The 576716-nt window shown below is 42.5% G+C and overlaps 3 protein-coding genes across 3 annotated transcripts; 1 reads left to right on the top strand and 2 right to left on the bottom strand.

Moving 5' to 3' along the window:
* Positions 1-35560: 35560 nt before the first annotated feature.
* On the bottom strand, positions 35561-36454 carry CAPZA3 (capping actin protein of muscle Z-line subunit alpha 3). Its single transcript, XM_065399572.1, has one exon. The coding sequence runs from the start codon at positions 36452-36454 to the stop codon at positions 35561-35563; it is 894 nt and encodes a 297-aa protein (XP_065255644.1).
* Positions 36455-39585: 3131 nt separating this feature from the next.
* On the top strand, positions 39586-165808 carry PLCZ1 (phospholipase C zeta 1; the record flags this gene model as incomplete). Its single annotated transcript, XM_065423279.1, has 12 exons — positions 39586-39702; positions 43367-43601; positions 78844-79045; positions 82628-82772; positions 85732-85884; positions 100654-100890; positions 113131-113281; positions 115918-116034; positions 149323-149495; positions 159635-159767; positions 162806-162955; positions 165726-165808. Coding segments are annotated over 12 exons (1896 nt in total), but the record flags the coding sequence as incomplete, so codon positions are not given.
* A 3806-nt stretch (positions 165809-169614) lies between these two features.
* Positions 169615-491341, bottom strand: PIK3C2G (phosphatidylinositol-4-phosphate 3-kinase catalytic subunit type 2 gamma). Its single transcript, XM_065420952.1, has 32 exons — positions 490640-491341; positions 487241-487323; positions 481514-481671; positions 479836-479947; positions 469285-469387; positions 460394-460464; positions 455673-455736; positions 445912-446034; positions 424845-424878; positions 416801-416996; positions 414140-414262; positions 399940-400071; positions 393344-393458; positions 391188-391318; positions 387232-387420; positions 367266-367359; positions 365571-365665; positions 324882-325062; positions 317756-317863; positions 310116-310208; positions 306803-306932; positions 305267-305403; positions 302314-302483; positions 272451-272607; positions 262219-262328; positions 250008-250200; positions 249337-249458; positions 243587-243695; positions 231287-231362; positions 219727-219821; positions 196428-196553; positions 169615-169767 (listed from the first exon to the last, which is right to left on the bottom strand). The coding sequence occupies exons 1-32, from the start codon at positions 491339-491341 to the stop codon at positions 169615-169617; spliced, it is 4485 nt and encodes a 1494-aa protein (XP_065277024.1).
* Positions 491342-576716: the final 85375 nt, after the last annotated feature.

Raw genomic sequence — 576716 nt, 5'->3', positions numbered from 1 at the left:
AAATGAATGCTGTTTGAACTGCTTCCCAGGAGGATTGGTAACATTAACTCTTTTGTTCCTGTATTGTACTGCTTTGTCTTTAAACAATAAATTTAGGTACGCTTGGTTAGTGGGTCTCTTAAATATTCTTAACAAACCGCAAGTGTAGACAAGCCGTTGGCTATATATTTAGCAATATAGTTAAATTATGATAGAACTGAGTTTGCAGAAGCTCATGCAAAAGCATTTTGCAAAAAATATAAGATGAATATTTATGCTTAGTGAATTGGCACTGATAGTTTCCAGCTGAAGAGAGTGGTACTAAATTGTACCTTCTACTTTTTGATTTTCCACAGCCGTAGCTTCTGCTCAACCTCAACCTGGTTTGGCTGGGGAGAAATCCTTCCTCTTCCCCACAAACTGGAAAACTGGTAGTCTTTTACTTTCACAAAATTTTTACTTAAAAAGAATGATTTCTTTCATTATTTAAAAATCATTTCCCTCCAATGGAAAGAAGCAAAAAATGAAGGAGGCAGGGGTCCTGTGGAAAAAATAGTATGTGATCATGTAGTTAAAGATTATATCTTAATGCACAGGCACAAGGAAGAGGAAGAAAATTAAAGTTTCACGGGCAACATTAATTTTTGCATTTTCTAACTTTTGAGGGCTTGACTTTTCAGTCTTAGGGCTTGTGCAGATGAACAATTAGTGCGTGGCAAACTTATTAGAGTGCATGGCAAACTGGGGATGTAAATCTACAGCACTCCAGCATGACAAGCAATAATTGTCCTCATGGACCATACTGCTGTACACTGAAAGTTCCCTAGTGTGTTTTACATACTGCCCATATTTTGTCAGTGGGTTTCACAGGTTTTTGCTGACAGCAAAGGAATCATTCTATTCCAAGTTTTGAAGGGAATGTGCTCTAGTGGTTACAGATCCTTTTGCCCCTGTTCCCCTGAATCCCGACCCCCTCCTGCCCTGGCCCAGCCAGCCTGTCCTCATCCCAGTCCCATTCCCCCCTTCTTGTCTCCTTGTCCTAGTACCAGTCCCCCCTCACCACCCAGGCTCCCATCCCAGTCTCCTCCTGGCCCCGAGTCTCCCATCCCTCTCTTCCCCCATAACCCTTAGTTCCTCTTCCAATCTCCTTGTTCCAATCTAATTCCCAGTGCTCTCCGCACCCTCAGTTCCTTACCCTTCTGTATTCTACTCTGGCTGCTTCCTACTTCTCCACACTGCCTGGGTCCTGGCAGTAAGAACATTGAGAAGAGAGGTTATACAGTCTCCCTCCTTTCAGTTACTGTGCCCAGCTCAACAGCAGTACCAAGAGGAAAAATTGTACAGAAAGTCCTGATCAGTTCCTGCATCCCTTGACTGCAGCATAGTCAGGGCAGAAATCTTTGGAGAATGTAGCTGCCAAACTCTAAACAAGTATCTAAAAAGAATGTGCAAACTGAGATTTTCAAAAGCTTATAACTCCTGCTAAATGTTGGCAGATTTTCACATGGACAGCAATAGGCACATCCATGACAACCTCTCAGTCAAATTTCAGATACTGTTCCAAAGCATGGAGGCACTAGAGCTTGTCAACTAAATGGTTATAAGAATTTTTTTTAACATGGGGCAAAAAAAAAACAAAAAACCCACCACTGTCTCCAGCCTTCCAAAGGGAAACACATGCGGATGCCAACCTCATTTGGCCTACTAAGTACCATGGTTGGCAACAAATGGGGTGTAATCTGGAGACCAAGACGCAGAGAGGCTGGACTGCAGGGTCCCACCCAAAGAGAAGTGGAGGCACTGGCCTGTCACCTCAACAAGGTGCACTTCAGGGACTGGAACAGATCTGTAGTAGGGTCCTTGGTGGGCTAGGTAGCCTAGTAGTTAGCATCCACTCAGCCCAGGGGAGGGAAGTGGTAGGGGAATCTGGGCCCACCCACTCCGACAGGCTCCGACCCAGGGCCCTAGGAGGGTCAGCAGCATTGACCCCTCGGGAGGGTTGTGGACCCTCTGCATTACCCTCCCTGGGTTGCTTCCTACCACTGCTCTCTTCGCTTCCAGTCCTAGATGAGGAGAAAGAAAACATAAAAGGGAAACCAAATCATCAGCCTCAACTGGGCTTAGCAACAATCCTTGGTGTCTCAAGGAGGCACCTCTGACTCCTTTTGCAGAAGCTTGCAGGGTAGGTCTGCACTCCTCCCCAGCCTCCCCCTTCTGAGCTGGGTTGCTCCCTTTTCAATCTTGTCTCCAATTGGAGCATGCAGTGTACTCTTAACTCCTTCCGTCCCAGCACAAGGTCTCAGAAGGAACACTTACAATGACACACAGCTCTTATTATCAGCCTATATAGGAAAGGTAGAAGGAGCACAACTGACATGAACAAACAAACAAAATAATAAGTAACCTAAATGAGAAGAGCAAATGGTGCTGAATCAAGGGTGGATGGTTTTGTTGTTGAGGCATTGGACTGGAATTCATGGGATTTAGGTCCAGTTCCTGGTTTTGCCACAAACTTTGTGACAATCTCTTGGTCTCAATTCCTAATCTGTAAAATGGAGATAATGCTTCCTTTCTCCTTCACGTTGTCTGTTTTGTCTATTTAAGCCTGGTCTACACTCCGTTTTGTACTGATTCAACTATTTTGATTAGGGATGAGATATTATACCCATACAGTTAAAGTGGACCCCTTTAGGTTGTTGTACTGTTGTATAAAGGTGCTTGTACTGATACAATTTCTGGAAATTTATGGGAATAAACTATTCTAGTATAAGCACCACTGGTATAACTGTGTCCATACAAGAGGTTTGTATTGCCTCAACTTACATAGGTTTCTAAACTGATATCATTATAGAGGTACAAAATCTGTATGTAAACAAGCTCTTAGAGTGTAAGTTCTTTGGGACAGAGACTGCCTCTTACAAATATAACATGATTTGGCTCTCACCTTCATTTTGATTAAAGGCTTCTGAGTGTTGCTTTGATCTAAATAGGCTTGGCAGAATTTAATTTTTATTTTTAAAATAATTTTGATTAGTAATACTGATGTTTATTTTTAAGCATTTTTTCCTATTTTTATTGATCTAAATTTTCACAGTTCCAGGAAATTATGGAGGGGTCAGGCAATTATTATTTAATCACAGTAGATGCTGAGATTCAAAAAGTTAAAGCTTTATAATTGTTAAACAACAAATTGTCAACATCGCATGTCAAAACATTCAAAGTAAATATCCTTCAATCCAACTTTAAGAAGTTCTCAAGCTGCATACTTCTTACTTTGCCTATCGGTAAATTTAGATTATTATTGATGGATATATATATTTTAGGCAGTTTGCGTGTGTACAGTGAAACAGTTTCCTGAAATTTACTGTTAAAAATCTAATCCTCCGAAACCTAAATGTAAATAATAAGGATAATAAAACCAAAAATGAAAACAGCCAATTGAAATATAAGTACTCAATTCATAAATCTGCTTTTTACACAACTTGATTTCTAGTTCAAGAATTTTCATCTATTCTTACTGGTACAACTGTCTAGATCAGATAATTGTATGCAAAGCCAACATATTAATTATGGACTAAATTCTCATCACAAATTACAAATATGTATATGCAGAGTAACTCTGTTGATTTAGATAGATTTACACCAAGGTAAGTGACACCAAAAACTGGTCCAATGTTTTTAGAAGTCAGATAGTATTTAACAGTTTTCTATTTTTTCAAAATACAGTACTGTGACAGAGTTGGGACTCACCACCTGGCGCCTCCTACTGGTTGTCTCGGGAATTAGCTCTGTCCAGTGGAGCGCCCCCTCCTGGTGGTGTCCCATCCGTCATCTTGCCCTCAGTTGGCGTGTCCGGACCCGCATTGCTCCCAAGCTCGCGGCATCATCTTCCAGCCACTGCCCTCCGGCAGTGCCCCTTAGTCCATCCTCGCTCCCTTCTGGGGGGGGGGGGGAGATCAATCAGCTGCCTCTCTGTGTCCTGGCCGATGTGGCCAGCTGCACCCTCAAAGTCACTCCCCTCTTGGCAGGGGGTTGGTGCAGCTCTAGATGGCCGCTCCGTCGGCCGGGTGCAAGGCAAGGGGGAAAGGGGGGGACCCAGGCCCGCCCACTACTCTGGGTCCCAACCCAGGGACCCTTTAGTGGCAGCCATCCTGCCCTCCTTCTGCAGCCTGACAGACTCTGGGCTGGAGTTACCCTCTGCTCCCCCGGGCCTGCCCAGCACTGCGCTGTACCAGGTGCTAGTCTCCCAGCCTAGAGACAGACCTTCCCCTGTCAAAGGCCTGGGACAGACCACCTGCTGCTCTTCCTGAGCAGCCTTTTATAGGGCTGAGCCTGGCCCTGATTGGCTGCCTCCAATCTGGGCCCTGATTGGCTCCCTATAAGGCCTTCCCCGATTGGTTCCCTGTCTGCGCAGGCCCACTGGCCTGCTGCAGCCCAAATTCAGGTAGTGGGGCAGTCCGCCCCACTACAAGTACTTATTCTGTTACTTTTGTTTTGCAAAAATGCATGTGTCCAACTAAGAGTGTTTACAAGGACTTCAGTGTTCCATAATTATATTAGACACAGTAGCTAAATCAGTTTCTCTAACTGAGTATTTGCACATCTCTCTGGTGCCAGGAAAAAAATTGCTATCAGTACATTATTATTGGATTATTAAATTTTCTGTCAAAGGAAATGTTTGATTATGCTGAAATGTGTACATCTGTCTCATCTTACTTAGACACAATCATTTTTAATAATCCTCAAAATATGTTTTTTCACTCCATCTTTGTTCTTTATAAGGATTATTTGAAATCACCATGTGATAAATCTCTGAAGATACAGCATTAGAAGTGGAATGAAAAAGTGGACTATAACCTGCATCCTGCCTGTGAATTAAAGCCTTTAGTAAATTTAGGACTGTTTTATAATTAGTGGCTCTACCAATTTTCTTGGCTCAATTTCTTCATTAAAGCATATAAATATACATAGTCTTAATTTTCTATAATATTAGATGGTTTTAATACCAATGGGTAGGAGAGGCTTTTTTTGCCTCTGCACAATAAAGTATTATCCCAACTCCACACAAAACCAACACAACCCTATGTTTTCATCACACATTGTCCACAGGACTTCCAAACAACATCAAGGCCAGTGTCCTGCCCCTAGTACTGGTAAATACCTGGGGCAATATCCTTGCCTGGTGCAAATTAACCCCCCACCCCCATCCCAATTTTTCATATTTGCTGTCTGGTCACCCTAGCTCTTACTCATAGGTCCAGGCACAGCTAGCAGATTACCAATCACTCCTTCTCGTACATATGCTCAGAGTCTGACTTCTGGCAGCACTAATGGAGCTCCTACATAAAAGTGCTGACTGTAGACTATACAGAAGCCAAAATCAGTGAGGTCAGTTCAGGTTTTGTTTTTCTGAATTCCCCAAAGTCTGGGGTGTCTTGAAAAGCAGACTAGTTTGGGCCCAAATTTATTTACAAATTCTGAGCTACCACTGACTGTGTTCCACAGCAACCAGAATAAAGAAGAAAAGAGCAAGAAACAAACATGCCCAATCATAGACCTGCTTTTATATTGTTTGCCTACCTGTGGAGGAGGCAAAATCTGTATCAGAGGAAACATTTCCACTGCTGATAATATGAGGGTAACAGATTCTACAGCTCTGTATGAAGTATTTAAAAATGCATAGACTCCCTACTAATTATGCCTTGAACAAACATTTAATATAATTTCAAACTTCACTTCATCATACTAATAAGCTACAAGCTACTGTCCTTTGACCTAGAGCTTATAGCCTCCAGCAGTTTCCTTTCTACTTAACTCATCATGATGTCTTCAGATGAGATTTTTTTTATAGCATGACATTATTATTAATTTAGTCTTTATGTAAGAAAATGAAATACAGGAACTGCTACATGGAAAGTAAAACCAAGGATTCTGATGTAAAAAGGGGTTTTAATAAAACAGGGAAAACAACATCGAAGTGACTTTTGAACACTGAATTTTCATCATAGACATTTTGAGTTCTTTTTATTTCTTCTCAGACGCTTGTTTATACAACTATTTCATCAACATCAAAAAGAAGTTAGACCTTGAAATGGGACAGGCATATTCTTAGTTATACCATACTATGTATATCTTACCTACAATAGAGGGGTCAAGTTGCAGGTGCTCAGCACCTTTTGGGATATGGTCCTAAGTGTTTTTGGCATTTAGGCTGATTTCTTTATTTATAAAAGCACCCATAGGATTTTTTTAAAGGGGATCTAACAATTTCAGGGTTAAAAAATCCTACACAAATTAAAAAATATATATTTTTTTCATTTTTAAAATGAAATGTTTTGATTTTTCCATTCAAAATGACTTTTCATTTTGAAATTCACTTCAATTTTATTGTAATTTTTAAAAAAGTTTTTAAAAGCTTGAAAAGAAGACAAAATATTTTATTTTAGGTTCAACAAACATTTAGCTCAACCTGAAATGATTTTTTTTTTTTTTTCCGATATGACCAGCAAACCAAAAAAATTAGTTATGTACATGGCTCTGTTTAAGAGGGGCAGTCAACAATGTCACTTTCCCCACTTTTCTTTTACGGGTCCCTATACCCAGTCTTACATCCTCTTGCTGCATGTGATGTCCTTTCCCGCACATGCACTATATTGTGATGTGTCACGCACTGCTGCAGGCTGGAACTGTTCATGGTCAGTTCAATGCCATTTTAAAAACAATATTAGAAAAAATCTCCACAATCCTTCAGATGATTGTGCATGAATCCTCTATCTGAATAAATTCTCTGCTTCTGGCATGCCTTTTATACATTGGGCTGGGAGACAAATGGGATCTTGAGGGTTTTTCTAATCTATTTGCTCCTGTCCAGGGAACAGGAGTTGGTCCTTGCAAGTGTCAGGGACAAGAGGGCTCTGCTCTTTCTGTGTGATCTTGGGGCTCAAATTGCCCCAAAGGGGATGGGGAGGAGCTATGCCATGAAGTTCCCTCCCTCTGCACCAGCTCACAGAGCTGGCTAACTGTAGAAAGGATAGCATGCTGCACTCCCACATGGCTCCCTAGAGCTCTAGAACAGTGGTTCTCAACCAGGGGTCTGGGGCCCCCTGGGGAAACGTGAGCTGGTTTCAGGGGGTCTGCCAAGCATGGCTGACGTTAGACTCGCTAGGGCCCAGGGCAGAAAGCTGATGCCCCACCATGCAGGACTGCAGCCTGCAGTCCTGAGCTCCAGCATCTGGGGCTGAAGCTGAAGCATGAGCAACTTAGTTTCGCGGTGCCCCTTGTGACGTGGACCCCTGGGCAATTGCCCTGCTTGCTACCCCTTAATACCAGCTTTTATATGGAGAAAAACAATTGTTGTGGTACAGGTGGCCATGGAGTTTTTATAGCATGTTGGTTTACCTAGCTCAGGAGATGAAGGGTTTTTCAGCCAGGTTATGAACTTGTTTCAGGGAGTGTATGATAGGAGTTTTTCTAACCTTAAGATTAGGCTACAAAGTCATTCCTCCAGCACATGTTAGTTTCTCATATGGAGTGACCAGAGAATAAATATGATAGGCATGCAGCAATTCTCCAAAAAGGGCCATATTTTTGTAGTTTACTGTACCCACCTTACACACACCCACATCATATATCACTTGAAAGCTTATATTATATACATTTATAGGAGGTATGATGCAGAGCTGTAAATGGTGCTGTAAGCATGTAAGCAAGGTGAACCAGTGGTATCCAAAATGAGAGAAAGTGTCATTTTTTGCACAGTTTCAGAAACACTGCAATATAACTATGACTACAGATTTTACTGTTTAAGTTAATTTTAACACTTTAATGAGGCGTTCGATGGTCAAAGCTACCAAAAACAATGTATTAAAAGGTTATCGGTTTTGCATGGGCAAATTTTTTTTTTCCAGAAATGATGAAGCTGTAGCTAAAATGGCAAATATCACTTTGCAATATATTAACATGAAATGTTTTCACATTGCATATTCTTAATTGTCAAAGTATCTCACAAATTATTTTAACAGTTTTCTATATTTTCAGTTGAAATTTGCAGACCAAGACCAGTCTAACACTAAAGGCTGTGCACTAATAGCAGCAGATTGCATGACCACAGTTTGAACTACATACTGAGTAGATATTAACAGACATGACTTCTTAATGTAATTCTTCTCCAAGCTTTTACACATACAGTGTAGCATCTAGTCTGCCTGGTAGAAGGTTTTAATTTGTAATTGCCTGTGCATGCAGCACTAGCCTTTGAAATATTCTAGAAACTCGCTTTTTAATTCAGCAACTCTTATGCAGAGGTCACTATTAGTATTAGAGATGACAATACACAGCTTCATTTTGGGCTTCAGTCAAAGTGCTCACTACACAAAAATGGCAATTTTCATATAGATCTAATTTAGCACAAGTCTGTATACTTGTACAAAATTAAAAATGATGTGGGTGGTGGTGGTAATGCTAACAAAATACTTTGGGAATTTCACCTCAACAGGGTATATGAAGACATAGAACATTCAAGCCCCTTCAAACTTATATCAATGAGAAAAAGACTCTCCACAGACTTAGAAAAAATGTGTTATTTTTCAAGAAAATCAAAAGAATGCAAAAATGTCAAAAGCCACCAGTGCTGGACAGAATTCTGTGATGCTGGCAGCAGAAGCCAGGAGCGATTAATTGTATTGTATTGACAGCTGGCGGAGCTATCTAGATGATATGCCACCAATACTCTGTCACAGGGGTTACACAAGCAAGTCCAATTTGGCACATGTCACAGTTGCACTGAACCCAGGAAAGAAAACAGACTTTGAATCTGATTAGAGAACATCATGTTCACCTATTTCTATAGCCACCAGAGCAAGCACATCCTCTAGCAGTTGGCCCTGGTGCATTGTTTGCTTGAGGAAAAAATACACACAAGACAAGAAACTTCATAAAATAGAATGATTTGAGAGAGCAACCGCTTTCAGGGAGGCAGCACTTCAAAGAGGAGCTGATGACATTGTGCAGAACAGCTGTGGAAGACTTGATTGCTAAGGATGCAGTTTATCACTCAACATGCCTTTCTTTCTACTTGAGTAAAATCAATCTTACAGCAAAACCATCTAGGTACATTTCAACAATATAGTCACTTTATGACACTGCCTTTTATCAGCTGATTGAAGAGACAGACGATCTTATGTACAAGAAGGCTCTTCTCCTCTCCAAGCTTCTACAAAGATATAAAGCCCTACTTCCCTCAGATGTAGAAACTGCACGCTATTCCAGTAGCTAATTACAGGCAATATCATTCCCTGCACAGCATGGAGCAGGCAAGTCTACCTTTATTCTGTGCAGGACAATAACATTAGCTGATGCTATCCAAGCTGCTAGTAATCTGAAGCAGGAACTTAAGTCATCCAAATGTTTTGTGGATGTTCTTCTGGCAAGTGAGCCTGATGAATCACTTTCAAATGAATAAGTGGTTTTATATAATGCTGCTTCAATCTTTCAGTCAGAAGCAGCCGAAATGAAAACCTCAGAATATTATCCAAAGTCAGGTTATTGTAGTTTAGAGAGGTCAGCCCCGACTGGTGCAGGGGTTTGTCCTTTTGTTGATAGATAGAGGTCCTTTTGTTGATAGATAAAGAGGTATAAATCAGCAAGGAATGAGTATCATCCTTCAGAAGACATTCAAAAGTGCCTCTAAACTGCAGAGTGCATAGGGAGCAGTTGGATTCTAGGACTGACAAGAAAGAAGCCAACCTTTGTCAGATGGACCTCACAGGACATGTCCTGAGTGAATATGCAAAAGCTATGAGAGAAAGAAGTAGCTTAACAAGAAGTAGTAAAGACAAGTCCACAAACAAGTCCTGGCCTCTGCACTGAAGAGGGATGAAGACCATGTTACAGCTCTTACCAGCAACGTCATCAAACTCATTTGACCCTGACTCATGTCCAGATGTGCTTATTAACATATCTATTGGACTGCACTGTTGGTGAAGAACAAATGGAGAGATTTGTGAGAGGGGCACTTGATTTTGATGGGACATGTAGCTTTCTCAGCCCACTCAAGCAAAACATTTGCTGACATGACCAAAAATACCAAATTTAAGTCTGACAAGAGAGAGACAATCACAGCAGCTATCAGTCCAGAAATTGTTTTCTGTAGAATGACGCGGAGATGATGATTCAATGGTAACAGTTCCTTAGTCACCCAATATGACCTCTGCCTATGTCCTTCGTCCAGGCTGATGGAACAATGAGAAGAACAGACAAAACTAAATTAGGACATCAGCTGGAGGCTCAAGATGAAAGAATGCATGATCTAAGAGCGTACAACAAAGAAACTGCAGTGTACATCAGAGATGCCACGGCTGTTAACACAAATGATTGTTGGAGACAAATTTCACACATTCAGTGAATTGGCTGCTGAGTACTTGAGGCAGGTCCTAAAAAGACTTGACAAAGCTAATCGAAGACTTTGACACATATCACAACAGTAACTCTGTGAAAACTGCAGAAGGATAATGGCACACAGGATCTACAGTGGGATGCAAGAAATACTGGATGATTTGTGGATGACCTTTGCCTCCATAGAAAAAGTTTCTAAAAGTGGCATCATGGGTGGCAGATGAAGCTTCCCCATTGGAGGCTAGCTCCCTGTCCCTCCTCTTTCGTCCGCGGCCCTGCTCACATTCCACCCCTGCTCTGCCCCAGTCCCCATCCCTGCTCCGCCCCAGGTTCCGCTCGTCCCCCTCCCTGCTTGTCCTCTCTGCCGCCGCTCACCGCATTCTTCCTTTTCCCCCCTCTCCCCTGTGAGGCTCCTACTGCCCGCTGCTCCCTGTGGCCCTCCTCTCCTCCACCCCCACTCCACTGTGAGGCCCCCGCTGCTCGTGCTCTCCACATCCCTCCTCTCCTCCACATTCCTCTTCCCCTGAAAGGCCCCCTCTGCGCACAAGCACATGGCGAGTGGCAGGCAGTGGGGCCTCATGGGGGAGAGGGTGGAGGAGAGGAGGGACGCGGTGAGTGGCGGGGACCTCGCAGGGGAGGGGGTGGAGGAGAGGAGGGATGCAGGGCAGTGGGGGCCTCCAGAGATGGGGGATGGAGTGGAGGAGAGGAGGGACACACCAGGCAGCAGCAGGCGGTGGAGGCCTCCGTGAAGGGGTGGAGCAGTGACGGTAAGAGGCGGAGCGCAGGCAGGGCCACCACGGCCCAGGCTTTCAGTGACAGGGCGGCCTCCCCTGGCCTATTATACACATTGCCTATGCGTGGCATCCAACAAGCAGTAACTTGTAAAATTTCTCTGTGAATATATGGTTCAAAATACATCTGAGAATGTAACATAAATACTCCTTCTTGCCACAGGGTTTTCCAATGCTATCATCAGTAGAGGTGTTGAAGAAGCCCAAGATTTGTAAGTACTCAAGAAGAAGTGGACACAAGGGTTGCTTCTATATGCTGTGTGTGCCAATATGGCTTTTGGGTCTCTTGGTGTCAAAGGAACCATAGAAATTAAGTCCCCTGATACAGATGTTTTGGTCCTTGATGTTGGTTTCTTTCCAGTAATGGAACACACAGGTAACATGTAGATTGAAACAGGCACCATGACCAGCACAACTGACAAGCGTCACTTCATACCTGTGCATGCAATTTGTGATGCACTCACTCCAGACTTCTGTAATATACTTTCTGCTGTAAACGCATTAACAGGATATGACAGTGCCAACCTTATTTGGTACTGAAGAAAAATCTGTGTTTAATGTTGTCAAAACAAAGGGAGCTTACCAATTCAGAGTTACTGGCAAATTGGAAGAAGAGAGTAATGGACAATCTGTGATTTCTGCAGCAAGGAAATTGGTAGCGGTGCTGTATGACCAGAGCAAGAAAGAAAAGGAGATCTACATAGACCTGAATTGCTTGTGCCTCAGGGTATGTCTACACTATGAGAGTAGTTCGATTTTACTTAAATCGAATATGTGGAATCGATATTACAAAGTCGAACGTGTGTGTCCACACTAAGGACAGTAATTCGACTTTGTGAGTCCACACTAACGGGGCAAGCGTCGACATTGGAAGCGGTGCACTGTGGGCAGCTATCCCACAGTTCCCGCAGTCCCCGCTGCCCATTGGAATTCTGGGTCGAGACCCCAATGCCTTCTGGGGAAAAAAATGTGTCGAGGGTGGTTTTGGGTAACTGTCCTCATACAACCGTCACTCCCGCCCTCCCTCCCTGAAAGCGCCGGCGGGAAATCAGTTCGTGCACTTTTCTGGTCAGTGACAGCGCGGACGCCACAGCACTGCAAGCATGGAGCCCGCTGCGACCATCGCTGCAGTTATGGCCGTTGTCAACACCTCGCAGCTTATCGTCCACCTTTCCCAGAGGCAGATGCTGAGAAATCGGGCGAGGAGGCTACGGCAGCGCGGTGAGGACCTGAAGTCTGAGAGTGGCACAGACCTGTCACAAAGCACGGGACCCCGCGCCAAGGACATCATGGTGGCAATGGGTCATGTTGATGTTGTGGAACGGCGATTGTGGGCCCGGGAAACAAGCACGGACTGGTGGGACCGCATAGTGCTGCAGGTCTGGGATGAATCACAGTGGCTGCGAAACTTTCGCATGCGTAAGGGAACTTTCCTTGAACTTTGTGAGTTGCTGTCCCCTGCCCTGAAGCGCAAGGACACCCGGATGCGAGCAGCCCTGACTGTCCAGAAGCGAGTGGCCATAGTCCTCTGGAAGCTTGCAACGCCGGACAGCTACCGGTCAGTCGCGAACCACTTTGGCGTGGGCAAATCTACCATGGGGGTTGTTGTGATGCAAGTAGCCAACGCAATCGTTGAGCTACTGCTCTCAAAGGTAGTGACCCTGGGAAACGTGGAGGTCATCATATATGGCTTCGCCGCGATGGGATTCGCAAACTGCGGTGGGGCTATAGATGGAACTCACATCCCTATCCTGAGACCGGACCACCAGGCCAGCCAGTACATTAACCGAAAGGGCTACTTTTCAATGGTGCTGCAAGCACTGGTGGACCATAGGGGACGTTTTACAAACATCAACGTCGGATGGCCGGGCAAGGTTCATGACGCTCGTGTTTTCAGGAACTCTGGTCTGTTTAGACGGCTGCAGGAAGGTATTTACTTCCCGGACCACAAAATAACTCTTGGGGATGTGGAGATGCCTATAGTCATCCTCGGGGACCCAGCCTACCCGCTAATGCCCTGGCTCATGAAGCCCTATACAGGCGCCCTGGACAGTGAAAAAGAACTCTACCGGCTGAGCAAGTGCAGAATGGTGGTGGAGTGTGCTTTTGGACGTCTCAAGGGGAGATGGAGAAGCTTACTGACTCGCTCTGATCTCAGCGAAACCAATATCCCCATTGTTATTGCAGCTTGCTGTGTGCTCCACAATCTGTGTGAGAGCAAGGGGGAGACCTTTATGGCGGGGTGGGAGGTTGAGGCAAATAGCCTGGCTGCTGATTACGCCCAGCCAGACAGCCGTGCGATTAGAAGAGCCCAGCGGGACGCGCTGTGCATCCGGGAGGCTTTGAAAGCTAGGTTCCTGAGTGAGCAGGGTAACCTGTGACTATTAAGTTTGTTTACAGAGAAGCTGAACCTGCCCCCGTTTCTTTACCCAGTAAATGTTCACTATCCTCTCCAGTTACATACCCCATTCACCCCGTTCCCCCCCTTCCAACACACGTTTAAAAATAAAATCACTTGAAATTTGTTAATGAACACCGTTTTCTTTATTACTCTTTTCGCGGGAAAGTGTTGAACCTGGGATGCAGACTGTGGTGGGGAGCGGGTGTAGTGTAGTGATGCAAAGGACACTTCTAAACTCCAGGAATGACAGGCTCCGCACTGGTGGACTGGTTGTTTCAACGGAGCCTGCCACCCCTCCTGTTCGGGACTCTGTGTGTGGGGGCTATGTGACTTTGTGGCAGGGGGAGGATGGTTACAGATCCCCTGCTGCGTGGCTCTGTGATCCAGGATAAGGACCGCTGCATAAGATCTCTAACCGCCCTCCCCCGCCACAAAGTCACATAGCCCCCCCCCCCCCACACAGAACATGAAAACCACCTCCCAGACTGACCAGGGTAACTAGTGAATGCAATGTGTGTGTGCCCTGCTGCTGAACCTGCCCCCGCGTCTGTACCCTGCTAAAGGTGACTGTCCTGTCCAATTACCAAGCCCCTTCCCCCCCTTCAAACAGACTCTCCTCTAAAAGAACATGATGGAAACAGTAATTAACAGAAACGTTTTTTTTATTAGCAACTACACATGAAACTGGGGGATGAAACTGGGACGGGGGCTTGGGTGAGGCGGGAAGAAAAGGACTTATCAAATTTTGGGGAATGAGAGCCTTCTGGTACTTGAGCAGTCTGCAGGGGTGGAGTGAGAGTTTTCACGGACTCTGCCGCCCCTCCTTCTTGGGACTTTGGGTGAGGGGGGTATGGGACTTTGTGGCGGGGGAGGGCGGTTACAGATAGACTGCAGTGGGGCTCTGTCCTCCTGCCTCCGGTCCTGCAGAACATCCACAAGGCGCCGGAGCGTGTCCGTTTGCTCCCTCATTAGTCCAAGCAGCGTTTGAGTCGCCTGCTGGTCTTCCTGCCGCCACCTCTCCTCCCGTTCCATGTGTGATCGGTGCATTTGGGACAAGTTCTCCCTCCACTGGGTCTGCTGGGCTGCTTGGGCTCGGGAGCAGCCCATAAGTTCCGAGAACATGTCCTCCCGTGTCCTCTTCTTCCTACGCCTAATCTGCGCTAGCCTCTGGGAGTGTGATGCCAGACTGGGTTGGGAGACAGTCGCAGCTGTGGGATGGGAAAAAGGGAGTGAATTCCTCAGAAAGATAAATGTAGTTGTGAACAAAGAACATAGTCTTTCTCTGTGAACAAGACCATGCACAGCACCTATCACATGCGCACTCAGGACAAGGTCGAATTTTTGGCCTTCGCATTCAGTGCCTGGGGTCTTGCAGTGCAGATCAGACAAGCGGGACAGGACAGCGGAATTTGGGTAACAGGCTGACATGGTAAGCCGTAGACTTGTGGCTGCTTAAAACTTTAATAATAGCACTGGCCTCCTTTCACGTTCAAAGCAATGCCAGTCCCTGCTGCCAGCAATCCGGCAAGCATGAACTCTGCCCCTGTCCCACCTCCTCGCGGCTGTCCCAGGGAAAGATCCCTGTATGCTGCTCCTCTCCCGCCTCCACCGCGTGGCTGTAAACTGCCGGTTACAGTTCTGTAAAGGAACAGGCAAGCAGTCCCAATACTAACATTCCCCTACCTACTTCAAAGCAGGTCACCATGAGCGACATCACTCTGATGAGGATTTCAGAGACGGAGAAAGAACGGATGCTTCGGGAAAGCCTGCAAAGACCAGGGCCGTATGCCGCCATGCTCTGCAAGGCAATGATCCCCGAGTACTTGCTTGTCTCCTGGCGCGGAAACGTTTCCTACCACGAAGGACCCAATAAGGCCGCTCTCCCCAGGAACCTGATGCAAAGGCTTTCCAATTACCTCCAGGAGAGCTTCGTGGAGATGTCCCAGGAGGATTTCTGCTCTATTCCCGGACATATAGACCGGATTTTACTGTAGCTGCACTGGCAGGGACTAAACAGTAGAGTGCCTAGGGCAAAACAATAATGCTAAACCGGACATTGTTAGATTTTTTTTCAGTAGTTGCACTGGCAAGGACTGAAACGTTAAGCGCCTAGGGCAAAGTAATCATGAAAAACCCATTGTTAATATTGTTAATATTCCTGTTCTGTTAAAAATAAATGTTTACATGTTTAAAACACTTACTGACTGATCCTTCCCCTGATTCTGTGTCCGGGTTAACGCCTGGGGACGGTTGGTAGGGGATCTCTGTAAGGGTGATGACGAGATCCTGGCTGTCTGGGAAATCAGCATTGTAAGCACTGTCGACTGCCTCGTCCTCCTCATCTCCTTCCTCATCTTCCCCGTCCGCTAACATGTCCGAGGAACCAGCCGTCGACAATATCCCATCCTCAGAGTCCACGGTCAGTGGTGGGGTAGTGGTGGCAGCCGCACCTAGGATGGAATGCAGTGCCTCGTAGAAACGGGATGTCTGGGGCTGGGATCCGGAGCATCCGTTTGCCTCTTTGGTCTTCTGGTAGCCTTGTCTCAGCTCCTTGATTTTCACGCGGCACTGCGTTGCATCTCGGCTGTATCCTCTCTCTGCCATGGCTTTAGAGATCTTCTCGTAGATCTTTGCATTCCGTCTTTTCGATCGCAGCTTGGAAAGCACGGACTCATCGCCCCACACAGTGATGAGATCCAAGACTTCCCGATCAGTCCATGCTGGGGCCCTCTTTCTATTCTGAGATTGCATGGCCATCTCTGCTGGAGAGCTCTGCATCATTGCCAGTGCTGCTGAGCTCGCCACGATGTCCAAACAGGAAATGAGATTCAAACTGCCCAGACAGGAAAAGGAATTCAAATTTTCCCGGGGCTTTTCCTGTGTGGCTGGTCAGAGCATCCGAGCTCGGACTGCTGTCCAGAGCGTCAACAGAGTGGTGCACTGTGGGATAGCTCCCGGAGCTATTACCGTCGATTTCCATCCACACCTAGCCTAATTCGACATGGCCATGTCGAATTTAGCGCTACACCCCTCGTTGGGGAGGAGTACAGAAGTCGAATTTAAGAGACCTCTATGTCGAACTAAATAGCTTCGTGGTGTGGACGGGTGCAGAGTTAATTCGATGTAACGGTGCTAAATTCGACATAAACTCCTAGTGTAGACCAGGCCTCAGTCTAGCCATTACAAAGGACAAGTCATTGGCCAAAGCTCCACCACGTGAGGACAGTTTTGGAGAGCTTATCAAAAGAACATCTTTACTAACAAAGATTTGAATGTCTTTCACACAAACCAGTTATTGGATCACCAATGCAACATGGATAAAGAAATTTGGATGATGAACTACTTGTTGTATTCTTTAAGGGCCCAATGGCATCTGAGATTCTACATGACCTTATTTATGCTTGTGCCAGTAGCGGTCACTGCATAATCAACTGTGTCTGTAGTCAGAACAATCTTCTCTGCACAGAACTGTGTACATACCAAGGCAATGAAGACTGTGGTAACCCATGCACTCTCAACAGAGATCATAATGATGAACACGATGATGATGACTAGGAATGTCACCAGTGCTCTTACATTTCAATAACTATACAAATTATTAGCTTTTGTTCTACCCTTTAGACTGTTGGTGTGATACTCTGAGGTTACAAAGAAATCCAGTTTTATGTCTTGAAATAATACAAGAGTCATTAAACTAATAAATTTCAAAGTGGTCATTTAATGTGTTGCATGTATCATTGTTTATCTCTATTTCTTTGTTAATGTCACACACGACAGCTCCACATCATAACTTATTTTAAAGTATACATAATAAACTTTCAAATTATGTATGATGTGCATGTGTGTAGCAAGGGTACGGTAAGTCAACCAAATTGGTGGTGTCTGCTGCTTGCCTATTAAGGGCCCAGATCTGCAACAGTTCTGTGCAGGAAGCTCCCATTGAAATTAGAGCTCTTCAGTGGAAAAGTTGCAGGATCAGGATCTCAGCTGTTAATGTGAAGCAGGGTCCCTTGTTATTCAAGGACATTCATTATAATCCTAAAGTTGTTTGTTCTGGATTTTCTAAAATCTTTGCAGATCAAGTTTAATTTGCATTCCATAGTGGAAACAGAAGTATAATAATGAAACATTTGTCCCAATTACCAGAGTCTTGCAGGGATACACTGTCTGGTAGATACTGTTTCATTAGTTACTTTAAAAATAAGCATAATATGAAACAGTGAAACATTTAAAACCATAATAATGACGGACTGCCTAATTTGTGCTTCCAAAATTCAATATGTACCTGTTGAGCAGTCTGCAAAAGGTATAGACGAAGTATACCTTTAAACAGGATTGTTATACCATTGATCCATTAATTAGAGAACTCTAAATGTATCCCACTGAATCAGCTCCTTGGCAATTATCCCAGTTGAGTGGATATGCCATTTATCATGTTGATAAGTGAATTCTAATACATGAAAAATTAATGTTATGCATTATCAAAATATTCATTATAAAAATAAACAAAAATCCCCCAAACCCAGGATATGAGTGCAAAACTTACTATTGCAGAATGTTGTAGAGAATTAAGATGTGATATAACTTAGAAGAAAAGTATCACATTGCATAGAATTTAGCATGTTTCATAGATTATATGAATAAAACTAACAAAATGCAATGTGATATTTCAAATTAATTAACTGATGGGAAGGGTTAGAGCAGGGGACTGGTAGATTCCCATTAACGCTATTCAGGGCTTGATCCAAAGCCCATTGTAGTCAATGAGAGTCTTTCTGGTGACTTTAATCTACTTTGGATCAGGCCTTTAGTCTAGGCAGGTATCAGTTTACCCACCTGTAGTATTATAATTATCTCATAGGACTACACCCAATGGGAAGACTGTACTCACATGCTTAAAATTAAGTGTATAATTAACTGCTTTGCTTGAGTGGGTGTTTACGTAGGGGAACCTGTGAACAACTGAAGGCAGATGGGGAGCCTACACATTTTAAATCTCACCCCCCTAATATGTTCTAGCTTGCTAAGTACAGAAACAGAGCCCAAACAAATTAATTTGTTAAGAAAAAATCCTGCATGTTAGTCAGTGTCTTGTCATGTTCTATATCACCAGTCTACCGGCTATTTAACTTTGATAATGGAAAAAATTCTTATACATAGAATATCAAAAAGTTGATTATGCTCTTCATTGGGTTCTGCTAAATTTATATTTTATAATGGATTTAGGCATATGGGACTACAGCCCAGAGGCTGAAATAACAGCTTGTCCTTTACAGGGTTTACAGATCGTAAGAAGCATTTTGTTAATGTGTCTCCAAACTGACCTTTTGATAGAGAGAGAGAGAGAGGGAAAAAAAGGAAGTATAGATACTCAGATGAATATGTACTGCACACACAATTATAATTTCTAAGGGAACTGGATTGGGTAAGAATATATTAGCAGATGAAGTTAATTATTTAAGAAAGAACAACAGAATACATTTGCATGCAGATATTATATAAGGAAAGCAATGGCACTGAATGTATGTAGCACCTTAAGCAATCACATTTTTTTATGGGCATGCAAAAATGATGAACAAGATGGAGACTTTTGTACAGATGGACTTCAGGCATTAGCTCATTAACAGTACAAGTATGAATAATACTTGAAATAAACTGTGCTTTTCATATCAGCTCTCAACTGAGAATATAATTAAATAAAGGATGGGAATTTAAGGTCTTCTTTGAAATAAAGTTCATAAGTAAGATTAATACACCACTACCTCGATATAATGCGACCCGATATAACATGAATTCAGATATAATGCGTTAAAGCAGTGCTCCGGGGGGGCGGGGCTGCGCACTCTGGTGGATCAAAGCAAGTTCAATATAACGCGGTTTCACCTATAACGCGGTAAGATTTTTTGGCTCTCGAGGACAGCGTTATATCGAGGTAGAGGTGTACTATTTAAAGCCAGGTGACAAAAATATTTTAATGATGTGTTTTCTTTACAAAATTCCCTTTGTATAATTCCATAATCAGAGGGGCGAGTGAAGGACATTCTACTAGTAGCTCAAATACATTATTAAAGAGACAAAAAAATTCTTCCCTCACCTATAAAATGCTATAAAACAAGAAAGAGAGTGGGAGAATTTATGACAAAATGTATTTATAATTAAGATTATTCCGTTACGCAGGGTGACTATACCTTGTCATCTTTTTGATACCACATAGCTCTTAACATTTCTTTTTATGATATTTAAAGTGATCTGTGGCAACCCCTGCAAGGTCACTGGCGTCCAGCCAACTTCAGGATTCATGCAGCAAGACACAGCAGCTATAGGCATAAAACAGGGGTTTCATTCCTGATTCCTAGAAGTGGTTAGCTTACCAGGGGATAAAGTACTAACTGCCTCTAGAGTCCAAAGTAAATTCAGAGCATCTAACCCTGCATGCAGCTCAGGTCCGTAAGTAGAGGCCCCCTCAGTCCAAGTAGAATTTGTTCCTCTTTGAAACCAAGGACCCTACCCACAACCCAAAAATGTACTATGAAAGGCCTCCTGTCTAACAAGTCCCAGATGTCAGCCCCTCCCTCAAAGACAAAGAATTTATGCACGCCCTTTGAGGCCAGGTAAGTATTCTTCCTCAGGTTTGGGGAAGGTCAGTGTGGCGGAACAGGGGTATGTTTGGATCTAAACATACACTCCATTTTGTTTGGTGAATACTCTGTTGTATTACAACCTCTATTTTGAATGTAACCTTCAGTGTTGATTAGCGCTTCCATTTTCTAGCTGATACTTGACACCTGGTGGATAGATTATGTTTGAGAAATTGTGACAGAGCACTCAAGGGCCATCAACATTTAATGACTCTTCCCTACTGGAATAATGGGTTTTTGTCTGGTTTGATTTTCTATACTGAAGTACTGGGCAGGGGGAGAAGGGACTGGAGACTGGACTTCCCCCTAGATTATACTACAGAGGGAACAGGGGATTAGAGTATGATTTAAAAGGGGTGCCTCTCTAAGTAAGACAGGCCAACCAATGCCAGAAGTCCAGGCCAAGCACACAGAAAGAGCTGCCTGCCCAAAGGACTTGGACCAAACCACAGGGGTGATGAAATCAGATTGAAGGGTATTATGTTCAAGACTTTGTTCTTTTCCCTAGAGCTGTAATTCTCTCGTGTTTTTTTTAAGAGCAAAGTATCTGTGGTTAAAAGATTTCTTTGACCAGTCTGTATTCCTTGCATTATTGCCGCATTGTCCCTGTAGGGTGTAACTAGAATATCAGAGCTCCCACAGCCAGGTGTACTCCGGGGAAATGTGTCTAAGCAACAGGGGGCTTGGTAGGGCTGTGGCACTGGTACTGGAGTCTAGGCAGCTGGATTGCAGAGTCCCATTGCCCAAGAAGTATGTCAAACATGGGATCTGTACAAGGGAATGTGCATGAGAGACCCAGAGCTAGGAACAGTGAACAGTCACTATCCAGGCTCAGGGGACTTAGAAGCACATGGGATTCAGGGTTGGATCCAATAACAAGAGACTTCATCCAGTGAGCAGGATTGGGCTCCATTGTGACATCCAATAACCCCTTCTGTCCCTTGTTGGCATGAGGTATGGGCATCCAAGCACAAATTTTATCGGACTTAACAGCCTTAAATTACAAACTAAAATATATTTTCCCATTTTTAATTCCTCCTGTGAGGTCAATTTGTATTGACCATGCATTGAGTTTCAGGTGGGGCTAGAGATGAGATGATATGAAGAGACCCTGTTCCCTTCTGGTTGCTCCCTATCTACCTTAGGTACTTACAGCACCCCCATTACTACAGTATATGGTGCCATCAGATAACTTCACTCTTTGTTTCCTTTAAATGGCTCATCTACCCATTATGAAACTAAAAAGAAAGCTGCACTTATTTTGTTCAGCACAGCAATCTGAAAGCCAAAGCTGCGAAATATGTTTCAATTAAATGTTGATATTCTTCCAATATTAATTCAGGTTGGAAACTATATAACTAGTCTGAAACTGAGCTCCAATGCTGTTGGTGTCATAAAAAATGGTATTTTTCACCAGGATGGTGCCAACCAACAGTAGATGCATTGTTACTAACAGCCATAAAAGATCTGGGCCAAATCTGTCAGGCAGTTATATTTGTGCACCCTTCTGACTTCAATGAGGTTGCAAGCATTAGGGGAGAAAAATTAGGCCTTTAAGTTTAAATGCATTTCACATTTTTAAAGTGGTGAGAATTGCTTCTCACCATGTAAATATTCAGGATACTACCCTATATTTGATGAGTGTTGTTTTCCTTTGAGGTGAATACTCACAAAGTAACAATCAAAGAGAATGGAAAGGAAAAAGGAGTTCATGGAAGTATCATATAGGAAGATGCTTGAATGTGACTATATCCTTACGGGCACAAAACAGTTCTTCAATAGCCCAAAGATATGCTTGATGATAAAGCATCTGCATGCTATTTTACCTCTCTTGAACTGCTGTTGTTGGATGCATGAATAAGGACCAAGCCTCCTCAGGCTAGCCATGACCTCTTAAGAATAAACAATGATTCAAGTTTCAGTAAAATGTCTTGTACACACAAGTCATCTGACATTTTTGGATTTGTTTCTCATGATGTAATCAACATAGTGGGAAAACACTGCTTTCAACAAAATAAAATAGGCATGAGAAAAAATCTCAACTTATACTTGTAGTCTCGTCCCCTATAACCTTCATAAGAAAGCAAGTAGATAGGAATCTGAGGAGAGAAATTACTTTGATATGTAACAGTTAGCATGAACACCCTAATTTCCCATATCTGCAGAGGATAAGGCAAACATTGGACAGCTTTTGAAAGTGCTTCTGTTCAGATGATAGCTGAAGGGATGACTAATGGAACTTAGCTTCCAGATCCAAAGTGGCCCAGTTTAATGTCTGCTACCGTCCCAGCATGAGAAATACTGAAACTCATTCTTGAACTAGTTGGGTACATCCATAACATAAATCCAACGTTGGAAAGAACATTTTCTGAGTCTTGAGCTCTTCAAAAGGCATTGTTATAAAGTTTAAGGTTTTGCATGTGAGATCTTCAAGAAGATCTTGCATGCTGCCGGAGATGGTGATGGAGGTTCAGTAAATGTCACTTTCTCTCAAAGCCATCACTGAACCAATATTCCAACATCATGTTATGGAGCACTGTCCTGCTGAAAGGAACATAATTTGAATGAAATATGAAAATGAGAACCTGACAACCTGTGGTCATTAAAAGATCCCTTGGCACTTTTCTTATGTAAAAATGTGTGTGCTGACTTTACACCAACTTATAGTTTGCTACCTAAATCTCTTCTGTAGTTTCAGTTGCCTCATTCTCCCTTTCCTCTCTTAAAAACAGGGTAGTGATGCTGATACAGAATACTTACAAGCATGGCACATCAGAGATGACTGCATTTCAGTGGTGAAAGAAGTGATGTGAGTGTGTGTATGCATATCAGTCATCTTAAAAGAGCTTTGGAGCCTTTACAAGTAAAGGTACTTTGAGTTGGACTGCATCCCTCATGTGACAAAAACCCTCAAGAGCAGGCAAAGTGGGAGGAAAACTCTGCAATGATGCCCTCTACTGGGGGGGAGGGGGGAGTGGGCGAGCTGGCGAGCTTTGTTCCCCTGTGAAATGAGCCAGGGGCTCCACTACTAAACCTGAAAGATATTGGCAGAATCACAGGAAGACAGAACCATACAAACAGATGTCTAATGGAGCTGTTCTACCAGGGGCTTCTCCTGGCCACAGCTCATCAGGGTTTCCTTTAGAGAGAGATTTCCATCATGCAGGACACACTGTGGGAAGGTAATAAAGTCCAACTTGTATTTATCTTTTCCATGGCTGGAGAAGGAAGGAAGAACATGCCTTTTCTTCTATCACCAACTTCACCCAACACAAGGTCTCCATTCCCCAACTAACCAAAGCCTGTACTCTCCTTCCAGGCAGATCCTGATCTCATGAAAGGCCTGCTGCAGAGCAATAAAAGGAAGGGAGATTGCAGAGGAAAGATGAGCTCTAGATGTGATCTGGAGTGCATTGTATGGCCCTATATTATTAGGTATTTTTATTGTGTTCTTATTGTGTTTTTGCCAAAAGAGAAATTGTACTCTAATTAGGAGAGAGGTTCATCTTACAGAAGAATAGATATTGCAAAATTTCATACATTTTTGTCTCAGAGTGACTTTCATGAGGGGGGAAATATGAAAACTGAACATTTATAATGTAATGTAGCTGCATAGTCATTTTCTGTGATTTCTTTTATGATAATTCATATTCAATATTTGTATTTCAATAAGTGTGCTGTTTTCACAATGCAAGATCAGATTTCTGTATTTTTGATATCATCTGATGCCATGTAAATTTATGCAACATATTTCGTCATCAATTTCAGAATGCATGTATACTTCTGGGTGCAGTGCATGACAAGGGATGGAGTCCTAGGACATATCAATTTTAATTAAATTATTATTAACAATAATGTAATGATCACATATTTAAATAAATATCCTGCAAAGCCAGCTGCTACTTTACCAACTGTGCTTCCTCCAGCAGCACAGCCCTTAAAAGAGCCACGCTCCTAAAGGCTGGGTCTCAATAGTAGCTAGGGGGATAAAGTGTGGTTGACCCATCAGTAATACAGCCACAGCAGGGAATGCTCTCCCTGTCTCATCCCCAAGCCCTCCTGCAGCCCATCGTGCTGTCTAATCAGATCTCCAGTGGCGAGGCATCTTTATAGGGCATCATCAAGGGACACTGCCACAAGAGACTCATCCTTATGGAATGGGAGCTCCACATGGAGAGATCTGCATAAAAAAGAGGTGGGCAAAGTACGGCCTTCCTGCCCGGCCCCTGAGCTCCTGTCCTGAGAGGCTAGCCCCCGGCCCCTCCCCTGCTGTCCCCCCTCTCCCGTAGCCTCAGCTCGCTCCGCCGCCAGCGCAATGCTCTGGGCAGCAGGGCTGCAAGCTCCTGGGGCAACGCAGCTGCAGAGCCCGGCCTGACCCGGTGCTCTGTGCTGCACGGTGGGCGCGGCTGTAGCGCCGTCAGCCACCGGTGCTCCAGGCAGCACGGTAAGGGGGCAGGGGAGGTGGATAGAGGGCAGGGGAGTTCGGGGGGCGGTCAGGGGGCGGGGGTGTGGATAGGGGGCAGGGCGGTCAGAGGGCGGGGAACAGGGGGGTTGAATGGAGGCAGGGGTCCCGGGGGGGCAGTCAGGAAGGAGAGGGGGTAGGATGGGGCGGCAGGGGGCAGTCAGGGGCAAGGGTTCTGGGGGCAGTCAGGGAGAAGGGGTGGTTGGATGGGGCAGGATCTGAGGGGGAGGGGCAGTCAGGAATGAGAGAGGGGTTGGATGGGGCGGTGGGGGGCAGTGAGGGGCGGGGGTTCTGGGGGCGGTCAGGGGACAGGGAGTGGGGGGGTAGATGGGGAAGGGGTCCTGGGGGGCCATCAGGGAATGGGGGGGTTGGCTGGGGCAGGAATCTGGGGGGGGCCGTCAGGGGGCAAGAAGCGGGGGGGAGGGCAGGCCACCACCCCCCAACCGGCCCTCCATACAATTTCCGAAACCAGATGCGGCCCTCAGGCCAAAAAGTTTGCCCGCCCCTGGCATAAAACAATCAGACCCTTTATCCTTAGATGTGTGACCATAGGCGCTGTCTTTATGAGTTGCCGGCGGTATTTGACCCTCACTTGCCCCAGGCCCTGCCCCCACTCAACCCTTTCCTGCAAGCCCCCACCTCTGCCCCACCTCTTCCAGACCCTGCCCCGTTCTGCCCCCTTCCCCTCCCCCTCCCACGCCTCCCCCTTGCTCCTCTCCCTCCCCCTAAGTGCCTCCTGAACCCCACTGAACAGCTGATCCATGGTGGGTGGGAGGTGCTGGGAGGGAGGGGGAGGAGCTGATTGGGGGAGCTTCCAGTGGGTGCTGAGCACCCACTATTTTTTTTTCTGCGGTTGCTCCAGCCTCGGAGCACCCACGGAGTCAGCACCTGTGGGTGTGACTACAGAGAAGATGTTAAAATGGAACTGAAAAATGTATCCTAATCAATGCAAATAGAAAATAAAAAGTGTGCAGTACATATCTGTTTACATATTTAATTCATTTACAGCTATACTGCAATATTTTTGTAACATTATACAATCCTTTCTTCTTCTTTACCCTCCTGCACTCTCAGCTGCCTGGTGTGTCCACCAGTTTCCACCATGTATTTCAGTCTTGTGCTGGTCTGTTAAGACTTTTGAGTGTCATATTGGTGGATTTGGCTTCTTTCTCTATTGTTCTGAGTAGTGTTTCTCCAAGTCATCCTCATTTTCTCTTTCCAAGTGTTGTCCATATTATCACTTGACATGGAAGTCATATTTGTATTCTCAAAGCATGTCCTAAATATGTCCATTGTCATCTTCTTACCATGTTTGATGCTTTAGGTTGGTTTGCTCTACTTAGAATTTCTGATGTTGGAAGAAACTCTTTCCATTGGACTCTGAAAATCTTTTACAGACATTTACTTTGGAATTCATTGATCTTGTTATGGAAATCCTACAATAAAAGCGATGACTCTGCTCCATAAGGGAGAACAGACATGATACCACTGTTAAAAATTCTTTTTTTTTCTGTATCAGTGCCAATCATGCAACTTTTCCAAATTATTTTCAAGTTTATGAAAGTTGTTTGCTGCTTTGGGATATTTGTTTGATATCTAGCTTGATGTCACCATCACTGCATACCTCATTCCCTATATAGGTAAAAATGACTTACTTCTTCTCCTGTTTTTCTGTCTACTCTGATGGTTGCTTTGGGACACTGATAGACGTATATTTTATTTCCCCCTTGTTGATAAACAAATCAACTTGTTTTGCTGTGTCTGCGAAATATGGGTCTTTCCTTCTATTACGTGATGTGTTGAACTAAGCAGGACAACATCATCAGCAAAAATTAGGTCATCCAATTGTGTGTTATCATTTGTGCATAAAATTCCTGTTGCTTTCTGCAGTTATTTTCCGCATGACAAAAATCAATGACCAGTGCAAACAATAGTGGGGACGTAATACAGCCTTGCTTTACTCCGGTTGTCACTGCAAACCATCAGATGATCTTGCCACCATCTCTGACTGCACATACAGCATTATTATGAAGATCCTTGATGATTCTAATTATTCTACCTAATATGCCAATATTCCATAATACGCCATAATTTTCCAAAGACTATTTCTGTGTAGACTATCAAAAGCCTTCTTGAAATCTATAGAATTTATCACATGTGTCTGACATTCCACATTTTGTTCTGTAATATATCTGAGAACAACAATATGTACTGCACATGATCTCAGTGGTCTAAAACCTGCTTTTCCCTCTCTAATTTGGAGACTATTTGTTTCTTGATACATTCCCAAATGATGATGTCTATGATTTTCTCAGGCATTGAGAGAAATGTGATTTCTTTCCAGTTATTGCAGCTGATAAGCTCACCTTTCTTTGGCAATTTTACTATCAGGTCTCTCTTCCAGTGGATTGGATTCTTCATTCATTCATATTCTGTCCAAAAAGACAAGGAAAGTCTGGAGAGCTGTTTTGTCATTTGCTTTAAGCATCTCTCCAGTAATGTTATCCCCTCCTGCTGCTTTCCAATTTTTTAGCTTACAGATGGCTTTTCTAACTTCTTTTATTGTAGTATCTACTAAACCAGTATCAATCTCTGGTGGCAGGTCTTCACATGTATTTCTAGTAGTTTGCTTGGGCTTAGTTTATTTAAAACAGCCTGAATATGTTCTGTTCATCTTTTCCTTTGTTCTTCTTCTGTACCAAGAATCTTTCCATTTGTGTCTTTTACAATCCTTTGCATCATGTTAGCCATACTTTTAACTAATTGTACCTAAAGTACAAAAATATGCACCCCTTATGGCTTTATGAATCTAAAGAAATGAACAAATATACATTTAACATTATATTATAACAACAACAACAATTTTGCTGTAGAATTATAATGTTGTTTATATCTATTTGATAAGCACCCACTTATTACTATTATATCTGGATGATCACTGTATTCAGATACATAAAATAAGAAATTTCCCCAAACCGGCATGTGTGTAGAAGCAAAATCTTTATTTTTGTAATGACATGGTAAGTTCTAGGAGGCATCTTAGTACTATGACAGGTCAGTCAAATTATACTTGGTTCTAACGTGTGCTTTCAGAAACTGTAACAATCTTTCCTGTGGCTGAGTGGCACTCCAAAGGGTGCAAAGTCCTTTGCTATGTTTTAAAACATCATATAAAATCTAAGTAATCATGTCAAATGTGATCCTTGCAATTGAAAACCCCATTGATTGGTATAAGAGAGGGGCAAACACATCAGTACCAATAGAAAATGGCTTTGGAAAGTAAGAGTTAATTCACATTAGTACATGATCACTACAAGCTGTGATCAGTGAAGGCAAAATCCACTGTATTGGTGCTTAAAACAAATATTAACAAATATATATATGTATTATAAAATTACAGGTCTTCTAGTTGTGTATTATATTTTTATACTTACATCAACATTTTTACTAGATTTAATGCAGTACTAAACAGTACTACAAATTTAGCTTTCTATTTCCATTAACACTCTAATTCAAGAGATATATTTAAATAGAAGGAATAGCTAATGAGGTAGGAATCAAATTTAGAGTAATTAGAAGTGTTGGAACAGAAGAATAGCTATATTTAAAAATAAATAAGAGAAAAAAGGTAAATATTCTTATTGCTACAATATGGGGCCACTATAATATAAGTCTATGCAACCTTGGGTTCCAATTAATCATCCTTGTATTCTATTCCTCCCCTGCCTTGTCAATTGTGACCATTACCCACCTGTTACATCTTGCCCCTATTATGACTGTAAGGTCCCTGGGGTAGGGACTCGCTTCTATTTTATGTCTTTACAATGCCTATCACATAATGGGTGTGGGGTCCCATGCGGAGCGGATAAAGCACACGACCAATGTGGTTGCAAGCTGAATCGAATCCTGTTTATTAATATAAAAGCTTTCTTTTATAGTTTTTCTCAACATTACATAACACAATTAGGCTATAATCACACATCTACCGATTGGACAAGAAGGAGAATCATGTGTTTATCACATGTATAGCCCCACACCGATTGGTTCAACCGTTCCTTACATAAGGCCATGATTTATTACCTTGTTTACCTCATCTTATATAATCCCTAGACCACCAGGGGGCCTTACATAAGGCCATGATTTATTACCTTGTTTACCTCATCTTATATAATCCCTAGACCACCAGGGGGCGCCTTTGTTTTACAAGGCCATGAGCCATTGCCTGGCAAGTGTCCCATCGTGACCCTTACCTTCTCATGGAACTTTCCATTAGGTTGGCGTAAGGATGATACATCCCCACAAATGGGGTCCTGGTCTTCACTAACATCTCTGGACGCTATTGCAGTAATGACAATAGTATATAACAACAAATTCTCTAGTCTATTTGAACATCATTTATCTGTGATTAAACTCTGTTCCTCTGTCATTTTACTGCATTTTATTTTATTCAGCATCATTGCAAATCCCAAAAAGACATGGCCTCTTTGCAAATCAAGAGCCACCCAGATCATTTTCTGGCAAAGTGCCTAAGATGTTCTGATTATATATTCAGTTTATGTCTATCTCTGGCAATCTGGTCATACCACCAAAGCTTAAGGTACCCCTGTGACCACCAGCCACGTAGCAGCATTTCTTGGTACACATGCTTCAAAATTCAGTGCCTTATATATGTTCATACTAAGAAAGTTGCTGAAACCAAACCAGTGCTGATGAAGGAAGTTGCTGGATTCAGTTAGAATATCTTAGTTTCTGATCTTGTCCTTGCTATTTGATATGAAGAAGTCAATTCAGTGTTCTTCAGCTTTCCTCAATGCCCACTTTTCACTTCCATATGAGAGAGTTGGTATAATGGTGGTTCTATACATTCACAGCTTGGTAGCTAGCTTCATGTCATGATGTCCCCACAGAAGATGCTGAAGGACCTTAAACATGACAGCAGCAATCCTCCAGCAATGTTTATGATGCTGCCCAAATATTTGGTGGCTCCTCAATGTCCCATCCATATAGGTTAATACTGAACTGGTTATAATCTGGAGCTGGAGTTTGTTTGACGATAATGGCTAGGGACCTAGTTTTACCTGGATTAATAAACAGTACTATGTATGCTGCTTATTGCCTAACCAGATCAGCCATAAGCTGCAGTAATTCACCAAACTGAGGCAATAAGACATCTGCGGATTCAAAATGTTAAAGCAGAATGGTGTTCAATTCAGTGTCACCAACAGATCCCTCCCCAAGCTTATCTACCAAGCAGTCAATGCCGATATTGAACAGTGCTGGTGACAGCCTGTGCCAAACTCCCATGGAGATAGGAAACTAGGTTGTGTATCCGCCATTGACTCCAACACCGCTTTCCATTCCATAGGGCTCTTTTATCAATGACACCATCTTTACGAGATGCCAAGATGCAGCACAGATCCCATAAACTTGCTCTATGCACTGACTCAAAAGTCTGATGGAAATCTATAAAAAGTGCTCACATGACTTATGAAATTCAGCCAACTTCTAAAAAACTCTCTCACGGTAAAGAGCTGATTGTTAGTGGAATGACTAGGTCTAAAGCCACACTGAGAATCCTGGCTTTTGCCACAAAATGCATCATTGATTTGAAACACTACCACTGAAGTGAAGACTTTCCCTGGGACTGACAACAGCATAATACCTCTATAATTGCTACATTCAGTCTTTTGAACAGAGGCAGAATAACCCCTTCTTCCAGTCATCAGATGGTCTGGGACAGCCTGGCAGCCACAGTACAACAATACTCTTACCTGTCTTCAGGAACTCAAGAGTAATGTTACAAACTCCTGGAGCCTCCTCAGATTTCTGTTTATGGACTGTGATCTGGATCTCTTCTTGCTTGAAGGAAGGTGGCTCTACCAGAACTTCCTGCCCCGCTTTAAATGGAAGGGGAACTGCAGGTGATGGACAATTGAGGATTATCTTGAAATGATCTTCGCAACTGATCTTGCAGACTCTGGCTGATGCTGCCTGTAGTGGCTTGGAGTGGTTCCTCCCAGTTAGCGTCAGAGGGAGGCCACTCCGCCTTGCTACACCACGAAGCGGCTGAGAGCTGATCAACAGTAGATAGACCCAATAATAGTCAGGCTCAGGTTCCCTGGCTGGGGAAGACAGCCAAGGCAGGCTGTGGCCCGGATCCCTGGCTGGGCAGACAGCAGTCTATGGCCTGGCTCCATGGCCAGGGCAGCGCAAAAGCAGGCAAGCACAGGCCATCCAGCCTAAGGTGGGTAGGCTGCTGGGGGTTGGCAGCAGGGGGACCCAGGCCCACCCTACTCCATTGGGTCCCAGCGCAGGGCCCTAACAGTGGCTGGGAATCCTGCTACTGGGTCAGTGGGGATCCTGCCGAAACATGTTGATCATGGTTTTAGCAACACAACTGGACTAGTGTCTGGTTTCTCTGGGCTATTTCCTACCCCAACCTGTTCATAGGGCTTTGTTGCTCATGGACCCTCAGGCTCCTCTGGGTACTTGGCAGCCAGCAGTTCCTTGGGGTATTCACCTTGCAGCAGCTCCTCCAAGTATTCCTGAGGAGGCAGGGGTTGACACAGCTCGGTCCCTGGTTCAGGGGCCAGCAGCAAGGCACCAGCATTTGACTCCTTCCCTGGCTCCCTCTCAACTGAGCTGGAGGCCCCGCTTCTTATACTTCCTGTTCCATCCCTCTGCTTCTGACATGAGGGCCAGGCCTGGCCTGGCTTCACTCACCAGGAGGCAGGGAGTGGTTCCTCCCTGTCAGCATCAGAGGGAGGCCACTGCGCCTTGCTACACTGCCATCCTAATTCTTTACTGGATATCCTGATGCCACCTTGCCCTACAAACACCACAAAGCTGAATAAAGGGTGCAGCAATAGTGCTAGGCAGCAGCCTTTCTAAACTCACTGCCTGAGACAAACATCAGGATTACTTATCTTTCTCACACAATGACTTGATGACATACTGAAGTCAAACCCATTCAGCTTTTCCTTTGCTCTCAACAAACATGTCATTGAATCCTCAAATTGTAGCCTTGCTTTTTTCTTAGCTCCAGTGTAGGGAATTTTTCTGTTTTGCTATTTTACCCTCAGTTAGCCATCTTGGATTCATGGAGTTGTTGTTGTTCCTCCATATTTAGTGTCCTTCTTGTTGCCTAGTTTGGCGCCTTTTCTTGCAAAGGTGGGAAAGATAGGGGTCACCTGACCTTCTAATATGCCTGGCAACAGGAACTTATTTAAGGCTAATCAGCACGCCCCTCAGATGTTATCCGCCCTAGAGGTAGCCAAGTCATCTCTGTTACAGTCCAGTGTCCATCTTCATTGCTCCCACGCAACTGACATTACATCCAGTCAGAACAGCATCTGCATACACCCCCACAGGACAACGTAAAGCATCGGAAAACCTGTGTCTCCTCACTGATCCCTGGATAATGTCTGAAGAGCTGAGGCTCCAGCACTGAGCTGGCAGTGGTCAGCACTGATGACCTGAAACAACACCATTCCTCATCAGATGACAGAAGGAGTGACATTTCATTCTTTAGTGCTTCAGTGGCCTTACACAGTTCAGAACAGAAAGCCATCTGATAGTTTGTTGTATTAAGATCTTTTTGTTGAACTGGACTAATTTCAGCCCATTAACTGGTTGTCTGTTCTTTGAAGTCGGAAGTACACTTTTGTCAGCAGAAGCCAATGGTCAGTGTGAAGTTCAGCATCTCTGTGAACTCACACATCCATGACTGCCAATGACTGTTAATAAGGACATGATCAATAACAGTGCTGGTGAAACCATCTGGGCTATACCAGGTCTGCTTATGAATCTTTGAGTGACGAAAGAGAAGGTCAGCAATCACCATGTCATTGGCAGCTGCAAATTCCAGCAGTCACTGCCCATTCCTGTTCATCTGCCTGATACCAAATGTACTTTCCCAGATGTCATTATACTTTCCTGCCTGCACTTTAAAGTTGCCCACAATCACAATGACATCTCTTCTCAGGGTTTTATTGAAGATTGACTGCAGTTGCTGGTAAATTATCTTGTTAGCCTTGGTGTTGGTGGGACCATACCCTCTGATGATAGTAAGCTGCCCACAGCTAGTATGAAATCAGATGTGGATAAGTCACTCATTATTTTTAGTAATCAGTTATAATTAGGACTGTTGATTAATCGCAGTTAACTCACACGGTTAACTCAAAAAAATTAATCACGATTAATCATACTGTTAAACAATAGAATACCAATTGACATTTATTAAATATTTTGGATGTTTTTCTACATTTTCAAATATATTGATTTATATTACAATACACAATACAAAGTGTACAGTGCTCACTTTATATTATTATTTTTGATTACAAATATTTGCACTGTAAAAACGATAAACAAAAGAAATGGTATTTTTCAATTCACCTCATACAAGTACTGTAGTGCAATCTCTTTATCGTGAAAGTGTAACTTACAAATGTAGACTTTTTTGTTACATAATTGAACTCAAAAACAAAACAATGTAAAACTTTAGAGCCTACAAGTCCACTTAGTCCTACTTTTTGTTCAGCCAATCGCTAAGACAAACAAGTTTGTTTACATTTACGGGAGATACTGCTGCCAGCTTCTTATTTACAATGTCACCTGACAGTGAGAACAGGTATTCACATGGCACTTTTGTAGCCGGCGTTGCAAGGTATTTATGTGCCAGATATGCTAAACATTCGTATGCCCCTTCATGCTTCAGCCACCATTCAAGAGGACATGCTTCCATGCTGATGATGCTCGTTAAAAAAATAATGTGTTAATTAAATTTGTTACTGAATACCTTGGGGGAGAATTGTATGTCTCCTGTTCTGTTTTACCCGCATTTTGCCATATATTTCATGTTATAGCAGTCTTGGATGATGACCCAGCACATGTTCGTTTTAAGAACACTTCCACAGCAGATTTGACAACACGCAAAAAAGGTACCAATGTGAGATTTCCAAAAATAGCTACAGCACTCGACCCAAGGTTTAAGAATCTGAAGTGCCATCCAAAATCTGAGTGGGACGAGGTGTGGAGCACACTTTCAGAAGTCTTAAAAGAGCAACACTCAGATGCAGAAACTACACAACCCGAACCATCAAAAAAGAAAATCAACCTTCTGCTGGTGGCATCTGACTCAGATGATGAAAATGAACATGCGTCAGTCTGCTCTCCTTTGGATCATTATCAAGCAGAATCAATCATCAGGGTGGTTGAAGCATGAAGGGACCTATGAATCTTTAGCGCATCTGGCATGTAAATATCTTGCGATGCTGGCTACAACTGTGCCATGCGAATGCCTGTTCTCACTTTCAGGTGACATTTTAAACAAGAAGTGGGCAACATTATCTCCTGCAAATTGCAACCAAACTTGTTTGTCTGAGCAATTGGCTGAAGTAGGACTGAGTGGACTTGTAGGCTCTAAAGTTTTACATTGTTTTATTTTTGAATGCAGCTATTTTTTGTACATAATTCTACATTTGTAAGTTCAACTTTCATGATAAAGAGATTGCACTACAGTACTAGTATTAGGTGAATTGAAAAATACTATTGCTTTTGTTTTTTACAGTGCAAATATTTGTAATAAAAATAAATATAAATTGAGCACTGTATACTTTGTATTCTGTGTTGTAATTGAAGTCAATATATTTGAAATTGTAGAAAATATCCAAAAATATTTAAATAAATGGCATTCTATTATTGTTTAACAGCGTGATTAATCGCAATTAATTTTTTAAATCGTGCGATTAATCGCGATTAATATTTTTAATCGCTTGACAGCCCTAGCTTTAATTCAATTGTCAAAACTGAGAGAGGAGGTGGCCCAGCTTCATGTATTCTGCAATCCCATGATGACAGGTATTAAAGTTTCTTCTTGAATACTATGACACATCCCTGGTGGGATCTGGCACAGTTCCAACCTTGACTGTAATAGGTTTATGCCTCCTGTTTCCATGTCTCCCTTAGTTTACGTGACTGCATTATGAATATCTTTTCTCTAGATAAATATTGATATACGTGAACAAAACTTGAAGGTTGAACTTCTTGGGTTTCAATGCTATTCTGAAAATCTCTTATTTGTCCCTTAATATCCTTATTAAACAAGCATTACCAATTGCCCCAAAAGGAAAGTTAACATAAAATGTGAGATTAAATTCAATTATTTTCTTTAAAAAATGTAAGTCAATTTAAAACCGGTGAAAAATACATAGAAATATGACTTTCCATATTGGATCAGACAAGTGGTCCATCTAGGCAGTATCCTATCTCTCGCACCTTAAAGACTAACAGATTTATTTGGGCATAAGCTTTCGTGGGTAAAAAAACCCACTTCTTCAGATGCATGGAGTGAAAATTACAGATGCAGGCATAAATATACCAACACATGAAGAGAAGGGAGTTACCTTACAAGTGGAGAACCAGTGTTAACAAGGCCAATTCTGGTTCTCCATTTGTAAGGTAACTCCCTTCTCTTCATGTGTCAGTATTCTTATGCCTGCATCTGTAATTTTCACTCCATGAATATGAAGAAGTGTGTGTGTGGGGGGGGTTACGCACAAAAGCTTATGCCCAAATAAATCTGTTAGTCTTTAAGGTGCCACTGGACTCCTCGTTGTTCTTGTGGATACAGATTAACACAGCTACCCCTCTGATACTATCCTATCTCTGACAGTGGCCAGTGCTAGCTGAATCAGAAAAAGGCGAGAAAATCCCTGCATTAAGAAAAACATCAAACAGTAATAACTTTTAGTCATTACTGAACTGGATTAGATTCAAAATGGCAACTTTGTGGTAAAAGGCTCTATATTCCCCATAGATGTCCAGAAATAAGCCAAATGAATAAATAAATCCACTTTCCACAGTGATTGTTAGTTTTATTTGGGCTATATTTTACTTAAACCGTGCACTTCAGTAAACTCAGTGGCACCTCACGACTGGAAATATTGGCTTTTATGCTCTGATTGGTCAGCAGTTTATTCCAGTTAATGATAGTGCGAGTGATTGGGAGCTGCCTTCGTAGAATTTTTCTCCAGATTTCATCTGTCAAAGCTTGGAGGTTTTCCAGCATGGCAATGTGAAATTTGTTGTCTTCAGTTTCTATGAGTTTCACAAAATCTATGGCCAACTGGGCTGGGTCAATTACATGCAAGATCTCTTCAACAGTCTTGCAGACTGTCATGTGGAGGTTAGCATCTTTAAAGTAGTGTACTTGCATATGAATGGCCCCTGTAACCTGAGTAATAACTGGAATCTGGAAAAAAGTCCATTCACCTTTCCAAAGGCCATTCCAGAAACCCAACGGTTTGTACTGATGACCTGCAATACAGACCACAAATACCTGCCTGTTTTTCAAGGTTTTTCTAAACACACAGCAGTCCCCTGAAGGAAAGTGACTATCCACGTATGCCTTTAAAGCACTATTTAGGGCTGTTCTCCATAACTCTGTCTCATCCCATGCTACCCTATGGAGCTGAAATTTGTTTGATATTCCACTCAAGTGATCAAATTTGAAAGAAAATTTATTTTTCGGGTCAAAAAAGCGATTTCCTCCTAGGTCATTGTAGCGAGTCACCAGCACATTGGTTCCTTCTATTCTGACTAAGGTGAAATTGTTCTTATTGTGATGGGCACAGACCTGGGCAGCCTCTTGCCTCATTAGGTCATCATCCTGGACCAGAATACGGAGATCTTCAAAAACACTGTAGAATTCGCCTGGAGGTGCCTGATACAGCAGACGGCATATGACCCACACTTTCTCTTCCTTAGACAAATCACATTTGTTGGACATTGTGGTTTATTTCTGTGGTGGTGAACCTGAAATGAAAGCATGAATATTATGCTAACGTGAAAATTGTTATTAAAAATATTTTAGAACACCTGACGATGTCACAGCAAAAAAGTTTCTTGGTAACATCCAGAACTTTGTTGTGTGCTCTAAAGTTGTATCTGGAAAGATCTAGAAATATTAGTGAGATCACAAGAAAATGATTCAATAGAGCTAGAGTTTTTGGAAAAATTGTCACAGTGGAAAATATTTGCTGGCAGCACATGAAAAACTACAGTATATACTCGATCATAAGCCAGTTCCTTTATAAGCCAACCCCCACAAGACGGATAAGTAAAATAGAAAATTTGTATGAGCCATTCATAGGCCGACCCTATAATTCAGGGGTCAGCAAACTTTGGCTCCCGGGCCATCAGGATACGCCGCTGGTGGGGCAAGATGGTTTGTTTACCTCGAGTGTCCGCAGGCACGGAGGTAAACCTAAGTAAACAAAGTGTCCCGGCGTGCCAGCTGCTTACCCTAACGGGCCGGGACAGCAACTGGTGGGGAAATGTTTTTGGGGGGAGAAGCTGGGGGTCAGGGGAGTAACCCCTGTGACCACCCCCCACATGACCCCACCCCTAGCCCGGGACCCTCACACTCTCCCCATCCCATCCCTTCCCACCTTATCAGGGGAGGGCCAGGGGAGGATGTCTTTGGCCTGGCTGGAGCTGCTCCGGCAGGCTGGGCAGCACGGCCAGATCGGGCGGTGGGCCAGATTGGGTGGCGCGGCCGCAGCATGTTCCAGCGGGCTGGGTTGGGTGGCATGGCAGCACCGTGCTCCGGCGGGCCGGTGTGATGACACAAAATGCTCCCTCTCCCCATTCCCTACTTTGGGTGCACTGAGCATGCTCACCTGAACTGAGCATGCCCAGTAACATTCGCTTTTGCGTGGTGGAAACTGCAAAAGAGAGACTCTGGCCCTGCTTTTTCCCTTCTGGCTCTGCTGCCTCTCCTTGCTCCCTCTGTTGGGGGGAGGGGCTGTGTCCCACCTCTCACTCTCTATACCCGTTCACAAGCCGACCCCCTTCTCTGGTGTTTCTCTTTTTTACTAACATATGGACATGCTTATGTTGTCACATGGAAGATAGATGGCTAGGGATCCACAATTTAGGATACCAGAATGAAAACTCAGCTATGGAGAGCTTCAACGCGAATGTTTTAGATAACCAGAAACATACTCAGAGAAGATCCAACGCTTTTGATAAAGCAACAATGAAATAAAAAGACTGGAAAATAATCAACATAGTAACAATAAAAATCACCATCATGGAAAGCTCAAGAAGTTTTCATGATGTAACAGTTTTCTGAAATGGCCCTAAAAAATCTAAATCAGCTGAAGCGAGAACAGGTGGAAAGAGCTCTGGATAGATCTAGAGTAGCTGTTCCCAAAGCTTTATTAGTTCACCTACCACCTTCTTAGAGAATTGTTGTGACGTGAGTGGATGGAAAATCAAGTGCACATACTAGCTGCGGATCAAGTACCACCCCTGGCCCTGGGATCATGTTCCACACTTTGGAAACCCCTGATTTAGGGCACATGAAGGGCAAAAAGCAACCGTGAGTTTGTCAGGTACTTGAACGCCGGAGGAGGTAAGGCTGCAAATGACCCTGGGAATATCCATCTGGTTCAGTGGGGCTAAGAAGTGGGATCCATGGCAGGGGGATAAATCCCCACGGCGAGCCTGGGGCTTCTGGAGGGTGGGATGAGGAGGGCACTGCAAGGTCTAGCCACGGGGCAAAGGGAGGAAGGTCCCTGCTGGGAAGATTCAGAAGACCGGGCCACGTGGTCAGGTGGACACAAGGCAACACACTCTCTGGCGGGATCTAGACCCTGGGCTGGGATCAGACTACGGCAGCGGAATTGGCCCAATTGTATCGAGTTGCCAGGGTATAGTGTGAGCGCGGGAACAGGAAAATCACCTTCACCCGGGCCCAGCCGAGGAGCCGGTCTCTCCCGCCTGCCACGCGGGTCTGTCGCGTGGCCTCGGGAGGGCGAGGAGGAGGGGGTGTGTCCCATGTGGCCGGGCCGTTTGTGGCGTCACAGGCCCCGCGTGCCGGCCGGCGCTTAGGCGCCGACGGGTTCCCTCTTCCCTCTGGGCAGCGGCGAGGGCGGTTGGTCGGGAAGGGGCGGGATCCCCGCGCGTGGGGAGGCGGGGAGGAGGGGTCCGGAGAGGAGCCGGGCCGGGGTGATGCCGCGCTGGGAGCCGCTGCTGACACCATCAGAGTGACCAGACCCCGGAGAGGCGCAGGGCGATGCGGAGTCCACCATGGAGAACAAATATCCTTGTCATCGACCCGCCGCCGCGCGGACAGGGCGGGACAGGCTCCCCCGCCCCTCCCCTCCCAAGTGCACTGGGCACATCCCTAATAGAGACACTCCCCCCCCCCCCCCCCGCGTGGAGTGACACTCTTCCCGGCCAGGTCCCACACTAGGGAGACCCCCCAATTGCCAGAGACCTCCCCATACACACAGTGCAAGCCCAGCTCACCTTCCCCCAGCAACCCACCAGCACCCCTCCCTCCTGTAACACTGTGTTGGAAACCCATTAAGCTCTTCTAGCCACCCCCATTAATAACCCAAATCTTCTTCATTGTCACTCAACCTTGTCAGCTCCCTGTCCACATTAGTCCGTTCACACCTGCCTCCCCATTGCTTTCACACTCCTGCACCTATTCTACCCTTTTTATTGCTTTCCTCCACTACCCTATTTTCTTTAATCCATGAATCCCCCCCCTTTATTCTTTACGCCCATTAAACACTTACTATACTCCCTTTCATGTTTACTACCATTGGATGTCTTAACTCATCTGTTCCCATTTATCGTCTGTGCCATTTCATCTTTCTTATTCCTTTTCGCCTTTCTTCCCTATAGGCTGCTCTTCCTCCTCCAGCATCCCTTTAGCCCAGCACTGTAATAAAATAAATAACATAAATATTTTTCAGTTAATTATTTGGAACCAGAAATGGAGAAAGTATAATAGTAGAAAAATAGCTAATATGTTTTGCTTAAAAATCAAATACATCTTCCCATAAAAAAAGCTAATTAAATGTGTTTATACATTTCCTTAACCTGTTTTTCCTTACATGGTTTTTGTCCATCATTCAGGATGAGTTTAGAACCGGAAAGATTAATTTAGACAAGACATTGAAATTACTTATTAAGCTAAACATCCCTTTTGATTACGTTCATGTAAAATATGTTTTTAAGGTGAGATAATAGTCGTGTATTGATGTAAGTATATTCAGAATGACCAAACACCTAAGGGGCTGGTTGGTTGTTGTTTTTTTTTAATATATTTTTGTTAAATAAATGTGCCAAATTAACGGCTGAGTGGACAAAAGTCTTGTATTTATCTGTAGCATGGATATCTCATAGGCAGCATCAATGCAATCTCTTTCTTACTGCCTCCCCAACATGTTCTGGGATAGCTCATCCCTAGGTGGTAGGAGGAGAATTCAGTCTCCATCAGTTCTAATGAAACTAAGAAGAGTATTGGTTTTGTGATGTTTACATCTTACTACAAGGAATTGGATTAACTACCAAATTAATTTAACACAGACCACTAATCAACCACCAGTTGGCAAAGGGTTTACGGCAGTGTTAGGATTTCAAACACGCTAATAACTGCCAAAAAGATAATTAACCAGTAGGATATCAAAGACTCAAATTCAACAACTATCAATCAGATTTGGGTTCATTGTTATTACAAGAATAATAATGATTTCAAATGGAATGTGCATAGTTTAAAATAGCATTTACGTGTCTCTAGTGTTAAAATAACACTGAAAGCCTGACAGGTAGATTTCTTTGTAGAATGGTAGATAATACCGAATTCCAAACAGATTGACCTGATCCTATTGTAGGATGATCAACATTGAAATTATTGTACTGAAAAAAATCTCTTCCTATTCCTCCTATGTTTTCCTACTCTATGAAAATTTTTCTAGAAATAATGTGACCATTCTTTTTATAAAGTGGCTATTTTGTGGAACACAAAATTCATGGCAATATTGGTGTACACTTATGGTAATGTTGTGTTCATGAGACACTTTTGCTGTTTCATTCATTTAATTTATTTTAAGGTGTTGACTTTGTTGTATGAGGCCATATGTGGCTTGGAACCTGGCTACCCGAAGACTGACTTCTCAAATCATAACACCATGACAGTTCAGGTTAACTAAGGTGTTTCAAGATAACACTCTCCGAATTTAAACACTGAGGCTGATGGCAGAGCATTTTTGATGGAGGACCCTCAACTCTGGAATTTACTTCCTGCCGCAGTCTGACAAAGCCTGAGTGTGCTGACCCTTGGGACCCTCTTGAGACTTAGCAAATTTTGTGTTTATTGTTTTTATGGGCTTTCTATTATTTTATTTTTGGGGAGAAATTTTAGGTGAATGACTGTAGACTAAAAAAAGAATAATTACTTGAAGGAGTGGCCTGTTTAGAATAGGAATGATCTAATTGGATACAGTACTACACCTCTACCCCGATATAACGCTGTCCTCGGGAGCCAAAAAATCTTACCACGTTATAGGTGAAACCGCGTTATATCGAACTTGCTTTGATCCACTGGAGTGCACAGCCCCGCCCCCCTGGAGCATTGCTTTACCGCATTATATCCGAATTCGTTTTATATCGGGGTAGAGGTGTATTACAAATTCATTGCTCTTGAAGAGAGAGTTGAAGGGCTATGACTAAAAAGTTCATTCTGTATTAGAGACACGTATGCAGGTGTTTTACCAACGTACTGCTTTTATTTTTCTTTCCTTTTCTTTTAATTTAAATTTCTTTTTCTGTCGTATTACTTTTGGTAATATCAGAAGAAATGGGGAGATTAAGGTTTGTTAAAGAATAATACATTTTCTGAAGCTTTCATTTCAACAGGAAAGCCTTTTGTTAAACTTACTACATTTTCTGAATAGCAAAGAGTTGAGGTGCATTAATAAAACTAAAGATATGATAAGGAGCTAGAGACACACATAGAAATCTATAGATTGCAGTGTTGTTGTAGCCATGTTGGTCCCAGGATATTAGAGAGATATGTTGGGGGAGGTAATATCTTTTATTGGACCAAGTTTTGTTGCTGAAAGAGACAAGCTTTTGAGCTTACACAGACCTGAAGAAGAGCTCTTTTAAGTTTGATAGCTTGTGTCTCTCTCACCAACAGAAATTGATCCAGTAAAAGATGTTACCTCACCCACCATGTGTCTCTAATAGAAATCTGTAGTAATTTTTCTATCTAGGTTCTTATGTAGCCCCTATTACTGTAGTTTCCAAATGCTTCTGTGGAGCTGGGAAGTTGTGATTTCTCAATAAGTGCTAAAAATTTATTACTAGTTTCTTGTATCAAGTTTTCTTCATTATTGGTTTTAGTAAATCTAATATTAAATTTCTTTTGAACAGTCATCCTTCAAACAATCAGTAATTAGATACTAGTTTGGAAGGGAATTAATAGATTATTGTTAGAAGCCCCCAAAATACTTTTCTGTTGCATTGATCTTGGTTACTTAATACAATTTTTAGTTTCACGCCAGTTTATACTTTTAGAAATCTATTTCACTAATGACTAGATTGCTCAGGAGGGAACTAATAATGTAATATTGAATCTTTCATCTCTAGGACATTGGTTCAAATCCATCCCAGATTGGTAGTGAACAAAATTCTTTATCAAATGATAGTTGGTCATTTTCCTTGTCAGGCCAGTTTTTACTAGGCACTAACCACCATAGCTGACATAATATTGTTCAGTCACAAGGGCTAGCACATTATGGCACCTTTTATGAACAATAAATAAAAAAAAAATAAAGAGAAAACATGTACACTGGGAAAACTGAATTCCATATATTATTTAGAAAATTGTAAAAGAAAAATTATTTTGGTGAGTCTTTGAAAAATGTATATGCCAGAGATACTCAGTTACCATCATTCTAATTTATTTCTACCTCTTTTTTCACCCTTCTTATTTTCTAGTGGCTTTTGATAATCAAACATTGAAATGAATCCATATTCTAACATTTAAAAAGCTCCATTTACAAAAAACAAGTGTATAATTTAGAAATTCTGAGTGTATGAATAATTGGTCAAAGCTTAACTGATCTTAGTCTGTTAAAAGTTGAGCAAAGTCATATCTTTAAACTTGAAAAAAACATCTTAGATGTGACCGGCCATTGGACTTTAATCTTATGATAATTTGGTCATTCTTAATTCACTTGTTTGAGGAATGCGTACTCTTCCTAATTTTAAAATAGAGCCTTACAGTATTTACAAAATTATTTAAAATAGTAACTGTTGATGTGTAAGAATATATTTACTTTTTCACTATCATGATAACCTTTTTGTGTGGTACAGTTTTATGAAATTAAAATACATATTTCAGTACAAGATTTTGTTTTGAATTCATGCATTCTAATCAGATACATAAAATATACACAAATATTTTGCAATTGACAATATGCAGCTTGTGATATGCAATACAATTTAAACTTAATTACTTAAAATAATAGACATTTTTAAGAGGCAAGGCTAAATTCTAAGATTTACTAACTGCATCACTTGTTAGAATAGAATCGGGTCATGACCATGTACTGAAGAATCATAGAATATCAGTGTTGGAAGGGACCTCAGGAGGTCATCTAGTCTAACCCCCTGCTCAAAGCAGGGCCAATCCCCAGACAGATTTTTACTGCAGTTCCCTACATGGCCCCCTCAAAGATTGAACTCACAACCCTAGGTTTAGCAGGCCAATGCTCAAACCACTGAGCTATCCCTCCCCTCTGTTTTAACTGATATAATGGCTCTAATGATACATTTTTACATTTTAATGTAGTGATTTTAATGTATGTTTGTACTCAATCGTTTTTGTTTTCAGAAAACAAGTAATCAGCCGAAGACTGGAACTATTACTATAGAAGAATTCAGGGCAATTTATCGAACCCTTGCACACAGAAGTGAAATACATGAACTTTTCTGCAGTTATTCTCCGAACCGCAAAATTCTACCTGAAATAAACCTGATTGAGTTTCTCAGAAAAGAACAATTTGTAATTGATGCTGCTGAAGCAATTGCCTCTGAACTTATTGCAAAGTATGAACCCATTGAAGAAGGTACACTATATCTTTAACATAATATAAATGTTGGATTTTCAGATTTTATTTTACTGTGTTACTATTTATGTATGTATATTTATTTTTGAATACTTATCTGACTATAAAATTATTATGAAACTTATGAAAAAGCTGTAAACTGTGTAAGATAAATATCTGCTTTCCTAAATAAAGAAAGAGAGAATTTGAGATCTGTTAGTAAGCATGTGGACATAATATTAGTTGTTTTTCAAGTTCAGATCCTTAAACTACTATGGATATATTATTACAAGAAATCTTTAATACATTCATCATAAATTTATACAGGATATGGCTCAAATGTAGAACATACAGTTTCTTGTAGGTAGGTGATTCAAACTCCAGTATTGTACCTGGGACCGGTCTAAAAGTTGTATAAGGTCTCCTGTGTAGAAACATTTTATGTAAGATCATGAAAAATATGGCTAGTTAAAGCCCTGACTGTTTTGTTAGGCCCCTGAGAAATGTGAAATGGCCCTTGCTGTGCTTGGATGTCAAACTGTGTGACACTTATTGTTGATTGAACTAATCTATCAAAACTCATTTTGCTTTATTAATCAAGATGAATTTGAATCATGCGCTAAAGAGGTGAAAAATGAAAACTGTATGTCCTTAGCCAAATATCCTCTCCATCATATGATACTGCTCTTCAACATTAGATTACAATAGAAAAATAAATATTTTAAAAATGTATTTGAAATGTGCAAAAGTAAAATGAAGTTTTGAATCATTACTTATTTTGTAGCTAGAGACCTTTTTAATTTGTCTTGTTGAAACTTGAAGACTAAGGACCATAATTAAAACAAGAATAAATCATATCAGAACTAAATTATATGTAACTTACTTTAGCTTAAGAGATCTGTTTCACAACCACATTAAAATGAAGATAATTTTTTGTGAGCTCCTTAATAAAAGAGTTTGATTTTGTTATGTTACTTGTAAGTTGGTTTTTGTTAGTATATTGTTATCAGTGCACTACAAGATAGGATATAGCTTACATGTCTCCGAATAGTACTAGCTTTTGATACATTACTTTAACCATGTCACTATTCAAGTCTGAATGTGTGTTTTTAAAAGACTAATAAGTATCTGCATTTCTTTCAAGTAGTGACAGTCATACTTTTGGAGTGGGTACTTCTGTGGTTTGAATGTTGTAAGGTAATTTACACATAAGACTCACAAAGTTGAGTTGAGTGCTGTTGGGAACTAAGCAAAAATTGATACAATCAAGACCCTGTATGCTGTGCAACAGGCTGAATCTAAATTCTGATTTAAGGGTCCAGACTGTGTGCAAACTCAGTAAACTAACACAGCATTGGTTATACTTAGTTCACATTTTCAAGAGTTACTTTGCAACCACGACAACTAGAAATATATGTATTAATTTAAAAAAACATCAAAGCTTAGATTCTGAAGCATAATTCTGAGGGAAGGGGAATTCCACAGCAAATGCTATGGCCATGGAAAACATGCAGCCCTGAATATAACCCACTTATTCTATAAAACATAGCCCCAACAATAAAAAATAGTTAATAATTAATTACATTGTTTGCATTGTATTAAACTTGTTATTAAGTACAAACAAATATTGATAATACACCTATTTGAACTCTCCTTATGGGGCATTCCATTAGGAGAACTGCTAGTATTCTCTATCTACTGTTTTTGATTGCTCAGTATTCTGAGTGCAAAATGGATCATAAGAACATAAGAACGGCCATACTGGGTCAGACCAAAGGTCCATCTAGCCCAGTATCCTGTCTTCCGACAGTGGCCAATGCCAGGTGCCCCAGAGGGAATGAACAGAACAGGTAATCATCCTGTGATCCATCCCCTGTTGCCCACTCCCAGCTTCTGGCAAACAGAGACTATGGACACCATCAACATTCTCAACCAATTTTATTTTAAAAGCTCCCATGCATGCTTAACCAGTTGGATTGTTCAGTTAGCTGAATATCTCCCATCTCTTTCGGGAAGAGAGTTGATCTCTTGTGCAGTATAAACTACAATATAAAGGCTCTTCCACTTTAATTGCTATGGTGTGAAATTTGTTTTAAAAAATACGTTTTTTTTTTTAAATTGGAGGGTATTCCATCACAGGTACTTGGGAAAAAATTAACAATTAATATAGCAGGACACATTTTGTTTTCTAACAGTGGACCTCTTAAAGTGCACTTTTACTCTGAAAAATAGTTTTGTAAATATGACATCATGGATGCCACATTTATCATGCCTCAGTGACTCCAGATTAATTTTTCTCAATTACATATAAGGTAAGAAGGTAGTTTAGAAAGGCAGCAGTGCAAACTCAGCATGGAATTTTAAGCTCAGGCTGGGTTCCTTCTGGCTCATGCGTCACCATTAATAATAAAGATTCTGCCGGTGAAATTCTGTCCTTAGTTACACCTGTGTGAAGTAACTGTTATCAAATTATTTTCAATCATACTTATCTTCTGTGTGATTTCATAACTCTTCTTGTCTCTTAGGCTATCAAGGAGTGGTTGGACTAAGGCTTGGGGGTAGTTTTACTCATGGGCAGATCCTCTTTTATTACTTTGTGGATTTTTAATTTATCAAAAATTATATGTAGGGATACTACAAATATATTAAAAATAAATGTACTAGTTTAAAAGTTATCATCTTATATTACTTTTCTCCATTCCCTTTTCTTCCCCTTTTATGTCCTGACTTCATTCTTTTCTTAATTCTATTTTGTTTTTCCTTTTTCTATTATTTTCTATATGTCCCCTCTTGCTTGGTATTCTCCACTGCCCAGTTTCTCTTCCCCTCCAGTTTGATCCATCCGCTGGAAATAAAGGGAAAAGAGAATTACTAAGGATCATATATCCCATTGGCTCTTCCCACTGCAGTTCAACTCGCTCAGAGATGAATGAAGTACTTATGTGGAGATGGAAGATCTTCAGGGGTCCCTGATCTCCCTTTCTGACTGCTACATCACTGCCCTGGGTATAGCGTCTGGGAAGACCATGGATTTGTTTTGCGTGTAATAGCCCAACTACTTCTGCTACACTTTAGAAAGTGAAGGCTCCCTTAAGTGATGTAGATTCTCTGCTGAGCTTCATTGCTCTGTGTGACAAGAGGCAAAATTTGCAACTCAGCTGAGAAAAAGCAACACGGGCTAATTACAGCTCTTTTTGGGAGCTATAGTTCAGACATACCTCTTCAAATTAGCCTGGGTGGGCTGCCGTATGTTGGTGATAGTTCTCCCAGCCTGAAGGGCAGTGTCTATCACAGTGATCTAGGATTGGAACCTGCACACCATTAACAAATATAAAGCAAGAAGTCACAGAACACAGGTTCCTCAAAATGAAGTAGTTGTCCTATTTATAATATTATTAAAATTTGATTGTCTTTCCACATTAAGATATCTTGGTGGCTTCATTTTCGAAAAGACAGAGCTGCTAGACAGTGCATCAGAACTTTTATTCTTGTATTACAAGAATGAAACTTATGAGCTGAGTGCAGTTTTTATACTACATATGAACTGTGGTCCCTGAACCCGCCCAAAGCACTTTCCAGAACTGTTGAGAGAGTTCTCTTCCACACTCTTATCCGGCCAAGAGTAATGTTCCCTTCTTGCGTGACTTCCTTTGCTTACGAGCCAGCTGGCCTTTTCAACTTGGAGCAGCTCTAGGCTCTGTATTGGTTCTGCCCCACTTCCAGCTACTGTAGGTTCTCTGAGCTGTTGCTTCCCAACCTGAGGCACTGCTGACAGCAAGTTGAGGAAAATCAAAGCTCACAGAGAGGCCCAGAGGGGAGAGAATATTCCCAGCTGAGGCAATATGGAGTTTAACTCTATTCTCATAGTCTTGGCATAGAACCCCCTTTTGGCCTGCCTGATAATACAAGAAACTTAGGGATTTTTGCTGCTTTATTAAACATTTCTCACTGTCCAATCAGAGCTGTAAAAGCTCGGCATGCAACCCATGCCCTTCTGAGGTTTTATTTCAAGATAGAAATTTTATATTGAAGTTAGTCACCTTATATGGTCTGAGATGTAATAAGTTAATACTATACTAAGTAAAATTGTATAAAAGTGTTTTATTATTTTTGTAAAACTATTTTAACTGAATAATATGATAAAAAAGTATTAATAATAGTCTGGTCTGACTGCCCAAGAACCTTGTGTTTATCCTTGTAATGTCTAGTTTTAGTTTTAATTTTAAATACCAAACCAAATACTTGCTTGTTCATCTGTGAGGAAATTGTCTTAATAATTGGAAATAATATTATTTAATGAACACCACTGTGGCTTTAACAGATAATCCCAATCAGAATTATTTAGTGGAAAATTCCAAACGTTATTGACATGATAGCTGACTCATATGTAGTATACTATTACTCCATTTTGTGCAACTGTCATTCTGAATTCTGTATAGAATATTCTTAATCAGGATGATCTGTTGGAATCCTATGTCAACCTAACCTTATATATTGCAGTAAGTAAGTGAAGAGGGCAGATTTTGACACTTGATTGACTGGTTCACAATTAGTAATAGCCATTTTCTGATAAGCTTGATAGCATTGATATGTTAAGGTGAAAACAGCGAATAGTGACCAGGCTTTATATATGTACACTACATAAAAATATCTATGAATGTTAATATCTGAAGGTAAGAGACTTTTTAAACATATGTAACCAGATAACTCTAAATTTGCTAATCGTATGAGGGAGCTCATATGTGTGTTATTTATTTCATTAACAATGTGGAATAACTTCTCAAATTTGCTTTCACTATTCAAATTTCAGACATTAAAATACTGTATGAATAAGTTATATGGTGTGCTAAGGCTTCCCACTTTTGGGAAGTGCTCCATCATGAATGTGAGACTTATACCTGACAGCTGTCCCTTATTTAACATCCAAATTTGACCTCTGTCCTATACAAGCCTTCTGTTATTTCTCATTGATTGTTATAAATTTAAATCAGAAGTCTTGAATCATAAAGTGAGATTAAAGAAAATATCTTTAATACTAAATTAATGAGTTCTACATGCCTTTAAGCTCTGTATTTTTCTTTATATGATCCTTTCTCCAGCATTTGCTTGGATGGGATTTGAGGGATAAGATGTAGATCTATGAATCAGACATGCCAAACCCATGAAAAAAACCCACAGAAATTGGGCTTGTTTTTGGCTTAATTGGCGTGTGAGTTGCTTGTTGACTAGTTTAGGCTTGTAGCTTGTTGCTTGTTTGGCTTGAGCTTGTTGCTTGTTGCTTCTTTTTTTTGATTGGCTCCCAGCAAGCAGGGGCAAGTGGGGGGCAAGAAGGGGCAAGCAGGGGCAAGAGAGGGGAGAGAGTCAGGGGTGCACAGCAGGCCCACCACAGTCCCAGACTGCATGACGGGCGGATCTAGGCTTGGTCTACACTAACCCCCCAAATCGAACTAAGGTACGCAACTTCAGCTACGTGAATAACGTAGCTGAAGTTCGAAGTACCTTAGTTCAATCTTGCCTTGGTCCACACGCGGCAGGCAGGCTCCCCCGTCGACTCCGCGGTACTCCTCTCGTCTAGCTGGAGTACCGCAGTCGACGGCGAGCACTTCCGGGTTCGACTTATCGCGTCCAGACAAGACGCGATAAGTCGAACCCAGAACTTTGATTGCCAGCCGCCGAACTAGCGGCTGGGTATAGACGTACCCCTAGTCACATAGAATATTGGGGTTCTTAGGGATTGGCTTGTTTTGAAATGGGATTAGCTTGATTTTTGGCTTATTGTGAAAGTCAGGGTGCTTATTTATGCTATGAATGCTTATTGCAGTGCTCTTCACTATTTTGGCAAAAAACCTTCAATGTGAGAACCACATCAACCCGACACAGACGGTTGAACACTCCGAGTTCTTTGTTGGTTGATATGGTAATATTACCGTCATTGGTAATATTGCTTGGGCTGCAGGAGGGGTATGGGGGGCTGGCTCTGGGAGGGGGCTCAGGGCTGGGGCGCAGGAGGGAGTTTGGGTGCAGGAGGGGACTCCAGGCTGGGGCAGAGTGTTCAGGTACAGGAGGGGGTATGGGGTGCTGGCTCTGGGAGGGGGCTCAGGGCTGGGGCAGGAGCTTGGGGTGCAGGAGGGGATATTGGGGGCTGGCTCTGGGAGGGGGCTCATGTTTGGGGCAGGGGCTTGGGATGCAGGATGGGGCGTGGGGGACTGGCTCTGGGAGGCTGCAGATTGGGTGGTGGAAGAGCTATTCAGAACCTGCCCATTGAAAGGGGCAGCACTTACTTCGGGCGGCCCCGGCTCCATGCCGCTCCTGGAAGGGGCCAATGTGCCCCTGCATCTCCTGGGGGGGCACATGGCTCTGTGCGCTGCCCTCTCTGCAGGCAGCACCCCCACAACTCGGAGACCTCTGCTCCCCACTTATCCCCCGGGGCTGTGGGGGCATGCTGACCACTTCCGGGAGCTACGTGGGGCCGGGGCAGGCAGGGAGCCTGCCTTAGCTGCAGCCCCACTGCGCCGCCAGAGAGCACGATCGACAGGGAGCCGCATTTACGGTCCATGGGAGCCGCCACTGGCTCGCGGGCCTTGCAGTGAAGAACAGTGGCTTATTGTTACTATTTGTCATGTGGTAGCATGCAAAAGTCCAAGTTTGGGAGCCTATTGTGTTAAGCATTACACAGAAACTTTGAAAAACACAATCCCTGTCTTGAAAACCTTGCAAATTCATATTTTGTAGGTGATAGCAGAAACCTAGCACCTATATATTTTAGCATCTAACAAGTTATGCAAAATTTCAGCTATCCACAGTGTTTATCTGCAGGTGGAAGTTCACCATTAGTTTATCCTTAGGAAGTCTGTTCTTTTTCCAAAAGGCATTAATAGGAGTTATATGTGTATCAACTGCAAAATAGAACCCTTAGAAGTTAGGAATTATTACTTGTTGGTAATGCTTTTATTACAGGAAAACAACAACAGTAAGAAAATAGTTTTTACTTTCTTTGTTGAAGTGGTGGAAACAAGTATTACATTTATACTTTGCTTTTAGAATACAAGTTGTAATTTGTCATTGTGCCATCAAATTTAATTCTCTAGAGTTCTAGTTTGATAGTATTTTAATCTTTCAAATATTAGTTGTTACTTTCAGTATTTATTCAAAATCTGCTTCTTATGGATTAGCGTAGTAGAGAGGGCAACATCCTTCTCTTTAAAGAGATTGAAAGGATTCTGTAAAGTATTTGTCAGTCCACCTAGAATTCCGGATAAAAGCTACTCCATCCAGATGAATGGCAGTTTTGGCACACTCCCAGTTTTAAGTGTTAAACGTCTGAACTTGCTGGCTACAGAGATTCAGAAAAATACGTCAGTCTAGCTAATGTTGGTTAACAATACTTTTAATGCAATTTGATGGAAAATGTTCTGTGAGAGATACCACAGTACCGTGTACTTTTTTCATCTAGACAAACATATCTGGAATGCAATAAACAAAACAAACACTGCCCTAACTCAGTATGTGAAGTTAACAGTGCTGATCTATCAACCCTCTGTAAGGAAGAGAAAAAAGTCAGTTCATGTATGCAGGTGTAAGGATTATAGTACCAGCTTTTTCTCTGGAGATTATGAGATGACTACTCTCTACCCTGTGCACAGAAGGCAACTGTTCCACTTTATCTGTCTCAAGCAGGGCAATAAACATACACCACAGGCTAAATGATTTTCCATGGTAAAAGAGCCCCCTAGGGTCATTTTCCAAACTCCTTCCTTTTGAAAGCTGTCTTAGTTTCAAGGAAACAAAAATGCTCTCAAGAACTAAACAAACAAAAATAACCCTCAACTCAACCAACTAACTAACTTACCTAAAAAAAAACAAATCACAGCAAAGAAGCACAAGGGAACAAAACCAAAAAGGCATAGATATAATGTAATCATTAGAGTCTTCCAAACTGTCAAATGAGGGAAACACATAATAAGATCTGGAAAGTCAGGACAAAATATTCCCCTTAGACATGTCTGAATCTGTGATAACAGATTAACATTCTGGCTGTTTACATTGATTAGGAGGGAGGAAAAGAAAATATTTTTGTTGACAGAAGTGATTTGGACATCTTATTGCATTCTTGAAAGAAACAAGATATTATTGTTAAATAGAAAAATCCCAGTAAGGGAAGACCTAGGAATAATGTATGAAAATTTACAAAATTCCAAGAGAAAGTTCCCCCCATCCCTAACTATCTATCTGTAATGCAAATAGATTGGTGGCCATGGTAGCTATTTTTACAAGGATCCCAGGGGAGAAAAAGATTGAGGCTTTCCTCAAGGAGGAACTCTGAGGCCTTGGTGACAACCTTCTAAATATCTATGATGTTCATTTATAGAGCAATGATATCAGAGCATTCCCACGGCAAAGGATGAATCATTACAATTAATAGTGAACAAAATACAAATTACACATTTTCCTTTCTGCCAATTGCATCTATTGATATGCTCAGGATTTTCTTTAAAGGACTGTGACCTTGAATACAGTCAGCAGGGAGAAACATATTGCTGAGATATTATTAGAGGACATCTAGCTAACCATCACAGTTCCTTTCTTCTGCAACATTTATAGGCAAAGTGTTATGGGGAGACTTTTGAATAAGACTTGGTGAAGCGGCTAAGGGAGAAAAGCATACTTTTCCATCCTCAAAACTCCAGAGGGATTTAAAACAGCATAGACTTAGAAGTGATTTCTTTTCCCCTTATTCCTAGACAGAATTTCAGAAGAGAGATACTAGTTTTCACAGGATGATTTTGAAACAACAAAAAAGGAAAATTCAGATACGACAAAAGCTCTACTTCTACAAGGATACCAAAGCAGTATCTGCCATACCATCAGAGATAGTCTAAAATGTATTAACATTACTTTCTTCTAATATAGGAGTGGAAAAAATCTGTACATGACAGGAGGGCTCAGGAAGATAATAGAAATAGGATTATTCCTGGAAACGAAGTCTTCCCTTCCATTCATATCCAGTTTCTGGTATCTTATTCAGACAAAGATGGAAGCAATTTCAAGGAAGCAGTAAATGCTTGCCTCTTAGGGTGGGAGAGACACATATGACTCAGAACCAGAAAAGATCTTATATTTATACTGTTCTGTGATTTCTAAAAAAACAAAGAAAACCATAATGTTCTTCAAGTAGTTGCAGATGTGTATTCCACTCAAGTGTGCATGTGCCGAGCATACCAAAGCTGGAGAGCTTTGCCTAGCAGTACCTGTAGAAGTGGCACTCATCCCCTCTGGCCCCTTAGCCTCTTCCCAAGCTATTTAAGGATGGTGCTGCCCTGCCCTCCTCTACCCCCCCCCCCCCCCAGTTTCTTCTCACTGCCTGCAGCTGGAGTCGGAGCATTCGGTGCGGTAGTTTATCTCACACTTGTTTATTTCAGTTTTTTGGGGACTTTGCTGTATATAATTAATATAGTTTAGTACTCCCTGAGGTGTAGTTTATAGTAGTTAGTGAGAATGGATAGATAGTCACCCTGGGTGATGCCTTCACGAGGGTTTAAACATTGTCCGTCATGTGAGGTGGCTATTCCTAATAGTGATCCTCACATGTGGTGTTTGTTGTGCCTGGGAGAAGGCACATTAAAGAACCTTGCTTCATCTGTAAGTTTAAAAAGAGACTTCAGGTAGTGAGGGACTTGCATGTGAAACAGCATCTTCAAGAGGCCCACCTTGGCATCAGAGACCTCTACAGAGCCTTGAGCCCTGCAGTGTCCGTCAGAGCCGGATGTTGCTTCCAGCGTGAGGTCTGGTGCTTCCCCAATGAGGTAAAGGGATCATTCTCCTTCCTCTGGCCCTCCAAGGAAGAGATCCCACAAGATGGACCGAGACCATTCCAGGACTTAGAGAGATTCCTCTTTGTCTTAAAAGCAGTGCTGACTGACACCATGATTTCTCCGGTATGCATGATGGACCATTTAACCACTCCCTGGTACTGCGCCAAGATCAGTTGTACTCTGTACTGTCAACTCCGGTACTGACAACATCAGCATTGGTACTGACTGTCTCTCGCCATTGGCATACCAGGCGGCATCAGACCTGCTCTACCCCTCTGTTCCTGATTCCCCAATAATTCAGGAGCATTCAGCTTCTTCTTCTGCAGTGCCCTCAGCATCGTCAGGTCTGCTTGCAGAGTTGTCTTGTTCATTGTCACCATATTCCTCTCTGCCTAAGAGTCAGAGTTGTGGTCAACATCCTTTTTGGTACCAAGGGGCCCATCAGCGCAGGTGCTGTCTTTGGCATTGATGTTGTCTTTCCTTCAGCCGTCATCTTCGGGATCAGTACTGACCTTGGCTCTGGGATCATTATTTGCTCCGGTACCAAGTGGAACTGCGATGTCTCTTTTGGTACCGAAGCACCAACTGCTCATTCATTCTTGGTGCCCCTGCCATCTCCGTATTGCTTTTCAGATGAAGCTGGTTGTTTGATTGCCTTGTCAGTGTGGCTCTTCTGCTACCACCAGACGACTTCCAGGGCTCATTGAGATCAAGTGCGAGGACATCTTCCTTTTCTCCCTCACCTTCAAAACACTTTTCTCAGAAGATCCCAGGCTCACCATCACTACTGAGATTGGCACCATTCCCGCAGTAGGGATAGGGGCCCTGGCCTAATACCTACTGGCCACTGAGCATAGGGCACCCCCTTCTAAAACGTACACAATTATTACCCACTTGCAAATGGGTTAATAGCATAATGGCTTTTTCCATCTATTATTTCTAAACACACATCCTGTGGCTGCAAGGCATTTTTATTGCATTCATATCTAATTCCAGATTCCTCTAAGCAGGCTCTCAATTCTACTATTTTTCATTCCTGGGTATCTTTTATTACTTGTACTCTATAATCCATGGGTTCCATCACTGTGCAGAACTTTCTCAGTCTGGGTGAGATTCTTCCATTTTCATGTTAATATTTTGGTTTTGTGCTGGGGGTGGAAGTGGCTGGCTGGAGGCAGTATTGTTGTGTGGCAGGCGTTCAAATTGGTATTTCCATTCGACATTCTCGTTGGCCCACTATATGACACACTCAGTTTTCACAGAGATTTTTTGAAGTCCCACAGTGATGTCTGTTGTGGAGCCACTTGCTTTACTCTACTGCCTTCCACAGGAAGTTTCGCCACGCCTTGAACACAACAGGTTCTCAATGCACATCACCAGAGGAGTAGGCTTGTGATCCAGATACCAGCAAAAGCAGCACACAGGAGTGCATCATCTCCAGTATCTTCCAACATCATCTCCAATATCATCCAAGATCCATTTAGTAATCTAAAATGCAGAACAAAACTTTCCCCTCACTATATAGCAAGAGACACTATTATACATCTAAACTAAATTTCAATGGCAGTTACTTAGACTCATCCACGTCCAAGTCATTTCTCACCAAGCTGGGGGCTCTTGGGTTCCCAACTGTGCTTCGAGCATCCACTTAGGGCTCAGCAAATTTATCAGCTCTGATTTACTAGGACTGGCTGGGGAAATTCCCTTAAAAATAAAAACAAACTTATCATAAATATCCCAATGTAAAGAGATAGCAAAGAAAGCATTGGCCATATCTAAAATTGAAAACCACTGGGCCCCGACGACCATTGCCTCCTGATACTTAGTCACTACAGAGGCCATCAGTGGAGTCACACAATTAATGGGGCAAAAATCCACAATAAGCCTCCAGGTCTTGCTGTCACTTTTAAGAACTGGCTATAGTGTGGTGTTATTGGGACTTAATTGTGCCACTTGTGACTCCTTGGCTTAAAATCCCATCAATTATTTCTTTTAGGCTGGCTTCTGCCTCTTTTGGATACATATACTGCTTGGGGGCAGGAGGGATAGCTTTGAGCATTGTCCTGCTAAGCCTAGGGTTGTGAGTTCAATCCTTGCCAGGGCCATCTGGGGCAAAAATCTGTCCAGGGATTGGTCCTGCTTTGAGCAGGGGATTGGACTAGATGACCTCCTGAGGTCCCTTCCAACCCTGACATTCTATGATCAGGGCCTGTGACTAGAACTTCTGCATCAATTTTACCACATTCTATTTTATTCTTAGCCCACACCTCCCAGTGTTTCTTTGCAATTTCTAGACCTTCCGTGCTAAAATCTCCAGAGGTTCCCAGGGTATGCCAGGGGGCATCTCCCATAGAACCCTGTTGGTGAAGTCAATCAGCACTCTCAATTCTCTCAAAGCATCAATTCCCAGAATTCCTTCATCTCCCAATCCATCAAGCCAAATTGCGCTTTATTTTCCCTTTTCCCCACCCTATACAGGATCTTTCTGCAAAAGGGGACAATGCTCTCTGCCTCATTAAGCCCCTGTAAGGTTTTAACTCCTTCCAGAGATCCAAACAGGTTCTTATTCTGGGTACTAATCAGGGAATAAGTAGCACCTGAATCTACCAGTACATTTTGTCCAAATGCCCCTCCTGCAAATTTCACATAAACCATAAACCTCCTATATGGTGGAGGCTTCTGCAGCTCTTCCAGTGTTTGGAGCAAGGGGATGTATGGGGCGTTCCAGAAAGGACCCAGGGGACACACGCTGTAGTCTTCCCTCTCATAATAAGGAGGATTCAAATCAGGTCCTCCTTCTAGCCCAACTTCCTCCCCTAGATTATGAGCCCCTTTGATTGCAGCCACTATTCCCATCTGCCTTCCCAAATCCACTTAGAGAGTACAGATCTGTATCTTACATTCCCCATGGTCTGCCTGAGTCTTATTCTGGGAATCCTTCAGTAAGGCTCTAATCACTGCCTTACTTTCTTCTGCCTGCATTTTCAACTCGCAGACTTCCTGCTCCAGCTTCTCATTCACTCTCTCACTGTCACACACTTGCTTCTGCATTGCCACTATCTGTGCTGCCTGAGTCAGAGTTGTAGCCCAGAGGATGTCTGACTCAGAGGTCAGGATAGCTGCTTCCTTTTCTTTCTCAACTTTATATTTCTCTAATTCCTCCACTCTTGCCTTTAACTGATCTTTTTATATACTACCATTGCTACCATCTGCTTATAGAGCTACAGGAAAGCCCTGGGGCTGGTGAAGGCTTCAGGTTTCCAAAGACCATTACCATACTCCTGTACAAAATCCATCAAGCTGTTACCCAAAACCATTTCCATCTTTCCAGATATAATCTTTTCGTCTGACATATTTTCTTACTTGACCAGGCTACCAGCCTGAGTCCCAGTAACAGAATGTATCCATAAATTGACTCTCAGACTATGACATGGGAATTACAGGTTGCTACCCTGTCCCACTGTCCTCTCATCCCTATTGCAGCTAACTGTGTGTGTACCAATCGTCCCCTTCCTCTCCACCAACGCCACAAACTGGCACAGAAATCTGTTACTTGGAGTTATCTGAACCCAAAGCTATGGTAACTAGTCTCTGTTTTCCAGGCGGTGTCAGGAAATAAATCAGTGGGGGACACAGCACCGCCGTCTGATAAATGTTTGGTACACACAAGAGTGCTTTTACCCCAAAAGTCTTGTTTTTATTGAGTCTAAAGCACACATGAAAATCTAGCAATAGTCTAGAGCAGGGGTCGGCAACCTTTCAGAAGTGGTGTGCCGAGTCTTCATTTATTCACTCTAATTTAAGGTTTCGCGTGCCAGTAATACATTTTAACGTTTTTAGAAGGTCTCTTTCTATAAGTCTATAATACATACTGGTAACTAAACTATTGTTGTATGTAAAGTAAATAAGGTTTTTAAAATGTTTAAGAAGCTTCATTTAAAATTAAATTAAAATGCAGAGCCGCCTGGACCAGTAGCCAGGATCCGGGCAGTGTGAGTGCCACTGAAAATCAGCTCGCTTGCCGCCTTCGGCACGCATGCCATAGGTTGCCTACCCCTGGTCTAGACGCACCCCAGATAGATATAGTTACCCAAAGTCTGAGGTGGTATCAAGTGATTCAGCAGCAGGGTTCTGGTGGTCAGCCTTGCTCCTAGCCACTGGGGAGTTAGGTGTCAGTCTCTTAGCTTGTCAGCAAAGGCTAAATTAACAAACATAGGCACTCAGACTCAAGGTCACCTATTCAAATCGCCCCTCCCCTCCTTCTCATTAATCTGTCCTTGTTAGTAACATGCTGCAGTTGTTTTGTCTGCCTAAGCAAGGCCAAATTATTCCTGTATGGGTCTTTGCTTCCAGCTTATGGGGTTAAGTGCACAAGATGGCTGCCAGTTATGTTAAATCCAGGTCTCTCATAACACCCCCACCATTTCCTGGGACCCCAGACCTTCATCATGCTAATCCTGAGAGATGTCCTGATGAAACCAGGCTAGAGAGAAGAACCCAGATAACATTATCACCTCTACCAGTGCCAGCTGAATCTGAAACACCACCTGTGATTAAATAGGATCGGACTGTAACAGCAACAAAAACAGCTCTAGCCCATCTCAATTAACTTAGTGTGACACCCTGGCACCCCAATATTCATCACTGTTATGTAATTAGGATATGTTTTGTACAAAGTATGCCTTCTGAGGTATCATTCTAAAAGTCTTGATCTGCTAGACATTAATATCTCATTGGATTGTATGCGCTATCGTCGTATGTAAAGTTATGAAGTTTGGCTATGTAGGTGTTACTGAAACATGTGAGGTTGAAAACACCCAAAAGCAGCCTTTCAGGTACAACAGTAAAAAAGCCAAACAATGTTAATGGCTTATTGAGGAAATGCACACAAGCACAAGGATTACCCAAGGAATTGTGTTCAATAGAAACCTCTGAGAGATAACACGACACAATGGGAACTGTTTGACTCAGGTCACAGCAAAAGAGCTTTCCAGCAAGTGGGAAGAAGATATAAAAGGGGGAAAATGACATCATGATGGTATCATTCTTCCTACAACAACACACCTGGAAACACCTGAGGAACAAAGACTGAACCGGGGGGAAGTGATGGTCCCAGGCTAAAGGGATTTCTAGCCTGTATATGAAAACCTGGGGAACCCAAGCTGCAAAGCCAAGCCAGCTTGTGTCTTAAGAGTCTGCCAGGCTGTTTATCACTCAGGGTGAGAATTTGCTAATTCATATACTACCTATCTAGTATGTTAAACTCAGTTTGCGGTTTTGTTTATTTACCAGGTAATCTGCTTTGATCTACTTGTTTTCACTTAAAATCTATCCTTTTGTAGTTAATAAACTTATTTTATGTTTTAATCTAAACCAATGAGCTTTGACTGGAGTGCTTGGGGAAAATCTCTGCTTGGTTACCACAACTGTGCATTGTCCTCTTCACATTGAGGGAGAGGCAGACCAGGTATTAAAGCCACATACCGGCCAGATTTGACCACAACAGGATGGTACTGTTCTGGGGTCCCAGACTGGGAAGCTGGTGGTCAGAGAGCCTGCGTGTAACTACAGCTGGGTGTGTCCCTACCTGTATGAATGCTGGTGAAGTGCAGGCTGGGGGGCTTTATAACTTATCACGGCAGTACAGTGTGAGAGGGAGCCCAGGCTGGTGGGTCAGGGGGCTCAGTGGTACCCCAGTTCCAGGTGCCACCCAGGGGGGAACCCATCACAGTCTAATTTCCCCAAAAGGACTGTTATCACCGTCTTTGATACTATCTAAGAGAATGTAAAACAAGGGGATTTTTCCTTCTAAAAATTCTCCCCAGCTAAAGGGAAGGAGATGTTATTAAAATGAAAGCCTTATTTAATACTTTACATTTCAAACATTTTTACTGTTTTTCCTTCTTTTCTTTATGTTTAATAAAAGGCTAAAAGAATGTTTAATGATGTGTTTGTCATGGTAGGCCGAAGTTTCTGTATACTAAACTCCAGACCTTGTTTAACAGTGTTGAATGTTGGACAGTGACTGGGTTATGTTAACGTTTTTGGGCCTCTATATTCCATCTAAATTAATACAACACCACCCCCTATGCTGTCCCTCTTCAGGGATCCTTCTCGTGAGCCACTGCTCCTTCAGCAAGTACAGACTTTCTGTGCTTTGGGAGCTATGGAGGAGGTATTCCAGCAGCATTTGGGAAAAGGATTCTATTCCCAATATTTCCTGGTCCGATGAGACCTATTCTGAATCTCTGGGGTCTCAACAAATACATAAAATGCATGAAATTCTGTATGGTTGTTCTAGCAACAATTCTTCCTGTGTTAAATCACAATGACTGGGTTTGCTGTCCTGTATCTTCAGGATGCTTACTTCCACGTGACAATTTTCCCAAGTCACAGGAAATTTCTGAGATTTGTTGTGGCAGGTCATCATTATCACTGTGCTTCTCTGTGACCTGTCCTTGGTGCCTTATGTTTTTACCAAATGCTTGGCGGTAGTGACTGAATTCTCAGGAAAAGAGGAATTCATGTCTTCCCATACCTGGATGATTGATTAGTGAGGGGCAATTCAAGAGAACCAGTCCTCTTGCACGTTCAGTTCACACTATGCCTTTTTGATCACCTGGATCTGATCTTGAACAAGGGGAAGTTGACATTAATACTAACTAAAAAAAATTTAGTTCATTGGAGCCTACTACATTCTAGAGCTTGAGGACATTCCTACTGAACAAGTGATTTCAGGCAATTTGTCACCTTTGTCCGTCTCTCCGCTTTCACCCATCTACTACGATCTGAGTGTGCCTAAAGTTATTAGGCCAGATGGCCACACACTCATGTGGTCCAGAATTGAAGATTGCACCTCCTTCTTCTTCAAGACTGATTGAAGATGGTCTACTGCCTGAATTGTCAGGCATTTGAAAGCCTGGTCTGAGTGCCTCCAGTAATTCTGGACTCCTTTTAGTGGTGGACAGTTCAGAGCAATGTATGCCAGGGTCTTCTCTTTGCTTGTTCCACACCAGACAGGACCATAGTTACGGATACTTCCACAATTGGATGGGGAGCACATCTGGGGGAATTGAAGGTACAAAATTTGTGGATGGATCAAGAGGCATTTCTTCATATCAGTGTTCTGGAGCTTCGGGCCATATGCAATAAGATATTTGAGTGCAGATCAGGGGTGCAGTGGTTCACATACTCACTGACAAGACCACTGCAATGTACTATATGAACAAACAAGCAGGAGTCCACTCTAATCAGCGTTGTCAAGAGGCAATAAAGTTCTGGCATTATGAATCCAAGAGAACATCATTTCCACAGTTGCTCATTTACCAGAGGCCCAGAATCATTTGGCTGTTTGTCTCAGCAAGAATTTCTTCCAGAATCACAAGTGCTTTTTGAAGATCGGTGTGCTTAAGTCCATATTTGGAGAATGGGGCATTCCTGCTATCGACATGTTTGCAACAAAGGACAATAAGAAGTGCCATCAATTTTGCTTTTGAGCGGGTCTCAGACCAGGTTCCTTAATCGAAGCCTTTCCTCTGAATTGGAGATTGGCACTATTGTATGCCTTCCCCCCGATCCCACTCATTTTTCCGGTCATTCTCAAGCTGAGGATTGATCATGCCAGACTGATTATAATCACACCAGCTTGGCTGAGATAATGTTGGTTTTCTGACCTCCTCAGTCTGTTTGCACATATTTCTATTTCTTGTTGTCCCTATATACTGTCTCAGTTCTGCGGTCAGATTTCTCATCCAGCGCTGAGCAGTTTGCACCTCACAGCCTGGATTCTATATGGTTAAATAAGGAAGAGGAGCACTTTTTTGAAGCTGTTCTACAGGTTCTATTTAACATTAGAAAGCCTTCTATTAGGGCTACCTATTTGGGTAAGTGGAAATGTTTTTTCAATTTGGTCCCTAGCCCGGGGGATTCAACTGATGCTATCCTGCATTCAAGACATCCTGGAGTACCTGTTACACCTTCAGTCATCTGGTCTGTCTCTCAGTTCACTGAGGGTCCACTTGGCAGTAATTTAAGTGGTTCATGTTCCAGTCCAAGGGACATCTGTTTTTTTGAATGCCATGGTAGTCAGGTTTCTGAAACAGGTCACTCATCTCTTTCCACTGGTGAAGGAACTGATTCCTGAGTGGGACCTTAACATGGTGTTGGCCACCATCATGGGTCCTCCATTTGAGTCCTTTGCAACTTGTTCTCTGTCACTCCAATGCTAAAAGATAACATTTATTGTGGTCATACTTTCTGTGAAAAGAGTAGTAGGCCCTGATGATGGACCCTTCATACACCCAGTTTTTCAAGGACAAGGCTACCTTGAGACCCAGGGCCGGCTCCAGGCAGCAGCTTGTCAAGCAGGTGCTTGGGGCGGCAGCTCCGGAGAGGGGCGGCACGTCCAGGTATTCGGCGGCAATTCGGCGGACGGTCCCTCACTCCGCCTCGGAGCGAAGGACCTCCCGCCGAATTGCCGCCGCAGATCGCGATCGCGGCTTTTTCTTTTTTTTTTTTTGGCTGCTTGGGGTGGCCAAAACCCTGGAGCCGGCCCTGCTGAGACCTCATCCTAAGTTTCTGTCTAAGGTGGTGTCACAATTTCATCATAACCAGACAATTTACTTAGCTATATTTTTTTTCAACCCTCATTCAAATGCTTATGAACAGTGTCTTCATTCCTTGGATGTGAGACAATGCTTGAGGTTTTACTTGGAAAGAACTAAGCCACTTCGTTTATCACATCTTTTTGTTTCCTTTGTGGATCACATAAAAGGTCAAGCAGTCTCTGTGCAGATGATTTCCAAGTGAATAACATCTTGCATTACGAATGCTTATGAGATAACTCAGATTTTGCCTTCAAAAAAGTTGAAAACCCTTTCAATGAGGTCCCAAGTGACATCAGTTACATTTCTCAGTAACATTTCGACATTGGACATTTCCAGGGCTGCTACTTGGTCTTCCATACATACTTTTACAAAGCATTATGCTATTACATCTTGTCCAGATCAAACACAAATTTTGAGAAAGCAGTCTTGCAGTCACTCTTTAAGTAGGCTCCGAGCCCCACCTCTTTCTGATACCACTTGTGAGTCACCTGAGGGGAATACACATCTGCAACCACTCAAAAAAGAAAAGATCATAGAATCATGCAACCATAGGGTTAGAGGGGACCACAAAGGTCATCTAGTCTAACCCCTTTCCAAGCTGCAGGATTCGTTGTGTCTAAACCATCCAAGACAGATGGCTATCCAACCTCCTTTTGAAAATGTTCAGGAAGGTGCTTCCATGACCTCCGTAGGCAGTCTGTTCCACTGTCCTACTGTTCTTACAGTTAGGAAGTTTTTCCTGAGATTTAATCTAAATCTGCTATGCTCTTGCCCTGTCCTCTGTGGCAAGAGAGAACATATTTTCTCCATCTTTCTTATGGCAGTCTTCAAGTATTTGAAGTCCGCTATCATGTCTCTTTTCCAAACTAAACATACCCAATTCCTTCAGCCTTTGCTGATATAGCTTACATTCCATCCCTTTGATTATTTTAGTTGCTCATCTTTGGATCCTTTCCAGTTTCTCTATATCCTTTTTATACAGCGGTGACCAAAATTGGACACAGTACTCCAGCTGAGGCTTAACCAGCACCGAGTAGAGCAGTACTATCACCTCCTGTGACTTGCGTGCTATACCTCTCTTAATGCAACCCAAAATTGCATTTGCTTTTTTTGCAACAGCATCGCATTGTTGACTCATGTTGAGGTTGTGATCCACCACAACTCCCAGATCCTTCCCAACAGTGCTGCTGCCAAGCCAGTTATTCCCCATTCAGTATTTGTGCATTTGTTTTTTCTTCCCTAAGCATAGCACCTTAACTTTGTCTTTGTTTAATTTAATTTTGTTGTCTGTAGCCCAGTTCTCCAATTTATCAAGCTCCTTTTGAATTTTAGCTCTATCCTCCGAAGCGTTTGCACATCCCCCAGCTTTGTGTCATCTCCAAATTTGATCAGTATGCTCTCTATTTCTACATCCAGGTTTTTAATTACTTACCTGTGCTGTAACTGTTATTCTTCAAGATGTGGGTGCAGAGGTGTATTCCATGACCCACCCTCCATTCCCTCTGCATTGGAGTCTCAATTCTTGAACTTTGGTGCAAAGGAACTGAGAGAAGTCGGGGTGATGCTGCCTTTAAATAGCCTGGGGAAGGGCTAAGGGTTCAGAGGGCATGAGGGCCACCACTACAGGTACTGCTAGGCAAAGTTCTCTGGCTTTGGTGTGCTCAGCATGTGCACACCTAAGTGGAATACATGTCTGCACCCACATCTCAGAGAACAACAGTTCTTTGAGTAATGTCCCCGTGTGTGCTCCATTTTAGGTGCACTTGTGCCCCCTGCATCTTTGATTGGAGATTTCTCATAGCAGTGTCCATTCAGCCCACACAGTCTCATGCCCCATGCTGTTAGGGTGACCAGATGTCCTGATTTTATCGGGACTGTCCTGATATTTGCTTGTTTGTCCCGCGTCCCGACCAATGTTTGGTGGGACACTGGACAAACAAGCAATTTTTGCCCTCCGCTCCGGGTCGCGCCCCGACTCTGCCCCCTCCTTCCCCCATTGGATAGCTCCCCAAATCCCCGCCCTAGCCCTGCCCCCTCACTGCCCCATTGGATCCCTCCCCAAATCCCCGCCTCTTCCCCAAGTACGCTGCATTTCTCCTCCCTCCCAGGCAAGCGCTGGAGGGGGGAGGCCCGGGGACAGCGGTGTGAGTCCGGCCTGGCCCCGGCCCGAGCGCAGGCAGGAGGGCGGGGCAGTACCTGCAGGGGGGCAGCCCTGGGTCCGGCCTGGGGAACTGGCTCCCTACGCGCCCATGGGTGGGGGGTGGGGGTGCAGCAGCTGCCCACGTGGGGACTCCGGTTCCTCGGGGCTTCACCTCCACCATGTGCGCCCCGGCCCTGGGGCGGAAGCGGCCGGGACCCGAGCGGGCATAAGCCAGCTCGGTGCATGCAGGCTCTCAGGCCCCGCGCAGCGTGCGCTGTAAAATCGCGCAGAGCCTCCGCTGCCACTGCACTCCATTCCCCTGTGCATGGCTGGAGCTTGAACCCGCGCGGAGGGATAGGTCAGGTGTGAGCGGGGCTGCAAAAGCCTTGCTTCGGACCCTGACTGTGAAAGCCCCTGCTCCCCCAACTCCGGGGCCGCCACTCTGACGGGATTGCATGGGGGGAGGTGGAGACGAGGCGTGCGGGGGAGGGTGGCACTCTGGCTTTTTATTTTTATTTTTTTTCTCCGCTGCAGTTTTTCCCCTCCCTCTCCCCCCCCCCCCCCCCGCGTCCCGATATTTCAGTTGTGTCATCTGGTCACCCTACATGCTGTTGTTATACAGCACTGTGCAGGTGAAGTACCCTCAGTTTCTTCTCAACCACCTTGGCCTGAGCTGGAGCTCTGGCAGTTGTCTGCATTGAGTTTTACCTCATCTGTGTCCTAGTTTTTACTTTGATAGTTATTATAGTAGTTCTTAGCATTAGCCAGCAATTAGTTAGTAAGTAATAGTACTCTTTAGCGTCCTAGTTAAAAAAAAACTTTAAAATTTTTGTATAGATACATAAGTAGTGAGATGGGATTCACTCACTGCTAGGGATACCTCCTTGTGGTCGCATTTGGAGATTAGATCTACTCAGGTTTTACATCCCCTTCCTCGCACCATGGCCCCTCTCCAGGACTCAGGATGCTCCCTCTTTGTGACTCAGTCCTCTGGCCAGGTCACTATGATTCTCCCCTTCCGGGGAATAAAGTCTAGTCTAGCCAGCTGTCTAGTTGGCATCTCCAATGCATCTGTGCCTCTTCCTAATGGCTGGTATGGGAACCCAGGCCCTACCAGTACACTGGGTTCTAGCCCAGGGACCATATAACAAGCAGCCAGAGTCTGCACAGTCCTACCCCTTGCTGCTGTTTCCTTGGGCTTCTTCCTACCTAGCCCTCTCCAGTTTCCTTTCCTCACAACTCCCCTGGGGTTAAACCTTCTCCTAGGGCTAGAGCTCCAGTGCTTATTCTGCTGCCTGGGTTTTCACCTCCCTTCTTCTCTGCTCCCAGAGAGTGACTGCAGACTCTCTTCCCTGAAGCCTGCTTCTTCTGCAAACTTCCTGGCTATATAATCTAGCCTACTCCAGCTAAGAAGAGCCTCTTTTTCAGTGAAGCCTGGCTGTCCCTCCAGGTACAGACAGATACCCTAATTGGCCCCTCAGGCCTACATTAACCCTATCAGGGCCTGTATGGGGTATGGATCCCATCACAGATAGATAAATAGATTAGATAAAATAGTCCTAGTTCACTGGGAGGTTATACCCAGTTCTCCTTCTTTCAAATGTTATCTGTCATGCCAAGTGGCAAGCTTGGTGAGTGTAGTGAGGCTGAGTGGCCTCCCTCCGACCAGGAGAGCGAGGGAGCATTACACGCCCCTTGGAGGGCAGAGCCTAGATCGCCCCGCCCCCCTGGTCGGAAGTACCAGGGTGTGGCCAGAAGTATAAGCGGCCGGCCCTGCAGCACAGTTGGGGGAGAGCCTGCAACGGAGGAGGATGCTCGGCCTGTTCTCCAGAGGCCCCGAGAGGAGCCTGCGCCTGGCTGTTCCTGATCCCCAGATATGGATGACGACTGGCCCGGAGTACCCGCTACAGTTTACCCTGAAGAGCCGGAAGAGTCCTGGAGGCCACAGGTACCAAACCCCAGGGAGGCAGGAAGTAGCCCAGGAGCAGCCACGGAGCAGCCGGCTGCAGAGCCCGGCGTGGCTCAGTTGGTGTGTTGCGGCTGGATCCCTGCTGACACAGGGGCAGCCAATCCCTGCCCCTACCAGGGCCCTGGGCTGGGACGTGGTGGAGTAGGGTGGGCCCGCGTCCCCCTGCCACCCCACCCCGGGTGGCTGACCCCCTACATGGTGCAAGGAAGCTCTAGCCCAGGACAGGAGCTCCCTCACCACTCACCTTGAGAGACTGTTTGTTTGCTGGCTGCCTGAGCTCCGCCCAGGCCAAAGCCAGCCCTGAGAAACTGTGGGTTTTCTGGCTGTCTGAGCTCCACCCAGGCCCCAGCCAGCCCTGATAGACTGTAGTTAAGGGCTGACTACTTGAGCTACCCCAGTCCAGGCTAAAGCCTGGTATTGACTATTAACTGTGCAGCCCTAGCGGGGCTTTTGCCTGTCTTACAGACGCTGGTCCTGACCCCACAGGACTAGCCTGAGTCGCCTCCCTCCGACCGGGAGAGCGAGGGAGCATTACAGTGAGCAATGGACACTCCCAGTGCATGCGTTGCCCCAGGGAATATCCTATTGCCCAGAAGTGTAATTTCTGTGCCTGCGTCTGACCCAGGGACCCCATTGTAGGCCAGTCTCTGAGTAAGTCTGCTGCTTCTATTGTCTCCAAGCCACACTCCTCAAGGGCATCTAAGAGGAAGACCCAAGATTCCTGTCATAAAACTTCCAAAGATTTTCCCTTGAGCTCTCCAGGTGCGAATCTACCTCAAAAAAATTGCAGTCTTCGATGGCTCCAGTGACTTCAGTACCATCTTCTCTCCAATCCGGTACTCACGAAGCTGCTGGTTCCTCAGGTACCGAGGGCACCGATAAACTGAAAGACTGCAAAGTCTCAGGCCATGGACCGAGGCAGCTGTGCTCACTCAGTACAGAAGAAGCCCACTCGCACTCTGACCGCACTTCCCTTGGGGTGGCCATCAGCTCACTCAGCGTAGGCCAAGGACTCGGTAATGGCATCATGCTCGGTACTGCAGGAGTTTCATTTTCCCCAAGATGTGGCTGTATCTGAGACACCTGACTCACCGCTGCATGGCTCCAATGTGTTTTTGGTACTGAGGCCATTGGGATCTTCAGAAATTTGCCCAGAACTGACTGCTTCACTTCCAATTTCTCCTCTGGCTCTACCTTTTCACAGTGAATTGGAGGAAGAAGATTCTGATGAAGATCTTGCCTCGGTCTCCCAAATATTGGTACAGGGCTCTCTGCCTTATCCCTGTAGAGGCCCCTTTCCAGAAGTTTTTGAAGGAGCTATTACCAATCGTGATGCACTGTCTTAGCCACCATCTCGCTGGTATGAGCAACCATGGATGCCCCCTACTATGTCTTATGCATCACCTTCTCGGCCATACTGGAACTCTGGGTGGCATATTACCAGCAATTCGCCAAGGCTTTGAGCACTACGTGTCACAGAGATCGACAGCCTTCATCACCTTCCCTCTCTAGGAGACCTGAACTTCAGGAAGAAACCTCTGAGGAGCAAGAAACTGGAGCAGATGAAGAGGTCTCTCCTCCTCCCAACAGTCTCCTCATCTCCAGATAAAGCAGTTCTTCTTCGAGCACTGTCCCTGTAGGTGCTCCACTTCAGGATCACCAATACTTGGCACCGACGGTTCTCTGGTGCCGATGGCACCGACGCAACCGGAATCACCAAATGCCTCCAGATTTTCAAGTGACAAGAAAACTGATATGGATGAGGCAGTCTTCTACTCCAGATACTCCTCTCCATCGGGCACTGAACCACCACCATTGTGCACAAGTGCCAGGGAATGCCTATACAGTGACATGCCCCCATGGTTGACTAACCCGTGGATGTGCCTCCCATGCCATTTCCAATGCAATGGGCACTGTGGGACCCATGGGCAGTTTACCAAGCTCAGACCCAAAGGCCCCATACACCACAGAGGCGACAGATATGCCCTGCTACAGCTACTGCAAATGAGCTCTCGGAGACACAGGAAGACTCTGTAGAGAAATTGGATGATTCCAACAACCAAGAACAATCACCAACTCACAACTCATCTTCATCTCTGGATGAGGTGGTCATGTCACTCCCGTCCACCATTGCAGATGACTCAAAACAATTTCAGGAGTTATTCAAACGGGTGGCATAAAGCCAGAACATCCATCTGGAAGAGGTGACTGAAAACCCCAACATCATCTCCTCAAAATATTACACCCAGCACCCTTAACTAAGATTGCACTACCAATTTATAGCGCCCTAATAGAACTAGCAGAATTAGTATGGCAAACACCACCAACCATACCTCCTACATTCAAAAGGGCAGACAGGAAGTGTCATGTGCTCAACAAGGGTATGAACTTCCTATTTTCACACCCTCAGCCAACTCCTTGGTGGTGGAGGTGGTGAACCGACAGGGGAAACAACCCCATTATAAATCCACCCCACAGGACAAGGACTTAAAGATATTGGATTTGTTTGGCCGAAAAATCTACTCATCGGTGACCCTTCAATTTTGCATATCCAACTATACGGTAATACTAGCGAAATATGACCGTGATAATTACCAGAAACTAAAACTTAGCAAATTCGTAGCAGACATCCCAGAAGACCGAAGGGAGCAATTCCAATCCACCATAACTGAAGGTCAACTCGTGATGAGGACAGCTTTACAAGCGTCCCTTGATGTTGCAGACATAGATGCTCACACAACAGCTACGGCAGTAGTCATGAGAAGGGCCTCCTGACTACAATCCTCTAGAATTCCAAAGGACCTCTAGACTAAAGTCGAGGACCTCCCCTTTGACAGGGAAAAACTATTCTCCACAAAAACAGATGAAGTCCTACACTCAGTGAAGGACTCTGAAACGACGCTCCAAACCCTGGGCATCTATACACCCCCTAACAGACGTAGGAGATACCAACCTTACCAGTGCAATAGAGACACAATCAGACAGCGACAACAGAGGCCTTTTGATAATCAAAGGCACAGACCACAGAGACGTCGCCTTACCCAATCCCAGACTGCGATGTCCCAAGCACCTTCAAACAAGACAGAATTTTGAAGCATTGGTCGAGGGTCTGACCGAGCTCCCCCACCCACCAGCGCCAATAGAACCAACAACCCAAGTTTTTAGTCATTGACTCTGACCATTCCACCATATGTGGGCCACCATCACCATGGACCACTGGGTTTTGGAGATCATTCGAATGGGTTATACCATCCCCTTTACCTCCATCTCACCTACCCAACCCCCTTCCCTGTCCCTCTTCAGGGACCTTTCTCACGAGCACCTATTGAAACAAGAAGTCGATCACCTTCTGCAATTAGGGGCTGTGGGACAAGTTCCAACACAACACAGAGGCAAAGGGTTTTACTCCCATTATTTCCTGACTCAAAAGAAAAACAGAGGTTAGAGACCCATACTAGAGTTCAGAAAACTCAACAAATTTGTCTGCAACCACAGATTCAAAATGGTCACACTGAACTCGATCATCCCAGCGCTGGAAGAGGGGGACTGGTTCTCAGCTCTCGACCTACAAGACGTTTACTTTCACATTACTATCCATCCTGCTCACAGATGATTCTTATGATTCACAGTGGGACAAGATCACTTCCAATACAGAGTACTGCCATTCGGACTGTTGACAGCTCCACAGGTCTTTACCAAAACCGTAGTGGTGGTAGCTGTTCATCTACGGAGACAGGGAATACTGATATGCCCATACTTAGACAATTGCCTACTAAAAGGTCCTACCAGGATGGAAACACTACCCATCACTCGACAAACCATCACTCAATCCACTCCCATGGGCTACAGATCAACTAAAAGAAATCTACCCTAACTCCAGGACAACAACTGGACTTGTAGGAGTGCACCTGGACTCAGTAGAGGCCAAAGCATCGCTACCGATGCCCCGATTCACAGCGCTGACCTCCCTCATATCAGTGATCTCAGACAGCCTGTGGGTGTATGCACGCACCTGCCTACAACTCCTGGGACATATGGCGGCCAACACTTTCACAAATTACACCTGCGCTGCTTTCAAGGATGGCTGAATTTGGTATATATTCCGCGAAAGCACAGCCTAGAAAAAAGACTCAAACCAACCTCAGAGGTCCTACATTCACTGTGATGGTGGACAAACCCAATAGACTTGTGCTCGGGCATCCTGTTTCAGCAGGATCCTCCATCAATACAAATCACAACAGATGCCTCACTGATCGGATGGGGAGCTCACCTAAACCAACATACAACCCAAGGCAAGTGGTCTCCCATGGAAACACACTCACATATCAACTTGCTGAAATTACGCACAGTTTGCAATGCATGCCTACATTTCCTGCCCATTATATGAGGCAAAATGATAAGGATCCTGACGGACAACATTGCGTGTATGTTCTATATAAACCGCCAGGGTGGAGCACGTTCCCACTCTTTATGCACGGAGGCCTTAAAGTTATGGAACTGGTGCATAAAACACAACATCTTTGTTACAGCAGCATACCTCTCAGGCCGACAGAACATGATGGCGGACAGTTTAAGCAGACAGTTTTCCCAAGAGCACAAATGGGAAATGAACAACGAAATAACACAACACATATTTCACATGTGGGGATCACCACACATAGATCTGTTCTCCATATCAGTAAACAAGAAATGCCCAAAGTTTTGCTCATGAGCAGGACCCAGAGCATGATTCCTGGGGGACACTTTCCTCATCAAACGGAACGCTCCTCTCCTATATGCATTCCCACCGATATTTCTGATCTCCAGAGTGATACACAAAATATGAACAGACAATACCAAAATAATACTCATAGTACTGACATGGCCCAGACAGACTTGGTTCCCTTACCCGTCATGTATGGCGATCTGCAAACCGTTCACTCTCCTCGCCTACGGAATCTTCTCTCTCAGGACGACAGCCAAGTCTTCCATCCGGACCCGGAGAGACTTCACCTGAAGGCATCGCTCCTTCATGGCTCTGCCCTGACAAACTAACCTGCTCACAACAGGTAAAACAAGTATTAATAAACGGCAGGAAACACAGCACACACACTATTTACCTCCAAAAATGGAAAAGATTCTTCCTGTGGTGCCAAAACAAACAAATAGTTGCAAGCCGGGCACCACTTCCACTAATCATGGATTATTTATTATCCCTAAAGAACTCAGGGTTCGCTACGAGCTCGCTTAGAGTTCACCTTGCGGCCATCACAGCCTTCCATCAACAGGTACATGGGACACCGGTATTCGCCCACCTGATTACTAAGTGATTCCTAACGGGCATATAGAATATGTACCCAGACATCCGAGAACCCACGCCCATGTGCGACTTAAATCTGGTTCTCAAAAGTCTAACCAGAGCCCTTTTTGAACCCTTAGCCTCAGGCTCATTACTTCACTTATCTATGAAAGTGGCATTCCTGGTCACCATTACATCGCATGAAGAGTTAGTGAAATAGGGGCTGTCATTGCTCACTCCCCATACACAGTATTCTTTAAGGATAGAACACATCCTAAATTTAAGCCCAAAATACCGTCTTCATTCCATCTCAACCAACCGATTCACCTACCTACATTCCACCCAAAACCACACACTAACACTCAAGAGGTGATCCTGCACACATTGGATGTGCGCCAGGCCTTAGCCTTTTACCTAGATAGAACAAAGCCCTTCCGTAAATCTCCTAGACTCTGTGTCAACAACAGAACAATGAAAAGGCTCTGCTATATCAACTCAAAGATTATCCAAATGGATATCCAGCTATATACATACATGCTATTCACTACATAACACTGAAGCCCCTCCGGGCATCAGAGCCCACTCGACAAGTGCTTTAGCTATCTCCATAGCATTTCTGCACAATGTTTCCATTCTAGACATCTGCAGGGCGGCCACCTGGGCCTCTGAACACACATTCACGAACCACTATGCAATCACTCTCAATTCCATTTTGGATACATGACTAGGCCTCACTGTACAAGCCTCAGCAATGAACTCCAGTTCTTTCCATCATCATGAGGGCACTGCTCTACATTCACCTGAAGTGGAGCACCCACAGGGACAGCACTGGAAGAAGAAGAGAAGGTTACTCACCTTGTGCAGTAACTGAGGTTCTTCGAGAGGTGTATCCCTGTGGGTGCTCCATTACCCACCCTCCTCCCCTCTACTTTGGAGTTCGCAGTAAGGACTCTATGGTAGAGAAGGAACTGAGGGAGTTGGGACGCGCGAGCACTGGTTGAATCACCAAGAGCACTGTGAGATGGCTACTGCACACACACATCCCAACCAGGCACTGCTACCTAAAATGCGTCCATGCTGATGACGGGTTCTGCTCAATAATTATCCAAAGCTGTGCAGACCAGCGCATGTTCACTTTCATCATCTGAGTCAGATGCCTCCAACAAAAGGCTGATTTTCTTTTTTGGTGAATCAGGTTCTGTAGTTTCCGCACCAGAATGTTGCTCTTTTAAGACTTCTGAAAGCATGCTGCACACCTCATCCCTCTCAGATTTTGGAAGGCACTTCAGATTTTTAAACCTTGGGTCGAGTGCTGTAGCTATCTTTAGAAATCTCACATTGGTACCGTCTTTGCGTTTTGTCAAATCTGCAGTGAAAGTGTTCTTAAAATGAACAACATGTGCTGGGTCATCATCCAAGACTGCTATAACATGGAATATATGGCAGAATGCGGGTAAAACAGAACAGGAGGAGACATACGATTCTCCCCACAAGGAGTTCAGTCACAAATTTAATTAACACACAATTTTTTTAACGAGTGTCATCAGCATGGAAGCATGTACTCTTGAATGATGGCTGAAGCATGAAGGGGCGTATGAATGTTTAGCATATCTGGCATGAAATACCTTGCAATGCTGGCTACAAAAGTGCCATGCGAACACCTGTTCTCACTTTCATGTGACATTGTAAATAAGAAGTTGGCAGCATTATCTTGTTTGTCTTAGCGATTGGCTGAACAAGAAGTAGGACTGAGTGGATTTGTAGGCTCTAAAGTTTTACATTATTTTGTTTTTGAGTGCAGTTATGTAACAAAAAAAAGCTGCATGTGTAAGGTGCACTTTCATGATGAAGAGATTGTACTACAGTACTTGTATGAGGTGAATTGAAAAATACTATTTATTATTTTTACAGTGCTAATATTTGTAATAAAAATAATAATATAAAGTGAGCACTGTACACTTTGTATTCTGTGTTGCAGTTGAAATCAATATATTTGAAAATGTAGAAAAACAAAATATGTAATGAATTTCAATTGGTATTCTATTGTTTAACAGTGTGATTAAAACTGTGATTAATCACAGTTAATTTTTAAATCACAATTAATTTTTTTGAGTTAATCGTATGAGTTAACTGTGATTAATCAACAGCCCTAAGCAAAACACATCAGGCAGGCATCTAAAACAGAGGATTCTCTGTACCGCCTCTGAACCTCAGTCCACCCCAAGCAGTAACCCATGTCTAGCTGTGTCTGATTTCTGATGCTTCAGAGGAAGGTGACCCCCTCCCACCTGCCAGATTACAAATGTGCATCAAGAATAAAAAATCATCCTGACCCCTACAGACAACCATTTGAAGCCCTGAATCATGAGATTAGATTATAGTCACTACAGAACTACAAGTGTTATGAGCAGGTGGAGGGCAACATAAGCAATCCCTTTCTTCCCAAAGCCCATGGAAGAAGGGAATTAAAAGGGGGACCCATAGATTCATAGACTCCGGGGCCAGAAGGGACTACCTCGAGCATCCAGCTGACTCCCTGCATACACAGGCCATAGAGCCTCTCCCACAAAATGGATTAAAGCATATATTTCAGAAAAATATCTAATCTTATTATTTATTATCTATTTATAATTAGAAAAATATCTAATCCTGTCTTAGAGACCCCATGTGATGATGAGTCTACCACCTTCCCAGTTAAACTGTTCCAATGTTTAATCACCCTCATAATTTTTCAAGGTTGAATTTTTTCAACTTCAACTTCCATCCCATGGGATCTTGTAATGTCTTTGTTGCCAAGATTGAAAAGCCCCTTACTATCAGATATCTTTTCCATTTGTATGCACCTATGCACAATGATCAAATCACCTCTCAAGCTCCTTTTTTGAATAAATTGAGCTACTTATGCCTCACATCATAAGGCTTGTTTTCCAGACATTGGCCATCCTTTGAACTCTCTCCAGTATTTCCATATCCTCCCTGAAGTGTGGACACCAGAACTGGACACACTGTTCTTGTAATGGTCTTACCAATGCTGTGTTCATAGGCAAGATCACTTCCTTACCTCTATTTGACGTTCCTCTTTTTGTACATCTAAGGATCGCATTAGCTCTTCCTGCCACCGCATTGCACTGAGAGCTCGTGTAGAAGCAATTATCATTATGAACCCTTTTTCTGAGTTACTGCTTTCCAAGACACAGTCTCCCGTCTTGTAGGTTTAACCTACAGACGCTCCCCGACTTACGCAAGCATTCCGTTCCAGAACTCCTTGCGTAAGTCGAATTTTGTGTAAGTCGGGAACATATACCTGACAATTATGCACACAAAAAAAAAGTTTATGGAAATTATGGAACTTTTCCCATAAGTGCGGATTTGCGTAAGTCGGGTTTGCATAACCCGGGGAGCTTCTGTACATTATTTATTCCCATATGTATTATCTTGCATTTGTCTGTATTACAACAAATTTTATTGGATTGTGACCATTTAACTAGGTGATTAGATCAATCTGTAACAATAACCTGCCTTCCTCATTATTTACTACCCCACCAGTCTTTGTGTCATCTCCAGACTTTATCAAAGGTTTCATAACATTGTCTGGATTATTAATAAAAATATTAAATAGCAGTGGATCAAGAGCTGATCCCTGGGGGACCCTACTAGAAATGTATATCTCCCCATTAACAACTACATGTCAAGATCTGTCTGTAAACCAGTTCGTAATCAAGCCAATGTGTGTGTGCCCTGTTAATTCCATACAATGCAAGTTTTTTAATAAAAATGTCATGTGGTACTAGGTCAAATGCCATGGAGAAATCCAAGTACAGTATATTATAACAACACAGCTACTTTTATCAACCAGGCTTTTAATCCTGTCAAAAAAAAAAAAAAAAAAAAAAAAGGCAACAGGTTTGCTTGACAAAAGCTACCTTCCATGAAACCATGGCGACTAGCATTAATTATATTTTAGTCTCTAATTATTTATTGATAGAGTCCCAAATTAACCATTCCATTATTTTACCTGGGATCCACATTAAGCTAATTGCTCTACAGTTCCCTAGATCATCCCTTTTACCCTTTTAAAATATTGGAACTACATTGGCAACCACCATGGGAAGGGGTATGAAGGAACAAGAGTAGCCAACAGGGAAAATGCTAGTGCCATATTACATCCGATCTTATAGTAGAACTTTCTCCTGGGTTACAGCCAGCCCCTTCCCTCCGTCCTGTATGGGGATACAGTGTCATGGTGTTCCTTATTTTTAAAATTCTACATTAGGGATCCTAATGTTCAAATAACACATGCAGCATATTTCATTAATTATTTTTGCATTTTGCCATTTTACTTATTTTAATTACTGTTTTAATGTGTAGGGGTTGGTTTCCAAGGGATATGGGAGCCAGTTCAGGGGGTTGTAATGTCTCCCTGCCCATGTGTGGGAGCTGGTTCAAGCATACCAGTAACCAATTTGTGTCAGTATGTGTCTCAGTTCTCTCCATTCAAAAGGGCTAGCACTAGGAGGATGCTCCTGGAAGATATAAGGCATATACACATTGAATAGGACCAAGATGTCAGCGCTGAAGAGATAGTAACTGTATCATGGTTCTGCAATAATAATGGTTACAAACAAATTTGATATTCTGTATAGGAGGCCCCAGTGAAATTGGGATGGTTCCCATAACATAAAAATATTAAAGAGAAAACATGACAAAAACTTATCAGAAGAGATTTCATGATATTACAACTTCTATTTTAGAGATGTGAAAGGTTTTAGACAAATCTCCACCTGGCAAAATAAATACTTACTTCACAAACTACCTCTTAATAATGTCTTGGGCAATATAAAGTCCAATTGGCTGATGTGCTGAGTGTCTACAATTGCCACTGATTTTAATGAAAGTTAAGGATGCCCAGCACCTGGCAGGACATAATTAGCTCCTCAAACAAAATTGGCATATGACAGTACTTAAGCAGAACACTTTGACAGCGCACTCTTAGTCTGTCCATCAACTTTCATCAGACACAGCATTTAGAGAAAAAATTCTCTGTTCTGTGGTATCTCTCTATCGGTGTAATAAATACAATTATTTCAAATATTTTGGATTTGCCTTTCTCTTAATTCATTTCTAGACAATTAACTGTCATCACAGATTGATGGATTTTTGTGATTTGCCTTCTAATTTATTTTTTGCTTAAAAGGGAACTAATTATTTTTACAAAATTCCCTCAACTGTAAAAATTGTGTAAAATCATCTGCAGTAACTGTTTTAGAGAGAAGCAGTTCAGTGCTTTTTTAGTTTAAAATAAACTTTTTTCCTTAGGTTCTACATTGTCCAGCCCTACTCAGATCATCAACTTCTACTACTTGAAGCCCTACCTCAAAGGTTCTCATACTTGAAGATCTAATGCACCTCATTCAGTGGCCTGTGTGGCCTCACAACATCTGACAGATTCTAGGCCTGAACAATATCATTTTATACATCAGCGGGGGTGCTGCAACAATTTTTATAGTGGGGGTGTTGAGAGCCATTGACAGGGCCGACTCCAGGCACCAGCTGAGCAAGCTGGTGCTTGGGGCGGCAGATTGTTGGAGGCGGCATTCTGCCCACTACTAGGGCGGCACGGCCGCTTTTTTTTTTTGGTGTTCTTGTTCTGCTCCGGCCGCCCTGTAGGGGGCGGCGGCATGGAGAACCAGAGCGCCCTGCAGGGCAGTCCTCTTCCTTCCCTCCCCGCCGACCGGAGCGGAGCCCTCGCAGCAGGCGGCAGGAGGCAGCGCAGCGGGAGGGGCCGCGTGGCAGCGCCCCTGCTGTAGCCCTGGCCGCCCCCTTCTCTCTCTCTCCCGCCCGCTCCCTGCCCCTCCCCTCCCTCTCCCCCCCCAGCCGGTCCCCCTGCACCCGCGCTCCGGCCGTGCCGCGGGTTTTTTGTTTTTGCTTGGGGCGGGCAAAAAGCCAGAGCCAGCCCTGGCCATTGAACCAAACTTTAAACCCTGCATATAATGGAAACCACTTCAAGCCAGGGAGTGTGGAGGCACCCCCCACACCTCTTGTTCCAGCACCTATGTACATGTCTCTTAATCTATATTAAGTACCAAGTAGTATTTATAAAGTGTAAACACGTTTTAAAACACTTCTCATTTTCCCAGTCTAGATAAGCCCTACAACTGAAAAATACTTGGTGTTCCACTTTTGTAGCTTTAATTAGTGTAATTACAATGAATTCTTATTCTGATAGAATACTTTTAATCATCATCCATATTACAGTTTGAGAATTGCTTCCCTAAGAAGTAATATACTGGTGATTCTTTATTCCTGGGCCTGGAACTAACCTGAAGAGGTCAGGTAAATGCTTCTTTTGCAATAGAGTATATATAGGTTCACCTCTTTAAAATATTTTCATCATCCTATTACACTGTCAGTCAAGTTTGTCCTATGAAAACACAGGTAGGTTACAATCAGAAGTTTGCAAAATCACAGACTAGTTGAAAATAGACTACGTTTAATAGTCTACTGCAGTGTTTCTCTACTTTTTTGATAGCACGGACTGGCTTGCTGCCTTCCTAAACTGTGTTAGGGAGATCTCAGGGACTGGCCCCAGTCCACGGACTGGTCGTTGAGAAACATTGGTCTAGTGGACTTCTGGGTTTGTAATGGTATCACTTGCCACCAGTGTAACACACGCTGAGGTGTTACGTTAGAGCAGAAGTTGCCTTTCTAATGAGACTGCCTGTCATGAAATCAGTTTTAAATAATGTGTTGAATTCCCTTGTTATCCTAGGAATTGGGGAGCAGTTAGCGCATTTTGCTACAATTGAGGGAATTATGTAAATATGATTTATAGGTCATCTTTAATAGTTATGATTTGAGATTGTTTGGTGAAGAGAATATTAATCCATTTCCCTGTATTGTAATATTTTATCAGAGTTTACTCATTTCTCTTTCTACAGTTTAGGAAGAGCAGTTTTCTAGTGGGAATTCTAGGCTGCAGTACTATCTTTCAAGTCATCTCTGACTCACACTTTGCAGAACTGTTCCTGAGCTCTTCACAGACAAGGACATTAATCTCTTGTTATGGATTGGTGGACATATTACCCACCAAAAATAAATTAACCATAAAATTTTTCTTTCTACTGGAGTACTATTTTTTAAAAATGTGAAAAGTGAGAATTTTACAAAGCTTTGGTTCTTGATGTTCATAGAAGAATTATAACATCAGATCTCATTCAAATCATTCTCTCATCATTTAGAACTTCATTGACTCCAGGACTGCAAGCATTTGATGATTGTCTTTATATTATATCTGATTAATTTAAAAACTGAAAGAAATAGTTGTGGTGTATGACCTTTAACTTATTCAGAGCAGACCATTTTCAAAAACAAATTAATGCCATGAAAAATACATAGCTAGAAATGTTATTTAAATTGATTACTGCAAATGTAATTTTTTTGCTTTATTTTCACTTTTAGTGCAGAGAAAAAAACAGATGTCGTTTGAAGGATTTTTAAGATACATGAACTCAAAAGACTGTTTGATATATAAAAGAGAACACACAATTGTTTACCAAAATATGAGCCACCCATTACGTGATTATTTTATTTCGTCTTCCCATAACACCTACCTCATATCTGACCAACTAATAGGGCCAAGTCACCTTTGGGGTTATTCAAGGTATTTAAATACTTTTTTTTAATTGTAAGCAAATTATTTTACAAAGTGACTTAAGCTACAATTTATTGAGTCTTTCACAAATGTGTGTTTAGTAATAAGGAATACAAGATTCTATTTAAGACAATGATGAAAACTAGAATAATATTATTTGAATATGACCGAGTGAAATTTTATTTGGTGTGTACACATTTTGGTATATTTGCCACTCCATCTGTTTACACTCTAAAAACTATCCAAACCAAAGTTTTTCATTGGCCTCACATATACTATTGTCTCTTGCAGCAAATAAAGACATCTGCAGGACATTGTTCTGTACGTTACTACATTGCAGTGTTTAAACTCCACATCACTGAAGATATATAATTAATCTTTCATTAATTCAAACAAATATGTGATCAAACTCTGGATGCAGCTGAGGTGGTGAGGGGCCCATCTCTATGCAGGTCTATGGCTTGGTGTACACAGGAAGAACAGTTCTAGTCTACACCAGCTGGTTATGTCACCCAAATGAGCCATTCACCAGCTAGAGATTGACAGGATGCTCTGGCCATGCCTCCCCACCACCTCCCAAGCTGGAGTCTGGACAGGAGTGCAGAAGCCAGGTACATTGGCTGGGGACTCCAGCATGCCCAGGGTGTGTGCATGCGAGTATGCATGCATGCATGTGTGCTTATGCAAGGGAATGTAGTGGGCACAGTAAAGTGGGGAAAATATGTGCACATGCAGGGGAATGGAGAGGAGAGGAGAGGGGAGATTTAGGGTGAGACGGTATGCTGGGGAATGTGGGAGATGCAGGAGGAAGGAAAATATGGGGTGAATGAGCACAGGGGAATGTGGAGGAAGGAAGAAGCAGGAATTTGATTTGTAACTGTGCAGGGGAATGTGGTGGGTTCAGGAAGAAGAGAAAACTGGAATGTGAAAGAGAAGGAAGGGGGAAATTGGGGTTTGTAAAGCAGAATGTAGGGAGACAGGAATTTGGAAGACAGGAGTCCAACACTCCAGTTTCTTTGCACTGCTCTGGTGAAACAAAGCAGCTGTAAACACAGCTTAGCTGACCAGTTTTCTTGGGCTGCTTTGCACTGCTCCAGAATGGGGTAAGCAATCAGAACATACGTGTGATTCTGGATCTAAAAGTTAAATGTTAAAAAACTATTTAAGGTAGATGCTACATAACTTCAAATCATTAGAAATATCACATGGCAGCATTTTCTTTCAGTTTCTTACCTAGTGTTCATGTATGAATTTTTATTTTAATTAAATAAGGAAATTCCTAGACAAAAATCACATTAAGATGGAGTTAAGTTTGAGAAGACTTATCAGTACTTTACAGTAAAATACATTACATGGATGGTGTGATTATCCCCAAATCAAAAATTATAAACCAAAGAAATTCAGATTTATGGTTAAACTTAAAAGAAATCCAGACATATTAAGATATGGAAATGCACAGTTAGGGCACCCAAACAACCTTTCCTCTCCCTTGCAGTGAAACCATGAAGGGACAAAAATCTAATGTATTTACAAATTAGTTTAATCTAATGTAGACCACAAAATCTAAAATGCCTTAATCAGAATCATATGGTTATTGCATGGCATTGCTATAGACCAGGGGTCGGCAACCTCTGGCACACAGCTCGCCAGGGTACACACCCTGGCGGGCCGGGCCAGTTTGTTTACCTGCCGCGTCGACAGGTTCGGCCGATCACGGCTCCCACTGGCCACGGTTTGCCGTCCCAGGCCAATGGGGGCTGCGGGAAGCGGCGCGGGTGAGGGATGTGCTGGCTGCGGCTTCCCGTCGCCCCCATTGGCCTGGGACGGCGAACCGTGGCCAGTGGGAGCCGCGATCAGCCGAACCTGCCGACGCGGCAGGTAAACAAACTGGCCCGGCCCGCCAGGGTGCGTACCCTGGCGAGCTGTGTGCCAGAGGTTGCCGACCCCTGGTCTATAGCAATGCCATGCAATAACCATATGATTCTGATTAAGGCATTTTAGATTTTGTGGTCTACATTAGATTAAACTAATTTGTAAATACATTAGATTTTTGTCCCTTCATGGTTTCACTGCAAGGGAGAGGAAAGGTTGTTTGGGTGCCCTAACTGTGCATTTCCATATCTTAATATGTCTGGATTTCTTTTAAGTTTAACCATAAATCTGAATTTCTTTGGTTTATAATTTTTGATTTGGGGATAATCACACCATCCATGTAATGTATTTTACTGTAAAGTACTGATAAGTCTTCTCAAACTTAACTCCATCTTAATGTGATTTTTGTCTAGGAATTTCCTTATTTAATTAAAATAAAAATTCATACATGAACACTAGGTAAGAAACTGGCGAGCTGTGTGCCAGAGGTTGCCGACCCCTGCTATAGACTATGGTCCTGCCTCTCTTCCCTTTGTGGTGTGCTGTGCACAGGGCCGGCTCCAGGCACCAGCCCACCAAGCTTGTGCTTGGGGCGGCACCTGGAGGGGGGTGGCGCGGCGCTCCGGCCGCCAGGGAGAGCGGGGCCACAGCTGGGCTCGCCGCCCTCCCCCCGGCGCTCTGGCTGCCCTCCCCCTGGCCGCCGGGGGGAGAGCGGCGAGCCCGGCCTGCGCTCTGGCCGCCGGGGGGAGAGCCGAGCCCCAGCCGGGGCTCGCCGCCCTCTCGCCGCCCTGCCCCCTGCGCTCTGGCCGCCGGGGGGAGAGCGGTGAGCCCAGCCTGCGCTCTGGCCGCCGGGGGGAGAGCCGAGCCCCAGCCGGGGCTCGCCGCCGTCTCGCCGCCCTGCCCCCTGCGCTCTGGCCGCCGGGGGGAGAGCGGTGAGCCCGGCCTGCGCTCTGGCCGCCGGGGGGAGAGCCGAGCCCCCACCGGGGCTTGCCGCCCTCCCCCCCCCCGTGTCCTCCCCCTGGCCGCCGGGGGGAGAGCGGAGCCCCCGCCGGGGCTCGCTGCCCTACCCCCGCGGCTCCGGCCGCCCTCCCCCCCCCCCCGGAGGCTTTTTTGCCTGGGGCGGCAAAAAAGCCAGAGCCGGCCCTGGCTGTGCATTCTTGGGAAAGTTAGGAGGAAGCAGTCTCTGTACTCCTCTGTACTGTAACACTGCCTGGCTCTTTGCATAGAGGTAGGGGAAGGCCTCCTCATGCCCTCCTCATCTGTGTAAAGACTAGGCATATTCTGGCCCATTGTAAACTTTATTACTGGTGTTTTTATACTTTGAGTTAATAACTTTGCTGGAATTTATTCAAATATACAATCCTAATATAAATAAAACTTCAAACATTTCCAATTTTAAGCAGATAGCCATTGTTTAAAAAAATGTTTTACTTAAACTAAAACTTTGGCTATATTTTTATCTGTTAAGGGTTCATATTCATAGAATCCATTTTTCCCCAATGGCTCTGATAAGGCTTATTATAAGCCCAAGGTAGATAAGAGAAAATATACATCAATTTTATATCCATATCATTTTGTTGGAATTTTCTTTTCTTTTAGGTATGTTAATATTTTTGTAATTACTCAGATTATGTTATTTGTAATCAGGAATGCAACAAAAGGCTTATGAATATGCTATCTCCTTTTTTGATTGTTATTTTTTTCTTCTTGTTTTTAAAGTGCTCTGATGAAAGGATGTCGTTGTTTGGAAATTGATTGCTGGGATGGACCACAAAATGACCCTATTGTGTATCATGGTCACACTTTAACAAGCAAAATTACATTTAGAACTGTCATCGAGGTGATAGATAAGTATGCATTTGTGGTATGTACATATATTTATTGAAATGTGATGAGTGTTAATACGCATAAGTGTTAACACACTTATAATTTAGGGTACTCTGGACAAAAATATGATGGAATAGTGCTTGGGGTGAGGGGTACTGTAGAAACAAACTAGATAAAAGAAATCTACAGTATCTGATCTTAACTCTGTAGCATTTTAAATGAAAGGCAGTCTCGTTTTGTTGATAATTCAATGTAATTTAAACTTTGTGGACTGAATCCAGAAGTTCTTCCTCAGCATATTTAGGCAAAATTCTTATTTGAAGTCAGTGAGAATTTAGCTTGAGCAAGGACTGAATATATACTGAGTAAGAATTTCAAGATCTGATCCAATAAAGGTTCCTCTCTTTTTTTGTGTTTTTATGTCTTTGCTCAGACTTCTGTGGCAACAATTCTGTCTTCTGTAGTGTTGAAGCTTGCAATATAGAGGGAACAAAAGTATTACACTGGAACGTTGTTTGAGTCTTACTGTATTTTCCATTTCCTCTTCATTCTGATCATTTCCCGCCAATTTTAAAACAAGCTCTGAAAAAAGTTATCATTTCTTATCAGTCAGATGACTCATTAAAATGTTGTCCCTTCTGCCTATCTGTAGCAGAACAAGTGGAAGTTAAAGTTTTTTTGGCACTAACCCGTTCTTCTATATTGCTGCCTGCCATAACTCCCAGTGAAGTCAAGTAAACTGTCCTGAAGGGCCCTTTATGACAAATCTTTGAGTTAGGCCGGTTTGGATTATATTTATTCTCTCTCTCTCTCTCTGTATGTATGTGTGTGTGTATATATATATATACCTACAGAATATACACACACACTGAAAATAAATATAATCAAAACTGACCTAACTCCAGGTGTGTATGTGTGTTAGTTTGGGTGTGTATACATAGACACTCACACCTATTGCCTTTTCAAAGCTAACTGGGCTAACGTCTGTAAAGAACTTAGTATGTCTCTGATTTTTACAATATGTTTAATACAAAATTGTTATGTCCTTTCAAAGCTACACATATTTTATATGAGTTGTTTCATTTTTGCCAAAATACAGAAGCTTATATATTACTGCAAAGCAGATCTCACTTAATAGGAACAAGTTAGTTGCAATCAGCTGAGAGAATGGTTTCTGCATCCCATGTGGTGATCTCTGTTATGATGCTGTCCATCAATTTCAGCAGATATATCATTCTGCCTCGCTTGTGTTTGAGCTTTGTGATGAGTAAGGAATGAGTAAAGATTGCTGCAGTGGGCAGTATAACAGGACTGAAAACTCTGCATAAAATGTCAGCCCATAATCAGACTAGCAGAATGCAATGCCATCTGACGATATTTAACCGACACTTTCAGTTTAAAATCTAGACAGTTTAAGAAAACATAAATTAAAAGTAATGTCTTGAACCACATCTTCCCCAGTGTCCTCATGTCAATTATTGTGGTTCTGATCACATTTTCCTATTTTTTAACAATATTTCTCTCTCCCCCCACCTTGGTTTGTAAAAAAACCCACACAATCGTAGTGGAAACTGATTAAACACAAAATGATGTCAAATATAGAAAGAAAAACTGAAAAAATAGAGAAATATTGTTTACTCTAGTCTCTTTCAACCATAGTAACCATAGGTGTTACATTTAAAATCATTTGTTTAATTTTTTTTTCATACAGAATATGATTTTTATCCCTTTAAAAGATCGTAGCTAGTGAAATAGCTGTGATTAAAAGATGTCAGGTGTATCTTCCAGATACCAATGATTGGCCCAAATTAAGATTCTTTTTAGGCTGCAGGGACCTGGAAATAGCAGTTTATGATGTTTTCCTTGTATTGCTTTTCCCTTGTTTCTCATTACTAAGAATATTTGCATCCAAACAGGATCATTATTTCTAAGCAATTCATCCATTCCTCTTCACTTTAAGTAATAATTATCTACCAGCATGCCCTGATAATTCCCAGAGCAACTTGTGATATTACTTGCAGGTCACAAGAGAATGATTTTTTAGGTGGGTAGTGACTATTAGCCCTGAAGAAATGAAGAATATTTTTCTACAAATATGTTGGAATGAAGGAATAAGTTGTATAGAAAATATAACACTGAAATAGACTGATGTCTAAATTGTTGTCTAAATGTTGAAGTTTTTAGATGTCAGCAGCTTTTAAAACCTCTGCTGAATTTAACCTAAATAATTTTCCATGCTTTAGTATATTTCTTGGGTATATATATATATATATTTTTTTTTCTGGTTCACATCATCACTATTTGCTTCTCAATATTTTAATCTGTTGAGAAGCTCTGTGGCGGCGACAGGCAGTAGCCACTATGTTGCTGTCTTGACAGCTCCAAATATATTTGGCTGAATTTCTTTGCCATTATATGTGTGGTGAAAACTGTTTCCTGCTACCGTCTTTTAGTTTCTTAGCTGATTTAATAGCTCTTTTCTCTTTTCTTGCTCCACACCCAACATTAATAGGCATATATTACAACTCTGGTAAACTGGGTTGTCGGCTACTAACCACTGGAGAAATAAACTTTAATATGCCCCATTTTTCAAGATCAGAGCATAGTCATTCAAGATTTCCCTGATAAAGTACTGTGACCAGGTTAACTGATTTTTATTTGATTTCCCTTGTCATAGTCTTTCCTCTGTTTATGTCTACGTTTAAAGCTATCCCTGTTTCTAATAGCCCTTATGTTTCTGGATTTTGTTTCTGATATTAACTTTGAACTTGAAAATTACTCTTCTAGGTTCCAGTTTTACTTTTCCTCTTCCACAAATATTATTGAGCTCAATGATGCTGTGTTATTAATCTGGAATAATTAATAATACTATTTTGAATATTTTAAAATTAATGAAAACACAAATACCCATGTGCTTTTCTTGTAAGATATAGTGTGCATCTAGTTGTTCTGTTTTTTAATTATTAATTATTATGGCCTTGAAATTGTATTTTTAGGTATCTGACTATCCTCTCGTACTGTCTTTGGAGAATCACTGCAGCCCTAAACAACAGGAAGTAATGGCAGACTATTTAGAAACTATTCTAGGTGACAAACTTCTTACTACAATAATTGGTGATACATTTCCTACAGATCTACCTTCCCCTGAGGTAACAATGTTAATTTTCTCTCTGTGAAAGATAAGAAAAAATTCTAGTTTCCTGCAGTAGTTGTGATAATCCCCTGAAGCATTTATGAAACTGTCGCATTTGGTGTTTAAAACATCTTTGTGCTTCAGATGGTAAAACAGAATAAATTACGCATCATAGAAATAATAAAAAATAAACTAAATAAAAACCAAATCATGCAGGTTGATATGCCCATGGTAAGAAAATGGTGTTTCAAATAACAACTAGAAATGTGTCAAGTATCAGAGGGGTAGCCATGTTAGTCTGAATCTGTAAGAAGCAACAGAGGGTCCTGTGGCACCTTTAAGACTAACAGAAGTATTGGGAGCATAAGCTTTCATGGGTAAGAACCTCACTTCTTCAGAACCTCACTTCTTCAGACGCAAGAAGAACTTCTTGCGTCTGAAGAAGTGAGGTTCTTACCCACGAAAGCTTATGCTCCCAATACTTCTGTTAGTCTTAAAGGAACTAGAAATGTATAGATGAAAAAGCATAATAATCCAGTATTTTGCAAAGTCTTGGATCTTCCAGTTCATAAAGTCATGATTTAGCATTTTCCTTAGGCTTTGAACACATTCAATCTTTTATTTTATATGCAAATATAGATAGTTAAAACTTGTTGTTAACAATTTATTTAAAAAATTCGGACATGGCAGGCAGCTGCTGTAATGTGCTGCATTATTATCATTACTTGTAGTATGGAAGCACCTAGAGGCGCCAGCCAAGATCAAGGCCCTATTGTGCTAGGCACTGTATAAAACACATAGGGCCAGATTGTGAAGCCCATACTCACATTGATATATCATGAGTATTTCCTCTGAAATCAATGAGACTTCTTGTTAAGTAAGTTACAATTCAATATGAGTAAGGGTATGACAATCTGGCCCATAGTAAGAAACAGTCCCTTCCCTGAAGAGTTTACAATCTAAATAGACAAGACAGACAATGAGAGAAAGGGAGTATTATTATGCCCATTTTACAGATTGGGACTATATGCACAGAGAGATTAAGTGATTTGTCCAAATTTATACAAGAAATCTGTGCTATAGCCAGGAATTGAATCCCTCTTGACTCTGAGCCCAGTGCCTTAACCACAAAACCATTCTCAGTGTGCTTGACCTAAGGCAATGTTTGTTAACTGGTGGATTGTGACACCTAGGGTGGGTCACAAAACACAACTGTGACCCTCCCCCTGAGTTGTGTTTTGTGACCCACCCTAGGTGTCACAATCCACAACTCGGGGGGAGGGTCACAAGCCATTGAAAATTTTATTGTGCTCTCAAGCAAAGAAATTATTGCTCCTCTATTCCCTGCACACCCTTGCTATTTGAGAACAAGTATTATCTGTTAATCTCTTGAAACACAAATGCACAAATAAATTATATAGTCTTATAATTTATGTTTTTTTTATTTTTATAGGAAATGTAAGCATGTGGTGTATTTTTTTTTACTTTTTACTTTAAATAGTGGGTCACCTACCTGAAAAGGTTGAGAATCATTGTCCTAAGGGATAAAAAAAAATTGCCACAAAGAAAGCAATTTTTGGTTGCAAAATAGTTTGCAAACATTTTCTGAAAAGAAAGGACATAGATATTACATATGCTTTTATAAACAATGTTATGGTAGGTATTTATTCAATAAATGTAAAAAAATTAATAAATAAGCCAAAATGTGTATAGATTTGACATTAGTATATTTGCTGCAGGCCTACCATCATACTAGTCTTGTCTGCATTTGATTTTGAACCTTTGAAAAATCATGCCAGAGAAAGCAAGCACAATTTACATTGGGTGATCTGGGCTGCCTCAGAGTCTCTCAATGTACAAGCTACATTTATCAATCTTGGTGGTGTCTAAGAATTCTATGTCCTCTACAGCAAAAATGGAATCAATTAAAGGGCCTGTAAAATAAAGAAGTCTATATTGAGTGCCCTCCATAGACTGATTACTGTGTGTTGTAGGGAGTTTTCTTCCTTTTCCAACTCTATAAAGCTACTCTCTAAATATGACATTATGGGGTTCCACATTTATTTTCTCAAATGTTTCCTTATCAACTATCTCAGTTTCCAAATAAAAAGATTCCCCCCCCCAAAAATGCTAGAATTTGCAGACTCAACCTTTGATTTAAGAGTCAACCTGAGTTCTTTCTTTTCTGTCCATCATTAAAGTAGTAAAAAAATTTCATGTCAAATCAGGCTCCAAGTTTCTCCTTTGTAATCCCATTGTCTTCAAATTCTGTCCTCAGTGACACCTGAGCAATTCCAATGCCTGTAATTGGTTCACACAGATGGAACATAGTAAATAATTCTGATGATGGTGAACAAGTAGGACTAAAATCAGCTCATTATCATTTAGCTGGGTTGGTTCAGTGGACTTAACGTGTAAAAAGCAGTAAAAAGTTATTTTGTCACTAAACTCATTAGCTATGTCTCTGAATGTGGACAGGGAGCAAATCTGCTGAATAATAAACTGCATTTTTAGGCCTGTTCAAAAGCCTTTCCATTGGCTTCAATAGACATTGAATCATACTCTTTAAGGCTTTGAAGCTACTTATCCAGGCTCCAACATGCTTTATAAATGCAGTATAATGTAAGTGGGCCAGATTCTTAGCTCCAGTTGGGGATGTGATCTGACCACAACCCCTCAATTTTGAATTACCTCAACTGGGGTAAAGCAATGTAGCTGGTTCCTATACCAACTGCTTACTCACCCCCATTTCTAGGTGTTTTGGGGAACTAGCTGGTGGATTGGAGCAGAGCTCTGTTCCATTATTCCAGCTCTCACCTGATGTCCAGGGCCGGCTCTGGCTTTTTTGCCGCCCCAGGCAAAAAAGCCGCCGCCACTGCCCCGCCCCCCCCCCCCCCCGCGGGGGGGGGGGGGGGGCGGAGCCCGGGGGGGCCGGCGCGGAGCCCCGGGGCGAGGGTGGCGAGCCCCGGCGGGGGCTCCGCTCTCCCCCCGGCGGCCGGGGGGAGGGCGCCGGAGGGGAGGGCAGCCGGAGCCCTGGGAGGAGGGCGGCGAACCCCGGCGGGGGCTCGGCTCTCTCCCCCCCGGCGGCCAGAGCGCCGGGGGCAGGGCGGCGAGCCCCGGCGGGGGCAGGGCGGCGAGCCCCGGCGGGGGCTCGGCTCTCCCCCCGGCGGCCAGAGCGCCGGGGGCAGGGCGGCGAGAGGGTGGCGAGCCCCGGCGGGGGCTCGGCTCTCCCCCCGGCGGCCAGAGCGCAGGGCGGCGAGCCCCAGCAGGGGCTCGCCGCTCTCCCCCCGGCAGCCGGGGGGAGGGCGCGGGGGGGAGGGCGGCCAGAGCGCCAGGGGGTGGGCGGCGAGCCCGGCTGTGGCCCCGCTCTCCCCGGCGGCCCGAGCGCCGCGCCGCCCCCCTCCAGGTGCCGCCCCAAGCACCAGCTTGGTTGCCTGGTGCCTGGAGCCGGCCCTGCTGATGTCTGATCTTTAGGAATCCATAGCCAGCTGTTATAGCTGAGAGGGTTATCATAGTAAAGGAGAAAACTTGGACCAGAGTTGTTAATTTGGATGATTGAGCAAAGGTACTCTTCTTCAAACATTACAGTCTTTCATTTTCTAAGGTATAAAATATTTATTTTAAATGAATTGTTTAAAATGTAGGGATAATTAAAATTGGTAATAACTGCTTTGATATGAATACTGGACTAAACACAGTGGGGAAAAAATCATCCTCGAAATGGCTTAGTTGGAGTCATTGGACTTATATTGATGATGAGTTCTGTCCAATGTACTTGACAATTAAGTTTGAAATGTTTGCTATAGATTCCCCCCACCATCAAATGGGTGCTCACTCCTTTCCCTTCAGAATACTTTTCAGTTACTAGTACAGTTTAGAAATATTAACTGTTAAATTCATAAAAAATGTGTTAATGTAGTTATCCTTATAGTTCTGTTTACATACTGTATGGATGGGATGCTTTGAGTTCCATCCCCTTTCTTGTAAATACTCTGTATAACCCATCTATATTAATATGTAAACTTGTCTTTTTCATTTAATATTTTGTGAAACAAAGAGAAAACTGGCAAGAAGAATAATGTTGTTTGCAAGGAAACAGTTATCATGGTTTAGTTTGATCAGGTTACAGGGTCTTAAGATTTCTTTTTTATAATCAGCAGGGTCAATACATCAATATGCATTTATTTCATCTAAAGTATTAGCTATCTTCCTTCCTCTGTTAGCACTTCACATATTGTGTAGTTTCTCAAATTCTTTTCTAGATATTGATTACAAACAGTGCCTTATTCCAGTGTTTCTCATGCTTTTTATCATTGTGTCTATTTCTGTCAAACTATATGAGCTGGGTCCCCACTTCCATGTGTGCTAGAGACACTATTCATTTACATCAACTATTAATGAAATACTAAAATATAAAAATACAGTAACTCCTTGGTTAACGTTGTAGTTATGTTCCTGAAATATGCTAATTTAAGCAAAACGATGTTAAGCGAATCCAATTTCCTTATAGGAATTGATGTAAATGGGGCAGGGTTAGGTTCCAGGGAAATTTTTTTTCACCAGACAAAAGTATCTATCTATCTATCTATCTATCTATCTATCTATCTATCTATCTATCTATCTATCTATCTATCTACACATATACACATATACACAGTATAAGTTTTAAACAAACAATTTAATACTGTTCACAGCTATGATGATTGTGAAGCTTGGTTGAGGTGGTGAAGTCAGAGGCTGGAAGAGGGTGGGATATTTCCCAGAGAATGCCTTACTGCTAAATGATGAACTAGCACTCGGCTGAGCCCTCAAGGGTTAACACGTTGTTAATGTAGCCTCACACTTTACAAGGCAGCACGAATGGAGGGAGGGGAGACAGCATGACAGAAAGAGATAGAGACACACACTGTGTGCGTGTGTGTGTGTGTGTGTGTGTGTGTGTGTGAGAAAGAGAGAGAGAGAGAGACATGCGCATTGCCCCTTTAAGTACACTGACCCCACTCTAAGTACACTGCCTTTTTAAGTAGATCAGCAAGTTGGGACAGCAGCTGCTGCCAGCAAGCTCCCTCCATACTGAGCCCTGTTGTTTCCCCCCCTGCTCTGTGGAGATGGGGTAAAGGAGCAGGGGGCAGGAATGGGAGGAGGGGGACACCCTAACATTAGTCCCCGCCCCTGCACAGCAAGCAGGAGGCTCCTGTAAGCAGCTCCAAGGCAGAGGGCAGGAGCAGCACACGGCAGTGGGGGGAGGGACACCTGAATTGCCTGGCAATAGCCTGCTGGGCGGCTGTAGCACAGGGAACTTAGGGGAGCTGATAGGGGGGTTGCCAGTCCATCCTGGTTCCAAGCCCCCACCAGCTAGCTCCAACGGGCTGCTCTTTCTGCAAGAGTGGACAAAGCAGGCGGCTGCCAAATGACGTTATAAGGGAGCATTGCACAACTTTAAATGAGCATGTTCCCTAATTGATCAGCAACGTAACAATGAAACAATGTTAACCAGGACGACTAAGTGAGGAGTTACTGTATGTAAATTACAATAGCCTTACTTTACTATGTTTCAGTGATGGATGAACATAAGAGGGGCAGTTATTGGTGAGGAGAATGGAAATCTGGAGTGTTGGGGATTGTTTGGGCATAGTGTCCTGGAATGGTTTACGTAGTCTTCCTCTGCTTCCAAATACTTCCACAGTAGTGCCCATGAAACCTTTGACCCCCACCCTCCCTCATTTTGTCATCTTTACCTTCCTACCATCAAGACACTGAGGCAGCCTACTGCTGCTTCCTCCACCTCACTCCACACCCTAGGATGACACATTGCAGCATGCTAGTTGCATGGGAAAGACCTCAGTTGGAGTTTAAGCAAGCATGCAGGAAATTTAGAAGAAGTCTGCATTTGCATTTTCTTATTTTTGAGATTATAAACAGAAAAATAAGACTTTGAGGCCCTTCCCAAACACTGTTTAGGCCCCACCATTGTGGTTAGACTGAATAGTTAGCCTGCCTCACCCCACTATGTGGGGCTTGATTTCATTGTTGATGAAGAGAGTTCCAATGTTCAAAATTCAGTATACAGACCCAAAGCAAAGATAACAGCAGGCTCTTGAGTGGTAGAGCTCTCTTCTATTACATATGTTTCTCTTTGGTGTTATTGATACAGAAGAACAACTGTTTATGAATTGGCAAAACAATGATTGTGATTCAATTTGGAAAAGAGAGAATGAAAAAAGCGTGTAATGTTTTGTGTCTTATTTAATTTACACAGACACTAGAATGACACTTCAGTTTTTATTAGAAACATTATTCCCATCTGCTCATATTGAGAGGGCAGGGTGCCAGGAGCTTTTCAAGGAGCAATGACTAGTCCCTGGCTCAAGAAAATGTCTCTTAAACTGTGGTAATCTTGTTGATCATTGCCCTGACTTTAACATCCTTTTTTGGGAAACAGTAATGGAAAGATTATATAGAAATACCTCTGATAATATCTGGAGAGCACTCTTTTTTTATCCCTGTCATTTTGATTTTAGATCAGAGTATGGTATGAAGACATAATGGTTGATGGTAACCTTTTCGTGATGGAAATATTAAGCATCCATGCTGATTTTATGTAGATCACTCAGCAGGCAATAGTTGTTATTGACATCTTTACAGACCCTAGTAAGGGCAGACTGAGTAATATTAGATTGGCTCTATTCTTCTCCTCCTGGAGATGGCCTAGAAAGTAGTACTAGGGAATGTTCATCTATTTCAACAACTCTCTACTGCTGGCTACTACTGTAATCTGTTCTTACTCCCTCCCCTCACTTCCCCCCAAAAAACCCTTAGTATATTTGGCATTTAAGGAGATGGTAAGATGTTTTTGGCTACAATATCATATAACAACCATATTGCAACAATACGCAGCTGTACACCTTTATTTCATTGACCCAGAAAGAAAGGCAATTCATCTTTCCTAGTATCTATCTGAGATTGGGACTTGAATGTCAGGCATAGAGTGAGGAGAAGGAGGAGCATAGCCACTGCCTGTTACCATGGCAGCAGCAACTCAAGAATGAGTTTGCCACTGCTGACCAACCTCACAGTAGGAAAACAAAAGCTAGAACTAGGAATATTCACAGTAGGCTTATTTTAAATTTTTTTTAAAACTCTACAAATGCAGTAAAAGTAAATTTACAGAGAATGTTTCCAGTATATTCATATGTGTGTCCTTTCCTCCTTGAAATCTAGTAAAACTATGGTAGAAACAAGATAAAAGTCATGGCACTATTTCCCAGGAGCTTTGATTAAAATAAGTCTCTCTCTCTCTCCAGTTCCATTTGGTACATAAATACAATTAAAAATGGTACCATTGAGAATATGTCTGATACAATCTCCTTAAAAAACCTCCAATAGCTTATCTCCTGTACATTCTAACAAAACATTAGCCAAAAGACACATGGAGATCTTAACCATTTCCCCCTATTATTATGCAAATCTGCGGATTGTGACAAGGTTACTGCCCTGAGTCACACTCTCCCTTTCTTTCTCAGCAATCTCTTAACATTTTCCTGGTCCAGCTCCAGTTGAACTGACCACAAACATCTTTCAGAATAAAGTGATCTCAAACACAAAACCTTAATAGCAAAAGTCCTTCCTTCCAGTGTTTCCTGAATGGGGTTGGGTAGTGGTTTTCCATCCCTCTTCCACAGCCTGGAAGGGACATGCTGCATCACCCCTTTTCCGTTGGGAAGGAGGAGGGTGTTGTAAGAGAACTGGATTTGACATAACTTGCAGCCATCTTGTGCACTTAGGCTGCCATAAGCTGGAAGCGAGGACACCACATAGGAATAATTTGGCCTTGCTTAGGCAGATAGAACAAAAACAACTGCAAGCTGCAGTTCTACTGACTGGGGTAGATAAAGTGAAAGGACAGATTCATGAGAATGAGGGGAAATGTGGAAAACTGACCTTGATTCTGGTTGTCTGTGTTTGTAAGTTATTTTGCTGAAGCTGCTTTGCTGATAAGGAGAATAATGAATTGTTATTGGCTGTTGCTAGGGAAATTGTTAGCCTATTAGGGGCTATTATGAGTTATGTGCTTTGTCCAGAGAAAATCTATAGAGTTTAGTTAGAAAATGTGCTTTGGAGCAGTCCAAAGAAGCTTTTTTGGGGGGCAAGGATCTGGCACCTAAACTCCCCAGCAGCTGGACAGAAGAGGGGCCCCCGGAAGGCTGGTTGCTGATTCCTCAAAACCATTTCAGACATTAGGTAAATATAAGTGTTTGGATTGCTCTAATCCTACTGATACAGATATATGTATGTGTGTGCTTAAGACCTAATAAAAAAAGTGGTTTTAGGTATAAACACACTTGTTTGTGCCAATCATTTATTAGACAGAGGAGCTAGGCCCCCACTGATTTATCCCTGACACCGCCTGGAGAGAAACAGTTAAGTTACCACTACTTTGGGTTCTGAAAACCCTGGGTAACAAGAGGGTTGCCAGTCCACTGGCAAACAGACCCTCTCTATTTATTTTCCATTTCACAGTGAGAACAGGGAATCTTTTGTGCCAGTCTTCCCTTCCGAAGGTGTCTCTTGATTGGTTTATTGATTGATTGTATGGGATGGAGGGGGAGCCTTGTCCTCCCCTACACCACAAGGCTTCTAGTCCAAGGCCTTTAAAGAAATAGTAAGCTTTCCCCACTCCCCCCTCAGAGATTAAATTATCCCTCCCCAGGACCATTTGCTCTCTCCCAGCACCTGCCTCTGCCATTTCCCAGGTCTTCTTTTGCTCCAGAATTACTGGAATGGGATAGCCTAGTCTTTCAGGGCCAGCATCCCTGATTACACTGATATTTTAAAAAGGGCCATTCCTGCACCATAATTCTAATGTTTTTATTTGTTTTTATTTATGCTGAATTTTATGAAGGGGTAGCTTAACTGTTCCCATATGTTGCAATTTCCCAGAAGAAGCTTTTTCTTCACCTTTAATCAATATTGACGTGATCAAAGTGATGCTTGAATTAGAAAATTTCCATTTTCTGGGCTTTATTTTCTTTTTTCCAAGTACCTATGTTTGCTCACTCTCCAGACCTTTTACTTTTCTCTGTTTCCTAACAATTTGGGAAATGTGAAGGAAAGGAGTTAGGGTCAGCCAATTTTAAAGATCCCTTGTAGGCAGAGGATGGCTTCCCTTTTTTAAAATAAAAGGCAGCATACTAGATTAAAAATCTATGGATATGCAAGAAGATTTTCAAAACCAAAGAAGTATTCACATTCCTCCTCCCCCTCCTCTCAGTCCTCTTTTACAGCTCCAGGATTTGTCTTCCATCTTTCTGTGATCTGACTTTTGATCTTTCTGAACCTGTGACAATCGGGAAGGCAGTTTCTTATCTTTGCCAATGCGCCTGGGACTTTGTGCTGAGTCTTGTGGTACTTTAGTTGTTCTGGCATGCATCATACTTTGGGTTCAACGTCACCTGAATTAAAGTACATTTTACCATAGGAGCTATTTTTGCTGATTTACTTATTTAAATCTATTGTGTCGAGAGATTTAAATTAGTGCTAGTCTCAAAATCCCTCCAGCACATAATAGGCAAGAATTTTGTTGGGTGGCAAATAATCTTATGTTGATGAATGCTAAGTATTATGGAGTAAACTGTAGAAAAGTGTCAACTGGCTTTTTGTTTAATGTGCAGAGAAACAAACATTAATGGCACATATCCTGGTAGAAAAGTGTGGCTTTAAATACATTTTTATTGACCAAGGATTTCTAAATTAGTATTGGTATCCCTATTTCACAGCCTGTATCATTATTGCTGTAAATTTTATACTTTTAAAATGTTTAAAACATAGTAGATAATCTTATTGTGTAGTTTCAAACATGAAACTGAAGGTCTGCACATAAAGTATTTATGTAAGGATAATCTAAATAAAGTAGTCAAGCTACTTATACAGTACTCCATTTTTGCCACTTCTTTGTATTTGTTGTTCCTTAGATTTAAAACATCATATCTTTTGCAATTGATGATTCTGGTTTTATTAGTTTGTGGTGATCTTGCAAAATACTGTACCAAAATCTCTTTTTGACCAGAGAGACCTTCTGTAATTCTATCTGAAACCAACATGAATGTCATCATTTCTCTTTGATAAGATGAAACTATCATCTTCACAAGATATGTCAGACTACGTTTGCCTATGGAAAAGAGCTTTTTCATTCTGGGCTATATTGTGCCATCAGTCTATAAACAAACCTCCAATTGCCTTCTGCTTAAAATGTGATGGCACAATATGACCCTCTGTTATTATGAAGCCACTAGTCGCAACACCAACGTTTAAGTTTGGGTTCATTTTTTCTACTTAAAGCAAAGTTATATACAAGGTGCAGTAAATTAATACAATATCAATAAATACAAGCATGACAATTCCCTTTTGGATCTATGAAGTGAAATCCCCTTTATAAATATTTGAACAAACAGATGACCAAAAGTGTTTACAACTGTTTTAAAATATCTAGAAATACTAATATATGGTAAAAAATTCAGTACTCTGCAGAAATATCAGCAACACTATGCACATTCAAATTCTACTAAAAAAATAAGGTATTTACAAGAAACAAGGCTCATCTATTAGTGATTTAGGCAGTGTTAAAGTGCACCTGTATTCGGAGTTACCGCTGTAGGAAGACTACATCAATCCTTACACTAGAGCATGGATGGTAAACATTAAGAATGTGCTATCTCTTCCCCTTGCACTCTGACAATTTGATCCTACAAACAAAAGGCCCCTGTTGAAAAGGAGAGTGTCAGCAACTGAAAGTTGGAATTTAGAATGGAATGCCTGTTTCCACCTTAATTATAACTCTAGTATTTGCTACCATAAATGCTACATTTTGTGTAAATGATGTTTCTTTTTATGCACACTTTGTATTTCTTAATGGGTATCTTAATAATACACTATTTGAATCACAGGTAAATTCAATTATCTGTTATGTAATGTGTAAGTATTTATATGTTTTCACAACCTTCCCAGACCAATATTAATATAAACCCTGAATTCTTTGCTACTTCATGTGAAACACGTGATGTAGTTATGTGACTCTCATGGTCTAAGGGGTTAACTAAACCCTGTTTCTCTGTATCAATTCACTATATACAGAGATAAAGATAATGACTGTTATAAGATGACCATTTTACTGTAGAGATTATATGGACATTGTCGTCTCTAAGGACATGTCTACACTACTACTTATGTCATTCAGGGGTGTGAAAAAACATGCCCTGAATGACATAAGCTTCTCCCGCCGACATAGAGTTGCTTGTTTTGGTGGCTTTATTATGTCGACAGGAGAGCGACTACATGGGCCATCTTATAGCAGTGCATCTTCATTGGTGCAGCTCTGCCGCTGTGAGCTCACTAATGTAGACATGGCCTTAAATGAAGATTAGGCTCTGTGGTGCTGATGTGAGAAAATAAACAAACCAATTATGTTTAAATAAGGCTGCCACTGTGATGAGGAACAGGAAATTGGAAGTTAAGGATTATGTGTGGCCACTACCTCTATAAACTCAGTGCAGAGCATATTTCATGTCTACCCTGAATAAACAGGATCTCCCTTTTGGTTTTTGTTGTTGGTTTGTTTGGTTTTTTGTTTCAATAGAAATCTTAGACTTTATTGGTAAGGTTCTCAGAGAAGAATATATGTTCTTGTTGCATCTTTGGTGAATCCTTTAACCTAAAAAGGGAACAATTTAAGCACTACTCACCATTTGCACAGTAGAAGTCCACTACTACAGTCTACTGCAGTTAGTCCAGTTTATTAGTCCACTACTACTCTTGACTGCACAGAAGCCCAGTCTACTACAGTCAGTAGAAATCTAGTGTAGTGTGCTTCCCAAACCAGTCACCTCTTTGACTTTTTCGACATTCTTAGTAAGACTAGAGAACTTTATAAGTTCTCATTATAAGCTTTCCGTTTATCACCCTTCAAATGCCTAACGCAGGACCTGAGGAATACTTGTGAGAAAGATTTGCCGTTAAACACATTTCTGTGATACCGCTCACTGTAGTATCTAGAGGTCCAAAGCATGCTGCCACATTGATAGGGAATGGAACCAGAAAGGTCTTAGCACTCATTTTTCATATTCTCAAGATCAAATACACCTGACAGAAGATCCCAAGACCAATCCCTGAGGAACTCCACTGTAACTGCCCTCCAGCCTTACAGCTCACCTTTCATTGTGACCCATTGTAGTTTCCCCTTTAACTAGTTCCTTATCCAACTTTCAATTCTCATATTAATCCCCATCTTCTCCAATAATTTCCCATGTGGAACTGTATTAAATGCCTTACCGAAATCAGGGTAGATTAGATCTACTGCATTTCCTTGTCTAAAACAAATCTGTTATCTTCTCAAAGAAAGCGATCAGTTTGGTCTGGTATGATTTACCTTTTGTAAAACCACATTGTATTTTATCCCAATTACCATTTACGTCTATGTCCTTAACTACTACTTTCTCTTTCAAAATTAGATCTAAGACCTTGCAGAGAATTGAGGTCAAATTACAAGCCTGTAGGTTCCCAGATCACATTTTTTCCCTTTCTTAAAAATAGGTACTATATTAGCAATTCTCCAGTCACACATACTACCCTTCACTTTACAGATTAATTAAAAATCTTTGCTATTGGGCTTGCAATTTCATGTGCCAGTTCCTTTAATATTCTTGGATGGAGACTATACAGGTCCCCCAATTTAGTCCAATTGAACTGTTTGACTTCTACCTTGGATGTGGTAATTACTACTTCCATATCCTCATTTCCATTAACCACCCTGCCACTACCACTAAGCTCCTCTTTACCCTTATTAAAAACTGAGGCAAAGTATTCGTTTAGGTGTTGGGCCGTGCCTAGGTTATCTTTGATCTTCACCCCATTCTCAGTGCTTAGGAGTATCACTTCTTCTTTTCTTGTTTGCCACATGACCAATGAGCTGCAATATTCCCCTCTGAAGACTGCCTGCTGGAGAGGATTTGTATTTTGGATGGGATGGCTTGTGATTTCTGTTCTCAGTGGGAGCCTCTGGGTGCTAAGCACTTTTGAAAATCAGAGGAGTTAAGTTCAGTGCATAAATGGGAGCCAAGTTATTTGGAAACTCTGGCTCCAGTTGTGGATCCCAGCGCTTTGGAAAATCTGTCCCTAAATTTAATTTCATAAGTACTTTGTATTTATTATGTAATCTGTGATCATATTAGCAACATAATACTGCATTCTTCACTCAGCTAATGAACATTTACTGGGAAAAGAAGCAAAATCTAAAGAAAGGGGCCTTGGGATAACCCTAGTGCCCTTGCCAAAATTCCATTTTTCATTTAATACAAATTTATGTAAATGTTCTGGTTCATGGTTGTCTGAAGATGTGGTGCTACAGCCTTCTCACTTTGTTTATATATTACTTATTTACTTAAAAGAAACCTGCTTGTAACATTGTTCTACAACACTCTTTATTATTATATGAAATAGTTGCCTGTTTTTAACTGCAGAATTACTCTTCAGACCCACTAATAGATACTCTTTTATCAAAATTAATTCTTTTTAACTCTGTACAGTGATTTTAGTAAGGCAACAAGGGAAATGTATAACAACCACTAAGACGTGTAAAGACTTTTGATAGTTTACATTTTATAGTTTGGCATGCTGATCAAGTAAGATGCTGTCATTTACCTAGAAATGAATGTCATTCTGCTTACAAAGTAATAGTTCAGTAAGACCATTTTTGCAGTCTGATAATGGTTATCATTGGAAACTTGACTGTGTACATTTTGTATATCTGTATAAATTCTGAAATTTGAAATTTTGTCTATTTTTTTCTCTCAGGAATAATAAAGCTATCAATTCTTTAGGTACTGTATACTTTAAAAAATGACACTTTCCTTAGGTACCAATAGATCCCTAAATTTGTATCAGCATCCGATCTGTGATCCACAACATGGTCCGCAGATATCCACAGATTTGGTGGGCTCTAAGTATCAAGACTCTGAGCTCTATTAAGTTAACTTTACTGAAGATATAGGATAAAAAAAAAGGTCCTGCTGTGCTTATACACATATGAAAATAAGTAATGGTAGGATCATAGCTTGGTATACAGGGCAGCAGTGTACTATGCAAATAGGGCACCAAAATTCCTGCCTTCCTTAGCTAGAACCACTTCCATAGGTGTAGTCAGATATCAAAACAAGCATTGTTCTCATATGTGTGTGCATTTATATTTATAAAAAACAAAGTGATGCTTAATAAACAATACCATCTATGTTCACATATATGCATACACACCTATTGTGCTGCCATTGGCATTCAGCCGTACATTCTCACTGACTTGTACCTAGCACCGATATGGAGCAACAATTTCTTGCTTGACCTTGCTATGTGGCAATCACATTCTTTTGGTAGATGGGTGCTGAATACCCACTTCTCTTCTTACAACACTCTTGCTCATTGTTCCAGCACTGGTGTGTTTTGCATGATGGCAAACTTCATTTGTATTTTTACCTTTCTTCTCCTTATTGTATGGAGTAGTCTGTTATGCTCAGGTTTTTTTGTTCTCTAAAACTTACATTGTCATGAAAGATAATTTGTTTGGTAAGATATTTGGTTGTCCATTACTCTAGAGTACTCGTTTGTGAACATCACCCCACCAGCACCCATAATTCTAAAACAAATTACATCTATAAAATACATTTTGAGAATAGGCGTTGCAGTGTTTTTATATGAAAATGTATTATTAAATGCATTATTATGCTTTCTACTGTTTTCACAGGCATTAAAATTCAAAATATTGGTAAAAAATAAGAAAGTTGGAACACTTGAAGAAACTGTTCTCAGGAGAGGTCTTGATAGCCATGGTGAGATAGGGGAATTTGTAGAAGAGGTAGAGCAATCTGAAGATGATGAAGCTGATGAAAGCACTCCCGTGCTACCAAAATCTCCTGTGCTAAAAAGAAGAAATGCAGTTAAGAGATCTCCACCACCCCCTCGAAAAAAGCGAAAGGTAAAAGTATGCTGTCTCATAGGAAATTAGAAGGTGAACAGAGGGGTTTATTTTCTTTGGTTGATATTTTTTTTAAAAGTAGCTTATAATAGATCATAAATAAAATTTAAAGGGTAGGTTTTAAAATTACAAATTCATGATAAAGCAAAATATGTAAAAATAATATTTTTCATCTCATGGCTCCCTTCATTTCCTCACTCGGGTAATGCATCCAGTCAAGATACAGCATATTTTGGCATCCAGTTCAAGTGCAGTCCTTCTCAATTCCTTCATGCCAAATTTTACTTTCCCTGAACTTCTCCATTCTAACCTTGTGCTTAGCCTGTCCATTGCCCTCACCAGCTAGGGGTTCCAACAGACAAGATGCAGTGCTGTTCACATTGCACTGCTTATGCCCATTCTCCTTATTGGACTGCCCAAGAGGAGAAGTGGGGTTTTGTGCGCCTTCTAATGAAGGCAGGGAGAGGGAGAGTTCCTCTGACGTCCCTCCTGTCTACAACTCCTTCACCACTCCCAATCAGACCAAACAGTTTGTCCAAGAAGCTTTAAAGAATCTCATTCACCTAATTTTCTGTATTCTGTTTTTATGCACAGGACTAGGTAGGCATGGGGTTACAATAAAAAGTATTTACAGTGCTAGGCAGGAGTTTTGCTTTCTCATTTATCAAGATACTGAAGAGATCATTAAATGAGCCTCTACTCTTAAAGGTGACTATAACAATGGCATGTAGTTCCATGTTTATGTCCACTGATTTCCATTTTAAGTGTGCTCAATTAACTAAAGAGATAGATACATGGACTCATAGACTTTAAGGCCAGAAGAGACAATTGCAATCATTTTGTCTGACTTCCTGCAGGTCATAGAATCTCACCCACCCACTCTTGTAATAAGCCAATAACCTCTGGCTAGGATGACCAGACAGCAAGTATGAATAATCGGGATGGGGGTGAGGGGTAATAGGCACCTATATAACATTAAGCCCCAAATATCGGACTGTCTCTATAAAATTGGGACATCTGGTCACCCTACCTCTGGCTGAGTTACTGAAGTCCTCAAATCATGATTTAAAGACATCAAGTTACAGAGAATCCACCATTTACTCTAGTTTAAACCTGTAAGTGACCCCAGGCCCCATGCTGCAGAGGAAGGCAAAAACAAAAAACAAAAAAAACAACCCAAATTGCCCCCCCTCCCCCCCCAAAAAACCCCCAGGGTCTCTGCCAATCCGACCTGGGGGGAAATTCCTTTCCTGCCCCAAATATGGTGATCAGTTGTACCATGAGCATGTTGGCAAGACCCACCAGCCAGACACCTGGGAAACAATTCTCTGTAGTAACTCAGCTCTCCCCATCTAGTGTCCTATCTCTGGTCACTGGCGATATTTGCTACTAACAGTTGCAGATGGGTCACAGGCCATTGTAGGCAGTCTCATCATACCATCTTTTTCGTTAACTTATCAAGCTCAGTCTTGATGGTTCTTTGTCATGGAAATCTGCTGCTTCCTGAGGTATGGAACTGCGGGTTTCTCCTGTTTCCAGGTTTCAGAGGGAGGCAAGAGGTATCTGTTCCCCACAGATTTCTGCCTCCCAGCACCTACTGAGCTGCACTGAGATTATCTCCCAGGTTTCTAGTGCTGTGCTCAGAGGCAGAGGTTTCCTCAGCAGATCTCTTTCTCATGTTCTCTCTGAATGCTCTTTTAATCAGTTTTTTTGCCACCTTCTTTCTCTCCCTTCAGCTTGGTCTCTGCCAGCCAGGGAATGGGTCTTCAGGGGAGGACTCTGAAGAAAGCTGGGGATTCCTCTAGCCTAGTAATAGACCCCCAGCTAGTCCTTAAGAGAGTGTCCCTGCAAGGGCTTTGCTCTCTTCTGAGGCACCACAGTTTAGCACTGATCAGCCCAGGATCCCTGGTCTGGACAAGTGAAGAGATCATATATCAACTGCCTCCAATTCTCAGCCTTAAGATCCTTGTAAAGCTTCAGGGTCACAGCCGAGGAAAGCCAGTTTTAGTTCATTCTGACAGTACAGCAAGCAAGGACTAACAAGACCAAATCCTTGACTAAAGAAGGCTCAGTCCGGTTAGATTAAGAGCAGCAGAATTTATCTTGCATCAAAGCAAAACATATACCCGGAGTCCTCAATTTACAGGCGAAGTGACTCAGTCACACACAGGGTCTACTGGAGCAGTTTCTAGACTGGTTTCCAGCCCAGCCACACTCCGCAGAACATGCCTACGATGGACATGATTGGTACAGTAAAATATGCTGATCTACCAGGGTTTTTCAGCTGTGTTTGGGCTGTTGATGTATTCTCCCTGTGCAGCAGTGACATCCTACTATATACTGCTCCCTCCAGTACCTCACTTACTTAGGAAAATAAAATTGGATAGGGAGAGCACAATCTTAATTGCCTCAGATTCTATCCATCAGTGTTAGAACTCTGACTTTTTAATGCTTCCTATCAAAAGTCAGATCTCTGTCTCAGGGGTCCATTAATCATGGAGTAAGATACAATGCTGTATTGTTTTCTGCTCTCTCTTTCTTCAATTTTGCCTGCACCCTGAGCTACACCCCACCTGCACACAGCCCCTAGCTACCCCCTCCCTGCACCCTGAGCTACTCCCTGCCTGCACACAGCCCCTAGCTACCCCCTCCCTGCACCCTGAGCTACACCCCACCTGCACACAGCCCTTAGCTACCCCCTCCCTGCACCCTGAGCAACACCTCTCACTGCACAACCCCAGCTATCCCTTGCCTGCACCCTGAGCTACACCTCACCTGCACACAGCCCCTAACTACTCCCTCCCTGCACCCTGAGGTACTCCCTGCCTGCACATAGCCCCTAGCTACCCCCGGCCTGCACCCTGAGTGGTTTTCAAATTTTTGAGCTGAGCCCTGCCCCCACTTTGAGTTATAATTTTTGGTTGCACTCCCCCCTCAGCCCCCCCCCCAACTCAGACAGGCTGGGTGGCCAGCTGAGATGAGTCAGGGGGTGGAGGTGGTGTTCCCTCCCTCGGCCATGCTGTGCAGAGCTGGCCTGAGCCCCGCTGGGCCCTGCCCCGCCCCCCAAATAGAAGTCAAACTATGCCTATGCCCAAGGCCCCTCCCCGCACCAAACAGATGGAGCCCCAAGTCCCCTGCACCCCGCTGGGCCCTGGAGTTTTTATAGCATGTTGGGGTTCAGAAAGAAAAAGGTTGAGAATCCCTGCCATAGACTAGTATAATATATTGCCAGGTAGTTTTTCAGTCTATCGCACCTAAATTTTCCTTTCTTAATTGTATCCCATTACTCCTACCACATTGTACCACCCTAAACTATTGCTTTCACTTATCGCTTTGTACATCTTTCAAGTACATCTTTGTACATCTGTCAAATATTGTAGACTGCTATCATGATAACCACTTTGTTATTGTTTACCTAAGCTCTAACATATACATATTATATATAACTTATATAAAGTATAACTTATAGATATTAAGCTCTTATAACATTTCCCAGGTAAGTTGGTCTTCAGCCCATTGATAACTTTTCTTCCTGTGTTCTGAGCTTGCTCCATTTTGTCAATATACTTCTAGTTCAGATGCTCAGAACTGAATGTGATATTTTAGGTGAATTTTGTTGTTTCAAGTATCTGAAGGAAGGAATCTTAGCAACCATGAACTAAAGCACATCCACTGCTATAGAAAAGAACAATGGATCTTTCCTCTCCTGCACCACAGTGGTTGCAAAATTACACCCACCAAAACTAATCTGAACCATAAACATATTTAACCCAGAATGCCTTCATGTAATATGAGAACCTTGCACTTCTCACTTTGAAGAGGACTATCAACCTAAGTAATGGAAAAGATCACCTGAATGCAAGATGGCCTGTCAGCATGTATGTGATCCATAATGACTTTCCCTCTCTCAAAGAATTCAGACTCTTCAATCAAGCAGCATGAAAGCACTATAAAACGTCAGTACTACAACATGTGAATAATGTAGGGTGACCAGATGTCCCGATTTTATATGGACAGTCCCGATTTTGGTTTTTTTTTCTTATATAGGCTCCTATTACCCCCCACCCCCGTCCCGATTTTTCACATTTGCTGTCTGGTCACCCTAGATTAAATAATGCAAGCTCTTATTGTCTAATGAGGGAAATTAAGGTCTCTTCTGCCCCCTAATTACAGAACTCATAGTTCTTCTTCGAGTGCTTATTCATGTCAATTCCAATCAGGTGTGTGCGCGCGCATGTGCACGGTAGCCGGAAGATTTTCCCCTAGCAGCATCCGTCAGGTCGGCCTGGACGCCCCCTGGAGTTGCGCCTTCATGGAGCTCAATATAGAGCCCTGCCAACCCGCCATCCCCTCAGTTCCTTCTTACTACCAGTGACGGTTAGCTGGAACTTTCCTATGCTCTTGTCTCAACAAGCACATTCAGCATTGTTCTTATATTGTTCTCCATTAGTTCTCCATTGTTCATTAACAGATAGTAGTTAGTAGTTCATTAGTGTTAGATAAGTTTCCTTTGGGGGGGGGGGGAATCCCCTCCTACACTCTCCCGACACCAGGGCATGCCAGGGTCTCCGGGCTTCAAAGTCGGCGAAGCGTGCGGCAAGTGTATGCCCACTAGCGATCCTCACACCTCGTGTCTAAGATGCTTAGGAGAGTGCCATCAGAAGGATCGCTGTGTCATTTGTAAGACCTTTTGGCCCAGGACTTTAAAAGATACAGAGCAGTGCCTGAAGGTTATGTTGATGGAGGCAGCACTACGCCCCCCGTCTGACCCTGGGTTGACAGACCCTGTGCCGAGAACCTCCTCCTCAGTGTGGAGCGCTCCAGCATCGTCAGCACAGGCACCGGTGCCAGGTAAGGATAAGGACTCACGACACTGTCCTGGCTCCACTCACGGCTCACATGTTGCACACAGGCACCGTTTGCAAAACTTGAAGAGGTCAGAGAGGGGTCAGTCTCCCCCTTCTAGACCTAAGGAGCCTGCCACTGTTAGATCTGAGTCGAGCCACACTAGTGCTGCTCCACCTGTGACGGTCGCGCCAACTCCTGCCCGCGTAGAGGGGCGGCTGAGGCCAAGCCAAGCCGTGAGCTGCACCTCACTTCGACACTGGAGGCGTTTGAGGTGGCCCAAGAACTGCTTCACCTCACGGCACTGTTCTCTCCACCCAGACAGGATAAGTCGCTGGCACCGGTAGCTTCCCAGGCTCCTTCAAGGGGAAAGCCCGCTGTGATAGCCCCCCGATCTCTGACCCCCCTGCCTCACTCCCGAGCACCGGAGGACACCCAGCCATGCCAATCCCTGATCCCTCAGTGTGAAAGCACGATGCCTAGAAATACCGCTCCTCTGTGGTCATCGTTTTCAGACACCTCCGACTCTGAGTTGGGCTCATATCGGTCCTGGAGGAGTCGGAGCAGACAGTCCATGTCAACTCGGGACCGGCACCCTTACCCGGCACAGTGGCCTGCCCAATGGCAGCTCCCGGCGCAATGGCCCTTTTAGACTCCCTGGGCTTTTCATCAAAGCCAAGGTCGCAGCCAAGGGTCTCATTCCAGGGTGATGTCGGTGTCCTCGGCCTCATTTCTTCCCCCGCCAGCACCAGCATGGTCAGGTACAGGCCCATTACAACCCTGCACTACTATTTCGGTGCCTCCGGCACAGCCAGCACCAGGCCCAGAGCTACCGGCGGCACCAGCACCAGCGGCGATTCCGACATTAAGAACGACATCGGCACTTATGGCACTTTCAGCACTGGTGGTGCCTGCATTGGTGTATGCAGCCCCTACACTGAGGAGTGCGACACCATCTAGGTCGGCACTGGGCTAGGAAATCCAGATGCCATGGGACCCTTTGGGGACGGAAGGAAGTAAGCAGCGACTCCTTATGGGGGTCTCTTCTTCGTCCTCGCCAGATGAGGCATTGGCGGGCACGGCGACAGTCCCGGCCCTGGAGGACAACAGGGTTCTGCAGCAACTGCTGTGGAGGGTTGCCCAGGGCCTGGGCATTCAGGTGGAGGAGGTAGTGGAGGATACAGATACAATGGTGGATATCCTCGACCCCTCCAGACCTGCACCTATTGCCCTGCCCCTCATAAAGACCATCTCTGACACCACGAAAACTCTGTGGAAGACCCCAGCCTCGTTGCCCCCTGTGGCTAAGCGTAATGAAAGACACTAATTCATGCCGTCCAAGGGTTATGAGCATTTATACACTCATCCCACACCTGACTCTCTTGTGGTTGATGCTGACAACCAACGTGAGTGTCAGGGCTTCCAGGGACCCTCCCTGAAGAATCGGGAGGTGAAAAGACTTCACCTTTATGGAAGAAAGGTCTACTCCACTGGGGGCTTGCAGCTCTGCATATCCAATCAGCAGGTCAGCAGGTACTCCTACAACACCTGCTCGGCAATGGCCAAATTCAGGGAGCTGCTCCCCTCGGACTCCTGTGCCAAGTTTTTGGCATTGGTTGATGAAGGGAGACTCATCTCAAGGGTGTCCCTTCAGGCGGTGCTTGACGGGGCAGAGGTGGCCACACGAGTGGCTATGAGAAGGGGCTCATGGTTTCTGGTCTCCCCTACGAGGTACAGCAAACCATTCAGGACCTGCCTTTTGAGGGTGAGACTCTCTTCTCAGAAAAGACTGACAAAAGGCTTAACAGCCTTAAAGACTCCAGAGTCACCTTGAGGTCCTTAGGACCCTATACACCTTCAATGCAGTGGAGACACTTCCAGTTCAGTCACCAGAACCTCCAAGATGGCTCCAGAAGGAGAAATCGGAGCAGCAGGAGAAAGCTGTGTCAACCCTCTGGCCAGGGCTTGGGACAATCCAAGCCGTCTTCAGGGGCCAAACCAGCCTTTTGAAGGTGCAGTCGAGGATGGGCCACCAGAGCAATATCTGGATCCACCCCGCCTTACCTTTTCGTCCCAACTATCCCCTTTCTACCATGCATGGTAGCGTATCAGTTCCAACTGCTGGGTGCTCCATCCAATTCTGTGCCCTCATGCCCTTCCATACCCCTTCCCTCACCTCTTCAGGGATGCCTCTCATGAGCAACTCCTTATACAGGAGGTGCACTCGCTCCTATCGCTAGGGGCAGTAGAAGAGGTTCCTCAGGAGCAGAAGGGCAAGGGCTTCTATTCCCAGTATTTCCTAATACCAAAAGCCAAAGGCGGCCTCAGGCCCATCTTGGTCCTGTGAGAACTCAACAAGTTCATAAAGAAACTCAAGTTCCTCATGGTCTCTGTGGCCTCCATCATCCCCTCGCTGGATCCAGCAAACTGGTATGCCGCCCTCGACTTGAAGGACACATATTTTTATATCACTATTACCCAGCCCCATAGAAAGTATCTCAGGTTTGTGGTAAACAATACCCACTACTAATTCACAGTCCTTCCATTTGGCCTGTCAGCAGCACCTTGAGTCTTCACCAAGTGCATGGCAGTTGTCGACGTTTTCTTGTGCAGGCGCCAGGTAGAGGGGTTTCTGTACCTCGACGACTGGCTGATCAGAGGCCGCTCCAGGACCCAAGTGGAAGCTCGGGTCAGATTCATCAGAGCCACCTTCGACAACCTGGGTCTTCTTCTAAATGAAGCAAAATCAATTCTGTCCCCTGTACAGAGGATAGGGGCAGTACTGGACTTGACCTAAGCCAGGGAATACCTGCCGGAAGTGAGGTTTCAGGCCCTCACCAACATCATTCGAGGCCTCACACAGTTTCCCACCAGCACAGCAAGAAACTGCCTGAAGCTTCTCGGACACATGGCTGCCTGTACCTATGTGGTGCAGCATGCCAGACTCAGGCTTTGACCTCTTCAGTTGTGGCTCACGTCAGTGTATCACCCAGCCCGGGACAGCTTGGACAGGATCGTGACCCTGCCTCGCCCGCTCCTTGACTCTCTCCTGTGATGGCTCGACCCTCAGGAGGTATGCTCAGGGGTCCCCTTCACCACTCTGCTGCCGTCTCTGTTGCTAGTGACGGACACATCAGCATGGGCTGGGGAGCTCATCTAGGAGACCGCAGGACCCAAGATCTCTGGTCTCACACAGACCTGGCTCTCCACATCAATGCAGAGAGCTGAGAGCGGTGCACCTAGCATGCCAGACCTTCCATGCACACATAATGGGACATTGTGTATCTGTTATGACAGACAATACAACAGCAATGTTCTACATCAACAAACAGGGGGGTGCACGCTCCTGTTCCCTCTGCCAAGAAGCCCTCATGCTGTGGGACTTCTGTGTGGAGCATTCAATACACCTGCATGTGTCGTACCTCCCCAGGGTACAAAACGAGCTGGCGGGCCACCTCAGCAGGTCGTTTCAAGTCCATGAGTGGTCCCTTCACATGGACATTGCATTTTCAATCTTCCATAGGTGGGTTTTTCCCCAGATATACCTATTTGCCACGCGACATAATAGGAAGTGCCAGCAGTTCTGCCCCTTCCAGAATCACAGCCAGAGCTCCAGAGTGGATGCCTTCCTTCTTTCACGGGGAGGCCATCTCCTTTCCACCTTTCTGTCCATACTGCTCGTTCACAAGGTACTCCTCAAGATCCAGAGGGAATGAGCTTGGGTCATATTGATAGCACCAGCCTGGCCCCATCCAAACTGGTACACATCTCTCCTAGACATGTCCATGGAAGCCCTGGTCACCCTTCCACTCTTCCCAGACCTTCTGATGCAAGATCATGGTCGTCTTCAACATCCGAAAATTGTGTTGCTTCATCTCACGGCGTGGAAGCTCCATGATTGAACCTGATGGAGATTTCCTGTTCAGAATAGGTTCTTCTAGTCCTCCTTGGCAGCAGGAAACCCTCTACTAGAGCCACCTACCTTGCCAAGTGGAAGAGATTTTCGATCTGGTAGGCACAGCGCCATTCATGCCTGACACTAGCCTCAGTGCCGCTCATTCTGGACTATCTCTTCCATCTGAAGCAGCAGGGGCTTTTGTTGTCTTCAATAAGAGTGCACTTAGCCGCCATATCCACCCTCCATCTGGGCATGGGGGGGGAGGGATTGGTATTTGCTAAACCTATGGTCAGCCAATTTTTAAAAGGGCTCAACAGGCTGTACCCCACGTCTGTCAGCCGGTCCCTACCTGGGACCACAACCTGGTCCTCTCTAGGCTCATGGGACCCCCCCTTTGAACCATTAGCAACATGCTCCCTGCTCTACCTCTCTTACAAGGTGGCGTGCCTAGTAGTGATAACCTCGGCCAGGAGAGTGTCTGAGCTCAGGGCCCTACCATCAGAGCCTCCTTACATCGTGTTCTATAAGGACAAGTTTCAGCTCAGGCCTCACCCTGCTTTCTTCCCGAAGGTTGTGTCGCAGTTTCACATCAACCAGGACATCTTCCTCCTGGTTTCTACCCTAAGCTGCACTCCACCGCAAGGAACAGAGACTTCACTTTCTGGATGTCCGCAGGGCGCTAGCCTTTTACATCGAGAGAACGAAGCCGTTCAGAAAATTGGTCCAGTTATTTGTGGCAGTGGCAGACAGACTGAAAGGTCTGCCTGTGTCATCACAATGCATTTCGTCATGGATCACATCCTGCATTCGTGAGTGCTACAACCTGGCGGGGGTTCCCGCACCTCCAATCACTGCGAACTCTACCAGGGTGCAGGCTTCATCAACAGCATTCCTGGCACAGGCCAGAGACGATGCGGCCTTCGGACGAGCAGTGCTCCAATCAGTGGAAGACTCTGACCCCACCTCCTGAATTTAGGCTTGTGAGTCACCTGATTGGAATTGACATGAACAAGCACTTGAAGAAGAAAAAATGGTTACTCACCTTCTCGTAACTATTGTTCTTCGAGATGTGTTGTTCATGTCCATTCCAATACCCATAGTCCTAACCCTCTGTCAGAGTAGCTGGCAAGAAGGAACTGGGGGGGTGGCGGGTTGGCTGGGCTCTATATTGAGTGCCATGAAGGCGTGACTCCAGGGAGCGCCTAGGCTGACCCGACGGATGCTGCTAGGGGAAAATCTTCCAGCTACCGTGCATGTGCGCACGCACTCACCTGATTGGAATGGATACGAACAACACATCTCGAAGAACAACAGTTACGAGAAGGTGAGTAACCGTTTTCTTCCTTCAAACAGGGGAACCTATCACATTCCCAGAACCAGGCAATAGACTGGTATTATCCATATTTATATTCCTGTTTTGATATGTAGCATGTGATTTAATTGACCATGAGAATGACTTTCAGGACTCTCACCTCCTTCCACCATCCCTCTTTCCCTGCCGCCATATAAATAAGCAATGACTTGCAACTAAAAGTACAAATCAACCAATCAATCAAAATAGCTTTACCCCCAAGAGGTTTAATTTTTTCCCTTGAAAAGAGAGAAGAGCCAGTGTCCATGAAGATTAGAAAGTGCAATACTGAGTGAGAGTATAATACCTCTGTTTAGGTGAGATGCTACTGAACTAACTTTGAGAACTTGTGTAGATAAGACGCAGCCCACTGAGATGGCGCTTGTCCTTTGTCTCCGCTTAAGCCCATAGATTGATGATGGTCCATTGTACCTCTGCCTCAAATTCTCTTTTAAGGAGTTGAAAAGGGCACTGTCCTCTCCTTCTTATTGAACATTTGTGTAAAATCATTGAGGAATATTGAGACACGATGGTCTTATAGGCTAGCAGTTGAAACATAGCATACAATTGTATTGCTCCCTTACATCAGGTGCCAATAATACTATCACCATGTCTCCTAACACCTAAGTGATATTATTGCATGGATCAAGCACAGCTGGATCATACTGAAGCTTGGCAAGACAGAGGTAATGCTGGTGAGAAAAGAGATGTATTTCAAAGAGTTAGCTGGCAGTATTACTGTCATCCTCTATTGATCAAATTAGCTGAACAGTGTGTAACCTTAGGGTCTTTATGGATTTCTTTCTGATATTTGAGACCCAAATAGTGATGGCCAGAAGAAAGGCTTTCATCCACTTTTGCTGACCAGAAGACTGTACCCAGTAGTCACAGATATGGACTAGGCTATAGTTATCCATGATTCTGTGACCTTCAGGCTGAATTATTGCAGTGTTTTATAAGTCTGACATAGTTTACAAACTCAGAAAATCTCTAATTGGTTCAGAAAACAGCAGCATGCCTCCTGAGAAATGCCAAGCACACATTGTCAGTCACTACATTGACTCCCCTTTGAATACTGGATCCAGTACAAGGTGATGGTCCTACTCTTTGAAGGTCTTAATGGGTTGGATCTGTACTGCCTGAAGAACGTCTTTCTCTCTCTGTGACCAGAACGTGCTATGCTATCAGTATTACTGAGGAGCAGTTTAGCTGGCAACCAGAGAAAGGCTTAAGATTGATGGTGATAGACTTTTATTGGTCTATAGAATTCCTTTCTTTTTTAACATCAGAATGACCTCATAAGTCACAATATATAAGATCCAGCTTTTGTGATTTTTATCACGAGTCTTATGATAGTTGCTTTTTTTCTTAAAACAAGGAGATATGTGAATACATCACAATCTCAGCTTTCATTTTTAAAAAAGAAAGCTAAGTTGCTAATCCTCTTGGTGGCAGAGAAATGCTGGAATATTTGAACTGAAAAAGCACAAAAGCCAGAAGGCAAATAAAAAGCACTCAAATATTTTATTTTTAAAAGCTCATGATTTTAAAGCCAATATCATGATTTCTGGGGGCCAGACTCACGATTTTTGAACATTTGGGGTTGGCAATCCCGGACCCATCAATTCACCATAGTTTCCCACAATAATAAAAATGTTAACCCCCCCAAAAGTTAATAACTGACACCATTGGATAGAACTTGGGGAGGGAAGGGTAGGCTCATGATCAGTGAACTTCCAGTTTTCTTTTTTAAAATTCATAAGGTTGTCTGATACCACAGTGAGGGATGCTGGATGAACATTAAGTTATAGATAGGCAGATGCAGTTTCACCTACACAGAGCCACATGGGAAAGGATTATTATTTCCCTGTTTCTGTGCTTGGTAAGTAAACTAATGTTGTTTTTCATAGGTCTGTACATTTATATACATTATTTGTATGTAGCTGGTATTTTGTATTTACCAAATACAATATAACGCACTGCCTACTCTGGCCTAGAGCATATAGAGATTCATGTGGCTTCTCTCATTTTAGTATCTTCATGCATAAATCATTGAAAGTTATTTTCTGGATTGGCAGTAACAGTAATTAAATATATGAAAATATTAAAATGTATATTCTTCAGTTATCTCATGTTATATTTATAGATTAAGAAGGTAAAACTGGCCATGGAGCTCTCAGAACTTGTGATTTATACCAAAGCTGAAAAGTTTAAAAGTTTTGAGCATTCAAGAGCTAATCAGAAGTTCTATGAAATGAATTCAATTGGAGAGACTAAAGCACGAAAACTTGCCAAACAGACAGGTAATTTCTTTTGGTTTAATCAGATAAAAGTTATAATGTTGCCATAGTTCATTGCTTAGCTGTCAGAACAGTCAATAAACATTATGAAACATATAGTCTTCAATTTATTGGTTTGTTTTATAATGCAGTTTTAGAAATATTCTGGCAATTGTGTTGCAGATTTGCATTTATTGCTTTATTAAGCAAAAGGAAATATTTTTTCTAAATAAAATATTTTGTTCAGTATTGTTTTTAATTCATATTGTCTCATAAAAACAAACATTGCATAGTAAAGGAACCATATGAATACATTATGTTTTGTTGCAAAGAATTATGGGTGTGTTTGTACCAAATAGTTCTGAGTCTGTACTTGAACATATATGGAACACATTTTTACCATATAATGGGCTTTATTCTCCTTTTGATGTGTATATGCACTCCCATTTGCCTTAATGACAATTGCATGTGCAGATTGAAGGAAGAATAACCCCCAAAGCACATAGTTTGCCCTCAGAGCCAAGTTGAATTATGTAGAATTACTATTCTGGCCTGGTCTGCACCACTCTGGTCCCCGAGCACCATTTAGGGCAGCCTCAGGCTGCTTTAACTTGAGCCAGCTGCCAACAGACCTGTGGGAATGTTAGGACAGTTCGATATCACTATTCACAAGGAAGAAGTTTGGCATAGAAGCTTCTCTGGCAGTTCTATGCCACCTGAGAATCCTCCTGCACAGTGCAGATTCTTCAGTGGCAGGTGTAACCATGCCTTTGTGGGTCACAACTGAGAATACCAAATTCAGGACAAACTGCTGAGAAATAGGGCAGACACACCCCAAATTGGTGGTTATTCTTCCATAAGATATACCAAATAAGCAACAAAAGTAAACTTCTGTTTCACCACACTGGCTAACAAGAAGTCAGAAAAGCAGTTTCCTTAGGCATTCCAGTCCTTGTATCACCACCAAAAACGCTGGTTTTAAAGATAAGTGGTTCTTTAAAACTAGTCTCATCAAACAAAAGGTTCTTCTGATCCCAAAGGACCAGCCACACACCCAGGTCAATATATAACTCAGATCTTACCCCAAAATCAAGCTGATGCCAATCCTTTAGTATCTAAAATTTAAAGGTTTATTTATAAAAAGAAAGAAAAAAAGGTGCGAGTTAAAATTGGTTAAAGGAATCAAATACATACAGTAATTGCAAAGTTCTTGGTTCAGGCTTGTAGAAGTGATGGAATAAACTGATGGCTTGATAAGTCTCTGGTTGCTTCCAAATCATTGGAAGGACTTCAGTCCCTTGGTTAGAATGCTCCCATTAGTATAAGTCTAGAGGTTTGAGCAGGAAAGAGGCAAAATGGAGGTGTTTCCAGGGTCTTTTATAGCTTCTGCCATGTGGATAGAATCCATTGTTTCAAACAAATCTCTCTGGAAAATTACAGGTAGCAAGATGGTGTTTGGAGTCACATGGGGAAGTCACATGTGATGCCTGATTCCAGTTAGTCATAGCAGGAAATTCCATTAAGTGTAGATGGGCGTCTCCCATGGTCCATTGTCAGTTAAATGTTCTTTTGATGGGCCACTCAATTTGAATAGTCCCTCCAAGATGTGCTGGCTAACTACCGTTACCCCAGGAGCAAACATTTGAAATACAGGTATAGAGCCAATACTCATCACTTCAAATACAAAACTGAAAAATGCACACAAATAGCATAATCATATTCAGCATATCATAACCTTTCCATAGGCATCTTACATGCCACATTTTGTACAAGATTTGTTGCAATTATATAACAAGGGTTATATATTTATATTTATATATACCAATTGTTGCAATTATATACCACTAGAAAAGTGGTGCGAAGCTGCCCTTATGCAACCCAGCTTATGCCCTTAAGCTGTCAGCTTCACGATGCTGAAGATTTGAAGTTCTCTGATTAATTACAACACAGGAATAGTACTGGTAACAGTAAAACTACCTCCTCCCTTCCAGTGTGCTTCAGACCTGTTCAAGAGGTGAACACTTCTAGAAGTGAGAAGGTCAATCTCCATGCCCATTGAATAGCCGGCCTCTCTCCAAAGACCGAACAAGGTTATCAATTAAATGTTGTGGGTTTTGTGATATAGAAACCTTTTCACTGGGCCAAATTAGTAATTCATTGTATGTAGGTCATGAGACAGCAATCAAGAGTGAACAACTTTTAGCTAATATCAACCAGGGCTAGAATTTACCTACTTAGCACTTGTAGTGATAAATGGTTTTATAGCACATTTCTTATTTCCAGTCCTCCCCATTCCCTAAAAGGCTATGCTTATTTTTAGTGTAAAACATACACATTAACCCAAACCACCACCAACAAAAATAGTGAAATATTTTCTAGAAGAAAACAGCTAGGTCACTGCATCCTTAGTAACTATTACTAATTATTACCAAATTATATGGATTTTAACTATGAATTTAGTCTTTTTTTTAAAAAGTAGTGCACATACTTAGGTAACATTAGATAGGCAGGGAAATATTTTAAAGAAATATGAACATCACTACTCTGTTAATTGTATCAGGACTAAAAATCACATAATCTGATTATTTATTTGAAACAAGATCTGTTTATATGTATTTTTTAGTAATGCCTGTCTTAAATTTTTTTTATTCTCTTTTCAGCTAATGAATTTGTTTTGCATACTGCCAAATTTATTACAAGAATTTATCCCAAAGGGACTAGAGCAACCTCTTCTAATTATAATCCTCAAGAATTCTGGAATGTAGGATGCCAGATGGGTATGTGCTATCATCCAGTGTGTGCTATTTTAGTGTCCCGCACAGACTCTTTGGATATAAGCTTTTGAAAATTGTTTGCTGAATTATTGCATTTCACATAATATTTAGGTAGATATTTTCTCCATAATCCTAAGTATTACTACATGAGTTTTCCTGCTCTCACCATTATGTTAAAGTCAATATACAATGGTGGCCATTATTAAGGACTTAGGATATATATTGGTCTGACTACAGTAATACTTTTTCAATTAATTTATCTTAATGGCTATTATCTCACTCCAAACATCCCATAATTATTGCAATTGTAATATAGCAATAGATCTTTAACTCGCCTTTTAGACTACTATGCCATTTTTGACGACTGCTAGTGGATACTAAAAACAATACAGTCTGCACTCCTCCTCGCATCAGACCAGAAATTCAGTGTTTATAGTACTCTCTGCCCCAGTTCCTAAAGTTAAAGAATCACTTACAAATAAAAAATCCTATACAAAACTGCAGCAAAAACTTGGATATAAACAGAATTCAGAGGTTAGTTAGAAAATTTAAAATGCTATACCTCCTTTCTGGTCAAGTGTCTTTATTGTTTTAAATTTGGGATATATTTTTAATCAATATAGCTCAGTTATTTCTCTGAGATTGTCTGAGATTTACTCCCTGCCTTCTGGGGCTATTATGTTAACTACGTTACCTCAGCCCTTGAAAAAAGAGTGAGTGTACTGTATAATAAGCACAGTACTCAGAACCAGGATAATTTTCAATATTCATTTTAAAAAATAGAATAAATTATATCCTTACACATTTTATGTTCATTAAACCTCACAACTTCCATGCCAGATTGTCCACTGTGACCAAACTATGTTTGGTGCGGCTGAGGGAGGAGAAAAGTGGAAAGGTAACGTTAGCCATTTTGCCAACTTCCTGATCCTGAGACTTGCTGAGGTCTGTCCTTATTCTCAGCGTAACTGATAAGAGTCTCAAAACTGTTCTAAATTACACTCTGCTGCCCAACTCCCCAAGGGCAGCTGAGAATTGCTGGAATGCAGATGTACTTCAGCCATACCTGCCTTCTCCTGAGAATGGCCTTTAACCCAGTCCCTGGAAGAGCTAGCTAAATAAATAATTAAGTAGTCACTGGAGCAAGAGGACTGTACCCAGGGTTTCCTACCTCATAGTGGGTGCCCTAACCATCAGATTAAAGAGTCATTCATTATCTCTGTCACTCAGTGACTATTTAATTATTTATACCAATGGTTCCCGACCTTTTCTCTGCCACAGCACACCTTGAGCTCCAGGGACTCTTTCCCCCACCCCCAGTTGGCGGCTGAAGGAGGGAAGGGGAGGGGCAGAGGAGCCGAGCTATTGCTCAAGCAGGATGGGAGTGGGGGAGGAGAGGGAGATTGAGCTCTGATTGGTTGCTCCACCCCTGGAAGAGCGGGGTAGTGAGGCAGATGGCCAATCAGAAGGCAGCTTTCTCCCCCTTGTTCTCACATGTACTTTTTCAAAAAATTCTGAAGCTCACCTATTCAGGCCTGACAGCCCACCAATTGGGAAACACTGATTTATACAAAGTAGAACAGCTTCAACAGGACTGATTGAGGGAGCCCCAATCACAATATCCCATAGCTCAGTGGTTAGAGCATCCACCTGAGAGGTAGGAGACCCTATTCAAATCCTCTCTCCCCGGCAGGTGGTGGGGAGAAATGAAGACAGGTCTCCCACATCCCAGATGAGTGCAGTAGCCTAAAAGTTAAAAGGGGGGGACCTCCTCTTCCTCCTACTGTTTTGTATGGAGTTAGGCAGGTGCTTTTTCACCTAAACTGCCTGACTTCAGGAGATGCGTTCTGGCTGTGGATCACAAACAAAGGTAGGTGACTCCCCAGTGCCCAGGCGTAAGCATCTAACTCCTTAGATGGCAGGCCTTCGGGCCACACTCCTCTTGTCGGCATCTGCCATTGGCTAGCATAGTCAGCTTCCCACCTAATGTGCTGGATCACATTCTAAGATGCCTGTATCCCTCCCCAATCATTGGATAGGGAGCTCAGGCACTTAACTCAGGCTTTGTGCATCACATTGTTGTTTCACTGATTTTCTAGGTGCATAAAAGTTAGGCATTGTGACACTCTGTTGTGATGCCTAAGTCACTTTGTAGATCTGGGCCATCAGGTGTATTTCCAACTGTTTTGTGGTGCAAACTGTTTTGTGGAATGAGGTTGAGGATCTTCTCATCTCTTATGTTTAACTTGCTTATTTTGAGTATAAAGTTGTTTTTTCCCTCAACATGAACGTTTTGATAATTTTATCATTTTCTCCTCCACTCAAATTAGTTTCTAATTTGAAATAGTTACAGGTAAACATGACTTTTCCACTTACTATGCTTTGGAGGGACTCTCAATTGTTAACAATTTCCCCCTTTTTTAAATGGTTTTGTTAACTCTAGTTTCTCTATTTTTTCTCTTTTTTTGTGTGTGTTTAAAAAACACCCAGTAATAAAATCATTTTCTAAATCACTCTGTTACTTTCTTCAACATTATATAAAAGCGAGAAATTGAGTAAGCCTTCTCACAGATATGTTTTCTCTTATTCTAACTCTGCACTGCTTGCTTTTCCTATGTGCTGAGTTCCTTTTGCTGTCTCTAAACTCAGTTTTCAAAGTGCACGCAATTTAAAGAGGCAGTCGCCTTCTCAGAAACAATTTTTAATTTATCTTTTAAACGTCTAATAGTTTGTATTTTCCCCACTTACTTTCTCAGTGTATTATAAATACAGAACTTAAAAAGGAGCATTATGAACAAAGCTTCAGTTGTGATAGATCCCTATTCCTGGTGCTGGGTCCCTGAATGCAACCAAGACAGGAATGCCTCAAGCTTAAATTTCTGATTCTGCAGTGTGCCACTCTTGAGACATGCATACTATTAATTCCAAAAGTTTGGAGCGATCTAGAAAGTAGTGGCTGTTGGGATTGCTTATATTCCTCCACACAGGTCTGCCTGGTTGGCAATAAAAGGACTCACAGCCCCCAAATCCCTTAGTACCATTTTTGTTGCCACAGATTGTGAGGCTTGGAAACATTTGCCACTCTTCTCCATTGCTGCCTTGGCTGTTCGTTTATGTTTTATATAAGTTTTGTTAGTTAAGTTTGACATTAATAGTAAAGGTAACAATTGACACACACATATATATTTAACATTAGTCTACTTGTTTTTGGTCCATGCCATCATATAGGCCCCTGTTTATGATATTGATTTTGTCCTCAGATGAATTGTTGCTGAAGGTGCATTGGCGGTGTTACCAGTTCCGTCTCAAAGTTGTTTGGTCAGGTTCCATCTCAGTGGTTGGTGCTCATTGGATTCTTGCCACTCTGTTGAGGGTTGATACACCCGAGATTGTAACTGATTGATACACTTCTTGTATAACCTGAATATTCATTACCATTACAGACCAGTTAGTTTATTTCTTAAATAGCTGGTTGAAGGGCATTTGGCAAGAAGGTGCTGAGTTTTGCACTGGATTCATCTCTCAGGTTCATCATGCCTGGCATTCATTGATTTAATTTGCTTCTCATTGAGAAGGCAATTATAGCTCAATCAGCACTTTCTGTGGGATAGATCCATGTGTTGGATCTGAACATCACTCAGCTCTAAAATCTTTCAACCTTTCTAACTTGGCTCTTTGTTCTGGAGATTTTTATTTCTGGGTCATTCCTCTAAAGGCTTGGATCCCAAAGGCTGATACCTTATATATGAAGCCTTTGGGCTCTATAGTCAGGGCCGGCTCCAGGCACCAGCCCACCAAGCTTGTGCTTGGGGCGGCACCTGGAGGGGGGCGGCGCGGCGCTCCGGCCGCCGGGGAGAGCGGGGCCACAGCCGGGCTCGCCGCCCTCCCCCCGGTGCTCTGGCCGCCCTCCTCCCCTGCGCCCTCCCCCCGGCCACCGGGGGGAGAGCGGCGAGCCCTCTCGCCGCCCTGCCCCCGGCGCTCTGGCCGCCGGGGGGAGAGCTGAGCCCCAGCCGGGGCTCGCCGCCCTGCCCCCGGCGCTCTGGCCGCCGGGGGGAGAGCCGAGCCCCAGCTGGGGCTCGCCGCCCTCTCGCCGCCCTGCCCCCGGCGCTCTGGCCGCTGGGGAGAGAGCCGAGCCCCAGCCGGGGCTCGCCGCCCTCTCGCTGCCCTGCCCCCGGCGCTCTGGCCGCTGGGGAGAGAGCCGAGCCCCAGCCGGGGCTCGCCGCCCTGCCCCCGGCGCTCTGGCCGCCGGGGGGAGAGCCGAGCCCCAGCCGGGGCTCGCCGCCCTCTCGCCGCCCTGCCCCCGGCGCTCTGGCCGCTGGGGAGAGAGCCGAGCCCCAGCCGGGGCTCGCCGCCCTCTCGCTGCCCTGTCCCCGGCGCTCTGGCCGCTGGGGAGAGAGCCGAGCCCCAGCCGGGGCTCGCCGCCCTGCCCCCGGCGCTCTGGCCGCCGGGGGGAGAGCCGAACCCCAGCCGGGGCTCGCCGCCCTCTCGCCGCCCTGCCCCCGGCGCTCTGGCCGCTGGGGAGAGAGCCGAGCCCCAGCCGGGGCTCGCCGCCCTCTCGCTGCCCTGTCCCCGGCGCTCTGGCCGCTGGGGAGAGAGCCGAGCCCCAGCCGGGGCTCGCCGCCCTGCCCCCGGCGCTCTGGCCGCCGGGGGGAGAGCCGAGCCCCAGCCGGGGCTCGCCGCCCTCTCGCCGCCCTGCCCCCGGCGCTCTGGCCGCTGGGGAGAGAGCCGAGCCCCAGCCGGGGCTCGCCGCCCTCTCGCTGCCCTGTCCCCGGCGCTCTGGCCGCTGGGGAGAGAGCCGAGCCCCAGCCGGGGCTCGCCGCCCTGCCCCCGGCGCTCTGGCCGCCCGGGGGAGAGCCGAGCCCCGGCCGGGGCTCGCCGCCCTGCCCCCGGCGCTCTGGCCGCCGGGGGGAGAGCGGAGCCCCCGCCGGGGCTCGCCACCCTCCCCCCCGGCCGCCGGGGGGAGAGTGGAGCCCCCGCTGGGGCTTGCCGCCCTCCCCCCGGGGCTCCAGCCGCCCTCCCCCCCGGTGCCCTCCTCCCGGCCGCCGGGGGGAGAGCAGAGCCCCCGCCGGGGCTCGCCGCCCTCCCCCCGGGGCTCCGGCCACCCTCCCTCCCCCCCCCCCTGGGGGGGGGGGCAGCCGGAGGCTTTTTTGCCTGGGGCGGCAAAAAAGCTAGAGCCGGCCCTGTCTATAGTAGGGTCCTTGGTAGGCTGGGTGGCCTAGTGGTTAGCACCCACTCAGTTGTGGGGTAGTGATAGGGGAGCCCAGGCCTGCCCACTCCACTGGGCTCTGACCCAGGGCCCTGGGAGAGTCAGTAGCATTGACCCCGGGGTTGGAGGTGGACCCTCTGTGTTACCTTCCCTGGGTTGCTTCCTAGCACTGCTCTCTCTGCTTCTGATCCCAGATAAGAAAAAATAAAAAGGAAACCAAACCGCCAGCACCAACTGGGTTCAGCATATAGTCCTGGTATTTCAGGGAGGTGTCTCTAGCTCCTTTTGGCAGCGGCCTGCAGAGTAGGTCTGTGCAAGTCTCAGCTTTGTGAGCTGGGTTGCTCCTTTTTCAACCCTGTCTCCAGTTGGAGCATGCTCTGCAGGGTTGGACGGGAGGGGCTAGCTGGGCCCAGTATTGTCCTTTAACCCCTTCTGTCCCAGTGTGGGGTTTGTATACACCATCACAGGCTCCTTGATAGAAGTATTAAAAATAAAAGGAAGAAGAGGTTGGCTCAGTCCCCTTCATCCTATCACTTGAATCTGCCTTTGAAGAAGCATTGTTAAGTGCAATAAATATGGGAACAGGTTGGTAGTTTTTGTATATGTGGGTTCCAAGCCTTTAAGACCAGATACTGATTTAATTAGGTTGATTTCACCAAACATGACTGAATTCCAAGACTCAAATTATCAAAGCTCCATTCAGTAGATCTTCCCCAACTGTCCCTTTTTCTTCCTTGGCTTTACCAGCACTATGGCCTGAGTTTCATCCTGGGAACTCCTATGTACAAGAGGACTTTGACAAAACTTCCTCTTCAAGTGCAGTGTAGGGTTGCCAGGTGCCCGGTTTTTGACTGGAAAGTCAGTCGAAAAGGGGACCTGGCAGTGTCAGATGTACTGACCGGATACCAAAGTCTGGTTACCGTGGGGCGCTGGGAAGTTCAGGATCATTAACCCGCGTCAGCTCCTGCTCATCCGGGGCTGATGTCTACCTGCACGCAGGTTCCTTGTCAGGCTGCAGCAGCTCTCATCCCAGCCCCAGAGCAGAAGGAGCCCAGCTGGAAGTGGAAGTGGGGCATGGAGATGATCCAGTGAGCAACAGGCGTGGGACCTCGGGGATCCGGTTACCAGCCATTAAAAAGGTGGCAACCCTAGTGCAGTTACAACACTGACATACCCCAGTATTGATGGGTGGGATTGAACCTGGGACCTCTGAAGCTTAGTGCATGAGCCTCTACTGCATGAATTAAAAGCCATATAGCTAGGGCCATCCTTAGGATTTAATAGGGCTTATGCAGTATTTTTAAACTGGTGCCCCTATGCCCGACAGCAGCCCGGGCTCACATGTGTATTTTAGATAAGGGTGGTCTTTTGAAGGATTTATTTAAAAACTATATGTCTGAAGATCCAAGCATTTAAGGCTAAAGATGAATACTCAGACTGTACATCTAAAAATCTATGCAAGGATTTTTTAGAGATATGATTTTATAATCTTCAGCAACACACTAATGAAATATTTTTAAAGCAAATTTTAAACTAAGGTCCTGTAGACTAACATGTTCTGAGTAAATATTACAGTAACGCACAACTGTTTTTGTCAGTAAATTCGGAAACTGACAGTATATACTTGGGGGTTGGCAAATGCCTGTTAAATGGCTTCATTACCACTTGAATGGCTCTTTAACAGTTTCAATGTTGTGCTAATAGGTCTGGCAGGCTGGAAGGCTTGTTCACTTTTAAGTACTAGATCCCCTCTGGAGGAAGACTCACCAGTCTGCAGCAGCCAGCTGTGGTGGGAGCCTGCAGGAAGGGTCAGAACAGGGATAGGGACTGGAGGGTGGACACTAAGACCCAGGAAGACCCCAAATTTTCAGGTGCCCTATGCAGCCGCATATGCTACATATGCCTAAGGACGGCCCTGCATATGGCCCTTAGCTAAGGCTTTAGAGCAGACTCATTAATCTCTCTCTCTAAGTCAGCGGTGGGCAACCTGCGGCCCGTGGGCTGCACGCGGCCCATCAGGGTAATCTGCTGGCGGATCGGGAGACAGTTTGTTTACATTGACCATCCGCAGGCATGTCCGCCCGCAGCTCCCAGTGGCCGCAGTTCACTGTTCCTGGCTAATGGGAGCTGCGGGAAGTGGCAGCCAGCACGGCCCTGCAGCCTGCACCAGGAACGGCGAACTGCGGCCACTAGAAGTTGCATGCGGCTGTGCCTGCGGACGGTCAATGTAAACAGACTGTCTCGCGGCCCGCCAGCAGATTACCCTGACGGTTGCCCACCACTGGTGGTCTAGTGGCACCAAGTGGTCTTGGTACCACTAGATGGGACAGAACACCACACCTGGGAGGTGTGTGGGTTACACAGTGAGTGCTCATGTTTTGAGGCTTCTAAGAATTTGAGGCCTTCCTTGAGTTTTGACTAAGCTGTGCAGCATTTTCACAGGTCATACAGGTCTCTTATCCATATAGTATGATGGCACATTGATGTGTCAGTTATGGCAGCAGTCACCTTGTCCTTCGACTTAATGGGACATGCCTGCCATGAGATCACCACAGAAGTCTGTGGTTTCTGACATTTTCCACCACTAACTGGCCTAGAAAATCAGCCGTAGTCTTTCTTCTTGGAGAGCCTTCACCATGTTTGACTAATATAAAAGATGGGTATCGCTCAGTCTGACTCTGAAGAAGACAGCAAAGAAGATCTCAATAAACCTGTAGAACTTCTATGAACAAATCACACCTCTTTTACTTCTTCTGATGCCAGCCCTCACAATGGCTTCAGTTTCATCTCTTTTGACATTGGCATCAGTAATCCTTGTATCCCTTCTTTTTTCAGTGAAGACTTGTTCTGAGCTCTCAGTCTGAAATATTCATGTTCTATTCATTTTTATTAGACCTCCCTACATAAAGTTCTGAACATTTGTGTGGGAAACAACTACTCTGACTACATATGCCCCCTTTTCATCTGTCTACAATTCTTTGGGTGTTTATGCTTAGTACTAGTAGCTGCATATTTCAGAGAATACATTCACCTCTTCCCTTAGCTAATGATTGATTCATCAGAGCAAACTCATCGCAGTAATCATTCCTTTCAGGTAAGTTTGGTCTCTATTTCAGATTTTGGGGTTGAGGATGTCATGTTCTGGGTTTCAATCTAGACCAGTGAGGCGTTGTGTCATTGCTTGCTTTGTAATCCTGGGTGCCTTAAATGCTCTGATGCTGTGGCTCACATCCTGTACACCAGCAGACAAGCATGCAGGTCACACCCTGAGTGCCTGTGTGCTGTACATCCCTGCATCAGCATCTTTGACTCCCAGGAGCCTGCCTACAGCACAACAGCCCCACCCTGGCTTCCACCAGCCTTGGTTACTACTTAATACACTCTCAGTCCTGAATTTACCCAAAATTGTTTGCCCTGAAGTGTCCATTCCTGTCCTTTAAAGAGACAAAAGCTTATTAATTTAATGGGGATAAATACACCCTTCCCTTCAAACATCACATTAAGTTGATTCATTGTAAAAATAAAACAAGTTTATTAACAAAAGGACATAGATTAAGCAATACCAAGTAGAAGGAATAAAGTGTAGAAAGGATTAAAAGCAAACAAAAATAAAAATACACTTTCTAATGGCTAAGACCTAACTTAACAAGCTACAGTCTTTGTTCAAGGTCCTTATCAATCTTCCATTCCCAGAGACTGCAATCCCCCTGGTGGAAGGACCCATCTTTCTTGAGGTCTGTCCCTTTGCACCCATCTAGTGATGGATGCAAATATGACTTCTCCTCTCTCATTGCAAATATGACTTCTCCTCTCTCATTATATCTTCCCAGATTTACTGTTTTGTCCCCAGACACATGATGACCTCATGCTGTTCTTCCCTTCCTGTGGACTTCCCAACCCCCTACTCATTTGTATTAAATGAACTTTCCATTGGTTTTGGTCACACCTTGCTTAATTTCATTGGAGACAGGTAGATAGCTGTCTTCCCACCTGTCTGGAGAGGACCCTGTTTTGCTCTGTGTTTGATCACACACTTTAAAGTACAATAGCATTAAGTATCCATATTTCCTCATATACTGTTAATACATACATTTCACAATTATATTAATCACCAGTGTGTCATTGGCTTTCAGAAAAGACCTTACTGGATACACTTTTATAATACAGTAATACTGTGTATATCATCAGTTGAGTCAATTACTTTATAGCCCAGGTAAAGTTTCTGTTTCCTGCTGGGGTGTAGATGCCATGCCGTCTTCTCCCCCAGCTTGATAGCTTTGTTTACCTTATAGGTAAGGTAAGCATTGTCTCTGCTTGACAACCAGGGTGGGCAGACAAACAAATACATATTTCTTTTTCTTGGGAAGACTGGGCTTATGCATTGGTTGTCAAACAGTTTAAAAACATAATTCTAGCACCTATTTATAACTTTTTGTACACATCTGGTCCATACATCATTCAAGAATGTTAATGATTATTGAGTTATTAGTTTTCCAGTGATATCTTACATGGCACATTTTAGATACAGATTATGACAACAGTACGTTAGTTTTAGTGAGTATCTATCTCACGCCTGACAAGAGCTGCTGACGCAGAGTAGTGAACCACAAATGGGCCTCTGTGTCACAGAGGATAAACCTAGAGAAAAAGTCCACCTTAGCCCGCTACCCATTTATTGGAGCAATATTTTACTATTTGAAGCAAGAGCTTTCTGCCCAGAAAACAAGTTGTAGATATTGATTTCAGTGGGCATTGGACCAGGCCCTTGGCCATGGTCAGAGCAATGGACCTGAGAGTGATGATTTATCACAATGAATAACTTAAAAAATCAGCAGTTAACAGAAAGTATTTTCCTTTACCTGCCTCAAGTGATATTTTCTTAGTTTTACTGGTGCTTGTGCCCATTCCATAAAAAAACATTAACCATAGAATGGAGCATTTATTAAAAATACATACCTTAAAAGATCAAAATGTGCTTTGTGAAGGTAGACTTTTATAAAGAGGATAAGCACCTACAGCAACTTTTTGTTGTCAGCTAAAATTAGTATGCTTCCTCTATACAATTAGTGTAGTTGTGGAAAGAACTATTTTTGCGCATCCATATCTTCTTCTTTTTTATTTATTAAATAAAATGGAATGCAAATGTTTATGCACTGGAAGAAAACTCAGTGCAGTTATTTAAATAAACAGATATCAATATAAAATATACAATAACAAGCTAAAAGAATGACCAAAATTTACCATTATTTGTATAATGACAGCATGGCATACCAGGTGCAGAATTTTAGTTTAGAAGAACCAAAAATATGTTTATTGATATACTTAGGAGCACTGATCTAGATCTATATGCTGCCCTGAGAGCACCACAATTTGTGTTATGAAATTTATTTTGAACAGTTTTGTTTTGGCTAACAAGACTGAAATGACCCTTAGCAATTCTAGCATAGCTGGTCTGTGACCGAATCCCCTAACATGAAGAAGTACTCTTTATGGGCTATGTGTACATTTATTATAAAGTGCTGAAATCTAAAATGATCAAAGAACTTGCGATTGAAACAGAGACTTTGATCGTCTTAGTAATGTAACCTAAGAATGAAACTCTCCCACAGTTAAAATGGAGCAATCTAAAAAACCAGTTAGTTCCACAGTATGAAGTACGTTCTCCAGCTGTCCTCAATCTTTAAGAGCCAAAATGCCACTTCATCATCAAACGACTTTGCACAGAAATACAATGATGTAAGGACCTGACATTATAATGCAGTGTTCGTTGCTGTTTCCATTCTTCCTGCTATTGTTTGGAACAAGCTCTTTCCACCCATTCTTTTTGCCTCCTTTATGGTGGCTGATAATGCGGTAAGTTCCTCTATTTCCAACCTTTTCCTACCTTCTGGGGAGTGGGAGGGTGAGGTCTTGCATCTATTCCCCTGCTACTTGTTCCTGTGGGAGGTAATTTTCCTTTTCTATCTTCCTTTTTCATCCCCCATTTTCTAGCTTTTGTTTTCAGTGATGGGAGGTGCTTTACTTTCTCCCCATTTCACCCACGAGGAAGGATGAATTCTAGGCTGCCACACTGCCAGTGAGTTTCTTCAGTGCTCTCCATACTATTCAATGTGTATTGTGGGGCATGATCATAGTATCTAATAGTACAGTGTATTAGTCTTCTTATTATTACTATTTTTACTGCGGTAGCACCTAGAACCCCAGTCATGGACCAAGACCCCATTGTAATTGTCTCTATACAAATACAGAACAAACAGATGGTTCTTGCCACAAAAATCTTATAATCTAAATATATACAAAATTGTAAACACTAAAGAGTAGTTATGCAGTTAAATCACTCCAGAGAAGAATATTACCATATTTTGCAATTAGGGCTACATTTACCATCAGACCCATCCCATGTATCTGTTTTTGTTTGTAAATTAAGTGAACGATGGTCTGTATTCAGTCTTTTTGCTTATTTTATGTAGAAATTCCACTCTGTCACAACAAATATATCTTTAAGTACACTATCATATACGCATATATGTGTATCTCCAAAAGAGGGCTTGTTTTGACCACATACACTTGGAATTACCAAAGTAAAGAGAAATTCTTCATTTGCTACTTGTAATAATCTGGGAATATTGTCTCCAGATTTTTACCTGGGGTAAAATTAGATACTTCATAAACTTGTTCAATTGGGTCATTGGAAAGGAAAATTCTGTGAAGTTCCCATTAGTTCCCTCTGATTCATCATGGTAGGAGATCAAAGTCCCCCCCCCCCCCGCCCCCAGCCCCTCCAATTCCATCCTTGTGGAGTGGGCAAGGAATTTGAAGAACCTGTATCTTTGCATTACTTCCAGGATCTCTGTTTCTCTCCCTGTCAGAATCTGGTGGAGCTGTGCTGATAGGACTTCCTTCTCCTGCCAGCCACTGCTGCCAGGATCCTTCCTTTCCCCTCCACATTAAAATGAAAGGAATCCATAGAACAAAGGGGGATCCAATCAGAAGTTATTAAACTAATAAATAGTACACCAGACAAGAGAAATGTATGAAACTATTTAAAAAACATAGGATTGTATGAATGCAATGTACTAGTTAATTTGTCACACCAAAAATTCAAAAGTCCATAAAATGATATTTTCCTGTTTGAGCTAAAAAAGCTTAGGAGTCTTAATCTGACAGATCTTCCCAATAGCAAATGATGTCATACTCAGGAATTTTTTAAAACTATGTGAAGTTTTTATTCAGTCTGTAAGTTAAATTATAGTTGTAACGATACTAAAGGAAAACAGGTAAGTGTTCTGAGCTGTCCATAGTAACAAAAAGTTTAAAAAACAAACATGTCCAGAAATCCAGTAAAACAAGTTAAATGCAAAAAAGAAAAGAAAAAAACCCAAACCTTAACAATTCATAAAGCTACTCTGATTTGCATTTTGGCATAATAGATACACAAGAAATCAGTTTACAATCAAATATTTCAGTTATTTATGGTCTAGTAATAAAGATTTATCTAAAATATCCTCATCAGAACATATCTTATTTTCTTTAGGTAGATGAGCTTCTTTTTGGTCTAAATGTGTTAATAAGACATTAGTGTCATTGTAGTAAATTAATAAATAAATAAATAGAGTATTGTTATTATTTTATAAACTTCAATTTAGCCCAAAACAACACAGAAACTAGAAAGCCTAGTGACAGAAATTCAGAACATAGTTCCCATAATTTTCTTCTACAATTTTAACTAGTGATATTTTATTTGAAAATTCTATATTACACTCCTTTCTCCAACTGTACTCATAATATGAAACTGGTTGAATGGTGATAACAGAGTCAGCTTAACTGTTTGTGTTTGCTGAGATAGATAAAGCAGACAGTGATTTAATTGGGAGAAATTAGAATGATATACACAATATTTTTAGACTAAACAATGAAAAGTCAAATTAGGTAAGGGAAATTTATAAACAGGAAACAGATAATTTCTCCCATTACAAAGATTTTGGATACTTAATTTTCTTATATTCATAGATTTTAATACAGTTTTCTATAAACTCAATTAGCCAGCATGGAAAAATGTTATCTTTTATTAAACCCCATGCTGGAGATTTAATATTCTAATAAGGCACAAGTGCCAAGTGAATTCTTTCTTCAAAGTTCTTTCACCCTTTCCCCCCAACACTGGAGATGCTTTGTTCCCAATCTGACATCTTTGAGGAAACTGAATCCAACTTTGATTCACATGAATCAGATTTAGATTGCAGCATTTTAATAGCTGTTGTAATTGTTGCTAGTGAAACTTAAAAAGTGCCCTGTTTCAGTATTTTTAGAGGTAGGTCTCTGATTGTGTTATTGAACTGCCTCAAATGCATTAATGGCTAGAAAAGACCCTGGATGGGATTGGAAGTAGCGAGAAAAAAAAATTTGCTTCTCCTTAGTCCAGACATGTGGTGTTGCAGTGAGCTCACTGATAGGGTCCGTCCCCCCCCGAGTAAATTTTATTGAGTGATCCAGATCTAGAAATCTTGGAGATGACTGAACTCTAACCCATGCTGGTGATGTGGGACAAACATATCTACATTAAAAATACTTCATCCTGGTTTGGTGGCAGCTCCCTTCTTTGTTAGTTTTTTTCACATTTTTAGAACTTTTGGTGAGGCAGGAATTCACCCAGGAATCACTCCAAATACACTCCTTGTACATTTATTAGCATGTACAGAACACCAGTGTCATTGAAAAGTGCAGTCAATGGGAGTGTGACATAAAACCAAAATGCCTAATTCCAGCTAAATACAATCCTGGCTGCCCCCCAGCACTGGATCCTTATTCTCAGATTAAGGCACCTCTTCCCCTTTGGGCAGTGGCTTATTCTTGCATTTGGTGCAGACTCATAGGACACACACACAGGCTGCTCACTGGGCCTAGTCACCAGCCCTGAGCTCAGGCCAGTTCATGTTTGCTGTGGCAGCACATGCCTTTTCCTGCAGCTTGTCTGGGTTCTTGAACCATAGAAAGGCAACTCCCTGCCCCAGAGGAGAGTCAGCAGCAGAAGCAGGATTTCCTGAGAGCTTTCTGGGTGGGTGATGTGGGGAGGGAGAGGCCAGCTTCTCTTACCTGCCCATCCCCAGCCAATCAGGGTTTCTAGGGCAAGGCCAGCTTTCAAGCACTGCTGTTAATCTGTGGAGCGGTAGTGCCACACTTGAATATAGGTTACAGAGCAAAATTATTATAATTATCCAAAAAATTATAGCGAGTAAAGACTGGATCTTGCAAAGTTGATACATACATTCTATGTTATTAAATACTACAGAGTGTTCTGTCCACTTTATGTGGAAGGTAACACTATGCTGTCAATAAACCACTAGATTGCAGTACTAACAATCATATACATTTGGAAAAAATATGCTGAAAATTAGAATTGCATGTACAATTTTAACAAAATATGGAACACAGTAAGAACTGTGAGCTTGGTTCTCTACTGCCTTGGATCTTGTCATCCCTCACCCCGGGCTGTCCACAATCTGGAGATTGTTGTGTAGATTCTTACAAAGGAAAATCATAAGTGCCCAGATCTGCTAGGTTTATGACTGCTCAGCACAAAGCAGCCTGATTACCATGAAACACATTATCTTCTGCTAGAATATTTACCAATTTAATCTATGATGGATTTTAGCCAAGAAGCCACGTTAACAGAATCTTCATTTCATCAAGGATTTTTTTTTATGATCATCATCAAAATCATTGTTCCTTACTAAATTCACTAAATCTGTGTCCGCAGGCAATTCAAAAGACACTGTGAACTTGAAGTCTAGTCAAATTAAAAAAAAAAAAGCAAGATAGTGATAACAGTGTCAGTGGCTACTGCTGGCCCTGAATCACCCTGCTAATTTTTGTGGATTATCATCTCATTTTCCTAATTGCTGTGTTAGATACTCTCACAAGGAAGAGGGGCATAATGAAACTGACTATAGACAACATGCTGTCAAAAACACAAAGTAATTGAAAAAATGAGAAACATTTTTTCTCCAGCCTTTCAGGTACAATAAAATTAGGTGTTACAAGAAACAATAGCAGGTAAACTAATTTTGGACAGAAGTGTAATTTTCAAATTGACATGTTCCCTTAATTAACTGAAACAGCAACTTAGATTTTAGTTTTAATAGTTTATCAGAAATGCTTGTTTATTCTTCTCATGAAATACTCTTCTCCATAGAAAAAGGATCCTCATGGAAACCAGTTTTCAAATCTAATTGGGTAATGGACCATAAATGATTTATACTAATTAAATGTTTTTGCAGTAGAGTTACTTACACTTGTACTTAGGAAAAAATGACAGTAATTAGAAAAAGTAAAATGACCGAGTTCTTTAATTTTTCTGATAAAAATGTCTTTATAGCTATAAAATTTAATTGGTCCAAACGCTTCTTCAGACACTGACTGTTCCTACACTTTGACCCAGATCCTACAAACACTTTTGTATGTGAGTAACTTCTCATGAGAGTAGTCCCATTAACTTCAGTAGGACAACTCGTGTCTGTAAAAGTTACTCATAAGCAGTGCTTAATTTGTAATGAAAGAGGTGTCGGGGCTCAAGCAATTAGGTGGCAGGACTCAAGCCTACAGATGCCGGGGCTATGAACTAGGCTAGAGATACTGGGGCTCAGCCGTGGCAATCCCTGGCCCAAATTAAGGACTTCTCATAAGCTAAATATTGGCAGGATGAGGTCCTTTGTTTTGAAATGCTTCAGTGATGAGTACAGACACCAGAGATAAATAGTGATAGAGTAGAGTTTACTCTACTCTCTAGTGAAATTGAGGTCCAAAGATGAATAATACAATATGGCAATAGTCTTTGCATGCAGCAAGAAGACAAGTTAGAACAAATAGGAATGGATTGATTGCATATCAAGCTTCATCAAGCTATGTACTCATTAATCAAGCCAACCAGGAGTTACAAGGAAATGAATCACAATATATCGTAACAGATGCCCCCTTCTGATGGTAATCACTTAAGTTATCATTTATAAACTTTGGGTGAGATCTTCACCCATGCCCTGGCCTGCTTACATCTGGTATAAGGACAGGAGCAATGTAAAGGGGACCCTTACATGGTCATCAAAACCTCCAGTGCAGGCATGGCGGAAGACAGCTATAAGCTTGCCTTCTGAGGATCCCCCTGCAAGCCCTGGCGTAGGGGCTATGCTGGTGGGGGGTGGGAATGGCGAAAGGAGGGGCATGTCAGGGATGGAGCAACAGCATTCCTTGGGCCAACCATGGCCCATAGGATAGCCTGGGGAGGCTGCCATAACTTAACACAATTTAGATAGCCTAGGTACCTAGCTAAGAGACTCTGCAGCCCCTAGAGCAACCCAGGATCAGGTGGCTTGCTAATGTAGTGTAAAACCACCATAGCCCCTATTGGCCTAGGCTGAGAGTTCTGTTGTGAAGGTTAGTTAATATTTGTACAGTGTTATGTAAGTGTAAAGAGTATTATTATACTATTTTACTTGTCCTTATGGTGCAAGGGAGAAAGATTACTATCATATTTTATTTTGGATAACATTTATTTACTACTGATATGAATCCTCTTAAGCCTTTGAAGGCTGTTTCTGTTAAGTGAATGCACACTCCTTGGTACACAAAATATCTATGTACCAAAATATTCAGTCATCTTGAAGTGGTTTGTCCTAATTTGCAGTTTCAGATGTTTTTAGATGGTTTAAAAATAATTTCATATCTGGAAGTTTCTACTCCTCATGTAAAGTGTGGTCTACTGGTTCTCTGGACCAGGCAAACTTCTATATATTATCAATTAGCATGACGTTTAATAAGATGAGATGTAAACATTTCAAAAAGCACCTAAGTCATTTTTGAAAATAGGAGTTAAGTCACTTAGGTGCTTTTGAAAATATTACCGCAAACCTATAAGAGTAACTGAGAATAAGAGAGATCACTATAAACTTGATGCTGCTTTCAATCTCAGTCTCCTATTGATTTCAAGTTCAAGTTTTGAGTACACAAAAGATATGAAGAATGAGGTCTTATAATAGTAGCTCCAATTACCTATATCTTTATTTTAATTTATTCTTATCTTTGTTATATTTTGCACATTCTCTCCTTCTAATGAAGAAATCACTTTCAAAAATACCAAAGCACATAAACAGTAGTTCCCTTTGTCACTTTCCTTAAATTCAATCATATATTAAACTAAAGATCAGTACAGTGGTTTCACAGAAAACCCTTATATCAATAACAAAAATTTAAAATCTTTACACAGCTCAGTACTCAATATTGACCTAATAACACTATTTGAAAAGATTGCAAATAATATACAAGAGCCATGTTGACTATAGCAAACAGCTCTCTTTATGTCTTCCACACTTTAAAAAACAGTTTAAATGTTTCACATCATTATGAGACATATTTTATGACATCTGTTAAGAACTGAGTAGCCATTAAAAATAATTCTCCTTCACACTCTTGTTGTTTTCCAAAGAAGCAATAACTTTATAATCCAAACATTGGCTTTTCTTTGCCAAAATATTTTCCCCCCCAAAGTCCTCCAATTTCAACTTACTGAAATTACTAGACCGTGTACTGAATGATATCTCCTCCACTCTTCAACAGTAGTCATCATAGATACCGCTGATCTTGGATGAAGGGCCCTTTTTCTAAGAACAGATTGTTTGGGGTAATTGTAACTATGGGAAGTAAAACGCCATACACATTCAAGTGCAGTGATCCCCAACCTTTTTCGTCTGGCAGGCGCCAGATGATGAGCCACCGAGGACCGTGGCCAGCGGACAAGCATCCGCCGAAATGCCACCAAGAAGCGGCAACGTCAATAGGCGTTGCCGCTGAAATGCCACCGACAAGCAGCGTCAGCCAGAGGCCGCCTCTGGATGACGCTGTTTGTCAGCGGCATTTTGGTGGCGATGCCTATTGATGTTGCTGCTTCTCGGTGGCATTTCAGCGGATGCTCGTCCGCCAGCCAGTACGCGGGCGCACATAGATGCCCTGGCAGGCGCCATGGCGCCCGCAGGCACCACATTGGGGATCACTGTTCTAGAGCTACAGGTCATCAGATGGACTGTGAAATATTTTTTGCCTATACTTAAGGATCATATAGTGTAAGTGCTAATGGACAAAGCAACAATGTTTTACCTTAGCAGGGAGGTGCTTGCTCCAAGAAACTATTAGGAAATCACAGAGTCCTTTGGGCCTGCTGTTTGGCTTATCAGATGCACCATATTCCCCTTCAACTAGCTGGCAAAGAAAATTTATTGACTGACAAGTTAGTTCACTGTAGTTGTAGCTGTACTGGTCCCATCTCGTCTCTCAAGTTAATTCATAGAACAGAAGAACAGTATGAGTGATGGTCTTTGAAGCAATCTGTATTGGACCACCTTTTGCATAAGCAACAATGCAAAATGTCCTCCTTTTTGATTCAGGATGGACAGGAAATCTGCTAAAATACATGCTTTTCTATAGCTTCTGTTGCTCCTTTAGATTTTCAGAAAGTGAACACAGGGTCAGGTCTGGATCATTTTGGGAGCTCCAGCTTGGGCTAAGCAACATTGGTACACAAATCTTTTAGATCTCTCAAGAGAGCCCCTATGTTATCTATCAATATCACTACTGACACAGGAAGGTCTCATCCTGAATTCCGAACCAGAGTCACTTTCATGTAATGGGACATTAATTACTTCTGGATCAAGTACTTGCAACGAATCTTGCTCTTAATGGTTATACAGTTATTGTACAGCAGTCAAACTTGGGTGCTGAGGAAGGCCAAAGAGTGGTGGATTGACATTTTTGATTCATGTTGTCTTTTCTGCAGCTCCATATTAAGTGGCAGGGCAAGATCAGCAATGAGGCTATTCAGAGCTGAACCCACCAATCAGCACTGGTTCAGTTCTGGCATCTTTCTTGGTATATAGATATTATTAGGATAGAAGACCAACAAATTATGAAACATATTTACCAAGGAATGCTACTGCACAGTCAGCAATCATGTGGTTTAGAAAAGTTTCTGTGGCGTGATACGATTGCCAACAATGGACAGATTAAACAGCCAGCCCATTTTAATGACCTAGTTAGAGATCGATCCAGGTGGTGCTCAATCTGCAAGGAGCCTACATCCCTTTGGGATTTGTGTGGATGATGATGATGACACAATCTTGCTGCAGTCTAGGAAACCTTCTGTGTTAAAATGTTACTCCCAAAAGTGGAAGAGGATTTTTCTATTCACAGCTAATTACAATCTGTCTCCATGCTCCATCCCTATCTAATCTAATTTGAACAGTTTACTCAAATTTGAAGTCTATAAAGTCTTTTCTTGTCATCAGTCAAGTGCACCTGCCTGCCAGCTCAGTATACCATGTGCCACTTTATGTTTTTAAAGTCATTCATTATCCTACCCTCATTGGATTACTTAAATGACTGGTTCATGTCTTTCTACTATTCAGTGAGCATGTTAATTGTCCTTGACCAGCACTCTATACTTGTCATCCCCACTTGAATCCCGCTACTGGTTCCTTGTTTTCCATTGCAACAAGTTCACATTTCTTGACCTCACTTTCAAGGCTGTCACAATTTTGTGCCTATCTTCTTCATTGCTTTTCTCTTATCTCTTTCCCCTATCTGACTATGATGGTAATCTCATCTGACTCTTTGTCCACGTCTCTCACTAGTGTCTTCATCTTGGTGCTTTCTTCCATATCTCCCTTCCATGTCTCACTCACTCTAAACTAGTCTATAAGGCTTTTCTCCTTCATATCCCTCTTCAGAACCCACAACTGCTGTGATGCCTACAAGAAATCAGTCAATTAACAATAGTGGATAGATCAGTAGCAACTCCCACATCCCAACCCACCATCAAACCTTCCATTTTTAAAGTTATTTGGAAATATCAAGTTTGCACTTAGCTTGTCTATATAATCACATTGTCATATTACCTGCCTACCTCCTCATCCCCACCTATCCTTTTCCATACTCACTTGTACATGCACTCTGGAGCAGGGACCAAGTCTTCTTATATGTGTATGCAGCCCTTTTAGAATGGTTACTATTGATATATAATTAAGTCCCATTGGTCTCCTACAAGGATATATAAGCTGGGATAAAGGACAGTGATGTCTGTTGGTACTATAAGGCTCTGGAAGCTATGCTGTTACATCATATATGGTGAATAAATTGTATTTCTCACATCCTCCAATAGATGGTCCCAAGCATGCCACAGCTATTTATATGGGAGACAATTCCAAGGTCTCTGGATCTTTGTGATTAACAAGAGTACTGGCTTCTGTGTGTCTCCCTAGTGACTAAGGGTACGTCTTCACTACCCGCCAGATCGGCGGGTAGCGATCGATCTATCGGGGATCGATTTATCGCATCTCGGCTAGACGTGATAAATCGATCCCCGAACGTGCTCCCTGTCGACTCCGGAACTCCACCAGAGTGAGAGGCGGTAGCAGAGTCGACGAGGGAGCCGCGGCCGTCGATCCTGCGCCGTGAGGACCAGAGGTAAATTGATCTAAGATACATCGACTTCAGCTACGCTATTCACGTAGCTGAAGTTGCGTATCTTAGATCGATTCCCCCTCCACCCCCCCCAGTGTAGACCAGCCCTAAGAAACTATGGCTGCAGATATGGAAAACTTCAATATCTTTCTATGTAGAGGACTGGTCATATGAACTGTGATTTGGCAGTCTTGGAAAGGGTGGCATACAAAAGAAATAACGTGTCAACATTTTGAAAACATTGGATGTGATACCCATTTACACTGAGACTCCCATTATACCTATACCACTCTGATAGGGTAAAGGGATCACTGAGGATCAGACTAGGGCTGTCGATTAATTGCAGTTAACGCATGCGATTAACTCAGAAAAATTAATCGCGATTAAAAAAATTAATTGTGATTAATCACAGTTTTAATTGTACTGTTAAACAACAGAATACCAATTGAAATTTATTAAATATTTTGGATGTTTTTCTACATTTTCATATATATTGTATTCTGTGTTGTAATTGAAATCAAAGTGTATATTATTTTTGATTACAAATATTTGCACTGTAACAATGATAAACAAAAGAAATAGTTTTTTTCAATTCACCTCATACAAGTATTGTAGTGTAATCTCTTTGTCGTGAAGGTGCAACTTACAAATGTAGATTTTTTTAATTACATAACTGCTCTCAAAAACAAAACAATGTAAAACTTCAGAGCCTACAAGTCCACTCAGTCCTACTTCTTGTTCAGCCAATCGCTAAGACAAACAAGTTTGTTTACATTTGCAGGAGATAATGCTGCCTGCTTCTTGTTTACAATGTCACCTGAAAGTGAGAACAGGTGTTCTCATGGCACTGTTGTAGCAGATGTCTCAAGATATTTACATGCCAGATATGCTAACCATTCATATGCCCCTTCATGCTTTGGCCACCATTCCAGAGGACATGCTGCCATGCTGATGATGCTCATTAAAAGAAATGCATTAATTAAATTTGTGACTGAATTCCTTGGAGGAGAATTGTATGCCCCCTGGTCTGTTTTACCCACATTCTGCCATATATTTCATGTTATAGCAGTCTCAGATGATGACCCAGGACATATCGTTCATTTTAAGAACACTTTCACTGCAGATTTGACAAAACGCAAAGAAGGTACCAATGTGAGATTTCTAAAGATAGCTACAGCACTCAACCCAAGGTTTAAGAATCTGAAGTGCCTTCCAAAATCTGAGAGGGATGAGGTGTAGAGCATGCTTTCAGAAATCTTAAAAGAGCAACACTCAAATGCAGAAACTACAGAACCCAAACCACCAAAAAAGAAAATCAACCTTCTGCTAGTGGCGTCTGACTCAGATAATGAAAATGAACATGCATCGGTCCGCACTGCTTTGGATTGTTATTGCTGGTGAGTATTTGCTTCAGGTTGGGGGGTTGTCTGTAAGTGAGGACAGGTCTGTCTCCCAAGATCTGTGAGAGTCTCTCGCTTGTCCTCGCTTACAGACAACCCCCCAACCTGAAGCAAATACTCACCAGCAACCACACACCACTGAACAAAAACACTGACCCAGGAACCTATCCTTGCAACAAAGCCTGATGCCAACTCTGTCCACATTTCTATTCAAGTGACATCATCATAGGACCTAATCACATCAGCCATGCCATCAGGGATTCGTTCACCTGCACATCTACCAATGTGATATATGCCATCATGTGCCAGCAATGCCCCGCTGCCATGTACATTGGCCAAACTGGACAGTCTCTACGCAAAAGAATAAATGGACACAAATCTGACATCAGGAATCATAACATTCAAAAACCAGTAGGAGAACACTTTAACCTGTATGGTCACTCAGTAACAGACATGAGGATGGCAATTTTGCAACAGAAAAGCTTCAAAAACAGACTCCAATGAGAAACTGCTGAACTTGAATTGATATGCAAACTAGATACAATCAACTTAGGCTTGAATAGAGACTGGGAATGGCTGAGCCATTACAAACATTGAATCTATCTCCCCATGTAAGTATTCTCACACTTCTTATCAAACTGTCTGTACTGGGCTATCTTGATTATCACTTCAAAAGTTTTTTCTCTTACTTAATTGGCCTCTCAGAGTTGGTAAGACAACTCCCACCTTTTCATGCTCTCTGTATGTGAGGGCAGGTCTTCACTACGGGGGGGGGTGTCGATTTAAGATACGCAAATTCAGCTACGCGAATAGCGTAGCTGAATTCGACGTATCGGAGCCGACTAACCCCGCTGTGAGGACAGCGGCAAAATCGACCTCCGCGGCTCCCCGTCGACGGCGCTTACTCCCACCTCCGCTGGTGGAGTAAGAGCGTCGATTCGGGGATCAATTGTCGCGTCCCGATGAGACACGATAATTCGATCCCCGAGAGATCGATTTTTACCCGCCGTTTCAGGCGGGTAGTGTAGACCTAGCCTGTGTGTATATATATCTCCTCAATATATGTTCCATTCTATGCATCCGAAGAAGTGGGCTGTAGCCCACGAAAGCTTATGCTCAAATAAATTTGTTAGTCTCTAAGGTGCCACAAGTACTCCTATTCTTTTTGCGGACACAGACTAACGGCTGCTACTCTGAAACCTGTCACTATTTCTTTTGTTTTTTTACAGTGTAAATACTTGTAATCAAAAATAAATATAAAGTGAGCACTATACAGTTTGTATGCTGTGTTGTAATTGAAATCAACATATTTGAAAATGTAGAAACATCCAAAAATATTTAAATAAATGGTATTCTATTATTAACAGTGCGATTAATCACACGATTAATCACAATTATTTTTTTAATCGCTTGACAGCCCTAGATCAGACGCATATTTGTTTTTCTTGAGATGTATAATCAATGCTCCATTGTTATACACTGTAAAACTCTCAATCATTGTACCACTTCAAATGTTTTTTGTTCTCCAACACCTTGTAGATGATCTCTCCACTTCTTTGTTTCTTTCTTCTCTTCTCCTCCTTTCCTACCTTCAATTTGTTCCTTTTTTTAGGGGAGAGTCACCTCCCTTCTTCTTTTGATTGATTGAATAATGTAACATTCCAGGGCATAGGCGCTGCAGCCTAGTGGTTGTAGTGGAGCCAGACGGCGGAACTGGCATCATGGTTAGAAGACAAGTCGATGGTCAGAGCCAGGAATCAGGACAGAATGTGAATTGTGGTCAGGAGACAAGCCAGAGATCAGAGCCAGGAGTCAGGAGTGGGGTGTCCGGAGGGAGGTAGAAACTAGGATTGGAGTGGGAACAAGTGCAAATTAGAGCAAGGATTGGTACATGAAGCATGTCTGTTACAGCTGCCAGCACAGAATGCATTGAGTGGCTGCTGTGCTGCTATGGCTACTACAAGGCTAAATGATGATCAACAGGCTTTCCTGTCCAATCAGGGAGCACGGTCACTTAGTGAGCGTTTCCCGGCCCACCCCAGCTACTCAGGTTGCCAGGTGACAATGCCTGGAGCCATCTGATTCCTGACACATAATTGTATACTTACATACTATCCACTAAAAACTTTTAATAAAAAACAATGTTCTTTGCTGCCCATGAACTTGTTCTGACATCTCTTAGGTCCAACCGTACCCATTTTATATGCCTTAACATCTGGGAGCAATTCTTCCAGATGGCAGTCTTTTGGGAACAGAACTGTACCGCAGTGCACCATGATCATTGCAGCTTCAGTAAGCTTTGTTTAAACATATTTTCATATGCTTATAATAAACCAACAAACTAAGAAATGTATCCATTCATAATAAGATCTAGGAGACTCAAGATATTGCTTGAATGCTTGATTTCCTTGTTGGTTCCAAAAGTGATGCCTTTAATCAGTTATAAATTAATATATTTCTTCATCATAGTTTCTTTTATTCACAAAATCCATTCTTTACTTGCAAAATTAATTAGATATGGTAACACTATATTATCTGTTTCTAGAAGACTATATAACACTTATAGGCCTGGGTAATTTTTATAAGTGTCCTAATAGCCTATATTGTGTGCCACTTCCAAACTGCAGAACCAGATGGGATTCCTAGCTGACTATCTTGTTCTTTGTTGAACACTGGAAATGTATCAGATCTTAGGCTGATGGTAAATCAACATAGCTCCATTGACTTTAATCCAGCTACACTGATCTCCATCAGTTTTGCATTTGGCCCACAGTTAGGATAATGTTAATCTTATCTTTTCATTTTTAGTTGGATATATTCAAAATAAAATATTAAATAGATGCTACTTGACCCTGGACTGACTAAGTCTTACCTAACTGACTGAAGTAATTGTTGGAGATGTAACCACCAGCCTTCAGCTCATTCACATATAGTATTCTTGGGGCTCGCATACAATTTAAAACATTTGGGAGGGATTTTAAAGGTTCAAAATACAGTTAGGTGCTCTACTTCCATTGGAGGTCACCAAACTCATTTTTATAGCTGGAATCTCCCCCTTTGCCATTATGTATAGCAAATACAAAAAAAAAGCCCAAAACAAACAACCGTGTTAAATACAGCATTATGTAGCACAGCTAAAAATCACAGAAAGTTTTTGAAAAAAAGGCCAATGTAAAGATCCCAATGGGAATATTTGTTTAGCTGGATTACTTGTTCTTTATATTTATTACAACACAAAAAAATAATATTCTAAGCTATTTTTTTTCAGGGTGGCCTCCGTTCATTGCCACCAATAGGATGCACGCCAGTGATGCGAGACTACTGGAACTTTCTAGAAGCAGTGCCCACTGTGTGCCATATGAGTGTCTTGCAGCACCAAATGTTCATAGACCAAAGTTATATATGGGACATACAGCACCCCTGATTGCCTTCCAACCACAGTTGCCTGTGAACCAAGGAACCCCAGACCTCAGTTTGATTTTCAGAAATCTCACTTTTTCTCTAAAAATCCCATAGTAAATCATTACTTTTAGAATTTTAGTGTTAGTTAAGGGTGTCATCTTTGAGTAATTTTCTTAGTTTTTAAGTCAGTTTTTGAACTTTCTTCATAGTTATGGAGTTAGTTGCTGGACTGACTTTGGCTTGGTGATGGTGATATGGTGGACCCAGCCTTAGGTTAAAATGCAGTCTCTGTTTTCCTAGATCCAGAGACCGTAACTCACTGCTTTGTCCTCTTGTGGGGAAGGCCAATCCCCTAGCTAGTGTTTGGTGTATAAAGTCCTTGACATCCTGGACTGCCAGCTTTCAGGCTTTGTTTTAAGGAAGACTTGAAGGTGAAATCCTCTGAGCTGCGTGAGATTCAGTCTTCTGATTCTATGCAGACTCAGAAAAGACTAGCTTTAGTCTCCCTAATCCACTTCAGTGGCCAATGTGAAGGATTCTGTGCTGATATCATTCTCTGAGTCAATAATGAGTCCATCTGAATTAAACTCCTCTGTGGCTTTGGTGTGGGTGCCAATACCAAGGGGCTTTTGGTGCTGAATGGGAGAGCTAAGGAACAAGTTTAATTGACATAGTAGTAAAAACACTGGAAGCTTCTGGAGTCTTTCCTACACTCAAACTCTCTCTGGTGGTAGCATGGTAGTACCAATGGGAATCTTTTCCTAAAATGTCCTAATGTAGAGATAGTCCCAGACTGAGCATGTTTGGGTTCCTTTCCAGCATATGTCAGAGGTTCAAAGCCACACAACAGTAAAAATCCCCAAGGCTTTCGAAACAGCCAAAATAAATAATCAGTTTGGCGGGGCTACAAAGCACATTATAGAGAAATTCTTTCAAAGTTCCACCTTCAAGCTCAGCAAAATCAGGAAGTGAGATTGCACAAAGTTCAATGTCTCCTGGCAAAGAAGCTCATCAAGACCGTGCAAAAGAGGACATGGGTTTTTAATCTAGGTACTGCCCAATTCCCTGACATCTAAGACCTAAAATTTTACATGGTAATTTTTTTTTTCAAAAGAAAGTTTCAGATCCCAGAAAAGGTATTCTGTTTTTCTGATCAATGAAAAGTATGTGAATATCCCCACCTACAGGTCAAAACCCAGAAGTGCTGTTCTTACCATAGAAGCCCACAGTTTAGCGCCCTTTCTCATGCTGTGTCAAATCCCGTGCCGAGCACGTGCAACATTTATAGTTGAATTCTGTTCAGTCAGTTTTCAGTCAAAGACTTCTACAGTAGGGGTCCATGGACCACAGGTTGAATTTCTAAAGGGGTCCGCACCTCCATTCGAAATTTTTTAGGGCTCTGCAAATGAAAAAAACATTGAAAACCACTGTTCTAGATTACAGCAATGGGCTATGAGCCATGCAAACGCCAGTAGTACAGGATATACTTCTTAAGCACATGATGTATCTCAGATATTGTCATATATGAACACTGCTACAAATTCTTTGTATTTTCTTTGGGCTGGAGCTGGTACCACATGTATTCACAAAGTGCTTAGTGGCAGTTCTCATAACTATACAGATGGACAACTGGCTGATCATGGGCAGCATGCTGGAAGGAATCCATGGATATATTATGCCACCTTTGGTGTGCTAGGTCCCTGATAAACTATTCAAAGTCACGGATTTAGCTGAAAAGACAATTGGAATACATTGGAATCCTGACAGACATGACTTAATTCAAAGCCTTCTTTTAATTGAACTCTAGTTAGGATTCAGGTCATTTTACATCTGGTAGGATTTGCCAGAGCCAGCAGGTATCTGCAAGGATGATGTTGACGTAGGGCCTGTGAAGGGGACCACTCACCACAGTGGCCCACCCCATGGTTGAGCAGGGTGTGGCAGGTTCTATTCTTTCCTGGCACTTCCCTGTTGGCAGCCACTCTGGGGTGGTCTGCCCCTTCTGTGATTCAGTCCTCTGGCCAGGTCACATGTTTTATGCCATCCCCTTTTGGGGTATATAAAAAGTCCAGCAGTTGGGGCAGCCCCCTGGGCTAGGTGCAGGGGCTCCAGGTCTTCCCCCTGGCTTGAGGTCTCAGCGTCTTAACCCTTCTGTCCTCAGATGCTTCTTTTCCTTAGACTCTTTGTTTTGGGGGTCAGCTTCTGCCTTTGGTACCCCGTAGGTGTTGGTAGGGGAATCCAGGCTCACCCTGTCTGCCAGGTTCCAATCCAGGGCCCAGTGTAAGCAGCTCTGTCCTGTACCACCAAAATGCTATACTGCTGCCTCCCCCAATCACTCCCTTTTCTCAAAGATCCCTCTTTCTCAACAGGTAAAGTAAAGGCATTAAATACCTGGAATCAAAGATAAAGTCTCAGACCTTCTGAGATTCACAAGTCTCTTCCCTTTGAGTTTGGCAACTTTATTACAGCCATACTGCAGGTAGCTGGAGCTCCTTCTGAGGAGCTCAGAATGCAGGTCAGTTCACCTCCACTGTCTGCTGCCTTCCTGAGCTGAGCTGCTTTCCTTTTTAGCTGTTCCTCCAAGCCATGCGTGCTTTGCAGGTGGAGCTGCCTGGGTCCAAAGCAGCTGCTTAACCCCCTCTCCACTTGTGTAGGGTTTGTATACCCCATTACAGGGCCTGACGGCTGCAACAGAGTTTTTTTAATATCCATGGTATATCTCCACATGAAACAAATTCAGTGGACCTTGAAGTCTCTGTGTTCTCAAGCCTTAGGGAGATTCATGCCTTTTCGGTACTTATCTACAAAGATGTTGATGTTCTGAAGAAAGTTCAGAAAAGAGTAATGAAAATGATTGGGAGGCTGGAGGGACTGACTTAAGAGGAAGCACGCTAATAGTCTACAAATGTTTAAAGTGTGTACCAAGGGGAGAAGCCTGACTTAGTACTGTTCATGTCCTTGCTGCTATTCCATAACCAGATCTTTAGGTCAATTACATGTAACTACTTGAAAATATTAGTTTAAAGCAAGGTTCCTCAGTCCTTTTCATATTTTGATGCCACAGTCTTCCTTTCACATCCTGCCCTCCTCAGATGTGCCCCAGAATCTTTTGCACCATTTCCTGTAGATCTTCAGTGTTGCTGCAATAGTTCATGCAGGTCTGTTTACCTTTGTGCTTGAGAACTGATTAAAGGAGACTGCACAAATTTGGTTCAACAGAGGATTAGAGAAAGGGAGTGGAATCAAATTCATGTGTTCTTGCTCCCCTTGACAACTGTTGGTTTAGTTTCAGTATTGCCGGGGCATCTGTCTTGTTATGGTCCATTTAGAAAAGAAAGTTAAGAACCCGGGATGACAATAGAAACTTGTATTCTTTCTTTAATCCAGTCAGTCAGAATGGGAATTTTTTCAGCTACTGTTCACAGACAGACACAATCGAATAATAGACATGCCAGGACAGGCCAAGTTTGCCAGTCACGTTGCTGATATTTTCACTGAATGATTAGGAAATAAAAGCTGAGCATATACGTATATAGTAAAACAAAAATCTTCAACTGAAATCTTATCTCTGTTACACGAATGTAGCCATATTGACCTTAATGGCTAAATTAAGAATCTTATCCTCAGTACATTTTTCATTTCTAATTTGAGGCAAAAAATTAAGTAAAAATACAGTGCTGATGTTCTGGTGTATCAATTCACAATAGTATTGCTCTATGTTTGTACTACAGTAGTATGTTACCTAATACAAGACACCATCAAATATTCCCCATTGCTTGTTATGCTTGTTAAATCAGGTTTTTCTGTTTAGCAGTTTATGAAGCTTGGCAAAGTTAGCAGCAGTTTCATTATGTACATTCATGTAGTTTATTTCATCATGCGGAAGTTACAAAAAACATTTGCAATTTTCACTGCTATTTGAAGCCATCACTGTTTTGTTTTTGTCTTGATTCACAGCTGCAAACTTTAAACTATACCATCACAAAAGACATGCTGACCTACTTTATTTTATAATTCCTTGGTAGTAAACGTTCCAGTGCATTCATTGCTAGTACAGGCATCTTGCTTTTAAAATCTGAATCTGACATGAAAGGATTAAATGAACTCCAGGTTTCTTGCAGTACGAATCATAAACAATTGGATGCTTTATAAATATCACTACAGAAATCAAAAGTGAATCAGTTAAAAGGTGAAGAAGTTTTTGTAAGGAAGAAGGATCCAAACTTCTTGCATTTTCTCCTTGAGACAAAGAATTTTGAAATTTGCTACATATTGATTTAGTAGATTGTATTCTCTCATTACTCCTGGGGGAATTCAAATTCATGTCTCCCGCAGCTTTCTTTGCTTCCCCACAATAAAATGACTTTCTGACAGGGAAGCAAAGAAAAGCTGCAAGAGCAGTCATGCCCCACTCACTAGTAGCACAGGTACAACATTTCAGACACCCAGAGCAGCTGGCAAAGTGGTAAATCACCGCGGGGCTGGGGACACCCGAGCCAGTGGCTCCTACCCTGAGCCGAGATCAGCTGCTAGTCCTGGCTGGCCTAGAGGCAGGAGAGGATAGGACTTCCTCTTCCCCTGCAAGGAGTGGCTGGTGCTGTGTCAGACCCACCCCCAGAACTTCCCGCACTGCAGAAAGCTCAGCATCCTCTTCTGCTTCCTTCCCCCATCACTCCTCAGCTGTGGGGGGAAGAGTCACTGTACGGGGAGCTGCTCCCCCATCCACCCAACCCCTGTGCATCCGGACCTCCCATACCCAGACATCCCTGCCAAGCCTCACCCGGGTACATCCAGAACCCCCATAGTCCTCCATACCCAAACCTCACCCCACTGAACCTCAACCCCTGCATCTGGAGCCCCCCTGCACCTGGAGCCCCCCTGCACCCAGACAGCCCTCCACTGAGTTCCCTGCACTCAAACCCCCACCCTGATGCCCCATCCCCTGCACCACCCTGAGTCCCCACATCCAGATCCCCACACCACAGACTGCCAACTAGCTGCACCCAGACCCCCACCCCACCAAGCCCCACTCCTCCAGCATCCGGAGCCCCCCTGCTGAGAACCTCACACCCAAACCCCTCTGCTGAGCCCCAACAACCTCCACCTAGAAGCCCCTGCAGAGTCCGATTGCCCCTGCACCTGGAACCCACCCAATGAGCCTCTGTGCATCCAGATCCCCCCACACCTAGATACCCCACTGAGCTGCCTGCACCCAGATTGTCCCACACAGAATCCTCTCAACCCCCACCTGACTCCCCCCACACTGAGCTCCTCCACACTTGGATCCTGCCCCACACCCAGTGCACCAGGCACAGAGGGGCATGGCCCCAGGGTGTTTCTGGGGCAGTCCCAGGCCTTGTGCTGTGTCAGGGTCGGGTGCAGCCTCACCACTGAGTCCGTGTCGTGGCGGGGGAGGGGGGGGAGGGCTGCACGGTGGATCTTCCACCTTCATACAGCCAGTGGCCTCTGCTCCCCACTGCCATGCTGGAGCCTCTGCATTTATTTATTGACAAATAAAATTTGCAGAATTTCACAAAATTTTGTGCACAGAATTTTTAATTTTTTGGTGCAGAATGTCCTCAGGAGTATCTCATGGAACACAGAATAAGGCTCTCTACCTGCATTATTATTAGAAGTGACTTGTAGTACTTAAAGGCCTCGTTTTATAGCTGTCAGGACATCGAGTAAATACCTTTTTATCATCATGCTGTTTAATACATGTCATATTAGTTCTTTACTTGTTTGACTAGTGAATTTTCCATGATGAATATGAACAAGAAACTCCAAGATGCTGGAACAGAGAAAATTTCATTAAGTGTTGGCATTATCTCATGAATTATAATATCTTGCTAAGAAGTGCGATGTTTTATTTCCACATTGCAGCTGCAGCAAACAGAAAATGTTCTGAGCTACTGGGAAAAGGAAAATTTGACAGGTGTGAACTGATAAAAATCAGCATCTTAAGCTCTGAGGAAGTATTTTGTTCACATAGCAATTAAAAAGTGTTCACAATCATTCCTCACCATACATAAACATATTTGCAATGAAAATTTTTAATTAAACTTGAAACTTCTTGGGCTTCCTGGCCATCTTGCGAAAAGTGACACCCATTTTTTATTAAATCACTACAATTGCCACATGCAGGCTCACAGTCGTGCCTCTTCCCCTTCCACAGCAGAATTTCACTGAGCCAGGGTTCATTTATAGATGCAGTGCAGATAGGACCAGATGTTCTGATTTTATAGGGACAGTCCCGATTTTTGGGTCTTTTTCTTATATAGGCTCCTATTATCCCCCCACCCCCTGTCCTGATTTTTCACACTTGCTGTCTGGTCACCCTAAGTGCAGAAGTTAGAAAAAAAAAAGCTGAAGTATTTCCCAAGGGTTACATTTGTAATGTATATGGAAAGAACAGAATACAGTGCAATAGCAGAGAACAGAGGGGAACGCTTTCACGCTCACACACTCGCACTCATGGTACATGGATAATTCCTTAGTGCAGTGTTCTTCACTATTTTTGAAGTGGGGGGCCACTTTGGCAAAAAAACCTTCAATGTGAGCGCCACATCAACTACTAAATTAACACATTGCTTACTACTCCTTAATGATGTCATGTTACAGAGCCACTCATGTAACTAAAACAAAGTTTATTTGTACAATAAAATGATACTCCTTTTATAAAATAATAACCAGGAAAAGATATGGAATTAAAAAGGCATCTATGCGAGTAAACTTTTAAGAGCAGAATAATGTGAAATTTACTTTAAAAACTGGATGAGCGAAAGTGTGCCTGTTCCTCCTTGACTTTGTTCATGCAGTATTTGTAAGCTGTCATCGCAATCCGAGTAAGGCAGTCCAAATGTTCGTTGGTCAATTTGTTCCTCTGTTTCCTTTTCACCCCTCTGGCTGGGGGTGAGGGCTCTAGAGTGGAGCTAGGGTGAGGGGTTTGGGATGTGGGAGGGGGCTCAGGGCTGGGGTAGAGGGTTGGGGTGTGGGGGTGAGGGCTGCAGGGTGGGGCCAGGGACGAGCGGTTCAGGGTGCAGGAGGGGGCTCAGGGCTGGGGCAGAGGGTTGGGATGCAAGGATGGGGTGAGGGCTCTGGCTGGGGGTGTGGGCTTGGGTGGGGCCGGGGATGAGGAGTTTGGGGTGCAGGCAGGCTGTCCCGGGGCTGGGGCCAGAGGACTCCCCACAGCCCTCTCCCTGCCGGCAGCAGCTAGCTCCGGGGAAGGGGTGCCTCTCTCCCCCCTGCTGGCAGGCAGCGGCTAGCTCTGGGGGAGGGGCCTTTCTCTCTCCCCTGCGGGCAGGCAGCATGGAGTTCCGGAGGAGGGGCCCCTCTTTCCCCTCCAGCAGCAGGGAGCTCTGGGGCCAGGGGAGAGGCCCACAGCAGCCCTGCAAGCCCCAACATACTCCCCTCCCCAGTTCCCGCCCACCCCCTACCTTTCTCCTCTCCAGGTCCCTGCCGCGCGGCCCTTTAGAGCTGCTGCACAGATATTTATAACCTGCTACGTGGCCATGCGGCCATGCAGCTTACAGGGAACTTAGCGAGCCTCACTTAGGGTCCATGGCGCTGCCACTGGCTCGCAGGCCTTTCAATGCAGAACACTGCCTTAGTGCCTACTACCAAACTGAAAAGATAGCAGCGTCCTACATGTGAAGACAATGGCATCCTGCATGTGACAGTCTATTATTATTTCATTTTAATAGCTGTTTAAACTACAACTAGTGTTAGGTTACTTCTGAAGCATTGTCATCTGCAATATTCAAAATATTATTTTTCTTACAGTGGCCTTAAATTTCCAGACACCTGGACTACAAATGGAGCTGCAAAATGGAAAATTTATGGACAACGGTTGTTGTGGCTATCTTCTAAAACCAGAATTCATGAGAGGTTCTACTACGCAGTTTAATCCATATAATGTAACAGGAAGCCATAATCCAGTAACTCTTTCAATAAGGGTAAGGGTGGTTTATTGACAATCTCATTTATAATTTATGGAAATATCTCTCATTGAATTAGCTGAACTATATTAACTGCCTCTCATAAGTATTTATTACTGGTACCTTTTCTTTTTCTTCAAAAGCTCATTGTGCCTTAAGCTTATTTAGGGTGACCAGACAGCAAATGTGAAAAATCGGGACAGGGGGTGGGGGATAATAGGAGCCTATATAAGAAAAAGACCCAAAAATCAGGACTGTCCCTATAAAATTGGGACATCTGGTCATCCTAAGCTTATTGGATAACTTAGTACTATAAAGCTCCTTGATATCATAGTGCCAACATATTATAGTCAGTATTGCTTATATGATTTCTTAGTTTCATTTCACATCATTTTGCTTAAAGACACTCCTTTCCCTTGATGTTTGAGGAAACAAGTAACTTGTACAAAATGGTGTCTAAATATATATAAATATGGCTTGTACTGAGGTAGATATCTAATTATCTTATGAGACATATGAGCTGCAACAGGGTAAAACTATGCTTACGTCTTTAGTATACAGTGCTGTTGTTAGACACTAAGGATATAAAAAAAGATTTGCACAGAACTCAACTGGAATCTGGTTGGTTACCATTACTTTCATGAATCTCATAGCCTTCCACTCTCTCCACACAGGTTTTCCCTCTCTGCTCCCTTCCACAATCCCTCTCTTCCCATCACTTTGCATTTTGTTCTAATCATTGCACGGGGGCAGGGGAGGGCAGTGGACTGCCTCACATTTTTTAGGGGCACAGAGTGGCCACTCCCTCAAGCAGGGTTTTATGGACAGCTGTCCAGTGTGGGACAGTCCACTACTATGTCCTTTCCAATATAGGAGGGGCCCATACCAAATAAAAGGAGCCCTATAATCCTTATTGCACAGTTACTTGGGAAACCCCTGAAGTTTTCTTACTGGCTGACTGCAGGAAAACCTCATCATCTTTTAGCATAGTTTATATAGTAAAGATGATGAGGTTTTTCTGCAGTCAGCTCAGTTGTGCGGTACCTGACAGCATGGTGTATCCCTAATCCTTATACTCTATGATGAATTTTTGTCCCAACCCCAAAATCCAGATGGCTTTCTATGGCTTGGACGGGGTAAAAGTGGCCTATACTAGGTGCCGCATCTGAAGATCATGGTGGTAGAGTTGGGAAGTGACCACCCTGGCACCTCCTGAAGAACTGAGAGAAGATAGGCAGACCAGCAACACCTCTGAAGACACAAACTGTAAAGCCAAGTTAAGGAGTCTGGGTCTTCCTTCAACTATAATTTATAAACTTATACTGAGTTAAAAACTGGTGAAGTAAAAGAGCAAACCTGGTTAGTCTCCGCTATATGATCGTCCATGTTATATGTGGTAAAGGAAAACTTGTACTGTCACAATGGGAGCAGGATCAAGCTCTATAAGCTCTAATTTGTCATTTTCTTCATTAAATATTAGGCATAGCATATATACTATGATAACATTAATTTGGTAAAAGACAGAATTGTAAAAATTTGGATGGCACCCTCTGTGCTTTACTGTCATACAAACCCTGGTTTAGTTTTAAAAAGCCCTTACAATAGATCTTATTTCTTTTCAACTCCAAAAAGAAACTTCCATATTCTCAATCATTAGAAAACTAGTTTCACAATGAAATGTTATCGCTGAACATACTGTGTACTACTTATTAAATGCTATTTAACTAGCATAGAATTAATGTATAATTGTTTCCTTTCTGTCAGTGAAATAAATTGCAGGAATAAGACATTAATTAAATAGGGATTATAGAATGATTACACAATGTGTGTGCCTTATTCGGCACATCATACTACCCTAATAAGTGAGCACACTGATTACATGATGGAAGTGAATTAATGATTTCAAGCTCTCATGCATATACATCAATTATATTATTCATTATTTATATAGAGTTGTAAGAGATGAGGAAAAAACCTGGGTTGTGGTCTAGGGGTTAGTTAGGATGACTAGTAACAGAAATGAAGTGATTGTGTACAGAAGAGAGAGAGTGCGCGAGCAGAATTTTAGGTTGATAACAGAGTTGAAGGATGTGCAGGCTAGGTAGCAGGAAGTCCAAGGCAGCAATGACATCTCAGGGACTGATGGAATGGGGGCCTCGGAACATACGAGTAATAAGGTTAAAGAGACGGGGATCAGGCAACATTGAAGGACAGGAGATGGTGGTTAGAGAAAGAAAATTCAGAGACAAGCATCAAAGAGAAAACAGTTCACAATAAAGAAGAGACTGAGTTAATTGCCAGGCTCATGAATGGGGGAAACTAGTTTGCTATTAGTACAGGAAACAAGCAAGAGGAAGGCAAAACAACTAAAGAAACGATGTCCCCTTTAAGAAGGTGTTTCTCAAGTGTTTCATTAGCCATGAGTGAAGCTGAACACAGGTTAATTTGAACAAGAGGAACTTTACTAAACCCTGTGCATTGCTCTGTCCATGTGGCTGAGTTGCTTCCAGCCTAACTCCCTACGTTCCCTGTTTTCCTGGTGTCCCTTCAATAACTCACCCTGTAAGGAACATGGTCCCTCTGATGCCAGTTCAGCTGATCATGGTACATGAGGGAAGGAGTAGTCTTAACAAAGTTCATAAGGGCCTTATGTCAGGGCCCTGGTTCAGAGCTCCTGAACTTAGAATCATCAAACAGAGTTGGTCAGGCTAGTCCCCTGGAGCTGGAAAGTAGGGTTGTGATGGGTTGGATCACAGAAACCCCGCTGGGAACTGCCAACGCTACTTCTGCCCCTGCTTTCCCTGCCAGCCTAAGACTCCAGCATCTTGTTTTGCTGAGCCAGACACGCCAGTCTGCTCCTACATGGACCAGGGTCTGAACCACGTGCCCCAAAGCTGCAGACTTAACCTGAAAGCAGTTTACAGAAGTGTTCCTGTCTTTAACACTCAGATGCCCAACTCTCAATGGGGTCCAAACCCAAATAAATCCGTTTTACCCTGTATAAAGCTTACACAGGGTAAACTCATAAATTGTTCGCCCTCCATAACACTGATAGAGAGATATGCACAGCTGTTTGCCCCCCCACCAGGTATTAATACATACTCTGGGTTAATTAATAAGTAAAAAGTGATTTTATTAAATACAGAAAGTGGGATTTAAGTGGTTCCAAGTAGTAACAGACAGAACAAAGTGAATTACCAAGTAAAATAAAATAAAACATGCAAATCTAAGTCTAGTACAGTAATAAAACTGAATATAGATAAAATCCTCACCAATTGCAGTAAGCTCCCTTTTACAGACTAGTCTCCTTCTAGTCTGGGTCCAGCAATCACTCACACCCCCTGTAGTTACCGTCCTCTGTTCCAGTTTCTTTCAGGTATCCTCGGGGGTGGAGAGGCTCTCTCTTTAGCCAGCTGAAGACAAAATGGAGGGGTCTCCCCAGGGGTTTAAATAGACTTTCTCTTGTGGGTGGAGACCCCCCTCCTCTCTCCTATGCAAAGTCCAGCTCCAAGATGGAATTTTGGAGTCACATGGGCAAGCCACATGTCCATGCATGACTCAGCTTTTGCTAGCTAAGCCACATTCCTGTGAAAGCTCAGATGTGGATTGGCATCTTCAAGTTCATTGTTGGTTTAAGTGGTTTTTGATGGGGCACTTAATTTGCACTTTTCTCGAGAAGCTGACCAAATGCTCTACTAGGCAAGTTAAAATCAAGCAAGTATACAGCGAATATTCCTAACTTCAAGTATAAAAATGATACATGCATACGAATAGGAGGAACGTATTCAGTAGATCATAATCTTTACATAGATACGTTACATGGCAGATGTAGCATAAAACATATTCCAGTTATATCATATATATATTCATAAGCATATTCCCATGAAGACTTATGGGGTACACCGTCACAAGGGTGACCACCTTTGTTGGATGGAAATAAGGGACAACAACATGAAAGATAAGGCACAATACTTTATTTTAAGGGACATTTTAGGGACACACCATTTTCTGTAGCATATCATGTATTTTTCTCTCAAGTGTACATTTCTATTGTCCTCAAGTCTACAGTGAAATTATCAGAAGCTTCAATTTAATGTTTAAAATGGTGCTTATTATGAAGGCTTCGATTAAGTCCCGGGTATTTTTAGTACAAGTCGTGGATAGGTCACGGGCAATAAACAAAAATTCACAACCCATAACCTGTCCATGACTTGTACTATAAATACCCTTGACTAAATCTTAGCTGGGGGGGGGGCACTGCTCTGGGAGGGCTGCTGCTCTTGGGGGGGGGCAAGGTCTAGTGGTACCAGCTGCCAGGGGCTACCGAGGCCAATGGCACCAGCTGTGGGGGGCCACAGAGCAGAGGCTGTGATCTGGCCACCTCCAGGACCGCTGCTCGGGTGGTCTCTGGGGCCAGCTGCCCTGGGTTGCCCGAGCAGCAGCTGGTGTGGCTGGCCCGGGGGCCGCTCCAGCAGTGCCAGTGTGGTTGACTGCAGGGCCACCCAGGCAGCTGGGGACAGCTGCTTGGGTGGCCCTGGGGTCAGCCATACTGGCAGCTGCAGAAATCACGGAGGTCGTGGAAAGTCACAGAATCCGTGACTTCTGCAATCTCCATGATAGACACGGAGCCCTGCTTATTATCAGTTTTAATACATGTCAATACATCTTAAAATAAGGGATAGATGGTCAACCAAAGGGCTAAATCAATGAAATAAGGGATGGTTCCTTAAAATAAGGGGTGGGTGGTCACCTTACTTAAAAGAGACTGTTGCCTTCATGGCTCCTAGTCCTTTCTCTCTCGCTCAGCTTCCTTTTCAGTACCTTTTCAGTAACCAAGCCCCAGGGCAGGACAGGGCACCTCCTTGATTACATTCAGACTGTTTCGTTTTTAGGCTCCCAGCCTATCCCACAATGAAGTAGTACACTCCTTTACTCTGTCAGAAGCCAAAAGAGCTGATAAAGGAAAAGAGCTGAGCGGCAGTGTGGTCAGAAGTCTCTGACAGGTGAAGGTTGAATGAGGGACACTGTTGGAGGAAATTTTACCGGATGTGAGTTTGTCTGACACAACTTTCCTTCCCTTCTGCTCACCATTAGAGAACCTCCAAACTCACATCTGGTACTTTGGTTCTCTGATGGTGAGCTGAAGGGAAGGAAAGCTGTGTCGGGTAATGAAAGAACAGAACTGGTAGATTTCACGGGCATAGCGGAGGGAGCAGGATGGAAGGAGGTAGAATGGTCAACAGTTATGGAAAGGAAGTGAACGAGGCTGTTACAGGAAGGAATGACATGGAGGGATAGAGATGGAGGAGGAGCAGTTAGAAGAGCACGGTTTGGATAGAGAGAATATCAAAATGGAGCTCAGTGTCAAAACACATTTACATGCAGGTCACTGGAAAAGTAAAAAAGTTCATTTGAAAGTGAGTGGCAAAGGAAATTAAAGAAGTTCATCATTAAATAGTTTTAAGGCAAGTAAGCTGGTAGATTGTGGCAAATGCAGGCGCAGTAGGCTTACTTTTGGTTTATCAGTAGGAACCTTATAGCTGTACTGATGTTGGGACACAGCAGATGTGCAAGAGGATTTGTGTGCCCTCTTTTTCCATGATGAAACATGTGATGCTCTCTGATGATCTTTGTGTTACGTCTTACCCAGAGTCCTAAAACCTTAAGACACTTTGTCATGTCAGTCCCATTCACCTCAAATTTTAGACTCATAGCTGAAAGGAAAAGACTTGTGGATTGTTCATCCTGATGGTCATTCTTGCATGTTGTTGAATAAGGTAGAATGGAATTTTTGTATGCTTTACATGTCTACAGTTACATTTAAAAAAACGAGATTTCTTCCATTCATAGCTGAACTGAAGCACCGCCTGTCTGGATTTGGTGTCAGAGCTGGAGGCTAATCTACTACCTAATGTTTAGTGAAGGTGGGACCTGAAATCCAAGTAGCTGCGCTAAATATCTCCTCTACGGGTATTTGTTTCACACATTACCGAGCTGGCTGTGCCTTAATTCCTGTTGGGAAGGGAAGCTAACCTTTCAATAACGAATATGAACACACAAGATGATCCAGCTAGATGACCTTTGAGCATAAATAGCCTAGTCTTTGCAACTCTCTGTGTGTGACAGAAATGGATTTATGGAAGGTCCTAGTTTTCTCTCAGTGAAAACAGACAGTTCGCCTCATATGCAGTATGTGAAGATGGGCATCACTGGGGAAGGAATGAAGTTTTGGAAGAAAACTAGGAGTGATACTAGGAATGAATTGCTACTATAGAGATGAATTTTAGTTGAGGACAAAGAGATATCTTTATATATAATGGTATAAGGCTGGTCTGCTGTCAGGACCTGAAACTCACTAATCCTCCTAGCTGAGGTAATAGCTATCCAGTGTTTCATTTCCAAAGGGGCTTGAATGGCAATTCCATGAGAGTCACTATTACTAAATCAAACATAGAAGCAGGATCCTTTGAAGGGGAAAGATGTTGACTAGCCCTTTCAGGAATTGGATAACTGTGGTATGGGAGAATCTGGGTACAGGTTGGTGATATGCAAAAACAGCAGCTACATTAACTTTTAGGGAGTCAATAAATAGGCCAGTCTCATTTAAGTTATAGCACATGTTCCAAGACAATAGAGATGAAGGGGACTTTAGCGTAAGGCCTTTCTCTAACCTGAATTGTAGCAGAGCATAAAGTGAGTGCAAAAAAATGTTCCCAATGATAGTGTGTGATACCTATACAGGAGGAGGCTGAAGGCTGTGTGGCAGAGCATGTGAGGCGCAGGTTTCCTTTGTGGTTGATGAACCCCTGGCTTCAAAGGGCTGGTGTCATCGCCTTTCTTGGAGGATGGGTCTGTTGGTGGTACCAAAGCCAAAGATGGGGTTCCAGGTTTCAGCCATTTAGCGATTGATGGGTTTGGTACAGAAGTGAATTGGGGAGAATCTGCATCATCAGTTTGAACACTCGATGCCGAGGCCTGTGCTTTAGGGCCTGAATGATCCAACAGCCTTAAATGTCTGTTCTGATGCCTTCTGGGCATGAATGCCTGATGAGGTGAGCACTGCAAGGGACTATAAACCTCACATAGGTACCCCAAGCAGCTGATATGGCTAGAAAGCAGGAAAAGGGGTGAATGTCTTAAATTGTTTCTTAGGCTTGATGCCGGCACCTAATGCAAAACTGAACTAAACTAGAGAACTTTGGCAGACTAATGGGACTGAGGATATGGAAGCAGAAATTACCACATCCGAGGTGGCAAACAAACTCAAACAGTTTAATGCAATCAATTCAGGGGGCCGAGATAATCTCCATCCAAGCATATTAAAGGAATTGGCACATGAAATTGCAAGTCCAGTAGCAACACACACACCCTCCCGGCAAATGGGACACAGCAGCTGCTAGCCTAGGTGGCTGTGCAGGCCAGTCCCTCCCTGCAGGAGGTGCACAGAGGTTAGTGTGGTTTTGGGCATCTCTGGCAGTGCATCCAGGGGCAGTGCACTGGGGCTGGGCTGGCCTCCGCCACTGGTGTAGCCACTGCAACCCACCCAGCCAACGGGGCACATCAGGAGTCACGCCAGGAGCCAGACATTGCTGTGCACAAAGCCTGGCATTTCGCATTGGTGGGTGCCCACCGGAGTCTGCAAAAATTAATTGGGTCATATGGTCTGATGGTGCCAACACCACGGGCAGCACAAAAGGGGCCTGGCAACAGGGAATGCATAGCTTCACTAGGACTGATGTTCCTGAAACAGAAGAACTAGTCCCTGGCTATGGTAATCTCCCTCACACCCATATACAGACCCTTTATGTATCAAATAAAGGACAATTTGGAAATTATAGGAGAAAGTTGATTTGTAAGGGCACATCCCCAATGTTTTATTTATGACACATACTCATAACACATATTACAGTGTACATTCTTTTGCATGATTATTGATGTATACAAGACAATATTTATTGATTTGATGTGTAATGTGAAACATTGGGCACCGAACGAAGGACAGGTGGTCACGCTGTGTGTGACATTCTAGCATATTTCCTCTCAACCTGCTTTGGGACAAATCTGGGACACAGTACAGGTGAAAAAAACGTGAAATGAAGAACACTAGACAATCTATTGGTTAGCAGGATGGTAAAATAGGGAGGGGTCAGTTTCTGCAGCATGAATTACATTTTATTTACCCTCACCTTCTTAACAGTAAAAAGCTATAATGAACTCATAAAATAACATCAATGTAATATTAAGGTGATATATTTAAACTCAAGTGTCAGGAAATGTTAATATGTATTGTCTATTGAAGCATACATTTAAATAATTTACCTAGTCATTAACCATGGATCAGTATAACTTTCCCCCCTGCTATATAGTTCATTGTCAGGTAGGGAAGGAGTCAGTCAGTGGCTGCAGCACTACTGGAGCCCCTACCAGGACAGTTGGGTGCAGGCAAAAAAAAATCAAGCTCCTGCAATAGTCTTGCTCATTGTGAGTGAGTGGGACTCTTTTGGGGGCAATTAATTTTACAAGTGTTTAAAATCTCTCCCTGGTGAGGTGAAGGGTATTTGAATCACACATTCCATTGCCCATGTTCAAACTGTTGCAGCTCCTAACGTTCTCCTGGTGCCTGCTTGGACCTTGCAGTGAAAATGAGCGAGTAAGCGAGGGTGGGGAAGAGTGCACAATGGTGGGGGTGGGGTAGGGAGCTCAAGGAAAGGGTGGGGCAGGGGCAGGGTCTTGGGGGTGGGATGGGGAAGGGGTGTTTAGTTTTCTGCAATTAGAAAGTTGGCAAACCTAATTAGGATGATCAGAGGAATGGCGAACCTACCTTACAAGAGGAGACTTAAGGAGCTTAGCCGAATCAAACAAAGGTTGAGGGGAGTTATGACTGCTCTCTATAAATATGTCAGAGGGTAAACACCAGGGAAGGAGAGGAGTTATTTAAGTTAAGCCCTAATGTTGGCTCAAGAATAAATGGAGATAAACTCACCATCAACAAGGTTAGGCTTGAAATTAGTGAACGGTTTCTAACCACCAGAGGAGTGAAGTTCTGGAACAGCCTTACAAGAGAAGTAGTGGGGGTAAAATAACCTACTTTGTTTCAAGACTGAGCTTGATAAGTTTATAGAGGGGATGTTATGATGAGGTTGCCTACAATATTATATGGCTCATCTGTGACTGCTATTAGCAAATATCTCCAGTGGCTGGATATGGGATGCTAGATGGGGAGGGTTCTGAATTTCTACAGCGAAGTCTTTCCCAGGTGTCTGGCTGGTGTGTGTCACCCACATGCTCAGGGTCTAACTGATTGCCATATTTGTGGTTTGGAAGGATGGTTCCCCAGATCAGAATGGCAGAGGTCCTGGGATTTTTTTTGAATTAGAGTAAATGGTGGATTCTCTGTAACTTGAAGTCTTTAAATCATGATTTGAGGACTCCAATAACTCAGCCAGAGGTTATGGGTCTATTAGAGGGGTTGGTGAGTGAGATTCTGTGGCCTGTGAGGTGCAGGAGTTCAGACTTGATGATCGTGATGGTCCCTTCTGGCTTTAAAGTCTACGAGTCTATAATGAACAATAGGGACCTACGGGTGACTAAAAGCAGACAGGACACACAGAGAGGTTACTAACACTTCAGTGCAGAGGCGAAGGAACTGAAGTGGTTAGCGGCTACTCTCCCTTATATGCTGATGTCACTAGGGGACACTTGTGCAGCTCCAATGGACACATCCTGGGTAGCAGTTCCATGAATTTGATGACAGGGAGTGGCAAACCCACAAGAGGGAATTCACATAGGCCTGCCTTCATTAATTAAACAGCAACTTTCTGTAGCTAATGATTGAATAAAATCTGCTTAAAGTGGTCATACTTTGGTAAGAAACAGAAGCATTTTATTTTCCAAAAATATTGTTTAGCTGCAAAGGTTTTAAGATAATTAAACTGAGTATCAAATTAGCCAGAGATAGAATTATGTTCAAAGCACGGTAGTCTCAATTACATTTCAGCTGGTATATATTCTTTAGAAACATTTCTTATGTAGCTTCCACTTTATATGCTAGACTGCAATGAGCAATTGTTGAATGTACAGTTTAATGTTAAAATTACTATAATAAATTACATTTTCAAGCCCAAATGAGGTCTTATGTATCATTTTCATTTATGCAGCTGATTAGTGGTTATCAGTTACCACCTAGTAACCTCTCCAGGACTAATAAAGCTGATCCTTTAGTCCAGATAGAAATTCATGGTGTGCCAGAAGATCAAGTGAAACAACAGACTTGTGTCATAAAAAGCAATGGTAAGCAGAACATATTCTATTGAGTGTACATGATTTCAATAATGTTTCACACAGAATAGCTTAATATCATATAGAAGTTGTTTCTCCAGTAATTTACTCCATAGCAAAAAGCTGTGCTGCAAAGACTAATAGCAAAAGTGAGCACTAGGTGTAAAGACTGATCAACAAAAATAACAGTATAACAAGCATAACAAGCTGTGTTCCAACAAGATTAATCTGAAGACAGTAAACTAAATCTGAAGAATTTGAGACTAGAATTTTTTCAACTTTTTAAAAAAACTTTCTTTGTTACCATAATGCTTGTATGAAAAATGATGGATTGTCAGTCATAGAGACTGAAATTGTTTGTTTACATATAAAACAGGTAAGACATGGGCAGCTTCCCTTGCCCTATCTCACCATTGTGCCTCAACCTGACCTGACATAGAGGGACCACCTCTACCCATGAGAGTGTAGTTCCTCAATGCAGGCAGGCCTGAATCAAGGTAAGTAGCACTGGTACAGAGCTGCATCAGGAGACCACCCCGGCAATGCAGACTCTATATTCAGAGGCCAGTGCATATCAGTTCCTTGATGCATACCATTACAATGCTTCAGAGCTCAATGGGGTGGGATCAGCAAGGAGTGTCACCACAAAACCCAAGTGTCAGTGTGCTGCAGACATCATCTGGAGAAGCTTATGCAACATTGTCTTGGTGCAGACATGGTCCTTGTTGATCAGCACAAGGCAGGTGCCATCAAGGGAGACCTGAAAACCAGGGTTTGTTTGTTTACCACAGGTCCTTTGTTAGAAGCAGCACCCATTCTTCATGCACCATAACACTGGGTTTTTAAAGCACATTAATATGTGTAGTTGGTGCAGAACATTCTTACAAAGCTGGATCTTATCTACTCTTCTTAATCTATTTTGGTGTGTTCTGTGTTGAATATCAGTGAAGAACTTTTTTCTGGGAGCCACTGATTCTTTAGACTCTAGAGTGAAGCGAGTAGCTTTAATGCATTGTTGTTTTAAGAGGTAATCAGAATGGCTCCTTAAAGCCTTGAACCACGCAAGACAAAGTTTTATTACGGTAGTCTTTTGACACAGTTGTGCCCCATAGAATTAGGTTGCTGAAACTCAGACGGCTTTAAGCCAGGTAAACTTCCATGCCTCAATGTCTCATGGGTAAAGCAGCATGCAACTGCTTATAGGATGTCAGTCATCCCCCCTTTCAGCATACAAATCAACATGCTGAAGGCATGTGGCTCATCAGAGTAGGAACCCAGCCAGGACATATGATTTGACCATTTTGTACCCTTCAGTCAGTACACTTCTTTCTCTCCTCTTTCCCTCCCTTGCTCCCCACCCCTGTGAAGAACGTTCTTTATCATTACAGGGAGGAAGCAAAGACAGCCTCTGACATTTCTGGTTTGTTTTTCCATCACCCTTAGTTTATTTCTCTTTCATACCATAACTGAGAAGACAAAGTGAGCAAATCTGTGTCAAAGGATAAGGAAAGGAAAGACCAAAAGTCCACCTTCACCATCTGTGGTGAAATATCAGATCAGATTCAGGCCACCTTGGCAGGATCACCCTGGTTTTCTTGGGACAGTTCATCAACTGGTATAGATCAGTGCAACTCCATCGACCATCTTCCATCCTGGCCTGGCTCTACAGCATGTCTGTGTTTGTGTGCATGTGTTCTGATGCAGATGGAAAAGTTTGAAGGATTAAGCGGGGGAGCCAAAATGAATCCACAGGAGACCCAGGACATGTATGAATTAGTGTTTCCTTCTTATTCCCCCTAGCACTTCAGTGTTTCAGACATCTTGCCTCCTCTACCACTGTTGTGTATGATACCAAAGAAAATAAGTCAAGATCAGTGATAGTCATGCTCATTGCTCTGGCCTGGCCCAGTGGACCATAGTATCATGATAAGCTGAGACTATTCAGAGAGTGAAAAATTCTTTTTTCTCTCATAAAAGATACAGCCACAAAGACAATGTCTTTATCTGAGCCTCGGTCAGCTTGAGCAGAATATCATGTTAAGGAAGAATGAAATTTCCTAGGTGGTCAAGAAAGTCCTTCTCTCCTCCATTAAGAAAAGAACCTCCATCACATACTACGAGGTACTGGTGGTCTTTACTGATTAGTGGACGGATAAAGCCATTTATGTGAAGGAATCATCAGTCCATTCCATCCTTAACTTAGGAGGGTTCCCTTAACTGCTTGAGGTCCAAGTGCCATTTTGGGGGAAATAATTTCTCATTTTCTTCAAGCATTCTCCTACCTGTGTCATTGCAGGTCCTCTCCTTTGGTGTCTCAGTCTAAAGGTTCTCTGTGGTCCCCTTCCTTTTGAACTTCTGCATTCCATTTCCCTTTATCTCTTTTTCTAGAAGGCAGCTTTCTTAGTAAACATAACCTATGGGATAAATGACCACTAATTTCTGTTTCTCCCTATAAGTTTATTCATCAAAACAAGGCGGTCCTCATTCTATGCCCCTGTTTATTTCCTTTCTACCTTAGTTCATCTAGCATCTGCCTCAATCCCAAAGCAGTAAAAGAGGCATGCTGGCACAATCTTGAGCTTACTAGGGCTATAACAAATTTTATTTGACCACAACCTCTGAGTCAGTCATAATCCCTTTTTGTTGTCTTCAAAAAGAGTTGCTCAGTCTTGTGGTTTGAATTACTCAGTGTGTAGGTAATGCATGACAAATGTTTATAAAGTGCCCAGAGTGCCTAGTCCTGTCATGTTTAAAGCTCACTCCACTTGTAGAGAAGGACTTATCTATGCTGACTGAAGAGTGCAAAAAATGAGAACTACACGAAAGTTCTCAGCCTGCACCAGTGCAGTCAGTAGGAGTTTTGTTACTGACTTAAACGGGCACAGAATCAGGCACAAAAGGCGGTGCTGCACTGTCTGCAGTTGTAGAAAGCATAGCTCATAAATTAATTACAATTTCTCAGTCTCATTATTTTTCAATCCGTTGATGTGTGTACAGAATGCTGTTTGTATTACAATTGTTTTCTCTCTCTCTCTGCTCCCTCACCCCAGCTTTGTGCCCTAGGTGGAATGAAACGTTTACTTTTAATATTCAAGTTCCAGAACTGGCATTAGTGCGCTTCTCTGTGGAAGATCAGATATCGCTAGCAGCAAATGAGTTCCTGGGCCAATACACTTTACCACTGCTGTGCATGAATAAAGGTAGTTAGTACTTCCTCCAAAAGCAAACTACATACTGTACCACCGAGCAAAAATCTACAAAAGCATAAGCTTTTACTATTAGCCTGTTGTTCTCTTTAGGTTTATTACACACCATAAACTTTGTATTAGGTGCAACAGATGCAGAGTGGCATTTATCACATTTTTGGTCATTGTGCTATGATGATTAGATTCTATGTGACTGCCAACCTACAGTACTGAAGGAAATATTACTTATTGGTAGTTGTATTTATTGCAGTATTACTCAACTCACATTATAAACAGAATGCATTCAGAGTGTGTTATAGCTCCAGCTGTTAGGAAGCAAGAAGGTGAAAAGAACAGTCAGTCAAGACTAGTATAAAGGCACCAGATTGCCCATATTTTATTCAGTCCAGAACCTGAAAAAACAAGAGAGAGGTAGGCAATAAAGATAAAGAATCAAGTGCAATTTTTTCACAATGGACAAAGATGGAAATAAAATGGGGGAAATAGAAAAGTGTAATTACTGATAATTTCCCCTTCTTTTACTAGTACATCTCCTTGATTCCTATCCGATGAATAGAACTCAAATGAATAGCTGATGTAGAAGTCTCTATGCCAGGAGGAGGGTGGCTTACGTAAACTGGCTGCTTACTGTATTTGATTTCCAAAATAACTTCTGACAAGCACACAGAACCAACTTGTACTGATGACTAAAGGTGTATAGATTCACCTACTGCACTTTGCTTCCCTACAGATGTCATCCTCCAATGTCTCAATACTCTCTGTCGAAGATGCAGTGATCCCTCTTGTTAAATGATTTTTAAGGAACATAGGGAAGGAGCTATAGGGCCTTTGAGAACCCAGATTAATACAGTCTCCTAGACGAACTGATATAATTGTTTAAGGGGTTTAAACTTTTCTGTGGCTATAAAAACTCACAGAGAACTTCTGGTTGCCAGAAATCCTTCTTATGGAACAGATAAAATGTCAACGTAGCTTTAAACATTGAGAACAGAGAGTCATTTTCTTGGTAGCGGACAGAGTTCAGGGCAAAAGTAGGCAATTCAATATGCTGATTAACTTTATTCATTTACATGTATAGCCTGCCCAGTTCCATGACGTCTGGGAAAAAAATCAACATAAATGGAAAAGTGAACAAAACAGAAAAGCCCGTGCTTTACATCACCATTAAACTTGGCCAAAAGAATAAGCCTTGCAGTTCTCTCTGAAGGATAAGCTTGAGCTTTGAGAGTGAGTTCTGAAGTTAGGGACAATTCATATCTCAAGCCTATCAGGTGATCTCAGCTCTCTTTTTGGAAAAGAGAGAAAGAGGTAAAAGTGCTTTAGTTACCCAAGAGCCTAGGATCCATTTTCAAAAGTGACTTAGGCACTTATGAGTCTAAGGGCTAGTCTGCACTACTGCACTACATTGGCGCAGCTGCACCGATGCAACTGTGCTGTTGTAGTGCGTCGGGTGGAGACATGCTATGCCAATGGGAGAGTGCTTTCCTGTCGGCATAATTATTCCACCTCTCCCAATGACATAGCACACTTTAAGTCAATGTAACTTGCATCGTTCAGAGTGGGAGGCTTTTTCACACCCCTGAGCAACATAAGTTACATTTACATAAGTGGCAGTGTAGACAAGCCCTAAATCATAGGACTTTTGAAAATGTGACTTAGGCACTCTTAAAAATGTTACCTGGACTGTGTAAGGCTGCAAAACACTGAGCTGGCAGTGGGCAACTTGTTGCTTTTATACCAGTCCTAACAGTTTCCCTCCCCCCCACACACACATTTTCTTCCTCCTGGGTAGTAAGTTATAAAGCTGTTTATGGATTCTTTTCATGGGCTGGGGAAAAAGGAGATATGAGAAAAACAGACATTGTTATTACAGAATACTTACCATTCTACAAGCTAAATCTGCACACCTATTCCTTTGTCTCTCTCTCTTCTGTTTAAATGTACATATTATTTTGTGAAACTGCAAGAAACCAGTTCTAAATTTGCTTTGTGTATGGAAAATGCAGTCAAATAAACATTGGAGCTTAGTCAGGGTTGTCAAACATCAGTTTGGGTAAGTTTCTTTGTAGAAATTTTTGGGTTGCCAAAAAGCCCATTTTTAACAGGATTTAAGTGGCCCAGGGTGGTAGGAAACCTTCCACTTCTGCCTCCCACCTCTCTTTTGTTAGCTCACTACCATTGCAGCTAGGGTGACCAGACAGCAAATGTGAAAAATCGGGACAGGGTGTGGGGGGTAATAGGAGCCTATATAAGGAAAAAGACCCAAAAATCGGGACTGTCCCTATAAAATCGGGACATCTGGTCACCCTAATTGCAGCATAGTTTCTTTTACAAGAACATTGTCATTCTTCCTTCACCGGTTAATTGATAGAAGGTGTTCTAAAAGCAATATGTGCAGCACAGACTTCTGGATACCAAGAATATCCTTTCTAAATCCTTGCCAGTCCTGTAGCAGAAGTCTGCAGGATACTGTAAATCACAACTTATGTATCAGTGGAGGCTTTGACACTATACTAACATTACCTGTGTTTATCACCACTGAATGCCAGGAGAATTAAAATGCTAGAAATGTTAGAGAACTACTGTAGTAATGAGTGTTAGTCTATGTATCATTTTGGTTTACTTTAATTAAAGGGTTTATTTAGATAACTATAAATTATGTTTCATTTGTACAGTAAATACGGCCACTTCCGTTTCATCAGTAAACCCACATAAATTCTACATTTGTATTGAATAAATTAATTTACTGTTATTACATTTACAGGTTATCGTCATGTTCCTCTGTTTTCCAAACTTGGTGACAGACTTGATCCTGCATCACTCTTTGTGTATATTTGGTACTATTAATGAAGACATTAGCAGTACTCCTGAACTGGCATACTCCTCAATAAAGCAACCATCATGTAGCTTGCAAACAACAGTTTAGTGTGTGGCCTGATTTTCAGAGGTGCTGAGCACCTACAATTTCCACTGAAAGCAAGTGGAAATACTTGTGTGGCTAAATGCTATTTAACATGAATAAAGGCTGTAGAATTGGGCCCGGAAGTAATTTAGAAGAACTCATACATGGTTGACTTTTGCAGTATATTTTCTTGAATCCAATCAATATTTTAATATATGGTTATTTGCAACTAATAGCAAAATAGTAATGAATTATTAAATAATAAGGAAGTAGCATGTTAATATTTATGGTCTAAGACTTCCAAAAGCACCAAAATTATGTGCAAAATGGAGTGGTCTTTTTCATTTGCATTGAGAAACTTTTTCCTACTGTATATTAATTTGTTCAAAAAAAGAAAACAGGAAACATACATACACATTCACACAATTAAGACATAATTTACCCTTTAAATCCATAATGAGTCAATTTCTGATTGAGCTATAGCTCATCAATGCCCATTGTAAAAATGATAAAAGCTCAAGAGTGGTAACCTGGACAATATTCAATTTTGCTGATACCAGGATCTCAAAACACTAACCACTTGCCAGATACTGCTGTCGGCACTTCTCTGCCAGCATAGCCCTTGCCCTCCCATCAAGAGACAGTGTTCTCCCAGCCGTCTTATAAAATTGCTTTGAGCTTCACATGGACACAGGGATCTACATGCACAGAACTCATTGAAGGTTTCAGGTCCAAGCCTCAATAACTTACCAAGCTGTTTTACAATGGCACATTTCTTACTTAAGATACTTGTATCAATGCTTATCTCAAGGATCGGCAACCTTTGGCCTGTGGCCCACCAGGGTAAGCCCCCTGGTGGGCCAGGGCCGATTTGTTTACCTGCCGCGTCCACAGGTTTGGCCGATCGCAGCTCCCACTGGCCATGGTTCGCTGTTTCAGGCCAATGGGGGCTGCGGGAAGCGGTGGCCAGCACATCCCTCGGCCCGCGCCGCTTCCCGCAGCCCCCACTGGCCTGAAACGGCGAACCGCGGCCAGTGGGAGCCATGATCGGCCAAACCTGCAGGCACGGCAATTAAACAAACTGGCCCTGGCCCGCCAGGGGGCTTACCCTGGCGGGCCGCATGCCAAAGGTTGCCGATGCCTGGCTTATCTTTATAGTATGATTTTATTTTTATTGTCATTTTAAACGTTATTTTTATTACTATATCCCCTATACACAAAGTGTGTCTCTCTCTAATATGGAAAATTATACTCTCCTGTACATACCACAGGCAAAGATTTGAAAATGTTACAGGAAATAAACTATTGGAAAATTGCCAACATTTATTTACATTAAAAGCAAACTAAAGAAATCAAGACAGTAAACTGAGAAGAATCTGAAATCAATACTGAACTTTAGGGTCAGGTAATTTGATAACTAAACGCTGGATATGATCTGTCTTCTGCATTTTTTGAGAGGGAAGTTACTTGCTTCTTTATCTTGGAATACCTATAATCTAAAATTTCGGCCTTGTTGATCCTTGTACTGTTTATATTTGTATCATAGACAATATCTTTTTCATATGGTAAATATTTTATGTTTTTTCTTCAGCACTGAGGAGGCATGTTCATGTTTTTACTCACGCAGGTTCTCTCTCCTTACTGAGAAGTTTAATTTCCCCAGGCAATATGGTGGCTCTGTTCCAAGAGCTGACATAACCAATTTGTTTGCATATGAGAAGAATGCCGGTTTATTTGGATTCATGATATTCTTAAATGACACTCATACTGCAACTTCAACAGGTTTATATATCATAAGCTGCTTAAGCCTGATTTGTGTGTCTTAAAACTATTATCCTTTGGGTGGAAAAAAGGAATCCCCTACAGCTCTGGGCATTATATCCCACTGTCAGCCACTTTTTCAACTTGCAGGATAAATCTCAACTCTAGCCAAATACATGTTATAATATTAATGTTTACATCATGAATCAATCCTTTTTTTTACTAGCCTGTGACCCTGATTCTGGAAAGACATACCGGTATGTAAGTGCCTAACTTTATGCACATGGGGCTCATGTGTGCAACTGATGTTAATGGAATTCAGTGAGTCTAATGGGAATTAAAGTGTGCTTAAGAGTTTCACTGGATTGGGCAAAAGCACCTTCAAGGACTGAACTCATGAACCAGTCCCACTGAACTCAATGGGACTACTCGTGTGCAGTGGCAGATGAATGATTTTGCTGCCCTGAAATAATTGCTGCCCCGCCCGCCCCTGGCCCCGACTCCACCCTTTCCCCGCCCCCATTCCAACCCCTTTCCCAAAGTCCCTGCCCCAACTCCGCCCCCTCCCAGCCTCTATTGGATCCCTTCCCCAAATCCCCGCCCCAGCCCCGCCTCTTCCCCCAGCGTACCGTGTTCCCCCTCCTCCCCCCTCCCTCCCTGCCCCGCGAAACAGCTGTTTCACAGCGCAAGCACTGGGAGGGAGGGGAGAGAAACAGGACGCGGTGGCGCGCTCGCGGAGGAGGCGGAGGCGAGCTGGAGTAGGGGGGGCGGGGAGCTTCTCCGTGGGTGCTCAAATTTGCCAACCCTAGGCGCCTTGTTGGCCTAGGCGATAATACGCCGCTGCTAATGTGCATGAAGTTAAGCATGTGTATAAGGCTTTACAGGACTGGAGGCGGTGTATGTATTGTCTAGTTCCCTGATGCAGCATGAACATGCACTGGGGGGTAACACTAATGAACAAAGATTTCTTATAATATGATCTTACTTAATTTAACCTTTCAGCAGAGTAACTATTTATTGTATGTTCTCTTTACTTACTGTGATGGTTCAAATATATTAGTCATTTACATCTGATTTTTGGAAATGTTTAAAAGTCTATGGGGAGCTTTGGATTTAAATATTTGTCAAACTCTAATTTATAACATTTATCTATTATCAAATATTTTTCCAGAATTTATTTATTGCCAAATATTTTTTCCAGAATAAACCCAGTGAGATGAAACATCTTGCCCCAGATCTTAAAGTTACGAAGTCACATGTTACATCAGCAAGTTAAAACTTAAAAATATATGGTATACACTATAACTAAAGTACAGTACAGTTTTAAATTCTTTTAAATGTTCAGATTTTAAATTCTGCACATATAATTACATTTTAAATGTGAAATGAGCAAGAATTAAATGTGAAATGTGTAAATACAAACTGGCTATCTCTCAGGTGAACGTGCGATCATACTAATTGGGCCATATTTAAAACTGATATAACTACACAGACATCAAGTAGAGTGAATTCAGCCCAATAAGCTCATTATTGGTCTGATCCAAAGTCCACTAAAGTCATTGGGAAAGTACCATTGACTTAAATGGGCTTTGGATAAGGCTCCAGCATCACAGGTTTAGGTATACATAAAACACATCTAGCCGTATACAAATAACAGTGATCAGCAGGAACAAAAATCTTGCTTGTTGCCATAAGAAATTTTATCCAAGATAACTGAAATTGCAGGCTGCAAGCCTTTTTACACCCAGGCTAATGGGAACTTGTTGCAAGTAAAGGTAGTAATCCTATGAAGATAGCTAAATGGCAATGGATCATGAAAAAGAGATAATTTCCTTGTGATTAGTAGTTCAATGTATATATGGTTAGCGGTTTACTGCATGTTATATTCCCAAAGGCAAATATTTCGGCTAATGTGCCAAAATGGCCCATGAGAAAAGGGAAAAAGAAATATTAATTAAAGAATATTTATTTCACTGATCTAAGGCAATGTTCAAATTATACTGTTCCCTAATGGGTACCACTTTTCTTCATTTAATGGGACACTGTTCAGTTGAATGTTGATAGCTCCCACAAATGTTCCTTTGCTTTTCACAATAAGCTGTAACACACGTCCTTGGAGCTCCGTGACTGCGTCGTATACTACCTGCAATCATATATGGGAAAGCAGATAAAATATAAGAAAACTGAATATTTTGATACCAAAAGCACTTTTTTTTGGGTTATGTATCACTTATACCTAAAGATTACTGCTAATGCTTAAAGTAACTGACAAACTGCCAGCAAGAGTCTCAAGTTCCAAGCCATGAGCCATGCTCAAGTCAATGGAATTACACCAGGAACAAATTTAGCCTGATGTATTCAAAAGAAAAAAAGCTTCTGCTGGCTTAGGCTAGTAAAGTTTAAAGACTGACCATTTGCAAGGAAGTTTAAAACCAGTGTTTTAACTCCACCATGAATTCAACTAGTAAAATTAATAACTATGCAAATTACTAAGTACTAGGTACATTTAGAATGCCCTCTAGCTTTTAAAGGGCTTGTTCTTCATGTGTCACTCAGTTTGACATCAGAACACGGGGTTCCCCTGTTTAATAGCTGGTTCATTAACCTCCTATCTCTGTTCACTGTTGAAATATTTTATCTTACCATATATACAGTTACCATTCCACTACCTCCAGTGTCACCATTCTTTCACAGCACGTAGCAAAATATCCAGCAGTTCTGAATAGGAGATCAGTGAAGAAAGGATTGTTTGGGAGGTGACTGGAGAGAAGACTCCATTGTAAGGTGGAGGGAGATAAAGCAGGAGAGTTAGGAAAGTAGGAAGGAGTTCTTTCTATTTTGAGGAGGGAAGGATTAAGAGCTCAAGATGAATGTATTAGTTCTCAGAGTGATAAAAGTTAGTGGGGATGACAGGGCTAAAACACCATCCATTTGGAAAATTTAGGTTAAGTAAGGTTATTTATATCTGTGTGATGCTTTTTACCTATACCATCTAATTTAAAAAAAGATGATCCTGGTAGTCCTGGTGCAGACTATAATACATCCTGCACTATCAAAAGGCTAACTTATATCATTGGGGTGTTGCAAGTCTTCTTCAATGTATGAACTTACATAGCACCTTTTTTTTATAGAATCATGGAAATATAGGGCTGGAAGGGACTTTGAGAGGTCATCAAGTCCAGCCCCTGGCACTGAGACAGAATCTTACAGGAGCTTGTCCAACTTGTTCTTAATAACCTTCAGTGACAGGGATTGCACAACCTCCCTTGGTAATCTATTCCAGTACTTAACTTCCCTTATAGTTACAAAGTTTCCCTAATATCTAAACTAAATCTCCCTTGCTGCAGATTAAGACCAACACTTTTTGTCCTACCTTCAGTGGTCATTTTTGTTGCTTTCCACTGAAATCTCTCCAGTTTATTCATATCTTTTCTAAAGTGTGGTGCCCTCAGACACAGTGGACACAGTACTCCAGATGAGGCCTCACCAGTGCTGAGTAGGGCAGGAGAATTACCACCTATGTCTTACATATGACACGCCTGTTAATACACCTCAGAATGATAGCCTTTTTCACAACCGCATCACATTGTTGACTCATATTCAAATTGTGATCCACTATAAACCCCAAATCCTTTCCAGCAGTACCACCACCTATCCATATTGTAATTTTGCATTTGATACTTCCTTCCTAAGAATAGTACTTGGCATTTGTCTTTATTGAATGTCCTCTTGTTGATTTCAGATCAAATCTCCAATTTGTCAAGGTTGTTTTGAATTCTAAACAAATCTCCAAAGTGCTTGCAACCCTTCCCCTCTTGGTGTCATCTGCAAATTGTATAAGCATACTATTCACCTCATTATCCAAGTCATTAATGAAAATATTGAATAGTACTGGACTCAGGACTAATGCCTGCAGAACCCCAATGCAGACACCTTCCCAGTTTGACAGCAAACCATTGATTACTACTCCTGAGTATGGTCTTTCAATCCATTATATACCCACTTTATAGTAATTTCATGTAGGCCACATTTCTCTAGTTTGCTTATGAGAATGTAATGTGGGACTATAAAAAAAAGCCTTATCATCATGTCTGCTGTGTCATCCTTCTCCACTAGGCTGGTTACCCCATCAAAGAAGGAAATTAGGTTGGTTTGTCATGATTTGTTCATGTTGGTTACTACTTATAACCCTATTATCCTCTAGGTGCTTATGAACTGAGTGCTTAATAATTTGTTCCAGTATCTTTCCAGGGATCAAAGTTAGGTTGACTGGTCTATAATTAATTTCCCAGTTCCTTTTTGTTCCCTTTTTAAAGATAGGTACTATGTTTGCCCTTCTCCAGTCCTTTGGGACCTCAATTGTTCTCTATGAATTCTCTAAGATAATTGCTAGCAGTTCCAAGATTGCTCCAGCTTGTTCCTTATATATCCTGGGATGAAATTCATCAGGCCCTGCCAACTTGAATACATTTAACTTATCTAAATATTCTTTAACCTGTTCTTTCCCTATTTTGGCTTGTGTTCCTTCCTCCTTGAGTACCTGGTCACATTAATAAAGACAGAAGCAAAGTGGGCACCACAGCCTTCTTGATGTTAACAGTTATTAGCTCTCCTTCCCCACTAAGTTAGAGGACCTACACTTTCCTTCATCTTTTTCTTGATCCTAAGGTATTTAAAGAACCTCTTCATATTGCCTTTTATGTCCCTGGATAGGTGTAACTCATTTTGTGCCTTAGCCTTTCTGATTTTATCCCTACATGCTCGTACTCTTCATGTGGACTCCTCCTTAGCAATTCATCCATGTTTCCATTTTTTGTAGGATTCCTTTTAGAATTTCAGGTAATTAAAGGGCGCCTCATGGAGCATATTGGCCTCTTGCTATTCTTTCTGTCTTTCTTTTGTGTCAGGATAGTTTTCAGTCATGACTTTAATATGCTCTACTTGAAAACTGCCAGCTCTCCTGACCTCCTTTTTCCCTTAGATTTTCTTCCCATGGCACCTTACCTTCCAGTTCTCTGAATTTGTTAATGTCTGCTTTTTTTTGAAATACATTCTCAGTCCTCCCTTTCCGTAGAGTCATGAAATTTATCATTTCATGATCATCGAAGGGCTGAATGCATTTTATAAATTATTATTAATAATAGAAGTATCACATGGACACAAGGCTAGGCCTACTCAGCTCAGGGATAGGCTTCACTTGGAATACTACATTCAGTTTTTGACACCATAGTCCGAAAAAGAAATGAGAGAATTCAGAAGAGTGCAACAAAAAATATTTTAACAAGTTTAGGAAATACAGGTGAGGTCCATTGTGGAGTGATTAAGAGAAGGCTAATTCCATATACAAAAATCCCGTAGGGGTACCATACATGTGAAAGGATTATATAAAGACAACAAGGATTAGTTATAATTATTGCTGAGAAAAGAATGGACTAGTAGTAATGGAGTTAAGCTGTGACAAAGAAAGTTTAAGGTAAATATTTATAAAATAATTTGTGTGTCTCATGGTTAAATCACGGCAGTGAGAAACAGGATTCTTTATTCTGGGGGGGTCTATTCCTGACTCTGTTGGTGACTTGCTTTGTTGCTTTAGGTAAGTCAGTTAGGACCAAATTTTCAAACCAAGATGAACTGGAACTAGAGCTGGGCAAAATTGTTTGACTGAAACTTTTTTTTGTTGAAAATTTCAGATTTGGATTTACCAAAACATTTAGCAAATTCATGTAGATTTTAAATAAAGAAAAAAAATCTCACAAATGTTAAAACAAACAACTTTCAAATAATCAGATTTTGTTTTTTTGAGCTGGGGGGAGTTAGGCACCACTCAAAATCTTAGAAGGAGGACCCCCCCCCCCCCAACTCCCAAGTGGTTAGAACCCCCAGCTGGAAATGAAGGGCAAGAGTCACAAAAATAAAGGTAGGGTGGTGATATCCCCCTTGTCTCAGTGGTTTGGGCACTCACATGGCATATGGGATACCTGGTTTAAATCCAGAGTCTGGAACAGGGACTTGAACCTAGGTCTCCCTCCTTCTAAGTGAATGCCCTGGCTACTGGGCTATAGAGTCATTCTGATTGTTTTATACTGGCTCAAAACTATGAGTATTTTATATAAAGCAGTTCAACAGGAGAGATTGAAACCCACCTCCCTCCAAAATTAGGCTATAGTTTGGGGGTTAGAGCACTTACATGGGAGGAGGAGAATTGCTGGCTTCAAGTTCCTGCTCCAGAGTAGGGATTTAAACTGGGTTTATCTCACATGACAAGTGAGTGCCCAAACCACCAGGACATTGGGTCTAAAGAGGACAGCACCATAGAATCATAGAATATCAGGGTTGGAAGGGACCTCAGGAGGTCATCTAGTCCAACCCCCTGCTCAAAGCAGGACCAATCCCCAACTAAATCATCCCAGCCAGGGCTTTGTCAAGCCTGACATTAAAAACCTCTAAGGAAGGAGATTCCACCACCTCCCTACGTAACCCATTCCAGTGCTTCACCACCCTCCTAGTGAAAAAGTTTTTCCTAATATCCAACCTAAACCTCCCCCACTGCAACTTGAGACCATTACTCCTTGTTCTGTCATCTGGTACCACTGAGAACAGTCTAGATCCATCCTCTATGGAACCCCCTTTCAGATAGTTGAAAGCAGCTATCAAATCCCCCCTCATTCTTCTCTTCTGCAGACTAAACAATCCCAGTTCCCTCAGCCTCTCCTCATAAGTCATGTGTTCCAGACCCCTAATCATTTTTGTTGCCCTCCGCTGGACTCTTTCCAATTTTTCCACATCCTTCTTGTAGTGTGGGGCCCAAAACTGGACAGAGTACTCCAGATGAGGCCCTGCTCTGTTTTTGTGAATCTAGCCCTTCATTTCCTTTGCCCTCATTAAAAAATACCTGACATGAAACTGACTTTTTTGATTAGCTGAAAATTCTGAAAAAAATCAGTTTTGGTTAGTCTCGAAATGAATTTTATTTCATTTTTACAGAACTGCCAACAAATTGAAAAATCGGTTCTTTGCCCAGTTCTACTTGTGACACATTAGTGTCCTCCTCATTGCAATGTGTGGGGCCTGTTAGCATACTAATTAGGGGGAAACTACTAGAACTTTAGATACTGTATGCTGTCAGTCCAAGACACTTAATTATGTTAATAAAAATTGGGACCTCTTGCCCTAAGTTGATTTTGTGTATTTACTTGCCTCTCAGACAGAGGCAACACCAAATTATTAATTATAGTAATAACTATATGGAATTGGAAGGACTGGTAATCATTACCTGTAAAACATGGTTGGTTCACTATTAATAATTATTTTGTTCATCATAATATAAGAGCACATATAAGAGCACAGAAGCTAAAATCACTAGGATTATTTTAATATTTTAAAATGGTATTGATGATTAGCCAAAATAACTTAACACTGTGCTGATGACCTATTCTGAAGCAACTCTAAATAGACCCTTTGTTTAAAAACATGGAACAGGAAAATACAACAGAAATAACATATCAGCTACCATAAAGGAAACAAGCAAGTACGTTAGAAATTAACTGCCTTCCTTTAAAATAAAATTAGAATGCTGATTATTTCCAGAAAGCACTGTGCTCTCTTTTATAGTTCTCTTTTTTTGAGCTAACTTGTTCAAGAAGCTTTTTTCACTAAAAAAAAAAAAAGAAAAAAAAAGAAGTTTCATGAACATGTAATTGTTGCACATCACACATAATAAACAGCTGTCACTGGTGAAATCAACAACATTGTTAGAAAGTATATACTGTTTGCATACTGTGAAATAAAGAGTTCTGAAAAATATTACAGCCACAACTTGTGAAATGGATCCAATGAAGAACAGTTATACTCCCTATACTGGAAATAGTCAATGCCTTCTTCAGTAGAACACACCTATCAAACTCCATGAAAAATACTAGTTCATCCAGTCCCCCAAAAGCTAGTGCTTGGCCCTGAAGATCCCTCCAAGTGCTGTCCTATAACCAACCTCCCAATCCTGGGCAAAATAACTGAGAAAGAATAACCACCAAGCTCTGGCAACATATGCACCATCCACTATCCTCGATGGCGCAGAATCAGTGTTCAGACTGTGATACAAGGCAGAGAATGCTCTTGTGGCATTAAAGGATGGCCTTCTTATGGCCCTAGACACAGGAAAGATCTCCATGCTGTGACAGACCCAGACCAGTGGGGTACAGGTGTCTGGTAGAGGGCAAATATACTGGTCACCGGATGAGTAGTTTTCTGTTCCCTGAGTGACCAGAGCAGGGGCTGCACTAGAGTAATCAGGAACCTGCTAGAACCAGTTAAGGCAGGCAGGCTAATTAGGACACCTGGAGCCAATTAAGAAGAAGCTGCTAGAATCAATTAAGGCAGGCTAATCAGGGCACCTGGGTTTTAAAAGGAGCTCACTTCAGTTTGTGGTGCGAGTGTGAGGAGCTGGGAGCAAGAGGCGCAAGGAGCTGAGAGTGAGAGTGAGAGGGTGTGCTGCTGGAGGACTGAGGATCACAAGCATTATCAGACACCAGGAGGAAGGTCCTGTGGTGAGAATAAGGAAGGTGTTTGGAGGAGGCCATGGGGAAGTAGCCCAGGGAGTTGTAGCTGTCATGCAGCTGTTACAAGAGGCACTATAGACAGCTGCAGTCCACAGGGCCCTGGGCTGGAACCCGGAGTAGAGGGCGGGCCCGGGTTCCCCACAAACCTCCCAACTGACCTGGACTGTGGGTTCTCCCAGAGGGGAAGGTCTCTGGGCTGTTCCCCAACCCACATGGTGAATCTCTGAGGCAAGAAAATCCGCCACTAAGTGCAGGACCCACCAAGATAGAGGAGGAACTTTGTCACACTGGTGTCAGCAGTGGGATCTTGGGGTGCACAGCGCGGCGGAAGAAGGAGGGTGATTTTAAAAAACAACAACAACAACAACAAAAAACAAAAAAAAGGGAGAGGGTTTATTTTTATCACCACAATGGATGACGTAGTGCGGGCACTGATACAAGCTACAGCGGCCCAGCAGGAGGCTACCTGTGTCCAGGCAGCCGCCCAACAGGAGGCAGTGTGGCTGCAGCAAGAGACTAATCGCCTGCTGATGGACCAGGCTGCTCAAGACCGAGCTATGTTGCGGGAACTGGTAAACCAGGTAAAGTCCCTTACAGAGCTGAATCGCGGCCATGATGGGACGCGGCTCATACGGGCCAGCCATAGGCTGCAGAAAATGACACGGGAGGATGATGTAAAGGCATACTTTCTGGCCTTTGAGAGGACAGCCCTACGGGATTCCTGGCCTTGAGATCAGTGGTCTGGCCTTGAGATCAGTGGTCTGGCATCCTTGCCCCATTCCTGTATGGGGAGGCCCAGAAGGCCTACCATGATCTGCCTGAAGAGGCTGCGGCAGACTACCCCCAGCTGACAGCAGAGATCCTGACCAGATCTGGGGTAACGACAACAGTGCGGGCCCAGCAGTATCACGGTTGGAGGTACCAGGAAGACAAAACCCCACGGTCCCAATTGTATGACCTCATCCATCTCGCACGAAAGTGGTTGCAAACAGAGTCCCAGAGTCCGGAAGAGATACTAGCGGTTCTGGTCATCGACCCATACATGAGGGGACTACCACCAGACCTTCGTGCCTGGGTAAGCCAGAGCGAACCCTCCACCTATGACGAGGTTGTCACCCTGGTACAGAGGTGAAGGACAGCGAGGGAGCTGACCCGACCAGTTAAGGAAGAGGCACCCTGGGTTAAACTAGCAGCACCAAGCCCCAAAGTTTGCGTGACTGGGCCACCAGGAGGGCCCAGGTGGAAAAAGAGAGAGGCTGAAGGCCCATCAGAGGCCACAAAGAGTCGGAGCACTGAGGGAGAAGAGGATCGTGATGTTAGACTGCCCAAACCAAGAGACCGGAGAACGCCTAGGGCTCCATACAGATGTTATGCCTGCGGGGAGTGGGGACACATAGCTGCACAGTGTCCCAATGCTGAGGAGCCTATGCAGTGTAACCTAGGGAACTGGGCAGATCCATGCTCCCTAATCCACCTTATGGGGGTCTCACTAACCCCACATATGTATACCAGAGCAGTGAAACTAAATGGGGTAGGGACCACGGCACTGGTTGATTTGGGGAGTGCTATCACGCTTATCTCAGGGAAGCTCGTGAAGCGTAGTCAGCTGCTGCAGGCTAAAAGTACGGGGATAACATGTGTCCATGGGACAGTTAGTTACCATCCCAGTAAAAATCGAGATCCAAGGGAACACTACTGAGGTAGCAGCAGGTGTAGTCCCTAAACTCCCATACCCGGTGCTCATAGGGAGGGACTTCCCAGGGTTTGGAAACTTACTCCCGGTAGGGGGATTGGAGAAAGATGGGAACCCTAAAATTGGTGAGGCATCCACAGCAGACTGTCAACCCCCAATCTTCTCTGAAATATCCCCAGATTTGTTCTCCACTCCCAGACAGGGTAGAAAGACAAAAAGGGAAAGAAGGGCAGCTAAGGCCTTGGGAACCCGAATACTGACCCAAAGCCAGAGGGTCGCTCTTGTAGGTAGGCGGACCCGCGCAGCTGAAAAGGAGGCCACGCAGGAGGGAGAAGCACCCGAGTCTGACCCCCACCCTAATGCTTCTGAACCAGTAGAGGCAACAGAGACTGGGCCCCTAGATCTTGGGCAGATTAGCCTCGGGAGAGGAAATTTTGGACGGGACCAGGCAGAAGACCCAAGGTATGACAACATTAGGAAGGAGGTGACTGAAATAGATGGGGTCCCCGTGGAAGGGAAAACCCAGGGGACCCCATCTATTTACTTTATAGATTTACATTACTTCATAATGAAGAAGGATCTCTTATACTGGGTTGCACCAGTACAGGGGCAGAAGGTACAGCAGATCCTAGTACCTCAAAAACACCAGAACGCTGTATTAAGTCTTGCTCATATTCATCTTTTTGGGGGGCATTTGGGGGTAGAGAAGACCCTGGCACGAGTCCTATGACGGTTCTTCTGGCCCGGAGTACATGAAGAAGTGTGGAGGTACTGTGCCTCCTGCCCGGAGTGTCAGCTGCACAGTCCCCGTCCCCACTTGAGGGCACCTTTAGTACCCCTTCCCATCATAGAAGTCCCCTTTGAGCGAATAGCCATGGACCTAGTGGGACCCCTGGAGAAGACAGCTCGGGGCCACCAATATATACTTGTTGTTTTGGACTATGCTACTCGCTACCCAGAAGCCATCCCCCTGCGGAACACGGCCTCTAAAACTATAGCCAAAGAGCTGGTGGGGATCTTTGCCCGAATGGGGCTACCGAAGGAGATATTAACCGACCAAGGAACCCCATTTATGTCGAAGCTAATGAAGGACCTCTGTACGCTGCTCCATATACATACCCTGAGAACTTCGGTCTACCATCCGCAGACTGATGGGTTGGTAGAAAGGTTTAACTGAACCCTCAAGGCTATGATAAGGAAGGTGGTAAGTCGGGACAGGAAGGATTGGGACACCCTACTACCCTACCTTATGTTCGCTATCCGGGAGGTACCTCAGGCCTCAACTGGGTTTTCCCCCTTCGAGTTATTATACGGGCATCACCCCCGTGGCATACTAGATATCGCCAAAGCGATCTGGGAAGAGGAACCCAATGAGGGGAGAAATATAATAGAGCATGTAATGCAGATGCGAGACCGGATAGCCCGGGTTACCCCTATTGTACGGGAACATTTGGAGAAGGCCCAGGAGGCCCAGCGAACCCATTACAATTGCCAGGCAAAAGTGCGACAGTTCCAACCAGGGGATCGGGTTATGGTGTTGGTACCCACGGCAGAAAGCAAGCTTCTGGCCCAATGGCAGGGGCCCTATGAGGTGGTTGAACCCGTGGGGGAAGTAACCTACAAGGTGCGGCAGCCACGACGCAGAAAACAAGAACAGATTTATCACGTTAACCTTCTGAAACCCTGGCATGCACAAGAGGCATGCACGACGGTCCAAAAAGACCTAACCCAGGAAAACAAACCTTCCAAACAGGTGAGAGGGTCTCCCGATTTAACACCAGACCAGAAGAATAAGGTGTCTGAGATGATCTTCTGGAACCAAGATGTGTTCTCGACAAAACCGGGTCGAACAACCGAGACATATCACCACATCGTCACGAACCCTGGGGCCAGAGTAACAATGAGGCCCTATCGGGTGCCAGCGGCAAAAAGGGAGGAAATAAAAGCAGAAGTAAAAAAAATGCTGGAGTTGGGGATCATCGAAGAATCCTACAGTCAGTGGTCCAGCCCAATCGTGCTGGTGCCCAAACCTGATGGCACCACAAGATTTTGCAACGACTTCCGGTGACTAAACGAAGTATCCCAGTTCGACGCGTACCCCATACCTCGCATAGATGAGCTAGTGGACCGTCTGGGTAATGCCTGGTACTTGACTACCCTAGACTTGACAAAGGGGTACTGGCAGATTCCCCTTGCAGAAGACACAAAGGAAAAGACAGGTTTCAGAGTAGCAGCCGTGTTAGTCTGTATCCGCAAAAATAACAGGAGTACTTGTGGCACCTTAGAGACTAACAAATTTATTAGAGCATAAGCTTTCGTGGGCTACAACCCACTTCTTCGGATGCATATAGAGTGAACCATATATTGAGGAGATATATATACACACACATACAGAGAGCATGAACAGGTGGGAGTTGTCTTACCAACTCTGAGAGGCCAATTAAGTAAGAGAAAAAAATCTTTTGAAGTGATAATCAAGATGGCTCAGTACAGACAGTTTGATAAGAAGCAAGTGTGAAAATACTTACAAGGGGAGATAGATTCAATGTTTGTAATGGCTCAGCCACTCCCAATCTTCCGTCAACGTGCAAAGGCTGAAATTGTGGATAAGCAACATCACTTGCCCCATAACCTCAGCCATGCTGAACACAACGCCATCTACAGCCTCAGAAACAACCCTGACATCATTATCAAAAAGGCTGACAAAGGAGGTGCTGTCGTCATCATGAATAAATTGGAATATGACCAAGAGGCTGCTAGACAGCTCTCTAACACCACATTCTACAGGCCATTATCCTCTGATCCCACTGAGGATTACCTAAAGAAACTACACCATCTGCTAAAAAAACTCCCTGACAAAGCACAGGAACAAATCTGTACAGACACATGCCTAGAACCCCGACCAGGGACATTCTATTTGCTACCCAAGATCCATAAACCTGGAAATCCTGGACGCCCCATCATCTCAGGCATTGGCACCCTAACATCAGGCTTGTCTGGTTATGTGGACTCTCTCCTCAGACCCTACGCTACCAGCACTCCTAGCTATCTTCGAGATACTACTGACTTCCTGAGGAAACTAGAATCCATCGGTGATCTTCCAGAAAACACCATCCTGGCCACTATGGACGTAGAAGCCCTCTACACCAATATTCCACACACAGATGGACTACAAGCTATCAGGAACAGTATCCCCGATAATGTCACAGCTAACCTGGTGGCTGAACTCTGTGACTTTGTCCTCACCCACAACTATTTCACATTTGGGGACAATATATACCTTCAAGTCAGCGGCACTGCTATGGGTACCCGCATGGCCCCACAGTATGCCAACATTTTTATGGCTGACTTAGAACAACGCTTCCTTAGCTCTCGTCCCCTAACGCCCCTACTCTACTTGCGCTACATTGATGACATCTTCATCATCTGGACCCATGGAAAAGAAGCCCTTGAGGAATTCCACCATGATTTCAATAATTTCCATCCCACCATCAACCTCAGCCTAGATCAATCCACACAAGCGGTCCATTTCCTGGACACTACTGTGCTAATAAGCGATGGTCACATAAATACCACCCTGTACCGGAAACCTACTGACCGCTACACTTACCTACATGCCTCCAGCTTCCATCCAGGACACACCACACGATCCATTGTCTACAGCCAAGCTCTAAGATATAACCGCATTTGCTCCAATCCCTCAGATAGAGACAAGCACCTACAAGATCTCTATCAAGCATTCTTAAAACTACAATACCCACCTGCTGAAGTGAAAAAACAGATTGACAGAGCCAGACGAGTACCCAGAAGTCACCTCCTACAAGACAGGGCCAACAAAGAGAATAACAGAACACCACTAGCTGTCACCTTCAGCCCCCAACTAAAACCTCTCCAGCGCATCATCAGAGATCTACAACCTATCCTGAAAGATGATCCTTTACTCTCACAGATCTTGGGAGACAGACCTGTCCTCGCTTACAGACAACCCCCCAACCTAAAGCAAATACTCACCAGCAACCACACATCACTGAACAAAAACACTGACCCAGGAACCTATCCTTGTAACAAAGCCCGATGCCAACTCTGTCCACATATCTATTCAAGTGACACCATCATAGGGCCTAATCACATCAGCCATACCATCGGTGGCTCGTTCACCTGCACATCTACCAATGTGATATATGCCATCATGTGCCAGCAATGCCCCTCTGCCATGTACATTGGCCAAACCGGACAGTCTCTACGCAAAAGAATTAATGGACACAAATCTGACATCAGGAATCATAATACTCAAAAACCAGTGGGAGAACACTTTAACCTGTCTGGCCATTCTTTGACAGACCTGCGGGTGGCTATCTTAAAACAGAAAAACTTCAAAAACAGACTCCAACGAGAGACTGCTGAGCTGGAATTGATATGCAAACTAGACACAATCAACTCAGGGCTAAATAGGGATTGGGAGTGGCTGAGCCATTACAAACATTGAATCTATCTCCCCTTGTAAGTATTTTCACACTTGCTTCTTATCAAACTGTCTATACTGAGCCATCTTGATTATCACTTCAAAAGATTTTTTTCTCTTACTTAATTGGCCTCTCAGAGTTGGTAAGACAACTCCCACCTGTTCATGCTCTCTGTATGTGTGTGTATATATATCTCCTCAATATATGGTTCACTCTATATGCATCCGAAGAAGTGGGTTGTAGCCCACGAAAGCTTATGCTCTAATAAATTTGTTAGTCTCTAAGGTGCCACAAGTACTCCTGTTATTTTTAAAGGAAAAGACTGCGTTCTCTACACCAGAGGGTCTTTTTCAATATACTGTCCTCCCTTTTGGACTACATGGGGCCCCAGCTACCTTCCAGCGCCTCATGGACAAGCTATTACGCCCGCATAACAGTTATGCTGCTGCCTACTTGGACGATGTGGTCATTCATACCCCAGACTGGGAAACCCACCTGGAGAAGGTGGAGGCAGTCCTCGATACCTTCAGGCGAGCTGGCCTTACAGCAAACCCTGCCAAGTGCGCTGCAGGGTTTACAGAGGCCAAATATCTTGGCTACATTGTGGGAAAAGGTTTGGTAAAACCCCAAGTGAACAAGTTAGAGGCCATCCAAAATCGGCCCCAACCAAGTCGCAAGAAACAAGTCCGGGAGTTCCTAGGTGTGGTGAGGTATTACTGACGATTTATCCCCCACTTTGCCACAAGGGCAAGCCCCCTGACAGACCTAGTGAAAGCCCGTGGACCTGATCTGGTGAGATGGTCTGACGCAGCAGAGGAAGCATTCACAGACCTACGGACTGCCCTCTGCAGTAACCCCGTACTGATAGCCCCTGATTTCACCAAGGAGTTTATCCTGCAGACGGATGCATCGGAAGTAGGGTTGGGGGCCGTTCTATCACAGATGGTCGGGGAGGAGGAACACCCAATTCTATACCTCAGTCAGAAACTCCTTCCAAGGGAACAAAAATATGCAGTGGTGGAGAGAGAATGCCTCGCTGTAAAATGGGCCATGGAAACATTGCGCTACTACCTGCTCGGGCGCAGATTTGTCCTCGTGACCGACCATGCCCCTCTTTAATGGATGCAGCGGAATAAGGAGAAGAACACAAGGGTGACCAGATGGTTCTTATCCCTCCAACCTTTCCAGTTCCGTGTGCAACACAGAGCAGGGAAGCGTCACGGCAACGCCGATGGCTTGTCACGTGTGCACTGTCTGGTGTCCCAAGCTGCCCAACCCCTTGGCGTTGAGCAGGGGGGAGGGATATGTGATAGACCCAGACCAGTGGGGTACAGGAGTCTGGTAGAGGGCAAATATACTGGTCACCGGATGAGTAGTTTTCTGTTCCCTGAGTGACCAGAGCAGGGGCTGCACTAGAGTAATCAGGAACCTGCTAGAACCAGTTAAGGCAGGCAGGCTAATTAGGACACCTGGAGCCAATTAAGAAGAAGCTGCTAGAATCAATTAAGGCAGGCTAATCAGGGCACCTGGGTTTTAAAAGGAGCTCACTTCAGTTTGTGGTGCGAGTGTGAGGAGCTGGGACCAAGAGGCGCAAGGAGCTGAGAGTGAGAGGGTGTGCTGCTGGAGGACTGAGGAGCACAAGCGTTATCAGATACCAGGAGGAAGGTCCTGTGGTGAGAATAAGGAAGGTGTTTGGAGGAGGCCATGGGGAAGTAGCCCAGGGAGTTGTAGCTGTCATGCAGCTGTTACAGGAGGCACTATAGACAGCTGCAGTCCACAGGGCCCTGGGCTGGAACCCGGAGTAGAGGGCGGGCCCGGGTTCCCCACAAACCTCCCAATTGACCTGGACTGTGGGTTCTTCCAGAGGGGAAGGTCTCTGGGCTGTTCCCCAACCCACATGGTGAATCTCTGAGGCAAGAAAATCCGCCACTAAGCACAGGACCCACCAAGATAGAGGAGGAACTTTGTCACAATGCTTATATTGCTGGACCTTCTGTAGCCTTTGACACAGTGGACCACAAGATACTACTAACATGCCGACATGACAGTTCATCTCCAGCAGAACTCAGAGGGTCATAATGAGTAACTCTGTTCCTCCTCTCCAAAGACCCTCACCTGCAAGGTCCTGCGGGGATCCATAGCATCCTCTCTTCTCTACAAAGATCTACATGAGACCACCTGGAGAGACAGTGAGATGCTGTAGGTTTAGATGCCAACAGTATGCTGATGACACTTAAGTATGTATCTCATTCTCAATTGATGCAACAACCAACACTACTAAAATGTCAGAATGCCAACATGAAATCAGCTCTAGAAGGAAAAGCAGCTGGCTCAAGACAAACCTAGGCTAGCTCAAAGTAATGCTGATTGGAAAGAAGAAATGCTTTGAAGAACTGTCACAGACATTATGTCTACCTTCTACTGAAGGCATACAGACCCCATTTATCAAAATGGTATGAAGCCTTAGGGGCTTGTTTGACTTCTCTGTAAGTCTGAATGCATCAATATCTAAAAATGCCCTTTTTTCATCTTCAGCTTGCTAGAAAACTGCATCCCTTTCACACAGAGGAGAGGCTCTTCCTGTGATGATTTGGGGAATCTGGTTATTTATAGCTTATGCTTTCTGGCTAATATTGGGGATTCTCTATGTGTTTCATTGTCAGACTGCAAACTCCATTTTGAATGTGGGGGATGTCGGCCTTCTCTGTTGCCTTTTTACCTCCATGCTGAACTCAAATTCCAAATGGTGGTGACTCTGGGCTAACAATGGAGGTGCATTAAAACTTGGTGATCATCCATTCAAATGGAAAACTCTTGGACAAAGAGATGGCTACCATGAAGGCAAACAAGTTTTTCAAGGCTGAACTTCACGGGGGAGGTAACTAAGCAACGAATCACCTGGTGGGAGACTTTGTTCACCTGATGAGGCTGTTCAGGGGGGTCACCTGACAAAGGGGATTGGAAGTTATAAGAGCCAGGGTCTCTCCCTGGCCATTTGAGAGAGAGAGAGAGAGAGAGAAAGAAGAGACCAGAGGCTGAGGCAGAAATCTGGCTGCAGCAGGGAGAGGAGACTCCATGTTCCAGAGTAAAAGCCTAAAGGGGGGGGGGGGGGAAGGATCCTAGACTTCATAAAAGACTCTGAGCTAAATACAGAGAATACTCAAGAGTAATGCGGAAACTGAAGCAGGGAATGCGTACAGGTGTTCTATTGTTTTTTTTCCCCAGAGCTGTACATTTCTTGGGCTATTAATAGTAAAGAGTAACTGTGTACAAAACCTTCTGCAAAGCCTGTGTCTCTGTGTCCATGAAGAGGTAAATGGTAATCCAGAATGGCCACATGGTTGGAGCTCTGGGAAAGGAAGTGCTTAAACAACTGTGGTATCTTGGGGGGGTCAGCGGTGGTTCTGGGGCCTGGGCCAACTAGAACGCAAGGTCCCACTTCCGTGAAGGACTAACAGAGTCTGTGCCCAGGAAGTATGCCAGAGAGGCCAGAGCCTACCCTGACAAAAGGAAGCTTAAAAGCACACAGATCCACCATGTGGAATCCAAACACAGGAGCCTGGAGAGCGTCCACAAGAGGGAACTTGACCAGGGCTATGACAAGATGATACACAGACTCCAGCTGGAAAAGAAGGCAGTTACCTACTTTCTCCCTGGCTTAGGCTGCCATGAGTACATCAAGCCCAAACTCAAGTCCCTTCACTTAAACCCAGTCAGTTTCTGATGCCAGGTTAAGGCCTCAGTCCTAAATTTTAAAGCTATTAATGGGGCAAGCCCGAGCTGCATGAAAAGACCAAATTTTTATATATGATCCACTGAGACAGTTGCATTCCTCTGGGACAATACAGATCCCAAAGCCCATGAGAAAGCATGTGAGAGCTGGGGACAAAGTATTCTCTGTGGAGGGATCTGTCTAGGGAACAAACTTCTAGATGAAATCAGGGGAATCCAACATCTGACTGTTCTTTAGAAAATCCTTCCTCTTCATAAAAGCTTTCCCATAAGAATGACAGTGTCAACATTGACACCAACTTCTACCTCTAAACCCCTACACCAACCAAAAAATAACCCCTCCCCAAGCCCTGCAATCTTACCCCAAGCAGAGTTTTGACCCCAAACAAGGAGAAATGCCAGAAACTCCATGAAGTCCACCAGGGACTTTGTTATTGATTTTCTTTGGAAGGCACTCCGATAATATGGTAATTGGCAGCCATATAAACCCCTAAGATAGACAGATACTATATAAGGATTTATTTAAAACTGTCTAATTTTCTTCTCAGTGGTACTTCCAAAAGATTTGATAACAGTTCAAGACAAAAAACAACCAAACAAAAATACCCCAAAACTAATCAACCAACCAAACCCAACTATCTAAAAACCCCACACAATAGAGAGATGGTAACTTTCCTTTGAAAACTGCCTGTATAAATTCTGCTCTTGGGATACACAAATACTTAGGACTTCTCTACATGACCATTTACTTTGCAGCAAAGTGGGGTGTGCATATCCCCCAAACTAGCCTGCCATGAACCCTGTGGACCCTCCTGACTGACAGTTAGTTAGTGACCTTTGATCTAGGCCTGTCTCAAAAAGGACTAGATCAAAGTACACTAATAAACTGTTAATACATGTCAGCAGCATCCCCAAGGACAGTTAGTCTGCCACAGGCTACTGCAGGGCAGATTCATACCCACCTTGCCATGAACTAAATGTTTGTGTAGACAAGCCCCTACAGTGAGAGTCTAGAAACTTCTTGCTAGCAGTGTCCAAATGTGCATTCGGTACAGTAACTGAGATATTTTAATAGGATTGCCATGTAATAAACATAATACAAAGCCAACACAGTATAAGTTGCAAAATGTAGAATAATTGTGGGATTGGGCCCAAATCGAGGTAGTGCAATTTATACGTTAGTTGGTATCACCATTGTTATGATGCTGTTGTACCTCTTCAAAATAAGTGAGAAAGCTTGCCTTACATCCCTTTAGAAAAATACAAGGGCTTCCAGTTTTACACTTACCCTTGAAGTTACCTTGATACTATGAGAACATGCTGGGGTTAATTATGAAATGTGAACATTGTATTCTTGAATTTAAAAATCTGGAGAGTGACAGCCTAACAAGAAACGAGCTGCATTCGTAATCAATTCCCGTGTTTCAGTCTCTCTTTCTCTCATTAATAAGAAAATGCTTCAGGAATAGTATATTGGTTTATAATATTTAAAAGGACACTGTCATGTAGGTTTAGGCTTCAAATCTTGGGTTTGTTTTATTAATATAAAATCAATATCTGTGTATACATGTTTCCATGTTTTTTTTTGTTTTGTCTCAGCGAAAACAATTTTAAATGTATACCTTCTCTTGCACTGTTTGTAAAACACAAACACAACAGCATTGTGCCAGTGCATCAGAATTAGAAAGTGAAACTGGCTCAGCAAAAGTGAAGCCACCTCTCCAGTTTGACTGTGCACACTGAATGAAGTGCAATAAAGTGAATAATGAAAAGACAATCAGACTTTCAAAATTCTTCCAGCTCTCATCATCATGGGTAAGATTCCCCACTTTGCTAAGGCCACTAGTGACCTTAAAATGGCCATGTGGCCAATAGAGCATTCCCCTGCACTGTAATCTGCTACTGGAAAGCACCAGCTGCATTCATAACTCCCAGCATAAGAGAGGAAGAGGGTGTTCTGGGGGCAGGACATGGATGGCATAGACTAGAGAAGGGTCCCTGCGGGACCTTACAGCAGTGACACAAGTTATTACAGCTCCTTGTGGTGATCAGGGAGCTGCACTGGCTCACAGCAACCATGGGTGCCAGGTTTGTATAATTTTTGGTGGTGCCCAGAATGGGTCCAAGCAGAGCACAGACCGGGGCAACCTCCCCGGGCCTCAGGTCCCACGCTTTGGAGGCCCCGCGTTTCAGGGGGAAGCGGGGTCCAGGGCTGCCTGGAGAGTTAGTGGGGGGCCTGGCAGCAGCAGCAGCAAGTAACCCGGCTATAACCCGCCCTGCTGTGCTCCACCCTGCTGGCTCCCAGCGTCGCTCGGGAGAGGGGGTGGAAGCCGGAAAGAGGCGGGGTGGAGACTTGGAGGAAGGAGTGGAATGGGGGTGAGGTGGGGGCAGAGTAGGGGCGGGAGCTTGGGGGGAAGGGGTGGAGCAGGGATGGGAAGAGGTGGGATGGAGCTGCTGCCGGCGCCAGGCCCCCCGCTAACCACCCAGACCGCCCTGGACCTCACGTCCTCATGAAGCGCAGAGCTCCCCAAAGCGCGGGGCCTGAAGCCCAGGGAGGTTGCCCCGGTCCGTGCTACGGACAGGATGGCTTTGAAAATATAAGCCCAAACATTGGTGGAGCTGGGCCCATGTTCCTGAATATTGGTGGAGCACGGGCACCACAGGCCCATATAACTCAGCACCTATGACAGCAACCCCTCCTTTCTGTTGCAGTACACTGGGCAACATGGTGCCTCAGTGAGGCACAATGCCTCCTTCTCTCAGCATATGCGCAATGTGCCCAGCCATTTGATGGTGTCATCATCAGCCAGATGGAGAGACGTCAGCCTGCCGTCGAAATAAGGCAGTCGGCATTTGTCAAGGATATGAGGCATAGTCTGAAGTTCACCGCAGCTGCATCGTGGGTCATTAGAAAAACCCCATTTAAAGAGATCAGCTGCACAGTTGCCTAGTCCTGTTTGAAACTGGTTCAGAGATGATCACAAGTGCCTTGGCAGAACAAAACCTGGTGGACAGACGGTTGGGTCAGTGACGAGAGAGTGATTAACAACTGTCATCTCTGACCACTTGTTGTACCAAGCAGATTCCACCATCATGCTCTGTGGTAGCATGAACGACCATAAAGAGTGTCTAGAAGACAGGCGAGCTGGCGGGTGGTTGAAGAAGTCTGCGTACAAAGGCAGGTCGCTGTTCTCATGGATCTTGGCCAGCAACATAGAGGCCTTCTCACGGCAAATATGGGGCGGTGCTATGTTACTAACTATTGGCAATCATGGCAATGGAGTTGCATGTAAAGTCCTGGTAGCAATACGCTTAGCTTTGTTAAGTACTACATTGACCAGCCTGGTGTGAGACAAGTGACACCAGACAGGAGTCCAGTACTCTGCAGTTGAATAGCAGAGGGCAAGGGCTGATGTTCTAAGCGTTCGGGTGCTCATACCCCAGGTTGAACTGGCAACTTTTCTGAGAAAATTGGGGGGTAATGGATAAGCATTCACGTTGTGCTATCTATCACTGCCTGGCCCGGACCAGGGAAGCTAATGATCCAACCAATGGACCAAATTCAGCGATGGATGAATCTTGGTCACGTGCTATCTGACTGTGAGCCCAATGTATCGCCATCCTTCGACTTTCAAGCCATTGGACCAGCCCTTTGAATTCTTCAGCTTAACGATGAGGACCTGTCAGTAGCCAAACACAGCATCATTAGTGCCTTAGCTACTCGTCGCAGTGTCGATGTGATCTATTTGCAAGAAACTCATCTTGCAATTAGTGTAGCAGGATGTTATGGTATCAATGGCTTTGGTCTCATTTCACTCACCCCAAACGCCAAATATGGCTGTGCAATATACATGTGCGCTGACATATCTGATGTTGTTCCACTTTCCTTCTCCAGTTTTTACATGATCCAGGATTGCCAATGTATATAAGCCGCCAAATGAGCACTGGAACCAGCAGGTCCTTCCAATACTTGATCATCCACCAATCTTTCTTGGGGATTTCAACAGCCACCACTGTGATTGGGGGTACACTGATTCAGATGATGATGTTGAACGGTTGATGGATTGGGCGACTAACAATGACTTTGTGTTGATTCACAATGCAAAACAACATGGCACATTTCTTTCAGCCAGATGGTTGAAAGACCACTCACCCTACCTTTGCTGGGTCAGTTCACTAGATGGCTGTTCACAAGTACTGAGCTGTGTAGTACTTGATAACTTCCCCCATAGCCAACATAGACCATCACTCATTCAGATTGGGCTCCAATGACACATCATTTGAAGGTCAATCAAGTGTTGGTGGAATTTCCACAAGACAGACTGGGAAAAGTCTTGTGCCGTACTGGAACGCAGTGTGGTTATGATTCCATTGTATTGTATCCCAACCCAGTCAAAGAAGACTACCACCAGTTCCAAGGAGCTATTTACAAAGCCACATGCTCAGTTATACCAACTCAGCTATTCCTTGCTCAGGAAATTCCAATTATCTGGTGACCTGGACATCACTGACCACCTGATTGAGTCTCTGAATGCTGCCATGCTCACTCAGTGGATGGAATCTACAGAGAAGCTTTGACTTCATTTATTGCAGCCGGAAGTGCTCGAACTTGATCCACCAGCTGGACGCTACTCAACAACCTTTATGTCAAAATCATCCACTGGTTAAGCCCAGTGAGGTTGCAAGCTATCTACTGTGGGTAGCAAAGGTCCCAGTGGAGAAGCAATTCAAATGCAAAGTACATGACGAATGGTGCCAACTTCGACATCGTAATGTGGGTAGGAGTCAACCAGAGACATTCATGGTCAATGAGTTAGATAAGACCCTTAACTTCATCAAGCCAGACACAGCGGCGGGCTATGATAACATCTTCCTGGAATTCCTCAAACACCTTGGACCAAAGGCGTTACAGTGGCTTACTAACTTCTACATATGGGTCATTAATGCCTCCTTAAGCTCCCAGGTATTCAGGACAAGGTCACTCAGTATGATAGACTTTCAAATGGTTAACCAGCTCTGCTCACTGGCATGGGAGGGAAGGACAGGCCCTCCTTGCCCCCCTTGAGATGGCTTTAACAGGGAGCAATTCTTTCATTCAGCAGACTTCAGAGGCTGCTGTTTTGACCAGCTCCTGCATGGGAGAGAGGAGGGGCCCCAAGGAGAGAGAGCTTCTTGCACCTGTTCCTTTTTCTTGCATATCTAAGCAGATGCTAGTCGCCATGTAATCCATAATTTTTACCGTGTCCCTTTCACTGAGTTGTAGATGATTTTTTTAAAAACGGAGAACCGTTTTTTAGACAGAATAAACGCAAGGACAGAAACACAGTAAGAGGTCATGTAATTTAATACAAATATGATTTGATTAATGATGCTGTATTAATGTGACAGTACTAATGTGTCATGGTTCTTGGCCAAAATATAAAAATTACCATCTTAATTTTTCATTTAAAATCACTGAAGAATTTTAATTTGCCAGCTGCATAGGTAAGGAATCTTTTCATTACTGAGGATCTGTACATGAAAGTGTTGGGAGGGTGAGAACTCTCATTCCTTGGGCCAAGAGAAGCTGTAGGTGTTGAGGAATGACACAATTTACAGGGACAGAGTACAGTCTACATGGCTTTCAATCACTCCCTATGAGTTGGCTCTAAGAAGGCATTGCAAATTTAGAGGAAACAAGGAATATGTAATTAGGGTGTATGTGTGCGGAAAAAAAGGTTGAAGGATTTGGGGTGGAGACACGGTATGGGGCTAAAGCTATCAACTGCCAATATCTCACATGTAGTCCAGGCCAATTCTCAAATCACTGTTTAATAATAATTTTTGCCACTTATACATACAAATTAAACAGAAGTGAAGTGCTCAAGGCCACACAGCAAATCAGTGGGAGAGCTGTTAGAAAATTCAGGTATTCCTGACTCCAAAGACTTAAGTGTGGCTGACATATGAGGCATCTAATGAAATTTTAATCTCCAATAAGGGACAGTTGTTTCTCTTTCCTTAGCAATGGCACAGTTTCTAGATTTTCTGTCAACTGGCCAAACTGCATTTTCACCTGTTTTTGGAAGAAAAAAGAAATTGAGGGCAAACATGAGCTCATAACACATTACATAGCTGATACTACAAATGTTTCAATATAGTCTTAGGACCATGAAAGGGCATTAATGCAGCAGGTCCTGCCCCTTTTCACTTTTTGGATGTGAGAGCTTTGAACCATCACTGCTGGGAAATCTAAGTTCTTCAGGTTTAGTCCCTTTTGACCCCTTAGCTACCTCTTGCAGCTCTTTACATAGACAAAGAGACTGGGACTTTTTTGAATGATACCTCTTTATCCCTTTCCCTGTTTCATTAGCCTATTCGTGATTTTCTTTCTCCCTACTGTGCATCTGTTTTCTCCATATTCTTTGTCCTCATCCTCTCTTTAAAGCATTTTTCTAAACCAAGATTATGTTGTTTTTAATGCAAAAAAGTACAAAATGCAAAAGCAGGAGGAAAAAAATGTGCCTGCTAACAGTGACTCCAAAACACACAGTCTGTTTTGCTTAGTGTCACACACCTTCCAGACCTTCATATCTTCAGTCTCATACATGAGGAAAAAACAAAAACAAAAATAAGGCTTATAATTTTCTGCAGGCAGTTATACAAAGTGCAAAACTAAAATCAAATACACCCAAGAGAGGCATATTTCAGAATTTTCTCAGCTTCCAATACAGAGCAAAATTAAAAATACAATTTCCTTCCAGCCCTTTGGCTTAAATAAAAGCTTGTGAATTCTTATAAAAAGAACTACTATATTACTTTATTCAGCCTCCTGGACAGTAACTAACTTAATAGAAGGCTGACTTGTGTTTTTAGTTGTTTTTTTCCCAGTTCCCTGAGGCTCACAAAAATATAATCTCCACTTTTGCCTCTGTCCATCACCTACAGACATGGAAAATACATGCAGCATGGCATCACATGGGGTGGTATAATCATAGGGGTTTCTAAACAGTGTAAGAAACTTCAGGTTTGAACCATAACTTCTCATCAGGGTCAGCTCAATTCTTCTTTGTAGACTGAGTATCACCTATATGCTTCACTGTGCATATAGGTCTTTCAGCTGAAATCTTAAAATCTGGAGATCATGTCTTAGTTGATGTTAAAGTTTCCGTGGTACTTTTCTTAAAATCAGACATTTCCTCCTGAGTCGTTGGCCAAAATTAACACTCCTCCCACTGAGTACTGGTGCTCTCTCTCACAAATATGGCAGCGTTTTAGTGGTACTGGAGCTATATGGTGTATAGAATATTTGGGGAATCTTTCATGATAATGGGTGCTAAATATATGTAAAAAGCAACAAAGAGTCCTGTGGCACCTTATAGACTAACAGACGTATTGGAGCAAAAATATATGTAAGACGGTTTTAATTTAGAGAAACAATCTCAGTGTGAGGATTTGGGGAATTTGTCTATGTACACCTTATAAACTGACATTATGAAGTTATGAAATTGTTGTATCATTGAATGCCTGTTATGGGGTGGTAGAGTCCACCATTTGCTGACAGGGACTGTAGCTCTCTTGTCCCTGGTCTCTGCCAGACCAGGAACAATGGTGAGTTATAAACTGTGCTGTGACTGAAGAATGGGTATGCGAAGGTAGTTGCCTGAATGGGGAAAACAGTTTGACCAAGTTTCTCTCCAGAGGGCTGGTGAATTCAAGTGAGTCAGAGAGACACAGGAAGCATTGGGCAGGAGGGGGGGCATGTTTTGTAGTAGGGGTGTCCTGTTTAACTATGGGACCAGACATGATCAGAGAAAGCTGACTGGCCTAGGGCGGGGAGAGACACACTCTGATTCCGAAGAGAAGCTGTTGACTTCAGGAGCAGGATCCTGGACACAACACAGGACTTTACCAAAGCTCAAAGAACTCCCTAGAGTGTTGAGGAAACTGATCATGGAAATAGGTGTGTTTATTAATTTGTCTAGATATGTATATTTCTCATGCTGCTAAGTAAAGAGTAAATTGTGTTTAGATTCCTGTGAAAAACCTGCGTGTCTGTTTGCTTTCAATGTCATGTGTCCCTGAAGAGTCAAACTGTAAACCTAGAGCAGCCACATGGGAGTTCTGGGAGAGGGTGTGTTTAGGCTACAGACAGACTTTGAGGGGTCAGCACTAATCCCAGAGGTGAGGCAGTTGGACTGAGGAGTCCCAGCTGCCTGGAGGGGGAGCTACAGAGGATCTGTACTACAAGAGTATGCCTAGAAACCCCACCCAGGCACAGTGTCTGGACTCTGTTCAGACTCAGGAGGCTCAATGCACGTGTGCCTAATGAGATAGAGCCTGGTGAGTGTCCAGCCAGAAGGGGAGCTCTACCAGGGCGGGGTGTGTGTGTGTGTGTGTGTGTGTGTGTGTGTGTGTGAGAGAGACACCCAAGCAACTCCATTCTACTGTAACTTTAATTGCTAAAAGGAGAGCTATAAACACACCAGATAAATAAAAAGTCTAATTTCATGTAATTCTGCCATAGGGTGCCAACTTCTAGCTGTTTCAGCCATGAGTGTAAATACCATTTGCTGAAGCCTTCTTACAATATGCATTGAAAATGTACAATGTAACTTAAGGAACAGACCAATTGGAGATACTTAATAGACAATTACTATGTAGCATTGTCTAAAAGTAAAAACCACAGGACTGGGAAATCAGAAAACAGGGGTTCTAATCCCAGCCAACTAACTTGCCTTGTGTCTGTGCGCAAATCAACTTAACTTTGTCATGTCTCCGTTTCCTTATCTGTACAAAGGGGCAGGGTACCATACCTAACAAGGGTGTTTTGAAGCCTAATCAAGTAGTGTGTGTGACATGCTAAGTATCACTACCAAGGCCCTAAAGCCCATTGCTTCCTTAAATACACTAACTGTTTGAATCCCCCCTTCAGTTTCAACAGAATATAGTGTATGTCACTTCCTGTCCTGTAGTGCTGCTCTGTGCAGCTGTATGGTTGCTTCTTTTCACCCCAGAGGTGGCTGCATTTCAAAGGTGAATGAAGTGATTACATAGGTCTGTAAATTGCCAACAATTTGGCATAAAAAGAGGCTAAGTCATTTATTATTTATGTAATTATTTAGTCCAATACCATCTTTGAGCATCTTTTGACATTTTGTAGGGACAGCAGTGCTGCCTTCTGCTCCACCATGCCCTGTTGGTACTGCCATTAGATTTTCCACGAGTGCTTATTGTCCCTGCTTATATTGCAGCTACCATCTATACCTGGAGGCCATTCCACTACTCATGACCTGTGGATGCCCTCAGTGGCCCATGACATTGCCCCTGGGAAAGTGACCCAGAACTGAGGTTGAGAGACATGGACAACATATCCCCCCATATCAGGAACGTGATCATATGTGCTCTCTTTAGTCTGTTCGCAGAGTCAAATGCTAGGACAAGATTCCGAATACTGAAATCCTTAATTGTTGTTGGATGTCTGGCATTCAAAGAATTCTTACAATAGCTCAGCTGCATTGGTCTGGGCAACTTGTTTGTATGGCTGACTCAAGATTACCCAAGGCTATACTTTAGGGTCAGTTAAAGCAAGGCACCTGCTCTCATGGTGGTCAGTACAAATGGTATAAAGATATACCAAAGTCACACTTGAAAGTGTGTCAGGCCTACCCCAGTAACGGGGAAGCAACAGCCCATGACAGAGCAAGGTAGCAGCAGATTTGCCATGGTGCCGTTAACCGCTTTGAAGCAAGGCACATCAACACCGTATGTGAAAAACACAAACAGCACAAAGCAAGGACGCAATAGCCTGCAATGGTCTTGCACAATCTTGTCTGTCCCACATGCAGTCGTGCTTGCTGTTCTCGCATCAGTCTGATCTCACATGTGTGTGTTCACTTACAGTGTTCACGGAACCCTCGGAGATCAATACCAATGTAAGACTCCATCCATCCAGCCTGTTATTTAGTAGAGTGAAAGCTAGTCCAGTGTCTGTTTTGTGTAGGTATGTTAAAATTATTAGATTCATTAATATTGTATTGTTTAAAGTTACAGGTACAAATGTGAATAAAGCATTAAGCTTACGTTTAGTGCAATGGATATTGGGCTTTACTAGTCTAACATGGAACTATAATTAAAGTAGAAGATTGAACGGTACTAGTTAGTCAAGTATTTTCCTAAAGAGAGAGACATAAGGAGACTGTTGTATCACTGAGAACTGGAAGCAAAATGGAAGACCATCAGTGTTTACACTTGATCTTTGGATATGTCCCCGTTTCTTGATTGTACCAGTTATTGCAGCTCTCAAAGCTCTATTGCTATTTCAGTAAAGGATTTGGTCAAGAAAAACAAGAAATGCTGGAAGAAAAATGGTAACACTCACAATTTCATTATAAGTAGGGTCAGTGCTTTTTGGAACTGCTTTCGTTTTCCTTCTGCTGACTTCATCAGGATCTGGTAAAAGATAAAATTCAGCATGTGCAGTTGGGGCAGAGCCATCTGGGAGATGCTGTAGAACAAAAGGGTTATAAATATGAATGTCTGTGTTTCTATCAAGGAAAACAAATAGAGAGGTACCAAATTAAATCTGGACTTAAAGCAGACATGAGGAGACTTATTACATTGACCAAGTTTTATTGGTATAAAATGGAGAACTAACCAATGTAAACAACAGAAATACATAGAATTCAACCTCATATTGTGTTAGGAAAAGTAAATGAAAAAATAAAAACAAAATAAAATTCTCCACATTTAATACTTTTAGTGGAAGAACCCTAAAGCATCAATCCACTTTAACTTATGTGAAATTGGTATGCAATGTAGCCCTTACATTTTTCAAAGCAATGCACAGAAACTGGAGTTTGGCCAGACGTCTCCTATTGACTTTAACCCATAAAAATGAGCCAGTTCCAATGTCGATATGGGGACAATTGATGGTTTTTAAGGGTGTTTCATAGAGGATGCTAGCACAGAAGATCCAGGAGCATTTTCAGCAACAATATGGGCAGGAAGGGATACTTATATAAAGTCTCTCTCTCTCTCCCACTCCCACCTCCACACAGCTGGGAACTCTCTTTTGTCCCCTTAGAAAATTGGCCCTTAGAAAAGGAGATGGAGATTGCAGATAGTTATGGTTAGTTATCTGGGAGAGGGCCTGTCTATTTTGTGAAGGGATCATTAGTTGTGAGGAGAGATGATCATTAGTTGTTCTCAGCGACCTATGAATATAGGAACCAAATCAGGTCAGTGATCCATCTAGCTCAGTATCCCATCTCTGAAGCCCCTACTAGGTGTTTTACAGGAAGATGCAAGAAATCTACAAGTTAACAATTGTGGAATAGGGGGAAAGTTTCTTCCGAGTCAGTTAGTGTTGGCTTATGCTTGTGCATAGCAGTGCCTGCATTTCTCACTTAGGACCTCCCAAACCAGGGGCCATCAAAATGCTGACAACGCGACATGCAATTAGACAGCACAACATGTAACATACCATCACAGGTGTTTTACAAAATATCAGCAATTTTGAGGGTGTTTTTAGGCTTTTAGAAAGAAAGCATACTGGCCAGTTTGCAAGCACCAGAAGGAAGTGGGTATTCATGGACAGAAAGTGAAGTGAAATTCCATGTAAACTAACAAATAAAAGAATTTTCTCAGTGGATGGGCTCAGAGTGTTATTTTAGCTGCACAATCATATCTATATTCCTCACTTCAGCTTCACTTGACCCATTACAAAGTAGTTGCTCAGATTTGGATAATTTACAATATGGGACCAGAAATGTTAGGTTTTCCTACAGTAACAACATATCTTTGAACTGGAGATGCTACAGGCATCCCAGCAATAAATAACATCTATATAGAAGGGAAGATGCATAGATGCATGTGTGCGTGCATCGATATAACAATTAAGCTGATGACACAAAGACTTTTTTTTTTGGTGTTACTTGAAGAGATCTCTCACAGTATACGATTTGGTCCAACCATACAGCTTAATGTGACTATGGCTAATGCTGTTACTACTGTTTACATAGCACACTGCTGGCATTATACAAATCATCTACATCTCCTCCACCCCTTCTTTCCCCACCAAGAGTTTAGGACAGAAGTGAAAAAGACTATAGTCAATTTTAAATACATAAGGAATATAGATAGGCAGGATGCAATTATGCAAATAGCCTCAATGCCCTAGTGAAGTTCCTAACAGACAATTTTATAGGACACAGCACTGCATTGTTAAATTAACACAGTATTAGGAGTCATACAATCCATTGAAAAGCCCCTCTCCAAGGCTTTTGGACCTGTCATCATATATTAAAAATCCAATCATACTAGCACCTACAAAAGTAAACTCAGCAGTCTCCCCCAAACCGGGCAGGAACAAACCAATCTAGCCTTAAACGTCAGTCCAAGGTGCACAAATCCTCACCATCCCGTTTCCTCCGTTAGGAAAAAGAGATGAGCTTTTCAGCATGCCCTAAAGGGTCAACATAGTTCAGACGAAAAGGGAAAGTGGATTCCAAAATTCAGGGTCCCTCAAGGAGAATGCTCTGACAGCAGCTCCCTCTCTTTGCCACTGGGAAGGGAGTCCAGCTCAAGTCAAAAGCAGCATCTTCGATCCCACCCAGAAACGAAGAGTCAGCATTCATAGATCACACGTCACATGATCATGGTGAAAAACGCCGTAGTTAGTAAGTGAGGTATCATGTTCTGCAGTAGCTTCAGCTGCTGAATTGACATAAGTAGAATTGGATGAATAATTGAGTTTTTGGTTCAGCCTGCAAACTGAAAAGTCAGGGAAAATACTTGGTGTGAGACAGAGAAAGCATTCCCCTTTTACAACTCTTAGTCCAGTGGTTAGGGCATTTGCCTGGAATGTGCAAGACCAGATTCAAATCCCAACTCAGGAGAAGAGACTTGAATGGAAACCTCCCCTGTACCAAATAAGTGCCCTAACCACCAGGCTGTAGGCTATCAATCTCTCTGTTGAAACAGTTCCACCAAGTATAGGCTATACTGCTCTCAAATCTTTCCTGTTGAATGTACTTAAATATTCATAGGGCCAAAGAGAGAATGATCTATAGCAGTGGTCTCCAACCTTTCAGTGTGGCGGACGCCGGACGACTAGCCGCCGAAATGCCACTGAGGAGCGCGGCCGCCGGACAAGCAGACGCTAAAATGCCACTGAGAAGCCAATGTGCTGAAGAAATTGACCCAAAAGTTCTGTATACATTGAAAAAATTCCAACTAGATCTCTACTTCGATATAACGCTGTCCTCGGGAGCCAAAAAAATCTTACCGCGTTATAGGTGAAACCACGTTATATCGAACTTGCTTTGATCCACCAGAGTGCGCAACCCCGCCCCCCCGGAGCACTGCTTTACCGCGTTATATCCGAATTCATGTTATATCGGGTCGCGTTATATCGGGGTAGAGGTGTAGTTTATATATCACAGCAAACTCTAAAGTAAGCAGAATCCTGAAAATAGTCACCAGCCTTTTTTTGATATGTCAGTTTTTCCTAAAACCACAAAGGGGATGATGGAAATGTTATAAAGGGAGAGTAAACAACATTATGGATCCACTATTCCTAATCCACTGGAGCCTCCATAGGCATCAAACATTTCCAGTTTGATTTTTAATGTTGGGTGTCTTCATAGCAGTTTCTAAAATGTCATGCACTGGTGCAAAGTTGCTGATAGGGAAGATGATAATGGAGCAACCTTGTATGATAAAGTATAAAAAACATTACCATACAAGGCACAATCTAAGATACAGAATTGCAAGAACATTCAAGTTTTGTGCAGAGAAAGTTGGTAAACTTTGTGTGCCGGTCAATGGAAAGAGGCACAGCTTTTCATATCCCTAATTTAGTATTAAAAATGTGTCTCACAGAATATACCCTCTGTAGCAAAATTCCATAATTCATTCCACGTTAGATTTCCAAAACCAAAAGTAGTATTTGATATGTACTTACAGAAATCCACCTAGACAGGTTATGGATTTGTGTAATTCAATATTAAATACACTAGTTATATTTTGGGAAAAGAGAGAAGGAATGAAATTTTCTACAAAAATTGCATTTTGTTAGTCGCTCATTTCCCCTTGCTGACTATCTAACTCTCCTTTATGATGGAATTTTCTTTGACACTAAGAAAGCCATAAGGGTTTCTTCTAAATCTGGCATATTTAAAGCACTGAAATTCAGCCTGACAGTATGACTCCTGAGTCTCTTTAGCATGCGAGTCTGAAGGGAAAATTTGTGAAAGTAACAGCTAGATACTTTGCGGAAATGTTATCTTTGTTAGACAGCACCTCGTCCCAAATGAAATATTTCCTTCTGGCAGTCATTCCTCAAAGCTCACTCTCTTTCACTTTTTTGGCCTTGACCTAAAAGCTGTTGATTCTGCATCTCCTGGCATTCCTGCTGCCTTCCATCCCTGGATGAAACACTCTGGTAGCTCCTGAACTTCTTCTGGGTTCAGCTGCTGTTCTTGCTCCAGAAAAGACTCCATATCGCATTTTTCAATCTTTAAAACCCCCCCACAGATAACTTCCATTCACAACCGCTGCCTTCCCTCCTCTATAAATAACTTCCTTTCTTCTGCTTTCCATCCCCAGTAAAAATTTCTGGACATCTTCAAGTCTCAACTGCCTTCTTCCATTCATAAATGAAAGATGCTTATGGCTCCTCCTGTCTCCCACTTCCAGCTACTGCCTTCTACCACTCTTAGACAAAACTCCCCAGCAGACCCCACTCCTACCTTTGGTTCATCTTCACGTCCTCCCACAGAGACACACATTCCCCTTCCTCTCCCCTGAGCATTAAAGTTTTTAATAATGAAAGAATGATGACTAAATAATAAGCATGTAAAATAAAACTATGTTAAATAGATAAACAAAGTTTTCACAGCCCCCGTAACAACATAGTTGTATTCTAAATGCAGACATGAAAGAAACTTGATTATAATCCATGAATGGAGGAAAAGGAAAATCCACTGAGGAAATCAGTCAAAACACCCAAGTCATCAGAAAAAATAGTATCTGAATCCTGATTAAATTAAATCCTAGTGATAAATGCAGCAGCTCCATCAAAAGTATTAAATACAAAGGCCATTTAATTTTTCTTAGTAACAAAGCACAGTTTATATGCAACTTAACTGAGTGTTCCTGGGAAAAGTTAAAGCCTGCCTCCATAAAATGCAGCTTAACAACAAACAAATATTCCTTCACTTTTGAAAAGATAGCATCATCTGAGCTAATTTTAAATTTAGAGCCCTAAAAAAAGAAAATCAGTACCTCAACAATGGTATTAAAAAACAAGAAGTTCCTTCAAGAAATGGATTAATAAGGCTTATAGTCCTGGAGGATAAAATGATAGCAGAGCTGTGCAAACTAGAGGTTGTGTTCTTATTTAATAAGGACCCTCCAGGCCGATGATATGATTATTTTTTTCAGATTTGAACATCTCAATGCACCATGTGCCTCCCGCTCCTCTCAGCCACTAAATTTTCTCTTTTCCTGTGAATTTAAAATCATGGTACAGTAAATACACTTAGCAAAATAAATGATAAAATCATTTCAAATTATGTAATTGAAATATTTGAAAGAAAATCACCTTTAAAGTAACTACTATAGTAAATGATAATTAGAATAATAATCCATTATATTTCCATGGTGGTTCTTAGAGCATAAAGTAAACATTTGTTAAGGTACTAACCAAAACAATGGTAGCTGACTGCACTGAATGAAGTATTTTCTCACTAACTGCTGCTTTCTTCTATAAAACTTTAAACATATTTCACTGTTTTCTCTTTGTTCCCTATGATCATTTAACCCTTTTGTTTTCTTTTCTGCCTGTAAATTTCTTTCCCTCCTCATGATTGCTAGCCATAGGCGCCGACTCCGTGGGTGCTCCGGGTCTGGAGCATCCACAGGGAAAAATTAGTGGGTGCTCTGCACCCACCAGAAGCCATATTACTGATCTGTATCCCAAAATATGATTTATGTGCTGTGTGCATTAGTCTGACAGAGGGCATCAGACAGTTTCAACACTCTCATCCACAGGTCGATACAGGTCAGATCTACACTTGCAAGCTTTGTTCGTATAGCTATGCCACTATACTAGCAAAGATTGCCTAGTGTGGACACAGCTTTACTAGCAAAACAGGGGCGTTATCCTAGATTGGGGCAAACCAAAATGAGCTAGAAAGAAGACTTCACACTTAGACCCTGTGTAATAAAGATACCATTAAGCAATATGGTAAGTGGGCCCACGCACACATGGGTGGGTGGGTGGGTGGGTGGCGAGGTGGGGTGGGGTGGGCTGGTGTCACAGTTCAGGGAAACTGCACCTGTATTTCCCCAAGTTCATAACTGTCTCAGACTCAGAACCAGAACAACCATGAATAGTTCAGTCTTCCTTTATACAATGTGGGCCTTTAATCTTGGCCTGATGTAACAGGTGATCAGTAGACAATGGCTCACTCCTCAAGGCATAGCTTCATAAGCAGGGCCGGCTCTACTGTTTTTGCCGCCCCAAGCAGCACGCCGAATTGCCGCCGCGGACGGTGGAGGCAGTCCGTGTGCCGTTAGGGCGGCATGCACATTTTCGCGGCGGCGGCAATTCGGCGACAGCTTCTATGTTCAGCCGGAAGACAGAAGCCGCCGAATTGCCACCGCGGGCAGCTGAACATAGAAGTTGCCGCCGAATTGCTGCCACTGCGGAAACTCGCGTGCTGCCCTAATGACACACGGACTGCCCCCACCGTCCGTGGCGGCAATTTGGCGCGCTGCTTGGGGCGGCAAAAACACACGGACTGCTGCCCCTTGCAGATTGCCACCCCAAGCACCTGCTTGGAATGCTGGTGCCTGGAGCCGGCCCTGTTCATAAGGCTGGGTTTTTGCATTACCACAGGTGGGGAATTTGCATTCACCTCCTAGATGGCCCCAGGAAAATCACTTCACACCTTTTTGTTCCAAAATTCCATTTATCTCTGGCACATTGTTCAACAGAGTCCTTTGAATCCCCGCCGTCCGGTTTCACATCTGTCACATCTCCCCTCATGAGAGGTTACATACAATCTTGGCCCACAATAATACACAAACCATTCATTTAATACAATGGACTCCAAAGATACTTAAACTTAGTTCAATAAGATCTCCCAAAGAAGAGGGAAGACAATTTCCTACAATTGCAGAAAATTGCTATATCTGTCACAGGGACCAGGAGTGAAAATACATTACATTTACAGCTGCACTGAAGAGGAATATGCAGTATATTAAAAATGGGAGGGAGAAGGAGAAAAAAAATGTTCCTGCTTCTTCTTTCCAGTGGTTGCACCTATGTCTGAATCCCCTGCTGCATTGTGCTAATGTTGAGGTCTATTAAACACCCCTCATTCACAGCAATGAAACAAAACAGGGCTAGATCCTGTACTAATATGGAAACCTTCTTTTGTTCAGCAATGATAAAATACAGGTAGGATCTGATGAGAAACAGTCAAATGAAATAACAGGAGTACTTGTGGCACCTTAGAGACTAACAAATTTATTAGAGCATAAGCTTTCGTGGGCTACAACCCACTTCTTCGGATGCATATAGCTATATGCTATATGCTATATGCATCCGAAGAAGTGGGTTGTAGCCCACGAAAGCTTATGCTCTAATAAATCTGTTAGTCTCTAAGGTGCCACAAGTACTCCTGTTATTTTTGCGGATACAGACTAACACGGCTGCTACTCTGAAACCAGTCAAATGAAAAAAAGTCCCATTCAATTAAATTATGTAATGGCAGACAGCTAAAAAGTGACAAGTTTTTAAAGTGCTTATATACCAATGTTAGAAGTCTAAATATTAAGATGGGTGAACTAGAGTGCCTCATATTAAATGAGGATATTGATATAATAGGCATCACAAAAACTTGGTGGAATGAGGATAATCAATGGGACACAGTAATACCAGGATACAAAATATACCGGAAGGTCAGAACAGGTCGTGCTGGTGGGGGAGTGGCACTACATGTGAAAGAAAGCATAGAATCAAATGAAGTAAAAATCTTAAATGAACCAAACTGTACCATAGAATCTCTATGGATACTAATTCCATGCTCTAATAAAAAGAATATAGCAGGAGGGATATATTACCAACCACCTGACCAGGATGGTGACAGTGAAATGCTCAGGGAGATTAGAGAGGCTATTAAAATAAAAAACTCAATAATAATGGGGGATTTCAACTATCCCCATAGTGACTGGATACATGTCACCTCAGGACAGGATGCAGAGATAAAGTTTCTTGACACCTTAAATGACTGCTTCTTGGAGCAGCTAGTCCTGGAACCCACAAGAGGAGAACAATTCTTGATGTAGTCCTAACTGGAGCACAGGATCTGGTCCAAGAGGTGAATATAGCTGGACCGCTTGGTAATAGTGACCATAATATAATTAAATTTAACATCCCTTTGGCAGGGAAAACACCACAGGAGCCCAACACTGTAGCATTTAATTTCAGAAAGGGGGACTTCACAAAAATTAGGAAGTTAAACAGAGCAATTAAAATGAAAAGGTACAGCGCAAAAAGTGAAATCCCTGCAAGCTGCATGGAAACTTTTTAAAGACACCATAAGAGAGGCTCAACTTAAATGTATGCCCCAAATTAAAAAACATAGTAAGAGAACCAAAAAAGTGCCACTGTGGCTAAACAACAAAGTAATGGAAGCAGGGAGAGGCAAAAAGGCATCTGTAGAGGAGCGGACTCACCCCTGCGGCGCCTCCTGCTGGTGACCTCTGGGAATTAGCTCTTCCAGCATCCTGGAGCGCCCTCTGCAGGCCAGTGGTCCACCTATTCTCTGGCTCCCTGTGTCCCTCCCTGGACCCCGGTGCCCTTTTATCTGGGGTGCTTCCCCCTGGCAGTACACCCCTCAGTACTAGGGTCTCCCCTCCCTGGGGAACCCCCACCCACTATCCCTACCTCGCCTCAGAATAAGGCCACTGCCAGTCGCCAACTAGCCCCCGCTCCCTGGGGCAGACTGCAGTATAGGCCACTCATCACAGGCAAGGTTGGGGTTGGACCTGCTGCCTTGGCCTACCCCTGGGCTGCCCTCTACAACCCCCAGTACCTCTTGACCTCCTACCAGGCCGCAGCCTGGGGCTTTCCAGGCTGGAGCTCCCCAGCTCCTCTGCCTGTCCCCAGCCCTGCTCCACTCAGGTACCCTGTCTCAAGCTCCCTGCAGCCAGGCCCATCTCCCTCTGAAAGCGGAGAGACAGTGTTTGGGCTCCTGGCTCCCAGCCTTCTTATACAGGCCAGCTGGGGCCTGATTGGGGCGTGGCCCAGCTGTGGCTACTTCCCCAATCAGCCCAGTAGCTTTTCGAGCTGCAGCCCTCTGCAGGGCTGCTTTTAAGCCCTTCCCGGCAGGAGCGGGGGACCACTCCGCTACAGCATCCTTTAAAAGGTGGAAGTTAAATCCTAGTGAGGAAAATAGAAAGGAGCATAAATTCTGGCAAATGAAGTGTAAAAATATAATTAGGAAGGCCAAAAAAGAATTTGAAGAACAGCTAGGCAAAGACTCAAAAACTAATAGCAATTTTTTTTAAGTACATCAGAAGCAGGAAGCCTGCTAAACAACCAGTGGGGCCACTGGACGATCGAGATGCTAAAGGAGCACTCAAAGATGATAAGGCCATTGCGGAGAAACTACATTCATTCTGTGCATCGGTCTTCATGGCTGAGAACGTCAGGGAGATTCCCAAACCTGAGTCATTCTTTTTAGGTGACAAATCCGAGGAACTGTCCCAGATTGAGATGTCATTAGAGGTGGTTTTGGAAAAAATTTATAAACTAAACAGTAATAATTCACCAGGACCAGATGGTATTCACCCAAGAGTTCTGAAGGAACTCAGATGTGAAATTGCAGAACTACTAATTGTAGTCTGTAACCTATCATTTAAATCAGCTTCTGTACCAAATGATTGGAGGATAGCTAATGTGACGCCAATTTTTAAAAAGGACTCCAGAGGTGATCCCCGCAATTACAGTCCGGTAAGCCTGACTTCAGTACCGGGCAAACTGGTTGAAACTACAGTAAAGAACAAAATTGTCAGACACATAGATGAACATAATTTGTTGGGGAAGAATCAACATGGTTTTTGTAAAGGGAAATCATGCCTCACCGATCTACTAGAATTCTTTGAGTGGGTCTCCAAGCATGTGGACTAGGGGGATCCCGTGGATATAGTGTACTTAGATTTTCAGAAAGCCTTTGACAAGGTCCCTCACCAAATGCTCTTAAGCAAAGTAAGCTGTCATGGGATAAGAGGGAAGGTCCTCTCATGGATTGGTAACTGGTTAAAAGATAGGAAACAAAGGGTAGAAATAAATGGTCAGTTTTCAGAATGGAGAGAGGTAAATAGTGGTGTCCCCCAGGGATCTGTACTGGGACCAGTCCTATTCAACATATTCATAAATTATCTGGAAAAAGGGGTATAAACAGTGAGGTGGCGAAATCTGCAGATGATACAAAACTACTAAAGATAGTTAAGACCCAGGCTGTCTGCAAAGAGCTACAAAAGGATCTTTCAAAACTGGGTGACTGGGCAACAAAATGGCAGATGAAATTCAATGTTGATAAATGCAAAGTAATGCACATTGGAAAGCATAATCCCAACTATACATATAAAATGATGGCGTCTAAATTAGCTGTTACCACTCAAGAAAGAGATCTTGGAGTCATTGTGGATCGTTCTCTGAAAACATCCACTCAATGTGCAGCAGCAGTCAAAAAAGCAAACAGAATGTTGGGAATCATTAAGAAAGGGATAGATAATAAGACAGAAAATATTATATTGCCTCTATATAAATCCATGGTATGCCCACATCTTGAATACTGCGCGCAGATGTGGTCGCCCCATCTCAAAAAAGATATATTGGAATTGGAAAAGGTTCAGAAAAGGGCAACAAAAATGATTAGGGGTATGGAACGGCTGCTGTATGAGGAGAGATAAATAAGACTGGGACTTTTTAGCTTGGAAAAGAGACGACTAAGGGGGGGATATGATAGAGGTTTATAAAATCATGACTGGTGTGGAGAAAGTAAATAGGAAGTGTTATTTACTCCTCATAACACAAGGGTCACCGAATGAAATTATTAAGCAACAGATTTAAAACAAACAAAAGGAAGTATTTTTTTCACACAACATACAGTCAACCTGTAGAACTCCTTGCCAGAGGAAGTTGTGAAGGCCAAGATTATAACAGGATTCAAAAAAGAACTAGATAAGTTCATGGAGGATAGGTCCATTAATGGCTATTAGCCAGGTTGGGCAGGGATGGTGGTGCGAGCCTCTCTTTGCCAAAAGCGGTGAGTGGGCGACAGGGGATGGATTACTTGATGGTTACCTGTTCTGGTCATTCCCTCTGGGGCACCTGGCATGGCCACTGTTGGAAGACAGGATACTGGGCTAGATGGACCTTTGGTCTGACCCAGTATGGCCATTCTTATGTTCTTAATTGGTTAATGGGGTGAACTGATGACTATCAGGAGGGAAGGTACTAATCCTTGGTTTTGATGTGGGGAGTAGGATAAGGGTGAAGTCTCAGAGGTTTGGTGGACAGTTCTCTAAAATTTTTGTTTTAGAAGGCTGTGAAGAAGGTAACCTGCTTTCCCCCTACCATGTATTATTGTTGTGCAGTGGAACATTCATTTACCACTCAGAACAGTGTCCAGCTTCCAGAGCTAGAGAGTCCATGGGACTCACTGAGGTAGATTTTGTCTAGATTGGGGTATTAGTCTACAGTATGTACATTCGTGAGCGCACACACACCTACAGATTCTACTATTCCCTTCCCTTTAACAGAACACAATGAAAGAAAAAACACCAAAGAAAACAATACTGTTTCACGTTTCTTTTCAGCTCACAGAAGATTTACACTGTCACTGACCATCAGATGGAGTAAAAGAAAATCAGTTTCTGAGAACAGATAGCACTTACAAATGCTGCTGTTTTATTTCTGTCTTATGGTCACATAGATATTCTCTTTTTTTCATGTCTGAGCACAGATGGAAACTGAATATAAAAACACAACACAAGAAGCAGCAGCAGGAGCTTTATTTGGGCTTTAACCGACCTTCCAGTTTTGTTAATTAATAAATTAGTACATTAGTCCATAGCTACCTTGTCCAAACTAGTTTTAAATTCTCAAACTATGGGGATTCCGTCACTTTCTTTCGTAGTCTATTCCACAACCTGATACCAATCACTATGAGTAAGCATTCTGTGAGATGAGGCCCAAAGTTTCCTTTCTTTAATTACCTCTGACCACTGCTAGTTATGCTCTATTTAACACCCTGAATACTTCCTCTCAATCCCTACTGTTTGCTGCCTTCAAAGTATTTGCAAACTTTTGTGCCCATTAGTCAATTTTTAACCAAGTTACATTTAGCTACTAAAATCACTCTCCATAAATCGGTCCCTGTAGCCCTACTGATCATTGACTCTGAATTCCCTCCAGTTATTTAGCATCTTTCTGCTAATGTAGTGCTTAGATCTAGAGCTAATTGGAAAAAAATTGTCCAAATGTTTTTTCAACAGAAAATATTTTAAAATGTGCATTTCAACAAAAATTCCCAGGAAAAATATTTTTAAATGAAATTTTTGAAAAAATTGTGTTTTGGAAAATTTTGGATTTTTATTTCGGATTTCCAAATTTGAAGTTTCTGTTTTGAATTTTATGGGGTTTTATTTTTATATTATTTTTACATTATTTCATGACAAGTCATGTCAGATGAAAAAATGTATTCACTTGGACTGAGGTTGAGATGAAAATAGGAGAAAGACTTGTTGAAAGTCTCTGGGTAAGGATAAAAGGGGTAAAAATACATGGGTGATGTCATGGTACGGGTCTACTACAGAACACCTAACTAGGAAGAAGAGGTGGATGAGGCTTTTTTTTAAAACAACTAACAAAATCATCTAAAGCATAGGACTTGGTGGTGATGGGGGACTTCAACTACTGATATCTGTTGTGAAAATAACACATCAGGGCACAGATTATTCAACAAGTTCTTGGAATGTATTGGAGACAATTTTTTATTTCAGAAGGTGGAGAAAGCAACTAGGGGAGAAGCTGTTCTAGATTTGATTTTGACAATTAGGGAGAAACTGGTTGAGAATTTGAAAGTGGAAGGCAGCTTGGGTGAAAGTGATCATGAAATGGTAGAGTTCACGATTCGAAGGAATGGTAGGAGGGAGAACAGCAAAATAAAGACAATGGATTTCAAGAAGGCAGACTTTAGCAAACTCAGGGAGTTGGTAGGTAAGATCCCACGGGAAGCAAGTCTAAGAGGAAAAACAATTGAAGACAGTTGGCAATTTTTCAAAGAGACATTATTAAGGGCACAAGAGCAAACTATCCCACTGCGTAGGAACAATTGGGTTTGTTTAGTCTGGAAAAGAGAAGACTGAGGGGGGGCATGAAAACAGTTTTCAAGTACATAAAAGGTTCTTACAAAGAGGAGGGAGAAAAAATGTTCTTCTTAACCTCTGAGGACAGGAGAAGAAGCAATGGGATTAAATTACAGGAAGGGAGGTTTAGGATAGACGTTAGGAAAAACTTCCTGTCAGGGTGGTTAAGCACTGGAATAAATTGCCTAGGGAGGTTGTGGAATCTCCATCGTTGGAGATTTTTAAGAGCAGGTTAAACAAACACCTGTCAGGGATGGTCTACATAATATTTAGTCCTGCCATGAGTGCAAGGGACTGGACTAGATGACCTCTCGAGGTCCCTTCCAGTCCTATGATTCTTTGATACCGTTGAAACATTCTATTTTTTATTAAGCAACAAAGAGTCCTGTAGCACCTTATAGACTAACATGCTACAGGACTCTTTATCACTTTTTACAGATCCAGACTAACACGGCTACTCCTCTGATACTTTATTTTTTATTATATACTTTACTTTTTTAAATATTTAAGGGCAGCTTCTACTTAGTATTGATTAAAACATCTTTTCTAAATAAAACAGTTTGACACTTGAGTTCATAACAAAAGAGTTCCAAGTTATACTGTTATTGATATTTCTGCATCTCATTAATGTGTGCACTTGGGATCAATATTTCCCATGTGTAGTAATGGGAACGTAATCATTTGTCCAAACAGGTTCTGATTGCATGAGTTTCTGTCTAGATATCTTTAGATATCTTGGTATTACTGTTCAGTCTATACTAGTATTTTTGTTTTTCTAATTTAGTATCAACTGCAAATTTCATGTCAGTGTCTTTTCCCTCGTCTGGACAATGATCAATAATATTAAGTGGAGCTCATTGAATACTCTAGTCAACAAATGTTAGTTATTCAGTGAATGATTTATTCAAAATAGCATTCAAATAATAAAGCTGGGCCTGTACTGCCCAAAATATTTGATTAATAAGACATTTGTCAATAACAGTACAATTAACTGAATGATATATTTGTCAATACCTCTGACCAGCTCTATTAAATAAATTGGGACCTAACACCAATCTCTGCGGTGCCACAATAGATGACCCCCTCCTCAACTTGAAACATTGCTGTTCAACATTTCCCTTTGTTTATAGCCCTTCAGCCAATTTTCAGTCCAAAGAACAGTGCTCCTATCCAAGCTCATTTTAAAGTACAAGCATCCTCTAAACCACCATTCTGAAAAAAGTCAACTTCTCTGTAAATGTGCATCAGAGCAAGAATATTATTTTCATGTGTCTTGGCTTTTGTCCTATGTTACCCTGGCAGTCTAGAGAAAACCACAGTTGGAACTATTATATCCCCTTCTTCAAAACTATTGGTATCATCCTGTCACCAACACTTGTCTCTCTACACGGCTTTTGTTCAGCTCTAAAATCCCCCCCCCCATTCATTTCCCACATCCATCTTTGGGCATTTTGCCATTCTGCCTCCTATGTATGCATGGTACTTCCTCCCTATTCCAGATGGCCAGTCCACCACACTTTTTTCATTCAAGTGCCTCTGTGATGAAAAATGGGAGTTATTAGGCATAAAATGTTATAGATATGTGATCTTCTGCTTGCTTGCTTGTTGTTGGGTTTCTTGTTAAAGGATAACTAAGGTTTAAATCAGTCTTTGGCAGCTTGGGTCTGTGTGACAGGGCATCTGCCCTGCATTGACCCTGAAAGGGTTAAAACCCAGCCTGGAGGGCTGCAAGGAAACAGCCAGTTAGGGCAGTGGCTGCAGCCAATTAAAAAGCCAGCCCATAAAAAAGGAAGCTGCGGGCCACAGCAAGGGAGTTTGCTGCAGGAAGCCCAAGGGAGGGGACTGGCTTCCTAGAGGGCTGCAGAGACTAGCACCATGAACAGGGCTGCTAGGATTTGCAGGCCCAAGGCCCTGGGAAGAGGAAGAAGAAGCCAGAAGCAGGTGCCGAAGGTGCTGGGGCTGCAGGAAAGTGGCCCAGGGAATTGAGACAGACTGATGAAGAAAGAATGGAGGGGAAGCGGGAAGCTGGTGTTTACAGGGTCCCTGGGCTGGGACCCAGAGTAGTGGGTGGGCCTAGGTTTCCCCTCCCCCCCCCCACCACTGAAGAAGCAGCCAGGCTGTGGACTGCCAAGCCGCTGCGAGGAGCAGCTGGACTGTTGCAGCAGGAGTCCCCCGGATGGGGGAACCCAGATTGTGACATGGCTGGAAGGCTGTGCCATGAAGCAGAGGCAGTGAGATTGGAACTGCAGTGGGTCTGCAGGCAAAGACAAGGATGTGAGAGCCACCACCACCGTAGGGCACACCTGCTGACCAGAGCTAATTCCCGAAATGGCCAGCAGGAGGCGCCAGTGTGGTGAGTGACCCTGTGACAGTCTGTAAGAACTAAAATGGTTTAGCTATCCTAGTCACTGGTGCTTAACAAACAATACAAGTGTCAAGGCCTTTGACATTTGTCTCTGTACAAACTGGGCACAAACCCCCCCCATGGCAAGGGGAGCATCATCTGGACACAGAGAACAAAGAGGCTTGCCTGGTTTCAAAGACACACTCTCTGAAACCCAGAGAAGAGAGAGAGTCAGGCTCTGCAGAGAAATGTTCACAGCTCCTGAAGGGAAGTCTATAGCAGTAGACCTTCAATCCATCTTCTTTGTCTTCTAGTTTTGTTTATCAGTAAGTTAGTTATAGGCTCGTGCTGAGGAATCATGGTTGGGAAACAGGGGGCTGTAACCTAGAGAGACCCATTCTAAAAGTCAGGATTCCAGTCTGAGAGAAGTATAGGCTGCCCTGTCACTTGAAAGGGATGCCCATGGAAAGACTGAGTAAGGGGTCAAAGGTCCAGTGAACCCAGGAACCACGACAGCCTCTCTCCCATGAGATCCGTAAGAAGTGAGTAGATAGTTTGGAAAAAAGGTGGAGAGAAAAATAAAAATGAACCCCCAAATTCCCCTGACCATTAAGTCATTCTCTCTAGTTTCTACAATGCATCCCATTTTCTTTGTTTCTATCTTTTAGGCCCCAATCCTGTAATCAGCTCCATCCATGCAGGATTGCTCAGACTATAATCCCTTCAGTGACAAGAACTGTATTTTTCTTTTGGTCCTGCCACTTCTTATATTATTATTAATAAAGTGTGAACATCAAAATGACAAGGAGGAAAAGGACAAGAGCTGACTGCTATAGGACAGGCAAGAAGGAATTCTCACCCCTCTCATTGCCATATCCATTTAGTGCCCCTCTCATTGACCTCGGTGGGCTTTTGGATCAGGTCCTTACTGCACCGCACCTGGGAACTTTTACATTGTTTAAATTGCATAGAATTGTGGTTTAAGGAAGGTTTAGTGCTCTCCTTCCTTCCCAAACCAGTTAATCCATCATTTCTCCTACCCTTCTCTTGCAGTGATTGCTGTGAGTATGGATGGTATAGGGCAGGAGTGCAAAGAGGATGTCTGAGTGAGCCTAAATTGATTACTAATCTGTCAACCCACACATCACCCTTCACAGCAACATTAATCATTGGCAGTGGAAAAGCCTATAGAGGGTTGAGGCTTCATGAAACCAACAGAGCTTTTAAAAAGGGAAGTTTGGAGCTGTTTTGTGAAAGATTTTAGAAGTTTATTTTTCTTTAAATACATTTTTCCCCAGGCAGATTGATTCAGAATTCATCACACACACATGCTTTCCTGAACTAGAACAACATTTTACATTTATTGGCAAGAGACCCAGAGATCACTTGGCAATGCGTTTTGCCATCAGTTTTCTCCCCCCAGGCACCTTATTCTGTTCACTAGCAGTGATGGGTCAACCTCACATTGTTCAACAGTTTGGTTCAAATAAGGACTCAAGTCTAGCTGCTTATTAGACTATTGTCTCAGGGAAAACCAGGGCATATCTGGAAGATGTGCTGGTCAATAGGCAGCATTCTTTTCTATGAGTCAACGTAGAGCTAATGCTCCCATATCATGCTAGGAAACTCTGTTCGGGGGGGGGGGGGAATGGAAAATATTGAACAAATCTTTTCTGAACTTCTGAAATGGGTTGGTTCAGCTGGCACAGATCTCTGCACATGTACAGGTAGATTGAGCACTGAGGCAGTTGTTAGGTTAATTCCTGGTTCCTGGCTATTCCACCAGCTCTGTGCAAATCCATTCTCCAGGACTTACTGTCTTCCCCTATGTGTAAGATCTGTTCTGGGGCTGGAATTCGAGCAATCTCTGTGGGCCAGGATATGGATGTATTTGCATTGACTTAAACTTTTCTTGTTCACAATCTACCTGGGGACAATTTTGTTTTCATTTATGTTTTAAAAACAGGCAGGTAAATCGTGAGCAGGGAGTTTGGCAGGCGGGGAATCTTCCCCACCAATGTCTAGAATAAACTAAGGATGGATGGAAGTTCTGGAGTGAACTAAGGATGGGTGACAGGTTTCAGTGGTAGCCGTGTTAGTCTGTATCAGCAAAAACAATGAAGAGTCCTTGTGGCACCTTAGAGACTAACAAATTTATTTGGGCATAAGCTTTTGTGGGCTAAAATCCACTTCATCAGATGCGTGGAGTGAAAAATACAGTAAGCAGTATATATATTACAGCACATGAAAAGATGGGAGTTGCCTTACCAAGTGTGGGGAAGGGGTCCAGTGCTAACTAGGCCAATTCAATCAAGGTGGAAGTGGCCTATTCTCAACAGTTGACAAGAAGGGGTGAATATCAACAGAGGGAAAATTACTTTTTGTAGTGCTAACGAGGCCAATTCAATCAGTGGCGTCTTTTGCTAATTGGAGCCTAGAGAAAAGTCTGAGAAGCTGTCTCCACTCTCCCTCATGTCTGGCTGGGAAGTGCATCCAGTAGCCTACACGTGCATCCGGTTTAGTTGTCATGGGGCAAATGCACAAGGCAGCAGCATTCATGTGTTTGCAGCTGCTGGAGCTCCCTGCACTTGCACGGAGGTCACTTCCAGCAGCAGGCAGGGTTGTTAGCACAGGACTACCAGACAGAGAGATGCAGCCTGACTTACCTGGGAAACTTAGTCAAATCCCCACGCTGGACATTTGATTCCTTCCCACTTCGGTGTCAGTTTCCAGAGTCCAATTTGATGCATTTTCATGATAACGTTTAGATGAATTTAGTCATGAAGACTTCCCTTAGCATTGCCTCACCCACCTTGTCACTCTGAGTATTAACAACAGTTACACTGCTACAACTGTATGTGCTGAGCTTTAAAGATTCCCTCCCTCCAGTGCCTAGTCTGTCTTTCAATGTTTACAGAGCACCCTTTCTCTCCCTACCCCACACCCACTTCTAATGGGCCGGGTCCCTCTCTTGACTTTCTGAGTCTTTTTTGCTTCCTCCATATAGTGATTGCCAGGTTTCTATTTATTCTGCTCCCTTAGCAGATAAGTTCTTGCCCTTTGCTGGCAAGTCCTTTCAGATGCCAGACCAAACTTTCCTCTCCCTGAACTCTATGGACAGGTCTACACTATGGGGGAAAGTTGATCTAAGCTACGCAATTTGAATTACATTAGTAGCGTAACTCAAGTCGACATAGCTTAGATCTACTTACCACAGGGTCCACACTATGCGATGTCGACACTCCCCTTACTCTTCTCGTTCCGGTGGAGTACCGGAGTTGACGGGAGAGGGATCTGTGGTCAATTTAGCGGGTCTTCACTAGACCCGCTAAATCGACCCCCGGTGGATTGATTGTCGCAGCGTCGATCCACCGGTGTGAGGAGACAAGCCCTATGTCTCCCTCTCCAGCATCAGGAACTCTGTCAGTTGTTGCCATGCTGCCCTACCCTCTCTCTGAGGCAATCTCTATCTATCTTTCTCCCTCACTCTCCTCCCCACTACTCCCCAATCCCCTTCTCTAGTTTCCTTCCCTCTGCCAAGGCTTACCTCTTTGTTTATAGCCTTCCAACTTCACTGCATCTCTGCACTAATATAGTATCGCCAACTCGAAGCATTCAAATATCATGAGTCAGGGCCCAAAAAATCATCATTGGTTTACAAAATCATGAGATTGCAAAAATAAAATATTTTGACTCTTCATGGATCTTCTGGCTTTCACACCCTTAGGGGTCTTGTTTTCAAGCTTTTCTTGGCTACCATGATGGCTATAAACTTACTTTTTTAATTATTGAAAGCTGAGAATCTGGTGTATTCACATGATACTAGGGATTCAAGAAAAACACTACTGATCATGAGACTTTCAATAAAATCATGAGAGCTGGCAGCGCTGTTAAATATGTGAGTCAACACTAGTTTAACAGAACTTCTCTCTCATTGTCTACCCATAGTGTTTAAGCTGAAATGTGCACAAGCCTTTGCAACTAATTCTACAACTCTCTGCATGCATTGCTGCTCAAATTGTCTTATTAGTCAAGTTGTTGGGGAAGATGCAGGAATTCCCTTGGTGAAACTATGGCCTGGATAAAGCAGGAGCTTAGCAGAGATTAATGGTCCCTTCTAGCCTTAAATCTATTAAACAAGTTCACTCTGTACTTATTCTTCAAAGTATATTTCAATAGACTGTTTTCAGGCAGGACTTCTTTCACTGATGATTGAAATATTTCCTGTTTTAGGGAGAAACAGGTACATCTTCAAGGAGACCTAAGATCAGAGATTGGACATCAGACACATGCTTTTATTTCTCCAACCTTCTTTCTAGGTATTACAAAAAGTGGGTAAATAATGCATCATTGTCATAACTATAAAGGGAAGGGTAACAGCTCTCCTGTGTACAGTACTATAAAATCCCTCCTGGCCAGAGACTCCAAAATCCTTTTACCTGTAAAGGGTTAAGAAGCTCGGGTAACCTGGCTGACACCTGACCCAAAGGACCAATAAGGGGACAAGATACTTTCAAATCTTGGGGGGGGGGAAGGCTTTTGTGTGTGCTCTTTGTTTAAGGGGTTGTTCGCTCTTGGGACTGAGAGGGACCAGACATCAATCGAGGTTCTCCCCATCTTTCTAAACAAGTCTCTCATATTTCAAACTTGTAAGTAAAAAGCCAGGCAAGGCGTCTTAGTTTTACTTTGTTTTCTCAACTTGTAAATGTACCTTTTACTAGAGTGTTTATCTTTGTTTGCTATACTTTGAACCTGGGCTAGAGGGGGGTCCTCTGAGCTCTTTTAGTTTGATTACCCTGTAAAGTTATTTTCCATACTGATTTTACAGAGATGATTTTTACCTTTTTCTTTAATTAAAAGCCTTCTTTTTAAGAACCTGATTGATTTTTCCCTTGTTTTTAGATCCAAGGGAGTTGGATCTGTATTCACCAAGAGTTGGTGAAAGGAAGGAGGGGGGAAGGGTCAATTTCTCCTTGTTTTAAGATCCAAGGGGTTTGGATCTGTATTCACCAGGGAATTGGTGAAAGATTTCTCAAAGCTTCCCAGGGAAGGGAATGGTGGCAGCGGACCAGAACTAAGCTGGTAGTTAAGCTTAGAAGTCCTCATGCAGGCCCCCACACTTGTACCCTAAAGTTCAAAGTGGGGATACAGCCTTGACAATCATGGACTGAAATTATATAGTTATAGAGCTGTCAATCCTGACCTCTGCTAACAAAACCAGCCTTCCACAAACCAGACCAACTGCCCCTTAAACACTTCTCTGCTTTCTCCTGTGCCACCCCATATTCCTGGGAGAAGCTCCTTGTAAAAAGCTGCAAAGCTACTACATTGTCCTCCTTAAAGCCCACCTCTGCCATGAAGCCCACACAACACTTGACAATGGCTATAAACATGGTAGTTTCACAGGTACCTTGTTCTTTCACAACCCGTTTGCTTTTCTCCCCCTGTTGTCTCTGATCATACAGTTAGACTATAAGCTCTTTGGGGCAGGACTGCCTTGTTTATTTTGTGTGTGTACAGGACTTAGCACAATGTGGCCCTGATCCCTGAATGAAGCTTCGAGGATCTGCCACAATACAAATAATAATTAATGTTTCCTTCAGTGATTCAAATTCATCTACTGAAACTCCAGTGAGTTCAATGAAGTTACACCAAGAATGAATTTGGTCTAATACAATTAATTAAACATTTGAAAGCATCATACTCTATTTTAAAGAATAAATTAAAGGAGGAGGGAACCAGTGCAAAAAGTATTTCCTATAAATTTTGAAATAAAACAAGGTGGCAAATTAATTTCTGTACAGATGAACCACTAAAAATATTGTAATTAGTAAGACACTGAAAAAGACTGAATAGAACTGAAATGGATTTAATATGTGTTGAATAAAATATAAACTTGGAATACTTTTTAATCCTTGTTCAACCCCCAAAGAGACAGGCAGACAGATTGATCTAGGGGATTGGATGGCTGAAGAGATTATTAACAGGATAAAGAACTTCTAGGTCACCAAACCCTTGGTCCAGGAACACTTGAGTATGGCTGCTCAGGCCCATCTAAGGTCTAATTTAAATGGAACTTTGTAGAGTTACAAGGGCCAGGACATTTTAAGTTAATTATACATTAAAAAGCCTAAACATTTGAAAGTAGAGACACACAGAGTTAAGCCACCTCTGATCGTCTTAAAGCTGCCCCTGTACATCTGCAAACCATCCATGCAAATTCATCAGAAAAACTTACACTTATAAACTGCATACTACCACTATACTTTCCCACATCTGACACATACAAGTATGCATCCTATACAACCACAGATTTATAAGATGTACCACCTACCCAACCACAGATTTATAACACACACATATATATATCATGAAGCCTCTCAGCATAAGTACAGTGGAAAAAAATACAATACACACAGAGCATAATGTTCTGACCAAAATTCCCTCCACAAGCTTCACCAGCTACTCAGCCTGAAGGAGATGCTCCCCTCCCCAAAGGGCCTTATACTGTACCCCAAAGGTAAAAAGCACGGGCTCCATCTGAATAACACAGGAAGCGTCTTCTATAGTCTAGGACGTTCATATAAATAGGACCTATCAGCAGATGTATCCTGTGAAATCTCAACTCTCAGGATGGTGCATGGAAAGAGAAAGACAGTCTCTCAGGACCCAAATCTTTTAGGACTTTATAGATCAAAATGAATACTACACTGAATTGCAAATCAGAAGCCTGGGGAGTCTATAGAGAATAGTTGGGGATATGTAGGCTTCACAGGACTCATACAGCCAACCAGTCTCATTTTGTGTTGGCTGAGTCCCATTTAGAGTGAGTGATTGTAAGCTAATCTGGAGGTGAAAAAGGCATGAATGAACACAGTTGGGTCATTGGCATGGAAGAAATGTCACAATCTCCTAGTTAAACAAAGGTAATGAAAGGGTCTTCTGGCCACAGCCATTACCTGAGACTGAAAAGAGCAGTTGGGGATTCCAGAGCCTGTAGAGGCTGTTAATATCAAAGAGCAGACATACCACTTTAGCCGAGTTAATGCATACTGCCCTCACAAGATCCCCTAAGCCAACCAGCATCACCTGAGTCTTGACTGAACTGAGCCTTGCCAGTCCTATCACAGCCAGACTACAGGAAAGCAGATAATTTTACCATCTAGGTCTGCTGAGAGTAGAGCTAAGCATTGTCATCATACCAATGACATTGCAGCCTAACCCACCTCAGTATTTCCTCTAGCATCTTCACCAAGGGAGTCACTTGAGAAACAATGGTGGGGAGAGGCGGAGGGGAGAGTTTTGTCAGCATGTAGAAGGTTATATGTGATTATAATTTGGGGGAGGAGGGGAATGGAGCACATAGACTTATGAAAAGTCCGGGGGGCACTCTGCCCCCTTGTCCAATAGCAAATGATGTTCCTGAACTTCACGTATATGTTGAACAGGAGAGCTGACATACCTGTACAATCCCACGTGAAAGAACTCTAGGGGTAGATAAGCAAGTACTCTCCAGCTAGGACTTTACCAAGAAAGGGACAGAGCCCCTGTCATGTGACTCCATCCACTCCTGGCAGGAGTCGACAACAACTCAGAATCAGTAATATCTAAAGCAGCTCGAAGAGCCATTATGGACACCTAATCTTTTGTGCATTGCCAGTAGGAGATCATCACTGGCCATGACACTAATGGTGCTAGTTTCTGTACCACACCCTGGCTTCAAACCTGGTTGAAAGAGATCACATATGTTAAATGAAAAGCACCGTCACACAACCTTCTGTAAAATGTATTTATCTGCAAAGGACATTGTGAGGATTAATGTTAGCACAGCACTCTGCTAACATAAAATCTTACGTTAGAGCTCAATTATAATAAAAGGACTTACAATATTCCTCATATGTTTCAACAATATTGTCAGGTGGGTGCTCTCATAAGATATGACTAACTGCACTCCAGGTTTCTGTTCAGTAGATTTAGGACCTGAAATAAGCAAAAGAAATTAATTTCCAGTTACTGAAAGAGTGAATTTCCAGTTAGTGAAAATATTAATGGAAATGCATAGCTAAAGCATTGAAATACTATTTTAAATAACATGTATAACAAAATATTGCCTGCTTAAGGAAGGTCTGGAATTAGAAAACACTAGAGATGAGCTTGTTATAAATATTAGAGAGGCCACTGAGAGAGATTTTAAATTTTCCATTTGTCATCAGTCTGAATTTCAGCTCGAATGTTATGACTTAATTGTCCATACCCTAAGGGTATTTTGTAGAAAAATGAATATAATTGAGCTGCTGTTTGTGATTTTTCCTATATATTTTTTAAAAAAATCTTACATGGGGTTTCAATTTCTTTCAGTTTGCAGTGGGGGGAAAAAAAAAAAAAAGCTCCTACTTGTATAGGAGGCAAGGCATGTAAATCAGTGCAGAATTTGGCTCACATTTATAGACACAAGAGTTTGCAGAAAGGTTCCAAAACAACTGTAGATTTATGAGAGCTAAAGATACTAGGTATAAAGAAAAGGAAAAGATTACTGTATTTTTGCCAATTGCAGGCAGGGGTGAAAGTAACATTCAATACTTACTGGTATGGGAGCCGGCTCCGGCCCCTGGAAGGGACGGGGCCTCGGGTGGAAGGGGCGGGGCTGGGGTCAGCATCCCCCAGCCAGCCCATCCGCATTGCCTGGCACGCGCTGCCCGGGGCTCCAGCGGCGATTTAAAGGGCCCAGGGGTCTGGCTACTGCTGCGGTAGCGGCGGCCGGAGCCCCAGGCCCTTTTAAATTGCGGCCCCGGGGAAGCTGCCCCTTTTTCCACCCCCGGCAGCGGCCTGGGGCGGGGGGGGCAAAAGGGGCGACGATGTTAAAGCGCTACCACGGCAGCGCTTTAAGCAGGGTCCTTAAAGCGCTGCCACAGCAGCACTTTAACATCAGCTGAGTATGGGCCAGTACCGGCGGCCACTTTTTACCGGTACGCCCTACCAGCCCGTACCGGCTTACTTTCACCCCTGATTGCAGGCCTGATCCCATGGTCCTGATACTTTGCACAGATTCTTATTAATATGCAGTTACAGTCTGATCCTGTTCACACTGAAACTAGTGACAAAAATCCCATCACCTTGAATGCAAGCCCAGTCAGGTTTATAATCTCAACACTGACTCAGTATTTCTTATTAGTACTTTTAGAGGCATTAAGCCAAATGTCTTCACCAAAAAAGTTTTTTTTTTTTTTTAAATCCTGGGATAACGAATGCAGGCTAGCTGTCTTGCTGTAGAATCCTAGTGGAAAGGCACGGGTAGTTTTACCGTGATGTAGTTAGGTCAACATTTTACCTCCCACCTGTGGTTGACCTCACGTTGCTTGAAGTAAAAATGAGTCTCTTGTCTCCACTAGGATTTTTGCAGAGAACTAGCTAACCCTTGTTATTTATCCTGCTGTAAAAAAATACCCTCAACCTCTATGTAAACTACTCTAACTTTACTGAAACAAGTAGGGCAGTGGTTCTCAAAGCCGGTCCACCGCTTGTTCAGGGAAAGTCCCTGGCGAGCTGGGCCAGTTTGTTTACCTGCTGCGTCCGCAGGTTTGGCCGATCGCGGCTCCCACTGGCCGCAGTTCACCGCTCCAGGCCAATGGGGGCTGCGGGAAGTGGCGCGGGCCGAGGGATGCGCTGGTCGCCCTTCCCGCAGCCCCCATTGGCCTGGAGCGGCGAACTGCAGCGGACAAGCAGCGGACTGGCTTTGAGAATCACTGAAGTAGGGTTTCATTTTACTGACACTAGGACTGAATTTGGCCCATTATATCCATTTACTAGACTAACAAAAAAGTGAGAGTTTGCTCCTGTTATTATTTATTTGTTTTAATGTAGTGCCTAGGAGCTCCAGGCATGGACCAGGATCCCACTGCTAGGTGCTGTACAAACACACAAGAAAAAGACAGTCCCTGCCCCAAAAGCTTGCAATCTAAGTATAAGCCAAGAGCCAACAGCTGGATACAGGTAGATGGGGGAGCATAAGGAAACAATGAAACAATATTGTCTAATAAGACAAGATAGACACAGGGTGGGGAAGGGGTAGGACACACAAGCAGAGTGAACAATGGGATGGCAGCAACTGTCATGTTAGGTCCACCATTTTGAGGGATAGGGTGATACTTGGGGAGGGATCAGCTAAATGACAAGAAAAGGGAGGGCAAGGAGGGTGAGAGGGACAGGGCAGAGGAGAAGAGGGTAAGGTGGGGCAGGTGTGGAGTGAAGCTGAGATGAAGAGCCTGAGGAAGGGGGAGGAAGGGAGGGCTGGAGCAAACAGCCAATCAGCAGAGGGCAGAGAAAATCAGAGCACTTTGTACTGTTTGGCTGCTCCTGTTCCTACTGGCTGGAGTCTCTGGTTGGCTACTCTCTACAGCTCTCCATCATGCCATGGGGTGGGAGTGGAGGCACCATCTGGGTCCTTGTGCCACCGGACTAAGAAGATGTTGACGGGAGGGATGACCCCGGTTGGGCTCCACTATATGCACTCCCCCCCCCCCCCCCCCGGGTAGCAATCCTTGCTTTGGCTTCATCTATTGCTACTGGCTGGCTCCTCTCTGCAGATTTCACACCCCCTATCCCCACATGGCCTGGGGGATCACCTAGATCCCAGTGCACCCAGACTCTGGCAGGGTCTCTGCTGGACAATTCTGGAGGGGTGCTGGGGGAGGGGTGGACACCGTTTTATCCTCTCCCCCATTGCAGCAGATGTTAATCCCATCATGCCAGTACAGCTATGCAAGTATGAGTGAGGTTCTGTTCTGCTTATCCAAATACTCCCAAAACGTTGGGAAAGTTCAGATCAAAATCTGAACTTCATAACTATTCCCTATCCCTACAAAAAAATCCTGCATTCAAAAATAAAACAATGTAAAACTTTAGCGCCTACAAGTCCAATCAGTCCTAATTCTTGTTCAGTCAATCGCTAAGAGAAACAAGTCTGTTTACATTTACGGGAGATAATGCTGCCCGCTTCTTAATTACAATGTCACCTGAAAGTGAGAACACGCATTTGCATGGCACTGTTGTAGCTGGCGTCGTTGCAAGATATTGCCAGATGTACTAAAGATTCATATGCCTCTTCATGCTTTGGCCATTTTTCCAGAGGACATGTTTCCATGCTGATAACACTTGTTAAAAAATAAGGCGTTAATTAAATTTGTGACTGAACTCCTTGGGGGAACATTGTATGTCTCCTGCTCTGTTTTACCTGCATTCTGACATATATTTCATGTTATAGCAGTCTTGGATGATGACCCAGCACGTTGTTTGTTTTAAGAACACTTTCACTGCAAATTTGACAAAATGCAAAGAAGATACCAATGTGAAATTTCTAAAGATAGCTACAGCACTCAACCCAAGCTTTAAGAATGTGCAGTGCCTTCCAAAATCTGAGAGGGGTGAGGTATGGAGCATGCTTTCAGAAGTCTTAAAAGAGCAACACTCTGATGCGGAAACTACAGAGTCCAAACCACCAAAAACGAAAATTAATCTTCTTCTGATGGCATCTGACTCAGATGATAAAAATGAACATGTGTTGGTCTGCACTGCTTTGGATCGTTATCGAGCAGAACCCATCATCAGCATGGATGCATGTCCCCTGGAATGGTGGTTGAAGCATCAAAGGACATATGAATCTTTAGCGCATCTGGCATGTAAATATCTTGTGACGCCGGCTACAACAGTGCCATGCAAATACCAGTTCTCAATGTTAGGTGACATTGTAAACAAGAAGCAGACAGCATTTATCTTCTGCAAATATAAACAAACTTGTTTATCTGAGCGATTGGCTGAACAAGAAGTAGGACTGATTGGACTTGTAGGCTCTAAAGTTTTACATTGTTTTATTTTTGAATGCAGGATTTTTTGTACATAATTCTACATTTGTAAGTTAAACTTTCATGATAAAGAGATTGCACTACCATACTTGTATTAGGTGAATTGAAAAATACCATTTCTTTTGTTTTTTACAGTGCAAATATTTGTAATCAAAAATAAATATGAAGTGAACACTGTACACTTTGTATTCTGTGTTGTAATTGAAATCAATATATTTGAAAATGTAGAAAACATCACGTTTTAAAATAAATGGTATTCTATTAACAGCGCGATTAATTGCATGCGATTAATTTTTTTCAGCGCGCAACAGTCCTAATTTCAATGCTAGAATGATTGTGTTATAACAATCTATTCCCTTCTTATATTGCATAGCGACTAGGTGAGCATCACTAGGAATCACTTAAACAGTGACAGGAGGGGAAGGAAAAAAATCCAATGAATTGCAGAACTTCATAAGTTCAGTGTTTCTCTTGGGTAATTAGAAGCACATGGAAATTGGTTAAATAGTTTTTCATGAATAGCCATAAAAATTGTGCTAAAGTAGTTGTAGCAATACAGAGGATAGAATACTTGAGTACGAAACAGGGAGTTGTGTTTGAACATAAGGATAAAATTATCTTGGGGGTTCTATTGATACTGTGAATTGCAAGAGGTCAACAACTTCAGAAGTTTAGAAAGCACATCAGATCTCAGAGTGTAAATTACAGTGTTAGAATTCAGTTGAAAATCATGTCTTGCCCCACCCCTTTTGTATCTGTTCTATTAATGTTTTAGAAAGTGAAACTTTCCATCTAATGGAGGAATTCTTCACTTGCAATTGACATTTTTATATGCAAGAAATACATTTATTAATTGTTTAACTAGGTTGAGGACAGTGCAATACATCAGGGGAAATACATATATTAATCACATGAAAATCTGAGGTCTGAAACAGACACCATAGATATGAGCATGGCTATTTAAAAATTTTTTTTTGCCTTTTTCCAATGTATATATGAAACAGCTTTAACAACAAAGATAAAATGAACTGAACACAAGGAAGAAAAAGGGAAAAATCTGAACACAAGGAGTTTGATTCTGCAAGGCACTGAGGGGGCTCCTCTGAGGCATTAACCACCTTCAACTTCCATCAGCTACAATCAGCAATAGCAGCCAGATGCCATCAGCTGTTTTTGGCCATCAGGTCACAGTTTAGACACTCCTGCATTCAGTGCCAAATTGTGGTCCCATTGAAGTCGATGGGCGTTTTGCCATTTTCTTTTATGAGACCAGAATTTCGATCTAAACTATAATGGTGCACACCTGCTCTGATGCCCAATATGGATATGGAGCAGCTGGTGGACCCACATGCTTGGGCTCTGCATTGTTAAAAGGTGGTGTGCTCTGTCTGTTCTCTCTTATAAACAAGGGCCAAACATTTGTCTAATGGAAGACACAGTCAGAACTCCCATTGACTTCAATCAAATCAAGATTTGACTTCTAAGGATTGATCCTATGCTCACTGAAGTCAATGGAAAAGCTCTTATGAGTGCCCAAAGCATAGCCCCAGGGCTGAATAGAGTTCACAAGTTCTTTTAATATGACTTGTGGATGCTCCTTCCCTGGGACTCCAGGGTAAGGCTTGAGTCAGCTGTGGGTTTATTTATTTTTGATGATTAAAAACTAACATGCTAATTTATTTGGAAATTAATTGCAACTTCAGGCGGAATGATTTGCAGTGTTTGTGTTCCCCTTATTTATTTGGATGGCCATTTTTTAAAGCAAATTACAGCCCTAGTTTATGTTCTCTTCAATGTTTCTGGAATCATCATTTTTAAACAAACCATGCACTGTAGTTGTCGTGTTGTATGAGAAATTAAGGAAGTAAGGCAACGGATACAGAGAAATTGATCAATTCTCCTTGAAGGAAACTACCCTGGAAGAATACTTTGCAATCCTTTGAGGCATAAAAGCAAAGTGCTGTGCAAACACTAACTAAACAAGCTTCTCAGCACACCTTGAAGGTAGGTAAGTCTTATTCTATCTTCTACATCCTTTGCTTTATCTCACACCTTTCCTCTCAAGACCTGTTTTAACGATCTACCATCAAAGGCTGATGGAACCAGTTCAGTTTGAGTGGACTGGAGTAGAATACTGCAAAAATGACCAACTGCTCTACTGACAGTTTGGTAGAGAATTATAATCCTCCTGTCCTTGACTGTTGAAAGATTTGCTCCTAACACCCTCTTTCCTAGCTTTGGCCTCATAAGACATCAAGAAATACTGATGGCCTGCAAAAGATGAAATACTAGGAACACAACAAGAAGCACATATGAGCACGTGCAGCAGAGAGAGTTGTCATGTATCACAAGGAATAGTACAACAGTCTGGTCTATCTAGGGCTGAGTCCCACATTAAGCACTGGGAGTAAAGTCTGCACAGGGAGGTGCAATGCACATCTCCCCATTCAATGAGCCTGGCTCTTGTTTTAAAAGGAGACAGGTCCTATTTCTCTGCTGGTATAAATGGGCACAACTTTACTGACATCACTGGTGCTGCACCTCATTGTGCCAACACAGACCTTGGCCTATATGTGAACCATTAGAAACGACAGCAACCATTTCATTTCTTCACAGTGTATAGCTGAATGGTCTGGAATTTTAATACTTTCAGCAGATGTAATTCAGTAAGAGAAAAATAAACAACATCACTGAATATCAAAATTGTTTTGATGGATATTTTTGCACAAAATAACACTTTTTTTTGGTCATCATGAAACACCTTAGGCAAAATCATTTTTGATATCTGTTCCCCCCATAGTGGGCTAAGGGTACCAGGATGTGTACAATATTGATTATATTTCAGAATGCATCCCAGTGGGAATACTGCATCTGTATTCATGACAAAGTAAATTTGGCACTGAGTTTTAATCTCTTCATTGCTTGGAGCACAGTACAAATTCATACATTTTAATTTGTATTTTGCTCTCTTTAATGAGTGTAATTACCTACAATCTTTGAACATTAAAGTGATGTAAGTGAAGGATGTTGTCAATCAAAATTCATAATTTGCTTGTTATGGGGTATTGTTTTTATTTTATATTCATTCTAACTAAGAGACAGGGCTGAAGGACAAATCACCAAGTTCTCTCTCAGGCAAAACTCTTATTAAAGCCAAGTGGAGTTTTGCCAGAATAGAGAGAGAGTAAAAATGGAGGCCTGAATCATCCCATATATAGTAAAATCTCCGGGAGGGGGAAGGGAAGAGGGAAGGTGTCTCCACACAGAATTCTCCTCACAGAATTTCCCTCCTTCTACACCATCACTTCACTAAATAAAGGGATGGGCTTTACTCCTTGAGAATATGCTCAGGGCCCACCTTCAAGCCAGGAAGATCCCAGGGCTTCACTGTACCTCTCCCCATAGAATAACAGAACCATAGGGTTAGCAGCGACCACCAGGGTTATCTAGTCTACCCCCCCCTGCCAAGATGCAGGATTTGTTGTAGCTATCCAGCCTCCTTTTGAAACCTCCAGTGAAGGAGATTCCATGACTTCCACAGGAAGTTTGTTCAATTGTACTACTGTTCTTACAGTTAGGAAGTTTTTCTTGATATTTAATCTAAATCTGCTATGCTGTCGTTTGAACCCATTGCCTTTTGTCCTGCCCTCTGTGGCAAGAGAGAACAATTTTTCTCTATCTTTCATATGGCAACCTTCAAGTATTTGAAGACCACAATCATATCTTTTTTCCAAACTAAACATACACAGTTCCTTCAGCCTTTGCTCATATAGCTTACATTCCATCTCTTTGATGATTTTAGTCACTCATCTCTGGATCCTTTCCAGTTTCTCTATATCCTTTTTATACAGCGGTGACCAAAATTGGACACAGTACTCCAGCTGAGGCTTAACCAGCACTGAGTAGAGCAGTACTATCACCTCCTGTGACTTGCATACTATTCCTCTCTTAATGGAACTCAAAATTACATTTGCTTTATTTGCAACAGCATTGTATCGTTGACTCATGTTGAGGTTGTGATCCACTACAACTCTCAGATCCTTCTCAGCAGTGCTGCTGCCAAGCCACTTATCCCCCATTCTGTATTTGTGTGTTTGGTTTTTCTCCCTTAAGTGTAGCACCTTACATTTGTCTTTGTTGAATTTCATTTTGTTGTCTGTAGCCCAGTTCCTCCAATTTATCAAGAGCCCTTTGAATTTTAATTCTATCCTCCAAAGTATTTGCAATCCTCCCTAGATTTGTGTCACCTGCAAATTTGATTAGCATGCTCTTTATTCCTACATCCAGGTCATGATTAAAGATGTTAAATAACACAAGACCCAGAAGAGATCCCTGTGGAACCCCACTTGAGACCTCCTTCCAATCTGTCATCCTTCCATTAATAGCTACTCTTTGTTTCCAGTTGTTTAACCAATTATGCATCCACTTAATGGTAGTTCTACCGAGCCTGTATTTCTCCAGCTTACTTATGAGAAGGTCATGTGGAACTGTGTCTAAAGTCTTGCTAAAATCCAAGTATATTATGTCCACTGCATTCCCCCTATTCACCAAACCAGTTACCATGTCAAAGAAGGAAATCAAGCTGGTTTGGCATGATCTGTTCTTGGGAAATCCATGCTGGCTGTCAGTAATCACCCCTTCATCCTCCAGGTATTTGCAAATGGAATGTTTTATACATTGCTCTAGTAGCTTCCCAGGTATCAAGGTCAAACTGACTGGCCTATAGTTCCCCAGCTCCTCCTTTCCCCCCTTTTAAAGATGGGCACTACATTAGCCCTTCTCCAGTCTTTCAGTACCTCTCCTATCATCCATAAGCTTGCAAATCTCAGTGGCTCTGAGATTTCTTCAGAACCCTAGGGTAAATGGCAACAGGCCCTGCTGACTTGAATTCATTCAAATTAGTCAGAAGAACTCTGCTGTATTCTTTACTTGTCCTGATCTGCATTTATTTCCCTTTATTTTCTATAACAACTTCTCTACTCATGGGGTCATGTTATTTTTTGTATGAAGAGTGAAGCAAAGTAGGCAGTGAGAAGTTCCGCCTTCTTATCATCTTCCGTTACCGGCTCACCTTCTCCACTAAGCAGTGGGCACACACCATCCCTGATCTTTCATTTTTGCCTGACATATTTGTAGAACCCCTGCTTGTTGTCTCTAACACTTCTTTCCAGTTGTAACTCATTCCTTGCCTTGGCTTTCCTGACTTTGTCCCTACATACTTGTGCTATTCCCATGTATACATCCTTACTGACATGCACGTCCTTCCATTTTCTGTATGTATCTCTTTAGGGTTTTAGATAGCTAAAAAGCTCCTTGTGCAGCCACATTGGTCTCCCGTGGCTCGTCTTAGCTTTCCTCTGCATTGGAATAGCATCATGTTGAGCCTCTAGTATTACATCTTTCAGGAACTGCCAGCCCCCTTCGACTCCTATAGAGTTGAAGGGGGCTGACAGGGGGCTCCTAGACCCACAAACACCACTTCCCATTTTCCAAAGGAAGTTGAGGGAACAGTGCTCTGCAGGTGGCTACTCTGTATGCAATTTAGGGCCTTCTTTGTGTTCTGTGCTGGTACAATGCCAAGCATAATGGAGCCCTGATCTATGACTGCTACTGAGATACAAACAACAAATAATAATGTGCAAGCAGGGGGAAATTCTCCTCCATAGCCAAGTAAAGACCTCAGGATTTGGACATTAGAACAAAGAGAACGGGCATTATCTACTCCAATCTGCAAAATCTATGTGAGTGTCTTACTCTCAAAATCTTTAACAATTACAATGTTCTCTGTTTTCTAGGGTAACTGGAGATGAATATTCCTGTAAGACACAGATTCCTTGCTTATTTAAAGCATCATTTCCCAAACTTTTGAAAGCCAAGTTCCCCTGCAGGCAAATGGCTCCCTACACCCCTATCTCCGATTATTAAAGACCTATGGATCTTAACTTGTACATCTGCTGTATCCCCCTCCCTCTGGCTAGTCTTATGTGGCCCCCACATCACCATAAAAATGTAAAGAGTTAACCAACAGGTTGGGTTATAGATATGATAGCTTGGTAGCTCACTAAATACTCGGAAAATAAATGCTGGTCCAGTTCACAGAGTGAAAGGTTTTCTTTTTTAACCCATGTACCATTGGCTACATAATGGTTATATGGATGGTCCACTGGGTTCAATTCCCTGCTCTTCCACAGACTCATCATGTGACATCAGTGTCTCAGTCCCCCATCTGTAAAAGGGGGGTAACAGTAGTTCCTGATCTCTCAGGGGTGTGGAAGAGAAATACATTTAAGACTGCGAGGTACTCAGATATTACAGTAAAAGAAGTCATAGAGAGATATAGAACATAGCCCATGAACCCAGGCTACAAGCTGTATTAAAGCTCTGGCTTGGATTTTTGCAACAAAACTCTTCTCTTGTCAGTGCTTTGCATCCTCCCAATCCTGGGCCATGTGGGTATCATCAGAGCAAACATTACCAGTTTCCAATGGCCCTAAGGGAATTGATGGGGTATAGAGATGGCTTGGCCACGGCTCTTGTGCTGCAGGGAGAGGGGCAGTAGGAGCCACTATAGCAATTCTACACCACCACAGGATCTCCCTACACAAGGGGAATCCTCCAGTGGCTGGTTAAACCAGAATTAGAATTGCTTTGTGTCACTAGAGTGGTATAGCCAAGGAGCAGAGCCTCAGTCTGTAAAGAAGAGGAACAAGCACATTGGACATGGAAGGGATGTGGTATTATTAGCAGCCACTCAGTTATGAAATGTGGATTGCTGGGTATCCTGGAGCTTTCTTATCACTTGGAATATACAGCAAATGGCTGACCTGTTTTGGTGCAAGCAGAGTAGAACTGTGGCCTTCAGCATTAGCTTTTATTTCCCCCACCCCCCAAGTTGACTGCAGAAGATGAGCTAAGAGTCAGCATTAGGTAACAACAAAGCCAAGAAGATAGCTCATTGGTGGGCCTTCAGGACAGAAGAGGGAGGTGGTTAGGAATTTAGACATGTTAAGGAAACAATGTGCAGAGTATTATTAATTACAGAGGAGCAGTATATAGCAGTGCTATTTCTATAAGTAATAATGCATACTTAGGCAAGATTAACCACATGTTCTGTTATTTACATGCCCCGTTCATTGTGAAATACCCTTATTGACAGGTCATCGCTAGCATATATTATTCTTCCCCGTCTCAACACATGCATGATACTTTGTCATGCTTCAAATTCTCCTTCTTAAGATTGTTATATGAAGAGGGGTTTTAAGAAAAAAAGGTTCCTGGCCTAGTTTGTTTCAAGTGTAAATATATATTTGCTTTAATTATGACGTAAGTATAGCTAGAAATAATACAACTGGTGGAGGAGGGGACGTCAAAGCCAATTGGGGCTGCAGATTGTATTAAAAAAATATGTGTATGAACTTTTACGAGTCGGGAAATAAAAAGTGAACTGAATTACTTACTGGTTATTATACTCACATTTACAAACAAAAAACACGTTTACCAGTGGGTTCGGTTAGACCCACCTCTGCATTGCAGTATTCAGTGTCACCAATTACTTCTTAAAGTGATCAAAATTAATAATTTACATACCTAGGCTAACAAGTACAGATTCTTCCGGCCAGTCGGTTTTGGACCCATCGAGGAAAAAGCTGAGGACATGCTCATTCTGAAATCAAATTAAAAAACCAACAGAAATATTACATGCTGTGAATGGGTGGGGGAGGTGCTCCATTTTCCAACACTGGCCCCGAAGTGCTGGTTTGTCTCTTGCACATGCACTAGAGGAATAAGCAGGAAAGGGGAGCCTCTTCCGTCCCACTGCAGGGCCGCACGGCAGGATAGGGCCCTAGTACTCCCTTGGATGTTGCTCTATGAATCCAGATGCACATTTGCATCCCTGAGTGGGGTGTAATCACAGCCCCGGCCATCTGTGTAAAAACTGGGTTTGACAGCAGGCACTAACAAGGGTGCATGCTCCCCCTTTTTGGGGCAGCAGGAAAGAAGCACACCTGAGGGAGTTGCACCTTGGCCCCATGAGCCATCCTGCCCTGTACTAGCTGGATGACTCAGGGACACTACGTCTTTGCTTCTTCCCATCAGCATGCCTCACAACACCAAGGCCAAAACGTGGTCTCAGATTAGTGTTTCTAGCTGGTAAATATGCTGCAAAAAATGTCATCACCACCCCCTGTATAGCCCTCCTGTGGAGAGGAAGTGGTGCAGAAGGTCTTGCATTGGTCCCCTGCACACAGGGTGAAATTCACCCCATGCACTGGACCAGTGTAAGGCCTGTGGCACCACATAACTTAAGTGGTGCAAATGTCTTCTGTTGGCTTTCTGTACCCTCTCATTGTAACAAGGCTAATAAAGAGTTAACTTCCTGACAGAGGTCAGACGTGCAAATTGGAAGAAGACGATAATTTTTCACCACATTGTTTAAAGAGGCCTCACCTCTTGTGCTGGATTACAGATTTTATTTGTGTTAACTGACCCACAGTGCTCTAGTAAACAGATGTAAAAGGTCGTTGAATTCAGTTTTAGACCAGAAAAGCAATAAACCAAATCCCCGGGTCTCAAATATTGTGCAGTGCAATAAAAATGTGAATTTCAAAATGAACACTTATAAGAGTTCTGAATCAAAGCTGGACAGTAATTGCATTTTATTAGCTTTTTCATAAAGCAGCATGTCAGATTGTCCATGCTTTAATGTGGTTAGACTAGCCACGTTTATATTAGTGTTACCAGGATTGACACTATAACAAACTGGATGCTGCACAAGAGCCTTTTCAGATTCCAGCATTCAAATGTCACCAGCATTTTACAGGGCTAAGAGAAATAAGATGTCTCTTATCAACAGCATGTCCTGCTTCAGTTTGACAAAATGCAGCAAGAGACAAAAACAGAAAAAAGAAGAGCTTAATGACAAATGTAGCTCCTAGAGCAATTAACATCTGGGATTAGCAGACAGAAGAACAAGGAACATATGCTCAGCATTCAGATATGATTTAACAATTTGGATTTATTTTGACATTTGTTTTTGCTTTTTATTTTGCTGTTTGAAAAATAAAATCTCCAAAATGCTTTTAAAAATGTCATTTTTCCTTGATTCAAATAGGAGAAGACGTGATTAGCAAGAAAATGCCAGTACTCCAGATAACGCCGAGTGTTGACAAGCACAAGGTAACTTTCATCTTCTGGGGATATCTCACATGTGAACACATACACTGCTTCAGGTAGTAGTGTCATCTTGAACTTTTATTAAACAATAGGGTTATTCCCTGTGGGACCCTTATTTGCTTTTTCAGCATAAGTGTCTACAGGCAGGTGTAGGGAGACTCAACGTTTGAAGGAGTATATTTTTGGCAGTTTATTTATTCCTTATTGAACAGTATGAAAAGAAAGCAGATAAATGTAAGTAGTCATCCTACCTTCACAAACTCGAGAGGACAGGTATGAGGAGGCAGAAGGAAGAATACCGTATGTTAACACATTTGAAAGGGAAATAAAAATTCTTTACTGAGGGTATGTCTACACTACGAGAGTACTTCGATTTTAGTTAATTCGAATATGTGGAATCGATATTACAAAGTCGAACGTGTGTGTCCACACTAAGGACAGTAATTCGACTTTGTGAGACTTTGTGAGTCCACACTAAGGGGGCAAGCGTCGACATTGGAAGCGGTGCACTGTGGGCAGCTATCCCACAGTTCCGGCAGTCCCCGCTGCCCATTGGAATTCTGGGTCGAGCCGCCAATGCCTTCTGGGTAAAAAAAAAGGGTAGAGGGTGCTTTTGGGTAATTGTCGTCATCTGTCCGTCACTACCGCCCTCCCTCCCTCCCTGAAAGCGCCGGCGGGAAATCAGTTCGCGCACTTTTCTGATTACTGACAGCGCGGACGCCACAGCAGTGCGAGCATGGATCCCGCTGCAACCATCGCTGCAGTTGTGGCAGTTCTCAACGTCTCGCAGCTTCTCATCCACCTTTACCAGAGGCAGCTGCAGATAAATCAGGAGAGGAGGCTACGGCACCACCGTGAGGGCATGAAGTCGGAGAGTAGCTCCGACCTCTCAGAAAACAGGAGACCCAGCGCCCAGGACATCTTGGTGTCACTGGGTCTTGTGGATACTGTGGAACGGCGATTCTGGGCCCTGGAAACAAGCACGGACTGGTGGGACCGCATAGTGCTGCAGGTCTGGGATGAATCCCAGTGGCTGCGAAACTTTCGCATGCGGAAGGGGACTTTCCTCGAACTGTGTGACTTGCTGTCCCCTGCCCTGAAGCGAAAGGACACCCGGATGCGAGCAGCCCTGACTGTCCAGAAGCGAGTGGCCATAGCCCTCTGGAAGCTTGCAACGCCAGACAGCTACCGGTCAGTCGCGAACCACTTTGGTGTGGGCAAGTCTACCGTGGGGGTTGCTGTCATGCAAGTAGCCAAGGCAATCGTCAAGGTACTGCTATCAAAGGTAGTGACCCTGGGAAACGTGGAGCTCATCATAGATGGCTTTGCCGTGATGGGATTCCCAAAGTGCGGTGGGGCTATAGATGGGACTCACATCCCTATCCTGGGACCGGACCACCAGGCCAGCCAGTACATAAACAGAAAGGGATACTTTTCTATGGTGCTGCAAGCACTGGTGGACCACAGGGGACGTTTTACAAATATCAACGTTGGATGGCCTGGCAAGGTTCATGACGCTCGGGTTTTCAGGAACTCTGGTCTGTTTAGACGGCTGCAGGAAGGTCTTTACTTCCCGGACCACAAAATAAGTCTTGGGGATGTGGAGATGCCTACTGTGATCCTCGGGGACCCTGCATACCCGCTAATGCCCTGGCTCATGAAGCCCTACACTGGCGCACTGGACTCAGGGAAAGAACTCTTCAACTACCGGCTGAGCAAGTGCAGAATGGTGGTGGAGTGTGCTTTTGGCCGTCTCAAGGGGAGATGGAGAAGCTTACTCACTCGCTGTGATCTCAGCGAAACCAATATCCCCATTGTGATAGCTGCTTGCTGTGTGCTCCACAATCTGTGTGAGAGCAAGGGGGAGACCTTTATGGCGGGGTGGGAGGTTGAGGCAAATAGCCTGGCTTCTGATTACGCCCAGCCAGACAGCCGGGCGATTAGAAGATCCCAGCGGGACGCGCTGTGCATCAGGGAGACTTTGAAAGCCAGGTTCCTGACTGAGCAGGGTCTCCAGTGACTGTTTAGTTTGTGGACACAGATGCTGAACCTGCCCCCGTTTCTTTAACCAGTTACTGTTGACTATCCTTCCAAGTTACATACCCCCTTCACCACCTTCCCAACAAATAAAATCTGTTCTGTTTTGTTAATGAACAAGGTTCTCTTTCTTACTGTTTTCGCGGGAATGTTTTAAACCGGGGACGCAGACTGTGGCGGGGGGCAGGGTTAGTGTTTTGATGCAAATGATGCTTCTAAACTCCGGGAATGACAGGCTCCGCAGTGCTGGATTGATTGTTTCAACGGAGCCTGCCAGCAGTCCTGGGCGGGACTGCGTGTATGTGTCGGCCAAGTGACTTTCTGGCAGGGGGCGGAGGGTTACAGACCCCCGTGCTGCGTGGCTCTGTGATCCAGGATAAGGGCCGCGTCATAAGATCTCTAACTGCCCTCCCCCGCCACAAAGTCACAGATCAACCCCCCCGCCCCCCAGAACATGAAAACCACCTCCCAGACTGACCAGGGTAACTGGTGACTGCACTATGTATGTGTCCTGATGCTGGACCTGCCCCCGCCTCTGTAGCCTGCTAAAGGTGACTGTCCTGTCCAAGTAACAAACCCCTTCCCCCCCTTCAGACAGAATCCCCTCTAAAAGACACTCTCGGAAACAGTACTTAACAGAAACAGATGTTTTATTATGAACCGCACATGAAAAGGGGGGGGAGGAAACTTGGACGGTGGCTTGTGTGAGATGGGTAGGAAAGGACTTTTCAAACTTTGTGGAACGAGAGCATCCTATTGCTGCAGCAGTCTGCAGGGGCTGACTGAAAGTTTTAACGGCCCTTGCCGCCCCTCCTTCTTTGGACTTTTGGTGAGGGGGGTGTGGGACTTGGTGGCGGGGGAGGGCGGTTAGAGATAGACTGCAGCGGGGCTCTGTCCTCCTGCCTCCGGTCTTGCAGAACATCCACTAGGCGCCGGAGCGTCTCCGTTTGCTCCCTCATTAGTCCAAGCAGGGTTTGAGTAGCCTGCTGGTCTTCCTGGCGCCACCTCTCCTCCCGTTCCATGACTAGGATGGAATGCAGTGCCTCGTAGAAACGGGATGTGTGGGGCTGGGATCCGGAGCGTCCGTTTGCCTCTTTGGTTTTTTGGTAGCCTTGTCTCAGCTCCTTGATTTTCACGCGGCACTGCGTTGCATCCCGGCTGTATCCTCTCTCTGCCATGGCTTTAGAGATCTTCTCGTAGATCTTTGCATTCCTTCTTTTGGAGCGCAGCTCTGAAAGCACGGACTCATCGCCCCACACAGCGATGAGATCCAAGACTTCCCGATCAGTCCATGCTGGGGCCCTCTTTCTATTAGATTGCACGGCCATCTCTGCTGGAGAGCTCTGCATCGTTGCCAGTGCTGCTGAGCTCTCCACGCTGTCCAAACAGAAAATGAGATTCAAACTGTCCAGACAGGAAAAGGAATTCAAATTTTCCCGGGGCTTTTCCTGTGTGGCTGGTCAGAGCATCCGAGCTCGGACTGCTGTCCAGAGCGTCAACAGAGTGGTGCACTGTGGGATAGCTCCCGGAGCTATTACCGTCGATTTCCATCCACACCTAGCCTAATTCGATATTGCCATTTCGAATTTAGCGCTACTCCTCTCGTTTTTGAGGAGTACAGAAGTCGAATTTAAGAGAGCTCTATGTCGAACTAAATAGCTTCGTGGTGTGGACGGGTGCATAGTTAATTCGATGTAACGGCGCTAAATTCGACATAAACTCCTAGTGTAGACCAGGCCTGAGTGTTCTGTCTTTCTACTTCCTCTTGCTTTCTCTTTCAACACTAGATGGGTAGATTTATATTGGTGACACAGGAAGAGTACTGAGTGGGAAGAGCAGAGGGTTATTTCGGGTTACCATAATTGCAAGTTCTCATTTTCACTAGTACCTGCAGCATCATTTAAGAGCACATGGCAAATGGTGCAAAATCCCATGACAGGCATAAACATAAAGGGCACTGTTCATCCCTGGTGCCTCATTATTCATTTCAAGGCATGAATTTGCCTCATTATTGATTTCAAGGCATGAATTTTGCTCTGTGTGTGTGTGTGTGTGTGTGTGTGTGTGTGTGTGTGTGTGTGTGTGTGTGTGTGTGTGTGTGTGTGTGAGAGAGAGAGAGAGAGAGAGAGAGAGAGAGAAAACAATGATGTACCCAGCATGGTAACAACACAAATAGGAAGACAAGAAAGGTTAGTGTTGACAAGTGAAAAGGAAAAAAAGGGGCCTCTGACAGCCCAGGACCAAAGAGCAGATTGGGCAGCCCACATAGGGCACGTGAAAACGCTGCCAAGGCCAAGGAAAAGATCTCCAAAGTATTTGTTGTAATAGGCATCCAGCCCATAACTGCTTGAGAGACCGCAACTGCTCGGCAAACTGAGTGGAGGCTGGGATCTTAAGTACTGGGAGTACATCTGCCTAGTACAGGACACGCTCATTTAGTCTCCATTTCACCAAATAATTTAAACACACGCTTAGGTTCATCCCTATTCAGCAAGACACAAACACATGCTTAACTTTAGGCTTGTGCTTAAGTCCAATTGCAGTCAATGTCAATGGGACTTAAGCATGTGCTTAAATGCTTTGCTGAACAGGGACAGACTGATGTATTAGAGCCTGAGACAGCACATGTTAAATGAACACATATAGTATGTTTTGTAAATGGTTGAGCGCCTGCATTCCATTAAAGATTAACTGCTAGTGATCAGAAGTGTTTCGTGTTGTTCAAATGGTTTTGGTGGCCTCAGTACATTTCCAGGTATTCATGTTACAAAGACACATCATCATGAGTAACTGACCCCTGTGTTGTCAATTTCAATATAAGCCAAGGAGTGAATTGACCACGAACACTCAACTACTCTTTCACAGAGAGAAATGTTCTCCCCAGGTCAGTAAGTTTAGTTTAAGTCCCTTAAAACAATGCCTGTACTAGAAATTTCAGGCAAATCTCCCATCATTGGTCTTATTTTTATCTAATAAAAATATAATCTGTAAAGTTTAATGGTTGATGTTCACCTGGTTGAATGAAAAAGTCGAATATTCTATTAGGGAAATCTATGTACCTGAGCTGTGGGTGTGTCTCTGTTCAGAATTCATCAATATGCTCAGCTGTTAAAATTGAAAGGACCAAATTTCTGCTCTCAGATACGCAGGTATAAATCTAGAACTCCTAATTCTACTGACTTTAGTGTATATATTCTGGACTTACACTGGTGTAACACCGTAGACTTTGGCCAGGCATCTCTACAGGAGCCTAAGCAAAAATTATCTTAATACTTGGGCAAATAAATTAATCATAGTCAGATTTCTAGCCAGCAATAATTCCAGTAGAAAAAGAATCAACCTGATCTGTTTTTTCAGCTGTCTGCCTATCTTCTCTACTCGTGTTAGAGTAGGTCTGGAGTCAGAGAACTCCCATGATTCTGTTATAGTTCAACAGGCCAGAGAAGCAGCAGGAAAGAAAGAAATCAGAAAAAGCTGACCCTGCTGCAGCTATGACATCTTCAGGAAATGATAGGGGAAGATAGGAGACTTTGAGCCCTATCTATTTTGGCTCTGCTTGATTGCAGTGTGTACATGAAAAGTGAAAATTCAAGGGAGCCACACACTTCAGACCCTCATTATTTCCATCACATTAGAGAGACCCCATGAAATGAACGCTGGAGCCATTTTCTGATTTCACTTGCATTGGTAAATCCAGAGTAGCTCCAGTGACATCACTGGGTTATTTTGGATTTACGCCACTAGGTACATGAGGGGAGAATTTGGCCCTGGAGGTTATACAACCTTCCGCTATAGTTATGAGGGATTTCTTTGCTCAAGTAAAAGGAAGATGTGAAAATAATTAAAAATACAGGTATGTCCCTTTTCAATCTTAATTACTTTGATATTGCAAAGCATTAGTTAGACTAGCAAAAGGTGCAAAATTATCGGCCTGTTTCTCATTTATACTAAGGTTTTAAAGTGGGTACTGATGTAATTTACAGCCATTTCAATTGACACCCACTGTAAAGCATCTTTACATTACCAGAGTGGTGTAAAAAGACTTCAGTATAAGTGAAAATCAGGCCCTGTATGTTTCAATGTGCTAGAATCACATCTGATATTAGCAGTACAATTTAAATGAAATCAATGGACTTTTAGGTGTTTACACTAATACTGAATTTGGCCCAATGTTTTTAGAAGTATCTTGTGGATAAGTAAAAACAATTGCACACAGGAAAACAAACAAACAAACAAACTTCACCTTCCCCACAGCTAAGGTAGTGTAGTTTGCTAATTGAGCTTTCTATGAAATTTTTGAAAACCCAACCCATCTGCCCCCCAAAACAAACCAATAACCTTTATGCATGAACTCAATGGGACAAATCAGGTATGTTTAATTAAACACATACATTTTGGCAGGATCGGAACTGAAATCTAAAATCTGTGAGCTGCATGAGCACACTGTAAATCCAATATATGGAAACCAAAATAAACACCACATATTTTTTAAACAAGAAGAGATGAGAAAATAATCCATGCCCAGCTGAGTAAGTTTATGAATTCTAAACAGCAAACCCTCACACACACTCAGGTACATAGATTGCTAGTTTCCTATTTATACAAAATATTGAGGACTGATAAATTAACATTACTTTATATTCAGTTTCATAATTGAAGTTAGGCTTTTTGTAGGCCAGGGACAGCTGCAACTTCTCCCTTCAAACTACGCAGAAAAAAATCACCTTAGTCAACAACTGACATGTTGCTGCTTGACACAGGACCCAAGAGCTGACTCAATTAATGGTCCCTTAATTTGGTTTTGACTCCTTAGGGAGTGGACAGTCTCCTACAGCATGGCATTAAAATGATGAGCCACTGTGACAGCCCTAATTTATTTGATATATTATGACTTTTGGGTTGTTATGGACCTGCAACCTCCATTTAGCCCATCATTCAGCTAGAGTTAGCAGCGGGCATAAAAAAAAAGGGCTGTCTGTGAATGTCATAGATTTGATTTACACTGAGATAATGTGTAATTTTGTTGTTCCCATGGGTCAAATCTTCAGTTTATTGTGTCTTGATGTTTCAACTAGTTTCTGGATTGCTCTCCCACAATAAGACACCACTTGGCTGCTGTCATTTAATAAGGCAAAACTGCACGAGTCCAAATATTTCTGAACATGTTCTCATGTTTATCCATGATTATTGCCCCAGTATATGCAACTAACCAACCAACCAGGATATTGGTGCAAAAGTGCAATGCAGAGGAAGGACGTGTAGGGAAATTATATAGAGTCCCAAGGGTCTTCAGCCCACCTGGGGACTTCTGAAGGTGGCTTGCCCTCTCCCCAAGGCTCTCAGCACCTCTGTCCTCTCCTTAATTTGGAGAGGAGGGGTGGAAGGGAGGTTTATGCCCTTCTTCAACAAGCGTTCTTGGTAGGGGAGCCCAGGCCCCCTCACTCCACCCGGCTCCAGCCCAGGGTCCTATGAGAGACAATAATATCAAGTGCCCTAGAGCGCCTTGAGGCGGCCTCCCTGGGTCATTTCCTACCATTCACCTCTCCCCAAACGCTCAAACTCTAACATAAGACAGCAAAACAACACAAAACAAACAAAAATTTGAATCTTCAGCCCAGCTGCGCTCAGATGCTAACCCCTTCCTTGCAGTGAGGCCTTCTGTGGCACCCTTGTTCAGGAGCTCTCAGGGTAGGCATGTTCGCCCTCCCATCTGAACTGTCTGGCTCCCTTTTAAACTCCTCTTCCAGTCGGATCAGGCTCTGCAGGTGTAGGGGAGTGCTGTCAGCTGGGCCAAGAACTGCTCCTTAACCCCTTCAAGTCTAGTGTGGGGTTTATAGACCCTGTCACAGTATGTGAATATACTGTATATTCCCTCCCCCTGCCATGTTAAATCAGTTAACAGAAAAGGCCAGTCTTAAACATAACACTGTTTCAGTAATAGGCACTTCGTTTGGTCTGAAAAGTATGCACTCACATGAGTCAGTGAGAAAGCTGAGTGTAGTCCAATTCTCTTTAATTCTAGATTTTTTAGTTACATAATGATAAGTCTGAGTTTGCAGTACCTCCTGCAAAAGCAGAACAAGAGTTTTCACAGTTGCACAAGGTGACAATTTATGTCTAGGCAATCAAGTTAATCAGTTTAGAAATGGCAGACAGAGGTATTTATAATTAAAATCTCTTCCACTTTTTGGGTCTCCACAGCCTGAGCCCACGCCCTAGGTCTCAACCTGGCTAAAACACAATTCAGTAGGACAAAAATTGTCCAGTCAATAGATGTAAAAGACAAAGAGTTTCATTCTATAGGCATCTGCACTTTCAAGGCACACCAAACATTTATTCTTCACAAACTCCTTAATTATTTATTACTACACATTTTTACTAATGCATAGTAAAAATACAAGTAACTCTTGAACAGAGAACTATCATTAGATTTGGCTTAGACTAGGCTTTCTAGTCGCATGAAAAAAAGGACAGATTTGACTGGAAAGTTGTCTGAGATGAGAAGACAGACAGAAGCAAGTAAATAGGAGATTTTCTTGATAAAAAATGATTGTAATAAATACTTTCTGCTTCGAACTTTAACCAAACATCCACTATGAGGAAAGGGAAAGTTGATACTATTTAAAAAACATGGATCTCTCAGCCATTAATATAAAGAAAATTACCCACTGAACCAGTCTCCTTGATCTAAATATGTTAGTATGTTCAGAATATCTAACATCCCCTGGCAAGAGAGCTACATTAAAGTAAAACATCACAATTCAGTGGTTTTGGAACACCAGTGACTATATAAAGATGATCACTAGAATTACTGGTTAGATACATAATGGGTAGAAAGATAATATACAGTAACATTTTACAGATGAAAACTATCCACCTATTATTCCTTCCATTAATATGGCCCACTGAGTCTTGTACTCCATTAACTACAGCACATATTCTACTGTTAAAGATTAGTTTCTGTCATTTTAATAGTTGTCCCTAAACTCTCATCTCCTTGGCTCACAGTTCTTGTCTGCACTCGAACTGAACTCTGTGTATCAGCTGAACCACTGGTAACTGGTAAATTGTGCATCCACACTAACCATGTTTGTGCGGTTTAAGTTTTGCCCTCTATCCACCAGAGCACTGTTCTAAACAGTTTAATTTACAGTGTCCTCTGGGTACCTACCCTGCAATTCCCACTCAGCTCCCAGCAGCAGTGCATTCTGGGAGCTGACTCAAGGCCACTAGTGCTCTGTGGGATGGTAACAGGAGGATTAGATGAATTATTAAACAAGATGAGCGGCAATGTGTTCTAACTGGCTATTAGACCATTTCTAGGGGGGTTTTGTGTGCGGACACAAAGGATTTTACAAATATTCAGAGGCGATGTGTGTGTGTGGGAGGGCATGCAGCTGCTTGGCTTGTACTACGCATGCTCACTAACATCTGCTGAAGCCACTGCCCTCACTCTGCCCTTTCCCCCCTCACACCCGCTATTGGCAAATACAGATCGTCTCTGCAAATATTCAAATGGCTTCTACCAGTTTAATTTCCCTAGTGTAGACCATGTTATAGTTTTTGCACTGTAGTGCCTGGCCCAAATTGAAAGCCAGTCTACCTGAGGTAGGCCTAGAGCACAATTAAGACACAGAGACTTTCACTTCTAAGTCACTAGCCTGAAACATCCTAAGATCACTAATGACCAAAAAGAGCTCATGTGAAAAACTGGTGGTCTTAGTCCCATTGCATTGTAGGGCAGGGTCTATACATCACATAAAATCTAACCCAAAAACTCTGAATTTTTACTGGCAATCTCAGTAGAGAGGCCAAGGACTGAACTGACCTGGAGTCTGAAGTCTCCTCTCCAAGCCTGAGTGTTGCTTTATCATGTGGATGTTGGCTATCTTTGGAAACCTACTGACAGTTCCTATCTACTGCTGATCTCCAATCCAGGATTATGCATTATTATTAAAAAGAAAACAAGCTCTGATTGTTATTTCACCTGGCTAATTTCCCTTTCCTCTTACATTTCTACTGTGTGGGCACAGCTGCATAAATTATTGTGCTGGGTGAGTTTTCCTGTCCAGCAAAAATTTTCAAGATTTAAAAAAATTGTCCATTCCAAATCAGATGAAAAGTCAAAATCTCAAAATTTTTATGACCCTAAAATCAGAAAAATATTTCTGTTAGGTAATTTCAGTGTTTCATTTTGATAGTTTTGAAACATTCTGTTTTGATTTTGACCTTTAAAATTTTTTTTTGTTTTTTACTATTAACTTACATTTCTAAATGTAAAGTCATTTTGAACCCAAAACCAGAACCTTTTGTTTAGAAAATGTTGAAATGGGATGTTTTCACAATTTCAAAACTTTCCCCCCCCCCCAAAATAATTCTGAAATCAGGAAATTGTTGCAACTAATCCAAAAAGATTTGGTTTCCCTGAATCACCATTTCTGATGGAAAACATATTCTGTCAAAAAATTCCCAGCCAGCTCTAATAAATTATTTTTCAATCGCTTTGTTGTCTGTGGGTGGTTAGTCCTGTTAAATTATATCATTGTTCCGCCTCAGAAATGGGTGTAGCACTGTCTGGAGTTGTCATTTTATATAGGCTGTAGACAGCTTTGGGATTTGTTTGGCAGAAAGCTGCTAAAAACAATATAAGCTATTATATGGAAAATGATCACGTACATTAGACAGGTTGCTGGATCCACTCAATAACTGCTTCACATAGAGATTTAAGTCTTTCATTCTTTTGTGTTCAAGATCTGTAAAAGGTAAATGCCACCAGTGCGGAAACCTGAAACAGAGAACATGTAGACATTTTATTTCTCCTGCAAATTGTTTCTCCTGAAAAAATATTATATTGTTTACTTTATGTTACATAAGAACAGCAGGACATCTTTAAGATTTTGTTTTAATTATTATTTTTATTTAAGGAGAGGGACTGTGGTCCAGAGGGTGGGGCACTAGAGTTGGACTCCGGAGACCGAGGTTCTGATAATGACTTCTTGTGTGACCTTCAGCAAGACGCTTCAGCTTTGTGTCTCTCTTTCCCATCCCATCCTTTGTCTGTCGATTTCATTGAAACGGCCAGATTTTTAAAGGTATTTAGGGCACCTAATAGGCACCTATCTGCATCTTTAGATGCTTATATACCTTTAAAAGTCTGGCTCTAAGTGCTTCAGGGAAAGAACTGTCTTTGTGACTGTACAGTGCCTAGCACTGATGTCAGCTGATGGCTCTAGGCCTACTGTAATAAAATACTACTATTTCTAATAATAATGAATGACAAAGAAGTATTAATGAAATCTTGCAGCCTCTCATCAGTAGCTTTGCTTCCTCCCTTGTCTCCAACCCCCATCTCTTCTGTCTATTTAGATTGTAAGCTCTTCAGAAAAGGTTTTGTCTCATATTAGGTATTTGTACAGGGCCTATCACAATGGGTCCCTGATCCCCACTGTGGCCTGTAGGTGCTACCATAAAACAAGTAGTATATGAAAACACAATAGATAATAATGCTCTTTGATTGGATTTTATTAATATTAATTTTACTTTGGTTTAATAATTAAAAAACAATCTAGTAATTTTCTACGTCGTGATCCTGTACGAACTTCAAATTTTATAGCTATTGAAGATACCTAATATTTTAAATATTTTTTTCACTTAAGTGTAGGGTGAGCAGATAGCAAGTGTGAAAAATCAGGACAGGGGATGGGGGGTAATAGGAGCCCATATTAAAAAAAAAAAGTCCCAAATATCAGGACTGTCCCTATAAAATTGGGACAGCTGGTCACCCTACTTAAGTGTGTTATAAAAGCTACATTTAAATCATTACATTCCTCTCCCTTCTTTACAGGCAAAGCATGGCTCGATCAGCCAGAAGGTTAGCTTTCTAACAGTGCACCTTATTGGATTACATTAACCTTGAACTGGAAGGACTATTTCTCTCTCAAGATGAGGGAGTGTCTTGTGCGTCTCAGAAGAGCTATCTGGTCTAAATTGCATGTGAAGGTTTTGAGATATGGATTACTAATATTAAAATGAGATTGTTAAACTAATATTATGCTTTGTATCCTCTCGTCTACATGATTTACAACAGTGGACGTTTCAATTTGATTGTATTAAATTTCTCATCACCACTCCAGGCATTTAACAATGACTCGTTTACATTCTCCTTTTTCCAGCATAACCCTGTTTATCCTCTCAGGAGACATCTGAAAGCTTCAGATGAGTAGCGAGCCAGCCAGCAGTCCAACACAGTGAAATGACACTTGGACAGACTTTTGAGAGCCTGCTGGTCAGATCCTTACTTTGAACAGGCTGTACCCAATTCCAGAGCTCAACGAAAAGCTGCCACCAGCTTTTAAAAGGCCAGCCAGATGACAACACATTGAGTTGTAGTTTGCAGCTGTCCAGAGAAACACTGGCTAGCTCTGCAGACCAGCTGGTTGTAAAAGTCTATGCAGGCAAATGACATTCTCATCCAGTGAAAAACTGAATGACTTAAGTAAATTAAACCTAATTACATCTCTATGTAACGATTGCTAGATTTTTCAAAAGGTTTGTTTGCTACAGAGGATCATTATATGAAGGATACATTGATTAAGTTGATATTGAAAGCCTATTGTAGATATTGCAACCAGCAGTAAAACACTTTTTCAAAGACTGAGAGACTTTACAGATGGAAGCTTACTGATGGATAGATCTCACAATCTTCTTAAGTGCTTTGTCCAGCCTAGTTTAAAATGTGCCTGGTAAGGAGCTTTTTCTCACTTCCTGCAAGCATCTAGTTTACAGTCCATATATCCAATTATCACAGCCTACATTTTTATTTGCTTAAGTAAAGTTCTCCCTTGAACATATACATTTGAGAAAGGGGAAAAATGAAAAAAATCATTGATTTGATTTCAGGATAGTTCTTAATGATCTGAAACATCCTGAAGCAATTTCTGCCTCATAAAACACTTCTGCACAAAAATCAAGTAAGCCATCTGTCTGCTGTTAGTAGGTGAAGAACTAAAGAGACAGTGGCAAAATAATGTACTTCCACCATTTTGCTTATAATTATTTGTATTATAGTAGCATGTAGAGGTCCCAACCAAGATCAAGACTCTACTGTGCGAGGCATTGTAATAGACAAGATGGACAAAGAGTGGGAGGTAAAGTGACTTGCCCAAGGTCACACAGCATATCAACAGTATAGATAAGAACAGAAGCCATGTTTCCTGACATCCAGTCCAATACCCTATCCCCCAAAACCCAGAGGCCACATTGAGGCCTCAGGAATGCAGCTGTAACTCTCATTGACTTTAACTGAATGACCGAGGGAGGAGGCAAGGCAAGAATTAATGGTCATGGTTTTCAAACCTCAAGTAAAGCATAGGGGTAGCCTTGTGACCTCCTTGGTGTTCAGTCTTTCTTTAAAATACCTTGCTTTTGTTGAATTGTGTGTAGAGCTGAAACTAAAATCCCAGCTCTGAATCCACTTGAGGCTGACAAAAATTTGGATCTGAACTTTGGAGCTGACCTCCAGCTTTCTAATAGGGAGGGATAGCTCAGTGGTTTGAGCATTGGCCTACTAAACCCAGGATTGTGAGTTCAATTCTTGAGGGGGCCACTTAGAGATCTGGGGCAAAATCAGTACTTGGTCCTGCTAGTGAAGGCAGGGGGCTGGACTCGATGACCTTTCAGGGTCTCTTCCAGCTCTATGAGATAGGTATATCTCCATATATTATAATAGGCAAATAAACAAAAACTGCAGACCTGAACACCCTGGAACTTCGTGGAAATTCAGATCTGCTTCCAAACTTTGTGGCTAAGTGACATCTTTGTTTTATAAAATATGTGGTTTTGTGTGCAAACTGCCTTTTTTGTCATCCTTGTTAAAAAAAAATTAAAATCCTCTGTAGATAAAGTGACAGAATATAAGTGCTTCTTTGGAAGTGCTGTGGTCTGACTTACAAATAGGGGTTGCAGAACATGTTTAAACACTAAAGGAATGATTTTCAGAGATGCTGAGAACTCACCTCCCATTAATCATCATTCATTATTCACTGGTGTAGCAAGTACTCAGCGCATCTGAAAATCAGGCCTAGGCTGTATTTTTTCTTCCATACAATCTGTTAATCATCATCTTGGAAATCTGGACCTATACCATTTTTAGTGTTCATAACAATATTAATGGGAAAATTCTTTTCCAAGTTAAAAATCAGTCATTTTGGTTTTTAATCATACAGCTTCAAACTGATATTGTAGGTACATTATGGAACAGGCCTTTTTCCTTCCTCTGAAACATATGGCACTGGCCAATGCTGGAGGTGTGCACCACATAGACAGACTAATGTTCTGATCTGGTATAGCAGTTCCAATGATAAGACCATAGTAAGGAAATAATTTGTCTTTTTATTTATTAAAATCAAAGCTGGAATACACAAAGATCCTCAAACTGGAAAACATCAGTTTTTAAAAATGCTGCTTAACTTAAAAGAACATTTTAAAGAAAAATTGTCAAGAGAATTCACTCTTGGGACAAGACCATGTGGTGACAAGTTATTGCTGGGACTGAATTTTGATAGCAAAGTTATGAAGCTCTTAAACAGGTTTAGAATGAGGTATTGACTTTTTGAGGTTTCTGAAAAACACATCCTGGTAATTTAAAAGCCTTGCAAGTACTTTTTAAATTATATTTTAAAGATGTTTTACATGAATAATAGCTACTAATATTTTAAAAAGTCACATTACAGATTTGGATAGATTTATATAATTTTAAAAACTCCTTTTCCCCCTTTCAAATGTCTGTGCTCATGAAGAACACTGATAGAAATAGCTGCTTTTTGCAATTTTATTTTATAATTCAGTAGTTAGAACTATGAATGGGGTCAAATGGAAACCCTGATTCAAACACCTTCGAACTTTGGAGATATTCAGATCCCAATTAGAATATTGCAACTAGCCTTCAAATTATAATCTGCCAATCAAAACTCCAGATCTGAGCAATGAGAAACTAAGGGATCTGAATCTTTCCTTCACCTTTCTCTAGAATTAACCTGTTTCACATTTTGGGGGAAGACAGAATTTGGATATAAAATTTGTGGTTGTTGCCCATCCCCAGTCAAAACCATGACGACTTTGGCCCATTTACTTCAGTTCAAACACCAGAGACTTTTGTATTTTTCAAGCCCATCTGAGTCTGAGTTTGCCAGTATTTAGGATCAAATAAACTACGCATTTGTGTGGTCAAGTATTTGCTTTTCCTTCAGCTGACATTGAAGAGAGAAGGGAATTCCATTGGATGGGTTAGCATGACTGATAAAGGAATGACTGCTTTGCTTTCAGTGGTGTCAATATTGGTGAGTAACGATATATGTGATGTTACTGACATGTCCAGAATCCATGGCCATGGTAAAGGACACACTTTTCCACACAGCACATAATTAATCTGTGGAATTCATTGGCAACAGGAAGTCATTGAGGGCAAGAATTTAGTGAGATTCCAAACAAGATTGGACATGTATATAGATATTAAGAATACCCAGAATTATCATAATACAATTTTTGGAAGAGATGTTGAACTTCATGCTTCAGGGCTCAAGGCATTCTCTGTTAGAGGCTAGGAGGAGACCTAATGTGGGGGGTGAGGAGGGAGATAATCCCTCAGCTATCTGCTTCAGGGTTGTTACACAACTGGCCACTGTCAGGAACAGGATACTGGATTAGACTGATCTTGATCTGACCCAGCATGTAAACACCTGTGTTACTATAATAGAGTATTTTTGCTAACAGTTTTGCACAGTAGCTGATGTAAAGAAAGCTGATTTAAGGCCCAATCATGCCCCCAGTGAAGTCAATGACAGTACTATCCTTCACTTAAGAAAAAAAAAAAAAAAAAGATCAGGCCCTAACCCCTCCTCTACTCCCCCATGCACACGCATTCTCCAAAAAGAAAAACTCAGCCATTTGTTGCTAAATCATCCCACTTCCAGAAATAAATCTGCCTTGAAAATACACCTCTACCCTGATATAACGCGACCCGATATAACACGAATTTGGATATAACGCAGTAAAGCAGTGCTCCCGGGGGGCGGGGCTGCACACTCCGGTGGATCAAAGCAAGTTCAATATAACGCAGTTTCACCTATAACGCGGTAAGATTTTTTGGCTCCCGAGGACAGCGTTATATCGAGGTAGAGGTGTAATGGGTGAAAAAAGTATACATCACATGTGGCTGTGGATAACTAGAATATAGCAAAGTTAGGCTGCCACAACAGACTATGATCAATTTTCCCTAGATCCTATGACAGACGTGAAAGCTTCGAGTGCCTTCTAGGCAGAATTTGTGTTGCTAGCAAATATAACAACCACATATTCTTCACATTTTTGCTTGTACTTAGCGAGAACCATTTAACAGGAGAATAATGAGGACTAATGTGCTGTCTTACTCCAGGAGGGTATGTGATGGAAATTGCTTCTGTAGATGGCTGTGAAGTTTTGAAAATTGTTCGAATGATTTTTCCACAAAGGTGACCACCTGGCAGGTTTGCACCACCTGGACTAAATATAGCTGCATGGGGAAAAAACAGAAATGATTAGAGAGGCTGATGCCAAAAAGGCACATGCAGAACTACACGAAAATTTCAACAAAGAAAAACCTTTCTGTAATGTAGCTCCAAAGTGCCTGATAATGCAATTTGTAATTTATAGGCGTAGCTGTATAAAAAGGAACTTGTCTGGATGGGATGCAGTTCAAACACTGAAATATCATCACTGAGTGAGAAAACTAATAATGCTCCATTCAAGCAGCATACAGCAGTTTCTATCAGGCTTCCTAATTTTGTACTGTGCTTTCCTTATGGGTGTTATAATTAGCTCTTGATTTATTTTTCACTATAGGGCAGGAACCGTTCTCCTTAATGGCTCCCCACTAATAGCTCTCTGCCTGGTTTTATTTCCCTCCAGAATCTCATTGCTTATGGCACCACTGCTCATTCCGTGATCCTTTCATTGTGGCATAAGCACTTTTTATATAACCGAGGCAGGAGAGCATGTAAGCTAAAGGAAGAGTAGTTAAAGATCAAGCGAAAGGAGGGCAAGCGGAGAGCAAAATACATACAGAGTCAGGCTTTTTGCTGAACCCTAAAATGGTTGCTCGGGCAATTGACCTCTCTGCATCCAGCATGTTGGATTCCCGAGGAACACTCTGTGAAGCTGTAGACTTGGCAAAGCCTGTGGCTAACATTTGTGCGAGCGTATGGATCAGGTTATTGAGTTTGACAGGGAAGCACTCTAAACTTTCCTTTATTTTCCTGAGAAAACAAAACAAAAAGAAGATCAAATGTAAATGCTTCTCTTCGTGTATATATTTCTCTTTGCTTCCATTTCCTGGTGCCTGCTGCCATGAATGCAACTAAAAATCAAACACACACACACACACACACACACACACACACACACACACTCTCGTCATCATTTGTTTGCAGCAGTACAATTTACACAGCAGTTGAGCCCAGTTCGGATAAGTTATTCCATCAATCTCCAAAGGACATGGGCTGGGTGTGTTATCAGGAAAGTACAAAATACATTCACTAGGCTAACAACCTGGGTAACCCACCTGACTTATCTCAGTGGCTCTTATTCCTGATTACTTGGACCCACCCCAGCCCTGCTTTGGAGAGCAGAGACACACACAATGCCTCCCTGCATGTCGAGAAGCAGCAATTGCCACAGGGAGAAGCAACACCAAAGTTGAGACTCTCAAAGCTGATTCAGTGATTCACCTATAGGAGTTTGTGTTGCTAGATCCCTTAGTGGACTTTAAAAATCTCAACCCATGATCCTATTTGCCCTTTGTGTAGCTACATAAGAAGGAAAAACAACAAGGATTCCGGTGGCACCTTAAAGACTAACAGATTTATTTGGGCATAAGCTTTCGTGGGTAAAAAACCTCACTTCTTCCTTGCATCTGAAGAAGTGAGGTTTTTTACCCACGAAAGCTTATGCCGAAATAAATCTGTTAGTCTTTAAGGTGCCACTGGACTCCTTGTTGTTTTTGTGGATACAGACTAACACGACTATCCCCTAATATAAGAAGGAAAGACTTCCCTATGCCACCTTTCCCCATTTCATTCCCATGCAAGATAAACCAGAACACAGTTCTCGCTTCCCAGAGCTTTGGGATCCTTCAGGATGAAAGGCACTATATACAAATAAGCATGACCACCTCTTCAGATCAAATGTGATTTCTGTTTGGAAAATGGCACTTGCAAAATCATATCATCACTAGTCCTTGAAGGGAGAGAGGAAGCCCCTAAAATCCAGTTGCCCTGTTTAATCCAGTTGCCAATTGAATCTATTTTCACTGTGATGTTAAGTTTCCTCTCTCTTTCCCTACTTACCGAGGCTATGGAGTCAGCTTTCTGGGATATCCAGGATGGTTGTTGATGTTATGGAGTGCCAACCATTTAGGCTTAACTACGCAGCCCCCCAAAAAACTATACGAATCCCACAGTTTTCCCAATGTTGGATCCTAATTGGGCTCAAATACATGTTTAAATCTATTGCTAGTCAGAAGTGCACTTAAGCACATGCTTAACTTTAACCACCTGTTTAAGTCCCATTCACTTAGGACTTCAGCATATGCTTAAAGTTAAGCATGTGCTTGGGCTGTATTGAGAATAGCAATTCTGAATTGAGACCTCACTTTTCTGAATTGAGACCTAAGTTTGCATGACCTCTGACATTCAGGCTGAAGACTCTGGTATCTTTCACAAATGCAGCCACACCCCAAAGAAGAGGCCCAGATGCAAAGCAAAAAATCCCAGTCATGCATGCAGAATTCACTCAAAATGTGCAATTTATCATGTAGAAATTAGCCACATTAAACTGAGTAAGGGTGGAAAGCGAAGATACATATTTTTTCTTAACTTAATATGAGCAAAATAATCTTCCAATAAAGTAAGGTAATTAGTAACTTAATAAGCTTTCCTGAAAGAGGCAAACACAGCCCATTTTATAAATGAAACAATTTAGGAGTCTCATGCAAAACAAGAAAATAAATCTTAATTTAGGATATTATTGGAAAATCAATACAGTGCTGATTAATTGGGCCATATCCAAGGTTGTAAAACTTTTCTTTTTTTAGTTCCTAGGGAAAAGAGTATTATATTTAAAGTGTAGTTTAATCACTTGATGAATCACTGGCATGTGTTTTGGGTTGTGGAATCTGTAGCTCTACCATAATATAGAAAAGCAGCCAGAAAATTCAGAGTATTATTGGGAGAGAATAATGTTAATTTTACAGCTAAAAACTATTCAGTTTAATTAAACTTGTATGACACATGCCTTTGCTTACAGTATACAACCAACTTGGTATTCAGACAATATCACTATTGCAGAACATCTGATATCAGAGGACCATAATTCAGGCAATTCATCTCTTTAATGGTTTGTTGTTCTTTCTATGGCCCATTAAACTTCTCAAATGATTTTAACCTGTAGATTGCTAATCACATACCTTTACTTTATACCTAAACTGAAAAAAATATTTACTTTCTTAAATACTTAAAAGGGATGCTACCAATTAAATTTTCGAAAAAATTATACATATATAGAAAAAATGCAGCAACTCATCTAGCACATTAAAAACGATGTGCTGGAAGGTGTTTTCTGTTCTGTTGATGTTTGTGTCTTCTGTGCAACAGGCAAACAAGCTTGGGCTCTGATCAGGCAATTGGTTCTGTGCTGGGGACCCCTTCACTCACACACAGTCAATGGGGCTCCAAGGCACTGCCCGTACAGATCTATATAGGGAAAGAGTGACACTGACTATATATAAAGTGCTAACAAATGTGCAAATGAAACAGAGGGCTGATTTTAGTTCTAGTAATCTTGTAACTGTAGCTGGCACACAATTTTCTGGCAAAAATTTAATTTTCTTCTTGGCAGTATCCCTTTAGCAGTCAGGTTAGTTTCTGGCCTGCTTTTCAGAAAAGTGAGTTGAGTTTCAGTGTAATTCACATATACCAATTTTATGCCTCCTAATGGCTGAATTAAATTTGGATTTCATATGTGGTTCACAGCATTCCTAAGGAACTGTTAAACTCCTACACAAGTCGGGGTGCGCAGAGACTTAGGTGGCTGTTCTCTGAAGTGGGGATAGGCAAATAAAGTTTGGCCTAAATCTCCCCAAGTAACTATGATTTGGGGTGCTCAATTTTTGGGTGGCCAATTGGGGAAACCCTAAAGGGAACTGATATTCTGAGGGTGGGTGCCTAGTGCTTTCTGCAAACCAGGCCTTCTTCACGGGGTCTCATAACAGAGGCACTGAAAACCTCTAGCCAAAAATGCAAATCTTGGCCTTAATATATGAAGTAAGAATTCCTCGTCCCAGACTTCAGCCTAATTTTAGTGTTAAACCTGAACTCATTATTGAAATTTTGAAATGTTCCAGGAAGCTTACCCAGCTTTTTATTTCCAGCTGGGACAGGACCTGCCACCATACAGTAGTATCAGCAAGACTGTTCTCATGGCATCGCCAGATATGACGAAGTGAAATTCCTCATAAGAAAGTCTCTGTAGATTCCTCCATGTAGGCGGAGGTGTTCAAAGGCACCTTTGCAAATCGCAGCTGTAGCTGCTAGGCAGCCCTAAACACACAATCACGACTCCCTTGAGGAGGACATCTGTGAGTTACTGCACATGTGAAGTTCCTCCTGGACTCTACGGAGGAATAATGGTTGGGCCTCTGTAGAGGACCTGAAAGAGGTCACATGCCCTGTGACAGAACAACTCATTTTGAAGATTTACCTTCAAGGGCAATCAGGCATTATGGAGAGAAACACACACACAATTTGGATCCCCAACATCCCTCAAATGTATTAAGTATGTTTGAATTGCTAAGCCATATCAAAGACCTGATCCTGACTTTTCTCTCAATGCTGCAGTTGTCCCTACAAGTCTAGGGCTGCAGTAAGCCTGATAGGCCCTGTGAGTGGAAGAGAAAAGGGAAGGATGTACATGAGCACGAAAACTCATTTGCAAGTTCTCCCAACCTAGCTCAGCAACTCTGCCCATCTTGTCAATTTTACTGCTTCACACAGCCCTTCCTTACCTGACCCTGCCTGTTAAGAATCAGCTTGTCAGATGCAGAGCCAGCTTAGCCTCTCACTAATATGTAACTATGGGACTGAAACTAACTCAATTTCAGTAGAGCCCACTAGAAAGAAAAGCTGAGTTGGTCTGTTTTCCACAGAGAGTATATAGGATCTTAGTCAGGATTCCATTTAGGGCAATAATCATCCTGCTCTCTGGGGCCTGTTGTAGAGCTGTGAATACCAATATGTTGAAGGATTCTCCATCTCCTGGCCTTCCCTAGAATGCAGTGTGGGATACATCTGTTCAGCCTGTCATTTTACAGTGGAGGCTGCTTGGCAGGGGAAAGTAAGAAGTTTGCCTTTGTTCCTTTGCGGCGCAGACACTGTAATTATTGCCTGCTGCTGTAAATCATCTGCAAGCACACTTTGAGATGGTAGTTTTGTCTCTGCTCTTTCAGATGTCATCAACCTCCACTGGTGTTTTAGCTAGCTGGGGGATGGATTGCTAAGGGATATGCTGCCAGCTGGGGAAGGGGATTCTGCTGACTGGCAGAGGATTTGTGTTATGAAGGTGGTCTAGTTTTGCAGTCGTTGGTATTGTGTTTGGAATCTACATGCATGACCTGTGCAGCGATGGGTGCATAATAAATTATTCCATTAATAAATAATATAAACAGATACATCAGCTAACACCTCTTTAGCATCTCCCCTGCTGTCAAGCTTTTGAAGATGTGCATTGCTAATTTTCTGGTAATCTTCAGATCCACTGTGCAGCTCTCATTCATGGGCAGGAGCCGTGGGGTTGCTTGTGTACTGCAATGAATTCAAACTCTTCAGTCATAGCATGAAACCGATTTTAATCAATTTAAAATAACTGTAAATCATTTTAAGAACACTTTTTAAAATGTCACACAACATCATGGTGACACTTGAGGGAGATAGCCCTTTGCAGTAAACCAAACTTGGAGATCTCTTTCCAGGAGAAGGAAGCGTGCCCTGTTCTGTGGATAAAATGTTTTCTGGGGTAGAGAAGGGATGGGAAATGGGAGGAGATCAAACTGAGTTTCAAGGCTCAAACTGAATTTAGGGCAGGGATGCACTATAGGCAACTAATTCATGTGGCAGTGGTCCCACAGAAACTCTTGTTTTAGTCTCAAATACCACTATGTTTATCCATAATATGGGAGAGTGACCCTCCCAAAACCTGTAATCTGGGAAGTGTGTGGCTGCTGGTCAGCTCATAATGGTGCAGTGACCCAATGCTGGGGGTCAAAGGAAAATGGTGTGTAGATGCTAACAGAGATTACAGAATGGGTCTTCAATGAAGACCCAGAGCAATATCAATTCCTAAAACATAGAAGTCTTTACAGTTCTGAAAGGGCTTGGTAGGTTAGAGCCCAGCCTCCAGTAGCATTAGTCAGCTGGGTCAAAATATGAAAGGGCAAGAAAAATAGCCTAACAAACAGAATATCCATCCCAAGAATATTTATGACAGTGTTAGTCATTTTACTGTTTGAGCTATTCTTAAATAACAAAAGATGCAATGTTTGGTGTTCTTGACAAAACTGAACAGCTCAGGTAACCAGTAAAACAATCTCTCGCTCGCTTCTATTTCAGTACTTCCCATTTGTCCCTGTGACAGACAGGAAAAAATGGAATAACTGCTTGGTCTGGAGAGGAAATGTCTATCTTTTAGGTTGGAGACTTCTTTCTCAAGGTTTAATTTAGCTCCTCCACACATCTGTTCCTTTAAATACTTCTTTTCATCTTCTCTCTCTTCCACTGGGGTAATGAGACTTGGTTTCTGGTGGTTTCTTCCTGCAGTGACTCTTGTGTCATCTGCATGTGGGCTCTTCCTCTTGTGTCATCTGCATGTGGGCTCCCAGGTCTCCCAATTTATCTTCTGCTTTAAATGACTTGTTCTCCAATTGATTTGGCTGTCCTGAGCCACTTTTCAAACTGACTTGTGGTTCTGTCACTTCCTTCCATGAGTACAAAGTATTTCTTTTACCAGGTAGAGGCATCTTAATCTCATTGGTCAGCCTTTCACGTTCACTCTCCCATGCCAGCTTTGCCCTTTCAAGGTCTGCTTCTATTTGCCTAGTTCATTCTAGCTGTGTAGTCAGACCCTCCATAGCCTGGGGGTATTTCCACCTAATTTCTTTGATTTGGGCCTCATGAATCTTTGCCCAGCCATCCAACTCCTGATAGAAAGCTTCCATCAAGGCCTGCAGCTTTTAGATTGTTTTACAGTCACATCATAGCTCTTGTTGCCAGCATTTCCTTGGACCTTCAGATCCCTGGAGCCTTTTTTCTGGCTTGCTCAATGCCATAATCCTGTTGTCCCCCAGGTTAGCTGGTTGAACCCTTCTTTTGAGTGGAACCCATTCTGGTTCCTAAGTCTGATCTGGTTCCTTTACCAAATAATTCAGGATCCCCAAACTCTCATCTCTGGGGCTGAGAGAAGCGTGAGGGTATCTACCCTAACCAATGGGAAGCTTGAAACCCATAGCCATCCTCCTACCTTTAATTTTACATGCCCAGGCTGATTTCCTGGACTACTCCATATTCACCTAGTCTTGTAGGATCTATCTTCCTCATAATTAAAGTGCATCTACCTGAAGTCAAAATTTTTAGCAGGGCAACATCTTTCTATGTGACCATTCTCCCCGCAACCAAGACAGACTGTTCCTGGGGCATCACACTTTCTTGCACCAAAACTGGGTCCCCACCATCTTTTGTTCAGACTTCACAATAGCCAGCAGTTTCTGGCAGGGTGTCTTTGACATCTTGGCTCTCCCCCATTCCTCTGGTGCTCAGTACATAAGAACATAAGAACATAAGAAAGGCCGTACTGGGTCAGACCAAAGGTCCATCTAGCCCAGTATCTGTCTACCGACAGTGGCCAATGCCAGGTGCCCCAGAGGGAGTGAACCTAACAGGCAATGATCAAGTGATCTCTCTCCTGCCATCCATCTCCATCCTCTGACGAACAGAGGCTAGGGACACCATTCTTACCCATCCTGGCTAATAGCCATTTATGGACTTAGCCACCATGAATTTATCCAGTCCCCTTTTAAACATTGTTATAGTCCTAGCCTTCACAACCTCCTCAGGTAAGGAGTTCCACAAGTTGACTGTACAACCAGAACTGCTTTACAATCATTGTTTTTACAGGGGCAAACCCGTCCTGCCTGCCCCACTTCCTCATAGTCAAAACATAGAGTTGGTTGAGCCCTGTGCCTTCTTCCCTTTCGGTGTCGATGACAATTGACTCTTTACCATTGTGGAACCTCCTTCACAGGCCTCTGAGGCTGCTCAGACATTTCCCCCCCCCGCCACCCAAAATGGAGCTGAACTCCAACAGCTGTGGCTGCCCCTCCATATGCTGACATGGGAGGATCAAAATCTCACAGCCAAGAAAGGTGTCTGCACTGTGCCACTCAGTCATCCCTCCTTGATGGGAGATGATCTCAGAATCCCACTTCTGGTACCACTTGTCACAAGTTGTGTCTGCACTGTAGCACATCTTTGCTGAGCTAGTATTGCTGGCACTATCTACCTCACTTTCCTTTCTCTCAGGGCCCCTTAAGAATTCTACATAATCTGAAGGGATGTAAGACATTTCCCCTGATGTGGTTCTATTTTATTAAATGGAAATGAAGTCTCTTCCCTTGGGCTCATGGGTTGCACTGCCTCTTCCTTGGTCTCTGGGAGCTCCTCTCCCTTATGAGAGCTTCTCTCTGTGAGCATCTCTCTGCAACTGAGCCCTGGTGACCTTTTATCAGGCTCAGGTGTTCGTTATTCAACTAACTGCCTAGATAAGCTCATTCCCTTTAAATTAGCTCTTCTAGGATAGCTTTAGCTCAGACTTCTCTTAAAGGGGCCAGCAATCCCGTGACAGGGACTTTTTAAAAATAATGAACATTTATTGAAGTAGCTAAGAAAATAAAGACAAAGTAACATCTGGAGTCAAGGGGTTCCAGTTAGATAGACTAGGAGATAGATTAAAGCTAGTTTGAGTATGTGTACATGAGCTGCAACCACACCCCATAAATGCAGTGTAAACATACTTTATCTAGCTCGGGCACTGGAGCATTGAAGCTGCAGCAGCACTGATTTCAGTGCCCCACCCAAATAATTACCCAATTTTCTGGGTGGGTTTATATCGCCCACACTGAAGCCCATGCTGACGCATGGTATCCGAGATTAGGTATACAACCCATGATTGCACTATGGACTTGCCCTGAGAGAGTGAGGACTTCGGATCTCTACCTCTGGCTTGCTATGTGATCCTGGACAAATCACTTGACCTACGTGAAAAAAGGTTATAATAATACTTATCTACCATTCTCTCCATCTAAGTTTTCACTGAGGGTTCATCACCAGCTGCACAGGATGTCATGAAAAAAATCAAGTTAGTGAAGTACTTCGAGAGTCTTGTTTAAAGCATTATTATTATCTACAATGACTAGAAATAATAATATACAGTGCTACCAAACTATAGAACCGGAAGTTTCCATGGTTGGATTCTCATCCCCATTCTGCCCTTTCATACAAGGGCAGTAAAGGGCTGTGGAAGAAATCTGTTGGTGAAGGAGCAGTGTAATCATCCATAGCGTAGGAGGCAGGCTGAGGGGACGAGGGACCATGCTCAGAGTGCTCAGCACTACAGGGATATTGGGCTGCACAGCACTCCACAGGCAGAGTGAGGCTGTCATATGTTTAAGCATGACTAGCAACAGGTCTTGGCATCCTGTCCACATTGAAATTTACAAACGTGTTAGTTAAAACATGTTAATTAACATGTGCTAAACCATGATTAGAAATTTAAAATAGGGACAAACAGACAATAGTTAACTGGTTCCATGAAGCTTATTTAAACTGATGAAATGAGCATTTTCTTGGAGTAACATGCACAGACAGCGCAAACAAACCTCATTTACATTAAAAGAGAAAAAACATGCACTGTAGCAAAATTGTACATTTCTCCAGGGTTTTAAGATCTTGTTTGACAGTAATTCTAACAATCAGACCTTTGTTTCAAGTCACTGAAAGCATACAACTATACCGTGAGGAAATCATTAAGGGATCTATTCCCTATTGGATGCATGGATGTAACTTATCATTACTATTAACAGGACTTGTTTTTACTCTGTGCTTGCAGTATACAAGGCTGCAGCTTGGCAATACTTTAAATTGTGAGGAGATGGGAGTGAGTAGGGATTAGAGGAGATGGGATCAACATTGATCTTAAATGTCATTGTGGTGGGGCAAGTGCCCCACCTCCCTGTGAAAGTGGGCTAAGACAGGCCAGAGAGGCTGCGCAAAGTGGCAGCCAATTAGGGAGGGCCTGTTAGGGAGCCAATCAGGGCTGGGCAGGAGGCGGCAAATCAGGGCTGAGCTGAGCCCTGTATAAGGGCTGCCCAGGAGCAGAGCAGTCAGTCTCTCCCAGGCCTCCAACAGGGAAGGTCTGTCTCCTGAGCTAGGAGACCAGCACCTGGAACAGTGCAGTGCTGGGCAGGCTCGGGGGAGCTGAAGGGAACTCCAGCCCGCCACCTGCCAGGCTGCAGGCCCTGAGGGAAGGGCCTAAAGGGTGAAAAGGGTCAGAGGGGAAGTGACCCAGGGAGAGTGGACAGCAAGCGAGAGGAGAGAAGGAGGGCAAGGAGGCTGCCGCTAGAGAGTCCCTGGGTCGGGACCCAGAGTAGCGGGTGGGTCTGGGTCCCCCCCTTTCCCCTTATATTGCAACTGGCCAGGGGAAGTGGCCATATTGGATCGTACCATACCCCTGAGGGAAGGGGTTAGACTTTGGGAGCGGCTGGCCACTGTGGCAGGTGAAAGACTGCTGTTAGGCTCCTGGAAGAGGGTGAGAACGGACTAGGGGGCACTGCCGGAGGGCAGTGTCCTGAAGGGGACGCCGCGAGCAGAAGGGAGCAATGCGGGTCCAGGCGCCAAGCGAGGGCGAGAGACGGACAGGAAACCACCATAAGAGGGCGCTCCCCATGGACTGAGCTAATTCCCAGAGAGACCAGTGGGAGGCGCCACGGTGGTGAGTCACAGTCACCGTCACAGTCATGCAGAAATTAAAAACAAATGAAACTATGTAATCAAAGGGCAATGGGGAAATAAGGAAAATCTAGGGGTTAAAACGAGGAGTTGGGGACTCTGCTGTGTTCTAAAATAATAGAAAAATTTAATTTTGGAAGTTCCAAACTACTGTGGTCTGACCCAAAGGTTTTGTATCTCGATTCAAACTTCTCCAAATTTTGGGAGTGTATTGTTTCCATGTTCTGTTCTCGACACATCATAAAGACAAGTCTGAGTAACACAGTTCAAACTGACGTCATGGTGAACATCTAGATAATTCCAGAGAGAATTTAACAGGAGCAATGCATTTGATTCAATTGTTTGGGTTCAGGGCCTTCTCTCATTTATTAAAATTCTAATATTGCCTTTGGTTGTATTCAGAGGTGCTGGGCAATACGCTGTGCTCGTCTTTCCCAAGAGCAAGCACAGGGCAAGCTGTGACAGTGTGAGCTTTCCCCAGGCTGGGCCTCAACACTTGTGGCTCATTCAGCTTACAAGCGCATTCAGGGCTTGGCCTATCTATTGAGACAAAGGCACCAATTGCAGTGGGGATTTCTATGTGGTGGACAGGGTCGGATTAAGGCAGGGGCTTTAGAGGCTACAGCCCAGGGCTCCGTCTCAAGGGGAGCCCTGCAAAAATAAATCACAGGCAGCAAACTCCAGGCCACTAAGAGGGGCGCTCAGGCAGGCTGCTTGCATGCCATGGCCCCACGCCGCTCCCGGAAGTGGCTGGCTGCTGGCACATCTCTGTGGCCCCTGGCAGGGGGGGGGGGGGGAGGCGGCGCCGTGTACTGCCCCCACCTCCAGCACTGTCCCCGCAGCTCCCATTGGCTGGGAACTGGCCAATGGGAGCTACAGAGGCGGCACTTGCGGGCACGGGCAGCGCACGGAGACACGCTGTCCCCCTGCCCCCAGGGGCTGCAGAGACATGCTAGCAGCCAGCCACTTCCAGGAGCGGCGTGGGGCCACGGCATGCAGGGAGGCGGCCTGAGCCCTGCTGAACGCCAGCCAGGAGACGCCTGTGGTAAGCGCCTCCCGGCCGGAGCCTGTGCCTCGCACCCCCTCCTGCACCCAACCCCCTACCCCAGGTCAGAATCCCCTCCTGCACCCAAACTCCCTCCTAGACTCCACACCCCCTCCTGCACTCTAATCCCCTCTCCCAGGTGAGAATCCCCTCCTGCACCCCAATCTCCTGCCCCAGCCCCCTCCTGCACTAAACTTCCTCCTAGGAAAAAGACTTGTATACAGGGGCCCACAAAATCTAATAGCCCCGGGCCCACAGGAGAGTTAATCTGGCCCTGGTGGTGGACGCTTGTCCACAAAAGACAGAACTGACGTCAAACTTGTTTCGTACAGACTGCTAAACTGCCATTAACCTTCAGTCCCTACCAATCCTAGCTGAATCCGAACAACAAGCTAGAAGTGAAAAGTTTCATATTATGCGAATACCAATCAAGCTGCAAAGCGATTATTAATAATACCTAACTCTTATATAGTGCTTTTCATCTGTAGATTTCAAAGTGCTTAAGAAGAAGAAAATATAATTAACCCCATTTTACAGATGGAGAAACCAAGGCACGGAGAGGTGAAGTGACTTACCTAAGGTCACCCAGCAGAGACAGGAACAGAACCGAGATCCCCTGAGTCTCAGCCCAGTGTTCTAGCAGCAAGGCCACATTGATTCTCACAGTTTTTTGAAAACATTTTACAAAAACCAACACAAAAAGCACATTCTTCACGGAACTCAAAGAAGAAGCTCTTTGAACGAGAAGATTCAAACAGTCACTGGAAATGCTTGCAGTCCAAACCCTGCAGCTTTGTCACAGTGCATTAGAGCGAAGCCAACAAGAAATATACTAGGGTAGTTACAATATGCAAGCTGAGCAAAAAATGTAAGCAACTTCAGTAACGGAAAATAAGTTAGGTATGAACAACTCCTTTCATAATCTAAGGAGTTATTAGTGACGTGTATAAAGAGAGGGTTTGTTTGCGTGTTTGTGTTTAGAGACAAATTAATCCTTTGTGTAATTTATTGATTTCAATTGACTAACTCCATAGATCAACAGAGCCTATGATTTGTAATTTGGCAGTGTCTCTTTAAGCCTAAAAGAGGGCATACTTTCTGAATTCTTTTCTGTTTTTTACCTGGTAAAGTGGCTCGTGGCTTGGAGGTCTGAGTCATGTGGACGAAGGTTATCATACACATACTTCAAATCCTGGATGCTGTTCAGCTCAGGCAACCCTGCATGCAGCATCTTTGAATAAATAGGATTGATCCAATAAATAAACTGAAAATAATTTAAATGAAACAGGGCAACTAGAAAAAAGGAGTTACAGGGAAAGAACTCTCCCCATTTATAAATTACAAACCTCTCCTAATTTGAGCAATGTGTGACTCTGGGTATAACACACAGAGCACGGATTAGGAGAATGAAATGCACTCTTAACCTGTTCACATTGATACACCAGAAGAGGGTGTATTCAAATGGATTCAGGACCTCATGAATCAAATTCCTTGCAACTGATCTCTCTACTAGGAGTCTACCACCTCAGTATACACAGAAACATTATTTCCCCCTCTCAGCCTCCTTAAGGCAGCAAAGGGCATCCACCTACAGATCTCCAGGGCAGGCTGCAAATACCACCTTCAGCTGTGATAACCTCCTCCCCACCAACCAAACTCAACACTAAACCAGAATGGATGCCTCCCCTTACTCTATGAACTCCTTACACCTAAAGGTGTACCTATAAAAACATTACATCCCAATGTCACACTATTTCAAATCCATGCAATTAGGTACATACACCTACCTGTAAGAAACTGTTTTTGTTAATGTACCCAGTTTTATTTGCAACATGCCAGATACCATTAGCCTCTCTGTGCCTCAGTTTCCCAGTCCCGAAGAAGGGTACAATAATAGTTGCTTGCCTCTACAGCAGTATTAGTAGGCTTGAATACGTTGTAAAATGATTGAATATGTCCTAAGTATTATTGGACGAAAGACACTTCCTAAATGCAAAGTCTTACTTCCTTTCAATCTTATTTATATAGTAATGAGAGTTAACAACATTGTCAGTGTAGTGCAATGAGAAGTGGACAACTAGACATGTTCAATGTGTCCAGCACATCTGTCCCTAGGCACTTTAAAATGTTAAAAAAAAGAAGAGAAAAGTTTCTAATAAATGTTTAAAACCCACTGACTTTGCACATTCCCCACACTGAGTTGAGATGATGGACTGTGTGTAATAGAGAGAAAATCTTTCCCACCCATTGCTCAGAAAGAATACAAATATAACTTTACCATTGCTGCTTGAGCATGTACATTCTGCAATGAAATATATTTCCAGTGCAGACAGAAGTGCCCATTGATCTCAGAAGATTAAACCAAATAAAAGGGAAACATAGCTTTTGTTGTAAAGTGAAAGGGGGAGAGAAGAGAGATATTTGTTTTCCTTATTTCTTTCCATCTTTTCTATATTTTAAAATCAATGTGTTTGTATTTTGGGTTCTTTTCTCCTCAGCACCATGGCTGAGATGTTGCCTAATGTCTCAGGCTCTGTCTGGACTGCTGCTGGAACTGTGACAGCTTGAACACTGGTTACGCAGACGAGACTGAAAAATCACTGAGGTGAATTCAAATGGTTTAGTTTCCAAGAGAATCTTCCCCTCAGTTGGGAGGGGTTTGGCAAATACAAAGAGGGCACAGGAGCACAGAACTGAAAGGGACCTTCTGGGTCATCGAGTTCTGTCCCCTGCTATCACAGACAACCCTATCAAATAATCCTGGTAATAATTTATCAAGATCCATTTTAAAACTAGTTTGCCTCTTCTACTCCTATTGGGATGCTGTTCCAGAACCTCACTCCTCTGATGGTTATAAGACCTTCTTCTAACTTCTAGCCTAAATTTATTCCTGGCCAGTTTATGTCCATTTGTTCTTATGCAAACATAGTCCTTTAGCTTAAATAGCTCTTCTTCCTTTTTGGTGTTTACCCCCTGATGTATTTCTAGAGAGCAATCATGTCCCCTTGCAGTCTTTGTTTTGCTAGGTTAAACAAGCCAAGCTTTTCCAGTTATAAGGTAGGCTCCATTCCCCTGATCATCCTAGGAGCCCTTCTCTGCACCTGTTCCAGTTAGAGTTCATCTTTCTTGAGGATGGGCAAGGCACAATAATAATAATTTGCACTTACAAACACATATTATTTATCTATATATCTTCAAGCAGTTTACAAAGACTGTAGGTACAAATATCCCCATTTTACAGCTGGGAGAACTATGGTGCAGAGAGGTGAAGTGTGTTGCCCATTGTCATACTATGCGTTGAGATGGGTAAAGAATCCAGGTCTCTTCTAGTTTCCAGTTTGGTGCCCTAACTATCTTACACCAGATGCAGGTGGTATGGCTTGAACTCCCTACCCTGGGGATATGGGAAAGAAGAGCCCAAGTGCTGGGGAAGCAGAAGGTTGTGTGGATAGGACTGGCATTGCTCTGTCGGCTACTGTTCCCCCTGGCAGCATGGTTCCTTGAGGATCATCCAGCCCCTCCATTATCCCTGCTTTGTGTAGTTTCTTTCCTCTTGTATCAGAGGGGACAAGGAGGGTTTCCAACATAGTGATGTTGGAGACTGATCAGACAAGACTTTGGGTATTTTCCAACTGGTTGTCCCAAGTACACATATGTTTGGGCACCCAGATGGCTTGGGCTACAGTACTTGATCATCACAGGTATTTTAGTTATCTGATGTAACTAGAGATAAGCCTGAGCCACAAACATTTGGATCTGGATTTCTAATCCCCCAAAGTATAGTAATGTTTGGATCTGCTCATAGTGAAAAGGAAGTGAAGGGCCAGCAGTAAGGGTGGACTCAGGTTTGGATGGAAAACACCTCCAAGGTTGTGGGGTAGGCCCATCTCTACATGAAATAATTAATTATACTAGTTCTGATACTGCACTTTTCACATACATCTCAAATCCCTTCACTAAGATAGGCAAGTTTCATTATCCCTATTTTACAAAAGGTATTTAGGAGGCATAGCAAGGTGGAGTGATTTGTTCAAGGACACAGAGTGACTCAGTGGCAGTGAATCTATATCTCCTTTCTCTCAGTAATGACTCTGTCTATTTCTTACTCACATTTTAGCAGAGAGCTGATTTGTTAGGCTTCCTTGGAGAACCAGCTATATAGACTTGTGATAGAAATTTCTATCTGGAAAATCCTGGATTTTACATGATTTTTTTTAACTAGTTGAATGCTGCTCATGGTCCCCAGAAATCCTCTGTTCTAGTTCATATTGATTCTTTAGTGAGAGGAAAGCTGATAAACTACAGGCTTTGTAGCTGAACTCTGCCAGCAAGGCTCTTGGGCCTCCCACAGATGTTTCTGCTTTTCAGAGTGATGGGAACTTCATGGCTTATTTCTTCCCTCGCTCCCAGGAACATATACTGGTACTGCTGCTCACCACCAAGAGAATAAAGCATTAACTCCATACTGGGCTAAAAAATCTTGTGGTTCATAATCACAGTTTGCTGGAAGCCACTAGCAGTTACTGACCATTCAAAGCAGATAGAGTTTACAACCCCAATCAAGCACTGCACATTTTGAAACTGGCCTTATATAACTTCAGATTTGACTTTAAAACAAAACAACAACAAAACCTTATATAGCCATCTCAGAAAGCAGAACTCAGACAATGATATTGAGACAAGATGCAGATTTTCAGATATGCACAGAACTTTCCATCGTGGAAACTTGAGACTGCTTTTTCTGCATAAAATAAATATGAGATGTTAGTTTATCTTTCCCTTCCTGCTATCATCTGGTATTTTGCACTAAAGTGAGCCCAAAGTAGAACTTCCCCATAGTCTATTTAATTTTCTATAAATTACCCTTTTTACTATGTGTGATGGAGCAGTCTGCCCTTAAGAGTAGTAGGACCTAATGGTCAGCCCATGTGGCATGGCCCTTTAAGAGTTTAAAAGGCCCAATTATATATACAAGGACCTGGGAGATATTAGGAGAAAGGAAGCAGTCCCAGGAATAAGAAGTATTCTGGAGGAAATACTGTTACTGTTTCTTTAAGGGCCGGGAACCTTGCAGAGAGGGGAAGGCAAGGGTCCCCTCCCTCCTCCTCCTCCCCGGCCAGTTGGGAATGAGCTGGGAGAAGGGGACCAGCATAAAGGCTGCCTCCTCTCTCCTAGCAGGGCAGGCACCAGGAATACTAACTAGCTTGCTGAGCAGTCTGAAGCCTAAAGACTAAGGGAAAGGGGCCAGCTGAGGGAGAAGCTGGCAAAGGCCTTATGGCTGGATAACCCATAACTCAGCTCAGGAGAGGAGAGCTCTTACTTCAGAAGGACTAGAGAAAGTGATTAAGAGAACTCAGCTCCAGGGAGGAGAGCTGGGGGGACTCCTGATTAAGGAGAACAGTCAGGGACTAACTAATGCAGCCCATTTGCAAAGGAGACTCCTGATTAAGGAAGGTCTGAAAGGAGTAACCCAGAGAAGGAACCAAAAAGGATTCCAGAAGCAGAGACTATTTACAGATGCAGGAAAGACGTGTCTCCTGAAGGAAGGGGCCAGAGGCTGCTTGTTGGACTGAGTGGGAGAGATGAGTGTCCCTGGGTGCAGCTGAGTAAGCTACTATTTATGGCAATGGCTCTGGTTAATGAGATCAACCTGTGGCACCATGCCTGACAGAAAGGAGTGTACCGGGGTGACCTCCATGCCACCACACTATGGCTCTTAGATTCTTTTAGGTTTGACTGGCTGCTTGTGTCATGGGGGGAGCCAAATTCCCCCTTCAGACTTCAATGAGACAAGTTGGGGCTTCTTCAATATGATGAGGCACTCACCTCTTGAGTGCCCCCCACTGTCTGGGTGTGGTACTGCAGTCTTTCCTGTCCCAGGCGCCACCTGTAGGTTGTCGACCTTGCTTTGTAGGTCTTCAGTGGCTCAGCCCTCCGGCCAAGTCACTCAGTGTAAAATGGATGAACGGCTTCCAGGGTAGCAAAGTGTTTGACACACTGTATGCCCTCAGCCCCATCTCTGGGCCCCTCTAAGTCCTGCCCTTCACTTGGGCTTCCCAACAGCCTTTTCCCCTTCTCAGGGCTTTGGCCACTTTGCAAGTAGGCCGGTGGGGAGACCACCCACTATGCTGGGTCCCAACCCAGGGACCCTATAAACACGTATCACTGCCTCCAGTTTGCTGCTGCTACTTCCTTGGGCCTTTTCCCATGTAGCCCCTTTCTCTTCATCCTTACCTCAGGGTTACAGTTGTCAAGTCTTCTCATTCCCAGGGCCAGTAGATCAGCCCATTGAGCTGGTCAGAGCGGAGCACCCATCCTCAGCCTTCTGGTCCTAGCCAGGGACTGACCTGCTAAGGCCTTGCAGTTCTTTTTATCGGAGCCTGCTGGGCTCTGATTGGCTGCTCCCACAAGGCCTCTCCAGGCCTAGGGTGACCAGATAGCCAGTGTGAAAAATCAAGACGGGGTGGGAATTAGTTGCCTATATAAGAAAAAGTCCCTAATATTGGGATGGTCCTGATAATATCGGGGCATCTGGTCACCATAGACTCACCTTCACTGCTCCTTCCCAGGATATATGTGTGTGTGTGTGTGTGGGGGGTAGGATCACGGGGCCTCCAGCAGGAGGCCTCGGAGGGCCTGGTACACCCCATCATACTCAATCTCCTATGTTTGTTTTATTTCCTTTCTCTTTAGAAGAAATAAGAGCACCCATCCACAGGCTCTGAGTTCCCTGCCAGTTATTTACAATTACCAAATCAGAATGCAATACCATCAAGCTCATCCTTCCACCAAGCTGCAGCTTATAGTCAAGTGCTAATACTTCGCTGTATGTTGGCCTGTAGCTCAACCCCCATACTGCTCTTCAAAGGCCATGTGAAAAAAATGGAACCTGCAATGTGCCCTGAATGCCAACAGATCCAAACAACATGAGACTTGGGGCGGGAGGCCATTCCAGAGCTCTGTGGCCCTTGTGCAGAACACTCTCCCAGCATCCCCTCTCTGTTATATGAAAAGGGCTCTAGCATCAACACCTCTGCTGACTGCAACCATTGCACTGTATTAAAGGGAAAGAGGTGGTCTCACAGGGGGACCTGGCACCAAGCAAGTTAGGGCTTTATGGGTTAAAACCAAAACTTTAAAAATCTATCCAGAAGCTCTCAGGTAACCAGCATGGATCCCTGAGCACAGATGTCCATGTTCACGGTCAAGCGATCAAATGGGGTCATGCAGGGATCATTTCTGGGTCCAGTTGTGTTCAATATCTTCATCAATGGTTTAAATAATGGAATAGAGAATACACTTATAAAGTTTGTGGATGATACCACGCTGGGAGGGGTTCCAAGTGCTTTAGAGGACAGGATTAAAATTCTAAATGATCTGGAAAAACTGGAGAAATGGTCTGAAGAAAATAGGAAGAAATACAATAGGGACAAATGCAAAGTAGTTCACTTAGGAAGGAACAATCAGTTGCACACATACAAAATGGGAAATGACTGCCTAGGAAGGAGTACTGCAGAAAGGGATCTGGGGGTCAAGCTAAATATGAGTCAACAGGGTAACACTGTTGCAAAAAAAGCAAACATCATTCTGGGATATATTAGCAGGAGCGTTGTAAGCAAGACACTAGAAGTAATTCTTCCGCTCTACACCACTCTGATTAGGCCTCAACTGGAGTATTGTGTCCAGTTCTGGGAGCCACATTTCAGGAAAGATGTGGACAAAGTGGAGAAAGTCCAAGGAAATAAAAATTATTAAAGGTATAGAAAACATGACGTATGAGGAAAGATTGAAAAAACTGGGTTTATTTAATCTGGAGAAGAGAAGACTGAGAGGGGTCATGTACATAACGGTTTTCAAGTACATAAAAGGTTGTTACAAGAAGGTGGATAGAACAAGACGCAATGGGCTTGAATTGCAGCAAGGGCAGTTTTGGTTGGACATTAGCAAAAACTTCCTAACTGTCAGGATGGTTAAGCACTGGAATAAACTGCTCAGAGAGGTTGTGGAATCTCCGTCACTGGAGATTTTAAAGAGCGGGTTAAGACAAACACCTGTCAGGGATGGTCTAGATAATATTTAGTCCTGCCATCAGTGCAGGGGACTGGACTAGATGACCTCTTGAGAGCCCTTCCAGTCCTATGATTCTATGATTGTCTATGATCTATGTACTCCCTATAGGGCATCCCATTTCATGCACCAGTTCTAGCTTCAAAATTGCTTTAAGATGGGAAACACATGGCATATTTTGCAATGGATAATTTTCATTTTGGCCATAGGAGTGCAGTTTTGCTGCACATCAGAGGGTGCTCAGAGAAGTAAGATTTGGGGATCCTGTGCTGGGCACAAACAATCCTTAGTGCCATGCAGTGCAGCATTGTGGATTCGGGGATTCCATTGCTCCTTCCCTGGAGGAGCCCTGCAATGCACAGCCCAGCTGCTTGCTCTTTGCACTGGGCCTTTGATTTGGGCTTTACTGAGTAATCTCTCATCTGCAGAGCTGAAAGCGCTTTACAAACATTAATCAATAAAAGTCTCACATTACCCCTCTCAGCCTCAGTACCATTATACAAGGCACTGATAAAACATTCCTGTCTCTATTGGAAATACCTCACCTGGTGCATTCTAGGATTGCATGAGCCTTTTTCACGGCTGCATCACATTGGCGGCTCATAGTCATCCTGCAATCAACCAATACACCCAGGTCTTTCAACTCCTTTGTCACATCCTACTGATACTTCCCCAGCTTATAGCAAAAATTCTTGTTGTTAGTCCCTAAAAGTATGACCTTGCACTTTGCACTATTAAATTTCACCCCATTTCTATTACTCCAGTTTACAAGATCATTCTTGTATGATATTCTGGTCCTCCTCCGTACTGGAAATACCTCCCAACTTTGTGTCATCTACAATTTTATTACCACACTCCCACTTTTTGTGCCAAGGTCATTAATTAAAATGTCAAATAAGACTGGTCTCAAGACCAATCCCTGAGGAACTCCACTAATAACCTCCCTCCAGCCTGACAGCTCACCTTTCAGCATAACTTGTCTTAGTCTCCACTTTAACCAGTTCCTTATCCACCTTTTAACTCTCATATTAATCCCCCATCTTCTCCAATGTAACTAATAATTTATCAAATGTCTTACTGAAATCCAGGTAGATTAGATCTACTGCATTTCCTTTGTCTAAAAAATCAGTTATCTTCTCAAAGAAGGAGATCAGGTTGGTCCGGCATGATCTACCTTTTGTAAAACCATGTTGTATTTTATCCCAATTCCCATTCACCTCTATGTCCTGTGACAAAGTTCCTCCTCTATCTTGGTGGGTCCTGCGCTTATTGGCGGATTTTCTTGCCTCAGAGATTCACCATGTGGGTTGGGGAACAGCCCAGAGACCTTCCCCTCTGGGAGAACCCACAGTCCAGGTCAGTTGGGAGGTTTGGGGGGAACCCGGGCCCGCCCTCTACTCCGGGTTCCAGCCCAGGGCCCTGTGGACTGCAGCTGTCTATAGTGCCTCCTGTAACAGCTGCATGACAGCTACAACTCCCTGGGCTACTTCCCCATGGCCTCCTCCAAACACCTTCCTTATTCTCACCACAGGACCTTCCTCCTGGTGTCTGATAACGCTTGTGCTCCTCAGTCCTCCAGCAGCACACCCACACCTTCACCCTCTCACTCTCAGCTCCTTGCGCCTCTTGCTCCCAGCTCCTCACACTTACACCACAAACTGAAGTGAGCTCCTTTTTAAAACCCAGGTGCCCTGATTAGCCTGCCTTAATTGATTCTAGCAGCTTCTTCTTAATTAGCTCCAGGTGTCCTAATTAGCCTGCCTGCCTTAACTGGTTCTAGCAGGTTCCTGATTACTCTAGTGCAGCCCCTGCTCTGGTCACTCAGGGAACAGAAAACTACTCATACAGTGACCAGTATATTTGCCCTCTACCAGACTCCTGTACCCCGCTGGTCTGGGTCTGTCACAGTCCTTAACTACTTTCTCTTTCAAAATTTGTTCCAAGACCTTGCATACCACTGAGGTCAAACTAGCAGGCCTGTAGTTGCCCAGATCAATTCCCCCCCCCCTTTTCTTAAAAATAGGAACTATATTAGCAGTTCTCCAGTCACAAGGTATAACCCCCTAGTTTACAGATTCATTAAAAACCCTTGCTATTGCCCTTGCAATTTCACGGGCCAGTTTCTTTAATATTCTTGGATGGAGATTATCTTCCCTCCCCCCCCCCCAATTTAGTCCCATTAAGCTGTTTCTGTTTGACTTCCACCTTGGATTTGGTAATATCTACCTCCATATCCTCGTTTCCATTAGCCACCCTGCCACTACCCCTAAGCTCTTCATTAGCCTAATTAAAGACTGAGACAAAGTATTTGTTTAGGTTTTAGGCCATGCCTAGATAATCTTTAATCTCCACCCCATCCTCAGTGCTTAGCAGTCCCACTTCTTCTTTCCTTGTTTTCTTCTTATTTATATGGCTATAGAACCTTTTACTACTGGTTTTAATTCTCTTTAAGGTCCAACTCTGCTTGGCTTTTGGCAGTTCTCACTTTATCCTTACACTTTCTGACCTCCAAGAGGTAGCTTTGCTTGCTGATCCCTCCCATCTTCCATTCCTTGTAGGCTTTCTCCTTTCTCTTAATCACCTGTTTGAGATGCTTGCTCATGCAGCTTGGTCTGCAACCCTTCCCTACGCATTTTTTCTCCTTGGTTGGGATGGAGGCTTCAGGTACTTTAAGTCAAAGTTGCAGAAACTAATTCCAAGCCTCCTCCACATTTAGATCCTTGAATTCTTCAGGCCAGTCCACTTCCCTAACTAATTCCCTTAATTTTTTTAAGGTGGTTCTTTTGAAATCAAGGACCCTAGTTGCAGATCTATTTTTTGTTTATCCTTTCATTTAGTTTAAACTGAATTAGCTCATTATCACTCGAACCAAGGCTGTCCTCTACAACCGGTTCTTCTATGAAGTCCTCATGAAGCCTTTTTTCCTTACTGTATTTATCCCAGTAACAAAGCATGACAGGATTCTACAATAATGGCTCCCTGTAATGGCTGCAGTGTCCTAGATCAATCACCATAGGGTATTGTAACATAATGCAGTCTGTGAGTTTAGTCTAATTAGTTCACTTCTTTAATTCCAAACAGAGTTAGGAAATAGCAATTTGAAAACCTGGAATTAGGACTGGGTGAAACTTTTACAAAAGAAAACCTTTTAATTTGAGTTGGTTCGTGGGTGTACAATGAGATTGACATTTACTGATAAAAATCTAATCCTTCTAAGCCTCGCTACAGGGGAAAAGAAAACAAGAGGGATTGAGGGTTTTTTTGGTTACATCCCTGACCTTCTTACCATCTCCAGCAGGTTCAAGAGCAATTGGCTGTGTTTCCTGACTATATTATAAGCTCGACAGCAAAGTTCCACAAACTCTTGGAAGCGCTGTGGGGTTTTTCCACCTTCTGTGATGAAATACTCCATCTCTGAAGTGAAGATAAAAGGTGCTCGGTCCCTTGAAAAAACAAGATACAATGAAAAATGGCAAATCCTATCAGATGGTTGAGCTTTTTAACTCCCTGTTAATATTTGTTTTCCCAATCTTTCCCTTCTCATTATTTCTTCCCTCCCTTCCTCCAGGGTGGATAACTCCATGCCAGAACACTCAGTGATGCTGACTAATTGTGGCAGACACAGGTCTCTAGGTGAGATCTTCTTCGTGCACATGGTTGTGCAGCAATTTGGGGAAGCCAACAACTGAACACGATTTTTTAAAATTTATTTTTAACTCTCACTGCTTCAGTTTCCCGACTCCCTGCCTCAGAATAATGGTCTTGATCTTGACGTATATTCTCTCCTGATACTGAAATATTTAAAAGCTGTACTTGAAACAGAGTGGGATATAAATACAACTCCCTACCAGGCAAAAAGTGTATTTAAAATAAACAAAATCCCCCCAAAACCTAAGGTGCTTTTCTGCTTTTGAGTACACAACTGTGAAGGATTGGTTCTTATCTCAGCTGCACCAGAATAAATCCAGATAAACACTGTCTTTTATCCAGTTACTCTGGATTTAGACGGATGTAAAGTGCCAGCAGAATCTGGGCCCATGACTTGCTTTTTTAATAACTTGTGGATTTTGTAGCTGTGCTATGGTATTGGAAAAAGAATGAATTAGCCAGGCTTTTGCTAAAAATTCTCCCTTTTGACAGCTTCAGCACAGCCTGATATACTGTTTTATTCCAGCACAGAGAGAACTACTGCAGGATTTTATTCCTCATAACTGTGTATACAGATATATGTAAACAGGTCAGAGAGCTATAACCCAGGTAATATACACAGTGGATTAGATTTAATCCTGAGCTAGAGGTGAGCCTGAGCCAACCTCCAGAATCTAAATATTCCCAAATCTTTGGGAGATTTGAACTCCAGATACACTTTTTACAGTTTGGGACCCTCTCTAGTTAAAAATTCATTCAAGAGGGGTCTGACCCCATTCCAGTTGCTGATTCTTCTCCACAAGAAACCTGAACATCTTCCCAACAAACAATTTCCATATCAGTATCGCCCAGCCCATTACCAGTCTCCGTAATCTTCTGCAGACACATGCTATGCTCTTTGTATGGCTGCAGTGATGAAGTTGAGTTGCATTGGATGCTCATGTTGGGGGATCATGACTTCTTGCTTAAACAACCCTTTCAGCGGACAGGGGGCTGCAGACGGGAGTTTGACAGAGGGAGGCTTACGATGGTTAGGAAGACCCGCAACACCTGTGCCAGCACTGCTTCTGTCTCCTCCACCTGCGCCTGTAGCCAGACAGAGCGCCTGAGCATGGATGCTTCTACCCAGATCCTGGTGTGGTTTTGCAGAGACTGTAACTTGCAATTTCCACTTACTGATATCCAGGCTGGGGGGACCATCCAATGTGAAAGGTGCCTGCTGGTGGAATCTCTCAGGCAGCAGGTGGGAGAGCTACAGGAGGAGGTGGCTAGGTTGAGAAGCATCTGAATCCACGAGCAGTTCCTGGACAGTGTCCATGTGGAGACAGCTGAGGTAGCTGTCCCAGTACACAGGACTGCTGATACACCACTGGTGGAGGAGGAGATGGCTCAGGGTGGACACTGGCAGCTGGTTACTTCTGGCAGCAGGCAGTGCTCCACCCCTGCTCCGAACCCTCCCGCTGTGGTAATAGGTAACCGTTATGCTCTTCTTGATACAGGAAAGAAGGCATCACCCCCTACAGTAAAGGAGGAGAAGCCTCGTACCCCTAAGGCTGGGAGGTCTGCTGCCACCACTGCGAATAGGAAACGTAGGGTAGTGGTGGTCGGAGACTCTCTGCTGAGGGGGACGGAGGCGCCCATCTGTCGCCCTGACATTTCATCTCGGGAGGTATGCTTCCTGCCGGGAGCCCGTATCCGTGACGTTACGGAGGCATTGTCGAGGATTATCCAGCCCTCTGACTACTACCCCATGCTACTCATCCATGTGGGCACAAATGATACTGCGCGGTGTGACACTGAGCGGATCAAGAGTGACTACAGGGCTCTGGGAGTACGGGTGAAGGAGTTTGGAGCGCAGGTGGTATTCTCTTCGATTCTTCCTGTAAAAGGTAGGGGCCCGGGCAGAGACAGATGCATCATGGAGGTGAATGCCTGGCTGCGAAGATGGTGTCGCCAGGAGGGCTTTGGCTTCCTAGACCACGGGATGCTATTTGAGGAAGGACTGCTAGGCAGAGATGGCGTTCACCTTTCGAGGAGGGGAAAGACCCTATTTGGACACAGACTGGCTAACCTAGTGAGGAGGGCTTTAAACTAGGTTCGACGGGGACAGGTGAGCAAAGCCCGCAGGTAAGTGGGGAACATGGAGACCTGGGAGATGGGTCGGAAACGAGAGGGAGTGTGGGCTATATTGGCAGAGAGAAAGGAGGGTCAGGACAAAACTGGGAGGAAAGATCAAACCAGTATCTTAGATGCCTATATACAAATGTGAGAAGTATGGGTAATAAGCAGGAAGAACTGGAAGTGCTAATAAATAAATACAACTATGACATTGTTGACATCACTGAAACTTGGTGGGATAATACACATGATTGGAATGTTGGTGTGGATGGATACAGCTTGCTCAGGAAGGATAGACAGGGGAAAAAGGGAGGAGGTGTTGCCTTATATATTAAAAATGTACACACTTGGACTGAGGTAGAGATGGACATAGGAGATGGAAGTGTTGAGAGTCTCTGGGTTAGGCTAAAAGGGGTAAAAAACAAGGGTGATGTCATGCTAGGAGTCTACTACAGGCCACCTAACCAGGTGGAAGAGGTGGATGAGGCTTTTTTTAAACAACTAACAAAATCATCCAAAGCCCAAGATTTGGTGGTGATGGGGGCCTTCAACTATCCGGATATATGTTGGGAAAATAACACAGCGGGGCACAGACTATCCAACAAATTCTTGGACTGCATTGCAGACAACTTTTTATTTCAGAAGGTTGAAAAAGCTACTAGGGGGGAAGCTGTTCTAGACTTGATTTTAACAAATAGGGAGGAACTCGTTGAGAATTTGAAAGTAGAAGGCAGCTTGGGTGAAAGTGATCATGAAATCATAGAGTTTGCAATTCTAAGGAAGGGTAGAAGGGAGAACAGCAAAATAGAGACAATGGATTTCAGGAAGGCGGATTTTGGTAAGCTCAGAGAGCTGATAGGTAAGGTCCCATGGGAATCAAGACTGAGGGGAAAAACAACTGAGGAGAGTTGGCAGTTTTTCAAAGGGACACTATTAAGGGTCCAAAAGCAAGCTATTCCGCTGGTTAGGAAAGATAGAAAATGTGGCAAAAGACCACCTTGGCTTAACCACGAGATCTTGCATGATCTAAAAAATAAAAAGGAGTCATACAAAAAATGGAAACTAGGACAGATTACAAAGGATGAATATAGGCAAACAACACAGGAATGCAGGGGCAAGATTAGAAAGGCAAAGGCACAAAATGAGCTCAAACTAGCTACGGGAATAAAGGGGAACAAGAAGACTTTTTATCAATACATTAGAAGCAAGAGGAAGACCAAAGACAGGGTAGGCCCACTGCTTAGTGAAGAGGGAGAAACAGTAACAGGAAACTTGGATCTGAAGAAGTGAGGTTCTTACCCACGAAAGCTTATGCTCCCAATACTTCTGTTAGTCTTAAAGGTGCCACAGGACCCTCTGTTGCTTTTTACAGATTCAGACTAACACAGCTACCCCTCTGATACTTGACACCATGCAAGGCACTGCATTTAGCCGTATGGAATGGAAATCTATCAACCTCGTGAAGAAACTTGCACAAATACAGACAGATATCATCTTCCTTTCCAAATGCAAACGGATGGACATCATACCAAATGGACTGAAGGTGAAAAATCCATTGCTATCTACATACTGCACAGACCACAGTGAGAGATTATGCCATATACTATCAAAGAAACTGAGGAACCACCTGATCAGCATCCTATACAGCAAACAGAAAAACATCAAGAAAGAGCTCTCCAACCTGGAGACTTTCATAAATAACCAACCCTCCACACAAATGGACTTTACTAAAATAAGACAGGAGATCTACATTACACACTTCACCTCTCTACAAAGGAAAAAGGACCGTAAGCTGTCTAAAATCCTACCTGCCACATGGGGCCACAACAGGGGTACCCCTAACCCACCCAGCAATATCGTCAATTTATCCAGCTACACACTCAACCCAGCAGAAGAGTCTGTCCTATCTCGGGGACTCTCTTTTTGCCCCAGCACCCCCACGAACATGATACAGTTCTGCGGTGATCTGGAAGCCTACTTTCACCGCCTCCGACTCAAAGAATACTTTCAAGAAAACACTGAACAGCGCACTGATACACAGATACCCTCCCACCAACAACACAGGAAGAAGAACTCCACATGGACTCCTCCTGAGGGTCGAAATGACAGTCTGGACCTATACATAGAATGCTTCCGCCGACGTGCACAGGCAAAAACTGTGGAAAAACAACATCGCTTGCCTCATAACCTAAGTCGTGCAGAACGCAATGCCATCCACAGCCTCAGAAACCACTCTGACATTATCATCAAAGAGGCTGATAAAGGAGGTGCTGTTGTCATCATGAACAGGTCTGACTACCAGAAGGAGGCTGCCAGACAACTCTCCAATACCAAATTCTACAGGCCACTTTCCTCAGATCCCACTGAGGAATACACTAAGAAACTGCACCATCTACTCAGGACACTCCCTACACTAACACAGGAACAAATCAACATACCCTTAGAGCCCCGACCGGGGTTATTCTATCTACTACCCAAGATCCACAAACCTGGAAATCCTGGACGCCCCATCATCTCGGGCATTGGCACTCTCACTGAAGGACTGTCTGGATATGTGGACTCCCTACTCAGACCCTACGCCACCAGCACTCCCAGCTATCTCCGTGACACCACAGATTTCCTGAGAAAACTACAATGCATTGGTGACCTCCCAGAAAACACCATCCTAGCCACCATGGATGTAGAGGCTCTCTACACAAACATCCCACACACAGATGGAATACAAGCTGTCAGGAACAGTATCCCTGATGATGACACAGCACAACTTATTGCTGAGCTCTGTGACTTTATCCTCACACCAAATTTGAAATAATTGTGCGACAATATATACCTCCAGACCAGTGGCACCGCTATGGGCACCCGCATGGCTCCACAATATGCCAACATTTTTATGGCTGACCTGGAACAACGCTTCCTCAGCTCTCGTCCACTCACGCCCCTTCTCTACCTACGCTACATTGATGACATCTTCATCATCTGGACCCATGGGAAGGAGACCCTGGAAGAATTCCACCATGATTTCAACAGCTTCCACCCCACCATCAACCTCAGCCTGGACCAATCTACACGGGAGGTCCACTTCCTAGACACCACCGTACAAATAAGCGATGGCCACGTTAACACCACCCTATACCGAAAACCCACCGACCGCTACGCCTACCTTCATGCCTCCAGCTTCCACCCCAGAAACACCACACGATCCATCGTCTACAGCCAAGCACTGAGGTACAATCGCATCTGCTCCAACCCCTCTGACAGAGACCAACACCTACAAGATCTTCACCAAGCATTCTCAAAACTACGATACCCACACAAGGAAATAAAGAAACAAATCAACAGAGCCAGACGTGTACCCAGAAGCCTCCTGCTACAAGACAGGCCCCAAAAAGAAACCAACAGAACTCCACTGGCCATCACCTACAGTCCTCAGCTTAAACCTCTCCAACGCATCATCAGTGATCTACAACCCATCCTGGACAATGATCCCTCACTTTCACAGACCTTGGGAGGCAGGCCAGTCCTCGCCCACAGACAACCCGTCAACCTTAAGCATATTCTCACCAGCAACCACGCACCGCACCATAACAACTCTAACTCAGGAACCAACCCATGCAACAAACCTCGATGCCAACTCTGCCCACATATCTACACCAGCAACACCATCACAGGACCTAACCAGATCAGCTACAACATCACCGGCTCATTCACCTGCATGTCCACCAATGTTATATATGCCATCGTATGCCAGCAATGCCCCTCTGCTATGTACATTGGCCAAACTGGACAGTCACTACGCAAGAGGATAAATGGACACAAGTCAGATATCAGGAATGGCAATATACAAAAACCTGTAGGAGAACACTTCAACCTCCCTGGCCACACAATAGCAGATGTAAAGGTAGCCATCTTACAGCAAAAAAACTTCAGGACCAGACTCCAAAGAGAAACTGCTGAGCTCCAGTTCATTTGCAAATTTGACACCATCAGATCAGGATTAAACAAAGACTGTGAATGGCTATCCAACTACAGAAGCAGTTTCTCCTCCCTTGGTGTTCACACCTCAACTGCTAGCAGAGCACCTCACCCTCCCTGATTGAACTAACCTCGTTATCTCCATACTGATTTATACCTGCCTCTGGAGATTTCCATTACTTGCATCTGAAGAAGTGAGGTTCTTACCCACGAAAGCTTATGCTCCCAATACTTCTGTTAGTCTTAAAGGTGCCACAGGACCCTCTGTTGCAGGAAACTTGGAAATGGCAGAGATGCTTAATGACTTCTTTGTTTCGGTCTTCACCGAGAAGTCTGAAGGAATGCCTAGCATAGTGAATGCTAATGGGAAGGGGGTAGGTTTAGCAGATAAAATAAAAAAAGAACAAGTTAAAAATCACTTAGAAAAGTTAGATGCCTGCAAGTCACCAGGGCCTGATGAAATGCATCCTAGAATACTCAAGGAGCTAATAGAGGAGGTATCTGAGCCTCTAGCTATTATCTTTGGAAAATCATGGGAGACGGGAGAGATTCCAGAAGACTGGAAAAGGGCAAATATAGTGCCCATCTATAAAAAGGGAAATAAAAACAACCCAGGAAACTACAGACCAGTTAGTTTAACTTCTGTGCCAGGGAAGATAATGGAGCAAGTAATTAAGGAAATCATCTGCAAACACTTGGAAGGTGGTAAGGTGATAGGAACAGCCAGCATGGATTTGTAAAGAACAAATCATATCAAACCAATCTGATAGCTTTCTTTGATAGGATAACGAGTCTTGTGGATAAGGGAGAAGCTGTGGATGTGGTATACCTAGACTTTAGTAAGGCATTTGATACGGTCTCGCATGATATTCTTATCGACAAACTAGGCAAATACAATTTAGATGGGGCTACTATAAGGTGGGTGCATAACTGGCTGGATAACCGTACTCAGAGAGTTGTTATTAATGGTTCCCAATCTTGCTGGAAAGGCATAATGAGTGGGGTTCTGCAGGGGTCTGTTTTGGGACCGGCTCTGTTCAATATCTTCATTAACGACTTAGATATTGGCATAGAAAGTACGCTTATTAAGTTTGCGGATGATACCAAACTGGGAGGGATTGCAACTGCTTTGGAGGACAGGGTCATAATTCAAAATGATCTGGACAAATTGGAGAAATGGTCTGAGTTAAACAGGATGAAGTTTAACAAAGACAAATGCAAAGTGCTCCACTTAGGAAGAAAAAATCAGTTTCACACATACAGAATGGGAAGAGACTGTCTAGGAAGGAGTACGGCAGAAAGGGATCTAGGGGTTATAGTGGACCACAAGCTAAATATGAGTCAACAGTGTGATGCTGTTGCAAAAAAAGCAAACATGATTCTGGGATGTATTAACAGGTGTGTTGTGAGCAAGACACGAGAAGTCATTCTTCCGCTCTACTCTGCTCTGGTTAGGCCTCAGCTGGAGTATTGTGTCCAGTTCTGGGCACCGCATTTCAAGAAAGATGTGGAGAAATTGGAAAGGGTCCAGAGAAGAGCAACAAGAATGATTAAAGGTCTTGAGAACATGACGTATGAAGGAAGGCTGAAAGAATTGGGTTTGTTTAGTTTGGAAAAGAGAAGACTGAGAGGGGACATGATAGCAGTTTTCAGGTATCTAAAAGGGTGTCATAAGGAGGAGGGAGAAAACTTGTTCACCTTAGCCTCTGAGGATAGAACAAGAAGCAATGGGCTTAAACTGCAGCAAGGGAGGTCTAGGTTGGACATTAGGAAAAAGTTCCTAACTGTCAGGGTGGTTAAACACTGGAATAAATTGCCTAGGGAGGTTGTGGAATCTCCATCTCTGGAGATATTTAAGAGTAGGTTAGATAAATGTCTATCAGGGATGGTCTAGACAGTATTTGGTCCTGCCATGCGGGCAGGGGTCTGGACTCGATGACCTCTCGAGGTCCCTTCCAGTCCTAGAATCTATGAATCTATGAATCTATGAATCACCCCAGGCAAGACTGGCAGCTTGCTTTGCATTCCTACTGCTCTGAATACTCCCCCTTTCCCACAGTTTCTGAATTAAAGCCTCCCACCAACCCTCTCTCTGCCTTTAAAAACTGTCCACATATATATACAGCCCTACCAAATTCACGGTCCATTTTGGTCAATTTCACGGTTTTAGGATTTTAAAAATCACAAATTTCATGATTTTAGCTATTTAAATCTGAAATTTCACGGTGTTGTAATTCTAGGGTCCTGACCCAGAAGAGGATTGTGGGGGAGTTGCAATGTTATTGTAGGAGGGTTGCAGTATTCCCACTCTTACTTCTGTGCTGCTGCTGATGGCAGCGCTGCCTTCAGAGCTGGGCTGCCGGAGAGCGGTGGCTGCTGGCCGGGTGCCCAGCTCTGAAGGCAGCAGCGCAAAAGTAAGGGTGGCAACACTGTACCATGCCATCCCTACTTCTGAATGGCTGCTGGCAGCAGTGCTGCCTTCAGAGTTGGGCGCCAGTAGCTGCCACTCTCTGGCCACCCAGCTCTGAAGGCAGTACAGAAGTAAGGGTGGCAATACTCTGATCCTCCCCCCTACAATAACCTTGCAACTCCCCCACCTCCTCTTTTTGAGTTAGGACCCCCAGTTTGGGAAATGCTGGTCTCCCCCATGAAATCTGTATAGCTTAGGGCAGTGGTTCTCAAACCGGGGGGTGGGATCCTAAAGTGGATCGTGATCCCATTTTAATGGGGTTGCCAAGGCTGGCTTAGACTTGCTGGGGCCCAGGGCCAAAGCCCAATCCCGAGGGCTTCAGCCCTGGGTGGCAGGGCTCAGGTTACAGGCCCCCCCCCCCCCCCCCCGGGGCTGAAGCCCTTGGACTTCGGCTTCAGCCCCTCGCCCTGGAGAGGTGGGGCTTTGGCTTTGCCTCCTCCCCACAACCCTGGGTGGCGGGGCTTGGGCAGCTTCAGGCTTTGGTCCCCCCTCCTGGGATCCTGTAGTAATTTTTGTTGTCAGAAGGGGGTTGCAGTGCAATGAAGTTTGAGAACCCCTGATTTAGGGTAAAAGTACACAGAAGACCAGATTTCAGGGGGAGAGACCAGATTTCATGGTCCGTGACACGTTTTTCATGGCCGTGAATTTGGTAGGGCCCTACATATAGGTGAAGTACACCTGGAAAGAACCCAGTTTGCCAAGGTTTAAGTCAAAAGGCCAAATACATTTTTTGTGTAACTTCATGGATTTTAATTGTGTTACACCAGGGGTGAAATTGAGCCCATAATATTCTCTCTTCTTTCCAATCTTTTCTGTATTGTGTAAGAAGCTGTCTCAGAACATCACTGCTGCCTTTTGGCTTTGTGATCTCTCTCTCTGGAGATTATGTGTCTCAATCACACATTATAAAACCACGTCTATTACTGATCTCAATAAGCAATTTTTTTCCAGCCCAGTCTTTAATCCATTATTCAGCTTTTCTTAGAGACAGAAGTTATTTCCATCCCTGGCTTAACACAACTACTTCTCTTTGACATTAACCTCTAAATATTCCTGTATCATTACTGAAGGAGATTTGAACCGAGGACACTCACTGAAGTCAGCCTGGGAGATAGTCACAGAGCCAAGCCTGCAAAACCGATCATTTTCACCTAAGATTGGAGATGGGTCCAACCCCAAAACCTGGATTTCAATGCTCCTCCGTCTTTGGTCGTGTTTGAAAACCAAACCTCAATCTCAGATTTGCTGCAGGCAGGGCCGGCTCCAGGGTTTTTGCCGCCCCAAGCGGTGTGAAGAAAAAAAAAAAAAGAAGCTGCGATTGTGATCAGCGGCCGCAGCTCCACCGCGCCGCTTTCCTCTTCGGCGGCAATTCTGCAGCAGGTCCTTCCCTCCAAGAGGGACCGAGGGACCCGCCGCCGAATTGCCGCCGAAGAGCCCGACGTGCCGCCCCTTCCCCTTGGCCGCCGTAAGCACCTACTTGCTGAGCTGGTGCCTGGAGCCGGCCCTGGCTGCAGGGTCTTCTTTTTATAAGGGGCCTAGTCATATCTCCAGATATAAAGCACCCCTGTGCTCTGTGATGTTTAAAATCCATATCTGAATTCTGAGGTTTGCATCCATCTACACCAAGAAAAAAGATATTCTGTGAAAGCACAATTATTCTAAAGCAAGCTCAAATCTCTCATATTAAATCAGCATCATGGTTATTTGAGCTGAAATCAGAAACTGCGAGTAACAGAGTTTTTTCATGGAAGACACAGTTTGGGGTACAGCATGACTTTCATATGGCACAGGGGCTGCTAGCATTAAGCAATTTTTGTAGGCTTTATTGAGCATGTAACTGGTATTTGACAGCTCTTATATGATTTGCAGCATTAGCTATGTTGCAAGAAGTTTTGAAACAGTTTACAAGGTTCTTAAATTTCTCAATTTCCTTCAAGTCTCCCTTCTAAGGTGCTGGACCTTTCCTCTTATATTCATCTGAAAAATATGATGTAGAAAATTGATTTTCTTTGGAACATTTAAGCCCGGTTTTGCCCAAGCTCTTCTGACATCACAGTCTCTCTCTTCCATGGTAACCAGATATTGAAACTCCAGGGCTGCAAGTATTTAATCCAGCTAAAAGCTCACAAAGGGAGCACCTCCCAATTAAAAAAAAATAGCAACGTGAAAAAGTATAACATAGGAGAGGAAACAAGAATCATCAATATGGGAAACAGAGGACATCTTAATTGAGATATCTTTAAAAACTAATTTTCAATGATACAAGGCTTTTAAAGGCTGTGTAAAATACATCTACAAGGGTGAATTTCTGCATGTGTCCCTTTCTGCCTGCTGCTTTTCAGAAGCCCTGTTTGAAATATGAAAAGCATGGAGGGGAAAAAGATGCCCCATAAATGACTCCTGAACTGCAAAGTGTAAACTGTACTTTGTCAACCCATCATACATGTTCAAGTTTACATCATCAGCAACAAATGGTGACTGCTGTTTCAGTCTATATAAGGAAAAGGTAATGTCTGTTCCAGAGCTGAAAAATCACCCTCTCTATCCGTACATATATAAACACATAGCAGCAAATGAAACAGAGGAGGCATGGGAAGAGGCTTATCTGTGGGCATACACTGTCTAATGCTACTGCACATGAGCATATGTTTGTTTGCCTGGCAGCTCTTTCTTCCTTGATGTGCACTGCCAGAAACTCAGTACATAGTGACATTCAATCAAAAAAACCAGCAGCTCATTAGAAGGCACAGGAATAATATCTATAACAGATATATGGCCCATTTGGATATAAATCTGCTAGGAACGGTGTTTCTATGCAGTCAACTACGCAGACCTGAACATGAAATGGCACATTTTCCAATTCACCCAAGTCCTAACACATGCTACTGTTAGTATGACATCTAGATTGTCACAGTTTCAGGGTAATTGCATCTGTTTTTACCCTCTGTGGTCCCCCATTTAAGGTTTCTGGCTCCCAGATGTCATGTCTCTTGGATGAGACCCACATCTCTCTCCTGCCTGACAGGGGCTTTAAGGCGGCACAAGTGTTGAATGACCTTGTCAGGGATTTGGAACTACCCAAGAGTAAGGCAGAGCTGTTGGGCTCCAGACTACAGCAGTGGAATCTCCTGGCAGGTGATGTTAGGGTTTCCATGTTCCGTGACCGTCAAAAGGATCTTGTCCCATTCTTCTTCATGGAAGGTGATCTTGTAGCTTGCAACAACATTGATGGTGTGATGGCAGCCCTCAACATCGTTCATGATCCAGATGAGTGGAGACTGTTCATTGATTCATCGAAGAAGAGTCTTAAAGCTGTTTTACTGCATAATGGCAATGTTTTGCCATCAATTTCAGTTGGTCATGCAGTCCATATGAAGGAAACCTATGACAACATGAAACAACTTTTGAGGTGCATAAACTATGACCAACATCAGTGGCAGCTCTGTGGCGATTTGAAGGTTGTTGCTCTCTTGCTTGGTCTGCAGACTGGATACACAAAGTACTGCTGTTTTCTCTGTGAATGGGATAGTCGTGCAAGAGATTCCCACTACATCAAGAAAGATTGGCCACTCCGACAGTCATTGGAGCCTGGGAGGAAAAGTGTTCAGCATCCACCACTTGTTGAATCAAGGAAGATTTTGTTACCACCCTTACACATCAAGCTGGGTCTGATGAAGAACTTTGTCAAGGCCATTGACAAAACACAAGCAGCTTTCAAGTACCTCCGTGGAAAATTTCCAAGGTTAAGTGAAGCTAAGATAAAGGAAGGTGTCTTTGTTGGTCCTCAGATTCGTGAACTTCTTCGAGATGATGCATTTGACCATGCACTGCGTGGCAAGGAAAAGACGGCATGGAAAGCCTTCCAGTTAGTGGCAAAAATTTTCTCAGAAACAACAAGGCAGACAACTACAGGTTGTTGGTGGAAAACCTCCTCAAGGCATACAAAAGCCTTGGTTGCAACATGTCACTAAAGATATATTTTTTGCACTCTCATCTAGATTTTTTTCCACCGAACTGCAGAGCAGTGAGCGACAAGCACGGCGAGCGATTTCACCAGGACATTGCAACAATGGAGAAACGCTATCAGGGCAAATGGAGCCCATCAATGCTTGCAGACTATTGCTGGACAGTGACAAGAGATGCTCCATTTAATGAATACAAGAGACAAGCCAAGAAGCGCCGAGTAGACACTGAATAGGACTAAACTATGTACATAATAGTTTTTTGCCTTTTGTTTCATAATAAATTTTATTTATATAACCCTTTTGCTGATTTTTAAAGTGTTACATAAACAGGACAGGTGAAATATTATCATGTAAAGCAACCATAAACACATGAAAAGACCTAGGTTTACAATTTATGATTAAAACTCTACTATCTACACAATATACATAGACATAAAATGTAAAAACTTAAATATCTTAGAAACAGTAGCCAATCAGTTGTTTTAATTGTCGTATTTGAATTCAGCACATCAAAATACATAATAAATAGCACATTTTATCTCTGAAACAGACGACTTCTCAAAAATTGTAGACCAGTGTAACAGCATAGAGGGGTGATTGTGGCTGGCAAAATGCCAATACATCCAACTGAAAAACCATTCACAGATCTCTGACCACGATCTCTGCTTGCAATGGCATGTCCATTGCCAACTTCCTTACTAGGAAAGACCATTCTAGATGAGTCCCTAAAGAGAAAGATACCGCAATGCCTTGGTTTATGCTATGAAATGTAACCACGTATAAACAGTTGTCAGCAATTGTGTTAGCTATACTGGGTCTTAGCACAGTTAAACCAAGTGTATACAAGGATTTATAACATGCTCTGCATCATGTCAGCTAACCATAATTAAATCCTGATTCAACTAGCATGATTGTTGACTGTACATCTTGTAGCATAGGCCAGTCCAGTGAGATAAATGCTTCCTTGAATATTGGCCAGGACAGAGAGTATATACATTGTGGTAATCGCATGGGGAAATTTAAGTTAAGGACATGTCTACTATATATATATATATATATATATATATGCTTGGAAGTACTAGATTTTTATTGGTAAATGGTTGGTTTCACTGTACACATACAAACTGATGAAAAAATATTTCCATCTATAATAATCAAAATTGACAGATAAGTAAAGTAGGAAAAATGCAGCTTGAGAACTTATTACAGTTTGATATAAGGCTATTTACGTGGTTTATTTTTACATGTGATGTTAAAAGTTTGTGTTTTAGTTGTTAGAAATCTTTAAGTTTTCAAATCTTAACATCTACTGCCATTAAATAATTATTGTCTGACCCCACCTAATTTCCCTCGAGTGTGAAAATTTAAATGGATAAAAAATATACATTTAACCCTAAATCCTCTTTGCTTCTGAACACATCCTGTAAACATCTTTGTATTTGATTGTTACTTTACAGGCTCCAACAGCCTGGATTGTATTTGAACTGATGTAGACTTAAGAATAAAAACCATAGTAACATTGAATATTCTGATTATAAAAATGCTTTTTCATTTTAACTTTTGGTCAGTGGGTGATCTGGTTCATTAATTCTATACCTAGTTAAGAAGTTATGGAGTATTTGGATAATTCTTTGTATTTTACACATGGCTCAGAGCTGCTGTTCACCCATGAGATCACTCAAAAATATTTTTATGCCACCCATTAAATAAATACCCTTGTATTACAGACTACTGTTCTTAGTCTATCGCCAGTCTTATTCCCCCAAATTAACCTCAAACTTACTAAATACTGTATAGCTCTCCTAAAGTAGGAGATCACCTTTGTTACAGAGCTGATTTTTGTTCACCTTTTTGCGTGGTTGCTTAAGGCCGATTTTGCTGTATAGTAGTTCACAGCCTGTTTCTATAGTGTATGCAAAGTTTGTCCTTCCTTGCCAAACCTACAGAAATAAGCACCTGAATTAAAAAACCTACAGAAATAAGCACTCGAATTAAAAAATAATGCTGTGCATTATTTAAAGAACCTTTTGGTTTTGCAGAAGAATAAATGGTATCCACATTCAAACACTAACTGAAACCTTTACTTTTCTACTGATTGCATCTGAGTTCCAGTCACTCCTGCTGAGTGCTACTACTTATTCATGACTCAGCCTAGATGATTTTAGAAAACCCAGTGTGTATATGTGGGTGGCTGGGTGAATGGATGGAGCAACTGATTTTAAACTAGTCAAAGTTCTGTGTGGTTTCTCACGCTCTCTCTTCTGTGTTCATATGAGCAATTGAACTGTATCTAAAGTTAAACTGATCTTTTGACATGCTTCTCGTTACATCTCTTGTGGTGTGACTAGAACAAACTTTCCCCTAACAGCACAATGGGAAGTTTAGATTGAATTAGGGAAAAGGTCACTTGCAGTTTGGCTCATGTGCTCCAGTTACTAAATAAAGGAGGAAGTTGAGACATCTTTCTCACTGAAAACAACATGTTCCATACCGTGGGATTCAGAGTAGGGAAAACTGGAATCTTTGCTGACCTCATAAACTTCATTATCAGCTTATTTCAAATGTTTCATCCCAGTGGTCAGTAAACCCTAGGGATCTTACTGTTCTGCAACTCTAGGGATGTAGCAAGTTTCCAGCCAATGGTAAGGTCCTGGTAAATATTCTCCTTATCACTAATTTGTTTGTTGTTATGCCTGCTGAGCTATCCAATAACTTGAGGTTTGCTTCCTTCCCTGCCTCCCATGTCATATCATCCAAACATTCTTAGCCTCCAGAGGGACACTAAAAAGCATTCCCATGAACATTTGGAAGATCTGACAGCAATACACAGTGACATTCATCACTGGGTTTGCTTTTCCTTGGATTAATTTAATAAACCTAGGTCACAGCTATAGCAAAATATACCCCCTGAAATCCCAGTACTATATAAAAGCCTGTTTGCCCTAAGTGTGTGCATTCCCTTGTTTGTTGAAATACTTCCACTGTAAAAAACTAGAGAATCCATTCATCCCATCTGGGGAAGGTGACCAAACGTCTCGTTTTTAAAGGGACAGTCCTGTTTTTTGGGACTTTTTCTTATATAGGCACCTATTACCCCTCCCCCCCCCGCGCCCCATTTTTTCACAGTTGCTATCTGGTCACCCTACATCTAAGGCACAGCTTGCAGTGAAGAAAGGAGGCCTGATAATGCATGATTTTGCTTGTATGCTGCAGGTACATGGTCAAGGCCAAGTTACACCAGCTGTTCGCAAAAAGACTTTTACACTAAAGAAGATGCTCCCCTGTGCTCCCCTTGTAAGATAGAGGGCATAATATGGTGAAAAAAAGCTTGTGTGGCCTTCCAAAATGGAGACATAGTCATGGCCAAATCTCCTACTTACTATGTTGCCCCATAAATGCAGCACAGAAACAGAAAATAAGAAGTGAACTCTCCGCATGTTGGGGGCTGCAAATCTTCTCTGTTAGGTACATGCAACCCCACTGATTTAACTGAAGAAGCACAGGTTTAATGGAGATCTGCATTGGGGGCCTCATTCATGCACATGTTGGTGATGATATGGAGTCCTTGCTCTTTCGGCCCCCTCTAGTGGTGATATACTATATGAATTATTTATGATCTGTGTGACAAACATTGAAACTACGTGAAATATCTTTGGAGGAACATATTGTTGTTAAGGTTATGAATGGTTTCTGTATCACTGTGGGCCAGGGATTGTATGCAGCTGTGGGGGAGGGTTGCTTTTAGTTCCTCCAGGAACTAAAAACAGTGGATGATGATTTAAGGTGAATCACTCAAGTTGTAAACACCTCCAGAGAGGTACCACCCCCTGGGGTGGCTTGCATGTGCATGTTCAAACTGGGTTTTCCAGAGACCTACAGACAAAGAAAGGGCTTCTGTCATAAAAAGGCTACAGTTAAACTGACTTGGGATCTTCTTTCTGATCCAGCAAATGATCGGACCTTCTGTCCAAGGGGGACTCCAACTCTTGTAGAAGGTTTGAAAAGACTCTGGCCTACTAGGGTAACATGGGGGCTGATGGGTAACTCATAATATTTTAGTGTGTTTTAAATCTGTTGTTTTCTCTGTAATGCTTTGACCTTAAAAATAAAGGTGCTTCCTTAGAAAGAGCTATGCAGTAACTTGTACCTGCTGGCAATACACTGTTCATAGCCCTTGGAGAGAAAGCAACACATTGAGGCTGGCCGTTAGACAAACTGGCTTGCTGTGGATATCATTCACTCTTGCTTACAACATTTATTTCAAACAGTATGTCATGCCACAACACTAAGCGCCACAGAAATTTGAAGTTATGTATGTTTCTGGTGATTCCATTTCCCTCTGCCACTGTTCTCCCACGAACAGTTCCTGTCATAGCATTATCCTCCATAATGGCAACTATGGCATCATCAATCTTCCCAATTTGGTGTTTGATAGGCTTTATCGCCTCCACTCGACTTTCCCATTGTGTGGCACTCAGTGGTTTTAGTGTCAGAGAGGATGTTCCCAGATGTTGCTTCAAAAGTTGCCATCGATGAGTTGATGCAGAGAAAAATACATAGATGCTTTGAATTCATTAAAAAATTCAGCAGCCTCACTAGAAGCTGATGCTGCATCACTGACCACCAAGTTCAATGAATGAGAACTGCATGGGACAAAAAAACTTCGAGGGTTTAACTCTCGGATCTGTGTCTGCACTCATCTGTTCTTTCCTCTCATGTTGGCACCATTATAGTAGCCCTGACCTCTCATGTCAGCTATCGCAACTCCTGTATCTTCCAGCTTTTTAAGAAGCACATTTGTCATACCAGCTCCTGTAGTATCATCAAGGTCAATAAATTCTAGAAAATGCTCTCTGACAGTCACCATTGCAGGGATATTTTCACTAGGTTCTGTTGTTGTTACAAAATGCACCATTAAAGTCATTTGTTCTGTATGGCTGATGTCAGGTGTGCAGTCCAGAATAACAGATTAATATCTTGCTGACTTCGGATCTGCCACAATCTTGTTTGACTTTTGTTGCCAGTAATTGTATGATCTCATTTTGAATTGTTTTTCCAACATAGTGGTGTGTGTACATTTCTTGGGTGGTGACTCTTCTTAGATGCTCCTGGAGTACAGCATCAAACTCAGCCATCAGCTCCACAGTTTTAAGGAAGTTTCCATTGTTTGGCACATACAGCTGATCAGACGTGCCAAGCAGTGCTAGGTTTTGGGTAGCAAGCATTCTCACAATGGCAATGAGCCTTTTCAGAACATTTTGCCAGTAAAGAGACTCTGATGCAATCTTCTCTTGATGCTGATCATTTATGGTGGCCTTTAACCTTAGTCTCATCTCAAGCTCTTTCCACATATGGAATGCTCTCTGGTGATTTGCTACCTTCTCATGGCATGCCAGATTTCTAGCCAGATTTTTCCAGTCCTTTGTTCCTGTAAAACCCAATGTGGCTGGAACATTAGACTGGAAGAATTTGCAACAAAAACAGTATGCAGCATTCTGGGTTTTTGAGTACATAAGCCATGGCCTCTCCACTTTGTCACCATTGGGGATTTCACACCAGTAATATGTTGGATGGAAACTTCTATTTTCATTGTCTTTGGGGAACATGAAGTTTTTCACTTCCTGTGGCCCATGCAGTACAAGGAAGACCCTCAGGCTACTGCTCAAGTGGGTCCACAATCCCGGATCATGTAGACTTAAGGAACTAAACTCAGCAGCAGCTGTTTCCTGCGCCTCCACCACACTCTTCTCTGATCTACACTTTTATTCAGGAATGTGCATGGGTACATCCATTTGAGATGGAGATATGGATGCTGCAATAGCTGCCAGGTCACCTGCACTCCGACTAACTGGAAGATCAGGCATCTCCTCACCACTCACATCCTCTCTGGGGCCGGAAGGCTCACCGTGAACATTTGTGTCTATGTATCTCAGGAGAGCTCCTTCCTGCTTAGATAGAAAAGCTTCCTTTGATTTCTTTCTTTTTCTGAATGCTGCCCCAGAGGGGCGTTTTCTTCTTTCACTCAGGACTGCTTTTCTGTGCCAGCTATAGTGGCTCTCAACACTCAATTGAAGGGGACAAATAACAGGCTGGTAGCAGGGCCCGAGTGAGGGAAGATATCAGCGTCTTAAAGGCCTAACTGGCTCCTACTACTTCAGTTGACTGCCTGTTCTCCTCAAGTGGGTTCAGGGAAGCAGCAGGGAACAGGAAGTTCCCTGTGAAGCTGGTGTTAATCAGTCCAGGCTCCTGGGGGTGCTAGAGAGGTACATAAGAGGTTCCTCCTCCTCTCTCTCCCTGCAGCTCCTGCTGCTTTCTGTTATTCCCTCTCACCTTTTCTCCTGCCTGCCTGTTAGGTCTCTTGTGCCCTCCTTCCTCCAGCACAGCACTCCACCATCTCTGTGCATCTAGAGCAGAGAGAATACATATGCACCAGCAGCAGACACAATTTTCTACACGCTGGGTCCTAGTGGCGCCCCACCACAATCTGGCACCTGAGGCGGCTGCCTCAGTTCAGCTCATGGTAAGGCCAGCCCTGTCTGAGAGCCACTGAACCAAACTGTAAACCCTGTATATAATGGAAACAACTTTAAGCCACCCCTAGTTCCAGCACCTATGCAGTTCAACAAGTTATGTGATATGAAAATGTTAACCTCATTTTTAAACATTGTTTCAAATGAAGGCTACCAATAATTTTGGCTACAAATTTTGAATACCTCATTTTGTACATTAGTGATCATTCAATTAATTTAGTTTTAAAAAATAATAAAAAAATCAGATGTATTCACTCACCCTACTGTTAATGAGATGTTTGTACCTGTCGTGTAGATGCAAGTCTTTCAATCCGGGGATGAATGTTTGACAAGGAAACTCGGAGCATCTTTCCAATGCTCAGCCGCTTGTGGTATTTTGTTTTCGTTGCAGTCATCACTGAAAATCCAGTTTTGCAGGGGTATGTGGAATGGAACGGGAGCAAAGTTTTGACAGTGAATTCACCAAGTTGTGGGTATTCACTTCTGACTTTGATCCAGAAAACAGGTCACTTCATGAAACTGTAACTTCAGACCCTCATCACTTGACAGTTCCAGCAACTTATCCTCTAATGATAGCGACAGAGAGGTCTCAGGTTCTAGAGAGGAAAATGGACCATGAACCCATTGCTTTCCTTTTTGTGGATCAGAGTCTGATGAGAAATAGTCCTCAAATGTTTGGAGAATTGATTTTAGATGGGATGCAATATTTTAGGTAGGAGAGGCAGATCCACACCTTTACTATCGTCAATAGCCAGAAATGCAAAAAATGGGAACATGTCATAACAGTTGCACCCGACTCTCTTTCCAGACTTGAGCGTTTTTGTTTTTTTTTAAAGGCTATGAACTTGTCAGCCAATAAAAAGACACTCACCATACTCTGCCAAATATGCAAGTTTGGCGATCCATTGTAAATCCTGAAAGTATGCTGCCAGAGGAGACTTCTTTTGAGACAGAAAGGCTTCAAGTTCACATACACTTGGTTTAATACTTTGCCACGGGATTAACCAGCACACTTCAGCGTGTAAGAGTAAGTGGTGGACAGACCCCATTTCTTCACACATTGTAGCAAAGATGTGAGAATTGAGTCCATTTGCTTTCACAACATTCACAATTTTAACAACTATACCAAGGACATACATTTCTCGGCTGCCAAGACCTTTTGATAAATAAAGCAGTGTACTGCTTGAGCAGTTGGTGCAACTTCCATCACTCTCGCCACTACAGCTGAATATCTGCCTGTCATTGTGGCCGCTCCGTCAGTGCAAATTCCAATGCCGCGATCCTACTGAAGTCCTGTCCTGTCACATACTCATCTAGGACACAAAATATTTCAGCACCTGTTGTGTTTTGTGGCAGTTCTTCTCAGCAGAGTAGATCTTTGTGAAATGCACCATCATAGGCATAGGCATCCCATAGGCGCACATAAACAATAAGAACTGCTGTGTTAGAAATGTCTGTTGTAACTGAATTACAAACCAGCTTAATGCTCTCACCCTTTCCATCAACTGAGCTTTGATATCGGTAGAAGTGGTATATCTTGACTTTAGTAAGGCTTTTGATACGGTCTCGCATGACCTTCTCATAAACAAACTAGGGAAATACAACTTAGATGGAGATACTATAAGGTGGGTGCATAACTAGTTGGGAAACTGTTCCCAGGGAGTAATTATCAGTGGTTCACAGTCAAGCTGGAAGGGCATATCAAGGGGATCCCTGCAGGGACTGGTTCTGGGTCTAGGTCTGTTCAGTAGCATCAATGATTTAGATAATGGCATAGAGCGTACACTTCAAGTTTGTTGGCGATACCAAGCTGGGAGGGGTTGCAAGTGCTTTGAAGGATAGGATTAAAATTCAAAATGATCTGGACAAACTGAAGAAATGGTCTGAAGTAAATAGAATGAAATTAAATAAGGACAAATGCAAAGTACTCCACTTAGGAAGGAACAATAAATTGCACACATACAAAATGGGAAATGACTGCCTAGAAAGGAGTACTGCAGAAAGAGATCTGGGGGTCATAGTGGATCACAAGCTAAATATGAGTCAACAGCGTAACACTGTTGCAAAAAAGCGAACAACATTCTGGGATGTATTAGCAGGAGTGTTGTAAGCAAGACATGAGAAGTAATTCTTCTGCTCTACTCTATGGTGATCAGGCCTCAACTGGAGTATTGTGTCCAGTTCTGGGTGCCACATTTCAGGAAAGATGTGGACAAATTGGAGAAAGTCCAGAGGAGAGCAACAGAAATGATTAAAGGTCTAGAAAACATGACCTATGAGGAAAGATTGAAAAAAAAATGGGTTTGTTTAGTCTGGAGAAGAGAAGGGAAGACATGTTAACAGTTTTCAAGTACATAAAAGGTTGTTATGAGGAGGAGGGAGAAAAATTGTTCTCATTAACCTCTGAGAATAGGGCAAGAAGCAATAGGCTTAAATCGCAGCAAGGATAGTTTAGCTTGGACATTAGGAAAAACTTCCTAACAGTCAGGGTGGTTAAGCACTGGCATAAATTGCTCAGGGAAGTTGTGGAATCTCCATAACTGGAGATATTTAAGAGCAGGTTAGACAAACACCTGTCAGGGATGGTCTAGATAATACTTAGTCCCGCCATTAGTGCAGGGGACTGGAGTAGATGACCTCTCGTGGTCCCTTCCAGTCCTATGATTCGATGATTCTATGATCTTCTGCAATATCAGTGATTCAACGTGACTATCATTTGACACTGGAATGCAATTCACTTTTTTGACAGCTGCATCACCCATGACTTTGTGATAGGCATCTATTACAAAAGGCATGATTAGTTCTTCACTAATTGTAAATAGCAATTTGCATTTAGCTATGCGTAGGGATAGCAGCTCTGATGCTTTTATATCATACCTTTATTTGATGTTATGGTGGTGTGCAGTAGTTTCTTTTGCCCCTTCACTTCATCTCGCTTCTGTTGGAAGAATTCCATTGGCTTTTCTTTTAAATTCGGATGTTTAGTTTCAAGGTGTCAAATCATTTTGAAGGTTTCATAGCATCATTGCTCAGAGTTGTGCCACACAGAACACAGAGAGGTTTTGGGCATTTTACATCCTCACTTTCAACAAACCCATACTTAAATGTAAGACTAATAGTATTTTTGATTGACGGCTGAACATTTCCTTTTCTAACACTTCTTCCTGATCATATTCGGAGTCACTCGCATCTCTATTATGTTTTTCTGAACTTTTGTTATTTCTGAAAAATAGATGCAGAGGTAATTGCTTTGACAGTGACATTGTCGAGTTTAGCTAAGTAAAATTTTTACTAGGACTTAATTTTTTCTCGCCGCTTTCTGTTACCTACTTCCTTCCAACAAATGAACGCAAATGTGATTTGCATTTCAGTACCAGGGGCACCAATGTCAACCCAGTCGATTTATTTAAGATGTTCAAAAATAATTGAATGAATTCAGTGATGTAAAATGCAAGTATAAAAAAACGTTACATTTTAAATATTAATATTCTGTGTTAGGGAAATCTGAGTGACTGGCAAGGAGGCTGCCATGGACCGGCACCAGTCCTTGGACTGGTCATTGAGAAACACTGCACTAGACTATGTAAGAGAGTATAGCCCCTCTAGAATACTGTGACAGGCTGCTCGACTCCCCGCTGGATGGCACCACCTCCTGGTGATTCTGGGGATTAACTCAGTCAGGCCGACACCCCTTCCAGTGGTTACACCCTTTCAGTTTCTCATCTGCAGCTCTTCTTTCACTCTTGGGAACTGCAGCTGTCCTCTTCATGACTCAGCCCTCTGTCCAGGTCACTATTCTTCCAGGGGGAAAGCACATCAAGGTTCCGTTTTTTAGCAATCTCAGGCAGTCTTCTGCTTCACTGCCTCACAGTGCCACTCCTGCAGTGACTGGCAGGGGAACCTGGGCCCACCTTCTATCCAGGTTCTGGTTCAGGGACCCTGTACACAGCTGCAAGGCCAATTCCCTGCACCTTGCTGCCTTTACCTGAGTCACTTCCATAACTCCTGGTCCTCCCCACTCCTCTGGTTTTGACAATCTCTTCCCTCCCTCCTCCCAAGGAGTAAATTTAGGCAACTTGTCTCTGTAGCCCTAAAGCAGTCCTCCCTTCTCCCAGGAAGTGACTGAAGCCTTCTCCCTGCATCCCCTTCTGCTTTCAGTTTCCTGTCTTTTGGAGAAGCCCCACCTGTCCATCATAGGTGAGCTTCTCTCTAATTGGCTGCCTCCAGCCTACCCTCCTCCCCCCTTAGCAGACTAATTCAGCTCTTGTAGGGCCAGTGTGGGGAGTACACCCCATCACAGATACCCAAGTGGCACATGGGATAAAGTGGTGGAAGGGCGGGTTGCAATTAAAAGCAATGATGATATAGCACAGAAGATAGGTCAATATTTTTTCCATCAGTTATTTACTGTTGATTGTGATGTGGAACTTCCTGTTTCCAAAGGCATTTATATAAGAATCCACAGGGTGGTCTTAAAAAAAGAGAGAGAAGTCTCCAAAGAGGACGATATGGAGCCACTCAAACTCACATGCAGTACACCACCAGACTGGAAGGAATTCCACTGGACCAGAACTGGAAGGAATTCCACTGGTGGTTCCAAAGGTGATAAATAACAACACACTCTAGCCCAGATAATTACTAATGAGACTATACAATAACCTCCTCAAAACAGCAACTGTTCCTGAAGACTGGAAAGTAGTTAATGCAGTGCTTCAGCTTCAAATCAGAGCCACAGGGGATACTGGGAATTACAGACCAGTGAGCTTCACCTCAGTTCCAGGGAACTCAATTGAGCGTGTAATTAAGGAGAAAGCAGAACATTACACTTGGATAATAAAAACAGATAGGGACAAACAAACACAGCTTCTGTAAAGGAAAATATGTGCCTCTCTAAACTGTTAGGGTACTTCACAGAAATAATAAATTAAAACATAGATACAAAGAGACTAGTGGACATAAATTTACTCTGATTTCAAAAAGCATTTGATGAGTTCCCTCCATAAGAGACTATTAAAGAAAATAAATAACCAAGGGTAAAGTATTATGCAGGATTAATAACTGGGTGAGGCATAGACAACACAGTAACAATAAATAACTAGTCTTCAAAGTGGAGAAAGATAAGAGTGTCCTAAAGCCAGTATTGGGATTCATATTTCTCAGTATAGGAGGCCTAAATTTCCAAAAGTGACTAGTGCTTTTGAATGCCTAACTTGAAACACCTAAAAAGGGCTGATTTTCAGAAGTGCTGAGCACCTGTCCTCTGAAATTCAGGCCCCTTTAAGGTGTCTCAAATTGGCCTATCCAAAAGTTGAAACTGCCCCAAATCATTTTTTAAAATGTAGGCTCCAATTCTGCGAAGACATATGTGGATGCTTAACTTTAAGTACCTGAGTAGCCTCATTAACTTCAGTGAAACCACCCAAGCACTTAAATTTAAGAATATGAAGTCTTTGCATGTCTCTGGCCTTTGTTTTTCTGAAGGAGGACAGGTGTAGCAAGTGAAGGAAGTTGGCTGATGACTTGAAACTCTTCAGGTTAATGAAAACTAAGAACTGTAACTCCAGATCTACATCAAGTGAGGGATTGGCAGTATGATATAGGATAGAATTTAACTTAGATAAAGGTAATAAACAGAGTTGGCCAAAAATTTTCCAAGGAAATTTTTTTCATCAGTAAATAGGTTTGCATTGAAAACAAAATGTTTCACAGACCATTTTGAATTTTTGACAAACTTTTTGTCTAAAATTTTTTCAAAATGAAAATTTTAGATCCCCCCGTTGAAACGTTTCCCAAATAAAACTATGCAAGAAATAACTGAAATTTTAGAATTTTCAATTTTTCTCATTTGAAATTGTGTTTCCCCCCATTTTCTGACTGTTCTCCAACCTTTGCCAATTCAAAAGCAGTCCGAAAGCATTGAAAGGGTTCTTTCTCTTTTAAAGTAACACTTTCAATGATAAAGAAACTCTTTCATTTTGAAGTGTTAACACTAAAACCAAAGTTATTTTTATAAATGAAAAGTGGCATTTCTCCCCCCCCCCTCCTTTCTTATTCTTATCAAACTGGAAAAAGCAGAAAAACAGTAAAAAGGGTGGGGAAAAAAACCCACTTTCCCATATTTTTGATGGAAAATTAGAATTTCCCAATGGGAACATTCTAAAAGGGATTCTTCACACAACACAGAGTTGATCTGTGTAACTCTTTGCCAGAGGATGTTGTGAAGGCCAAGACTATAACAGGGTTCAAAAAAAGAACTAGATAAGTACATGGAGGATAGGTCCATCAATGGCTATTAGCCAGGATGGGCAGGGATGGTGTCCCTAGCTTCTATTTGCCAGAAGCTCGGAAGGGGCGACACTTGATGATTACCTGTTCTGTTCATTCCCTCTGAAGCACCTAACTTTGGCCACTGTCAGAAGACAGGATACTGGGCTAGATGGACCTTTGGTCTGATCCAGTATGGCCATCCTTAGGTTCAGCCAGCTCTAGTAATAAACATTGTCAAAAAACAAAACAAAATACAACACAACAGGAAGAGCAAAATTTAATATATGGGAAAGACATAGGGGTCTTTGAGGAGATCAGTGAAGGCATATAGGCAGTGCCTGGCAGCAATTAAACAGGACAACTGTGTGCATTGAAAAAGGATGGGAAATTACACATACATTACTATGCCATGACAAAAATATCGTATAACCTGGATTATCTCATTTTATTTGAGATGGCCACCTAATCAATAGCAGTGACTGGAAAACTACCAAGAAAGGTGTTGAAAATGGCTGGAGAAGTGTAAGACTGCTAAATCTAGGATTGTATCAGATAGCACCGCATTTAAATAAATCCTTTATTGCCTAATCCTCCAAAGCAGAAGAGTTCAAGAGGAATTGGTTAGAACCAGAAAAATAAAAAAATTAACCCCTTCCTCTTACATTGTCCTGTGTACCTCAGCTAAAACCACTTCTGCACAGGGATCCAGGAAGGACAAACAAGTCCTCCCACAATACACTATACACCAATTGCTAGAATTGTTCCTGTTGGTGAAGCACTAAGAGCTCTGGGATATACATACCCCCATTAATTCTAGCACTAAACACATGCAGCTGCTGTGTCAGAACAGATGTGGGTATACTCGGGCATGTGTGGTTCTGTAGTATGGGCTCTTGGAGGCAGGCTTGGCTAACATGCAATCACATGTGCACAAGCCAGTATGTGGGTACACATTGCAGCATAGACTTATCCTTAGAAAACACCCCTAGTGACCTCAATAGGGGCAGGGAATACAGGCCTACCTCAAAATGAGAACACAGGATACTCAATACTGTTAAAGTACAGGAAATTTTGAACAAATAAAGGGTAATTACTTCTTCACACGGTTTGAATTCTGTGGAATTCACTGCCTTAGGGTCAAAAGCTGTGGCTCGATTAAAGAAAGGTGTGTAATTTTATTACCACTAACAAAATGTGTAGCTTTGTAAGATAAAATAAAAGATAATGAAATCTCATGTTTTAGTCTGTAAATCTCCTATGGGACTCAAAAAGTAGTGTTCCTCCAGAGCACTTTAAAGATCAGATAGACAGACTACAAGCTCTTTAAGGCAGGAATGTTCACTAAATCCCACTGAAGGCAATGGAACTTTTTCTACTGATTTTAATGGGTGCAGGATTGGGCTCTAAATGGAGAGACTCAGTATATAAAATGTAATGAGGAGGATACTGGACTGGAGCAGGTATTGATCCCTTTCCATTGCCAAATTATGTTTGCTATGTTTTCAACAGAAATGTTTTCCTGAAAATTCTCATGTCTGTCTGAATCATATTACTTTCAAACTATTATTTTCAGAGTCGAGAGTGGACTGAATGGAAGGAATCACTGCCCTGCATAGAGTGTTACATAATTCTTCAGGCTACTATAAATCTTTCAGTTTATTTACAGTAAAAAGAGTACTCTTACTTGCAGAAGACTGTAGAAGGCATTTGCTTATGATGCTCTGAAGGACAAATGTTTGCTAATCACAAAACTCCCCACACATTTATTGAGAATACACAATGGGCATTTATATCTGTGGTAAGCAAGCAAGTTATTTTTCTAAGAAAAGAGAGACCAGGGTACGGTAATCACTATGGAGTAGGGACTCCTTTTCCTGCAAGCCTTTGCTATAAATGCGTTGAAGAAAAATGTAACCACAGTGTGATATAAGGATTACTTGCATGAGTCAAGATTTGTAAGATCAGATGCTGCTGAACTTTAAAGTTGCCTAAGCTACCTCACTGCAATGCATATAAATTGTATTAAACAACAAAGCATAATACGAGAGTCATCACAAATATAGTGTTGAGGATTTTAAAGAAGTTTGCTGTTGCTTTTATGGACATCACTTTAGTGGTTCAACTGAGGTAAATTACTGATTTAGGGCATGGTCAAAAGGCAGATAACTTTTGGAGAACTGAGCTAAAAATCTACTAAAAGGTTACTTAAACATGGGGCTAACAAGTGAACTGCTTCAGGTCTGCATGTGGAAAAGGAATGGATAGATGCAAATAGCATCAAGTATTCACTTTGTGGGTGATGAAAGTCTGATATCCTTGTGTCACTAGTATCTGTCAGACACTACATTTGATGAAGAACACACAATGCTCATGTGTATTACAGCCATCTTTCTCAGACCTACTCAGTGTGCGTGAGGGCAAGGAGTAAGCATATCGCTCCCTAGTGTCTACAGCCACAGAAAATATAAGCCCTATTCGTACTAAGGACACATGAATGAGTCACAAGTTGTATAGCTTTGGAATCTATTGAAAATAGAGCAAAATATTTGTATGGATGAAAAGGAACAAAATAGCTGCTATTTAAATAAATGACTTATTTTAAATGGTACTTCTAGATTTAACAAAGCTGTATAATATCATTACATTATTTTATAGTAAAAATAATAGCTATAGCATTCCTGTCTAAACTTTGGGCATTGGGCCTTCTGCTGCTCTCCAGGGGCCAAATCTTTCCCTCCTAAATCATTTTGCCCTTAGGCAAAAGTACCATTCAAGTAAGCTCCAGATAGACTCTAGTGGCAGCTTTGGCTGAGTAACAGATGCAGCACTTGACTAAGGCTAGGTCTACACTACAGCGGGGGTCCGACCTAAGATACGCAACTTCAGCTACATGAATACCGTAGCTGAAGTTGCGTATTTTAGGTCGGCTTACCTAGCGGTGAGGCCGCGGGAAAGTCGACCGCTGCCGCGCTGCCGCCGACTCCGCTGCCGCTCCTGCCGAGGTGGATTTCCGGAGTCGACTGCAGAGCGATCAGGGATCGATTTTACCGCGTCTTCACTAGACGCGGTAAGTCGATCCCCGATAGACCGATTGCTACCCGCCGGATCGGCGGGTAGTGAAGACAAAGCCTCAGGGTGTGTATGTATGTCTCTTTGTGACTCTACTGTGCATTATTCTTTCCACAGAAAATTGGTAAAATTAAGGGAGCCCCTTGAATGACTGATGATGATTTTGAGCACTGCAAATAAATCTTTTGTCTGCATGGTTCAGAACTAATTAGCCCCATCAGCTTCCTTCATACCAGTACGCCCACACTTATTTCTGTCTAATATGCTGGAAGACAAGGGGGAAAAAAGGAATGATTAACTCAAGCGGATTCATTCTGGGATGGGTCAGGTGATTATGAGGACAAGTGAAGGAAGGACTCCACACATCAATCTGATTGTCAGTGCCAGGGAGATATTTTTATCCATCATATATACTGCTATACAGTTTGTCTCATGTTTGGGGTGTATTGAAATGTCTATGCACACTTCTAGTTATCATCATTTCATCCTAATTCATCCTTTCATAATCAAGAATGGAACTAGAATAGGTATGGCAAGTACTTACTTATCCACAGTATATGTACAGCCTGAAAGTGAGAGCATCCACACAATAACTCAACTCCGACTAGTTGGGATCAATACTTGGGGTGTAAATCATGGGCCCCATTGACATCCCTGGGGCCACGATTTCACCCTATGTGTGGGAGTGTAGTTGATCCTGCATACCCAGTCAGTGTTTGGTCTCTATGCTAAAAGTGACAATTACATCCAGCTGTGGGATTGGATTTGTGCTATGGACACCTGCCCACTAGAAAAAAAAAAAATGAGACCACGGACTGTTTTCTCATAGGCCTGCCATCAGATGTTAACTACTTCTGGCCACTGCTGAACTGGATCAAACTCATACTACTGACCTAAAAGAGAAAATCTCCATATCCCATTACTAATTGTTTCAGACCTCTCCCGATAAGGTTTTAAGAATGCTACAACATGCTGTGTATGATACCTCTAGAGATTCAGGGGGGAGGGGAAGCAAGGACTCATTTACAATTTTCATGTATGTTTTAGAATACTGAAGTTTTATCAGAACACTGTTTAAACTTTATAATTAATGTTATTGTAGATACCAACCTTTTTATGCTTCCAAATTTTTGTGCATGACCTAAAATCTTTCCAAAATCTATATGGAACATGTGGCCAGTGTTTGTCAGCATGATGTTGTCATTGTGTCGGTCACAGACTCCCAGAATGAAGGTAACAACGCACCAGCCAGCACAGGAATGAAAGAAATTCTTTATTGCCTAATTAATCAAAACAAAAACACAAAGAAGAAATATACAGTAATGTATTTTTGTGATACTAACACAAATACCAAGTCCTACAAGCTCTTGTGCACATGCTTAAAGTTAAATACAAGCCTAAGTGTTTGCAGGTTCTGGACCTAAACTAATAACATGGGAACTGCCATAGTACAACAGACCAATGGTTCATCTAGACATTTCTATCGCCAGCAGTGACTTATTTTGGACAGTTCTTTTGCATTTAGGTGGAACCTTTCACTCAAGAACTCACTGAACTTTACAAACATTAATTAATGAAGCCTCACAACATCCCTGGGCAAGGAATCCGACCTCCATTTTACAGAGCAGTAAACTCAAATATAGTAAGGTTAAGTGAACTACCCAAAGTATCAGAGATTCAGTGGCAGACCTAGGAATATATGACAAGGAGTCCTGATTCCTAAACCCCTCCTCTAACCACTAGATACTCACAAAGACTATGTCTACACTGCATGCTTCTTTTGGCAGCGTGTAGAGTATGTACTCAGGTAGTGCCCAGCATGGGTTTAAGTATCAGTGTAGACTGTGAGGCACAGTTTAGGCAACTAGAGTACAGACACTTCTGAAGGGTACCCGAGTACATACTATACATGGCTCTCTACTAGCCCAAACCATGTAGAGTCCTGCTGCCTCCCAGCTGTTGGAGCCTTTCCGCACCACAGGAAAAGACTCTAGCAGCTGGGAAAGGCACCAGCAGTGGAGAAAAGCTCGGCGGGGGGAGAGGGGGAAGAGTGGCAACAAGGAAAGGCTCCAGCAGCTCCCTGCTGGCTAGAGCCCTTCCCCACCACAGGGAAAGACTCTGGCAGTGGGAAAAGACTCTGGCAAGGGGGAGGCAGTGGGGAAAGGCCACACTGTCATGTGTAGGTACACATACTGCATACACCACTGAAAGTGATGTGTAGTGTATATGTAGCCTTATGGACTGATCCAAAGCTTTCCACTGACTTCAGTGGGTATTGTACAGCACTTCTATGCTTCAGAAGAAGATAAAAATCTCCCTCAAATGAACCTGTCTAACCCATCCCAACTGCCCCATGCCATATCACAGATAAGAGGAGAGGGAGAAGAGAATTCTTCCTAGCTCTAGATGGTGATCAGATTTATACAAAGCCCATGCAGGTTTTATCTTAGCTACTACAGTGTAACAACCACAGATAGCATTCTTAATTGTAAGGGCCTGAACCTCCTGGGAATCTTACTAAGCTATCTGTCTCAATAATCATGTGAGCCATTTATATGCAGACTCTATAAAACCTAATTCACAATCATTAAGTTCTTGGTCAAAACCTCAGTGCATACAGTACTGTACCATCTTTATACTATACTATCCAATATAAATAATTGTTTGAGTACTGATATTGCTGTAGTATTATGGTGCTAAATCTAGTGACTGATTTTGATGGTAGCACTGTGGAGTGATTAGACCACAGCACAAGAACTCAGGATGCCTGGGGCGTATTCCTGACTGTGCCACTTAGTCGCTAGGTGGCTTTGGAGACGTCACTTCACCTTTCTGTGCCTTTGTTTGCTCAACTGTAAAATGAGGATAATAAAGCTTACTCACCTATGTGAGTTCAGTATCCAAGTGCAAAGTCTTAATAGCAAGAGAAGAGAAATGGTAAGAGCAGGATACAAACAATTATACAGACATCCTGCGCAATCAGAAATGACTATTTCATTTCTTTCAAAAAAAATGAACGTTATGCGTAGCAAATGTTTTTTTTAAGAACATTCCATGTTATTTGACTTACTAAAAACACAACAAAACTGGATTTTTGACTGATAATTGATAGCTGTCTCAATTTTCAATCAAAATGTCAGCAGCACCTTTACTGTAAATATATACGGTAATAATGATTACATTAAAGCTGCTTCTAAAAGTTTAGATTGAAAATTTGGATAAATAAATACGCAACCAACCAACCAACCAACGAACCACCACTACATTCTGGCAAAAAAATGTAGACATTGATGCCTACAATTAGGCATCAAATTAGATGTCTCATTTTCAGAGGAGCTCAGCACCTGGAGCTCTCTTTAAATTGGGCGAAATGTTTGGCTACTAATCTACTGCAGGTATGGGGATGTGTTCAAAAATTCCCCAGGACGCTAAAAATTTCAAAGCCTTTTTGTGAACCTCAGGACAAGCCCCGCCTAAAAAGAATGTGCAAAAGTGACTTCATGGCTTCTTTCTTTTAAGAGGGAAACCTCTGCTTGTGCAGTTTCCCCAATTTCCTGGATGATTTATAACCTGATGCATAACACCAGTTTGCATAAAACCAGATGCTTTACACAGGATCCCATAATGTAAAAGGACAAGCATGACCTGATATATCATATTACTGGGGGAATTCAATGAAATACAGTTTTCTAAAAGTGTGACATTTTCAAGCACAGAAAAGATACTGTCTGTGTGATTATATATAAAACACCATATCTCACTATCTGGATAAAAAAATTACTCTAGGTTCAGTGTCTATTTACTTAATTTTGTCTTCAACTTCTTCTTACTTCACCTTTGTATCTCCAAGTATGGTATTTTTCTAACTTTTCTTACTGTTATTGAAAAAACACTGCACTGAATCTGGTCCCTAGCAATCTGGCCAAAGAAATGGATGTGCCATTTCAGAAGACTTGATGGAACGTGTGATCTGTTTTCCCTGACTTCAGGAGATTGTGCATATCACCATTTGCTTTTTCATTTGTAAAATAAACAATTTATGCAATATTCCATTTTAATATACCTCTTGGTAACTTGATTCCAAAGGATGATGATGACTGAACCATTTTTTAATTGTGTTTTCCTTCAATGGTCCTATCAATCCAGACTCCCTGTGGATCTTGGCTAGAGTTGTAGCATCTGACACCATCTGCACTAGTCCTAATCAGAGAGAAGGAGTTCACATGAAAAACTCACAATTTTAAAAAGGGGCAGAGTGTTTATTAATCTGCATCGCACTGTATCATATCACCCCATGGAGAGAATTATACACACATTTCAATTAACCATAAAAGTCTACATGGTATTAGATGATCTAGAAAAAGGAAGATTGGGAGCTTCTCTTCGCCCTGCCTCATAAAACAAGAACAAAGGGCTATTCAATGAAATTAAAGATAACAAATTAAAAACTGATCAATGGAAATGCTTTTCCACACAATGCACAACTAGATTGTGGAGTTCACTGCCAAATGACATCATAGAGCCCAACAATTTAGCAAGATTCAAAGCATTGGGAGGATAAAGATTGTGAGGTGCTCAGATACTCTGGTCATGGGGGCCACAGAAGTACCTAAAATAGACAGACATCCAGGGTTTATTCTCATGCCTGCCCTGAATCCTTTAAAAAATATCAAATTGAGAGTTAGTGTAATGGAGGGAAACTAATTATAGCATCTTCCTTCTCCAGATATAATATTTTATGGTTACTTTTTGAAGGGGAATCTTTCTGGTTCTGCCTTGTTCATGGAAAGAAAGGATGAAGAGGATCCCTTTCCAGTTCCCATCAACCACCTGCCACATCCCTGAATCCGCCATGGGTCCTGCAGGCCTCCCATTCCCCAAACTTTCTCTGCAGCGTGGCTCAAAAGGCCGAAACTGCTGTATTTTTCATTTCTGTACTGTAGGTAATCTGGATGCTTCAGCTCTTTATTGTGCTAGAATTATTTTCAGTAAAAAAGTCTATTGCCATCAGTAAATTTCTTTAGCAAGTAATTGGCATCTTTGCTATGGCTTTGTTACAACAACCATAAAAGAAAGGACTAAATAAAGCTTTCATATGAGCCAAGCTTGCCTTAAGCAGTATGAACAGCAAGGGTGGTATTTCAAACAACACTGGGAGGTTTCTGGAACTTTATTAGTCTATGGCCAAAACCTAAATAAGGGCCAGATTTGCAAAGGAGCTCAGCACCCAGTAATTCCCACTGCAACACTTCTGATCAGGTTTTCAGAAGTTCTTATTTGCTGCCTAATGGGAGGTTTTTTTGAGAGTCCAAGACCAGTTGTGGATGCCAAGGCTTTAAATTCAGGCCTGGGTTGCTACAAAACGTCACTAGCTTGGGTTCTATTTCTTCTGAAGGGGGGAAAAAAAAGTTAACCTCCCTAAATCTACAAAGATGTTTAGGACACAACTGAAGGTCATTCTGAGCACTCTTTTCCCTCAAAGGGGAAAAAGAAAAGACACTTTCAAAAAGAAATACTGAAGGGAGGAGTGCTGTTGTATTACTGGTTTACATGAGATATGAATAATGTAATACATGCATCCTTTCTAATCTGTACTGACCTTGGCCTTTTCCTGTAGATAAACACTTATAAATGATCATTTGCATATCAAGTCCCTCCTGAAGCCAAATTCTGTCCATCACACGAACAATCTGCAGAACCAGCATATCCTGACGTAGATCATCTCCCACCTGTGAAAAGGGCATGTGAAATTTGAGTTTCTCCTTGAATCCCAAAGAGAGAGACTTTTCTCTCTCTTTTGGATTTTTTCCAGGCCAAAAGCCCCAGCTACCTTCATTTTACAGTAAATTCCTGCAGCTTTGCTCAAAGTGTTCATACTATATCAGAAGGAAGAAAGAATGGGATGACTTATACAGACAAGAAGTGTTTTGGCAACCACACTAACGGTACCATATGCCCTTTTGCCTGCTGCAACCTTTCAGTTTATTACTCACATGGAAATTACTGGTCTTTCACATGCAGTCGGGAGCTTGGATCCTTGTTTAGTTAAATTTCGAAATCCATCCAATAGCAGATCCCTTTTCAGGAATGGGAGTACAAGTATTTGGCCTGACACTACACATCACAACTCAGTATTTCTAGCAGGCTACAGGGCAACCTTATTACACGTACAAATGGTTTCCCTGACATGCTTCAGAACCAGTTTCAATCAGCATTTTCTTGCTGACTGCTCCCCACATGGAGTCTGTTGAACAACAATCTTAGAGAAATCGGACTTTGTGTCTTGTAATTAATGAAGGGATTATTTTCTACCATAGCTGGGTAAATGGCCCATAAAACAAAAGCTCTGCTATTCATCCCCTCCTCCTCAATGTCTAAATTGCATCTGGATTTTACTGGTATTTTCAAGCCTTCATCAGGAAAGTCTTTCATAAATTGTAAGCTTTAGTTACATTACAATGATTTGTTCCTTTATTATGTTCCTTTTACAGAAGCATCCTAGTCTACAGGCATTTAATGAGAGGACATCAATTTCCCCCTATTTTTTTAAAAATCCATTTCCCTTTTGTTTACAGCTAATCTTGATTCCAATTAATTATGCTCAGCAGCCAGACCTGAAGAGAATTTTTCCTGTGTTTGCTCACCACGGTTCGAAACAACAGTTACCATTTTATTTAAGCATTATCTATTACAAATAATGAAGCACATTATGAGCCAAATTATGGTTGCTGCTACATCGGTATGCTGGATAGGAGAAGGTGCAGGGAACTTCATAACACTATTGGCATCACTGCCAGTGTTCATTGCCCCAGAGGTGTACGTTGGGTGGGATGACGAGGCACCTGCCTCTCCTTCCACTTTAAGCCACTGGTTTGTTATGTAAGTAGTGCCAGGTATACAGCTTTTCCAAAGGTGACAAAGGCAGATGAGTGTGCTTCCTCCAGTGTGGCCAGAAATGATATTCCTGTTCCTGGGCCATATGTGCATAAAATGCAAATTTCACCCTGGTGGTGTCTGTAGCATGAAATTTTTAGGCTTCTGTTTTCTGACTAGGGCACTTTCTAATTTCTAAGAACTACCCCTTAACCCTTTGCTTGGAGGCAGCAACCATTTTGTGCTCTTCAGGTTGCTGTGGTCCGTACAGAGAGTGCTCTCTCTCTCTCTCTCTCTCTCTCTCTCACACACACACACACACACACACACACCGTGCTTTCTCAAGGAGGCTTTCCTATTGTTGTTTCTCTTAATCTGAAACAGAAGTAATTTTAGACTGAAGGCAGATGTTTTTTCTCTTTGTGTATGGAAACATGACAATCCTGGGCTTACTTCCAAATACAACAATGGATTACGCCAGCAATTAATCCATCCCAATACCATTATTAAGGAGGTGTACCTCTTCTATCATTCCACAACATGATTGCCATGGGGTGATGCTCTCCAGCACACCCCTTGTGGCCGCTCATGGTCCTAAAGGTATGTTGCACTTAGCAACCATTCAAGATTCTTTCAATCAATTACCCTGACTAGATTGGTTCAAAACAGGTACTCCCTCTCTCAGGGATGCAACCAAAATTTTCCTAAGATGGGAATCCAGAGCTCTCCCTCCATTGCCCTGAATCCAGTCCCACACCTCGCCTCCACCCCCGAACTCTCCCCTGCCGCTTCCCAATACCCAGTCCTGAGCAGTCTCATGCTGCCTTGGCACCCAGATCCGTGCTCTCACTCTTGCATCCAGCTCCACAAAAACTCTGCTCGTGCTGCCCCACACCCAGCCCAGTGCTCTTCCCCCCACATTGATCTGCCCCCAGCCCTGAGATCTCCCTCTTGCATCCAGCCCTACTCTGCTTTTCCCTGGGGACTGGGAGGGCCTGGCATTCATGGGTGCCAGAAGGACTGAGAAAGCAAAGGGCCCAAGCAGGCACACAGGGTTTCAAGGCCACTCAAATTTGGCCCAGCCACCCCTCATCATGCCAGCAGGGAAGAGGCTGTGCTGTTATGCCACCCAGCTTTGGTCAGGGACTAAGTGTGTGTGTGTGTGGGGGGGGGGGGGGGGGGGCTGGGCCTCCTGCCATCCCCCACTGCCACCCTTAGCCAGCTTCTTCCTCAGCTGGCCCTTTCCCCCCAGTTAGGCCTCAGGTGCAGGGTGTTCAGCAGGCTGCCTTCTCCTGCTAGTGGTGCCCTGCTAGAACATGAGGGAGGAGGTAGCTTTTGTGCCAGTCCCTTTCCTAAAACCCAATTGGCTGGGTGAGAAGGGAGCCTCTCTCTTGACTCTTTGCAAGGCTCCTGGCCCCAGGCCTTTAAAGACACAGGGACAGGATTTCCTCCCAAGCACCACTCATTCCCAGGACCTGTTCCTCTCTCTAACTATCTCCTGAGTCGTTGTATATACATCAGACCTTTCCAAATCTTAAAGGGCCATGCCACATGATGGGAATGGGCTGATCCCTTGGCACCACTACTCCATCACATTGACTCTGACTTGGAGAGCCAGAACTGAGTCCTATATGTTTTGGGCCAAATGCAGTCTTCAGCATGGTAGTATTTTATCTGCTAGACAGGGCTACTGTACAATTAAGTCCTTTCCTTGAACAGTTATTTCTCTGGACTTTGTCCTTAGACCTCAAGAAGGTAAATACACTATGTTATCCTTTACTGTTTAGCCTGAGTTAAAAGCACACATTGTTTTCCTAGAATGCATTTGATTTTCTACCAATCAAAACCTTGGATGCTTTAATATATTTCCTTAACATACTGTACTTAAAGGTCTAGCATCAAATAGGATTATGAAAACTGAGCAGCACAGCCAAATCAAACACCTCAGGCTCAAGATCTGAAGCCTTCCCTTTCAATGAGTATTAAATTAACATTTTGCATACAAAATTAACTGTGGGTTATTAGTATGAATAACCTACCTTAAAAATAACATTGATGTTTCTACTCAGTGTCTCTGTATTGATGAAGGAGATTTTCAATGGAAAAGCATTGGATGTGAAATATGAACATGCCTTTAGAAAAAAAATGATACACACATAAAATATAGTATACTATAGGCTAAAAGCAGAAGAACATTTCCCTGAGACGATGTGGTGTCTTGAAGTATTTATCAGCAGCACGGGTAACAAAAATAAATAGTCCTCGATATTAGAGACAGTTGAACTGGTTCAGAAAAGAAGAATCTCTACCATCATATTCAAACTTCTTAAAGGTTCTAAAATGCTCAGGTAATCTTTTTTCTACGACTATTTTTTATTTTCCCCAGGCCATTTAGTGCTACATTTTGGCTGGGACTGGAAAGACCAAAGTGATGCAAGGCAGACCCAATCAAAAGCTGCAATGCAGTTGTGAACACTGCGATCTAAAGATCTTTTTTGTCTTATGTTGTCAGTGGGTAGCCTGATCCTGCAATCCTTATGGAGGCAAATCACCCATTAATTTTAATGGGTCTCTAAGCCTGGGTGAGGAGTGCAGCAAATTCCAATCATCATAATCTACATTATTTGGAGCCTATTTTAAACCCTGATCATTGGCATCATATAGCGCCTTCCACCTGAAGATCTCAAAAGGCTTTTAAAACCATTAATGAACTAAGCTTTGAAAACCCCTGTGAGTTAGGTGAGTATTATTATCACCAGTATAAAAAGAGAAAAACCGAGAAAGACAAAGCAATGGCCTGCTTTTCAGAAATAATAAGCACCCCACAGCTCCCATTGAAATCAGCACTGGGCGTATGCAAGGGTGGAAAATTTGAAGAAAAATCATAATAAAGACAGCTATATATTGTCTTTCATCCAGGGATCTCAAAGTATGTTAGAAACATTACTTAAGCCTCTTTACACGCATGTGAAGTCTGAGAACTATATATTATACTATGTTACAGATGAATAAATTTGAGGCACAGATGGTGAAATCCTGACTGCACTGAAATCAACAGGAGTTTTCTTCAATGGGGCAAGGATTTCACTCAGAGTGACTGAAAGACTTTGCCAAAGGTTAATGTACAATAATACACCAGTGGCCGAGCTGGAAAAGGATCCTGGATGCTTGACTCTTAGGCCTGGTCTACACTACGAGTTTAGGTCGAATTTAGCAGCGTTAAATCGAATTAAGCCTGGACACGTCCACACGACGAAGTCCTTTTTTTCGACTTAAAGGTCCCTTTAAACCGGTTTCTTTACTCCGCCTCCGATGAGGGGATTAGCGCTAAAATCGGCCTTTGCGGGTCGGATTGGGGTAGTGTGGACGGAATTTGACGTTATTGGCCTCCGGGAGCTATCCCACAGTGCTTCATTGTGACCGCTCTGGACAGCGCTCTCAACTCAGATGCACTGACCAGGTAGACAGGAAAAGCCCGGCGAACTTTTGAATTTCATTTCCTGTTTGCCCAGCGTGGAGAGCACAGGTGACCACACAGAGCTCATCAGCACAGGTAACCATGATGGAGTCCCAGGATCGCAAAAGAGCTCCAGCATGGACAGAACGGGAGGTACGGGATCTGCTCGCCATATGGGGAGATGAATCAGTGCTAGCTGAACTCCGTAGCAGTAAACAAAATGGCAAAATATTAGAAAAAGTCTCAAAGGCCATGAAGGACAGAGGCCATAACAGGGACGCAGAGCAGTGCCGCGTGAAAATTAAGGAGCTAAGGCAAGCCTACGACAAAGCCAGAGAGCCAACGGAAGGTCTGGGGCAGAGCCGCAAACATGCCGCTTCTACGCGGAGCTGCATGCCATTCTAGGGGGTGCAGCCACCACTACCCCAACCGTGTGCTTTGACTCCATCAATGGAGAATCACGCAACAGGGAAGCGGGTTCGGGGTATGAGGAAGATGATGATGAAGACAATGAAGATAGCTCACAGCAAGGAAGCGGAGAAACCGGTTTCCCCAACAGCCAGGATATGTTTATCACCCTGGACCTGGAACCAGTAACCCCCGAACTCACCCAAGGCGTGCTCCCAGACCCTGAGGGCACACAAGGGACCTCTGGTGAGTGTACTTTTGTAAATATTACACATGGTTTAAAAGCAAGCGTGTTTAATGATTAACTTGCCCTGGAAATCGCGGCCAGTACAGCTACTGGAAAAGTCTGTTAACGTGTATGGGGATGGAGCGGAAATCCTCCAGGGACATCTCCAGAAAGCTCTCCTTCATGTACTCCCAAAGCCTTTGCAAAAGGTTTCTGGGGACGGCTGCCTTATCCCGTCCGCCATGGTAGGACACTTTACCATGCCAGGCCAGTAGCACGTAGTCTGGAATCATTGCATAACAAAGCATGGCAGTGTATGGTCCCGGTGTTTGCTGGCATGCAGACAACATCCATTCCTTATCTCTCTTTGTTATCCTCAGGACAGTGATATCATTCACGGTCACCTGGTTGAAATGGGGTGATTTTATTAAGGGGACATTCAGAGGTGCCCGTTCCTGCTCGGCTGAACAGAAATGTTCCCTGCTGTTAGCCACGTGGTAGGGGGGAGGGGTGAAGTGATCATCCCAGAGAATTGGGTGTGTGTGGGGGTAGTTGGGTTTGTGCTGCATGTTAACCCGGAAACCGTAGCCCCTCCTTTTACATTGCAAACCCATTTTAAATGGCCAACCCAACGGGTGCTTGGTATGGGAAATGAGGACGCTACTGTTTAAAACCATTCCCACATGTTAAGAAGGTTAAAAAAGCCAAAAGACTGTGGCTTACCATGGCTGCCTCCAAGCCGAAATCTGTTGCCTGGCACTGCGTGAGTGATCTCTCACACCAAACCGGCAAGCCCTCAATATAAGAGAAAAAATACGACCTTGTAACGAAAGCACATGTGCTGTGTAATGTGAACAGCAAAATTTAACGTAAAAGAGTGTACCCATTGTTCTCTAAAATGTGTCTTTTTTAACCACCTCTCCCTTCTCCTCCACCAGCTGCAAATGTTTCTCCTTCACAGAGGCTAGTGAAGATTAGAAGGAGAAAACGGCGGACTCGGGATGATATGTTCTCGGAGCTCCAGATGTCCTCCCATGCTGACAGAGCACAGCAGAATGCGTGGAGGCAGTCAATGTCAGAGTGCAAAAAAGCACAATATGAACGAGAGGAGAGGTGGTGGGCTGAATCGCGGGCTGAAGAGAGCAAGTGGCGGGCTGAAGAGGATAGGTGGCGTCACCTTGCTGACAGAAAGCAAGAGTCGATGCTCCGGCTGCTGGAGCATCAAACTGATATGCTCCAGCATATGGTTGAGCTGCAGGAAAGGCAGCAGGAGCAGAGACCGCCGCTACAGCCCCTGTGTAACCAACAGCCCTCCTCCCCAAGTTCCATAGCCTCCTCACCCAGACGCCCAAGAACGCGGTGGTGGGGCCTCTGGCCACCCAGTCACTCCACCCCAGATGATTGCCCGAGCATCAGAAGGCTGGCCTTCAATAAGTGTTAAAGTTTTAAACTGCAGTGTGTCCTTTTCCTTCCCTCCTCCCCCACCCCTCCCGGGCTACCTTGGCAGTTATCCCCCTAGTTGTGTGATGAATTAATAAAGAATGCATGAATGTGAAGTAACAATGACTTTATTGCCTCTGCAAGTGGTGCTTGAAGGGGGGAGGAGAGGGTGGTTAGTTTACAGGGAAGAAGAGTGAACCGGGGGGGGGGGCGCGGAGGGTTCATCAAGGAGAAACAAACAGAAGTTTCACACCGTAGCCTGGCCAGTCACAAAACTCGTTTTCAAAGCTTCTCTGATGCGCACCACGCCCTGCTGTACTCTTCTAACCGCCCTGGTGTCTGGCTGCACGTAATCAGCGGCCAGGCGATTTACCTCAACCTCCCACCCCGCCATAAATGTCTCCCCCTTACTCTCACAGATATTGTGGAGCACACAGCAAGCAGCAATAACAATTGGAATATTGGCTTCGCTGAGGTCTATCCGAGTCAGTAAACTGCGCCAGCGCGCTTTTAAACGTCCAAATGCACATTCCACCACCATTCGGCACTTGCTCAGCCTATAGTTGAACAGGTCCTGACTACTGTCCAGGCTGCCAGTGTACGGCTTCATGAGCCATGGCATTAAGGGGTAGGCTGGGTCCCCAAGGATAACGATAGGCATTTCAACATCCCCAATGGTTATTTTCTGGTCCGGGAAGAAAGTCCCTTCCTCCAGCTTTTGAGACAGACCAGAGTTCCTGAAGACGCGAGCATCATGTACCTTTCCCGGCCATCCTACGTTGATGTTGGTGAAACGTCCCTTGTGATCCACCAGGGCTTGCAGCAGCATTGAAAAGTACCCCTTGCGGTTTATGTACTCGGTGGCTTGGTGCTCCGGTGACAAGATAGGGATATGGGTTCCGTCTATCGCCCCACCACAGTTTGGGAATCCCATTGCAGTAAAGCCATCCACTATGACCTGCACGTTTCCCAGAGTCACTACCCTTGATATCACCAGGTCTTTCATTGCCCTGGCAACTTGGATCACAGCAGCCCCCACAGTAGATTTGCCCACTCCAAATTGATTCCCGACTGACCAGTAGCTGTCTGGTGTTGCAAGCTTCCACAGGGCTATCGCCACTCGCTTCTCAACTGTGAGGGCTGCTCTCATCCTGGTATTCTGGCGCTTCAGGGCAGGGGAAAGAAAGTCACAAAGTTCCATGAAAGTGCCCTTAAGCATGCGAAAGTTTCGCAGCCACTGGGAATCGTCCCACACCTGCAACACGATTCGGTCCCACCAGTCTGTGCTTGTTTCCCGGGCCCAGAATCGGCGTTCCACGGCATGAACCTGCCCCAGTAACACCATGATTTGCACATTGCTGGGGCCTGTACTTTGTGAGAGGTCTATGTCCATGTCAATTTCCTCATCACTCTCGTTGCCGCACTGCAATCGCCTCCTCGCCTGGTTTTGCTTTGGCATGTTCTGGCTCTGCATATACTCCAGGACAATGCGTGTGGTGTTCATAGTGCTCATAATTGCCGCGGTGATCTGAGCGGGCTCCATGATCCCAGTGCTATGGCGTCTGGGCTGAAAAAAGGCGCGAAACTATTGTCTGATGGAGGAAGGGAGGGGTGAGTGATGACATGGCTTACAGGTACAGGGAATTAAAATCAACAAAGGTGGCTGTGCATCAGGGAGAAACACAAACAACTGTCACACAGAATGGCCCCCCCAAAGATTGAACTCAAAACCCTGGGTTTAGCAGGCCGTTGATTTCACGGAGGGAGGGGGAAGCAAATGAATACAGAACAAATCTGGTCCATCTATTTTTTACAGCTTACGCTGGCAGCAGACGGTGCAGCATGACTGATAGCCATCGGCATCTTCTGGGTGCTTGGCAGAAGATGCTGTACTACGACTGCTAGCCATCATCGTCAAGATGGTTCAATAGGACTGCCGGCAGGACTGAGTCTCCAGGAGACAAAACATGACTGCCCAGGTGCCTCTGATCGAACTCACTGAGGAATACGACGACAATGGATACCAGTCGTAATACACCATCTACTGCCAAAAGGCAAGGAACTGCTGCTGTATAGCAATGCAGCCCCACGTCTGCCAGCACCCAGATAGCCAGTGACGGCTACCAGTCATACTGCACCGTCTACTGCCAAAAGGCAATTAGCTGCTGCTGTGTAGCAATGCAGTACCATGTCTGCCGGCACCCAGATGACATATGGTGATGGTGAGCTGAGCTGAGCTGAGCGGGCTCCATGCTTGCCGTGGTATGTTGTCTGCACAGGTAACCCAGGTAAAAAGGCACGAATCGATTGTCTGCCATTGCTCTGACAGAGGGGGAGGGGCCTGACGACATGTACCCAGAACCCCACGCGACACTGTTTTTGCATCATCGGGCATTGGGATCTCAACCCAGAATTCCAATGGGCGGCGGAGACTGCGGGAACTGTGGGATAGCTACCCACAGTGCAACGCTCCGGAAGTCGACGCTAGCCTCGGTACTGTGGACGCGGTCCGCCGACTTAATGCACTTAGAGCATTTTATGTGGGGACACACACAATCGACTGTATAAAAATGATTTCTATAAAACTGGCTTCTATAAATTCGACCTAATTTCGTAGTGTAGACATACCCTTAGTTTAACCAGTAGACAATGCTGAAATGAATGATGGTTTGATTATTAGGAGTATTCTAAAAATGTTAGAGTTCATGAAATATAACATGCATTTCAGTCTGGTGGCTGCAGACAAAGAACAATTGATATAAGAAATTGAATACATACACACACATCAATCAAGATTCAGTGTCAGTCAAGCCAATCTGGTGTGGTATCAATAGCTCAAGTGGATAGTTAGAGACCTCCCCAATAGTCAGGAGCGGCGCCAGGGTTTTTGGCGCCCTTGTCGGGGGTCCTTCCGTGCTCCCAGTCGTCGTCGGCAATTCTGCGGTGGGGGGGTCCTTCTGCGCTCCCGGTCTTCGGGGCACTTCGGCGGCGGGTCCCGGAGCGAGTGAAGGACCCGCCGCAGAATTGCCGCCGAAGACCCGGAGCGCGGAAGGATCCCCCGCCGCCGAATTGCCACCCCCCCCCCAAATCCTGGTGCCCTAGGCAACCGCCTAGGTCGCCTAAATGGAAACGCCGGCCCTGCCAATAGTAATTATTCCCAGAAAGTCTGAAAGCAGTGAGAAACAGTTAGCTTGAAAATTCTTCTGATTTATGTCATCCACAATTGGCCCAGTCCAGCAGGGTGCTAAGAAGCTTCAGTGCTCATTGACATCAAGTCTGAAGAGCAATTATTGGGAGAGCCACAGGTCAAAGAAGGCTGAAGGGCTCAATTCCTCACAAGATCAGGTCCATTGTGGGTTATAGGCCACAGAGGAAAATTATAGAGCAGTGCTGTAATTATAAAGCTATAACTTAAAAAGCCCCTCCGACCTGTACATATTATATTTTCCTTGTGGCTGGGTACTTCTTCCCCCAACAACACTGAATCCTCTGGTGTGACATTTGTATGTCATAAAACATGAATGACACAGTCCTGGCAGTCTGGTCAGTGAAGTCAAACATATGAAACAATACACAAGTTTCCTCCATTCAGCAGTCGTTTTTAATAAGCATAACTTGCACAGGTAAGCACAAGTGGCTGAGTCTGCAAACATTTACCATGCAAAATCTCACAAGTTCAATGGGAGGAGGGCCAGTGCTACAGCTAAGCACTTCTCATCTCTGAAAGCTGTCGGGCCCCAGGGAGGAAAAGCTGCCAGCAAGAATCTGCACTGGTGTGGCAGCAACCAGCTGCTGCGTCAGGGGCCACTGTTAAAGAGGCAGATACCTCCTTTCCCTCAAAAGCTGCTTTGAGGAAAGTTCCGGGCTGGAACCATGCTAGTCACAATTTCGAGTCTCCGTTGCAATGCTGCTATTGTAAGGGGAGAGAGAGACACTTAAATTGGCAAATACCACCTCTCCCCCTAGCTGGGGTGAAGGCATCCATAAAAATATCAGTCCTGTGAATGGCTGCCTATGTTATGCCAATACTTAAAGGGGATACTCATAAGTAAAGATTTGCAGGATCATGACCTAGTTCATGCAACAGTTCATTCCCTAGTACTTATTACACTTAAAATAAAATAATCTATAGCGTAAAATGGACTTACATCTTCATCTATGCCTCGTACAACAAGTGCAGGATTCAGGGGAAGCCGGCAAACATTTACCTCCTGGAAGAACTGCTTAAGTTTGTTGATTTCCATCTTTAGCACCTCCTGTGAAACATCAATCATTATGACAACTTGAAACAACATCACAGCAGTTTTTTAATTGCCGACTCTCTTGATATATTTTAATAAGATAGTGAATCAAATTTCTGGTCTTAGTAATATCAATGTAACCTCATAAGAGTTACTGGGATTGCACCAGTGTGCAGTAACTGAAACTAAGAATTGTGACTGTGGTCTGCATCTGTGCCCTTGTTGCCTATAGTGTCCTCCTCAGGGGCTTTTTAGCTAAGCACCTCTTGTTCTGAATAGCATTTTTTCTTAGGACATTTTTCTCTAACCAAGTTCACAACGGGTGGTTTCTTGCTTCAGGACTGTTGCCTTGCCTCCCCTTTCTAAGTGTAGGTATGCCAATTACAAGGTTTGGGTTTTTCTGGCTTTACAGCCTCTTGATCGGTCTCTGAGGTCTAACTGATATACCAAAAAGGTGTCATACACATCTACTGCTTTCTTCTTACAATGGCATGCACAATCTTTCACTCTGCCAAATCACTGTGTCTTTTTACTTCAAAGTTTGTTTAAGTGTGGCATTCTGGTTTTGTTTTGGTGTTGGTTTGGGGTTTTGGTTTTGTTTGTTGTTTGTTTTAGGTTTTGTTTTTGTTTTGTTTTGTTTTTTTCCTTGGCAGGACTTGGCTAAGACAGATATAGAGGCAGCAGTGGTAGTGACCCAAGCACTGGAAGACACAATGAAGATGGCCAGAGATGTGGAAGCTACGGGATGTACATGGATCCTGGAGCGGGGTACCTGAAAAGTGCTTCATTTGTATGAAGTGCCGCCTGATAGAGTTGATGGAAGAGAAGATCCGAGGCTTAGAGATGCAGGTGAAAACTATGGTTGAGCAAATGATGAAACAAAGGAGGCTGAAGGGAAAAGCCAAGATTCGCAGATTCAAGCTGGACTGAAAAACTCGGTGGGGAGACTACTGGGTGAGGAAAGTGGCCAGTGGAAGCATGTGACTACAAGAACCAAGCAGAGGAAAAGATTGTCTAGTTAAGGGGAACAGGTTTGCGGAGTTGGAAAATGAAGAAGGGGCAGAGTCAGGCTGTAACTGAAGGAGGGAGAACAAGGAAGAAGAGAAGAGCAGCTAGTCCTATAAGTCCTACAGGAAGAGGGGAAGAGCCAATGGAGATACTCAGACTTCAGAGCCCCAAGAGGATACAGGAAGACTCGTAGAAGATTGCAAGGGAAAATAAAAGACAAGAGGACTCTCAGCCAGAAAGAACAGGAGGAAGGCCGGAGAATCACACCATCACCAGGAAAAGGCAGGTCTATGTGATTGGTGACTCCCTGCTAAGAAAAACAGTCAGGTCTGTCACCAGAGCTGATCCAGAGAACAGAAGGGTGTGTGTGCTGTCTGCCAGGAGCTAAGATACAGGATGTGGACCTGAGTATGAAGAGGATACTAATGGGAGCAGGAAAGAATCTACTGATTGTCCTTTATGTGGGAACAAACGATCCTGTTAGATTCTCCCTGGAACATATCAAGGGAGACTATGCCAGGCTGGGGAATATGCTTAAGGAAATGAAGGCTCAGGTCATCTTCAGTGGGATTCTGCCTGTCCCTAGAGGAGGAGAAGATTATGATGATCATCAGATGGCTCAGGCAGTGGTGCTATAAGGAGGACTTTGGGATGTCTGACCACTGAGAGGCATTCAAGGACAGAGGACTGTTCTCATGGGATGGACTCCACCTGAGTAGGGAGGGAAATAGACTTCTGGGATGGAGTTTAAAGCTCTTTTAATCAATTGTGCCAAAGTAGGAATTCAGGGGAGATGGTTTGGAAATGCTCATGTAATCTCCATGCCTGATTCTAACATTGAAAGGGAGGAAAATCAAGTAAGAAAGGAAACAGCAATGGAGAATGGACATTAAGAGGAAGGATAGTGCTGATACCAGTCATATAGGTGACACTGGCAGTAGAATGACTATACTCAATTGGGCAAGGAATGTCGGTGAAGCCAAGCAGCAACAATTAAGATGTTTCTACACCAATGTAAGGAACCTGGGTAACAAAATGGAGGAACTAGCACTACTGGTGTAGGAAGTGAAACCAGATATTATGGGGTTAACAGAAACATGGTGGAATAGTAGTCATGACTGGAGTACAGGTATTAAAGGGTATGTGCTGTTTAGGAAAGACTGTCGGAAGACAGGATACTGGGCTAGATGGACCTTTGGTCTGACCCAGTAGGGCCATTCTTATGTTCTTATGACAGAAAAAGGCAAAGATAGTAGAGTAGCATTGTATATTAATAATGAGGTAGACTGTAAAGAAATTAGAAGTGATGGAATGAATAAGACAGGATCTGTTTGGGCCAAAATCACTTTGGGGAAGAAAGCTACTAGCGGTTCCCTGGGATAGTGCTTGGGGTGTGCTACAGATCCCCAGGATCCGATTTGGATATGAAAAGAGACCTCTAATGTTTTTAATTAAATAAATACTACTGGGAATTGTGTGATTATAGGACACTTTAACTTTTCACATATAGATTGGAGGACAAGTGCTACTACTAATAGTAGGGCCCAGATTTTCCTGAATGTGATAGCTTACAGATTTCTTCCCCAAATAGTTGCTGAACCAAAAGGAGGTGATGCCATTTTAGATTTGGTACTGGTGAGTAGTGAGGACCTCATAGAAGAACTGGTTGTAGGGGACCACCTTGGTTCGAGTGATCATGAGCTAATTCAGTTTAAACTAAATGGAATGATAAACAAAAAATAGATCTGCAACTTGGATCCTTGATTTAAAAAGGGCTAACTTTAAAAATTAAGGCAATTAGTTAGGGAAGTGGACCGGATCTGAATGTGGAGGAGGCTTGGAATTACTTTAAGTAAAAGTTGCCGAAGCTGTCGGAAGCCTGCATCCCAAGCAAGGGGAAACAATTCTTAGGGAAGGGTTGCAGACAAAGCTGGATGAGCAAGCATCTCAAACAGGTGATTAAGAGAAAGCAGAAAGCCTACAAGGAATGGAAGATGTGGTGGATGAGCAAGGAAAGCTACCTCTTGGAGGTCAGAAAGTGTAGGGATAAAGTGAGAACTGCCAAAAGCCAAGCACAGTTGGACCTTGCAAAGGGAATTAAAACCAATAGTAAAAGGTTCTATAACTATATAAATAAGAAAACAAGGAAAGAAGAAGTGGGACCACTAAGCACTGAAGATGGGGTGGAGATTAAAGGCATGGCCCAAAACCTAAACAAATACTTTGTCTCAGTTTTTAATGAGGCTAGTGAAGAGTTTAGGGGTTGTGGCAGGGTGGCTCATGGCAATGAGGATACAGAGGTAGAAATTACCACAACCAAGGTGGAAGTCAAATTCAAACAGCTTAATCAGACTACATCGGAGGGCCTGGAAAATCTCCATCCCAGCATATTAAAGGAACTGGCACATGAAATTTCAAGTCCAATAGCAAGGATTTTTAATGAATTTGTATACTTGGGGGTCATATCCTATGACTGGAGAATTGCTAATATAGTTCCTATTTTTAAGAAAAGGAAAAAAAATTGATCTGGGAAACTACAGGCTTGCTAGTTTGACCTCAATAGTATGCAAGCTCTTGGAACAAATTTTGAAAGAGAAAGTAGTTAAGGACATAGAGGTAAACAGGAATTGGGATAAAATACAAAATGGTTTGACAAAAGATAGATTGTGCTAGACCAACCTGACCTCCTCCTTTGAGAAGATAACTGATTTTTTTAGACAAAGGAAATGCAGTAGATCTAATCTACCTGGATTTCAGTAAGGCATTTGCTACAGTTCCACATGGGAAATTATTAGTTAAATTGGAGAAGATGGGGATTAATATGAGAATTGAAAGGTGTATAAGGAACTGGTTAAAGCGGAGACAATAATGGGTCACACAGAAAGGTGAACTGACATGCTGGAAGGCAGTTACTAGTCGAGTTCCTCGCGGACTGGTCTTGGGACCAATCTTATTTAACATTTTTATTAATGACCTTGGCACAAAAAGTGGGAGTGTGCTAATAAAATTGCAGATGACACAAAAGTTGTGAGGTATTGCCAATATAGAGGAGAACTGGATTATCAGACAAGAAGATCTGGATGATCTCATAAACTGGAGTAATAGAAATGGGACGAAATTTAATAGTGCAAGGTCATGCTTTTAGGGACTAACAACAATAATTTTTGCTATAAGATGGGGAAGTATCAGTTGGAAGTGACAGAGGAAGAGAAAGACCTGGGTGTATTGGTTGATCACAGGATGACAATGTGATACGGCTATGAAAAAGGCTAATGCAGTCCTAGGATGCATGAGGCGAGGTATTTCCAGTAGAGATAGGGAAATGTTAGTACCATTATTCAAAGCACTGGTGAGACCTCATCTGGAATATTGTGTGCAGTTCTGATCTTCCAAGTTGAAGAAAGATGGAACAGGTGCAGAGAAGGGTTACTAGGAGATCTGAGCAATTGAATACCAATCTTATGAAAGGAGACTCAAAGAGGTTGGCTTGTTTAGCATAACCAAAAGAAGGCTGAGGGGAGATATGATTGCTCTCTATAAATACATCAGAGGGATGAATACCAAGGAGGGAGAGGAGTTATTGAAGTTAAGTGCCAATGTGGACACAAGAACAAATGGATATAAACTTGCCCATCAACAAGTTTAGGCTTGAAATTAGGCAAGGTATCTAACCATTAGAGGAGTGAAGTTATGGAGCAGCCTTCCAAGGGGAGCAGTGGGGGCAAAAACTGGCTTCAAGACTGATCTTGATAAATGTATGGAGGGGGTGGTATGATGAGACTGCCTACAATAGCATGTAACTGATTTGCAACTGCTAGCTGCAAATATCTCCAACAGCCGGTGATGGGACACTAGATGGGGAGGGCTCTGAGTTACAACAGAGAACTCTTTCCCAGATGTCTGGCTGCTGAGTCTTGCCCACAAGCTCAGGGTCTAACTGATCATCATATCTGGGATTGGGAAGGAATTTTCCTCCAGGTCAGATTAGCAGAGACCCTGGGATTCTTTTTTTTTTTTTTTTTTTTTTGCCTTCCTCCGCAGCACAGGGCATGGGTCACTTGCAGGTTTAAATTGGTGTAAATGGTGGATTCTCTGTAACTTGAAGTCTTTAAACCATGATTTGAGGACTTCAGTAACTCAGCCAGAGGTTAGGGGTCTATTACAGGAGTGGGTGGGTGAAGTTCTGTGGCCTGCACTGTGCAGGAGCTCAGACTAGATGATGATGATGGTCCCTTCTGACCTTAAAATCTATGAGTCTACGTTTTCTGTCTCTCTTTTAGAAATCCTTGAGTCCTTAGTCCAGACTCTGACAACATGCAGTGGTAGGTCTTAACTTTATTTGGCTCTCTGGTCTGTCTGGTTGAGATCTCAGCAAGAAAGAGTTTAGACATCAGCTAAGTAACAATAATGGTTACTTCAGTAACCAAGTGGGCTAAACTTAGAATGTGCCTAGCTACATGCAAACTACATATGTTGGACAAGATGCCCTTTGGAACAGGGAATACATCTTCTATCTATTGCTGGGTGCGATGTGGGAGGTTTACAGTGCCTCCTTTGAGATGTTAAATACCCTCCGCTCCCATTGGCTTTGTTGAGAATTGAGGATGCTCAGCATCTCAAAGGAAGCACTTAGCTTCTCCCAGAGATCTAACATTAAACTTTTAAAGAGACACTAAATACTAGAGCAGCGTTTCTCAAACTGGGATCTGCGGACCCCTGGGGGGCCCCAAGGGGGTCCGCGGGCCCCGCTGATCAATTCTTCCCCCTCCCTCCCTCCACCTCCTCCATGCCTCCAGTGCCTCCTGCATGATAGAAGTCTGGCGGTGCAGTGGGGCTAAGGCAGACTTCCTACCTGCCCTGGCTCTGCACTGGTCCCAGAAGCGGCCGATATGTCCCTGAGGCTCTGGCGGGGCAGGGGGTCTCTGCGTGCTGCCCCTATCGTGAGTGCCAATTCTGCAACTCCCATTGGCCAGAAACTGCAGCCAATGGGAGCTGCAGGGGCAGTGCCTGAGGGCAGGGGCAGTGCACGGAGACCCCCTGGCCCCCTCCATCTCTTTTGGGGGCAGCCTGAGGTAAGCGCCACCCAGTCGGAGACCTCACCCACTCCCACACCCCTACCACCTGCCCCAGCTCAGAGTCCACACCCAAACTCCCTCCCAGAGTCTGCACCCCCTCCTGAACACCAACCCCGTGCCCCAGCCTGGTGAAAGTGAGTGAGGGTGGGGGAGAGCGAGCAACAGAGGGAGGGTGGATGGAGTGAGCAGGGGGCATGGCCTTGGAGAAGGGGCAGGGCAAGGGCTGAGTGGGGAGGCTTGGGAAGGTCCCCAAAATTTTTTAAATCAAATGAGGGTCCTCATGTTGCTAAAGTTTGAGAACCGCTGCACTAGAGTCTTGAGATCTCCCTGCTATAAGCAAACTAAGTTCAAAAGACAAACATTTTCAGAGGAGGTTTGGGCTTTACCTTGGTTAATAGATTGATGGGTGTTGGAGACCTCATTCTTGGCCACCTTTAGTGATGTGGCTCAAAAGGTTATGGATATTTTGATATGAATATGGGCCAAAGACAGTAACTGTGGCTCAGGGATTACAGCTCATTAAAAATAGTTTACAGTTGTGGCTGTTAAAATGTTTACAAATGCCTTTACAAATATTTAACATTATTATAGGATTCTTGGTGACCACTATGCTAAGTATATAGACTACCACAAATACTGAGGTGTTTATGTGCTTTGCCAAGGCAAACTGGAAGCTTGGAATGGTACCCATTCTTACATAATTAAGAAGCTTAGCCTTGGGATTTATGCACACACTAATTAGAAGGCAGAGTTTATGTTCCTCCCACAAAAGGAAACAAACCAATAAATGTGTACGAGTGCAGAATAGCACAAACTTTGGGGGACTTTTTGTTCAAAATATGGAGCTATTTAGTATAACAAAAGGCAATTTAGGAGAGAGATGCTATCGCTTCAAAATGAAAAGTTATTCGTACAAAACTTAGAGAAGGGAAAAAAAATTCTTAACAAACCTGTTTTTTGGGGTCGCTGGCAGCCTTCACTTTTTCAGCAACATCTCCCAGAATTTTGATAAGTTTCCTCTCCTTAGAAAACTCATCATTTAAGGTTTTTCCTGCGCAGAATTGGACAGCAGCTAGTAGTTTCTGATACCAGCTTTTGAAATGAGCTTCATTCTGTGCATCCTTTAACAGCCTGAAGGGAGGATGGAGAAAAAAGTTTTGTACCTAAAAATGATTTTTTTTATACCACCTCTAACAAGAACAATGACGTACTCCAGACTAATCTGTATTTGGTGGCTTTGGGCAGTTTAACAGGAGAGAATGAAAAAAATGTTGTTTATTTGTTGGCAGTAGTCAAGTTCCATCTGATAACTAATGAGATTCCAAGAGTGTAAAATCGATAGGAACCTATTTCTTATTGCCATCCACAGAGCAGTTCCTGACTTGCTTCTTATTTCTAAAAGAAACATTTGTCAGAGGAATGTATTTTCTACTTTCTTTTGTCCAGTTTTATACATACACCGCTACCCCGATATAATGTGACCCGATATAACACGAATTCGGATATAACGCGGTAAAGCAGTGCTCCGAGGGGGGGGGGGGAGCACACTCCGGTGGATCAAAGCAAGTTCAATATAACACAGTTTCACCTATAATGCGGTAAGATTTTTTGGCTCCCGAGGACAGCGTTATATCGAGATAGAGGTGTATATACAAAATACCCACCCTGGCAACTGCACACGTGCACACACAGACCTTGCATACAGTGGATACATTTTAAAAGTTCATATTGGTCTTACGGGTGCTATAGTTTCAGCTGTATTCACCATTTTTAAGTGCAGGAATATTCCTGAAATCCATAAACCTCTAAACTCCTAGTTAACTTTTTATGTGCATCCACTGCATCCATCTCTTCTTTGTCAGAAGTGGATCCGGACTAAAAACCCAGTTCTGATTCTGATGAACTTTGGGGAAGTTTTATGGCTTGAGACATTGTCAACATGTATTGACTAGGGGGTGCGGTAAAGGAAAAAGTATATTAATCTTTTGAGCCTCATCCAATTTTCTCCTCCATCCACAGCCCTGTCCACATAGGGAAAAAATATGCTTTTTTCAATTGATTTTATTTAACTCTATTCGAAACCCTCCCGCCCCCGCACCTTTAACTTCCAAGTAGACACAGTTCAACACCTTTAAGATCATTTGAGCTGATCTTGGTGTATACTTGTTTGACTGAAAAAAAGTCATCTTTTTGTTGGTCTGCGTAGATATAGGGCTAATTTATCATCAGCTTTCTGCCCATCTCCTGATTCGTTCTTCTCCCCTTCCATAAGCAGCATTAGACCACTCCCAGTCTCATGATCCTCCCACAACCCGACGCCCCAAAAAACCTCACTCTGCCAGTAACCCTGCCTGATCCCCAAACTAGCTTCCCCAGCTGACCTGGCCACTGAACCCTAAGAACAGCTTTATTTATCTGAGGTTATCCACCTGAAACCTATCCAGTTTTTTAAGGGTTAAAGGAAACAACATGCATACACATATTAATATGACACACATTAGCAGAGAAAAGATTTTACTGCACTGATGTCAGAACATGAGTTGGGGCTCCCCTACGCCCCTTAGCTCTGCCCCTTTTTGTCAATGCATTACAATAAAGCTACCACAGCCAAGCATTTATATATTTTGTGCCTGAAATCTCTGTTCTGATTTAATTGAATAAAAGTAGAGTGTAAGGATTTTACATATTTTTCCCTGCTGACTTTTTGTTCTCTTCGTTGTCTTTTATGAAGACAATTGCTCCCCTGGAGCTTCCTCTGCCACCCAGACAAAGTGACAATTCAATACAGAATAATATCACCTGCTGGTTTCTGACAAACTTTCCCAATAGCATAAAGAATCTGAATTTTTACAGGTTTGTAAGCACTGCAAACACTGAAAGTACCTGTAGTGTTCTGCTAGTAATGCCTAGACATGTAAGAGAGGAGATACAAGTAAGTTAGTTTGTCATCTTCTCTCCCCCTAGGAGTTGGAAATGACCCTTCTTACTATAGTCTATTGCAAACAAATAATTATATTCTGGGCTGAACGAGAATATGAATTGTCAGTGCACTGTCTTGTGGGAGATAAATTCCAGCATACAGACAGACTCCACACTCTTAGTGGCAGAGCTTCTGTTGCCACCCTCACTCACTCGAATAGCTAAACACATCACTTCTAGCTTACCTAACTCACAGGAGGTGAAATTCACCCTTTCCACAAAGCCAGAGTAAATAGCTTTTGTGTGAGTAACAAGACTGGGCTGAAGCAGGGTACTATTTACTCCTGCCGGTATGCTCTTTGGGGCTGCTGTTCCTACCTAGGATCATGCCGCCCTGCATGCAGTTCAGCCCACTAAATCTGTGTAATCACAAGGGGCTGTTCCTACCCACTCTGCATTAGCCTATTCAGAGTGAGTATAGAGCCCTCGTCACATGATGTGCAAAGGTCTCTCTGCATGACTGCACTGCCAGGGCCACGAATGTACCACGGGGTAAAGGGGCTGTGTAAATCTTCTATCACCCCTTTGCAACAGGGTGAGTTTCAACCATATTTCTCGGATGTTGTTCATTATCTTCCATGACATTTTCTTAAAAACAAAATGTGTTCCATCCACTTGATGTGATGAAAGTACAGACACAACACCATGGTTAAAGTGTTCCACAAAAAGACCATGCCACTTTGGCTCTCAGAATTGAATGTTTAAATTTGTAGAAGTACCGTTCACATTTCCTGTAGCAACAGAAAATGATCTCAGCTCAGAGATGACTTGAATATATACCCATTACATACAAAAAAGTTGTGAAGAGAATGTCAACGTTGCGAAGTCAAACACTCAAAAGTTAGGAAATGCCAGAATTAAGGATGCCTGTTCAACCTTTAATTTTGGCTCCCTCATGCATATGCATTCTGATACAGTCTTTAATTACATCATTACATACTATTTTCCCCCCACAGAACAACTTCTGTCAGGAACTGTGGGCTTTAGTTCCCCCAACTCAGCCTGGGGCTAGCCGGCTCAGCCCTCAGCCTGATTAATGAGGCCAGCTGGGTGGCTGCAGAATCACTTGACTGACTGGCCTGCAAGATTGGATACAAGGAGCCAACAGATCTGCATTTCAGCTCAGGCCCCTGACACTTGCTTCATTCAGTGCACAGGAGAATAAGTGCTCGTTCACTGATCCTCATGCAATATTTTGTTTTTTCCTCATTGTTCAAAGGCCTTATTTACTGCACACTATTCAAATCCTGCTCTGTAAAACAGAACTATTAATTTCCACAGAGGTTTTTCTCTGGTGCTCATCACTATAGTATGTAAGTGCTTCACAAACATTAATTACTTTATCTTCCAAAATGCCTGTGAGGTAAGGTGGTATTATTATTCCCATTTTACCAACTGGGAACAGAGGCTGAGAGGCATTAATTTCCAAAGTGTCTGATAATTTTGAATGTCCTATTTGAGATGCCTAAGGCCTGATTTTTCAGAGAAATTAGCATTTTATAGCACTTTATTTGTTCAGCGCACAGCTCCCATTGACTTCAGTTGCAATTATGAATGCTCAACAGTTTTGCAAATCTCAAGTCAGGTGTCTCGAGTCAGACACCCAGAAAATGAGAAACACAACTACTAAATGTGTTTGGTTTCAGTAACTTGCCCAGCATTCCATAGGAACTCCAGGGCAGAGGTAGGGATAGAATCCAGTTCTCCAGCGTAACATTCAACTGCCTTAACCATGAGACTGTCACCTCTCTTTTTGCAGTCCCCTGCCCCAGTACCTCAACTAGTACACACATTCCAACTAATGCGACAAATGAGGAAGGAGTCTTCCTTTTAATACTTGACTTACAGGGCCGGCTCTAGGTTTTTTTGCTGCCCCAAGCAAAAAAAAACAGAACAAAACAAAAAAACCTCTGGGAGGGCAACTGCCAAAGTGTCAGGAATGCCGCCTCTGAAATTGTGCCACCCCAAGCATGTGCTTGGTTTGCTGGTGCCTAGAGCTGGCCCTGTTAACTCATTCCCTGAGCACGGTCCATCCTGGGCACTGAAGGAGGCTGGGGCCATTTGGAAAAAAATAGTATGTGGGAGAGTTTAAGGATTTCTAAATTAGTGTAATCTACATGCTGAATGGGCTGGAGCACTACAACTCATACCATTTTAGAATTCTTTATACCCACTTATACTTGTTTCTGAATTTGGCCCTGAGAGCATAAATCATATGAATTCAGCTCTCTTTTTCTTATGGTATCAATTTAAAGAAACTATGAAGGCTACCTTCTCCTGTATGAAATATTCCTTTTAGGATTCAGTGACCTTTCTTCTTAAATACACAGTACTGAGATACCTTTCCTTTAATGAATCCATAGTTTGGAATTCATTGGAACCAGGAAAAGCAACTTTTTCTATTTTAAATAGAGAGACTTCCTGTATAGGAAAGATCAACCTATTTGATCCATTTTTAGTTTATCGTTATGGCCAAGCTCCAGGAGAAGTAAACTCTAATAATCTTAGCACATGCATGTACTTGATAAATGTTTCCTTTTAAGTTGAAAAGGGGTTTAGGACCAGATTCCAGCTGCTCATGCATAAGCCGGAGGTGGGGGGAGGGACACAGAGGAGAGGGGAAGAGTCAAAATTTTGATACTTGTGTTTCGTGAGCCCAAGCTGTGCAGGAAGGTGGAGCAGCTGTCATGATCATGCAGTCCACTTCTGCAACAGCTGGAGGCCAGTACTGGAGGAGAACACATGCTGCACAGTTTCAGCACACGGCAGTTGCAGAAATGGAGTGTGCCCCTCTTTACAGTATCTCTTCAGAGAGATTCTGTCCACCTCAGTGCTCTGCTGACAAAATACATCCAGGAACTGCAGCTCAGGCAATGCAACTCCCTACCACTCACTCCTCACAGATGTGCTTTTAAAAGCCACAGTATTGACCTTAATTTGCAAAATGATTCGAATTAACTAGATTTGACTTTCAGCTTCATTTTATAAAAACAAAACAAGGTGGATATCAAAGGTCAGCCTTTAATGTAATGACTCATTCTGGGTTTTGCTGTAGTGTTTACTCTGCAACTGAACAAATAAGCAATTGCAATTCTGTCTTCACTGTCGCCTGGCCCACACATCCCCACACATCCACTGCAGTCTGAGAACCAGGCAGAGATAGGAGAAGCTGTGCCCTATGAAATCACAGGATGAACATAATCATCAAGACACGAATGACATTTCCAAGACACAACTGGACACACCAATCGCTGTTGTCCCAATGGGAATGCACTGTAATTAGAATGACTCAAAGTCAGGGAAAAACTCACATTTAGCCTCTGATGTTTGCTACAGAAGGCTGCATATGAGAACTAACCCTGGAATCTTGCTTATATTCCAGGCCTGCAATCCTGCACCATAGGGGTCTTGTGGAACAGCAATAGGAAAACAGATGAAGTTCTCCTTCTATGGATGGGCTCTTCTCCAATCTCCTCATCCTTACTTTGATACTTGACTTTGACCAGAGCAAGATAGGTGGTTATAGACTCACTGTCAATAGATCACAGGCTGGGGAATGTCACAAGGAGGCTAAGAGAGGAAGGACTCTGACTTGAAGTTCAATGATGTGGTAAAGGAGAGCAAGGATTCCCAAATAGCTTACTGTGGGGTTGCAGGCCCTTAACAGATAAAAGGGACACGAGAAACACAATTTGCCTGAAGTTCATAAGTGAGGCATGGTTGGTAAAACTTCTAAGAGCCCTAGACAGTGATAAGGACAAATTAATGTTTCTATTTAATAAGCTGGTTTGGTGTATTTATCTATATATCCACTGTATATACCAGCACATACACTATGCATACACAATAAAACATGACAAAAACTTCCATTTTCAAAAGTGACGAGTGATTGTGGGTGTCTCAGTTGATGAGAACTTTAAAAGACCTGAGTGCACTCATACTCGGAAAATCAGGCCCCTTTAAGGTGTCCCAGATTGGGCACTTGAAAACCAAGGCACCCAGCATCACTAGTCACTTTTGAATATTTTGACAGAGGTATTATTCATGTTTTGTTGTAAATATACAGATTACTCCTGTTTCTTTAATCCTCTGTTTTACTCAGCTGGAAGCAGGCTGAGTCAGAGAAGGAAAGGACATTACTGCAGGACACCAAGGCTTAGTATAGAAATGAATGCTTTTAAATGATGTCATCACACAGTCCCCAGTATTTGTCAATAGGTTAGCATACAAAATGGTTGTTTCTCCAGAGGGGTACAGGCCCTGTGTCTAAGGGAGGCACCCACCTTGGTATATACAGGCATGTCCTGCAACACTCTCAAGACATCTTTGATGTTCTCAAAATGCATCAAGCTATGGCATATGCACAAAACATAAGAAAAGAAAGAACAATCTGAATTTTAATGAGAACCCAGGAGAAAATATTTTAGGCTGCTAGGATGCACTGAGGAGAGTCAGGAGGTGGGGTGGGGTGGGGTCTGAGTACAGTATTGTTAAATGCCATTGCAGGTTGCTCACAGGGATTAGAATCATAGATGTGACAAATAAGTCACAGAAATGTAATACCTGCAGCACATGTGAAGGGCAGTGAGGAAGAGTGGGCAACTCACTGCTACTAAAAAGCAACAGAGGGTCCTGTGGCACCTTTAAGACTAACAGGACTTCTGTTAGTCTTAAAGGTGCCACAGGACCCTCTGTTGCTTTTCACAGATTCAGACTAACACAGCTACCCCTCTGATACTTGACTCACTGCTACTAATTACCCAGTCGCAAGTAAAATTTTTAAGATTATACTCTTATTAGTTTTTCCTTTTTCTCTCCTGAAGGAAGGTTAGATTCCACAAGGTTCCTTTCCAGCTAATTACAATTCTGCACACCCACCAAAGATAACAGGAATAATCCCTTTGATAATGGTATCAACATAGCATACGTTATATAGAAACTGTAGATTCTAAAGACTCATGAAGATCTTTACAAACACACCCCTGTGCCTACATATCTACATGCATATCTCTAGACATGTAGAATGGGCCTAAAACAGGCCAAATTTGTCTCACTTTTTAATTGGTCTTCTCATGGGGTGGCCCTTTGCCAATTCAGAGAGAAGGAAAGAGGAGCCATACCCACTTGTTTTGGAAGGCAGGGGTATACAAATTATTCTCTCTGTGGCCCTTAAAAACAGTTTGGTGTCCAACCGCCGAGGCAATGCTTCCAGAAGTGGAAAAACACTGGAAAAGATAACTTGGGAATTGCAGAGGGGACCACGCACACAGGGAGGAAAATTCTGGATTAGTAGAAGACAAGGCCATGAGAAGACCAGTTAACAGATGAGATCAAAGTGGCTTATCCTCAGAGTGGCCCTCCACCATTCTGTATACAGCTATTGAAATGTAGCAACCAGCTGAGCAACAGAGGAGAAAGACAAAAATAAACAAACAATCTATACCACTCAGACCCATCTAACATCTAACATCTTGGGGAACATCATGCACTGTGAATTGACTATATGACCCCTATCTTTTTCATCTCTAACTTGTGTTATCCACCTCAAGTAGGCAGGATGTTCCTGATAAAGTGACCAGAAATGAAAGTTAATATTGGCATGTATTTTGTTTTCCTTAGGCTTCAGAGTCAGCTGAGATGGTCAGGTACTCTCTCTCAGAGCTACTGTATCAGGCATTATCTGTAGATTTAGGAAAACACCCGTGCACCATTCCATGTCTGAGAAGGAATTCAAACACATAGAAGGGCTAAAAACTCTTTGGTTTCAAATGAGAACTTAAACCATCCACAAACTGATGGAGTCACAAGACAAGTGACAGAAAAGTATTCTAGCTTGTCTGGCTCATTTTAGACCTCATCCCTCTTTTTACAGAGAAAGGAGAGAATTAATGGTGACTTGTTGAGGCTATTTGGCTAACTTCCTACTAAATGCTGATGTATTAGATGAATGTTTTAAATGGTTAAATTTTATTTCATATTTAATTTTTAAATGTTTAACTGTTTTTAGATGAATCATGTGGGGTGGAATATGAAACATGTTTAACAGTGCACAGCAACAGTATACTTTTGGTACTTCACACAGCTCAGACAATGAAACTGCAGTCAGTTTCACTTGCTGGTTTTCAGCTAGAACAGTACTCTTTGGTCTGTGTTTCAAAACACTGATCTTGAATACTTAACCAAAAAATACAGCTGTTTCCACTGAAATTTTGTTTTAAAATTGTCATGACATTTCTATTCATAGTAGGCTAATTTCTTTTAAAATATAACCTAGAACAGATGCCTAGACGTCAGTGACTTTTTAACAGTGTAGCATTGTTGCACAATAGGTATTGGATGTGATAGTTAAACTTGAGGCACACAAAGTTTATTTGGCAGTCAAGAGAATGGTTGCTTTTCACCAATCCTCAGTAAAACAGACAGAACAGAATTAGCATCTCGGCAAACCATTGTTGCACTAATAAGCCAATACTTAAAAAAGCCAACCTAACAGGATTAGTGATTATCCCAAACCAAACTCTGCATACAAACACTGCTGAATGTTGTGGGAGTTCAGAAGCAGAATCAGGATTCAAGTTTCACTAATGGCCCCATCTTAATGAAGTGCCAGGACAAAACTCCAAGGATAACGCTCCTAAACAATGGGATGTCTGTAATCCCAATATGAATTCTGAAACTCAGGCTCATTTCTTGAGTGGTCTCAGCCTCTAAAAGCTGAAGAACCAACTCCTCATCCACAGAACCAGGAGGAGTCACAAAAGCACAAAATGAACATAAGAACATAAGAAAGGCCGTACTGGGTCAGACCAAAGGTCCATCTAGCCCAGTATCTGTCTACCGACAGTGGCCAATGCCAGGTGCCCCAGAGGGAGTGAACCTAACAGGCAATGATCAAGTGATCTCTCTCCTGCCATCCATCTCCATCCTCTGACGAACAGAGGCTAGGGACACCATTCTTACCCATCCTGGCTAATAGCCATTTATGGACTTAGCCACCATGAATTTATCCAGTCCCCTTTTAAACATTGTTATAGTCCTAGCCTTCACAACCTCCTCAGGTAAGGAGTTCCACAAGTTGACTGTGCGCTGCGTGAAGAAGAACTTCCTTTTATTTGTTTTGTATCCAGAATACAAAAAAGTGCGTAACAAGTTCGTTACATTTAACATCTTAAGAGCAGAATAAAGGTTATGAATGGAGCAAAATTGTTTTAGAGTTCACTGAGAAATGGTTCTATGTCATTGCCACTCATATCTTACCTTATAAGTGCCAACCCATGCCTCTGTGTTTGTTTCAAATGGACATTCTTCTTGGGGCAAATGCCACATTATTGTCAGACTGTCATGCAATGCCTCACTCCGGTAAGCTTGAGAGCTACAAGTCACATATCACTGTAAAAGGTCACCATCAATTTGTGAATCATGGAGTGAAACCAGGCGGTCATTCCAGGTATAGATGAAAGGACCGTCTTCTCATGTGCAATTGCATTGTAGGCTTGTAATGAATGAGAGTGTATGTATGGGGGTGCTAAGTTCACCAGTAGAATATGCAGACCCAGCACCAGCAACTTTGGTGGAGTGAGGCCTGCATATGTTAGCAGTGAATTTGGCCCATAGAGTGGTTGTGGCTAGTCTACTTTGAAGCCATATAAATAAAAGGCTAAACTCAACCCTAGTACAAGTATGTGTAGCTCCATTAAAGCCAATGGAGATGCGCTGCTTTACACAGTGTCTGAATCTGGACCACAGTCATCACTGTAATATATCGAAAGGAAGAGTGCTTAGAGGAACATTTCTCCCCTCCCATTGTTTGGGTAGTTCATGTCTACTAAAATGGCTTTGGATAGCTTCTGTAACTTTCCATTAGCTTCACAGCTGGAACAAAAAATCCTTTATGACATTATAAAACAAAATGAATCAGACAGAGCTGATTCTGAACAGTTCTGTATGCATCGGACAATCAGGATTTACAGAAAAATGAGACAGAATTAAACCTGATTTATCCTGAAGGACTCTGATTAACTTTCCTTTAAGACACTGCACTTTTTTGACATTAATACACAATAAGCTTCTGTTTTTTTAAAAAAAGAAAAGAAAAGTAAAATTAACGTTCTAGATAGCCATTATGGCCTTGGATCACTCATCTGAGGAACAGCACCAGATTTCAGTCATACAACCAGAACAAGAACCAGTAAAGTCATTTACAATCCTAGAGCTTTACCCATCCTGTGTGTTTTTGTTTGTTTGTGTTTGTTTGTTTTTTTGAGGGGGTTGAAACCATGAGCTAAAATGTTATTCAAAGGAATTCACACTTCAGAGCAGGAAATGTCCAGATAGACTGTTTATTTTCTGAGACCTCATTTTCTAAGTGTGGGTGACTGAGTAATTTACACAAGAAATCAAGGGGTCTAGCACAACCCTGCACACCAGGAGCCCATCCCTGTAGCTACTTCCCCATGTGGCTCTCTACTTCCACCATCCCTCTGGAGCATTCGGAGACTGCACCATCTGCTTCCCCATGTTACTAGCTCTCGCCTGTCACTAGTCCACAATCCCTAGTGCATGGAGAGAAAGACACCAGCTGTTTCTGCATGTATCCAGAGACCTTGTTGATACACTGCATCCCTGGAGCCCCTGGGAGATGAGACCAGCTGCTTGCACACATCCTGTCCAGCTGGTGGCCCTACCAACCTTCTTTTACCAACTTATAGAAAAGGGAGATTGTGATCTGATTAGACATCTCTGCCCAGTCTATAGAGTATGGAAGAGTGTGAACGGATCGCACTGCTGACATCTCCTTGTGGCTAGGCGTGGCATAGCAGCTCTCCCCATGCTGGGTGTCTCCTGTCATTCTGTCTCTGCACTGGTCTGCCTTTTCCTGCAACCTGGCTCTCCAGCCAGGTCACTTCAAAGTCTCTCCCCCTTCAGGGTAGTCCATTAATAAAAGCAAGGGAAATTAACACAAATAAATTGAGTTAATAGGAATAGAGGGGAATGATTCCCTCTTAAGGTGTATCAGAATCTGGTCTGGCCTTCCCTTCCCTCAGGGAGGGACCATTGGACAGCGGTCGACTGGGAAGCTCCTGCCTTCAGTCAGCCCTTTCCTCAGGAGCTGAAGGTCTGTTCTCTTCCCTGGTCTGCCAAAAATGAACTGTTCTGCTCCCCTTTTAAGCTCTACATCCAATCTCTGCATGCCTTGCAAATGTGACGGGGTGGAGCTGCTTGAGACCAGAGCAGCTCCTTAACTTCCTGTTGTCCAGTGTGGGATTTGTATACCCCATCACAAAGCGGTATAATGAATTTTCAGCATTCACTGCTGTAGGTACTATAGTAATCATGGTATCTCACTATCCTTACAGTACTGCAAAGTACCCTGTTCTAAGTAGTCATTTCATATCCCAGGTGGAAGCGTAGCAGGAACTCCTCTGCACTCTGAAATTATGTACATGGGCACTATTAGTCCCTTTGACAATCTGTCTCCTGAGGCTCATTAGGGACCTCTCAGACTTTTTCTCAGGCGTGCAGCGCACACAAAGAGTGGAAGCAGGAACGGACCCTGAGTCATGGTGACAGTGCTCGACACTTCCAGCTAATCCGTTGCAGCCCTTCCAGTGATATACTGATTCTCTTTTTCTAGGTCTTTGCTACTCTTCTGCTCATGTGCAAAAGCCTTGGTACGGCTACAGTAATAAGACCTAAAGCCGTACAACCTACTAAAGACATGGAGGTCCAGACAGTCAAGCCATAGAAAACTGTGAGAGACCCTGATTGCCAATAATCTAATTTTGGGAGACACTTCATCCATAAAGAAAGTTACATAGAGGAGGGCATGAAGGTGCTTTACAATGTAAAGGTAGCTAGCAAAGCTAATTTGCTTGCAGGGAGCAGCAGAGTGAGGGAGTCAGATTTTTCAATAAAAAAGTCTCTAGGGTCCCAGTAACACAGTTTCTTCCCTCCGCAATTCCAACTCTTCGAAGGAAGAAATCTCTTCAGACTGCAGCTCTCCTTACTGTGTAGCTCTCTTCAGACAAGATGGTATCTCTCCTCTCTTCTAATTAAACAGGGGAGTTTATGAAAGCCAGCCCTTGTCAGCTCACGTCTATACTTTGCATGTCTGTCAGGGGCAGGTTATAAGAACAGGATTTACACTGTACAGAGCCCTGCTTCTGTTTCCTTCATACCCCTTCTCCCTAGTTCTATTTCTCCTTTCTCCCTTTTAGTTTTGTTTTCCTCTTTCCTTCCCCTTTTGTTCTTTCCTTCTTGTGCTCCTGTGCTTTTTTATCATTGTATTTTATTTATTTATATTCTTTTATAATATCCTGGCTTTGACCTCCTTCCACCTTCCCCACCATCACTTGCTTTGCTAAAAAGAAGAGGGAATCAGCATCTAAATGGAAACAAGAGAGACTTGTCTTAAAATCCTGTAAGAGAACTTTTTGTTGCTGTTTTTAAATGCCCATAGCTATTTTCATGGTCAGACTCTGCCTCTCCTTACCAAGGGCTTAGCCTCCCATACCAAGGCCAAAGGAGGATAGGCTTTGCCTCACAAGTTCTCACTGCAGGAAGTTTAGGCATATGTGAAACTCGGCAGCTTTGGTTTGCAGGGGTTCACGCAAACAAGTGTCTTATTTCATGTGGGCTGCACCCTTTCCAGTTTTGGTTTGAGTTTTGGGGATTTGAAACTTAGTCAGAAACATTAAGTTTCCTAGCTCACAGCAGTGTTAAGAAACGTACTTCATTGTTGCTTGTGAGGTGCTCTGATACTATAAAGGTGAATACCATAGCAACAGCTATAAGTTAATAAAATAATATTACTGCCCTCCCCCACCCCCTGCCTGCCTGAGCTACACCTACACAGCCAGTACCTACGTATCATACAGGGGAAAGCAGCAGCTCAGGGTAGGAGAGAGGAGAGACATTACAATTTGTTCTTGTGACAAAAGGGACTCAGATCTGAATGTCAGATTCAGAGTCACATTTGGGGATGTTGAGAAAGCATTAGGGCAGAAGCAGGTGTAGTATTTCCAAGCATAATGAGATAAGTGAAGGGATGGAACATGCTCTCCAATGGCAAGTACTGTATCAGTACACAAGTAGAGTGTGCCCTCCCCCACCTCCCGCGCAGCCACTTGCCATGCTGCTTCCACTTTGGCCAGATATACTCCCTCTGGGACACAGAGACCTGCCGGCAGCACTAGAGGCCCTCCTCTCACACTGTTAAGGCTTGTCTACACTACTGGCCGGATCAACGGGCAGCGATCGATCCAGCAGGGGTCGATTTATCGTGTCTAGTATAGACGTGATAAATCGACTGCCGATCGTTCTAGCGTTGACTCTGGTACTCCACCTCAACGAGAAGCGCAAGGGGAATCGACGGGAGAGTGACACACCGCAGTAAAGACACTCCCATCGACACACCGCAGTAAAGACAACTTCAGCTATGTTATTCATGTAGCTGAAGTTGCGTAACTTAGATCGATCCCCCCCCCCCGTAGTGTAGAACAGCCTGGGCACCTTGTCCTCTCTGTGCTCCTACTGAATCCATGATGGGGACAGCCATAATATGGACAGAAGGGTGGAAAACAGCAAGCTCAACTGTACTCTTTCCATTTCTCTTTAGATGCTATACTCAGCTGAGTGAGCAACTGTCTGGAGCATCAGAAGTTAATACAGATAGCATCAGATCATCCTTCCCTAACAGCTGAAATGTGGCAGTGTAGAAATGGTGGCATTTATAAGGCAGCATAGAAAAGCTCTTTGGAGTGAGTCTCCACCACTGAGCTGCTGTTTCACACACTCCTGGCCATAAAGCAAGCCTGTAGGTGTACACCTTTTGTATGTGAACTGAAAACAGACCCAGGAAAAGGAACCGATGTGTGCTTTTGCTAAGCTATGACTTGTTTTTGCATTTGCATATCACCATCATGTGACAAAGCACCAAATGGGTGATGTATAGTACAAAACACTGGCAAAATGAAAGAATATTTGCCACCAAGGCTGCTTTCAATCTTTCTGACTGACTGACCCATCAATAGAAGAGTGCAGGATAATTGTTGGTTACACGAGTCATTGAGATTCTGTCTCATAGTACATTTGGAAAATATAAAATTTAATTAATAGGACCTCATTTCTGAGCCAGAAATTGCACTCTTTCCACACACACACACACACACACACACACACACACACACACACACACACACACACACACACACACACACAATGTTGTGATTTGTAGACACTCATGGATTTGGCTCTGGAAGTCCCTGTTTCAATCCCTGCGCCTCACTGGCCAAAATAGCAGCTGTCACACCAACCAAAACATGGTTGAGCGTTTAGTATAAGTTCACTTAATGGAATTTGTTTTCAGTGCATCAAACAATTTTGTACTAACTCAGTGCAATTGTACCCATTAAATATCAATTGACATTAAAGAATTCCCCATTTAACATTGGAAACAGCATTTAGTGTCATTTATGATGTATGTTACCTTACAGTGAAAGCAGCTTTTGATTTATTCAAATAATCTCATTATCAAATGTTATGTTTTCAGTCTAGTTGCATTTTTTATGTACAACCATGTGAAATGATGATATGGGCAGAATGGAACATTCAAGAAATTTCTTTTTAAAATTTCATTTTTAAATCATCCATTTTGGTGATTTAATTTTCTTCTGGTGAAGGGATCGTATTTTTTAAAAATCCCAGATAATGTGAAAAAATACATTGCTGTTCAATTAAGCAGGATTGACTGTAGCCCCTTTACTTTCATCACATTAAGAAAGAAAAATTCAAGTGTGCTTCCATTTGATTTCATCCTGTAGTTATTTCTAAGTTTCTATTGACAACTAAAAATTGATATCTTTACTACAGTGTCATTTGCAGAGGTTCTGCAGATAAACTAGCCATTTACCTTCATTCTGATTTTGGAAACAAAATCCCTCTTGGCTACAGATGTGTTAGAACATTGGCTGCATCCAGGAATCACCAAGAGACATGAAGGAGTACTTTTCACCATACCCATGTGTGCAAGAAGTCAATCATTGGCATTAATTACTATAGGTGGCAGGCATTTCAGTCAAACACATTGCTTGACAGTCTATGACTGCTCTGGGCTCTGAGCTCACATCTGTACAATTTTCAGCATGATAGTCTCATCCAGCCAAGGCTGGTCCTTAGGTTGCATGGAACACTATAGAAAGTTAAACATGAGGCTCTATCAAACAGCTCTTATGCCTCAGCTTACTCATGACACCCTCCCATTCAGCTGCATCCTTGCTAAAGTTATAGCAACATTTATCTTCCTGTACTTGTGAAACTCTGTGGTTTCTGGGTTCCTCTCTGATGGATCAGGTTTCCAGGAAGTAGAACTGAAAACAGGGACTAGGCAAAGGTAGTAATAGAATTCAGCCTCTGTTACAACTTATGGACACTGGAGTGACAATGGCCCACAGATGGGGAAGCAACAATGGTTCTCCTGAGGGCAATCTGGGAATATGGTGTGGAGTCACAAGAAGAGAAGGGTTCTATATGGCCACAGAGATCTAATGCAGCCACTGCCTCTAGCTGATTATATTGGCTTGGACGAGTGACAATCAATCCTTCAAAAGTTTAGAGGCTTAGTTCACAGATACTTAAAAGTCTGGATGCTATTTGAACCCCTTAGATCTGCAAACATCTCTGGACATTGCATGAGCAGGAATCTTCTGATACCTTCCAATTCTATCAGTCTTAGGGTTTTATATTGCCACTAATCACCATATTAAATGAGCACCTTCCACATAAAATCAATAGCAATAACAAAGTCCCTAGAAGACTTCATGAAGTTTCTGGCTCTTCTCCTTTTACAGGGTCAGAACTCTGCTTAGGGTAGGGTTTTTTGGGGTGGGTGGGAGTTAAGGAATAAAAGGGTGCTCAAACTGTGTCACTTGCAGTGGAAAGGGATCCCTCAAAAGGAAGGCTTTGCAAAGTTTCCCAAAGATAGGCAGACTCCAGATTCGCCTGATAGCTTCTGAACAATCATTCTATAGCCTGATTCCCTTGACGAAGAATACTTTGTCTCCAGCTCTCATATGCTTCATCCTGGGCTTTAGGATCTGCATTATCCAGAAAAGCAGAGTTGTTGTGGCAGTTCATAGATCAAAATCTGGTCTTTGATGTAGCAGGGATTTCATCTATTTCTTTGAAAATTGGGACCAAGACTTAAACTGGCATCAGAAACTGACTGGGAGCCAGTGCAGGGACTTAAGCACAGGCAATAAAGACTCATAATGGTCTGAACCATGGAGAAGGTGTGCACTGTATTCTGTACCAGCTGGACCTTATGCATCATATTCACATTCTGTTTTAGATACAGCGAGTTACAGTAATCAAGCTTGGAGATGACAAGTGGATAGATTACTGTGGCCAGGTCCTCATCCAGGAGCAAAGGATGAAGATTTCCTCGCAAGCTGGAGGTAAAAGGTGGCATTTTTGGAAACTTGTGCTATCTGGCAATTCAGGCTTAGTGAGGAGTCAAACAGGACCCTGAGGCGTCGGCCACTTTGATGAATACCTTTGATGGAAGATAGTGACAAACTCTTGGCCAGCTCTTCAAAGTGTTTCTCATTTCCAGCCAGCATCACTTAAATCTCGTCTGGGTTCAGCTTGAGCTAGTTGCTCTTCATCCAAGAGCTAATTTCCTGTAGGCATTTCTGATCAGGACAAAGATATCATAACAGCAGACTCTCTTTAAGTGTTTTGGTACTTCCAATTACAGCCCTGTAGAAAACCACAAAGCTCAGGAGGAAAAATAAACAACCCCTCTTCCTCACAATTCACCAAACATTTGGGACAAATTCATTGTGGGTGAATAGGAATTCACCTGATCTTTTACCTACTTTATCTAAACCAGTTCATCCATAGCTTGTTTTGGCACAGGTTACAAAGTGATCCACTTTAAGTCATGCCCCTGCCAGTGCTTTGAATACATTCCCCTCCACATTCATCACAGACAAAAATAAGCCCCAACTGAATAAAGAACCTTTTTAAATCTGTCGCACTTCAGCTCTCCATTTTCCAGCTCTTTTCAAGGCATCAACAACAACAGTCGGAGAAGAGCAGCTCAGTCAAGGAGTTTTCAGAATATTTGTTGGCTTGAAGTGATAACACAGAAGCTCCCTAATTCCTTATTTGAGAGGGAAAATTATGGACACTTCTTCTGGAATTAGTAAATCGGACTGACAGAGAGAAGTGAAGTGTGATTACACATGCAGGAACAAGGACGCACAAAGGAGCATGTAGTGGCATATGCAATTGCTTTATTGATGACAATCCAGAAGTGACCCAGTAAAGTCAGCACTATTTCCAGGAAATAGTGACACCCAAGGGTCTAAACCTGAAAGTACCTTTCATCTGGAGATGGTATCAAGTTTCCAAGTTCTGTGGGGAAATTTGCACCCATGTGATGATACAAAACTACTCAAGATAGTTAAATCCAAAGCTGATTGTGAAGAGTTACAAGGATCTCACAAAACTGGGTGACTGGGCAACAAAATGGCAGATGAAATTCAATGTCAATAAATGCAAAGTAATGCACATTGGAAAACATAATCCCAGCTATACATATAAAAAGATGGGGACCAAATTAGCTGTTACCTCTCAAGAAAGAGATCTTGGAGTCATTGTGGATAGTTCTCTGAAAACATCCACTCAATGTGCAGTGGCAGTCAAAAAAGTGAACAGAATTTGGGGAATCATTAAGAAAGGGATAGATAATAAGACAGAAAATATCATATTGCCTCTGTATAAATCCATGGTATGCCCACATCTTGAATACTGAGTGCAGAGATGGTCGCCCCATCTCAAAAAAGATATTTTGGAATTGGAAAAGGTTCAGAAAAGGGCAACAAAATGATTAAGGTTATGGAACAGCTTCCATACGGGGAGAGATTAATGAGACTGGAACTTTTCAGTTTGGAAAAAGAGATGACTGAAGGGGGATATGGTAGAAGGCTATAAAATCATGACTGGTATGGAGAAAGTAAATAAGGAAGTGTTATTTACTCCTCAGAACACAAGAACTAGAGGCCATCAAATGAAATTAATAGGCAGCAGGTTTAAAACAAACAAAAGGAAATATTTCTTCACACAACGCACAGTCAACCTGTGGAACTCTGTCAGAAGATGTTGTGAAGGCCAAGACTATAACAGGGTTCAAAAATTAACTAGATAAATTCATGGAAGATAGGTCCCTCAAGGACTATTAGCCAGGACGGACAGGGATGGTGTCCCTAGCCTCTGTTTGACAGAAGCTGGGAATGGGCGACAGGGCATGGATCACTTGATGATTATCTGTTCTGTTCATTCCCTCTGGGGCACTTGGCATTGGCCACTGTCAGAAGACAGGATACTGGGCTAGATGGACCTTTGGTCTGACCCAGTATGGCCTTTCTTATGTTCATATCTGAAATTCATGTTTGGTTTCAATTAATTCTGAAGGGCTATGATCCTCGCTGTGCTACTTACCCCTTCTCTCATCCCATATTCTCAGCAGTCTCTCCTCTAACAAACAAGGTAGGGAACAATCCCGCTCCAAGCTCTCTCAGTAACCACAAAAACACTCTTCTCCCCATCTTGGTAGATAGAAACCCTCTCAATCCCAACCCACCACCTCAACCTGGTCCCAGCTCACTCTGCTCTCTAGCACTGCCAGCACTGTGCCAGTTCCACCCCACTCTCAGCCTGGTCAACTGATAAACCCAGCCTCCTCCTACTTCCTGGCCTAAAAATGGAGGCAGGATCCAGCAGCAAGGGAGGTGGAAATGTTGAGAGTGCTGACTGAGGAGAGATGGAGCCAGTTAGACTATCCCAATTCAACCCCATCTCTCAGCTGCACATAAACACTTTTCTTGTGGCATAGCACGCCCCCTATTTACTCACTAGTAAGTATTTTAGGAACTTACCAGTTTCCAAAAAGTTAAACACCAGGGAATAAGCCAGCATCATAAAGGTTAAAAGATCATCATCTACATTGTGTCCATGTACACACACAGAAACATAAATGTGTGTGTGAATGTAAAAATACTACTACATCCATGTGAGGAAGCAGTGGGATGGGAATGGAGGGGAAGGATGCCTCAAGGGAACTTTTATTACAACTCCACTGGATGACAGAGACCATGAACAAGTGCTGAGGAAAGCCAAACATATAAAATAAGCACTTATGCGAACAGAAGAAAGATTTTTATCTGCTTGGATATAAGCCCTGCAACATAAGCTAGACAAATGGAGCATAGGAAACATAAAACAGGATTTTATTGAGGGAGATGTCGAGGCCCCTTTGTTGTTTACAGCAAAATACTACCAGTCGCCATTTATCTCCTGGGATTTTAACTCATTAAGTCATTTACTGGAGGAGATGAGAGGGGAAAGCTTAGTTTGGGAAGGAGGGATGACCCCACTTATATATATGATGATCCACTTATATATAAGCCATGGCTTTTCACCTCAAGCAAACTATTCATTTATGTTCCAATAGGGATATGTGATTGTGAAAGTACCTCCGCTTTTTTTATTTTTTTTATTTTAGTGCAGGAGATTTTACTGTACTTTGTTTTCTGCCTGGCTGGTTAAAGTATTTACAGAATCAGAGGCATTAGTGCAGATAAACCCTGTAGTTACCCAGTTCACCGATCTGCCTGTACAGAATCGGGCTATACAGTGACATTTTAAATATGCCTAAGTGACAGATTCTCTTAGGAAGTTTACAGAACCATTGCACCTCCCCTTGTTAAAAATGCACTGGTGAAGGATGCTGGATTTACTTCCCCGGAGAACTCTATTTATCCACACAGCAGGTACAACATGGCCTCTCCGCTGCCTTGCCTGTATACTTGAGCCCTTTCTTGGAAAGACTTCCCTCCAGCAGTTAGAGGGGAGACTCAGTCCTTGTGTTTTCTCTGAGGAGGCTAACAATTAGCACGTCAGTTGATGGTGGCTTCAGTGATGTGGATCTCTGTCTACTAAAGGACTAGAGTGCGTGGGCGCAGGAAATATTAACTAAGTATACAATATATTTCTAGCTTTTAAAAAAGTATGTTAGTAAGATTTTGAAACAGGGGTGGCTTCCCTCCAATTTACCAGGGAACCAAAGAAACAAACCTGGTTGCCCATACGAACTTTTGAAGCCTTAATGTTTTCAGTTGGCCCCCAAATGGGCAAACCATGCCTCAGCAAGGCCAAAGTGCAGATGAGCTGGCAAATGGTGTGATCATTTACTCACGATTGTCACTGATATCCTGGATTTATGCTGATCCTTTTCCCCCACAGTGACCCAGAACATCTCCATGGTTCTGTTCACTCACAAACTATGTCAGTAGTGTGTAGGAGGAAGACTAGAATGATGATTGCACAAACCCCTCTCTGAAACCATCTCCCAAAAGCACCAAGACTTTCTACTGAACTCTGCCACCACAACAACAGAAGCTGGGAGAACCCATTACTCTTCTGCCATCACAGTTGAAAAATCCTGGCTCTGAGAGCTGTTCCACACAGTGAATCAGCTAATCAATCCAGACTGAAATCCCAGTATCAGAGACGTAAGTACTGACCACCAGTGACACCGAAGAATAAGTTAGAACAAAGAATAAGTTAAATTAACTTTGACTCTTTTGATGTTCTTAATGCAAAATATTAATGCCCCATCTATTCAGTTAAGGTATCAGAACTCATAATAGGTATGTCTTGAAACTATTACGAGATCTTCCAGCAAAACCATGGAAAAAGTAGATTTGCCATTCCCAATATTCATAATGTCAAAAACAAAAAACAGAAAAAACAATATTTTGAAAACCATCTCTCCAGAATTACTTTATATACCACAAAGCAGTAAATACACACACATAAGCCCAATTTTTAAAATATTTCTTTTCAAATCATTTTAAAGGTTAAATTCTGAACTTTAATTCTGTCCCCTTGTGAGTATGTATTATGGCATAGTCTTTTATTACATAAACTCACAGTGATAACTTTTGTCACTTCCTGACTTTTGAGTGCTTCACTTTGTAACGTTAACACTCTTAATTCTGGTTTTGGTATGGCATTTCCTACATTTTAAAAAAATAGTAAAATGAAGAAATAAAGAATTTCCATCATTTCAACAATGTGCTCAGCCACAACAGAACACTTTGTAATGTGCAATACATTTTTATCAATGAAACAAAAGCCCGGGCTTTATTCCATTCACACTTCCTCATATCATACACGAAGAGGAGTGCTTGGAACCCTACCTCCTTCCTCTCACATTTTCCCTAACTGTAGAAAGACACAGCACTACTCACAAACTCTCCTAAACTATGCAAGAATTCACAGAGCCAACAGAATGTTCATAGACGGTTAGGAGCCAATGTGCATACACAAAATACTTTATTTAATTTTTTGACAAATTACAATCAGTGTTGACTACATCACCACAAGATCTCTCTCTAACTCAGGGACTCTTTACCACTGATGTACTCAGAGCTCTTTTAAAAAGTTATAATTTTTAGAGGAAAAGTGAATTTCCCTCTTTCATTCTTGAAAAGCTTCAACTCTTTTGATGCAAACTTTTCCAGAAAAAAAAAATCTCCTGGACTGACTAAAAACTTTTGTATTGCAGCTAGATAGATAAAAAATGGCAAAGTTACATGTAAACGAAAATAACCCCTTTCTCTGGAAATGTTTGTACAACCTTATGTATAGGCATCATTATGAGCTCTACATACAATTTAAAATCACACTGCTAGGGCCATGCATGTTGGTGACTAGTTCACAGTTAGTTTGAAATAACATCTATGAAGATACATTGAAACCATCTATTATTAGTTTTATTTTCCTTTTACATCAATTTAAAAACACTTTTCACTTTCAAAACAACACACTAAATCTATCTACGAGAAAGCAAAGCCATAAAAGTATCCCTTTGAGTCCAGCCCTGAGTTAGCAGACATTCTTTAGCACAAAGAACACTGTAACCATACAACCATTTGCTTCTTAAGTAAAATAATAGTTACCCCACTCATTATATTTGTCTGCACGACAGCATTCTTGAAGCTATAATGAACAATCATTACATACCATAGAAAATAGTTTGATTTACCATAGATTTTAAGTTTCCAGGAGGCAACCTACTAGTAGATTTTAATAGACTACAGTGTGAAATTTTCTTTGGGCCTAAGACACACACATTATTTGACAATCACAATTGACACAATCTGTGTGCCAAACCTGGAATTAATGGCAGAAAAGCAGGAACTATTAGAAATAAAGATGTCAACATGGGATTTTGAAGGTGTCTTTGTCAAAATATCTTGGGTTTTTTGGGAACTCTTTACTGTTAGTATTTTATTTTTGTTACTGTTTCTTTGTGATATTGTATCAATTTTTTTCCAGTTCCAACTTAGCTTTCAAGAAGATATAAAGTTGGGTTTTTCTCCCATGGGAATAGTTTAATTTGAAAAGAGAAGAATGCAGTACCTGTAAAGGTTTGTTCTTGGGTCAAGGAATGTTCTGTTCAAAACTCTTTAAATTAAAAAAGTGAATTAAGTGTTGGTAAAATTGTCACACTTTGAGCTCCAGAAACTAAAGCCTCCATTCAAAGTCCAGTGAAGTCACTGGAAAGTCTTCCACTGACTTCGAAGAGCTTTGGATTGGGTCCTTAGTCCTCCACTCATGGAACAGTATAGACAAGAGTAGTACAAGTTATTTTATGCTGCTTTGGAATACTCAATTATATGCCTCAAACCAGACTTTGAAGGACCATCTCTAGGGGGTGAAGGAGGCCCTTCAGTCCTTCAATTCTCTGCTGAGAGTCCCAGTAAGACTGCTGGTTAATTCCAACTATATTGATATTTTTATATGGAAGCAGACCAAGAGCATCAATTCATTACACAGAGGCCAGTTGGTTAGTTAGTAATTACTGTCAGTTGCTGTCAACATATGCTAGACTCAGACCCTTCCCTTAAAGGTGAAATGTTCTATATCCTGTTATCAATCCATAGATACAGCCATGCAGTACTCCTGGGGGAACTCTGAACCACAGCGCACACACAGAATTCATGTCCAGAGCAGAATTTTTTTTTTCTCTGCAGAAAAATTTCTTCCGGAGAGGTGCTGCAGTTATGCCATTCACCCACCAGAAGCTGCTTTGGTGCCAAAACAAAGAGCGGCTACTCCCGGGCAGGAGCAGCCCCAGCTGCGGATAGGGAAGAGAACAGGCTGTGCTCCTCACAGCTTCTCGTGGTGCCAGGTCAGAAGGCATGGGATATGGGTGGATGGACAGCATGGGACACATGGGGCTGCTGGGGGGGGTGTGTCACAGACTGGGGTTAAGAAGGGTAGTGGGGGGGACAGAGTGGGGTGGGGGCTGAATGGGAGTGGGATGCAGGGACACAGGGACAGGGGTGGCTGAGTGGGGGTGCAGGATCACATGGGGAGGGGGTGCATGGACACATGGGAACAGGGAGTGCAGGGATACATGGGGACAGGGGGAAGGGGATGGCTGAGTGAGGGTGCAGGGACACATGAGGACAGGGGAAGGGGGTGCAGGGACACATGGGGATGGGGAGTGCAGGGACACACGGGGGCAGATGCAGATGTGCCTGACTGAATGAAAGAGGCTATGGGTGGCTCCAGCTCACCTCTCCCTCATTAACAACCTTGAGGGGGCCTGATGGAGGACAGGTGTCCCCTATAAGTACAGCAGGAAGATAGAGGAGTGAGGGGGTAGTTCATGAAGCTGTGGCAAAGACTACAGGCTGGGGAAAGACTCCAGCTAGGTAAAGCTGGAACCCAGATCTGGGAAGGATAGCTGGGTGACTCCCTAATGAAGGAGAGAGAGACACTGAATGTCCAGCTCCAGGAACAAGGGCTGGGGATTCCCTATCTAAGGGAGAGAGAGAGACTGAACTGGGGATGGGGCTTGGTGAGCCAATGTGTACCCATTGGACAGAATAAATTGGACCCCCAGAAAGAAGGGTTTCAATTATCTTTGGACTGGAGGTGTGGATATTGTTTAAAAAATCCCTGACAAGGGGAAACAGAGGCAGAGTAACCTCTGGGCATGACGGAGCACTCAGACGGTGGCCGGTCCTTTTACATTCACAGTAAATGTCTTTGTTTTGGTTGATGTTTACTCTTAGTAAAACAGGAGTCTGAGAAGATTGATAACCCATACATTAAGTAATAATATAATTATCCCTCTATTTTCCAAGGCAATAATCCAAACTGAGTGGATAATAATGAGAAGCAGATTCACAATGAGGTAATCTGATTACTGCCTCAAAACAACAGTGGGCTAATGGCATTATTGCGAATATAATTAGAGATCAACCATAACCAAATCCAAATTTAGAGGTGATAGTGGTTGAGAGGTTCATATTCAAATGCTTTGATCTGGATCTGAACTTGACCCTAAAATTTTGGTTCTGGGTCACATCCAAATCAGGAAAAGGATTACTTCAAGGATTCCCAGTTCAGATGAATCTGAAGTCTTACAAGACCGGCTCATTAGATTTTGGCACCATCAAATCCAAGCCTGAACTTGAGCCATAATTTTGATTAGACCTTGAAGGTGAATTTCAGCCTAAACCTAACCTGGATCTAGAGTCCAATACTGTCTTTTTGGTACATGTCTTATACTGGCCCTAATCCAACAAAGCACAGGCATAATTTTAAGGGACTAGTCCCATGCTTAAGGTTAGGTACATGTTTAAGTGCAATGCTGGATTGGGGTCATTAATATAAATTTAATTAATGCAAAATAAAGGTTCTATGGCTCAGGCTGCCTCTGCCTCTTACAGAGAGGATGCTTAAAAGTTGGCTAAAAATTAGCACACTTTGCAGCCTTTGATTGCCTGTGTGGGAGAGTTTGTGGGAGGGAGAATGTGAGGGGGAAAGGTGTGCTTAGTGTTTAAATAGTTTTGGGACATTACAGAACCATGACTCTGCTTGATTTATTCCTTCCTGAGGATACTGGAATTAAAATATGATGAGTGTAGATCAATATTAAGTGACAGTGAAAAATATATTTCCCTTGACAAAATATGAAGCAATCTATCATGTATTTCATCCCAAATTTGAAGATGTGAATTAAACAGCAAGCTAATGATTTTGAAAAGTAAAGAATTGAGGGCCAGCTTCCCTGCTGCTAGAGAATTTAGCCAACAGTCTTAAAAAACTTCCTACTGATTCTGTTCCACAAGGCTCTGTTACACTTTTAAAGTCTTAGATATACCTCTCTTTCCTTCCACAACAGAAATTTCCTTAATATAAAACTGGAGGCAGAGGGCAAAATTCTAACCCCGCTGAAGTCAATGGTATTACAGTAGAACCTCAGAGTTACGAACACCTCAGGAATAGTGGTAGGTCGTAACTCCGAAATGTTTGTAACTCTGAACAAAACATTATGGTGATTATTTCAAAAGTTTACAGCTGAACATGGACTTAATGCAGCTTTGAAACTTTACTATGCAGAAGAAAAATGATGCTTTCCCTTTATTTTTTAGTAGTTTACATTTAACACAGTACTGTACTGTATTTGCTTTTATATTTTATTTTATTTTTTTGGTCTCTGCTGCTGCCTGATTGCATACTTCCAGTTCCAAATGAGGTGTGTGGTCGACTGGTCAGGTTGTAACTCTGGTGTTTGTAACTCTGAGGTTCTATTATATTCCCTTTGGCTTCACTGAGGCAGGATTGCACCCCAAATTCCTCTTTTGCTCATATATTTCTGTGCCTCTAGCTAGCGGGTACATGCAAGAGAATGGTGACACTCTCCTCTTTTCATGACAGAGTCACTGTCTAGTTGAAGAATGTTACAAGCCAGAAAATTCTATAAAGTTTCAACAACTTATCTGATTACATGAAATAAAATTCAGGATAGATAATAAGCCACAAAAGTACATTCAGCCTCCAGGAGGACTTTTCTTTCTTTGCTCTAAGAATACAAGAACATTCATAATATTCCACTACAATGAAACCTGTTCTTATAGCTTACCTCCAAGCAACAGTCACCGATCTTAGGGTATGTATACACTGCAATTAGACACCCAATGTCTGGCCTGTGCCAGCTGAATTGGGCTCACGGGGCTCGGGTTAAGGGGCTGTTTAATTGCAGTGTAGACTTCTGGGCTTGGAGCCCAAAGTAGGAGGGTCCCAGTGCTTAGGCTGCCCAGAAGTCTACACTGCAATTAAACAGCTCTGCAGCCTCAGGCCTGGGAACCTGAGTCAGCTGGCAAGGGTCAGCCCCAGGTTTTTCTTTGTAGTGTAGACATAACCCTACTGGCACAACATTTTTTCCGAATATTCAATTCCACTGTGGAAAGCAACGATCTGTAGAAACATGTTTCTAGCCACATGCTGACCCAGCCAACTACTGCAATCGTATGGTACAATTGCCACCTGTGAAAACAGACAGAAGCAAAGATGCTCCATACAAGTAGGAAACTGATCAGCAGGTTGCTAGACAAAAGAGTAGATAAAGCCTCCAAATGCAAAGTGCTGAGTGAAAGCTGGATAAAAGTCCTGTGTGAAAATGACACATGTAAGAGTAGCAGGAATATAAAGAGAATAATTTTCTGGAGGCAGCAGGGTCTATCAGGGATCACTCAGCTTCTTTCTGCTCTTAGAGGAAGTTGCTATGGACCACAATGCTTCTTGCACCCTGCAGGAGCTAACCAAGCATCTGCTCTTCCCACCACAGCTCCAAGAGACAGCACAGCTCACTCCATTGGTCTTGCCTCCCAGAGACTCATACTAGTAAATAAGCCTCAAACCACAAAAAAAGTTTAAAAGATGTTGGATGGGGCAAGGATGCCCTGGGGCCCTCACTTCATACACTTGTTACAATACCTATTTAATCAGTAAGAGTTTGATTTTTGATGCAGAGACAGTTACAGTTGACAGAAGAACAAGACATTGTAGAAATCGGTGACAAGCATGAAGCTTCACAGCTGTCAATCTGGTGCATGGTCATGACCACTTGGAACTTAATGATAGTGGAAGGGAGAATTTAGAACCTTGTAAAGTCTTATATTTGACACAAATGGCTAAGGCTGTGTCAAGGCTGCTTCCCCACTTTGAACTTTAGGGTACAAATGTGGGGGCCTGCATGAAAACTTCTAAGCTTAACTACCAGCTTAGATCTGGTCCGCTGCCACCACTCCCAAAGCTAATTCCCTTCCCTGAGTAGCCTTGAGAAACTCTTCACCAATTCCCTGGTGAATACAGATCCAAACCCCTTGGATCTTAAAACAAGGAGAAATTAACCATCCCCCCTCCTTCCTCCCACCAACTCCTGGTGGATCAAGATCCAACCCCCTTGGATCTAAAAACAAGGAAAAATCAATCAGGTTCTTAAAAAGAAGGCTTTTAATTAAAGAAAAAGGTAAAAATCATCTCTGTAAAATCAGGATGGAAAATAACTTTACAGGGTAATCAAACTTAAAGAGCTCAGAGGACCCCCCTCTAGCCTTAGGTTCAAAGTACAGCAAACAGAGATAAACACTCTAGCAAAAGGTACATTTACAAGTTGAGAAAACAAAGATAAACTAACACGCCTTGCCTGACTGTTTACTTACAAGTTTGAAATATGAGAGACTTGTTCAGAAAGATTTGGAGAGCCTGGATTAATGTCTGGTCCCTCTTAGTCCCAAGAGCGAACAACCCCCAAAACAAAGAGCACAAACAAAAGCCTTCCCCCCCCAAGATTTGAAAGTATCTTGTCCCCTTATTGGTCCTTTGGGTCAGGTGTCAGCCAGGTTACCTGAGCTTCTTAACCCTTTACAGGTAAAAGGATTTTGGAGTCTCTGGCCAGGAGGGATTTTATAGTACTGTACACAGGAGAGCTGTTACCCTTCCCTTTATAGTTATGACACGCCCCCCCAAATCACAGATAGTGTTGGACAGCCGGTTCCACACTGGCTGTGATTTTTTCCTGGAGCTCTAGGAGAAAACAGAGTTAATAAGACACATGCACCTTTAGACATACTACTGATTATATAAAAACTAACAATATGTTCCATTCCAAGAACAATTTTTAACCAGTTGACTCTGGGAAACTTTCCCGGGAGAGTGCATCAGCCACTTTGTTAGAAGCTCCTGAAATGTGTTGTATTTCAAAATCAAAATCTTGGAGAGCTAAACTCCACTGAAGAAGTTTTTTGTTATTCCTCTTGGCAGTATGAAGCCACTGTAGCGCAGCATGATCCGTTTGTAGTTGGAAACGCCGTCCCCAAACGTATGGGCGTAGCTTTTCCAGCGCGTACACAATGGCGTAGCATTCCTTTTCACTGATTGACCAGTGGCTTTCCCTCTCAGACAGTTTCTTGCTGAGAAACACAACAGGATGGAATTCTTGATCCGGTCCTTCCTGCATTAAAACTTCTCCCACACCCCGCTCGGATGCATCTGTGGTTACTAGGAACGGTTTGTTAAAGTCTGGGGCCCTTAGCACAGGGTCAGACATGAGTGTCGCCTTAAGCTGGTTAAAGGCCTTTTGACACTCATCAGTCCACTGAACTGCATTTGGCTGTTTCTTTCTGGTTAGGTCTGTCAGCGGGGCAGCGATTTGGCTGTAGTGTGGTACAAATCGCCTATAATATCTGGCCAAGCCTAAGAAGGATTGGACCTGTTTCTTTGACTTTGGAACGGGCCACTTTTGGATAGCATCCACTTTGGCCTGTAGGGGATTTATAGTTCCTTGACCCACCTGGTGCCCCAGGTAAGTCACTCTGTTTTGGCCTATTTGACACTTTTTAGCCTTAACAGTTAGTCCTGCCTGCCGGATGCGCTCGAAGACTTTTTCCAGGTGCTTCAGGTGTTCTGTCCATGAATCAGAAAAAATGGCCACATCATCGAGGTAGGCAACTGCAGATTCTCCCAATCCCGCGAAGAGACCATCTACAAGTCTTTGGAAGGTGGCGGGTGCATTTCGCAACCCGAAAGGGAGTACATTGAATTCATACACCCCTGCCTGGGTGACGAAGGCTGACCTTTCCTTAGCGGGTTCATCTAGTGGTATTTGCCAGTACCCTTTGGTTAAGTCTAAAGTAGAGATGAATTGGGCATGTCCCAATTTCTCCAATAGCTCATCTGTGCGTGGCATTGGATAGTTGTCAGGACGAGTTACAGCATTTAGCTTACGGTAGTCCATGCAAAAGCGTATTTCCCCATCTGGTTTGGGAACTAGAACCACTGGAGATGCCCATGCACTGTTAGAGGGGCGGATTATACCCATCTGTAGCATGTCCTGGATCTCCCTTTGTATAGCAGTTTGGGCATGAGGTGACTCCCGGTAGGGTGGGGTTCTAATTGGGTGAGCATTACCTGTGTCAATGGAGTGGTATGCCCGTTTGGTCCATCCTGGAGTGGCTGAGAAAATTGGTGCAAAGCTTGTGCACAGCTCCTTGATCTGCTGTCGCTGCAGACGTCCAAGGGTCGCGGAGAGGTTCACCTATTCTACGCCACCATCCCTTTTTCCTTCGTAGTAGACACCTTCAGGCCACTCCGCGTCATCTGTTTCCTGGGCTGTAAACTGGCAAACGTTTAATTCTCTGGAATAAAAGGGCTTAAGAGAATTAACATGGTATACCTTAGGCTTTATGTTGGAGGTGGGGGAGGCTATGAGATAGTTAACAGCTCCTAGGCGCTCCTGGACCGTGAATGGTCCTTACCACGACGCTTCCATTTTATGGGCCTGGAGTGCCTTTATGACCATGACTCGGTCTCCTACTTTGAAGGACCGTTCTCTGGAATGTTTATCATACCAGGCCTTTTGCTCTTCCTGAGCATCCTTTAGGTTTTCTTTAGCAAGGGCTAAAGAGTGTCGGAGGGTGCTTTGTAGGTTGCTTACAAAGTCTAGAATGTTAGTTCCTGGAGAAGGCGTAAACCCCTCCCATTGCTGCTTCACCAACTGTAATGGCCCCTTAACCTCGCGGCCATACACAAGTTCAAATGGTGAAAACCCTAAACTGGGATGTGGTACAGCCCTGTAGGCAAAAAGCAACTGCTGCAACACTAGGTCCCAATCATTGGAGTGTTCATTTACGAATTTACGTATCATGGCCCCCAAAGTTCCATTAAATCTCTCCACCAGGCCATTGGTTTGATGGTGGTAAGGGGTGGCAACCAAGTGATTCACCCCATGAGCTTCCCACAGGTTTTTCATGTTCCCTGCCAGGAAATTAGTTCCCCAATCTGTAAGGATGTCGGAGGGCCAACCTACCCTGGCAAAAATGTCTGCTAATGCCTGGCACACACTTTTAGCACTGGTGTTGCTTAAGGTTACTGCTTCCGGCCATCGGGTAGCAAAATCCATGAAAGTCAGTATGTACTGCTTTCCTCTGGGTGTCTTCTTTTGGAAAGGACCCAGAATATCCACAGCTACTCGCTGAAATGGGACCTCAATTATGGGTAGTGGCTGGAGAGGGGCTTTAACCTGGTCTTGGGGCTTTCCCACTCATTGGCACACCTCACAAGACCGGACATAATTAGCAACGTCCTTGCCCATTCCCTCCCAGTGGAAGGACTTCCCCAACCGATCTTTGGTTCTGTTCACCCCAGAATGGCCACTGGGATGATCATGGGCTAAGCTCAAGAGCTTTACCCGATACTCAGTGGGAACTACCAACTGTCTTTGAGGATGCCAGTCTTCCTGGTGCTCACCAGAAAGAGTCTCCTTGTATAAAAGTCCTTGTTCTACAACAAACCGGAATAGGTTAGAAGAGCTGAGAGGTGGTGGGGTGCTCCGTGCCGCCGCCCAAGCTTTCTGAAGGCTGTCATCTGCTTCCTGCTCGGCCTGGAACTGTTCCCTTGATGCTGGAGACATCAGTTCCTCCTTGGACTGTGGACTGGGGCTTGGTCCCTCTGGAAGCGATGCAGGTGCTGGGGCTGTTTCCATTGACTGTGAACCGCTGTCCGCTGGTGCACTATGTGGTATTTCAGGCTCTGGCTGAGCCTCTTGGGTAGGGTTATCTGCTGCTTCTGCCAGTTCAGGCTCGCTGGTGCCCTCTGGCGTTGGAGTGGTAGACGGGTTTGCAAGTGCTGGACTCAGTGCTGGCAATGGTTCTGGTGCTGGTTGCGTTGCCAGTTCCGGTTCTGGGCCTGGCTTTGGCTGGGTCTCTGGGATTGGATCCACTACGGCTGTTGCAGTCGTTGGCAGGGGATCCGGTTCCACCACCTTTGTTTGGGTCTCTGGTAACACAGACGGGGCCCTGGTGGATGGCTCAGGAACAGGGATGGGGGTGAAAGCTTGCTTAGCCTGGCTGCGGGTGACTATTCCCACCCTCTTGGCTAGCTTCACATGGTTGGCGAAGTCTTCCCCCAGCAGCATGGGGATGGGATAATTGTCATAGATTGCAAAAGTCCACATTCCTGACCAGCCCTTGTACTGCACATGCAACTTGGCTGTAGGCAAGGTTACAGACTGTGACATGAAGGGTTGAATTGTCACTGGAACCTCCGGGTTGATGAGTTTGGGGTCCACTAGGGATTGGTGGATAGTTGACACTTGTGCCCCAGTGTCCCTCCAAGCGATAACCTTCTTTCCGCCCACTCTCAAGGTTTCCCTTCGCTCCGAGGGTATGAGAGAGGCATCTGGGTCTGGGGATCTTTGGTGTGATTGTGATGTAATGAACTGTAATCGGTTGGGGTTCTTGGGGCAGTGAGCCTTTATATGTCCCAGTTCATTACATTTAAAACATCGCCCTGCTAAGGTATCACCGGGGCGATGTTGGTTGGTGGAGACTGGTGTGGTGGGGTGGGAAGGCATCTGGGGTTTCCCTTGGGATGTGGGTGGGGCCGTGGGTTGTCCCCGGTGGTAAGGTTTTGTTTCGGCTTGCCCCTTCTGATATTCGCTCCAACTGCTACTAGTTTTTTTCTTTTCTGCCACCTCCACCCATTTGGCTCCAATCTCCCCCGCCTCGGTTACAGTTTTGGGCTTCCCATCTAGGATGTACCTTTCTATTTCCTCAGGAACACCCTCTAAAAACTGCTCCATTTTTACTAGGGAAACCAGATCTTCCAGAGATTTAACATTTGCTCCTGATACCCAGGCATCACAATTTTTGTCAATGTGGTAGGCATGTCGGGTAAATGACACGTCTGGTTTCCACCTTAGGGCTCTGAACCGCCGACGGGCATGCTCGGGTGTTAGCCCCATTCTGAGTCTGGCCTTGTTTTTAAAAAGTTCATAACTGTTCATGTGTTCTTTAGGCATTTCAGCCACCACCTCTGCTAAGGGTCCACTGAGCTGCGGCCTCAGCTCTACCATGTACTGGTCTGTAGTGATGCTGTATCCAAGGAAGGCCCTTTCAAAATTTTCTAAGAAGGCCTCAGTATCATCACCTGCCTTGTAGGTGGGAAATTTTCTGGGATGGGAAGTGGTACCTGGAGAGGGGTTGCTAGGATTGGCTGGTATATCCGGCCTAGCCCTTGCTAATTCCAGTTCATGCTTCCTCTCTTTTTCCCTCTCCTCCATCTCTTTTTCTTTCAGCTCCATAGCTCTCTTGTGGGCCTCCTCTTTGGCTTTCTCTTCTCTTTCATGGGCCTCCTCTTTGGCTTTCTTTTCAGCTTCTTGCTCGAGTTTTTTTAATTGAAGCATTCTCTGATGTTTTTTTTTCATTTTCTTCTGCTTCTAGTCTGGCCAGTTCTAGTTTGTTAGCTATTTCTTTGGTAGTCATTTTCCTGTTTTCTTGTGCTGGGCCACACCCCTCTGCAGTTGACTGAAACTGGGATGCACTCAGCTCAGGCTGCTGCTGAGGTAACAGAGACTTTCTAACTAGCTATCCCCGAGAGGTAGAAAGAAAAAAAACAATTCAGCTTGTAAATTCCTTTTACCAACTGTTTGCTCACTGATTGAACCCTTCTCTTAACAAAGACCCTTGTTAAAAAAAACTTAACACCTCTGCCTTCAGGCAAGGAGAGATAAGATATGCATCTACCTTCAGCTCTGCTTTCCAAGCAGCTAGAAAGGAGAAAAAAAAATCTTACTTGCTTTTGGTTTAAAATGATCCCACTGCTCTGCCACCATGTCAAGGCTGCTTCCCCACTTTGAACTTTAGGGTACAAATGTGGGGGCCTGCATGAAAACTTCTAAGCTTAACTACCAGCTTAGATCTGGTCCGCTGCCACCACTCCCAAAGCTAATTCCCTTCCCTGAGTAGCCTTGAGAGACTCTTCACCAATTCCCTGGTGAATACAGATCCAAACCCCTTGGATCTTAAAACAAGGAGAAATCAATCAGGTTCTTAAAAAGAAGGCTTTTAATTAAAGAAAAAGGTAAAAATCATCTCTGTAAAATCAGGATGGAAAATAACTTTACAGGGTAATCAAACTTAAAGAGCTCAGAGGACCCCCCTCTAGCCTTAGGTTCAAAGTACAGCAAACAGAGATAAACACTCTAGCAAAAGGTACATTTACAAGTTGAGAAAACAAAGATAAACTAACACGCCTTGCCTGGCTGTTTACTTACAAGTTTGAAATATGAGAGACTTGTTCAGAAAGATTTGGAGAGCCTGGATTGATGTCTGGTCCCTCTTAGTCCCAAGAGCGAACAACCCCCAAAACAAAGAGCACAAACAAAAGTTCCCCCCCCCCCCAAGATTTGAAAGTATCTTGTCCCCTTATTGGTCCTTTGGGTCAGGTGTCAGCCAGGTTACCTGAGCTTCTTAACCCTTTACAGGTAAAAGGATTTTGGAGTCTCTGGCCAGGAGGGATTTTAGTACTGTACACAGGAGAGCTGTTACCCTTCCCTTTATAGTTATGACAGGCTGATTTTGAAATCTGAATCCCATCTGCTGATTTTTAATAAGAATTCTCCAAGATTTTTTTCTTTTGAATCAGCCACATTGAGAAAGCAAAAATTTGGATACAGGTTTCTGAACTGAAGTGAGGAAAAAGTCTGGACCCAGATGGCGTCCAAGTAGAATTTGTAAAGTTGTTTAACACTAAATGAATTCCTTTTATGATGAAGTTTCATGCAGAGGCATTGGAGAAATAAATTGCATATGTCCTACAGAGAAGCTAGAATTTCAATTCTTCTCTAACAAGGGTAAAATCCATAGAATCTTAAATCTTATCAATCTACTTCTTTATTCAATAATGACTTTAAATTATAGCTTAAAGTACTGGTGAAGAAACTAGAAGTATTACTTCCAAATTTAATGCATGGAAATCAATCTCAGGAGGTTAATGCAAGGGAATCAATAGACATGGATTTTTTTCATCTTTTACTGTGTAGCTAAAGGTTAAATGAATAAGGCATGCACTGTGTGACAGTTTCATTTCATGCAGGAAAAGTATTTGATCATACTGAATTGGGGGGGAAATGAGGCATTTGTTCCCAGGGGGCCCAGTCCCCCATCCTCCGGCCCCTGATTGGAACTGGAAATTTGGCCCAGCTGTTCTTCTGTCATGACAGAGGGGCAGACAAGCAAAATTCAAGTGGTGTTGCAACCCTATGCGTCAGGTCACAACACCACTTACTCACATTTGGCCCAGCTGTCCCTCACCGCCTCCTGCTCATGACCCAGGGATGACTGGGTTAAATCTGAACGGCACTGAGATCCCAGGGGCCAGATCGCAATGCCACTCATTCACATTTGGCCTGGCCTTTCCTCCATCCAAGGGAACTAAGCGAACCATAATTAAGGTCACTTTAATTCTGAAACTGTCCACCCAGGGATTTAATGCAGTTTAATTAATCCACTTTAAATTCACACCTTTATTTAATTAAGATTAATTTTCCTGAGTGTCCCCATGTAGACAAGCCTTAAGCCCTCAAAATAGGGTTTATGTAAGTAAGTAGCGTCTGGACAGTGCCTCTGCTCAAGGGCAATTTTTATGCTCCATGAAAAGGATTCCTTTAAAATGGAAAAGTGAGAAGTTTAAATATTTAGGGGGGTGGTAATTGACAACATTCATGACCTGGTTCCTGAAAAAAAGTGGGCAAAATAATTATTCATTGTTAGAAAAAGTGGTGGAGGTAGAGCAAATTACCCCCTCATTCCAACTGGTGGAGTTAAGGACCCACAGCCAGTATAAGCTGGCATGGCACAGTCAACTGAGCTATAGTGATTTACACCAGCTGAGCACTTGGCCCAATAATCTTAAAACCAACATGGCAGCAAAGTGTTTGCACATTTGTCACCTTTGGCCAATTATTATTCCAGAACTTTTTTTTAAATGGTCAGATAAGCTGATAATTCACTTTTATGGAAAAAAAAGTCCAGTGATTTACTCTCCAGCATTAATATTAACAGATGATGAGTTGGCCCATTATTATTGGGCAGCCTCATCGTCTTACCTTGCGGAGGGGAGGTGCAGGGAAATAATGTCAATTTTATTTTTCGCAGCTCAACTGTTGTTAAAAAAGCCATATGACTGAGCGATGTTTTGTTTAGTTTGCCATTTAAAGAACTTAGTAGCATTACCAGTGACCCAGCTGTGGGAACAAGTGTTTGGACTTGGAAGTGATTTGTGAAACATGGAAGGTTTGTTCAGATGAATTCTCCACTTGGGTCATGAAAAAGCATCACTGGATTTCTGGGTTTTCTTAAAATCTCCCTTTATAAAAAATATTCTGGAAGAGTGTATTGTGAACTATATTGGAATATTTAACAGTAGAATGCCAATTACTATAATAAAAGATAGATATCTTGCTCATAAAGTTTATTTTTACCAGTACTTGCTTCTAAGACATTACTTGATTGCTAATTTGGAAATCAGCTCAAAGAACCAGAATTAAACATTTAGACAATAAGCTATTATCTATTTTCTTTAAAATGTAGAGATAAATGGAAGAATAACTTTGTTTTTAATTACTTTTAGTGGGACTGGAATTCATTTGCAAAGGAGAGAAAAGCCATTATTAATACAAAGCATAACATTCTGCACAAAATGTATTACCTGGAAAACTACTCATAGTTTTTCATTCTAGAAGAGAAATATTTTATAGTAATGTAAAATGTCATATTTTACTAGTGAAAATGGAAGTAGGACATTTCCTTCATATGAAGCAGAATGAACGTCTCCACCAATGTGTCCAGAATGGAGGAAAAGCAGGTGCAATTGGTGTGATTTATGCAGAAGGGGTAGCGGTTGGGGAAGCAAGGAGTAAGGTTTTCAGATATGGTGCCTAAAGGTGGGCTCCTAGGTCCACAGTTAGTCAGCTGAGTTAGAAGCCTAATCTTCAAAAGTGCTACTCCCACTAAAGTCAAGATGAGCTGCTAGGTGCTCAGCACCTTTGAAAATCAGGCAATTTGTTTAGGCAGCTAAATATGTACTTGGGAGTCCAAAATTAGGCATCCGTTTTTTAAATGATCAATAGCTACAAGGCATACTCCCATCAAACCTGCAGAAACCTAGAGAGTAATACTCTTAGATGGAGTCTCCATGGGTCAGGAAGGACGTGTGAAGGCAGGGAAGGAATAAAGGCAAAGAGCACAGGCTATACGCAGCATGTTCCCCATCTACAACTAAGTACAGCTGAACGTATGCAGGTCTGTGCAGCGTGAACTGAAATTAATGCTATACAGGTGGCCATTATTATTATTAATTATTGTAGTTTGTATTACAGTACCATCTGGAAGTCCCAATTAAGATCCATGTCCAGGACAGTAGGATTCCTAGATACACATACTGAGAAAGAGTCCCTGTCTGGAGATTTTACAATTGAAGTAGGCAAGAACAATAATAAGGGCTATTATACCTGTTTTGCAGATGGGAAAACTGGGGAGCAGAGAAATTAAATTTTGTCCAAGGTCAAACATGAACTCTGTGACAGAGCTGGCAATGATGTCTTGTGGCCAAGAGTCCCAGACTTTAGCCACAAGAGGATCCCTCCTCTCTGTGTGACATCATCCTTGGCTAACAAATCATTGGCAGCAGGACTCAGGAGGTCATCAAGCTGACAGGGAAAGAAAGCAGGTCACATGCTGGGGCGCACACTCTTTGATTGGCGTTACTAAGCTGCTAAATGGGAAAGCTGAAAAATCTCAAATGCTCAGTAACATTGCACTTCCAACTCTGCTTGTTGCATGTAGACAATCGGAGAACATCTTAACTTAATGGGTGAATTTTTAATTTCTACTAGATAAATGAACCTGAAGCCCTGCCAAGTTCAGTAAGCACTGCCCACTTTTGGGGCAATTCTGGCTTCTGGAGGGCCTCTTTGGCGAGTGGTAATCTCCATCACCAAAAGACTTTTCAACACTGGGGCATTCATCATAGTGCACCATGACAGCAGCCAGTGTAGACTCTGAACTGATTTTATGTAGTTGTCTGTTTTTAGATCTCCATTAAGACAGAAAAATGAGAATTGGCAGACAAATGATCACTCCAGTGCAGCATTCTGTCTCTGACAATTGCAAGTACCAGATGTTTCAGAGAGATGGAAACCCCCCTCTAAAAAGATACCACATCCATAGAGGAAGGCACTTCTATGTATTGCAAAGTGGTGAGACTTTATTGCAAATTAATCAGTCCACAATATCACTAGAGAATCTACATTTTGGTACTGTAACAGCATAAAGCAAAATGTAAGCCTCTTTTTTTGGTTACTTGAATAAGTATACTAACTTTATTTTAATTTTAAAAGTTGGTTAAGAATCCCCCCTCCTTGATTAGGAAGTTGCATGCCATGTTTTAGCTCAGAGGATATTTTTACAGTGGCATGTGTCATCACTGGACACAACAGTTAAAATTAGATAAATGGCAACTCAGGGCTTACTACTTATGAGAAGTTACCACAGACTCATGTGAATCTTTCAAATATGAAACTTAAAAAGGCTCATGGTGAACTGCACCTCACATCTGCAATCAGCGCATGACAGGATAATCAAAACATTTAAAGCCTTTACTCTCAGTGGTTGATGATATCTCTAATTACTAGCACACAGAGATAGGTAAAAAGTCCTTGAGAAGCAATCAAATTGTTTGATGACATGAACAGGCTGCTGCTACTAGTTGGAATACAGGGAGAACCATGAGAATACAAAAATCTTCAATTTGCTTTGGTTTTTGTTTAGTTTTTCTTCATTTTAAATCCGACTACATAGAACTCAATTCTTCCAGAGAGGGATTCTGCACTGCACCATTATCATGGATGGATTAGCTGCTGCTGCACATAAGGAAGATTCTCCTGCAGATTATGTAAGAGTTGAAGATGATTTGGTTGTGTACAAAAAGTTTGCAGAAGACAGGGACAGAAAAGGCACTTCATAGATCTACATTACAAAGTGAAAATTCAGTAGCAAGGCTATACTGGAGAAGATCATCAGCTGGTATAAAATATTATAGCTCTGCTGACTTCAGTGGAGCTATGACAATTTACACCAGCTGATGATGTGCCTCACTGTGCTTGGGAGCCTTGTCAATGTAGAAATCCAGACCTCCAGAGCTGCCGTCGATTTATTGGGCCAACTTACGGATTCATTGTATATCATTATTTAAGTGAACTTCCCTCCAGTGTGGCTAAGTTATAAGATGCAATGGCAAAAGTCTCAGTTAAACGGCATGTATGATCAGAAAGGTGACTACGTAAAAAAGGCATCTCCTTATTTGACAGATCGTCTCTCTATCTGTATTCTTCTCCCTATCTTCTTGTTCACCATCTTTTATTCCTATTAGTACTTGCTGAGCTCATACAGGTGTGAGAAAGATCTAGATTCTCTGTCTTGCACATCATCAACAGAATTATTACATTTCAGCTGTATAGTCTTTGTCTGGAGGCATGTAATTCAATGGAATTACTGTGCAGGCAAAAAGAACCCAGCTTGACTTTCAGATACCAGGATTTGCAGAGCTGATGGAAAGGCCATCCTTTTAATTAGAAACCACTGAACTGACAAATCTAGCATGTAGAATAATCATTACATAAGAATGACCCTACTGGGTCAGACCAAAGGTCCATCTAGCCCAGTACCCTGTCTTCCGACAGCAGCCAGTGCCAGGTGCCCCAGAGGGAATGAACAGAACAGATAATCACCACGTGATCCATCCCCTGTCGCTCATTCCCAGCTTCTGGCAAACAGAGGCTGAGATAAACTACCACATGAGATAAACTTGCAATGGCTTTTACACAGAATATCTAGCCAGCAAAAGACAGCTGCAGTCACATTATGATGTATTACATCTCCATAATCAATAAGAACAGTTGGACACCCTGTTCCTTATTATATGCACATAGATTAATACAAACACTGAACTTCAGACAGTACATTAGAAGATATCAAGCTATGGTTACTTCCAACTCGTAACCTAGTAACTGGTTCTAAAACACTATTATTAGTCTCTGTAATGTACACCGTCACTTACAGCAACTCTTCCCCCTCTTCTCCCCCCCGCCACAGCCACATAACTTATCAGATTGGCCTATATATGAGAAACTCCTCCAGGGCAAAGGCCTAACCATGCCCCGATGACAAATATCCCAGACACTATGATTGGCTGTCTGTTCATATATATTTGCCCTCTACTGGATGGCATGTCAGACCTGTATATGTATGATAATGTCACCTTCCAGTGGCTGCCCAAAACAGAGGATAGAAGCCCTTACACTACTACACAAGTGAGCATGTTGCATGGTTACAGATCAGCTTAGTAGGAAATTAGTCAAAAATCCCCTACCTAGTTAATGCTTAATACAGAATTCTTTTCCCTTCTCCATTACTGTATATAAAACACAAGGATTCATGTTCTGGCTGGCAGGTTTGGGGTTACTACAATACCACCAAACAGAGCTAGTTGGTATTGGGGCTGGTAAAGCTAAGCCTCAGTCAATAATGCAACAGCTATTGGCTCTGCAACAGATACTGTTAAGTCGCTATGGCAGAGGTTCTCAAACTGTGTTCTATGGGTCACTACCTGATGTTCCATGGAGAGATGACAGATCTCTGATCCTGGAGAAGGAACAATCAGGTGAATTGGAGAAGGGATGGAGGAGAGTTTCAAGCAAAGGCTGGCTCTTGCTGGTCCCGTGGTTATTTGGGAGGGATTTTTCTGAGCCTAGTGGTTTGTGTAGGTTGGCAGGTTCTGAGGCTGGATGGACTCAATCCTACCCAGGATGCAAAAATCCTGTCTCCCAGTTTTTCACTTTGAAAATCTAGTCAACATGCAGGAAAAAGGTAGGAGAGTATATGAAGCATAAAGATTTCTCTATGTAGTGTGAACTTTTAGGACCTAGCCTTCAATAATGTATGATGACTAATAATGGGAAAGTGTTTAGCGATTTGCCTTTGATATGCATCCAAAAGTTTGAATTTTTGAGGTCTGGTTGGTAAGCTCTGAAGAGCAGGTTCCTTCAAGAATTAGCCAATATGTCCTGCTCTCAGTGTGCTTGGAAATATTTTTTGGCAATATTTCAGTACTACCATTTCTGGCTGAAACTAGAAAATTCAAGATTGTGGAAAGTGAACTAAAGATTTAAGAATAAAACCCATGTTAAAGGCCTGGATGCAGGTTCAGGTAGGTGGTTCTTTTATTTAAGTTGGTTCACTCATACCCAGTGCTGAAATGAGTATCAGGAAAGTAAAACTATTTTCCCAATTGACTTGAACTTGAACATAGCGAGAGTGTGCTGTAAACATAGTGGACAAAGCTCACTGTAACAATCAATGAAATGGATAATCTGATATATTAGATGATCTTACCAGTAAAGTCGATGAGTTACTTGGATGCTCTGCAGAGAGCGGCATAGCAGAAGTTTCACAAGAGGGCTTTCAAGACTCCACTCAAACTTGATCACCTTAACAGACATAGAAACCACATTCACTTACATGCTGTTTCTGTTGCGTTCTCTTTAAAACAAAAATGGCCTGACAAAGGTTTTATTGATTTATGTATGTATTTTAAATGTGATAACCCGAAAGAAGCAGAACATTCCCAAAAACGCAGTGGGCATAGACAAGTCCGCCCCCTCCCACTTCCCGACCCCTGACTGTCCCCCTCAGAACCTCCAACCCATTCAACACCCCCTGCTCCTTGTCCCCTGACTGTCCCTTCCCAGGACCCCCATCCCCTATCCAACCTCCCTGCTCCCTGTCCCGACTGCCCCGACCCCTATCCACACCCCCATCCCCCAACAGCCCCCCGGGACTCCCACCCCTTATCCAACCTCCTTCTGCTCCTCATCCCCTGACCACCCCCTCCCGGAACCCCCCATCCCTAACTGCCCCCTGGGATCCCACCCCTTTATCCAACCCCCCCCGCTCCCTGAACCCTGACAGGCCCCCCAGGACTCCCACTCCCAACCCTCCCTGTTCCCCATCCCCTGACCACCACCCCCAGAACCTCCGCCCCATCCAACCGCCCCCTCCTCCCTGACTGCCCCCCAACACCCCCCGTTCCCTTACCCAACCCCCCCGCACCCTTACTAGCAGCAGGAGCTCGCAGCCGTGACACCTGGCCAGAGCCAGCTGCTCTCCCCACGCTGCCCAGCTTATAACTATATGTTCCATTCTATGCATCCGAAGAAGTGGGCTGTAGCCCACGAAAGCTTATGCTCAAATAAATTTGTTAGTCTCTAAGGTGCCACAAGTACTCCTGTTCTTTTTAATTATTACATGCCATTGAAAGTGGCTCCTTCCTGGATTTCCCTCGTCACCGCCCTCCCACAAGCACACACCCCAACATAAACTGAAAGGTTCTGACCCCATAGGAGCGGGAGGAGAGGCATTTATAACAGATTGCATGGAGGAAGGACAATGTTTTGGGGACAGTCATCTCTTCCTGGACCCCAAGAAAATATTTACTGAGCCATGGTTGCAAACCCTTGAGAAAACAGTTGGGACATTCTGTCCTACAGCTTATAAAGTGTTTTGGGATCATTTATGAAGAAAGACGGTGTATATAATGAAAGATTATTCAGCCTGCAAATTGCTCTCTTCAGTCCACATTGGCGGCATCTTTCCCCCATCCTTACACCAATTGTATTTGGCTACTTTGCATAGATATCTAAAAGTAAATAACTCATTGTGATGCCAAACACTACTTTTCTTGCAGAGAAGCCATGCCACTACCAGCTTTTGATTTGATGGTGTCTGCTATTGGTCGTAACTCCTTTTCTTTTCTTTTTTTTCAGATGCTATATTTTTTCCCCCCAGAGGAAAGGCCTGTTTGCAGGACACAAAAATCCAATCAGTAATGCCAAGAAGCAAACCACATTCTCTTGAGTGGAGCACGATCTATAGTTCACCCCTGTAGTTAACTCAATCATTGCATCAGCTGATCTGACTTTCTTGCTTATTCTTCCACTAATGCATCAATCAAACTGAAAGAATTAAAAGTATTTAATGAAGTCATTGATCTGGCTAGAGAACTTCCTTGGCTATCCATTTTTTCGTTACCTGAACCAGCTGTGGGAGGTATTCTAACAATTCATCATTTGACAGATTTTCCATTTGTTGGACTGCAGTTCTGCGAATGTCTTGATCTGGAAAACTAGTGCAAAACAAATAGAGATCATTAGGCATTATTGAGCTGCTTCTGATACATTACAATTCTCATGACTCTCAGCAATACAAAATGCTAAAGAAATGGGAGAGGAAAATCAATTTGCTTTACAGTAATAGGTGTCAAACACACATGACTGATAAATTAAATTGCATAGATTTTTACTATACCTTACAGTGAAAAAACATTACACTGATCTCCATGTACCTCTTTTCAGTTAAGCTATAATTAACAATTCAGTCCTGTAGTTATATACTAGTATATGAAGCAAATTCTGAGCTTTCTGCAGCTCTTTTTCAGAACTGGCTGAAACTCAGAATTTCCATTGCATGGGGAATTCCAACATTTCAAATTTTGTTTTTGTTCTGAATCAGAATTAAAAGACAAAAACTTTTGAAATTTCCATTGTAATAAATTTTTAGAAAATAACTGTTGATTCATTTTGATATTTTATTATATTATATTATATTATAATTTATGTATAATAATACAATATAGAATGTGGAAACAGTCATTTCAAAATGAAAAATCAAAATGCTTTTTTTCAATTTTTTTTCCAAAATGAAAATTTCATGGAAATTAACATGTTCCCTTGGAAAGTTTAGATTTTGATGAAACATCATTTTCCAATGAAAAAATGTTCCACTGGAAAATTTTCAACCAACTCTATTAAGGACAAACTTCATGGCTCGGGAGTAGAGCTGGTCAGAATGTCTTCATCAAAAAATGTTCTGGTGAAATACGACTTTTTGATCAAAACCAACAATTTTAGCAGAAAAGTTTCCAGTTTTTCATTAATAAGCCAGAAATTGAAAAAAAAAAATCTGTAGAATTCAGCTTACACTTTCAAAAACTGAAGAATTCTTACAGGGAATTATAAAAAAAATCTTTTGAAATATCCTGCAAAAACTAATTGTAATTTTTGACAAGCTCTACTCAGCAAATTAGTAATGGGCTATGCAGCTTTTCACGTCCAGAGAATTTGCTCAACTCTGTCCGAAGTCATTAGCATCATTACCATCATATGTTCAGGGGACACATTGAAATGAGTTGATAGGCTTAATCCAGTCCCTTCAGGTCAAACATCTGCATCACAGAAAACAATGAAACCCTACCACTTCTAAACAGACACTATCACTGGGAGTTTTGGTGCGCAACTTCCACTGGATTTCAGTCCTACTTCAGAGCCTAACTCCTTTAGGCTCCTCTGAAAAATCTCAGCAACAGTCTCGTCTATTTGGCACTCTAGATATGGATGACAAGGGCTTACAGGGCCTGGAGACTGAGCTGTCATCTAATCCAAAGGGGATTCCTTTCAGGTCAGGCCAGGTGCAAATTGGCAGAGGCAGTGTGGAAGCTGGCATTGCTGATGCCCATGCTATGTCTGTTCTGTACATCAACAGAGGACTTCACTCTTCCAAGTTGTCAATCGGGGCATTCAATTCACTTGAAAATAAATGAAAACTAAAACATGAAAGACAACAACAAAATAGAAGCAATGGTCGCTGGGAGAGTAATAAAATTTCCACAACTGAGAGAGACTGAAGAACTTGCATAGGCATTTTTGTGCAGAAGTGTCTGGGTATCCTGGAATTCTAGAGAGGTACTTTTAAGTATAATCAAATTTAAAAAATAATAAACCAGAAAACCCTACACACTTTGATAATCAAATTGCTGTGTGTGTTCAAATAATTAAAAAAAATGGAATGACTATATTTTGGACCTGTTAGAAAGCCCTGGCTTCTGCACTGCATTCATAGCCCATCTGTAGCACATCCCTTCCAAACTATTTTTTAATTATACCACTGTGTTTGGCTTTTTAATATTTTGTTTATCTTTATGGTGCATATTTGATGATGTTTTTAATATTGTCTGTAATTGTTTGTGTAGTGCTCAGAATGCCCTGTTGAGCAGGGAGGGGGTGTTTTATAAATAAATGATCATTTTAGTCCCAAATTGGTCTGTTTTACAAGAGTTAATTATTTTTTAATGTCAGGCAACATACTATGAATTTGAAGCTGCTACTTTAATTTTTACATAGTTATTTAGAAAAAATGTATTTGAATGAAGATCACAAATCCCCTTATCATTCTATCATCAAACTACGCAATTGCTCCAAAGGGTTGTGAGCCAAACTTGCACAGATAGTATGGGAATCAGTACCTCCCTTTCCCTCTCTCCTGGTTCAACAGGTTACTGGAGAGTGAAATATGTTCTATACAGGCACCAAGTCAAGCAGAAAATGTTATTATTCAGTTACCACTTGTCCTTGGGAGCAGTCAGTGCTCGAAGATGTGAAATGTTATGATGACAAAATTCTGGTTTCTCCCCAGCCAGACGAAGAACAAGAAACCTTCTTATTTGAACAGTTCCAGAAAATCCAACTGCTAATGGTTTGATTCCTTAAAACTAATTTGCTAAGAGCTGTAGTGTGAAATGTGTCTATGTTTCTAAATTATTTTAAGGAGATATGTTTAGTGTCACAATGCACTGAAAGGCGTACACACTGCAGTAAAAATCTAGAGGGCAGCTTGCTTCAGCAAACATGGATCTTACCACTCTGTTTTTGGATGAGATTCTGTATTGCTCTCAGTTACTAAACGGTTTCCTTCAGCTTGTATATATGAAGGTCAGTTTGAGGTCAAGCAGAACCTTTCTGAGGGAATGAGTAATAGACCAATCTTGTTAACCAAGTGACAACTTGTTCAATCCAAACAGTAACAACCATCCCTGCTCTTGAATTTCTGGGCTGTTTGGGGCCACAGATAGAGCATTTAGTGGTGCTGATTCTTTTTCTATTTATCTGTATTTCAGGATTATTTAGATTAGGATGAACATCCAACATCCTTTGAAACATTAGCTCCACAATGAAAAACTCAATCAGTATTATGCAATGCTTATGTAGCATTCTTATATTCTACTTCTTAAAAACATTACGATTTGGGTCAGAAACCCTATGTGAATCAAAAACTTAAGAACCTAAGAATGGCCCTACTGGGTCAGACCAAGGATCCATCTCGCCCAGTATCCTGTCTGCCGACAGTGGCCAGTGCCAGGTGCCATAGAGGGAATGAACAGAACAGGTAATCATCAAGTGATTCATCCCCTGTCGCCCATTCCCATCTTCTGGCAAACAGAGCCTAGGGACACCATCCCTGTCCATCCTGATGGACCTATACTTTATGAACTTACCTAGTTCTTTTTTGAACCCTGTTATAGTCTTGGCCTTCACAACATCCCCTGGCAAAGAGTTCCACAGGATGACCGTGCATTGTGTGAAAAAAAATTCCTTTTGTTTTAAAACTGCTGCCTATTAATTTCATTTGGTGACCCTTAGTTCTTGTGTTATGAGAAGAAGTAAATAACACTTCCTTATTTACTTTCTCCACACCAGTCATGATTTTATAAACCTATCCTTTGCATTACTAGAAATTCCAGCTTCTTCTAGCCATGTAAACCATTTAGGTGAGAGGGGTCCTTTAGTGAGGGCTTGTCTACATGGTGAGTTACTATATGGCAAGTTTGTATGCTGCAGATTCACAGTCAGGCTTACTGTGCAGTAACTCACCACGTAGATAAGCCCTGAGTCTTCTAGTGAATCTTCAAGCGTTGTGTCAGGACTGATTTCAGTCATCCCTAAATTATTCCTGATCCTCCAATCACCTTGACCACCTTACTTGTATGATATACTCCTTTCTCCTACTTTTGTTCTATTTCTTCATTATCTTTTCAGGTAGTGTGTACTTCACGGCAAGGACTCTGCCTTTCCATATATTTGTAGTTGGCTTGCATATAGGCAGTGCTACTGGTAAAAGGTAATACATAAACCATGGGTGTCAAATCTACTCTTTAACAGCATTTTGTAGCATAGGAAACAATCTTTCCTTGGTAGCTTGTACTGTTACTTGGAGTATTCTTATAGTTATAAGATTTCCCCTAGTATTTCCCCTAAATGTCCATACTGCTGCTTTAAACGCATAATGTTTTATTCTTTCCTGACTGACTACTGAAAATAATTGACCACGTTCCTGTTTATAACATCCCTTAATGTAGTTGTATCTCCTTTCAGACTTTACACTGACATCTGAAACAGGTTTTTAAGCTAAGTAAGCAAATTGCAATTTGCTTTGGAAGTAAGAACTGTTCTTGATTCTCCTCATATGGGTATCCGGAAAGGAAATGTATCTCGAGCCACATCATTCAGCTAAATCGGATCCAAATAAAAAACCTAGCACTGCTGAGACTTCATGTGAATTTGTGACATTCCCTGGAGACTTTTAGATCTAGGAATCAATTATTACAACTAATGCATATCTTTAGTTTTCATTTGTAACAGATAAAATAGTCTTAATTTTAATGTATGATCTCAAATAACAATATGTTGGAGACCTCATACATATTTGTTAGGTAAATAGGATGGAAATATTTTACTGTAGAGGTTGGAGTATTTTATAGCATATGATGCTCCTTTTAGTGAAGAGAGAGGCATCTCACGTGCCACCTTTCTGGCAGGGGCATGCCACCAATGAGAAGTTTACCATATGCCATGCAGTGCTGTAAGCCCAGCTCTCATTTTGTATAAACAATTTACATTCTGCTATGTTCTCCCACATAGTATTGCAAATCTGAGCCATGAAATGAAGGATATAATATTTGTCAGAAATGTAGACAACTACACTTCCAGACCAGTATAATCAATACATTGATTCCTAGAGCCTCAGGACTCCAAGAAGTGTAGGATACCATGTTGCTGAGTGCTTTATAAATGCCTACAAAGGCACCCAGAAGTGTAAACAAATACTTAAATGGATACGGAACTAAGATTTAGGTTACAAAATTAAGCTTTATTGTTGTGCTTTTTTATATTTATAAATAGATTGAGACTGGAGATTTACAGAATTTAACAAGAACAGAATTCCCCCCCCCCCAAGTTTAGATTTTTTTTTGTTTTACAATGCAAACTAGTTGTTGTTTTAAAATATTATCATTTCAACATGCCTCTGCAGGTCTGTAAACAAAATATTGAAGCAGCTTTGGGCTAATACATGAAAATTAGAAAATTAAACTCACCAGTCTAGCTTCATTGTCTGGACTGAATGCAGTACAGAAAGTAAACAAGCAGTATAAATGGTGAAAGGGACATTTGATTTTTTACTATTATTTCAGTTGTAATGCCTTAATTCTGGCATTTCCTAACTTTGAGTGTTTGACTTTGCAACTTTTCATTAATGTAACTAAAGAATTTATCACAATGCACTTACACAAGGGTGTCAAATTAAGGTTGCGCAGGCAATCTTAGTTCTGACATTTCAACATTTGAATGCTTGACATTGCAACCAGAATAATGTAGGTTGTGTGTGTAATTTCTTAGTTTTTCTTAAAAAAGAAAACTGAAAACAAATTCCATCACATGGTATCATATCGACACCCACACAGTTCATCAACAGGATTGGAACTTCTAAATCCAGACCTCTGCCACTTGATCAGTTCTGGGGTTGGTCTCTCTCTTGATCTGTGGACAGATGTTTCACTGAAACTGGTATGTTCCCACAATAAGTTGCAGTTTCAACAAACTGTCATTTCCCAACAAAAAAATATTGTTGAAAAGTCCCCAACCAGATCTCGTTCTAATCTCCTCCACCCCACCCCAATCACTCCGTCTTCTTCCAGTGGCTCTCTATCTCCCTGTCCAGCCATTCACAGTTTCCCTCATGTGGTCCCCAGACATCATGCCCAGCCTGTCCCAGTTTCCTCTCTCATGGGTCCCCATCCACCATGGTGCCTTCTAGTCATCTTTTTCTTCCCCATGTTTTCCATCCACACTGATTTTCAGTACCAGACTCCTCATCTAATCTCAGTCTTCCCACACTGCATCTCTTGCTTTTTGTCCGGACTCTTTGCCCTGCCAGGTGCAGTTCTCACTCCGCACCCCAGCTCGATGTCAGATCTGTCTCCCCTCATCCTCCACTCCCTTCTTCTGCCAGTCACTGTCTCCTTCCTGAGACCATCATCTGATCTCAGTTGCCCCTTGTCCCCACGGCTCCCAGTCCCCATCTCCTTTCCCAGGCAGTCCTAGGCTTCCCCAATCTCAATGCCCAGTCCCAGTTTCCCTTAACAGCTTGGGACTTGCTTTTAAAAAAAGCCCCCAAAATCTGAAATTCTAAAAAACATTACAGTAGTTTTTTAAAAGTGCCACTTATAGTGTATGGGTGAATACTGGCTGTTTCCAAGCTCTGCATAGAGATCAGCCAGACAACCCTAATATTGACCCTCAGACTGCATATGCAGCTCCCATAGATTGAGAGATACATACGACCCAACGTTTTCAAGTTGGGCTCAAGGGGCAAAATTCACTATTGAGTTACATAGGTATTAATTTAGCCCATAGATCTTTAAAAGGGCAGAATTTAGTCACTGCATTTGTACTTCAATTTTTTACATATTTTTGTGGCCTTTTGACTAACGTTATGTCCATACTACAAACATTTGCCGGCATTGATACGTCAGTCGTGGTGTGAAGAGTTGTGACCACTGAATGCCATAGCTGTGCTGGCAGAAGTCTCTAGCACAAACACAATTATATTGGTAAAGCTGGGCTTTTATTGGAATAGCTTGTTTCATTCATAGGGCATGGTTTTACTATACTGGTACAAATGCATTCGTGCTGGTATTGCTGCTTCCACACTAGGAGTGCTTTGCTGGTATAGTATGACAATATTTCTATAGTAGTAAAGTGCTCCTAGTGTAGACATATCCTAAGATCAAGCATACATCAGTTTAATATATGATATTTCCACTACTGGGAATTATATCCGGCATTGAAAAGTAATATAGCAAAATACAATATGTCCAATAAGTTCTTGGAATGTTTTAAGGACAATTTTTGGTTTCAGAAAGTGGAGGAAGTAACTAGATGGACAGTCATTTTAGACTGGATTCTGACTAACAGGGAGGAATTGATAAGGAATCTGAAGGTGGAAGGCATTTCATGATGATTTTAGGATTCTAAAGAACAGATAGAGTGAGAGCAGCAGAATAAGGATAATAGACTTCAAAAAAGCAGACTTTAACAAACTCAGAGAACTAATAGGTAAAGTCCATGGGAAGAAAACATAAGGGAAAAGGAGTTCAGGGAGTGCTGGCAGTTTCTCCAAGGGACAATATTAAAGGCACAATAGCAAACTATTCCAATGTGATGAAAAGATAGGAAGAATAGTAAGAGGTCAATATGGCTCCATCCAGAGCTCTTCAATGACCTGAAAATTATTACAATCCTACAAAAACTGGAAGCATGGACAGATTGCTAAGGATGAGTACAAAAGAATAGCACAAGCATGTAGGGACAAAATCAGAAAGGCTAAGGCACAAAATGAGTTACACCTAGCAAGGAACATAAAAAGCAAATAAGATGAGGTTCTATAAATACATTAGGAATAAGAGAAATATGAAGGAAAGCATAGGTCTTCTACTTAGCGAGGAAGGAGAGCTAATAATGGACAACATCAGTCTTAACTAAACACCTCTGCCTTCTTGAAGTAAAATACGCATTAAAAAGGTTAATGGTGACCAGATACTTAACACAATTAATATTAACAAGGGGGAAAGAACACAATCCAAAATAGGGAAAAAAACAGGTTAAAGAATATTTAGGAATGTTAGATGTATTCATGTCGGCAGGACCTGATGAAATGCATCTTAGGTATCTAAGGAATTAGCTGAAACAATGTTGGAACCATTATCATATCTTTCAGAACTCATGGTGATGGGTGACATCCCAGAAGACTACTACTACTTCTTCAAGGCTTAGCCAGACAGACAGCCGTAGCGATCATTCGCCATTTGGTCCATTCCTGTGCAATCGCAAAGGCTTGACGGTCTGAGAGTCCGACATCAGAACAGACTTGATGAACCCATGTAATAGGGGGTCTGCCTCTGGGCTGCCTCCACCCTTCGGTTGGTGGAATTTTATCCCGAATGTTACATGCCACCCGGAGAACAGCGTTCGCGGGAATGTCTTGTGGCATCCTTGCAACATGTCAGAAAAATGTAAGGTGCTGCCTGTGGACAATGGCCCCAGTAATCTGTACACCCAAGCGACCATAAACATCTGCATTACAAATGAAGTCATTCTACTTTATGCCCAATATACGATGTTGGCTTTTTGTGTGGAAAGCCTCCAGCTTTGTCCAGTCTGAGCAGCGTAGTGTCCATGTTTCGCAGCTGTACAACAGTATGAGAAGGATACAGCTCAAATAAATCCAGAACTTGGTTGTCATACTACGATGATGATGATTCCATATCTGTTGTAAATGGCCCATGGCAGATGCTGCAATGCTAATCCGACGGAGAACCTCCATGTGAGAATTGAAGGAGCTGGTAAGTATAGAACCCAGATAGCAAAAGCTGGAAACTGATTCGACAGTTTCGTTGTTCAAAGAGATTGGAGTCACAGGTGGACCTTGTCCTAGATTTTGCAGTTTTGTCTTTGACCACGAAGACCATGGAGACCAATCTTAGCTGACTCCTCCTCCATATGCTGGAATGCCTCACGAAACCTGTCGAGGCTCTGTAGTAAAAGAACAATGTCATCAGCGTATTCAAGGTCTGTGAGTGAGAGATCACCGATCTCAATGCCTATGGACCGGACGGAATGTTGCATTACGAAATCCATTGCCCGACAAAAAAGTGCAGGGGCCAAAATGCATCCCCGCCTAACACCAGATACTCATTTAAGGCACTGACATCCGGTTCCCCAGACGAACACGGGCAGTAGTTCCATTATGCAGCTCTCTAATCAAGTCCAGCAGAGTGTTAGGGACACCTACGCCCTTTAAGGCCTTCCATAATGCGACACAGTCTACTGAATCAAATGCAACCTTAAGATCAACATAGGCTATGTGCAGGGGCTTCCTGAACTCACGATGTATCTCCGACAACAAGCGAAGGGCCAAAATGGCATCTAATGTGGACCTGTTCCTTGTAAAGCCTGACTGTTGGGGACAATGCTTCTGATGTAGCAAAGGCTCCAGGCGTGCTAGCAAAACATGCACAAATACGTTCCCTGGAACAGAGAACAAGGTGATCGGCCTGTAGCTTTTACATTCAGTGTGTGGTCCCTTGCCCTTATAGAGAGGGAGATCACAATACCATCTTTCCAGGAGGTTGGCAGGGTTCCAGTTCTCCACACCAGACAACAGGTGACCAGAAGTGATTGTGCTACAGGATCAATAGCACATTTTAGCAGCTCTGAGGGGATGCCATCAGCACCAGCTGCGCATCCATTTTTCAGTTTAGAGATGGCACACTTCACTTCATCCAATGTTGGTGCATCAGTACAAATGTCTGGATCTGGAACCGCAGTGACTGCCAGATCATCCAGCTCTGAACAAGCGGCAGCTGGAGAATGGTTCAGGACATTGTGATAATGTTTCACCCAGTATGAGAGAATGTCATCATCTGATTTACATGGATGGCCTTGGCTGTCGTTCAGGATGCCGTTTGTAGTGACTACCTCTTGACCGCTGAGGTTGCGAATGGTGCGGAATGTTGGCTTCAAGTTGCCCCTGGCTAAGCCAAATTCGACATCATCCGCCACTTGGTTATAATATGCCTCGTGATCGGAGTGCCAGGGTGACTGGAGAAGAAGACTGGAGGAGAAAAAAGCCACAGTACCTATCTTTAAAAAGGGGAACAAAGAAGACCCGAGGAAATTATAGACCAGTCAGCTTGACTTTCACACCTGGGAAGATACTGGAAAAATTACTAAACAATCAATTTGTATGCACGTAGAGGATAATAGGGTTATAAGGAATAGTCAATATGGATTTGTCAAGAACAAGTCATGCCAAACCAACCCAATTTCTTTCTTTGATAGGGTTACTGGCTTACTGGCTGGAAGGGGAAGCTGTAGATGTGATATATCTTGATTTTAGTAAAGGCTTTTGACTCATACACCCCCATGACATTCTCATATGCAAACTAGGAAAATGTGGTGCAAAACTGATTGAAATACAATAGTGAAAAGTATTTATCAATGGTTTGCTGTCAAACTGGGGGGACATATCTAGTGGGATCCTGCAGGGGTCTGTCCTGGGTTCACTACTATTCAATATTTTCATTAATGACTTAGATAATGGAGTGAAGAAAATTTGCAGATGACACCAAGATGGGAGAGGTTGCAAACACTTTGGAGGAGAGGATTAGAATTCAAAATGACCTTGAAAACCGGAGAATTGGTCTGAAATAAGAACATAAGAACATAAGAACATAAGAAAGGCCGTACTGGGTCAGACCAAAGGTCCATCTAGCCCAGTATCTGTCTACTGACAGTGGCCAATGCCAGGTGCCCCAGAGGGAGTGAACCTAACAGGCAATGATCAAGTGATCTCTCTCCTGCCATCCATCTCCATCCTCTGACGAACAGAGGCTAGGGACACCATTCTTACCCATCCTGGCTAATAGCCATTTATGGACTTAGCCACCATGAATTTATCCAGTCCCCTTTTAAACATTGTTATAGTCCTAGCCTTCACAACCTCCTCAGGTAAGGAGTTCCACAAGTTGACTGTGCGCTGCGTGAAGAAGAACTTCCTTTTATTTGTTTTAAACCTGCTGCCTATTAATTTCTTTTGGTGACCCCTAGTTCTTGTATTATGGGAATAAGTAAATAACTTTTCCTTATCCACTTTCTCAACATCACTCATGATTTTATATACCTCTATCATGTCCCCCCTTAGTCTTCTCTTTTCCAAACTGAAGAGTCCTAGCCTCTTTAATCTTTCCTCATATGGGACCCTCTCTAAACCCTTAATCATTTTAGTTGCTCTTTTCTGAACCTTTTCTAGTGCTAGAATATCTTTTTTGAGGTGAGGAGACCACATCTGTACACAGTATTCGAGATGTGGGCGAACCATGGATTTATATAAGGGCAATAATACATTCTCAGTCTTATTCTCTATCCCCTTTTTAATGATTCCTAACATCCTGTTTGCTTTTTTGACCGCCTCTGCACACTGCGTGGACATCTTTAGAGAACTATCCACGATGACGCCAAGATCTTTTTCCTGACTCGTTGTAGCTAAATTAGCCCCCATCATGTTATATGTATAGTTGGGGTTATTTTTTCCAATGTGCATTACTTTACATTTATCCACATTAAATTTCATTTGCCATTTTGTTGCCCAATCACTTAGTTTTGTGAGATCTTTTTGAAGTTCTTCACAATCTGCTTTGGTCTTAACTATCTTGAGTAGTTTAGTATCATCTGCAAACTTTGCCACCTCACTGTTTACCCCTTTCTCCAGATCATTTATGAATAAATTGAATAGGATAGGTCCTAGGACTGACCCTTGGGGAACACCACTAGTTACCCCTCTCCATTCTGAGAATTTACCATTAATTCCTACCCTTTGTTCCCTGTCCTTTAACCAGTTCTCAATCCATGAAAGGACCTTCCCTTTTATCCCATGACAGCTTAATTTACGTAAGAGCCTTTGGTGAGGGACCTTGTCAAAGGCTTTCTGGAAATCTAAGTACACTATGTCCACCGGATCCCCCTTGTCCACATGTTTGTTGACCCCTTCAAAGAACTCTAATAGATTAGTAAGACACGATTTCCCTTTACAGAAACCATGTTGACTATTGCTCAAGAGTCATCTCATCAAGATGAGATTGAGTAAAGACAAGTGAAAAGTACTACACTTAAGAAAAGAATCAAATGCCAAACAACAAAATGGGGGAATAACTGGCTAGGCAGTAGTACTGCTCAAAAGTATCTGGGGGAGTTATAGTGGATCACAAATTGAATATGAACCAACCACATGATGCAGTTGAAAAAGGGCTAATATCATTTTGGGGTGAATTACCTGGAGTTTCATATGTAAGACACGGGAGGTTGTGTGTCCCACTCTACTTGACACTGGTGAGGACTCAGGTGGAGTATTGTGTTCAATTCTGGGCACCACACTTTAATAAGGACATGGACAAACTGGAGAGTGTCCATAGGAGAGTAACAAACATGATAAAAAGTTGAGAAAACCTGACCTATGAGGAAAGGTTAAAAAAACTGGGCATGCATAGTTTTCAGAGAAGAAGACCGAGAGAGTGGACCTGATAACAGTGTTCATATATGTTAAGGGCTGTCATAAAGAGGATGGTGATGAATTGTTCTCCAGGACCACTGAAGGTAGGACAAGAAGAAATTAGCTTAATTTGCAGCAAGAGAGATTTCAGTTAGATATTAGGAAAAACTTTCTAACTGTAAGGAGAGTTAAGCTCTGGAACAGGCTTCCGTGGGGGCTGTGGAGGTTTGAATGTTTTCAAAAACAGGTTAGACAAACATTTGCCAGGGATAGTGTAGTTATACTTGGTCCTCGCTCAGCGCCGGGGATGGACTAGATGACCTCTCGAGATCCCTTACAGCCCTGCATTTCTATGATTGATAGAGGAGGAGGGGTAGGAATAAATTTTCTAATAAGGCTTTTCCATTTGAAAACATCCATGGGCTAGGATCTTCTATTTTTCCAGAGGACAACAAATGTCCTCCCATCTTACCTACACAACCTTCAGGCGGTCCTTAGGTGTTTAGCTTTCTGCCTACCTTTGCATATCTGTGCACAAAGACTGCAAGTCACCCAGAACAGTTTTCCATTGTAACTATGTGTGCTTGCCACCAAAAGATTTAATCAAAGTTAAAGATACTGAAAAGACTATTGAATACCTCAGTAATGATGTGCTACTTATTGTAGTGTTGTCTATTAAAACATTAATGCATAGCAGTTTCATGACTTTATAGTTTGTCTGTCCTGTAAATCTAAATACAACTACCAAATGATGTGTAGTAACATCCCTGTTTACATGGCAGATAAGCCTGTGTTTATTCTACTCCATACATACATATACAATAATTTTCAGAATCAAAAAGAGATTCAACAGACAAGATACAATCCAACTGCTTCTTACTCAATTATTTCATTGGGCATTCTGCTATTGATGTGGAGGGAACCAGGCAGATTCTATTCCTAATTACATCAGGGTCAATTTGAACCAACTCCACTGAAGTCAATCTGGATTTGCACCACATATTCTTACTATTGTTTGTGAAGTGACTTTCATAAGTCTCAATACACTTTTACCAATTAGACTACACTTAACTTTACCCAGCTCTATAGTGCAGTCACATTTGGGATGCGACACATTAGCCACTATATCTAGTAAAGTAATAAACACTAACATCAGGTTCCAATCAGGAGGTGAAGAAGGATATTGTGACTAAGAAGAGAAGCAGGGAAGTTTAAGGATACTGTTATTTTTCCAGGACAATCGTGTTAACATCTCTCCCTTATACTCTTTACAAGGATAATCTCTAATAGTCACAGGGGCAAAAACTGGGGATCCCAGCATATTGTAGGGTTCATGTAACTATGGTATTCACAAAATAAATCCAGCAGCAGAGAAGGAGAGAGGCTGTCCACAAACTGACTTCTTAATGTTCATTTGGATGTTCAAGATCAGGAATTCAAATCTCCAGAGACGTATCTTATCCCAAACACTCTCCCTTTCTTACCCCCACCCCACTGCCCGACCAAACACCAGGGGCCCTTATCCAGCACTGGTATCTTCAAGGCCTTCCAATAACATCCTACCCCCTTTAGTATCTAAAGGAGACTGGCCATCCTCTCTTCCATCTGTTATTGTTGAGGCACTGCAACCCCACTAGCCTAAGGTTCTTTTTGAGAGCAACCAGAACCTCTTTCCCAAAGCAGCTGGCAATTAAAACACTATTCCTGGCAGCTCACTCTGCAGGAACCCATAAAGCCCAGTAGAGAAGACTCAAAACCCTATCAATTCTAATCCTGCTTCCTCTTTGAGCATGGGTGGTAACAACTTACTTCCGGTCTAGAAAAAGTGTTGGCTCAGCAACTCTGGTCAACAAGTAGCCAGGACTGTCCATTTCCCACCCCTCTCTGCCCACCTAGGCCTGGTCCACACTAACCCCCCACTTCGAACTAAGATACGCAACTTCAGCTACGTTAATAACGTAGCTGAAGTCGAAGTACCTTAGTCTGAACTTACCGCGGGTCCAGACGCGGCAGGCAGGCTCCCCCGTCGACTCCGCGTACTCCTCTCGTGGAGCAGGAGTACCGGCGTCGACGGCGAGCACTTCCGGGATCGATCCCAGAAGATTGATTGCTTACCGCCAGACCTGGAGGTAAGTATAGACGTACCCCTATTCTGGGAATGGTGTAAGCAGGAACATAAACCCTCTTACCCCATGTGCCTGAAGTCAAGATCCTCTTAGCATGCAGAGGGATATAAGAGGGGTTCATACTCCTCCTTACTCTCCTGTTGTAAGCAAGTAGGGTGGAGGTGGCCTGGCCTAGTAGTCACAGCTGGGCTGAGGTCTGTCCACCAGGAACAGGAGTCAACAGGCAGGAGTTGGAGGAATCGCAGGGCCAGGTCCCATAAACAAGAGTCAGAATCAGAGTCAGACTGGGGTCAAAGACCAGGTATCAGAGGGAATACTGGGTTAGAATCGAGGGGCAGGAGTCAGGGTTGAAGTCAGGCTGCAGTCAGAGATCAGGAGACAAGGCAAAATCTGGCACTGCAGCAGGCCAAGGTCTGTGTAGATACCCAGAAAACTTCCTGGGACAACCACAGGGATTAAGTAGGGGCACTTGGCCAATCACAGGGCCGCAGGATACTATCACTCTTAGTCTCATGGGCGGTACTTCCTGCAGTGCCTACCCTCCATGATGCTCTCTGGCTGTACCTTTGCATGGTTTCTTGGTGGCACTCTGGGAATCTCAGCCACCCTAGGCTCCCCCGACCTGGATTCTAGTCCTTAGGTCCTTGCAGTTGTGCAGCCCATAGTTTGGCAGGAAAATCTGTTTCTCTCTCTTATACCATCTACTTTCTCTCTCCACCCCACTGAACCTTTGTCAACAAATGTCAACTCTCCAGTGCTGGCACAAAGCTTGGACTGTGCTGGAGAATTTGGTATGTTGTTCTTCTGATGTTATTTTTTAATTTTAGGTGAGTATCGGGGCTGCCTAGCTGCAATACATCACATGGCTGGAATTGCATTGCAGGTATGTGGTAAAAAGCAAGTTGGTACTATATCTTCTGTGGGGAGCCGTTGCTGGGTGCTGTGAAGCTCTGATATTTTATGTACACTCAAAATTGTTATCTAGTTATTTTCTTTTTCAGGCTAGCTAATGTGTTCATATATACAAAATATAGCAGACCACATTATGTAATCTGAAAAGCAAAATAACCTGACAATTTTTAGGTGCACCTGCCCTACATGTATATAGCATATAAGTGTGCCCGCCACGTATATGATGGCATTTATAACACTGCATTTGGCTTTTCTTCATCACCACAATAACTGTGCCTGTATCATTTCCCTGACTGGTGTGCCATGCAGAGAAGTTAAAGTTCAACTAAAATCTTGGCTTTCTCCCAAGGAAGGTAAGTAAGGGAAGCCAATGATGAAAATGGAGGTGGAAATGCATAGAACAGCAGCAAGCAGTGCAGGGGAGGAGGGACCAGCTTTCTACCCATTGCCTTGGGGAAAATTTATATTTTTCAGACAGTAGTTTGTAATCAACCTTCCCTGAAATTAGAGGTAAAACTAAGAGCGTAAAATCTTATTCTGCTCTCTACCCTCCTTCCTTCATTAAAGAGCTCTTCAATGTTTTTTAAATTGGTTTTTAAGGACTGGCTCCTGGGAGGCCCTAAGAATCCATGCTTGATGCATGTATTGGATGCAAGACTGCTACTAAATTTATCTGTGAAACGTAGCATGAATATGTTTCCAGTTTATGAAAGTTCTCCTTTTCTAGTGTATAAATGACTAGCTTATTATTAGTCTGCCTGGAGTCGTGCTTGTAAAGTAGAGAAGATAGTCAGCAAAGGGAGAGGCGTGCCAGAAGAACGAGATGCATCTATTAAAACATACACTTAACTGGCTTGTGAGCAGCTAATTTTAAAGTTACACCATATTGCAGAGAGAGCTGTATTATGTGCTCTGAACATTGGGGCTTGATCCTGAGTGGCACAGAGCATCTGCAACTCTCACTAAATCACATGGGATGTACTGACTTCTTGCGATCAAGACAATTAGATGTTGTCTCTGTGACTTCTCTTCCTTCCTCTTCCCCTTTGCAAAAGTGAGCTTAGTGCTCAGGAAACGTCCTTTTACCTTGCTCTGAGAAGGCCATGCCCTACAGGTAATTTAGTCTCTTTAGCCCAAGGCTTTCAAAAGTGACTAGAGATTTTTGGGTACCCAGCCTGTGTTTCAGAAAGTGCTGAGCACCCACCCTCAGAAAAATCAGGTCCCTTAAGATGTCTCAAATTGAGCACCCCAAAACTACAGCAACCAAAAACTGAAGCACCCAAAATTACTAGTCACTTCTGAAAATCTTGACCCATAGTTTCTTGGATGAGACTGAGAATAAACATAACAAATAGTGACAGGTGCTGTGGCACTTCTGTGATGTAGAAATTTATCCAGGCAGAGACCAGCCAACTCATTTCATGTACACAAGCCACTGAACAATCATCAGATGGTAATGACTTCTGATTAACATCACATTGGACTACATTTGAACTAGCAACCCAGAGATCAAAGATCCCATTATCAAGCCCTGAGCTTTCCAGTCCTCATGAAACAACTTTTTAATTAAATGGAGAATACTTATTGGATCACATGAGAAAACACACGCTGAGATAAGAAGCATTTCTGTTACACATACCTCACCTTTTGTTTGCATACGACATCCTTTTGTAGTTTAATCTCTAGTCAAAAGAAATTAGGAGGACATTTTGTTGCTCTGAGAAATCAGGAGCAGAGGGTAAAAACTGCCAGAGCCAAGCATAATGCAGACCAGAGTAGAGCAAGCCTTCACAAACAGCTTAGTTAATGCACCTACAGTCCAAACTGATTGAAGATCAGAGTGGGAATGTGAAACTAAGTTAGCAATACAGACACTGCTGCTACTTAACTGATAATTATTTAATAGGTTAAAAACAAGACACCACAATCCCAGCCAGCTGAACCCCCACCCCCTCCTCCAGCAGTTCAGCCATCTCTGAAACTGGTCCTTTTAAAATGGACATTTAATCCCCAAAGACAGCTTCCCAGTTGGTCTTAAACACACATGTAACATGCTAGGGACATTAAATATTTAAAGTCAGAATATTTAAAGAAAAGAAGACTTCTATTGAGATCCCCGGTCTCTTTTGTTAACATGTTTGTAAAATATAAACCAGAGTGCGCATGTCTCCTGTGAAGGTTGTAATTAGGGGAACCTTCCCCCTCAAATCCCAAGCACAAGTATTTACTCTTGGCCAGCCATTCCACAGGCTGCACAGGAGGAGTCCGAGTTATGACCTCAGTCCACCCTTCCGTGCCAACCTGCAGAGTGGGACAGACTCAGAGTGGCGTGTACATTGCACCATGTAAGGGTGTGCCACAGTTGGAAGGTGCGATTGTGGCTCCTGTAGGAATACTTGGACTAGTTTTGATCTAGCTATACAAAAGCTAGCTTGAGTCACAACAACAATGTAGTCACAGCAGCAGTGGCTATGACATGGTCGAGTAGGTACCCAGGGTTCTGGGTGGGATTGTACTCAGGAGGATAGACTGTACTGCCAACTGTGCTGCAACAGCTAACATATTATTGTTACTCAAGCTAGCTTTCATCTAGCTAGATCAAAGTTAGCTCGGGTGTGCCTATATTTGCTGCAACCACACATCAGGACTGCAGTGAAGACATATCATAAAAGTGTGGCATAGCAACTGTGCTCTGTGAAAGGCTTTCAGGCAATGTGAGTCACCCGGCAATTGGAGCACCTGATGGGGCTATAAAACTGCATACCACATCCAATGCAGAGCTGGAGCTTCAAGGAAGAATTGAGCCCTTTGTCTCCAGAAATGCCAACTGTAGGTGTAGCCAGAACTAGTTAACAGGTTCTGTTTTTGAAGCTTGGTGTGTCCCCTAAATCACCATTAAGACTTTTGCCAGTCTGGAGAGAGAACATCAATGTGGTGCTTGTCATTGTATTTGTTCCAACATGAAATAAAAGGGTGCTCTGGTAAGTCATGAAAGCACAAAAATATTGCAATGATGGCAAACATGGTATGCACACATACACTGCCTGAGCACAATCACAAATGTTCCAAAAGGCTTTCCATGCACTAAGGACCTAATCCTTCAAGATCTTTGCATGCAGAACTCCCATTAAATTTCCATAGGAGATATTCGTATGTATGTGGAGAAGCTTAATACTTTGGATTCAAACCTAAACCAAAGAAGGGGGGGGGATAAGAATAATGCTGGAAGGCAATGATCATCTGTGGTTATTTTTAAATATATATATTTAAGTATCTGTTTTTGTAAATGAGTAATGAGGGCATGAAGTCCTTACTCACTGGGCAAAGGGCTTAGGTGAAGTCTCCAAAACCTCTCCTTTTCATTTCTTTTCTAAAGACATGGTTTATAGCTAGTAAGTCAGTTTGCAAAGCAGGATTTGCAGGTTTAATCATAGAAAGCTCAACACCCAGACAAGCAAGGTCTTGACAATGCATCATTTGCACCCTCATTTTGTCCAATTGTGTGACATTTTCACATGCAGATTTCTTTAAAACAACCCCCTCCCCCAAAATAACTTGAGAAAATACATTTGCTGACACAGGTTCTTTTCGTTGGAGATTATGTATGTCACAGGTTAAAAGATACCCTCAACAGCAGAGACACTTTCTGTTGCACAAAAGGCATCCAGCTCTCACTGAAAGTCAATGAGAGTGCAACATTAGAAGCCAGTTCTCAATTGCCCCAAAGTTTGTGATATTTCTATTACGGAAAGAGGGGCCAGTGGCAAAGGTCAGTTCTAGAGGTACACTTTGAGGTAGCATCTTGATCTAGGACAGGGGTGGGCAAACGTTTTGGCCCGAGGGCTACATCTGGTATGGAAATTGTATGGCAGGCCATGAATGCTCACGAAATTGGGGGTTGGGGTGCGGGGGGGGGGGGGGGGTGATGGCTCCGGCTGTGGTGTGGGCTCTGGAGTGGGGCTGGGGCTGGGGGGGGGGGTGCCGGAGGGTGCTCCGGGCTGCGACTGAGGGGTTGGGAGGGCGGGAGGGAGATCAGGGGGTGCAGGTGGCGCTTGCCTCAAGCAGCTCCTGGAAGCAGAGGCATGTCCCCCCTCCGGCTCTTACACAGAGGGGTAGCCAGGTGGCTCTGCGCGCTGCCCTGTCTGTAGGCACCACTCCTGCAGCTCCCATTGGCCGTGGTTCCAGAGCCACGCAGAGCCACAGCACGTGCAGAGCGGGGCAAGACCCCGACCCCACTCCATGGCTGGAGCGGGGCAAGCCTTGGACCCTGCTCCCCGGTGGGAGCTCAAGGGCCGGATTAAAATGTCTGAAGGGCCAGATGTGGCCCTCAGGCCGTAGTTTGCCCACCCCTTATCTAGGAACATGGTTCAGCCCCATCTCCATTACTCACTTTATGTCTGTACAGCAGTGTTAAGATGCAAAGTGCTGTATAAGTGCTTAAGTATCTGACTGATCACCTGTTACTAGAAACTGAATGAATCCATCATATAGAATGAAATATGCTTTTCATTATCCTGGAAAATAGCGAACTTCTCAGCCAAGAAGGCAGGGCCAGCGCATTCAACTGAAGGTCAGCTCAAGAGTTCCAATTACATCTTCATTTTGATACAGAGGCAAAGCTGAAAGCAGACAGTCAATGAACCAAAGCTTGGTATTATACTGAGCAACTCAAAGTGCTGAATCAATCAGCAGACTAGGAGTCTGTTTATTCTTATTTTCTGACTTTGTTAATTTTCTCTTACCTGAAAGTCAGAAGCCCAAGTGCCTCCAAAGGGTTAGAAAAGCTCCATTCCCTCAACACCGTGTACATTTCTGATATGCTCTTTCGATCCCAACTGGGGGCACTGCCCAGTACCAAAGAAAGGGAACAGTTTTCATTATTGCAGTAGGAACGATAAAACCATAAAAATCTTCTCTCTTGCTCCAACAACCTGGAAGAGAAGATTAGAAATTCAGTTTGAAATTAAAACCACCCAGAGCCCTGTGTAGCAGCAAACTATTGTAAAGAGAGGGCACTGCTTTCTAGCTACTTGTTCTCCTTGGGATGGGATATCATTTTCTGTGCATCAGCTCTTAAGAAGAAGTGATATTTATAATCTGCATCTGTCAGCCTTGGGACATATAAAGATGAACTCTCAAAAGAGATGCACATACAGATATTTCACTTTGCCAAGCTTGCGTGCTCTCTCTCTTTTTCTCTACAGTTGTTTTTCAGCGTGTGCAGTTTTGGCCAGAGAAATTACTGTCATATCCACTGCCTAGTCTATAGCATCTCTAATTAACTGTGGTGACAACTACTGATTATAACACAGCTAGTCAACTTTCACTCCCCCGCTCCCCACCACTGATCAACTCAGGTGAGAACATTCATATACATTCTAGGATATGAGACTTAGAAAACATGTGGCCTTTTTACTCTCTCTCTCTCTCTCTCTCTCTCTCTCTCACACACACACACACACACACACACACAATTGTTCTTGGTCCTTGCACAGGGTGTGCAAAGAGGAAAGGTAGGAAGAAAGCTCCTTTCACTTTCCAAGCCTCTTTCAAGGAACCAGTCTGGCCTGCTGTGCATCATTTTACTCATCTGCAGAATGGGTGTAGTGCCACCTACCTCACAGAGAGGGGCAAATGTCCTATTAATGAAATGCCTTGGCATCCCCCAATATTGCAAAAATCAGTAAGCCAATGAAAAGAACACCAGGTTAATGTGTACCGTATGCCCTTCAATGCGCCAACAATTCATATGCCTTTTCTTGGTCCATAAAACAAATAGCCTCATTAAATCTTAGGGTTCAGTATCGTCACAAACAAACAAAAACTTCATCAAGATAAAATTGCTAATGTAAACAGGCAATCCTCGTTTAAATTCAAGCTCTAAAAACAAGCCTTAAAAATGTACAATACATTACAAATAGACAACATTCATAATTAACATTATAAATATCGCTAAGGCTCTGAAAGAACATAGGAGGTGCCACACTAGATCAGACCCATGATTTCATCTATCTTGTCCAGCATCCCGTCTTGGACAGTAACCGGCATCAAAGGTATCAGAGGAAGGTTCAAAAATCCCTGCTGTAGATAGTAATGGCATAACCTGCCTTCAGGGAAATTTTCTACTCACTCCCAATAGTTGGAAGTTGAATCAAGCCCTGAAACATGAATGCTTGCATCCATTTCTAAACACTTCCCCCCATGATTTGCTAGAACAACTTTTTCTTAGCCAAATAAATAGCTTATCCCTTTCTGAATCCTGCTAAGTTTTTGGCTTTGGTAATATCTCATGGCAATGAGTTCCTTAGGTTAATTGTGCATTATGTGAAAAAAGGTTTCCTTCAATCAGTTTTGAATTTGCCAGGCATTTGGAATAGGTGATGGCAGTACAAACAATAAACATGGGGTTTAGTGTTGTGAGGAAAGACAATTTGCTTTCCTTACCTCAGAGGGGTGTGAGGAGAATAAATTCATAATTGTGTGAGATGCTCAGATATTATAGTGACATGGGCCGCGAAAAAGACATTTTACCTACTGTCATTTTTTAGTAGTAGTAGTTTTAAGCAAATTATTATAATAAAAAAAATATATTTTAAGCTTCAGATACAAGTAGTGGCAGCATGATCCATGATCTCCTTAGTGTAGCTCAACAATTCACAGAGTGCTCACAATAATAGCAGCCAGCAATCCTTGTGTTTGTGTGCAGGGAGTGTGCACGCCACACACTGCAGAGGAGATAAAGCTTTAGCTTTTTGATGGTCTGTCATGTGTTCCTTTACCCTCCAACAGCATTCAGTGAGACAGTGCAATTAGAGGATACCTCTTGCATGTTGACTTTAAGAGATTTTCTAGTTTCCCAACAGCATCTCCTGAACATGACAGTCTGTTCAGATTAAATCAGCTAAAGCTTAAAAATGGCTAGATAAAAGCCCAATGCTTTCTTGTATCTGCCCCATTCCTCTTCAGTGACAGGGCACTCTTCTCTTTCCTATCTTGTTTTGCTGGGTTACTGTCTTGTTTAATGGCTGACTTTAAAGATTTGATCGGGGTAAAGGTTTTAGATTTATCTGTCATAATAAAAGTTTATGTCTGAAAAGATGTTCAGTCTAGGTGACAATAATACTTTGCACATATATAACATCCGAGGATTGTTGTGTTGATAAGGAGATTTCTTGGGCCCCACAAGGGATAAGATGTTAACCAACCCTTCTTCACTATTACAACATTAAGCAGTTAAGCGTGGTCTGGCTTACTCTGATTGCAACAACCACCGTAAAAAAATAAACAAACAAACAAAAAAACGTTTAACTTTTATTAATGGAACCGAAAAAGAAAAAAAAAACACAGTTAAAGCTTTTAAAAAACTTTAAAAAAATTAGTACCGGTTTTTTAAAAAATATAGAAATGAAGCTATAAGATGTGTGTGTGTGTGTGTGTGTGTGTGTGTGTTTGTGAGAGAGAGAGAAAGAGAGAGAGAGAGAGAGAGATGGACCATTTAAAATGACCCTCCTGATTGTGTCTCGTCATGAATGTTCATGATCTCACTTATAAATCTGATCAAAAGAATGTCCCCTCCAGAAGTTGACAACCCTGAGCACCATACTGAAATAGTTTTGGTTCTGTACTAACTTGGAAGTAATGATTGCCTACTGAACCACCAATGTCACTTCTCGCAGCAACTATGTTTTCCTTAAAAGACTCTCCTCCAAGTACTGACCAGCCCCAATCCTGCTTAACAGCCCTCAGTGATTGAAAGCAAAGAAACTTAAATCACACCGTCTCTTTAGAAATGAGAAAAGACAGTAACATTAAATATACTAGCAGTTTATTGTAGCCAACAGAAATGTATAACTCAATAAATATCTTTTCCCCAAAAAAATAAAATTAGTAAAGAAAACTTCCTCCTTTACATGTGTATAACAAAACATTATTGGGAAGTTTAAAAAGAGACTTTATATTTATTTATTGCATTACTATGACATCTTTAGCCTGTGGTGAAGGATTAATGAACAAGCATTAGTGACTTGTATAATGCAAGCATTGATACCACTAACCCCACTGTGGTTCTCGCTATAATTGTTATTTTAGACAGTACATAATGCTACTTGATAATATAACCTACATATGTCTAGGGTTACCAATCTGCCTGAGTAGATGATACAACATGTTTTGTTTTACTTATTCTTTATACGCCTGCTGTGAAAGCTAAATTCTGCATAATTGTTTCCTTGTTTACTGAGGAACATGATACAGATTTCCTTTCTAATGCTTGTATGCCACTTGGTGAGTACGATGGCCTAATAGTATGGGTTTATCATTATTATTTACTGGTGTTGGTTTTTATCCAGCCCAATTTTTAAAATTGCTAATACTATTATTATTGGAAATTATATAGCTCGAGACAAATGTTTGCGCTTCAAATCAGCAGTTTGCGTCTAGTGCCAAGGAAACCAGAAAAGATAAAAGAATAGAGACAAAGTGTTCTAAGCTATAGAAAGGCATTCTCACCTTCAGGGGGCTTGTTTTAGCTTTATTGCCACCTTTTCCTCTCATCTAGAAGTATTACTTCATCAAATGAATGAAATCAGGCTATATAGGTGGGAAATTTAGCATTTCAAGAATTGAACACATTTAAGAGTGATTGATGGCGTTATGCACAGCATGCCAGATGTAAGCAGGAAGACTTGGGTGCACTTACAGCAAGAGAGAATGTTTCTGTGAAAGTCTTGCTACATGCTTCAAGCACTCTTTAGCTGGCTCTTCAAGGTCATCTCTTTTCTCTTCAGGCTCAGGTTTAATAAACTCCAAATTAGTTTCTGGAAAGTCAACCTATAAAAAAAAAAAATAGATGTCTTACATATAAATTTGTATAAAAGGTTTCTCAGATATCTGTGTGTCCTAAATATGTAGAAGAAATGTGAACAATAAGGGGGAAAGGGAGACAGAATAATTGCAAAGGGGCGTTTATTGTATGAATGAATTTTACTCAAAACTATTGGGTGACAATCCTGGCCCCATTTAAGTCAATGAGAGTTTTGCCTTTAAATTTAATGGGACCAGGATTTTACCCAGTGTATCTGAGCTCATTAGGTCTGCATGGGACTCCAGGTTAAAGGCTTCTCCCTCCCTGTTTTTAACTAGAGATGGGCCTGAGCTGCAAAGTTTCAGTCCAGATCAGCAATTCTCCAGAATAGTGTGGGGGAGGAGGGGTTCAGAGTCTGCATATTGATTTGGATTCTAAGAGACAGGACCAAGCTGCAAAGTTCAGATCTGGATATTAATTTCCCCAGAGTTGGGAGGTCTTCATTCTGAGGGAAGGAGACAGGGGTTGGCACAGGCCCATTTTTAGCTTCATCAAGTTATGGGGAAAAAAACTCAAAAACGGGGTTTTTTTGGGGGAGGTTCTATTCAATCTGAATCAACAGCATCCCCAAGTTTTGATATGTATCTGAAGTTCTTGGTTTTGCAATAGTAGGCTGGAAAATTCAGTAGAGCAGGCTGTTTCTGGTAATTCCTTGTTTCTGATTGGCCTGTTAAGGGCTCAAGAACAGCCTCTCATGATTTTTCATCACTTTCACTTCCAGCTCGGTCTGGGAAGTGAAGTTTCATTATTTAATGTAATAAAATGGGGGGAAAGCTGCTAACCAAACTTTTTCAAAGCTCAAAAGTGTTTTGGGTTTGAGTGGCGGGTTAGATGAAAATTCAGTTTTTTAATCCAGTTCAATTTGCGTATCATAGAAATTACCTCTTAATGTATTAAGAGACATTCACAGCAGGACCAGAAAAGCAGTCTCTCTAACCAATATATATGTGCATCCTCATTCTCACAAACTATTAACAAAAAAACACCACCAATAAATGGACTCTCAGAATACAGTACTCCTGGGAATTATAGCACACACCAGTCACATCAAAAGAGCTGTTTTTTTAAGGCAGCTTTTCCTGTATGTTCAGTGTCTCCTACCGTCATATTTACAGGCATAATTGAGTATGGAGGGGAGTGGGAGATTCTTCTCTGCTGTTTCTTAGAGCAGAGAGACAGATTTTAAATTAGTAGCCCTCTACTGCCTCACCTTCCTTTTATTATTAATACAGAGAAAGCTATTTTAAGGAGCTGTCTTTGACTGTATTATTCCAACTAGAAACTCTTGTTCACTTACTTATTAAAAAATAGGGCATTTTTAGGCCAGCCTCATTTATTCACATTACTTGCCTTTGTGGTTCATTTGCTAACAACAATCATTTGGTTTTTGAATATGAAAAGCAATTGGTTGTGCCTTTAAAATTACCAGTTCAATCTGTGAACAGGACAACACTGGGGACAGACAAAATGTCTTTTCAATATTTGGAGGCCATATACTGCCCTTGGTCTACACACAGAGCTCACAGTGACATCAGTGGCAGCCTGTCATTTGGTCATGGATTAAGAGTGGTATAAATACAGATGCACTTTGTAGCTCCTTCCCCACAGACCTTTCTGCAGACTCAGTTAATTGTTAGTTGCCTGCGATGTGTAGAAAGATAAGTAATTCAGTGGTACACAGGATACAAGTGGGACAGAAACGCAGCTGTGAGTAGGGTACCAGGTCAGCAATTTGTGTCAAGGAACATGGAAGAAAAAGTAATCTACTCAGTGCCTAACCCCCACAGCCTGTATCTGATTTAGCGGGTCGGTGTATAATTGCTGTTATGTAGAATTTTACTCCCCCACAATTAAAAAGGCTGATAGCATTCAAGCAGAGGTCTCTTATGACTTTTAAACTGTGGGATCAGGAAGAACCGTGTAATCAATCATTTACTGCAAGTTGTTTGACGACAAGTCCTTGCTTTGCTTTCTCGAAAAGCAATCCTTACCTGCAGTGTTACTAGCGCTGGCAGACTAGTGTCACAAATGCCCGGAGCTATCATGGTTGTTGGAGGCTCACTGTACAATGCCATACTAAGCAGCATGGTTCCATGAATGAACTTTCTGCAAATTTCAATATACGTAGACATAATACCGCATCAGTACCGGAGATAAACCAGACAAGCTTGATTGAAATTATATCAGAAAAATTGAAATCAATGACTCGGGGAATAAGTATCTACATGGGTAACAAATATTTAATAACGGGCTCTCCAATCTATCAGAAAAGAGTATAACACAATCCAACAACTGGAAGTTCAAACTAGATAAATTCAGACTGGAAATAAAGCATACATTTTTAATAGTGAGAGTAATTAATCACTGGAACAATTTACCAAGAGTCATAGCGGATTCTCCATCACTGACAATTTTTAAAACATGGTATGCTCTCTAGGAATTCCTTTGGGGAAGTTTTATGATACATGTTACACAGGAGGCCAGACTAGACCATCACAATGGTCTTTTCTGGGCTTGGATTCTATGACTCTATGAATGGGACAGGCCACAAACCCTAGACTGGTAGTTCAAATCTGGCCTAGGTCAGTAATGTCTGAAAGTTGCTGCCCTCAGTATCCGTTAAGAAACGAGTTTGGTAAATTGTCAGTCCTGGTCCACTGGTTGGGGCAATACAGAAGACACCAGTTCAGTTCTGTGCTCCAACACAGACTTCCTGTTTGATCTTGGGTAGTCACAGTCTCTTTGTCCTTCAGTTCCCCATCTGTAAAATGGGGCTAATACTACTTCCCTACCTTACAGGGATGTTGGGAGAATAACTACTTTGAGGTGCACAGATGCTATGGTAAGGGGGGCATATAGGTATCTAAGATGGATAGAAAATATCCACCACCACAACTGGCCACAGTTAAGCACCCTATTTAATAGTATCAGTCTGGAGGACTGAAGGGGCATGAGGACTGAAGCACCCATAGAAATGGTCCCTCTAGGAGGAAGGAGATAGTGCAAGCTTCCTCACTCAATCTGTTCAGTGGATAAAGAGAAGATTATGGCCTCTAGCACCTGTCTGAGCACTACATTCACAAACAAAAGTCTGATCAGAAACATGCACGCACACTGTCTTCAGATAAGAAAATTGCAGGTCAATATAATTCATTCAGCGGTGCCTGAGTACATTTGGAAAGACATTGGTGCAAGTCCTAATCATAATTAATCCATTCACTTGAATTAAGATATAGTGTATCTGTTTTGCCTTTTAATTTACTCTCATCTTAGTGGCTGGTGGGGTTAAGATCAGAAATCAAAATTATGTATAAAAGGACATATTCAACATTTTTTCTACTCCTAAATAATTATTTTTAGTGACAGGCAAATTTTCACTACTATTAGCACTGCACAATCAATACAGCTGTGGAAGAATGAACTAAATTCCTTTCTGCCTACTAGAGCATCAACAAAATGGATACATGAGTTCAGAACACAGAATCTTTAGCAGTGGTGAGGATATAAGAGCACAGATGGGTTTTCTGATCCCAGTGTGAGTTTGCAGCGCTGACAAAAAAGGAATATTCTGAATTACAAACTGAACTAAATTGCTATAGAGTCATTGAGACAAGAAACATGGGAACCCTGCAATGTCATCTTTGAATAGTGTAGAACTGGAAAAAAAGAAACCAGTGTATGTGGTTGGATAAATATGTAGTATTTATGACACACACACAATCTCTCTCTCTCATATATATATATATATACACACACACACACACACACATATACACACACACACTTAGTGATGTAAACACACTGATTCAGTGCAACCAAATAAAGTAATACCGTAATTTGTGTCATTCATTCATTCCACACACACGAATGAATGACACAAATTACTGTATTACTTTATTTGGTTGCACTGAATCAGTGTGTTTACATCACTAAATCAAACTCTTTAAAGAAGGACAAGCCCAAAGTCATATGAAACACCCTGTAACCTGGGGAAGAGGGCTCCACAAGAATACAGAAACTACACATCATTTAAAGCCCAGTTTCCCCTGGAGCCCCCACAGAATTATGGTGCAGTTACATGGATTGCAGGTCCCTAGAACCAAGTCTGGAGACAGGACAGCAATAACTGGGCATTTCTTTATACATAGAAGAATGATGCAAATGGCAGGAAGAGCAGGTGGTATAGCATGATGGGATGATTCTGAAAAGGAAAGGGCCAACAACTAGAGCGTTGATAGCCAACAACTTTACTAACATTGTCTATCTATTGTCTCACTATCTGTATGAGGAAGTTTCTTTAACAATAAAATATGGATGGAATGTGAACAAACTGTACTATATATCTATTGCTATTTATTTATTTACACAGACCAATGACAAGTGAGAATACCTTCAACAGATTTCCTACTCTTGTTTATAACAGGAGCTGAAGTAAACTCCCAGGCTCATTACGTTACAAGACAAGAAAGAGGTTTAAGGACAGCTCAAGCTACATTAAGTTACAAGTTCAACCTTGTGCCCTGAAGTCACATGGGGGACTTCGCTCGCTGAGACCAGCAAAAGAAAATGATGTTGCCTGCTCTCTCTGACTTGGAAATACCACTTCAAAATAAGCTGTGTTGTTAAAAGCGGTGAACTCAGAGCAATGAGCACTGTGGGAGACATTACCTCTCCCGAATTGCCCAAAATGATGGATTTCTGATGCCTTAATTAGGTTTGGAACTCTAAACTATTTAGCTCAAGAGACAAACAGATTTTCCTGATGTGCAAGGAGGAGACTTGGCACTGTCATTGCAAATACTTACTGAACAGCTTCTCGAGTTTAACAAGTGCTCCTGTTAAACTCCACCATCCAGGTCCCTTTTGGTAATTATATTCCATATACTGCCAATTGTCATAGAAGGGCAAGCAGCATGAATATTAGGGTTATTGGTTAGAAAAGTCTGGGGCCATGATTAGCAGTTTTATTATTTATATTTCCAGATGAAAACTATGTTAAAATGGAGTTAGGTTGAAAGGACATATCAATGGTTAAAGATAAAATACACGATAGAAATGTTGCAATTATCCTCAAACCATCTATTATAAACCCAAGAAATTCATAGTTGACTTTAAACTTAAAAAGAAATCCAAACACGTTAAGATATAGAAATGCAGAGTCAGGGCACGCAAACAACCATAATTCTGCACTGTAGCATACTATGAAATGCTCATTAGAACTCTTTAATATCTAGTCTCATTGCGTTCATATGAGACACTCCCAGTAACCTGGGGCAATGCATCACTGGTATGTGTTTCTAAGTACTCATTTACACCACTGTGATTCAAAAATTACTCCACTGAAATCATTAGAGTCGCTGTAGAGTCACATCAGTGAAGATGAGAGTAGAATTTAGCCCATAGTTTATCACTATTCTTGCTTATCGTATGTCTATATTTCTGTATTACAGGACTGTTAAAATTTTCTGCATAAAATTTGTGAACAAAAATTAAAGATTAAATGATCGATGTTTTGAATGGGGGGAAATAGTAAGGAGAAGAAGCTCAACACACACTGCAATTATCGTCCCTTAATTTCCTGGACTGGAGCCCTTCCGATTAGCCAATCAGATTCCTTTGTCAGAATCATGTGTGTCAAAGTGGCATAATTCCCCAAAATCTTATTTCTGTTACTTTGTAGGTATTTGACCTTTCAGAGACTGTATTTTACTCCAACTACAAAATATTCAGGTATGGCTCTAATGGAACAGTAAAGCAGACTGATTGAGTGTTCAGATATTTTAAAGTTTCACTTTTCTGACTGAATTTCAAGGGTGCTTTTGGTTTTAAATTGGGCTATCAATTCAAATCATAGTAAGTAACCAATTTTGTGGAGCTGTGGTTGGCTAGAGGAGGGGAAAGCACCTATGCTTCTCTATACTAGTAGTTTCTCCTAATAGTAAATGACATAGCTAACAGATTGGTGAATGTCGAACACACAGATTCTAAAGTATTCCTCCTCCTACGCCTAGCTTTAATTTCTCCTTTGATGGGTCATTTGAGCTAGGATCTATAAAATACTGAAATAGCTGTAATGGAAAGTATTCTTGTATTTCCTTACTTATGTATTCTGGTTATGTATAGGGCCCTACCAAATTCATGGTCCATTTTGGTCAATTTCATGGTCATAGGATTTTAAAAATAGTAAATTTTCTAATTTCAGCTATTTAAATCTGAAATTTCACGGTGTTGTAATTGTAGGGGTCCTGACCCAAAAAGGAGTTGTAGGGGAGTCGCAAGGTTATTGTGTGTGTGGGGGAGGGGGGTTACACTACTGCTCCCCTTACTTCTGCACTGCTACTGGTGCAGTGCTGCCTTCACAGCTGGGCAGCTGGAGAGCAGCGGCTGCTGGCCGGGAGCCCAGCTCTGAAGACAGAGCCGCCACCAGCAGCAGCGCAGAAGTCAGGATGTCATGGTGTGGTATTGCCACCCTTACTTCTGCGCTGCTGCTGGTGGGGCGCTGCCTTCACAGTTGGGCGCCCAGCCAACAGCCGCCGCCTTCCGACCTCCCAGCTCTGAAGGCAGCACAGCACTAAGGTTGGCAATTGGGGTTTCTCAGGAACCCCAATTTGAGAAACGCTGGTCTCCCCCATGAAATCTGTATAGTATAGGGTAAAAGCATACAAAAGGCCAGATTTCACAGGGGGGAGACCAGCATTCATGGTCTGTGATGTGTTTTTCATGGCCATGAATTTGGTAGAGCCCTAGTTATGTAGCACCATGAAACAATAAGGCCATATTTTTAATAGAGAGGTAAAATTTTCAAGAGCACCCAAGTTACTTAGGGGCCTAACATTCTTTCAAAGTCAATAGGAATTAGTTCTTAAGAGCTAGATTCACAAGGGAGACTTAGGTGTCTAACTGCCACTTTAGCACCTAATTCCAACATTTAGGTGCCACTGGCACCACTGCTCAGCTGCTGCCTAACCCAGTCGGCACCTAAATTCCCCATGGTGCCTAAATTTCTGCTGCTGGGCACTCACAAAACTGCCTAAGTCCTGACACTGCCATGCTGCTCAGCTCCGAACTTACACCTAAGTCCCTGGAGAATTCACAAGCTAGTTGTCCCCCCGCCATCTTGCCTGCAGAGCCTGATCTGGTAGGCGTGCTCAGAACACCCCTAATCTACACCGACCAGGTCTCCCACCTCCCGGTAGAGCACCCTAACCCCCAGGTGCTAGGGTATTTTGGGGTGGGTTGCATTTTGTATGAAATACACCTCTACCCCGATGTAACACGAATTCTGATATAATGCGGTAAAGCAGTGCTCCGGGGGGGGGGGGGGGGGGGCTGCACACTCCGGTGGATCAAAGCAAGTTCAATATAACGCCGTTTCACCTATAATGCGTTAAGATATTTTGGCTCCCGAGGACAGCGTTATATCGAGGTAGAGGTGTACTTATATAGTCATTGGGCCGGAGAGTGAAAATGACTCTGTAGCCCAGTGAGTAAGGCAGTTACCCAGAAGGTGGGCACTCTGGATTCAAATTCATGCTCTGAATCAGGCAGAGTGGACATCGGAACCTGGGTGAGTTCTCTAGCCACTGGGTTATTGTGTATAAGGAGGGGCTCCACCTCTTTCTTCTCATTTTTTGTGAGAAAGGTCTGACCTGGATTAGGCACCTAGCTCCAGGAGAGGGTTCACGGCAGAGACCCTGGGGGATTTTTACCTTCCTCTGCAGCATGGGTCACTTGCAGATTTAAACTAGTGTAAATGATGAATTCTCTGTAACTTGAGGTCTTTAAACCATGGTTTGAGGACTTCAGTAACTCAGCTAGAGATTAGGGGTCTATTACAGGAGTGGGTGGGTGAGATCCTGTGGCCTGCAATGTGCAGGTGGTCAGACAGATGATCATGATGGTCTCTTCTGGCCTTAAAGTCAGAGTACAAATATCGTTAAAAAGCTGGCCTTAGCCCAAGTCAAAGATAAAATACAACTTACTCACTTTTGAATATTTCACCCTAGGTCTTTATTTACATAGAGTTACAGAGGTATTCATAACCAACAAGCATCTTTAAAATAATGTTAAACTGAGTGTTGGGTAAAAAGGGAAAGTTAAAATGTGAGGGAAGTTTCTAAACTATGGGGAGGGAACAGAGAAACTGTTCACTGTAGTCCCACTAGCAGCACCATTCTGGGAAGTATGAGAAGTAAGTGTGTGGAAAGGGTCGGGGGGCGAGGGAACAGGAAAGCAGATCCAGAAAGAAAATAGTCTGAATGAGAGGGTAGTTTAGTGAGGGTAGGGGAAGGCAACAAGGCCCTTCAACATGAGGGGCATTTTCTAGGGTAACCCAGTGGACAGTCAGAGAAGCCCAATCCAAAGGGGTTCAGGAAAATCAGGACTTGAAAGAACTCTGTATGGAAAGGTGGAAGAATTATTGAAAGTGACTGTTTCAGTCCTTATTGCAATAAAGTTCTGCTCAGCTGCTCAAATTAGTGTTCATTTGTTTGTATATTCCTTTCAGACCTCTCTATCATGCAGAGTATAGCACTTAATTAAAGAACACTATTTAAAAAAAAACACTATCATACAAAAATGTACTTACTTTTTTTGATACAAGGGGGAACATGTCCAAGCCAGTATTTCTGTATTTTTAGACACACAGTTTACGCCAAATAGTTTTATTGTCAATATTGTTTCATTAGGAAGAGATTTTATTTGTAGAGGAAAGTTGATTCTGAAAGAAAATCACAATTTTAAGAAATCTAACATACTTTAACATTGTTATTTGCAGTTACTGCTTTTCAAGTTTTACTGTATCCCACAACACATCTTACTAAGCAATAAACTGCAAGGTAGCAATTCCTTGAGGGAAAATGCAACTGACAGATCTATTATAAGCATTGCCAACAGTTAACCTGAGGTCACATTACATGAGAAAAGGCATATAAAATTTTGTCCATCCAAATGATCAAACACTAGAGAAGAGAAGGGCAGGACTAGCTTGGTTGTTGCAAGCAAAGGCCATCCCGTTAATACGAAAGTACATTAGAATAAACACTGAATGAAAAATGGATTATAAACTAGTGGTAATGGGCTAAATTCTCCCCTCAGGCATATATGCACAAATCCTATTGAAGTCAATGGGACAGTGAGTGAGTGAGTGAGTGTGTGTGTGTGTGTGTGTGTGTGTGTATCTTAACAAATTCTAAGATATGATGCCATTCTCTAATTTATGCATGTATAATCAATGTGTAATATTTTTTTCAAACAGGTTAAAGGCTGATGCGGTTTTAAATCCAATGCATGTCAATTTTTTAAGCAAGTAAAGTTGTAGAAACTAGTGTCCATTTCAGGTTGTATTGCCCATTAACAAGTAGATAGATCGATTAAATTACTTACGTAGGTTTTATAAACTGGTTTACAATTTTAATTTGCACAAATCCTAATAATTGTGATTTTTTCATATCTGTGTAAAAACATCTGAGTCATTAGTTTAGAGACCTACAAAGTATTACTTTATTTTTCCTGAAGTGAACGTTCATATTCAAAAGCACGTCTTTTATTTTCACTGAGAACATTTGGTGCAAAGCCAGATTTTGCAAACAGATATTGAGATTAATTACATTTTCTACGCAAACAAAATCAATATTCAGAATCCAGGGTTAAAAGAACTATTTTGCAGAGGTAATACAAGCATTTTAGAAAATGAAGATCTGAACCCGCTTCAATATTAAAAACTTAGGATATAAATCTAAATTAAACAGAGTGAAATTTTTCAGCATTCTAGATTGTTTAATGAAATGACGTAGTTGTAGGTGTCCTCAAAAATGTGCATTGTCATTCTGGAAACAAATCTAGGAAGCTCCACTGAAATAATTTAACAGTCTGGAAAACATTAGGATTAGAACTAGCAGGGGTAAAGTGGAGGGGTTATGTGGAATTTATACTTAGGGTAAAATTCCACTGTCAGTTACATTGTTATAAATCTGGCATAACTTGACTGAAGGTATACTTGAACAACTGACCTCCCTCCTCCCCCCCCACACCCTCCTTTTAATAAAGCAAAACATCTATATTCCACTCATTCAGTTTAAAGAGCAGTCTCACTCCAAAGAAATTAAGATGCATCCATCCCCCTGTCTCCCCAAATGTCCCTATTTACAGTTTTCAGACAATGCACTATATTTTGTTCTTTCTTCCAAAGCTTAGTGAATTTCAAAAAGTGATTGGGAAAGCAGTCTATTTCACACATCTCCAAATCAGTTATTTCCTGTCTTTTCATTTACAGCCCATCAATTCCATTCATCCTGAACAAAGCGACCCTAAAACATGGGTACTCAACCTTAAACATCTTAAAAGATCTGATGCAAGGGAGGAAAAAAAGCCCTGCACTTTATTATACAGGAGATAAAAGATTACTCATAAACCAGGCAAACATCTTTGCTAATGCCAGGAAGCCTCATTAGTCTTGTAACCAAGTGGAAAAAATATCCCTCATATTACAAGATACAGATTCTCTACTTCTCTTTTGCTGGAGGCTTCACTTGGACTTTGTCATGACAAAATACATAGCACTACTAAAAGTAGGCTATATTAAGCTATATTAAGTGCAGACTTTAAGAATGGCTAGATCATCATGAGACTGAAGCCATAGGTCAAATGGCTTATTGTCTATCAGGAAAATTTCCAGTGATATAGGGTGTGTACAGAACATGGGAGATAACTGTATTACTTATAAATATTCTGTGTACTTCAGTTTACCTGCTTGATATTATTATGTCTGATGATGTAGATTAAATAAAAGGGGACTATTAAGAACAACAAATAGGAAACAAAACAATGGTCAGAGATAAATCACCTCTGCATAAACAACTTCCAGGGTGTTAAGATAACAATGGGTGGGCTATTAATTAGGAAGATGCTATTTCCAGACTCCATGCAAATTATACAGCTGGTTTGCCAAGGTTCAGAGTCTAAGATCACTAGGACACTGAACAGTTAAAAACTTCCTCTCTAGAGAGGGAGAGGGAATTCAGCCATCAGCCACTGCTTGAGGGGACACTCAGAGGAACCAATACACAGGCCCTATGGGATGGGCCTGTGTTAGTGAGGCTTGCTCAAGCTGCCAGGGAAATTATAAGTCAAGGCATGTAGGACTTCTGTTGTTTTACTCTATTCTTTGATTTCAATGTACCTCTGGGTGAATAAACAATACATTTGTTTTGAAGAAGCTGTTTTGAGTCACTTCAGTCAGCTGTTTGTCACAGCCTTCTGGAGAAAAGTTTCGTGCAGATGCCAAATGCAGTTGGGCCTGCTGTGTTAACACAGTTGGGAAAGAGGGGTGGGGGAGTTCTGAAATCCAGAGATCCAGTCTAAGAGTGGTTGAACTGCAGGGCTCTACCCTTGCAAGAGATGAAGAAAGCGAAGCCTGTCACCTGAGACGTGCACTTGAGAGGGATTGTAAAAGGGCCCAAGTCACAGCTTGCCTTGTAACCATGACATGCTGCAACCTTCAATTGCTAGTAATTTGAAAGGAGTTCAACTCTGACTATTTGAGATCATAGCTCAAACTTTAGAAGGTATAGGCCAAATGTGAAACCTTATTTTAGACCTAGGAGGAAATGTGACATTTGACATTACTTTCAATTCAGACGGTCTAGGAGTAGATTGCATCTTGTTGTTCATATACATAAACCACCATAAAACAGATAAACTGTGCAAGCAGATCACAAGGCCCTATGATGAATTTACAATCCGAGGCCTTAGATCCTGACTTCAATGGGTTCCATTCACATTATGAGGTTGCAGAATCATGGCCCAAGCCCAGTCTAGGGGTATATAGGCCCAGAATGACTTTCCCTTGTAATAGCTGCTCTCACTGTGTTTCGTCTGTGCTCTCAGTGATCATCTGGGTGGCACTCAGACAGCATGGAGAAAGAAGCTGTCTGAGACAAATGGAGATCAGGGGGAGGGAAAAGAGTAGATTGGGACAAGGAATCAAGGAGAGAAAATTGGGAATGGTTGGACAAGGGTACTAGGACTACAAGCTCAGTGAGAAGACAGAGCCAGTGAGAAATGGGAGTGGGAGACAGTTGGCTGGTAGGAACAATGAGATCAAATGAGCTGTGGGAAGGGGAGGAAATTAGGACTGGCTGGACGAAGACTAGGATTAGCAACCAGTGGTGATCGTGGTGGGAGAATTGTGGCAGGGGAGGAAAAGAGACAGATCTGACAACTGCAGTGAAAAGGGCGATTAGGACTGCCTGGGTAAGTAGACTAGGGCAAGTAGCCAGGACTAGGGAAGAGACCGGACTGACAGGGACAGGTTGGTGGAGATGGGACAGAAGGGGGAAAAAGACAGAAGAATCTGTGCCCACTAGAGGACACACTCCTCCAGAGCCTGGAATGGAAATCAAGATTTCAGAGTCTCACCGTTCCTCTGGTGTCAGCAAATATCTGTGAAACCCACTGGCAAAGTATGTCTCATACCCATATAATGCCAAGCCATATAAAGGATGACAACCTACTATTGCTATCAGTTACACCATTAAGTGCAGAGGTCTGTGTAGTGGCTCTAAAGGCTCCAGCGCTACTTATAATTCATGTGAGTATCAACATGATGAAATTATTTTTATTTAGTTTGTTTTTTAACAACCTAGGAAGTGAAACACAAAAAGCTAAATTAAAAGAACATTATTAAGGTTGAAGGTGGGTGACACAATCTTTTACTGGACCAACTTCTGTTGGTGAAAGAGAGAAGCTTTCGAGCTTACACTGGAGACCCGAAAAACAGCTCTATGTGGTGGAGTAAAATATATTTCCTTACCCACACTGCCACAACACTGCAAACATTATTAAGGTTGTTAAGACAATCTCTCAAAAAATAGGAAATGCCAGAATGACGTTTGCCTGTGTACATTCATTATGGTGCAGTCTCTAATTACATGATCACATACTATTTTTTAAAAAAACAGGATCCCGGTCTCATTCAGTGCACAGGATAATTAAAATGTATACAACAGTAGCACCCAAAGACCATAATGAAAACTGGAGCCCTATTATATTAGGTTTTGCCTCAAAGAAACTAAAATCTGAACAGACATTCCAGACAAAAGGTGGGAAAGAGGGAGGCAACAAGCAAAGAAAGTGAGACTTCACAAGCAGCTCAGTTTCAAACACAAAAAACCTCTGTTAGGGTTTCTGGTTTAGCCAAAATATTTGTCAAGTGTCTAAGTCTTGAGCTGCCTCCCCTCCCTATGTTTAGAGCACTCCAAAATACAAACCATATATATATATATATACACACACACCTTCCTTAGGAACTCCTTGTCTGGGCCTCTACTCAGCAAAATCTTTCCCTCCATTTCCGTCTCTCTTGCCCATATTGATAACTCAATCCTTTCTAATCTAAAGTAATGAGCCTCATTGGTGTCAGCTATATCCAATTAGCTGTCAGCACAAAATTCCTCCATCAGCTGATTGAGCTGTTGCTGGACATAAATCCAAGTGACTTTTTAGCATCTCTTCCATTGTCACTCATGTCTCCTTTTAAAAAGAAAAGACCAATTAAAAACCAGCACATAAATAAGTAAGAGTGAAATTAGCTCTACGTATAAGGCAGCAAAGGAAATATATCCCAACAAAAAATGAATGGTACACTACCTCTTTCATGAGCTATTCTATTCTATATAACTTCATAAGCTATTCTATAGAACAATTTCTCTTCATCTTAGACTGAGTGGAGAGACAAGTCTAAAGCAATAGCACAAGGCCAAGAGCTAGGAGAACGTCATTGCAATATTGACTCTGCCACAGACTTCTTTTGTGGTCTTTCATAAGACATGTCACCATTTAGTGACTTGTCTGTAAAACAAATAATACTTCAGAAGGACATTGTATGGCTTAATTTATTCTGGCTAGAGATCATATATACCAGCCCTGAGTGAAGCTTTCACCCTTCCCTTCACAAATATTATGGAGCGTACAGCACACAGCTATAAGCATAGGAATATTGTCATCAGCCAGGTCCAGCTTCCAATAGAGTCATTGCCAGAGGGCTTTTAAATGGCCAAAAGCACACTCAACAGTCATTCTGCCCTTGCTCAGCCTGTTGTTGAACTGCTCCTTGCTTCTGTCAAGTTGCCCTGTGTATGGCTTCATAAGCCATGGCATTAAGGGGTAGGCAGGATCTCCCAGGATCACAATGGGCATTTTGACTTCCCCTACGGTGAGCTTCTGGTCCAGGAAGAAAGTCCCTGCTTGCAGCTTCTTGAACAGGCCGGTGTTCTGAAACACGCGTGCGTCATGCACCTTTCCAGACCAGCCTGTGTTAATGCCCACGGTGATCCACAAGCGTCAGAGAATCATTGAGAAATACCCTTTGCGATTAATGTACTCGTTGGCTAGGTGGTCTGGTGCCAGAATTGGAATGTGCGTGCTATCTATCGCCCCTCTGCAGTGAGGGAAGCCCATTTGTGCAAAGCCATCCACAATCTCACACACGTTGCCCAGAGTCACAGTCTTTTGGAGCAGGATGCGATTAATGGCCCTGCACACTTCCATCAACACGAGTCCAACAGTCGACTTTCCCACTCCGAACTGGTTAGCGACCAATCGGTAGCAGTCTGGAGTAGCCAGCTTCCACAATGCAATCGCCACACGCTTCTCCAGCGACAGGGTAACTTTCATTCTCGTGTCCTTGCGCCACAGGGCTGGGGCGAGCTCATCACACAGTCCAATGAATGTGGCTTTCCTCATATGAAAGTTCTGCAGCCACTGCTCATCATCCCAGACGTGCATCATGATGTGAGTCCACCACTCAGTGCTTGTTTCCCGAGCCCAAAAGCGGCATTCCACTGTGGTCAGCACCTCCGTGAATGCCACAAGCAATCCCATGTTGTAGCTACTATGCATGGAGAGATCAGTGTCACACTCCTCGTGTCTTTGTAGCTTAAGGAATAACTCCACTGTCACGCATGACGTGTTGGTCAGAGCGAGCAGCATACTGGTCAGCAGTTCGGGATCCATTCCTGCAGCCCAAAGAGGCAGGGCACGCAATACACATACCATTGAAAGATGGTGCCAAATGTGGACAGAAGCATGGGGATTTCTGGGATGTGAAGCAATGCATCACGAGTCATTGGGACAGGACCCAGGATGCCCCGCGACCTCCTCTGCCTTCCCACAAGTCTTAGCGGCAGAAAAGAAAGAGGTTCTCTGTGGGATAGCTGCCCAGAGTGCAACGCTCCAAATACCGCTGCAAGTGCTGCAAGTGTGAACACGCTATCGCGCAGGCAGCTGACAGTGTGAACACACAACAGCGGTTTCCCTTCAGCGCTCTCTGAGCGGCACTGTAACTGCCGGCATTATAACTTTGCCAGTGTAGACGTGCCCTAAGGATATGTCTACACAGCAAAGAAAAACGCGCAGCTGGCCCAGGCCAGCTGACTCAGGCTTGCAGGGCTTGGGTTGTGGAGCTGTTTCACTGCTGTGTAGACTTCCAAGCTCAGGCTGGAGACTGAGGCCTGGTCTACACTATGACTTTAATTCGGATTTAGCAGCGTTAAATCGAATTAACCCTGCACCCGTCCACACAGCGGAGCCATTTATTTCGAAATAAAGGGCTCTTAAAATCGATTTCTGTACTCCACCCCGACGAGCGGAGTAGCGCCAAAATCGATTTTGTCAATTCGAATTAGGGTTAGTGTGGCCGCAATTCGATGGTATTGGCCTCCGGGAGCTGTCCCAGAGTGCACCATTGTGACCGCTCTGGACAGCAATCTGAACTCGCATGCACTGGCCAGGTAGACAGGAAAAGCCCCAGGAAAATTTGAATTTCATTTCCTGTTTGCCCAGCGTGGAGAGCACAGGTGACCACAGATACCACAGATACCTCAGCTCATCAGCACAGGTAACCATGCAGGCCGATAATCGAAAAAGAGCACCAGCATGGACCGCACGGGAGGTACTGGATCTGATCGCTATATGGGGAGAGGATTCAGTGCTAGCAGAACTTCGTTCGAAAAGACGAAATGCCAAAACTTTTGAAAAAATCTCCAAGGGCATGATGGAGAGAGGCCACAATAGGGACTCAGATCAGTGCTGCGTGAAAGTCAAGGAGCTCAGACAAGCCTATCAAAAAACAAAGGAGGCAAACGGTCGCTCCGGGTCAGAGCCGCAGACATGCCGCTTCTACGCCGAGCTGCATGCAATTCTAGGGGGGGCCGCCACCACTACCCCACCACCTGTGACCGTGGATTCCGGGTCGGGGATAGTCTCATCAGCTACACCTGAGGATTCTGCGGATGGGGAAGAGGAGGAGGAGGAGGACGAGCTTGCAGAGAGCACCCAGCACTCCGTTCTCCCCAACAGCCAGGATCTTTTTCTCAGCCTGACTGAAGTACCCTCCCAAGCCTCCCAAGCCAGTAGCCAAGACCATGACCCCATGGAAGGGACCTCAGGTGAGTTTACCTTTTAAAATATAAAACATGGTTTAAAAGCAAGCGTTTTTTAATGATTAATTTGCCCTGAGGACTTGGGATGCATTCGCGGCCAGTACAGCTACTGGAAAAGTCTGTTAACGTGTCTGGGGATGGAGCGGAAATCCTCCAGGGACATCTCCATGAAGCTCTCCTGGAGGTACTCCAAAAGCCTTGCCACAAGGTTTCTGGGCAGTGCAGCCTTATTCCGTCCTCCATGGTAGGACACTTGACCACGCCATGCTTGCAGCAAGTAATCTGGTATCATTGCCTGACAAAGCCTGGCAGCGTATGGTCCCGGTGTTTGCTGGCATTCAAGCAACATCCGTTCTTTATCTTGCTGTGTAATCCTCAGGAGAGTGATATCGCTCATGGTAACCTGGTTGAAATACGGGAACTTAATTAAGGGGACAGAGGTGGCCGTTCCTACTGGGCTGTTTGCCTGTGGCTGAAAAGAAATCCTTCCCTGCAGTTAGCCAAGCATGGGGGGGGGGGGATTGGCCCTGAGCTTTTCGCGTTTGGCTAGCAGGGATCTTCCCTGTTACCAGCCACGCGGTCGCGGGAGGGGTACATTGATCATCCCAGGGAATTCATGGCGGGGGGGCGGGGGGCGGGGGGCGGGGGGGGGTTAGTTTGGTTTCTGCAGGGATCTTCCCTGATATCTGCCACGCGGTGGGGGGAGGGGTACATTGATCATCCCAGGGAATTCATGGCGGGAGGGGGGGGGCGGGGGGGTTAGTTTGGTTTCTGCAGGGATCTTCCCTGATACCTGCCACGCGGTGGGGGGAGGGATAAAGCGATCATCCCAGAGAATTGGATGGTGGGGGGGTTAATTTGTTTTCTGCTGCTGAAGGTTAACAGGAAAACCGCAGCAGTCAACAGGCTTTGCTTGGTATGTGGGAAAGGAGGGCGCAGAAGCCGAAAGACAATGGCTTACCATGGCTGCCTGCAAGCTGAATTCTGTTGCCCGGACCTGCGTCTGTGATCTCTAACACCAAAGCCACAGGCACTCAATATTAAGATGGAAAATGCGACCTTGTACTGAAATCACATGTGCTATGTAATGTGAATAGTGTTTTTCACCATGAATAAAATGTATAAAATGTATAAAATGTATCAGTTTAAAAACTTCTCTCCTTTCTTTCAACCCTCCCTCCAGCAGCTGCAAATTTTTCAAGCCTCCCTCCTCCGTCCCGAAGGCTATCTCAGATAAGGCGGCGTAGAAAGAGGACGCGAGACGACATGTTCACAGAAATAATGGAATCCACCCGCAATGAAAGAGCTCATTTGAATGAGTGGAAGGACACTGTATCTAAATTTAGGAAAGATGCCAGTGAACGTGAGGTCTTGAGGGACGCTCGAGATGAGAGGTGGCAGGCTGCAACGCTGGGGCTGCTGCGTGAGCAAACGGACATGCTCCGGCGTCTGGTGGAGCTTCAGGAACGGCAGCAGGAGGATGACAGAGTGCCACTGCAGCCGCTGTATAACCTCCCTCCCCCCTCACCATGTTCCATATTCCCCTCACCCAGACGTGTAAGAACGTGGCGGGGGAGGCTCCGTGCACCCTCCCACTCCACCCCAGTGGACAGCCCAACCAAAAGGCTGTCATTATATTGAATTTATTCAGTGGCCTTTTACTTCCCTCCTATCCTCCTCCCAAACCTCACCCAGATTACCTTCTTGGTTCTCTCCCTATGTTTATAATCACTTAATAAAGAATACATGATTTTTAAACGATAGTGACTTTATTTCCTTTGAAAGAAAGCTGGGGGAAGGGGGAGGGTGGGTTGCTTTTACGGAGAATGAATGAGTCAATAAAGGGGGCTGGTTTTCATGAAGGGAGAAACAAACAGAAATTTCACACTGTAGCCTGGCCAGTCATGAAACTGGTTTTCAAAGCTTCTCTGATGCACAGCGCTTCCTGGTGTGTTCTTCTAATCGCCCTGGTGTCTGGCTGTGCGTAATCAGCAGCCAGGCGATTTGCCTCAGCCTCCCACCCTGCCATAAAGGTCTCCCCCTTACTTTCACAGAGATTGTGGAGCACACAGCAAGCAGAAATAACAATGGGGAGATTTCTTTGGCTGAGGTCAGAGCGAGTTAGTAGCGATCGCCAGCGACCTTTTAAACGGCCAAATGCACATTCTACCACCATTCTGCACTTGCTCAGCCTGTAGTTAAACAGCTCCTGACTCCTGTCCAGGCTGCCTGTGTATGGCTTCATGAGCCATGGCATTAAGGGGTAGGCTGGGACTCCAAGAATAACTATTGGCATTTCAACATCCCCAACGGTCATTTTCTGGTCCGGGAAGTAAGTCCCTTGCTGCAGCCCTTTAAACAGAGTAGTGTTCCTGAAGACGCGAGCATCATGAACCCTTCCCGGCCAGCCCGCGTTGATGTTTGTGAAACGTCCCTTGTGATCCACAAGTGCTTGCAGCACCATTGAAAAGTACCCCTTGCGGTTTATGTACTGGGTACCCTGGTGCTCCGGTGCCAAGATAGGGATGTGGGTTCCATCTATCGCCCCACCACAGTTAGGGAATCCCATTGCAGCAAAGCCATCCACTATGACCTGCACATCTCCCAGAGTCACTAGCTTGTGTAGCAGCACCTCAGTGATTGCTTTGGCTACTTGCATCACAGCAGCCCCCACAGTAGATTTGCCCACTCCAAATTGATTCCCGACTGACCGGTAGCTGTCTGGCGTTGCAAGCTTCCACAGGGCTATTGCCACTCGCTTCTCAACTGTGAGGGCTGCTCTCATCCTGGTATTCTGGTGCTTCAGGGCAGGGGAAAGCAAGTCACAAAGTTCCATGAAAGTGCCCTTACGCATGCGAAAGTTCCGCAGCCACTGGGAATCGTCCCACACCTGCAACACTATGCGGTCCCACCAGTCTGTGCTTGTTTCCCGGGCCCAGAATCGGCGTTCCATGCCTATAACCTGCCCCATTAACAGCATGATCTCCAAAGCACCGGGTCCCACGGTTCGATAGAATTCCATGTCCATATCCTCATCACTCTCGTCGCCGCGCTGCTGTAGCCTGCTCCTCGCCGCCTGGTTTTCCAGGTTCTTGTTCAGCATAAACTGCACGATAAGGCGCGAGGTATTTACAATGTTCATGACTGCTGTCTTGAGCTGAGCGGGCTCCATGCTTGCCGTGGTATGGCGTCTGCACTGTTCACCCAGGAAAAAGGCGCGAAACGGTTGTCTGCCGTTGCTTCCTGGAGAGGGGGGAGGATATACCCAGAACCACCCGCGACAATGTTTTTGGCCCCATCATGCATTGGGATCTCAACCCAGAATTCCAATGGGTTCCGGAGGAGACTGCGGGAACTATGGGATAGCTACCCACAGTGCAACGCTCCAGAAATCGACGCTAGCCCCGGTACATGGACGCACACCGCCGAATTAATGTGCTTAGTGTGGCCGCATACAATCGAATTTATACAATCTGTTTCCCAAATTCGAATTATATAAATTCGGATTAATCCCGTAGTGTAGACATACCCTGAGCTCTGGGACCCTCCCACCCTGCAGGGTCTTCAAGCCTGGGCTCCAGCTTGAGTCCAGATATCCAAACAGCAGTGAAACAGCTCCGCAGCCTGAGCCCTGTGAGCCTCAGTCAGCTGGCATGGCCAACCATGGGTTTTTCTTTACTGTGTAGATGTACCCTCAGAGTCAGTCTATTGCTGTGTACCCTGAAAGACCCAGATTACATACTTCCCTACAGAACTCCCTATTCTTCAAGCAGGACCAGGGAATTTAAAGTGATAGCTCACAATTTTAACCCAGTTCTCAAACCACCACACATGTATACAGAAATATCTTTTTCTTTTTTTAAAAAAGGACCTCAGCAAGTGGAATTGCAACCACTTGATATTGCACTTCAGCTGCAGAGCTGGTAACAGAACCCCTGACTCTCTAATTATCTGATTTCCTAACTTCTGCATTCAGGTAGAACCAGAAATCAGACTTTTTGTTTGTTTGTTTGTTTTGCTGAGGAGTTTCTTACTATATCAGATGGGTCTCCTACTCCTGAAAAAAAAATCTTCTCCTATAAATACAGATTTCCTGGGATGCATATTAGAAAGGTGACCACTTCTTAGGCAGCCAATAATACCCACAAGACACATATTCACCTGATACTTCCCTAGCTGCACTTTCCTCCTGACTTTTTTTGAACTGACTGAAAATGAACTGCTGCTTATCAGAAATCTCTGGAAGGCCACAATGCAAATCAGAATCAGCTTTCTTTTAATAAAGGAACAACTCTATTTTATTCTTTTCTTCCTTTCAGATATATCTGATCCTTAGACTTAAACTCACATCAGCAAATCGTTTCCTTTGTATTCTAGATAAGCAATGATCTTAAAAAGAAAATGGTACTCAAATGGTGACAACCATTGAAAATAAATACAGAAAAAGAATTGTACACCATAAAGAGAACAATTGCCTATGTTAACCAGCATTGTAAAGATTCAAACAGTGAGCACTGTAGTTCTCTCCTTCAGCCCTGAACGACAATAAAATATTCAATACCAAAAATCAAGCAAGAGAAAAAAAAGCACACAACACAATTGTAATTACATGACCCATGTCAGATGATTGCGTTTGTCAAACCAAACTTTACTTAAATGTATAACTTCAGTGGTCACCATTGAAAAGTCAACATTTGCCAACATTCGCTATATGGTAGTGTCTTAGACATCATTTTGAATAGGTAATAAAATGTAAACTGCTGAAAAGGTTTAGCTGATATAAAATACAAAACGTAAGCCAGTCAGGCTGCCCACACTCCTACTAAAGATTTTGTTATCCAATAGGATAATTACAGCAACAAAACTAGAGGGCCTGACATGAGAAATACGAAGAAAAACCCTACTCTGCATTACCATCTCAGCTCTATAGTAACTGAGTGTGGAATCTGTGTTGCTCCAAATGACTTCCCCTTCTGTACTCCAAAACAGCTACTTCTATGGGGTTTATGCTTTTCTGCTGGGGAGCCTGATTAGCCTGTAGTGCCCAACATCATTACTTTCTCCTGAGCACCTGCACAAGGGGAGGCAGAAACTTGGACTTAACCCTATCAGACCACATTCTCTCACATACCACAGTAAGGTAACTGTTGACTTTTTAACTGCTATCATTGTACCCAGACAGTTGTAATAATAAAGAGAAAAGGCTGTACAGGAGGGAATGATTTTTTTAAAAAAATGATTTAATGACAAAGTTATGTTTAATTTTTCAGGTCAAGAAGTTAAAAACTGTCCTTCAACTTCAATGGGAGCTGCACATGATTATCAGAAGGCAGACACTAGTGAAAACTTGTCCCTGTGTGAACACACTTACACAGCAACCAGGAAACTCCCTGAATGTCCTTCTTTCTTCCATTGCAGAGACGGGTGTTTCTTCCCACCCACTGAAGAAACTGAGGGTCCAGCCCGCAAACCCCATGGATCCTCTCGGGGGGGAGGGGGAGGGAGAGGGCCATCACTGCAGAGGCCTTATGTTTCTGTATAAAACTGAAGTTCACTCCCTGCTCCCTTGCAGTGCAGATCCCTTGTATCTTCTGTTATACCAAGGACTCCTGGCTGACTTTTGTCCCAAAGCTCTTCCTCCCCCGCTCTCCCCCACCCCTTTAAAGGTGGTTCCCCAGCATGGACATCCCTGTGCTGGAAAGTGAAATTTGTAGTATTGGGAACTGTACCTTTAAGTGGTTTAGCTTTCCAGGCAGGAAGTCTCAGGGAGGAGCACTGCAGAGACCTATGCTCTCATAGGCAGAGGCAGTTGGAAACTGTCTCACTGAATAAAAAGAATCTCTTTCAAGCACCTTGGATACAGAGGGATTACTGACCACCACAAATACAGCCTGGGGCTGCATTTACATTTCCCCTTAGTTTATGCTCAGTCCCAGAAGGGATAATGTGTGTCCCCATAAGCCAGGCTCCCAGCGTGACCCATCTCCCTCCTTCTCCTGGCTTGTCCACTCCTTGCTCCCCATCCCTTCATTTACTGATCACTAGAATCTGTGGAGATTCTACTTGCAGAAAAAGGAACATCCATGCACAGAGGGTCCTTTTGGCCCACAATTGGTGCCCTAAATGCAGGATAATGACAGATTAGAGAATATGTCCAGGTATCAACTTTTATCCATTCCATTTAGTTTTAAATTACCATACTGGCGTATTTAGAACATTATTACTACCTGTGAAATGAGCTGACACCATCTCTAGAAGACACCTTTACCCCCTCCATTTTTTAGACTCTAATATTGGGTGTGTAAAATGAGGCAGACTAGCATCCTTCAAATGAAGATTAAAACTTACTTCTCATTCCAGTTTGCCAGGAAAAAAAAAGACTTTTTAACTGGTATATTTTTGCAGTTCTTCACTTGACATATTTTCTTCCCAGCATAAGTTAAAGAACAGGAAAAAGAGAAGAGTTTGTAGCTACAAAGAAAAAGAAATGTAAAATATTAATTATAATTAAACATACTTTATAGAAGAAATTTGGGGTTAGCTAGTCAGAATGCTGAAAGGCTCATCCTTGAGGCTTATGCTAGTGTTTTAATAAAAACATATTATTGTTTTTATTGTTAGAGTAGAGGAGTGTTGGTCAGGATTCTTACGTTCTGTTCCCAGCTAGGGAGTCAGATTTGAACAGCAAATCTGAAGGGGTTTGGCGACTCGAGGTTCCTATTTTTGCCTTCTTTATAAAAGAGTCAGTGTTGATTTTTTCCAAGAATATAAATTATTATATTATACATGTTTCTATTCAGCTGAGGCGGACAAAGATGAGGAGTCAGCAGAGAGAACTCCATGAAGAAAAAGGATGCAATACTTAATTATAACTAATAGGAATTGCATCTGGTCTTAAATATGACAACAATGACATTTATACTTTAGTCCTACAATTAATAAATGCAATTGTAAAATTATGAAACAAAAGATAAACACTGACAAGACAGAGTCCTGGATTTTTATTATTTAAATTGCAACAGAACACTGTAAGAATGCTTTATAAATACAGTCCCTACACCCAAAGAACTTAAGCTCTAAGGCCTCCTTCCTGGAAAGTCGTATACTTAACTTTAAATGCTGTGAATAGTTTAATTTAAGTCAATAGGATCGCTTACAGTGCATGAAGTTTAGCACATGCTAAAGTCTTTGCAGGATCAGAGTTTAAATTAGGTTGACAACATGGAAAGCACAGATAAAATTAGAGGATAAGAGGGGGAAGGGATGACAATAAATCATATATAATTTGTATCATTATGTTGTTCTGTAACTTGTAAGGTTCTGTACATTATCTATTTGAAGAAGAAAGTAAGGCTAGGAATGAGGAATCAATAGAACAGAGGTGAAAGCCAGTGACAGGAATCCAGCCAGCAGAAGTGAGTTTTAAGGAGAAGGACAGAAATGAGGCTTGTTCTTTACTAGAACAAGGAAAGTTGTTGTAGGAAGTGAGGGGAGGAGGGAGCAGCCGGAAGAGGGGAAGACATGGGACAGGCAAACAAAGGAAGCAACAAGATGAGAAGAACAGCAGGAACATAGCTGTACAAAATTGCAAACAGGCCGAAACAAGAGCTGAGATGTGAGGGTCAGAATTGTGCAGTGCCTTAGAAGAAAGAATGAGAAATTTGAATGCGAAAAGAGGCAGGGAGCCAGTAAAGGCACCAGAGAAAGGTAGGTTACAGAGCTGCAGTGGTAGGAAAGGAAGGCTATTTTAGCAACCGAATGTTGGAAAGATCGGAGAGGGAGATTTAGAAAGAAAAATTATTCCCATTTTCTCATATGTCTGTATATTGAGATGGAGCTCAATGATCAGTGGTCTCTAGGCCACGTATAATTTCACATCTTAGTGGTAAATCCTTAAAATAAAATGCACTGGGAACAGTACAACCATCTGCAGAATCAGAGCGGTGATTATGCTTCTGTATCTATTATCTTCAGTAATGCAAATTTTCTGAATTTTTTATTAAACTGCTAATTATAGCTAAATGCTGTATAGTACATTCCTTTGCTAATGTTCTAATGCAAATGATCCCATTGTGTTTTAATTAGTCATCTGCAATTCAGGGGAAAGTGGGTGCATGGGAAAAACATTAATAAAAATCTGGAAAACAGCATGTCCCCCTATAACAATAATGCTGCCAGATTGCAGTCATCTGACCCTCTCTTGATTGCCTTGGTGTGGTGAGGGGAAAGTGTTCACTTTACAATAAAGTAGGAAAACCAGCCATTTGAAGAGACACTAATTGAACAAATAAATAATGTGGCAGAGATTATTTATATTAGTTTTTTTCTTTTATTAAAATTGTCTCCCTCTGTTTTTCTCTGTGGTGCTTAATGTACCAGATACACTCAGGCCTATAAAACTACAAATGTATTTAACCATCATCTGTAAACAAAAATTGTCCCTGCATAGGTGTAGCCCGGTAATCATGGTTTAAATACATCTACCATGAATGCCATTGTTAAGGTCAAATTCAGACCTGCTGTAAGCAGATGCAGCTCCATTGACTCAGCAAGATGGCCTCGAACCATGAGCCACTCATTATGCAGGGCCCACACGAATCCTGCCACACCCCTCTCTGTGGGGAGGTAGCAAACCCCTCTCCCCCTTCATCCACAACCCTCTCTCTTGGCAGGTCTCTCTCTAACACACACCTGCCAGGGCAGCTACCCACCCTACCATTGTCCTCCCACACTTGTCTGGTGCAGATGCCTAGGTTGCCTCCTGAGTCCTCCACCTATGCTCCCCTACCTATAATGCTCCAAAAAGGTCCTCTCTTCGGTGTAAGTGGGTGCAGCTTCCTGGAAAATAATACAGCTGCTTCTGCTTACACTAGACCTGAATTTGACCAGTGTTTTCATAACAGCAACACAAAACATCTTTATTGACATGCAGCAGCCATGCACTGCAACTAGCTGTAATACACGTGAGGGAAAGAAGCCCTTCTTAAGAGAAGGGCTGGCACCTCCTACCTTTTCAGCCAGGCTGCTGGGATGTTGTGGGCTGCATAAACAGTGAAGCTAAAGTGGGGATCTAGGTCGACATCTGCACATGAAGGGCTTCTAAGTATTTTTGCAGGCTGAAAATCTGTGTGAAAGCTGCTGCTGAAAACATGGATGAGATGGGAGATGGCTGCAGACAGCTCTGTCACAGCATTCTCTATCAAGACTGGGGGAAAAAGAAAGGTTAGCAATAGGTCATTGGTAAAGAAGCATATTTATCATAAGACATCAATTATGGCTTTGAAATTCCTCCTATTAAAATGTAATTAAAATGACAATCTACCAAGTGAAGCCAATTAGCCATCTGTGCTCCTGAAAGCCATCTTAGCTCATTTTCTGGTATATCAATAGTCCTTTATTACAATATCTTCAAACTAAGGCATTTACAAAGGAAGACTTTTTAAACCACTGTAAAGTCAGGGCACTTCAGATACGTCATTTCAGTCTCTTAATTCCCACTCTGTGGGGATATTTATCATGTTTTCTGCAGCTAAGCAACTATTTAGTTCAGGGGACCTGGCAACATAGTTAATAAGAGTTGAGAACTAGTGCAAATTAAATGTTAATACTATGTGATTTTGCAATGTGTATTGTAGGACATGTATAGTAATTTATTAATCTATAATACACTTGTATTCAGACATAAAATAGATAATGGCTCCAATTCTCTGTTGTTCTGCTTCTATGCCCACTGACTTTTAGCCACATTTGTATTCTCCATATTTCTTGGGGCAGCCTGAATCCCAGTGTAAGTTGGAGCCCCAAGCAGGACTGGAATAGAGCTGGTGTGAAAGGCTTTATGTCAGTTTTCCTGGTGTAGGGGGCATGTCATGAAGGAACGGAGACAGCCAGAGTGCAATGTGCTGGGTATTCTTGGTTAATCTAGTGCCAGAATGTTTTAAAATACTCTAGGGTTGCTGTTATATCCTCGGGGGCAACAGTTTTAGGAAGAAATCACTGGAGACACAGAGAGCTGTAAACCTTGGAGCAGCCATTTATTGCTACACACAGAACTAACCAACAGCCAGCCAAAACAGGCTGGGTTATCCCCTAATAATCTAACTCAGTTGCCATAGCAACACAAGAGTCTATTACCACGACAACCAAATACACAACAGTTGCCCTTGCCTTTCCCCTCACAACCCTCCTTACTTCCCAAGGTATGTGGGTAACCAAGACTAACAGCTAGTCCACCCATTGCTATACAGTACTTGTCTCCAGGAGTGGCCAATAGTGGATGATGCAGAGGAAGACCCAAGCATCCATAATGTATCTACCTGCTTAATACTGTAGCACAGGGGAAATATCTGCTTAACTGAAGTTAATTTTCTTCCCTGAAGTGAGAGGATCAATATCCCTTCCAGTTTTATTCTAGTTAGTGCAAGTGCAGATATTATTCAGATTCATATACATTTCTAAACCCTTCTGTAATTTTTGTAAGATTTAAAAAAATCTTAATAGGATAAACATGCCACATACTATAATTAATATTTGATTCTTTCCCTATCCCATTAAGCGTTTGAAATCTGGAAATGTTTAGGTGAATTGTTACATTTCCCAAGCTCATTTCAGCTGCAGTAATTTATCTGACTATATTTTAAAAGCATGCCACTATGATCTTATCTTAGCATAACTGTGACCATTTGATCATACAGGACCTGAAAATTACAGAGATGGGGTCTCTAAAATAAATGTAGACTGTACGTTATAATTCAAGTTGTTGTATGAGAGTTGCAAAATGGATCATGGAGACCTGATATGAATAGCAAGTAAGAAAGATGCAATCAACCCTAAAATATCCATAAATATCATACAAAATATACTAAATTCTATCATTCACAGGTGCGGTACCTCCAAAATTATTGCACCCTTCTTGTCTCAGACTACCCATACATCGAAACAAGAGGATACAGTTTAACTGGACTACTTTTTCATTATATTCTATTAATCTCAATGCATGTCCAATCACAAGTGTGCACGGATGAATGGGTTAGAGTGTATCTTGCCATCTATGGTCCTGATTCAACAAAGCACTTAAGTAGGTGCCTGAATTTAAGCAGCTGCTTAAGTCCCACTGAAGTTAATGAGTCAATGCTAAGCTGAACCAGGACCTATATATTGTCTACATGTGGGAGGTGTCAACTTGTTTTGCCTTTCATTCCCGGAAATATGCCTCCAAATCATAGCTCCAGAAAAGAATGGCTACAACACTGCCTCGTATGGTGTTGTGAATGCCTCTTCTGGATCTGAACGAGTAAATTTATAGTTTGATAGGCTAACAAAACTCTCAATCCTCTTCAATCTATTTTTGTTTATATTTCTCTCTGCTGTTTTTCTCATCTGCTCTCCATTTTCCTATTCATTCGTTTTACTGTTCCTCTTCTCCATCTATCCTCCTTTTGTATTGCCTGCACCTTTTACCGGGCCCTTTTCCTATCCTCAAAGCCACTCTCATGTCCCTGTCACTCCTGTAAACAATTTTGTAATTTCCATACTAAGCCTTTCATTGTGTTCTTCTGTGCTCTACAGAATTACATTCAACCACATCTACATGTCCTAGGAGCTCCAAAACAGGTTTGATGAGAAAGGTGCATATTTAGAAATACAAAGAAGGTGCTCTCTTGTGCCAAAATAGTATACATAAATCCATCTGATCCAAAATGGATTAATTTGAGTGAGAGTTTGTGAACATACAGTCAAGAGCTGTCTGGAGGCAATTATTTAGTGAAGTCAAGATCTTTTCACTTGTCCAAAGTGGAATGTATGTACAGACAGTCCCTTCCTATCTGCAGGCAGTCCCACTGAGGTCAATGGCTGCAAGATAAAGCCGATAATAACTACAATTTGCAGAAGGTTTTTCTCATCTCTTTGTAAAACACAGTGAAACATAGCTCAGAAGCATTTTAAAATGCCAACTACAACCCTCAGTTTGTTGAAACATGCCCTTTGGCCTCCAGTGTTTCTTACATAATCACACGTTGAAAGCTGTAGGACAATGTTTCAGATTATATGTACAGAACAAGATAATATGAGAATACATTAACCAAACCAGAATAGGAAAGCTTTTTTTAAATAACAAGAATCAGAAGAAACATGGATGAGCTTCCAGATAATGGAATTCTCCTTTTATATTCTTAGGTATATTGTGGCTGCGGAAGGAATGACGATGGATCAAACTTTATACTTTGGAGCTAAAACATGTCACATTGATGCAACAATATGTATACATACACTAGCCTTGCTATATCACCATGAAAACTTACTAGTACAAGCACAAAATGCACTCTTACAATGATTCTGGTGATGAATGTGAAAAAAATGGATATTTTACATGACAGAAAAATTACCTACACCAAGCAAGCTAATGAATAGAACTTCACAAGGCTATTATAGACCAGATTATACTGTGCACTAACATAATTTTGCAGAAGAGTAGATCTGATAAGTCCCTTTACAGATTAAACTGAATGTAGAGTGCTCCAAACAAATAAAAGAATGGCCCCTGGTCCATCTTCTACTGTGATTACTTAGTGTCTTAGTATATTTTGAGGTAAAGTGCAAGAATCTTCCTATAGTAATATTCAGTCCAGTGTATAAATAGATGGATGTTCATTTTTAACTCCTGAAAGTAGCAGGTACACTTTTTTCTTGACATCAAAGCCCAGGGCTGTAACCAGAGAGGGCCGAGTGGGGTGCAAAGCTGCAGGAGTGGAAAAATGGGGCAGGGACAAAACGGTAGGGGGTGCAAATGTGCTTGCTCGCCCCGGGAGCTAAAATGGCTAGCTACAGCACTGCCAAAGCCCACTGATCTCTGGTTTATTTACTACGAGACCTCAATTTAAAATCCCTTTGCAGCTTCTAAGACAGATACAGCCATTCTTTCCACTCTTCATTCATTAAGCAGGACCTCAATTAACAAAACTAGAGACACAAATATCTTGGCAGGTTTGTAAGCGTCCATTACTCACAATGGCTGGGCAAAATCTTTTTTACATAGTCAGCTGTTACATAGGATTTGGTGTACCATGTACACTATTTGTTCATGAAGCCAAGTACTCCAGTTGCTTTTTGTGATTCATGGAGTTTAATGTCAGAAAAGACCATTATGCTCAGCTAGTTTTAACATGTGCATAACACAGGCTGTAAAATGTGACCCAGTAATTCCTGCATATTCATAACTTCTGTCTGGTCTAAAGCCGACATCCAAACTTGATTTAAAGACTTCAGGTGATGGTGGAAACCATTTCATCCCAAGGTAAATTGTTCAACTGGTTAATTGCCCTCACTGTTAAAAATCTGCACCCAATTTCTAGTCTGAAACGATTTAGTTTAAGATCTCCGCCACTGTGATGTGGACATGCCCACTGGGAAATGGACTGAGACCATGCATGATGAAATTCAGCTTCTGCAATGCTCTCCACAAAACACATTAATCCTTGCACATACTCTCTTTACAGAGAGAATTCCTCCTCCAGTAAGCAAAATTAAGTAAGCAATTTAGTAACTGAAAGTGTTGACTTTTACACCTGCAGCATATACTTTCTAGACTTTGGAAAACAAAGAATAAAATAAGTTAGCATATACCAGATTGCTTTCTTTCTTTCTTTCTTTCTGCTCCAATGTTATATTTTTATGTATTGTTTTAGTCTTAGGCCTTCTGTCAGAGTGAGCATTTTGTTGTTGTTGTTGTTGTTGTAGATTATGTCAGCTCAATACATGTTAAATATGCCCTCTGTACTCCTGTATATACATTCCCTCCAGTTACTACATGAACATTGTTTCAATGGCTGAATGGAATCTCAGACAAGAAAAGCTTCACATTCTTGTGACACCTGACAGCTAATATGGAGAACACAGTATTAAAACTGCATCTACCTAGCTATTTTAAGAAAAAGAGCAAGCCCCCTCAATACAATTCCTAAACCAAAGAACTTCATTAAGATACAATTAAAGTTGTAGTACTACTTAGAACACTGAAGTGATCACAAAAGGTAGGAAATTAAAAGGGTATGATACAGAAAACCCCTGAAAACTAAAAATATTCTGTTTAGAAATGGGCAATTTTTTTTCAGACATAACTTTTTTTCTGCAAAATTTGCAAACTCAGTGACACCGAAAATGTTTTGAGTTTGTGTTGGTTTTACCAAATTGTTCATTTTGAAAAAAAAAAAAAAAATAGAGAAAGTTGAACCATTTTGTTTAAACATTTTAGAAAAAACAAGATGTGATTGTTTGGGTCAAAGTGACTTTTTGTTTAGAAACGGCCTTCAATTTAAAAATGCAACAATGTGAAAAAAGCTCAAAATCAAAACAAAATGTATTGTTCAATCCAAAATAATTTTTTCTCAACTTCGTTTAACCAGGAAAAAAATAGGCAAAAATGGGTCTGGTGAAAAAAGGTTATTCAGTTTTTCATTAAAAAACTGGAAAATTTCCACAGAAAATTTGAATAAAGCAAATGTATTGTTTCTTTTAAAAATGTTTGTGGAAAATACTTAAGATTTTCTGATCAGTTCTAGAAATAATTGTTAAATTCCAAAAAGAATTTGTCAAACTTTACATCTTTAGCAGTGCCATGAGAACGTCAGTAATCCTCAAGCAGTGAGGATATCTATTTTACATTCCCTCCAAAAGATGGCATCTCTAGCAGCACAGAGGAAAGATACTGTCAGTTGAACAACTCCTATTTATGGTGCACGGATAGTCTTCAGGAATGCCTCCGACAAAGTACTGACCAAATATTAAGGCTGCTTATTCTGTCAGATATGAACTCAGGTAGTAATTTCATTAGGAGGCTCCATACTCTAATACTGTACAAACCATTAATCCATTACAGCTTCACAGAAGACAAACAGGATGAGTTTTGTATAAACTTGCTTCTGTCTGTCTATAACCTGGATCATAATAATCCCACAATGTCAAATCTTTATTGACTTGAATAATCGTATTCTCTATTTTATGGGAACGTGCTGTTGTGCAGACAGGTGGGAAGTCTAGAAATGATCATCTTTCCCCATCACAAGTTACAATTAATAACAGAAAAAAGTTTAATAAAAATAGCTTAAAAAGACAATGCAAACAGCATCACCAGGATTTAACCTGTTTGAATACTAAGATGCCAACAAGTTCTGACAGGACCTCACTGCAATCAGTAATGTGCAGTTCCTAAGGGTACATTGCAGAATGGATTCAGCAATGCTTATGAAATTAAGGGTGTAGCCAGAACAAATACAAAAGCCTTCAACTGAAAAAGACTGACACTTTTCTGGCATAAATAAAAGGGTGTAGACCAGCAGATAGGCAAAAATCTGTTAGAGATCTATAATGCTCTTCAATATATCGAACAGATTTTCTTTGAGGAAAGTGCTGATTCAGTAAAGCCCAAGCTTGCATATAGCCTTATACAGAGGAATGGTTTAAATTCTTTCCACGAGGGTGTTTTAAAGAGAATGCGGAAGAAGATGCATAAGGTGTATGAGGGATAGATGGTAATTAGCAACTATTAATTCCTCTCATGTTTAGCAAATTGTTGCCATAACTAGAGTTGAACAAAGCTCATGATATAAAAAACTTCTTCCAAGGGGGAGGAATTCCACAGACCATAGGTGCCTCCTGCTCATGGCACTTGCATGCTCACCTCTCTGCTATGCACAAGGACACTTTGCTCTTTCCTGCAGGTGAGGATGTAGGTGCTCTTTATACAATTGTGTTATTATTTAATTTATTTATTTGTAATGAATTTGAAAAATGCTGGAATGACCAGCCTGGAGTCTAAAATCCAGAATACAGGTACAGTTGGTTAGCAGCTACAAGCTATCCTGGCATTGATCTGGTCACCATACCCCAGCCCTGACCAGAACCATCTCTAAAAACTTGTCTATACAGAAATCTTTTCCTGAATAGCTATTCCTGATTTATTCAGGAACAAGAGTGTCCATCCATGGAGTGCCTTATTTTGAATTATGTTAATCCATTTTGGAAGCAGATTGAGCTAATTTGGAATAAAATACACAGAGCTAATCTGGAATAGTCAATCTGCTTTAAATTCACAGTTTCTCTTATTCTGGCTCAACTTTCATGTATAAACAAACCCTAAACATGAAGGGCTTTACATTCTTTGTATCCATTCAGTTCTCAGAAACTCAGATCATACTGCAACGAAGAGTGATTGATACACATTCATATGTATATATATATATATATATATATATATATATATATATATGCAATATGGACATCAGTCTGAGCAAATAAACTGAGACCATTTAGTTAATTCACATAAGACATCAAACACCAATCAGTCAGTAACAATTTTCAGTCCCTACTAGTCTGGTCTGATTTGAACTAGGGGGACTAAAGATGGATGGTTGTTTGCCCCCATTACCATTTTACTAAATCACTTAAATTATATTACTAGCATAACAGCACCAGAGTTTATAAAGAGGGACAGAAATATTACAGACAAACCTAAATTTGCAGCTTCACCGTGGTGCTTCATTTCTTTTTTTCCAGCAGGAGAAGGAAGATTAAGGACAACCTCTAAAAGGGGCTCAATCCACTTTGCCTTTTAAAATGCCCACTATAACTGACTATATTTTCTAATCTGAGAAAAAAATGACTATTTTATCTCTAAAATGAATTGGAGACAATATAATGATCCATATAGACTTTGTAAAAAGTAACAGAGGGTCCTGTGGCACCTTTAAGACTAACAGAAGTATTGGGAGCATAAGCTTTCGTGGGTAAGAACCTCACTTCTTCAAGCTTATGCTCCCAATACTTCTGTTAGTCTTAAAGGTGCCACAGGACCCTCTGTTGCTTTTTACAGATTCAGACTAACACGGCTACCCCTCTGATACTATATAGACTTTGAAACACTTGCATTTGCTTTACTTACAGAAAATGGTTTATGCTATAAATTAAGAAATGAATTCTTTAACATTAATTCAAATTGAAGAATGCGCATTTTGCTAATTGTTTATTGTTTGTATTAATGTGTAAAAAACATCTTTACCTCTGACTGGAGTTTCTACGTTTTGAAGTGAATTCTAAAAAGACAAGAAAAAATCATGAGTATTTATAATGCAGAAAAGACAGAACACCAGCTTTTATTGCTGTGAGAGATGGTATTGGTCAGGCACAGAGATTTCCTATGGGAACTGCGTGGAGGTAAACTGGTGTTGGGGCAAAAGGGAGAAGCACAGATCATGAGAGGAACGTACTGGATTTTGACTCAGGAGATCAGGGTTTGGTTCCTATTCGTACCACAAGCTTCCTGTATGATCTTAGGCAAGTCACTTAGGGTACAGCTACACAGCCCACAGCAGTGAGTCTCAGAGCCTGGGGAGACAGATTCGGCCTTGTGGGGCTTGCACAACAATAGCTGTGTAGCTGCTGTGGCTCAGGCTGGAGCTTGGGCTCTAAAGCCTAGGGGATCACAATATCTTCTCTCCCCCACCCTGTGTGTGTCTTGTCTATTTCTATAAGTTATTCTATGTAGACAGATGTCAGAGCCCCATTAACTTTTGCAAACGGGGTGCCTAAAAGTTAGGCTCCCAATTCCTAGCTAGATAGCTAAATCGGAAGCTTGATTTTCTACAAGTGATGAGCAGGCAACATCGCCCACTTCCTTCACTGGGAGCTGCCTGGTGCTCAGAACCTCTGAAAGATCAGACCAATAATTTATGTGCATAAATAATTTAATAGACGATTCTTTAAAACTTAATTTTAACCAGCTGCGCCACCAAGTCCTCACTTGCAATAAGCACCATTCATATGTTAATATTGACCAAGATGCTATAAATGCATTGCTGAAGTATAAAGCTGAAACACAGATGTAACCCCTTTGGGGTTTAGAGAGCATGGCCCTTTAAATCTTTTTCCTAAGGGGGAGGGGGAGAGTAAGAAAAAAGGAGGGAAACTCCAGGGGGCAGCGCTGGAGCTCCAAGGAGAGGGAGAGGCAGCCGGAGGCCCTGGAAAAGTAAAGCAGAGAGAACCTGCCCGAGGCCTGAGACGGACAGGGCCGATCGGGGACACCCCAGGACAGGAGCCAGGAAGAGCACTGTGCCAGGGAGGAATTGCCCGAGAAGGACAGGCCGGAGCTGGACCCAGTATCACTGCTGCCCAGAGCTGCGTGGGGCTGTGAGTACTGGAGCTTGGGACTCTGCACTGGGAATAAGGAGGGAGGCTGCTGGTTAGTTAAGTGGGGAGGTGGTTGCTCTGTGTGGCTTTGCAGAGAGCGGCAGAAGAGGGCACCGGAGGGGTTTGTTGGGGAAAGTTCACTGGCGCCGAAGACGACCAGGAGCACCCAAGACTCACCACTGGACTGGAACTTTGCTCAGGACTCCTGAACCCTGCGTGCAGACACATTGCTCAGTGTCTGCCCTTCCAGACCGTGCTACCATTGGGCCTGTGGGGCCTTGGCTTGGATGCAGCCCTGTTCTACTGCTCCCCCTATATTTCCCCTTGTTGTTTTTCTCCTCTCATCCCTCTGTAAATAAATATTTCCCTTGTTATATCCACTGTACTTTTCCTGTGGGTGTCTGTGTTCACTCTGGGGGGTTTGAAACAGGTGCCCCTGGGGGTGGAAGGGATTTCTCCTGCTGCATTCCTGCGCGCGCCTTCTCTTGGCCAGAGCTGCCTGCAGAGCAGACTCCATCTTGGCCATGAGGGCGCTAAAGTTACACTTGGTGGCCCGTACGGGGACTTTGCAGTACACACACACACACACACACACACACACACACACACACACACACACACCTACGTTGTGCACCCTGGGCTCTTCTTCACAGAGCAAAGAAACTCCTGAGTGACTTTCATCTCAGTTAAAAAAAAAAATGGAGAGAGGATTATTAGAAGACCTGTGCCGAGGGGCACGAATCCCAGTAACCAAAGCTGTGCTGGTGGCGGGGTTCCCAGAAGAGGTGGAACCAAATGAAATTGAGGAGAGCCTAGATGCAGCTGAAATACTGGAGAGAGTAAAGGTCCACACCCGTATTTACAACCGCAAAGTGAAGGGCATGGTAGCACTATGCACTCACTCCAAGGAAACAGATCTTGATAAAGTGCCCAAAGAGGTGCAAGTAGAAGGTATTCCCTGGACAATTCTGGGGGCAGAGCAGTCCCCTCCTAGTGTGCCTGTGTCACTTGAGGTGTATTCTTTAGCGCAGAAATTGCAAGCTCTGATGGTGGATGAGAAGCGGACAAGAGAAGAATTTATTTTGGCATTAGGAGGGGCTCCAACATCTGCAGCACCCAGCCTTGTGGGATGGGCCAAAGAGCTGGGAAACGCTCTCAAAGTTGCATTGAGGCCGGTATATGAAAGTGCTCCATACAAGCGGTTACGTTCATTCTCGGGGGTGTCACCTGTACCCCCAGGGGAGAAGGATACGAGACCTGGAGGGATTTTACGGTGCCACTTGTCCAAGAGTGGGAATGCTCTGATGCTGAGAAGCGGAAACGTGTGCTTGAGAGTCTGAGGGGACTTGCCATGCGAATTATCCAAGCCCTGAAAGACTTACAACCAGCTGCCACAGTGCAAGACTATTTAACCGCTCTTGAGAGTGTCTACGGTACTACTGATAGCAGTGAAGACCTGTATTATCGTTTCCGCCATACCTATCAGGAGCCTCACGAATGATTGTCGGATTTCGGAAGGAGGGCATCCCCACTAAGCGCATTGATTCCGCTAGGTTGGACCAAATCCTTCGGGGCACCCAACAAGATGGGTTGATGTTGTGGCGACTGCAGCTGAGGGAGCGGGCCCAAAACCCACCCCCATTCCACAAGCTCATTCGAGAGATACGTGAAGAGGAGGAGCGATTGTTGCAAGTGGATGCAGTGGTGCAGCCGAAGATGGCAGGGAGTCGCACCACCACAGTGCTTGGAGAGATGGAAGATGCCCCGTCAGTGGCAGCAGCACTGAGAGATTTGACCCGAGAAGTGGCCATGATGAAGGCTCAGGGACATACTGTGCCATCCTCAAGAGGGGAGAGTAGCAGGAGGGGTGATAGCCAGCGAGAAGGTTTCTGTTATAACTGTGGAAGAGATGGTCACTATGCCTTGAACTGCCAAAACAAGACAGATCATGCAAGGGTATCTCAGAGATTGCAGCAGACCATTAGGAAGCTTCAGGGAAACACCAACAGGGCTTGGAGAAGGAGCAACCCAAGACCCTGAAATTCCAAGGCTCCCCAGAAAAAACCACAAACAGGGGTTACCCAGATGGGCTGATAGGCCCCCAGGCTATAGTACCCATTCGTATAGAAGGACGATCGTGTGAGGCATTGCTGGACAGCGGATCACAGGTCACCATACTCTATGAATCTTACTACCGAGAACACCTGCAGCATTTACCCTTGCATCCCCTGTCTGGCCTGACAGTCTGGGGAATTGGCTGTGACTCCTGCCCCTATCTGGGATATATCCTGTTAAATGTTCAGTTTCCAAAGAATGTTGCAGGGGTAAACCAGGAAATAGAAACATTGGCACTGGTCTGTCCAGATCCAAAGGGAAGAAAGTATGCACCTTTAATCCTAGGGACAAATGCAAACCTGTTCCAGAGATTGGCGTGGAAATGCCGTGAGATGGCAGGGAACAACTATCTGCAGGAGCTGCCAATGCACGCTTTATGTAAAGCCGCATACCAGCGAGCAAGGGGGCCCCCATCCCAAGAGAAGACCAAGGCTAGACCTTTTGGGAGGGATAGTTTCCAGTTTGGGGATTCCCCCATTCCCGCTGAGTGGAAGGACCGCCTGTGTGAGAAGTTAGTCAAGAGGAAGGCTGTTTTCTCTATGCACGAATGGAATGTTGGGTGTGCACATGATGTGAAGCACCATATCCAAATGCAGGATGGTCGGCCTTTTCGAGAGAGGTCAAGACGATTAGCCCCCACTGATATTGAAGATGTGAGGCAGCACCTACAGGAACTGGTTCAAGCAGGTATCATTGAGGAATCCAGGAGCCCCTACGCATCGCCAATCATTGTAGTACGAAAGAAAAGTGGAAAGGTGCGCATGTGCGTCGACTATCACACTCTAAACCGGTGGACGATCCCTGACCAATACACAATGCCCCGGGTGGATGACGCCTTGGTTAGCCGGAATGGTAGCTGCTGGTTCTCTGTCCTTGACCTCCGCAGTGGATACTATCAAGTGCCCATGGCACCAGAGGACCGGGAGAAGACAGCATTCATCTGCCCTTTAGAGTTTTACCAATTTAATCGCATGCCTCAGGGAGTATCTGAAGCTCCAGCCATGTTTCAGCGACTCATGGAGCGGGTGGTAGGGGACATGCACCTGTTGGAGTGTCTGGTGTACCTGGATGACATTATAGTGTTCGGGCGCACTTTAGAAGAACACGAGACTCGGCTGTGCAAAGTCCTGGATCGTTTGGAACAGGCTGGCCTCAAGTTATCCTTAGACAAGTGCATCTTCTGCCAGACATCCGTGCGGTATGTGGGACACATAGTATCTGCAGATGGTATAGCTACAGACCCAGAGAAGGTGAAGGCGGTAACCACCTGGCCAAGGCCCATAAATCTCAAGGAATTACGGTCATTTCTGGGATTCTGTGGCTATTACCGCAAGTTTATCAAGAATTTTTCGCACATCATACATGCACTCACAGAGCTCACCCAGGGATACCCCCCCACAAATAAGAAGAAGGGGAACTCACCTCGGCATCAATACTTTAATGTGGGTGCACCTTTTGGAAAGCGGTGGACTGCTGAGTGTGAAGAAGCTTTCCGTAAAATCATTCAACAGCTCACGCAAGCACCTGTTTTGGTGTACGCTGATCTCACCCAGCCATATGAACTTCATGTTCATGCAAGCTACACCGGTTTAGGCGCTGTCCTTTATCAAGAGCGTGAGGGCAAACTCCGACCGGTAGCATTTGCAAGTCGGGGTCTCACACCGCCTGAGAGAAACTACCCTGCTCATCAAGTGGAGTTCCTGACATTGAAATGGGCCATCACAGAGAGGTTCCATGACTACCTCTATGGGGCCAAGTTCACTGTAAAAACCGATAATAACCCTTTGACATACATCAAGACAACAGCAAAATTATCCGTAGCAGGGCACCGGTGGTTAGCGGCACTCTCTGCCTATGATTTCACTCTGCAGTATCGACCCGGTCGAACAAACATGGATGCAGATGCCTTGTCTTGGCAGCCTCACTCTAAGGATTTATTACCCAATGATCAAATGAATGTGGAGACCCCTGAATTGAGAGCTTTATGCCAACGGGTATCCATTGTGGAGGAAAAATCCACAGCCAATGGAGAACGAGCAATTGACTGTCTGGGTGCACCACCAGAAGCCATACCCATAGTCTATTCAAGTTTTACTAGAGTACAGGACCCTCAGCTGCCCAAAATAAAGGATCGAGAGGTGGAGCATGCCCAGCGAGCTGATCCACGGATGAAAGACATCCTTTATGCATTGGAAAGGGGAAAGGATCCCAGGGCTATTCGACCAAGTCATCCAGAGGAGGCCCTTTTGCTGAAAGAATAGGATCACCTATTGGTTCGGGATGGACGACTTTACCGAGGGCAGAAGCATCCCCAGAGGCCTCACTATAAGCAATTGGTGCTACCGCAGAAGTACCGGCGAGGCGTGTTAGAGGCCTGCCACGATCGAATGGGGCATCTGGGAGTCGAGCGATTGGAGGCCCTAGTTAAGGCAAGATTCTATTGGCCCCAGATGGGGCCTGACATCGCCCACCATATTCGCACCTGCACCAGATGTATCCAATGAAAGACTCTGCCTAAGCAAGCGGCTCCTCTTGTCAGCATCACGAGTTCTGCACCCAAGGAGCTTGTGTTTATGGACTTTCTGTCATTAGAGCCTGACCACCGGGGTACTGCAAATATCTTGGTGGTCACGGACCATTTTACTCGTTATGCCCAGGCTTATCCCACCAAAGATCAAAAAGCGTCCATGGTTGCCAAGATCCTGTGGGAAAAGTTCTTCATCCACTATGGGTTGCCCACCAGACTACACTCAGATCAGGGACGGGATTTTGAAAGTTGGTTAATAAAAGAACTTTGTAAGATCATGGGGATCAAAAAATCATGCACCACCCCTTATCATCCTCAAGGGGATCCACTACCAGAATGATTCAACCGCACACTACTGAACATGCTGGGAACTCTGGAACCTCAGCAGAAAAAATACTGGAGCCAGCACGTGGAGCATTTGGTACATGCGTATAACTGCACTCGACACGATGCAACTGGGTTCACACCATACATGTTAATGTTCGGTCGAGAGGCCCGGTTGCCGATTGATCTCTGTTTTGGAGTGTCTTCAGATGGGGCACTCCCAGAAACATACTTGGGGTATGTGACTCGCTTAAGCGATCAACTGAAGGTGGCATATCGGATAGCGACGCAAGCAGCTGGTCACCAGAATCAAAAGAATAAAACCCGATATGATCAGCGAGTGAGGCAACAGGAAATTCAGGTTGGTGACCAAGTTTTGGCCCGAAATCTCGGACTACAGGGAAAACACAAAATTGCAGATCGTTGGGAATCACACCCATACATTATAGAGAAGAAACTTGGGGATCTACCAGTGTATCGCATACGTCCTGAGGGCAGTCACGTCCCCACCAAAACTCTCCACCAGAATCATCTGTTAGGACAAGTATTGTTTCCCCATGAGGATGTTTCCACAGATTCTGAGACTCCCGGCCCTGCGAGTCGGACACGGTCCCAACGACAGAAATATACCTGTCCTCTGCAAACACCCAGCTCCTCGGAGAGTGAGGATGAAATGGGGTCTGGCGAACATCCAGTTTGGAATGCCCCGACCCTAATGGATCCTCTTGTTGTCACACAAAGAGATGGTGAAGGGGAAGAACCCACACTGAGCACTCCCGAGGCCCCACTGTCCCAAGCTGTGGAGACCCCCCAAGAACATGATGAGGAAGGTTCAGTGCAGGCAGAGAACCCTGTACCCCAAACAGCCACTTTAAACCCAGATGTACTCAAATTTGTGCCTCAAGGACCCATCATCTTGCCTCCATGTTCAGTGGTAACACCTCAGCCAATACCCGACAGCCAGCCTAGACGTTCCTCTAGGGAAGGGAAGCCCAGGTGTGTGCTGATGTATGATCGTTTAGGGGAACCCAGTGACCTACAGATCCCTGGGGTGCCACGGGGGGCGAGCTGCCTCATGGGAAACCTGTTCCACCCCTCGGGGTCCTGTGGGATGGATGATGGGAATGCTCCTGACGAATGGGGGCACTGGGTCTCCTGCTGGGGATCCATGGTTTAGAGTTGCCTACCTTGATGGGGACATCAAAGATTATTTCTTTGGGGGGGGGAGAGTGTAACCCCTTTGGGGTTTAGAGAGCATGGCCCTTTAAATCTTTTTCCTAATGGGGAGGGGGAGAGTAAGAAAAAAGGAGGGAAACTCCAGGGGGCAGGCTGGAGCTCCAAGGAGAGGGAGAGGCAGCCAGAAGCCCTGGAAAAGTGAAGCAGAGAGAACCTGCCCGAGGCCTGAGACGGACAGGGCCGATCGGGGACACCCCAGGACAGGAGCCAGGAAGAGCACTGTGCCAGGGAGGAATCGCCCGAGAAGGACAGGCCGGAGCTGGACCCAGTATCACTGCTGCCCAGAGCTGTATGGGGCTGTGAGTACTGGAGCTTGGGACTGCATTGGGAACAAGGAGGGGGCTGTAGCTAGTTAAGTGGGGAGGTGGTTGCTCTGTGTGGCTTTGCAGAGAGTGGCAGAAGAGGGCACCGGAGGGGTTTGTTGGGGAAAGTTCACTGGTGCCGAAGACGACCAGGAGCACCCAAGACTCGCCACTGGACTGGAACTTTGCTCAGGACTCCTGAACTCTGTGTGCAGACACATTGCTCAGTGTCTGCCCTTCCAGACTGTGCTACCACTGGCAGGGCCGGCTTTAGGAAGTGAGGGGCCCAATTCGAACAGTTTCGACGGGGCCCCAGCAGGGATGGCTAAAAAAAAAGCCACTTAAAAAGAACCCTTTCATTTCTTCCATGTATTATTTACTTTCCATGACTATATAAATAATAACAAAATTATATATTACATACATTGTGTCATATATTAATTAGCTGATTTTCACTTTCATATTAGGAAAATAATTCATGTTTTGATAGTTGTACAACTGATTTTCTTCAATAATGTTTATTTTATTAAAATTTATAAAATATTTCCTTATTAATATAAAATTGTGCCCTCCTCCCCCCCCCCCCCAGCACCTCCCGGCCCACGGAAACAAACCCTGCTACCCCAGCGCCGCCCCACCGAAACAGCTGTGGGCCGAAAAGGAAGAAAAGGAAGGTTGGGGGGGGGGTGACATAGGGTGACCAGATCACAGCAGTAAAATAGGACCCGACCCCTCCCCGCTCGGCCCCACCATCACACCCCTCTTCACCCCCTAGCCCCCCGCTGGTTTGCTGTGTCCCTCCTAGTCAGTCCCCCACCCACCACTTGCCTCCTTTCACCTTCTCCCTCCCCTGCCAGAAACCCCCATGCCCGCCCCTAGAACCCCTGCTGGCTCACTGCTTGCCTCTTTGCCCACCCGCCGCTTGCCCACCCGCTTGCCCCCCCCCCCCCAAGTATAAAGCCTAATTCAAAGACCCAGGGGTCACTATGTTACTGCACACAGCAGTCAATCAGTGCAGTTGAAGATAAATCTCTGCATTATGCATTTTTGTATAACTTTTATATGACTTTGTATTGAACCTTGGTAATGTTATAGCTGGCCCCTAAGGTAGTATAATTAAAGTAAAAGAAAAATGTCTTTTTGCTAGAAGTAGAATAAGATCTTCCCCCCACTTTGTAATCAACTGACCTGTTGAATGAATGAGGTGTGAATGAGGAAGGTGTGGAAGGCAGGCACTTCCAGACAGCTGCAACCCTTGGAGTGGGGCTGGGAGCCAGCCAAGGAGAGCTTTGCCCAGGGCTGAGTGGGACAGAGTTTGGGTGCAGGCTCTGGGCTGGGGCACGGTGTGGGATGCAGGATTCATAGATTCATAGATTCTAGGACTGGAAGGGACCTCGAGAGGTCATCGAGTCCAGTCCCCTGCCCGCATGGCAGGACCAAATACTGTCTAGACCATCCCTGATAGACATTTATCTAACCTACTCTTAAATATCTCCAGAGATGGAGATTCCACAACCTCCCTAGGCAATTTATTCCAGTGTTTAACCACCCTGACAGTTAGGAACTTTTTCCTAGTGTCCAACCTAGACCTCCCTTGCTGCAGTTTAAGCCCATTGCTTCTTGTTCTATCCTCAGAGGCTAAGGTGAACAAGTTTTCTCCCTCCTCCTTATGACACCCTTTTAGATACCTGAAAACTGCTATCATGTCCCCCTCTCAGTCTTCTCTTTTCCAAACTAAACAAACCCAATTTTTTCAGCCTTCCTTCATAGGTCATGTTCTCAAGACCTTTAATCATTCTTCTTGCTCTTCTCTGGACCCTTTCCAATTTCTCCACATCTTTCTTGAAATGCGGTGCCCAGAACTGGACACAATACTCCAGCTGAGGCCTAACCAGAGCAGAGTAGAGCGGAAGAATGACTTCTCGTGTCTTGCTCACAACACACCTGTTAATACATCCCAGAATCATGTTTGCTTTTTTTGCAACAGCATCACACTGTTGACTCATATTTAGCTTGTGGTCCACTATAACCCCTAGATCCCTTTCTGCCGTACTCCTTCCTAGACAGTCTCTTCCCATTCTGTATGTGTGAAACTGATTTTTTCTTCCTAAGTGGAGCACTTTGCATTTGTCTTTGTTAAACTTCATCCTGTTTAACTCAGACCATTTCTCCAATTTGTCCAGATCATTTTGAATTATGACCCTGTCCTCCAAAGCAGTTGCAATCCCTCCCAGTTTGGTATCATCCGCAAACTTAATAAGCGTACTTTCTATGCCAATATCTAAGTCGTTAATGAAGATATTGAACAGAGCCGGTCCCAAAACAGACCCCTGCGGAACCCCACTCGTTATGCCTTTCCAGCAGGATTGGGAACCATTAATAACAACTCTCTGAGTACGGTTATCCAGCCAGTTATGCACCCACCTTATAGTAGCCCCATCTAAATTGTATTTGCCTAGTTTATCGATAAGAATATCATGCGAGACCGTATCAAATGCCTTACTAAAGTCTAGGTATACCACATCCACAGCTTCTCCCTTATCCACAAGACTCGTTATCCTATCGAAGAAAGCTATCAGATTGGTTTGACATGATTTGTTCTTTACAAATCCATGCTGGCTGTTCCCTATCACCTTACCACCTTCCAAGTGTTTGCAGATGATTTCCTTAATTACTTGCTCCATTATCTTCCCTGGCACAGAAGTTAAACTAACTGGTCTGTAGTTTCCTGGGTTGTTTTTATTTCCCTTTTTATAGATGGGCACTATATTTGCCCTTTTCCAGTCTTCTGGAATCTCTCCTGTCTCCCATGATTTTAAAAAGATAATAGCTAGAGGCTCAGATACCTCCTCTATTAGCTCCTTGAGTATTCTAGGATGCATTTCATCAGGCCCTGGTGACTTGCAGGCATCTAACTTTTCTAAGTGATTTTTAACTTGTTCTTTTTTTATTTTATCTGCTAAACCTACCCCCTTCCCATTAGCATTCACTATGTTAGGCATTCCTTCAGACTTCTCGGTGAAGACTGAAACAAAGAAGTCATTAAGCATCTCTGCCATTTCCAAGTTTCCTGTTACTGTTTCTCCCTCTTCACTAAGCAGTGGGCCTACCCTGTCTTTGGTCTTCCTCTTGCTTTTAAGAGGGGTGGAGGGGTGGGTGCAAGCTCTGGGACAGAGTTTGGGGGCCGGAGAGGGGGTGGTGGGTGCTGGGGGGGAGGGGACTGCCATCACATGTGGCTTCCTTCCTCCCCTGCTGCCCCTCACCATAGCCTCGGTGGGGGATGGGGCTGCCCCTTGCCCAGTGTTTGCAGGAGTGGTGGCTGGGGGGAAACCCAGTCAAACTCTGGTTTTACTCTTTCATTGATGGGTCACTTTAACCCCTTACAAACCCCTTCCCGCCTCTCTCACCCCCCTTTTCTACTGGGCTTGTTTGATCTTTTCGGTGGAGCCAGATGAAAACCACAAACCCCAGCGAGAGCAACAGGCTGGAAGACTAGACTGAACCCACCACCCACCCAGTCTAGTCCATCCCAGAGCCCAGGTCTGAGGGCAAATGTCCCCCCACCCCCGGGCCACCTGCTTCCACTCCTGGCTTCTCCTAGCGCCGCCAGAGATTCTGTGTGGCTGCATCGGGTGGGATTTCAACCGGACCCCCGCCCGCTAAATTTACCCCTGTTTTGCGACCACTCTGCACCAAGAGCACCTTTCTTCCCTGCCCTAGAGCTGCTGGATGGCTAGAAAGCTGAGCTGGGTGTTTGATCGATCCGGAATATTATCGTGCCTCCCCCCCCCCCAAAAAAAACTTAATGTCCACACAGCTTTGGGGGGGGATATTCCTCCCCCCCAAAGCCGGTCTATTTTATTGTTGCAGGGCAAATGAAGGAGCCAGAGTTTAATGGAAATATTCAGCCCCTACAGTGGTCTTGCAGCAGGGGAAGCAGAGTTGATGGAAAGGGAACTGGTTTGGATAGGAGCCCCCCATCCCCCTCCTTTGCAAAATAATTTGGGGAGGGGAATCAGATCACTCCGTGCCTCAGTTTCCCCTCTCTCGGGGGAGAAGGAAGAGATAAGTCTCAGCCTGCCGTGTTGCAGACCTTTCGCATTCTCCCCTCTTGATGTATTTGATTTCCTCCTCCAAACCTCCCTCTCTCTTTCACCTGGAATTCACAGCACTAAGTACTGGCTCGGGGCTTTCTTCCTGGGTTATATGATCCCGAGTTTAGTTTTGAAACAGACACAGGCAGGCACAAACTCACCCTCAAACAGCAACAGCACCGAAAACCACAAAACCCAATATTACAAACCTATGGGGAATCACAGGGTCAAACACTCACCGACCGAAGCCCCAGCAGCTGCTAAGGTGAGTGAGGTCCACTGCAGAGATTCCTGTCTCCCACCGGACCGGAAGCCCCCTAGGTGTCTCCTCCAGGTGAGTGCTGGGGGGAGGGGAGGGGAAGGCTGCAAAGCACATGTGCCTTCTCCTCTTCTCCTCTCCCCCCTCCTGACCTGCAACAGCTGCTGCTGCCTCTGCCTCAGCCCCCTGCCGGCCAGCGTCTCTGGTTGCCTAGCAGCAACAGCTGCTGCTTCCGGGAGAGCCAGGGAGCTTTGCTTCAGGCAGGGACACTGCCCGATCTGTGCGGGGCCCTCTTAGGGGCGGGGCCCAATTCAGGGGAATTGGTGGAATCGGCCTAAAGCCGGCCCAGACCACTGGGCCTGTGGGGACCTTGGCTTGGATGCAGCCCTGTTTTACTGCTCCCCCTATATTTCCCCTTGTTGTTTTTCTCCTCTCATCCCTCTGTAAATAAATATTTCCCTTGTTATATCCACTGTACTTTTCCTGTGGGTGTCTGTGTTCACTCTGGGGGGGTTAGAACAGGTGCCCCTGGGGTGGAAGGGATTTCTCCTGCTGCATTCCTGCGCGCGCCATCTCTTGGCCAGAGCTGCCTGCAGAGCAGACTCCATCTTGGCCACGAGGGCGCTAAAGTTACATAGACAATGCCTATGTAAAGTGAATACTGCAGTATGGCATTGGTTTGTTTCTTAACAGCACCCTGTTGGAACCCTCACCTCACTGAAGAGTCAATTATTCTCTTATACTCATTAATCCCTTTGCTGTTGATCGGGGAGACCACACTTTAGTGGCCCCTGTATTCAGCAGGATCCTCTTAAATGCTCTAATTCATTTAAAGCTGACATACAAGCAGTACTAGTACCCAGCTAGTTAGGCAGTGCTCAGCTGGTTAATATGCATGGAAGTCCAATGCTTACTTGAGGGAAGAAAGGGCGTACTGGTTTGAAATGTTTTCTCACAATCTTTACGCAGTGAAACAAATGAGAACAGAGACCTTTGTTTTATTCTCTTGCATTTTGTAAAGTAAATAATCTTTTTGGAACAGTTCTGATAATTTCAACATACTGTAGCCCATTTAATATATAATGGATTAGTGCCTGTTCTGGCAGGATTTGGTCTCCTAAGACTTTTTGTGAATCACAGTAAAAGAGACTGTGAGAGAGGGATGAAAAACATTAATTTTACAGCAGGCCCAGAATTTTCCTTGAATAGATTTTAAAAATTCCCAGGGTCAGGATTGTTACGTTGTGCAGTCTATATGGTTTTATAAAAACTTGATAATAAGTCAATATAATGTAACTGGGATAGTTTTAGAGAAAATACGGTAATAAGTGAATGTAACGTAACTGGGATATGCTTCATGCAAAAGGTCTCTTGTAAGGTATCATTACAAAGCTTATAATCTACCGAGTATGATCATCTGATTTGTATAAATGTACCACTCTTGTATCTAAAACTAGAAATATAAAATGTAACTCTGAGGGCCTATTGTAATTATGTAAAGTGTGGGCCATTAATGATGGTTTGGAATCTTGATGACTCCCATTAACCAGGACCATTGTCTGCAGATGGCTGTTTACCTGTGAGTCTCCCTGTATATGTGTGTGCTGGCAAGTGAGTAATGAAGTCTTGCAGTGACATGTGATCATGTCACCTGAACTGGAATCCATCTTTAACCTGGTGCTTTTCCAGTGAGGGGGGGTGGAAACCCAGAGGGACAAAGGGTTCCCGCCTTATGCAAAAGATATATAAAGGGGTGGAACAGAAGAGAGAGAGAGAGGAGCCATCATGGAGAATCCCCTAGCTAACACCTAAGCTGGAACAAGAGCTGTACCAGGGGAAAGAATTGTGCCCAGGCCTGGAAGGTGTCCAGTCTGAGAAAAACTTACTGAAGCATCTCTGAGGGTGAGATTATCTGTATTTAGTTTGATTAGACATAGATTTGCGCATTTTATTTTATTTTGCTTGGTGACTTACTTTGTTCTGTCTGTTACTACTTGGAACCACTGAAATCCTACTGTCTGTATTTAATAAAATCACTTTTTATTTAGTAATTTACTCAGAGTGTGTATTAATACCTGAGAGAGCAAACAACTGTGCATATCTCTCTATCAGTGTTATAGAGGGCGAACAATTTATGAGTTTGCCCTGCATAAGCTTTATGCAGGGTAAAACGGATTTATCTGGGTTTAGACCCCATTGGGAGTTGGGCATCTGAGTGCTAAAGACAAGCACACTCCTGTGAGCTGGTTTTAGGTAAACTTGCAGCTTTGGGACAAGTGATTCAGATCCTGGGCCTGTGTTGGAGCCGGACAGGAGTGGCTGGCTCAGCAAGACAGGGTGCTGGAATCCTGAGCTGGCAGGGAAAACAGAAGCAGGGGTAGTCTTTGCACATTGGGTGGCAGCTCCCAAGGGGGTTTCTGTGTTCCAGCCCGTCACAAGGATGTCTGGAAGACTGGATGAATCTTTTAGAGAGAGACACCGCCAGTTCATGAAGAAACTATCACTGATGCCAGCTTGTTTCATAATCTCCCAACCACAGGACAGGAGCTTTCATGGCAATGAGGGTGATTTAAATAAAGACACAGAGCTGGAAGAAATGTAGGCACTATTATATATAAATGTTGATGGCATAGATAGAAGCACAGCAAGATACGCAAAAATACATTACCATATGTAATTTGCCTTGGAAGAAGCAGGCAGCAGTTTCCCTGAGGGGTAATGAGTGCAGGCAACCCACCAATTAGATGGGTAAAAAGTATTCCAAACAAAACCATAATACACAGTACTCTAAAAATCAGGAAACTATGTGAGAAAGGAAATAGAATTGTTCTTCTGGCATCTCTCTATTTCCTGATGTATAATCCCGCAGCACAAGGAATGCAGCAAGCAGCTATGCAAATTTCATTTGAGTAATGGCACCAAAATTGGATCCTTGAACCAGTTATGCATCCTGATTTCAGGCTTTCAGTAGACAGGGACTTATACCCATGGAACCCCTCAGGAAACCTACACTACTTTGGCAGCTATGTTGATGGGTACTACAGAAACACCTAAACCAGACATATTAGATAAGAACATAAGAACGGCTGTACTGGGTCAGACCAAAGGTCCATCTAGCCCAGTATCCTGTCTACTGACAGTGGCCAATACCAGGTGCCCCAGAGGGAAGTGAACCTAACAGGTAATGATCAAGTGATCTCTCTCCGGCCATCCATCTCCACCCTCTGACAAACAGAGGCTAGGGACACCATTCCTTACCCATCCTGGCTAATAGCCATTAATGGACTTAACCACCATGAATTTATCCAGTTCTCTTTTAAACGCTGTTATAGTGCTAGCCTTCACAACCTCCTCAGGCAAGGAGTTCCACAAGTTGACTGCGCTGTGGGAAGGAGCATCTGAAGAAGTGAGGTTTTTACCCACGAAAGCTTATGCCCAAATAAATCTGTTAGTCTTTAAGGTGCCACCAGACTCCTTGTTGTTTTTGTAGATACAGACTAACACGGCTACCCCCTGATACTTGTGGGAAGAAGAACTTCCTTTTATTTATTTTAAACCTGCTGCCCATTAATTTCATTTGGTGGCCCCTAGTTCTTGTATTATGGGAACAAGTAAATAACTTTTCCTTATTTACTTTCTCCACATCACTCATGATTTTATGTACCTCTATCATATCCCCCCTTAGTCTCCTCTTTTCCAAGCTGAAAAGTCATAGCCTCTTTAATCTCTCCTCATATGGGACCCGTTCCAAACCCCTCATCATTTTAGTTGCCCTTCTCTGAACCTTTTCTAATGCCAGTATATCTTTTTTGAGATGAGGAGACCACATCTGTACACAGTATTCAAGATGTAGGCGTACCATCGATTTATATAAGGGCAATAAGATACTCTTCGTCTTATTCTCTATCCCCTTTTTAATGATTCCTAACATCCTGTTTGCTTTTTTGACCGCCGCTGCACACTGTGTGGACGTCTTCAGAGAACGATCCACGATGACTCCAAGATCTTTTTCTTGATTTGTTGTAGCTAAATTAGCCCCCATCATATTGTATGTATAGTTGGGGTTAGTTTTTCCAATGTGCATTACTTTACATTTATCTACATTACATTTCATTTGCCATTTTGTTGCCCAATTACTTAGTTTTGTGAGATCTTTTTAAACTTCTTAACAGTCTGCTTTGGTTTTAACTATCTTGAGCAGTTTAGTATCATCTGCAAACTTTGCCACCTCACTTTTTACCCCTTTCTCCAGATCATTTATGAATAAGTTGAATAGGATTGGTCCTAGGACTGACCCTTGGGGGAACACCACTAGTTACCCCTCTCTATTCTGAGAATTTACCATTTATTCCTACCCTTTGTTCCCTGTCTTTTAACCAGTTCTCAGTCCATGAAAGGACCTTCCCTTTTATCCCATGACAACTTAATTTACGTAAGAGCCTTTGGTGAGGGACCTTGTCAAAGGCTTTCTTGAAATCTAAGTACACTATGTCCACTGGACACGATTTCCCTTTACAGAAACCATGTTGACTTTTGCCCAACAATTTGTGTTCTTCTATGTGTCTGACAATTTTATTCTTTACTATTGTTTCAACTAATTTGCCTGGTACTGATGTTAGACTTACTGGTCTGTAATTGCCAGGATCACCACTAGAGCCCTTTTTAAATATTGGCGTTACATTAGCTATCTTCCAATCATTGGGTACAGAAGCCAATTTAAAGGACAGGTTACAAACCATAGCTAATAGTTCCACAACTCCACTTCTTTCAGAACTCTTGGGTGAATGCCATCTGGTCCCGGTGACTTGTCACTGTTAAGTTTATCAATTAATTCCAAAATCTCCTCTAGTGACACTTCAATCTGTGACAATTCCTCAGATTTGTCACCTACAAAAGATGGCTCAGGTTTGGGAATCTCCCTAACATCCTCAGCCGTGAAGACTGAAGCAAAGAATCCATTCAGGTTCTCTGCAATGTCTTTATCGTCTTTAAGCGCTCCTTTTGTATCTTGATGATCCAGGGGCCCCACTGGTTGTTTAGCAGGCTCCCTGCTTCTGATGTACTTAAAAAACATTTTGTTATTACCTTTTGAGTTTTTGGCTAACTGTTCTTCAAACTCCTCTTTGGCTTTTCTTATAACATTTTTACACTTAATTTGGCAGTGTTTATGCTCCTTTCTATTTACCTCACTAGGATTTGACTTCCACTTTTTAAAAGATGCCTTTTTATCTCTCGCCGCTTCTTTTACATGGTTGTTAAGCCACGGTGGCTCTTTAGTTCTTTTACTGTGTTTTTTAATTTGGGGTATATATTTAAGTTGGGCCTCTATTATGGTGTCTTTGAAAAGCGTCCATGCAGCTTGCAGGGATTTCACTTTAGTTACTGTACCTTTTAATTTCTGTTTAAGTAACCCCCTCATTTTTGCATAGTTCCTCTTTCTGAAATTGGACGCCACAGTGTTGGGTTGTTGAGATGTTCTTCCCACCACAGGGATGTTAAATGTTATTATATTATGGTCACTATTTCCAAGCGGTCCTGTTATAGTTACCTCTTGGACCAGCACCTGCGCACTACTCAGGACTAAATCGAGAGTTGCCTCTCCCCTTGTGGGTTCCCATATCAGCTGCTCCAAGAAGCAGTCATTTAAAGTATTGAGAAATTTTGTCTCTGCATTTCATCCTGAGGTGACATGTTCCCAGTCAATATGGGGATAATTGAAATCCCCCACTATTATTGAGTTCTTAATTAATAGTTCTTAATAAGTAAGTGGTCCATAGATCCCTAAGAATCAAGGGGAAAAAATGTGTCATCAGTAGCCAAAAAACACTGCACTGTATTTTTTATGGGGCCAACACTCCTACTCATGACTTCAATGTGAGTTTTGCTTGAATAAGGACTAGAGGAGTTGACCCATCATCAAATATCAAACTGCTGAATACTGATTCAGGCTATACGTCTAAATATAGCGATAGATATGATGAGCTAAGTTATACCTCCTGAAGATCTGGCTCATCATTTATCCATACCTGCACATATATACATATTATACATACAGACAGAGATATAGATATATGAAATTATACTAGAAAACTGAGTTGAACTTGAGTTTCTATACATACAGGAAAATATTTGTCTGCTTTTATTACATTTATAATTCAGCTGCCTCTGGATGAGAAGCAGCTCTTTTTGCAGAAAACCTGAACTTTTGAGGGGCTGCCCGAGTCTAATCAACTGTTCTAGCACTTGTTTCTGAAAAAAGTAGGAAACAAGAAGCAGCAAAGGCATTTGCTGGCACGGGAACCATTTGGTAGCTGACTTTTTGAAGTCAGTTGTTAATCAGCTCTGTCTTATGAAGGAGGGAGGGGATGTCACTCAAGGTCATGGACAGCCTTCAAAAGAAGGCTTCGAGGGAAAGTGAGCTAGGTCAGCTAACCAAGCCCGAAGGAAATGTTGATAGAAGAGAAATCTCATCAACATGAAGCTACTTCTTTGTAAAGTTTGTATCAATCTAGATGTTCTATTCAGGGCTGGGGAGAAAGTATTTTATCAGAAAAGAATCCACGATACTTTCTTTTTAATGTTCAGACGAGGCCACCACCATCACCATTTATTACTTGCTTTACAGTGGCAGCTAGAGATCCTAGCTGAGACCAGGTTTCCATTGTGATAGGTGCTTTGCATGCAAATAATAAGAGGCAGCTCTTGCCCTGAAGAGCTCACAATTTAACTAGACAGGGCAGAAAAAGTATTATTATTATTACTGTGCCTATTTTCAGTATAGGAAACTTGGGCACAGAGAGACTGTGTTACTTGGTTAACATTACAGAGGATGTCTCTGGCAGAGCAATGAACTGAGCCAGTGCTGGGAGTACAAGAGAAACCCACTACAGGAACATGTGGAGTTCTCGCTACAGAACAGATCAGATTATGATTTGGCTTATCTCACCTAAGTGCTGAATCGCCAAACAATCCAGTTTACAGTTTTATAGGACCTGGAACACTGACCCTGAAGAAAAGCAGAGCCCAAGCTTTCTCAATGGATTTTATTCACTAACAGAAACTTAAGACTCATGTAAGAAGACTTGCAATCATAGCTCTTCCCCCACGCCCCCCCCCCCCCCCCACGCCCCAGTTCACTGCTGCATTTAGGATGTAGTTTTCTGATTAGAGGTGTCCAAGGCAGGCCATGATTTGGATATTTCTGTCTCTGATTTCAAATGGAATGTCTGAAAACTGATTCTGACAAGTTAGGCAAGCCTGACCGAAACTGGATGTAGGTTGCTTCTTAGGATTTGGGTTCAAGGGTGCTGATGAAATAAAGGGAAAGTGGAATCTCCCTTCGCCTGGGGGGAAATCCATTTCTCAACGCAGTACCAATTTGAAAGAATCAGTCTCAGCCTCCTTCCTTTTTATACTTTTTAGTTCATTTCTAAAGGAACATTTATCCCACAATTAGCCAATTCCCCATCCCAAAGAACTGGGTTCTTCGGCCATCTGTTAATTAAGAGCATGGCACTGAAGAAAATACTCTGTTCATGTGGAAGATTTTTAACTCTGTCCCCAGAAATGGTAGATGGACTCTACAGATGAAAGTCAATAAGCCTTGTCATAAACGGATGTAGATTCTTTTATTTATTTCTCTACTGCATTTGTCACCTGAAATACCAGAAGAATATTCTTGTGAATATTTGTATTTAAATTAACACCACACCAGAGGATGTATGGTATTTCACAGACCCATTTAGATTGGAAGCTCCACATGACAGCGATTTAAACACTTATCAATGAAGCACCAAACATATTCGGAGTGCTATATAAACTAGACTTAACAACAACGAACAATGAACCAGAAGAAATGCTAGGGAAGAAATTAAAGGAAACCAATTGGTCTGATTTACTGTGAGAAAATTGAGCTATCCACTCTTATGGCATAGTCTAGGAGGACTGAACTTAGGGCTAGGAAATAAGATTTTCTGAGTTCAAATTCCAGTTCTTCTACTAACTCACTATGTACCCTTTGGCAAGTCCATTTCACCTCTCAGCCTCAGGTTTACTCAGATAAAAATACTTGGAGACAATGATGATTTTATTGGGGTTTGAAAGTGTGAAGAACACAGGTTTAAATGACTAACGGGATGTGTGTAATATGCCATAAAAATCTGTGCCATGTATCACTGTCATGCTATGTGAAATGCTACAAAACAACTAAATTAGCTTTCCCCAATCACAGCTTTGGAGTATCATCATGGTATTCACAACCCAGACAGCAGGCCTATTCATATAAATTCTTTTTGGGTAGATTAGCATCTCTCCACACTCTTCTTCTAACCCATTTCCCCCCCCTGCCTTAAGAAGATTGTTCTTATATACATCACAAGATTTATGGGCTAAAACTTTGTTCTGATATTTGATTATTTAACTAAGTGTACTGTGCAGGAGATAAAATGATAGATTGTGGGTGAAACTAAGATCTGGGCAAACCAACAAGAATGGGTCCAATCTTGCAGTCCCTTCCACATGAAAACTCAAGTCAATGAGTAAGGACAGCAGGATAGAGACCACTTATGGGAAGACAGAGGAAAACTTAAACTTCTTAAAACGCTGAAGTAGAAATTTCATTAATGTGAGAAAGCATTAGCATGACTAACTCACAGTGATTAATGGCCTGATTTTCAGTAGTGCAGAGTACCTGCATTCCCCAGATGCTGACTTAAAATGGAGCTTTGAGTGCTCAGAACCGCCGCTAACCTAATCCTACATGACTTGTCCAAGGTCACACAAGAAGTCTATGGCAGAGCTGGGAACATAATCCATCTCTCCTATTTCCAAGTTCAGTACCTTACCCACAAGACCAACCTTTTATTGCTTTCTAGTCATACGTTTCATTGCTCACAACCTTTTCTCTTTTTAAGCTGCTTCTTCCTAATATTCACCTCTGAGAAAATAAGTAGCAAGACAGTAGCTTGACCCTTCATCATGATCAATGAAGAAATGAATGATACCTACTTAAGTTAGTGTGTCCAAGAGGGAATAGGACATCAGCACTTCAGGCCAACTTGTAAAGGTTTCAGTGCATCCTTTACCTGTGTTTTTCCCAGTGGCACTGAATGGAGTTTCTTGACTGCATCAGTAATAGCCCTGGTTTCCACAGAACAGAGAACCCTGCAGATTGCTTTAGCTTCTTCAATCACTTTATCCACTTTATGCTGTTGACAGCAAGGAGAAAAAAACCCATTTAATAGAAATACCTCACAAAAAGCTTATCACTAAGTAAAACTGAAGTCAGTGGGTGCATCCAAAAATAAGTCTGGCACAAAACACAAGACATCATACATAAACCCAGGAATTTTGCAGACCACTGAGGAGTAGCAAAGTCTTCAAGACAGCAGGCGCGAAACTCTATATGCCTTACATGATTCCTATAGAGCAGGGTGAAACTTTCCTAATGAAATCTTTAACAAGCTAGGTATCACCTGCTTCGGTGTTTGGTTACATACCTGAAAGAGTCAGGCCAGTTTCACCAAAGGTTTTGTGGAGGTCTAAGAACCTTTTGACCTATCCAAGCTAAGCTTCTTGGACTAATTCCTTGTTCTGATTGAAAACTGTGACCAACTTAGCCTCTAAGATTGATTTTAAGGCAAAACATGGTGGTTTAGCTGGGTTTCATAAAAAAACAACACAAATTCTGAACAAACAAGTTCTGTGGGACCTTGAACCAGATAACTTGGAAACTTCCAAAGCTTTTCAGGAACCCTCAGAGTTCTCGCCACTTTTTATCTCCTACTCATATCAATGGGCCATTCTGCAGGGCCATGTTCCTCCTTTCTAGAAGTACTGACTCCTTAGAGTAATTACTTCTGACACATGGATAGGACTTTGAGTATTTTGCAACCTATTTTTCTCCAAAAAAATTATATTTCCAATCTATTAAATGTTCATGAAGAAAAAGTCCAGACTTTGAAAATATTGTATTTTACATGCCCATTGGCCAAATTACACTGTCTTTTACACAAACTGAGTTGTTCCAGATATATGATGTGTATTTAAGAATTTGTGACCCAAAAGAGTATATCATCCTTGAGTGGGTATCTGATGGAAGCTACTTATGCATGAAATGTCACCTGATAGAACTCATGGCAGAGATTAGAGAGATTAGAGATGCTGCTAGAGATAATGATGGAATTCAGTTGGGAATTTGAAGGCATAATACAGAACAGGAGGTGGTACAGACAACTCAAGATTTGCGGACACCTTCCAAACAAAAGTTTCTGGAGGATGGACTGCAAAAAGAGCAGAGTGATCCATGGAAGAATGTGACCATGAGGACAAGGTAGAGATTCAGCTAGTGGTGATGAAATTGAGTTGGGTAACAGGTTTGCTGCACTAGGGAATGAGGAGACAGGTAGAAGATACAGTGGCAAGGAAGAAGAGAGGTAGAGATGACAGAGAAAACCGGAAACTGGAGTTTAAGGAAAAGTGAGGATGATGTATAGGGGACTGCGACACAGAACACAAGACAGATTTATTCCAACACCAGGATGAGACAGGTCTATGTGGTTGGGGACTCCATACTCAGAAGAATCAACAGGTCTCTCACCAGACCAGATCCAGAGGAGAGTATGTGGTCTGCCAGGAGCAAGGATACAAGGTGTGGACGTGAAGCTGATGAGGTTCCTGATGAGAACATGGATAAGTCCACTGATTGTGCTGCATGTTGGGACGAATTACATTGCTAGATTCCCCCTAGAATGACTCAAGGATGAGTATACTCAGCTGGGTAAGGTGCTTAAAGAGGAGGAAACCTCAGGTGATTTTCAGCTGAATTCTTCTGGTCCCTAGAGAAGGAGGGTGAAGGCATGACAAGATAATGATAATCAACAGATGGCTCAAGGATTGGTTCTATGAAGAAGGTTTTGGGATGACTGACCATTGGAAGATATTAACAGAAAGAAGAGACTCTTCTCAACTGATGGACTCCACTTGAGTATTAAACTTTTGGGACCAAGGCTGGCATGATAGATAAGAAGGGCTTTTAACTAGGAGATTAGAGGAGAAGGTTGGGAGAGACTCATGAAATCTCCACGACTGGGTTTCAATACACAGGAGGAAGAAAATCAGCTAAATGAAGATATAATAAAGGACAATGAAACATCACAACGTAAGAGTATTGACAGCACAGAGAAAAAATTACAAATATTGAGTGGAGTGGTAGACAAGTAGTTGTTACAGTTAGTGAAAGGATTATATCTAATCCAGATAGAAAACTGGGTGAGGTCCTAGAGAAACAATGGAAATGTTTGTACACTAATGAGAGGAGTGTAAATTAAATGGAGGAACTGGAACTACTGGGGCAGGGTCTTTCCCACATGCTCAGGGTCTTTCCCACATGCTCTAACTGATCACCATATTTGGGGTTGGGAAGGAATTTTCCCCTGGGTCAGATTGGCAGAGACCCTGGGGATTTTTCACCTTCCTCTGCAGCATGGGGCACAGGTCACTTGCAGATTTAAACTAGTGTAAATGGTGACTTCTCTGTAACTTGAAGTCTTTAAACCATGATTTGAGGACTTCAGAAAATCAGCTAGAGATTAGGGGTCTATTATAGGAGTGGGTGGGTAAGGTTCTGTGATCTGCAAAGTGCAGGAGGTCAGACTAGATGATGATGATGGTCCCTTCTGACCTTAAAGTCCATGAGGAGGTCAAACCAGGTATTACAGGGATTTCAGAAACCTGGTGAAAAGCACTCATAACTGGAATACAGGTACTGAAGGGTATGTGCTGCTTAGGACCGATAGGAATAAAGGTAAAGTTGATAGGATAGTGTTGTACATCAGTGAAAACCTGTTTGGGTCAAAATCTCTTCAAATATTATTAGAAAGATCAGTACTATTGGAAATTGTGTTATAATGGGAGACTAACATATTGGATATAGATTAGTAGCATTTATTCTTCAATTATTTATTCCTGGAAGTGATAGATGTCAGTTTCCTTCAAATTGTCACTGAATCAACAAGAAATGATGTAATTTATTTTAGACTTGGTTTTGTTAAGTTGTGAAGACATCATAGAAGGTCATAGGAAATAATCTTGAATCAAGTGATGATGAGTTGATTCAGTTTAAATTAAATGGAAGGATAATCAAAACCAGGTCATCAACTATGATTTTTTTACTTCAAAGGGGCAGACTTTGGGAAATGAAAGGAATTAGTTGAAGTCAACTGCACTAAAGAGCTCAGGAACTTAAATGTGGAGGAGTCTTGGAATTTCTTCAAATCAAGAGTGCAAAAACTATCTGAAATTTGCATCACAAGCAAGGGGGGAAAACTTGTAGGGAAAGGCTCCATACACAGATAGATGAATAACCTCCGCAAAAAGGTTATTAGGAGTAAGCAGAGAGCCTAGAGGGAATGGAAAAGGGGGCTGATCAGCAAAGAAAACTACATTGTGGAGATTAGAAAATGTAGGAATAAAATGAGAACTGCAAAAAGTTAAGATGAAATAGATCTCGCCAAGGAAATTAAAATAAATAACAAGAGGTTCAGTAGTTTAATAAATAGAGAGAGAATAAGGAAGGATGAGGTTGGACCACTATGCAGTGTGGATGGGAAGAAGATTAAAGATAATCTAGGTATGGCACAAAAACTAAATAAATAAATTGCCTCTGTTTTCAATAAGGATAATATAGAACATGTGCAGGAAGGCAACATGGCTCATGGGAATGAGTGTCTAGAAATAAAAAACTTATTTCATCTGAGGTGAAACAAAAACGTAAGAGTTTAATACACTCAAATCGGGATAAAGGAATAATTTACATCCCAGAATACTGAAAGAACGAACACATGAAATTGCTGGTCTGGTAATAAGGATTTTTAATACGGCTGTATATTCAGATGTATTAATACCATATGAATGGAGAATAGCTAATGTTGAACCTATACTTAAGAAAGGGAAAGTGATTTGGGCAATTAAAAACTTGTTAGTCTAAACCTCAGTCGTATGCAAGGCTTTAGAACAAATTATGAAGGAAACAATTAAATTAATGGGATAAACAAAAAGGGGGACATAATGCAATGAGGGTTTACCACAGTTTGACACAATCTCTCTCTCTTTGAGAAGACAGCTGATTTTTTAAAGATAATAGAAATGTAGTTGATCTAATATCCTTGGAGTTCATTAAACAATTGACACAATACTGCATGGGAAATTAGTTAAATTTGAGCAGATGGGGCCAAATACTAGAAAAGTAAAGTGGCTAAAGGGGAGAAGGCAGTGGGTTGTGCGGAAAGGTGAATTATCAGACTGGAGGGAACCTACTACTGGAGTTCCTCAAGGATTGGTCTTGGAACCAGTATTATTCAATTTTTTATTAATGATTTTGCACAAAAACTAGGAGGGCGCTATTAAAATTTGCTGATGATACAAAGTTGGGAGGCATCATCAATACAGAGGAAGATCAACATTATCCAGATCTTCCTGCAAAATAATCTGAAGACGGGAGTGACAGAAATGGAATGAAATTCAATAGTATAAAGTGCAAAGTCATACATTTAGGGTCTAATAATATGAATTTCTTCTACAAGCTGGGGGCTGGAAATGACAGTGGAGAGAGACCAGGGGGTGTGGGTTGATCACAGGATTACTATGAACCACCTATGTAATGAGGCTGTGAAAAAGACAAAGGCGATCCTAGGAAGAGCGAGGCAAGTCATTTCCAGGAGAGAGAGAAAAATATTAATGCCATTTTACAAGGCATTGGTAAGACCTCATTTTGAATACAGTGTGCAAGTCTGGTCACCCATGTTCAAGAAAGATAAATTTAAACTGGAACAGGTGCAGCGAAGAGCTATTAGGATGATCCAGGGAATAGAGGAACTAGTTTAACAGGAGATTGGAAGAGCTTGACTTGTTTAGTATTGCAAAAAGAAGACAGAGGGGATATGGTTGCTCTATACAAATACATCCGGGATAAATACCAAGGATGGTGAAGAGCTATTTAAGCTAAGAGGCAATGATGGCACAAGAACAAGTGGGTATAAACAGGTCATGAACAAATTCTGGCTGGAAATGCGAAGAATGTTTCTAACCATCAGAGGGGTGAGATTCAGGAACAGCCTCCCAGTAGGAGGTGGGAGGGCAAAACAACTTGTGGAGAGAGCTGGACAAATTTATGAACGTGATTGTATGACGGGGTTGCTTGTAATGGTGAGGCACAGGGCTCAGCAGCCCTGGGGCTCACTTCTAGTTAACATGTTTTGTTCCTAAAAGCTCATTGTTCAGGATTTCAGCCAGCCCCCTGCAGGGTCAGGAAGGGATTTCCCCTCCCTCAGTGTATTCTCATTTTGTTTGTTTTATGTCCTTCCTCTGAAGCATCAGGGATGGCCATGGCTGGAGATGGGGCACTTGAAGGGGGAGTAGGGCTCTGGGGTTGGGTGTCATCAGTCTCTCTCTCAGGAGCTTGATTGCCTAGTTCTTGCCCACATGCTGTGGATCTAACTCATCACCATATGTGGGGCTGGGAAGGAATTTTCCACCAGGTCAGATAGGCAGTGACCGTAGGTGTTTATTTTGCCTTCCTCTGCAGTTTGTGGTGTGGGTCATTTGCCAGGATTACCTGGGTATATTTCAGGTAGTCATTTACTTGCCATTGCAGGGGCTTCGGGCACTGGTGCTCCTTCCTACTCTCTGTCTGTGGCACACAACAGTCTAGTCTCCTGTGGGCTGTAATATGGTGGTCTAATATTGGTTGTTGGCTTTAGTGCTGGGTGGTGTTGGTGGCCTGTGATATTCAGGCAGTCAGACTAGATGATCTGGTCATCCCTTCTGGCCTTAAACTCTATGACTCCAGGAATCTAAAAGGGGATCTCTGTAAATACTACATACTCTATATTGGGGAGAATATTTAAAATAATTTCCATGGATTCCTTCTTTATTTGTACTACTGACTACCTTAAAGACTGAAATACATTCCCTGAGCAAGCAAAAACTCTCCTCCTAAAATATTCTCTATGTCTCGGCACTGATAACATTCCTTTCAGTGAGCTACAGTGTGTTAATATGCTGATAAAGTTATTTTTGTAACTCATCCATTTCTATGACTGAAAGAGAAAAACTGCCCCTAAGATGAACTTTTTTATTTCTAAGCTGAAGGTCTGTAACTGAACTGTAACAAGAAGGTTAATATCTATCATTAATAGAAATAAATAAATATATTGGGATAACTGTATCCTAACTCCACGGACTTAATTAGAGCAGGGATATATTAGGCACACTCACAGAATTTTGAAAAATAAAATGAAAACACTTTTTAAAAGAAGGATTGAAGGGGAAGGAGATTGATTGTGGTTGTTTGTGTTCTCTAAACTTTGGAGCTTCTTTCAGTCTTAAATTGATCCATCACTTTCTAACCTGTCCCTTTATAAATTATTGCATTTTCCTTTGTTCCTCCTTTCCCCTCCCCCTATCATGTTGATTTTTAAATTAAATGCTTGCAGATTTTCCTCTCTGTATGTACAGGGTACACATAACCATACTGGCGGGAGCTGCTAAAATGGGACAGCTTTGTCACCACCTTAACAATGACAAAGCCAGAGGATTATGTGGGCTTTTTTATTGTACAGACCTAGAGAATATTACTATTTTTCTTTTCCACATGTGGATATGGATTTGTAACACAAGGGACTTTATCTCTACAGACACACGCACACACAGGAGTTTTCAGAGTAATACATTATCATTGCAGACACACAAGGCTAATCCATGAATAGGGTGATGGCTATGCTTCCTGTGGAGGAAAAATATCTTGTTTCACATTTTCAGAATACATTGTGGATTCCTATAAAAAGGCATGTTGGAAAGTTTTGAAGAGTGTTTGCATTTCCATGATATAATGTGCCGTTAAGTGTGAAGCAAGAAATGTTATAATTAGGTATGGTTTATGGACTTGGTACTCCCAAGGCATGGATCTTATTGCCTTAAAGGACACAGATATGAAAAATATTTTAAACTAGCTATGACTGATGATAGATTTTTCTCTCATCATCTCTCTTTCCAGACAGACATTTAATACCTGGAGAGTCTTCCCTTTCCAGATATAGATATATCACATTGATTTAGCCTTAATGGACTGAACAGAGAGAGACTTATTTTTCTATAGCTATTTTGGGAGGTTTTTGTTCTAAATGTCCTAAAATTCAAGAGGAATTAAAGTCAACATAATGTACATGTTTTATTTACTGAAAATATTTAAATACTACTATTTAACACTATATCTTTTGGAGGATATTTTGATGTTTAAATTATTTCTATAATTAAAACACCATCCCACTGTGGAACATCCCCTTTATGAAAAGTTAAACAAAAGTTTCTTTACAGGCTTACAAGAGATGATTGGGGCGATTAGAATATCTAACATTCAGGGCATTAATTCTGTGGAAATGCTCCATACATGTTTGGTCAAACTGTATCTCTTGTGCCAAAAATGTCATACTTCTATCTCTGATTTTCGTTTTGTAATAGCAGCAACCACCATCTAGCTTGTAGGGCATTTACTGTACATTAATAATAGCGAGGGCTACAGTTCTGCCATGGATCTCACTCATGGATTCCGTGACTCTGAAGTTTTTCAACAAATACCCATGACTTATGGGGTTTGAAGATGTGGGTATGTAAATGGCTGAAACAAATTTACTAAGGACCTGGAGATCTCCCACCTTAAAACCAGAGCTGGAGGACAGACTAAGATCTCAGTTCAGCAAAGCACTTAGGTACTTGCTTAACATTAAGCATGTGGTTAAGTCCCACTGGCTTAAAGTTAAGTGCTCTACTGAACACGGATGGACTTACCCTCCTAACTTCCTACACTGCTGCAAGCTAAACAGGCAGATTCCATGACCGCTTCTTAACTTTTTCAGGACAGCTACCATAACAATTAATTCTAATAATAATAGTTTTTATGTGCATGGAAAATGTCACACACATCTCAATTTTCTGCTGTGTTACAGTGGAGTTACAACTGGCATAAAACTGGTGCAATACAGTGAAGAATAAAGACAACACCACTGTATGTTCAGGAAAGGATTGTGAACTCAACAAGGCACAAACTTAGGCCCTGATCCTGAGGTAAACTCTATGGCCATATCAACACTGCAAAAAAATTGGTGTATTTTTAACATCTGTTAACTAACTCATGCTAAAATTTAAGTATCATGAGTTTACGCTAGGATAAACGACAAATATTTGTAGACTACAACAAATGATTGCGTGATGTCCAGACTAGTCTTTAGGTTTGATTAGCCTTTGATTGCCAGGAACTCCAGGTAAAAATCTTAAGTGAAGGGATGTCCCAGGGATTTTATATAGGTGCAGAAGTTTGCCTATGCAGTATATATTGCAGGATATGTAGCTTGGAGTGCAGTTAATTGTGTGATTAATGTTTTGCACAGCTCCTTTCCAGTTTAGAACCTTTTTTGCTTTGGTCCCAATACTGCAAGCACACATGTATAACTGAGCTTAATGGAACTTCTCACATAAATAAAGGTCTAAGAGGCTGCAGTATTGGGGTCTCAGACCACAGTCCTGTAAACACCTAGACATGTGCCTAACTTTGCAAACATAAGTAGTTCCACTGAGTTCAAAGGAACACTGCTCACATGTGTTAAGTTAAGCAAATGCCTATGTGTTTTCAGGATCAGGGCCTTAGTTTGAAATTGCTGTGTAGTTTTGGTCCTGAATTGCTGATCTATGTCCCATGGTCACCAAGACTTGGAATGCCATTATGGGGCTGCATTGTACATATCCCCTTGCGCTAAAACACAGCCCAGGCTGTAACTGAACAGATGATGGGGTCCCGCAAAAGAAAAGTCTCAAGGATTTTCACAAAAAAGGTAAATTTTTTTGCAGGAATTTTTGGTAATTTTTCATAATTCAAAATGGAAATACCTACTGCACAAAAAAATCTTGAAAAAGTGAAATCTGGGGTGGCGGGGGATTAGTACCCTGAAACAGGATGGGGATGTTTGGTTGTGGTTTTTTGTTTTGGGTTTTTTTCTGGCGCATAACATTTTGCAAGAGAATTCCTTACTTTAACACAACTAGTTAAACTCTACTGCATCAAATTGTAATAGCTCCAAGCTGCTGCATGAGTATATTCTGTGATCTAACAAGGTCTTGTGCTTTCTTTCATTTCCCAAATCATAAATGAAAGAAGGAAGAACTAGTTTAACCAAAAATAAGATGAGTCTGCACCACCTCCAGAATCTCAACTCAACCTATTATTTGTCTTCTTCATTCCCTCCCAGATTATCTGTCATTTAAACATTCATCTTCATTTTGGGGTTAGATTCTGCCTACGGTTGGGAGTGAAAGGGTAAAATTAATCTTTTCTGGTGGCATTTACAGTTCAATTGGACCCCCCTCAAGTTTTATGTTTAAACCTGATCCTGAAAACTCTTAAACTCATGCCTGACTTTATGCATGTGATAGTACCACTGAAATACATGTTTAAGTGTTTGCAGAATTGGGGGGAGGAGCAAATTTTGCAGACTCAAGTGATTATAATAAAACTAGATCCAAATATTTGGGTGCTAACTCAAAATGAGCCTTGGATCCTTTTGTTGTTCCCCAACACTAGGAAATCATTACCATGAATGTTTTAATCTTGTAGCATTTATCATAATTTAGATGTTATTAATCTTAGTTTAAAATTTCCACACCCTTTCCAAAACAGGTTAAACAGCTTTAATTAAGAGTCCTCTTTAATTCAGTTTCAGGCAGGTTAATCTAATAATTAGAGACTTTTCACAAGTAAGCTAATGCTTTTCTGGCAAAACAGGCGGAGAACAAATACCTCATTTTGCAATAGATATTCCACTTGACCTCCATATTTCATAATAAATGTAACAAGGTTCTTCCTGGAAATTAAAAAATAAATAAATCAACATTCAGTTAATGGTAGGTAGAAAAAGAAAGTGGGCATTATTTTTACCTCACACTATAAATCAGGAATAACTTCATTGGCCACGGTGATTTTACATTGGTGTAAATATGAATTCAGAATCAAGACAAGTGCTTATGTAGATTTCAAAGAATATTGGACCTGACACTTCACTACCCTTATGTAGTCACTTACCCTTCTAAAAAGTAGGTATAAAATGCCACCAGATTGGAATGGTAGCATTTTAAATCTACTTTGTGCAAACGTAAGTCCCCAATTCTGCAAGCCACTTAAGCATATGCTTAGCTTTAGGCAGTTGCTTAAGTCCCATTGACTGTGTGTGTTTAAAGTTAAGTGTGTGCTTAAATGCTTTTTTGAATAGAGATGGTCTTAAGTGCTTTGCTGTCTAGGTCACAAAATAGGGTGGAAATCTATGGATAATCAAGCCCTATGTCTGCAAAACAACTCGAAATAATTCTGAATTTTATAAACTCTGTACCAGATCATCAGTGTAGAAAAGTACATTTTTAAAAAGGGACAGTGTTGAAATACTAAATTTCAATAATTACTTATATTTCTAATATTTACACATTTAATTTTTTCAAATTATTTCAATTTCAATTATTTCCCTTACTTTCTAACATTTATGTTGTAGCTTTACTTTTCTACTCCATTCAGTCTGGACTTGGGAAACTGATGTAACCCACATTAACCTAGTGTAGATCTCTATCCCCTGAGTCTGCTCCTGCCTCGATCCTGTAATTTATTTTGCTCATGTATATATCATGTTAGAACCAACGTATATCCAGGGATCCAATGACATTAGCACATCAGGTAATATACAACAGTTTTGCAACATAAGGCAGCAAAATGTGAGAACCACTCTCAGATGTTGATTTCTATTCAAACTTGTACATGATAATGCAGAGTAATATACTACAGCATTCAATTTTTTAATTTCCTGACAGCTGAACTTCTTGTGGAGTGCTGCCAGGTTTCCTTTCCAAAAGGCCATTTATTAATATGCTAATAAAAAAACTGTATCTAACTACACCCATCAGGTTAACCAGCATGTTGTATTTAATGGCATCTTGATGTTGAGAAATATGGGCAAAAATTAGCTCTGGTGTAAGTGAATACAATTCCACTGATGTCCAGGGATTTACACCAAGTTTGAATTTCACTCTCGGTGTTCATTATAGTGAGGGATGTAGGCATAGACCTACCAGTGGATATACTGATCTGTTTCATTAGCTACCCACTTGCCTATAAGAGCAATCTGCTGATTTGCAAGGGTAAGATATCAGCTCATTCTTGTCACTTCATCCCAGGCCAGCTGATAGCAGCTAAAGAAGTCATGTGTTCATTATTCTCCATGGGAGGTAGGTACAGGGTGACCATCTTAACTAATTTGGCTCCTGGGACAAAAATGTTGTTTCATTCTGCCATATCATGACACAAATATCACACTGTGGCATTTCATTATGATGGGGCTGACCACACAGAAATTGCTATTAAGAATAGCAAAGGAGGGCATCTTGGAAATAAATCACATTACAAGTCAAGTCTTCACTGCAGAGTTACCTCCAGTTATAACTCAAGTGTTGCCCCCAACTCAAGTCCCATCCACACACAAAATCTTTTAACTCAATTGTGTTAGTGCTTTCATTTTGAGTTGGATGGCCTTAGAGGTGGTAGAGGCTACATGCTGAATAACTGCAACTCCTCAGCTACTGAGACAATTATCCTATGCAGATCGTATGCTTGCAGTGTAGCCACTCTCACATGAGCTTAACTCAAGAGGAGTTAGCTACACTCCAATTAACTCTGCAGTGAACACATAGCATAAAAAGGTCACTGCTAAATCTCCTTCTGGCATAGGCAGCAGGAAAGGAAACCTCTGTTTATTAATGAGTGGGTTAAGAGCCAGTCCAGGAAAAATACAGGAGGGGAAAGAGAAGCAAACAGTAAACAGGAGTTTTGTTTTTTATGAAGTGCTTTGTGTTTGTAAGAAACTAAATAGATCTTTGAAAACATCCCATATAGTTCAAAGTGACCTTGAGCAAGTCACCTCACCTCTCTGTGCCTCATTTTCCCATCTGTAAAATGGGAAATGTGATATTTAACTTCCTTTATAAAGCACTTTGAGCTCTATGGATGAAAAACACTACCAGAATTAACTATTATTATATAAGAGCTAAATATTCCTCACTCCTTCAAAAGTTGCTCAGTGACAGTGGAGGGAGAGTTAGCTCTGTGGATATGGGGAAAGCAGTGGACGTGATATATCTTGATTTTAGAAAAGCTTTTGATACAGTCTCCCACAGTATTCTTGCCGGCAAGTTAAAAAAAGTATGGATTGGGTGAATGGACTACAAGGTGGATAGAAAGCTGGCTAGATCATCGGGCTCAATGGGTAGTGATCAACAGCTCAATGTTTAGTTGGCAGCCGATATCAAGCAGAGTGCCCCAGGGGTTGGTCCTGGGGCCAATTTTGTTCAACATCTTCATTGATGGGTGATGGGATGGATTGCATCCTCAGCAAGTTCGCGGATGACACTAAGATGGGAGGCGAGGTAGTTACGCTGGAGGGTAGGAATAGGGTCCACAGTGACCTAGAGAAATTGGAGGATTGGGCCAAAAGAAATCTGATGAGGTTCAACAAGGACAAGTGCAGAGTCCTGCACTTAGGATGGAAGAATCCCATGCACTGCTACAGGCTGGGGACCTGCTGGCTAAGCAGCAGTTCTGCAGAAAAGGAACTGGGGATTACAATGGATGAGAAGCTGGATACGAGTCAGCAGTGTGCCCTTGTTGCCAAGAAGGCTAACGGCATATTGGGCTGCATTAGTAGGAGCATTGCCAGCAGATCGAGGGAAGTGATTATTCCCGTCTATTCAACAATGGTGAGGCCACGTCTGGAGTATTGCATCCAGTTTTGGGTCCCCCACTACAGAAAGGATGTGAACAACTTGGAGAGAGTCCAGCGATGGGCAACAAAACTAATTAGGGAGTTGGGGCACATAATTTATGAGGAGCGGCTGAGGGAACTGGGCTTATTTAGTCTGCAGAAGAGAAGAGTGAGGGGGGATTTGATAGCAGCCTTCAAATACCTGAAGGGGGGTTCCAAAGAGGATGGAGCTAGGCTATTCTCAGTGGTGGCAGATGACAGAACAAGGGGCAATGGTCTCAAGTTGCAGTGGGAGAGGTCTAGGTTGAATATTAGGAAAAACTATTTCACTAGGAGGGTGGTGAAGCACTGGAATGGGTTACCTAGGGAGCTGGTGGAATCTCCATCCTTAGAGGTTTTAAGGCCCGGCTTGACAAAGGTCTGGCAGGGATGATTTAGCTGGGGTTGGTCCTGCTTTGAGCAGGGGGTTGGACTAGATGACCTCCTGTAGTCTCTTTCAACCCTAATCTTCTATGAGAGATCTGGGTGTCCTTGACACATCAGCCCTACAGCTATATCGAACCCTATTATAACTACCCTTGTTAAAATAGCACCTGGTTACAAAGACTGTTATGAAGAGTGAAGCCATTACCACAGTATTTATATTGGTATTTGGCTCTGAAAAGTCTCTCTTTATGAGCAGCAGCACGAGAAAATTACAGCTCCTTCAATCCAGGGAACTTTGGAAAAGTGTGTGTGGGGGGGGGCATGAATGTTTTCCTCCCAGCTGTAATTTTCAAGTTCTCCTGTTCATAAAGAGAGAATTTTAAGAGCCAAACACTGCTATAAATGCCGTATGATGATAATTTTTCTCTACATAACACCATTCTCATGGATTTGTAGTGAGTTGCTATTTTAACAAAGCTAGGTGTAACAGGGTTTAACTACACAGTTAACACTCATTGTGCTTGTAAAAAATGCTATAGATGGCAGAGAGCACTATACCCAACTATACTGAAATTATAAGGTACACAGAAAGCCATTTTATTGCAAACTGGAGAAAATACAGTTTTTCTTTTATTTATGATAGAATCTATCATGAAAATGTCACATACATGCTCAACATTAAGGGACAGGGAGAAAATATAGTTCAATAAAGCAGACCATTCTGCCAAACAACCAGTGAGGACAGAAGGGGGGGGGGGAACCTGTTGAGCTCATTTTACTTCACTTGCTGCAATCTCCAACCTTAGACAGAATTTAGCCAGAGCACAAGGGTTAAAACAACCTGGCTCTGCATGACTTCTAATGAACAGAAGAGCACAAGACATCAGCTTCTCTTTTCATCTCTAAGACAGTACTGTGATAAGAATCTGATGCACAGAAATGCTTTAATTGTTGGTCCAGTCAGATGGCCTGGCTCAGGGTTTCTGTCACATGACAAAGATCAGTATCTACTGACTTCAGTAATTACTGTCAGAAGCACCCCCTATAGCATCATGACCACTAACACAATGATGCAACATTGGCTCAATACTGACTCATTGGAAGAAGTGGCATTTATTGAAAGGCCAGCAGTGGTTCATGCTGCACCCTATGTTATCTTGGTAGTTCTCCCATCCATGTACAAACCAAAGCCTGGCTCTGCTTAGCTTATAAGTGTTGATGAAATCACAGCCCCAAGGCATCTAGGTGCTGATAGCAAATATATACGGTTATTAAGCGCAGCTACTAACATTCTTACCTGGACACCTTCCAAATATATGTATATTGTAGCAGCTGGTTCACATTAAACTGACTTTGGTCATCTTCAAGCTGTAGAGAAAAGAACATATAAAGAGTTATATAATTGCTGGTATGAAGCAACTAAATGGTACAAATTTGTTTGGTGCTTCATAATGTCAGTATGTTCTTTCATTATTTTTGGCCCAATATTGAAGACTGATGAAAACCTTCCTCTCCTTGCCTACATGTTCTTGAGCCCTTAGATAAACTTTTGAAGCTGGTCACACCACCAATCTGACCTTGGAAAGTAAGAAGCTCATCTTGAGTAAAATCCTCATCATTTTTGAGCATTTTCAAATAAAGACTTGATTGCAAACAGAGAAGGGCTGAGGCCAGAACATTCCAATCCAGTCCTGGATTTTTAACACCCCCAGACTGAGGAAGAGTTTGGGTCAAGGTTATGGTTTCTTGCATGAGTTTAAAAAAAAATAGGAGCCACTTGAAAAAATTCCTAGCTTGTCATAGATTTCAAGCACACCAAAGCTTCAGGATATTTCGATCTGAAATTGTGTTTGGTGCCCATCTTTCACATTAAGATTATATTTTGGTTACTCCCGGTTCTTGCCTATTTGACAGAGGAGAAATCCAAGCCCGTATCCTCAACCTGCAGTATAGGGAGAAGACATTCTCCCAGGAAAAGCCACTCCTGCATGCTACACCAAGTAGAAGACATTTCACGCTCCCACCCCCCCACCCACACCCACACCCACCCACCATCTGCTTCCTCCTCCTTTTAGGGAATACATTGGGGATCATAGTCATATGGGTGACATATGGGATGGGAGCCATATTTACTGATAAACAGGGTCAAAATCCACCATACTTTTGCAACCTCCCTAGAGAGAGACTTTTCCCCACCATCTTTACCTGGACACATTCTGCTGATCAGGCCACCCCACCACGCATCAGAGGTACTCTTTCTTCCAGCCCCATGAATGGCCTCCCACCTTCCTTTGATGCTTGAATTCTTGAATCTCTGCCTTTCAAGCAAGGTAGTTCCCAACATGCAGCCAGCAAGCAGCCATTGTCTGTGTTCTGCACAGACAGCTCTGACTCACTGCTGAGTCCAGATCTCTGCTGACTATAGGGCCCTGAAGTATGCTGTGAAATAACTGTTGCTGTCCACAGTACCACAATGGAAATCAGGAGGCAAGTTAACTGAAACATCTTTATGTCTTTGATGATAATTAAGCAAGAATACAAAAGAAATAAAAGTAACAGTGAAGATACCTGACACCCAGTGCTTTAATGGCTCCCCAACCAAACAGTTATCACTGGCAAACATGGGAGTAGTCATGCCATGTGAGCCATCATGCATAGCACTTGATAAGAGCTCGGAGATATGGTATCAGATAGAATTGTAAGGAAGGAATGTGTAAGTCCCTCCCAAAACCTGTATAATTACTGTACCAATGCGTAAAGCTCCTCCCCTCTCCCTCACCCCTCCCCCACCAACAAACCAACCCAAAACAGAGCAGTTAACATGAAACAAAAACATTGCTCAATGATGGCATTAAAGTGCGTTAACAGTCTCCACCGCACAAAACCACAACCAAAGGTGTTAACAATGAGGGTCCATCCTCACCCCGTTCACTGCAGGGGATCAAAACCCACTGAGGTATCTCGCAATAGAAGTACATGGAAATGCTCTACTGAGCTTGTCAAGCAGCACCACAGCATTACGATTCTGACCTCAGCACAATAGACTGTGGCACAGTCCCAATTCACCTTCTGGCTCCCCTCTGTTCCATTATATGCAAGCTTCTAGCACCACAAAGTTTCCCAGGCCTGCTGGGAACCAGGAGCAGCGTGCACATGGTTGAAATCACGTTGCCTATACAGACTTTGGAAAGCAGTTGTGTCCTCTGTCCACTCAAAGTAGTCCCCTTTAGCCTCACATAAGTTATGTAAAGCATAGCATGCCACAATAATCAGAACCATGTTGGCATCCAGATGGGTCCGGGGGCTTCACCAATGTGCTTTCAAATGCTCAAAGATGCACTCCACCACCATTCTGCAGCTACTCAGCCTGTAGTTGAATTCCCTTTTTCTTGGGTTGGTAGTTTTGGGGTAAGGCTCCATGAGCCACAGTATGAGCAGATATGCAGTGTCCCCTAAAATGTTGGCACAAAAACACTGTATAGTCTCACCTCATTTTGGGGGGAATAAATTCCCTTATTTCCCTCTGCAGCACAACCTTGATCTCCTGAGCACTCTGACATCATGGACCTTTCTTGTATGTCTAACATTTGTGTTCATGAACTGACCCCTACGGTCCTCTAAGCCTTGGAGAACCAGTGAATAGTAGCCTTTGTGGTTCATGCGTTTACTGGCCCCTTTCAGAGGACAAAGTATAGGGAAGTGCATTCCATCAATGACCCCTGCACAGTTCAGAAAACCCCTCTGAAAACCCAATATAATTTCAAGGACTTAGGTAATGGCAACCACCTGTGGGTGGATCTCAGTTCTAATAGCCTGGTAAACCTGTACAACCACCACCCCGTCAGTTGATTTCCCAACCCCAAACTGGTTGGCAACTGATTGGTAGCGGTCAGGTGTTGCCAGCTTCCAAAGGGCAATAGACACCCACTTCTGTACTGGTACGGGTTTTTGAAATTGAGGGGTGTGGTGCTGGAGGGTGGGTGCAAGCTTCTTGCCTAACTCGAGGAAGGTCCTTCCTCGTTGTGAATTTCTGCAGCCACTGGTCATCATTTCAGGTTTCCAATATGATGTGGTCCCACCACACCGTGCTGGTTCTCTGGGACCAAAAGTGGCAGTCCAACCATGGGCATACCACTGTGACCCTGGCATTCAAAACACGTTACATAGGTAGGTCCCTAGCAAATTCATGGTCCATTTTGGTCAATTTCATAGAAATTTTAAAAATTGTAAATGTCATGAATTTAGCTATTTAAATCTGAAGTTTCACGGTGTTGTAATTGTAGGGTCCTGACCCAAAATGGAGTTGTGGGGGAGGGAGTCGCAAGATTATTGTAGGGGGGGTTGCAGTACTCCTACCCTTACTTCTGCACTGCTGCTGGTGGCAACGCTGCCTTCAGAGCTGGGCAGCTGGAGAGCAGCAGCTGCTGGCCAGGAGCTCAGCTCTGAAGGCAGAGCTGCAACCAGCAGCAGTGCAGAAGGAAGGATGGCTTGGTATGGTATTGCCACCCTTACTTCTGTGCTGCGGCCTGCAGAGCTGGGCCCTCAGTCAGCAGCCGCCATTCTCCGGCCGCCCAGCTCTGAAGGCAGCAGCGCAGAAGCAAAGGTGGCAATACTATACCATGCCATCCTCACTTCTGCGCTGCTGCTGGTGGTGGCTCTGCCTTCAGAGCTGAGCTCCTGGCCGGCAGTTGCCCAGCTCTGAAGGCAGCATTGCCGCCAGCAGCAGTGCAGAAGTAAGGGTAGCAGTACAGCAACCCCCCCTACAATAACCTTGCAACCCCCCCCAAAAAACTCCATTTTGGATCAGGACCTCTACAGTGACAACACCGTGAAATGTCATGGTTAAATAGCTGACATTGTGAAATTTACGATTTTTAAAATCCTATGTCCATGAAATTGACCAAAATGTGCATGAATTTGGTGAGGCCCTAGATATGAGGGCGCGCAGTATGTCTGAGGAAGGGCCCAACTCACCACCGGATTGGGTCATACGAGAAGAAGCTTAATAGCATGCAATACAGTAAGCCTGTGTCTGTTTAATTATAGCTTCCTCTGGGCCTGCTGCACTGGTTAACATTTCTGCCTGCAAGCAGAACCCATTCTTTTCTTATGTGAGTCCATTGTTGCAAGGATTCCCTCGGGCTGGAGGAGACCTTTGGTTCTGTGACTTATGCTAGCTCTACAGCTGTTAATGTTCTCAGCTGCTATTAGTAACTGAGGCCTGGAGCTCTCACATTCATGTCAGTTATCATCAAGTGCGGATCAATAATTGACTTGAATGAATTGTAAAAAGTGAGCCTATCTGGTGACTCCCTACTGTACATTATTGATAGTTTAGCGAATGCCTTGAGACAACAAATATTTTCTAACATCCTGATCACTACTAATTTATCTTCCAAGGCTGTTATTAACTGCTTAAAATATCAAAGCTTAAAAATTACTTTGTTAGTAATAATTCTACCTGGTAGTTGTAACTATTTCTGCAGTGTTAAATGCCAAGAGCTGCACTTACTGTGTTCTTGGTCTACGTAGTGCACTGCAGTATATTAAGCCTAATTTAGACCTGTCAAATTAGAACAGCAAAGGAGCAGGCTTTTGCATATTAATGGGACAAAGATTTTTGCTCTGCTGCAGGATGAGGGCTGATTCAACATAGGAAAATACTTCCATATCATTAGATCACTAAAAGTTTCTTAAACACGCAAAAAATATTTTAGGAAACAAAAAATGCATCTCTTACCATCAGGTACCAATGACTTCATTTTTCTCAATTTGTTAACATGTTTATTGTAACTACACATGCATTAACATAACACTTCTACTACAATGTTATCAGCATTGATGCTGGTACATTCCACTTTACCAAAACTGATCTCCAGGGTTGGTAGCATTTGCCTGAAAATCCCTATATAGCAGGTGAGGATTCGATCCTGCTGGACTCCGTCCTCCCCACCCACCCCCCCAGATGCTAGGTACATGGGAAGGGCTTGCTAGAGAGAGGGAATAGCAGGTGTGGGCTGAGCACTCCTCAGAGAGGAACTCCGAAGGCAACTAAATTTGTGGTGGAGGCTTGGACTAGATTTTGTCCTGTCTCATTCGGAGATCTTTACATAAATAAAACCAAACCCCAACAAGGGGTAAGTTTTTCATCCATTACAGTTTACGTGGATGCATTTTGGAGCCACTGCTCAAACAATACTTTTTAATATCTTAAGTTGTAAACATAATATGGCAGTTGTGAAACACAAGATCAAAGAACAAATACAGCGTCCCATCCCCTGGAGTATTTTACCACTATTCTAAATTGGTTCATCATTTTGTGAGGAAAATACTGTACCTTCCCCACCCACATAAAATATTTGCCATTCTCAAGATCTCAAAGTGTAGCATACGCTACAAGATGATGAATTTGTTGCTATTTCACATGCAAAATTCCCACTGACGTCAATGGGAATTTTTGTCCTGTGAGGCAATATAATTAGGCCTCAATATTTTTACAGCATAATCGTTAACTCCGTGGTCTCTACACAGGCTTTATTTGGAAGTCTAATGAGAATCTAACATCTAGAAAATTCAGGTACTAAAGGCTTTCGTTCAAGAGAGTTGTGCCTGATAAAACTAATCTCTCAAAAAACAAAACCAAATTAAAGGTCATCCACTGGCTGAAAAAACCCTATGATTTCAAGTGAAAATCTGAGGCCACATTTCTTGCTTTTTCACTCCTTGGCTCAAGACAATTTCCTCTTTCCTTCTGAATACATCATAATAGAATACCAGCAAGGAAAAAAATGCACCTTTACAAAAAAAAAAAAAAAGTCTCTGGCTGCATTTACTAAACAATTTTGAATATTATTACTGGCCCTCTGAGGGATTATAACATCCTTGTTTTACAAATAAACTTGTCAGATCACACTCACGCATACTCACTTCTCATTGTGCTAAACAAAACTTTCCTTTTCCTCTGTCTGCTGCTCTTAAGACTTCCTGCTTGTCTGTGTGTCTTATTGGCTTCGTTTCACTTAAATAGGCTTGATAAAGCTTGGGGGTTGGTGGTGGGGGGAGAACTGATTTTTAAGAGCTCTTCACCAGATGCATGAATCTTCAGAAAGTGGGTAGAAGGATCTTCTTCCTGTATTATGACATAGGCCTCAATATGAATCTAAACTCTTTCCCTCAAGTGGTTACTACTAAAATTATGGGATATCAGAGCACCTATTTGTTGCAAGGTAAACAAAATAGAGCAAATTTATCCCTGGAGTTGCATGCACTTATATTAGCTGTGAATTTGGTCTGAGGAGTCTAATGTCACAACATCTCTGGACTGCAAATGATTAGCTAACAATGTGAAATATGAACGCACAATGCTGGATCTGTTGCACCCTCCTACTTGTAGTGCACTGTTCCCATCACCTCTCAAAGACAACCTGCTGAACACACAATATGATCACTAACTCAGCTGGGCATCTAGGCTTGGGCACCTAGGAACGAGTTAAAGACCTGACAAATGAGAAGAAGAATCTGCCTGTCACCATAGGAAGTGTAGCCCTCAAGAAATACATTTATGAGCCATAAGCTGTAGGTACAATTCTGCATTTAGACTGATATGTCAGTTGGAAATGAATAGGTAAGTGGTGGCTGGGGACAGATTTGGTATTGCCATATGCCTACCTGTATGTAAGCAGTACTGGGCAAGTGGTCATGCTGTCCAAGTGTTATCCCATATCTACAAAAAACACTATCACCCTTCTTTGTATTTTCCTAAGGAAGATATCCTCTGGAACCATTTCCCTCTCTGTTGACATTTAAATGAATCAAGGTGGGAAGGCCAGTGGATTTTTCACTAGAACGATTTGGAATTTTTAGTCAACAATTTCATTTCTATGATTGCCAATTTTGTAATTAAGCAATAAGAGTCACACGTGCAGTGTATTTCTGAATAACTTGCATCAGATTACACATAACCTTCACTTCCGCAACTCCATGACTATGCTACTATTTATTTCAAAGGGCAATATTTAATTACCTAGTGGCTTTAAAATGACAGATAAAACTTTCCACGCCTACCCTCTTTCCAGGCAGCTCACTATAATTCAGGATCCCAGAGCACTTTAGAAAAGTGACTTGTCTCAAATCTTCAGTGCAATAGGTAAGTATTGTTATAGCAGGAGCACTAGATGGTGCTCTTACATAGAGTCTTACACGTTTTTCTTTTTATTAGTGTGCAAACATGTTTTTAGCCTTGGAAGAAAATATATTGTTAGGTTTGTAAAGTAGATTCTCTTGGGGAGCTATGGCTAGTCCAAGGAAGTTTGCTCTATGTTGGAGCCCTTGTCTACACTACGGGGGGAGATGGATCTAAGTTACGCAACTTCAGCTACATGAATAACGTAGCTGAAGTCGACGTACTTAGATCGACTTACCGTGGTGTCTTCACTGCGGTGAATTGACTGCTGCTGCTCCGCCATCAACTCTGCCTGCGCCTTTCGCGGCACTGGAGTATAGAAGTCGACGGGAGAGTGCTCGGATGTCAATTTATCGCGTCTAGACTAGACGCGATAAATCGATCCCCGCTGGATCGATCGCTGCCCGCCGATCCGGGGGGGTAGTGTAGACATACCCTTAGTCTTTTTAAACAGAGTCAGTTCTTGGGGCAGAGTAGCTTCGTGGGAGCCAGGCATTGGTGATTGAGCTGAGATCTCTGAAAGAAGGAACTGTCTGCATGATATTTGTGACCACCTCTGTCCCAGAACTGGTGTGTAGGTATAAATAAAGCAATCTGCTCTAAATATACCCTGACTCGGTGTCACTGATTCCTCCTACAACAGGAAGCCAAACTGCAAGACCCCGGACATCTGCTACAGCACAGCAGAAGGGAGTGTGTGTGTGTGTGTGTGTGCACTGCTTACCCCACTCCATAAAAGCTTCACAAACCATCAATTCATTTTCTACAGATCACCTGACATCAGTGAGACGGTAATTATTTTTGGTCACCACTGATCTGAGCCAAATTTTAAATGGTGACTTGGTGATGAAAGCCTCTCTATCATATATTTCCTGTCTCCTGAACCATCAGTCCTTCTGCTACGAATGGAATCTCAATTACAGATACAGTATTTTCAATTGCTTGCAAAAAAAAAAAAAACAAAAAAAAACCCAACAACTTTTGCATACCCTGGTAATGCAAAGTGTAAATAATTTGAACCACTGCTGTACATGATAGCATTGTCTCCTGTGCTTTTATTTGTTAAAAGGTAAAGAAGTCAAAAGAAAAGATATTTTAAAACATATTATATTTGGCCTCACAGCTTCTTTTTTTTTTTTTTTTTTTTTAATATTGCAACTGATGAATTACACAGAACCTGACAAATCTTAGAGGGGACACATATCAGAACTGGAAAGAAAAGAAACCCTATTTTTTATATTAGAAATCTGTTGTCTGATCCAAATTTTCACAGATTTGGGCCAGTAGTTCCAATTACCTCCTTTAGGCAGATATCCTATCTGTGGATAAAGGCAACCCATCTCCAGTCAAAATCACCTAAAACATCAAGGTCTCCTTTGTAGTGTGAAGTTTGGTTTGGAAGGAATTCAAGATTTCCCACAGGGAATAAAATACTGATCCAGGCTGCTAGATGTGAATCATTAAAGCTCAATAATCCATTCCTAGGTAGTTGAATCACAAATAATCTGAATGAGAATCTCTTCAGATTTAAAGTGCGATAAGACTATTTCTTCAGCAGAAATACATTCTCTTTCTCTCACGCACACACAATCAAATACTTAGAATTTCAGTAACCAGGATCTGGATCTGATTTATCTTGTGATGGATTTTTACCCTTAATATGTTTCAAAAATGGACAAGGACCAGCCAGAAAAAAAAAATGACAAACTGATATCATGACTATAGTTCAACTCCAATAAAGTTGAATTCTTCTAAAAAAGGTAACATTTGCTCTTCTCATGTTCAGGTATTCTCTAGGATTACCAAAAGGATAAAGAAAGCCTAACTAGAGGAGAGAAGCAGAAAGACTCTGAATATGTTACATTAATGATGAACTACATTTGAAAGTACACTCAAGAAAGCAAACAAGCCCTTTCTGATTATCAATGCAGATGGTTACATGAAAGGATTGGAGAGATTTCACTTCCTTAGGCATATTAAAAAAAACGAGAAAAAAAATGACACACCGTTCTCGCCAAACTTTGCTGATAGCTGGTGCCTTTCTGTAGACGAAGCTGAATGGAGGTGGTTGCCTTGCGAAGACTCTCATGACTGCCCAAAGCATAATCACTGCAATTTGGAAGGTGGTAGGGAAGGAGGGAGAGAAATAGGAAAAAAAAAATCATTACTCCCCAGCTCCTATTTTTTCTCTCACACACTTTCCACCAGGCTCCAGCAACTCCCGCTAAGCATCCAAAACAAGGTTGTATTACACAAACACAGTGTCTTGCATCTATAAAGGATTGTGAGGTTTTGACCATGACTTGTTTTTAAGGGCTGGATGGAAAAAGATTAATAGAATCATCAGTAGAGTTGAAGCTCTGATTTAAAACATGCAAGTTCTGTAAAGGAAGGACAATGAAGAAAGATGGAAATAAAAAGATCTTTCCACACTCAAAGCCATACTCTCTCTTTAGAACCTGTTTGTACATAAACCTCAAATTACTATGGGTTATATTCAAAGCACCTAGGACATAATGTAGTATTATTATTTATTTACAATATTGGCTAGAAGCCCTAGTAATGGATCAGGATCCCATTGTGCTAGGCACTGTACAAATAGAATTAAAAATGGCTCCTGCCCCAAGACGTTTACTATCTAGGACAAGAGGCAACAGATGGGTACAGACAGTAAAGGGGGTTGTGAGGAAAATAATGAGACCATATTGGCCAGCGCAATAGTAGATAATTTGTATATTTCTATGTCTTGATACATAACTAAATAGAACATACTGGATGAAAAAACTGTAGCTGTATTTAATTGGTTTTTAAAGGCTGGGTGGAAAAGATAATCTATATTTGCAAATCATATACATAAATGAGCATGGGGCCTGATCCTCACAAGTTCCAAAGCTCAAATTGTGCAGCTGACAAGGCGAAGGCGACTGTAAGTCAGTTTTCGACCTCCTCTAATCATAGGACCAGCCAGGGGCCCAAGCAGCCACAGGGCTATTCTACCTTACATTAACTGGAATGGTTCGCTAGGGACAGGTCTGCCCATAGTGCAGGGTACTCTGGCTCCACCTAGAGTGCTCCAATAATCTTCATGCTAGCAGGGGGATTCCCCTGTCAGGAGACTCCCCAGTCCCCCTGTGTTTCTTTAGAGTAGCTTTAGAGTAGCTTTCAGTCCTTTTAGCATTGTTGGATCAATGCAAAGGAGACTTCCCCTGGGCTGAGGGTCTGGCCTGGTATTTCTAATTTTATGTGGAGTTAGCCAATGGAACAATGTTATCATTTAAAAAAAAAAATCAGGTGAAATAATGCGCCAGTAATTCCCAGTTAAAAGCCAGAACATTTCTTCAAATTCAAAAACTTTGGGGTTTAATGGTATTGATTTTCTGCAATGACAGATTATTGGAACAAGTTAACATGCCCCATCAGTTACATCTCCAGTGCATGTTCTGTCAGGTTCATGTTACCTCATTCAAGCTCCTGAACATGAGAGCAAGGAGGATTGATCCATATTTATATTGCTTTTCAGCATGGCAAGTTGTTCCAGAGCTCCCTGGGTCAAGTAGGAGAAACAGGTTTGTAGTGCAGATCCCCACTTCTGGAGTGCCCTCTCATGCCTGGACTGAGCATTGCAGAGGACTTTGCCTCTTGTCTGCCCCTGGTGGCCACTTCCTTAGCTGCGATGGCCAGTCCCTGCCCATTATCTTCTCCCCACTCCCTCTCTGGGTCTTCTGTGGCTTGGCCCTCCGGCTAAGTCATATAACATTTCATTCCCCATCCAAAATAACTAAATAACAGGGTGCTTACCCTGGCGAGCCGCATGCCAAACGTTGCCGTCCCCTGGTCTAAATCAAACATCCAAATCACTAGTTCTGCTGCCCCTCTCAGACTCCACTGCTTCTTGGCCCCTTCTCCTGGCCCCTGCAGAGCTTCTTTCATCTTACTTCTTCCCAGCAGGATTCTCCAACTGCTTCCTTTCATCATGGACTTCAGCAGTTTACTTCTGGGGATCCTCCTGCCCCTATCTTGGGCCTCCCCCACAGAAGTTTACTCTACTCCTTGTGGGTCTCTTTCTCTTGTTGCAGGCCCTAACTTGAGCTCTCCTACCCAGAAGCTACTCTAATCCCAGTAAGTACCTCAGCCTCTTCCCAGTGGGGCACTCCTCTTCTTCCTCCCTCCAAACTCTTCCCCCTTCTGCTGGAATCCCAGCTCTATTTAAGGAGTGCTCTGCCTGTTTCACCACCACAGCTGGGGTTAGTCTTTCTAATTAAGCCCCTATTACACCCAGCTGTGGTCACTAATTAGTCCTATGTTGCCAGCTCATCAGTGAGGCTAAGGGGTAGCTGCTAAACCATGGACAAGGCTAAGCCTAGCTTGCCTCAAAGGGCCAGCCAGCCCATGAGAAGGTTCTTTTCAGATTTACCAACCATCAGGGAAGGCATGACATTCAGATGGAAAGTGGGTGTATCCATATCTAAGAGCATTCTATTGGGAGGGGCTGAAATCAGATTTATTGGGTTTAATCCCCAAAACACAGGCCCTATGAACCTATGACAGAAATAGGGGCTTATAGAATGCGCACATAGCATACTAGGAACTATTGCGTCTCACAAGGGGGTGTCGAATAGAAAACAAAGGTTAATTTTAAATCATTAACTAGCACAGTACATGGCTGTCAGAGATAATTACAAAGGATTCAAACTTCTGGGGATTTCTGACTTCTATGAGTAAATGCTCTACACCTATCCCACAGTGTAATTAGGAAAAAGAACAAGCTCCCCATTTCCAGGCACAAAAGGTAAAATTGCAGATGTGGCGTTTTGTGACAGACACATTGAAGGTCACAGAAGGAGAAACCTATTTCCATCTGACGAAATAAATACCTAGAACAAGGTCCTTTGACAGTGCTTCTGTACATTTGCAAGATTCCTTAATGTTAAAGCATACAGTACAGTTTTAGAAGTAAGAAAGTTAGAGTGCAAAAGCACTAGCTATCATATTGAAATAATAAAATATCTGTACTGCTGTCGTCAGTGCCCCCTTACTGCCTCCCTCTCTCTTTCCACACAATGTTCAAATTCCTCATCCTCACCATTGGGGTTCTGCATGGCTGTACCTGCTCCTACACCTCTCTTGTCACTTCCCATCAAGCCCTGATGCTCTGCCCATGCGTCTTGCCTCACTGCTCCCTTGTCATCATCTACTCTTGTCTTCATCATCCCTTTACCAGCCCCAAGTCTGTAATGACAGTCCTTTTCCTATAGGCCACACATCCTCATACTCCTCCTTCAAATACCTTCACACCCACTTTTCCCCTTGCATTCCACCATTGACTTCTGCACCTCCCCTCTTGCCTTACCCTCACACTATTACAACTAGTGGAACAATCGCAAAAATTATACATAACATATTTATCAATCTTGAATCTCTTGACCATGTTCCTATAATTTTCTAGTTTTCCTTTCTGCAAATATTAGTGTGAATGGATTTTGTTTTGCACAAATGTTTGGAGAGGAGCCTTTTATTCATGCAGATATTGGAGCATGAATGAATAGATGGAGCAGGTTAATGACTTTTGAGGAAAACGTAATCAAGTTAGAAATCTAGTTTAGGTCATAAGAAAAAATAGATGTAGCTGTCCATAAAATAGATGTAATAGTATTCAGCTCCTATTTGTCACAAGTTTATCATGGACTGACAGACTATCAAGGGTCCAATCCTGGAGCAGTATAAAGGGGCTGCAGCACCCCACAAAACCTGGCCCTCTGTGCAGCTGTTATCCCACCTATAAAATGGAGATAAAAATTAAACAGTCATCTTAAAGGGATGTCATGTGGATTAGTTAGTATTTTTACAGTGTTTTGAATTATACAAGAAGCACAACATTATTATAAACACGACACATACTGGAAAATCTCCTTTCACCTTATTTGTATTACAATACCACCTACAGACTTCAACTGGGATCGGGGGTCCCATTTTGCTAGGCATTGTACAAACATATAATGAGACACAGCTCAAGCCCTTGAGAGCTTACAGTCTAAATAGGCAAGACAGAGACAGAGGAAAGAGTCACAAACAAGTGAAGTGACTTGCCCCAGGTGACAAAGCAGGTCAGTGGCAGAGCCAGAAATAGAGTCCAGGTCTCCTGACTCCCAGTTCAGTGTCCCCAGCAACACCATTCATTTCCAATCATATAAAATTCTTTCTGCGTTACTTCTGAATCCTTAGGCAGTCTCTTAAATTTTATTTAAAAACCCCAAAAAACCCAAAAACCCTCACTGGAGCAGCATCACTGTATGAGAAGGTTAATTTGCAGTGACAAGAGAAAATGGAGGCTTATTTTTATGAAGAACATATTCACCTCAAAATGCAGGCTTCTAATGATCCCAATCTACACAAATATAGCACTGTCCTTCCTATAATTAATAGTTTAAACTTCACTTGAAGGGAAAACCAGTTTCTATTCAGGCCTTGATTCTCAGAGACTGGAATTAACAAGGCAAAAAAAAAAAAAGTGTCATCAATAAGGTCACAAGCTAGCGTGACAGTGTAAATTATAGACTGAAGATGCTCATTTCTATTCTACATTTCTGTTTACCGCTGAATTTAGGAGCAAGATAATTACACACAAATACACTATAGGAGAATGAAGACAGAATTCAGCAATATAGGGCAAACTTAAACCCTCCTGCCTTCAAAAGACAGGAAACTTTAAAGTAACATTTATAAAAACTGCTGGACTATGTTCATTTGCTGGTTGTGCATTGCAGTCAGTTCTTACTGACAACAGCCAGATCAATAAACAAAAAAATAAATAAAAATAAACATCTTTTTATATAGCAATGTGGTATGTTTTACTAGGTACTTTGGAATGCTCTGAGCAAGTGGCCTGCAGCTCTAGAGGCAGAAAGTTTGCAAGGAAGATTGATTCATTACTGGCACATAACAAGAGCTGCTTTCGGTTTGCTGCTGGCAGTGGGAGTCATGAATTATTCAACACAAGCTGCTTAACCCCCAATATAATTTATTTTTATATGGCATCTTTCATAAAGGACATCATAAAACCACTTTGCGAGGCATCTATTCACAAGCTAAAGAGGGGAAAAAAGCAAAGGACAGTCTGAAGGGAAGATTTAAACAAAGGGGATAATACAGGTGGTTTGGACAGGGAAGATCTTCAGCTAGCAGAGATGGACAGGGCAAGAAATAAAAAGGTAGAAACAAAGAAGAGGTCAAGTTTGATGGAATGAATTGAACAGGTAGCTAGGAGATTCAGGGTATGTCTACAGGTGAGTTGGAAGGTGTAATGCAGAGTTAGCACTGATAGATCTAGCATGCGAAAAATAGTGTAGCGGCAGTGATGCAAGCGGTGGGATCGAGCTAGGTGACCAGAGTACAATCCTGACCGTAGGCAGGTATGTGGGCATGTAGCCCCTCCTGCTTCTCAGGCCATTGTGGATACACTTCTATTTTTTAGTGCTCTAGCTCAATCAGAGCAAGCACTTGTATATCTACTCAAGCTGGAAATTACACATTGCAGGTCCAACATACACATACTCAGAGAGGGAAGGGAGATCGAGTCTAAGCAGAGTTTTGAAAACCAGAAGCACAAAAGTGAATAATATTTGGAAATGTACAGGAAAGCTAGTGAATGTAGAATAGTATTTCCCACTTCTTTGAACTGGAGAGTTCTGAGCTCTAGATGCACAGGTGCCAACTTTGTCATTTCCCTGGAGGTGCTCAACCCCCACTCTGCCCCAGGCCCTGCTCCCACTCCACCCCTTCTCCGAAGGCCCCACCCTCCCCCACCTCTTCCCGCCCCTCCTCTTCCTGCCCCCGCTCCACCCCTGCCCCGCCTCTTTCTGCCCCATTCCATCCCTTCCACCAAGCGTGCCTTGCCCTCGCTCTGCCTGCTGCTGAACAGCTGATCGCAATGGGTGGGAGGCGCTGGGGGGAGGGAGAAGAGCTGATCGGCAGGGCTGCCGGTGGGTGCTGAGCACTCACCATTTTTTCTCTGTGGGTGCTCCAGCCCCGGAGCACCCACGGAGCCGGTGCCTAGCCTTGACATATAGAAACACATTAAGATCATAGAAGGGGAAATTGCAGTACATCAAGATGGGCTGAGGGAAAGAAATAACTAAAGATGAGAGAAGAGGCAGGGACAAACTAAGGATTAATCCTAATAATGCTCTAGAGATGGTGCAAGACAGATTTGTTGACAAGAGAAATGTAAGAAAGAAAAAAAAATTGCATAGCCTGTGACAACTCACAATTTCTGACCTAGGGAGATCTAAGTTAAAGACCAGAATTGGAGCATGGTTCCAAATCAGAATTTCACCAATTACCTATGGGATAAACCTAAATCCTCAGTATAAAATTCCCTGAACTTTTGGGGATGTTTGAAATCCAGGTTTGCACTGTGGTTCAAAAAAAGAAAAAGCCAAGGGGAACATCAGTAGATAATGGACACACAAAGGAGGGGGAATAATAAATTGTTTCATCTCCATTTACTCGGCAATGCCATGTGCCATGCTATTTCTAGCTAACACACTAGTATGTATTCTCTCTTTTCCCCCAACACTTCCATTCACTTAAAGCTAATTGATTCCAGGCATCATCAAGTATTTCAGATTCTGCTACAGGGAGAATCAGCTGCTCTATAATACAATTCAATCTGATAACAAATGGAAGCCTCTTACAGAACTTCATGATGCCATCTGGCTCACTAACACCATGGTGTAAGGCATGTGCATTATATGAACTCTTTTGTGGGTTGGCTTTATGTTCAGGTTCTACTGAACTGTAATGACAAAGAAAGAAACAGCAGCATACAATTCTCTTTACTGCTACAAGGCTTCCATGATGACTATGTTAAGGCGCTCAACTGACAACTCTCTGACACCACGTATTGCAGAAAACTCAAACAAGACTCCACACTACAATTCACCCAGGAATTTAAGTGTATTGTCAAATCCTTCCCCAAACAACTCCAAGAGAAACTCTACGACCTCATTCCCCCATGAACCCACTCAGGGACCTTCTACATGCTTCCCAAGACACACAAACAAGGGAACCCAGGTAGACTTATCATATCTGGCCTTGGGACTCTTACTGAAGGACTATCAGGACTCATAAAAACCATCCTCAAAGGGCCACTCACCACACAAAGGGCTCGTTTCCTCCAGGACACAACTGACATCCTGCAGAAACTCAGCAACTTTAACAATGCCCCTCAGAATACCATCCATTTCACCTCCCTATTCACCAACATTCCTCACAATGATGGCATAGCTGCCCATCTCAAATATCTACAAGACAACACTCAGATATCCACCCCAAACATCCTTTTCATGTCCTCACCCATACCTAATGATATACCCAAGGTACATCAGTGATATTTTCAGCCTCTGGTCAGATGACCTAAACGCCCTTATATCTTTCCACCACAACTTTAACAACCACCACCCCGCATCCATCAAACTTTCTCTAGGACACTTCTGTGCCAGCATCAACTTTCTGGATATCAGGTTTATCAAAGGAATGCTATAGACAACTGTATTCAAGAAACCCACAGACCACCACACCTAGGTCGAGTAACCACCTCAAACACACAAAGAAATCTGTTATCTACAGCCAGGCACTCAGATATCACAGAATATGCTCCAAGGAGAAAATCCAGGATATACACCTTAGTATACTTAAAACCTCCTTCACCAAACAAGGACACTCCACCAAAGAAGTAGATAAAAATCATTGAATGGGCCACCAAATTCCTCAAGAGATCTTGTTTCAATACAGATTAAAAAAAATCCTCCAACTACATACCCCTACTTGTCACTTGCCACCCCACACTGGAACCCATATGGGGTATCAAACAATTGCTACCCATACTTTGTGGGGACCACATTCTGAAATAATAAATCTTTCCTGCCCTCCCCCCCATCTTCTGGCCTTCAAACAACCTTACCAAGTTCATCATCAGAATCAAGCTCCCCCACAGATCAGGACACATCAAAGTGGCACTAGACCCTGCCATAACAATAGCTGCAAACCCTGCAAGCATATCTCCACTGCTATACTGTTAAATACCCCGCCCCCAACACACCTTTCAAGATCCATGGATCCTACACATGCCTATCAACACAAGGTGTACCTCATCCAGTGCACTAAATGCCCCAATAACAACTATATGAGTGAAATGAGACAATTACTACACTCTCAAATGAACTCTCACAGAAAAATAAAGACAAAAAACACCTACTGCCTGCACAAGATCTTCAAAAGATGGATGTGGGAGCTTAAATTCACAACTTTGGTAGACCCTAAAAAGCATGGTCTTAATAAAGATACTATATTTATGGCTTATTACAACAATCTGTAGCCCATTAAGCCCCCTCACCCCCTTTCTCTTTTTTTTCTTTTTGTGCAGATCAGTTAATGGGCCACTTCACCTTGAATGGTCTCTTAAGAGTATGTGTTAATAGTTATGCTATACAATCTGGTCTGCCTTGTATTTAGCTGTGACACTCTAAATACCTTTCCCAGACCTGAAGAAGAGCCCTGTGTGGCTCAGTCGTTTTCAACCTGTGGTCCATGGATCCCTGGGGGTCCGCAGACTATGTCTAAGATTTCCAAAACAGTCCGTACCTCCATTCAAAATCTTTTAGGGATCCACAAATGGAAAAAAAGGTTGAAAACCACTGGTGTAGCTCAATAGCTTGCTTCTTTCACGAACAGAAGTTGGTCCTATAAAAGATATTCCCTCACCCACTTTGTTTCTCCAATATCCTGGGACTAACACAGCTACAAAGAGCATTGCAAACATGATTTGGAGAGCTTATTCTGGAATTCAGCACTGACCTGTATTCTAAGGAGAATTTTGCATGAGCACTTCTGATTTTACATCTATATTAACAACAAGGGAGTGGGGAAAGAGCAGCTCACAGTCATAGACAGCTCAGATACAGGGCCAAATTGATCCTTCAAGTAACCCCACAGGCTTCACATTAAGTTGCCCTAGGGATGAGTTTGGCTTAGGGTTTCAAGATCTCATTTAGAGGACACTGACGATGATCAGGAAGCGCCAGGAAGAAGCGGAAGATGAAATCACAGCATAATATAGAATTACAGCAGTTGAGGCCAGAACTGCAGCTCAATGCCTTTTGCACTACACTGAAGGAGCAAAGCGAGCAGCTGAGAACATTGTTGACCTTGTTTCACTGCTAATGAGACGTGCAGAGATTCTGCAAATGCAGGAATTTAGTGGTTCCCTATTGATGAGTTCTTCCAAAAGTGAAAATAAACTGTTTAGAACGTACTGTACACTGTACTGAGACACAGTGAGCTCATCCTCAGTACAATTACTTGTTATTTTCATTTAGTTAGCAATTAGTTTGAAATGAGAAAGAGCTTTTTTCCCCCTCTTCTAAACAAGCCCAGTCTCTCTTATGCAACAGAGTGATCAAGTAATGGAGGTAATGGGCTTGATTTGCCTCTCACTTGTTCCAGTTTTGCACCAGCGTAACAGTACTGTCTTGTTTTATGCAGGTGTAAGCAATTGGAGAATCAAGCACAGTAAGGTCTAAATGACCAAACCCTACACCCTGAGTTGCAAAATATAATTCATCACAGACATGAGAAATCAGTTAGTAGTAGTTTTTATAGGTTTCTCCCTCACAACTACAGTACATGTGTATATCATCATCCAACTTCAAGCAGTTTCTAAGTTCAAAAGTTCCTGGCTAGTGATATGGCAGAAAGGGGCCTTTTTGGGTAAGAACAGGAGTACTTGTGGCACCTTAGAGACTAACAAATTTATTTGAGCATAAGCTTTCATGCTCAAATAAATTTGTTAGTCTCTAAGGTGCCACAAGTACTCCTGTTCTTTTTGCGGATACAGACTAACACGGCTGCTACTCTGAAATCTTTCTGCCATGTATGTTCTCTCTTCACAACCTGACATTTAGTGACAGCTGGGTGTCTTCACTTACTCCACACTGATGGAAAGAAACACCGTCCCACAAGGCAACTTTTCATAATCACACTTCCCATGTATTCAGTGGTATATACATCTTTGAAGAGCTGCACAAACATTAATTAACTCATCCTCATAACGTCCCTGCATGGTAATGTTATCCCCATTTTATGGATGGAGACACAGACAGCTCAGCCCAACACAACCTTGGCATTAGAAAAAAAGAGCTGCTGATGAAGAAACAGGCAGACAGAGAGATGAAATAACTTGTACAAGGCCATGCGGGGAGTACATAGAAGAGCTGAGATTCAAGTTCAGGAGTACCTAGCTCCCTGTCCCATGCTTTTTTCTCTACACCACATTCCCTTCTCAGTACCCCACAGTATAAGCACAATTTGAGATAGGCATGAACCAAACTCCATGGTTGAAATACCTTCCAAGGCTCGAGGAAGGTGGGATCTAAGATTTGTGACATGACCATTGCTTTTGCATCTCTCCCTTTGGATCTGCTTTGTTTACAAATGTAGTACTTCAGTATTCAGGTGGATAGCTTATATGATCTAATACCATCTCTTAATGCGATACTTACTTTTGCAAAAATTCATCAGACCCATAAACACTTAGAAAACACTCTTCCTGGGCTGGATATTGATTTGTGCAATGGAGAATCTCTACAACTAAGTTACGGACAATACAGCTAGCTGTAAACAAAGATAAGAAGAAAAATTAATAGCAGCTTGGTAGAGAGTTGCTGGCTATATTGTTGAGCAGAGAAAATGGGAGTCACAGTGTGACTGCTAACTTCTGCTGCAGTATAGCTCCATCTAGAGGAATTAGTATGAACCACACCTTATTTAATTATTTTTTTCTGGCTTCACCTGCTCTGAGGAGGATCTGGTTGTCATTCATACAATCCCAGCAACACACTGAACTCACCCCGGTTTTGAAAGAAACAGGAGAATCTGTCAGGAATCTAGAATTATAAACTTATCAATTCTGAATCAGAGATGGCAGAACCAAAAAGCTAGTTATTCCCACTGAAATCTATAAACTCAGTTTTTCCCTACTGAAATTATGTGTACTTTTCTCAAATGTGAATCTAACCTATTGCAAAAAAAGAGGGCATAATGAAGGCTCTGCGCCTTCACAAGACCCAAGGATATGCCAGAGATTTGTTTGTCACTGCAACCAGCCACATCCATTTCATGTAGCTATACGTAATAGTAGCTGGGCACAGCAATGATATGAAGATATGTGCAATTAGCCCACAATAAATCTACTCTAGTAGTTACATTCCTCCATAACTCTGCTCCAAATTTTTAGGCCACTTTCCATCACAGAGATTTTCTTTTTCCCCCCTATTTTTGAGGATCTGATCCAAAATCAAAAAAGATGTATGTATAGTTGGATTGTGAATTCTGGGAAGCAAATCACAATATAACTAACTAAATTTGCCTTTATAGGCATAAAGGACTTGCCCGACCAGACTAGATCATTGGTGTCTCAAGTCTGATACACTCCCTCTAACAATGGCCAGTATCTGATTCTTCAGAATTAAGGCAAAGATCACCCACAATATACCTAGTCAATTGTGCAATGCAGAACACAGGGGAAATAATTCCTTCCAAACTTCTGTGACAATCTGATTGCCCACAGCTAACAATCTGAATCACCAAGCAAAGGTTGATTTTCATTTCAATTCTTCATTCATGCTATTTCTTTACTGCTAAAAAAAATTAAAACATTCATTTTAAAGGTTCATTTTAAAGTTTAAGGTGTTAAAACCATTTGTGTTTTAGTGACCTCTTGGAGAGCAGACACAAAAATTAAATGCTCACAATCAAACTGAAGGCCCTAAAAATAAAAGTGGCCAGATTCACATTTATGCACTGGCTGCTTTGTACTGCCTTAGTGATACAAGGCAGCTGTGAGCCTGGTTTAACCAACCCGTTAAACTAAAGTAGCACAAAGAAGCCAGATGATATTGGTGAATCTGGACCAAAAATATTTAAGCTACTTACATATAGTTCAGGCCAATAAATGCCAATTGTTTTTCATGCAAAATTGACATTCTTTTATATTTCTCGTGAAAAAAAGAAAACAAAAAACAATTGGCACTTTCAATCCCACCCGCGCCCCCCCTCCAAAAAAAATAAAATAAAATGGAATGGTACCAAGTACCTTGCAAGATGACAAAAAAAGTTTGTGTATTTTAGTAGAACTGAAGAACTGAATTCTGGAAGGCTAAAGAAACCCAAAGCACTTACCACATGGTGTAAGATGCAGTGGAGGAGATGAACAGTTTGTCAAAATGCTAACTTTGCATTTTGATTTACAAAGGATCTCATCTGATAATGTTGTTGTGACACTCCAAATCTTCCCAGTATTTGTCGTCAAATCAAAAGCAGGATATGCGTCTCTGATTCTGGAGAGAACATACGATACGTTTATATATTTCAGCTCTCCTGTCACTTGAGACAAAACTACCACAATATGCCAAAAACAATAGTATAGTTAGATATTAAGAAAAAAAATTATATGCTGATGAAGGGTACATTGATGTTATGAATAAATCTACTTCTGTCAGACATCTCGGTGAGATAACTGCTGCCTATTTCATGTTTTATTAAATAAGAGAACCACTGGTAAAATTGCCATTGATTACAGTATGTAATATTATGAACAGAATCACTGTGTGGGTCTAATCCTAATCCCACTAAAGTCAAAGGGTGTTTAGCCAGAGACATCACTGTATTGTGATCAAAATAATTTCACCATGGTGCAATGAGTGTATTCTGTTAAACTAAGTAAACCCATTTATTCATGTCCGAATAATGGTGACATCATAGCAGAATTTTTGGAAGACTTTTCACTCCATTGCTAAATTTCAAGCATTCAGCAAGGTGACCTTCCAGTGATTTGCCACACACCATTCATCCATCTCCTCACTGGTTGCCGTCTACTATGATTCCCTCCTTCCCCTTCCATCTCTGTACCTAATGGGACCAAAGTATATACATTTGCGACTGTGATTTCTGATATCAGGGTCTGCTTCTCTCCAACAATATTTCTAACATAGAAAAAAAGATGAATGCCTATCTGCAGGATATGCAAGAAAGTCTTCACCAGCACCACATTTCAAAAGCTGCAATTTTCTTCTTGTCAGCAGCATTAACTTCCCAAGATTCACATCTATAAATCACTATGGAAAAAAATTAGGCTTTTTATAAGTCACAACTTCATACCTTTTGAGATGCCATGTTTCCAGTTTCTTAAGGGAGACCATAACTGTGTGAACCATCCCCAGTCTTTTACTGATTTCCTTAGAACAGCATCCTTGGTTGGATATATATAATCCCAGATAATTAAATTCATCTACTGCCTCTACAGTTTGTCTGTTAATCCTGATGCCCACTTGCATTTCATTTTTGTTAATCATGTCAAGGTACAAGCACGTTGTTTTCATCGCATACAGGAATAATCCATATTCCACACAAACTATTTTCATAGACTCCAACATTCATTGCATTGGTGGTTGTAGAAAAGAGCATCATGTCATCAGCATACCTGAGGTTAGCTAAGAGATGTTCACTAATGGAAATCCCAGCTCCTTCCACTTTGTCAAAACCATCCAAGGCTCATCTCATAATAAATCCTGTGTACATATGTTAGAGGCTTGGAGACTAAATAAACGGTTGCCTCACACCTTGCCCAGTGGAAAACCACTCACCATTGCCTACTGCTGTTTGCACTGTGGTCTGCTGGTGGTGGTACAGACTTGTAATAAATTCAATAAGATGCTTTGTCTGCCAAAGATACAAACTGTCATGTTGGATGGTGTCAACTTTTGAGTAGCCAATTAAGCACATAATCAATGGGTGATTATACTCTCTGCATTTTTCAATGAGACTATGGATATTCGCTATTTGATCATATGTGACTTGACCTTTTCAGAAACCAGCTTTTTGTGGTGGTATTCCTGCTTCTATTTTTTGTTGCATGTGATCCTGGATTATATAGAGCAGCATTTTGCCTGCATGCAACATCAAGGAGATGTACAATCGGTACTACACGCTATTATGCCTCCCTTCTTTGGTAAGGGCATAGAAATTCCCTTTGTCCATTCTTCTGGCCAATTTCCAGTCATCTGTACATCACTGGGGGGAGGGATAGCTCAGTGGTTTGAGCACTGGCCTGCTAAACCCAGAGTTGTGAGTTCAATCCTTGAGGGTTCCATTTAGGGAACTGGGATAAAAATCTATCTGGGGATTGGCCCTGCTTTGAGCAGGGGGTTGGACTAGATGACCTCCTGATATTCTATGATTATATGTTTTCCATATATAATCAGTACCACATTTGCCAATCACTTTTTAACAATTCTTGTCTACCTTTGGTGTTTCCCAGTCTTCATTTTCATAATAGCACACACCACTTACTCTCACAGGGTTAATAGCTCATTCTCTCTTTTCTGTTGTCCTGTATCATAGGTGGCTCTGGTGAGGCATATAGATTGGCACCATGATCTCTCCACCTGCATTTAATATCATCACCCTTACTGAGGACTCTGCCATCATGATCTTTTATTAGGTTTGATCACAGGGTAAACCTTTTGGTAAGAAGCCTTACCACTGTAAACAGAATTTTGTGTTATTATTCCCTTTACAATTTCCAAGTTACATAGATTTTGCTTCTACATATTCACTCTCGTCTTGTTCTATTAAAGCAAATTTCTTAATGACAGATTTCTAAGGAGACAGTGTAACTAGCTTTGGGCACAAACTTACAGATACTAAGGCCTCAGCAAAGACTGAATACAGCTAGTCAAAACATTAGGGCACATTTTCTGTGCAAAATCTGACACAAAAAATTCTCTGTTTTCAACCAGCTCTAGGATCAAACCTGGAACCTTCATCACCAAAAATATAGGCTTCTCTTATTTAAGTTTAAGGAAACTCCTGTAGATGCTTATAGGAAACCTGTTCTAGTCACCAAGTCAAGTCACTAAAGGGAAATCCGATACTAAGTAAGTGCATTATATACTGTCTCTTCTTCCAATTACCAGACGTCAATTTCAAGTCCCCTTTGGCGTGCCATTGAAACCTAGAGACATCATAGTTCTCAGCTGGGATTGAACCTGCAAATACACTATACTGCATCAGATAGGAGTACATAGCCTACCAATTGAGGTTTTACATTTCACTAATTGACCTGCATTTTAGTAACTAAAATCAAATATTCTTTAGTAAGCACATTGCATTCTTTTGTGTTTAAGCAGCAAGCTGTATCTTGATTTGGCAGCATTTTATATGGTTTCTGATTACAGTACATTTTGTGGCATAGTTCTCTGTATAAATCTCTTCATAAGGTTATTTCTAATATTACATCTCAGAGCTGGTTCCTAACTCATTTAAACACCAGTATGAACTCTGCTTTTATTGCATACACGTTTCTAGGTTTCCAAAGCTAATTATACAATGAAGTAGTGTATTACTTATAAAGAAAAAGCTAGTGAACATGGTAGCTCAGTGGTATAATGGAAAGTGACCACCTACAGTACATGTGCTAGATTTATACTAGAAACAGAAGTCATTATTCTATAAAAAGGCCGTTTTGGTGACTATATGAAAGTAGTTGCCTGTGTAGCTTCGTTTGTGGATCATGTACACATCACAATTTCCACTCTCACAAGCTTCACCCTTGAAGCTATCTCCGTATAGATGACAAAGATTGAATGCTGGAGATTTAATTACCCTCTCACCCCCAAGTCAGGGCTGAGGTACAGACGCTTGGCAGCCTGCAGAAAATCTGTATTGCTTGCTGCCCATGCTGTACACAGAGGACTATCATTTCCAGGGGTTTGATCCTGAAAGATGCTGAGCATTCCTCTGAGGTGCAGTGCATACTCCGCTCCTGATGAAGTCAGTAGGAGTTGAAGAAATTCAACATCTCATAGCTGTGAACCTTGAGACTGTCAACTTGGTATCTTTCACTAATGTCAAATTCATTTGAAAAAGGATTCTGAAACTATCCGTGGAAGAACATTTGCTAAAGCCTGTTCCATAATTGTACCAAGAAACCTGGTAAAGAGATTATGGAAACTGCTTTCAAGTTGATATGTGTACAATGAAATGTTTCAATTATGGGTTGCCACCTGTACAAATATTACCTGGAGAAAAATATAATGGGTTTCTATTTGAGTTACTAGCTGGAGCTGTAAGTTTGCATGATGTAGAGTTTGAATTATATATCTTGCCTCTGATTTATAAAACCTGACAGTTACTAAGATTCTTTAGGGACTTGGGGGAAGCTCAATAAGACTGAATGGGTTAGTTGTGTGCAAATCTATTTGAGATTTTTCTTGGTCTTTTCCTTGGCGTGACATTATCTCCTGAGGATGCGTTCTTATTTTGATAAAACAAAAAGAAAGGGTTTGCCACTGACACACACAAAACAAGCTATGGCCAAGTAGAAACAGCTTAATTTCTATTAATCTTCCTAACGCTGTAAATAAACTCATTAATTCAGAAAATCAATAGGAGGCTTTTCCTGTAATTGGAGTGGAAAGTTAAATGTACAATGTTTGGACAGAACAATCTGAGTATCTGACAGGAAAGTATGTCACGTGGACTAGGCCTTCATGAATCTGGTGCTATTAGAATGGGGCTTGGAGTCAGACTGATGCACTATGAAAAAAGGGAAACAGAGAAATCTCTGATGCAGCATGTTTGGGGGATGGACAACCCCTCCCCCCCCCCCCCCCCATGGAGCTAAAAATATAGTCAGCTAGTTTCAGAGCCATTAAGATGAATTAGAAAGACATTTTTATGCAGACAGGTCTTGAGAGGCCTTGCAAAAAACTGACTTAATATCTAAATGTAAATGGATTATAATACATATTTAAATACCTAAAATGGGTCTTTTGGGGGAAATAGTATGTGACCATGTTATTAAAGACTTTATCATAATAAATACAAATATTGGGACTCAACTGAGGTTGTATGGGCAACTTTCAATCTTATATTTCTTAATGTTCTTGTTTTTAAAAAAAATGAAATTTCTAGTTTTTTAAAAAGAAAACTGAAAGAAAGAAGAAAAGAAATTCTATCATATGGGACGGTAACAGCCCAACTCTATCACTCAGCAGGGTTGGAACACTAAGGTAGTACCTGGTAGCAATAATAGCCTATTATCCTCTAAGTGGAACAGCCACTGGAGTGGAATGTAACACAGTTTGTCAGTGGGTTACACAGTTGTTTTCTAGACAAAAGTGGAATGTTAGGGATCAGGATTCTGAGGTTCTATCCCCAGCTTTGGGAGAGGAGTGCTCAGACATTAATGAATGGCTTGTGCTCAATCAGGGCTTATCAATGGAACAGATGAAATTTGAACTCATGACATTCAGGCTCCTAGCCCAGTGCACCTTTACTTAGGCCAGAGGGTATTTTGCTGAAGGAAAGTAGGTGAGCAGGCAGGCACCTAACTGCAGGCATGGCAATATATGCAGTGCAGATGAACTGTTTAGAAAATTATTAAGGGACAAGTGCCAATTCTGCTCTACTATCCATGTGCAGATGGTAATTATCCAAAACTTTAAAACTTGGCCAAAACAGAGTTTTCATGAGGGCAGCAAAAAACACTTCTCCAGTATCAGGACTATCTCCCAGTCATCTTTCAATTTCCTGCCCCAAACCCCAGAGGCATTAGAGCTGGTCAAAGAAGTGGCATGAAACATCTTTTATGTTCAATACACTGAAAAACATCAACTTTGAAGAGGTCAATTTACTTCTTAGTAATAAAGAGGGTGGCAAGGAAAGAAAATATTTTTTCTAGTACACTTTCTCGTTCATATTAATCTCTAAACCAAAATTAAGAGTTTTTCCATATTTAAAGACATTGAAATTATGGTATTGTTCAGAAATGTAGAAATAATCATCCAATTAATATTAGCGAGATAAATGTCATAGTTGGTTGAATAAAGTTTTTTCATTACTTACTTCTGCACTCCATTGCAAAAGGAGGCAATACTTTCATTACTTCCTTGATCTGCTTCAACCAGCTGGATAGACCAACCTGCAAGCTAAAAATACCAAAATTAAACCAGAAGAAATAAAGCTCACTTTATTTACATAAGGAAAACTGACTCATCTAGTGAGTTCAGCAGCCTGATCTTGCAATAGGTTCCATGAGGGCTAAATCCTCACACCTCAGCACAATTTCATTTACTTAGATGGGACTCCAGTAAGCATAAATCACCCATTGGATTCCACTGAAGTATCAAACGGTTTCATTGGTAACTCAGCAAATTCAATGCACTACGTTGCTCAGCAGTCCATAGTTTAATTTTCTTTTTCTATCTGTAAAATATTATGATTTGTAGTCTTCTGTATGGAACATCAATGTTTTAAAAGTTTCTCTAGGGTCAGTGACTACAGCCTGTCAGGCTCTGGGTTCGCAGCGGTCAGAACTGGTGATTAGAGCCATAGTCCAGAACAGGTACAAGGGTCAAATCAAGACTGAGCTGAGGGCAGGGCTGAAACTAAGGGCTAGGGACAGGCTGTGGGTCAGAATGAGGTCAGAGTCCGTAAACAAGCCAAATAGGATCCTAATCGGAGTCCAGATGCAGGCCAAAGGTCGAAGCCAGCTGGAAGTCAGAGTCTGGGGGTCAGGAAGCAGGTGCAGGGCTGGAGCACGTCAGTAATAGGGCTGGAGTATAGTTGGAGTAAGGCATGGACAAGGCTGGAGTGGCCATGAACAAGCCTAGGTCAAGGTTGGGGCAGGAACAGCAACTGGATCAAGGGAAGGCTGGAAGCCTAGGAAGTCTAACATTGTGCAGAAGCATAAAGGTTCCTGGCTGAGTACTGCTGTTGCACAGACTAATTTGAAGCTCTGGCCGGGTCAGTGAAATACCTGTGCCTGGGGGTCATATGACCTGGGCCCTGACTGGGTATAGGCTGCTGCAGCAAACCTGAGTGCTGACTCACTGCAGGGTCAGCTTAAGGGATAAGTCACTGTAGCTGAGTTGCTGCAGCATCCCTGAGCCATGAGTTACTGCAGGCTCTGTTGGAAGGGGGAGTCATGGCAACTATGTGAGCAGCCCTGGTCTGGCTGCAGGTTTGCATCATACATAACTTTGCCAGACTTTAAAAATTGAGGCTGAAGTTTTCCAGGCCGTCTTTGTGCCTCACTGATTTTTTCCCCAAAAAAGTTTCAGCCAAAATGGTTCAGTTGTTTCCAAAAATGAATTAGGGAAAAATACATTTTGTCCATGTTAAAAAATTCTCAAGACTGTTTCTTTAAGAAGCACGTGCAACTGCATGCTTTGGAGCACAGACTTGAAATGTGGCAGGGAGATGATCTTTTGCTGATCCCATGGAAATCTGCCCACATTTGGCCAAGTTAGAAGCCTTAGAAAAATCTCAGTTTGCACTTGCTGAGTGCAGAATTCAACAGCTGATATCTCTGAAGAGTCCTCCCCAATTGGAATGCTCTATCCTCTCATACCACCTACATGTGACCAGAACGCATATGCACTGTTCTCACAGAGTGAATGAGCATGTTCAACTCTGAGAATGCAAGGGCAAAGATGGACTTTCCTAGTATCATTGCTCCTAGCTGCAGCTACTGTTTGCAATGTGCTTTGTGGACCTCCACGAGGAAAGGCACCAAATAAATTAGAAATTGTTAATTCACCTTTTTAAAACCCACCATCAAATCCCTATGCAGTCAACCACAGTCTTACTGTCTGAGGAGGAATAGATTTTCTCTAGCCTGTAAACACCAGAGAGGCACAAACCACAAACTCCAGACCTTGGTGTGATTCTTAGCTTTTGTGAAGTGGTCTGAACTGGAGTCTTGACTGAGGTCTATAATAAAAGTCAATTTTACTCCCCAAGGTCTGATCCTGCAAGGTGTTCAGCACCTTCTGCTTTGAGTAAGGTCAAGAGATGCTCAGCACTTTGCAGCATCATGCCCTAGCTTTCTGAAAAGGGTCACGGTAGAGTGATTTGAAGTACTTCTCCCCACATGTATCTGGATACTTCAGGATTCCCAAAATATTTCAGAATGCTGACCACGAGGTGGGTGGTGATCACCATTATGAGGAAGGGAAATGTGTCAGGTTGTGGAAAGGAAAGGGTGAAGAGAGGAGGGTGAGGAGGGACAACATCAGAAAGGGAAATGGAGACCTGGAAGACAAGAAAATTAAGACCCTGTTCCGCCCCCCCCCGTCCCAGTATCCCTGAATGGAGCACTGAACACTTGAAGGAAGGCAAGAGAAAGAGAAAAAACTTGGTTCAAAAAGACAGCAAGAGCCAGAGAGTATCAAGAGATCTGACTTCTGAAGACCTGTTCAGTTACAGTAAAAGATATTTATTTAAAAAATACACATACATAAAAGAAGCAGAGTGGGGTCAAAATAGTCATTGTGCCAAATCTCAGGATTAGGACAAGTCAGCTTGAACAGGGATAGAGATAGTAGATTTGGCCACACAGCAAAACAGATTCAGCATATTGCCCTGCTATTATAGATTTTTTGTAACCTCGGTAAAAAAGCTGGGGGGAGCCCACCCTACAATACTCTGCTCCACCATTTGCTCTACAGTAGTAACAGTCCAATGATCCAAACAAGGTTAGTGATCCAAAAGCGCACTACTGTAATATACACCATTGGAGCATTTTGGACCACAAACCAGATCCTCAGCAAGTCCAAATTGGCCTAGTTTCATTAGAGTCAATGGAGTTAAACCAATTACATCAGTAGAGAAACTTGTTCCATTACTTTAAAAAATGAAGCAGTCTTTTTTAATGGGTAGATGGGAGAGATATGTCCACACGTTTAAATGTAAGTTCGGTAAACCACAAGTAAGATAGGGGCCAGATCTGGCCAACATAAATTTCTTATTAGTTAGACTAAGCAGTCTCCTTTCCCTTCTAAAGTAATTTCTTATGGGCTGCTTGGTTCTCTTCTGACTGAAAAGACAGATTATTTTATACAAGGAGATTCTACAAAGAAAGTAAAAGTTAGAAGCGTTCCTCCCAACTAATCATCAAGAAGAGTCAATGTACTGTTTGTTTATAAAGGTAGCTTCCTCTTTAACATATAAAAGTATTACAGGAAAAACTGAGTGCCAAGAAAAAATAATATTTGTTGCCTGATTACCCACTGCCTCGCCTCATGTGTAGTTATTTAGAACCTGCTCCAAAAGCCCATTAAAATCAATGGGATTCTTTCAATTGGCTTCAATGGGCCTGATCCAAAGCCCATTGACATGTGCAGAATGAGAGCCATTTCTCATCCACTTCATACAGGTGTGGGTGAGTACACAAGATGTAAGGCAGAGGACAGTCAAAACCAAGATCTTTAAGTCTTTCAACCATACAAATTTGTCGCATACCTCTGTGCTGTCTGCAGAGCTGTTTGCAGAGATGCTGGGCCAGACAGGTCCTGTGGTCAATTCTCTAGGAGGGTTTGTTAAGTAGGTTTCCCCAGTGCTCACAAGGAATGATTTACTGTCATTTTTCCTTGTATCTTTCATTCCTTGTCCGCTTGCACTGTTGTCTGAGAAAACGGGATATTGATAGTCTATATGTTCAAAGCCTATACAGACATTCAGATTTTTATTCTCTTTCTCCACATCTGACCCAAATTCATCTGCAGTTGGACTCAAGTTATTTCTTCCATATGGACCATAGTCATAAAGTGTTTCAATGGGGTATGTGGGGTAGGAATTCTCAGAGAGGTCACTACATCCGGATAGCAAAGAAGGTCTGAAGCCAATTGTTGGTGGCACCCTGACTTGCTGCCAGTGAGAGGTGGGGCTTCCAAAGTAAAGATCCCTATGAGGAATTTGAGGTGGATTTATTCTGTATAAATGTTCTTCTGCTGCATCCAAGAAAAACTCATTTTCTTCGGGGTCATGTGAATATGCTGGACCATAAAAGGGTATTTCACTGCTGCCTTCACCAACTATTTGGTCAAGTCCTAGACTGACCTGGCTATCAGGATTAAAATGATACATAGAGTAAGACACTTGGTCCTCAGATTGTCCTTCTTGTAACTCATCTTGCGTCAAAGGCATTTTCCAAAAGTACGCCATGCTTCTTCAGCCCATCAATCTTAACACCACTCAGGGGAGATCTGCCACAGTTTCAAAGTCACAATGAGTAACACTGCAGAATTTGAGCTTTATATTCACTGGAACAAAACAAAATAAAACTAGCTAAAATGAATTTAATGCACTGTAAGCTGTACATGTAAATGGCATTCATTTTAGAGTTCTTTCCATAGGGTATAAGATCCTCTCTCTTATCTGGTACCTGGAGTGAAACCCACCATATGAAACAGATGGAGAATGGTCCTTGGTTTCTGGACTGTTGAATAATATGTGTGGTCATTAAAACCAAAGATGACCATTTCTGCAGTCTCCAAATAAATTATTTTAAATTCCTTATTATTTTTACAGTTGAATAGCACATTTTATCCAAGGATCTCAAAGCTATCTCACAATAACCCTGTGAGGTTGGTCAATATGGGGGGAGATTTTTTCAAAGGTACAAAAGAGAGTTAGCTGTCTAATTCTCTTTTGTGCCTTTGAAAACCTCCCCTTATAATATCCATTTTATAGAGGTGTATTTTGAGGCATAAAGAGGTTAATTGACTTGGCCAAGGTCATACTGCAAGTCAATGGACACAGTACCATACTCTTCTGTAGTCACTAGGCACAATTTGGAGTTTATCATATAAATCAAGGCAAATTGTGAGCCAATTTAGCCTTTTCCCCCCACATATGACATTTCATTAGAGTGAGATCGGAAACAAGACCAGTAAACATATTGACCTATAAGCATGTACATGTGTTCATAAAAAGGTGTGCGGTTAAATTGGCTATGCAAATATTTTGAGTCCTGGGGTTGGAGGGTGCACAACAGCAAAAGCAGTGTGCGTTCAAAACTTCAGAGTGCAGCCACCACAAGCCATACACAATTGTCTTCCCTACTTTTTCAAATAGAAGAAATAAAACCCATTTGATTTAATAATTTAATGACTATTTATACCCTTCCTTTCAGAATAGAAATACTATTGAAACGAAAATCTCTCTTGTAAATTGCTGAGGCTGAAAACCACAAATAGTTTTTTCAATATGCTGCTAAAATCTGTAATGTATTAGCTTAGATGATAATGCTATGCACTGAAAATCTGTATTATAGTAGAGGTATTCAACATAACTTTTTTATTATTATTTTGATGAAACTCTATCTTGACTCAGACTACTCACCCATAATCAGAAGGAAAAGGAGGATGAAAATTGGATGTTGTGATATGGAAATCTCCAAGACCTGCTGTCGCAGCTCCAGGGTTAGCTGTAGGTTTGACCCTCGGTCTTTCCTTGGGCACCCCTCTCCAGGGACAGGCCCAGCATACGCACTTCTCTCAGACTGGAATCCTGCAAGTCACCCCATTTTTAGAGTGGGTCTCTTGGCTACAGCACCCATTTACCAATCATGTTTCCACAGCAGGTCCAACTGGACTTGGCCTCTGCTACAGATTTCTCTTCAGGAGCTGTGCACAGTGGGTAAATGCAAGAACACCAAACAGCGTCTTAAAAAAAAAAAAAGTGTCTATCTATCTGATTATAGCAATCAGAAAGAAAGGGATTAACATAACAAAAAGACCTACATGCATATTGTCTTACTTAAGGCTTGATGTACATTACAGAGTTAGGATGACATAAGGCAGCTTATGTTGACCTAACTATGTCAATGTGTATAGCCTTGCTCCTGTCGATGTAAGTGCCTTACTATACCAGCATAATAACTCCATCTCCATGAGAAGCGTAGGGCTTCTATTGGTGTAATTAGGGTGACGCAGTGTCTGTGTAGACACTGAGTTTCTTACATCGGCTGTTGGCTGGGCTCCCCACTCCCCGCTGGGAGCCCTGCTGCTCTCCAGACTCCTGGCTCCCTGCCTCCTGCCAGGAGCATGGCAGCTGACCGGATTCTAGGAGTGGATCTCATCACTGGGAGGTGAGAAGCCCCAGGAGGCAGCTAGGCTCCTAGCAGGGAACTGCGTGGAGCTGAGAGCCCTGGCTCTCAGCCCCCCACAGTGCCCCTCTTCGGTCCGTAGGGTGCTCCTGGTGAGGACGCGCACCACCGACAGAAGGAGGGTAGTGTGGACATCCAACATAGGTCGACTTAAGATTGTAGTGTAGACATGCCCTATGTCTTGAGAGGAATGATAGGCTTAGGTAGGCCCGGTAGTATCTCCTCAGTCTTCTGTGGGAACATGTTACCTGTTTCCCTGCAGACCTTGTCTCTGCATCAGGTTTGAGGATTTTGACAGTTTCCAAGTGTTTTGTTTAAAAATTTCTCACCTGAAGGGCCCTGGCTCAGTCCTAAGCTGGGGGGTGTTTGTGCCCCTCGCTAACTCCCGCTCCCCCCGGACAGAAACAAAACAAGAAAAGGCCTTGACACCTGTATTTTCAGTTAAGAACCTGTGACTGGGGCTGTCTAAAGACATTGACTTTAGGTTCCTGCAGATGTGCATCCTACACGCAGGATTGAGTTACCTCTTTGCACCCATGTAGCAGACATCATGCTAGTAATCAAATAGTAAACAAATCAAATAGACAAAGGTTTACATAATATCCATTAATTATACATGTATTTTATACTTCTTATTCACCAGAATTTAATTTGTAGCCTGATTAGGATTTGACAATTGAATTACCTATACACATTTTATCAAACGTGTTACTAAGCAATAGAGCAGTTACTGTAGGAAAGTGATCTCTGTGACAGAGCTGGTTGAAGTTTTTGATTAAAAAAACCCCTTTGAAGTTGTGGAGGAGGGGAAACCACTTTTTAAAATCCACCTTTTTCAAATGGAAAAAAAAGTCTTTTCCTCCTCTTTTCGTTTTACAAACCTCCTTCCCTCTGCTTTTTTGAAAGGGGGGGAGAGGGAGAGAAAGGAAAAGAGAAAGGGGGAAAAAATGTTAGGATCAAAATAATTCCCCCCAAAATTGAAAATTTCCATTTTGATTTTTTTCAACCAGAAAATTTCATGAAAAATTTTAAATTTAATATAATTTCTCACTTTTCCCATTCCCTCCCCCCCAAAATATACTTACTTTGAAGTGTACTGGGGGAACAAAAAATACTACAAATACTTTTTTTTTAAGCTCTCAAACATTTCCAAACATTTCCATTTTTTCTCGGCAGTACGAACAACTTAAGTGATGATCTGCTGTGGCATAAATGTTTAATGGCATATCCTTGCAATGATCTGCATAACTCCTCCATGGCTTTGTCTCTCAAGCACAATGTAGCTATCCCTATCCCATGCAATAAAGGTTTTATATCCATACCACTGCATCATGTATTCTCCCTCTCATACAGAGATATAGATAGATAAATATCTATCTATATACATATCTCCCTCATTTTAGCCTTTTTGTGCTGCTCAGGAGGTGTCATGCTCAGGGCCGGCTCCAGCGCGATCGGCAGCACTTCGGCGGCAGCTCAATCGCGCCACTTCATTCTTCGGCGGCAGGGCCGGCTCTAGGTTTTTTGCCGCCCCAAGCAAAAATTTTTTTTTCTGCCCCCCGTCCCAACCCTGGGCTCCTTGCCGCACACCTCTGCTGCCCCAGCCCTGGGCTCTCCCCCCCCCAAGCCCCCTGCCGCCCCAGCTCTGGGCTCCCTCATTCCCCCCCACCGTTGCCCCCCACACACACCTCCTGCCGCCCCAGCCCTGGGCTCTCTCCCACCCCCACCTGCACCCTCCTTCCGCCGCAGCCCTGGGTCACTGGTAACTCGCTCCCACGGCAAGTCATTCAGCAGGAATTTTAGATGTGCACAGAACAGACAGGATTGGTTCCCGCATGGTTACAGAACTGCAGTAAAGTGGAACAATTTTCAGCTTGTGTGATTGGAGGATATCTGGATGCATATTATAAGACTGTCCTACATAAATGAGGAAAAGTTGAGGTGCCTTTATTATTCTTTTATTCCACTCTTTCTTTCTATGGGGAATTTGCCAATGCAATATCACTGTCTTCCTTTTAAACAAACAAACAAACAAACCAAAAAAGGCAATGGCTGTTGAAAATAGCAATTCCAGTCCTAATAACCACTGGGAAGCATTTCTTGCTCAATTTTATCCTACTTTTTCTACAGCAAGTTACAGTGGATCAGTATATTTGATTTGGGAGAAATGAAGTAACAACTGCCCAAACTGAGCTTGAGCACTCCTGAATTTTGAGGTGTTCAAATCTGGAAGGCAGGTGCTGGGGGGGGACTGTGGCTCCGCGGGGGAGCACGGCAGCATGTATGCAGCAGTGTGTCTGGCACTGCGCGGAGCCAGACACGCTGGTCTGGGTGGCACGGTAAGGGGGCTGGGGGGTTGGATGGGGCGGAGGTTCGGGGGGGCAGTCGGGCAGGCAGTGGTTGGATAGGCATGGGAGTCCCGGGGGTTTGTCAGGGGACAGGTAGGGGGTGGGGTCCTAGGGCAGAAGTTGGGGGGGGGGGGGTCTCAGGAGGGGGAAGTTGGGGACAAGGAGAAGGGAGGCTTAGATAGGGAGTTGGGTCCTGGGGGGGCCGTTAGGGGCAGGGGTGATCAGAGGACAGGGAGCAGGGCAGGTTGGATGGGTTGGGGTTTCTGTGGGGGGCAGTCGGAGGGAGTGGATGGGGGCAGGGTGGGGCTACCCTCCCTCCCTGTGGAGTGTCCTATTTTTTGAACGTTAAAATATGGTATCCCTACTCACAGCGCAGCTCTCCATTCATAGCAAGCTGCAGCATGAGGTCTCAGCTTCCTCACTCCCTCCCCCTCTTTCCTGTTGGTAGTGGCCAAGGGAATGCTGGGAAATGTAGTTCTTTCCCTGCTCCAGGGCTGGCTCTATAGGCAGGGAGCTAACCAAGGAACTTCAGCTCCCAGGGCCCCCTGTTGGTTCTCAGCTCCCATGCTGGATCCTGCCGCCCCTGCAAATGGGCTGCCCCAAGCACGTGCTTGCTTTGCTGGTGCCTAGAGCCGCCCCTGTTCGGCGGCAATTCAGCAGCGAGTCCTTCAATCCCTCTCTTCCTCTTCGGCGGCACTTCAGCGGCGGCTCAAAGAGGAAGAGAGGGACTGAGGGAACCGCCGCTGAAGTGCCACCGAAGACCCGGATGTGCCGCCTCTTTCCATTGGCCGCCCCAAGGACCTGCTTCCTTCGCTGGTGCCTGGAGCCGGCCCTGGTCATGCTAACACATTCTGCAATGTTGGAACAAGTGTAAGTGTTGTGCTAGAGTTTGGAGAGGGTGTAGCCACTTCTGCATTCCTGCTGTTCTCATTGGGCAGACAGTCCCCTTGGGATCATTGCAATCTTATTTAAGTTAGAGCCAACATGAGGATGATGGAGCCTGAAAAACCCTGCACTAGGGATGCTGCCATATCAGGTAGGGAATCATCTACCTGACAAACCTCTACTCTGCTGCAACAAGCACAGACGATTCATTATGTGTCATTAACACATTAGGTATAAATGCTGTATACACACACACACACACACACACACACACACACACACAACGTATTGATAGAGTAGACAACTGTAGACAAGTAGTTATAATTAGTCATTTAGACTGGAATTTCAGCTTGCCATATCCTGGGTCCTATTGAGGTCCTCTCTGTGCCTTTCAGGAAGTGCTCAGTTTCTGGGAGGGTCAGGCTCAGTATTTGGCCTACACCTACTCTCACTCAAATCCTTGTCCAAAGTTCCACTGATAAGTAGGACAGGTTCTTCATTATTGTTGGTATAATTTGTATTACAGTAACAGGATTGACAAGGCCAAATGTTCAAGAAGTTTGAGCCAGTCCCCGCCCCCGAAGATTTTTTTAAAGAAGAAGTTTGACATTCATTTTATTCACCTTCTGTTTTTTGAGTTTCTATGGTTCATGTTTTTTTAAGCTGTACAACCATGAGGACTAGAAGCTTCCTTTTTCTTTAAGATGAAAGCTGAGGTTCTCACACAATTGCCTTGCTCCATTAACTGGGATTTTAAGAAGAAACGCTCCCCACATCAAATATCATGGAATTGGTGATCAAAAAATATCACAAGAGTTGCAGCACTGTGTAATGTCCACAATGTGCTAAGCACTTTCCAAACATTCAGATACTTTCCTTACTCTAAAGAGCTGATGGCAGAATTATTATATACATCGGAAACTCATGCATTTCGGGCTCAATCCTCCAATTTTGCTTGAACACGGGAATGCAATTAGGCATTTTGCTAACCTATACATATATTTGTTACAGCCTCTTACCTGAAATGCTTAGTTGTTTGGAGGCACATACGACGTCTTATTTCTCTGTACTTCACAGACATACTCAGATGAACTACATGGTTTCAATTTCAAGGAGGCGTGAGCGTTCATTCCTGTTTAACAAGTTTAGTTTGTTGATGACTCTTTCCCATTTCTTCCTCCAGGGAAATTTCAAATGATAATAAGGAGAAATGGGATGTACTTTTGTCTGTTGTCTTTCACATTATTCGGGCAACCCTAGTTTTAAAGGTACTGGTGAATGAACTTACACTGTTAAATATACTATAGACAAAAGACAATTCCTTCCTAACTGAAAGGATTTGAAATTGTTCTATACTGAAATAAGATTTGGAAATTTCACTAGTCTCCACCTTCAGTAAGATCACACACAACTTTTAGGGTAACATACATCCCTGTTATTACACACACACTGAAATGCTACACAGGGAAGAGAGGTTGCTTGGCACAAGAAGAAGCCTGTGAGAATTTTGGGAGGCGATAACTTGAGGTGCACAATTCCGGGGTAGCACGCAGCCTCTCTCTAAGGTGGCTTCCTGCTGCCCAGGGTGCAGGTGGGGCAGGGCTAATTGGGCAACCTCCCCTCTGCCGGGGTATTTCCCAAGGACTGGTTAAGCGAGAGCTTGGCAGCCTCAGTATTTGCTGAGTTGTTGTAAAGGGGTTGCAGTGGAGGAGAGAATAAACTGTGGGCTTATCACTAACATAGTCCCCTGCACTCAGGAATTACAGGAACAGTTCAAGGCTAGTGCTGACAATGGTGCTAGCTTCCTCAAAGGGGTACAAGGTGAGTCATAACCCAACCATGCAGCCCTGCACACTAGCCAGAATATTTGGCCTCACGCAGGGGAGCCCAGGCTGTTCTCCATAAAAAGAGAGTATCAGAGGCTGTTCCATCCATACTCCCCTCAGGGGGTTCCCAGAGTGACTATATGCCTCCACACTCCATGCACTTTGAAGGTCCAGACTATCTGGTTTAGGCGCCTATCCAGAATTCACGTAAAACCAAGAGCTTAATCAACTCCATGATTCTTACATGCACGAAAGTATCTTTGCAGAGAGCGAGTGTGTTAGTAAAAACTAAACAGCATTTCAGTTAGAAAAAGTCTTGCAGTATCCTTGAACACAATAGGATAAAATGCTTAAGGTTAATAATTAATTATAGATATCCTATATCTGATAGCAACTGAATGGAATAAGAATTTGATAAATGTGGGGAAAACTCTGCCCTATGTTTGTTGCTGTCACTGAAATCAATGGGAGTTGAAAGAATTTATTGAAGGGCAAAATTTATTCTTTAGGAGCTAGGTAGTACATATAAGAACTAATGTTCCCAAAGCCCTGAACTACCCTATGCACACCACAAACTATTTTCTGGCATTTGTGTTGTATATATTACCAGTGGTTAAAGAAAAGAAAGATGACCAATTTTGGAGGCTGTTGTCACAGAACTTGACATTATGTGGTGGTGTGTCATGGCCAGCCAGAGCCGTGGTCAGTGGTGAAGAGTCCATAGTCACGGGATGGGAGTCAAGAGTAGGCTGGGTCAGTTTACCAGGAGATCAGAAGCAGGAGACAAACTTGAGAGCAGAACTACAAATCAGTAACCAGAGTCAGGCCGGATCAGGATACCAAAAGGTCAGAGGCAGGAGACAAACCAGAGATCGGGATCACAAGTCAGACACCAGGAGTCAAACTGGGCTGGGATGTCAGGAAACCAAGTCAAACAAAGAGAATCGTTCCTTTGATTTAGCTTTTCCTATTTGGTGTTAATTGTAAATGTGACAAAATCCCAGCTGCAAGTGAAGAGCTGATAAATGCTTTGTTTACACCCTAAAATGAAATACAGGCATATTCTTCAAATTTATCCCATTCAGTAATGCTTCCCCAAAAGCTGGGTCCCCCAGTAACTTCCACTCTCTGAAAGCAGGACATCTGCATAGATTAAGACTGTGGAAAGGACTCCAAGTGTAAGATGTTCACAGAGAAAGTGCACTGGAGAATTTCTACAATCTGTGGTGCCAGAAATCTAACTAAGCTCAGAGCTGAGGAACAAACATCTGTTCCACTTCACAACAGATTATACACGTTGCTGTTCTTTAGCGCCACCTACTGTCACTGGCTCAAAACTCTGATGCCAGGAACATGATCCAGACAACACTATCACAGGTACAGTGGGTAATTTGTCATTTGGGCCTTTGGCTACCAGGAATGCCATCATGTTGTCTGCACTGGCCCTTCTCAGATGTGTCCCCTGTCTGAAGACCAACCTTTATGAAAGAGCTGAGACACTGCTTTGTAGGTGATGTGATACCACTTCTCTTGGATCAGTATCTCTAAGGGTATGTCTACATTGCAGTATAAACACCTGTGGCTGGCCCATGTCATTTGCTTGTGGGACTTGGGCTGCGGGGTGATAAAACTGCAATGTAGACATATGGGCTGGATCCTGGGATCTGGGACCCTCCGCCACCACAAGCTTCAGCCTGAGCCCAGACATTTACACTGCAATTTAATAGCCCCACAGCCAGAGTCCTGTGAGCCCACATCAGCTGACATCGGCCAGCCGTTGGTGTTCTATTACAGTGTAGACATACCCTAAGTATCACTGCATGTGGGGCAGTTACTATGTATTGGCAAACTCACATAGACGAAACAGGGGTTTTATTTGCTGGTGGACACACAAAGTTATATTACCAAGAAGTGGCCAATTGCCACCTTGATCACTCTGGTCATGTTGTACTCTTCCCCCTATTCTAGTGGCTGTTTAGATTGTGAGCTTCTTAGGGCAGAGATCATGCTTTCTTCACTCTTTGGTAAGGGCTCAGAAGAGAGTGGGCATCACTGGAAATAACTAATAACAAGAAAAATACAAGGACAAACAAATACAATATTATGGTGCGTCATTGACGGAGTGACTCATCACCCACTGAAGTCAATAAGAGCATTTTGCATGAAGGGGAAAAAGGGAGCTTTGACTTCCGAGAGCTGCTTTTCACTCTCAATCACTCTAGTGAAGAGCCACAACCTTCATTTTTCCATGACACTGACAAAGAAACAGAATTGGTACATTTCACTTTATGAGGAAAAATGTTCCAGATATTTCTTTCACACAGCGCCCTAAATACAGAGTAAGTCACCAAAGGCACCTATTATTTTTGAGCCGTATGGCTTTTCAAGGGCATACTCCGCATGCACAAGGTTGCTGAATTAGTCATGACTGAATATGAAGAACAATGGATTTTAATCTCTTCTTTTGTTTTCACATCTATGTACCTTGATCTCTTAAAAAGGGATAGTAGCTCTTATATACAAAGTTGTTTTTCTGGTAAAAATGACTACAGCTTTAAAAGATCAGCTTGTTGAGAAAATAAACACTGAAATGCAAAGCAGAAAATCACCACAAACATCCTTAAATATGCAGTTAACACAACAGTGGCATGCAAGAGAAGCAAATTTAGCTTTAACTAAATGTAAGTAATCCACTATTTAAGATCATACATTTTAGGAAGAGATCAAGCAACAAGGTTCAGATCAAGAGCCAAACATTTCCAAAGTTCAGGGATGTTTGGATCCAGAGCTCTGGTTCCGGTCTATCTCAAATTCCAATCTGCTTTAATTTTCATTTCTTACCTTATGCGGTTTTCTACTCTGTTTTCTTATGCTGTTCTTTCCAGATCACTCATTCCAGTGTGTCTGCTCAATGGCTTCCTGTGAAATTCAGCTATGTCATTCTACAGTACTCAATGGGATTTGTTGACCTTCGGTAAATTCCTCTTATCGGGTACTGTACAAATACAAAACCATGATTTTGTGATACCAGCACACTGTAAAGAGAAGCTCCATAGCAACTGCTGCAGACTTTTTCCACACAAGACTTAATGGGTCCTCTTCATCCTTGTCCTACAACCCCTTTGTGTTGGGCCTGCTGGTGCAAGGGGCGGTAAAGCTGGTCTCTGAGGAATTTCCCCAGCATAGAGAGATTATCCATATAGCGTAGAGCTCTCTGCCACCCTCACAACCTCCAGCATAGGGAGTTTGGCAAGAGCACCACTGCCCTTGGTTATTCCCAGCTGCCAGATCAGGCTGCTGGGACACAGGCAGTTGGTTATAATTTAGGGGAGCCCTGAGAGTGTTCTATCCTGTGCCAGGGCCTTGGATGCAGCCAGAGTGGCTCCAGAAGTGGGGAGATGCAAAGCTACTTTTGACCTCTCCCATTAGGTTCTGCATGGAGTAGAGCTTAGGTTCACCTGACATGCAGGATCAGTTATTGAAAAGTATCATAAAGGTGCACACACACTTTTCTGATAAAATATTGGGTCTGATTCTGCTCAGTTCCACAGAGGTAAATCGAGAGCAGTGCCTCTGAAGTCAGTGAAATTATACCAATGTAAACCTGCTAGGAGAGGAGAACCAATTCCATTGTTTTTATCAGTCAACAAAAATACTTCAATAAACTTTCAAGCTTAACATCAAAATCCTCCTACTTCCAGAGGTTAAGCTTACTTGCACACAGTTAACCCTGTCCTATTCTGAATTCACATTTAGTTACGGGATTATATATTTCCCACATAATACAATAGATTATACATTTTTTTCTATAACCTAACACATCTAGTCTCTTGTATTTTTCTCCATTCTTGTATATTTATGCTAATTTCATTGTCATAATTATCCCACATAACTTAGAGTTGTTGTTTCTTGTAAAATCTCTTTATGACCCTTATTTTAAAAATTTAGTCAGCAGCCATGTATGCAATTTCTTTAAAATTTAGGACCTCAGAGATCTTTAGGTGTGATTAGGAACTGAGCCATCTAAATACAAAGTTAATTTAGCTGCATATTTAGATTACGCTATTCATGCCAGCAACTGTTCACAATTACTTCTTATTAAATGTTACCTGCTGTATAAGATGCAAGAATGGTTTACTGTTCACTTTTTCAAATAAATGACTTTAAGGGATTGTTTGCCTGGAATAAACAAAGTAATACCTGGTACTACCAGCTGTTATGTGAAACAAAGTGTAGCAAAACGTGTGTCTTCCCATTTCAGAAACTGTGTGATCCTGTAATTAAAGACTGTTGTCATACACACAGTTAAGGAGCAAGTTAAGGTTTGACTTGCAACCTTAGCTTTTTATTTCCTGAATTTTGAGGGCTTGGTCATGCAGTTTTAACATTCCCCTAGCAGAAGATTTTGGATGGAAAATCTTTTAGGTTAAGAAACTAAAAGAAAATGTGAGAGAAAAAGAAATTCCATGACGTGAATCTATTTCCCCAGGTATCACACAGTACCTCTGACATCTTATGACATCCAACAGGAAGGAGCTACTGACCCCCAACTTCTGGGTCCCCAAAATCTTACTGAAGGGCTATCTCACAGGCTCTAAGTCGTGGAAGGGTATTATGTGATGGGATTTAGCAGTCAGGGGAAATGGCCTACATTTTTATGGGCAGACATTACCTTCCGCAGCAGGGGCACCTGCACAGATTACTCTTATCCTAGGCAGGAATGATGAGAGTGGGAGCTATACTAAGGCTAATGCTCATCAGAATATGGGCATACATTAATGGTGCTCTTGTTTGTGCACCCAACGGACTATAGGCGCAAAGATGACTGGTTGAACTTACACTCCTGTACCAATCAGCTGCTCCCAGGGATGGCTGTATTAAGGGTTGCCTCAAAGGCAGGAGGGGTTCAAAGAGCTGCCTACTGCTTTACCCACAGCTGCAGGAGAAAGTGGGAGACTAGTAAAATGTAGAGTTTGGTTGTTTCCCTGTCCCCAGTTTTATTCTCTTCTCACATGGGCCTCACTGGGCTATGTGTTATCTGCGTCCCTGCAAGAGAAGAGCTGCACACAAATCGAGAAACATGGACTTTGCAGAAATTTTAGACTGTGGGCTATGCTACTGTTACAGAGAAACCTACTGTGAATGTCACATCCTTCTTGCTCCAATCCCCTAATAAATGAATACAGAGTTCCCCACAATCTCATGCAATTTGGATTTGATTTGCATTTTTGGTGAAGATTCAGACTGAGTCTAAATTTTAACCAAACCAATTCAGCCATCCCTAGCCATCCCGAGCCTCCAAAGCAAGGAAATTGTACAGTTTGTTTGAAACTCTGCCTTTAAGGTCCCTTATCATATTGATGCACTGAGTGTATCTCCTATATGATCTAAAATAAGATGCCACATGTGCTGCAATAACATGTGCCCTTCCAGGGCTAGTGTCACAGTGCATTACTAGAAACCATCACTTTCTTTGGAAGAAAAGGCTGCAGCAAACTTCGGATGACATGAGATACAGATGTTGTTTTGCTAGCTGATAATGACACAGCTAATGTGCACAGCCCCAGTATCAATACATAGGAGTTAGTTAACAAATGAAAAATCTTAAAGTGGTAGTAACAGTCATTGCAAAGATGTAACAAATCGAAAGGTTTAATAATTTGCAACCACATTATGGAGATACAGTAAGTGAAACAGTAAGTGTGGGTTTATCTTTGGCACCAAAATAAGCCAAATGGGGAGGGAGGAGGGATAGCTCAGTGGTTTGAGCATTGGCCTGCTAAACCCAGGGTTGTGAGCTCAATCCTTGAGGGGGCCACTTAGGGATCAGGGGCAAAATCAGTATTTGGTCCTACTAGTGAAGGCAGGGGGCTGGACTCAATGACCTTTCAGGGTCCCTTCCAGTTCTAGGAGATAGGTGTGTGTATATATATATATATATATATTTTTATGGGGCAACCTATTATACCTAGGATCTTTGATATAATTGTATTTGTAAGCCTTTAAGATAGTTGACCCTTTAAAAAAAAGTGCTATTTTTACTTTTATACTGTATTCCATTTTGCTTTCGCATCAACATTTATACCATCTTTTGTGTTAGCTACTCAAACTAATTCCTTCAAAATTCCTCTGGAGGGCACTATTACCACAACTATACAATTAGCTTCAGACAGTTGTAATAGAGATAAACACTAAATCCTTGTTGGCAGCAGGCAGAGTGTCTGTTAACTTGAACAACTTCTTTGGTGATGCTTTGATTTCTCATTCTCCTTTGCTGGATATGAAGCAGCATTGCTAGGTAGAGAACCGTAAGGTAGACTAAAAAAAGATTGTTAATATTTTTGGATTTTAAGGGCACGATTTTTAACAGGCAACATCATTAGTATGCTCTCTACTAGAATGTGATGCCTCTCTCAAGGATATTAACGCACAATCCCATTCCCAGCACCAGCGTATAGTCTGACTACTCAGGCTGTGAGTGGTAAAGAATCGTCCCTTTTCTTTGTCCACTCCAAAGCTTTTCTCTGTGGTCCTTACTCTAGCCTTGGAGATTAAAGAGTCTCTGTGGTGCCCATGTTCTGTACAAGAGGAGCCAGGAGAACTACCTCAGTTCCACATGGAAGATGATGCAGGGTATGAAAGTCTGGAAATGCCAATGTTAAGATTGACCATGCAACTTTAACCTGGCCCTCTTGAGCATATGCATTACGCTACAATGTGATCCCATAACACTTTTTCTGGGACCCCTCTGAGTTTTTGCAGGGTTCTACACAGTAATATGCAATCCTCAGAAAGTTCAGGGCTTTCATTTTCAGATTTTGATTGGAACCAATGGAAATCAACTTAAACAATAGCTAATTCGCTAACCATATGATCTTATTTCCTTTACTCTTTTTCTCCCACGCTTTCTTTCACCGATTACATTAACCTGTCACACTTTGTTTCTAATTGGATTGCAAATGCTTTAGGTCAGGGACTGTGTCTACCTGTGTGTTTGTACAGCACCCAGTATAGCAAGGCTCTGATCCTGATTGAGATCTTTGGGTACCAGCATAGTACAGAAATAATAGTAATATAATAACCAATTTATAATAAGAGGTCATCAAGCCAAGTTGCGTTTTAGAGGGAGGGATCCGTTTAGAGTAAGGCCGGTACCTTTATTTCTGTCTAAGACCCACCATGCACAGCTATGATGCTATTAAAGTAAAATAGTAAGTGATTTCACCACCTCTTTTGGAAGTTAGTTGTGGACTCCAGTTGATAGATTAAAATTGAAATGAAACTACCATTTTTAATAATTTACTAACAAAATGTATCCACCTCCTTTAAGTACCATTCCAGAATTTCCCCCTTCATAGCATCTGTATTTCCATGCTCTGAATACTAGAATCTCATAGACTCTCCTCCTAGCCCCTTATCAGATAGCAATTGAAGCATTTTCTTTTGGAGAAAAAGAGACTCAGAAAAGAATGACATGAACTTTTCAAATATATGTAAGGGGAAGGGAAAAAAAGGTAGGTCAGATTTTGGGTACAGCAACCTTGACAGCGTCCTTTTAAAGTACTCCCCTGGCAGCATTAACTTTTGCAACCAACGCTTGAGCAGCAGCTCACCCTTGGGCCCAGTCAGTTTGGCAGGATGACAGAGGTCAACATTTCACATGAATGAACAATTTCTCCAATATATAAAGCAGGCATACAAGTCTCTCTCCTGTTACCTGTCCTTTAATGTTTAAACCAAGACAACCAGAAGGCCTGTGCACATTGCAATTCCTTTAACCCTTGGAACTCTCATGAGAATTCCCCTCCTGACTATTTTTAATTGAGGGACAAGAGCCACAAAAACTAGCTTCCATTTCTTCCCTCCCTTCTTTCACACAAGCCCTACTACCTCCATACCCACTCCAAAGTCCACTCCTGAAGCAGGCAGTTCAGCTGAGTTTATGACAACTTTGTTCCACTCAAGCAAGCTCAGGGAACTTACAGGCTTGCGGAGATATAGGTAAGGGTAGGGAATTGGACATAAGAAGGAGGGGGCGGATGGACACTACGGGGTCCGTACCAAAGTGCATAACTAATGGGAGAAAGGATAGACAGCATACGGTAAGATGTTTATACACAAATGCGAGAAGCCTAGGTAACAAAATGGAGGAATTGGAGCTCCTGGTCCAAGAAATGAAACCTGATATCGTAGGAATAACCGAAACGTGGTGGAACTGTAGTCATGACTGGAGTGCAGGTATGGAAGGGTATGTGCTGTTTAGGAATGACCGGAAAAAAGGTAAAGGTGGGGGTGTGGCGTTGTATGTCAATAATGAGGTAAACTGTAAAGAAATAATAAGTGATGGAATGGATAAGACGGAGTCTGTCTGGGCAATAATTACACTGGGTAAAAGAACTACTAGAGCCTCCCCTGAGATACTGCTTGGGGTGTGCTATAGACCGCCGGGATCTAGCCTGGAGGCGGACAGAGAACTATTTAATGTTTTTAAGGAAGTAAAAACTAATAAGAGCTGTGTGATCATGGGGGACTTTAACTTCCCAGACATAGATTGGGGAACAAATGCTAGCAACAATAATAGGGCTCAGATGTTTCTTGACGTGCTAGCAGATGAATTCCTTCATCAAGTAGTAGCGGAACCGACGAGGGGGGATGCCATTTTAGATTTGGTGCTGGTGAGTAGTGAGGACCTCGTTGAGGAAATGGTTGTAGGGGACAATCTTGGCTCGAGTGACCATGAGCTAATTCGGTTTAAACTAAATGGAAGGATTAACATAAATAAAACTGTGACTAAGGTTTACGATTTCAAAAAGGCCAACTTTAATAAATTAAGGCAACTACTTAGGGAAGTGGATTGGGCTAACATACTTAGAGAGCTAAAGGCAGATGAGGCCTGGGATTATTTCAAGCTGAAGTTGCACGAGCTGTCCGAGGCCTGTATCCCGAGAAAGGGGAAACGGTCAGTAGGCAGGAGAATTAGACCCAGCTGGATGAGCGGGCGTCTCAAAGGGGCGATTAAGAAAAAACAGAAAGCGTACAAAGAATGGAAGAGAGGAGAGATCGGCAAAGAAACCTACCTTATTGAGGTCAGAGCATGTAGGGATGCGGTGAGAAAGGCCAAAAGCCGTGTAGAGTTGGACCTCGCGAGGGGAATTAAATCCAATAGTAAGAGGTTTTATAGCCATATAAATAGGAAGAAAACAAAGAAAGAGGAAGTGGGGCCACCGAAGCTTGCAGATGGAGTGGAGATTAAGGACAATCTAAGCATGGCACAATATCTAAATGAATATTTTGCATCGGTCTTTAACAAGGCTAATGAAGGGCTTAGGAATAGAGGGAGCGGGACAGAGGGGAATAAAGGAGGGACGATTGACATTAAAGTATCAGAGGTGGAAGCCAAACTTGACCAGCTAAATGGGACTAAATCGGGCGGACCGGATGATCTTCATCCTAGAATATTGAAGGAGCTCGCGCGAGAAATTGCAAGCCCCTTGGCGATAATTTTTAATAAATCTGTAAACTCGGGGGTGGTACCGATGGACTGGAAAATAGCTAATGTGGTTCCTATTTTCAAGAAGGGGATAAAAAGTGACCCGGGTAACTACAGGCCTGTTAGTTTAACTTCTGTAGTAGGCAAGGTCCTGGAAAAAATTTTGAAGGAAAAAGTAGTTAAGGACCTTGAGGTGAATGGCAATTGGGACAAATTACAACATGGGTTTACGAAAGGAAGATCGTGCCAAACCAACTTGATCTCCTTCTTTGAGAAAGTAACAGACCTTCTAGATAAAGGAAATGCGGTGGATCTAATTTACCTAGATTTTAGTAAAGCGTTTGATACTGTGCCGCACGAGGAATTATTGGTTAAATTAGAAAAGATGGGGATCGATATGAAAATCCAGAGGTGGATAAAGAACTGGTTAAAGGGGAGACTGCAGCGGGTAGTACTGAAAGGGGAACTGTCGGGTTGGAGGGAGGTCACCAGTGGGGTTCCTCAAGGTTCGGTTTTGGGTCCGATTTTATTTAATCTATTCGTTACTGACCTCGGAACCGAATGCAGGAGTGGGCTGATAAAGTTTGCGGATGACACAAAGTTGGGAGGTATTGCCAATTCGGAGAAGGATCGGGATATTCTGCAGGGAGACTTGGATGACCTTGTAAATTGGAGTAACAATAATAGGATGAGATTTAATAGTGAGAAGTGTAAGGTGATGCATTTAGGGATGACTAACAAGAATTTTAGTTATAAGTTAGGGACGCATAGGTTGGAAGTGACGGAGGAGGAGAAGGACCTCGGAGTCCTGGTTGATCGCAGGATGACTATGAGTCGGCAATGTGACGTGGCTGTGAAAAAAGCTAATGCGATCTTGGGATGCGTTAGGCGAGGTATTTCTAGTAGGGACAGGGAGGTGCTGCTTCCGTTATACAAGGCGCTGGTGAGACCTCATTTGGAGTACTGTGTGCAGTTCTGGTCTCCTATGTTTAAAAAGGATGAACTCAAACTGGAACGGGTACAGAGAAGGGCCACTAGGATGATCCGAGGAATGGAAAACCTCTCCTATGAAAGGAGACTCGAGGAGCTCGGTTTGTTTAGCCTAACCAAAAGAAGGCTGAGGGGGGATATGATTGCTCTCTTTAAATATATCAAAGGGATTAATACAAAGGAGGGAGAGGAATTATTTCAGCTTAGTAGTAATGTGGACACGAGAACGAATGGATATAAACTGGCCGTGGGGAAGTTTAGGCTTGAAATTAGACGAAGGTTTCTGACCGTCAGAGGGGTGAAATTTTGGAACGGCCTTCCGAGGGAAACGGTGGGGGCGAAGGACCTCTCTGGCTTCAAGATTAGGCTTGATAAGTTTATGGAGGGAATGGTTTGATGGGATAACGTGATTTTGGTCAATTAGGCATTAACGTGCCATCGCGGGTAGAATGAGGGTCCGGCTGTAGAATCTTGCCTGTATGCTCGGGGTTCTGCTGATCGCCATATTTGGGGTCGGGAAGGAATTTTCCTCCAGGGTAGATTGGCAGAGGCCCTGGAGGTTTTTCGCCTTCCTCCGCAGCATAGGGCAGGGGTCGCAGGCTGGAAGATTCTGTTGTGGGTGGGTCAGCTTTTGTGGCCTGCATCATGCGGGAGGTCAGACTAGATGACCATATTGGTCCCTTCTGACCTTAAAGTCTATGAGTCTATGAGTCTATGTCCAGATCTCTCACCCTCAATAACATCTGGAAGGTCTGGTTGGCAGAACACTGACAATAGCATGCAGGAGTCATGGGTCAATCACTACTTGTTTTCTATTTAATACACCACTTGTTTTTCTCCAGTCCTCTAATTGAGTAGCCTACACCCAGATAAAACTCAATATGCACCAATTTTTATATAAATATAAAAACACACACACTAAACAAAGTTGGAATCCTAGGCAGTGCCTTGCCTAATTGAAAGCAAAAAAGCTCAAGTCACCATATCAATAAGATGACTGCAAAATAGCCAGTTGTTCAACATTGCTGGTCTTGAAACTGTCCTTCATTCCAGGGCTTTCTTCACTGGTCTCTTTACTTGAACTGGTTACCCTTTTTATTGGGCTTTGTCTCTTTTGATTTACCAAACTCCACTCGATTTATTTCAGTCTCTTATTGTTGAGCTTTCCCAGTGAGTTCCAAGTAGTCACTGAAATATTTGTGGGAGGCTGGAACACTGGAGAAATGACTTACCTCTAATCACTTCTTGTTGAAAGAGACTGGTGATGCTCAAAACAGGAGTCGCTTATGGACGTGACCTGTAGAAATTAATAGAGGATAATATTCTTTCCATAGCTGGGGAGGAGTGTAGGTGTTAAACAGCCCTTGCTTTCCCACTTGCCAAAAGACAAAAACTCATTATGTAACCGCTCCTGGGGCTGTTTCTTGGGCCTAGTCTGTAGTAGATGCTATTCATATGAACTCAATTTTCCAGAATATGAAGAATTTAGAACTTAAAACTGACTCTCAGACATCAAGGGTGAAATCTGAGTCCGGTTTTAGTCAATGGGGCCTTTTTGTCATTGACTTCAGTGGGGCCAGGATTTCACCCCAAAGGCCTACATGGGAGCTTGATGCAGAAAAATCTGACACAGAATGTAAGCCTCTAATGGATAAATTAGTCACTGTTCTGGCTGAGCTCGGTAGTAAAGCTTTAGGTGGAGCTCTAATCAAAAGTGGGATATTCCATCACAAGATTGAAATAGCTGAGAATATTTCTAAAAGAATGTTATTTAAGGATATTATGTCTTTGAAGGGGTTAGCCCTAAAGCAATGCTATCTTCTTTATTAAAATCTATTCTTGATAGAAAAGATTAAGCTTTCTGTAAAAACTAAAGCTGTTTTGTATCCCTTTTAAGTTTGTAGGCACTTGAAGAAGCTACTCAAGACAGTAGTTCTAATCCCTAGCAATTGCTTTTTGTGACATTCTATATGTGATGTTTTTAACAGTGAAGGATAAAGACTGCATGAGAGCAGCACAAAGTGGGGGAGGAAAGAGGATTATATATGAAGAGAAGTGTTTTCATCTCATAGAGAGGGAGCATGGTCCAATGGGCACTGGACTCGGAGTCTAAAGACCCAAGTTCTCCTCCCTGCTTTGCTACTGACCTGCTGTGTGACCTTTGACAAGTCATTTCCCATCTCTGTGCTTCTGTTTCCCCTCCCTTCCCTTTGTCTTGTCTATTTATATTGGTTTTACAAGTGCCTAATACAATAAATTCTCAATCTCTTTTGGGAACTCTGACTACTACCATAAAACAAATAAATAAAATAATCTTAACCTGGTATAATTTGAGTCAAATTGCCAAAACATATTATCCTTAAAAGCAGACTTGGGTGCTGACATTGTGGTCTTATTTTCTGTTGAAGATTGATACAACAACCAGAAAGGCATTTTTCAAGATAGTGTTAGAAGATTTTTAATATCTTATGTCCCAGACTCAAAGAGGAGAATCATTTGGGAAATTTGTCTAATTCCATCCAAGAACTTTATTTTACTAGTCTGAATGTTGTAGCTTGATCTCTTTACTACTAAAAAATACATCAAGACACAGTTGATCTCTCGAATATTTCTACCATAGTTGGAAGAGAAAAAGGAGACTAGGAAGAGGAAAGAGAAAAGGCAGTAGAGAAGAAATGTGACTCCGAGTGTGGATGGGAGAGAGTCAGAGATGAAGGAAAAAGAAACAAGAAGTGGAAAAAACAAAAAATAAGTAAAGAAGGAAGTGGAGGACAGAGAAAGAAAGAAATAGAGTGGGAAGATGACAACCTTGGCAGAGACATAGTGGAGGAAAAAAAGAATAAAATAAGAGGAGAGAGAAAGATGCCACAGAAGCAGGAAAACATACAAAAGTAGCAAAGAGCAAACTACACATAATGGAAATGGAATACGAAAGAGAATAAGCAAAGTAAAGGAGATGGAGCAGTGAAACAGAATAGAAAAAGACTACTCCACTTCTGGGGATACTTTTATTCCCAATTACATGGTGGCTTGGGACCTGCATTTAGTGGATCAGATTTCCAGAAAATTAAAAATCTGAAGACTAGTTTGTGTTCAGAATAACTGTTACAAGTTGACTTGCGATGCCTTTAGGCTCTCTCCGGGCTAGCTGAATTTCCCTCTTCTGCCTCATTGTTCTAATATTCATGATGACCTTACTTTACCTCTTTGACTGCATCATAGCATTTCTATCCCTTTATTCTTTTTTTGATTCATGCCTTCACTTTGCTTTATAAGGACAACTATGGCCAGCACCTATGTTTAACCAATCAGAAAGAAGGTCAATGTAACAGGGTCAACCACATCCTACATGTCCTCTCTGCAGCACCCTGCCTCAGTTTTCCCTCTTTGTTCTTGAATAACTCAAAAAGAAGCTTTCCCAAGTCCAATGACAGCCCTTCTTGTGTGCCTTCTCCACAAAAGGAAAACAAAACTTCCAGCTGAGTCTTTCTACCAAGCCCCAACTGCCTTCTTCAGGGACCACTGCAGGAGACTCTGTCTCTCTCTGCAGTTCCCTCTCTGGCTGTTCACAGGCCTCTGTTCTTTTACCTCAGATACCTTGTTTAGTCATATGACCACCTGTCTTTTGACCTGATTCATTCTCTCCACCTAGGGAGACAAATCAGCTGTGTCACAGGTGGGCTGAGACCTCTCTCTCTTTGGAAGGGCCAGCTACCCTGTGACAGTCAATACTATAGTGAAAACAACACAGCTACTGATATGAATTGATTGTAGACACAAAGAAAGAAGTGACACAAAGAAACAAGGCAACAGTCCATATAGTTTGTTACTTTGTTTCTGGTATTGGCCAATGCTGGATGCTTCCAAAGACTCTCAATTCACCCATGATGCAAACAATACAGGCACATGGGAATTTCTCCTTGACCAAAGATTATGAATGTTTTATGCCTTAAAGCATGTAAGTAGATAGCCCTGGTAATTTCATCCTAGCTGTTGTTGATTTTGAGTTGGCCTTATTTAAATTGTTTATTCAGTTTGTAAGGTTTTAAATTGTTGTACAGGGAACACAAAGATTACTACAGTTGTAAAGCCGGAGTGGACTCAAAGGATATATGGATCCAGGATGTTGGTTCACACGCTACATTTTGTTTGGTTCACTTAGTAGATAGGCTTCATCCACATAATTTATAGATTGATATGCGTTTGGATCCCCAACTTCTCCCATCCATGGTGCAGGGATATTTCATTTGATGAGGTTTTGGTCTGGACCCATCTCTGTAAACTAGTTACAATTTTATTCAAAAGAAGATGAGTTTGCTCAATGCAGTAATCTGAAAATTTACATTCTGCAAAATACTCCTACCAATTTGTATAAACTTTGTACTGCCTATAAAAATATAGTAGAATCATGCTAATGTAGCAATAAAGCTTTAACAAGGGGGACAGCAGTAGCCTACTGATGCAAAACATCAGAATGCTGGACTTCATTTCTTCAGCCACTCAAGAAGAGCAGCAGTAGTTTACTCATGAACATAATGTAATGGGTTAGGTGCCCAGATATCACGGTGATGGAAAAGAATTAGAGCTGATCGCAAACTTTTCAATGTGAACGTTTTCTGCTAAAAAATGGAGTTTTGTCAAAATTGAGACCTTTCGCAGGAAAGTGTCGATTTTGATAAAATTTTCTATGAGGGAAAAAGTCAAAAGGAATCATTTTGAATTTCTCATTTCAATAAAATGTTTTATTGATTTTCTCATGTTGATTCATGTTATTTAGATTTTTATAATATATTTAATATTTTATATTTAACATATTAAAGTAGGAAAACATTTTTATCATATTAAAACATTTTGGTTTGATAATGTCAAATCATTCTGTTTTGATGGTCTCAGACAAACTTTTTGGAATTTTCATTCCATGGAAAGTTTATAAATTTTAGCTTTTTGGTTCAGACTGAGAACAAAACAAAATCTGAAATGTTGGAATTTACCATGGAACAGAAATTTCATTTTCTCACCAGCTCTAATAAGAACATATATTGAATAACCTTGTTGGTAAAAAAGCTGTGGCTTGTAAAAAAATAAATAGCCTGGCACTTGTGGTCAGGAGAGAAGAGTTTACAACTGTCACTGCCGTCTCCTAAACCCTCGTCCTTTGTCTCAGAATGCCCCCTTTCCCGCCCCAAGGCTCCCTTTATTATTTTTCCTCCCTTATTACCTATCCCATCCGCACTTTACAACTGGCAGAAGGGATTTTTTAAAACTATTTTTCAATGGTGAGAACCCAGCTGTGCACTCTTAGAACTGAACATAAATGATACAACCAGAAAGGCCAGATCAGCTAATCCAAGTGCGGCTCTGCACACTCAGGGCCAGGTTTTCAAAACAGCTCAGCTCCCATTTAAGCACCACATTAATTAGCCAGGCCAGAAGTGTGATGAGGACACTGCAGGGCTATTAAGCTCTTTCTAAAATGTGGCCCTCATTTAGGTGCCTAAAATGGGACCCTTTTGAAAATACAGCCGCAATTCAAAAGCAAGGAGGAGAGTGCATCATAAAGTATAGTTCGTTCAATTATTCCCATAATCTAGTTTTAATTGCTGGGTTGATCATATTGTATTCTATTATATTAAATGTTCAGAAGGCTGTTTTGGAAAAGCAATAAAGTCTTAGTCAGCAGGGTCCTCATTTCAAAACTTTGTTCTTACATCTTTGCTGTGAAGAGGGGAAAAGATCACTGGATTTACAGTGTTAATTAATCACTGTGAGAATTAGTGGTGTGTGTTTTAACATGACTACTGTACATTTTTTATTCATCACAATTGCTTAACTCTCAGTCTCCTGAGTCCTGATGATGACAGCCATCTTGGTGACTCATGACACTGGCAGTTGTGGGAATCCAGTGTAAAAGACTTTTAATAAACTAGTTTACATGCTGTATGAATACCGATTTAACCACCCCATAGACTTTAAAGTTTAATATCTAAACAACATCTCTTTAATGTTTACAAAGTAAGGATGATGCTCTGATCTGAAACCAGTATTTCAGTTCTGAAAGAGACTGGCTCAGTCATTAGGCCAAATCCTGGAGAGTGTAGGAGGTAATGGAAGGTCTCAAGGGCGGAACTGGCATGGTTCTGCTGTATGAGGCCCCTCAACCACAGGGAAGCTGCAAAGGGGCTTTGCAACTTTAACTCTGCCACTGCACAGGGGGATGCAGAAGGGAAACAACAGGGATGTGCAATACTGGAGACACGGCCAGTAGGGGATTATGTAAGCCAGATACTGAGGGGCTGTCACTAGAAGAAGACACAGATGCTGTTATTAAAGATGCTTGTGCTCCACTGTCCCCACAGAAAACACTTGTGGGCAAAGCCAATTTTCTCAGGTTTTGTGCAAGGTCCAGGATTTGTCCAGTTAACCTCCACATGCCAGAACTGATGTTTGCTAAAACATGACCAAAACAAAGATACAATATTTTTCTAGTGGCAAAAGACTGGTGAACCAGAAAAGCGGCAGACAAAAAGTCCTGCCAAACAGGAAAACCAATATAGTTACCAGTATAGGAAAACCAGTTACTGAAAAGCCAGTTATCTAACTTATCCCCCACAGAGAAGGAGGGAATACAACTCAAGGACTAGTTGATTTTAAATTCAAACTTTAGGAAACAGGACTGCTCACAGACCTTCGGTGACGCACACCAAGCATCACGCAATGGACTGTGCTGAGATGAACAGAAAAGCAGTTGCAGCAGCTACTCAGCTCAAGCTGTTTTGAATATAATACTGCAAGGATCTAATCTGCTGCGGTAAACGGGCTCTTGGTGCACCTATATCAACAGCTGTAGTCTAGTGGACTGAGCATGGAACTAGGGACCAGAATAAACTAATTTTATTCTCAACTCTGCCATTGATTTGTGTAGATTTGAGCAAGTCATTTCAATTTCTCTGAGACTAAGGCCTGGTCTACACTAGGAGTTTATATCGAATTTAGCGCCGTTACATCGAATTAACCCTGCACCCGTCCACACCACGAAGCTATTTAGTTCGAAATAGAGCTCTTTTAAATTCGACTTCTGTACTCCTCGAAAACGAGAGGAGTAGCGCTAAATTCGAAATGGCAATATCGAATTAGGCTAGGTGTGGATGGAAATCGACGGTAATAGCTCCGGGAGCTATCCCACAGTGCACCACTCTGTTGACGCTCTGGACAGCACTTCGAGCTCGGATGCTCTGACCAGCCACACAGGAAAAGCCCCGGGAAAATTTGAATTCCTTTTCCTGTCTGGCCAGTTTGAATCTCATTTTCTGTTTGGACAGCGTGGAGAGCTCAGCAGCACTGGCAACGATGCAGAGCTCTCCAGCAGAGTTGGCCGTGCAATCTAATAGAAAGAGGGCCCCAGCATGGACTGATCGGGAAGTCTTGGATCTCATCGCTGTGTGGGGCGATGAGTCCGTGCTTTCAGAGCTGCGCTCCAAAAGAAGGAATGCAAAGATCTACGAGAAGATCTCTAAAGCCATGGCAGAGAGAGGATACAGCCAGGATGCAACGCAGTGCCGCGTGAAAATCAAGGAGCTGAGACAAGGCTACCAAAAAACCAAAGAGGCAAACCGACGCTCCGGATCCCAGCCCCACACATCACGTTTCTACGAGGCACTGCATTCCATCCTAGGTGCGGCCGCCACCACTACCCCACCAGTGACCGTGGACTCCGAGGATGGGATATTGTCCACGGCCGGTTCCTCCTCGGAAATGTTAGGTGACGGGGAAGATGAGGAAGGAGATGAGGAGGACGAGGCAGTCGACAGTGCTTGCACCGCTGATTTCCCCGACAGCCAGGAGCTCTTCATCACCCTTACCGAGATCCCCTACCAACCGTCCACAGCCGTTACCCCGGACACCGAATCAGGGGAAGGATCAAGCAGTGAGTGCTTTAAACATCTAAACATTTCATTTTAACATAACTGGAATATTTATATTGTTAAGAATGGGCTTTTCAGTCACTCATTTAAACATCGAAACTTTTATTTATAACAAAACAGGATTATTAACTATATTAGTAATTTGTTGTTCATGATTTAGTTGGCTTAGTGAACTATTTACTCCTAACTATGTATAGAAAATCAAGTAATGTCCGGATATTCATGATTAGGCCACCACAGGACGCTCCACTCTGTAGTCCCTTATGCTGAACTTAAATGAAAAGACGGTCAATGTGCCCGGGAATGGACAGACAGTCCTCCTGGGATAGCTCGGCATAGCTCTCCTGGAGGTACCGCTCCAGCATGCGCATGAGGTTCCACGGCAGGGCGATCTTGTTTGGTCCCCCGTGGTAACACACGTTCCCACGCCATGAGTCCATCAGGTAGTCCGGGATCAGTGCGCGGCACAGCATGGCGGCATACGGCCCAGGCCTCTGCATGGTCTCATGCAGCATCCTTCCCCTCTCGGTCTCCGAGATCCTCATGAGTGTAATGTCACACATGACGCCCTGCTTTAAATTAGGGAGGGGAATGTTAGTATTGGGACTGCTTTACAGCCACGCGGTGGAGGCGGCAGAGGGGCAGCATACAGGGATCTTTCCCGGGGACAGCCGCGAGGTGGTGGGACAGGGGCAGAGCTCATGCTTCCCTGATTGCTGCCAGCAGAGAGTGGCCTTGCATTCAGTGCGAAAGGAGCCCAGTGCTACTATTACATTTTTAAGCTGCCACAAGTCTACGGCTTACCATGTTTTCCTGCAGCAGAAGTAGAGGTGTCCTGCAACGCGTCTCTGATCGCAACTGCAGGACCCCAGACAGAGAAGGCGAGGTCCGAAAATTCGACCTTGTCCTGAGTGCGCATGTGAAAGGTCCAGTGCATGGTGTTGTTCACAGAGAAAGACTATGTTCTTTGTTAGCAACTTCATTTATCTGTCTCAGGAATTTACTCCCTTTTTCCCATTCCCACAGACACATCTGCGACTGTCTCCCAACCCAGCCTGGCATCACACTCCCAGAGGCTAGCGCAGATTAGAAGAAGGAAGAGAAAGACGCGGGAAGACATGTTTTATGAACTTATGGAGTGCTCACGAGAGCAGGCAGCCCAGACGACACAGTGGAGGGAGAACTTGTCACAAATGCACAGAGCAGTCATGGAACGGGAGGAGAGGTGGCGCCAGGAGGACCAGCAGGCTACTCAAACCCTGCTTGGACTAATGAGGGAGCAAACGGAGACGCTCCGGCGCCTAGTGGATGTTCTGCAAGACCGGAGGCAGGAGGACAGAGCCCTGCTGCTGTCTATCTCTAACCGCCCTCCCCCGCCACCAAGTCCCACACCCCCCTCACCAAAAGTACAAAGAAGGAGGGGCGGCAAGGACCGTTAAAACTTTCAGTCGGCCCCTGCACACTGCTGCAGCAATGGAAGGCTCTCGTTCCAAAGTTTGAAAAGTCCTTTCCTACCCATCTCACACTAGCCCACGTCCAAGTTTCCTCCCCCCCCTTTTCATGTGCGGTTCATAATAAAACATCTGTTTCTGTTAAGTACTGTTTCCGAGAGTGTCTTTTGGAGGGGATTCTGTCTGAAGGGGGGGAAGGGGTTTGTTACTTGGACAGGACAGTCACCTGTAGCAGGCTACAGAGGCGGGGGCAGGTCCAGCATCAGGACACATACACAGTACAGTCACCAGTTACCCTGGTCAGTCTGGGAGGCGGTTTTCATGTTCTGGGGTGCGAGGGGGTTGATCTGTGACTTTGTGGCGGGGGAGGGCAGTTAGAGATCCTATGCCGCGGTCCTTATCCTGGATCACAGAGCCACGCAGCAGGGGATCTGTTACCCTCCGCCCCCTGCCAGAAAGTCACTTGGCCGACACATACATGCAGTCCCGCCCAGGACTGCTGGCAGGCTGCGTTGAAACAACCAATCCAGCACTGCGGAGCCTGTCATTCCCGGACTTTAGAAGCATCATTTGCATCAAAACAATAAGCCCGCCCCCCGCCACAGTCTGCGTCCCCGGTTTAAAACATTCCCGCGAAAACAGTAAAAAAGAGAACTTTGTTCATTAACAAAACGGAACAGATTTTATTTGTTGGGAAGGTGGGGAAGGGGGTATGTAACTTGGAAGGATAGTCAACAGTAACTGGGTAAAGAAATGGGGGCAGGTTCAGCATCTGTGTCCACAAAGTAAAAAGTCACTGGAGACCCTGCTCAGTCAGGAACCTGGCTTTCAAAGCCTCCCTGATGCACAGCGCGTCCCACTGTGATCTTCTAATCGCCCTGCTGTCTGGCTGGACGTAATCAGAAGCCAGGCTATTTGCCTCAACCTCCCACCCCGACATATAGGTCTCCCCCTTGCTCTCACACAAATTGTGGAGCACACAGCAAGCAGCTATCACAATGGGGATATTGGTCTCGCTGAGATCACAGCGAGTGAGTAGGCTTCTCCATCTCCCCTTGAGACGGCCAAAAGCACACTCCACCACCATTCTGCACTTGCTGAGCCGGTAGTTGAATAGTTCTTTCCCTGAGTCCAGTGCGCCAGTGTAGGGCTTCATGAGCCAGGGCATTAGCGGGTATGCAGGGTCCCCGAGGATGACTGTAGGCATCTCCACATCCACAACAGTTACTTTGTGGTCCGGGAAGTAAAGACCTTCCTGCAGCCGTCTACACAGACCAGAGTTCCTGAACACCCTAGCGTCATGAACCTTGCCAGGCCATCCAACGTAGATATTGGTAAAACGTCCCCGATGGTCCACCAGTGATTGCAGCACCATGGAAAAGTAGCCCTTCCGGTTGATGTACTGGCTGGCCTGGTGGTCCGGTCCCAGGATAGGGATGTGAGTCCCATCTATAGCCCCACCGCAGTTTGGGAATCCCATCTCGGCAAAGCCATCTCTGATGAGCTCCACGTTTCCCAGGGTCACTACCTTAGATAGCAGTAGCTTGACGATTGCCCTGGCTACTTGCATAACAGCAACCCCCACGGTAGACTTGCCCACGCCAAACTGGTTAGCGACGGACCGGTAGCTGTCTGGCGTTGCGAGCTTCCAGAGGGCTATGGCCACTCGCTTCTGGACAGTCAGGGCTGCCCGCATCCGGGTGTCCTTTCGCTTCAGGGCAGGGGACAGCAACTCACACAGTTCGAGGAAAGTCCCCTTCCGCATGCGAAAGTTGCGCAGCCACTGGGATTCATCCCAGACCTGCAGCACTATGCGGTCCCACCATTCCGTGCTTGTTTCACGGGCCCAGAATCGCCGTTCAACAGTATCAACAAGACCCAGTGACAGCGAGATGTCCTGGGCGCTGGGTCTCATGTTCTCAGAGAGGTCGGAGCTAGTGTCCGACTTCATGCCGTCACGGTGGTGCCGTAGCCTCCTCTCATGATTGATCTGCAGCTGCCTCTGGTACAGGTGGAGGAGAAGCTGCGAGGCGTTGAGAACTGCCACAACTGCAGCGATGGTCACAGCGGGATCCATGCTCGCACTGCTGTGGCGTCCGAGCTGTCAGTAATCAGAAAAGCGCGCGAACTGATTTCCCGCCGGCGCTTTCAGGGAGGGAGGGAGGGAGGGCGTGAGTGACGGACGGATGACGACAGGCGCCCAAAAGCACCCTCGACACATTTTTTTACCCAGAAGGCATTTGGGGCTCGACCCAGAATTCCAATGGGCAGGGGGGACTGCGGGAACTGTGGGATAGCTGCCCACAGTGCACCGCTTCCAATGTCGACGCTTGCCCCATTAGTGTGGACTCACAAAGTCTCACAAAGTCGAATTACTGTCCTTAGTGTGGACACAGACGTTCGACTTAGTAATATCGATTCCACATAGTCGAATTAACTAAAATCGAAGTACTCTCGTAGTGTAGACAAGGCCTAAGGAACCCTACTTGTGAAATGTTAATAAGGTTTACACACCAGTTTTGTTAAACACTGAACTCAACCCAAGAAAAAGAAGTGTTCTATAAGTAAGTGCAGAATACTGCATTATTATTAATTATTATTGCTTTGTGTACACAACATCTCACTTATCTCCACTGACCAGTACAGTTACTAGGGAGCAGCAGTTAGAATACGTAACGACTAGCTGAATTATAAAAGGACCTCATTTCAATCATAAGGGCATCTACTTGCATGGGTAGTCTCATTGACTTCAGTGGGACTACTCAGATTAGTAAAATCACACACATGTTTAAGTGTTTGCAGGATCAGGGGCTAAGTTTATTAGGTCTGAATATAATCATTATATCAGTTCCTAACTTGAGATATGAACTCAAATCAACTATATTAAAGAGCACCTTAATGCTTTAAATTATACTGTACTTTGTTTCCCATTTACCCCTTCCAACTGTCACAAGAAACTGACAATAACTTAAAAAAAAATCTCAATAAACTAAGTGAAATAGAAGTAGAACAGAACTCAGTCTCCCTTTCAACAAAGCACATGTTTAAGTATATCCCTGTTATTACTTCTGATGTCAACAATACTTAAGCATATTCCTAAAGCTGAGTATATGCTTAAGTGTTCTGATGAATAGTGATGGACTTCTGGATTGGGGACCAATTGTAAAATAGCTCATACTACCCCCAGTAACATGCACAAGAGTCAAAGTAATTAAAAAGAGAGATCAGCTTTCTAAAAATATACATAAATACCAAGGCCCACATCTTTCCTGAAATGTGGCACCCAGAACTGGACACAATACTCCAGTTGAGGCCCAATCAGCATGAATTTGAGCAGAAGAATTACTTGTGTCTTGCTTACAACACTCCTGCTAATACATTCCAGAATGATTGCTTTTTTTGCAACAGTGTTACTCCATTGGCTCATATTTAACTTGTTCTTTCCTTATTTTAGCCACTGATCCTACCTCATTTTCACTGGCATACATTAAGTGAGACGCCCAATCGCTACTAAACTTTTTGGTGAAAACAAACAAAAGTCATTTAGCGTTTCTGCCATTTTCCACATTTTCTGTAATGAGACTAGTCATTCTTGCAGTACTTTAGCACTTCCCCTCTCCAGCTGGAATCAGGAAATATAGCTACATGTACAAATGCAAAGAGACCTGAACTTCTTTGAACCTCAAAAAAGGTTCTTTCCAAGTTTTGGATGAATGCTAATGGCGGGATAGTGGAGGGTGGCTATTATTATTCTTTAAGCTGGTTAGTCCATTCCTACTGAAAAACAATTAAAACAAACAGAGATGTGAGAGTTTAAGACACTCCTTATATATTTTGCAGAGCTGTGCTCTGGTAAAAGTTTTAAATAAAAGCAACATATTCCTGGAGACACAAAATGACCAACTAGAAAATCCAGTCCAATCATGAAATGGGCCAGTAACTTGTATGCCTATAGTAAATGACCCAGTTTAATAGTTTTATTCATAACAGCATTCATATAAGGTGACCCCTTCTCTATTTAAAGAAATGCTAGTGGATACTCACCCATCCAGGAGAAAAATTATGATTTTTATTTTAGGTAGAGATGGCCCCAAAATCCTAATATTGGATCTAAGGTCTTTGAACTCTGTTGACCTTTGGATCCAGATCCAAACTTTGTGGCTCAGATCCCCTCTGTTTTTAATTCCTGCAGATTTCTAAGACCATGAGTGCATTTTAAAACCAACTAAAGGTGAAGAGCAGCTCATGTCTGGAGACAAAAACACCCAGGAACAAAACAACCAACCCTGCATCCCCCTTCCCTTCTCTTTTTCTCTTTCAGGACCACTCTGGTAACTCAAGGGCAGTTTTTAAATAAAATTTAGGATGAGGACACTTAACAATAACACTTTACACTTCTCAGCATCTTTCATAAAAAAGAAGTAGATAAAAGGCCTATACAATTATTACTTTGACCACACACTACACCCAGTGAGGTAAACAAATATTCACAATTCCTAGTGTGACAGACCCAGACCAGTGGGGTACAGGAGTCTGGTAGAGGGCAAATATACTGGTCACTGGATGAGTAGTTTTCTGTTCCCTGATTGACCAGAGCAGGGGCTGCACTAGAGTAATCAGGAACCTTCTAGAACCAGTTAAGGCAGGCAGGCTAATTAGGACACCTGGAGCCAATTAAGAAGAAGCTTCTAGAATCAATTAAGGCAGGCTAATCAGGGCACCTGGGTTTTAAAAAGGAGCTCACTTCAGTTTGTGGTGGGAGTGTGAGGAGCTGGGAGCAAGAGGCGCAAGGAGCTGAGAGTGAGAGAGTGTGCTGCTGGAGGACTGAGGAGCACAAGCGTTATCAGACACCAGGAGGAAGGTCCTGTGGTGAGAATAAGGAAGGTGTTTGGAGGAGGCCATGGGGAAGTAGCCCAGGGAGCTGTCATGCAGCTGTTACAGGAGGCACTATAGACAGCTGCAGTCTACAGGGCCCTGGGCTGGAACCCGGAGTAGAGGGCGGGCCTGGGTTCCCCCCAAACCTCCCAATTGACCTGGACTATGGGTTCTCCCAGAGGAGAAGGTCTCTGGGCTGTTCCCCAACCCACATGGTGAATCTCTGAGGCAAGAAAATCCGCCAATAAGTGCAGGACCCACCAAGATAGAGGAGGAACTTTGTCACACTAGATAAGTACAAGGAGACATAAAAAGCAACAAAGAGTCCTGTGGCACCTTCTAGACTAACAGACGTATTGGAGCATAAGCTTTCGTGGGTGAATACTCACTTCGTCAGATGCATGAGAGAGCACACAATGAGCCAGCAGCAATGCTGGAAGAGAACCTAGGAATCCTCAGATCCAGCCTCCTGCCTAAGCACCTGACAACACCACACTGCTTTGCTATATCTATGTAAAAGTAGCCTCACGTCGTTGGAGATAAAAAATTATGTTAGTTTGCTGAATAAGCTTCTAGGAAGAGAACACCATCTTTAACAAGAGCACTGATGGAGAATCTGAAAGGTGAAGCACTGCACAATACAATCTGGTTATTGATCATAAATTATTACCCAGTCTTTTAATCTGTTTCAAAGCTGCTTTCTTTTCCCATGACCCCAAATAATACTACTACCTAGAGCTCTTATATAGCACTTTTCCTCAGTAGATCTCAAAGTGCTTTACAAAGGAGGTCAGTATCATTATCCCCGTTCTACAGATGAGAAACTGAGGCAGGGAGAGGGCAAGTGATGTGCCTATGGTTACTCAGCAGATCATTGGCAGAGCCAGGAATAGTACCCATTTCTCCAAATAGGTGCCCCAGACTCCAAACCACATTGCCTTGATGTTACTGTAACATTTTTGTGTCCTTCGTATTACTTTACATGAACTATTGCACTAAAACTTTCAAAAGCATGATTTTAGCTTGCTATTTTTTAAACAAATTCCTTTAAAAGTTCCATGTCTTTCTCCCTATTTCTTTTTTCATCACAACTTATTAATAGTGGTGGGAGGTTGATTTTGCAAAGCTTTCTCAGATGGCTTTTTGATTTGCAAGAACTATAACGAAGGACAGTTTGAATTCATTCTCCATTTCAACTGAACTGCTGAAGTATGGGAAAAATTTCATAAAATTGTTTCCACTTTGGCCTTTCCAAAGATTCAGAGATCAGATTCTGTTCAAGTACATACCAAAATGTTTGGATGACTTATTGGACTGTCTGAACCCCTTGACTGTACCAAACAGAATTAGAAATCTCATAAGAATGAGCTTTCATGTGAGATTTAAAATATTTCCAATCTCCCGCAAGGCAGATCAAAATGGATTCATGGATTTGTGAGAGAGATCCAGTTCACAGGCATCAAAGTTAAAGAAATTCATGTCTGGTTTCTCCATGGCCAAATTTCATTCTGCCTATCCAAGCTGGGTCTGATGTTCATCTACCAGAACTGGAAAGGGGATAGATGGAACAAAAGAACTCCAAGTTCAGGGAACCAAGCGTCTTCTTTTAAAACTGGGTTGTATTATGAACCCAAGTTTAAAATAGGGAGACAGTTCCCATTATCTCAGAGGATTTCACAAAAGGGGGGAAAATGAGGCGATAGAGTCCCTGTATTTCTGGTACAGACTCATGTGCAGAGAGAGGTCAGGCCTCACTTCTCACTCAGAAGGGTGCTCTGATCTCAGGGATCTAAAACTAGGATATGATTTTCTAGTTAAAATATAAAATAAAAGCAAGCTAGTCTACAATAACTATGAGAACTACATACGTTAATGATAGGTATATCTCCATTTATTTATCTCATAGAACTGGAAGGGACCTAGAGATCATTGAGTCCCGCCCACTGCCTTCACTAACAGGACCAAGTACCAATTTTGCCCCAGTTCAGACTGAACTCACAACCCTGGGTTTAAGCAGGCCAATGCTTAAACCACTGAGCTATCCCTCCCCACAGTTATATGTACCATATAACTGCCTACCAGAGTCTAGCAAACCCAGGAGTGAAGAGAAATTATTTTTCCTGCATTTTCAAGTAGAGCAGGGTTGGAGAGTGTGTGTATGTCTGTCTCTGTCTCTATCTCCCTCCAAAGAAAAACAGCTTGTGGTATGCTCAAACTTTAAACACACCATGAACAGCCGTCTGATAGTTAGTGGATGATCAGATGGAGGGGAGGAAATGTTCCAGAAAGTCTATAGACTTTTTGTGGACACAAAGAAAATTTGAACAAGTCGCAGCTGAGTCCAGCTCATTGGGAACTTTTTTTTTGGTGCGCACAGAAAATGCTGATTCATCAAACAAGTTTTTTGTGGACACTTATTGGTTTTGACTGACCCTTTGTCTGGAAGTTCTCGGCTCCAGGGTGGATTTTCTGGTGAAAACCAGAAAGGGCGACAGAGCAGTGACTTAATTAGGTCTCTTAAATACCAGGTAAGTGTCCTAACTGCTGAGCTATTGGCTATTCGGGGCCTGTGGTTGGCATGCGCTCAGTCACTCTCTCAATCAATAAAAAAAAAATCAAAAATGTCTTGATTTTGTTCTGCATCTCAATGGAAGAAGCGTTGAAACCTTGAACTTTTTCACAAAACATAAATCTTGTTTCCCAGCCATCCTTACAGCTTGGTCTGATCTACAATTCAAACACAAAGCACAGCCAATTTAACATATTCTTGCAATTTGAGTCAAAGAGTTTGCAGAAGTCTAGTTACTAGAATAAAAAAAGGTTGATTTATTTATTTGGCCAAACTGCATTATATGTACCTGTGTTTTCAAATAATATCATATATATATATTGCAACTTTAAGCTGTAGCTCTTCAAGTTCTTCATTTGCAAAAGTATTATGATCATTGTGAGGACTCGGGGCTTGTCTACATGATAACTTACTGCATGGCAAACCAGGGTATGAATCTACAGTGCACCAGCTTGCCACATAGCAACCTCCTGTGTGGTAAGTCCTGCGGGTCAACTTAATATACTAAGGTTTGAAAGCATCCTTGCCCCAAAACGGTAACAAAGTACCTATGGAAAAACAAACTCAGTATTATATATTTGTACTCTTCTGAAAGATTTGTGTTGCACTACAATAATTTAATTCCAGTTAATTCATCTTAATTGGTTGGTCTCACTACTGTTCCCATATGCTATGTTTATTTTGTCCCCCCCCTCCCTGATGCTACCTGGGGTTCTTTCAACCCAAAGCTCTTGGTAACTTTACTCTGTGCGAGGTGGTGTCAGGAAATAAATCAAGGGAGACACGGCTGTCCGACCGATAGATGGCTGGCAGAAACAGGACAACACAAAAGTGCTTTCACTTAAAGCTATACTTTAGTCTCAAGCACCTACACATGTCTGCAACAGGTTAGTAAAACACCCCCAACCCTCAATAATTACCAAAGTTGGGTGTGGCTCTCAAATGGCACAACAGCAGTCTTCCGATGACCAATCTTCCATCTGCCGGTGGGGACCACAAGATGTGTCCAAAGGGAGAGTCTCTGAAGAGTCCAACTACACAAAACTTTCTTCCCTTATTTATTCATTAGTATTACAATAACACATTACTCAAAGAAAACTTGTTAAGCAAGCAATTTCAAAGGTTAAGCAAGAGGTTTCTTCTGATCATCAATTAGCCTTATTTTTTTTTTTCAGAGTTTGCATGCCTTGAGGCCCTGACAGACACATTCCTGAGGGCACATATAGACAAGCTTCCTGTTTTTCTAAAAAGCATATCTCAGCAATTTGAACAGAGATCTCATCAGGAAGGACGCGGGGTCAAGCTGCCCTTTCTGTGGCACCCAAACCCTCTCCCCTCCTGACTCCATTATGCATAGACCCATTTACGGCCTGCTAGCTTGGCTACTTTTAGCAATAAGCAGTAGTGGTTCGGGCACTTTACTGGTTTGCCAAGATCTCCCTGTACACTGACACAAAATATTATTTTTTAACTCACATATAAAGAATGTTTGGGGATGAATCCCAAGTCGCTGTCTTGTGGACCCTGAAATTTATTATTATTACTGGCTATTTTACTCCTCTTCTGTTAGCTTTCTTGAAATCTGACAATATTGCTTTATGGCCCTCTAAATTTATCAGAAGTGTCTTGGCTTCTGACCAAGCATCTTTGTGAGAGTCACTAGATATGTTCAGTGAAGTGAAATATGCAATGGCTCAAAAATATATATTAAGCTCACATGCTAGCTAAAATTTTGGACACCGCTGGTCAGTGGTGCTGGAACAATTTTTATAGTGGGAGTGCTGAAGGCAGAAACCCTGTATTGAGTTATTTCTACTTCAAGCCAGGGGGTGCGGCAGCACCCCCAGGGCCTCTAGTTCCAGCATCTGTGCTGCTGGTTTTAATGAAAACATTGCTTAAACAAAGTTGGAATTAAACTGTTAATTAACTTATCTGTTTAGGGGCAAGGGTCATTTTATGGCGTGTTTGTATAAAATATAACACAATGGAGCCATAATGTTGTGTATATCCAACTTCTAGTTGGCCCCTGGGCCTGACTGGGGCTTCTGGATGATACTTTAGTATAAATGCACAATAATATTTAGAATTCTATAGAAATCTTATGAATTCAGTGAGTAATATTAGCAAGAAATCCTTAATATGTTACTTAATTAACATTACTTTTATAGATTTTGGACATTTAAAAAAAATGAAGTAAACAGAGCCCATATAAAATATCACAAATTCCAGCAATCCAAAGAAAAGAAATAGCGAACTGTATGCAGGACTTAATGTCAAGTACTCGGATACAGGGATCAAAGAAGAGGTCACCACTGGATTCCTAGAAGGAAGTTTGTTTTAAAGAATGAGGATGTGATACCAATATCTGAATGTCTAACTAAAAGTTATAACAAATTCAATCAGTCTGAGAAATAATCCCCCCCCAAAATTCAGAAAATAAATTCGGGGTAAAGTAGGGCAAATCTTCACAATTTTTAAAACACTCTTCAAAATTCAGCAAACAATTATTATTGTCTTTTCTATCAAAAGTGCATTCGCTTCTTCCTTAGGCTATTGAACCAGGCTAAATTTGCATCTTTTTTAAAATAAATTCTTTTGGCTTTAAAATATATACATTTAACGAACTAATCCCATCCAGAAAGACAATGATGAAGCTAGATGGAGCTACTATAAGGTGGGTACATCACTGATTGGAAAACAGTTTCCAGAGAGTAGTTATCAGTGGTTCACAGTGAACATGGAAGGGCATATCAAGTGGGGTCCCACAGGGATCAGTCCTGGGTCCAGTTCTGTTCAATATCTTCATCAGTAATTTAGATAATGGCATAGAGAATACACTTATAAAGTTTGTGGACAATACCAAGATGGGAGGGGTTGCAAGTGCTTTGGAGGATAGAATTATAATTCTAAATGATCGGGACAAACTGAAGAAATGGTCTGAAGTAAATAGTATGAAATTCAATAAGGAAACATGGAAAGTACTCCACTTAGGAAAGAACAATCAGTTGCACACATATAAAATGGAAAATGACTGCCTAGGAAGGAGTACTGCAGAAAGGGATCTGGGGGTCACAGTGGATCACAAGCTAAATATGAGTCAACGGTATAACATTATTGCAAAAAAAGCAAACAGTGTTCTCAGATGTATTAGCAGGAGTGCTGTAAGCAAGACACAAGAAGTATTTTTTCCGCTCTACTCTGCGCTGATTGTGCCTCATTTGGAGTATTGTGTCCAGTTCTGGGAGCCACATTTCAGGAAAGATGTGGACAAATTGGAGATAATCCAGAGAAAAGCAAGAAAGGATTAAAGGTGTAGAAAACATGACCTATGAGGGAAGATTGAAAAAAATGGGTTTGTTTAATCTGGAGAAGAGAAGACGGAGAGGGGACAGGATAACAGTTTTCAAGTACATAAAAAGTTGTTACGAGGAGGAGAGAGAAAATTTGTTGTCGTTAACCTCTGAGGATAGGACAAGAAGCAATGAGCTTAAATTGCAGCAAGGGCAGTTTAGGTTGGACATTAGGACATTTAGGTAGGAAAAACTTAATTATCAGGGTGGTTAAGCACTGGAATAAATTGCCTAGGGACGTTGTGGAATCTCCACCATTGGAGATTTTTAAGAGCAGATTAGACAAACACCTATCAGGGAATATCTAGATTATAGTTAGTCCTGCCTTGAATGCACGGGACTGAACCAGAAGACCTCTTGAAGTTCCTTCCAGTCCTACTATTCTATGATTCAATGAAAATGGCTTCTTCAGCAAAGGTCAGATACAGTTATACTTTTCAAATATTTAAATTTTACCTCCTCATCTGAGTTTGGGGGTGAAAGATTTAAGTTTATATACACTCACTGCTCATGTTGAAACCTAGTTTTCTTATATACCTCATTTATGTCAACACTTTTGCATGATCTCCAGAAGAAATAAAACTAGTAATTGCTTTGAATACCTCATGAAGGGCTTTGCCAAATATATTCCATTTAGGGGAGGAAGAAGTTTTACTGTATTCTTAAAAACTTTTCCCATTATCAATAGCAGATCATACTTAAAGTGTATCATACTTAAAGTTCAAGCAACCTTCAAACTATATCCCTCATTTCAATAATGTCCACTCCTTGGCTTTCATGCCAAGTAACCTCAAGTTCATCATTGTAATGTGAATTGCTGTCACTTCTAATCTTCTGTTGAGAATCACTCTTTTACCAAAGCTACAGACAAATACTTAGCCCTTTCAACCTGCTCATTTAGAGCAGTTTAATTCCAATGTTCAGTTTGTAATTCCTCCCCAATGGTTGGTATCTTAACCTCCATCTTAGACAAAAGATGTTCTTAGGCCTCAAATTTAACATTAATCCTTCCTTCTAATTCCTTAATCATCTCAAAGGCTGCATGAGGTGGAACTTCAGAGGATAAATCTCCTTCTAACACATTCCTGGCTGCTTGTCACAATTTAGGGATTGAGAAACCGCAGTTGCAAAATGACTGCCTGCAACTTCTTTCCCAGAAATATCAACCCCAGCAGCAAATAATGCCAAAGGCCTCTTGTACTTAATTAATCTCCTTCTCTTGCCCCAACTCTTCTTACATTGCAGAGGCATCTCAGAAGTACAAAGGATCTGGCCATATCACTAGAAAGTTAGGGTATGTCTACCCTGCAATAAAACAGCTGTTGCTGGCCCGGGTCAGCTACTTGGGCTCAGGTGACTTGAGCTGGGAGGCTATAAAATTGAAATGTCGATGTTTGGGCTCAGGCTGGAGCCCTGGCTCTGAGATGCCTTCAGGTGGGAGGGTCCCAGAAACTGGGCTCCAGCCTGAGCCTGGACGTCTGCGCTGCAATTTTATGGCCCCATAGCCTGAACCCGTGAGCTTAAGTAAGCTGTGCTGGGCTAGCCACAGGTGTCTTATTACAGTGTAAACATACCATTAGTGCCCCAGGATGATTTTTTAATGAAAAGATTAGAAGTAAAATTCAAAAGAGAAAGCTAGGGGCCCCTGGGAAAATAGCTTTGTACTTCTCAGCTACTAGAGTCCACTTACTATGAATTATTATTATCTGTATCACAGTAACAACAAGAGGCCCCAACTAAGATCAGGGCCATGTAGACACAGTACATATGCATAATAAGAGGCAGTTCCTGCTCTGAAGAGCTTACAGTCTAAGCAGGGAACACATATAAAGCATGGGTGGGGAGAGAGGCACAGAGAGGTGAAAAGATAAGCAAAACATCTCACAGAACAGGGGGGAATAGAACCCAGTCTCCTGATACCCAGGCCATGGCACCATGCGGCCTTTTTTCTCACCCTCTCCAGTTCTGCCACCATTACTCTGGATAAGTAGTAACTTACTCTGAAAGTAGCTCAATTGATTGGAGTGGGGATGCTGCCAGAGTAAAGTACTATTTGGCATGATAGAAGGTGGCCCAGAACTTCAGTGCTCTGAACCTGATTTGACCCTCAACTTTCCCCACCATCCCCAGCCCTAATGCTCATTCAGACTTTTGATAAAATCCCAGCATTGACACACAAGTGATTTGTCATCTTTATACCCTATAAATGGGGCATAAAAATAAGTTAAACTGATTGAGATTACACTGTTGAGGCAAAACAAAATAGGGATCAAATCCAAGCTGACAGCTACATGAATTTTATTAGTTTGAAGGGGGGGAAAAAAACCTATGAAAAACCCTCTAATCCAAAAACCAATAAAGCACTTTGCCAAATGTGATGTTATCTGAGGCTCGTCATATTAAAAAAGTTCTATTAAATCCCCACTTTCAAGTGCAGCATCAAAACCACTCAGTTTAAATGATATTTCTGTCAGTTTTTTCTTAACCTTCATGAAAAATTTACTGTACCATGATTAGAATTGCTTGAATAATACATAACTTGCTTTAAATTCAAGTTATTACATGCACTTGTAAAATGCTATTTGATTTGATTTTTTCCTCCCACACCTTAAGCAAAATATGTGACAATTTTGTTTTATCTTGGGTAGCATGTATATGAGCTAACCCATTCCTATGGGATTCTCAATTGCTAGCTAATCCAAAGCAGTTTCTATTAGAATGACATTGGATGGAGTTAATGGACTCAAGAGTTTTGTTTTGTTTTTAAAATCAGATTTATTTTTTTAAATAGAAAAAAAAAAGATCCACAGCGTACATTCAATTCCCTAGCCTGCACATCAGCAACAACCTCTTTGGACCATAGCAGAATATGCCTGACTAACTGTTATATGAAATTTAGGCTCTGATTTTACACATGTTCCATGTGGGTAGACACCATTGTCTTAAGCAAGGCTTTGTGTGGGTCCAGGGATCTGACCATGCAAAGCTTGCAGGATCTAACCTTTATTTTTAATTAAAAGGTAAATATACACATATGACCGTTACCCATAACTTCTAAATGTTCCTTTTGAATAGGTTCATCTTATTCACTGGAGTGGAAAAAGAAGGAATTTCTGTTCCGCTTAAAACTGGAGATGGAACAAGGAGGATGTATTTTGATTTTCTAAAACTGAAAACTTGGGATCTGGCTTCTAATTTACCAGTACCATCAAAGTTATGGGGAAATGGTGGGATTTCTTTTGTTCTCTATTACTGGGGAAAATAGATGCAACACTGAATCCAAGGGTGATTCTTGTTCTGAAAAAGCAAAAAAAAAAACCAACCAACCAAACAAACAAAAAAACACATTACAGGTCCTAATCGGTCCAAAAATATCAAAGGACATGATGGCTTGAGTAAAACGTTCTGATCATGACCAATCTCTACTTGAAACCCATCCATTCAATTCCATAACTCATAATTAACTCCACAGAAAAATGTGAGCACACAAATATGTTTTGACTGCATAAAGATATCCCAAGAGCAGCTAATTTAATATTAGATCAAATGAACTACACTGGAAATTATCATGTTTTGTTGACTATTTTAACATATTCAGGGAAGGCACAGGGACTTTTATATATTTCTAGGTCTCTTTGTAGTATCACTCTTCATAACTTATGCCAGTCAGTATGGAATACATGGATTTGAAGGGCTGGGGGTGTGGGGGAAGAGGAACCTTGGAATGTCTTACTGATGTACCCAAGAGGAGTCGATTAAAATGATAAAAGAAGAATGCTTTCATTATTCATTTTCTATTCATCCTTCTTAAAACTTCTCAAACATGTGAAAACTTCTGACAGTAAAGCCATCTAGAGAACTTGTTGTTTTTACGAGAACTAACATCTCAGCTTGGTGTACAATGAAATATGCTGTGCTCCCTAATGACTTTTTGTTGTTGTTGTATTTCTCAAATAAAGAAAAAAAAATTGTTCACGTCTAAGGCCTGCAATAAAAACTTCTGGCAAATAAAACCATACCTTGAAAAAGCAACACTGCCTTGAAACTCAGAACTGGTTTCTTTCAGAAGCATGGCAAGTCTCCTTCTAGAAGGGTTGACTCACCACTGGTGTGCCCCTTCATGGCTGGGCATAGCGTAGCAGCTGTCTCTTCTCTAGCACCTCCTGTTGATGGTTATTCTGACCCTGTGGTAGCCTCCCTTCTTCTGATTCAGCCCTACACTCGGATCATGTTTTAGTCCCACTGTTCCAGGGTAAATCGAAAGTTCAAACATGACAATGTCTTTACGTATTATAAAGCACATATATTCAGCAAATCCTCTCCTTCATAGCTACAGAGAGAGCTATATTTGCTGGAGAACCAATGTAATTCTGTTTTAGAAGAGCTATGGGCAGAATGCCTGGAACCATAAGACAAATGTGCACCCTTCTCAACCAAAGAGCCCAAAGCCTGTGAAGACTACTTTCATGCCACTGTTGAGTGAGATTTGAACGTATGATATGGATGTGCTCAGTGAATCTGCACACATGCCGGTTTACCAGCCATTCCTCCTTGTGGATGAGGGAGAAGGGAACCACCACCATGGAGGTTACTACTGTGGTCATGAAGCATCTCTGGGGCAGCTTCATGACCTGGGAGAAGATATTTTTTTTACTTTGGAAGTGCCCAGCACTCAGTGCATCTGGTTGTAACTCTGTGGAGCAGGCCCAAAGGAAATCCTGCCCAATCTACTGAAGTCAATGGATCCGGCTCTAAATGAATCTTATAGCACTAAGTTAACTTCTGATGGAAAGTGTCATGCAAAAGCCATTGTTTAAAGAAAACATGTATTGGTTCCAATGTAATTACATATGCTTTGATTAAATTATCGGGAAAGAAAACAATTATGCCTCTACTGCTGATCAGCCCAAGGAAGTTACTCTGTAGGGGGGAATAGACTAAAATGTATGGTGCTATTCAGTGAACACATTATGCAACTCTTCTTCCAAGTGTGGAAGCCAGCATGGCAGATACTTTCAAACTTTCTCAGCTATTCAGCAGAAAAACGGCTGTCTTGCAAAAGCTATTTAAGAGTCTGTGGATCATATCCTCAGCTGGTGTAAGTCAGAGTAGCTCCACTGCCAATGGAGTTATGCCAGTTTACACAAGCTGAGGATGTGGCAGTGTTTTGGAGACAGAAGAATTGTAGCAAGGGTTCACTAGACCAATTTATCTTTTACAGTCACAATAGCTATTTTGATTCTCAAGTCCAAGCCATATCTGAGTTGCAGTAATGAGGACATATCCCCTTAGCCACAGGTATGCACATTAAAGACAACTGTATGTCAACTAGAAATGTGCAAACTTACTTTAGCTGATTTGGAACACACTTGAACATAGTGGGTTCAGAACCTTGACTTGGATTTAAACAGTAATGGCTTTGTCGTGTACTTAGAGACTTAAAAAAGAAAGTAATATAATACACATAAAGTTAAAAATAAGAGCAGAGTGAGAAACAAATTCAGACAGACTATGGGCAGGGAAATGGGAGACAGCTTCTAGTAGGAAAAAAACAACCTTGTATAGAGGACACAAACTTGAGACAGACTAGTTTCTAGGAAGGGTGGGGGAGGGGATTCTGGTAGTCCTAAAACACAGAACAAGCTCCATATTACCTAGAAAACACATTTAAACAAAAAGTTCAGTCATTTCTTTTGAAAAAAATTGTCTTAAAGCTGAAAGACTAACCTGTGATCTCAAACTAATTTTGTGAACCTCTCAAAGAATATAAGACCTTTGTAAAACATCAAACTCGACAAGCTTAACTCATCCAGAATTTCAGAGTTCTTTACAAGAATAAGGATAAAGTTAATTTCACAAAAATTTGTCTGACACATGGGAGAAAAGAAGTCAACAAATTTAGAATCAAGTTAATATTTGAAAAACCCTAATTTTATTCACTGTGCCTGATCGATTATATTGGGTCTTTTGTTCACCTGGGCATATATCTATGAGGCAGAATAGCAATATACATTTTCACTAGGACAAGAGCTAAGAAAGTTGGGTTCAAACAGTGGGCTAAATCTTGTGAATCCTTACTCTCATAAGTATTGCCACTGTGAGCATGACTTAGTCCATAAGCTAGCATAAAATACCACACACCATCCTTCCTACAAAACACTTCTGTCTGCCAGGAACAACATATGTGACACCAGGTTAAAAACAGGTTTCAGAGGGGTAGCCGTGTTAGTCTGTATCAGCAAGAACAACGAGGAGTCCTTGTGGCACCTTAGAGACTAACAAATGTATTTGGGCATCAGCTTTCGTGGGCTAAAACCCACTTCATCAGATGCATGGAGTGGAAAATACAGTAGGAAGATATATATATATATATACACACACACACACACACACACACACACACACACACAGAGTACATGAAAAGATGGGGGTTGCCTTACCAATTCTAACAAGACAATTCAACATACAGTAAGTACTAAACAGTAGCACTCAGTACTGGGGGGTGGGGGGAAGAAAAATGGGGTCTAATTTTGCAAAGTTACAACCCATACAGCTTCTTTAACTTCAGTGTAACATACCTATGATGTGTATGTGGGATGGGATGTGTATATCTTGCCACACATGTGTGTGCAAGTGAGGACATCTTGCCATGATACTTAAGAGCGAGTTGGCAGCTATATTCTTAGCACAGTAAGGAGCATGCTACAGGGATGAAATCTGATAGAATATGGGCATAGCGGGGTCTGTACGTATGCTCCATCAGTTAATAGACCTGGCCAGCAGAAGATGGGCCATGCAAATTTCTTCTGCTTAAAGGTGTATCAATGCAACTGGAGCAGTGCCTTGATGGAAGCAATTCCACCTTACTAAGCCAGAATGCCTCTTATGCCAAAGATACAAACTGTGCCCTATTCTAACTGTGCCTTGATTTCCAAAAGTGCTGAGCACCCAGCAGCTCCCACTGAGACCAATGGAAGCTGTTGGGTTTCAAGCACTTTTGAAAGTCTGACCACTTCATTTAGATGCCTAAATGGGAAATTTTCAGTGCTGAGCAATTTTGAAAATCTGGCCCTAAATCTATAGTTTATAATGTGATTTGAGATCCCTTTTAGGAGAAAAGGCCCTGTGGCCAGATTTTTCAAAAATGGTGCCTACATTTAGGGTCGTAAAAATCCTTATTTAGGAATCTAAATAAGTGTGCTGATTTTCAAAGGTGCTGAGCTCCCAATAACTCCCAGTAGAGTCAATGAGAGCTTCTAGGTGCTCAGCACTTTTGGAAATCAGGCCATTTATTCTAAGATCTCATTATGGACTTAGGCATCTAATTTTAGGTGCTGACTTTTTAAACATCTTAGTCTACCAAATATAAGATACTGGGCCCACACATAGTTCAGAGTGAAAATGAGGTCTCAGAAATAACTAACTGTGTCCTCAAATAAGTGTGAATATCATAAAGGGAAGCCAGGTTTGTATGATTAACTGATAAAACCAGTCTTTGTTGTTATTAATGGAGCTCTTTGATTTTTGTTAAATAACTGTACAAACTAACACCAAACTTTGCAGTGGTGGTTCTGTATCAAATTGACTGAAGTTCAAGAGGACAAATGGAAGGATAAGCACACCACAGCCCTATCTTCACGGGCAACACGGTGTATTTCACAATCACGTTTGTTCATTTGAACGAGCTGAACATGACTAAAAGCCCTCATTGCAGGCTAACGCATTTCAAGCATGTGTTAGCTGTCTGAGTTGTAGGCTGGGTTCCTGTCTAGTGCAGGAAGGGCTTTTCAATCATATTAAGAAAAGTCAATTGAGCTAACATGACAGAAACACACACACTTTTTGCCCATTAAGACAGAACCCAAGAGCTACATGTCCTGTGGCACCCAGTATGACTGACTGTCTCAACCAAAAGCGTATGCATTTACCTTTAAAACATAATGGGTTGCAACAGTGTGGACATAGTGGAAAAATATTCTTTGGTGCAACTCCACTTAGCTAAAAGTTACACCAGGGATAATTTGGCCATTAGGCTTCAGGTGTTCTGTATATGGCTATTACCGTTCTCTTGGCAGAAACCCAGATAAATCATTAGTACATGGATTGCCAGTGCTCTGCCAGCCTTTTTAGGATATAAGCACAAAGAAAAAAAACTAACATGTTGCTAACATGACAATAAATGTTTGAAGCCCAGTAACATCTCCTAGTAACATTACTAATACAGAGCCAGCTTTCATGAACAAATAGTGGAAATACAGGCTGAAATTACTAAGGCATTAGAGATTTTGCATAATTAAAAATATCATTTCGTAACAGTTGTGATAAAAATGGCTATTTTCTTAGCGTAATTACCATTAGCAACTGGTATTTTATTGTATGTGCTTATTAAAATGTTCATTTTTGTGAAGGGAAGGTGAATTGAAAAGTGGCACAAGAAAGCTAAGGGCAAAGGGTAGGTTTTGGAACTATTAACACTATAAAACGCTGATAAATTTTCCCTGCGTGTAAATTGGGTTTCTGAGAAGCACTCAGTCTGGACTATGGCTTTCCCACTCTGATATTCAGACTTGACTGGCAGAGTGAACAATCATAAGCTTCCAAGATTTTTTCTCCCTGCCCAGCTCCCTCCCTTTACAGTCTGGCTCCCACTCTTTCTTCATGTGGATTCTTCTTCCACTTTTAAACATACATATGGAAAAAATCAGGTTGATGATATTAACAACTAGTTAATGTCGGTGTCAATATATAAAGCCTGGGAAGAGTTTCAGATTGTCAAATATTTCCATCAGAGAAAGATGATTTGGAAGGCAGAGGGGGAAAAAAAAACTCTTCCCTTCTGCTTGTATACATGTGGACAATGCAATACAATCTGGACCAATGCTAAGTCCCAGTTCTCACTGGCTCCCGAATTCAAAAGGAAAAGACCTATAGAAAGTAACAGTGTTCAGCCACCTCCTGCCAAAGGCACAACACACTAGTATGTAAAGCCTTGTCTCTAAAGTACTTAAGGAATGCCAGGTGGCAGCCTTATACAATGCTTTTGCTGCAATCTTTATCTTCTCAGGCCTTGATGTTACTGCTAGAAGAGGTGTGGTTTGCCTGGGAAGTAACCAATGTGCGTGAGTTATATTGAGGTAAAAACACAGCAAAGACAAGGCACTTTAATTTTACCATGAAGTAAACTAGGCAAGGTGAACCACAGGCAAGGGAATAGTGCTCACCATGCCTAGTTTTCCTTGTGGGAAAATTAACATGCCTTGTCTTCATAGTGTTTTTACCTCGATATAGCTCATGCACATTAGCTACCCTGAGGTAAAAAACAAACCTTTTCTTAGCAGCGAAGACAAGGCCTTAGTCACTATTGCAACCATGGCCTTGGCAGAATAGAATATGAAATGATTTTGTGGGAAAAATCTCTGTAGCTTTAAGGGTGGAAATAACAAGGGACAGTATGAGCCTATTGAAGTCAAGGTGAGTTTGCCCATTGATTTCAATGAGGTCAGGATTTCACCCAATAAATGTTGTTATAAACAGCAACTTGTTAAATTTCACTGGAAGTTGAGAGGTCTCAGCACCTCTCAGAAGGTATTCCAGAATTTTGCAGGATCAAGCTCATAAGGATTAATTAGATAATGTCTGTAAAAGGCTTTTGAAATAAAAATTTTTAAAGAGAGTAAAAAGAACCTAAGGAATTTGGGAGCACAAGTCCCATTTGAAATCCTGTATGTGTTTTCGAAAGACTAAAAATTGCTACCAGTGCCTGTAAATTACTAAGGTACAAATACTCCATGTGCTGGAGACTACTCTGTCTTTGGTACCTATATGGCACCCATCACCATGGTATCAGAGAACCTTACAATCTTTAATGTATTTATCCTCAACAATATCTCTAGAAGTGTGTTACCCCTACTTTACAGATGAGGAACAGGGGCCCAGAGAGACTTAAGTGACTTGTCCAAGGTCACACAGGACATCTGTGGTGGAGCAGGGAAATGGAGCCCCAGGCTAGTGCCTAAACCACTGCACCATCCTCCCACTGCTCTGTGCTTCCACAGAACTCCAGCCACAAACCCTCCAGCAGAATATCAAGCAATGATGGGCTCAACTGATGTAGAATCTCTGCTTAAATTTTTATTTTTTCCAACTCTCCGCCATCACTACTGCTCAATATACAACAGGCTCCTACCTTTAAATTATGGATCTGATAAAAACTGTAGGACATGAAAAGACCTACTTACCTATCTGGTTCAGGTTCATAATACATCATCTACCAACAGATTCAATCCTGCCCCATTAAGCATGAGGTAAAACAATGCAAAGTTTAAAGGAGGGGTGGAGGTGGAGGAAAAAGCCTTCTCAATATCATGCAAAAGTAAGCTGAACACTTTTGAGGAAACAAATATAGTGCAGTACAGTACTGCTGAGATACCTTTGAATGGCCTGAGAATCAGGAATACCTCAGAGCCATGGCATCAATCTGATTTACAACTTAACTTTGTTTCCAGAAATAAAGCAAAGTTGTTATTTAATGGCTGAAATACAGCCATTTTCTCCAAATGCCAGTAATAATTTAAATTCATGACTTCTGTATTATTCATGTGGTCCAATTTAATATGAACAGTATTTCCAGCATTCAGTGTTTATGAGGAGTGTGTCTTCAGGGTATACCCTATTTTATGACAAACAGATGCTAGAAATAACTACCTGGTATTCTGCTGCTGTGAACTGGGAATTAAAAATAAGTCTTACAATTTTCTATCCTAAGCAGGAGAGAACATAAGAATTTCCTTGAGAAGTTTCTAGGACACGTTAGACTATCTGAGCACTTCATTTTTCCATTTCTCTTTTCTTTCTAACATTTCTCTCTCTTCACCCAATAGGAGATGTGCTGCTCCAAGTTTAAGTGATTCACATGTTCACAAACAATGGGCAAACCCCCCAGTTTTAATATTGTTAGTTTGTACTTGCTTGCATCCCTCAACAGCTTCAAAGATGAATATCAACCATTTCAATTAGCTAAAAGCAGGCCCAAGTCATCAAAGGCATAATGGGAGGGGCCAAACAATAATTTTTGCTTTGTGTGTGTGTGTGTAAATACAATGCTGTGAACCAAATTAATTCCCAGTCAATGGTGTACATGGAGGAAGAATATGCCATCTACTTCTTCTTTAGTACAGCAACTTAAAAAGCAACATTATGAAAATTGAATGTAGGTTGCTCAAAATATACAATAAGAATAAGCTTTTTCACCAATTCACAAACAGTGATTTCCTTCTGCTTCCACGGGCTTTTGTCTGCATCAAGAATGTATGTTTTTCAAATCAATATGGATTTATATTATTTTCCTGGGAGGTTCTGTTTTGAAAGGGGATTAGCTTGATTTTTGGCTTATTGTGAAAATCGGGGTGCTTATTTACCATATGAAAGTTGGCAACTGTGCTACCAATATACCTGAGTTCTAACATGGAATGTGGATTTAGTAGAAGAGGGGAGATCCTTATTAATGCTCATTGAAGTCTTGGGTTCTCTGTCATAGATGCAGCTTGTAATGGCTTACATCATGTAGACACTTGTCAATCAGACTGGGCTAGAACTATTCACTCATTTAACACTGAAATGTCTTCAAATGGGAACAAATGCAAGTCAATATGGACTTCAGATTGGTTCAAACTAGTAGGTCTCAGTGTGTAAAATTATTTCATCCCATCGCAGGTTCCCAAAACCATCTAGTCCTCATCTAGTAATTTTAGCCTTTATCTCACTACTTTTGGTAGTCAATATCAATAAAATAAGTTTCTTGGGATTCATATAAATAATAAAGTATAGTAACTGTTAACATAATTGTGCCTACAGTGGTCATAAAATGGGCTCCCTCCCCCCAGGAAAATGTTGACTATCCAGCTGAATAAAGCCATTTTTGGGTTTTCAATTAAAGAAAAAAAATCAAAAGTTTCTGAGAAAAGCAGAAACTTTCAGCAGAAATTTGCATGACATCAGAAAAACCAGTTTAACATCAACAATAACTTTGTTGGAAAATTTTTTGGCTAGCTCTAATTATGATATTTACTATCCATAATGAAAGTCAGAAATTGTTTTTGAAGATTCACATTTCATCATTTTCTACCAAAATGAAAAAATGCTATTTATTTATTCAAATTCTACAAAGAGTAATTACCACTATTTGGTAGGTGCATTTGTTGCAGTACATGACATTAAGACACCACAGGCCAGATCCTCAGCTGATCTTAACTGCAGAAAGGCACTAACCTCATCATTTTATACAAACGATGAATCTCATCTCACCATATTTTGTGACAAAGATAATAAGAAAAAAAAAATCAAGAAATTATTTTATTGCATATACTATCAATTTAAATAACTATTCCTTCTCCACAGTATTAAATATCTAGGTCTATATAAGCAGACAGATTTGTTCCCAAGTGACATAGTCAGCTAGTTTCAGTACAAACTTATCCAGTTTTAAATTTTCCTTTTCTATTTCCCATTGTCCTGTTTCTGATGGGCTGAAAATAATAACCTGACTTGGTATTATCTGTACCGGTAAGAACTGATAACTATACAATTAGTTTGAAACGTGATCATAGTGAGACTTAATGTTAACAAATATTTAGTTTATACATATTAATGAACCCAGTCTTGTTTATCTTGTTCATTGTCTCTCATAGGTATTGCACCAGGTTCATCTAATACAGTACAGTAATGTTAATCTTTTACAGCTCATTCATTGTATCAAGATGTAAGATAGTGTGGTAGTTCAAGTAACAGGCCAATGGGTTATACTTCAAGCATATTACAATGACAGCTGTATACTGTATTAGATAATTTAATACAGTAATAGGAAAGAGGCAACACTGGCACAAGTACTGTAGATCAGGCACAAGGTTTTAGTTTTTTAGAAAATAAAGGGGTTACAAATTCAAATAGGAATAAAAATAAATAATTAAAAAACCAAAAACATCAATGTAAATATTCTTTAGTAGTTTGGGTAATCCAAACAACAGCGTTATGCTAGCACATGAGAACTAGAGAGTGATGTGGACTACAAAGTGAAATTGACCGGCGTGGAAAAAGTAAACAACGGGCATCATACAAGTAAGGGGGGAGGAGAGGAGGAAAAGCCCTCTTATGGCATTTCTTCATTCTTCCTACCAGTGCAGGTCTGTGCTCTACTGTATAATTTTTAAGCTTTGCCCAGTCTAGTTTTTAAATGTCTGAAATGATGCTGTTTTCTCAACTTCACTTTGGGGTTAAGACCAGATACATTGTAGATGATAAAATGGGAAAGCATTATCTACTCTGGATTTTCATTTGGCTGGTTTCAAGAATGTGCATGCTGATTTCAAAGAAGCAGTGCTTCATTATTCACAAATGGTTCCTAGTGTTGTCCTACAACCCAGCAAGATTCAAACATTAGTTGTCTGTAAACTTCTCTGGAAAGGTTTACATCAGGGGTGAGTCTGAATTACAAAAATCATATCCAGAGTAGGTACTGCCTATGAATTCACATGACTTCTCAGATCCCACTGTCAATGTTTACTCAAAGCACTACCAAACCTGACGTGTAGATGGCACACAGATCAAGAATGAAGCTTGTAATGATATTTGCTTGCAGTTATGTCATTCAAATACCAAGGATGTGGCTTCTGGGTGATGGAGAAAGATGGAGGGTGGATCTGGAACAAGCAAAAGAAGCTCATTGCTGTGTTCCCAGTGCTTAATTCATGCTAGGGCTCCTCTAGGCTTGGCAGTTCATAGCTCCGGCACCTCTGGGCTTGCTGCTTCATTTATGAATGTAAAAAAATTGTTTGATCCCTGAGACCTAATTGCTTGAGTCCCAGAATCTCTTTTATTACAAATTAAGCACTGTGTGTTCCCTAGTAAATACTTATTGTTTAAGACAGATCGTGGTTCCATATATTTTAACAGAGCAGAGCAGGGCCGGCTCCAGGCACCAGCGCAGCAAGCAGGTGCTTGCGGCGGCCAACGGAGAGGGGCGGCACGTCCAGCTCTTCGGTGGCAATTCGGCGGCAGGTCCATCAGTCCGTCTTGAATGGAAGGACCCGCCACCGAAGTGCCACCAAAGAATGAAGCGGCGCGGTAGAGCTGCTGCTGATCGCAATCGTGGCTTTTTTCCCCCCCCGCCTCTTGGGGCGGCAAAAACCCTGGAGCCAGCCCTGGAGCAGAGGACAATCACAATTTTAGGAAATAATAAAGGTGAGGCAGTGGCAGATGCCTTCACCTTCCCCACGGCAAGGTGCCACAGATGCACCAAAGAATAAACTAAGTTTTGAGTAAAATGTGTGTAATACACAAAATTGAAGTAATGGAAATCCAAGTCACTCACATCCACCTATTCAAAAATGTTCACATATCAAGGGGCATTTGAATAAAACCCCTGTTGGGATATGGTACTTATAAACTAACAAGAAACAAGGGACCATGTGCATCCTGGCATTGTAGCTGGTAAAAATATTCTGTTCACTTACATGGAAAGTCTGGGCCCCAAACAATAAAGCTAAGAATGTCTTTGAAAGTATGATACCTGCAATTTCATTTGAGACTTTTGCCTCTGCGGTACGAGGGTCCTGTCATCTTTAGATACAGCTGTTTCAGTATTTCAGTGCATCACCTCCTGTCTTTTTCAGACATGTCATTCCATTTTAAAGCTAGTCAAAATTTCTCCAAAAAGGCTTTTTTTCTTGATGAAATATGGCCTTGTTTTTAAAAAAAACAAACAACAAAAACCATGAAAAGTATTTCCCACTTCATTGTGTGTTCCAATATTTCAGTGAAAATCACAAATGTTACCAAACCAACTTTTGCTTTTTGAAAAACTGAATATTTTTCAGTTGGTTTTGGCTGAAAGACCAGCAAATTTTCAAGAAAAAAAAATTTGAATGAAAATTTTGCCTCTCAAACTTTTGCAGAAAATATTCACCATTTTCTGTTCATCTGTACTAAATTCCTCTTTTAGTCTTTGTAGGCATTATATAAACTCTATTTTTTCTCTTCTACCATTATGAGAACTTTTTAAAGTTAAAAGGTCTTATTTAAAAATACTTCATGCATGTACACTGTATGATTATAGGTTTGAGGTTGCTTTTAGGAGATTTTACAAAACTTTAAAAAATGCCTTTTCTCTTTAAGGTTAAGAGAAAATAGTCAGAAAGTAGCATGATGTGAATAACCTTGTAAGTGATAATCTTAAAAGCTGCTGCTTTGCCATTAACATAAAAGTAAAGGTTCATTTAAAACAACATGGTTTTAATCCTACAGATAGGTGCCATATTTGTACCACTAGAAACAAAAGCCCTCTGTTTATCCGCAGAAAAAATTACAATAGAAGGAATGCTTTGTTAGGTTGAATCCTGGATCTCTGTCCTCTCTGCTGAAACTGTTAACAAGAGGCTCAATTGCCGTGGTGACTGTGCTGATGTGGAAACCATTATTATATCTGAGGACATTCATACAAACCAATGAAAGGTTACTATATAGTAATGATATTTGGTCAATACTGATTGACCCTGGAAGGTGCTCAGATACTACAGTGATGAGGGTGGTATAAGAACCTATATGGATTGGAAGATACTTGAAGAGACAACGTGGAGACATTTTTTTATCACATAACCAATACTCTGAGTCATCCAATCCCAGAAAGTCAAGTTTGATACACAGAATTCCATGAGAGAGTATCAATATGCCCTCAACTCAAGTTTCATTTTTAAGAATGATTTTTTGCTTGATTCAGCAGTCATGTTTCATTCATACAAGGATAGTTTTCTGCCAGCATCAGAACCAAAGGCCTGCTCTGTAATAATATCAAAGGCCAAGTGGTGGGAAAAAAACACTTCATGCTTCTAAGAGATTCGTGACTGAGTAAGTGGTAATTTAATTGTGTGTCACTCAGGAAGCAGGGATTAAAGTATTGCCTGTAAACTGTAATGCTATAAATTAACAAAATGACAAAATTAACATAAAAGGTTTAAACAGCCACATTTACAAGTACAGCAAGTCATTGATATGCCTACAACTTTCATGGAGAGGCAAGTAAGTGCCTCAACAGAATTCAAAAGTTTTGGGCCTCTTTATAAAAGCTGGTTTCAGAGTAGCAGCCGTGTTAGTCTGTATCCTCAAAAATAACAGGAGTACTTGTGGCACCTTAGAGACTAACAAATTTATTAGAGCATAAGCTTTCGTGGGCTACAACCCACTTCTTCGGATGCAGTGGGTTGTAGCCCACGAAAGCTTATGCTCTAATAAATTTGTTAGTCTCTAAGGTGCCACAAGTACTCCTGTTATTTTTATAAAAGCTGTATGCTATTCAGTCCCTGAGGCTAGACCTTCCCCCAACCATCACAGCGACCTAGTGGGAAACAAAAGGCCCTTCCCTTTAGGAACTTTTTAGTTAATTAGGATGACATTCTGAAATGTAATAACACATGACACCAGTGTTATTCCCTAACCACTGTCTAGAGTAAGCAAATCAAATCAGCTATCCCAGCAAACCTTCTACTTGCCCTAGAAGTAGTCACAGCTGCAAGAAAAATAGAGATTTTAAAAAGGGCTGTTCTCTAGCTTTCTTGCTGCACTAGAACCAGTGAATCAGATTCCAAGCCAGAGTACAGCATCTACCCCAGGTGTCCTGCTACAAAAGTCAGTTCTGCTAGGAACCAAGAGACACGGTTAATAAAGGATATCTGCTTGATTACTGAGGACACAGGGAAAATATATAAGCAATACAGAATAGAAGCTACCCAGATACAAAATAATAATAATAGTCAGGTTTAGCCATATGGAGTTTTGTACCAGTTTAACATTAAGGTGAGAATTTAAACCAGTTTAGTTAAACCACTGCAACCCCATATGTGGACACTCTTATTCCATTTTAAGAGTGGTTTATTTCAGTTTCTCAAACCATTATTAACAGATTTAAATTATAACCAAAATAAGGCACTCAGACTGGAATAAGAGTGTCCACACCTGGGTTTGCAGTGGTTGCACTAGCCCCTGATAAATTGTTCCAATGGTTAATTACTGTCCTTGTTTAAAATTATTTATTAGTCTGAATTTGTATGGCTTCAGCTTCCAGTCATTGAACTGTGTTATATCTTTCTCTGCTATGTTGAAAAGCACACTATTAAATATTTGTTCCCCATATAGGTACTTGTAGACAAATCAAATCACCTCTTAGGCCAGGTCTACACTACCGCGGTAGTTCGACGGCTGGCAATCGAAGTTCCGGGTTCGATTTATCGCGTCTGGTCTGGACGCGATAAATCGATCCCGGAAGCGCTCACCGTCGACTGCGGTACTCCAGCTCGGCGAGAGGAGTACCGCGGAATCGACGGGGAGCCTGCCTGCCGCGTGTGGACCGCGTCTGAACCGCGGTAAGTTCGAACTAAGGTATGTCGACTTCAGCTACGTTATTCACGTAGCTGAAGTTGCGTACCTTAGTTCGAATTTGGGGGTTAGTGTAGACCAGGCCTTAATCTTCTCTTTGTTAAACTAAATAGGTTGAGCTCTTTAAATCTACCCAATATAGCATGTTTTCTAATCCTTTAATCATTCTCATGACTTTAAAACCCTCTCCAATTTATCAACATTGTTCTTGAATTCTACCATTTCCATCTAGTAATGGACCAATGCCAGAGGTACTAGAATTGGACACAGTATTCCTGCAGCAGTCACACTAGTGCAGGGGTCGGCAACGTTCGGCACGCGGCTCGCCAGGGTAAGCACCCTAGCGGGCCGGGCCAGTTTATTTACCTGCTGACGCGGCAGGTTCGGCTGATCGCGGCCCCCCACTGGCCGCGGTTCGCCGACCCGGGCCAATGGGAGCGGCTGGAAGCGGCGCAGGCCGAGCGATGTGCTGGCTGCGGCTTCCTGCGGCCCCCATTGGCCCGGGACGGCGAACCGCGGCCAGTGGGGGCTGCGATCGGCCGAACCTGCCGCGTCAGCAGGTAAATAAACTGGCCCGGCCCGCTAGGGTGCTTACCCTGGCGAGCCACGTGCCGAACGTTGCCGACCCCTGCACTAGTGCCAAACAGAGAGGTAAAATAACCTCTGTATTCCTACTCAAGATTCCCCTGCTCATGCATCTAACCATTGAATTAGCCCTTTTAACCACACTGTCAAATTGGGATCTCATGTACAGCTAATTATCCACCAGGACCCCCAAATCTTTTTCCAGAGTCACTGCTTCCCAGGACAGAGTCCCCCATCCTGTAACTATGGCCTACATTCTTTGTTCCTAGATGTACACATTTACATTTAGCTGTTTTGAAACACATACTGTTTGCTTGAGACAGCTTACCAAGGGATCCAGATCACTCTGTGTCAGTAACCTGTCCTCTCCATTATTTACCACTCTGCCAATTTTTGTGTCATCTGCAAACTTTACCAGAGATGATTTTATGTTTTCTTCCGGGACATTAAAGTGTTACACGGCATAGGGATAAAAACAGATCCCTGCAGGACCCCACTGGAAAAACACCCATTTGATGATGAGTCCCTATTTATGATTTCATCAGCTAGCCAACCTTTAATCCATTTAATGAGTGCCACATTAACTTTATAGAATTTTAGCTTTTTAATCAAAATATCCTGTGGTACCAAGTCAAATGCCTTACACAAGTCTAAGAATATTACATCAACACTATTACCTTTATCAACCAAACTTGTAATCTCATAAAAAAAAGACACCAAGTTAGTTTGACAGAATCTATTTTCCATACACCGGACCCAATATTTTAATTATACTACCCCACTTTAATTATTTATTAATCATATCAGACGCTCCATTATCTTGCCCAGGATCAATGTCAGACTGTCAGGTCTATAATTACCTGAGTCATCCTGTTTACACTTTTTAAATATAGGCACATTAGATTTCTTCCAGTCTTCTAGAACTTCCCCAGTTTTCCAAGACTTTTTGAAAATTAACAGGAACAGTCCAGCAAGCTCCACAGCCAGCTCTTTTAACACTCTTGGATGCAAGAGTTGGCTGGACCTGATGATTTAAAAATATCTAACTTTAGTAACTGCTGTGTAAAATCCTCCTGATACACAAATGGAATGGAAAGGGTGTTATCATATGACTAAAGAACAGAAAGATTTATTGACCAATTCTCCCTTTTCTGCATTGTTATTGATAATTCTACCATTCAGATCTAGTAATGGACAAATACCATTGTTAGGATTCTTTTGTTCCTAATATAATTAAAACTCCTTCTTATCGTCCCTAACTCCGCCAGCCATAGCTTTCTCCTTGTGCCCCTTTGCTGCCCTTGCCAATTGTCTACAATTCCTAGCTTCTGATTTATATTCATTACTATCAACTTCCTTTTTCTTTACATTTGTTGTATAGTTTTTTTTTAAAAATTACAGTTGCCTTCACTTCCCCTCTAAACCAGGTCTTTTTAAAACCAATACAGCCTTCTTCTGCAGTTGTGGGATTGTGACTTTTGGGGCACATTCTTAAACATCCCAATTAGTCAAATTTTTCCATATTAAATTCTTCCTCAGAGCTGATTTGGTTCAGAATTGTTTTCAGCTTTGTGAAACTGGCTCCTTTAAAGCACTAAATATACATCTATATATCACTGGTCTGGACTTCATTCTGTTTGCACAATATAAACGTGATCAAGTCATGATCCCTTGTTAGCATCAATTTTTAGTTCTGTGATTAAGTTCCTCTGTATGTGTCAAGACAAGGTCTAACATAATTTTAGGGGCTTTAGTGCCAGCAAGATAGGGAGAAAAGGGTGTCTCTATATGATAGGGAAGCAGCAGCATATACAGTGATTCAATGATTACTTAAGTGAGGAGGGCCAGGCCTGCAGCTGAAGATACACCAATGTGCCCTCTGTAGGGAGAGCAAAGAGTTCAAGAATTTGCTTTTGAGAAGTCCGAGGAAGCTTTCTTTGGGCAATGATCTGACAGCTAAGTTCCTCAGTGGCTAAAAGGAAGGTTGGTCCCCCCGGAAGTCTGGCTGCTGATCCCTTGAAACCATTTCTTAACTTCAGGTAAATATAAATGTTTTGAAATGTTCTAACTTACTGTGACAGCATGTGTGTGTGCATCCACTTAAGATCTAATCAAAATGTAGTTTTATGTGAAAGCACTCTGGTTTGTATCAATTATATATCAGATGGATGAGCTGTGCCCCCATTGATTTATTCCTGTCACTGCCTGGAGAGAAACAGTTAAGTAACCACTGCTTTGGGTTCTGAAAACCCTGGGTAACAGCACCACTCACATGAGTAAGGGATGCAAGATTGGACACCAACTTGATAAGTTATCTAGTTTTGTTCTCTTCACCATTTATACCAGCAAAAAGAAGTTATCCATTCGCATGGAGAAGCTTGCTCTGGGTAAGCAGCCCACACAACATAGCCATTTCATTGTCCTGGTTTATAGAGCTTTACACTCTTGAAGTCTATTTCTTGTGACTGTCACAGACAAAATCCAAATGTGTAAATTGAATGTAACTTTTTTTATGAATACTTAAAATATAATCACATCTTCTTTATGGGTCTTCTGCTAGTTTAGTCACATTAAGATTCCCTCTTATGAATGTGCAGTATGAAGAAAATGCTGCAAACCTGTCACAATAAACTTATTGTCTGAAACCCTACAGAAAAAAAAAAAAAGGGTAACATTTGCCTAAAACCTGGAAAAATATAGTTTACGAGAGAAGATATCTACCAGCAGCTGTAAAATGGTCATAAAATAAAATTGGAATTTATATCAAAATCACTTAATACCTTAGGGCTTTTGTATCTCTGCATAGTTTACCCTGAGAGATTTAGTAGTAGAATTTTATGTTAACAAGCTGAAAGTTATAGCAGAATTGTCAGTAATATTACCTTTTTCGCAGGGGGAGGTACACTTGCCTATATATCACTCTATTTAAATAGCAAAATAGTAACCCCCAGAAGGTGCAATATCAAATGCTACTGGCAAATGCTACTGGGTGGTTACAGATCCGTTAATCATCTTTACAGAGTTCAGTTTAAATCCATGGAACTCGTTGCCTGGGGATGCTGCAAAGGCCAAAAAGTATAACTGGGTTAAAAAAAGAATTAGATACATTTATGGGAGGATAGGTCTACCAATGGCTATTAGCCAAGATAGTCAGGAACACAACCCCATGCTCAGGTGTCCCTAAACATCTGACTGCTAGAAGCTGGGACTGAACAGCAGGGGATGGATCACTCAATAAATTGCCCTGTTCTGTTCATTCCCTCTGAAACATCTGGAACCAGCCACTGTTGAAAGACAGGCTACTGGGCTAGTTGGACCATTGGTCTGATCAAGTATGGCCATTTTTAGGTTCTTCTTTTTTTTTTTTTAAACAGAATTTTATTGTGGAAAAGGGGTTGAGCAGTATGTTTTTCAATTGGGTTCCCTACTGTTCAGGGGGCATCTGATATTTATTTTCAGAGAAAGGGAAAAAAATATTTACATGTGCACATACACTTTTTTTTGTTGTTGACAGAACAGAGGACAGAAGGCAGACACAGATGCTGTTAACAGTGAAGTGCAAAGAATTCAATGCTGGGAGATACCTCATCGTCAATAACGAACAGGGCTTACAATGACAAATTAATTGCACAGACTTTGGAATGAAGCTTAGCTGTTGTCCTGGGTGACATGTTTATCTACCTTGCAAAATCTCATATCCCTTTTCAGATACAGTGCAGTTGCACCAATGCTAATAATAGCACAAGGCTGGTGTAGACAAGCCTCAGGAGACCCAGGGATGCAATAATTAGTCTGATTTATGACTGAGTAGAAAAGAGCCAGAATCTTGTAACTTAATATACTAGGATCCACTTTACATCATGATGTAAGTGCATGGACAAGTTAAGAAATAAACTACAAACAAACTAACCTGAGTAACCTACTGTTGGTCATGAGATCTGTTTTCTAATCCCTTTGAACCAGCAAATGCCTTTAATTAGGAGTGGACACAGTCAGCCAGCACTTGGAGAGAGAGGAATAAAGGCTCTATAAAAGAGTTCCAAGCCCATTCGTTCTTCCCCACTGAGCATCACATAAGGATGAAGCAATTCTGGTTATAATATACAGATTATAAAAGTTCTGTAGAATAAATCAAACCTAAATGGAATTATATTTCCCATGGCCCCAGAGAACCTGATGATTTTGGCTCAGCTACAGTCAGACTAGGACTGCCTTTAACTAGGATTTGATGAAGCCTATTAGCCTAGGATTTGTGGCTGCTTGTTTATAATGGGACCAGAGCCAGCTGGGTAATATATTTATAAGTAGGAGTGGACTAGGATGGGTTTATTTGGTGCCAGCTGACTACTGCCACCCATGAATAATGCCATCTGGAAGCAGGCTGGTAACTTTTGAGAAGAATTTCTTAAACAAAAAGCCCTGAGTCGTTTCAGAGATCTGTTCCTATCTAGCACCATAGTAGGAGAACAGGCCCCAACAGAGGGGAAGATGGGGAAAATGTACTTCTCCATATCATCTGCATAGGATGCAAATAGTTACATTAGAACTTCCACAAAGGTGCATGCTTGTAGATTTGATTTTTATTTTAATCTATTTTTTGTTTAATGTCAACTGAAAGGTAGAGTTGCTAATTCAGTGTCTGCCTATATTTTGCATAGGGGGTGGCTTTGGATTTCTTTCAACAGGAATATGGTGGCTTCCATCCAAGAGTTTAGTAAAGGGGCAGGGAAGCTGCTAAAAGTGGTCTCAGTATGTTCATTAGGGGTAAGAGAAGTTTGGGGTAAATATTGCTTAAAGTGTTCATATTAGTATAAATTTAGGCTATAGGAAGGTGTGCTGGGGTGGGGGAAGAGGAAAGAACTTTAGAAAGAAATGCATGGAAGAGTAGTGGGTGCAAACACCTTAGTAGAAAACCTGCTAACAAAAACAGACAATGTTTGACCTCAAATGTTTCATGCTTTGAAAGAAAAAAAAAAATCAATGAAGTTGTGCCTGCTTAGGCGTAAATTTAGCCTCACATCACAGTGTTGCCCAGTATTTTGCTGCCATTTCCCCCCTGTGAATCAGGAGTGAAACTTCAGAAATATTAATACCTCCTGTGAATGGGTGTCTCCCATCAGCTCCTGCAAACCCAGGCTGATTAGCCCTTTCAGTGAACTATACAGCACAAACAATCCACCAGGGCACCGTCAGAAATTATATTTATTATTGTTTCTTCCTTAAGCTCCAAGTACAACACAGAATAGTAGCAGGTGGACAGAGGCCCCTTCCTGCTCCCTGAGTCAGCCTTTTATACTGTTTGCTTTCTTCCCTGGGTTCACCAGTGGGTGAGCTAATTACTTCATTAGCTCATCAGGCTCCCTACAGGTAGGAGTGATCCTTTCTACCCTTCCAAAACCAATCAAGCTCCCTCCTACTGTAACCACTCCTGGTGCCCTGGGTGATCTAAGTGACCAGGGTACTGGCCTCCAAAGGGCTCTATTTTTAGCTGCTAAGAGCACCCTGTCACACCTTTTCCTTGTTCCTTTAGGCCTCCTCTTCAAGTACTGAGCATACTTGTCTCTTCCAATAAGATCTAGTAGAGTCACAGCCTGATCAGGCTTTTGTCGAAATTTAGACTAGAACAAAGGTTGTCACACATTTTCCACAGTGTCAAACCACATCTTAAGAGAGTTTGTTGCTTGGACACCTCCTTTTCCATTCCAATAACAACAGCCCTACTGCTGCAAACATTTACATAAGCGCTTACCTTTAAGCATGGAAATAACTCCATTGAAGACAACCATATGCTTAAGTTTTTGCAGGATCAGAGCCTTAAATTCCCCTGTACTTGCACCTGAATACAGCACTTTTTACTTCCTATCCTAAAGTGTTCTCGAATATTACTGTACTCTGTTAAACAAGTGCTACTTTCCAACCAAGAGGCAGCTATATTTCCTTGGTGATTGTAAGCTATCCAGGAATGGCAGCCAAAGCACTGTGGAAGGAAGGGTGTTATATACAATGCTACAATAATTACTGTGTTATGAACACTTTTAAAACTGTTCATAAAAGGCAGCAAAGTTCATTAAACCATTGTTTTATAAATAATAATGCCTGCATTTGTTACGTCTAACCGCCCCCCCCCCCAATAAAAAACGTCAGGGTTTCTAAAAGGAATCAAGAGATTACCAATCATCTCTTCCCACCATCTTTATCCCCATGGTCATTTAAAAAGCAGTAGCATTCCTAAACAGAAGTTTAGGGGAGCAGAAACATGGCTGATGTCATACCCAAAATAAGTCAAGGACACAGGATATATGTGGAAAAGTAGCTACCCTTACTCTTGAGTAATACCTTACTTCTCAAGTAAACAACAGAACTAAGAGTAAGCAACTACTGAATGTGAGTAAAGATGGCAAAATCTGGCCCTAAATGAACTGAAAACCTTCTCAGCTATAAAATGAGTTCATCTGCAAGTAATTTAATTTAGTTATTTGAAAAAGCATAGAAGGGTGCTGCATGGCATTAGGTATCTGAGACCTATCACAGAAGCAATCAGATCATACTGGACACCAGCTGTGCATCAAGTAGATTGCTTTTATCTAAGTGATAAAAACCTTGTAGAGTGTGAACAATACTGGGCATAAAATGTAATATTTTAATGAATGACATAAAAGATGAAAAGAATGAGCAGGAGAACTGGCAATTTAGTCAAAAGATGAGAAGGGAGAAAAAAAGCCTCCAAACATGACATTTTACAGTAAGCGGATTTTGCAATGAGCAGAAATAGTATTCTCTCTATCCTAACTGATCCAGTTGGGGCACCTTGCAAGTCAATGATGGATGCTCCTGCACCACTTGGCAGAACAAAATAATAACAAAATGTTAACACATTTTGGACCAGTTTCAGACCTGGTGTAAGTGGGTGAAACTCCATTAACTTCAATGAAGATGCAAAATTGGCCCTTTTACTGTAATCTACATCAATAGAGAAAAGCATAAAATATAAAGGCAGTTATATGCCTAATGGTTTATTTCTTTTATGAGGCTCCTAGCAGGACATTAATTTCAAATTATGTCTTTGGTGAGCCATCTAGCAGGACATTGATGATGGATGGGGACCCAATAAATAAAGTGATTGTTATTACTACTACTTAGAGTTGGCCTACCAGTATCAACTGACATCATTTTAATGTTTGGAAAGTTAGGAATCATTTAGGAATTTCACATTTCATCAGACATACTCTCTACGAGTATTAGTATTTTTTGTGCAACCAGATTAAAACATTCCTAATTTCCATTTCAATGCGTAAAAGTTGTTTCTCATTTCAGGAGTTGTACATGTCCTGGGACTGCATGAATGTCCTTTTCAAGCATAGGCCAACAAAATATACCAACTGGTTTGGAAAAAATAAGAATAAACCCAAGTTCAAATTGACCAGAAACCCAGCCTTTTGTAAAGTTTGAAAATTTTTGGATCCATATTCCACCCCCAACCGCTACATTTCATTTTGATTTGTTTCTACATTTCCTTGCACATCCCTACAAAGCTTCCTAAAATATCGCCATGCTAATGTTTCCTGCTTAGTTAGTAGCGGGGTTTTGGGGATGTGTGGTTTTTTGCACTGAAAAGGAGCCCAACTCTGAATCTAAATTTCATTTCTCGGTACAGTCTCACACCAAAACTCCAATGTTACACACACACTTGTCAATTTGATTCAATTACTCTTAGACCTAAGGGTTCAAAATATGTATCCACATTCTAAAAAGATCCCAAATTTCAAGCTGTTTGGATTTGGCCCATTATAGCATCAGAGCGGAGTTGCAAGTAGGGTGATCAGGATGGGGGTGGGGGGTAATAGGCACCTATATAACACAAAGCCCCAAATATCGGGACTGTCCCTATAAAAATCAGGACATCTGGTCACCCTAGCTGCAAGACTACAATTTGAATGTGGACCCGTGGTTTCCGTTTAGGCCCATGTCTGCCTTTTGTTTTTTAACCCAGAAGGGCAACCTAAGTCAATGCTGACAGCTATATTCTACTCTCATTTACATCTGACCAACTCCTATTGACTTTGCAGAGATTGCATGGACATAACTGTAGGCAGGATTCAGTCCTTGAAGAACATGCATGGAGCACCTTTCGTTGGAGCTAATTGGACACACTTTGGAAGGCAGATGTGGGTCCCAAGAATTCAACATAACTTCCCTGGACCTCAAACTATGGCTAAAACCCACCATACCCCATTTTCCCCCTGTGGAAACACAGACCTCTATCTTTCTGTTTTGGAAAGTCTTTTTGCCAAAAGTTGTTTCTATTAAAAAACTGCTCCATGCAAAATGTTACCCAAACTCACCTCTTGACCACATAATCATCTTTAAAATACTGATGTTTGATGAAATCATCGTATCAATTGTCAAAAGCTTAAAAGGAAAAGATTCTCGCTTATTGGTACTGTGGTAAGATCACAGCAAACAATTGGGTCTTGGGTATTCATTATTCAGTCCCCTTCTCTCTTCTCTTTCTATCCCTCTCTTCTCCATGCTTTCCTCCCTTTTCTTTCCTTGTTTTTTACCAAGTCCATAGTTGATTTTCCTCTGAGCTACCTTGTCATGTGAAATATTGCTGGACTGACTTTTCCATAAAGTATGTGTGGGTTTTGGAGTGTTTTAAAAACATTTTGGATAAGATTAGTGCTGCTGAATTATGTCAGCCTCACGGCTGCAGAGATCAAGTTTACCCACAAAAGACACACTACATGGGCACCAGCAGCGCAAGCTTTCTGAAAACTCTTCCAGACATATCTTTCAACCTTTACCAAGAGGAACCTCCTCTACTGAGGACATAATAATTCAAGTTTCCATGCCCAGTTACTTCTTAGCTTCTGAGGCAAGACTGTCAGCAAGATGACTATTAGCGCTAAGGAGTTTGTTTTTGTTTTGGCTATTTGCCTCCTGGGAACTGGAATGGGACTACTAACTCATTTCACACAGACCACTGAATAGCATCACTGAACAGTCCATTGCTCAGACTACTGCGCAAACTGGGATTATTGCTACCAGTTGGCTAAGAACATCACACATGGCTAAGTCTATTCTAAAACATCCTATTAGCTTTGTTACCCTGTCTTCCCTCCCCTCCCCATTCTTTAGTCTCATCTACAAGTTATGTCTTGACTTTTAACCTGTAAGCTCGTTGGGACAGGGACTGTCATTTACCACACATTTATACAATACTACAGTAGTACCATGGCTGAGGCCACTAGGTGCTACTGCAACATTAAAAACTAATAAAGGGCAGAGACTTTCAGGACTGTGTAAAAAATAGCAAACTAAAGATGAATGTCTCCAGATGTCATCACCGTCTGAGCCATCTAGTCCCCCAAAATGGCTCCACCTCTAAAACCCACCCCAAACTCACAAGAAGGCATCACTCTTCCTCTGTGCAACAGAAAAAAAACTTAGGAATTTCCAAAGGAGAAAAAAAAAGTTACATGTAGAGTAAATACACTGGATCCAGGCACTGCAGAATTGGGCTAGGATCTCATCAGTAAATGTACTTGTTCTTAACCTTTTCTGTACTAGGCCCCCTTTCCCAGACAGGCACCCCTGAAGCTCCCTCCCATCTAGGAATACATGAAGGAAGAATTGTCATTGTCCCCATGTTGAATACCCAGAAGTTAATGAGTAATGGATCTCATGAGATCTACGGTGGTTGTGATTTAAATACCACATTACCAAATAGCATCCAGACATATGCGGATTCAAAGAACCATTGTTGTGTTTAAAGACAATCCTATCCATTCCTCCTCTAACCACTGTAGTTTACTTGCATTTCATATGTTCTGCCATACATGCGACAGTGCAGACATTTATTTCAAAATGACCGATTTTCTAGTTGATGTAAAAAACAAAACATCTTAAAACTCAGATTGACATTTTATATAAAATATTTAATTGGCAAAATATTTAAATTAGTGAAAATGAGTAAAATGCTGTTCCAAATGTGTGCGTAAAGAAACTGACTCAGCATTTGGGATCATTTCCAGTTCTAAAATTAAAAATTGTACAGCTACTAATGTGTGTGCACCACTGTCCTCTACTGGACAGAACAAGAACTGCTTGACTTTTTCTTAGGACCTTTATTGCTAACAGAGACTCTCCTTTGTATGAGCTTTTGTAACAAGAGGGTCTGTCCCTGCTGTTGCTATGATGTTCCAAACCTCATGACATGCATCACAGTGAGGACTATGAAGTCCTAAGGTGAAGGAGCTATTACATTATGTTCAGCAGTATAAAATGTTTTTAATAAAGCAAGTGAAGAAATTCACATCTTGTAGAGTACTGCAAATATGTGGTTCAGAAACTGACAAAATGTAAATCGCCTCTTGCTTACAGAGTGTGTGGGCTTTCTCAACTGCCTTCTATATGAAATCAATCTGTCTTCTCAGATTCGGAAGCTTGGCTCAGCCACTGGATGTGCACGGTTATGGAAAAATGGGGCATAAACAATTCTGGCTGATGCAGATAACCAATATCTAAATACGTTTGCTAAAGAAAAATTATTATGCTCAGCTAGGGCTGCAGCTTGAATTTACTGGGTTAAAGACAAGATACATAAAAGCTAAATTGCTTTTCACCTGCTTCCCTCATCCCTCCCCTCCCACACTGTTTTTCACTAGTCTTTTCACTTCCACAATGCTCTTCAACATGTACACATTTTTCACCAGCCTGTTTAGTTGGAGATATCCCTTCACTATTTGAAGCAAGCTAATTTTCTAAAAAGAACCATTTATCCCAAACACAAACAGACCTGTGTTACAGAGCAGAGTAAAAATGATTTGATTAATTTTGCCTCTTTCTGCTCATAGTATATCTTGAAGTGGATTGTGATCTCGGAGTTATTATATAAACTGTGTGGACTGATCACAGGTATTTGATATCCAGAATTCAAGCTGCATATTTGAGTTGCAATTGGTCAGATAAATCACCAGGGTAGTGTTTCCACTCCCTGATTAGATTAGCATGCAAATGGTGCCAGTGCAGAAACGGGAGCATACCAATGCAAAATTTAATTTCCTTGAATACGTGTGTATTCAACTTTGAAAGTTTCTTTCCATGAATATTTGTGCCAGTTAAATTCATTCACAGGTTAAGGAAAGTCAAAGTATAAGCACAGCTAACGCTAATTCTTTGAAACACTCAGGTGATCTTTAAAAATTTTGATTTTCATTATTTTTTGCCCAATTCTAATTTTTATTTAAACATTTCAACTCTCAACTTTCTATTAACTGCAATTTATAGGCTGCAATCCTGCAAACACTTATGCATGTGCTTAATTTTACATACAGGAGTGGTCCTCCTGAAGTCAATGGGATCAATTACATATGTAAATTTAAGCAGGTACATAAATCTTTGCCAGATTGGAGCCTTAACGTATATCCCTTGCTTTTATTCTTTTTACTTCTCCTTCTATTTTTCCTTTCTTTGAAGGAAAAAGAGTTTTAGTGTCCATCTCCCTCCAGTCAGGTTCTCTTAAGCAGCGTTTCTGTTAGGAGGAAAGGTTATTTGTATTGGTCCATTTGACCGATTTGCATTTCAAATGTAAAGGAAACCCAAAACGAAGCTCCACACACAAGAACAGAAAAATCCTCAAAGAAAATGAGCTGAAAAAATTTGTTACAGTACCCAGCTTCAGGTTTCCTTTGGATTTGGGGATATGGAAGGTAAACTCAGCAAGTTTAGATGTGTTATATGAAGCAGAAACATACATAATCTATTTTTTCCTCTGCACAGAGAGAAAAATGCTGCTTTTGAGAAATGTGTTTAACTTGGAATTTGCCCCCTAACACACAACTAACAGTGTTCAAAAGTCTGACGCACTCCTGAGAGGCATTTTCTGTTAACAAAAATAGTGGCTAAGGAAATGTGTCATATTGCATTTCATCAAGGTCTTTGTATATTAGGCAAGAACATCATCCTACAAGCGGATTATTTTCAAAGAGAAGAGAAAAATCACCGTTAGAAATAGAAACCCATGGGGAGGAAAGAGCATAAATATACTGAAAAAAATAATAGGCCAGTAATAGGAAAAAGTACTCGTCTGGCTGACAGGATTAGCAATCAGAAGATGTGTAGCATTCTTATACTAAGATAAACAGGATCCATGTTTAATAAAGTAACTTCCTGATGGGACAGCAACCATGCTGAAATGGTGTAAGCCACAGACTTAAAATTAGACCCAAGAAATCAAGTAGTTAAATACACTAGAACCTCAAAGATACAAATATCAGGGTAACAAACTAAGTGGTCAACCCCACACCTCATTTGGAACTGGAAGTACACAATCAGGCAACAGCAGAGACAAAAAAAAAACAACAACTGTATGATTTAGCAATTTGGCAAGCAATGGGAAGTGCAGACGTGTCACACTGTCAATAGACACAAAGCTAGAAATATTTTAAAAACCTCAACAATGGTGTTAGCCTCAGCAGCTTTGCAGTAGAATACGGTATCCAGAAATCAACCATCACTGATATTGGGGAAAGCCAAGAAAAAATAAAGCAATTTGCAAAAGAAGCCAAAGACAGTGGAGCAGTAAAAAGCAGGTGTATTGTATGCAAAGCTGCTGCCGCTGCTGATTTTGATAAGGCAATGCATCTATGGTTTGTACAAGAGAGATCAAAAGGAACTCCTATAAACGGAGTTTATAGTTGGTAAGACAACTCCCACCTGTTCATGCTCTCTGTATGTGTGTGTGTATATATATATATATATATATCCTCAATATATGTTCCATTCTATATGCGTCCGAAGAAGTGGGCTGTAGCCCACGAAAGCTTATGCTCTAATAAATTTGTTAGTCTCTAAGGTGCCACAAGTACTCCTGTTCTTTTTGCGGATACAGACTAACACGGCTGCTACTCTGAAACCTATAAACGGTGTGATGGTTACAGAAAAGGCAAAGTTAAAATCTTGAAAGATTTTTTTCAAGTCTACTTAGTTTATCCTGTAGTACTTAAGCAGGAAAGTTAAGTTTGGAGATAATTTATATATCATTATAAAAAGACTAGTGCTGGTATGTCTTGCTGCAGCATTTTTCTTAGTGCTATTTGAATGGACATTCAAATCAGTGGGCTTTTGTGTTGGCATTTTTTCCCCATGAATAATGAGCATTAAAAAAGCAGCAAAAGAAATCACTTAAAATTGAAATACAGTACTGTATTAAATGTAAACTACTAAAAAATAAAGGGAAAGTTTAAAAAAAGTTTTGACAAGGTAAGGAAACTATCTGTCCTTGTTTCATTTAAATTAAGATGGTTAAAAGCAGCATTTTTCTTCTGCAAAGTTTCAAAGCTGTATTAAGTCAATGTTCAGTTATAAACTTTTGAAAGAACAACCATAATGTTTTGTTCAGAGTTACGAACAATTCAAAGTTATGAACAACCTCCATTCCCGGGTTTGTAACGGAAGTTCTACTATAGCATAATTCAGAAAAACGCATATTTTATCTGAAAGACCAATGCTTTCCTCACTAGATCTTTGTAATAAATCTAGAAACATCTCATTAGTACATGGCTGTCTTTAAGCTGCACACCATGGCCTCTTGGAACTTCTTGATGAGAGAAGGGATAGAAATCAGACCCTTGGGCTTCAAAAAGGAAGCTTAGTTAAAGGGTAATCTCTGTCAGTTGTCAGCACTGTAGTGTTTAAGACATGATGTTGTACAGTTCAAATTCCACACAGTAGAGAACAATGATAGATATACTACTAGTCACTTGATTAAAGTTTGTTTGGAGTGCTCTCCATGATTCATTGGAGTGGCAATACATTATAGAAACGTTTACATTTTGCCTAAGCTTCTCAAAATGGAATCTCTGTATAAGTTTGGAAATGTTGAGATAACTAAGACGCTGGGGGAAAAAATGTTTCCCCTCCCCCCCCCCCTCTTTTGGCTAACTACACTTCCCTGTTCTGCTTGGGTTTGGAACCAGAAATGAAAAAGTCCTGAGAGGAAGTCTGCTTTTACAGGACCACACGCAGCTGTGCAGAACTGTGTCAGATGGACATCTGAATGTTTGATTGTTTATCAAGACCCAACATGAACCATTTAAGGTTTGCCAATCACGAAAGCCATTACAATGTACTGTCTTAGTTAGTGGCCTATATGACCCAGAGTCAGTCCAAACCCAGCTCCCAGTTACCACGTAGATGCTTTTTGGAAAACAAAATTAAAATGCTTTTACAATTGAAATCCATTGAATCCTTGTTTTCAAATGATGCTTAAGACTGACAGGTCTTTGAGAATGATTTACCCTCTCACCCATGGAGGTGGTCCCTCAAGGTCAGAGATGAGGCAAAATACCAGGATAGGGAACTTATATCACTGTTTCCTGTGCTGTAGTGTTTCTGTTGAAAGAGGACTGCAGTTTCCAGGACTACAATTCTGCCCCTTTAGCAGCATGAAGGTTTCCATACAAAATACACACACAGCAACATCTTCGGAAACATTAATCGAGTACAGCTGGTCAACATTTTTGCATTAAAAAAGTGTGAGTGGGAGGATTGGTCAAAAAAGGGTCAAATATGCCCTGAGCTGAAACTTTTCCACAAAACGTTCATTTGAAGTTCCACATCAAAATGTCCATTTTCACAAATTTTTCAGCAAAATTTTTAACTTTGGTTATCACAATCTCTCATTTACTGAGACAGCGCATTTGCTTACCAAAAGACACAAGTTTTTTGTAAATGAAAACTGCAGTTAAGATTTAGAAAGAAAGGTCTATTGTGAACTCTGTAAGACAAACAACTTTGAATATTTTCACCCGATTATTTTGCTATTTTTTCCCCCAACTAGCTCTGAAATTGCACTCTCTCTACCAGGGACAAATGAGAGGACTTTTGTTTTCACAAAACCTCAAAGAAGTTTGATTTTACAAAGCTAAGTGCAATCAAATTTTGGTTGCCTTTTATTTAAGTCACTTATGTTTGAGGAGCAGCAGGTATCTACTAAAAAGTCTGTAATAAATGATCACCGCTAATTAGGAAGACCACTTTGGTTCACAAGAGAAACAGAGGCTCAGTCTTCCTGTAAGAGAGAGAGAACAGTCAATGTATACATGCAACAGGCCAAGGGTGCCTCAGCCTGTTCATTGACTGGGAGTAATTTGTTAGTGCTATTTCACCTGTGACAATCACCAGACACACCCAGGGTGAATTTAGGAGACTGTTTTAAGAGCCACCAATCTACAAGCATAACATTAGCACCCACATTAGCCAAATCCAGTACAAATCACAAAAACATTAATTTTGAGGGAACCTTTAAAGACAAGCTATTTCAGAAATTTTTTCCTGCAACTGTTTAAACAAAGGCTTGTGGTTCAAACCAACCTGCTCCCACAAGATATAAATTATGTCCTTATCATGCTTCAAGAGCAACAGATTTTTACCACCACCACCTTTCCCATCCCACCCCAAAGCCTGTTCCCCCTGCCCCTCCCCCATAATAATTAGGGATAAGCCACAGCAAAACCCACAGATCCCTTATGCTTTGGGGAAGAGTGGATCCAAATCATACACTTTAAGTCCATCTGTAAAATCAAACGAACAAATGGTTTTTACATCTGCACAAAAATAGCTTTGCTCCAGCAGCAGGAATATATGGTCCCTTAGCTGTGAGATATCAATAGATTTTAAGGCCAGAAGGGAGCACTATGAGTCTCTAGTCTGACCTCCTGCATAACACATATCATAGAATCTCACCCAGTAATTTCTGCATCAAGCCCATAACTTCTGTTTGAATTACTGTGTATCTTTTAAAAACACATCCAGTCATACAAAATCCTCCTAAGTCCTCCATGTAATTGCTAGCAAACTATCTCTGCAGAGTTCTCTGGTTTTACCTTGAGCTCCTGAATGAGCCACCAAGCCTTCCTAATTACTGCACGTAGTGACCTGTGGAGGGGTTTGCTGCAGAAGACAGGAGCAGGGAATTAACTCATTGTCTGCCAATGCTCAAGTACAGTGGGCCCATTGCTCCCTATCTCAGCAGTTTTCCACCATATAATTTGGTGCAGAGCAAAGCATTTAAAAAGGACTCATGGCTGCAGTATAGGCATTAATCATCATTCAGCTTACCATACTTATGAAAATGTATAGGGTGATGTCTGTACTATAGGATGTCCAACATAATAAAAGAGAAATATGAATCATTTACACTAGCAGATGTATCTATTTCTTTTCCTAAACTACAGCAAAGAAAGGCTAGCAGCTTTCAAGAATTTAAACTGTCACAAAGATTAACTGGAACAAAACATGGTTATGATTATCAAAACATTAATCAACTGGCCATCAAATGATTGCGTGGCCTTTGACACTAACTTGCAGGAAAAATAAACTTCAGAGACACACTGCAAGATGGACAGCATGTGCCAACAGAACTGATACAACAAACCTGAGTGGCTCCTGTATTGTGCTGAGCACTCATATTCACTACATTGCAGAATTAGGCCCTTTATCACCATTAAAAAGGTGTTGCTACACCTATTAATTCTGGAGTTCAGCCTTCCTAATTCTCCCACTTAATATGCTGTTACTACCATCTCTGGTCAATATTTTCTTCCACATTGTTTTAGGGTACCACCATATTTTGGTAGTGGAACAGCTAAGTTTAAATCACATAATACAAGAATAACATACTAAAGCTGTTCTAGATTTCATTAACATGCCAGTGTTAAATACCTGGGGCCCAATTCTCCATTCACTTATCATAATTGCAGTGTGAATGTAATACTGCTGAAGTCAGTGGAATTACACCATTGTAAAATTGCTATATGTAAGAATTAAATCAGACCCTGTAGTTTAAAAATGCATTCTTAAAATAATACATCATTTCTGATAGGAAATACTTTCACTGTCTGAATTCTAATTATTCTTTCATGGATTGATGGATTTTTTCTAAGTCTTTTATGGATGAATTGTTGCTTTTGGAATTAATCTAGCACAGTATGTTATAGTTTGGGGTTTGGTCATGCTCCAAACAATAAGCTGGATATATATTTCTCTCTCAATACATGGCAGTAATTCCCTTCAACACTAATTAGAGGGAGCCAGAAAGATAAATTGGGAGAAAAAAAATAACCCTTGAAATGCTCTCTCAATGAAGCATTATTTGATTGATGCCCATCTATTCTGAAGCCAGTGTGCCATTATAATAAAATAACAATTAATTTACACTTTTGTAAGTTCCTTTTATTTGAGGATCTCAAAGCACTACAAACACCCACAGTAAGTCTATAGTAGAGAGTAGACTAGAAATCAAATCTCCTCTCTAGACGCCCACCTGTGTGCATTAGCCACTAGACCATGCTTCTTACCTTTTAGTAAGGAAAACTAAAGCCACCTCAGTTACTTACAATTGAAACCATTCTTGGGTCTGATCCCTAAAATTGAAACTGGTAACAGACAAACCACAGAAAATTTGCAGGACCGTGTAAACACCCAAGAGCTGACAGGCTGATCCAAAATTCTTCAGTTTAAATCAAACACAAACTTGCACTGATTATCTATGGGTCAGGTTCTGCCACTCTTACCTTAGGTTAATTTAACTAAAAGTTACTCACAAAGTAAGATGTTACTCAGCTTGAGGTAAGCATGGCAAAATCTGACCTAAGAGAGCAGGCTCTTATGAGATTTCCATTACTTCTTGCTTCTAGCTAGACCATAAATATTAGCTCTCCTATATTACAAACACTTATGCATCCATTCACTTCCAATGGGACATTTCATTAAGCACAAACCTAAATGTTTGCAGAATCCGGGGGCTCAGGGCAGCAGCCTCTCCCATGGTGTTTCAGCATTGCGCTGTTGAACCAAAAGTGCAAACCAAACCAAAATGAGGGTGTTTTAAAGTTAATGTAGCTTCTTCCAGTATTCAGGAAGGTTTAAGTTTGGGTTTGAGTTTTAAGCATAGCTTCAGTTGGTTCTTATTTCAACTGAACCATTTCGCTAACCTGAATGCAGGCTATTTTAGGGCAATATTTTCAAAAGCAGCCACTGATTTTGTGTATCTCATTTTTATGCCTAACTTGAGATATGGGCCTGATTTTTATAGTTTCTATTGATTTCAATTGGAACTTTTAGTGTACAACAGTTCTGAAAACTCGGGCCTCACAATGGTGTAATTCCACTCAGATTGGGCACCCAGAAAATGAAACACTTGAAAATCAGTGGCCAGTTGTGAAAATTGTGGCCTTAACTTCAGAGCAGTGATAGGCTTGAGCCCATCTAGTTTAGAACTAGATCTGAATCTGAGTTTTCCCAAAGTTCAGGGATGTTCAGATTTATGGTTCCCAGTCCAGTCAGCTTGGCAGACAGCTTTGATTACTTATCTTGAATGGTGCTTCTTTATACCTAGGAGCAAAAAGGATTTCACAACTTGCAGTCATTATAATATGTGTTATTAAGCAGTTTAAAATATACACAAGCCAAGGTAAGAGAACATGAAATAATTTACGCCATTTAAACTGTTATGAGAAAGCAAACGTATATTCCTAAGGAAGAGTTTTCTCATAAGTTTTATTTCTTTCCAGGAAATAGTTTTCTTGTAACTCATTTTGAACTTGGAATTTGTTTAGCAGATGTGAATATAACGAAGGGTTATTTGCCTAGATGTACTGCTTTGGGTAGTGAATGTTTGACTTAAAAAAAAAAAAAAGAACTTGGGATCAGTTAGATGAAACTTGTAGGGAGTGAATTAACTAAAGATGCACACTTTTGATATTGTCACAGCCTCCAAGTAGTGATAGGTTCCCAAATGTCCCTTGAAAATGCTCAACCCAGATCAGCATTTCCAAAATCCTGGACCCAAACATCAGTGGATTCTGAAAGAGTTGATATTAAGATCCAGACCTACACTTTGTGGCTGATGCTCATTCTACTTCTCAATGTTCAGGTAGTTTTGGACTCAAGATATGTCTGTTTTATTAGAGAAATGAATGGGCACAAACTCATTAAAATACTTACATATTCTACTTTATTTAAAACACTACCTGCAGAATAATTTTTTGAACAGAGATAGATATTAAATTCTGTTGTGGCAAAACCAACTCGGTTAAGGGTTTCTTTGTATTTTTTAAACTAAGAATGCCACATCTTTATGACAACAAACCTTTCAGTCAGCACAATCCTTACATATTAAAAAAAACAAAACAAACAAATAAAAAAGCCCTATTCAACTTGTGTTTGCAACTACTTCTGTTTAAACACTCTTCTTTTTTTCCATCCATTGCCATGAGCTCTGATCATGCATTTTGGGGAATTGAAAGCTTTTAAGTTCCATATTTCACCACAGTACACAAAAATGACAACAACTGCCTTTTCTCAAACTAATAACTTAATATTTTATCCTATTCAAAGATAACCATGGTTATTTGACATTTCTGTCTTTGGGAATTTCAGGTAGAGTGCAAGACTATATGTTAATTAATTAGACTTTACTTTAGAAATATAAAACTCACCAGGGGAAATACTGGCCCTATTGAAACCAATAGTAGGTTTGTCATTGACATCACTGAGGCAAGAAGTTCACTCTCCCTCATTTAGCATAATGAACCGGATAGTGGGTATGTGCACCATTACTCTCTATTGGATGGAATCAGAAATGCTCTGCTGTGCTGTTGTTGATGGTAGTAAACCATCAAGATGGTGGCTTCTCACTTGATTGCTAATTATTCCTTTATGTTTATATAATATTTAAGGTATAAGCCATTTATAAGTCTGTTCTTTTTTAACTAGTTTATATGATTATCTCTTACACAGGTACTGCATTAGATTGCAGTTTTAGTTTAATATAGCATTATAATCAAGAATTTAGTGATTTTATACTAAATATGGGCCAAATTTTATTTTCAGTTACACCAACATAAAGTGGGAGTAGCTCCTCTGAAACCCGTGGAATTACTTTTGATTAATAATCGTGTCACAAAGCAGAATTTGGTCCATTATCATTAATTTGTACTTCGGGTTTCTTGCCTGGAATACACTATCAGGATGGCAGCTTTTTTACATTAATGATAAAATTTTCAAAAGCACCTAAGTCACTTAGGAGCATAACTGTCATTTTCAAAAATCAATGGAATTTAGATACTAACTGCCTAAAAGCCAAATTTACAATGGTATAGAGATGCCTATATGCATCTTTATACACCTAAATACCTTTGTAAATTTGGCCTTACGACACTTTTGAAAATCTTTTATTTTATGTCAATAGATGAACTAAACAGAAGAATGATGTTTTACTTTATTTTTTTACATCCATGGGACTGCACACATGATTAAGGATTGGTGGAATTGGGCCTACTGGGAGGTAACATTCAATGATCCCAAAATGTACCAGTATGGGTGGATCATGGACATAGTCCAGCTTCTAATATCAAAATCTCAATGATCCTAAAAAGAGCTGTGTACACCACACTTCTGCCTGTAAACTCTATGAATTACTTTGAAAATCCCCTCATCAGAAACCTTGATTATCAGAATTTATTGAGTGTTCCCTCATGATATTTGGATAATCAAGGCTGTCCTAAATTACAGTACATTGACTTAACAAGGGCCTCACTTGCTGGTTTGGAGATAACATCGATTTGGGCCTCACTTGGGTCTTATCTGTAACAGCACAACTAGAGCAAGAGCTTAAAATCAAAGAAAAGGAAGGAAAAATCATAAGGAAAAATATTGTCTTTCCAACCCTTTCTTCACAATGGAGGGGCGCAGTGGAATGCACTTAAACGATTTCAAAAACAGGCTCACAGGCACCATCACACAAATATACACAGAACAGTCAAGCAATAGAACATACTTTTCATGATGTTTACCATAGAAACAGCAAAGCAATGCTTGTTTTTTGGCAGGAATAGTCTAGCAATATGAAAAATGAGGACGCCAAATATTCTCAGTCAAGGGCAGAGGAGTTTTTTCTTCTTTTTCTTTTTTCTTAATTTAAATGGTCTTGTGAACATTCAGCACAGAACCCGAGCCTGAGAAAGGTCAAGTCTGTTCTAAATGCAGAACCAGTGAAGTTCCAACAGGGTTCAAAATTCCACATCCTCAGCTCTCCCACTCTCAATATAAATTCTGAAACTTTTAGATAAGCTCTTTGGAACTAAGGTTAATGCCCCTCTAGGTAAAAATAAACAGTAGGCGCCAACAATATTAAGTCAGATAGGATTATTTGTCTAGATGTATTCTCGGTTCGCTAGTGCTTCTTCTGGACAAGAAGAAATTTTGCTCTTCTGAAATTAAAACTGTTTAAAGAAGAAAATGTTTCATGGAGATTAATAGCCTTAGAAACATTTGTATCCACAAATGATCACATGTTTGCTATTTGATGTGTTTATCTTTGAATTTTCCATAATATAGGAAGGGATTATTTTGTCTTACATTTAGAAAAAGCAAAATACTTCATGTCTCAAAAAACTGTTAGTGTATAAAAGAAATACATTTAGTAACCATGTCTAAATACAATAAAAGAGTAAATGTTATAAAGCCTCATGATTCATGACACTAAACAGATTAATATGTGGGACAATTAAGTGCATTATGGGACCCTTCACTGAGCATCCAGCACTGGCCATTATCGCCGATCTTCTTTCTGAATAGATATCTATGTTGCTCATATGACAATATTTTTGGTTGCATCTATAATATTAAGCAATTTAGGAGTGGGAATGAGGGATATATAATCTATAAAGTGAATGTACTTCCAAAAGAAACCAAGAGAATTTAGGAACGCTCCCATTCACAGGCTTCTTCCAGGAATCACTGAGGAAAAATTCATGTTTTTCAAGGTTACAAGTAGGGAGCATGTAAGAAAGGGAAAGTTTTCTATGCAACTGTAAGCCTGACAATGTGCTGTAACAAGCTCTCAGAACTCTTTTTTAAGGCTGTAACTCTTAATGAAGAATTATAATCAGGGCTGAATTACCACAAAGGCGCTATATGCCCATGCCTCAGCTTTCATTAAAAAAAAAGAAAAGAAAAGAAAAAAAAAAGCAGCTTTTGAGACCTGACATTTGTAAAGAAAAGCTCAAATATGTGAAGAGAGCATAACCAATACAGTGATGTATCCTGAGTCTGCAAACGAGCCTGAAACACGAGCTCTGGGTGGTGTGAACGGCCCTATGAATCTCAGTCAGGTGTTAACTCCAAAACCACTGCTCTAGACCACATGCCAATACCACCCCAGTAGAGGACTGCATGTGTGACAGGAAGAAGAATGCATCAGGCCTTGCCCCCCACACAAGCAGATACATCCTAGCTGCTGTGGTAAGCATTGGACACATTCACTGTGCCTCCTCCTGGAGATACTGAGGTAAGAAAACCCCTGCTGTCCCAACATTGGTCTTTGATGCTGCCCCACCTTAAGGGACTGGGATCTCCTGCCATTCCAAGTGGGGGTGGGGCCATAACGTGAGGCCACCGAGACAAAGCCCTGGGATGTGTGGGAGGGAGGTTGTGTAATGACATGGATAGGGCTCTTTATTGTATTAGTTTGTCCCTGATTATAATTAAATGAAATTTTATTGTTTTAATATTTCTTCAAACAAAAGCACCACCTACAGTTGAGATTGACGGACATTTACCATTATAAGGCCATTTCAGTTGTTTATAACTTTGCGCCACTTAAAACATTTGGGCTGCCGTTGTCCATACTGATGTCTGCCTTGGAAACTTTTAGAAATTTATGGCTAAAATGGTTCACCTGTTTCAGAGAACAAGATTAGGGGAAAAAACCCTGTTTTGCCCATGTTAAAAAAAAATCGTAACTATTTTGTGGAGAAGTTCTAGCGCCACCATGCTTTGGAGCAGGGATTTGAAATTTAGCAGGAGGGTGGAGTTTGTGTCAGGAATGTGCCTCTTGCCTCCCTTGTGAGTATCTGCCCAAACCTGGCCAAATTATTAGCCTTTGACAAATCACAGTTCGCACATGTTCAGTCAATGTTAACAATCATAACACCCATCTGTTCAAAGAGAACATAGTTTACTGTGGGAGTTCAAATCTTTTTCTATAGGAGCTTCTTGTTGGCAGGGACCTCAGGACACACAACAGGCTAGCCTCCTCTTGCAGCAGCAGCACACACTCTGAACACTCTAGACCCGGGGTGTCAAGCTCATTTCATACAACAGGTCTGATCTGATACTTGGTACAGGCCAGATTCAGCAAAAATTATTAAAATAGATCTACATTAAGATAAACCATATTAGTAATTACTTACATACACCCTTTGACTTATTTGAAACTTAGTTTTCTTTGACTTGCCAAGCTGGGGTATCTACTCTCCTCATCTGGACATGCACCAGTTTCCATCAGACGTACGCCTCCCCTATGCCTCTTAAACGGGATCAAGTGGTTCTACACCTGTATGTGAGGTTTTGCTGGATTGCTGCACCAGAGTCTGGACTAGAGCACACCAATGTTGCGCTCTAATTACCTTTGTGTGGACCCTGCTGGCACACAGTAAACGTTCCTCAGTGCACATTGATGTGGCCCTGCTTGAAACAGGACTACATCAGTGCACGCTAGCCTGGACTACACCGGGGAGTTACAGCGCAACACACTGGTGCACTCTGCAAATCATACCCCTGTAGTGCAGACTCTGGGATCATGCCGACAAGCCTGTAGATTCATGCGAAGTCTGCAGGCTGAATGAAAGTGTTTCATGAGCAGGGGTGAAAGTAACTTAAAGGATTTACTGGTACTCCAGAGTCCTTAGGAGGGGGCGGGGTCTCAACCAGAAAAGGTGTGGCCTCTAGTGGAAGAGGCGGGGCCTTTAAATCCCCGGGCGCTTTAAATCAGGATTTAAAGGGCCCAGGGCTGGGGCTGTGGTAGCAGCAGCTGGGAGCCCCGGACCCTTTAAATCACCCCCGGAGCTACCAGCTGCACAGGCGGCTGGGAGCCCCGGGGGTGATTTAAAGGGCCCGGGGCTCCAGCTGCCGCTACTGGAGCCCCGGGCATGTTAAATCACCATCGGGGGGACTCCCGGATGCCGCCGCTACCCTGGGGCCCCGGCCTTTGGCAGAGCTTTTAAGGGCCCGGGGCTCCGCTGCAGTAGTGGCAGCCGGGAGCCCCTGGTCCTTTAAATCACCGCCAGAGCCCTGCTGCCTCTACCCCAGGGCTCCAGCAGGCTCCGGGGACAATTTAAAGGACCTGGGGTGGTAGCGGCTACCAGAGCCCCGGACCCTTTAAATCGTCCCTGGAGCCCTGCTGCTGGAGCCCTGGGGAGGCGGCAGCGGGTCTCCGGTGGCTATTTTAAGGGCCAGGGCGGTAGCGGCTGCCGCTACCCTGGGGCTCCAGGGATGATTTAAAGGGCCCAGGGCGATAGCTGAGGCAGGCACCCCGGGCCCTTTAAATCGCCGCCCGAGCCCCGCCGCCACTTCCCCAGGGCTCCGGCAGCAGGGCTCTGGCGGCAATTTAAAGGGTCCTGGGGCTCCAGCCGCTGCTGGGAGCCCCAGGCCCTGTAAATTGCCGCCAGGGGAAGCCGATCCACCCCAGTAGGGGGCACCGGCTCTTGCCGGTACACCGTACCAGGGCGTACCGCCTTACTTTCATCTCTGTTCATGGGACAGATCTGGCCTGCAGGCCATACGTTTGATATCTGTGCTCTAGACTGTGCAGTAGCTCACTCACTGTGCCCCCACCCTATTCAGAAAGGGGCAGCTCCCATTTTTCTCAATACACACAATAATAAATATTTAAATTATTACTAAATATAAACAGTATTAATCTATTTCTACTGCCGGGACTTCAAAATAAAGACTTATTAGAATTTGGCTGTTAAATTCTCTGAAGAGTCTATTCTCACTGGGCATGCTCCATCCCCTCACAGCTGCTAGTGCTGACCAAACTGTGAATGCACCATCCCCACAGAGTGAATGAGTAAGCTCCTGCCTAGGGCTTCCAGGGCTGAGCTGGGGTTTTACTGCAGTTGGTTTTCCCAGCCACTGGGGGCCACTTTGGCACTAGGACTGACAGTGGGGAGACTGTCTCACCTGTGCTCTCAGTGCTCTTGCTGCTGGAGCCCGGGGAGAATGAAGGAGGAAGTAGCTTGATTTGAATGTAGATGGGTGAGGAATAAGGGTGAGGAAAAGAGATGCAGGGCAGGGGGACAGAAGCCTGGAGAAAAAGGGAATTGGGAGTAGAAGGAGGACAAGACAGACAATGGCAACTGTGGGGAACTGGTATTTTGACTATAACTACACACATATAGGAAGCACGTCCTTGGAAGTTGCATAATTATATGCTAGTTAAACATATCTGCTCCAGCAAAATTGTACAGAAACTAGCTAACAATTAGATCTTCCTTCATTACATTGGTGTTCTTCTCGGTCTTTTATTAAAGGACACTATAATTTCCAAATTAAGTAGCAACATCCGGACAAAAAGCAAGATGGATGAATACCTTCACATTCACTCTCAGATGTAACAATGGACAGAATCACTGGAGAGAAGCATACTCTGGTTCTGTTGCCTCTTCATAAAATTAAGAAACTTCTGTTTTTTGTCCTGTATGCTCAAATCATTGTTGGCTGGAATTCCAGTATTCAAGTTGCACAGTCATTGGTCCAAAGAGGCATGATATGGATAAAAAGCAATTAAATGTTAGGATTTTTTTTTAGAAAAGAAACTGATCTCAGTTAAACCAGTATAAATCAGGAGTAACTCCAGTAAAGTCAATGGAATTATCTCAATGAAAACTGGCATGAGATCAGAATCTGGCCCTAAACGTCTATAACTCTTCTACATGGAAAAGATAATGAAATACCAAAATGTTGGAAAAGCATGAGGCAAATTTTGTTATATATTTTAATAGCAAGCTTTGGGATTAGAAATGCTGAGGTATAAAAAATTAAAATGCTTACTTTGCCTCCTTTGCATCTTGTGATCAACTTTTCAGTCATGAATTCTAAAGCTTCATGAAGGCACTGTAATTAGCACACTTCCTTCCCGTCTGGTACCATGCTGCTTTTTTAAAAGGGAAGTGCAAGCATTCTTCCACTTACAATTGAATGTAAATTGTATAATTTATTAATAATTTCAGTAGCACTTGATATTTATTTTAATTACTCTTTAAGTCAGACATGAACACTGGGGAGTAACAGCAGGACTTTGGAAGAAGTAAAAGATTAATTTTTTTTTTAGCTTGAGTAGATTTTTAATGAAAATGTAAATAATTCAAATTTGAAAAAAGTCAGTTAAAATAAAGTTTGGCTGAAATGAAACAGGAGGTTTTAAAATAAAAAGTATAGGCCTGATTGTAACATGGCGCGAGGTAGAGAAATAAAAGCAGTAAGCCCTACTCCATCACATCCTCCCCTAAAGCTGTGTATGGGTTGCCTGGATCAGGAATTGGGGCATGGAGGGGAAGAACAGGCTCAGTCAGGCCACTGCTCCTCCATGCTGGGACTAAGGGAAGGTATACACTCAGGGCCGGCTCCAGGCACCAGCCGAGCAAGCGCATGCTTGGGGCGGCAGATTCTACGGGGTGGCACTCCGCCCAATCCTAGGGCGGCACGGACGCTTTTTTTGGGGGGGGGGGGCGGGTCATCAATCCGGCCGCCCTTTAAGGGGCGGCGGCGCGGAGGAGGGGAGCGCCCTGCTGGGAGTGGGCTGCGCACTCCGTCTGCCCCAGCCGGTGCCAGGTCTGTAGCAAGTCTGGCAGGGCAGCCCGCGTCCTTCCCTCCCCACCGACCGGAGCAGCGCGGCGCCCTCCCGGCAGGCAGCGCGGCGGTCGGGACCACGTGGCAAGCGCCCCGCAGAAGCCCTGGCTCCCCTTTTCTCCCCCCCCCGCTCCTTCCCCTCCCCCCCACTAGCCGGGGCACGTCTGCAGCGCAGGGAGTCTCCCCTGCACCTGCACTCCGGCCGCCCTGCACATTTTTTTTTTTTTTGCTTTGCCGTTCTGGCCGCCCTGATTTTTTTTTTTTTTTTGGCACTTGGGGCGGCAAAAAAGCCAGTGCTGGCCCTGTATACACTGTGTCTGGCAATGGGCCAAAGCACTGAATTCCACTCTTTCATCTTGTGCAACACAGGAGCTCAGGGGAAACTGTGACTCGAGGTTGCCTGAGTTACAATTCATTTTTGGTGCTACTCCTGGACTGGCAGAGCCAGGAACCATTTCATACTCAGAGCGATGAGTAAGTCTTACTCTAGCCCTAAGAACTTAGTACTGTATTGTAGGTGAGAAAACTACTGGGCCAGCCCCTGAGGGCAGGCTGATATGAAGAAAGTGCTCATGAGGGGTGTCCGTGCAAAGGTGGCTTGATGCTCTCCTTGCTCCTGGTGTAGCTCCGTGCAGGGCTTCTCCCTGCACCAAGTCAGAGCACCCTGTGATTTCTTTGTCTAGCCCGACAACTTGTAGCTGAACTAGACGTTTTCTTCTGTCTGTAAAGCACACAGGTGTTAATAACTGAAACATGAACCCCACAGTCTCTCTTAAATGAACCCTAGATATATCCCACACATATCTTAACCATCTGTGGAAAACTGTGGCTAAGGTGAGGATGCATAACAACCTTCTAAGCAACCTGGCTGGCACTGCATGGAGAGCAAATGCTCAAATCCTCTGATCAGCTGGTTTAGCTCTCTGTCATACTGTGCAGCAGGATACTGTGCTCCGGTCTGGCTCTACTCATCTCACATCAAGTTGGTTGACACACAACTACATTCAACCATGCCCATCATAACTGGGCCCATTTGACCCACTCCAGTACCATGGCATGCCATTATTAAGCAAGATCACTTCCCCACACATCCGTCATGGGGATGCTTTGACCAGAATGGTTGAGAAGATCAGGGCAAACCTGAGCCTACCACTATATGCAGACCTCTTCAGCCTGTCATCAAGGCACCTGTTGCGAGCGCACTTGCCCTGCCCAGATTTCTCTGCAACATTGATTTGTTGTGAAGATTGGTGTGCAGGTGACATCCACAACCAGTCTCTTATAACTGACCCAACCACGTGTGTACCCGGCTTTGATTTGCTGTACTGCTCATGGGCTCTGTTGAACCAATTTTGAATGGGCCAGGGTCAATGTGCAACCAGCCTTCACACCTGGGACCAACAAAATGATCCCACACGTGGCTGTGGTCAAAGACAGACAACGTCACATCACTGACGACTCCCCTGTGGCCAGATTTGATGGTGTCCCAAGGGTTCTGCACTTCACTGATGAGACTACTGCAAACTGACTTGGCAGGCTCCGGCATCTGAAAAGAAGACTAATTAAAATAATAGCAATAGAAGCATAAATCATTCTTTTTATAGGGAAACATCTTCCCTAGTCAATGTTTCACTAGTCAAGTGACCCTGAGAAACTTGACCATGTGATTCATTTCCTCATTTGCTACTGAGATATTGACTCCTGCCTCTGACCAGCTCAGAATATCAGCCTCCATTGCCCACTTGTTGGGTTTTCAAACAAGCACTTTTGTGCTTTCTCCCATGCTGCCCCTCCCACTACAAAGATGCCCCCGGAAACATCTGCATGAAAATGTACAAGTGGCCTTATGTGAGGCCAAAAAGAGTTAAACCACTTTCTCTTGAATTCTACCCAGCTGGCACCCAGATTTTAGATTAATAGGGTGAAGCAAAGCAACCATATTTTTCTACATTGGGCTTTTTAAAGTTTCCAACTGTTCTCTATTAACATCAAAGTTGGGAAAATGCAGGCCTTCCCTTTCTTTTAAATTAAGCAGAATGCTACTAAAATAGCAGACTCAGACATGCCTAAAAATAGCATGTGCTTTAGTGAAGATACTTTTAAAGATAAAAATAAAGCAGCATACCTACTTTTTGGAAACTTATGTCCCTAAATAAATAATTTAGGGGCTGGATCTGTGCCTCATTTCCCCCATCCCTTTTCTTGGGGCAGAATTGGGAGGAAAGGGAAAGAGGGGACTATAAGTTAGAGCAAACCCAGGGCTGCCCATATGCCTGGCTACTCATAAGACCCTCGGAAGCACTGAAGAGTCACAATGTAATGCACTGAGACCTAAAGCGGGGAAACATTTTTTTGGCTGAAAAATACAAATTTGTTTCCACTGAAACATTTAATGAATTTCGCTGAATTGTTTCAGATGAAAACAAGCAAACAAAAATCAAACCCAAAAAATCAAAAAGTTCTGTTCTGACATTTTCAGAATGAAACATTGTGTGGGGTTTTTTTTATTCAAAATAACTTTTTGTATAGAAATTTACTTCAGTTTTATTTTAAAAAATTAAACCTGTTAAAAAAACCTCTTGAAAATAAAATGAAATGTTTAGTTCGACCCAAAACCATTTTTTTTCTAGTTTGCTGAAATTTTTTTAAAAAAGTTCTTTTCGGGTGAACCAGAAACAATTTTTATTTATTTATTGGTGCAGCCAATGAACTGAAAAATCAGTTGTTTTCATAGCTCCACTGTGTCCAGCCTACACCGCTGTTTGCTTCATCATTCCCTGACATGGCCTTATGTGTAGGACTAGGAGCAGGGCTGACACAGAGCCCTTCAATTGCTCTATACTGATCGGGGGAGATGGGGGGCGGGGCAAGGGGCTCTACACAACCACTGTTATCAGCGGGCCATTTCCACCAGCTTTAAGGCCACTTAGACTGCAACAATAGCACAGACCTTAGTGTAACAGACTCAAGCCCTATGTCTCTCTCTCTCTCTCTCTCTACTTCCGAGTCTCAGTTTAG

The sequence above is a fragment of the Emys orbicularis genome, chromosome 1, assembly GCF_028017835.1.
Source record: "Emys orbicularis isolate rEmyOrb1 chromosome 1, rEmyOrb1.hap1, whole genome shotgun sequence".
In the NCBI taxonomy this organism is placed as follows: Eukaryota; Metazoa; Chordata; order Testudines; family Emydidae; genus Emys; species Emys orbicularis.
Note: the sequence above shows the minus strand (reverse complement) of the source record. Positions and strands in the feature narration are given on the sequence as shown.

Coding starts and splice junctions, on each gene's coding strand:
- CAPZA3 (XM_065399572.1), bottom strand. CDS start 36,454: ATGTCCAACAAATGTGATTTGTCTAAGGAAGAGAAAGTGTGGGTCATA.
- PIK3C2G (XM_065420952.1), bottom strand. CDS start 491,341: ATGGCGTACTTTTGGAAAATGCCTTTGACGCAAGATGAGTTACAAGAA. Junction 481,672..487,240: donor TTTTGCAATGGAGTGCAGAA/GTAAGTAATGAA, acceptor TGTTCTCTCCAG/AATCAGAGACGCATATCCTG. Junction 169,768..196,427: donor ACCCTACTTATAATGAAATT/GTGAGTGTTACC, acceptor ATATGATTGCAG/GTAGTATACGACGCAGTCAC.